Source organism: Neofelis nebulosa, chromosome 10 (assembly GCF_028018385.1).
Source record: "Neofelis nebulosa isolate mNeoNeb1 chromosome 10, mNeoNeb1.pri, whole genome shotgun sequence".
NCBI classification, from domain to species: domain Eukaryota; kingdom Metazoa; phylum Chordata; class Mammalia; order Carnivora; family Felidae; genus Neofelis; species Neofelis nebulosa.
Genome location: NC_080791.1, coordinates 25,739,696 through 26,316,411, shown reverse-complemented (window position 1 = coordinate 26,316,411; position 576,716 = coordinate 25,739,696). Strand labels below are relative to the sequence as shown.

General features: G+C 40.2%; 2 protein-coding genes and 1 long non-coding RNA gene across 8 annotated transcripts; 1 reads left to right on the top strand and 2 right to left on the bottom strand.

The window, feature by feature from the left end:
* Positions 1–101,092: 101,092 nt before the first annotated feature.
* On the bottom strand, positions 101,093–177,448 carry BARX2 (BARX homeobox 2). The gene is made up of 4 exons (XM_058687310.1): positions 176,979–177,448; positions 116,222–116,522; positions 111,553–111,637; positions 101,093–102,117 (listed from the first exon to the last, which is right to left on the bottom strand). Exons 1-4 carry the CDS (start codon positions 177,163–177,165, stop codon positions 101,851–101,853), a joined length of 840 nt encoding a protein of 279 aa, XP_058543293.1. The 5' UTR covers positions 177,166–177,448; the 3' UTR covers positions 101,093–101,850.
* An 87,240-nt stretch (positions 177,449–264,688) lies between these two features.
* On the top strand, positions 264,689–564,863 carry ARHGAP32 (Rho GTPase activating protein 32). 6 transcript variants are annotated; one of them, XM_058687307.1, is made up of 23 exons: positions 264,689–265,044; positions 385,847–385,955; positions 406,198–406,289; positions 406,956–406,997; positions 407,371–407,455; positions 448,133–448,219; positions 470,257–470,394; positions 472,541–472,633; positions 473,977–474,099; positions 475,700–475,777; positions 488,218–488,299; positions 521,475–521,624; positions 531,276–531,378; positions 533,199–533,343; positions 533,761–533,843; positions 541,967–542,074; positions 542,338–542,483; positions 543,094–543,289; positions 549,703–549,848; positions 552,276–552,347; positions 554,679–555,557; positions 556,280–557,253; positions 558,799–564,863. In XM_058687307.1, exons 2-23 carry the CDS (start codon positions 385,851–385,853, stop codon positions 561,049–561,051), a joined length of 6,180 nt encoding a protein of 2,059 aa, XP_058543290.1. In that variant the 5' UTR covers positions 264,689–265,044; positions 385,847–385,850; the 3' UTR covers positions 561,052–564,863. The 6 variants fall into 6 exon arrangements, with proteins under 6 accessions (XP_058543290.1, XP_058543291.1, XP_058543286.1 ...); XM_058687308.1 differs by lacking the exon at positions 264,689–265,044 and adding an exon at positions 319,265–319,458; XM_058687303.1 differs by lacking the exon at positions 264,689–265,044 and adding an exon at positions 366,127–366,348.
* LOC131487053 (uncharacterized) lies at positions 480,890–484,928 on the bottom strand. Its single transcript, XR_009249588.1, has 2 exons — positions 484,878–484,928; positions 480,890–481,256 (listed from the first exon to the last, which is right to left on the bottom strand). It is a non-coding gene; the product is annotated as an uncharacterized LOC131487053 (long non-coding RNA).
* Positions 564,864–576,716: the final 11,853 nt, after the last annotated feature.

The window sequence follows — 576,716 nt, the reverse complement described above, 5'->3', positions numbered from 1 at the left end:
CAGGGAGAGAATCCCAAGCAGGCTCCACACTGTTAGTACAGAGCCCAACCCAGGGCTCAAACCCACGAACTGTGAGATCATGACCTGAGCTGAAACCAAGAGTCTGATGCTTAACGACGGAGCCACCAGGCACCCAGAGAGCCTGCCCTTCTGATGCTTGTATGAGCAGTTGGCTCTACAAAGAGCAGGTTGGAAGGAGACAGGCTGAGAACAGAAAGGCAACTAGGAGGCTTGTAGGGCTCTTAGAAATAAAACTTCTGTCAACTTTCATAAGTCAAGAGACTCCAGTGCATCTTAAGCCCTTGTGTTTACTTCTTTTACCAGCTTGTTACTGGGGTCTGACATTTTTACCACTGGAGCTTTCCTCATTTGGATTCTGAAATGCTTCGCATTTCAACACAAATACCTCTGGAAGGGGCAACACATGAAATTGCTATCAGCCATTTACAATATAGTGTTGATTTAACTATGGGATCCTTTCTACACCTGAGTCGGATGAGATGCTGATCATTTTTAATGCCCTGGGAGGGTACTTCGGCTCCAATGTGGTTGCGTCGCACCCTAATGGTGGGACACTACCCAAGCCACTTCACCTCCCTGAACCTCAGTCTCAGTTTCTTCCCTGGTGAAACGGAGATCATAACAACACCTGCCACACAGTGTTTTTTTTGTTCGTTTTTGTTTTTTCTGACGATTGCATTGAGAGAATGCATAAGAGCTCTTGGAAAATATCAAGTGTCAAACAGAAGTACTAAAAGATGTGAGCATGCACACACACATATACACACACATATATACACAGACATATCTCTTAGTACTTCTTTTAGCATACTGAAAACTCTAGAAGATTCTTAATGGATCCAAGAGATTTGTTAAGCCTCTTGGTTGTTGCTCTGTGTGTGCGCATGTGTGTGTATCAGAGAGAAAGAAAGTGGGGAGGTGGGGAGTGAGACAGCATATGTCAAAGTGGAAGGAGGAGGCTGATATTATTTCCATTTTTACCTTTGGGCTTCTGGTCTTGTTTCCAACAGCATTTTAGAAGATTTCTACATTAAAACAGATTAGGACTCAGAAGTTTTATAGTTGGCGATTTCTCCTTGCTATCAAAAATTCTTCCTGGGGTCTTTAAGAGACTTTCTGGGCTCTCTGTGGAATATTCACAGTTTTCCACAAGCCCAGGAATAGTCAGTATTGATGAGGCTCAGACTGAATGCATCTAATACTTTTAAACAAATTCATGTCTAGCCAGTTCTACAAAACCTTTCCTTAACCTTGGTGTCATTCTCTACCTCCAGGGTACTGACAGGCTAGGTTTAAAGAATGCCTTTTACTAAATATGATTGAAGTTTTCCTTTACTCAGGGAGGACTGCACAGAGGATGTAACATGTTATTCCGGAGTGTGTTGGCAGGCGCGCCCTGGAACTGCAAGCTATCGGCTTACCCACAAGTGAACAATTACCCCGGTGGCGTGGTTAATCGCACCAGCTTCACCATGGTGAAAGAAAAACAACCGCCTTGTCCCAAGGAAAAGAAAGGAGACATCTACCAATTTGTAAGAGGATAATTTCCTAATTACCCCATGAAGGCTGTTATTTCTGGTGGGTCCTTAAATCAGGTTGGGAAGGGTGAAATCTGATCCTTCCTTTAGTGATGAGAAATGTTATTGCAGGATTAGGTTTTCAAATAGTGTCTCCCCCTACAGCCAAATGAAGGACTGCTCATCACCTCCGTGTGAGCTGTGGAGGCAGCCGCGGTGGGTAGTGGAAGGTCCCCAAGTGGAAAGGCCAGGGCCTGGCGCGCCTCAGGTTGGTCGCAACTGGATGGTTTAATTACTTGGAACACCTCCCTCCTGAGTGTGAGGAGGCCCCAGCCGAATACATGACTCATAGCCCAGAACCTCTGAAGGTTTTAGAAATGAAGCCTGCCTCCGTTTTCAACAACCATTAAATTCCCCTCAAGGCATCTTGTGAAAAAAGAAGGGGTGTTCTGGTAGTGATTATCAAACCATAACCAATCCCCAGCCACACACAGAATACACCCAGACTGTTGCCTACTATTCAGGAAAAGAAACTAACATTTCGGTAAGGCGGATTATGTGTTCCAGAGCTTTTCCTTCTAGTGTCTTGACTTTTTGCAACAACTGTGCGGCAAATGTAACAGCTACTATTTGAAAGTGGGGAAACTGAAGCTACAAGTGGAAATTCCCTAATGAAGGAGCGAAGTGTGTGAGTGCCCGGTCTCACGGGATCATACCTTATGCTTCCAGAAGGGGGAGGCTGCCTCTCTACAGGCTGAGCCCTGCTCCTCTGCTTTCCCGTACTCCACTCTCAGTCAGCTGTGGCAACAGGCAGGAGACCCGGGAAACCGGACGGTCTAGGGGAGAGCGTGTAAGGGTAGGAGCAGGGAAGAAAATGTGGTAGGACCTGCATGTGGGGAAGGGCTGGGAGAGCCGGGGCTGGTACCAAGAAGAGCCAAGTAGGTGAAATGTGGCTTCGTTCTCCACTCTCTCGGGTTCCAGAACGGCCTCCCTCCACTCCTGGGATCCACTCATTAACTCAACAACTATTATTGAGCACCTTCTCCGTAGCAGGGACCCTAATAGGCACTGGGAGTATAGCAATGAACAATCAAACACAAATCCTCCCTCAAGGAGCTTACAATCTAGGGGTTTCCATCCAGTGGCTTCAGGCCTTCTTTTTAGGCCATTTGGAATTCCCTGTTCGGGGTCCCTTTCGGATTTCTGTTCACAAGCACACGGCACACACACACGGACACAAATGGCTCATCTCTGCACACGCATACACACGCTTTCTCGAGCGCACTCACACGCACACGCCCTGCCCCACTTTGCAGCCCCCCCTCCCATGCTCACGCCGGCACACGCACGGACAACGTGTACACGCACGCTCTGGCCCCCACCCCCCTGCAGTCTCCCTCTCACGCCGAGTGTCAGCGCGCAGGTGCCTACGGTGTGACAGATGGCAGCCGCCCAGAGCCCAGAGGACGGTCTCGCGGCCCCTGCGGTGGCAGCGCGCGCGGACGTTGCTAGAGTCCCGCGTGGTTACACCAGCCGACTTCCTCCCCCGGCCCAAGCAGGGCCAGGTGCCCTCGGGCCCCGCCGGACCCGCCTGTGGCGACCTCTGGGGACCCCGGGCTCACCCCTGCGCAGGCCCTGGCCTCCTTGCACTGTGACTCTCTCAGCATTAATTACTGCGGGGCCGGGCCTGACTGGAGGGGAGAGGGAAGGCGCGCTCAGAAGCGGTGGGGCTTGGGCAACGCACAGGTGGAAAACAATTACCGAGCTCTTTGAAAACGGCCCCAGCCCTGGGTCTGTGGCAGAAACTTGGACTCGGTGGCCTGAAACCAGGCCGAGGAGCAGTGTCGAGAGGTGCGGGCCTGTCCCTCGGGGCTGATCCACTGGGTGCTCTTTCTCCCAAGGCATTTCAGTGTGTTGTTTGTTTCCAGCCCTAGCAACTGCCTGCCGCGGCTTCTCCTCGAAACAAACTACGAACTCGGCCGCTACCCTAAGGCTGCGCAGATGACCCGGCAGTCATGCCTTTCCCAGGCTCGGGCTTTCGCGGGAGCTCCCAATCTGGGGCAGCTCTCAACCAAGCCACTTTGTTTTCTTAGGTCAGTGAGCACTTTTGAGAAGTTCTCCCAAGGCCATTTCCACTTTCGTATCCTCTCAAGGAGGAGAAAGGAGAGTGGCAAGACAGGAGGAGGGTTCCTCCCTCCCCCGAAGGACAGCTTGCTCCATTCAGAAAGCCCTAGCTCCGAAGGGCCCCTGTCAAGTTGGAGGGCCTCTATCAGGATCCCACAAGGTCAGGGTGCAGTCTGCTTTGCAGTTAGGTAGGTTCCAGGCGATGTCCTCCTGCAGCCCCTATGGCTTCATGTCAACAGCAAGGGACTCACACAAACCTGGTTCACCCTCCTCTGTAGGGCGGGAGTGAGTTCCAAGAGGAGAGAACAATGTCTTTATCCTCTGCCAGGAACTTAGTTGAGGTAGAGAGAGAAAGCAACTCCCGCTGGTCTGTGCAAAGAGAGATGGGCACCAGCTCGTGGGAGAGCATGGAAGGCATTTATTCTCCAGCGAGCTGGGAGAGTTGGGAGCTACTAACCCTGGAGTTTGAGCGGAGAATTGTTCTCTTTACCTGTCTGTTAGCTCTCATCCCTGGGAGCCTCCACACATGTCCCTTTGAATTCTCAGAGACTTTTCAACAGCTCTTGTCATCCCCATTTTACAGAGGAGGAGAGTGAGCTTCCGAGGGGTTTAAGCAGCTTGCCAAAGTTCATAGCTAGCTATAAATGGAGGAGGCAAAATAGAAGCAACGGGGCCAGCTTCAACTAGCTTTGTGACCAATAGGATTTCATTTTTCTGGTTCTTGCAAAGCGGTGGGTAGGTTTGGGAGTAAGGATGGGCTCCATCTGCTCCAGTCATGCCAGTTTCGCCTCTGCTCTGTAGACAGTCCTTGTTCTTTTCGACCTTGTAGATTTCTCTGGCCTTGTTTCCCAACTTGGACTGCTTTCTAACAGTAGAACTCCTACACATGCATCAAGGCCCAGGTAAGGAACCTCTTCCTGCTTGACCCTTTCCTAATCTAACCCCTCATTATATCACCGTCTTGTATAGTTTCAGTTTCATTGGTCTTATTTCATCAGCCAGACTGCTCTCCTTAAGGGCCGGGACCATGGCATAGACCCTTCCCTGATGCTAGGCACAAAATTGTCCTAGGTAACTCTTGTTTGGCTAATTGATCAGACACATTTGAAATGGGCCCAGTGTGGGCCAAGGAGCTTTTGCTCCAAGCCCTTGAAGGGTGGTATTTTGGGGATCGTGGCCATTAAATTGTTAGCAACAACTGCCCCTCACTGGGTGGCTTGCCTGCGTGGTTCCTCCAGACTGTCAGGGAGGATCGCAGCTGGATTACCTGAGAAAGAGAGACAGAGCGTAATTATATTCTCTGTTCACACAAAGACATCCAAGGGCTGCTTAGACCAGGCTCTGCTTCTTTAACACCTATGGCATGTGGTGAGGGAGGATTACTAAATGAAATGCAAGCAGCTAGACACAGGACTTAAAAGATCTGATCTAAAATTGAAGTGGAACAAACAAAACAAGAAGGCAAAGGATTGCTTTTTGGAGTAGTTCTGTGTTTTGTGTTGAAGGTTTTGAGACTCTTCGAGCACATCTTCAGAGGCCAAGTTTCTTTTCCTTTTATCCTGTCAGCATGTGTGACTGCTCATCCGTGATCTTTGCAGCTTACAGCATGTGTTTGCATCCATCATCTCATTTATTCCTCACAAAACTTTAAGAGGAAATAATAGTAACAACAAGAAAAATGTTTACAAAATACCTATATTTACTTATTAAAAAATTTTTTTTAATGTTTATTTTTGAGAGAGAGACAGAGTGTGAGTGGGGGAGGGGCAGAGAGAAAGGGAGACAGAATCTGGAGCAGGCTCCAGGCTCTGAGCAAGCTGTCAGCACAGAACCTGACTTGGGGCCCGAACCCACAAACTGCAAGATCATGACCTGAGCGGAAGTCAGACGCTCAACCAACTGAGCCACCCAGGTGCCCCGATACCTATGTTTATTTAATAACTACTATATAGTAGGCACCATTCTAAGGGCTTTATATATATTAATTTGTTACTCATTTTACAGATGGAGAAACTGAGGCACTGAGGGTAATGATTTCAGACCCTTACAGTCTTCCAAGTGGTAAAGCCTGCCCTTGAAGCCAGCTCTCCCGATCTACCACTTGGCAGAGAGAGGGACAACTATCAGGCCTCCTTGCCTTGTGCCTGAGGCTTCATCCGGTGCTCATTTCACTGAGTACTTCTAGGAAATTCTCTCATGCTGGCCTGTAGGAGAGCCCCAGCTTCCTTCCTAGGGGAGGTTCACTTGCTGGAGTTGGTATCCTGGGCTCAAGGGCAGAGAGACCAGAGAACCGGACTTAGAACCGGTGATTCCCCTGCCACTTGCTAGCCAGCTGTGAACCTGGTCAGTTCACTGAACCTTTCCAAGCTAAAATATCTTTGTCTGCAGGTTAGGAATGATAATCCCAAACTACTTGACAGGGTTGTTGTGAGGATCCAATGAAATAGCATAAAGAAAAAGCACTTGTAATCAACTTCCCCTCCTGTGCCATTTCTGCTGGACAGATGCAGGGTTTACTTGTGGTGGATTGATACGCTGTCCTCCTGAATGGAAGGAGGTGGGGTGGAGGGGACTCTGGGAAAGGAACACTTACTCTGGTGACCATCTGTGGAGAAGGCCTGTGTTCAGACTGGAAGTGGGAACTCCAAAAGTAGGTCTTGGGTGGGAGAGAGAGCTCTAGAACCTCAACGTCTTTCTCTTCAGCCTGGGCCCTGAGGACCCTAGACAGACTGGAGACAGTGGGGCTGGGCCGAGAGGCCTCCCTCCCTATAGTGGGCCACAAGGGGCACAGGTTCGTCTGGCTTTATGTCTTGTTTGTTATTCCCCCTTGAGTTACACCTCGTTACCAAGCTCCCACCTGGTCTCATCTGCACCACTGAGGGGAGCAGTGGCCCCGGGTCTGGGCCTCATGCTGGCCAGCCCAGTGTGATGCCAGCCGTTATGTGGTGGTGGGAATGTCCCAAGGCAGAGGTGAATCAAGATTCTTTAGCAATGAGAACTCTCCTGAAAGAGAGAGATGCACTGAATGAGGAAACTAACATTAAAGCCCTGCTCTGCCTGGCAAGTTGCTTTGTGGGCAGCTTCTCACTAAGCTTGATGGTAACCTACAGGGTGGGTGTCTGAGGAAACTCAGCCTTGCGGAGGTCAGCCAGCTTGCCCCAGGCACCCTGCGTGTGTATGGCTGAGCCAGGATCCAAAGCAAGGTCTGCGGGACTCACGCCTCTGCCCTCCACACACTGTGCTGAGTGCTCAGGACAGCTTTGCCTTCTGTGGCTCTTTGTTTCTGATTGAGACAAGGGGGGCAATGTTTACTTCATTGGCTGGGATGGTGAGATCTTTATCATGCTCAGAAAACACGTATTAAATCCCTAATGGTGTGTGGCATGGAGGAAAGCACGGAATAACTTCGGATACAGAAATAGTTAAGTCAAGTACCCAGGCAGGCTCTCTGCCCTCTGGGAACAAAGGCTCTCTGGCATGTGAAGACGGCACAATGGCTCAAACCGCCCAGGTCATGGCTGCCATTCTCTGAGGCCAGTACGACTCCCACCACAGCCACAGGATGGCACCCCTCCCAGGGAAAAGGTGTGCCCTGGCTGACTGGGGGGTGAGAGTGTTTTCACAAAACCATCCCCACTTCTGAGAAGTGCTTCTGAGAGCTTAATTAAGGGTTTGGAGGCAGATAGAGGTGGGTTTGAAGCCTTCTTATTAGCTGTGTAACCTTGCACAGGTTCCTTAGCCTCTCTAAGTGGCAGTTTCTCATCTATGGAATTGGACTGATGGGCCTACCATTCTGTTAAATGAGATAATATATGTAAAACCACTTAGCACAATTTTCCAACGTATGGCAAGTTCTCAATCATTAGTAGCTATTACTATAGTGGTTAGGTAGGTGGCTCGCACTCAAAAATAGATTTTAGGGACGAGGGAAAGGATTGTGGGGAGGAGAAGGGGGACTTTGGATTGCACAGCAGAGGGACACCCCTTTACTACCCCCACAGCTTTGTAGCTGTTGCAAGGCAGCAAGGCCCTGTGTGTCTTATCCGCCTCTTCTTCTGAGACGGCCAGGAGGCTTTGGCCTTTCTGGAGCAGTCCCTCAAATGTCTGTCTCTTAATCAGTGATTGTTCTTTAGTTTTTATTCCATGGAAGGCTTTCCTCAGGCACAAGGCACAAAGGGAACTTGAAATGCAGCATGCCCGAGTATCTACTGAACTGTATACGTTAGGAATTCAATAAAGGCAACCAATTGGGATATCTGGGGCTCCTGTCTCCCCAGACCCACAGAGGGGGCTGCTGTCCTGACCATAATTGCCTGTAGAGTTAAAGAGTCATAAACTGCATCGGGTAAGACATCTGGGGTGCCAAGGGGCTGCCATGGAAGGTGGAATGTTCCAAGATGTTCTCTTCAGCCTGTGAGAGTCCCCAGAATGCACACCCAGAGCTGGACGGTGGGGGGAAGGAGGGAGTGAGCAAGGACACACGCTGCAAAAAATCTTTTGTTTCTTCCTGGCAGAGGCCCTGTACAACACTGGCTTCGTGCTTAATGGCCTGTCCGGGGGAGAAAAACCCACAGAACCAAGGGAGAAAAAGATTAAACTCATAATAAAACCAAACCCAAACATCACCACCCTCCCCGTCCTCCTACCCAACCCTTACTTTATGCTGTGAGCTGTCTGCCAGCCAGTTCCCCTCCCAGGCAAATAATATTTATTCCATGAGGCCCTGACACACCGGGCCAGAACAAGACAATGCTTGATTGTTTATTCCTTCCCCCTGCGGCAAACGATGGGTTGGAGCAAAAGACGTGAAAAGGGAAAGGAGCAATATTGATGTTCTTCTCGTGGGACCTGGTTCTGTGAGCTGTCAAAACAAGCCTGAGATAAGGGCGGGGGATGGGGGCGGCTCGGGGATTAGTGCTGCTACTCCCTGACCTGCTCGGAAAGTTTTGCTCTTTCACCAAAGTTCCTGGCAGCTGTGACCACTTACATGGCTTTTGCTTCCATTAACCAGGAGAGTCATTAAGTCATGGAGCTTAATGAGGCTCTAAAGGGGCCCAATCGTCATTCCGCTGTGGAAAGTGCCAATTCATTGCTTGTAGGTAAAAACCCTGGAGATCGTGACTAAGTCAGAGGTGAGCTTTTCTAGCATTAGGGATTGACAGCTGACCCTAATGTGACCCCATGCTAAAAAATCGGCTTGTGTGAGTCAGAGGCTCCAGCACTTTGACCCGTCGGAAGATGGAAGGTGGGTGACCACTCAGAATGGCTTGGATCGCTGCTTTTCCCGGGGTTCTCGGCTGGTGTTAAGTCCTGAAAGGTCCAGGAAGATCTCTTATCATTATGGATATTCATCAATCAGGTGCTTGCTGAAGGCTGATACAGTTTGTATTGTCCCAAAGTTTACTCCCTCCTGGATCAGGCAGTCGCCACCATGGGCTAGGACTAGGGAGCTGGTTCTTCTTTCCTTCCTTGAAATTAGGGATTTTGTCCACTTTTTTCCCTGAGCAGTGCCTGGCACGGTGCTTGTAGAATATTTTCAGGAAAGAGAGAGGCAAACAAAAACCTCAGGACTCACCTCTTTTATCCTCCCTTGGGTGGGAGTGGCTAAACCAGCCAGGGTGCGGACACCATGACTGCTCAGGAGAGCAAAATGAGGACTTGGAATGGAGTACTCGTCCGCGATTCAAAGCCTTCATTTATTCTAACGCACTTTATTCTCACAATTACGTGAAGTGAGGCAGAGAGGTATTACCATCCCCAGTTTGCAGATGAGGAACCCCAGGTTCAGGAATGTTCATTAACACCTAAGCAAGTAACAGACCCCAGAACCTCTGATCTTGCACTCTTTCCATGTTCACTCCAGGAGCTCCCTCTCTCTCTCGCTCTCGCTCTCACTCTCACTCTCTCTCGTAGGTGGCTAGAGGGCAGGCACTGTTGAACTCAAGAACTTAACTTCTAACCTGGTGGTTGCCCCTTTTCACTTGTCAGGACCCAGCCAGACTGCCGCTCTCGTGCACAGAGGCCCGGCCTTGGAACAGAATCAAGAGAAAGATGAAAAGAGCCTGACTCTTGGCCTATTTCACTGAAGTCAGAAAGTGGTTTGCAGAATGAAAAAGGTTGGGGCTGATGCCTTTCTCAACAAGGAAGTGTTTTCCTTCCTTAAATGCATCTTCTCAGCAACTTCCCTCTTGTCTCTTGGGTCTGAGCGGGAGGGATTGACCTGCACCTGCACAGAGACCATGAGCATAAAGATTGGGAACTAGAGCAGGACATTTGCCAAAGCGAGGGGGGAGGTGGGATTTGAAGGAGGAGTAGCAGCTCCCAGGAACACTTGGCTTCCCGTAACTCCAGTGGGGGAATGTGCAGCCTCATGGCTGCCCAGGGGTTGGCCGGCGTGCTAGAAACACTACTCCTTAGAGGAATTGTGATGGACTGCATGAGCCAGGCTGGAAAACCTGGGATAACTGACAGTCTGGCTCATCCCATGTGGGATTACTCAGCCCATAAAAGTCGTATTTATTTGTTAAGGGAGAGGCAGGTCCACGTCCCCTCTGTTGACACCTGGACTGCTGAAGAGGGAGCTGTACCTCCTTCGCTTCTCCCAGCACCCTGGATGGGGCGCTCCCTGCCAGGCCAATGTGGTTGCTGGGAAGAACACCTGGTGGGTGAGCGATGTGAGAGCCTCCCGCTGGCAGCTGCCACCTCTGCTGAGAGCCGATTGTCACTCAGTGGAGTGCGAGGCCCGGGCAAGAAGCCTGAGAACACTGTTCCAGACACGTTTCTTTTTTTGTTTGTTTGTTTTTGTTTTTTAGAGATACCTGCCCCAGACTGGGCCTGACCTTACCAGTGAGACCAGCTTCACCAGCCCCTAGAAGCCAGATCTCCAAGCGCCTCCCTGAAATGTACCACCAATTCTTTCCATGGCTGAGTTAATTTTGGGTCCAAGACCAAATGAGTAGAAACTTTAGGAGGTTCTACATGTTAGATTACAGGTCTGAGCTGTGCACCTCTGGTTTCTTTATGCCATTTCAGTTCAGATAGCAGGAAAGTGCAGGGGAAGGCCAGCTACTGTTTGAGGTGGTGATTTACTTAGTGTCAAGGTGCTGCAAAAGAACACGTAATTATTGTATGAACTTTCAACATTTAGAAAGAACACAGGGTCAATGCTTAAGATACACGGGCTCCAGTCCTCGCTCTGGCATGAGCCCACTGTGTGACCTTGAGCAGTGAGTTAGTCTTTCTGGATCTCCATTTTTTCACCAGGAAACAAAAGAAATTGGATTGATGCTCTCCCAGGGCTTCTTCCAACTCCAATATTTTACAATCATACAATCACTATTCTCAATACTAATGTCCTTATTGACAAAGACAATGCTACTTATACACCTGAGGTAGGATGTGCATTTTGAGTTGTTTTCTGCTCTGCTGTTGGATCTGCGGTGCCCCACCTCCGCCCGGGCCCTATTCCCCTCGTCTGTCATAGTTCCCACGCGAGAGGGCTTGCCCATGGCCTCTGCTGTCCTCCAGAGTCCCTCAGAAGGTGCCACACAATGGCCACAACAGGGCTAGGAGGCCTGGGTCTCAATTCCAATCTCAGGAACTGATTTGCTGGTTGGCTGCAGGCAAGACTTGGTTTCTCTGAGCCTCATCCACCCAGTGGGATAAATAATCCACCCTGGGAAAGCACTTTGGTATGCTTCAGTGGAAGAAGCCAGAGGAACATGAAGCAGCCTCGCTCTAGAGGCTGAGTGTCTAAATCCCAGAGCCTTTGGGAGCCAGTGGCCCTTTACTAATGGGTGGCACACTCAGCGGAACTTTGTTACAATTTCCCAGTTTGCATGGACCAAGGCCTCCTGGCAGATGATGGGTGAATTGTTCCCATGCACTGTGGACTTGGATCAAGACACCTTCTTTTTGGATTAATTCTAAGCCTGGTTTTGAAGCATCTTACTGAGATAGTCAATGGCTTTGAAATGCATTTCGGTGAGCTCTTCATAACCTCACTCATCAGGCCTTGAGGAACTGTGCTTCCTTCAACCAGCTCAGCTCGGCTGCCATGCTAGAGGCTGCTGAGTCATACAGGCAAGGCCCGTTACCTGCCAAACATGGCTTTCCCGGACCCACCTTTCCGGTATAATGAACTTACAGGATTAATCTGAGAGCTCCTTCCTTCTTTTCTTTATTTTTAATGTTTATTTATTTTTGAGAGAGAGAGAGAGAGGGAGAGAGACAGTGTAAACGGGGGAGGGGAAGAGAGAGAGGGAGACACAGAATCCGAAGCAGGCTTCAGACTCTGAGTTGTCAGCACTGAGCCTGATGCGGGTCTCAAACCCATGGACAGCAAGATCATGACTTGAGCCGAAGTTGGACACTTAACCTACTGAGCCATCCAGGAGCCCCTGAGAGCTCCTTCATTCCATCCTCATTTTCCCCTTTCCATCCTCCCAGCTCCGCCCCACCCCCAGCTTCTGAACCTCAGGTGGGGGCCCCTAAGCTAAGGAGGGAGAGCAGTCAGTTCAGTCTCCAAGACTTTATATGGTGAAATGATTTATCACTTCCAGGAGAGGCACAATATGGTTCACAATCTTTTATAGTAATCAGTCAATAAGGATGTTGCATCAAGGAACTATTTAAATATCCTTTAAGTCTCTGGAGATTAGTGCCAGAGTCTTGATCTTTCTGTGAATATTTACACAGTGGCTAACAGTCCCTAGGTATGATAGAGCATACATCAGAAGACATGACTCTGTTCTCAGGAAGATAAGACATCCATGCATAACACTATATATAAATTAGTGAGAACACATGCAAATGTCTAATCATGCATTACAAACTTGAGATGAATTCTAGAAGAATGCAATAGGAAACTGCAACATCAATACCATAAATAATAACATTAGAATGGAGACGGTCGATTCATGTTGGAGTTGATTGGGGCTGATTTTTTTCTGTTAACAAGGCACGTGATTTCCCTTGAGAATCTCTTAATAGCAACAAAGATATACACATCTTTCCCCCTTTACATCTTGATAGTATAGAAAAATATAGTGAGCTTTGGGGTCAGTCAGAGTACATTATAATCCCTAGTTTTCAATTCATTAACTGAGAGCAGACTGAGAACAAATTACTTCTGTGAGTTTTAGTTTCCTTAACTATAAAATGGGAATATAATACCTACCTTATGGGTAGGTAAAGTTCAATGTAAATATGTGTATAAATGTAAGTTGCCTGGGATGATATTTGGCATAGAGTGGACAGTTAATAATAGCAAGTAGTATAATTAGCAGTACTCATAGTAGGGGAGGTGGTAGTGACAGGTGCAATAGGTCTCCTAACGGTGGAAATGGGAGGAACTGACTTCCAGCCCTTCTCTCCTTGCCCTCAATCCTGTCAGTAGATGGAAACAGGTTTGTTGATGACCCACCGCATTGGTCCGTATTGGGTTCACATGTTCATTTAATACTTTTTTGTGGAGTGCCTTGTAAGTTCCAAGCAATAAACTCTCTGCCCTCATGGAGCCTATGTGTTAGTGACTTTGAGAAAAAACCCTCTGTATCACTCTGGATTAAATATAGCTCTTTCAGATTTCCCATTTTTATTGCTTTAAGTTACAATCCATTCTCTGGTACAACCTGCTCCAGGTAAGAATAAACTGAGGCAACACAGCCCTCCATAGACACACACCAGCCACTAGTGATTTTCTTCTATTGTCACGAACTAGCCAAAGTTTTTCTTCCTCCTCCTCCTCCTCTTCTTCTTCTTCTTCTTCTTCTTCTTCTTCTTCTTTTATTTCATTTTTTAAAGTTTATTTATTTATTTTGAGGGAGAGAGAGAGAAGGAAAGAGAGAATCCCAAGCAGGCTCCGCACTGTCAGCACAGAGCCTGATGTGGGGCTTGAAGTCACGGAGTGGGAGATTATGACCTGAACCAAAATCAAGAGTTGGACGCTTAACTTACTGAGCCACCCAGGTGCCCCCTTTTTCATTTTAAAGAGATAAAGAGAGTGCACGAGTGGGGGAGAAGGGCAAAGGGAGAGAGAGAGAGAGAGAGAGAGAGAGAGAGAGAGAGAGAGAGAGAATCCCAAGCCAGTTCCTTGTTCAGCATGGAGCCTGACACAGGGGACTCCAACCCACAACCCAGGGATCGTGACCTGAGCCAAAATCAAGAGTCAGATGCCCAACTAAGACACCCAGGTGCCGCCAAGATTTTTCTTCTTAAGCTATTTTTATTTTTTTCTCAGAGTGGAAGGAATGTTCCCCTGATTAGTAAGGTATGAATTCAGACCTCTCTTCCTAGTATTTGGGATTTGGAGTAGACTGAGAATCACTGCCACTTTGGGCTGAAGTTGTCATGTGACTCAGTGCCTTGTTTTCCTCTTTTACAATGGAGGTGGGGGAAGGGAAAGGTGCTCAGCAAGGAGAAAAAAAATCTAGAAACCTCAGAGATAGATAGTGTGAAGGAGGTCAGGAGACAGAGACAGAAAGGTAGACCTGAAGAGCCTGGGCTCCACTAGAAGTCTCTGCTCTCCTTGAAATAGATCATGAAGTAATTTAATAAAAAAAAAAAAAATTAACAGTATTCGAAAAAACTATGTAGTTGCAGGTAATCACAGCCAGGTGTTTCTTTCCTCAGGTCTCAAGCATTAACGCTGTCCCCTGGATGTCAGTGTGAGTGTAGGGAAACTGCAGTCCTGTCAAGGGCGGACAGTGATGAGATCGCGGGAACTCTGTGTGACACCAATGTGAACCCTTCACCTAGAACTCAACTCCACCTCAGGGATTTCTGAGCTGTCGAAGAAAGTTTGATGACTTTTCTTGCTTAATCAGGTCCTGTTAAGCTCCCTTGAGGCTAAATGGGGAAGAAGGGGTGGTGAATTTTGTGTCTATCTGTGAGAATGTACAATTTCCAAAAGCAACAACCCTTCCTCCAAATAAATGTGTAACCAAAGAAAAAAGGTTGTCTGCTTTATAAAAATGAGGGCAAAGGATACTCTTCTGAGTATTCTCTTCCAATAAAAATACTGGTGCCTCCTTTACAGAAATTCTAGGATCTCTGTGGCCTAGCAGAGTAACGATATACACAGTAGTTTATTTTCACTTAAAAAAATTTTTTTAAGTTTATTTATTTTAATATTTTTATTCATTTTTGAGAGAGAGAGGGAGAGAGTGAGCAGGGGAGGAGCAGAGAGAGGGAGACACAGAATCCAAAGCAGGCTCCAGGCTCTGAGCTGTCAGCACAGAGCCCGATACAGGGCTCCCACCCACAAATTGTGAGCTCATGACCTGAGCTGAATTCCGACGCTTAACTGTGAGCTCATGACCTGAACTGAAGTCCGATGCTTAACTGATGCCCCTATTTATTTATTTATTTTAGAGAGAGAGTATAAGCGGGGGAGGGGTAGAGAGAGAAGGGGACAGAAGATTCAAAGTAAGCTCTGTGTGGACATTACAGAGCCCAGTGCAGGGCTCGAACTCACGAACCATGAGATCATGACCTAAACCTAAGTTGGACACTTAACCAACTGAGCCACCCAGGTGCCCCTACACAGTAATTTAAATATATGTGTGAAATCAAATTAGGTTTCACTGGTTCTCCCATCTCATTTCTTTGTCATCTGTCATTTATTTCTAGTATGCAGTGAGAGTTGCTAAGCACTCAGAAAAAATCTGTCCCAATGTCCAAAATATAGCAGCTTCTGTTTCTCTGACTTGATATTCACAGGAATGTCAGAACAGGAAACGCATCTTTAACTGAGTCCCAATAATTAAGGACTTAGCGAGCTCTTTATGTTTTACCAACTCTTAAGTCACAGTCTACTACTCATTCATCAGCACATTTTCTATGGGGTGTTAATTGCTGCTCTTCCCACAGTTACATTTTTCTAGGAAAAAAAAAAGTTCAATATCGGATAACTTTAATCAGGCAAAGAATACCTCACTCCCTTAACCCTATTTATTCCAAGGAAAGCTGCAAATTAGCAGAACAATAATGTTATTGTATAAAAATTAAGCCAATTATACCATCCCCTCCTCCCACCACCAAAAGGAATAGTATCCCATCATATATAGAGGCATTAGCGGGTAGTGATTAAGGTCCTGGAGTCAGATCTGGGTAGGGCACCCTGCTTTGAACCAGTAACTACTCATGGGAACTTGACCAAGTGACTTGACTCCTCCACAGGGCATTGTACAACATACGTTGAATAAGACAACATGGCACAGTGTTTACATGAGACATAGTGCTCAGTCACTTAAAACAAAGTTATTGTGATGGTCATGATTACAGCTAACACTGATATGGGCAGCCAAGCTGCAGATATTTACAGGCTAACAGGGGTTTACACAGCTACACTTTAAGAATTTCTGCTGTAGGGAAAGATAAAAATATTAGCTCCCATCACAAAAGACCATATATTGTATGACTCCATTTATATGAACTGTCCAGAACATAGAGACAGAAAGTAGTGGTTGCCTAGGGCTGGGTAGTGCGTAATGGGGGGTTATAGGGGGTGACGGCTAACAGATACAGAGTTTCTTTTAGAGTGATAAAAATTTTCTAAAATTAATTGTGGTGATGGTTGTACAACTCTGAATATACTAAAACCCACTGATTGTAGAATTGAAGTGGGTGAATTGTATAGGATGTCAATTATATCTCAATAAACATGCTATAAAAATATATTAGCTCTCATTGTTGTTCAGTTAATCCTTATAATAGCCCATGGTTTTTAGTTCCCACAGTCAAGAAAAATGGGATTAAGATATGGTAATTGTAAGCAACATCTGGCTTATATAATGCATGCGATGGGCCCAGGATTTCCTCTTTTTTGATTGATTGATGAGATCTTAGGTTCACATAATTGGATTAATCATAATCATTGGTTCATTATCCCCACTTGTCCCTTGAAGGCCATCTTTTATTTTACCTTATTTATGTATTATGCACACTAAATAATATAATAAACACTTCTGGACCGACTGCCCAAACCAAGGCTAGAATATTACCAATAACATATAGTTCCTATTCTGTTTCCTCCCAGAGACAAGCACTACCCTGAACATTGTGCTTAGCATTTCCTTATTTCCTTGCCTCTTTTTAAAAGTTTCTTTCTTTCTTTCTTTCTTTCTTTCTTTCTTTCTTTCTTTCTTTCTTTTTCTTTCTTTCTTTCTTCTTTCTTCCTCTTTCTTTCTTTTCACAGCAGTATATGTGCCTAAATGGTATATTATTTAGCTTGGCTTAGTTTCATTTTAATTTTGAATAGTTTTCAAACTTTGTAACAAGTCTGTTATGTTGGATGTGATCTTCTGGGACTTGCATTTTTTTGATTCAACATGATGCTGGAAAGAGTACCCCTGCGGCTTGTTGGTTTTCAGGCTGCAGAACATTCCATTTTATAAGTATACCACAATTTATCTATGCACTCTCCTTTCAAGGAGTATTTAGGTTGTTTCCAGTTTTTTGCTATTTTGAAAAGTTCAACTGTGGTAATTTTTATATACGTGTCTCGTGGTGTACATGAGCCGAATTGTCTCGAGTATATACTTACAGAAATTGGATACATACGTAATAGATTTGCTGGTATGCAAGCATCCAACTTCACAAGATAACGCTAAATGGTTTTCTGATTTCCCTCCCACCAGCAATGTGTATGAAACCCTGTTGATATCCAACACTTGGTATTGTTAGACTTCTTAGATTTGTTAATCAAATGGGTGTAAACTGGCATTTCATGGTAATGAATTGTAATCTACCTCTTCCTGAAGATTGATGAGGTAACTCTGTATTAATTTACATGCTTCTTTAAAAAAAATATATGAGACTCCACTTTTGCTTAAAATTTGAAGCAAATCAAAATATTCCTTTATTTTAATCTCATTAAGTCCTCCATAGACACAGCCTGCACTGACTGGTTCCATATATGTTTCTTACTTTGTGAAATCCTTCCTTGTGGTTTTTGTCCATTTTTAAATTGAGTTGAGTTTTTTCTTACTTGTAGGAGTGAAACTAATCTTTCGTTGGCTTTGTGTATCTCCAATATTGTCTTCACATTTGTAGCTTATATTTTGAGCTATTGGAGACTTTGTCTGCAAACAGAAATTCTTAGTTTTAATATAGTCATATTTATGTATCTTGTCGTTCATAATTAGCAATGTTTGTGTCCAGTTGAAGAAATCAGTACCTATCCCAAAGTCATAAAGATATTCGTTTATGAATGTCTTCTGAAAATTTTCCAGTTTTGCTTTGACATTTGTATTCTTAATCCATTTGGTGTTGATTTATAATGGTGTGAGACAGGGATCCATTTTCAATTATTTCCAAGTAAAAGCACCACCTTTTTCTAGTGAGGGGAGGATAATTGAAACCTAGATCTATCCAACTTGAAAGCCTGTGCTTTCAATTACTATTGTTGCTTGCTGTTTTAAGGAAATAATAGCATGGCATTGGGCTGCTTAATAAACACATGCTAGGGGCACCTGGCAGTTGGTTGAATGTTCAAACTTTGGCTCAGGTCGTGATCTCATGGTTTGTGAGTTCAAGCCCCGCATGGGGCTCTATGCAGACAGCACAGAGCTTTCTTGGGATTCTCTCTCTGCACCTCCCCCACTTATGCTCCTTCTCTCAAAATAAATAAACTTAAAAAAATCTTACTAACGAACACACTAGAAACCGAGTGAGAAGAGGAATATGGCAGTTTCTAGCCTCTGTCTACTGCACATTATTGGGAACTGAGGGCCGTATTGGGTCCTTGTTTTCAAACAATCTCTTCCCCTTCTAAGTTTCATGATAACATATTCTGGTTTCTCTTTTGCCATTGGCAGGTCCACAAAGGGGTCCCCGTGATGAGCTCTGGGTTCTACTTCTTTATTGCATGTTTCTTTCATTTCCTGGAGTTTATAGTGACACTGTACAGAAGAATATAGGCTTAGAGCCAGACAGATCTGGTATTAGGCCTCTGTTCTACCATATAGCAACCTTGGGGAAATTAAACCCTTCCCGAACCTCACTTTCTTCCCTCTGTGTCCCCACTCAAAATGCAGGTCCTCAGTAGAAAAGGGACTTAGTAGCTCAGTCATTCATTCCTATTAGAAGTCGGGGCACAGGAGACTATGGTGGCCAGCCCTACCAGGACCACTGGCGTTGTGGAAGGGTAGCTCCCCAAAGAGCTGACAAAAATGACAGATGTCCTCTACAGCCTCCTAGGATATGATACTGTCTTGTCTTCTTTTCCCTTCTACTTGGCTGGAGGATTCTTGTCACTTTAGCTGGCCTGTGAGCTCCTGGTGGGCAGCTGTCGTGCCTCAACAGCGCTGTGTACAAAGCAGAACCTTAATCGGTGATTTTTGAATGACTGGGTGAGAGAAAGAGTCCCTGTTCTCAGGGTCTTGTACTTAAGAACTAGCCTTTTGGTTTTGTTTGAATTTGGTTTCCCAGTAAAAACAAAAACAAAAACCAAAAGCCAGCCATCAAAACAGAGAGGAGAGAAAGGCCTTTCTCCACATGCTTTCCCAGGTGCCTAGAGCTGGCTTTGAGAAGCTTGGGTGTGACAGACAAACTCCCACTCCGTCCCTAATTGATCACCACCACCTGGCGGGAATGTTTACTGCTTGAGCCTCTTATCCCTGGGCAGAAGGGTTCTCTAGGTCAGCAAACACAGCAGGAAGAAAAGGGAAAAACTACCTTCACAGCACACAGCACCACCTTTAACTCTACAACCGATGCAACTCTATATATAGCCTCGTAATTAATCAACAAATGAGGAGGTATAAGAACATCCCTGGGTCCTGTAGCTGCCCAGGGCACTTTGTATTGTCACCGCGTACATTTTTCATCCAAGCTAAATAGAGCACTGGGCGGGGTGCTGTTTCTTGCACTATTTACAGGTCCCTGGGATTTTTCCTTATCCCAAAGGACTGAAGGGAACAGGCTGACTTCAGCAATTTCTGTGGTGAGGTCATAGGTGCTAGCAGGGTTACTGGAGCCTGGGAGGCTGCACCCAAGGCCACTGAGCTTTAAAGACAGGGCTAGGGTTAGAGAGAAAGAGAGGCAGGAAGGGGGAATTTGTTTCGACAAATTCTAGAAGTCATTAAAAAATGTTTTTGCTAAGTTTCCAATGATGTTTCTCAACAGAGCACATTTTTACAGTCTTCCAAATGTTGGAAAGACGCAACAAATGAAAACCATCAGGTGACATCTACAGTCAAAAACAAGCCGAAATTGATCTTAATTATTGAACTACCTCAGGCTAACGAGTTTGAATGACCTGTATATGCTAGAATCTAAATCAACCTTCCTCTCTCTTTCATAGAAAAGTCCAGAACTTGACGATCGGGGAACCGGGCTAACATCCCAGATGCACCACTTGCTACTTATGTGGTCCTGGGCCAGTAGCTTAAGCTGTCAGTGCCTGACTGTGGTCGTCTGTAAAATGAGGGCCACCAGGCCTGGCTCTCTCACAGGTTTGTGCAGAGATTCAAAATGAGTTCATGTGAATAAGTGCTCCCTGAGAAGCAGGGATGGCCCTGGACATTCATACCTCACAGTGGGGTCCAGGGGACTCCAATGCACACAACCATTCACATCTTTATTCTTCCAGTCCTTTATTTTTACTCCTTCTTCAAATGTCTTGCTCTTCACTTCTCACCATGTGTGTCTTTTTCAGATTCCTTTCTCTCATTCTCGACCTTGATGAGGATTTCCCAAAGATGTTTCATGGACCACTAGTTCCCCAAAAGTCCCACAACCGAAGGAGGTTCTAAGGACCTTTTGATTTCTCATAATCAACTTGAGAAATAATGAACACTAAAACCTCCTTTCAGAAAGTCACAAATTCGCACTAGAGCTTTGACAAGTCTTGCAGGAAGGGAGCTTGTCTGCCTTTGCTGTCTAATTAGTTAGCGATTTCCTAATCAGCTTGACCACAAACCCATTTTTCAACTGCCGATTCATAACCTGCTCCCCCACAAATGCAGCGTGGGAAACGCCCTGGATGATTCTGATGCTATAATGATGATGCCCATGGATTGAATGCGTACTACATGTCAGGCTTGGTAGTCGTTGTCTATAAATACTTAACTCCCAAACGCTCCAATGAGATGGGTGCCTTACACATAGCTAGAAAGTGAGACTGACCAAAACATCAACCTGCCTACTTCTGTTTTACAAATAAGAACAAGACTCACAAGGAGGGTGAGTGTCTTACCCAAAGATGTAGAGCTAGTAAGTGGTGCAGTTGGCCATGAACTAGGCCTTACACCCAGATCTAACTTGAAAGGCCCTACCTAATCACTGCACGTGTGGGCCTGTGGTCTGTGGGCCTGACCTGATGTAGGGAATTTGGACCAGAGAGGCTACTGAGGCATGGCCTCTGATCCAGAGTCCACGTGGCAGAAGATGGAATTGGGTCAGTGGGCAGCCAACCCAGTGGATGGCCCATAGCAACCCTGGAACCCATGAAATGGGACAGCCACACCCTCTCACTGGACAGATAGGAAACCTCGACTCAAGAGGTAGAGTGGCTTTGACCAGTGTGGTTTGGCCAGATCGCAGCCATGTTGAAGCCTGGAATGCTCCAGAATCTGTCCTTGAGACAGGTCTAACCTCACCCTCCTCTCTCTGGAGCTGTCCTCCATATTCATGGTACTCAGAGCTGCTTAGGTTGCCTGGCTGCTTCTCACTAATTGAAACCTCAGAGTGCTGTTGTGGTGCCTGTTGCTATAAACACTTTGCTAATTTGCATAAGTATGTGACATTATAAAAGTTCCTCAAAGATCTTATCCACATTGCTGGTGTGCAGCCCAAATGAAAAGTCAGGTAGAAAGACAATGTGTGTGTTATTTAAAAAAAAAAAAAAAAAAAAAAAAAGGAAAGATGTTTTCTTGTTTTTTGTTCCCTGTGCAGAAGGGCAAGAAATGGAAAGTGTATCCAATCCAGAGGCAGTGCCTGTAGCTTGCTTTGTTTTGTTTTGAAATTGGTTGAGAAGTATTTTTCTTGTACCTCCTAAATGGCCTGTCAAATTTGAAAAGCCAGAATGGGACTGTTAAGATTATATAAATGAATTTATGTTTTGGAACACCAGGTTCTTCGCAGGGCGGAAAGGAACGTCAGAGATCGCCAGGTCAAGCCGTGTTATTTCACAGGGCCCGGGACCTGGACAAGATAGTCCCCGGCCAGCAGCCCACGGAGCCCCGCACCCCTGACTTCCACCCCAGGGTTCCCTCACCTTCCCAAAACACTCCAGAGTGGACCTCCAAAGGCTCACCCTTGTTTTCAACAGAATGAAACTGGATTAGATGCAACAAGACAGCATCCGTCCCAAGCTTCAGAGCCTAGACTGAGCGAGCTCCCCTCAGCCCTAAAGACCTCTGTGACCTCTCCCACTGATAGTGCCAGCCAGTCCTGAGGCACCAGCCCCCCCGCCAGGAGGGTTCCTCACTGTACGATCTCTGAACCTCTAGGACTCCTCTCAGATGGGCACTGTTACCCTGCTTTTCAGCTGTGGGAATGAAGGCTGAGATTTTAATGTCCCTCAGTCACACAGTTAGGAAGCGAGACTGATGAATGCCTGAGCTGGCCAACCGGGCCCTCCAAGTTTCCCGGGCTTCGTGGGGTTGCTGGGAAGATTAAGCGGGACAACATAAACAAAGGGCTCATACGGCACCTTGCACACAGTGGGTGCTTCCAAAATGTTACATCCCATCCCTACTGTCTTTTCGAGCCCCTTTTCACCTTCATTTACATCCAGTAGAAACAGAGTCTATAGTACGCAGCTTTAACTCCTAATTCACCTCAAATGGCCTTTTCTTCAGAGGGACTTTATAACCCAATTAATTTACTTCAGTAGCCACCAAACACTCACTTCCAGATGTGCTCAAACTCACACTTGAGGGGTTGGAAGATGGTGCTTTGCCACCAAGAGGCCACGAAGCTGTGTTAAATCATCTGAACATTTAAAATTTCCAGGAAGGAATGTTCACCTTATCCCATCTCTTAGCCAGGAATGAAAATGTGCATCTTATCTCTCCATCTCAGGCAACCTCACGTGAACAAAGTGCTCGTTAGAGCTGCCTGGCTCCCACCAACTGGGCTCCCTAGACATACTTTCAGAGGCCTCTTATTGAGCAGTTAAGCAGCACAACTCAGAGTGTAAGGCTGGCTGAACACAGCGGGGTGGAGAGGGAGCAAGGAACGAAGAGACGGAACAGGCCAAGGGCTTGGGCCAGGAAGAGGTTGCTCCACGAGAGGGGGGGCCTGTGTCTCTCCACCGGTTCTGATGGGCTTCCGACATCTCACGCCAAGCAGGAGAGCAGATTTGTTCTGCTGCTCATGGTGCTAACGACACCAGAGCCAAATGACAATGGTGCCAATTTATCAGGAAAACCAGATTCCTGCTCCTCCATCCTGAGGTCCGCCCCACAGTTACCTCCAGGGCAGGACACCACAGTCTGGAAGACCAGTGTCCAGAGGTAAAGGGGAGGACACCCGGCGGGGGTGGGGAACAGTTGCAGCCATAGGACCACAGAGGTGGTGTCAAGGCTCCTGGAAGGAAGGAGACAGGGAGGGGAGGAAACCAGTGTTTATTGAACACATACTATGTGCCAAGAACTTGACACATACAATCTTATTTAATCCCCACAGAAATCCTGTAGGGTAGGAATTATTATCTGCTTTGTACCAGTGAGGAAGCAGAGGATCAGCAAGGTTAGGTAACTTGCCTGGGGTCACATGACTACTGGGGTGGAGCCAGAATTTGAATGCACGTCCTTTGGATTCTAAACCCTATGTTCTTTCCACTAGCGCTAGCACCCTACGCGATCAGTTGCAAAGTGTTGACTCTGCCATTTGTCAATGTTACCTTGTGAACTTGAGCAGCTCCTTCATTTCTCAGCCTGCTGACCTGCCAAACGGGGATAAGTCCAGTACCTACCTCACAGAGTGGTTGTAAGGATGAAGTGAGGTCTGTATATAAAGTGCTTAGAACAACACTCGTCGTGTCATTAGAGCTCTATTCAAGTCAGTCAGCCATTGCATTTACTTTTGCTACCAATACTGCTGTTCCTACTATCTTGGCAAAGTCACCCTTCCACTCTGTGCCTCGGTTTTCTCATCTGTGAAATGAGTCGGTTGGACTGGATGATGCCTCATCTTTCCAATAAAAATAAATGAAAATTTATTTCCAGCAATAAAATTCCATTACTGTGCTTGCCATTTAGTTTTCCCCGTTGGCTAGTCCAAGTTGATCTACCCAACCCACCTCCCTGTCGGAAGTCCCTGGTGGGTGCTCAGTTCTCACCACCATGCTGGCGCCCCGCTTGTTTTCGTCGCTGCCAAACTCCTCCGAGCCTTCACCCCTACCCTTCACCCCTCCTTGATCACCCTTGTGTTTCCTCTGTCAATTTAAATTCTATCCTTCTTTCAAGGCCCAGATTAAAACTCATCTCTTCCATGAAACCATCTCTGGCAAACCGCACCCTGTGATGACTTTCCCTTCACTTAAAATTCCCTCAGCTATTATGTCCATAATCTGAGTCACACTGATCCCAAATGGTTTATATTGTCTCATTTAAGTCTGTTTGATTTACCCAATTCCCTCAAAGTAAACTCCCCCAGGGCAAGTTTGCTTTCTACTTTGGTGTAGCCTCAGTCGTGCTGGCACAGTCCTGGGTGCATGGTTGGTGAAGGAAGGGGCCCACTGATGTGTGGGTCATTCCTTCCTCCACCAGTGGGTGAGCTCCGCTGCGGGAGAGGGGACTTCTGCAGGACCCTCAGGACTGGAGGCAGGGAGGTAGCCCCTCTACCTGTAGAGGAAGGGGAGGCTTCTGAAGGAGAGGAGCTCCTGGATGAGTGAGAGTTCCCCAAGAGAGCAAGAAGGCCTAGTATCCTCTGGTTTGTTCAGATGGATTAAAGGGCATATTTCAGAGGAGAGAAACAGATCGGGGACAGTGGTAGGAACTGAAGTTGGAAATGTAGTTTTCAGTTATCCTGCGGCATTAGATATTTATTCCCAAGTGCTAAGGACCATGTCAAAACAAGGATATGAAAAGCTATATAAAGAGGTTTTTTTATTTGGTACTAAAATACCTTCTTTTGGGTGGCTCAGTCAGTTAAGCGTCCAACTTCGGCTCAGGTCATGAGCTCACAGCCCGTGAGTTGGAACCCCGTGTTGGGCTCTGTGCTGACAGCTCAGAGCCTGGAGCCTGCTTTGGATTCTCTGCCCCTTCCCTGCTCGCACTGTGTGTGTGTCTTTCTAAAAAATAAATAAACATTAAAAAAAAAATACCTTCTTTTAAGGGGCACCTGCGTGGCTTAGTCAGTTAAGCGTCCGACTTCAGCTCAGGTTTCAGTTCATCTCATGGTTTGTGGGTTCAGGCCCCTCATCAGATCCTTTGTCCCCTTCTCTCTCTGCCCCTCCTCCGTTTGTTCTCTCTCTTTCTCTCTCAAATTAAAAAAATCAAAATCAAAAAAATCAAAAACTTAAAGTACCTTTCAAAAAAAATCCTAGTGATGATAATTGCTTGTTTTTCATTTCCTTTAGTTTTGTGTTAGCATCTTTACTTGGCAAAATAAAGATTTGCCAATGCTATGCCAGAAGGAAAGCTTTCCAGTCCAAATTCTTGGACCTACCGCTGGAGAATCGTTGACACATACGGGCTCAAAGAGCAAGTACAATGTTGATGTAACTCAGGAGGACAAGCAACCATCTAGAACTTTTAAATGATTTCTGCCAATGACTAGCAGATATGGCCTATGCTTACAATGCAGGCATTAGGGAAGAAGAAGAGGAGAGGAGTTTGATTTGTTTTGATGGCTTTAATCCCTGTTCCCTTTTGTCAGAGGTGTGAACTCTTGGAAAGGCCTCCTCTGTGTCTCCTCTTTGTGCTTCTTCCTACTGCGGGCAGTTTACATCTGCTGCCCCTCCCTGCCAGGGAGGGAATGGAATGTGTCCTTTCTCTGCGTGCAACTCTGACTTTATCACCAATCTTCCTGTCTTTCAAAGCCACGGCTGTCAACTGTGATTTCTCATCTCCAGGTGCGAAGGAAATTGCCCCTTGTAAGTGTTTGCACGTCTCAGTCCCCCACCCCCCCAGGGTTACCTCCAGTGCCTGTCAGGTGAATTTGCACTAATGAGATTAAAGTAGGTGTGTTGGAACTTTCAAACGTTTTTTGCCCAGATCACTCCAAAATTCCTGAGGTAAGAACTTGCCCAAATCGACGGTAGTAATTTCAAATCTTGAACTGTCCCTTGCAGGGTAGTTCAGTCACCGTGTGGCAATAGGAACGCAGTTGAGGGGGTCCTAGGAGCAAAGGGGTGTGGAGAGGGTGGGGCTGTGGCTGGGGCTGGTCTCTCAGGTGGAAAAGGTATTTCAACTCCTCTATGGCAACTTCCAGTTTGTTCAATAGGTGCTTATTCTAGTTGGGATTTACTCCACAGATGGTTTGACCCAGGACCCACAGCTGTTTGGGTTGAAAAAATAAGCGATTGTAACAGAAGGAAGAGGGGTTTCCAGAGGGCAAGGGAGAAGGCCTAACCAGGAGACGGGGGGGTGATCAGGGATGATGACAGAGGAGAGGGCCTCAAGGCTGCTTCAGGAGATGTGGGCAGGGGTACTGAGTGGGCCTAGAGCCTGGGAAGGATGGGGAGAATGAGAATTCACTGTTGCTGAAGCCATCATCACAACTTAGAAGAAGAAACTAAGGCTTGGGGAACCAGCGGAGACCTGAATTCGTGTCTTTGCTCCACTGTGTGACTTTGGGCAAGTTATGCCACACTCCTGGGCCTCAGTTTCCTCAGAGTAAAGGGAGCGCATGGCACCATGGAGGTTCCTTCCAGCTCTGAGGTCTTATTCTGAGACTCTAAGCAAAAATGCTTTCCACGTTTGCTCCTTCCTGTGATGTGGGCTCCCTGGCCTGGGCTTGAGGTAGGGAAAGGTGGCAGGAGGACTGAGTCAGCTGGAGGCAGCAGTGACCCTGCTGTAAACACATTGATGATGGCCCACCAGAAAACTAAGCACAGCCCGAGGTGACAGATGACATTCTGCAAACCAGTGCTTTAGAACACGGGTGCTACCTACCCAGAGGTAGCCCCACATGCTTGACATTTGAGCAGGTGGAATTCAGGCAGCTGAGTTAGCTAGACAAGGGTCTTTCCCATCATACACATATATATACACACCAGCTTTATGCCCACCTCTGGGTCTTTGTTCTAGTCTCCTATTTATGGACTCCTTCCATTTCTCCTTCAACCTTTCCCAATTACACTCATAGACAAAGGCTCTAACTCCTCCAGGATCCAGTTTCTTGTGTTGATTGCCATTGCTAATGGAGCAGAGATAAATTGTAGGCCTCCCTATATCGTTTCCTGTGCCACAGAATGACCTTGTTTAGGTAAATGACCACTCATTGTCTTCTAGAGTGGCAAGACATTGGGTAAAAATCAGAAGGAAATTCTGACACATGCTACCATATGGATAAAACTTGAAGACATTAAGCTAAGTGAAATAAGCCAGTCAGAAAAAGACAAATATTGTATGATTTCCCTCGTATGAAGTACCTACAGTAGTCAATTCATAGAGACAGAAAGTATAATTGAGCTTTCTAGAACCTAGGGGGGGGGGGATGGGGCGTTCGTGTTCCATGGGTACAAAATATCAGTTTGGGAAGATGAAAAATTTCTGGAGATGGATGATGGTGGTAGTTGCAAACAATGTGAATATATTTAATGCCACAGAACTGTAGGCTTTAAAATGTTTACAATGGTGATTTTTTTCATATGTGTATTTCACCACACACACACACACACACACACACACGCACACGCAAAAGTAGAGGACTAAATCCCTGCGCAATGGAACCTGGTTTTGTCCTCCACTGGGCTTCTTCAGCCAGGCTCTCAAGTTCTAGAAGCCTACTAACCTTTTGTTTATTGAAGTATCACCAGGTCTGGTGAGTTTCTATTTGCATAGTTAATAGGATATGTTGACATTTGACTTGATTTTGAATTTTTGATTCTTTTTTGTATGTTGGCCATCACTCAGTTCTTGATATCTATCATCCCACACCACAGTGCCTTGCTCATCAGCATATAAAGGAGGTAAGTGACTCAGTGATTAAGAAACTCAAATTAAGAGCAGGTGGATCCGGAGGGTGAAGGAAGAGGACAGAGATAGTTGGAGTTGATAGGAATGCAAAGCTGTGCTCTAATGGCTACGAAAGGGAAAGAGAATGGTGGGGGAAAATGATACAATAATAGGAGTTCAGTTTTCCTATGTCAGTGGGGGAGCACAGCTCGTCAGAGGCTGTCCATTCTAAATATGAATGCCTCATATGAGCCATCCACAACACTGAAATTCTGTCAAAACCAAAGTTCACCGAGACCCCTGGAAAATGAAGTTATCTTATCTCTTCTACTCCCTGTCTCTGGTTCCTGTCAATCTCTGTCACTTCTCCTCATCCCTTTCCACTGGCACCAGAAGCTTGAGTGCCAGGGGCACCCTGCTAATTAGTTACCCTTGGCCTGTGAGCACAGGTGTGCCTTTGTCAAGATTTCCATGCCTGGGGGAAAAAAATCAGTTTTTGGCTCTGATGACATCCCTGTTGGTTCAGGTTCCAAAAGTCTCTCTGCCTCGGACTTTTCTGGAGCATCACAAAATGCTGCCACTATTTCGTTTAGCATTTATTAGACACCTACCTTGGAGCAAGAAGTGACCTTGGAAGTCACCTAATCCAGTGCTTCCTCAAACGTCCAAGTGCATGTGAACCATAAGGTGATCATGTTAAGAGGAAGCTTCTGACTCAGTAGGTCTTTGGCCGGGCGGGGTCCCGATTCTGAATTTCTAACATATTTTCTCGGGTGATGCTGATGCAGCAAATCCCTGAGCCATATTTGAAGTAACAAGAATCTGGTCCAGTGATTCTCGGCCCTTACTATACATTAGTATCACCTGTGAGCTTTTGAAAACTATGACAGCCCGGGCGCCTGGGTGGCGCAGTCGGTTAAGCGTCCGACTTCAGCCAGGTCACGATCTCGCGGTCCGTGAGTTCGAGCCCCGCGTCAGGCTCTGGGCTGATGGCTCGGAGCCTGGAGCCTGTTTCCGATTCTGTGTCTCCCTCTCTCTCTGCCCCTCCCCCGTTCATGCTCTGTCTCTCTCTGTCCCAAAAATAAAAAAAAAAAAAAAAATGAAAACTATGACAGCCTGGTCTTCATTCCCAGATATTATCATTTAATATTGGTCTGAGGACAGCCAGTCTTTATTTGTCTAGAAAGGAGAATCACGTGAAGAATAGCAACTACTGAAAACTATAGCTCTTTTCAAATACCTTGATTTTATATCTTTCCTATGGAAACTATCGGCAACAAATCCCACCTTCACTGCCCTACCCATCCCTCTGGTTGACCTGGGATTTCATTTCCTGTTGTGAGATTATTAACTGTTATAATATAACAATGAAAAATAACATTGAATATGTACTATATGATACACATCATTGTAAGTACTTTATATTTAAATTACACAATACCCTATGAGGTAGATACTATCATTATCACCCTCATCTTTTTTATAAAGGCGAAAACGAAGCACAGAGAGGTAAAGCAACTTGCTATAAGCCACAGGGCCAGTGAGTGATACAACCAGAGTTGGAACTCTGGTTCCAATTGGAAGTCTGTTTCCAGAGCCAACTCTCTTAACCGTCACATCATTTAGCCTCCCCCTACAATGCCATGGATAGGACCAATGCTGGGCAAAGGTGAAGGAAATATGCTGTTTTTGATTAAAAACTTTTTTTACATTTATTTATTTACTTTTGAGAGAGAGAGAGAGAGACAGAGCACAAGTGGGGGATGGGCAGAGAGAGAAGACACAGAATCTGAAGAAGGTTCCAGGCTCTGAGCTGTCAGCACAGAGCCGAAAGCAGGGCTCAAACTCACAAGCCGCGAGATCGTGACCTGAGCCAAAGTCGGACGCACAACCGACTGAGCCACCCAGGCACCCCTGATTAAAAACTTTTTTATTGATATGCTGTTTTTTTCAGTCTGAGTTTTTGTTGCTTTTATGGATCAAGTTCATGTCACTTTGAAAAATCAACGTGGCTCCGTTAGTTAAGAATCCAACTCTTGATTTTAGCTCAGGTCATGATCTCACGGTTTGTGAGATGGAGCCCCGCGTGGGGATCTGTGCTGACAGGGCAGAGCCTGCTGGGGATTCTCTCTCTCTCTCTCTCTCTCTCTCTCTCTCCCCCTGCCTCTCCCCCACCCACCTTCTCCCTCTCAAAATAAATAAATAAATAAACATTAAAAAAAATCAATATGATACAAAGCTGTATGTGTATCTTTCCTATTTTCCATGCCGTCTCTCCACTCAGCAGCCCTTTTGCACGGGGCGCAGTAGGAATATTTACTCTTCACGAATGGGGCCTGACCCAGGTGCAGGATGACATTCTGACAAGAATTTCAAGCTGCATCTTCCCCTCTTATGGGGTTTGAAGAATCCCACAGGTTTCGATCTAACAAGGCTTATTTCTTGAGTGGTCGCCAACATAATCAGGCTCATTCACGCCAATGATCCTTTAGCATATACCTCTCCAAACAGAGACATTCCCCTTTGATTATAAAACAGCCCAGCACAGACCCATCTCAGATTCAGAGTTGGATGGTTTAGTTGCTAGAAATGCCAGAAGGTCTTGCTATTAATGGATAGTCTGCTCTTGTAACACCATTACACAATGTGGGATCCAATAGAGTAAGAAAAATCTCCAAACTATTTTTAGTCTAAATAAAGCATCATGAGATGCCCCCAAATCCGACATACTGTAAGATCAAACCCAATCAGTTTGGCAACTTGCTATTGGTTAGGATGTTATGTATTATTATGGTTCTCCTTTGGTGCAAATGACCAAGAACTGACTGGACTAGTCTCAAGCCAATGAGATCTAACTGGCCAGAGAGAGGAATAGTGGCAGATTTACAGGGTTCAAGCAAAATAGTTTCAGAGAATTCAGAGTTAGAAGTTTCGTGAGACCTTATCAGGCCCTCTTTCAAATGTCTGACCGGTCTTTAGATCATCCCCCTATAAACAGGTGTCCAAACTCTGCTTAAGCACCTCTGGTGTCAGAGAACTCATTACCTTACAAGGTGGTCAATTCTGTTGTCAGAGAGTTCATATTGTTAAAGTTCTTCCTTAGAATAAGTTCAAACCATGTCAATGTGACTTCTGCAAATGGGTCCTAGTTCTGCTCTTCAGAGTCACACACACACACAAAAGCTGGTTCATCTTCTATTTAACAGCTTTGCTCTAAGCAAATTCAAAGTTATTACATCCTCCTCTACCTTCTTCTCCTCCATGTGAAGTATTATTTCTTAAGATCCCCATGACCATGACAAGCCTTTCACCACGTGGCCTCTCTCCTCTGAGCACCCACCATGCTGCTGAGGTCAGTTAAAAGCCCAGTTCCCTCCATTGTGGCACGTGATGGACTGCTACCTCATTTCCCCTGGACACCCACTTTCTATTCATGATATATATCCAAGAGCATGCAAACCAAGGACACTGAGCTTGTGGTCAGCCCTAGCAACCCAAGCCCACAGCTTCCTTCTGGGCCTCCTGACATTCCCAAGCAGAGAAGGGAAGGGGACAAACTGGTGTGTATTCATTTAAAAAAAAATTTTTAATGTTTATTTCTGAGACAGAAAGAGACAGAGCATGAGTGGGGGAGGGGCAGAGAGAGAGGGAGACACAGAATCAGAAGCAGGCTTCAGGCTCTGAGCTGTCAGCCCAGAGCCCGATGCGGGGCTCAAGCTCACAAACTGCGAGATCATGACCTGAGCCGAAGTTGGTCGCTCAACCGACTGAGCCACCCAGGCTCCCCTATTCTTTACCTCCTCCCATAGCTGGTCTTGGCTGGGATGCAACACTGACAGATGACATCCGATAGACTTCGTGACTGGCACTTTTTCTGTGTAGCCTCATCATGGGGCTCTGAGTCAGTAGCTGGACCTCTTTACCAGCAGAGCCTTCAGGAGACCCAGCAAATGTCCAGGCATTCAGAGGCCTCTTTGCTCTGCTCCCTGACACCGACGAGACAGAATCGGTTCTCTGGTCCACCCCCTTCTCTTTTTCCAACAAAGCCCAGGTCAGACAGACTAATGGAGACAGGCAGATTCCTTTGGAAGCATCTGAGCAAATAGCTGGGCTCAGAATGAGCCATAGCTTCTTTCAAAATCTTTCTACCACCTTCCATGCTGGGTCTTCTTGCTGTGCTATGGCTACCAGGACCTGTTCCGGGCATATCATACTATATCTCTGTGCTCAGGGCGGCTAATTGCACAAGAGAGGCAGTGGGCATTGGTCACTGGGCTTGGATGCCCATGCCTCAAGGCAAGAGTGGCCCGTCAACTACTCTGAGTTGCTCACGGCTCTTCATTGCCCCAAAGCTCTTGAATTAAGTGAAGGGGATAGATAATAAATACATGAAAAAAAATGTCCAGTATCATTAGGTATTAGGGAAATGTAAATCATAACCAAAATGATATACCACTTCACACCCACTGGTATGACTATTGGTGATGACAAATGTTAGAATGTGGAGGAATTGGAGCTCCCATGCATTGCTGAGAACGTAAAAATAGTGAATGTAAAATAATGCAGCTACTTTGGAAAACAGTCTGGCAGGTATAGGTTGTCTATGTTAGGTATAGAGTTGCCATATGACCCAGCAAGTCAATCCTAAGTGTATACCCAAGAAAAAGGAAGATATATGTCTACACAAAAACATGTGCAAAAATACTCATAGCAATATTATTCAGAATAGCTGCAAGTGAAAACAACCCAAACATCCAAACGTTTGGAAAAGTAAAAAGTGCTATCTATACAATGGAATAGTATTAGGCAATAAAAAGGAATGAGGTAAAGAAAGACATCTCATCTTTGTAGATCAGAAGACTAATATTATCAGGTGGCAATAATCCCCTAAGTGGTCTGTAAATTCAACAAAATCCCTATCAAAATTCCAGCTGGTGCATTTATAGAAATTGGAGTATTAATTAGCCATAAAAAAGAATGAACTCTTGCTGCTTGCAGTGACATGGGTGGAGGTAGGGAGTATAATGCTAAGTGAAATAAACCAGTCAGAGAAAGATAAATACCATATGATCTCACTCATTTGTGAAATTTGTGAAATTTAAGAGACAAAACAAATAAGCAAAGGAGAAAAGAGAGAGATGAATCAAGAAACAGACTCTTTTTTTTTTAATTTAAAAAATTTTTTTTAACCTTTATTTATTTTTGAGACAGAGAGAGATAAAGCATGAACGAGGTGGGTCAGAGAGAGAGGGAGACACAGAATCTGAAACAGGCTCCAGGCTCTGAGCTGTCAGCACAGAGCCCGATGCGGGGCTCAAACCCATGAACTGCGAGATCGTGACCTGAGCTGAAGTCAGACGCTTAGCCGACTGAGCCACCCAGGCGCCCCAAGAAACAGACTCTTAACTATAAAGAATGAACTGATGGTTATTGAGGGGGATGAGGGAAATAGGGGATGGGAGTTAAAGAGTACATTTCTCATGATGAATAAAATAAAATAAAATGATTTTTAAAAGGAAAGAAATGATGCTGGTTATTCATATGCAAAAGAAGGAAGTTGGGCGTCTACCTCTTTGTGACCTTGGCTTAGTCAATGCTTCCTTAGATCTGACACCAAAAGCACAAGCAACAAAAGAAGAAAAATAGACAAACTGGGCTTCACCAAAATTAAAAGCTTTTGTGCTTCAGAGAATACCATCAAGAAAGTGAAAAGACAACCTACACAATGGGAGGAAATATTTATATATCATATATCTCATAAGGGACTTCTATATGGATTATATGAAGAATTCATATGTATCAGTCGTAGACAACCAAATTTAAAATTGGGCAAAGGATCTGAACAGGCATTTCTCCAAGACAAATATACAAATAAGCACATGAAAAGATGTTCCACATTAAGGAAATGGAAACCAAAACTATAAGGAGATACCGTTTCACACTCACTAGGATGGCTAAAATTAAAAAAGCAAATGATAGCAAGTGTTGGAGAGAATGTGGAGAAATTGGACCCTTATACATTGTTAGTGGAAATGTAAAGGGATACAGCTGCTTTGGAAAACAATCTGGCAGTTGTTCAAAATGTGAAACAGAGTTACCATCTGATCTAGTAATTCCACTCTTAGGCATACACCCAAGGAAATAAAAATGCCTGTTTGCACAAACATGTGTACATGAAAGTTTACAGCAGCATCATTCATAATAGCCAAAAGGTGGGAACAACCCAAATGTTCATAGATTAATGAGTCGATGAGTAAAACGCAGTATGATCGTCCAATGGAATATTATTTGTGCATAAAAGGGATGAAGTACTGATACATGGCTCTCAACATGGATGAACCTTAAGAACATTATGTGAGGTGAACACACCCAGTCACAAAAGACAACAGATTAAACGATTACATTCCCATGAAATGTCCAGAATAGGAAAATCTACAGAGACAGAAAGTAGGTTTGTGGTTGCTTGCAGCTGGAGGGTATGAGACAAATAGGGAGGTGACAGAGAAAGGGTACGGGGCTTTCTTTTTGAGATGACTGATGCCTGTGTCTGTGACTCTATCAAAAGGCATTGACTTGTATCCTATCAGTGGAGGGATTGTGTGGTATGTGACATAGATCACACATATATCAATAAAGCTGTTCAAAACAAAACATATAACAAATTATTATAAGACTTAAAACGAGTAAATAATCATTGAGTTAACAATTTGCTGGCTCTGCTTGAGGCTGGCTTTGTGACACTGAGCTGGATGACTTCTGCTCCCTTTCATTCCTCTGCCTCCAGTCTCTCTTCCCTTGGCTGTTCTAACTTGCACACATGTTCACTGACGTTTTCCTAAGGCATGAGTCTGATCATACCACTTCCGTGTCTCAAACCATCAGTGGCTCCCTGCTACCGAATAAAAGACAACATCTGCTCCTACCTTTTGTCCCCATGCAACCCCCCTGTTGGGCTCACCGTCTTCCTAGCAGCCACTTTCCAGAGGACAAACGAGGCTACTCACCTTTCTCCACACCGAAGGACAGCATCCCTGCCTCCAGGTCTGATCTCACATGGGTCTCAGGGACTGTCAGAATCTACCCACCCTCCACAGTCCTGCTGGGTGCCCAGGACCAGCACTTAGCCTCTCTGGTCTTGCTTCCCTTTGCCAGTAAAATCATGGGATTGAACTATCCACATTTTCCGAGGAAACAGAATTCCTTGGGATGCTCATCAGGGTTTTTCAAAAGAGGATGGCATGGTCAAGTGAGTTCAGGAAACCCTGGATTGAACAGACTTCCTTCCCGCAGGACTGTTCAGAGCCTTTAATTTGCTAATAGGCATTGTGGATCACCAAAAGTGGGATATGATTTGCAACCTTTCCCAGGATTTTAAAACTATGCACATACACACATATACTCCCTACACACACACACACACACACACACCCATTCAGCCCCCCCCCCCCACACACACACTTTAAAGGAATATCTTGCCCTATACAGCACACCCAGGAAATGCTGAACTAGTCTTTCAGGCTCCTTCTGGATCCAAAAAATAAGAATGAAACAAAAGTTACTATCTAAAAATTGCCACCTCACATGAGACCTTTCCTAACCCCTCTGCTTTAAAGCCATCTGACCCTGCTCTGTATTCCCATGACACCTTACATATCTCTAATGGAATACTCACCTCATTATACTTCATGAAGTGAAAAAAATCCCTTTGGATCTGTGGTCAGCATGCTGTAGTGAAAAAAAAAATACAGGCCATGAAACTACACAAAGAAAGTAGGTTTCTGCCTGCTACAACTTTGGGCAAGTTAAAACCTCAGTTTCCTCATCCTAAATATGGGACTACTAATACCTTACCTGGAGAGTTGGGGGGCAGGAGGGAAGCCAAAAGACACAAAACCCTCAGCACCTGGCACCTGGGGGACATGCACTAACTGGAAACTGTCATCATTATTATTACCTTTGAGTGGATTTGTTTTCTGACTCATATGACTCCTTGAGGGGCTCCGCACCCCAGGCACCTGTGTCCCCTCCCAGTGTCTCTGCATTTCCTAACACAGAGTGTGATTTTTAGGAACATTGAATGAAATTAATTTTATTGAAGTGAATTAACTGTGGGCTTCTTCACGAAGAAAAGCAGAATTTCTGCCTTCCACCCAGGCTGCTGGATTTAGGGTCCTGGTGCTTTTCTGTTGAGTAATCTCATGCAGGCCTGTGCAGCACCCACATTTGCTTTTTATTGGGGGTTAGAATTCCTTCTAGGCCTATGCTCTGCAGCTCAAAGAGAGGATACAAAGGTAGGACACAAGGCAAAGGAATGAAGGCAGCAAAATTTATAGAAAGATACCTTTTCTTTTTTCCCTAGGAGTTTCCTAAGTTCTACTTTTGGTGCCAGTCAGCGAGAATAAGGGAACGGACACGTCAGCTAGGGTGGGGACGGTGGAGAGGCTGCGGTGACAGGTTCCCTGCAGACATGGCTCACATGGGTTGTTCAAACTAGCAGGTGTTCTCTGATGATTTCTCACGGACTAACAGTTACGAAGGACACGGCGAAATCACATGCAGTATTGGTCTTGAAGCATACGCGGTTTATAGAGGACAAGGCTTAAATTCACAAAATGACGATAGAATAGGAAAATTCATAATCGGGCTGGCTTTCCTTGATTCCTTTGGTTCAGGTAACTTCCTTTGTTCCCTGCACCCAAGGCGTCTTTACCTCCCCCGTCATACTTGCAATTCTTTGTTTAATTTGTCTTCCACCTTCCCCCCCACCCGCCCCATGAGGTAGGAGTTACATTCCCCCCATCACCAGGAGGGAGAACTTCAGAGAGGGGCTGAGTTGGTGTAGAAGAAAGGAGAAGGTGTTCCAGGGGGAGCACAGCAGGAGCAAATAAATGTGCAGAGGAAGGAGTGGATGAGGTCTGTCACTGCCTAGGATGGGGGCCCTGGCTTAATGTGTGCCTACTGGGGTCAATGATGGAGGCATTTCATCAACATTATTAGGAGGAGGAGGAGAGGGAGGAGCAGGGAAATAGCAAATGGGTGGAGGGTGTTCCATTCAGACTCCTCTTTGTCTTTTTTCCTTTAAAAAATTTGAAAAAAATTTTAATGTTTATTTATTTTTAAGAAAGAGAGTGAGAGAGGGAGAGAGAGACAGAGCGCATGTGGGAGAGGGGCAGAGAGAGAGACACATGTGGAATCAAAAGCAGGCTTCAGGCTCTGAGCTGCCAGCACAGAGCCCATCGTGGGCCTCGAACCCACTAACTCTGAGTTCATGACCTGAGTCAAAGTCAGAAGCTTAACCTACTGAGCCACCCAGCCACCCCTGTCTCGTCTTTTTCTATCACACCCCATTTCTCCACCTCTAGGTCACTATGGGGTCCCACTGTGGCCCAACACGAAGAGTCCAGCTCAATGTGTGGCTCTTGCTCATGGGACTTCAGTCTGAGACTGGCCTGGTGCGGTGGAGGAAGCCACAGCAGACTGTCTGGCGGGCTTGGCATCTTCATACTGCCGGCATGTGGAGGACTGGTAGAGTAATTGGTCTTGCGACAGGAGAACCTCATGGCAAGAAAATGGGAAAGGCCATCCGCTTGGCTAGTGGGGACTCACACCCCACAGAGGAAGCTCCCATTTCTGTAGACTTCCTCCATCTGTGACTCAGCGTTCTGGCCTACAACTGAGAAGCTCACCTGTGCTTTGTCCAAAATAGCCATTGCTGCCTCGCTACAATGGGTGTAGGGCACCCTGGGCAAAGGCAGCAGTTCTCCTAACCGCCATCACTGGCCAGGTGCCTGCCCTTGGGAAAATTATAGACTTCGGTCCTGTGCCTGGAGCAGTGAAGCACTCAATAAATGTGACTATTATTAATAATAATCTCATTATTATTGGTGCAGACAAGTCTAGGAAAAAAAAGATATTACAGGTTTAGGGCAGATAACTTTTGTTCAGTTTTTATTTCCTGATGCAAGATCTCTGGACAAGAGTCTTTAATTCACTCCCAGAGCATCTCAGTAACACCTGTTGCCCATGTCCCAGTTTCCCCATGGGACAATGCATGGGCTCCAGGTGTTTCCCTGCTTGTGCAGTGAGGTTTATACCACAGCAGAGGAAGCTCAAAATTATGTGCCTCAGCTCATATGAGGAATTTGGAAAAGGAGAGGAGGAGAGAGAAAGGAAGGGGCGAAGAGGTGGGGGTGGGGGGAAGGGGAGGAGAAGAGTGAGCCCTTTGCTCTGGAATAAAAACAAGTTCTCTCTGGGAGAAGGGAAGGTATCTAGGCCCATTCCCCCTAAAATGTAAGAAGCGGTTCTGGAGGAGATAAGCCCTTAAATGTCCCCAGAACAATTCACTAAGGCATGTTTGGCCATTCAATCATCCATCAACCCAGGGTACTAGTAGTCTTTGCTCAGAAAGCATGGCCTATGCAGAAACATGAAGACGTTCATGGAGGATTGTCTCTCAGCCACTTTCTCTGAGCCACTAGCAGCATGAATTTTGAATTCCTACTCCCTAACACCCACATGTGTATGGCTGTGTGCATATATCTGTGCACAAGTGTGTAGTTTGTGTGCAAATACATGCTGGTCTTTGCGCCTGTGGGTGTATATATTTTGTGGGGAACTTGTTTATGTGCAATGCCTGGAGAGGTGTCAAGTTTTCTCTATAGAAAAGGGGTAAGTTGAGCATATGAAATACAGGCTGTGAAAAGCATTAGGAGCACAGAGGCTGGGAGGGAGGTTTTGCTGGAGGAGGATTCCAGAAACCTACCTTCAACACAACGAATTGCATGACTTTGTGTAGCCCCTTCTCTGTACATCAGTCCCCATCTCTCTGAAATGTGGTTGATTGTATCTACCCTGCCTGTCCCACACAGGTTCATGAAATTCAAGTAAGATGAGACATGGGAAAACACCTTGAACAGTATGAAAACCATACAATCAAACTCAAGTTTTGCCAACAAACTCTGGTAAAAATGTACATAAAGTGCACAGCACAGGATCTGACACATAGTAGTTGCTCTATAAATATCACTTCTTCTGTCACCCTCTGCACATAGTAGATACCAATGATATTGGATGGATGGATGGATGGATGGACAGATAGATGGATGGACAGATGGATGGATGGATCAGTGGATCGATGGGTGGGTGGATGGAGGCCTTTGTTAGTGCTCCTCCCTCAAGATTACGTTCAAGAAGCTTTGCACAGAGCATTTGGCTGCTATAGCTGTGGGAAGGGGGGGAAATCCACCCCCCACCCCAGCTCAGTTTTTTGAACTACTGCATAATCTACCATCTCACAGAGGGACACCAGAGTACCAAGAGACAGCATGATGGGGCAGTTAGGGTGGATTTTCCTTCCAAAATAATAATAGTAATTAGAGGATAAAAGAACAGTATAAGTTGTTTGAGTTGAAAGTCGCCCAAGGGTTGTTTCTTGCGTGTACTAGGCCTGGGATACAGACACTCTCTGCAGTCCAGAGGTTAAGTCTAGTGAGGAAGACAGACATTAAACAAGGGACCCCAGCGAAGGTTGGCAGGATAACTCAATGAGGTTTTATTTCAGCCTGGTATCCCTTACTCCTGGGGAAGTTTCTGTTGCTGAGTCAAAAGCAGACCCTTTCCACTCCCTGTCTACTATTTTCCAAAAGGTGAAGGAAATCCTTGGGTGACTCAGATGGAACATGGGGAGAGGATCAGAGTATGAGATGGGGAGGGGTCACCAAACTGGGAAGCTGATAGAATTCTGTGAGTACGGCAAGTAGAGGAGAGTTGGGAAGTAGGAGAGCCTTAGAAGCAAATGGCTTCAGGATATACTAGGGAGGTTCAGGGACTCACAGCCTCCACATTCACGGGTTCAGTCATGGTGCGGAAGCTACAGGACTATCTGTCGTCAAAGACCGTGTGAACTTATATAAAGAAGACATCAGCAGTGGCAGTGTTGGGCAGGCAGAATGACATCCATCCCCCAAAGATATCCATGTTCTAATCCCCAGAACTGTAACTATGTTACTTTACATGGCAAAAGGGACTTTGCAGACAAGTTTCAATTAAGGACTTTGAGATAGGGAGATTTTCATGGATTATCCAGGTGAGTCCAAGATAACCAGGGTCCTTAAAACTAAAAGACCCAGGCAGCTGAGTTATAGAGACAGAGAGAGTTGAAGATGCTGTGCTGCTGACTTTGAAGATGGAGGACAGGACCCTCCCCGGGCTGAGGAATGTAGGTGCTGACAAAGCATAGACATTGATTTCACCCTAGAGTTTCCAGAAAGAATGAAGCATGCAGATACCTTGATTTTAGCCTAGTGAGACCCATTTTAGATGACTGACTTCCAGAACTGGAAGATAATCCATTTGTGTCCTAAGTCACTACACTGGTAATTTGCCACAGCACTCCTGGAGGGGGGGGGGTGTCATAGTGTGAGAACTTCCCTCTTGACCTCTGACCCTGAGTCATAATTGCTTATGAATCGACAATTACTGAGAACTTTCTATGTACCAGGCAGAACATAGTTTTTAAATTTTTTTAATGTTTATTTTTGAGAGAGAAAGAGAGAGACAGAGTATGAGTGGGACAGAGGCAGAGAGAGCGGGAGACAGAATCTGAAGTAGACTCCAGGCTCCGAACTGTCAGCACAGAGCCCCACACAGGGCTGGAACTCACAGACCGTGAGATCATGACTTGAGCCAAAGTTAGTCACTTAACTAACTGAACCACGCTGGTGCCCCATATAGTTTTTTTAAAATGCTGTCTTGACCCAGTTTTGAGGCCCTGATTAGAAGCTAGCCAGTTCCCCTTCTTGAGGAGTCAACTGAGTCTACACCTGCAACCACCTCTTCTATTAGGCTCTCACACTCCAGACCACCCTACAGCTACCCTAATTGCCCAGGGCCATGTACTAGGGGAACTCTTATGCCTCAGAGCCTGGTGAAATTATTCAATCCACCCAATCTTAAGCCTGCTTGCCCTGCCCTGCCTGTTCTTTTCCTCAGAAGCCACAATTTATTATTATTCTATTATTCTAAGGGACCTGCCCATAGTTCCCACCTCTCTGTCTCAGGACCCACCCTGGTGCTTCCCTGAGTGGCCCTGCATGGTGTGCTGTGTTCTCGACAGAGAGCTGCAAGTCCAACACTTTAAACTTTAAAATTCTTTCCAATTTCTCTGTCTTGGTCTGTATCTGGCCTCACCCTACCTTACGCCAGGTATTGTGGTAAAAACACCAGGCAGTGTCCCAAAGCCCTCTACAAACATTTACTCATTTAATCTTCCCCACAAGCCTACAAAGAAGATATTTGTCATGCAAAGTGGGGATAATTATAGTAAATAGGTAATAATGAGAAGCAACGTGCCCAAGATTACATAGCTTGAAAGTGGCAGAGCTGGAATTGAAACCCAAATAACCAGGCTTCAGAAACTAGGCTTGTCACCACACACTGTGCTGCCCATAGTGACAGAGATGGCATTTGCCACCATCCTAACAGGACAGGGTGCTCAAAACTGATCTGACCAATAAGTGCTCAAGGGTTGGGGCTGGAGGTACCAATCTGGCAGGATGTCCACTTTGAGACAGGTCAATTCGCCAACGTTTAGCCTTGGGAGGAGGGAGCAGAGAATATTCTGAAGACACTTTGTTTCTGCTACGCTCCAGCAGGAGTTAGAGCAGGTCCCCTCCCCCGCAGCAGTGATGACCTCAGGGGAAACATAGCTAGTCCTGTCTTAAGTCTGGGCCACCCCCCAAGCAGAGCCTGAAACCAAAGCTAGCTTGCAAGTACTTGGGAATGTGATTCCAGTAAGCATTGGTCTATTTGTGCATTTGTCCATTGTCTGTCTCTAATTAGGTCAATCTTCAACACACTGGTTCTCTCTTGAACTGTGTTTAATCTGATTTTTGAACAATTGATGTCATAATTTCAATGATTGTATTTTCAGTTTTAGGATTCTATTTGAGATTTTTTTTCTATTTGATATTTTTAAAGATTCTGTTTCTCTGGTAAGATTTTTTGTTTTGTCATCTATTTTCTTGGATATGGTCATAGGTATTTAAACATCTATGCCAGATAATTCCTATCTGGATCGCCTATGCATACGTTTCCATTTTCTGGTTTTTCCATTGGTTCTATTTCTTCATATGCCTGGTAAGCATTTATTGAATATTATATATTATCCATATAATATTGTAGAGGTTCTGGATATGTTTCCTCACTCTGGAGAAGATTCACTTTATCTTCTGGAAGACAACTGGGAATCAGATCTCCTCAATCTAACATGAATCAAGTTGACTTGAGACACATTTGCAGTCTTTGTAAGACTCTATCTCCAGCTGGTTTGTTCTCACTCCTCGAGTGTAGACCTCCAGAGGTCCCCACTGAGAAGACAAGGTGTTTTCTAGGACCTCCCCACCCCCATCCTTGAGGGGATACTGAACTCCAATTTTTTTCCCATATACTGAGACACCTGTAAAAGCTTTGCCATGCATGTTGTCCTCTTCCACTTGACTTCTTAGTCTTTTGCTTTGCACAGATTAATTAGTAAAGGCCTCAGATATCAGTGTGGGGTGTCAGACTCACTTCTCTCCAGGGTCTTAGGCCTCAAGTCCTGGCCACCTTGGAGACACTTCCATTTGTATCTATTCAGTTTGTGAGGTTGCCTCAAGATCTTCTGATTCTGTACCTCTTAGCAGTATCCCCTCTACCCAGCGTCTTCACCTCCTGTTCCACACCAATAATTGACAAAGGCCCAGTGTGTAGAAAGTTGGGTTTAACTCAATAAGCTTCCCCCCTTTATAGGATGTGGCCCCTCAATTCCTAGCTGCTTGCCAGATCCTAGGGTCTTCAAGGAGAAAATCTGCAAGGAGAGAGAGAGGGACAGAGAGAGAGAATCTGCATTTTGCCTGGCTTTTACAGTTGTTATTAGCAGGTGTGGTGGCCTGCTACAAGCTACTCCATCATAGCTGGAAATGAATGTGCTGACTCTTAAAGATTTCTAAAACTACTTTACTGAGTTGGTCTCAATGGCCTTCAGGGTCTTTCCAGGTCTCATCACTCTGAATTCAAACATGTTGTCCTCCCATTTCAGGCCCTTCTTAGCCTCTCTGGAACCACCCTCCTCAGTCTTCGGGAGCAGCATGCCTGGTTGTTGGGCTCCTCCAGGAAACCTCTGAATCTTCACTCAGAACTCTGTGTGGCCTCTTACTCTGCCCACCCAACTTTTCTCCCACCCTCACTGACACCATATTCCTTGCCATTTCCAGTGTCATGCCCTTAACACTTATGCATGATAGTCACGTCCCCACAGGGATCATCATGGCCCCTTTACCCACCCAGTGTTCCCCATTTAGCATCAACCCTCACCTCAAGCTCAAATGTAGACATTGCTGACATCTTCTATTCTTTTTTAGATATTTGGGGACAAGGAGACAACTTCCATTTCCCTATTACCATCAGCACGAGCTTTCAGGCTTTCTTGGGGATTCCTGGGTTACTCAAATCTCACTGCTGTTCCTCTTGTCAGTCTCCCCGCCAGGTAACCTACCTATCAACATCCCTTCATTTGGCTTTCCACTTTAACCTCACCCTTCTACCTTGTAACATGTTGTCCTGGAAAAGTATGATTTTAGAGACAGACCGAGTAGAATTTGAATCATATCTGCACCATTTACTTGGGAACTCACCCAGTGTGTTTTTGAGTTCACCATCACAGATGATAAAATGAAGGTAGCAGATTCTTTTTTTTATGGTTGTTTATTTATTTTGAGAGAGACAGACAGACAGACAGACAGAACATGAGCATGGAATGGGCAGGGAGGGAGAGAGAGAATCCCAAGCAGGCTCCACACTCTCCATGCAGGCGCAGGGCTCGGACCCACAAACCGTGAGATCATGACCTGAGCCTGAATCAAGAGTTGGATGCTCAACTGACTGAGCCACCCAGGTTCTCCCATTTATGTGAGGTGCCTCACATAAATGTTGTAGGGACTAAATGATATCGTCTTCCAAAGCACCAAGCCAGAGCCTGATTATTTTCTTCCCTCTACATATGCTAAAACCCTGTTCATTTTGCCAGGACCCCCTCCCTCCTTCACCTCCTTCTTCTCTTCTTTCGTTCCTTTATTCCTACTACCCATTAGGGTTTATTGGAAAGGACCCAGGTTCTAGCCTCTTCTTTGCCACTAACCTAGTAACAGAACCTTGAGCAAATCACTTGCTCTTTCTGAGCTTCAGTTTCTTCATCTATAAAAGAAGGCCCTGCAGGAGATGACCTCTAGGCTCCTGTTCTCCTGAGACATGCTGTGATGTAAAGCAGTTCTGAAATTCCATCTCTTTCACAGAGACTTTTCAACTGTTGAGAATAGTGGCAATTCTTTCTCCTTTACTCACATTCCACTGCCTTGTTTAAACATGTCCCTTCTGTTTTATTTTTGGTCTTTACACTAAAAACATTTATCTGTAAGGATTTATGTCAGAATGGCTGGGGGCAGGGTGATGAAATTATTTCTGCATGTTGATAGGGAGAGTCTTAACTCTGCAAGAACAAAAATGTTGCCCTCAAGGGGGAAAAGCTATCTTCTGTGGACGTTGTGTTCTCTTCATTCCCACCCTCAAAAGAGCCTGATGGAAATGCTTGGCTGAGTTCATGACAAGTAAGCAACAATCAGTCAATCTTCCTCCCTTCCTCCCTTCCTCCCTTCCTCCTTTCCATCCTCCCTTCCTTCCTTCCTTGCTTCCTTCCTTTTCTCCCTTCCTTCCTTCCCTTCCTTCCTTCCCTTCCCTTCCCTTTCCTTTCCTTTCCTTCCTTCCTTCCTTCCTTCCTTCCTTCCTTCCTTCCTTCCTTTCTTCTTTTCTCAGTGTAGGCACACAAGAAATACACAAAAGCATTTTACCAAAATTCAATCTGTACATTCAAGTCAATCTATTTACATGCTCATGCATTCTTTCTTTTATTTAACAAACTGTTTTTGAACATGTATTATGTGTGAGACATTGTGCTAGTTTTAAGATTGTAAACATGAACAAGACATAATTCCTGCCTTCCAGGAACTCACTGTCTATTTAACTAACTCATTTAACAAATATCTTATTACAGTGTGTCACTCTGGGTTCTCTGGAAGCAGTCAGTAAGACAGAGTTTGGAGTGTGAGATGCTTGTTAAGGATGGAAATCGGTTAAAGGGGGCAGGAGGAAAGCACAATTGGGCAGAAGCAAAAGTTGAACATGACACAGGCCTGACAGAACCTCAGGACCCAAATGTAAACTCTGGAACAGTCACACCACAATGGCCCAAATGCAAGTCTTTATGCCCCTGTGTACAGTTTCCTAAAACAAAGCACAACAATAGAAATTTATTCCGTCGCAGTTCTGGAGGCCTGAAATCTGACATCAAGGTGTCTGCAAGGCAGGCCCCCTCCAAAGGTGCTAGGGGAAGATTCCTTCCTTGTCTCTTCCAGCTCCTGGTGACTCCAGGTGCTCCTTGACTTGTGACTGCACCATCCAATCTCTTTCTCTGTCTCCACAGGACCTCTCCTCCATGTGTCCAAGTCTCGAATCTCCTTCTGCCTTTTTCTTATATGGACATCTGTCACTGGATTTGGGGTGCACTCTAAATCCAAAATGATCTCATCGAGATCCTTAATTAAATTCACAAAGACTTTTTTTTCCAGCTAAGTTCTCACTGACAAGTTCAGGGGTTTAGGACATGGACGCATCTTTTGGGGCCCACCATTCAATCCTCTACACCCTACCTCACTCAGTCATCTAATACAGACTGCCCCCTAAAGGATTCAGCCTTCAGAGATGCTGCTCTTGGTAACTGAGACAGACCCTAAAGTTGCTGACAGCTGAAGGCTGTCTGTTGGCTGTATTCTCCACAGATGGGCAGCAAAGTCTTCCTTGAAGGAGGTCTGTGTGGTACATCTTGTCTACTACACGTAGCCAAGACCCATGCTAGAATCAAGATGAAGTGGCGATAACATCAGAGTTCCTGTCCTTACTACACTTGCAGTGTGGCAAGGGAAGACAGATATTAATCACACAACCCCACAACTCCAGGCGAAAGCACTTCGGTGGCCAGCGCTGCCAAGGAGAGGTACATGTAAGAAAATGTGGAGGGGAGACCCTATAGGGCATGATGTGAGAGTGGAGAACAATGTTTAGGACAGAGACAAAAGCTTGAACAAAGATTGGGTCATGTGCCTTCAAGGAAGTGAAGGGAAGCCAGTGAAGCTAGAGACAGAGAGTGAAGACGGACAAAGTGTGGCATGAGATTGGGGAGGGGGGTGCTGTGGGGAATGTGACCTCTAGCCTTAGAACAACACAACTCTATTGAAGAGTTTCAAGAAAGACTATGATGGCAAGGCAGGAACTGGGAAGCGACCAGACTAACTTGCATTTGAAGGCGAGATACATAATGCCATGACAGCAGTACAGAGAACAGATTCCAGAAGAGAGGCAGTCATTGTAGCAAACCAGCCAGGAGTTTATGGGACCTCAGCTAATGGATGATGATAGCGGTGATGGAAAGAAACCAATGGATTCCAGAGCAATTTAATCAATATTTAACTGGATTTGGTGATGGACTGGGCATAGAAGTGAGGGAGGGAAAGATGTTCAGGATGAATTCCAGGTTTCTGCAAGTGGATAAAGAGTGTTGATCCTCACTGAAAGAGGGAGTGTTAGAAAGACCAGGTGCGAACGAGCATGGAATGTTCAAGAAGCTGGGAAGAGTTGTTCCATGTGTGGTGTAAGGGGAGACCAAGTGTTCAGAGATAGGCTAAGCTCTCTCTCCTCCCTCCCCCTACCCCATTGCTGAGTGCAAACTGTAGCCTCACCATCTTCATGTACAAATCTTCCCTTTTGAGATTTTTCTTCTTGAGTATGCAATATTATTGCCCTGTCTTATCATTGACAGGTACTGAATCACCTCTTGGACCCTACCCACATTTGGTGAGGATTTTGGCTTGTGGCCCAGACTTTCTATTTCATGTTATGCTGTCATTCTTGGTAACTTCTGTTATTTATGTAGATATTGGGATATCACTGACTCTACTTTGCCTCAGTCACTCACCCCTACTCACCTTGTCCTTCTCAGCCCCCAAACTGTACCATATCAGATCTTACACATCATATCCCACTGTCTGAATACAATCTTCTATCCTTCCAGCTTGCTTGAAATTTCCTCCTATAACTATTGTTCTTTGTCCCTTCATCTTTTCCTGGTCAGCCATCCCTGGCCTCACTTTCTTCCTTTCCAGCTTACATCAAGTAGGGTATCTCCATATTGCACTGCCTTCTCTGAGCATAACCTTGAATTTTGTGTCTTAGTCTCCACATTCACTAGAAATTTCAATTCCCTTCCAGGTTTCTCCTTCTTTATGTTAGGCAAAGCCCAAACCAGGATTAATCCTAACTGTGCCTCCTTCCTCCTTGGCTTCTTCCAGGCTACTCACACTGCTGAAGAAAGTTATCAGGCTTTCTCCAGCTAGTCTCCAACCTCAGCTTAGCGCTCAGACCCCTAGAGTATTCTTTGGAGTAGTCTGGGTGTGGGTCACCAGCAAATATGGTAGTTGTGACACGTACATGGGTGAGGCTGCCCAAGGAAAATGGGAAACAGGATGGAAGAAACTAGACTACAGCAGTTTGAGGCATGAATGAGTAATGAAGTGGAGACCTTAAGCAGGAATGCTTATTCAAAAATTTGATAGAAAAGGGAAGGACATGGGGCGCCTGGGTGGCTCAGTCAGTTGAGCGTCCGACTTCGGCTCAAGTCATGATCTCACTGCTCCTGAGTTCAAGCCCTGCGTCAGGCTCTGGGCTGACAGCTCAGAGCCTGGAGCCTGCTTCGGATTCTGTGTCTCCCTCTCTCTCTGCCCCTCCCCCACTCATACTCTGTCTGTCTGTCTCTCTCTCAAAAACAAATGAACATTAAAAAAAATTAAAAGCAAAAAGAAAAGGGAAGGACAAAAAAAGGAAGGTAGGTTTGGTACTTTGTAGGATAGGAGAGATGAGAGTGTATGTATATGTTCAGAAGAAAGAGGTAATTAAGGGGGAGAGGTTGAGGTTATAGGAGAGGGGATGATTTCAAATGTCCAAGAAGAAAGGAGTCATGAAGCAAACAATGGACCTCAACTTAGCGGAATATTTTATACATACAGAAAGGAGACACACAAAACTGTTATGCTGTATGATCACAACTACGTAAACAGTGTGTCCATTGGCATAAGGTTTGGACAGGAATAAAGAAAAATAAAAAGCACTTATATCAATGGAGCAGATTTATTTATTTATTTATTTATTTTATTTATTATTATTATTTTTTAACGTTTTATTTATTTTTGAGACAGAGAGAGACAGAGCATGAACGGGGGAGGGGCAGAGAGAGAGGGAGACACAGAATCGGAAGCAGGCTCCAGGCTCCGAGCCATCAGCCCAGAGCCCGATGCGGGGCTTGAACTCACGGACCGCGAGATCATGACCTGAACTGAAGTCGGCCACTCAACTGACTGAGCCACCCAGGCGCCCCTATTTATTTATTTATTGATGGATTTATTTATTTATTTATTTATTCATTCATTCATTTATTTTCTTTTTAAATTCAGATTATTATTAGTGCAAAAAATTTAATAATAAGAAATGCCTTTTGGAAAAGATGAATAGGTCCATTCTGCATCATTTCACATAGGGCCAGAAATTCCAACCGTATAATGTGGACACAGATGAATCTGGGTTCAGGGCTTGCTTTGCGACTTGCTTTGTTAGTCATTTAAAACATCTAAGCCTTGGTTTTCTTAAATATGTAAAATGAGGATAATAATAATTCTTCTTTCATAATTGTGGGGATTAAATGAGATAAAACATATTCTTATGGTCTGTGGCATATAGTAAGTGCTTAGTAAATGTTACTGATGATTATCATTGTCGTTAGCTCCACCAATGCTGAGTCAGATGCTTTGTCTTCAGATGTCTTCACAGCAATCACAGCACAGCATAGTGGAATGAGGAAAGGTGTTGGAACTGGACATACCTTCCAGTTTTGTCTCTGATTTAGCTTAATAAATTTAAATGAGTTAGTTAACTTCTGAGACTTGATTTCCACATCTTTTAAAAAAGAATATCTACCTTTTAAAACCAAAATCAAAATTCTTAATCTATTTTACAAGATCTGGGCAATGCTTGTCTCTCCAGCCTCACCTTTTCTCTCGTCCCTGTACCGTTACAACCCAAACTGACTCCTCCCATTCACCTTTCGGATCTGTTTCCTCATTTCCTGCCATCTGTGGGGTTACTTCCGGTTTCTTTGTTTTCTCCCTGTCACTCTACTGATTTGTAAATTATATGCTCTAATTCTATTAGTGTTTTATGTAGATATAATGTTTTAGCTACCATCAGTACCTTTTCATATTATATTGGTCATTGTTGCCCAGTATTTTAGTTTCACTGCTTTAATACCCCACTTAATGAACTATCATTATTTTTCCTATTTAGCAGTCAATGCATGTATTTACCTACAGGCTTATCAATTTCTTTGCTCAATATTTCTTCTGATATATATTTTTTTACCTTCTGATACCTTTTTGATTTAGTTTCTTCATATATATATATATATATATACACACACATATATGTATATATATATAGTTTATGTATTTTTTATTTAATTTATATAATTATATTTATATAATTTAATAGTTCATCCAGCACGTTTCTGTTTATGATAAAATCTCAGTTTTCAGTTATCCAAAATGTCTTAATTTCACTGCCATTACTATGTGATACTTTAACTGGGTATTGGATTTTAGGTTTATGATGTTAATCCCTTATCACTTTGAAGATAGTATTCCATTGCCAGTGGTTAGTATTGTAAGTCACCTGTCAGTCTACATGCCGTTTCTCTGATGGTATCTTGTCTTTCTCTATGTTTAAAAACATTTGTCTATGTTTTTCTCTCTGGTTAAAAACATTTTTCTCCATCTTACAAATATTCTTTGTCTTTGTAGTTTAATTACATTGTATAATTGTACAATTACAAAAGTACAATTGTAGTTTAATTACATTTTCTTTATCATGCCAAGTACTCAGTATGCTCCCTATATCTGAGGATTCATTTCTTTATTGATTCTAGGAAATTGTCTTGCACATTCTTTCTTCCCTATTTTCTCAATTCTTTCATTTTAAAACCATAATAGATATAACTTCACATTCTCAGTCTATTCTCTGTTAGTCTCATTTCCCATTTTCCATTTTTTATCTTTCTGAACTTCATTTTCTTTTCTTTAATTTTTTCACATTATCTTCCAGTTTATTAATTCTCTCTTCAGCAGCCTCTAATTTAATTTGTTTTAATCTGAATGACTATATTTTTTTCTAAAAATTTTATTTAGTTTTTTCTCACAATTATATATTTATTAAAGCAATTTTGTCCCATTTTTTCAATCCTCATTTTGTGAGGATAATTACAAATATTAATAATAATTTTAAACATATTTATCTTGTGGGCTTTTTCTTTTTTTTTTTTTTTTTAAATTTTTTTTTCAACGTTTTTTATTTATTTTTGGGACAGAGAGAGACAGAGCATGAATGGGGGAGGGGCAGAGAGAGAGGGAGACACAGAATCGGAAACAGGCTCCAGGCTCCAAGCCATCAGCCCAGAGCCTGACGCGGGGCTTGAACTCACGGACCGCGAGATCGTGACCTGGCTGAAGTCGGACGCTTAACCGACTGCGCCACCCAGGCGCCCCTCTTGTGGGCTTTTTCAACTCATTCCATTACTGATGTTCTTAAAGGTCTAATTTTGTTAGGTATTATTTGTTTTTTTTAATGCTTCTGATAACTTGCTTTTACTGTGTTTGGTAATGTTAAATTGTGGGCTTATCTTGATAATGATTTATTTGTGGCTTTATTTGTGGAAATTTGTGGAAGCGTGAATTCTATCTATATTTATGTAGATGTGAAAGGAAGGATCTGTGTCCCTCCAGGGAATTTTTGGTTTTGCCTAAGACATCAGCATAGGACCATCTTTAATATTACTTTCTCCCCAAAGTCATGTATATTTAAACCCCAAATTCTTTGAAGTGCTGTAATTATGAAGTTTCAGGGGGTACTTACTCCCTGCCACCAGAACCCAGATTAAGACAAATAAATGTTCTCATCTCCCTTTACCTGCTGGCAGATTTTTTTTAAACTATCATTTTTTACTAATACTGTGAGTGTCCTGGATTACATGATGGTCGCAGTTTTAACGACTCACCTTTGGGGAAGTCCTAAAGGTCTTTCTTCTTGAACTAGTGTATTTCAATCTAAGCTCCACGGTTACTGAGATAACGGTGTTCTTTATAACCCCTGTACCCTACTCACATCACATGCCCCAGACACTGTCAGTTTATACTTTCCAACCTTTTTTTTTACTTTATTTTTTGCTTTGAGGAGCTGGGAATTTTTATCTAATTCTATACAAGCTCAACTATATATTTAAAAGGATTTTTACTATATTTTGTCAGTAGTTCTCTTTAATAACCCTAACTCTATTGTAGTTAATCAATTAATTAATAATTTAATTTTTATTTTGTGTTTCTGCTCCCCACTGGATCTGAAACTCTTTAAGAGCAAAGATTATATATATTTTGCTTAATAGTAAACCTTGAGGGCCCACACAGTGCTTGACACATAGTACGTCACAAATAAATATGTGTAGAATGGATGGAGGTGTTGTGAGATTTAAATGAGAGATTGTGTGGAATCAGCATATAATATTAGGTGCACAGTTACTAGAAGGTATTTGTTCATTGTGTCTTTTACTTTCTTCTTCATTTACATGGATTATCACTTCCGGAAAAGTAAAAAAGCTTCAGTGAAGCCACCTTATCTTATTGTAAGCCAGCAATTTCCCTACCACTCTCATAAGCCAGTTTAATGTGGAGCAGCCCCAGATATGGAGGCTTAAATCCTACTCCTCACACTTGGGTGCACTTATATTTTTTGAAATGCATTGTGGGGAAGGTGTGGATGAAAGACAGAGATGCGTATTTGATCCTACTGAGCTAGTCCCTTATCCTTATGCCAACATATTTTCTTCTGGTCTTTCTCTTCACCGATCTGCTGCATTCTCCAGCACCCACGTGGGCTCTTATTGGACTAGCACAGAACTAAGCACAAAAAGACCAAAGATCCAAGTTCTGTCACTGACAGGCTATGTGGTCTTAGGCAGTTCACTTAACATTCTTATAATTTGTTCCTAACAAGGAAAATTAAAAATTTGGGCTTCACTGAAAAATCTTCCTTGATATGAATATGACTTACTATAAAATTGCTTGCTTGTCAGACTATCTTCCACCTTCCATCATTAGCAAAGCAGTATGCTTTCTTTCTCTAAGTTGCTTGTCTACCTTCTGTTCCTCGCTATGCCAGTTTCCTTCCTCCTTCCAATCCATACCTTCACCACTGGTTTATCCCCAGTTATAACAGATAAGCTACTTGAGGGTGGAGTAATATCTGTCTAGAATCTACAGATTAATAAACAAGTATCATTATTATCATAATAATTACACTTTATTTTCACCCTGATCCTTTGAGCTCAAGTTAATCCTGCCCTACCCTCTTAAATTGACAAGTAAAAAAATTGCTTGGAATCCCGTAATAGAGGGATTTGTATTTTCCAAGTGTCTCACTCCCTGTGACACCTTGTCAATATCCTCCCTAATTTACCAAGGAGATGTCAGGGGCACAGATGAGGGAGGAAGATCTTCAAGAGCCTTGTAGGGATGCAGTGACTACCTGCTTCCTCTCTGATTATGATAGCAATGAATGGCCTGGAAGGAGAATTTAACTGAGTTTTGGTAGTTCTAGGATTAGTTTTACTGGAATATCTTGGTGTCCTTAGGCAGATTGCTTCGCCTCTCAAAGTTTCATTGTCTTCATCTGTTATAAGAAGGGATTACCAAGGGATTGGTAAGCATGGACCTTAGAGTCACATAGATCCCAATTTACATCTGGGCTCTGCTACTTTAGTGGCTATATAACTTTGGGGCCATTAAATTCTCTGAGGCACAATCTCCTCCATTTCCTAATTGTCTAGCCTAGGTTAGCTCTTAGGCTAAGTATTTCTATCTTAAGTCACTCTACTTCATTTCCTGTTCCAACTAACTCAGTTATCTCCCATCCTCATTCATTATTCTTCTTTTCACCTTTTTCTCCCTCCCAAGGCAGCTCTCATTCTTCACATTGACTGGCCCTCACATAGTCTCCTACCCCTTAGAATCGTACAGACTTAGGCTTAAAGCTCTCCAGGGTTTTCCATCTTTCCTCATATGCCTAAGATCAGCACCAAGGAAGCACATACCCAATTAATAGTCTCCTTGGGAATGCCTGGGTGGCTCAGTTGGTTAAGCATCCGAATTGGACAGCTCAGGTCATGATCTCATGGTTAGTGAGTTCTGGTGCTGCATTGGGCTCTCTGCTGTCAGCACAGAACACGCTTTGGATTTTCTGTCTCTCTCTCTGCCCCTCCCCTACTGATGTGCACATGCTCTCTCCCTCTCTCAAAAATAAATAAACATAAAAAATAGTTTCCCCATTTCCACTACCACTACCAGCATACATCCCTCGCTTGTGACCCTTCAGTGATAAGGATCATACACCGGCTGACTCAGCTTTCACCATTTTAGTTCACCTATCTCTCCATCTCACCTATTCCTCTTAGCAGACTAAGAGACTCAGCAGACTTCACAGAGTGCTTTTGCTATGTGCTGAGAAATATGGTCCCTTACTTTTTTATCTTACAGCTTCACTCACAAGAGTGAACATGCTTTAATCATGTGGATCTCAAAGCTAATAACCTTTAAGAAGAAGGGATTTATTAGCCTATCTCAGGTCAGATGAAAAACATGACAACTATAATAGCCACGTAAACGGGGCAAGGATGTAGTTGCCAGGAGAAAAGGGACACGATTACCAGTTAGAGTGGAGTTATATTTTACAGAGGCATTCATTCTAAAATCGTACAAAAAGCAAAAATTAAATATAGCATAGACCACCCTTAAAAATGGCTTAGGGATGCACTGTATTAGAGACTGAAATCCAGTGTCTCAGTAAGTCCAAAGTCACCAGTGTCTCTTCCAGTGTCAGAACACATTGTTACTTCCTCACTAGATGATGCCTGTGGATTGTGTTTAGTGGCCATGTGGTGCAAAACAAAGCAAACGCAAACAAACAAAACTTTTGAACAGACATTCATGTGAATTCCTCTCACTAAGATTTACTATGTGTGCTGTTTGGTGCTGAGTGGAAATCAGTCAGGATTGCTTGAGTACTTTTGAGATAATAGTCACTTACTCCCTGCCTCATTCTTTCTCTCTTTTTAATATAGTTATACAGTTGAGTTCATGCAAATTAAAACCATGGAGAAGTTCTTTCCACCCTATTTCTACAAGCCCCTTTAAAGATCTTACAGCTTAATCCGGAAGACGGACTGGTAATGGGCAAAGGGGATAATTGTCACAATAGAGCAAGGAAAAGGTCATGGGAGTCCATTGCAGAATTACCTAATCCAGTATAAGAGGAGTCAGGAAAGGTGCCCACAAGACAGGACAACCAACCCAAAATGTGACGGACAGATAAGAGTTAGCCAGAGTGAGGAAAAGAATGATCCAGACAGAATGTACCAAGTTTAGGAGGTGAGTTAGAGCCTGTTATACTAGTTAAGGATAAGTCTTGAATACTGTGGCTATGTGACAGGGGCCTGATGACCAAAGAGAGCCTTGAATACTGTGCTAGTGAGTTTGGAAATTATTCTGAAAGCAGTAGGGAACCACTGAAGCAGAAGAGAGGCATGATCAAGTTGTATAGTGCAAAGAAAATTCTGGTTGTGATTTGCAAGTAAGAGTGAAGAACAAAAAATGTGTTGTACTAAGAGATCAATTAAGAACATTCCAGTAGTGGAGGCAAAAGATCATAGGGGCCTAGATTATTGGCTGTGGAGGTAGAGGAGACAAAAGAAAGGAATCAGTGATGGTCTCCCAAGTGTCTGACATGAACAACTAGGTGGATGTTGGTGCCATTTGCCTAGGTAAGAATAATGAGAATAGCTTCCCATTTTCCAATTGGCTTTAAATTACTCTTCATATTTCCTTCCCAGTCATCTCTTTTCTTCCTCCCTCTTCCCACTTCCAGAGAATGAAGACCAGGATAGCAAAGGCTTTTCCACCTTCACTGTGTGAGAGTCTAGACAACAAGACCTCAGGAAGAACCTTCTAACTTCAAGACCTCTGATTTCTTAGTCCTTAAAATGGTGACTGAATGGCAACAGAGAGAAGGCAGAGCATAATGGGATACAGAGAAAGATCTACTCATGGGGTAAAGAGTGATTTGGATGGCAGTTGAGACACAATTGTAGACCTCCCGTTTCCCTTGGTAACTCAAGTTCTGACATGCCAATTTCCCCTGCAGTTCCCAATCTTTCCACGTCAAAGCTTTCCTGGTGATGGCTAACGTTGGCCATGGTTGCCTCATCTTACTCAGAGCCTAGAAGGTCTATTTCATCTCACAGGAGATTGCCACACAAAGAGCCATTGAGAAAAGGAAATCTAATAGGTGGATTTCTCCTGACCCTTCCCTTTTTGGTTATAGGCCAAAGGGCACACATGAATCCCAGTTCTTAGGATTAAGAGATTACCTTTAGAAAAAAAAATAGATAGTGTTAATTAATTTTTATTTGAGGCCTCCACCCTTTTCCTGCTCTCTATTCCTCTTTTGTCTGTTCCCAGGGAAAAACCTGTGGGAGAGGTTCAGCCTGTCAGCAGAGCTGGCTCTTCCTCAGCAGGGGACTAACTGCGGCCACTGTGAGCCACCCTGCCCCAGCCACTCCTCTTCCCCTTCCAGCTCTTACACAACAACCAAACAGGCAGATGGAGAGTCCAGTCTGTGCTTTTCTTTCTGGGCTCCCAGGTTTTTCAAAGAATCCCTTTGTTAGTTAATGTCAACCTCTCCCCAAAGGCCCAAAGTGGGAGCCAAGGAGGCTGAGCCCAGATGAAGTGGAAGCTTCTGTGAGGGGTGCCTGAAGGACGGGACTTTTGGTTGCCTCTGGGGTAACCTTGCCATCAGCGTGTTTTCCAGGATGAGAGTGGTCTAGCACTTTCAAAGTCTTTTATAAGACTCACCCACTAAAGGAAGCCCTCCTAATTATCCCCATTCCTGCTACACCTGTGTCTTCATTGGGCATTCTCTTAGGCTGGTATGCATGTAATGCCTCTTCCTGCAGTATTTTATAGACCACTGAATACATACACACAAAAGGGTACATGCTTGGATCAGAGACAAATTCAAAGCCAAGACTCAAACAAAGTTCTGTGCTCTTTCTACCTAACTTCTCTAGTCCATTCAATACTCTAGAATCAATTATGTTAGTTTCAGGTGCCCAGTGGAGAGGTTGAGTCCTCTTATAGGACTTATACTACTCCCTTGTGGTCCTTGGTGCTCACTTATGGCCTGAGGTTGCTCAAATACAGTGGACTCTGTCTTTCTGGAAGCCTGGGCATTTAAGGAGTGTTTAAATGGAGGCCCTCAGTGTTCTAGCACTCCCCTTTTCCAAGCAGGCCCTCTCAAGGACTCCTGACATGGTGACATTCAGGTTAGGGCACAAAACAACCAGCACCAAGAAAGACAGTGGGACCAGAAACTTACACAGCTTGTATTATATTCTCCATCTATTATGAGTTCTCGCTGACAGAAGTAAAGAAAGAGGCATCTAATGTTGGAGAGGCTGCACAAAGGAGCATTTCAAGCATGAACTTGGAACCAGATGGCCCATGTGGGTCCAAGTGCTGGTGCTATTCATTTGTTGGATGGTCTTAGAAAAATTTACTTACCTCTCTCTAAACTTTATTTCCTCCTCCTTAGAATGGGATTTATCATACCTGCCTAAGTAAGCTATCATGAGGATTAAATGCAGTAATGTAATTAGAAAGTACTTAGCACATGGTACTTCAATAAGTGGTAGGCGGTAGAATGAAAGAATTCTGTACTGACCAGTCCAGGGTTAAATATGAATTTTGTCTCTTTTGGTTCTCTGACCTTGAGCAAGTCACTCAAGCTCTTTGTGACTCAGTATCCTCTCCTTTAGTGAAAGATTGGACTGATGACCTCCAAGTTCCCTCCCAGCTATAAAATCTTTTAATTTTGTGTGTCTACCTGCCTCATCTCCACGTCTGACTCCCAACTCACTTGTAAGCCTCTCCATGGCAGGAAGCATTTCACTTTCAACCCTAGAGCCAAGAATAAAAGCAAGGCTTAGTGGATATTTTTTTTTTTTTCTGGTAGGAAAAACCCTAGTGTTGGGAGCTGGGATCATCTTTCTTGGTGCCTTAGGGACCCACAGTGTAAGCTTGGATCAGCTGAGGGAGGCTTGTCAGCTGCCCTGAGCTTAGGGGCCACAGAGACATCCATCCTGTCAAGGCCAAATCATCAAACATGCTGAAAAAAGACTAAGGGCTGGCGACTTGGTGTCTGGCAGGCCAATGTCATCTTCATTCCAGCTGGAACGAAGGAACACAACAAGCCCATGTTATGCTGGGAGCATGACGACCTGCCCCCTCCTCCCCTAACTTTCCAGACCTAAGCATGACAGAACTTTGACTAAGGTTACTCTGCCATATGGGTGGCCCAAAATAGCTAAATGCTCATCCCATGCCCTTTCCTCAGTTCATTTTTAAAACAAACGAATAAGCAAAAAAGAGAAATGCTTCCAAAGTCAGAACTATTGGGGTTATAATTCTTCCCTCTTTCTAACGTTTTCAGACCTTGGTATTTTAGTGAGACTAGACTCTCTGTTGGCTTGAAAAGAAAAGATTTATCTGTGGTTTGATTCTTGAGTACGTCTCCTTTGGGAAGATGGTTTTGCAGATGTGGAATCCGTGGATTACAGCAGAAGCCAGCAAGGCGGCTTGATTCTGGAAATGAGGCCAATTTAAGGCTAAAAGAGGAAAAGAAGCGATGACTCAAGAAACCTAAAAGCCTGATGTGCTGACATTCATGACCACTAACCTCGGAACACACTTCATGTGTGTGCACTGTAGACACTTCATGTATGTGCACTATAGACACAGCCTAGAGATCTTCAGCCTTGTCTGTATAATAGGAGCATCTGATTGGTCACTAAGCCTTGTGAGTTCCACCTTTAGAATACTTCATGATTCCATTCCCCACTTTCCATTCTTCACTGCTGCTCCCCCAGTGAGCTGCCCCAAGGTTTCCCAGGTCTGTGAATGCAAGTGGGAACACATGAGCATACACACTGCTCTTCTCAGATCTGAACGCTTATCTGCTGCAAGAAAGCCCAGCCCTTCCCAGCGTCTCCCCAGGTGTCTGGGATTCTTCAGGTTTGTCATGGGCGCTCATAACCAATGCAGTCTTCTCATCAATACCTACACACACACCACCACCCACCAGCAGCAGCTCTGTTACTAATACTTCCCATAGGATGCCCATGTTTGACCTGGGCTGGGGTCGATGTCAAATCTGGGAGAAGTCCCTCTGCCACTGTGCTGCACTTGGTCAAGGTTGTACCTGGAGTCTCACAAAGACCCTTGTGGAAAAGGCTCCTTTATTGTTTAGCTCTCCTACTTTCTCCCCAGAGTCTCTAAACCAGTCTAACAAGCAGCTGTCAGGGCATTCAACCATTCTCCTCAACACCCCCCTTCCTTTCCCCAAACCTCTGGAAGATTTTTCCTGAGGGGGAAAGAGTCCTATGCACATTGGCACATTCAGTCAAGAACTTGGGGGTAAGCAGGTGCGGCCTAATTTCATTTCTCAGAAGCATCCACGTCCACACTGGCCAAGCAAAGACATCCTGTTAGAACAGCTGAACCACCATTATCTTCTGCTTGAATTATTGATTACACGTCTCCTGCTTATCAGTCTCTCCTTCTTCCAGTACACCGTCCACACTGCTTCCAGAGTGATTTGCTTCTAATCTAGCAACAATTGCCTGTTGTTTACAGAGCAAAGAGCATGTTTTTCAAGGGCCTGCCAAATGTAATTATTGGCCTTAATCCCCAATACAACCTCCTTTGCACCCCAGAATCTGGCCACTCGTTTCTCTTTCCAATTCCCTAAATAAGCCAGGTGTTGTTGTGTCTTGATCTTTTGTTGACACTGACTGTCCCAGCTGACTGTCCACTTACTCTCTAGTTGACTACATCTTACTGAAATTTCAAAAACCGCTTATATAGCATCTATGCGAAGAACTTCCAGCTTCCTCTTTCCCCTCCTGCTCCAGAATTCTTAGAAAAGGCTAGGGTTTAGGACTAGAGAATTCCATGTTTGCATCCCGGTTCTTCTGTTTACTAGCTATGTAAAATATTTAGCAGGTAGTTATAACCTCTATAAGCTTCACTTTCTCATCTGCAAAATGAAAATAATAACCCTTTCCTTCTGGGATTATTTTATTTTATTATTCTTTCTCATGGGATTACTTTAAAGATTAAATGCAATAATGTATGTGAGGTGCCTGGCACATATTCTTATTGACTATTATTTAGAGACTTATTTTCTCTGAGTTTCAGTTACTCATCAATAAAAGTACAACTAAAATACCAAATGTGAACATATTTTTAAAAATGATTTATAAAGTGTTGAATGTATATTCACTAATTGCAGTATTTTTGACTTACAGGTATAGGTGGTTTATCCTCACCTGCCTGGATTTTTGTGGTTTGTTGGATGATGTACACTTAGTTCTGCAGTTAAGTGTTGTCCCTGGGTTTTTTTTTTTTTAACATTTATTCATTTTTGAGACAGAGAGAGAGCATGAACGGGGGAAGGTCAGAGAGAGAGGGAGACACAGAATCCGAAACAGGCTCCAGGCTCTGAGCTGTCAGCACAGAGCCCGACGTGGGGCTCGAACTCACAGACCGCAAGATCATGACCTGAGCCGAAGTCGGACGTCCAACTGACTGAACCCCCCAGGCACCCCTGTCCCTGGGTTTTTAATCTATGTCCTATAGCTTTGTCTACTTTGGGGGTCGATTAGAAGGTATCTAAACTGTGTCACCACTGCCACCTTCCCCATATCCTCTGACAGTCCATATTTTGAGCTTTATTAGGGTATAATTGACAAATAAAAGTATAAGAATTTTTTTAAGAGGGAGGGAGAGAGAAAGAATGAATGAGCAGGGGAGGGGAAGAGAGAGAGAGGAAGACATAGAATCCCAAGCAGGCTCCACGCCCAGTGCAGAGCCCCATGTGGGGCTTGATCTCACAACCTTGAGATCATGACCTGAACCAAAATCAAGAGTTGGACGCTTAACTGACTGAGCCACCCAGCTTCCCCAAATTGTAAGACGTTTAAAACGTACATCATGGTGATACAATATGCATATACATCATGCAAGAATTTCAACCATCCCATATCCATCACCTCACATATTTATCTTTTGTCTTTTTTTTTTTTGTGAGAACATTTTCGCGTTCTACTTTCTCAGAAATTTTAATTAAATAATACAGTGTTACTAACTACAGCCAATATCGTGTACATTAGATCCTCAGGCCTTATTTATCTTATCACTGAAAGTTTGTACCCTCCCTTTTACTAACCTCTCCCTACTGCCCCACCTTTCAGCCCCTGTAAACTTTTCTACTCTGTTTCACAAGTTTGACTTTTTTTTAATTCCACATTTAAGTGATACCATGCCATATTTGTCTTTCTCTCACTCAGCATAATGCCCTGAAGTTCCATCCATTTGTCACAAATGGGAAGATTTCCTTTTTTCTCATGTCTGAATAATATTCTGTTGTATATATATCCCACTTTATCCATTTATCCACTGATAGATACTTAGCTAATGTAAAAATGCTGTAGTAAACATGGGGAATGTAACTATCTCTTTGATATCCTATTTTAATTTCTTTCAGATGTGTACTCAGAAATGGGATTCCTGGATCATATGGTAGTTCTATTTTTAATGTTTTCAGGAACTGTTGTACTGTTTTCCATAGTGGCTGCCCCAGTTTACATTTCCACCAACAGTACACAAGTGTTCCCTTTTCTCCACATCCTTGACAACACTTGTTAGCTCTTGTCTTTTTGATGACAGCCATTCTAACAGGTGTGAGGTGATATCTCATTGTGGTTTTGATTTGCATTTCCCTGATGTTTAGTGATATCAAGCACCTTTTTTTATAGCTGTTGGCCATCTGTATATCTTTGAGAAAATGTCTGTTCAGATCCTCTGCCTGTTTTTAACAGATTGTTTGCTTGCTATTGAGTTGTAGGAGTTCTTTATATATTTTAGATGCTAACCCGCTATCAGATATATGATTTGCAAATATCTTCTCCCATTTAGTAAGTTGCCTATTCATTTTGTTGATGTTGACTTACTACTAATATTGTACTTCATAGTGAAATGTTGAACACTTTGCCCTTAAGATCAAACAAGGGGAGGATGTCCACTTTCATCACTTCTATTTGACATTGTACTAGAAAGCCTAACCAAGGTAGTAATAAGAGAAAAAATAAGCATAAGATTAGAAAATAAGAAATAGAATCATCTCTATTTGCAAATCATAATTGTTTACATAGAAAATTCTAACAGATCTAGCAAAAAAAAAAAAAACCTACTAGAAACAGTAAGTGAATTTCCTAAAATTGCAGGATACAAGAAAAATATACAAAAAGCAGTTGTGTTTTTATATATTACTAGCAAAAACTAGAGCAATTAATTTTTTAAAATACCATTTATAATAATGTAAAAATCATAAATATTTAAGAATAGATTTAAACAAAGGGTATTCAAAACCAATTAATGAAAATTATATAGTGCTGATGAGAGAAATGTTAAAAGGCCCATATAAATGGAGAGATATACCATGTTTACAAACTGGAAGACTCAGTATTGTTGAAATAACAATTCTCGGGGTGCCTGAGTGGCTCAGTTGGTTGAGCACCTGACTTCTGCTCAGGTCATGATCTCACCGTTCGTGGGTTCAAGCCTGCGTCAGGCTCTGTGCTGACAGCTCAGAGCCTGGAGTCTGCTTCTGATTCTGTGTCTCCCTCTCTCTCTGCTCCTCCCCTGCTCATGGTCTGTCTCCCTCTCTCTCTCAAAAATAAAATAAACATTAAAAAATTAAAAAAAAGAAATATCAATTCTCTCTAGATTAATCTGTAGTTTCAATGCAATCTCAGCCAAAATCGATGCAGACTTTTGTATAAACTGAAAAGCCACTTCTAAAATTAATGTGATAATGCAGTAGACCGAGAATATCCAAAAGAATCCTATAAAAGGATAACCCTAGAAAAACAAAAATGTGCTCACACCATAACCTTTACTGTTCTAGCAGCTATATTTATAATTTTCCCCAATTGTTTGTTCTTTAATGAATGAATGGATAAACAAACTGCAATGTATCTGTAAGATGGAATAGTGCTTGACAAATAAAAGGAATGTTATTGATACATGCAATTTCAAAGGCATTTTACTGAGTGAAAAGAGCCAGTCTCAAACATGTACACATACTGTATGATTCCATTTATATGATATTTTCTAAAAAGACAAAGCTATAATGACAAAGAACAGATTAGTGATCACCAGGGTTTAGGAGCAGGGAAATGGTGCCAGGGTTCTGTATTCTGAGTGTGATGATGGTTACATAAATTTATTTATGTGTTCAAATTAATGGAACTATACAGTTTCAAAAATTGGCTTTTACTATGTGTTCATGTTAAAAATCAAATTTTATTTGTTTTTGTTGTTGTTTATTTATTTTTTGAGGGAGCACAAGCTAGGGAGGAGTGGAGAGAAAGGGGTACAGAGGATCTGAGGCCGGCTTCATAGCCCGATGTGGAGCTAGAACTCACAAACCACAAGATCATGACCTGAGCCAAAGTCTGATGTTCAACCGACTTGAGACACCTGCCCCTAAAAATAAAATGTAAAAAGAGGAACAAAGTTTCAAGACAAAATATCTGACTTCAGAACATATGATAAGTTATAGTAATCAAGATAATGTGCTACTGGCATGAGGATAAACAAATAGCTCGATAAACTTATATCGAGAATGCTGCTGGAACCCGTATTTATATGGCAATTTGATTCTCAAAATGATGCTAAATCAAGCCAATGAGAAAGGAAAGTCTTTTCAATAAATGATACTCAAACAGCTGCTTATCCATATGGGAAATAATGAACTCCTGCTGTATTTCATACACAGTGATTAATTCAAAATGAATTAGAGTTCTAAACATAAAAAGCTCAAACTATAGGGGCACTTGGGTGGCTCAGTCGGTTGAGGGTCCGACTTCAGCACAGGTCATGATCTTGTGGTTCATGGGTTTGAGTCCTGCATCGGGATCTGTGCTGACAGCTCAGAGCCTGGAACCTACTTCAGATTCTGTGTCTCCCTCTCTCTCTGCCCCTCCCCCACTTACACGCTCTCTCAAAGTAAATAAACACTTTTTTTTTAAAGCTCCAACTATAAAGCTACTAGAAGAAAACTTAAGAGAATATTTTTACGACCAAAGGTAGGCGAGGATTTTTTCAGCAAGGTTCACAAAGAATAACCATCAAAGAAATACTTGATAAATTAGACTTCACCAAAATTTAAAAATTCCCTCAACAAATGATACCATAGTAGAAAATGAATAATCAAGCCACAGGATAGGAGAAGATGTTAGTAAAGCACGTGTATCTAAAAAATTATACCCACAGGGGTGCCTGTGGGTTATTCAATGGGTTATTCGTCTGATTCTCCATCTTAGCTCAGGTCTTGACCTCAGGGTTGTGAGTGCAAGCCCTGCATTGGGCATGGAGCCTACTTTAAACAAACAAACAAACAAACAAACAAATAAATAAATAAAATTAGCAAGACATTAGTAGGATAATAAAAAATGTTGGCTCCCAGGATAATCTTCTCTACACCCACTAAACAGATGAGTTAAATGTTAAATGGGGGACATGGATAGGAATCACTCCACCTGCATCTTCTAAGCCTTTAAAGTTACACAAATCCCTGTAATTTCCTTGGGCTTGTAGAATTGCTTGTAGGATTTCGAACTGTGAGGACTGGGAATTTAGTGAGCACCCATGATGCTCTGTTGTAGTTACTAGAGACACATCTCCGTTCACCAGACCTAGGATTTTTTTTTCTCTTTTCTAGAGTTCAAATAAAACACTAATGGACTGACCATCTATTTCAGTCCTTGAGCACCTATGAGCAGTTAGTAATGCTAATGATCAGTCTAGTTACCCCTTTAGCCCTGCTAAATCACGATAGTTATTACAGTGGCCATCCATTTCACCCTCATCCTTGCACGACAGAGGCAGGAAAACTGAAAGTCACCTTTCTTGGACCTTTGCAGCTATGACTCTGGATGTGAGTTAGGCTCCACCAACCTGATGTTTTTCCATAAGATCTGGAAGGTAGAAATCCTGTTTTTGCTGCTTCTGTTGATTCGCCCAGTAAAGCGTAGTTATGGCTGTATTGAGTTTTTCTTTGTCAGGTTGGCTGGATTCCCAGTATCCAATCCTTACATTTATGGTCATTACGAGGCAGGATTGGGGGAGCATTTATGTTTTGCTAGTATGAATCTAGCAGGCATCATCTGACTTTTTTTTATGTTTATTTATGTATTTTAAGAGAGAGAGCGTGCACACACAAGCAGGGGAGGGGGAGAGAGAGAGGGAGACAGAAAGAATCCCAGGCAGTCTCTGCACCATCAGCACAGAGCCCAATGCGGGGCTCAAATCCAGGAACCATGAGATCATGACCTGAGTCAAAACTAAGAGTCAGACGTTTAACTGACTGAGCCACCCAGGGGCCCCTGCTTCATAGATTTTAAAGCCATGTTATTAGGTGCATGAACCTTGAGGATTGTCACAACCTCTGATAAAATGACTCCTTTATCACTATGAACATACTTTCTTTTTATTCTTTTTTTCTGACATCTGCTTTGTCTGATATTAAAATACCCACTGTAGCTTTTTTTAAATTAGTGTTAGAATGGTATATTTTTATCCACCTTTTTACTTTTAACCAGTTGTGTCTTTGTATTTGAAGTGGGTTTCTTGAAGTCAGCATCTAGTTGGATCTTGCTATTTTATCCAGTCTCACAATCTCTGCTTTCTTTTGTTTGTTTTATTATTTTTTTTCTTTAAATCCAAGTTAGTTAACATATAGTGTAATCACGGCTTCAGGAGTAGAATTTAGTGATTCATCACGTACATACAATACCCAGCGCTCATCCCAACAAGTGACCTTCTTAATGCTCATCACCCATTTGGCCCATTCTCCTGCCGGCCATCCAGGAACTCTCAGTTTGTTCTCTATATTTAAGAGTCTCTTATGGTTTGCTTATCTCTGTTTTTATCTTATTTTTCCTTCCCTGCTCTTATGTTCATCTGTTTTATTTCTTAAATTCTACATATGAGTGAAATCAGGTTATTTATCTTTCTCTGATTGACTTATTCCACTCAGCATAATACATTCTAGTTCCATCCATGTTGTGGCAAATAGCAAGATTTCATTCTTTTTGATTGTCAAGTAATATTCCGATATATATATATATATATGTATATATATATATATATATATATACCACATCTTTATCCATTCATCAGTGGATGGACATTTGGGCTCTTTCCATACTTTGGCTATTGTTGATAGTACTGCTAGAAACATTGGGGTGCATGTGCCCCTTTGAAATAGCACTCCTGTATCCTTTGGATAAATACCTAGTAGTGTAATTGCTGAGTCATAGGGTAGTTCTATTTTTAATTTTTTGAGGAACCTCCATACTGTTTTTCAGAGTGGCTGCACCAGTTTGCATTCCCACCAGCAGTGCAAAAGAGTTCCCCTTTCTCTGCATCATCACCAACATCTGTTGTTGTCTGAGTTGTTAATTTTAGCCATTTTGACAGGTGTGAGGCGGTAGCTCATTGTGGTTTTGATTTGTCTTCCCCTGATGATGAATGATGTTGAACTTTTCATGTGTCTGTTAGCCATTTGGATGTCTTCTTTAGAAAAGTGTCTGTTCATGTCTTTTGCCCATTTCTTCACTGGATTATTTGTTCTTTGGGTGTTGAGTTTGATAAGTTCTTTATAGATTTTGGATACTAACCCTCTATTAGATATGACATTTGCAAATATCTTCTCCCATTCTGTCGTTTGCCTTATAGTTTTGTTGATTGTTTCCTTCACCATGTAGAAGCTTTTTATCTTGATGAGATGCCAATAGTTCATTTTTGCTTTTGTTTCCCTTGCCTTAGGAGACATGTCTAGTAAGAAATTGCTGTGGCCGAGGTCAAAGAGGTTGTTGCCTATTTTCTCCTCTAGGATTTTGATAGTTTCCTATTTTACATTTAAGTCTTTCATCCATTTTGAATTTATTTTTGTGTATGGTGTAAGAAAGCGGTCCAGATTCTTTTGCACGTCGCTGTCCAATTTCCCCAACACCATTTGCTGAAGAGACTGTCTTTTTTCCATTAGATATTCTTTCCTGCTTTGTCAAAGATTAGTTGGGTCCATATATGGGTCCATTTCTGGGTTCTCCTTTCTGTTCCATTGATCTATGTGTCTGTTCTTGTGCCAGTACCATACTGTCTTGATGATTACAGCTTTGTAACACAGCTTGAAGTCCGGAATTGTGATGCCTCCAGCTTTGGTTCTCTTTTTCAACATTACTTTGGCTACTTGGGGTCTTTTCTGGTTCCATACAAATTTTAGAATTGTTTGTTCTAGCTTTGTGAAGAATGCTGGTGTTATTTTGATAGGGATTGCATTGAATATGTAGATTGCTTTGGGTAGTATCGACATTTTAACAATATTTTTTCTTCCAATTCATGAGTATGAAATATTTTTCCATTTCTTTGTATCTTCTTCAATTTCATTCATAAGCTTTCTATAGTTTTCAGTGTACACATCTTTTACTTCTTTGGTTAGTTTTATTCCTAGGTATTTTATGGTTTTTGGTGCAATTGTAAGTGGCATCAATTCCTTGATTTCTCTTTCTGTTGTTCATTATTGGTGTATAGAAATGCAACTGATTTTATACATTGATTTTATATCCTGCAATTTTTGCTAAATTCATGTGTCAGTTCTGACAGTATTTTGGTGGAGTCTTTCAGGTTTTCCACATATCATGTTGTCTATGAAGAGTGAAAGTTTGACTTCTTCCTTGCCAACAATCTCTGCTTTCTTAAAAAATTTTTTTTTAACATTTATTCATTTTTGAGAGAGAGAGAGACAGAGCACAAGAAGGGGAGGGGCAGAGAGAGAGGGAGACGAGACAAAGAATCTGAAGCAGCGTCCAGGCTCTGAGCTGTCAGCACAGAGCCTGACATGGGGCTCGAACCCACGAACTGCCAGATCATGACCTGAGCCAAAGTCAGATGCTTAACTGACTGAGCCACCCAGGCGCCCCAATCTCTGCTTTCTAATTGGAATGCTGAAGCGCGACTTAGCGTCTGGGAGGTCAGAAGTTAACAGCTCTGCTCAGAAAGCGGGAAGGCTGGAGGACAAAGGGAGGGAGAGCTGCTGAGCCCCCAGACGGCAGAGCTCAGCTTGGCGGGGAACAAAGGCGCTCGCCAGCGCCATCTCCCCCGCCCATCCCCCAGCCAAAATCCCAAAGGGAACCAGTTCCTGCCAGGGAACTTGCTCGCTCCGCGCAAACACCCAATTCTGTGCTTCTGCGGAGCCAAACCTCTGGCAGCGGATCTGACTCCCTCCCGCTGCCACAGGGCCCCTCCTGAAGTGGATCACCTAAGGAGAAGCGAGCTAAGCCTGCCCCTCCCGCCCCCGTGCACCTTGCCTACCCACCCCAGCTAATACGCCAGATCCCCAGCACCACAAGCCTGGCAGTGTGCAAGTAGCCCAGACGGGCCACGCCACCCCACAGTGAATCCCGCCCCTAGGAGAGGGGAAGAGAAGGCACTCACCAGTCTGACTGTGGCCCCAGCGGTGGGCTGGGGGCAGACATCAGGTCGGACTGCGGCCCCGCCCACCAACTCCAGTTATACACCACAGCACGGGGGAAGTGCCCTGCAGGTCCTCACCGCTCCAGGGACTATCCAAAATGACCAAACGGAAGAATTCCCCTCAGAAGAATCTCCAGGAAATAACAACAGCTAATGAACTGATCAAAAAGGATTTAAATAATATAACAGAAAGTGAATTTAGAATAATAGTCATAAAATTAATCGCTGGGCTTGAAAACAGTATACAGGACAGCAGAGAATCTCTTGCCACAGAGATCAAGGGACTAAGGAACAGTCACGAGGAGCTGAAAAACGCTTTAAACGAAATGCAAAACAAAATGGAAACCACGACAGCTCGGATTGAAGAGGCAGAGGAGAGAATAGGTGAACTAGAAGATAAAGTTATGGAGAAAGAGGAAGCTGAGAGAAAGAGAGATAAAAAAATCCAGGAGTATGAGGGGAAAATTAGAGAACTAAGTGATACACTAAAAAGAAATAATATACGCATAATTGGTATCCCAGAGGAGGAAGAGAGAGGGAAAGGTGCTGAAGGGGTACTTGAAGAAATTATAGCTGAGAACTTCCCTGAACTGGGGAAGGAAAAAGGCATTGAAATCCAAGAGGCACAGAGAACTCCCTTCAGACGTAACGTGAATCGATCTTCTGCACGACATATCATAGTGAAACTGGCAAAATACAAGGATAAAGAGAAAATTCTGAAAGCAGCAAGGGATAAACGTGCCCTCACATATAAAGGGAGACCTATAAGACTTGTGACTGATCTCTCCTTTGAAACTTGGCAGGCCAGAAAGGCTTGGCACGATATCTTCAGTGTGCTAAACAGAAAAAATATGCAGCCGAGAATCCTTTATCCAGCAAGTCTGTCATTTAGAATAGAAGGAGAGATAAAGGTCTTCCCAAACAAACAAAAACTGAAGGAATTTGTCACCACGAAACCAGCCCTACAAGAGATCCTAAGGGGGATCCTGTGAGACAAAGTACCAGAGTCATCACTACAAGCATAAAAAAATACAGACATCACAATGACTCTAAACCTGTATCTTTCTATAATAACACTGAATGTAAATGGATTAAATGCGCCAACCAAAAGACATAGGGTATCAGAATGGATAAAAAAACAAGACCCATCTATTTGCTGTCTACAAGAGACTCATTTTAGATCTGAGGACACCTTTAGATTGAGAGTGAGGGGATGGAGAACTATTTATCATGCTACTGGAAGCCAAAAGAAAGCTGGAGTAGCCATACTTATATCAGACAAACTAGACTTTAAATTAAAGGCTATAACAAGAGATGAAGAAGGGCATTATATAATAATTACAGGGTCTATCCATCAGGAAGAGCTAACAATTATAAATGTCTATGCGCCAAATACCGGAGCCCCCAGATATATAAAACAGTTACTCATAAACATAAGCAACCTTATTGATAAGAATGTGGTCATTGCAGGGGACTTTAACACCCCACTTACAGAAATGGATAGATCATCTAGACACACAGTCAATAAAGAAACAAGGGCCCTGAATGATACATTGGATCAGATGGACTTGACAGATATATTTAGAACTCTGCATCCCAAAGCAACAGAATATACTTTCTTCTCGAGTGCACATGGAACATTCTCCAAGATAGATCATATACTGGGTCACAAAACAGCCCTTCATAAGTTTACAAGAATTGAAATTATACCATGCATACTTTCAGACCACAATGCTATGAAGCTTGAAATCAACCACAGGAAAAAGTCTGGAAAACCTCCAAAAGCATGGAGGTTAAAGAACACCCTACTAACGAATGAGTGGGTCAACCAGGCAATTAGAGAAGAAATTAAAAAATATATGGAAACAAACGAAAATGAAAATACAACAATCCAAACACTTTGGGACGCAGCGAAGGCAGTCCTGAGAGGAAAATACATTGCAATCCAGGCCTATCTCAAGAAACAAGAAAAATCCCAAATACAAAATCTAACAGCACACCTAAAGGAAATAGAAGCAGAACAGCAAAGGCAGCCTAAACCCAGCAGAAGAAGAGAAATCATAAAGATCAGAGCAGAAATAAACAATATAGAATCTAAAAAAACTGTAGAGCAGATCAACGAAACCAAGAGTTGGTTTTTTGAAAAAATAAACAAAATTGACAAACCTCTAGCCAGGCTTCTCAAAAAGAAAAGGGAGATGACCCAAATAGATAAAATCATGAATGAAAATGGAATGATTACAACCAATCCCTCAGAGATACAAACAATTATCAGGGAATACTATGAAAAATTATATGCCAACAAATTGGACAACCTTGAAGAAATGGACACATTCCTAAACACCCACACTCTTCCAAAACTCAATCAGGAGGAAATAGAAAGCTTGAACAGACCCATAACCAGCGAAGAAATTGAATCGGTTATCAAAAATCTCCCAACAAATAAGAGTCCAGGACCAGATGGCTTCCCAGGGGAGTTCTACCAGACGTTTAAAGCAGAGATAATACCTATCCTTCTCAAGCTATTCCAAGAAATAGAAAGGGAAGGAAAACTTCCAGACTCATTCTATGAAGCCAGTATTACTTTGATTCCTAAACCAGACAGAGACCCAGTAAAAAAAGAGAACTACAGGCCAATATCTCTGATGAATATGGATGCAAAAATTCTCAATAAGATACTAGCAAATCGAATTCAACAGCATATAAAAAGAATTATTCACCATGATCAAGTGGGATTCATTCCTGGGATGCAGGGCTGGTTCAACATTCGCAAATCGATCAACGTGATACATCACATTAACAAAAAAAAAGAGAAGAACCATATGATCCTGTCAATCGATGCAGAAAAGGCCTTTGACAAAATCCAGCACCCTTTCTTAATAAAAACCCTGGAGAAAGTCGGGATAGAAGGAACATACTTAAAGATCATAAAAGCCATTTATGAAAAGCCCAAAGCTAACATCATCCTCAATGGGGAAAAACTGAGAGCTTTTTCCCTGAGATCAGGAACACGACAGGGATGCCCACTCTCACCGCTGTTGTTTAATATAGTGCTGGAAGTTCTAGCATCAGCAATCAGACAACAAAAGGAAATCAAAGGCATCAAAATTGGCAAAGATGAAGTCAAGCTTTCGCTTTTTGCAGATGACATGATATTATACATGGAAAATCCGATAGACTCCACCAAAAGTCTGCTAGAACGGATACATGAATTCAGCAAAGTTGCAGGATACAAAATCAATGTACAGAAATCAGTTGCATTCTTATACACTAACAATGAAGCAACAGAAAGACAAATAAAGAAACTGATCCCATTCACAATTGCACCAAGAAGCATAAAATACCTAGGAATAAATCTAACCAAAGATGTAAAAGATCTGTATGCTGAAAACTATAGAAAGCTTATGCAGGTAATTGAAGAAGATATAAAGAAATGGAAAGACATTCCCTGCTCATGGATTGGAAGAATAAATATTGTCAAAATGTCAATACTACCCAAAGCTATCTACACATTCAATGCAATCCCAATCAAAATTGCACCAGCATTCTTCTCGAAACTAGAACAAGCAATCCTAAAATTCATATGGAACCACAAAAGGCCCCGAATAGCCAAAGTAATTTTGAAGAAGAAGACCAAAGCAGGAGGCATCACAATCCCAGACTTTAGCCTCTACTACAAAGCTGTCATCATCAAGACAGCATGGTATTGGCATAAAAACAGACACATAGACCAATGGAATCGAATAGAAACCCCAGAACTAGACCCACAAACGTATGGCCAACTCATTTTTGACAAAGCAGGAAAGAACATCCAATGGAAAAAAGACAGTCTCTTTAACAAATGGTGCTGGGAGAACTGGACAGCAACATGCAGAAGGTTGAAACTAGACCACTTTCTCACACCATTCACAAAAATAAACTCAAAATGGATAAAGGACCTGAATGTGAGACAGGAAACCATCAAAACCTTAGAGGAGAAAGCAGGAAAAGACCTCTCTGACCTCAGCCGTAGCAATCTCTTACTCGGCACATCCCCAAAGGCAAGGGAATTAAAAGCAAAAGTGAATTACTGGGACCTTATGAAGATTAAAAGCTTCTGCACAGCAAAGGAAACAACCAACAAAACTAAAAGGCAACCAACGGAATGGGAAAAGATATTTGCAAATGACACATCGGACAAAGGGCTAGTATCCAAAATCTATAAAGAGCTCATCAAACTCCACACCCGAAAAACAAATAACCCAGTGAAGAAATGGGCAGAAAACATGAATAGACACTTCTCTAAAGAAGACATCCGGATGGCCAACAGGCACATGAAAAGATGTTCAACGTCGCTCCTCATCAGGGAAATACAAATCAAAACCACACTCAGATACCACCTCACGCCAGTCAGAGTGGCCAAAATGAAGAAATCAGGAGACTATAGATGCTGGAGAGGATGTGGAGAGACGGGAACCCTCTTGCACTGTTGGTGGGAATGCAAATTGGTGCAGCCGCTCTGGAAAGCAGTGTGGAGGTTCCTCAGAAAATTAAAAATAGACCTACCCTATGACCCAGCAATAGCACTGCTAGGAATTTATCCAAGGGATACAGGAGTACTGATGCATAGGGGCACTTGTACCCCAATGTTTATAGCAGCACTCTCAACAATAGCCAAATTATGGAAAGAGCCTAAATGTCCATCAACTGATGAATGGATAAAGAAATTGTGGTTTATATACACAATGGAATACTACGTGGCAATGAGAAAAAATGAAATATGGCGTTTTGTAGCAGCATGGATGGAACTGGAGAGTGTGATGCTAAGTGAAATAAGCCATACAGAGAAAGACAGATACCATATGGTTTCACTCTTATGTGGATCCTGAGAAACGTAACAGAAACCCATGGGGGAGGGGAAGGGAAAAAAAAAAAAAAAAGAGGTTAGAGTGGGAGAGAGCCAAAGCATAAGAGACTGTTAAAAACTGAGAACAAACTGAGGGTTGATGGGGGGTGGGAGGGAGGGCAGGGTGGGTGACGGGTATTGAGGAGGGCACCTTTTGGGATGAGCACTGGGTGTTGTATGGAAACCAATTTGACAGTAAATTTCATATATTAAAAAATAAAAAAATAAAAATAAATAAATAAATAAATAATCTAAAAAAAAAAATAAAATAAAATAAAAAAAAAAATAAATAAATAAATTAAAAAAAATAATTGGAATGCTGAGACCATTTACATTTAATTGAGTCTTTTATCCTCTTATATGTTTTCTATTTGTTCCACTTGTTCTTTGGTTCATTTTTCCTCTTTTGATGCCAATTTTAGATTCAGTATCTTTATAATTTCATTTGAGAGTCATCTCATAGTGATAAAAAGGTCAGTTCATCAGAGGACATGACAATCCCATATGTTCACGTACCTAGTAACATAGCTGGTCTCTCTCTCTCTCTCCCTCAATCTCTCTCTCTCTCTCTCTATCTATCTATATTTATATCTATCTATCTATAGATATATATATGTAATTCTTTAATGTACACAACATGTAGATAGATATAGATATCTAGATAGATATATGTGTGTGTGTATATATATAACTCATATATGTACATATAAAACAATTGTTATGTACAACAATTTATTAACATTTTAAAGGTTGCTTTAAGGCTTATAGTATACATCTTTAAGTTATCACAATCTATCTTCAAATAATATTACAGTACTTTACGTGAAGTATAGCAGCCTTACTATAATATACTTCTTTTTCTTTCCTCTTGGCCTTTGTACTATTGTTGTCATATACTTTCCCTCTACATATGTTGTAAATTCCACAATGCACTGTTATTATTTTTGTTTAATCGGTTACTTTTAAAAAGGTTTTACAAAGAGAAATCAGGTCTTTTATATTTACCCACCTAGTTACCATTTTCAGTCCTCTTTAATCATTTGTATAGATTCAATTTTTCACCCATATTTTTATTTATACACATATTTTAAGCTCCATAGTACACTGTTATTCATTTTGTGTGCACTGTCAATGATCTTTTCAGGAGGTTTAAATAATAGACAAAAATATTTGTTATTGATCCGTATAGTTGCCATTTCCGGTGTCCTTCATTCTTTTGTGTAGGTCCTAATTTCCAACAAGTTTCATGTTCCTTTTGCCTATAGGAGTTTCTTTAACATTTATTGCAAGATAGGTCTCCTGGTGATAAATTCTTTCAGCTTTTGAATGTCTGAAAAAGTCTCTTTCACTTTCATTTGTGGAAAACTGCTGACTATGGATTTCTAGGTTGAATTTTTCCCCTTTCGGTGTTTCAATGATGTTACTCCACTGTCTTTGGCTTGTGTTATTTACAACAAGAAATTTGCAGGCATTGTTATTTTTGTTCTTTGGTACATGATTTTTTTTTTTCTGGTTACTTTTAAGACTTTCCCTTTATCACATATTTTAAGCAAGTGATTATGATATGCCTTGGTGTAGTTTCCTTCATGTATTTTATGTTTAAGATTTATTGAACTTGTGGGATCTGTGAACGTAAAGTTTTCATCAAATTTGGAGAATGTCCAGTCATTATTTCTTCAAATATTTTTTTCTGCCACCCACTCCTTCTTTCCTTCTGGGGCTCTAATTACATGTATATTGCACTGCTTGAAATTTCTCTACAGCTCACTGATGCTCAATGGGTTTGTTTAATCTTTTTCTTCCAAATGTTTCATTTTGGAAATGAAATTTTGTTTCTAGTCTAAGAATTCACTAATATTTTCTTCTGTAATATCTAATCTGTTAATCTGGTCCAGCAAATTTTTCATCTCAGACATCATAACTGTTAGGACAACTGTTTTGATAACTTTGTTTCCTAATTCCATCATCTGTGTCATTTCTGAGTCAGTTTCATTTCATTAGTTTTGCTTCCCTCATTACAAGTTATATTTTCCTGCTTCTCTGCATGTTTGATAAGTTTTGATTGGATGCTAGCCAGTGTATATTTTACTATGTTTGGTTGCTAAATATTTTATAGTTCTTTTTTTTTTTAAAGTAAGTTCCATGCCCAACATGGAGTACAACGTGGGGTTTGAACTCATGACCCTGAGATCAAGACCTGAGCTGAGAGTGAGAGTCAGATATTTAACCAACTGAGTCATGCAGGTACCCCTGAAAATTTTATATTTCTATTAAGTAGTTGGTAGCTTTGTTTTTCAATCCAGTTCAATCGCTTGGAAATACTCTGATCCTCTCACATCTTGTGTTTATGTTTAGTGTGTTGGTGTTAGAACAGCATTAAGGACTAATACTTTCCCACTACTCAAGACTCTATCTGATGCTTCATGAATTATGAAGTTTTGTACTCTTGACAGGTGAGAACAGGAACTATTCTCAGCCCTGTGTGAATTCTAAACATTCTTCATCCTAATTCTTTAATGTGGTTCTTTCCTGGCCTTGGGGAGTTTCCTCACATGCGTTCGTTAATCTTTACTCATATTTAGACTCAAGAGGGATCTTCTGCAGCTCTGCAGAGCTCTCTCTCTATTCAAGTGTTTCCTCTTGGTCCTTCGCTCTGCAAATGCTAATCATTTTTGTTCTTTCTACACTCCCAGGTTTGTCTCCTCAATTCAGGGACAGTACCAAATTCTGCCTGGGTCTCCTTCCCTGTGCACCAAAGGAGAGTTATCAAGAAACTGTCTCCAGAATGTAAATTGATGCTATCATAGGAGTTCTTTTATTGGTTTCTCACTTCTCAGAAATAATTTCCCTTATCTGATTTTTAATTTTTTAAACCATTGTTTTTTATATTTTCTGTCTCTCTCTTTTTTTTTTTTTTTTTTTGGATATTTCACGTGGAAGGGAAAATCTGGTTCTGGCTCTTTTATCTGGGCCAGCAACCAAAGTCCTTGTCATCTACCATTGAACCTTGACTAATACATACATCAACCTTGCCTTGCCTCTCATTGGATAAATCCTGCTACCTCTGCTACCTTACTACCCCATAATCCTCATTCAAAGAGATGATTTCAACAGAAACATCTTCCATATGTATCCCCAGCCTGCAGAAAACAGTATCTACAATACACCAATCCATTGGTGCTCTCTTCACTAATGTTATATTTCAGGGTCTTAGAGAATGAATTGTCTTCTGGGAACTTTCAAGGACATAGTTGAGTGTTAGTGAGTGGGTCACATGATAAATCCACTCTAACATTCTTTTTCTTTCTGAAGTCTTGGGATTTCTTTCTTCCTATATTTCCCCTAATGATGTCTAGCATCTCAAGTTTTATTTGGCATCGATCCTCACTGAGACTAAATTTTAACCAGCCAAATGAGAAACCATTAAAATTACTCTCAATTATTTGAGCTAACATATTCAGTTCAAAATCTCCACTAAGTGAACCCATATTAATCAGCTTGGCCTTATCTAAAATTATATTTCTACTCCTATCCCACGCAGCCTCTTATCATTTATTACCAAGTATATTTCCCAGTTTTTAACCATATAAATTAGCAAAATCTTGTCATTATTTTTGTCACTTCCACGGATTGAGTTTGTAATTGCCTCCCTGCCATACCCAAGGATTTGACTTTAATTACAGATCTGAAGACAATACAAGGCGGTTAGTATAGCCCATGAAGACAAAATGTTACCTCTAAGGTAACATCATGCAGGAACAGACTCAATGAAGAAGGGAAAAAGTCCCTCCTGCTGCTGAAACTTTGGGAATTGAGATGCTCTCAAATGTCCCCATACCAATTCATGCCTCACTCTTTCCCAGTCAGTGTCCTAACTTCCACATAAGAATCCGCTTAAAGCAATGAATTCAACCTATTTTAGAATTCGGTGTTCCATTGTGAATTTTATTTTCAGCTACTTCAACGCTGTGGCTGCAAGAGATAGCATAGAAACTGATTACAGGATAGTCTCATATGCTAAAACTTTTCACTTTTGACTTAACACTTTCTTTGTTTAAAACATCCAACAGAGTTAGAAGCATCAGGCTCAGTCCACAGTACTTACATTTCTCAGGCCCTCCAACATGAAGGCCACCAAAGCCTTGGGTTGGTAGGTTATGGGACAGTTTACATAATTGTTTCATCACTGTTCCTCCTAGGCTACCAGAATCCCCTCCTCTAACACCAACTAAACAATCATTGCCTTGCATTCAAATCCAACCACTTCAGATAACCAACCGTCAAGTCCCCATTTCCTTGAACGTTTATTGCTGGTAACCATTCCAAGTACCAATCAGTGCATCTGTCAGGGTCTTTATTTTTTTTTATTTTTTATTTTTTCAATATATGAAGTTTATTGTCAAATTGGTTTCCATACAACACCCAGTGCTCATCCCAAAAGGTGCCCTCCTCAATACCCATCACCCACCCTCCCCTCCCTCCCACCCCCCATCAACCCTCAGTTCTCAGTTTTTAAGAGTCTCTTATGCTTTGGCTCTCTTCCACTCTAACCTCTTTTTTTTTTTTTCCTTTCCCTCCCCCATGGGTTTCTGTTAAGTTTCTCAAGATCCACATAAGAGTGAAACCTATGGTATCTGTCTTTCTCTGTATGGCTTATTTCACTTAGCATCACACTCTCCAGTTCCATCCACGTTGCTACAAAAGGCCATATTTCATTCTTTCTCATTGCCATGTAGTACTCCATTGTGTATATAAACCACAATTTCTTTATCCATTCATCAGTTGATGGACATTTAGGCTCTTTCCATAATTTGGCTATTGTTGAGAGTGCTGCTATAAACATTGGGGTATAAGTGCCCCTATGCATCAGTATTCCTGTATCCCTTGGGTAAATTCCTAGCAGTGCTATTGCTGGGTCATAGGGTAGGTCTATTTTTAATTTTCTGAGGAAACTCCACACTGTTTTCCAGAGTGGCTGCACCAATTTGCATTCCCACCAACAGTGCAAGAGGGTTCCCGTTTCTCCACATCCTCTCCAGCATCTATAGTCTCCTGATTTGTTCGTTTGGCCACTCTGACTGGCGTGAGGTGATATCTGAGTGTGGTTTTGATTTGTAGTTCCCTGATGAGGAGCGACGCTGAGCATCTTTTCATGTGCCTGTTGGCCATCCGGATGTCTTCTTTAGAGAAGGGTCTATTCATGTTTTCTGCCCATTTCTTCACTGGGTTGTTTTTTGGGTGTGGAGTTTGGTGAGCTCTTTATAGATTTTGGATACTAGCCCTTTCTGTCAGCGTCTTTAAATGCAAACAGTAGGAGTAATTCTGGAACTTTAAGCTAAAAAAAAGAAAGTTTTAAGAATACCAGGTAGCTCATCAAATCTCCTGGAGGTCAAGAGATCTAGATCCTGAAGGTAAGCAGCCAAAACAATGTTCATCTGCTTAGTCTCCCAACAGTTTACAGCCAGAAATTCCACGATTGCCACTCCTGAAGATCTGGAGACTTCTGCTATCATGCCTGCTTGAGGATTGATCACTCATGTATAGCTCTCTCCTCATATTTGTTACTTCTGAATCAAAGTCTCATGAGGGTGTGTCGGATTGCCAGAATCTAGACCATATGATTGCACCATAGCTGGGTGAGGTCTGCAGTTGTGAATTTTCTAGCTTCTACCTTGGGGAGAGAGGATTCAGAATACAGTAAGTTACCAAAATGTAAGAAGCAATTGAGAGTTATAGGATGACCACAAATAAATAATTAATGTTCACTACACAGGATTGTAATTCATAGCCATTTATATCCAGAGTGCACAATTATGAGTTAATGCACACAGATACACAATTTCAGTTGCCCAGAGATCTCTGAGATTTAGGGATCAGTAAAAACCTCAGTCTAGATCTTGTATCCATATAGGACTTTCTGCCACTAAAATGGAAGTTTGCGTGATCTAGAAAGAAGCCAAATTAGCCCACAATGCAATCTTGCCTAAGACAAGAAGGCTAGATCTAGTGCCAAGAATGCCCCTCCCTCCTGGAAATTCCAACACTCTATCACCGTGCAACATGCTTCAGTGACCCTTGCCGCAATCTTGCATACTGGTCCCTCTATTTATAAAGTAGAATTTCTGGGTAGAAGAGCCTTGGCGAATGTCAGGTTCCCTCTGTGCCAGGATAGGATTAGGGTTCTCTGCATCTTGGTCACACCAATCACTCCCAGAAGAGACATAGGCAGGCTGTGGCTAAAATTAAGTGTTCAGCCCCACCTGACCCCCAGTAGACAGCCCATCATGCCCACTTTTGGAATAGCTAATGTTCCCTGCCTCTTCTGGGGATCAGGTGGCTGAGGACTGCAGCCAAGGTTCTTCTGTATGGTGATGTGGACTCCACGGTTCGCAGCGGAAGCGATATCACCTGGGATTAAAGGATTGCCGCCTCTTTAAATCTGATCTCTCTCAGAATTATTAGTAGGCTGTTCTCTGGCCCCATTTCTCTGTCGTTCATTCAGGACAATAATTTGATCCAGAGGAATAGATGTCTGGGTTCAGGGGGATCTTTCCAAGCCAGGAGAGCTATGTGGGAAGATCATCATTAAGTAGACACATTCATCAAAAACCTGATTACCAGCTGCTCTGCCTGGATTCTGCCGAAAAAGGGGGCACATCCCCTGCTTCGAGGGCATATAACTCAGCACAGACATGGGGGCTCAGATGGGTCTGTAAAGGACAGACACATGGCAAAAAGAGCAAGGAGCAGCTGACTCACAGCCAGACCACAAAATATGGTGCTGACATCAAACCCACTGCTGTCTACCTCCATGCAGGTCCTCATTACCTCACCCTGGAGCTATGTGAGCAGCCTCCTCCCTGCTCTCTCTGCCTTCCAAGGCTCCCTTCCTCCACCCACTCTGAGCACCTGTAACTCTTCTCAAAAACCTCTAGGGGCTCCCCTTGTTCCCACAAGCCCTTCTCAATCTTTTTGTAAAAAAAAAAAAAATTTACAGCTTTCTACAACATGGAAGTCATACTGTGCGATCTGCTTAAAATAGCCAAAAGCTACTTATGTAATAGTCAGGAAATCTTGTGTATTAAGTTATATTTTAGTAATCCAAACAGCATCCACATCGATTCAAAATAAAGGTGAGACATTATTTTTTCTGCCCAAAGACAATGATTACTGCATATTAGGATTTCAGTAATTCTCCTTGTCCTGCTCCGTGCTTCCTTGAAAGTTCTACTGTTTTCAGTAGAAGGTTCAAGTTTGTCACAATGTAGCCACCACCTATCTTTCTGAGCAGAAAACCCATTACTCCATTTTATGGCCCATTTATCCCATTTCATCCACCTGTCATTCCAAACACTTGCTTCTCTACTTCCACACCATTGCTCACACTTTTCTTGCCCGGAAGGCCGTTTCCTATCCCTCTCCTTCCATCATCATCTGCCCAAACCCTCTCAATTGTTTGAGGTATAATTTAAATGCCACCTACTATCAGAATAACCTGCAGGTCTTTTTTTCAAAAAACATGGATTCCCTGGGGCATCTGGATGGGTCAGTTGGTTAAGTATCTGACTTCAGCTCAGGTCACGATCTCACGATTCATGAGTCTGAGCCCCACATCGAGCTCACTGCTGTCAGCACAGAGCCCCTTCGGATCCTCTGTCCCCCTTTCTCTCTGCCCCTCACCTGCTCACACTCTCTCAAAAGTAAATAAAACATTTAAAAAATAATTTAAAAAAATAAAAACATGGATTCCCCAGGCCCTCATTTTCTAGTTCCTCAGTTCTGTGACAAAGCCCAGGAATCTATTTTTTATTGTCCCAAATGATCCTTACATCCCACAGATTTAGGGAACCACCCACTAGGGCTATGGATCCTAAACTCTTAGATTTCACAGACCAACAAGATTTGCACATGCATGTGTGCACGCACACATAAACGCAACAAAGGACTCAGACTAGGCTGCCGACTTTATATTTTGTTCAATAGGATATTATAAAACATCGGGAGAAAAGCACATCGCTTTTCATGTCTCCTGAATAAAGCCGTCAGCCCATAAGCATTACCTGGTGGGACCTGAGCATGGGGTCAGCCCTTGCCCAGGTACTTGGGGGTGTGGGAAATTATAGGATGGTCCCTACCTGAGGGGCCTATAGCCTGGGAGGGTTGCGGGGGGAGGAAGAGGGTAAGAGTCATCAAACTGAAGAACAATTCAAGTCCATTTCCATCAGTGCTAGAGAAGGTCGGAGGTGGAGCTGGCTCCGTGAAGCCAGGGCCACAGGGGAGGACTTCACAGCAAGGGTGGAACGCAGCCGAAGGAACCGAAGGGAGGAAGGAGAAGGATGTGATGGTGAGGCGGCAGCCTGCATGAGAACCTCCAGCCCAGAAGAATTTTGTCTCCTCAAGAGAGAACTTCACTAGCCTTGCCCCCCATCCAAATAAACCAATTAGAAGGGAAATGAAGGCAAACATCAGTGTGATTAGCTGAGCTTTAAAAAACTGGGCTCGATAACTCTGCTGCATCTATAATTTAGCAACCCATGTATAGTCTGCATAAGTGTAGCAGAGCAGAAAGAGCAGGGGCCTGGATTCACCTCCCAACTCTTCTTGCACAGATTACATGACTACACGGAGCCTCAGTTTTTTCATCTGAATGATGGGAATAACATCTGCCTGCCTGGGTGTTGTTCTAATTAGGTAGGATGAGTGATTCAGCTCCACCATTATCCTTTCTATGAAACTTCTCCGTTCTCAGTCTCCTGATCCCATAGTTGGAAACAATCGCTTCATGTTTTATGCCCTATTGTGCTTTATAGAGATTTACAACACATTTTTCCCAAGCTTATATCCCTCTACCAGACTAAGAGCTCCTTGAGAAAAGAACTATATCTTACTCATGTTAAGTTCCAGTGCCTACTGCACTCTCAGCACAGCTAAAAACTCAATATATTTCTGAGAGAGTGAGAGAGCGTGCATGAGAGGGGGAGGGGCAGAGAGAGAGGGGGACAGAGGATCCCAAGTGGACTCTTCACTGACAGCAGACAGCCTGATGCAGGGCTCGAACTCAGGAGCCATGAGATCATGACCTGAGCTGAAGTCGGACACTTAACCAACTGAGCCACCCCTGTGAACATATTAATTAATAATTATTAATTATGTGAATTAATTAATTAATTAATTTGTTGCTGTGGTTATTACTTGACTCTTAGTCTTCTCTGACCACAACGCTGGTAGAGACCTCCCAGAGAATCTAGTCCAACTTGTTCCCAACACGTAATTATCTCTGCTCTCAGATAGATGGTTATCTGCCACGGAGAAATGTCGGCGACAGCGTGCTCTCATTTCCAGATCGTTGTAATAATTATGAAAATTGTTCTTGATTTGGCAGATTCTACCTAGATGTGCAGAAAACCCATTTCTTCCTCTTCCTGGGAACACAGCAAGACTATATATCCTGGGTTTCTTTCAATGCGATGAAGAACGTGACTAAGTTCTAGCCACTCTTGGCAGAAGCTTATATCCTACTTCTGGGTCTGGGCCACTGAAACCTCTATTCTGTTCTCTGCCCCTCTTCTGCCAGCTGGATGTAGAGGATGGAGAGAGGCATTAAGAGATGGGAGAGCCCTAGGAGACATGAGCATACACTTCTTCAAAGAAGACATCCAGAGGGACAACAGCTGGAAAGATGCTCAACATCACTCATCATCAGGGAGATACAAATCAAAACTATAGTCAGATAGCACCTCACACCTGTCAAAATAGCTAAAATCAACAACACAAGAAACAACAGGTGTTGGCCAGGATGTGGAGAAAAAGAAACCCTCATGCACTATTGGTGCGAATGCAAACTCGTGTAGCCACTACAGAAAATGGTTATGGAAGATTCTCAAAAAGTTAAAAATAGAAGTACCCCTAGGATTCAGTAATTGCACTACTGGGTATTTACCGCCAAAATATAAAAACACTAATTCAAAAGAATACATGGGGCGCCTGGGTGGCTCAGTCGGTTAAGCGTCCGACTTCGGCTCAGGTCATGATCTCACGGTTTGTGGGTTCGAGCCCCGCGTCGGGCTCTGTGCTGGCAGAGCCTGGAGCCTGTTTCAGATTCTGTGTCTCCCTCTCTCTCTGCCCCTCCCCAACTTGCACTCTGTCTCTCTCTGTCTCAAAAATAAATAAACATTAAAAAAAGAACTTAAAAAAAAGAATACATGCACCACTATGTTTATTGCAACATTATTTACAATAGCTAAGTTATAGAAGCAGCCCAAGTGTCCACTGATAGATGAATGGATCAAAAAGATGTGGTATATATACATAATGGAATATTACTCAGCCATAAAAAGAATAAAATCTTGCCACTTGCAACAACATGGATAGAGGTAGGGAGTATAATGCTAAGTGAAATAAGTCAGTCAATAAATAAGTCAGAGAAAGACAAATGCCATGATTTCACTCGTGTGGAATTTAAGAAACATAACAAAAGGGCAAAGGAAAAATAGAAACAAATCAAGAAATAGACTTGGAAGTATAGACAACAAACTGATGGTTACCAGAGCGGGGAAGGATGGGGGGATGGGTGAAATAGGTGATGGGGACTAAAGAGTATGCTTATCATGATGAAAAGAAAATTTTTAAAAATCTATTTGGGGGCACCTGGGTGGCTCAGTCAGTTAAGCTTTTGATTTCAGCTCAGGTCATGATCTCGCGGTCCATGAGTTCGAGCCCTGTGTCAGGCTCTGTGTTGACAGCTCAGAGCCTGGAGCTTGTTTCAGATTCTCTGTCTCCCTCTCTCTCTGAACCTCCCCCGTTCAGCTCTGTCTCTCTCTGTCTCAAAAATAAACGTTAAAAAAAAAATAAAAAAAAGATTTAAAAAAATCTGTTTGAATAAGACAATAAAACCAAGCAAAAATTTTTTAAAAAGAGAGGGAGAAATGGCAGAGCCCCTAAAATGAGGTCCCTGATGCTCAGTTTGGAGGAAAGCTTCCCAGGAGAAATACCTGACTAGGAATATGCACATTGGACCACTGTCAGAGCAAGAAGTGAATTTCACTGTGCTATGGAATAGAAATTTGGGGACTGCCTTGTAGAGCAACTAGCATAACTTAACTTGCATAAAACTTTGTACCTTGAAATAGAGTGCTGCCATTTCTTCCCCCCAAAAACCACTATGATATGTGACATTGGCTTAGCAGTGAGGTGACAAGAGAACTAGTAATAAAGGCTGGGAAAGGTATTTACAATGGCAAAATATTTGGTATAAACTGGCCTGTGCTAACTCAGAAAGCAGGCCTGTAGGTTCTAAGGGCACAGCTCCAGGGGTGATGGCCCAAAACAATCCATGCAAGCGTTAGTCTGCATTGGCTACTATGGGCTGCCTTCAATAAATATTGTAAGAAAGAGATAAGTTCAGGAAAGAAATGGACCTTTAGTAAAGGCGAGATTGAGGGCCATGGGGCTTCTCACCCAAGCCTATTAGCACAGCTAGCTTCAAAGAAACAAATAAACTTGGTGAGGATGTAAAGTAACTAATCAAGGTTGAGCATTAAGCTTGGGGAAGAAATTTAGGTAGAGTTACTGGCACATAGCACTGACTAGAAGCAAATAGAAAGGAATCCCAATAACGTTTTAAAGCTATTGTATTACCAAAGAGGCCACAAAACATACTAAAAAATCTTTAACTGTATTCTGACTCAAAACAGTCCTTGAGCCTCAAAACTTACACAAGAATGAATGTACATGAAGGCTGTACAGCCCCAAGGAAGCATCCTCCAAAATATCCACTTCAGATGTACTTAAGCAGACACAGAAGAACCTTACCGGGGGTGGATTCAGAGGCTATAGAAAACAATGGACAAAAGAGACCCTCTCAAAGTAGATCAAGTCTAACCTAAGGAACATTTCTCCCTCTCCAAATCCCCTGCCTTAGTAGGGGGACTTCATAATGGCTCCCCAGCGTGCTTTTACCATTATTGTAGATCGGTGATTATTGTGTCTCCTACTCTCCCTTCTGTAAATAGGGTAACTTACTGAGACTACCCAGTCACCATTCCATCATAGTCTGTTAGGGATACATGGATGCTTGGAGACTGAGGGCAGGCAGACAACTCATCTATTTAGTTCATAGATGTCCACACCACAAGAAACCTCAACTGGATCTGCCAGAGAGATCTATGCAATATTTGGGAACAGTGGATTGCAGCAGAATGCAATAGCTGAGTTAGATTTGCGGTTGTTTTCTTTGAGGAGATAGGAGAAAATCTGTATATGGGAAGAAGAATGAAAGAGTATTTGGTGACTATAAGGGCAGTCCATGGCAGAGATGGGGTCAATAATGAACAAACATATTTCCTCTTATTACTGAACTAGACTGTATTCTGCCATCTTCCTTACAATCAGTTTTGGCCTTATGGTTGAGTTCTAGCCCATAAAATGTGGTTAGAACTGATACACGCCATTTTCAAGTCTGGTCCATTAAACTTGCAATCTCCCGCAGCTGTCCCTCTTCCTGGTTTTGCTGCCCAAGCACGGGGCGTGCAGGAGAGGGCTGTGGAGCCCTAAGGGATGCAGTCCACTTAGGAGCCTGGGTCCCTGCACCACCACTGGACGAGAGCTACAATGGTGGTCCAACCAGGAACACCCCATTGAATTGTTGCCATACCAAGAAATCACAGTTTTTATTTACAATTAAGCTATCAAAATTTAGGAGTTTGTTATATAAGTTGACCTACTTTTTTTTTTTTTAAGTTTATTTATTCTGACAGAGAGAGAGAGAGAGGAGAGAGAGAGCATGGGCAGGAGAGATGCAGAGAGGGGGGCAGAGAGAGAATCCCAAGCAAGCTCTGAACTGCCCCACGGAGCCCAATGTGGGGCTTGGACTCACAACTGCGAGATCATGACCTGAGCTGAAACCAAGAGTCGGACGCTTAACTGACCAAGCCATCCAGGTGCCCCTTGATTAACTCACTCCTATCATACTAGCATCCCTTTTCCTTCCATGCACCAAGCCTTACTGAGTTACACAGAAAACAATAAATCTTCCAAGCTGGCAACTCACGGAAGACAACTGTCATAGCCCCACCCATTGACTTTCCTTTTCCAGGTTTAATATAAAATATTCTTTCATCTTTTTTTTTTTTCATTCTTCATGTTTTAAATATTCCTTCCCCTATGAATTTGAGAACAGATTATTTGGGTCCGGCTAGGATGTTTTTAAATGGCTCCATGAAATTTCGGTTACATAAAACCTCCTCTCAAAAGATCATTTTATGATTTTACCCTCTTTATTTCCATTTGGAAAAATACCTGTAGGTTAATTGCCATCCTCCTAGTCAAATTGAAACAAAAACTGAGACACTGTTTGGACAAAACAGCATACAAGCTTTGGACGAATAATATAATTATGTTAGCTCTCGAAGATGCCCTGAAGAAGCTTGGGTTGATTCTTTTGCAAGTACGTCACATCCCCCAACCAACAGATATGATTCTTAAGTTATTCAGTGCTCTGAGTAGTCAAGAAACTGTAGTATACACAGGTAAAGAGCAAAGCGGTTGGTAGCAGGAATATCAGAGGGTTAGCTGTCTTCCAAAATCTCTTTTCCACTTCTACAATAATTTAATACACTTTTAGTTGAGCACAAAGCTTATCAGACAGTGGCCACAGTTCCCAGCCTCCCTTACAGCTAGGAATGGCCATATGGCTACATTCCCACCAGTGAAAAATGCAAGTGAAGTGATGTCACCACTTCTGTGTCACTTGAATAAAAGGAATTATTTGTCTTCTACTTATTTCCTTCCCTTTCCCCCTTTCCCGGGAATATATAAAATTTGAGTTCTGGGGCCCCTGAGTGGCTCAGTCAGTTAAGCGTCCAGCTCTTGATTTTGGTTCAGGTCAGGATCTGGCTGTTCATAACATCAAGCCCTGTGTCAGGCTCTGCCCTGAGAGTGCAGAGCCTCTTTGGATTCTCTCTCTCTTTCTTTCTCTGCCTCTACCCCATTTGCATGTGCTCTCTCTCTCTCTCAAAATAAATAAACATTTTTCAAAAATAAATAAGTAAATAAAATTTGAGTTCTGTACAGTAGTCCCCCCTTTCCTGCAGGAGATATATTTCAAAACTTCCGGTGGCTTCCTGAAACCCCAAATAGCACCAAATCCGTTATACACTATGTTTTTTCTTATGTGTAATACCTATGGTAAATTTTAACTTACGAATTAGGCACAGAAAGAGATTAACAATAAGTAATAAAAATAATTCTAATATACTGAAATAAAAGTTATGTAATGGGTTTTCTTTCTTTCCCTCAAAATATCTTATTGTACTGTTGTTATATTATTTTCAAGCCACATCAAATCAAACACCCTCATGAGAGATAGCAAAATTAACCCCCTCAGTAATGGGTGAGTACAATTAGCTAATAAGAAATGGTGTTTGCCACAAAGTGATAGGATAGAGGTAATATATGAAATAAGAAGCATGAGGGGCACCTGGGTGGCTCAGTCGGTTGAGCATCCGACTTCGGCTCAGGTCATGATCTCGCGGTCCGTGAGTTCGAGCCTCGCGTCGGGCTCTGTGCTGACAGCTCAGAGCCTGGAGCCTGTTTCAGATTCTGTGTCTCCCTCTCTCTGACCCTCCCCCATTCATGCTCTGTCTCTCTCTGTCTCAAAAATAAATAAACGTTAAAAAAAAATTAAAAAAAAAATTAAAAAAAAAAAAAAAGAAAGAAGAAGCATGAGGGGTAGAAAGGCTCCAGAATGCTCTCTGGGTTTCTGACCTGTCTGACTGGTGGATGATAACGCCACTCACAGAGACACAGCATAATCTACCCTTTACTGTTTTTTTTTGTTTGTTTGTTTGTTTTTTTGTTTGTTTTGGTTTTGGTTTTTCAAGAAGAAGGGAAGACCAAGTTTGGGAGATTCCCATGAGTTTAATTTTAATATGTTGAGTTTACGATGCATTTTTCAGCAACTAAGTGTAGATGTTAAGTAGACAACTGAATTATATTTGAAGTTGTGGATTTTTATGAGATGGACTTTAGCCAGGACACAGGGTTGCCAGAGCACCTGGAGAGGGTGTCCCAGACAAGTTCCAGGGCTCACCACTGACAAAATCCAAAGGCAGAGAGAGGAGTGGTGGGGAAACAAGGAAGGAAGTTATGTCAGCGAGGCCAATACTGGGAAGACAGCAGACAGGTGTCTCAAAGACTGCCTCCAAAGTGCTGAGAATACTTCCAGGTTTATATAAGGAAAATGTGGGGCAAAGGTGGGTGGGCACGTGCATGTGGGCAGGAAAGGTCAGGTCGACCATTGTCTTGGGGTCAGTCACAGGAGGTCTGGCCATGTCAGGACAGTTGTCAGAGGAGGCGATTTTGGTTACCATCAGGGGATGTTGTGCCCTCAGGATCTTCTACCTGAGCCAAGAGATCCCCTGGAAAGAAGAACCCAACTAGAAAGCTTAAGGTCAAAATGGAAGCAGCCAGAGTCTTCTCTTTAAGGATCAAGGAGGCAATACAGATTACAGAGAAAATAGGGGGTCTATGTAGAACCTAAAGATGCAAGAATGTAATGGCTTTGATAGATGAGGATGAGTCTAAAAGGAACTCATGAAAGGCATGTCAAAAGAGGGAGAGTGGGAGAGCATGGTGTCATCAAATTCAGAGAGAGAGGATCCAAGAATGAGGGAATGGTCAAATATGTGGAAAGGCCAAGTAAGATGAATGCTTAGAATTGTCCACTGGCTTTAGAAACATAAAGGTCTTAGCTATTCTTTTTTTTATGTTTATTTATTTATTTGGGGGGGGGAGGGGCAGAGAGGGAGAGAGAGAATTCCAAGCAGTCAGCTCAGAGCCTGATGCAGGGCTCGAACTCACGAACCAACATTGAAGCTTAGCCAACTGAGCCACCAGGCACCCCAAGTCTTAGCTATTCTTAATTAAAAAACTGTTTGGGGGCACCCAGCTGGTTCAGTAGATAGAGTGTGCGGTTCTTGATCTCTGGGCTGTGAGTTCGAGCCTCAAGTTGGGCATAGAGATTACTTAAATAAACTTAAAAAACAAACAAACAAACCCAAAAATGTCTTCAGTGAAGTGAGAGAACAGAAGCCGGATTGGAGTCAACTGAGTAGTGGGGGGTGGGGAGAGTAAGCACAGGAACTGTGGCTGGAAGAGGAAAAAGGTCAGGAGCTGGAGACAATGGTATATTGAAAAATGGAAACAACCCAATTCAAACGGGCAAAACGTTTACACAGACATTCCACAAAAGGAGATACACAGATCACAGATAAGCTCAGGAAAAGATGCACAGCATCATTAGTCATTAGTGAAATGCATATGAAAACCACCGTGAAAAACCACAACACATCTATCAGAGTCACTAAAAGTAGGGGGCACCTGGGTGGCTCAGTGGGTTAAGCATCCAACTCTTGATCTCGGCTCAGGTCTTGATCTCCTCAGGATCTTGAGTTCAAGCTCCACACTATGTGTGAAGTCTATTCAAAAAAGAAAAAAAAAGAGAATCACTAGAATTAACAAGAATGAACAATTAAGAAAGAATTCTTGAGATGTCTTCAGTGCAAAAAGAGTGACTTTTTAAAGCACAGGGACAAGACTTGTGGGCAGCAAGAGCTGCATTGGGGTTACGAGGAGCGGTGGATTATATACTTTCAAAGCCGGGGGTGGGGGGTAGGGATAGTGTAAGTCTCTAAAGAATTTGGAGGCAAGGTTTCCAGGACCTTGAGGGGCTAGCTGTTGTTGGGGAAAGGTCATCCACCACCGTCTGGTAAAACCTTAGTCACAAGATCCTTCAGATGTATATCAGTGGTCCATACGCTTGGAGGATGATTGCTAACATGTATCTTGCCAAGGTAGAGATAAAGGAAGTTTCCAAAGGGATTTTTATGGGATCCTGGAGGTCAGGCTAATGTCAAGCTAAGGTTGCCTTTTGCCTCTAACATAGTATTAACATGGGGGCAATTGAGCTCCTTGGTAGAAGGTCACCCTGCCTGTCCCAAGTCCTTGCCAATGGGCTAACTTACAAGGAAGTTTAATTTTTTTTTTCTTTTGACTTTGTTCTCCACATCAGTGACCATCCTAAGTGTTGGTGAGGATGTGGAGGAATTGGAACTCTCACTCGTTGCTGGTGGGAATGTAAAATGGTACAACCACTTTGGAAAACAGTCTGACAGTTTCTTAAAAAATTAAACATAAGCCTTCCTTACGATCGAGCCTTTCCTAGGTACTTACTCATGAGAAAAGGGAGCAGACATCCACACAAAGACTTGTACATTAATGTTCTTTTCAGCTGTATTTATAACGGCCAAAACCTCAAAACAACCCAAATGTCTAGCAATTAGTGAACAGATAAACAAATTTTGGTTTTGAATCACATTGGAATACTGCTCGGCAATTAAAAAGAATGAATTATTTATATACAACATGAATGAATCGCAAAATAAGTATGCGGAATGAAAGCCAGACAAAAGCATCTGAGTATTTGTTGGTTGATACCATCCATATAAATCTTTAGAAAACACAGACTAATCTCAAGTGACACAAGGCAGATCAGTGGTTGCCTGGGGAAGTGGGGCAGGAGCAGAGGATTAGCAAGGGGCATGTGGAAATCTTTTGGGTGGTGGATATGGTTACTATCTTGATTGTGCTAATGGTTTTACATGTATATGCATATGTCAAACTTGTCAAATTATACACTTTATGCAAAACTTATTATTTGTCAATTGTGCCTCAGTAAAACTATTTAATAATAGATGCACAGTTGGAAGAGCTGAGAATGAGAAGGTATAAGCCACAGGAAAAGTTTCCAGAAGTGTGAGGTGGGCATCCGAAACACAGGTCAAAGAAGTAATTGTGCATAAGGGTAGGGACACTTCTTCAGTAACAAGAGGAAGAAAGGAGAGGCTGGGGACAGAGACAGAGGTTTGTGCCTTTGGGAGCAGGGTGTTGAGGGAGTCCCATCTAATAGCCTTTTTAAAAAATTTTTTTACAGTTTATTTATTTTTGAGTGAGAGAGAGACAGAGAGAGAGAGAGAGAGAGAGAGGAGGAGGGGCAGAGAGAGAGGGAGACCCATAATCTGTAGCAGGCTCAAGGCTCTGAGCTGTCAGCACAGAGCCTGACATGGGGCTCGAACCCATGAACAGTGACATCATGACCTGAGATGAAGTCAGAGGCTTAACCGACTGAGCCACCCAGGCATCCCTAAATGGTTTCTTTTTTTAGTGGAAAGTTGCATCATTGCAGATGCAACACAGTGTGTCTAATAAAAAGGAGAATGGATTCTGGAAAGTGTTGAGAGCACTGCCGAGGTTGCTCAGCACAAGTGAATAGTAGCACCCCTCTCCCCTTCCACAGGATTTCTTCCAACAGCATCTGAGGCTCTCATGCAGACATCAGGGAAGTAGAGAGAGCTTAGTCACACGGGGTTGCAGATTTTGCTAAACAGTGATGATAAAAGGATAAGGGGGTTCAGGATATTCAGGAAACGCAGCACGAAACTTATGGTGAATAAGGAGTAAAAGGAGGAAAGAAGAAAGCTAATAGTTTGTGAGAAAATAAGCCTACAGAATGGAAGTCTGCTGGCATCTGAGAATAGTTGTAGGGGAAACAGTCGAAACAAGAATGAGAAGCATGGAAAGTCGTGACCAGAAAGTGCAGAGTAAAATGTTTGAATTAGTCACTTTCAAGGTAGGTAAGCTTGGGATGGTGACAAGGTTCATGATGTGACTGGATTTTTTTTTTAAGTTTTATTTATTTATTTTGAGAGACAGAAAAAAAGAGAGAGAGCAAGCATGGGAGCACAAACAGGAGATGGGCAGAAAGAGAGGGAGAGAGAGAATCCCAAGAAGGCTCCTCACAGAGCCAGAGGTGGGGCTTGAACTCATGAACTGTGAGATCCTGATGTGAGCTGAAATCAGGAGTCGAATGCTTAACCTACTGAGCCCCCCGGGTGCCCCACAATGTGACTGTTGAGGTAGGACAGTGAGGATGCTTGGTGGGGGGAGTTAAGAAAGTCCATTTGGATGTGTTATTGGGGAAATTTTCTGGATTTTGCTGATTGCCTTACTGGAGCATCATTTCTCTGTCCCTTGATTTCCTATAAATTAATGTTTTGAGGTAGGAGCTCGATCGGGTTCAGATTCGATTTTTTTTTTTTTGTCTTTTGCAAGATTCCCTCGTAGATAGTGGCTTTTATCAAGATACACATAATATCTGCTTGTGTCTCATTCTGCAATACTAGCATACTTTGGTGAACTTCACCCAGATTCATTCATTCCAGGGGGTTCTGAATATGGTGAGTATGGTGACATTCAAAATCAGTCATTCCTTGTTTACTTACTATTTTCTCTAAAGAGAAACTTCCCTCACCAATTATTTCATTACCTAGAGGCACAGTTCATATAGGGTAAATGCTCGATGCTTTCCCTTTATTTACCAGTTTTCTTTTTTTTTAATTTTTTTTTAATGTTTTTTTTTTTTTTTAATTTATTTTTGAGACAGAGAGAGACAGAGCATGAGTAGGGGTGGGGCAGAGAGAGAGGGAGACACAGAATCCGAAGCAGGCTCCAGGCTCTGAGCTGTCAGCACAGAGCCCGACGTGGGGCTCGAACTCACGAACCGTGAGATCATGACCTGAGCCGAAGTCGGACGCTTAACCGACTGAGCCACCCAGGCGCCCCTATTTACCAGTTTTCAAAAGCATGAGTTGGTTTCCTGGCAGCCCTTCAAAGGTGATGAAGTGGTTTTATTTTTTAACTTCTGAACACATGGATTTATACATATCTGATGTACTTCAATCCCTTGCAGTTATTATTCTTACTGACACTCGCATGGCCCCACCTGGAGTCAGTGGAAGTCTCAAGTTAGCCCCCATATCCTTTTTCTTTTTTAATGTTTATTTATTTATTTAGAGAGAGAGCACGAGCACAAGTGGGAGAGGGGCAGAGAGAGAGGGAGAGAGAATCCCAAGCAGGCTCCGCACTGTCAGCACAGATCCCGACGTGGGGCTGGATCTCAGGAACCCTGAGATCATGACCTGAGCCATGATCAAGAGTTGGACGCTGAATCAACTGTGTCACCCAGGCGCCCCGCCCCCTAGATCCTTTTGACATGACCCAGTGATGTTTGAAAGCTTCACTGCCTTCTAGTACAAGACATTCTAAACCAACCTTATGCAATTTCTGCCCCAGACCTAGAATGAGTCATTTCCAGGGATTCCTAGTTCCTTTTAGTGGAAAATAAAATTTTGAGATCATCATTTGGTGCCAGGAGTTTCCACTGCTACTGAGCTAAACCATTGTTCTCGGTCTTTCCCCAAAAGCAGCTAGGAAACACTTTTTTTTTTAAGTTAATATACATCATGAGTTCACTCTGATGTCAATACATTCCTAGCAACAATATATCCAATTTGCAAATAAATTGCAGGTGAGGGAAAAAGAAATGGAAGAGAAATCTACAGACAAAAAAAGAGCTTAAGGGACACACCAGCTCTTAAACTCAGACCCCTATTTATATGCTAAAAAGGTTAAAAGCTGGGCATTTCTCTTCATATACTCCTATTCCCCAAAAGAGAGTCAGATTCTTTTAGCTCCAAGAATATGGCCCCAAATAACTTTAAACTAGTACTTTTTTTCCCAGCATACGTAAAATAATATGTAAAAATTTTAAAGACCCTTTTTGAGCACATATTTATAAATTTCAAAAGATGCAAAATACAAGGTAAATTGAACACTGGAGACTCATGTGAGTTAAACTCACAAAAATTCTCTTATGCTATTTCTGTAAATACTGTAAATGTTTATGAGAGAGAGAGAGAGAGAGAGAGAGAGAGAGAGAATGAGTGGGGGAAGGGTAGAGATAGAGGGAGACACAAAATCTGAAGTAGGCTCTAGGCTCTGAGCTGTCAGCACAGAGCCCAACACGGGGCTCGAACTGACAAACCACAAGATCGACCTGAACTGAAGTTGGATGCCCACTCAACAGAGTGACCCAGGCGCCCTATGTATCAGCCTGTGTTTTAAATAATTACAACTTACTGGTGTAAAACCAGCTGGATTCTGGAAAGGAAATCTTGTACAACACCTTCAGTATGCAGAAGCCTTTTTTAGAAATATACACTCACTGAATTCTTTGACGGTCATGACCACACACACGTGTTCCAGGGTGCAAATAGGCAGAGCAGCCTTGATAATAAAAGGAAATGTTTGCCATCCTTAGAAAGGGATACAAAACAACCAGCTCCAACACATCTCAAGCTTGTGTGTGTGTAAATGAACACCGCCACTTCATGTTTGCATGCTGAACATCTGCTTTGATTGTACATTGTATCTGTGTAACTATGTGGAGGGTCATAGTGACTTTCTCATACGGAGCTGATTTACATTGAACACAAACTTCAAATTAAAAAACAATAATTGGCTGAAAGAGAAAGCAAGAAGAAGAAGAAGAGGAGGAGGGTGGCAGGAAACAGGAAAAGGAAGACTGGTTCTAGGGTCTCGGAGGGGCAGGAGCGTGATGATCTGGGTCCATGGCCGAGGCTCCAAGGCTGGCTTTGACCTCAGAGGTCACTCCAAGAGCTGCTGAGAAAGAGCGGCAGCTGCATTCAGAGCTAGAACAGAGGACTCAGTCTTCTAAGCAGCTTCTACCAAGCATCTTCAAGCTTCTACTCGTAAGGCTCCCATTCTGGGTTGGAAGCCAATGTCAGCTAGCACTCCTTGGCATTCCAGAGTGAGGATGCTGCCCGGTTATTGTGCCTCAGACGTGACCCCTTCCTCCGAGCCTCCTCCTGGTGCCAGCGTCCCTTTCCCAGGTCACTGCAAATGACAATGCAGTACAAGGACTATTCCCAAGCCTGTGGATACGTAACAGAAAAGGTGGGAGGGGGGCTGGACTTATTGCTGGTGTGAGTGGGTAGATGGAGGGCTTGACCATTCACAGTTAAGATCTGTTGTCTGCACCCCAAACGCGAGGCCATGCTGTGAAAGATACCCCAGGTTACAGCAGGATGAGAACAGGGCCAAGGCACCTGTAGGGGAAGCTGGGAGACAAAGGAGTCTGCCTACCTCCCTGCTTTGCCCTGAGATCAGGCTCAGGCAACTCAGCCTTGGTCTAAGTAAGGCAGGCCCGGTTCAGGGCTGAGAAGTACACTCCCAGGGGTGTCAGGCAGCTGCCTGAAGAGTTCCCCACATTGTCTCGGCTTTCCCATCTCTGAAGTGGAGCTGGTAACAGTGCCGGCTTCACGGGGCTACTGAGATGATCCAATGTGATGATGCAAATGTCCTGGTGACAGGGCCTGGCGAATAGTCAGGGTGCATAAAGACGCCAGGCCAGAGCCTCGCTACGTTCAGCAAAGCTACGCGTGTTTCAGGAGCCAGGTGCTGGGGAAGAAACCCTGGCAGAACCAGGAGGGCTCGGATCAAGGACATTGTCGAAGAATCCCCAAACGGCAGGGACTCAGCCCAACATGCCTGGAAGTTCCTGGCAACCATTTTGAGCAGGTGCACAGCCACCATGCAGCCGCCCCAAGCAGTCTGCTCCTGGGCAGCGGGGACAAAGAATGAACTCTAGACCCCTGAGTCCCGCAGGAGAGACGACACACATCTTGACGGACAGGGTGAACTCAAGGCAACTCTGAGGGCCTTTGTTACATTCTTGAGCTCCAGGAGAGGCCGCGGCTTGGGTTTCGGTTGTTCTTGGCCTCCTCACTGACCTGGGGCACTATTTCCTCCTCCTCTCCTCGGCCCCATTCCTCCCCACCTTCTTTTAAAAAAAGGTTTAAAGGGTTTTGTCAGTGAATGATCTTATTCATAAAGCAGGCGTGATGACAGTTTGCAGAGCTAAATGGGCACTTAACTGCGTGTCTAATAAATCTGCAACAAAAATAAACAGAAGGGAAGCGGGTTTGGGAAAGAAAGGAGGTCAGGTATGAAAGGAGCCTGTCACAGTGATTTACCACCACCCCCTCAGCAGTCAGTGGCGGCCTCGTCCCCACCCAGCCACTGTGGACTTGGAGATATGAGAGGCTGACTGGGAGCCCTGGGTAGAGTCCAGTCCAGGGCACGGCCGGGTGGGCACAGCCAGGTGGGTGGGAGAAGACACAGGAAAGGCCCCTGGCATCCACTGCCCACTGGGGAGGCAAGTGTGGAAGGCAAGGAGACAAAGGCAGGCTGGAGTCAAGTGCCTTCCTTTCAGCATCTGTGCCCGGATTACAGATGGAATGACCAGCCCCAAACCACCCAGGATTTGGGTGACAATCCGGGATTAGAGGCACATTCAGGTGAATCTAGCAAACACCTGTTGTTCCAGTGTTAATCACCCTTCCAGGTGAACAAGGGGCCTACTTAAAATATTAACACCCCCCCCCCCCATCACCCTTAGTGGAACTAGCCTGGTGAGGACACTAAATCACCTTTCTTGCCCTGGAAGAATGCCATCTCGCAGGGAAGGGCAGGTGTAAATACCTCAAAACCCTTTTTGGAATCCCTGCTGCTTTTCCAAACCCAGTAAAGTAGGAGTTTCTCCAACAGGATTTTAACTTACTTGAGGGCAGGGCCCTGTTCCTTTGTACCCTGTCCCCCACTCCCCCCCCCCCCCCCCCCCCCCGCCGACCCCACATTAGCACGGTATTAGGCACAGGATAGATGCTGAGCAAGCATCTGAACTGTGGCTAGTGCTACTTAAGGAGACAGAAGCCCAGAGCACTCTGCTTCCAGAGGGCGGAGGACCCCAGCACTGGCCTCCCACCCGGCTGGTTCGGGGCCCTCTCTCAAGTGACTGCTTGACTCAGTTTCTCCCTCTGTGGGCGGAAAGGATGTCTCTGGCTACTGCCCATCCCAAAGTTTTAGATTTGGCTGCAGTCCTCAAAGCTGAGCCCCTGGGTACACTGCAACCTTCCCACCATAGCCCTCCCAGGCATACTTTAGGATGCACTCACCTCCCTTTAGCCATTTCTCCATATTACCTTGTGAATGAATCATCAGGTCAACTTCACCAACCCACCACCAGCTACCAGATTTGATTTTGGTATAGACAGGATTTTAATTTTTGTTTTAGACCAATGTCTCAGTAGGCATTCTCTTCCTCTCAGACTGCCCCCTGCAACACTGCCTGTGATCTCCTTGAGGAAAATTCTTCTGAGGGTATTTTCCTCAGAGCCCTGTCAATACTTCTTCTAAAAGAACTAGCAAAATGGGGGAGGGGGGGATAGATTGACCTTTGACCATGAGCCAAGTATGGGCTCCTGATCATTCTTTGCCCTCTTTGGTCCTGGGGAAATGGGCCAAGCATTGCTTCCCTTGGGTGATGGGAATGTTTCCGTGGACACCAAAGATCTTTTCCTCTGCCTTCTCTCTTGTGTCGGAAAAGTGCTGGCATCCCTCAGCCCTAAAGCCAATGAGTGTGGCTCTAACAATGGCCAATGACCAGGAGAGTTGCTTCATGATTTGGGACCACAATGTGACAGCAAGTTGTGCCCACCAGACCACTAAAAACCCAAAGCCTCTGGACATCCAAGGAAGATGTCGACAGGATACCAGGAGCCTCCAGATCCTCTCATTACGTACCCATGAGCCTTGGGACCCTCAGCACAGGAAAAGGAACTCAGAACAAGGAATTTAGGCTAATCCATGTCCTCTTTGGAAATATGGCAGGACCATGGTGCTGATGACAACACGTGCATGAAGAGGAAGAGGTGGAAAGGAATGAACAGGTTAGACTGGAGAAGAGGTGAGGTAAATAAGGAGCAAGAAGACATGACTGAGAAGGGTAAGGGAGAGGGGAGCCAAGGCAGGTCAGAGACAGGATGTTGTCTCCTGGGCACAGAGCAGCTTGGGTACAGTCCCTCAGAGTGGGACTGAAAGAGAGAGAGGAGGGTGGCCTCTCTCTGGAAGATGCAACGGAGAAGAGAGGAGTGAAGGGGTACCTACCCAAAGAGCCACAGCAGCCCCTCAGGGCTTTAGGCAAACATAAGAGCAATTCAGTGCACAGAAATCCTGAGAAACAAGTTTGCCTTTTTTTTTTTTTTTTTTTTGGTGCAAGGCAAATTTCAGCCCTCTAACCCAATAGCTCCTGCCCTTCAAAGATGGGCATGACATGATAGGGGTTAAGATTTAGGCGGCATCTACAGAAATTGGTGGGAAGATCAGGCAGTCACCTAACCTAAGTGGCTGGCCCAGGCAGGAGAGAGATGGGGGAGGACCCCTTTGGACAGTCTTTACTCTGGTCCTGCAAAGTCCCTGTTCATTTTCTGCTGAGTGGACAGCATGTGACCCGGCTGACAAAGCACAACCTGTTGAGGAAAGAACTTCATACCCTGTAAGTCCAGCCCAGCCCAGCCCAGCCCAGGGCGTGGGGCAAGGCCGGTGGAACCAAGTTGAAAGGTCATGAAAGGGACAGGGAACTTGAACCACCTGAGGAAGGGAAGAGGAGGTCACAGAGGTCCCCAGACCCCATCTCTAATCAGCTCTAGACCGGACTAGTCTCTGAGGAAAACTTAAAACCAGCCTAGTGAGGGCTGGTTTCTGATATATCTCTTTGGACTAATTTAAGGACTACAGGCTCACAGCATGGAACCCATTTGGTTACTGTTTGAGTCAGGCCAGGTCTGAGCCTTATGTCTCAGCCAGCCTTTGTAGACTACGTAGAAGCGAATCAGAGGGTACGGTGACCCAGAACCCCAACCCATTGTTAGGTACACACACTTGGGACACTTACTGAGAGTCTAGAACCTGCTCCAGGAATCCTTGCTCTCTAACATAAAAGATGCAAGGGTTTGGGAGCAGAGGCGGTGGCTTCTGGCAGCCTCACCTTAGGTAGCCAGGAAAGCCCCCAGCCCCTCCCTGCCTAGGACGAGGCTGACTTGTGGGGCACACTGCTGCTGAACCCCCTCCACCCCCTCCCCCCTGACAGCCCCTTGTGGCCTTGGGAGGGAGTGCTAACCTCTAAGGTCCCAGCAGGGAATCTGGCCCCTGGGCTGGTTCTCAGCATGGCTCTTGACCAGCTCTGTGACCCAGGGACAGAGATACAAGGTAACCTCTCTCTGGTTAATAGGCTTCCTATAAAACTGGAAGAAATAGCCCATTTCACAGCCTGAGGGGGCGGCATCAGCTACAAGTGCTTGTGAAAGCATTCTCCGATGCTCAGAGACACTGAGAAGTAAGAGCCAAGGTCTCTGTGGTCTGCTTCCTTGTGTGGGCAGTTGGCCTCGGCTCTCTCCCTTCCTCTGGAAATTCTCAGAAAGCATCAGGTGGCCAGACCCTAGAATAAGACCCTGAACCCTCATGGTGTCGCCATCCTGCACACCAGACAAGGGAGAGAATGCTTTCGTTTAGCAAAGGCCACACGGCCTCCTAGTCACCACACCTCAGACAACTTACGGAGTTGGTTTCTGGGTACCATCACATATCTTGGGAAGTAGAGGTAATATGGAAAAGACTAGAAGGAAAAGGGAAAGATGGAGGGAGAGCAGGGCTTGGTGTGGAATCAATGCCCACTCTTCTCAAGGCCCAGCCCTGACCCATCTTGGAGTCACAGGGCAAGAGTACACAGAGCTGAGGCCAGAGGACAAACCCAGGGCTCCCAAGTGGAGGTGACACTGGGCTCAAGGCTTCCAAAATACCAGGAAGATCATCAAAGGTCTTAAGCCCTCCACTGAAATACCTCCAACCCCTAGAAACAATACAGATGACAGGCCAAGGACTAAGGGCCTCAAGTCAGAAACAGTGCCTGTGTGGGGCATCTGGGTGGCTCGGTTAAGCTTCCAACCTCGATTCAGGTCATGATCTTGTGGTTCATGAGTTCAAGCCCCATGTCAGGAGCGCTGTGCTGACAGCTCAGAGCCTGGAGCCTGCTTTAGAGTCTGTGTCTCCCTCTCTCTCTGACCCTCCCCGCTCGTGCTCTGTCTCTCTCTCTCAAAAATAAACATTAACAAGAAAAAAAATTAAAGAAACAGTGCCTCTGTGTGTGTGTGTGTGTGTGTGTGTGTGTACACACATATCTGGTGTGATGACAGTTACTACCAGACACCTCAGAAAAGGACAATATGAGGGGCACCTGGGTGGCTCAGTCGGTTGAGCTTCCGACTTCGGCTTGGGTCACGATCTCATGGTCCGCGAGTTCGAGCCCTGCGTCCGGCTCTGTGCTGACAGCTCGGAGCCTGGAGCCTGGAGCCTGCTTCGGACTCTGTGTCTCCCTCTCTCTCTGACCCTCCCCCATTCCTGCTCTGTCTCTGTCTCAAAAATAAATAAATATTAAAAAAAAGAAAAAAAAAAAAAAAGAAAAGGACAGTATGAGAGCCCTGGACAAGAGCCCGAAAACAACCACAGGAAAACAGCATCCAAATGAAAAGTTTTCCGGGATGGGGCTGAACAGGACAGTGCAGTTCCTTAGGAGTGAGACCAGACTGGCACAGGCCCACCCGCTTACTGTGCCCACGTGTATCCTCCGGCTCTCTGGGTCACCGCACGGTAGGCAGATCGTAAAGCTGTACCTCGGGGTGGGCTAGAGGTGCAGGAGGCAGCTTTCTGCATGCACAGGGCGAGTAACCTCACACACGGCTGGGTGTGGTCTGCACAAACTGGTTCTCGGAGGCCAAATCCTTTCCTCCTTTGTTCACAAGACGTAAGAAAAAGACTGCTTTCTTTTTGCTGATCTCAATAGCGAAGGGGATGAAGGCATTGCCTCGCCAAATCAAAGTCGCAGTCTCTCTCGTTGTCGGTGTTAATGGAGGGAAGCAGGCAGCCGGATTACCGAAAACAAGCAGATCGGTCCCACGTACCTTTGAAAAGAATTACGTGATTTGTTTCACAGAACAAGCAACACGTTTTGCTCCCTAGTGGAGGCCATGACTAGAAGCTGGTTTACGTTTCCCGAGCCCAGAGTAACTGTGGGATGGTGAGCTGCCAGCGTGCAGGGTGGGCGCTCTGCCCAGCAGGACATCAGCAGGGAGCGTGCAGGGAAATGCAGATCAAGGGGACCCCTGTGAGGTCAGGCCTCTGGGCCAGCGGGCATGACAAAGAGATGGTCACAGTTCTTCAGCGAGTCTGGAGTCCCCTCTTTCCTGGTCTTACTGAAAGCTGGGGAATCATTTTAAATTTCGAATCGCAGAGCACATCTAGCAAGGAGTTCTCAAATCTCCTTTTGTGGCGGAGCCCATCATCCAAATGATCCAATTTTAAACATCCATGTTTAAAGAAAGATAAACAAGAAATCAATAAAAATGGTTACCTATGCAGGGGTAACCTATGCAGGTGGGGAGCAAGTCTTTTTGGATTTTTGAAACGAATACATTTATCATCTCTTCAAAACAGTAAAGGAATGCTTACAGTTGGAAGGCTACAGTGTAAAGTGGCTGATGGCAGAGCGACTCTGGCAGAAGGCGGTGGGAGGGGTGGTGGGCAGAGCCCAATCTTTTATTTGACAGCGGGGGAGATTAAAGCCCAGGGAGCCGGGCTAGCTCTCTGGGTCTTTCTTTCCAGAAGACATATTCCGAAAGGGCTAAATATACTCCCCCGAAGAAACCAAACACCCAGTCCTTTTGAAAGATTTATTTTTCATTAAAAAATAAAAGTTTTCTTAACATATCTGCATTGCAGCTTCAGGGATGGCAACTCAAAAAAGCAAGAAAAACAAGGCGTATCCGTTCTCAGGTCACCTGACCATCTTGTAATGGGTACAAAGGCACACGAGTCTTCAAACAAACTTTATTCAGAAACAAGTCTAATAATTCAGAACTCCCTTCCCCCAACTTTTCTTTGTCTGCCCTCACCGGTCCCACCCACCCCCCCAAAAAAAACAACCAAAACCATTAAATTCTCTTTCAAAACTACAGAAGTTAAGTGCTGAGTCAGCAAGGAAGCCAGGCGTGCTGCCCAAGCTTCTCCATCTCTCTCTGCTTGGACGCCGGGCTGCCCAGAGGCTGGCAGGGAGAGAGCCAGAGCAGTCCTCCACCACGCCAGGGTGGGGCTCACAACATGGGCAGGCCTCTTGCACCCAGCCCCGAAGCCACCACCCCAGTGGGGGCAGGCAGTTCCAAGGCACTGTTTCCCTTCGTCAAGGGCATCCCATGGCTAAAGCAGCCTTTCAGGAACAGAAAGGCCTAAGGCAAGCCAAGTCTTCATCAAATGCTTGTGATGAAAACCACTGAGACCCGTGGGGGAGAGGGGGACGAGGATCTCTTGTCCCCCTCCCCCCCACCGAGTTTACCAGGCTTTGGGAAGCGGTTCCCTATTCTTCCTGCCTTCTCTTTCCATTCCTCCCCATCTCCCCCTTCCCCCCAAAGAGTTTTATTTTAGCTTGATGGTGGGGGTTCCGAAGAGGCTACTGGCAACTCTTGGGGCTGGCCTGGGGGCTCTGGCATCTCTAAGGGGACATCGCATGCTTTTGCTTCCTGTGTGTCACAGAGCTCCTCCTGTCTCTGGGAGGGTGCAAGGCGCTCCTGGCTCTGGGCCTGGCTGTTCATCTTCTCTTCAGCTTCAATCTCTTCTGAGGTGGGGATGGAGTTCTTCTTGGGACGACCTTTGGGTTTTGTGGGTGCTTCCTGTCCACCTTTAAGAACCTATATGGGAAAAAAGGATGGTCATTAAATCTAATAAAGAACTTCCTCCCTCCTCTTTCCCAGTCAAGAGCATCTATACCATCCATTCCCAGCAGTGATGGCCTGGCAAAAAGGATTTTCAACTCATCACTTCTAGGGTATAAAGACATTTTCATTCGTTAAATGTTCATTACTCATTTTCCGTCAATATTACATATTTTGGCATTAAATAAAATGATCACAAACACATTTAAAAAATCCAACTTCAACGGTAAGGAAAGAAATAAAAAAATTAAAATATTACTGTGATTTCTATCAAGGTGACAAGTTAAAAGAAAAAGACAGTATTTATAGCAAGCAGGAAGAGAAATACTCATACTCCAGTATGGAAGTGTAAAGGGTGCAACCATCTCAAAAGGCAATCTGAGAATTCAAATCAAAAGTCTTAAAATGTGTACACTCTGACATAGAAATTCCACTTCTAGTAATTAAGCCTAAGGAAGTCATCAAAGACTGATGTAAAGATTGATCTGCAAAAAATGTTCATCAAAGAATTGGTTTTAACAGCAAAAACTGGGGGAAATATACTCTAAATTTCTGCAATATGATTGGGTAGATAATTACAGTATATCCCAAACAGAGAATACTTGATAACCATTACAGTTATTATGTAGGAGAATGTTTAGTGATACGGGAAATATTATTAATATACTTTTGTGGAAAACAGGTTATACCAGCATAATCCAAACTAGAGGACAGACAACTATATACCACCTTGGTTGCAGTATGAAGATCATCAATAATTTTTAAATTTTTTTTGTATTTTCTAATTTTTTTAAACAATGATCATATATTTCTGTAATCAGAAAAAAATGTAAGAAATATAGAATTGTATCTATAAAGAACTTACCAAACTCAACACCCAAAAGACATAATCCAGTGAAGAAATGGGCAAAAGACATGAACAGACACTTTTCCAAAGGAGATATCCAGATGGCTAACAGACACATGAAAACGTGCTCAGCATCACTCATCATAAGGCAAATCCATATCAAAACCACAATGAGATACTACCTCACATCTGTCAGAATGGATAAAATGAGTAAATCAGGCAACAACAGGTGTTGGCGAGGATGTGAACAAAGAGGAACCCTTTTGCACTGCTGGTGGGAATGCAAACTGGTGTGGCCGCTCTGGAAAACAGTATGGAGGTTCCCCGAAAACTTAAAAATAGAGCTACCCTACGGCCCAGCAATTGCACTAGGTATTTATCCAAAGGATACAGGTGCGCTGTTTCAAAGGGGCACATGCACCCCAATGTTTATAGCAGCACTATCGACAATAGCCAAAGTGTGGAAAGACAACAAATGTCCATCGACTAATGAACAGATAAAGAAGATGTGGTATATATATACAATGGAATATCACTCAGTGATCAAAAAGAATGAGATCTTGCCATTTGCAACAAATGGATGGAACTAGAATGTGTTATGCTAAGCAAAGTCAGCCAGAGAAAGACAAATATCATATGATTTCATTCATATGTGGAATTTAAGATACAAAACAGATGAACATAAGGGAAGGGAAGCAAAAATAATATAAAAACAGAGAGGGAGACAAACCATAAGAGACTCTTTAAAAAAATTTTAATATTTATTCATTTTTGAGAGAGAAAGAGTGTGAGTGGGGGAGGGGCAGAGAGGGAGACACAGAATCCAAAGCAGGCTCCAGGCTCTGAGATGTCAGCACAGAGCCCAATGCAGGGCTCAAACCCATGAGCAGCAAGATCATGACCTGAGCCAAAGTTGGACGCTTAACCGACTGAGCCACCCAGGTGCCCCATGAGACTCTTAAATACAGAGAACAAATTGAGGGTTGCTGGAAGGGTGTTGGGTGGGGGGATGGGCTAAATGGGCAATGGGTTTTAAGGAGGGCACTTGTTGGGATGAGCACTGGGTGTTATATGTAAATGATGAATCACTAAATTCTATTCCTGAATCATTATTACCCTATTATATATGTTAACTAACTTGGATGTAAATTTCAAAAATGTGTTTAAAAACTGAAAAAAAAAAAGAAATATAGAATTATAGTGTTCAAGGATGTAGTAGAGAATAGAAAGTTCTAGCTAGCTTTGAAAGCAGAATAACTAGATTAAATGTTAACTCTATTACTTTTCTGTTTTGTCCTTGGGAGAGTTCAGAGTTCTTTAAAGACTCTGAGCCTCAGTTTCCTTATCTGCAAAACAGAGATAATAATACCTTATCTCACAGGGTGACCAACAGATAGTGTACTGGAAAGAGCAAGAACTTTTTCTGAATGGCAGATTTCCTCGGTCCAGAATAGGCCTCCCACCCTCCTCATCTGGTTAACTCAGGTTAGGCAGTGCTTCTCCTGGGAGCCTTCTGTGATCTCCCAAGTGGAAGTCCAACACCCTCCACCATGTGCCCTATGAGCTCTTACACTCCCTCCATGCGAGCACTTTTCATAAACCACTGTCACTGCATGTTTACTTGCCTGTCCCACCCACTCAGCCCTTGCACATAGCAGGCATTCAATAACTGGTATTGAACAACAAGCCTTTTCCTAGAGGTGAAGAAAGATATAAAGCAAGCAAAATAACAGTATCCCAAATGGCCTTTGCTGATCTCATACATTATTATCCCAGTGTGTGATGTTCACAAGGGTACCATGACTTACGAAGGGGTAACTCTAAAAATACTTATGTGTTACTTTAGAACATAACAGATAGTCCTTCCACTGGCTCTGTACTCTGGTGTGGTGTAGTTGTTGATTTTCTCAGCAGCTAGTGAGAAGGGCTTCAGGAGTACCTGTATTAGCACAGATAATTAGGAGCGAACTATATTTTTGCTGCTTACATAACTAGCTTAATCTTGTCTTCCGTAGTTGAACAGAGGCTCCTTGAAGGTGAGTCCTACATCTATCCCTTGCGTCAGGCTCTAGGCAAGCAACTTCTAACTACATCTCTGCAGTCACTAAATACTTACTCTTTCCTTTGAGAGGAGCACAGGATCTCCAGTGCCAAATTGTAAGAATGAATGAATTCAATAAACCATAGGTTCTTTTTTTAAAACAGCCTTACTGAGACATAATTCACATACCATACACTTCATACATTCATATCGACAATTCTGTGATTTTTAGTACAGTCAGAATTGTACAACTATCACCAGAATCCAATTTTAGAACATTTTCATTGCCCCCCAAAAGAAACCCCACACTCGTTAAAAGTCATTCTGTATTTCTCCCCAGCCCCTGCTCCCCAACCCTAGGCAACTGCTGATCTTGATTCTGTTTCCACAAATTTGCCTACTCTGGACATTTCGTATGAATTAGGTTATACAATATGTCATCCTTTGTAACTGGCTTCTTTTCAGTCAGCATAATGTTTTCAAGGGTCATCCATGTTGTAGCATATATCGATATTTCAATTCCGTTTTATGGCCAACTAACATAGACTGTATGGATATGCCACATTCCATCTGCCCGTGTGTCAGTTGATGGGCACCTAGGTTGCTTCTACCTTTTGGCTGCTGTGAACAGTGCTGCCATGAAGATGGGTATAGAAGTATCTGTTCAGTTCTTTTGGGTACCTACCTACAAATGGAATTGCTGGTCATAGGGTCACTACATTTTTTTGACGAGCTTCCAGACCTGTTTTCTAAAGCAGTGGCACCATGCCAATCAGCAGTATATGAAGGTTCCAGTTCTCCATATGCTCACCAATACTTGATATTCTATCTTTGTGGTTATAGCCATGCCGGTGGGTAGGAAGTGGTCTCCCGTGTAAGTTGCACTTCCCTGATGACTAACGAAGTTTGGCATCTTTTCCTGTGCTTATGGGCCAGCTCTGTGTCTTCTTTAGAAGAAGAATCCTTTGCCCATTTGAAAATCTGGTTGTCTTTTTATTACTGAGTTGTAATAGCTTTTTATACATTCTGGATACAGGTCCATTATCAGATACAAGATTTGCAAATGCATTCTCCCATTCTGTGTATTGTCTTTTTGCTTCCTTGAGGATGTCCTTTACAGCACAAAGGTTTTTAATGGTGATGAAGCCCAGTTTATTTTCTCTTTTGTTGCTTGTGCTTTTAGTGTGCTAAGCAGGTTTTGCCAAGTCCAGGGCTGTGCATACTTACTCTTAAATTTTCTTCTAAGAGTTTTACAGTTTTAGCTTTTACATTTAGGTCTGGGGTTCACTTTATTTTTTGTATATGGCACGAGGAAACCCATTAGCTCTCAGTAAACACCTCCTTCTAGCCAGGAATCTGCTTGGCCACTGTACTTTCCATGCAAACAGCAAACACAGAGATATGAACGGGACCTCTAACAAGGGATACATGCTGACAGAATCCACCTCTGAGGAGAAGGCGTCCCTATATATTCCTTTTCACATAAGTCAGCATCTGATTTTTAATTCAGTCTGAGTGCAGGCTGTTGAAAGCACCCAGATGTGCCAAGATGGAACTGACATGTTGAAAGCAGCTCCACTTGGTATAAAAGAGGTTATACAAAATTAAGTTGCCCCATATAGTAATCAAGTTATAAAAGGGCAGGTCTAAGGAAGCCACCTAATTGGCAAAAGAAAGTCCAGCCCAGCAATTAGAGAACACCACCCACACAGCTTGGATAGACCCCACCTGGCTGTTTTCCTACCGCATGAAAAAAAATAATAATAAAAACAATCAGACCATTTTCTAAATGGAATAAAACATTCCAGCACAAGCAGTAATTAGGAGATAACTACCCTCTTGGCTGCTTCCCGCATTCAACCTCTGGCCCCCTGCCTCCCAGCACACCTGAGATGTGCCATTATCTCACAACCGTCCCACTCCAGGAGCTGCACATTCTCATGCACCCTGTGGCCCTCCTCCCCAGATCCCTCCTTCCCAATGACTCCTAAAGCCAGTTTAGTTCCCTCGGTTGGGAGAGTCAGACAACCCACTGCTCTCGAGGTCACATGCCTTTTGGAAAAACAGCTTGCACACCATCTACGTCTATTAGCTGTGCCTGCTGCCAGTCTGCCTCAGAACTCTAAAACTAGAGTTTTACAACTGTTTTTCAAATGTTCTGTTGCTGAAGATGTCAGGACAGGCCTCTCTTTCCTTCCCGAGGCGCTTGGGTCAGGGACAGGCAGTTTGACAGCACAGCTGTAATGTCAATGCAGGGAGGAACCCTCTACCTCCTCCATTACTCAGACAGGAAACCGAGCAGGCAGAAGTGGTTTGTCGTGGTCAAAGAGCAAGCCGAGGGCAGGGCTGGGATTTGAACACAAAACCCTGCCCATTTGAATCTAACGCTCATTGTGCATAATGTACGAAGGATACCTAAAATGTGCCGCTGTTATTTCTTTTCTTTCCTTTTTTTTTTTTTTTTTAAGGTTTATTTATTTTTGAGAGAGAGCAAGAGCACAAGCAGGGGAGGGGCAGAGAGAGAGAAAACTGGACCGAAGGGGGCTTTGCGCTGACAGCAGCGAACCAATGCGGGGCTTGACCTCACGAATTGCAGGATCACAACCTGAGCCAAAGTCAGACGCCCAACCAACTGAGCCAACCACTGAGCAGCCCTGTGCTCCTGTTATTTCTAATATTTATCTGCAGTTATGCAGTCTCCCAGCAGACCCTTGGCCACGGACTCATTAACCGGGGTGCTTTTTGCTCCTTCTTCTCTGTCTTCATTTGCAGCTCTCTGGAGCAGTGAGAGTCTGCTAAACTGATGAGTGTTCCCAAGCAGTGAGAGGCAAGTTCAGATTCTCCAGCATGAATCTCTTCCCAGCACCCTGTTCAGCAGCCTTTCTGTCCTAAAGGCCCAGTGGTGCCTCAAGCAGGGCCCCAAACACGAAGACACTGACTGGGAGACAACCCAGCAAGTGCTCAGTGAGAAAGAACAAACAGCCAGGATCGCTCTCATCCAAAAGAAACATTCAGAGCCCCTGGAAATTTCAGCTTGTGTCTCCTGGCCTCGGAAAGCATGGATAGGTAAATGAGGAGGAGGAGGAGGAGGAGGAGGAGGAGGAGGAGGAGGAGGAGGAGGGTGGCAGCTAAATTTCTCAGCTGTATACTATGCAGCAGGCATGGTGGTAAGAGCTTTACAGGGATTAGCTCAGTCAACACCACAACCCTATAAGGTACATGTATATTAGGCATTGTACTAACGAGGAAACAGGCGCACAGAGGTTAAGTAACCTGCTCAAGATTACATAGACAGTAACTGGTAGCATTGTGTGGAATTGTTGCCTATTCTGGAGACTTGCTGATGATGGTACATGGTCTGTGGCCCACCCAATTCTGTGACCGGGGCAGGAAAGTGGTGAATACATTTGGATCCTCTCACAGAACAGAACTGCGTGTTAGAGCTGAAAGAGATCACTGAATAATGAGGCACTTTCAGCCTGTTGCAAAACATTCTGGGTCCTCCTGGAACTAAAGCCAAAGAGAAATGGAGTGGAGGGTGAGCGTCCCATCTAATGTGCAAGATTAAATTTACCCAACCTGCTATAGCTTACAAATGCTGACCGGTAAAAACTAGTCAGAGATGCTATCTGGCCTCTGGCAGCACTATCGTTGGCCGCCGTGTGAATAACTCAGAATCAAGTGCTAATCTTTTTCCAGTTCCAATTAGGTTACTAGCCTTGAGACATCTTTATTACCCAATTAGCTTTTTCTTTTTCTCCCAGTACTTGAAGAGATAGCCTTGAAAGAGTTTTACCAGGAAAACATGAGGCAATCAGGCTCAGGCCCCCAACAATGGCTCGCTGTTCTGGGGGAGTCGGAACTCAGACCCACAAACTGAGCAACGACCCTCTCTCTCCTTTTAGCTCTGGCCATTCTGAAGTAGTTCAAGTGCTCCAAGGATTTCTGCCCATGACGCTCTTCCCACCTTTGCCTGGCCCACTTCTATTCACCCACTAAAACCAACGTGAAGCCCTCCCTTCTCTATCCTGATTCTGAACCCAGTAAATCCCCCTGTTGCCCTGATCACTCTGAATGATTACTAGTTTTACAGGTCAGTCTCCTCCTCCTTGACTGAGTATCTAGCTCTAATTTTATTTTGGAACGGACGGGTTCATGACCTACCTTTGCATCTCCATTGCCTGGTGCTCCAATATATGCTCAATAAATAACTGGTGAATGGAGAGCTTGGCGCTCTTGCTTCCTAAAGGGACCTGAATGTGGTGGGCCTGTGGCACGCTGAGGTTCAATCTGCTCACTTACTTCCATCTTGCCTTATACGACATGGATAACCAGCTCACACTGTGCCTGTAGCACAGTGGCGGGTGACCAGCAAGTGACGTCGGAGGCAAAGGCACACGCTCGTCCCACGGGCATCGGGCGGTGCTGGCAGGGATGGCGAGCTGTCAATTCATTAATCGTCTGACTCACGAAGAGATTGCTGATAACCAATTTCAACAATGCCTCTGCCGCTCAGGAGACATTGATGTCGACGATGATGATTGATGGAGGAAGGAGGTGGGTGGCAGACTTGCCCAAAATCAGTCAGGGAGGGACAGGCATGGGAACTTGGCCCAGGGTTTCTAACTCCCAGATCTGGTTCTTTCTGAGATCAGTCCCCCAGGAGGTTTCCGCCATCGTTTTCACGTGTGTGTTAGCGTTCTCGAGGTGTTGCGATGAACACTATTTAACTGAATCCCATTTATCCGGCACCTTCTCCCGGCACCCTTCTCACATACCTGTCCTCTGAACTCTTGTGGGCTTATACACCGCCCAGTAATTATAACTCATCATCATGTGCTCCCTGGCTGCTTCCTGGACCTCGATTCCCCAGCTAGATCACAAATGCCATGAAGGGAGGCTTACATCTTATTTCATTACTTCCCATAATGCCTAGGACAAGGCATGGCTCACAAGAGAGGCTAACACACGCGCTGATTCACCCAGCGTATGTGTGTTTTGTACACGCAAGTGACATCTAGGCCTCGCCTCGTAAGCACTCCGCGAGCCACACGGCCTCCACCTTCATGAACATCCCTTCCGCTCAGGCTCAGGCCTTCCCAGAGGAAATGATGAGATTTGCCTAGGAATTTCCTTCCGGGAAGATAAATGCTGCCTTGTTGGCTTTTTTTTTTTTTTTAATGTTTCCCATTAATATTAATTTACAATGTATTTATTTTTCTCATTGTTAGCAGTCAACAGCAAGAACTAAAGTTTTCAGAAAAAATTACTGGACAAAAACACAAAAAATGAGACAATGTCTTACTATCTATTAGCTATTAAAAATATCTATTAGCTTACTTGTTTTCCTGAAAACCAGGGGATGGATAATTACCTTAGCTATTCTCCAATAGCTAAGGTAATATTCTCCAGTGATTGTATAAAAAAAAAAAAAATCAGATTCTAGCCTTTGAAATGCCAGAGAAGATGGCGCATGACCAGATGGGTTAGCAAATTAGAATGTCAACCAAGCAGGCCTGGAACCCCCGGTCCATGCGAGACGAGAAAGGACCAGTAGGATTCAGTGAGGATTGACAAAGGACCGGGTCCCAGGTTTCTGAGGATTACATTTCTGAGGTTTCTGAGTATTCCTGGTCCCTAAAGAAAATAGGCTGCTTCCCAGCCTCTTTTCCCAGCTCACCTCTGTTCTCTGGGCTTTGACCTTTTCCCCTTGCAGTTTACAAAACTGGAAATGAAACACTCAACTACTTGGGAAGTTTGGATTTAACACATCTTTCAAACTGTTTTTTTTTTTTTTAAAGGAAGTTGGGTTCCTCAAAATATAAGAGATGTAGATTTGTTTTTTTTGGGGGGGGGGTTTGTTTAGAGAGATGTTTCTGTTCATCGGTCCATTGAAAAACCAAAGATGGAATGAGGCATTAGCTAGGTGGTAGAGCAGTATTAGGGACCCCGTAGTCCTTATATCAAGTGCATCAGAGGAAGCTGGGAGCTTGTTAGCACATGCATTCGCAGCCCTGTCACAGATCTCTGCAGTCAGGGTGTTGGGAGACTCCTGGAGTTCTACGTTTTTGCCTGCAACCCAGGTTACTCTGATACCCACTAAAGTTTGAGAATCACTGCATTACAGGACACAGAGCTACAGGAACAACAGATGGGTCCTATATGTCATTATAAACAAAGAGTACTGACTTCTATTCTAAGCTACTGGTGGGAGGGGGAAGGAAGTTCTTTGAAAAGGCTAGCAGGTGGGGTTAAAACTAGCAACTGAGAAGCTTGTGGGCTTTCTTTTATTTCTAAGGAAACTGTGAAAAAGAATATCCTTCTGGTCAGGAAATCCAGGTCAGGAGGAATGACTTATCTGACTGTTCAAACTGCCTCCCCCCACAGCCAGCATCATGATAGGAATCACACTCTCTGGAACCCAAACCACCAAATGGTCCTTCTTGCCTCCTTACCAGCCCTGTAGTAAGAATTTTTCCCATCATGATGGGCACACAGTGAGACTCACTCTCTTCTTTCTTACCATTTTCTTCCACTTCATCCTGCGGTTCTGATACCAAGTCTTCACCTGCAGTTGAGTGAGTCCCAGAGACTGGGCCAAGTCCAACCTAGAAGGCATGAGATACAGAGGAAGGATGAGGAAGGAGGGAAAGGGCAGTAGAGATGGGGTCCTTTGACCAACTCTGGCACTGCTATCAATGCGTGAACGTACCCCATTAAACCAGTTCTTCCCCCCAAAACTATACTTTCCAAGAATCTCATGGATGAAACTCTGGGAACCTAGGAAACAGTTGCCCACACCCACAGATACCTAGGGCAATCATCCTGGAAACATTCACTGTCTACACTGGACCCAAAGAGGATTTCTCAGCCTTGACTGCAAAGTCCTCTTTCTGACCTGACAGAGTCTTTACTGGGATCCTACACAAAATAAGGGCTCTGACCCCCAAATCCATACTGGAAAGGAAAAGTTAAGACCTATCATCCTTGTCAAAATCCTGCTCATCATCCCAGATCTGGCTCAAGCCACTCTCTCCCCCCCCACCAGGTGAGCCTCCCCACACCCATGACACCTCCCATGGATTATCTGCTCTGTACCTTCCCAACTGTCACCCCTCACCGAGGTGGCTCCACATTCTCAAGTGTTCTCTGTTTCACGTGAATAATTTGTGCCTCCCTGACTCAACTGCAGGGCAGAATCCACAAATGTGCCTATCACATTCTAAAGCCAGACCAAGGACTCAAAAATACCTTCTGATGGATTGGTTCATTCCTTGTAGCTGCCCTAAACTGTTATAATGGTAGACTCCAAATGAAATTAAATCAGTAGCCCCTCCTGTTTCCCATTCTGCTTTTAACCATGGTTCTGCATTTCTCTGTAGCCTTCTGAAAAGTCCTGAATGTCAAAGCCATTCCTGGGAGGTGTGAGGTTGGAGCTACTTCTGACAACAGAGCAACTATTTCTTGAGTACCCAGGCCCCCGTGCTAAGCCCCTGACATACGCTGTCTTATTTCTTCCATTCACAGTGCTGTGAAGTAGGTATAATTATTCCCCATCTTATGGATGAGAGATTTGAAACTTGGAGAGACTAGAATCTCTTGTTAACCATGGCTAAATCCTGCCTGCTACCTGCTTTCGTAAATAAAGTTTTGTTACGTACTGTCCGTGGCGGCTTTCATGCTACAGCCTGAGAGTTGAATGGTGGAGACAAAGACTATATGGCCCACAAAACTGAAAATATTTTCTCGCTGACCCTGTACAAGAAAAACTTTGCTGACCCTTGGTAGATGATCCTAGAGTGAGAAGTGGAGCCAGAATTCAAACTTGCTTACGTCTGTCTTATAGTCCTCCTCTTGTATAGGGGCTCCCCTCCACCCACCATATTTTTGTACAAGTTAGATCTGTCAAAGGGAAGTCCTTGCTCAAGCTTTTGTGGAGAAGAATGCAGGGGTGGGTGCCACATCATAAGGTGTAGCAAACAACCCAATTGGAGCATATTAAATGTGAAAAAGAACCAGGCTTCCAAACCCAGTCCTCAAGATTACAACTACTTTGTTGACCTACTTTGTTAAGAACCCCAGGTCTACCTGAGCATCTACTGGTTGGACCACCTCCTTGAGCCAACCCTAGCTGTCTCCCTGTGGCTCCAACCTGGGTCACTGCAGAAGTATGGACAGCTAGAGCAGTAATTTGGGATGAGCACCCTTGATATAATGAGCAGGGGTCACCACTTTCAAGGGTCCCAGGATCCTAAGGATTACAATTCTGAGGTTTCTAAGGATCATAATTTGTGGATCTAAGGTCCCTTATCTCACACAAACCTTCAGAGCCAAGAACCTGAGCCTTAGGGACTCCCAGATGTGAGTTCTCAGCTCCAACTATCTTCCCCGTGAGAGTGAGGAGCAACATATCACCATCAGGAAGGCCAATGGGTATCGGCAATGAAGGTTCCAGGTGCTAATTCCTGGTACTGCCGGGTGCACTGCCCAGCCCCCCTGCTCCGACTAGAGTGCACAATTTAAACCTCCAATACTAAACACAGTCTTTCTCCGAGGAACTTCAGAGCCTGTCTTAAATCTGCATTCATGTATGTCTGGCCGTCCCAGGAAAAGGGCTACTGGAAGCTAACAGTTTTATTGAAAGTGATTAACAGACTGAAGCTAATAAAGCCCCGGTGCCAACAGCACTTAGGTCTCCCCCGCTAACAGAGAGCTGTTTCCCAGGCAGTCATTCATGAAGAACCAAGGACCCAGGGGGCCATGCCACAGGCTTCTGGTCTCCCAGGCTCCCACCGCGCCTTCCAGCCCGGTTCACCTGAGGCCATCAGGTGCATTAGTCAATGGAAGGCTCAGTTCGCAGCTCTGTGCGTTGTGTTAGCACATGGCGTTAGCTCACTTGGGAAAAATGCACCCCTGACTCACTCTGGCTACAGAAACAGCTTCACTGTCATCAGCTTTCTCTCATTACCTGCCACCGTTACAAATTCTCACTTCCCTGCATATTCGCTTAAATGGGGTCACCTAGGAAACTGGAGAAACAAACAAAGGGGAAGAGGGAGAAAGCTGTGGGAGGAGGGAGTGCTCATGGCCCTGGTCACGTACATAGGGAGGTGAGGAACACGGAAGAGGGCGGGTTAAGGCGGCAGCTTCCATGCCAACCAGATGGTGTCCTTCTCCCCAGGCAAGTGAATCAATCCTACGTAGGTCACCTGAGAGGTGCCTGGGCAGGTATCCGGAAGTCCCAGGAGCTTTATTAGGAACTAACATTTCTGTTAAAGAATCCTCTGGCTTCTAGAAAATAAGCCTAAAGTTTTACCCTGTTGAAGCCCTTCTGGTAAACCACCACATAAGTGGTAAATAATGCGCCCACCTCATCTGGTTGCCCACATCCCCGAGGCTCTCCATCATATGCCGGGGGTACCAAAATTGCTGCTGATGCCTAGAGATCCCTTCTGTTAATCCCCAGTTCACAGCCACGTCTCCACTGTCCACCCAAAGGCTCCTCAGATGCTCAAGTTCAAACAGAACTCACTCTTTCCCCACCAAACCCAGTCTGTCCTCTGCCTTGCACACCTGCAGTTACGGTGGCCTGATCCTGGAAGCACAGAATTCCCACTCTCTCTCTCCTCTCTTCTTCACGCCAGTGTCAGTTCTGTCCATTCCACCTTCAAAACTGTTCTCCAATCTCTTCTCCCCTCTGTGTTCCCACCGTCACCACCTTAACTCAGGTGTTCAGTGACTAACCCTGGACTCCCTCCCATTCTCCTGCTCCATCGCTTCCCTCTCAAATCAGTCACTTACGGTGCCACCAAAGTGAGGAGTCTAAGATGTCAACCTGGCCATGTCATTTGCAGTGCTTGGTGGCTGCTGATGGACAGCCTAGACAAAGTCTGCATTCTTGGGCCAGGCCCACAAGCCTTCCCATCCCCACGGCTTCATCTCTGGCCACGCCCACACATGCACCTTCATCTGGAGATGTCCCTACCACTTGCATTTCCCTCAACAGGGAGACGTGCCTCTCTGCCTCTGAGTGCCATTCCCTCTGGAATCAAAGCTCTTCGTAAATGCTGCCTCCTCTGAGAAACCTTCCCGATCCCCACCCGACACACTCAGCAATATCTCTGTGCTCCTCCAGCCCTTGGAAACACACCGGCACCAGTACCGACGCACTGTGTTGTAGTCATTTGTCATTTCCTTCCCCTTGATCCGGACTTTCTAGACTCATAACCCCTGCCACAGTGCCCGGGATACGGCAAACCCCTGATGTGTGCCCTTTGGTTAGTGGTTTATAGACTCCTCTCTCACTTAAATTTGTATCAAACAGCTACTAATAGCTTAAGAGATGCATTGGGGTTTCCTTCCCTTTCTCTTTGCTAGGACTAAGGGCCAAACCTAGCATGGACCAGGAAGTGAGCAGAAAGGACCTGGAAAATCCTCCCCCAAAATAGATCGCTCATTAGCTCAGCCACTTCCACATCTCCAGAGTGAGTTTGAAGAAACAAGACAAGACATACATTCTTGCACAGTCTGCAGTTTAGATACTAAATTAAAGAAATAAGGTGAGAATCTGAGTAAAGCAGGGGTCATAGCTCAATGATCTGGATCTCAAAAGGGTTTAAAGAAGGGCCTCCCATCCAAGTCCTCCTCCTCTCAGCCACGTGGTTCTGACTTAGTATCTCTCACATGTATCAGGACATCTAACAGCTCCTCAACTGAATTAATCCAGGCCTTTCCATGCAAGAGCCAGGCCAGCACACTGAGCCAGCTGGGAGTCGCGGGGTAGGGAGAAGCCCCAGAAGGTCCCGGGTCCCAATCCCACATCTAGCCCCACTGCACCTGAGCCTGTGTGCAAAGTGGCTTTTCAAAACCAAACCCGTTTTCCAGCTCAGAACCTGGGCAACCATTTCCTAAACATGACCTTGCTTATTATACTTGAGCAGTTAAGCTAAATACAGCAAGGAGCATAAATTCAGCAACACGCAGGCTTCCGGGGCTTAAGTGTGAGGAGTGCACGTGGGCTGGGTTCTGTTGAACGAGCAGGAACTACAGAAGCCAAGGACGAGACTCCTGCCGTGGTGTGGAACCTCTCTAAAACAGTCTTTGTGGCCATCCATCCCCCACACACAGCCAAAGGGGTCTTCTTCCCTGCCCAAGGGCCTTCCCTGTGGACAGTCCTCTCCCTGGTTTCTCACCTGTCTGGGGTGGACAAGTACTTCTGCTTCTGGAATTTCTTCTCCAGGCCCATGAGCTGCAGCTCAGTGAAGATAGTACGACTCCGACGGGGCTTCTTCTGCCGGGGCGTGGGCTGCTCCGTCTCTGACTCGCTGCTGCCTAGAGCCTCGCCCCCCGGGACCTCAGCAGAGGTGGCCTCAGAGGCCGGGTGGCAGGACAATGCCTGGGCAGCTCCCGGGGTGGCAGGGACCAGGTGGGAGATGACCGCGGGCTGTCGGGTGATCACTGAGAGGAGAGGGTATGCCCGGAGGGAAGCAGGGCCTGGAAGACAAACAGGGAAGCAGGTCACAAGAGGAGCCAGCGGGGGAAGGAAGCCAGAGGCCCCCGGAGGACCGCTTGCAGAGACCTGACTGGTGGGGCCTCTGGATCACGAGGAGGTATAATGGAAGAAGGGGAAGCAGCAGCAACTCATGACCTAGAACTGCTGGGTGGGCGGGTGAGCTGTGCTCAGCCTGAGGTATGAGAGGTCCCCACGGCCAGGAAGAGGGTCCTGCAATTCCTCTGGTGTTAAGTGGACGTTTCCCCTCTCTCTTTTTTCTTTTTAAAGTTTATTTATTTATTTTAAGGGGGAGGAGAGGGACAGAGAGGAAGAGAGAGAAGGAGAGAACCCCAAGCAGGCTCTGCACTGTCAGCACAGTGCCCGACACAGGACTTGATCCCATGAACTGTGAGATCGTGACCTGAGCCCAAATCTAGAGTCAGATACGTAACTGACTAAGCCACCCAGGAGCACCCGCCATCTTTTTTAAACCTCTAAATTTTGGTTTCAGAACTATGGGTCAATAATCTGAGCAGATGAAAAGCAGTTGTCAGAAAAAGCTAGAAACACACACTTGAGAATACAAATAGGTTTGTAATATACAAACTGCCTGAGAATCACCTCTGGTCTTTGTAAAAATACATAGTTGAAACTGTGCATTCCTCCTGAGAGGTCTTTAGACCTTGAATCATAACATTTTTCAGAGCTGGAAGGATGCTTAAAGATTATTTCATCCAGGGGCTCCTGGGTGGCTCATTTGGCTCAACGTCAACTCTTGGTTTTCGGCTCAGGTCATGATCTCACAGTTTCGTGGGTCTGAGCCCCGCTTAGGGCTCTGTGTGTTGCCACTGCAGAGCCTGTTTGGGATTCTCTCTCTCCTCTCTCTCTCTGCCCCTCCCCCACTGTCTCTCTCAAAATAAACAAATAAACTTTAAAAAGAAAATGAGTATTTCATTCAACTTCTTCATTTCAGAGACAAGGCTGAATGAAAGGCTAAGTGACGTGCCTAACATCACAGAGATTAGAGCTTTGAGCAAGAAGGCCCAGGAGTCAAACCAAGTTCTGGCTTGAAGTCCACTCTTATCACATCATGAACCACATGCATACATCATTTAGGGAAGGGGGAAAACAGAAAGATTTTAATTCACATGGAAACTCGGATCCATTACGGCCGGCTGCCTACAGCACTGTGCTGAGGACGACTGCCAGGCTGGGTCAGAGCTTGGCTGAGAAAAGAGAGCTGACGTTGAGTGATGACGTCTGCCGAAATGCCGTGGGCATCCGCGGGGGCGTAAGGTGGTATATATGCTAGCCATGTGCCACTCCTGCCTTAGGAATTTCAAGGCAGAAGTACTTTTCTGTCCAAGAATCTTACGTCTTTAAAGTTCAAGTAAAAGAGCTCTTCCTTTTCATTATTCAATAGGATTATGTTTCAAATGTCATGATCATTACCTATATGTCATTTTATCTTTCCGGGCCTCAGTCTTGCCATCCACATAGTGAGTAAAAGATAATTTCAAAGAATTCTTCAAATTCTAACTTACTGATGCCAGTAAAATACTTCTCATCCCAAGCCCATTTTGATATCTGATGAATACAGAGGAGACACAGGGACTGCCCTTGGGGACTCGGCCCAGCCCTGACAACTCATTACGAAGGCAAAGGCAGGCATGTGAGCCAGCCAACATTCACACTAGTTCTGGGTTAAAACGAACCAATGTCAAAGAGACATTCAGGGGCTGCTTGTGTTCTGTCTCCCTCCTCTGGGTTGGCTTTTCTCTTCTTATTCATTCCCATGCTTCTGTTTTGGACTCCAGTCACAGTTATTAAAGCAGATAACTTCTCTTGTTCTTCTAGAAAGGCCCAGTACAAACCACAAAGTTGTTAAATAATAAATCACCAACGGCTATGACTTCCATGAACTCTCCAGCCAATGCTAACACTTGAGGTTTTGTGTTGTGGATTCTTTTTGAGGAAAAAAAAAAAAAAAACATCTGGGAATGAATTATAGCAAGAAAATAAGGACACCTGGGCCTCTGGTTTTGGGTCTCCCAGTATACATTACAAAATGTCACTTCTTGAAAAAAAAATTATCTGAAAGCTTCTTTACTGGCATGAGGTATTTCTCATCTCAAATCACTTTATTCCTTTAATTCGGACATTTCTTTTAAAAGGAACAGTCTTTATTAAACAGGCTAACTTATACTCTAGACGCTCTGGAGCTTACCAGCATGGCAACTGCCTAGTTACCTACCTGTCAGTAATGCTTTTATCACCTGAGTTTCCGCTTTCTCTTGTGAAGAGAGTTAAACTTTTTTCCCTAACATTAAAAAATATTTTGGAAGTGTGGTAATATCTAGTGTTGGCAAGAATATGGGGAAATGGGCACCCATATATTGTTGGTGATATACCAGTAGAGTCTTTTAGAAGGGCAAACTGGGGTGCCTGGGTGGCTCAGTTGGTTAAGTGTCTGACTCTTGATTTCGGCTCAGGTCATGATCCCAGGGTTATAGAATCGAGTCCTATGTCGGGCTCCACAATGGGCATGGAACCTGCCTAAGATTCTCTCCCTCTCTCCCTCTTTCCCTCTCCCCTGCCCTCTCTCTCTCTCTAAAAAAATTTTTTAATAAAAGGACAAACTAAGCAGTGCCTATCAAGTTACTGACCAGGCAATTCTATAATGAGGCCAATTTGCCCATACGCACAAAGATTTATGTACAAGCGTATTCACTGCAGCCTTGTTTATAATAGTGAAAAAGGGAAACAACTCACGTATCAACAGGAAAATGATTAGTGGTACATCTACAGTATGGACTACGATGTAACCACTAAACAGAGCTATATAAACAAATAGACAGATACATTGATTGATAGGTTACATGGAAAGATGGATAAAGTAAAGTGAAAAAATTGTAAAATATATTATTGAGAGAAAATAAAGGTATGGAACAATCTGCATTCTATTAAAAAATCCAGATGGGTATCTGTATTTATAAATGCATTTTTTTAAGCCTAGGAAGTTAGTCGTCAAGTTATTAACAGTAATTACCTCTACAGAAGGAGTGGGAGTAGAACATAGTGCACAGTGGTCTCTACGTATTAATCTAATCCTGGATTCAATCCTGCCATAAATGGTTACTGAGCAACTGCTATGGGCTGTACTCTGTTCTAGAGGTTGGGGACATAAAGTCCCACCTTTAGGAAGCTTACATTTCAGTCAGGGAGGTAGACAGAAAACAAATATATAATGCTAAAGGAACACCTGGGTGGCATTAGTCTCTTGGTTTCAGCTCAGGTCATGATCTCACAGTTCATGGGTTCGAGCCCCACATCGGGCTCTGTGCTGATGATGCAAAGCCTGCTTGGGATCCTCTACCTTTGTCTCTGCCCCTCCCCTGCTCTGTCTCTCTCAAATTAAATAAGTAAAAATTTTTTTTAATTAAAAAATATATATTTCCACTATATATATACATACATACAGATATGCATACATATAATGCTAAGTAGTGATAAATTCTGTGAAGAAAAACACAGCACATTATGAAGATGGGGCAGGTGAGGAGGAGGCAGGTACTTCCGAGAGGGGAGGCAAGGCAAGGAAGAGGTGACAGTTTTGGCAGACAGGTGACTCAGGGGAGAGGAGAACCTTGAGAAGAGCACCCGGGCACAGAACCAGCTTTAGCAAACCCCTAAAGTGGGAATGGTCTGTGTTCAAAGTCAAGCAAAAAAGGCAGAGTGAGTAAAGTGTTGCGGGGGGGGGGAGTCACAGGAGATAAAAATTTGGAGAAATATGCTGCAGTCAGATCACATAAGGTCTTCAAGCCCAGGCCAAACAGTTAGGATTTTCTTCAGAATGAGATAAAAATATTGGTGAGATCCGAGCTGGAGAAGGACATGATGTGATCTGTGTCCTGAAGATCCCTATGGCTGCCATGTCGGGGACTGAATGTAGGGGCGGAGGGGAAGCAAAGGAGTAAGCCAGGAGGCCAGGCCACATTCCAGACCAGAGACCACAGTGGCATGGGCCAGAGAGGTAGCAACTGTGGTTGTGAGAGGTGGTCAATTCTGCGTGTGCCTTACAGTTAGGGGCGAAAGAGCCTGTGGAAGGGCGGATGTCATGTCTGAGCTACAGAGAGTTGCCATGACACATCTGGGTATCTGGCCTTAGCACCCAGAGGAACAATGGTGCCATTTACTAAGAAAGGAAAGACTGGGTGAGGAGTAGAATTAGGTGGGGAAACGAAGATTTCAGTTTCAGACAAGATGCCGTTATACATGGTAGATGTGCTGAAAAGGCAACTACATACACCAGTCGCGAGTTCAGAGAAGAGGTTAGGTTGGAGATACAACCCTGACTCATGGCAGTATATGTGGCACTTAGAACCACAGGATTAAATGCCATCACCGAGAGAGTGAGTGGAATAAAGAAGTAAAGAGACCCAAGGATTGAGCCCTGGGGTATGCCAACATCTGAGGTCATAAAAAGGATGAGAAGCCTGCCAAAGGAGCAAGGAAAGGAAACAGAAATGGGAAAACACTGACCCCATAGTTGAAAATCTGTGTACAATATTTTGACTCCCCCCAAATGTAATAGCCTACCGTTGATCAGAAGCCTTACTGATAAACAGCTGATTAATACATATCTTGTACATTACATTATACACACACACACACACACACACACACACACACACACACACCCATGCTTATAATAAAGTAAACTAGGGAAACACGTTAATAAAATAATAAGAAAAAGAAGATACATTTACCATACTGTACTGCATTTGTTGAAAAAAATCTGCATAGAAGTGTACCCATGCGGTTCAAACCTGTACTATTCAAGGGTCAACTGTATTTACATTCTACTATAAGCATGTATTACTTCTGTAATTTAAAAACAAAACTTTCAGTTTTGTTCTCATTGGAAAGTTTTAATATATGTTCAATTTGTCAAAAAAAAGAATTTTCATGTATTGGTGCTCATACCCATAAATCATTAAAACTTCTCAAGAGCTAGGCAAACAGTAACCAACTAGAAACTCCAGCAATAGAGTATAAAGTATTTCTGGTTTTATGACATTGATAGTAAAGCAAATATTGTGGTATTCTGAGCAAAGGGAACTCTCTCTTAGCCACCTCTGAGCCAAAGGGTCTATGGAATTTTCTCTCTTCATGATAGAAGATGTTTGAGTTCTCATGCTAGATAGAATCATATTCTTTCCTTTAAAATAAAAACTATTTAGTGTGGAGAAGTGATAGTCTTTAACAAGTGGTCCTGGGACAATTAGATATCTATATGCCGAAAAAAATGTTAACCTAGAACTCATAACTTATTTAAAAAATCAACTGAAAATGGATTATAGATCCAAAAGTTAACACTATCTTATAAAACTTTTAAAAGAAAACATAGGAGAAAAATCTTTGTGACTTTGGGTTGGGCAAGGGAATTCTTAGCTATGGCACCCAAAGCATGACACATTAAAGAAAAAGGCAAAAAATTGGTTTCCATCAAAATTAACAACTTTTATTTGGCAAAAGATAATATTAAGAAAATGGAAATATAAGCTATAGACTGGGAGAAAAATACTTGCAAATCACCTGACAGGGTGTATCCAGAATATATATTTAAAAAAACTCTCAAAGTTCAACAACTTAAAAAAAAATCACCCAATAAAAAAAAATGAACAAAGGTTTTGGACCCTTCACCAAAGTGGATACACAGACAGTATGTTAAGTACATGAAAAGATGCTTAGCATGATTAGTCATTAAGGAAATGCATATTAAAACAATAAGATACTACTACATATCTGTTAGGATGGTCTAAATATTTTTATAAACTGACAATATCAAGTGCTGACAAGGATGTGGAGCTACTGGAACTCTCTCTCATACATTGCTGCTGAGATGCAGAATGGTACAGCATCTTTGAAAAGCGTTTTGGCATCTTCTTATACAGTTAAACTTATAGTTACCATATAACCCAGTAATCCCACCTCTTTTAGGTACTGGCCCAAGTGAAAATATAAAAACCTGTATGCAAACGTTTATAGTGGCATTATTAGTAATTACTTACCAAAAATTGGAAATATCCCTCAACTGGAATGGATAAACAAACTGTGATACATACATAAAGTGGAATAATGGAATACTATTCAGGAATAAAAAGTGAACAACAAATTATTTGATACAGGCAGCACCATGGATGAATCTCAAATGCATTATCCTAAGTGAAAGAAGCCAGACTCAAAAGCTGTGGAATTTGCTTTACATGACATTCTGGAGAATGCAAAACTAGAGATGGAGAAGACATCTAGAAATCGCTGGTTTTCAGAGATTAAGGGTGAGGGAAGAATTTGACTACAAAGGGGTAACACAAAATAATTGGGGGTGAAGGGATGAAGTGACAGGGCTGGGTTTATTATTATTACTGAAGTGTAGTTGACATACAGTTGTTTCAGGTATACAACACAGTGCTTGGACCACTCTATACCTTACACTACACTTTACTTCTGGTGATGGGACTGTTTTGTATCTTGATTGCCGCATTTGTCAAAACTCATAACCATACACTAAAATAGTGAATTTTTGCTGAATATAAATTAAAAATAAAATTTAAAGCCCCCAAAACAGTCAATAAATATTTTAGGTACTGTTTTGTTTTTTTAGGGTTAAATTTTTTTTTTTTATTTCAGTATAGTTGACACACAATGTTACATTAGTTTCAGGTATACGACATAGTGATTGGACAAGTTTATACATTGTGCTGTGCTCATCACAAGTGTAGCTATTATCTGTCACCACACATACTACAATTCCACTGACTATATTCCTTATACTGTGCCTTTTATTCCCATGACTTATTTATTCTGTAACTGGAAGCCTGTATCTCCCACTCCCATTCACCCATTTTGCCCATCCCCCCACACCCCTCCCCTCTGTCAACCAAAGGTTTGTTCTCCATACTTACAGGTCAGATTTTACTTTTTGTTTGTTTCTTCATTTGTTTAGTTTTTTTTTTAGATTCAACCTACAAGTGAAATTACATGGTATTTGTCTTTCTCTTTCTGACTTATTTCACTTAGCATAATACACTCTAGGTCCATCCATGTTGTCTCAAATGGTAAGATCTCATCCTGCCATTAAAGCTGAGTAATACTCCAGTGTGTGTGTGTGTGTGTGTGTGTGTGTGTGTGTGGGTGAACACATCTTCTTTCAGCAGGGAAATGCTAGAATCAAAAAGGCAAGAAATAAAAAATGTTGGCAAGGATGTGGAGAAAAAGGAGCCCCCATGCACTGTTGATGGAAATGTAAACTGGTGCAGCCACTGTAGAAAACAGCACGGAGGCTCCTCAAAAATTTAAAAATAGAACTACCCTATTATGCAATAATTCCACTACTAGGTATTTACCCAAAGCAAATGAAAATGCTATTTCATTTTTATTATAAAAGTAACACAATCTGTTACAAAAGAAATTTAAAACAAATCAGAAATATATAAAGTACAAGTCTCCTCTCATTACTATGAAACCTAAACCTTAGAGAGAAACTTCCATAACTATTCCTATGTATATAGCACAAACATACAGATAGATGCTCCAAATCTAGTAATTACCTAGGCTCATCTACTAAGACACGTAGTTACAAAGTGCTTATTTTGTGAAATATAAATATATCACTTAATTTTTTTCGAACTGGGTAGCCAACAATGTCAACGCCATATACTGACCAGTCCAGTGACTTAAAATGCCAGCTTTAAGACACACTAAGTTCCCAAAGAAATGAAATTGGGAATTTTGGTCACCAGAATTCTGAGAATCTCCTGCTGTCCAGAAAAGCAGCACTACCCTTCCCAAGGGCTGCCCTCTGGGGAGGTGGTCACAAACAGAGAACACAACTATGGTAGTATTACATGAAGGCAGTGGGTATGGGGGAGGTGGTGGGGCGGAGGGGCAGGAAATCAGAGAGACAGGTAAATTTCTAGAGGCTGCCATGAGTCTGCAACTTTGGAGAGAGCAAAGGCTATTTAGAGAAGATTTCTGAAAAACAGGGTATACACTGTGTATAATCCATGAATATACCTGTTAGAAAAACTAAAGATCTTCATGTTCAACGCTTCTGTGGTCAGATTTTCATTGTCTTTGAATGTAATTCTGTACATACACTGGGCCATATGTGGTCCTAAAAACAGGTTGTATTATGTACATGTGTCTGTTTTGGACTCTTCCGATCTATGGAACTAATCTATGAGCCAACCACTCCACTTTAATTATTATAGTTTTTTAAGGGAGTTTTGTTATCTGGCAGAACAAGTCTTTATTCTTTTAACAAAATTTTCTTTTTCCCATTGAATTTTAGCATCCCACTAAAAATTTGGTTCAAATTACACTAACCTTATAGATTAATTTAGGGAAAAACTGTTATTTGGGTGACCCTATCCTCTGGTAGGTTGATGGCTTTTTAGGGGCACCTGCGTGGCTCAGTCAGTTAAGCATCCATCTGTTGATATCGGCTCAGGTTGTGACCCTGCAGTCATAAGGTCAAGTCCCACATCAGGCTCTGTACTAAGCCCAGAGCCTGTTTAAGATGTTCTCTCTCTCCCTCAGCCCCTCTCCCCGACTCGTGCTCTCTGGTCTCTCAAAATAAATAAACACTTAAAAATGGCTTTTAGAGGAATGCTCATACACTGTTGATGGGAATGTAAATTGGCACAGTCACTGTGGAAAATAGTATGGAGGTTCCTCAAAAAATTAAAAATAGAAATACATATGATCTAGTAATTCTACTATTGGGCATTTACCCAAAGAGAATAAAAACATCAACTCAAAAAGATATACTCATCCCTATGTTTACCGTAGCAGTATTTATACTAGCCGAGATATGGAAACAACCTAGATGTTCATCAATAGATGAATGGATAAGGAAGATCTGGTGTGTGTGGGTGCGTGTGTTCATATTATATACATAATGGAATATTATGCAGCCACAAAAAGGATGAGATCGTGTCATTTGAGACAACATGGGTGGATGGAGAGGGGATTATGCTAAGTGAAATAAATCAGACTGAGGAAAACACATACCATGTGATTTCACTCATGAGTAAAATCTAAAAAAAAATAAACAAAAAGCAGAATCAGACCTATAAATGCAGAGAACAAACTGATGATGGCCAGAGGGGAGAGGGGTGGGGGATAGACAAAATGGGTGAAGGGGAGTGGGAGATAAAGGCTTTCAGTTAGGGAGTGAATAGGTCACAGGAATAAAATGCACAACATAAGGAATATGCTCAATGGTACTATAATAGCGTGCATGGGGACATATGGCAGCTATACTTGCGGTGAGCACATTCAATGTATGAACTTGTCACATCACTATGCTGTACACCTGACACTAATTGGGAATTGATGTAATTTGTTTCCAAAAGACTTAAATCCAACAACAAAAACACCTTCGTTAAACACAAAACAAACAGGGGCGCCTGGCTGGCTCGGTCAGTAGAGTGTGTAACTGTTGATCCTTGGGGTCATGAGTTCAAGCCCCATGTTGGGCACAGAGCTTACCTAAAAAATAAAAAAATAAATAAAAAAAAATAAAAAACTTCCAGTGAAAGACAGTGACCTAAGGCAACATCCTTCACCAAAGCCTATAGCTGCAGGAATCCTGACCCGAGGTTCTAATGCAAGTTCAGCAAGAAAGCTGCACTCTATTCACTGGCTGAGAGCACCTTATGTTGTTGGAGGTTCACAGACAAGGCCACTGTGATGATGATAAATGTTTGGGGGTTTCAGCAGGACCGCCCTTGTAAATAATATAATTGCAGTGAGGCACTGTGCTGAGTTTTTGGTACTTGGGAAGCACAAACTCAGATGCAACGGAAGTCAGGGTGGGTAATGTGTGTGTGCCAGAGCATGGAGTCTCCTGAAAGGCAAACCAACAGGGAGCAGAAAAGTGAGACACAACGTACTTGAGCCACAGCTGTTTGCTGTCTCTTCTTGTTTTAATATATGACCCGATTTCCAACAAAACACCACTGGCCCCAAGCTTTAATTTCACAAAGCACTTGCAACTCCCATTTCATATTCCCACAAAACTACTGTGGGATCATCGGCCCTATTTTTACATTTTGGCTAAAAATCAGATTTAGGTTTTAAAAATAGCAAGGAAACATTTAAAATTAACACACACGTTAGGGGGCACTGCGGTTACTGAGAAGTCAGATGATGTAGAATGCTATGTATTAAGTATGTCTTTCCCTTTCCCTGAGAATTATCACTATGTGAAAATGTTGACTGAAGACAGCTGCCTTGCTATGCTGGACCATTTACATACACTTGTGAAATTCAAGCACGTTATCTGCTACCGAGAGAGTAATGACTAATAAAGCAAAGACACTGTTTAAACAAACACATTTTTAGTTGACAAAAGGGGTGTAAACACGACCACAACGAATGCATTTTCTAATAGTTGTTTTCCTTCCAACAATCCCCCTAACCAATGTTTTGCAGGAGGATGGATATCACATAACTGTGTGTACAGTATACCTAGAAGTCATTCCCTGCCAAAGGGTTGACCACTTTTAGAATCTGTTTTTGGATTAGAAAATCTGAGTGCATTAGCGGTGGGTAGGACATGGGACATCCCAGGATTTGGGGGATGATACAGAACATTCAGCAGGCTAAACAGAACATTTTCTGTTGTGCTGATTCTGAAAACTGTAAACTCATGCATGTGAACACATTTGGGCCAGGCTGCTGACTCCAGGCACATCTCCTCAAAGGAAATCCCCTTTCATGGCAGAAGCCCGTCCCCTCCAACTACAGCTGTACTTGAACTTGATAGCAGAATCTCCAAAGAACAGTTTTTGTTCCTACTCATCTCCTGTGGGCTTCTCTCTTCCATGCTTCCAACATACCAGTCCCCAAATTGACTTTCCACACCCACGCTTCCGGTTGACACAGGCGAGGGCCAAAGGTCTGAGTGGATAAGAATCTCTAAGCTGCCTGCTTGACTGATTTATGTTCCAGGAATGTGTGACCTATATATCCGCTGAAAGCTTCCGAGGGTCGAAAGCAACACACACAAAGACAGGGTGCAGAAATACTCAGATAACCTGACAGACTCAATGGGACAACTGGGTAGCTCTAGCTGAGCTTCCTGGGAAAAGTCATAAAATCACCCACATCAAACTATTCCCATAGGCTCACATTTCTACCAATTGGCAGGTAACCTGGGGTAGTGGAAAGACTAGGGTCTCTACCATTGACTTGTGGAGTGATCTTGAACAGGTTACCAACCCTTTCTTAGTTTCAATTTCCCCTTCCATGAAGCAGGGCTAATAATAGTTCACCCATGTAGATTACTGTGAGGTTTAAACACATTACCATATGTGAAGTGCCCAGTGGGCATTTAATTGCTGTTCCCTCCTTTTCCTTTCCTACCTTCCCTGGAGTTGCCTGATGCTCTGTGAGTCAGCCAAATGAAAGCAGATAAATGTTCTTACCAAGAAAGCAGACTTCCCTGTGAACTGCGGAAGTGGGTCTTCTCGTCATCTATGGTTTCACATGCAAAGCAAGACTGCAACTCCAGAATCTGCCAAATGGAGGTCTTCAACTGTCCTTACAGCTATGTAGACAGACAGACAGCAGCAAGGGAGCAAAAGAAATCGGTGGGAGGGCTGACCTGGCTGGACATCCCCTAAACACTATCAAGACTCCAGAAATCATTACTCGGGCTTTGCAGACGTGTATAAAAAAAATTCACAGAACGCTTAAGGGACCTAACGCACAACTCTTCCCAAGGTTAAGAAGGATGGGGTCAGAGATGGGAGACCCAAGATGGGCCAAAGTCAATCTCTAACATCTGCAGAGAAAGCAGATATGGGTGGTGAAAATGAATTTGGCTTCTCTTATGCTGAAAGAGAGCTAAAGAAAGGCTGGGCTGAGGGGAAGTGGTAACCAGACATGAAAATTCAGTCGCTGTGTGTCTAGATGGATAATCTGTAAACATGGGAAAGGGGGAGAGGGATGAAAGCAAATATAAAGATGCTCTGAGAGGCCTTTTCACTTTGTGACCCACCACGTTTCTGGCCAGCAAGAGCTAATGTGAAATGGATGCACCCCTTTACAGGTTATGGTTTTGTACAACTAAAGAAAAGAGAAAATGTTTTTTTAAGAGGCCAACTCAAAGGCTGACAAATATGTCTTAGCCATGAACTACTTCATTAAAAAAAAGGTGGCGGGGAGAGTGCTTTGATAGGTTAAGTATAAATGAATTAGAAACATATGGGACAAGGGGTGCCTGGGTGGCTCAGTCAATTAAGCATCCAACTTGGGCTCAGGTCATAATCTCACCACTTGTGAGTTCGAGCCCCGTGTCGGGCTCTGTGCTGACAGCTCAGAGCCTGGAACCTGCTTCGGATTCTGTGTCTCCCTCTCTCTGTGCTCCTCCCCTGCTCAAGCTCTCACTCTCGGTCTCTCGCTCTCTCTCTCAAAAATAAATAAACATTAAAAAAAGAAAGAAACATATAGGATAAATTTATTCCAAAATGTACATGAGACTGCCATGCTGTAGACTCTGGAATAAGCATCTAAATAAAAACTTAAGAAGGAGGTTTGCAAAGGTTGGAAAATACAGGAAGCAGGGAGAAAACATTTGGGGGGCTTTAGAGAAATGTAGGAAATTGGGAAAACAAGCAGAGGCCATCACAGCAACCCCGGCAGGCTGATTGCATCATTCCATCTTTTCAGATTCTTGATTTTGCAAAGAGACAGGCTCAGTCTTATCACAGCCAACCTGCAGTGTCATCAAAATTGCAGCCGCCCACAAAAACACTGGGCCACTCTGAGAGCTCAGTGAAATCAACAAAGCCGGTTGGGGCCGATAGGTTTAGGGACCTTCCCCTCCTGCCTAGAATGTCAGACTACCCAAATGTGGTCACCATCCACCCTCTAGCCTCCCCCACCCCCCGTTGCCTTCTGCCAAGGAACACACTGGAGACGGCATTGTCTTTCTCCCCCCTGGCCATTCTGTTTTCTACATACACCCACACCTGCTTTCATCCATACCTCATAATCACTCACTGACGGAAAGCTTCCCAGAGCAGCTGTTGTTTAGTACAAAGACTGAATTAATCACTCCTACCTTCATGCGCCCACAGCATTTTGTTTGTGTCCTTATTCACCCTTACTTAATTCAAACCTTGGAGTAAGAATTAATTTGTTTACCCATCTATTTCTCACTAGATTGCAAACTTCTTTAGGACATGATCACAAGTGCATCTTCCTAGTGTTTAACTGCATGCCTTACTTGAACTGATTTCACCTGGAATCAGACAATCAGGACTGGAGATGTGCTCCTGACACCCTTGGGCTCTAATGGTCTCGGTCAAACCGAATTCCCAAGCTTCTGTTTTCTCTTCCATAAAATGGCAATGATACTTCTCCACAGGCTTGCTGAAGGTTAACATTAGATAATGAGCAGGAAAAGAAATATTTTTAAACAGTGAAGACCATACCAAAAAAGGCACTGATTTTTCCAAACACTCAAAAGGCACTAACGTTCCGTATTTTTGGAGATACTTCTATTGATGAGAAGTCCCAACACTGCTCCCTTGTGCTAATCTAATCCAACCCTTTGCTTCATACCTTGTGCTTTGCAATTTCTACCTAAGGTCCTGGCACCCCATGGACGCGGTCTACACAAAGCCAACCAGGAAGATCCCTCTTGTTCACTGTCACTATCATCAGTGAACTTGACCAAACACCTATGCAGCTCTACACTAACTGCTAGAGACAGGAAGGGAAACGATTCCTCACCTCTGCCCTCAAGAAGCCAATTATCTCATTGGGGAAATGAGCCACTAAAATGAAAAGGAGACAAGAAAACAAAAGCATGCAGCAAATGCTGGGTGGGATAAAAACCCTAGGAATTCAGGACAGATGGCTGTGTTCTACAGCATACAGGGCTGATTTGGGAAAGAGGAAGGGCTGGGTTGTGGGGAGAAAGGAAGGAATGGATTCCAGAGGCACCATCAAGGAAAAACCAATAAGATCTGGAAAACTACTAGCCTAGGGTGGGAGACAGGTGCGGACACAGAGAAGGCACAGGAAGACTCAAAGACTCTAGTGGCCCCTGCGGAAACTGTGGCACTTCTGCTGTGGGAGAATGTCCTGGTAGGAAAGATAAGGCTTACAGAGGCTTATTTAGTTTGTGCTGACGATCAGACACCCAAGTGATGATACCTAATAGGCAGTGTTAGCCGCAAACTGTACTCCCAGAAGCGCCTGGAGGTGGGTATGGAGACTGTACAGAGAACCAGAATTGAAGGATGGAAAGTCAAATCCATCTCCCAAAAAGTAACACTTAAGAACAACAGAGGATCAAGGAGAGAACCCTGAGGTGTGTCTTTATCAATGGGGCTGGAAAAGGAAAAAGAAGTAATAAACAAGACAAACTTGCCTAAGAAACAAGCAGCACAATAGAAGTGCATAGGCTCCATGAAAACAGCCAAAGAGAATTGTAAGAATGACTAACTTTCAGTGAGTCTACTCACTAGGAAATCGTTTGACCTGGGGCGCCTGGGTGGCTCAGCTGGTTAAGCGTCCGACTCCTGATTTCAGCTCAGGTCATGATCTCACTATTTATGAGTTTGAGCCCTGCATCAGGCTCTGCCCTGACAGCATAGAGCCTGCTTGGGATTCTCTACCTCTTTCTCCCTCTCTCTCTCAAAAATAAATAAATATTTATTTAAAAAAATCATTGCCTTAAGTTCTAAAATTTTCTCCCCTTCTGACACATACAGACCTACCATCATAGTATATGAATCTCCACCAGGTAAGCTGGGAAAATGTGTGTAACGCCAGGGCCCCAGGTGAAGTTTCTAGAAAAAGCCACAGGAGGTTACTTTTCTGCAAGTGGCCCCACGAGTCCACAGGCAAGCTCCTGATTACCCAGAAGGAAAATCACCTGCCAGACTCAGTACCTATCTTATGCCAAAATGTAATTTTCTAAATTCAAGTTAATTTCCTCCTTCTCCCTATGCATTCTAATCCTGGCTTAAATATATTCTCCATAGCTTGCCTTTGGTTGCAAAGAATAGAAGCAAAGTGGGATAAAAGAGAATAAAATTCAATTCAATTTAACAAATTATGGAATACCTCGCGTAGACACTGTGCCAAGAACTGGGGATAAAACGGTACACAAGACAGACCAGGTCCTTGCCCAGCTTATGGTCTGGCCAGATGGCAGACACTTAAGAAAGAAGTAATGCAGGGTGCTATAAAGAACATTCAGCAAGAGGATTTAACCAAATATAGGCGGTCAGCCTGCTCCAAGAAGGCTGTCGTTTAAACGGAGATGTAAGGTTGAGATTAGCTGAGATTCTAATCCGAGACGAGAAATAGGTAAAAGGATGCAAATTCGCCAAACACTTATTGTAAAAGAAAAAATGATTTTTTTTTAAGAAAAACAAAAAACACAGGATGAAAAGGCATTTGGGCCTTACAAGAGAATACCTAAAGAGATTCGAATGTGGAAACTGGTTCCACTGAGTAGGGCCAGTGGGAAGAGTTCCCTGCTGGAACAACAAGGCAAGTCTCTAAACCAGAGTGCTCTCAAGCCAACTGGGGTCTAGGAAGGCCCCCCAAATATAGTCGGGGGTCAGAATATTTCCCTTTGCCATAATGATCAGCATAATACAGGCATTTTCATCAGGATGTCTTGGGATCATGCAGTCAGTCATACCATTTCTGTGGTCAAGTCTCCTCCCCTTGATATCCCTTTGTTTGCTGATAAAGGAGTATCCTTAAAGGCTATACAGTGAATGAAGTCAGGAAACACAGAACTGTGTGGCAGAAAGGATTCAAACTTTGGAGAGATGCACCCTATCAAAGAGAGGACAAAAGAGAAGCAGTGTATTTTGTAGAAGGATCTTGTTGGGTAGGATGGATGAGTTCCTCTCCCTTTCTCTTACTCAAGTCATTAAGAGCAAACAGTAATCAGAATATTATACAGCAGAACATCAATACTTACTCATGTGTGAGTCTTGCTCTTGTAGGCAGTAAAGGATAACAGTAATAAGGGATAATAGTAGGAATAAAAACAGTGAACGTGAATCATGTGGACCGTGGTTACCCAACTGGCCAACCAGGACCAAAGAGTTGTGCCGTACGGCAAGAAGGCCTTCCCCTTCCCTGCACGGAGTCAAGTCCTGCCTATTAAGATCCAACTCTACCCTCAACAAGGCCATTAAGTTTACTTCGTCTTCAGGGCACAATGAGGTCTTTCTCTGAATTGTCCTCATTTGTAAATGGAGGAGTTAGATGGTTTTTAAGGTCCCTTTTTGGTACCAAGATGCAATCATTTTATCAGCAGTTAATGATACTCAGAGGCAGTGTGTGTCTGGGTTTCTCAACCCGACTGTAAAGTCTTTGCCTTCTATCTCTACCTCCCATGTGGTACTTCCCTACTTTGCCAAGATACCAACTGAACAAGTATTAGCTGAATTAAACAAGTACGCTGAGAACAAGACTATTAATGCATGCAGGTAAACCTCTCCAGCACTACTAAATCTTCTCAGTTCACAAGGAAGCGATCAACTGTGTAACTCATCTCCTATTTCCCACAGGTGATCCAGATTGCAACTACTACAGGCAGAAGACTATCTTTGCATAAAATCTAACCATGTACAATGAAGACTTTGTGGCCATGTGATTTGTAGCTAATGACACACTGAATAACAGAACACAGGGATTACTTTTTCTAACCTAGTCTTTGATGTGTGAGGCAGATGGAATTAAACAAAGTCATACAGAAGGTCGAGGTCTGAACCAAGCCATACCCCTAGAGGTAAGGACAAATGTTCTGTTCATGTCACCGTATTGCCTGCCTAGACAACAGCTACCAAAATGCTGAGTACTGGTTGGCCTCAAACATGTCTTCCTTCATGTGTTCTGGCTTTTTTTTTTTTTTTTCAATCATTAACTCTCTCACTCTGCAACCTAGTGTTACAAACCACTGTGATTTTAATAATCTGAGAGGACATGGTAAATACTACTTTGGAAATTTCTGGGCCTTTGCAATTTCCTTTTTTTTTTTTCCAGCTTTACTGAAACATGATTGTGAAATAAAAATTATATATGTATAAAGTGTGCAACATGATTTATGTACACATTGTGAAATCATTATCACAACCAAGCTAATAAACACAGCCATCACCTCACATAATTGCTTTTTGGTGTGTGGCAAGAACACACTTAGCAAATTTCAAGTATACATTATTTTTAACTGTAGTCATCACATGCTGTGTATTAGGTACCCAAAACATATCCATCTCATGAATGAAAGTCTGTCCTCTTTGACCAACATCTTCCCATTGCCCCCAACCACCAGCTCTCTGTAACTATTTTCTACTCTCTGTTTCTAGGAGTTCAACTTTTATAGACTACACATATGAGTGAGATCATGCAGTATTTCTCCTTCTGATTCTGATGTATTTCACTCAGCATAATGTCCTCCAGGTTCACGCATGCTGTCACAAATGGTAGGATTTTCTTCTTTTTTAAGGCTGAATAATATTCCATTGTATGTGTACACCACATTTGCTTTATCCATTCACCTGTCAATAGACATTTGGGTTGTTTCCATGTTATTGCTACTGCGAATAATGATGCAATGAACACGACAGTGCAGATCTCTCTTTGAGATAATGACTTTATTTCCTTCGGATGTGTACCCAGCTGTGAGACTGCTGGATCATATGGTAGTCCTATTTTTCATTTCTTGAGAAACCTCCATACTGTTTTCCACAGTGGCTGTAATCATGTGGCCTATTTTTAAGGAAGCTTGAGTGTATGTATGTATGTATGTATGTATGTATGTATGTATTCATTCATTCATTCATTCATTCATTGAAAGAGGACTCTATGCCCAACATGGGGCTTGAACTCACAACCCCAACGACAAGAGGTGCATACTCTACCGACTGAGCCAGCCAAGCACCCCAAGAAAGCTTGAGTGTTTTAGAGATTAACAGCTAATAATCTGACATGTTACAAAGCCAATTTGAAAGACTTTCCTTGGAAATTTCTCTTAAGTTGGGCAAATACACATTTAGGAAGAGAGGAGGAATGTAAAGGTAGACCTTTAATCTGTGTATTTCAACTTGATGGCAACATTGACACTGATTTTGCTCACTAAGAAAAAAAAATAGTAACTCATCTTGTGTCAAGGTCCACAGGAAGGATCAATCTCTCTAAAATAATAGAGGGTCGGGGCGCCTGGGTGGCGCAGTCGGTTAAGCGTCCACGATCTCGCGGTCCGTGAGTTCGAGCCCCGCGTCAGGCTCTGGGCTGACGGCTCAGAGCCTGGAGCCTGTTTCCGATTCTGTGTCTCCCTCTCTCTCTGCCCCTCCCCCGTTCATGCTCTGTCTCTCTCTGTCCCAAAAATAAAAAAAAAAAACAAAAAACGTTGAAAAAAATAATTCAAAAATAAAATAAAATAATAGAGGGTCAACAAGCCACTAAATCAGTCTCATGCCTCTTAAATTTTACCCATGTGTAAAAGGCAATGGACAGAAGAGCCAAAAGGACAGCTTACTGAGCACTACTGTGGGCTAGATTTTGCATATATCTACCTCTTAGTCCCAACAAAAGTCATCAATGATTTAGGCACATATCTGGAATCTGAATGGATATGTGTGATTCACGGTCATGTTCTTTTAATTATATCACACTATCTTCCAAAATTCTAAAATACAGTTTCCCAGGGATTTTCCTTTCTGGTATTCTAGGGGTCCAGGTAATCCATGTACATGCATACACAGTTAAAACCTTCTGCTTCTTCCAAGGGATACTAATGAGTTATGCATTGGTGTTGGCTCATATTGCATAAGAATAGTCAATACTTTCTCAAGGGCCCCCTAATTTTCATGACATGGTGCCCCATTCCCAAAAGAAAAAGGCAAGCAAGGATATATTTTTGTTTCTTCTTCAATCGCATTAATTTTTTCCCAGTAGGAAGCAACATGTTTCAATGTATAAAATTTAAATCTACAGAAATACAGACACCAAAAAAAGTATATTCCCACGTACAGAAAAACCAGTGAAGTTCACAGATTTCTGAAATATAAAGGAGATCCTATTTGGAGAGGCTCTGCATGGAAGAAAGATGGTACCATGGTTTTAGCCCGGGCCAGAAAAGAGAACAAATAGTTGTGTTTCCTGGGGAACAGCTTGGGTTGAAACAACATATGACATTCTGAAATCCATCTAACATAGCAATAATGACCCTATTACCAAGACCAAAGAAGTAAGCCAAGCCATCACTAGGGCAAAGAACTCAGATTTGTAGCCAGATGCCCAGATATTATCTCATTTTCCATGAGCTATTTCCCCATTGACCATGTGAGAAGTAGAGAGGCATTTTTCATAGAACTTGAAACCATTATCCCCAGAAATCTGTATCAATATTGCTTTGGGTTCCACTTAATTAATCAAATTTATTTTCTTTGCTGCTAACAAGTTAGCAAATGCTATAGAAAAGTAAGGAGAAAAACAAATGTTCCCTTTCCTCACTAGATTCTGAGTTCAGAATTTTAGGCTCAAAAATTATCATTCCAGGGGTGCCTGGATGTCTGTCTGTTGAGTGTCTGACTTCAGCTCAGGTCGTGATCTCACACTTTGTGGGTTACAGCCCGAGTCGGGCTCTGTGCTGACAGCTCAGAGTTTGGAGTGTGCTTTGGATTCTGCATCTCCTGCTCTCTCCCTACTCCTCCCCCTCACTTGTGCATGCTCTCTCTCTCTCTCTCTCTCTCTCTCTCAAAAATAAACAAACATTAAAAAACTGTCATTCCATCAACAGAAAAAAAATAAGGTAAAAAAATTGCAGGGTAGAATTGTACCAAGATTACATCAAAGGCACAGTATTTTTTTTTTTTTTGAGAGAGAGGGAGAGAGAGAACGTGAGCAAGGGGAGGGGCAGAGGGATAGGTAAAGACAGAATCTTAAGTAGGCTCCACACCCAGCATGGAACCTAACTTGGGGCTTGATCTCACGACTGTGTGATCATGACCAGAGCCAAACATCAAGAGTCGGATGCTTAACCAACTGAGCAACCCAGGTGACCCAGGCACAGAATTTTATTTTTTTTTATTAAAAAAAAAATTTTTTTTAATGTTTATTTATTTTTGAGACAGAGAGAGACACAGCATGAACGGGCGAGGGGCAGAGAGAGAGGGAAACACAGAATCGGAAGCAGGCTCCGAGCCATCAGCCCAGAGCCCGACGCGGGCTCGAACTCGCGAACCGCGAGATCGTGACCTGAGCTGAAGTCAGACGCTTAACCAACTGAGCCACCCAGGCGCCCCCAGGCACAGAATTTTAAAATAAGTATACATTTAAAATTTTAGGATCCCCTTAGCCTACTAAATAAGATGGATACCAGAACAAGGTCTTAAAATGTAATCAGAAAATGGAAAATTATAGAAATGCTAATGTAACAGTCGGTGCTTAATATGTACTATCACTATAAGCCGAAAGGGGCAATACAAATGTAGGCTCTTGTCATCATCTGACAGGGACCTCTGGGCTAGCACAGTCCTTCCCAGAATATCTCCCTTCTTGCTGTCAACATTACAGAACCCAATTCCCACACCAAGTTTAGCTAACAGCACAGACACAGTGTGATTCTGCAAAGGGCCTTCAGCCTTCCGATATCCGCAATGTGTATTCTCCTCTGCTATTTAGATGCCGCATAGAAAAGAGGGTTTTTGACGAAGCAATGTTTGGGCCCCAAAAAGAGAGGAGCTTAAACATGCAATGTGCCCTGCAGGCTCACGCCCCCTTAATGGGGCATTAGCTCTCTTCCAGTGGCCCTCTCCATCCAGCTGCCCATTTAGGACCTTTCAGGCCAGACCCTGCCTTCCCTCTCCCTCCCATCACACAGCCTGAGAGCATGAGATGAGGGCCACTCCAGGGTCTTTCCTGTCCTGGGAGATGGGGCTGAGAGTGAGTCAGAACGTAGCAGTGTATCTCTCTGATCCAGCTGTGTCTACATCATTATCCTACAACTCAGCAAAGGACTGGTGGAAGGCAGGAGTGTTGTAATGTCTTTTACCATATAAATAGATCTATTGGATAGACAGACTCCTAGGACACTCCAAAAGCCTCCAAAAATAGCCTTGGGCAGCAGCCAAATTATGCCATACCAACATCTCAATGGAAGCCATCCACTCACAGAGGAGAGGAAGAACCACAGTTGATCTTCTACGTTTTTTAGGCCTATAATGAAGTTATTAGAGTCAGTTTCAAGCAGTCACTTTTCCAAGGCAGTAATTAAATATAAACTAGTGGTGACAACTTGTTAACCCGCCCACCTACCGATTAAGGCTTCTGGCTGGTCACAGTTCAAGGAGAAATTATTGGCCCCAACATACCAACTCCAAGTATAGGTGACGGACTCCACAATTTCAAGGATCTATAACAATCCTTAGTTTCACAATGCTTTGTGCATTATAGCCAAAGATAATCCATCAGAAACACTGAGTCAATTCGTTTCTCCTGAGCCATTTCTGAGAAAGTTTCTGTAGAAAGAGGATGTCCTGCCAAATGTCTCCATTCCCCAGCAGCGCTCCTCCCACTTCTCAACACACTAACCTTTGCTAGTCTTTCTTAACTGACATTCCCACCGCCACCCTAACCACACCCTACTCTCTCCACAACAACCACTGAACATCACCCATCTGCCAAGGCTGGGTAAACAATCGAGGACCAAGACACTGGCCTGGTTCCCAAACATGGAGCCACGATGTGGCAGAATTCACAGAGTCGGAGTGAGGATTTAAAAAGCACATTCAGCTTTATCTCCTGTACCAACCCCTGACCCTGAACCCACCTGCAGACCATGGGCAAGCCTTGCATTTCAAGTGCCCATGTGGAGAACAGCCAGCCCATGGAATCCAATCCTTCCCATGAAAGAAAAGGATAAAGCAAGGGGCAGGAGATTCTTAGGAAGTCCACAACTCTGAAACTGGATGGGTCTTTCTGGACATGGACTCTGAAAAGCCTAACGAGGGGGCTAAAAACCCAGGTGATGTCAGACCCCATACTAAAAAGTCTCCAGAAACAGTATCATTGGAGATACAGGGAAATCGCTGGGACGTTAAACCACCCCCACACTTCAAAAACATCTATGGTCACCACTTTTCTTCAGGAGGAGGGGTACAAGGGACAACTGGGGTAAGAGGAGAGAAGTTTGTTAAACCAAGTCTTGATAAACGTCTAAACATATCTTATGCAATGAAGGATATGCTCATTCCTCAGCTTATGACGCTTTGAACAACTTAGCTACAAGAAGGAGTCAAAACTTTCCAGGATCCAATGGTCCATGATCTGGGAAATGGTTTGTAAACATTTGGGCTTTCTTGAGGAAAAGAGAGACGTGCTGAAGGTGACGGTTGATGCATTTAATATACAAATTATAAAAAATGGGCTCAGTAGAGTGACCAATATTGCTTATCTAAACCTCTGGACAGCTGGAGGAAGGAAAGCTTGCTGCCTGGAATAGTTATGTGAAAGACTTTCCCACGACATCCTACAGGTTTTGCTAAAATAATAAATAAATAATAATAAGGTGAACGGCTTTTCCTGATGCTTCTGGGTTTAAAAGGGAAAAAGAGCCATGAAGAGAACAACTGGCCAGCCTGGCCCCACACCATGAAGTCACGGGAAACATCAAAGAGCCTGTCTTAGTAGGCAACGGGAGCACACTTAAAACTCATCATCATCATCATTAATACCATCAAAACATTTATTAAGAGCCTAATTACGGGGCCTATCATAGGGAGTCAACTCAGTGCACCAAAACCATGCTTGCTCATAAGGAGTATAAAGGGGTTGAAGTAGGAGGAATCATCTAATTTTTAAATTAAAAGATTAAATATTAAATTATAAATAATAGTAAAACCATTTAAAATTAACTAACAGTTTTAAACAAAGGTATACAGGAGCAATATTGTACTACTTATCATGACTTAAAACGAAACACTTAATGCCCTAGAGCCAAAGAGAACAATGAGTCCATTCATTAATTGCTATCTCATTATTTGGGAGATTTGTTGACAGCTCTATTGTTCACCCTAATTATTTCTGGCCTAAACTCTTTAGCCCTTATGAAAATCATTAGTAATAATGCACTTGAATTTCTCACACCTAGCTCAGGTAGTATTTTCACATACCTGGGACACTCGTAATCAAGGCATAGGGTCTTTCTTAAGCCAGTGCATGGCAACAATCACAACAGAGCTACAAGCTGACAAGGACTCGTTCTGTCTTCCTACTGCGGCATTCCGGTGTAGTGCTAACATATGACTGAAGATTCAGGTATCGAGAGAGCATTATGGAAGCCTAGGAAAGGATCTATAGAAGTTTCCCATCCCAGACTTGGAGAACATCTCATTCAGTGGAGAAAGGTCTCAAGTTGTTAAAAGAAAGATCTGTACCTAGTAGCCATAATTAAAACTAAAGAGAAGACAGCAGGGGAGTGAGAAATGATTGGCAAGCTGAGAAAGCAGCCAAGCAGAGTCCTACATTAGGATCAAAGATTATACTTCATGTAATTCCTTTGTCTCAGAAGCTCTTAGAGAAGCCTTATAAAGTAGCTTAGGGGGCTCCTAGGTGGCTCAGTCAGTTAAGCATCTGACTCTGGATCACAAGGTGGTGAGTTCAAGCTCAGCACAGAGCTCAGCGCTGGGTGTGAAGCCTGCTGACAGATAAATAGATAGATAAATAAATAGAGAGATAAAAAGTAGCTTAGTCACAGGGCCTAAATTAAGTAATAGCCAGAACTGAACTAGATCAAAGGTCATACTATCCTCACAAAACCTAGCACTAATTTAGATAGACTATAATTCCAGAAAAATCACCATTTGCCTTCCCCTAAATAGTCTCTTGAAAATATGCGCTCTTAACTCCCAAATCTCTCTACTAATGTAAGGAAATTCAAACTAACATCAAGCCTAAATTACCCGTGAGGTATTTATTGTCCAGTCCTACATGCTTTGCCAGCTCTGCACAGAAAGGACAGTCCTCCTTCTCTGAAGTGCCTGACACGGTTCCCACCCTTTCCCATCGTAAAGACTTTGTTTAGGCGCTTCATGCCTTGACCATTGAGACATCTGTTTAACTGTTGTCTGTGCCTTCAGGCTCAAAGATCTTCCTAAAAACTACTTTTCATCATTGCACTTCCTGCCTCCAAATTCTTCAAGGACTCCCTAGGGTCCAGAAGATGGTCCCCAGGTTACTTTCCAGAGAATCATATAGCTACTCGATCCAACCTGCTACTTAGTCAATGTACAAAAAACACACTTTGCTCACTCTGGCCTCCCTCCTCTGCTCACTGGTCCTACAGATGGTGGTCACAAGCTCAGCTCAAGAGCCAACACCACATAATAACTTGCGTGGCCTTTGATGAATTTTTTTAACCTCATTAGCCTTGGTTTTTCCACCTGCAATACAGAGAGTAACAACACTTAACTCCGAAGTATACTGAGAAGATAATCCACGTAAAGTGCTTCTCATGGTATCTGGGAAGAGAAGTATGCCCTTGCTGTTTGCTTTATAAATGATAAAACTAAATTAATTCTTTGCAATTCTTTAAGGTGAAACTCAAATTCCACCTACAACTAAAAACTTGTCCCAAATATATCTAAGGATACCTCTTTGAATTCTTAGTGCACTTAAATTTCCAATCATAATTTAGGAGGAAATGACTCTGTTTCTCTTCATCTTTTTTTTTAATGTAATTTTTTTTTAATTTACATCTAAATTAGTTAGCATATAGTGCAACAATGATTTCAGGAGTAGATTCCTTAGTGCCTCTTACCCATTTAGCCCATCCCCCCTCCCACAACCCCTCCAGTAACCCTCTGTTTGTTCTCCATATTTATGAGTCTCTTCTGTTTTGTCCCCCTCCCTGTTTTTATATTATTTTTGTTTCCCTTCCCTTATATTCATCTGTTTTGTCTCTTAAAGTCCTCATATGAGTGAAGTCATAGGATTTTTGTCTTTCTCTGACTAATTTCACTTAGCGTAATACCCTCCAGTTCCATCCACGTAGTTGCAAATGGCAAGATTTCATTCTTTTTGATTGCCGACTAATACTCCATTATATATATACACCACACCTTTATCCATTCATCCATCGATGGACATTTGGGCTCTTTCCATACTTAGGCTATTGTTGATAGTGCTGCTATAAACATTGGGGTGCATGTGCCCCTTCGAAACAGCACACCTGTATCCCTTGGATAAACGCCTAGTAGTGCAATTGCTGGGTTGTAGGGTAGTTCTATTTTTAGTGTTTTGAGGAACCTCCATACTGTTTTCCAGAGTGGCTGCACCAGTTTGCATTCCCATCTCTTCGTCTTTGTTATTTTTGTTTTCCCCTAAAACAGAAGTTTCTTGTGTGTTAGTCTCCTCTGTGTCTCCTTGAGAACTTCTTTCAGGGCTGAGCACATACTTGGCACTTAATTAAGAGTCCCCAGCTAGCCCAAGCACAGAAATATCTCCCTATTCCAAGCTCATCTTGGAATATTATCTTGTATTTTATAAACTACTTATTTGGCACACCTTATATTATCACTTTAATTTCAGCATTAAATTTCAGGCTCCAATCAAGCACCTTAACGACAGGAGTCGTATTTTGTACTTGGTGGTCTTCCACAGAGACTCCATTCCTATGAGCATCAATTCCCATTACAAATTAAAACAACATTGGGAGCTTTTAAAAAATATTAATTCCCAGGCCCCATCCCCAGAGGTTCTGATTTTTTTTAATGCTTATTTATTTATTTTTGAGAGAAAGAGAACACAAATGGGGAGGCAGAGAGAGAGGGAGACACAGAATCCGAAGCAGGTTTCAGGCTCCGAGCTGTCAGCACAGAGCCCAACGTGGGGCTTGAACCCATGAAGTCTGAGATCATGACCTGAGCCAAAGTCGGACACTCAACCAACTGAACCACCCAGGTGCCCCCAGAGGTTCTGATTTAACTGGACCATGGTAGGGCCTGGGGATTCTACTGTGTGGCCAACGTTGAGAGTTACTCAAAACCAAATAACAAAATACAGGTCAACAAATTCTTGTTGATTTGCTGATAGACATCAACAAATTTGCTGGACTATAATGAGGCCTCCCAGTCTTCCTGTTCCTAGGTTAATAAACCCATGTTCTGTGATCTTTGCCCTACATAAGCCTCATCCCAATTCTCACTGGGTTCTCCTGATTCCACCTAGCCCGTTTGCCCACAATTTAGTTACAGAATTTCCATATGGGCCCAGCTCTCCAAAGATATAAGGGCTATTTACAGAGCATAACTTCATTGTGACCGTATTATTCTCATTTACATCTACTCTCTGCCTTTCTTTATAGACTCTCAGCTTCAGAGGGAGGGTCACCAGAGCACAATCAGAAAGACCGTGAAACCTGCTGTGTTACAGACCTGTTTCAAGCCTGTCCAAGAATGTACTTGAAAGGAATCTTGTTACAATTCAGGCTTGTATATAATGTGACCATTACTCTGGATTCTGGATAGTGTATTAGACTCCCCTTTGATTAGCTGAGGGCGGCAAAGGTCACTACACTTCTCTTACGGTTCATGTTCAACCATATTCAACTGGTATCACACAAAAACCTTCACATTTACTGTTGCCTACCTGAGCTCCTATAGTAGACAAAACAGACGTGGTCTCTCCTCTCGAAGAGCTTACAATGTAGACAGAGACAGAACGTCAATAAATAATAAACAAGGAAACAAATATATAATCATAACTCATGGTAAGTACTATGAGAAAAATAAAGAGGTTGAGAGATGGAGAATATATGGGCGTGGTTTGGGGAATGGGGGGCTAAGACCTTTTAGAAGAAATCTGAAGGTTTCAGAACCAGCCACAGAAAATTTTCCAGGTAGTGGAACAGCATATGTAGGGGACCAGGGAAGAGCTTAGTGTGTTTCAGGAACAGCAAAGAAGATGTATGTAGATGAAACACAATAGGAGTTCACGGGGACAGGCAAGGGCCGGGTCAGACAGGGTGCAGCAGGCTTTGTAAGGCCTGCGCACTGCCTGCTGGCCATCCTGTTCAGTGTTATTTAACAGCTACTTTCCAAGGCAGGTTAAGGTGCTCAGACCTTATTTTATTATCCCTTTTTATTATCCAAAATTTGGCTAGAAACAGAAAAGGGGTTCTAACCAAATCCTCTCATGTCACAGAAAAGTAATAATGTTGCGTGACACAACCAGGATTTTTGAAGCTTGGAGGGCGCTAAAATCAACAGGTATTAAATACATCCTTCAGTGGCATTCAGGACAAAATTCAATCTCTTTAGCAAGGCAGGAGAAGCCCTCCCCACCTCTGCAGTTTCCGCCCTCATTAGGGAGCCTATTGTTCAAGCCAGTCCTCCCAATACCCTCAGGCCTCTTTCATGCCCAACAGTCCTGCAAAGAGTGTGCTGTCTGCCTGGTTCTCCTTCACCTGGTTTACTTTTATTTGTGTTTCAAGAGTTCACAGAGGTACCAAATCCTCCAGGAGTCCTTCTCTGGCCCTCTCCCCACACTCTTTCATTCCCAGAGAGGGTTCAGTGGCCCTCATCTGTGACTGCGTAGCATCTTGCCTGCATTTCTATCAGTGCACTTTCCCACCATATTGGTAATATCCGTTTATTTATGTGTCTTTCCTACTGGACTGAGCTTGATTCTGAAACTACATCTTGGTCCAGAACTGCATCTGAGAAACAGGATCTAGTAGAGTCCCAAATATTCAGTAGATACTCAACGTTTACGGAATGAATAAATGAATTAAATAAATACAACCCGGAAACCATCCGACTGAACAGTTGTTTGTGGAGTGCAGATGGGTGGAAAGTGGGATTTGAGTTGATCACAGTTCAAAGAGAGCCCAGCCAAGGCATCACTAATGAAGTACAAACACAGACTGTGCATAGAGCGTTGGGCCCAATAGTTGAAACCACCCTTTAAATGCAACCTACCTCTCTAGAATAGCGTGATGGAAACAGTATCGCATCAGGAATTTCCAGTTGAACTAGACTATGAGCTCCTACGGGGCAAAAAGCTATGTCTTATCATCTCTGTATCCCTAGCAAGTATTTCGTGTTATTTATACAAATATTTATATACAATAAATACACAAAATAAATGCTCTGCATATATTAGATGAGGGTGTAGAAAATTGACGCAAATGTGACTTAGCAGGACTAAGAAGCTGCCTACAAATATTTGTGGGGCCTTCACCTGGAAAATGAGATTTCTAATGCATGGCTCCAGAGTGTTAAATGAAGATTCTGAGTAGGTGGCTTTAACTTTATGAACACCAACAAAGAAAGGAGCTGCCGAGGAAGCAGCAGTTGTCTTCCTCCCCACTGGACGTGCAAGCAGAGTTTGTGGCAACCTGTGCAGTCTGCGGAGGAAAGCCCTACAGCACGTCAGGGGGTCAACAAGGTGGCCTCTCTGGTCCCATTCAACAGGCTCTAGAACTCAGAGAGTCTACACTTGAACATGAGAAAGATGTATCTTCTGCCTAGAATATCCCTTTGGTAGACCACTGTCGGTTTTTCTCATGAGATACCCACGCAGTGCTTCCTTGGCTTCTCTCCACAGCATGAAAAAGACAGAAAGTCACAGTTGCTTTTTCTATTTTTTTTTTTACCTGATTTAAAAAAATTCTTTAAACACTTGTTTTATTTTATTTATTTTTGAAATGCAATTAGTATACAATTTTATATTAGCTTCAGGTGTGCAACAGTGATTCAACATTTATATACATTATGAAGTGATAAATCCAGCTACCATCCATCACCAAAGTAGTTACATGCTATTAACTGTAATCCCTATGATATATACATCGTATACCGATGTCTTATTTATTTTATAACTGCAAATCTGTACCTTTTAATCCCTTTCCCCTATTTTTGCCCATTTACCTGATTTTTAAAACAAATTCCTGTAGTCTCTCCAGTGGTCTCTCTGCACCTTTCTCTTCATCTATTTTATGCATTTTATAGACTTATCTACTACCTCAGAAGCCATAAAAATCCAAAAACTGAGGGTAAATTTTGTTTACCAGGAAATGCATGCTAACCAGAACTAAAACCTTAAAGAAGAGTTATACATTCAATCCCTGTTGAGACTGGTTATCCCAGCCCAGAGAAAAACCACTTGTCCATCCTTTTCACAAACCCCCCTCTGACACAGTCCACTGATTCTCGTGAAGTGCCCTTACCAGTGTCTGCCCACCCCCCCCCCCACCCCCCCCCCGCCACAGTGCCTGATGGCAGGCGCCTCTCCTCCAGCAGCCATCTTGCTGGAATGAGACTGTGGCTTGCACACTCACCTCCCCACCAGCCTGCCAGCCCCCAGGAGGCAGGAACAGGGCTTTATTTGCCTTGTATCTGCATGGGACACCTGATGGACAACATGGCCCCCAAATATAAATGTATGTTTTTGGAGTCAGACCTAAATTTGAGTTCAGACCCTGCCACTACCAAGTTGGGTGGTCCCAATGGAATTCACTAACCTCTTTGAGCCCCATTTTTCTAAACTGTGAAATGAGGACAAAAGTAATAATTATGCCACAGGATTATTGTGGGAGTTCAATGACATTTTTTTCTGAGTTTTATTAATGAAGGGCTCCTTAAACATTTGTTTAAAACAACAGACACAGAAGGGGTGCCTGGGTGGCTCAGTTGGTTAAGTGTTCAACTTTGGCTCAGGTCATGATCTCATGGTTCGTGGGTTTGAGCCCTGCATTCGGCTCTGTGCTAATGGCTCAGAGCCTGGAGCCTGCCTCAGATTCTGTATCTCCCTCTCTCCCTGACCCTCTCCCACTCATGCTCTGTCTGTCTGTCTGTCTCTCTCTCTCAAAAATAAATAATAAACATTAAAAAACTTTTTTTAAGTAACAAAGACAGAGAAAGACAAATATTGCCTGGTATCTCACACATGAGATCTAAAAAAAAAAAAGGCCTAACTCATAGAAACAGAGTAGAAAAATGGTTGGTTGCCAGGGTCTGGAAAGTGATGAAAATAAGAGAAGTTGGTAAAAGGCTACCATCATTATGAAATGAATAAGTTTTGAAGATCTAATGGAGAACATGATGACTATAATTGGTAACGCCATATCGTATAGTTGAAATTGCTAAAGGAATAGAACTTAAATGTTCTCTCAAACAGAGATGAGAGAGAGAGAGGAAAAGAGGGAGGGAGGGGAGAGACAGAATGGAGGGAGGGAGGAAGGAAGGAAAATATGTGAGGTGATGGATGTGTTAATTAACTCCATGGGGAGGGGAGGAATCCTTTCACTGTGGATATATATATCAAATCATCATGTATACTTGAAAAATCTGAAAACTGTATTCGTCAATTATACCTCAATAAAGCTGGAAGCAACGGGCACTAAGGATATTAGATGAATGTGTGGTTGCCATGGTTTACTATGCTCCATTTATTTTTTTAAAGTATTTAAGAGTTACCTTATGCAACGTACTATGCTTTGCTCTGTAGCAACAAATACATGTCAAGAAAAAAAGAAGCCTTTTGTCAGGAATTTGTAATCTAGTAAGGAGACAGATAAGTAATACACATCGATATCTACAAAGCAAGGCATTTGATTAAATGTGGAATAAAGAATAGAAGGCCTCTAGAAACTTGGTAGAGGGAGTGAAAACTTCTGCCGGAATGTTCACGGAAGGGAGTGGCAGTGCACTCCGAGTTAACAGGATTTTGATCGGCAGACGGAAGGAATGCAAGCATTTAGGCAGAAGGGACAACGTGACTGAGATAAAAAGACAAAAACATGCAGGACAGGTTGTGGGGGGGAAAGTCATGGAGGAGAATTAGAGACTGGCATTCAAATGCGAAACAGAGTTTCTGTACTTTTAACCTCTGTCGTCTTTTGAAAGGCAGTGTTTTTTGGATGTGCTCCTGGAAGCCAACAAAGTATGCCCACCCTATAACATTACCAAAATGGTTTCTATTTACCGTGTTTATTTTCTTTTTTAATTTTTTTTTCTATTTATCATGTTTAAATGTAAATGTATATGATCAGTTAGGGGCCTGGTACATTGGTCTGGGTAATAATGGCCTGAACTAAGAGTATCAGTGAAGAGACAGGCAAATAAGAAAACCTACACACTTTATGGACATGGGTCTGAGGTAGGAGGTAAAGGAGCAATCAGGGAGACTCATGCCAGAGCTTGCTGCCTGTGACCAAATGGTGATCCCATTAAATATGTGATGGATGTCAAAAGGAAGACCTCCCTGTAAGGATGGGGCACAGGAAGGAAGATGAATTTGGTTTCAGACTCACAGACTCTATAGCACAAGCATAAATTCGTCACCTCCACTAGACAGTCAACTCAACTCACCTGCCCTCTGGAGGGTGAACAGCCTTGGCATATGAAAGAGGGCTGTTCTATCATACTATTGTTGGAATGTCTCAGAACTGCTTCAGGTCCAGGGGAAAGAAATGCTTCTGCCCAAATGCTCTGAGGCCTCAAACCCCTCAGAGCATTAAGGGACTGGATTTCACTGCATCCGATGGAAATCTCTCTCAGATCGTGCGATGGTCACAAGGAAGCAAAACACGGATCAAGAGGATATATGTATGAATGTATATATAACCCACATATTTTTTGCATACTTCCAAATTGCATTGTTTATACAGCTGTTCACAAACTCAGCTTCTCTGTTTATTTTTGTCCTTAGAGGAAACAGAGAAGAGGGCTCTGCCTATTAGACAAAGGGAGATCAAAGAGTCCCCTTCCCGGCCTGAGAGGGTATTCCACTAAAGCCTTCCATCTAAGCAGAGATCAAAACAAGCCTGCTGCCCTCCGAATGGCTCCTCCACCGGCAAGCTTGCCATGGCACCTGTTGGAACCCTCCTTTCCCTGCTCACACCAAATGGACAGGCTTTGGATTTTCCTGGGAATGCAACGTGAAATAACAGCTAGCCTCTCCAAAGAGAAAAGCACTTGCCATATTAAGACAACATGACTCTCACAGGGCAGGTAGTGTCGTTGTTGTTTTATGAACCAAGGGGGACAAGAGGTAGGAAAGGCCAACCGGCAAATGAAAGGTATCCGGCGTTTATACACGGACTCGGGAAGCAGCAGATGGCAAACACTTGCTTTCTCTCTTGGGCCATGGAGGGGGAGGGGGAGGGGGAGAAAAGTCAACACCCTCTGTGTTTTCTTTCCCCGTCTCCACGATGTGTCACCCTCTTAATTGGGTCTAATCACCTGAAGCAAGACTATAGAGTGACATCTATTCCCGGCACCATTTTGGTTGGCACATGAGACAGGCCTGCCCTTGTAACCTGTGAATAGAGCATTGTTCAGCACGTCAGCCTGTGGCCTCCCATGAAGTCCTGTCCAATCTGACTGGGGTTTACTTCAGGATGTGGCAATTCCAGTCAAAACTGTAACAAAAATGGCTGTGTGGCAGCATGCGCAACTTCAGGTATGGTTTCAATACTTCTCCTTCTGGGAGATTTCAGGGTTAAGTGGACACTAGACTAGCTCTCAGAGAGAACTGTGCTCAAATCGTTATTTAGGATGGGTTCCTGGTTCAGCACCCTAACCCTTGTTCTGGTGCTGTCCTTACCCTTGCTGACATTTCTGTGCCTTCAGGAAAGTGCCAGTTGCCAGTTGACCCAAAATCCACTTGCAGCAGAAGCAATGAAGGAGCATCCCAGCCAGAAACAAGTCGGAGGGACTTAAGTTCTTGCTTTCGTGTCCAGGTGCCTTCAGTTCGACACCAAATCTACAGCAAAAAATGCCACTCAGTTGTATGATAAACGTTAGTTAAGTGGACAGTCATGTGAGGTAGAGGGATACGCCTTGCACAATCACCACTGGCCGGGGGAACGCTCACGCTGACTGAGCACTGTGGCCAAAGGCAGTAGGGCACATGGGGAAATGGGGGCCCAAGAGTGGAGGCTGCCCATGGGAAGGCCGAAGGTGGAGAAACCCAACAGGAGCCTCATGGATGGACCGGGAATAACACCCAGAGACAGATCCAGATTTCACTCCACTTTGCAGCACAAAGGAGCACGAAATTCACCCAATTTCCGTGATAAAGATTACATCTGCGACACTGCTGTGCTATCCCTGCTTCTAAGCAAGGAGAAATGGAAAGGAAGAAACCATTTGTAAGTACACGCCGTCAGGGACTTCCCCTCCAGACAGCCAACAGGAATACTAAGAAACCTTGAAGAGGCTCAGAGAACCACAGCGGCTCCGGGCTCTATCTAGAAAGCCGTGGAGCTTCAGGGGAGACCATTTCACCTCAAGCACTGCTACACTTTATTCCAGGGACACCGTGGGCATTCCACAGCTGCTCTTGTTATGTGCCAATTTCTCCAAGTACTGCACATGTGCATAAAGAAGTGATTTGCAGGGCGCCCGGGGGGCTCAGTCAGTTGAATGTCTGACTCTTGATTTCAGCTCAGGTCACGATCTCCCGGTTTGTGAGTTTGAGCCCCGAGGTCAGCACAGAGCCTGCTTGGGATTTTCTCTCTCCTTCCCTCTCTTGCTCGCTCTCTCTCTCTCTCTCTCTCTCTCTAAATAAGCATTAAAATAATAATAATAATAAAAGAAGCAGTGATTTGCAAATGCTCTCTTTGTCCTCTGACCGTGCACTGTTTGAGCGCCTCACTTTGGCCTGAACCACTTCCCTCTTTTGAATCTCTTTTGAGTCTCTTCTGAGACTTCACGCTCCTCCTGGTTTTCACTGTTGTTTGTCTGTCTGTTTTGGATCTCCCTTGGTGTCTAGAATGTTATCTTACATACTTCAGACATTCAGTTAGCAGGTCGTCGCCTGATTGATTAACTGACCAATTTCTCCATTAGAGGGTCTCCTAGGAACCTGTCACAAAAGGAGTTAACCAACCAGCTAATGCTCTGACCACTAGTCTCAGTATTTACAAACATAGTTTAACATTTCCTTTAGCTTCTAAAAGTGTTAACATGTCATGACAGTGTTTCATAAATAGCTCATTTTTCTCGCTATAAAATCGTATACAGAAGGCACTATTATTGGCCCTTTTTCACAGATAAGGAAATTGCAATATTCCAGCATGAAAAAGCTTGCCTAGTCATGCACTGATTTTCACATCTACGCACTCAACTCAATCATTCATTCAAACAGTTGTCGGGTGCTTACCTGGTCTACCCTAGTATGTGACACCTGAGAGCTTACACATGCACTTTCTCATGTAATTACCATAACAATACTGTCTAGTGGGTATGGTTATGCCTTTTTTTTTTTTTAATATAGGCCTCCTTCCACTCAAAGGCCTTACTCTTTTATCATTAGTATTATCATTTGAGATAGGCGGGGGAAAGGGGCAGAGGGAGAAAGAGAATCTTTGCGGGGCTCAATCCCACGATCCTGTGATCATGACCTGAGCCGAAATCAAGAGTCGGACCCTCAACTGATTGAACCACCCAGGCGCCCCTATTACGCCCTTTTTAAAGATGAGGAAACAAATGCTCAGAGTGTCTAAAATAATTTGCCCAAACTTAATGGTGCTGGGCTGAGAATTCAAACCAAGTCTGTTCCTTAAAAAGCTGTGGGTTCTTATTCACACACAGTGATGCCTCTCAGCGAAACCCCAGAAACACAGAACCGGCACTGAAAGGCAAGCCTCGTGAGTTCAGGACAGCAGTCACAGCACTCCATCCCACACACGACAATGCCTTGCATTTGTTCGATTGCTTCTGTGTCAGGGTATTTATGTCTCCTACATATTTTTTTTTACTCTATCCACCTTCCTAATCACAAATCTCAATCTTTCTGCTTTCCCTGAAGCCAAAACACAGGCGCACAGGTCTCTGCCATGCTGAAAACGTGGTTTTTTGACTTATCCCCGTCTCTGGCAATTTCTCCCTTTCCCATCTTCGCCAAGTTTCTAGCAAGACTGTATAATCTTCACCTTCTCATTTCACAGTCACCCCCAGATTCACCGCAGTGTTGATTCTGTCCCCACCATTTGAGTGAAAATGGTATGTCAAGGTCATCAACAACCACTTCCACACCCAGACCCTGTCTCTGAAGTGTGGGTCATGAGTCTGCATTCCCAACCAGCTCCCAGATACTGCTGGTGCTGCTGGCCCACGGACCACAATTTGGAGAGTGCTGCTCCTGACATTTCTTAGTCTTGAGTTAAATGGATCCCTCGGCTGCACTTAATACCCCGATCACGTATTCCTTTTGAAATTCACTTCTTGACACTCTTTTCTGATTCTTCTTCCATCTCTCTGACTGGGGTTCTGCTCAGGCTCCTAGTTCTCTCCTGCCCATTGGGATTCCCCAAGGCTCCCTCCTTAGCCCATTCGTACCACTTCCCTAGTTCATCATCTTTCGCCTGCATGATGACAAAAGCCTCCTAATGGTTCTCCTGCCATTGATCTTGTGCCTGGCAAAGCCATCCTCCAAAATGACTCTTCCCCAGACCAAACCTAAGCATTAGTCCCTTGCTTGGACCCATGCAGTGATTCTCCGGGGCCTACCGAATAAAACCTCCATTGGCATTAGGGCCCTTCCTTTCCAACCTCACCTCCTAGCACCACTTCACATTTTATTAATACTGACCTGCCTGCAGTTCCCAGACACATACCATGTTGTCTCAAGCCACATTTTCCTTGATCACATTTTCCCTCTTCTCAGGATGCCCCCGGCTTCACCCCCAGGAGTCTCATTCCCCTGCCTAATTCTCATTCATCCTTTAAGATTCAGCTTGGGCTTTCTCATCCATAAAACTTTCCCCAGCCTTTTCCTGCTGCCTCCTACACAGACTGAGCTAAATCCCTTCCTCTGTGCTGCCACGGTGCCTCTGTGCTTACCTTTTACAGTGCTCTCCCCAGAGTACTTAAATTGACTTATATTTGTATCCCTTCACTACTCAGTAAGCTCTGAGGGGGTAATTCATCTTTGTAGCTGTTCCTTCAACCTGGCAAAGAGCAGGCCTTCAGTGAATGTTTTCTGAGCTGACTTAAATCTGTTTCTCAGCCAAATGAAGGTGCCAAATGAAGGTGCTTAGTTGATGAACAGCCACAAGTACCCTCTGGCTTTAAAGGTCAAGGGTTCTAATCAAAGGACCATCTCCCTAGATTCAAGAGAAGCAGTAGCTGACTTCAAGTCAAATTTGTTCTCTTGGCACTCCAGGACCACTTGCCCTCCCACTGTGCCCCCATCTGAAGGTCTTCCCAGGAGAACAGTGCAGTAAAATCTTGGATTGCAAGTGACTTGTTCTGTGAGTGTTCCGCAAGGCAGGCCAACATCTCTGATAAATTTTACCGTGCTAAACAAGCAGTGTCTTGCAATACAAGTAGCACGTGACACTGAACATCACACGATCACATGATCACAACTGAGTTTTTGAAATTCGCTTTGATATACAAGTGCTTTGGATTACAAGCATGTTTCCAGAACAAATTATGCTCCCAAACCAAGGTTTCACTGTAATCTGAATGATAAACTGATTATTTACACTCCTGGAGAGATTACAATGCTGATACACCGTGTTACAAATGCAATACTAATGGGCTAATCTAGGGGGCAGACAGGAGCCCCCAGGGACGACCACAGAAGTACATGGACTACATGGACTGTCATATAGGTAGTCTGCCACGATGTTCCTTGAGCAGCTACTGACAAAAGTTGTTATGCTTTTTCTCTTTCCGAAAATATCCCTACAGTGGAACCACAATCCCCAAATGGTAGCTTCACTAGGTACAGGAGTCTGGCGTGATTTTCGCCGAGCCACTGTCACCAAGGGACACAGTTATCCCAACCCTTCTGAGGACAAGGAGACTCAGAACTACACAGGCCCCTTCTCTCACAAACCCTATCATGGGCACTTGGCTGTGTCAAGGTTTTATAAGCCAAGTATTTGGAACTGAGATCAAACACAGCTTCTGCCAGTAGAGTGCCAAACTGTGTTCTGTACGAAGTGAACTAACACGTTTCCTGACCTCCCATGCAGATTTGGACGAACTCAGCCAACCAAATGATGAAGGAGCCAGAATCTGAAATACACATGGAGCGCTGAAATTCCAATGGGAACAGCGAGGACACATTTTATTATTTTTTTAATGAAATTTATTGTCAAATTGGTTTCCATACAACACCCAGTGCTCATCCCAACAGGAAGGACACATTTTTTTAAATTCACCTGTTGCAACTAGGATTCTAACACTTTGCAGTGAACCAGGAATGGTTAAGATCTCAATTAAATTTCCTCTGGCAAACATTTATTGAGCATCTGCTTCAAGCAGGCAAATGTGTATGTACATAACTACAGTTTGCATTTTCCTAAGTTTCCTATTTGGTATTTAAGAACCTCCAAGTACTCCACCAATGAGCATGCTATCTGTGTTCAAAAGAAAAGTTCGAAAGAAGTACAACTTACTCTAGGAGTGTAAGTCACTCTAGGAATTCATTACACAATTACAAATAAACTCAGTATATCAAAGCAGCCTCCATTCTGGTAAAACAAAGACCTAATTTCATCAAGAGACATGGATACTATAGTGACCCTACAAGGCAGTAATGATGAAAAAGGGAGGATTTTGGGGGGCGCCTGAGTGGCTCAGTTGGTTAAGCGTCCGACTTTGACTCAGGTCACGATCTTGCAGTTCACGGGTTCTAGCCCCGTGTTGAGCGCTACACTGGCAGTGCAGAGCCTGCTTTGGATTCTCTCTCTCTCTACCCCTCCCCCACTTGTGCTCTCTCTCCTTGTCTCTCAAAAATAAATAAATAAATTTTAAAAAAAGAAAAAGGAGGGATTTTTGAGCAACAGTGGTCATGATTCAACAACACACAATTTACCCTCCTTCTGCATTGTCCTTCTCCTATGCAAGCATTAGGTTGAGTTTACACGGGTTTATGTTTAAAACACAACTTCCAAAGATGCATTTCAGACAGTAGTATCTTTAATATTCCACTAATATTTTATACAACTACATTTACAACACTGTATAAAGACTGGTGATAAAAATTACTACCCTGAAGGTCACAAGTTCTTCAACCATCAAAATCATGCTCAATCATGTTTGCCATAGCATTCAGGAAAAGGAACTCATTTTAGAAATGAGTTAGAATTACTCTGAGCCTGCCTATTTATCCTGATGGCCTCAGCTTAGAGGCTGCCTTCCCTGGGCCTTCCCTAACTGCTACCCCATGTCCTTGTCTGGGTTAGGTGCCCCTCAGCACACTGACCTACCCCCATCATGGAATCTGCCATTTGATATTGTACTGGCGACCTTGTATTTACTCCAGTGCATCTCCCACAAGAATGCGGGCAGAAACCTGGATGCTTTGTCACCATCCTATCTCCAGTCCTGTCATAACACCTGGGGGACAAGTGCTTGATAGTTTTTTTATTAATGAACTCTAGTTGAAACAGTAAGGGCTGTTACCTTTTCTTTGTTTCAATCAGAAAGTTTAATGTGGATCTCTCCATCATATAAGAGTTAAATTTTATTCACTAAGGCTGTTTTTTTAATGCCAGTATAATTAATGTACAGTGTCATATCAGTTTCAGGGGTACAATACAGTGATTCAACAATTCTATACATTACTCAGTGCTCCTCATGATACGTGTGCCCTTAATCCCCATCACCTACTTCACCCACCCCCCTGCCCCCTGCTCTCTGGCAACTACCAGTTTGTTCTCTGTATTCTAAGAGTCTTTTTGTTTGTCTCTTTTATTTGTTCATTTGTTTTGTTTCTTAAATTCCACATATGAGTGAAATAATATGGTATTTTTCGTTCTCTAGCTGACTTATTTTGCTTGGCATTATAAGCTCTAGCTCTATCCATGTTTTTGCAAATGGCAAGGTTTCGTTTTTTTTATGGCTGAGTAATATTCCATTTTACACACACACACACACACACACTCCACATCTTCTTTATCCACTGATCTATTGATGGATACTTGGGCTGCTCCCATAATTTGGCTATTGTAAATAATGCTTCAATAAACATAGGGGTGCATGTATCTTTTTGAATTAGTATTTTTTAATACTCTGGGTAAATACCCAGTCGTGGAATTACTGGATCATAGGGTACTTCTAGTTTTAATTTTTTGAGGAGCCTCCATATTGTTTTCCAGTGGCCACACCAGTCTGTGGGTGGGTGGTGGGTCAGTTTGGCATTCCCACCAACAGTGCATGAGGGGTCCTTTTCTTCCACATCCTCGCCAACACTTGCTACTTCTTGTGTTTTTTATTTAGGCATTCTGACAGGTGTGAGGTGATATCTTATTGTTAACTCACTAAAGTTTTAAATGTAGACATTGTAAGTTTTGATAAACTTGCTTAGAATCTGATTTGCATAAAATCACAGCCGTCTGTACAATTTCCTGTGCATAAAGAGAGGCACACGAGTTCATTAATAATTTCATCTCCAAATGGGTCACACTCAGAAGTGAAGCTGTGAACATTTTAGGGCATCTTCCCCAACTGCCAGCATTGGCCAGGTTCTTTCATGCAAAGATGTTTCATACCAGTTTTATATGGTAGGTGACTTATTCTTTCAGTTTCTTAGTGCTTTTCAACCAACCTCTGAAAATTCTAAAAGGTTTTGCAATTATTCTGATCATCAACTTTACATGACACCAAGGTGGCAAGAACTGTATGTCTATTACATGGATGTTTCAAGTAAGGAAGCAAGGAATGGTTGCTGCATGCCAACGGAGGGTAAAGCTCCCCGAGCTACACTGAAACCTTGCTGGTGATTCCACCAGGCTTTCTTCTGGGGCATTGCGGGGCTAAAGGCTCAGGGGCTCTGGTCTCATGAGGCGTAGTCATTGTCTACAACTGCAAGTTCCAACCCCATGTCCTGTAGCACACGGTGTCCTCATCAAATTCCAGCATATTCTATTACTCCAATTCCCTTTTCATGTTTAAGCCGTTGTGAGGAGTTGCTATGCACTGTTCAACAGCTGCCATTTAGCTCCCATCTCCCCCACCCCAGTAAGTTACACTTTAGTCTTGTAGATTAACTGGAAATGAACCATTATCCCTCATGGGGAAGTACAATCGATATGAACTTAGAGCACCAGACACTTTCATTGAATGACAGGCCTTAAATTTAAGGATTCTCACACCAGAACAGACAATTCCAGATAATAAAGTCTATTAGCCACGTGTGTGACAAGTTGTATATATCATAAATTCTGAGACCAAAAAAAAAAAAAAAAAGTGGGTCCGGGAAGGAGCACCAACATCTGAAAACTGCAGGTGTAGGAGCATGCCGGTTCCTAGATGGGTTCCTAGTAGGGAGGAAGCAGGCAGAAGCTGAGCAGAAAAAAGACTACACTGCCTACAGTAAGTTAAGTGCTAGAAGGCGACACCAGGCAGAGACAAATCGCAGCAGGTTTAGCAAGTTTCGGTAAGGTGCAAAACCACACTGTTTTCAGTACCTACTAAGTGCCAAACTATGCTAGGTGCCAGCCGCACAAAGATGAATAAGGCATTTTGCTCGGCTGATGGAAACTCACAGTCCCACAGCAGAGACAGTCAAACAAACAGAAAATTTCAGTGCGGTATAGTAGCTGAGCCAGGTGCTGCTGGAGGGCAGGAGAAGAGGCCAGCTGGTGTGCCCCAGTGTGGGGGTGTGCCCCAGTGCCACGCATCTCGCAATCACCGTTCCCTCCGACTTTCTGTAGACGCCTTCTCTGGCTTTCTGATGCAAAAAAATAAGGAAACATGGAGAATATATCTATTTTTAAATATTTATTTCAGAGGTAAATTCCTTTGTCCGCGTAAGATTCAGGAGACGCAGCTCAGTCAATCTCGACAGCAAAACCCGGGAGCACCGGTACATCTGATTACATCTGATTACTGATGTATCTATTTCCCACTCAATAAGGGAGAGGCGGAGAAACACACAGCAGCTTATGTGCACATCTGCACAGTGTGCCTCCAAGTCCTCTCTTGCGTTCCTGTTCCGTTCGTAAAACGGATTTTAAGCTTTCAGAGATTGTTCTTAAGGGGAACCAAGTCAAAACCCACCCCCCGCCCCTCCCCTGGCAAATGCAGAGCTCACCAGCTCAGGAAGATTAGAGGAGCAAATTTCTTCCACGCTGAACCATGGCTATTTCAGGATGGGGGCAGAGGGAGAGGGCTGGACAGGGCACTGGAGGGGTGTGATGGGAGGGCCCGGCGAGATTCCAAGAACATTAAAAGCCTCACACCCAACCCTAAATGCATGGAACTCATTGCCCCCTAACCCCCCTCTAATCCAAATGACCTCATTAAGCTCTCTCTTGCAAAGCTGCCGTTTCCTTAAGAGGGAAAGCCCCAGGACAGTTTGTGGACAAGCTGATGAAGAGATGCCTGTGCCAATATTTGTTGACACTACAGCAGGATTCTTCAAGCTTAGTGCTTGTCTTCCAACACCGATGGCGGCCGCTGAGTTGCAAGACAATGGAAATATTGTCAGTGACAGAAACCAGGCTCCGGAAAGTAAATAAAATCTCTCTAAGGTCAGCACAGTTGACAGGGTGGGGAAAAGCAGTTTTAAAAATCAAGCCTTAAACTGTCATGATAGGTTTGATTAATGATTTCATTTTTTAAATGATCCTAAATAAGTTAAGATGCACTGAAGCAAAAAATAGGACGGAGAAAAGCGGCTGATGACTTACAAAGGAAACTGTGGGTTCCTGTAGCTCTTTGAGAAAAGCTGCATTTAAAAGGCATGGCAGGCCCCTCTGTGGTCTTGGTTAAGTAGCGTAATTACTCTGGGCTTTGGGTCTCTTTCCAGTCAAAAACAGCGGAGTGGAGTATAGATCCCTACCTGCTTTAAACCTCTGTGCCTTTGTACAACTCCATAGATTATTTCAGAAAGTTTTAATGACTATCTTTTAAGGTTGAAAAATGTCCAAATTAAACATTTCTTTTCTAGTCTATAAGGAAACGGGTGGAGCAAAGACCATGTTACCTATATAATGCAGAATTTGCTCTCTGTTGCTCTGGATGACAAAAAGCTTACTTAATGTTTCATTTAGAGAAGAAAGTACTTCACCTTCTAGTTAAGATTACTTTGTTTTCAACCTTGTTTGTTTTATTAAAAAATAAAAATCTTAAAACCACCTGGGTGGCTCAGTCGGTTAAGTGTCCAACTTCAGCTCAGGTGATGATTGCACTGTTCGTGGGTTCGAGCCCCACATCAAGCTCTGTGCTGACATCTCAGAGCCTGGAGCCTGCTTGGGATTCTGTGTCTCCCTCTCTCTCTACCCCTCCCCCGCTTGATTGCACGCACTCTCTCTCTCTCTCTCTCTCTCTCTCTGAAAAATAAACATTTAAAAATTATTTTAAAAATATATAAAACCTCTACCAGGGATTTTCTTTTTCCAATAAATGCTTCAATTCATTAGAAAATAAAACATACAAATCATTTTCAATTCTGGAAAAAAGTTAACCAAAAAAGCAATCAAAAATAAATCCATTTAATATGCAGCAGGCATCCAAATAAAAACAACACCTGTTTGTTTAAAAAATACATATTACAATTTTCGTTAAACTGTAAGACTATCCTTTTCATAGAAAAACTATTTAAGTGAATACTCCTGATCACTGGTTTAAGAAAAGGAATTTAACAAGAATGTTCAAAACAATGATATCGCTAATAAGAATTGGACACAACCCCAAAGTCCGCCCATATAATGGGTAAATGCGTATTTATATGCTGGATAGTATACAGCCAGGAAAAAACTAAACACACTACAGCCACACAGAACATAGATGAATCTTGGGAATGCAGTGCAACATGCAAACACAAGTCACAAAAAATACACACAGCATACTTACGTTTATATGAAGTTAAAAAACGAGCAAAGTCAAGCAATCTGCAACTTAGAGATACAAACATATGGTAAAACTACAGAGAAAAGCAGGATATGAACAGAGAATGGAAATACTGGTTACCTCTAATGGAGGAGAAGAATGGGGCAGTGTTGGGGAGAGGCACAGGGTAACCTCAGAATAAATGTCCTTTCTTTAAACTGAGTGGAAGTCACACACAGGTGTTCACTATATTGTTATTCTGTATACCGTATATATATTGTATAAACAGTTTTATCTATTCACATTTAATTTTTTTAATCTTAACAATAAGGTAAGTTAAATTATACCCATCCTGGAACAGTACCTAAGGCAGTAAAGCATGATGGGTAAAATACTGAACAGCGCCCACCCTTCACTTACTTGGCAAATTTGGACACTAATGGATTCCCTAGGACTTCAGCCAGGACTTCACCATTCCTTGGGGAAAAAGATATCCTAATCATTCCGGGAAGTTTTATAGTCTAGAAATAAAGAACTAGGTAAGGAAAATCAAATGAGTTATAATAAGAGAAAATCAGAAATTTTCTTAAAATACTGCTGCAGATCTACTCTGTATCCAGGCAGCACTACTTTTCAAAAAGAGAAATTTGGGGGCGGGGGGTGCACCTGGGTGGCTCAGCCAGCTGGGCGTCCAACTTTGGCTCAGGTCATGATCTCACGGTGCGTGAGTTTGAGCCCTGTGTCCAGCTCTGTGCTGACAGCTCAGAGCCCGGAGCCTGTTTCGGATTCTGTGTCTCCCTCTCTCTCTCTGCCCCTCCCCCGCTCACACTCTGTCTCTGTCTCAAAAATAAATAGACATTTAAAAAATGTTTAATTTAAATAAATAAATAAATAAAAATAAGAAATCCTTCAGGAGTCTAAGCTCCAAATTAAGCAACAGAGTTCCCTATTTGTGACAAAGTTGGGATTTCTCCTCTACTCCTCCACCCATATATTTTGAGTAGGGCTTTTTTCCCCCCACTTTCTATATTAGCAGTATAGAAATCAGAGATTATCTCCCAATATAATTAATCTCTATACCACCTAAAATGTGATTTCCTCTCCTCTGCCATACTATCCCATCCAAGAAGAGGTCTATTTCTCTGTTTCCTCATTTTTAAGTGCAAGAAATAATAGTATTAAGTAAGTGTTTGATGTCATATTTAATTTTGTGTTTATATTTATTTTGTTTGTCATTGTTATTACTGTCCTTTAATCAAGTTCGTCTCCATTTGGAGTTAAAAAAATCAGAGGTAGCGTGTACCTTCTCTTTGAGAAAAAAAAAAATCAGAGGTAGCGTGTATGTTTCTCTTTGAGGTCAAACAGTGAGTGCCTACTGACATCGGTGATTTCTTCTTCTTAAGTTAACCTACCTTCCAGTGTACACACCTCTTTCCAAGTCCATTTTAGTGGTAAGGGCAATGTCTGAAGGATTCTCAGCGCCGTGACTGGATAAATATAGTGGGTAGGAAGTTATCATGAATCAAATTTATTTCATATCTCCCACTTCCGAAAGGGCTCCATTAGCTCAAAGGCTGCCTCAGACACTAGAAGCCTCATCCTAACCCAAGTGCCTAAAACAAAATAAGAGTGCACTGAGGCACCAAGAGAATCATAGTTTGTTCTTCCTGAAAGGTCTGGTGGCCCCCTGACCCTGAATAATTGAAAGTTCCGAAAGGTGTGAATTTCCAAGGCAGAATGTGTGACCACAATCGAGGGCTATGGTCATGTAAGTGCAGAACTTGTATTATTATTGCTATTATTTCCAGGGACAGACAAGAAGTTAAAGTCAAGTGAGAAGTATGTAAAAGTTTACCCAGGGGTTCCTGGCTGGCTCTATTGGAAGAGCTTTCTACTCTTTTTTTTTTTTTTTTTAAAGTTTATTTATTTATTTGAGAGACAGAGTAAGCAGGTGGGAGCATGTGAGTGGGGGAGGGGAAAAGAGAGAGGGAGAGAGAGGATCCCAAGCAGGCTCTGCACTGTTAGCACAGAGACCAATGAGGGGCTCAAACTCACAAACTGTGAGATCGTGACCTGAACTGAAACCAAGAGTTGGTCGCTTAACAGACTGAGCCATCCAGGTGTCCTGAGCTGTGCGACTCTTGTTCTTGGACTTGTACGTTCGAGTCCCATGTTTGGGTGTAGACATTACTTAAAAATAAAATATTTTTAAAAAATAAAGAAAATAAAGAAAATGTCACCCAAACCTCAAGCTGAAAAATGTCAGTAATTTTGGTACTCCCAGACTCTAAAAAGTTTTCATCTTCAGATTTCCTTTGGGAAAACCCACTGAGGGTTAGGACAGCAAAGAAAAGTCCCCAGAATTCAACGGAATCCTGAATACTTTATTGTAAATATTGTTAACCCCTCTCTTGGTGCAGAAAAATCTTGCGTTATTTCTAGAAAGGGTCAGAAACTCAACCCTAGTTCCAAGAGCCTTGTCTCAATTTAAAAGCGTCCCTGCAAAATTTCCCAGTAAACTCCCACTTCCAAGGCCGTTCACACATCACAGGATGACAACAGAACCCTGGTCTGTGATGAATCAAAGGAGGTATTTTATGGCCTGGAATAACTAAGATGACATCACATGTTGTGGATCAGTAATAACCGTTATTACACAACAGAGGAACCCTACTTCCAGTAGTCTAGTTCAAGGGTCTAAAACTTTTCCTGTAAAGGGCCAGAGAGTAAATAGTTTGGGTTTTGTGGGCCATACTGTCTCTGTTGAAACTGCTTCCCTCTGCTGTTGAAGTATGAAAGCCCACCCAACACAATATGGAAACAAGTGGGTGTGGCTTTGCTCCAATCTAACTTTATGGACAGAGATATTGGGACTTCAGGTAATTTCCACATGTCACAAAATAAGTCTTCTTCTTTTGATTTCTCTTCTTCCATTTACAACTGTAAAAACCATGCTGAGCTCATAGCAGTAGGAAAACAGGTGGCCGGCCAAATTTGGCTCGCCTTTGGCCTAGCGGTCTAGAGAAACACAGTAATCATGTACTTTACTACCCTGAGACTGCGTGGCTAATCTTGCATGAAGTCTGTGCATGTCCACCACACCTTTATCTTTGCAAAGCATTAAATTAGTACTCCTTAATCTATCACTCTTCCCCAACACATGGGGGAGCAGGTCTGCTTTATCAATAGCAGAAACTGAGGCAGTGAAGGGCCCGAGAAGGGTTTTCTGACAGGATTTCCACTTTGAACTCTGCTCCCACATGGCCTGTTTATATCAAGTACGTGCGATTTCCTGCCTGGAACTGCATGCATACTGTATTATCATGTAATAATAATGATCGTTTTGTGACCCAGGATGATGAAATTCTTTAATGCATCCTTACTATATATGATAATTAGGCAACATGAGTGGCTGGGCGGGTCACTGCCTGATCAGAAGCCATCAATGGCTGTCAGTGATGAGGAACGCCTCTGGTAATAAGCACGTACTCACAGGGCAATTTCCAAAATGAAATATTCCATTCTCATTTTTAAATCTGTTTTCCTGCTGGGGACAATACATGTTGAGCAGGCATCTAAGGACCCATACTTCAGTTTTCAGTAGTATAACCCATTTCCTGACCCTTGACTCTTCCTTTCTCCACTTGCCAACATTCCTTCTCATCCCCAACCCATTTCTGCCTATGCCCTTACTACTGTAATAGACATATGTACACACTGCTTTTCTGAATTCATGGCTTTACCAGAAAATTCTCAACAAGCTGCCAAAAATCTCTATCTCCAACTGAGTCCTATTTCAACATTGGTTCTGCGGAATTTAGGGAACCAGTTGAGTCTTCTCTATGCCAATCACTACCTCTCCATGGTGGCCTTAATGACATATCAACTCATTCTATTTCACCTGCTTCCACTTGGCCCCCAACCCACCACTGAAACTGAATGATGTCATTAGACACTGTTTGTAGGAATCATCGTGATAAATGGGTGGAGAGAGGTACCACCCTGTTCACTGGGGCTTCCTTCATACCATGGAAGGCGAGAACTCCTCATCAAGAGAATTTTTCTCGCACTATGGAGGGGATTCACTGATTAAAGTATTTCATTAGCAGTTACTTATCTCCTAAGATACCAGTGGCTAGCTGAGAAACACAATTCCAGGAGAAGTCCATGTAAAACCCTTGTCCACACAATCCAATCCACACAACAGTCACCATTACCATTCAGAATGCAATCTTCAACTAGCCCCTCTACCAATTTAAAAGCTGTAGAACAGGGGCTTTATTTGGAACTCCCTGTGAATCACAGACCAATATACTAGGACAATGACTATCTCCCAACCTACCTTTTCCCACATCACCTCAAAAAAGGTCACAACTGAATTATTTTTCTCTCTCAGTACTCTGAAATAAAAGAATATTCATATTCTCTTGTACAAGACTATCCCTAACTGTACTCTTCAAAGAAGAAAAGCATTTAAACTTGAGAAATTCTGCCACTTTTCTAAAACAGTTCTTGAGATACACAGCTGTATGATGAAACGTTTCCTACAGGTAATTAATCCTGAGCAACTCTTGTAAAAAATGACATAACAAAGCACAGTTTGTGACGATGTCATGTTGACCTGTTTGTGCCACTCATTTAGGAATTTACAAAAATCTGAATTTATATCATAAAACAGAAAGGTGAGGGAATCAAACATGTCTATTCATAAAGACCTGAACTTGGCTCCCAGACCACCCAGGATGCAAGAGGCCTCAAAAGGCAGTTAGTGAAATGACATAATTCACAAGAATGCCCTAGAGTGAAGTGGTTTTTTTAAGGATATTTCGTTTTTTGTGAGTTTAATTCATCAAGGATAGTGATCTTTCTCTAAAGGACTGTGCTTCAGACAACCAAGACATGGTTATGATTATAAGATTATTGTTTTTAATCGAAGCTATCAATTACTGAGCACTTACGCTCCAGGAACTATGCTAAAAGCTTTATATGCATTATCTCATTTAACCTACATGACTAACCCTATTAGGCAGTTAATATTATCTTTCCATTATAGATGAAGAAATTGAGAGTCAGAGAGTTTAAATAACTTGCCTAAGGTCAAACAGTGCCATCTGACTCAAAATCCATCCACAAGGATCATTCCATTAAACTGGCTTCCTATATTTGAGTCATAGGGTACAAATTATATCAATCTCACCTTTAAGCTGGTATCTACACTACAATGGCTCCCAAACTTGACTTTTCACTAAAATCATTACAATCTCTTTTTGAAAACAGAGTTTCCCAGAACCTACCCCAGCCCAATTAGATATAATGTGAAAAAAATTAGTCTCTTATTCTTTTTAAAGTGATGCCAAACCAATAGCCAGATTTTTTTTCCCCACTAAACTTAATAGTGAATATTTCATGAAAAATATTCCAAGTCTTAACTCACAAGGCAGTCAATTGGCATTTGTGGTTAAGCATACATATTCTTTCTCTCTGGTTCACAAGAATGAATGAATGAATGAATGAATAGCAATTCCACCTTTGACCCCCACAGAAAAGCTTTATTCAAAGAATCATAGCTCATGGAAACACCTTAAGGAAAGAAGCCTTGGGAATGTCATACTGAGAAGGACACTAGTATCCAGGGGCAAGGAGATGTGTTCAGAATCACACAGCCAGAAGGCAGTAGGTCCACAATCTCACTCCAAAGACCTTATGGCTTCTTAGAATTTGTCTAGAATCATTCAGAGACCCAAATAATCACAGGAAAGGAAAGACTGGAGGGCACACACTAAATGATTGGCAATATGCGTAAAGGAGTTACCAGGTTCAAAGTAAACTCCTTCACATTCGTTGGGCCTTGCTTTATATAAAGTACAGACTTTCTATGGACTCCATGGAAAGGGACAAATGTGACTTCTAATTTACGCATTTTCATATGATTATATACAGTACGGAGCTTTGTACTGAAAGAAACGGACCTGAGTTCCAATCTCAACTCTGCCACTTACTCATGTGACCTTGTTACTATCTATTTCTTAGTGTCCCTGTGTCTCATCTTTCTCACTGGAAAAGCAGTGATCACAACTATTACAGAGAGGGTCTCCCTTTAAGGTAAATGCCTCAATGCAGGAATGTGTCTGCCACGCGGTTACCATTTATAATTATTTCTATTTCAACTTTGCAGTTACCTGACAAGTGAAACACTCTGCTTATGCAGCTAATTGTTCTAACTGCCAAGGTTCAATGTCCCAGTTTGAAAAAAAACAAAACCGGAGCTCCCACAGAATGCTCCTCTATGCTGTACTCTAAACTGAGGATTGAAAACATGCTTCCAGAACACACAGCTGTCTAACGTGCTAAGAGCAATAATGAGTTGCCATGATATCCAGGGATAACACAATTAACAACGTCCTCCAAAACAATGTCCTCTGGGGCGACTTACCAATTATTTCAGTAAAATGTTCAGTCATGAGAAGAAAAGGAAGCTGGATTGGAACTGGGAGGATTCCTACCTCTCTCTCTCAGTGAAACTTGCTGAAAAGTAACCGTAAATATTCTAAATCCTTGCCTGTCTTTTCCCAAGGAGTTCCAAACAGAAGATCCAAGGTGGACCTGTTGGATTTGTTGCCAACAAACAGACTTCCTCGGGTGGCAAGAACAGGTCCTTCTGCATTTTATCCTACTTAGAGCATCCTGCGGCAGCTCTCTGGAACTTTTTCTCGATAATGTTTTCTCCATTCACTGCCTCCAGCCCAGCTGGTCCATTTTACGAGGAGTAAGATTTCACTGAAAAGATCCAGAAGGTTGACTGAGTAAGACACGGTGAAAATTTCAGCCCGTCTGATCTACTCTGGCCACTGCAAGTGCCTACACGGGTTAAGATAAATTGCAGAACTTGTTCCTGCAACTCGTGGAAGTCTGTTCACGGACAACAAATCTGACAGATCCACCGTCCCTTCAGTCATGTCCAATTTGGCCACAATCCTCTAGATGTGGTCATTAATTCCTGCTGCTGACCGTGGCTGCACTGCTGAGCACCAAAGAAAGCCCTGTGGCACTGTCTACAGATCGTCCGGGTGGGATGTGGGCCCTACAGTACTTAGATTTCTTTGCTTCTCTGTATGTACAGTTGACTCTTGGACAAGAAAGAGTTTGCAGTGTGCCTGAAAATCACCATCTAACTTCTGATTCTCCCCCAAACTTAATTACTAATAGCCTTACCCACAACCTAAGCAGTTAACACATATCTTACATGTTATGTGTATTATGTACTGTATTCCTACAATCAAGGAAGCTGGGGGAAGGAAAATGTTATTAAGAAGATCATAAGAAAAAATACATCCACAGGGCTGTACTGTATTTATATATACAAAAAAATCCATGTGCAAGCGGACCTGTGCAGTTCAAACCCATGTTGTTCAAGAGTCAGCGTACTGAGGCAGAGAGGGGTGGTTTAAGAAGGGGAAACGCGTTGGCCAACTCCTGTTTGGGCCACACTGAAGAATATTTTCCCTTTGAGGGATGCAGAGAGATAAAGCCCCCAAAGGCCACATTTTTGTCAAATATCTTAACAGCAGTATTTCTAAATTGGAACTATTTTGCAGAGAAAAGAAAAAAGGTCTTGGATGTTAAGACAGGCTGAGCAAAGCACCTGCCACCACAGTTGTCACTGTAGAGTAATATGGTCTAGGTTAACTTCTCCAAACCACAGGATGGCCATTTATTATTCCTAACACACAGCTATCTATGTGATTTCCATGGTAACAGTTCTCATCCCTTCTTAACAAGCCTTGATACCACATACCAAAGTTTTAAAATCAAATCATGGGTCCAGGGTGCTTGGGTGGTTCAGTTGGCTGGGCGTCCAGCTCTTGATTTCGGCTCAGGTCATGATCTCATGGTGCATGGGTTCGAGCCTCACGTTGGGCTCTGTGCTGACAGTGCAGGGCTTGCTTAGGATTTTCTGTCTCCCCTCTTTATCTGCCCCTCCCCATGCTCACTTGCTCTCTCTCTCTCTGTTCAAATAAATAAACTTTAAAAAATAAAAATAAAAAATAAAATCACAGCTCCAAAATATAAGGAGCACTCGGTCATTTCATATGGCAATACCGACATCATTCTTCCCTCTAATAAGCTACATTTTAATTTAGATTCTTTGGTATTCACAGCTATCCCCAGACAATTGTTTTGAAGTTAAATTGTCACTAGCAATGGACAAACCTTGCTCAAAAGCCAAGGGTGGCACATCGTATCAGCAAATACATACAGATGCAAGATGCAAAAAAAAAAAAAAAAAAGTTATTGTGATTTTAAACATCACTAAGAAGAGAAAAAAAAAACCTAATGACTCTTGCTTGCATGATTATGGATGTATATCTAAAACAAACACTTCTTGGAGCAATCACTTCCTAGTCCTAGTGCCCAGCTCAGAGAGCGCTTACTCATATGCCAAAGTATTACTTGGGGAAACGGCAGCTATCCTGGTGATAATAGTACCCCCATCCAGCCAGGGGAGGTTAAGTGAGATCCAAAAGCCAATTACAGAAGCTACAGTGGTTGTTTTAGTGAGAGTTGTACACATGTATCTAATTATAAAGTGTTTTTATTTCCCCACTGTGAGACTGCGTACAACAAGGTCTGCATTTAAAAGCTTCCCCTGTTTCAGGGCAGAAAAGCTATTAAGAAAGCCATCAAAAGGTCCACAACATTAAGAGTTTCATGGACATCTAGGGTCTCCCATACTATCATTTTTCAATGTTTATATTACGAAAAATTTCAAACACACAGAAAAGAATAATGTAATGAACATCTGTGTACCCACGACCAAGCTTTGTTAAATCTCGATGTTTGGCCATATTTTACATTAGGCCTTTTCTTTTCCTTAATAAACTATGACATAGGACAATAAAAACCTGTGGGTGGCCTTCCTAATCCCATACCTTTGCCTCCCTCAACAATATGTATCAGTCTGCATGTTTTCAAGCAGCATATAAATGGTATCAGGCTGTAGGTATCAATCTACAATTTGTTTTTTTCTCAACACTGTATTTCTAAAACTTATCCATATTCATACAAATAGATCTGGTCCATTCATTTTCGTTGTATAGAATTTCACTGCTTAAAGGGAGCACACGTACTTTTATCCTTTTTCCTTCTGAAGGGCAGTTTGATTTAGATTTGTCACTATCACAAACAACACAAAAATGACCAGTCTTAAACAGGTGTCCCTCTGCACACATACAAGGCATCAGCCCAGAGGGGGAGCGGGGGCTGGAAGGTACATGTGTATCTGTAGCTTTACGGGTATTGCTACACTGCTCTCCGAAGGAATCGTACCGAAAAAACATTCCCACCACCACCAGTGTATGAGAATGTCTATCGCTGTCATCGATCAATAGAGTCAGATTCTTTGATTTCCACCTATCTGATGGGTGTGAAATGGTATCTCATTTTAATGTGTGTTCTCCTGATTAACAGTGAGGCAGAACATCCTTTCATCTTTACCATGTGGATACTCATTTCTATGAACGGCGAATTTTTCTACCTGCCCCTTTTCTCATTGCTTTGTAAGAGATCTTTCTGTGTCCTGTGACTTTGGGAAAATTACTTCTCGGCTTTCCATTGGTAAAGTGGCGATAGTAACACCTACGTCTTAGAGATGATCTGAAGCTGATCATAGAGCACTCAGTCCCATGCTTATTACACGTTAGGCATTCAAAAAAACCAGTCACTCTTTCTATGACTTATGAATGTGAATAAGAAGGTTCAGTGTATTTCTAACATATCTCAAGTTTATAGCTGCCTTTGGGATAAATAAAGCAGGATTCCGGAAGAGGAGTCTGGGCAACTCTCTGTACCTAAGCTATTTCCCCACCACAGAAGAGATAAAACGAGGACTCTGTTCTTTGTAAGTTACCATGAGTTAAATGTACAAAGTCGCTTCCTATAGATATTGCTTAAACTAACATCTACCTTGAACTTCCTTTAGTCTACAAGCGGCTGTGCTCCGGTCTGTGAAATGACCATAATCCTGAATTTCAACAAAGGTTATGTTACAGAATGAAAAGAACTCTGAGGAGAGGGAAGTGGGTGGTGGAGGCTGGCAGGTTCATCAGTATCAGGAACTCGCCAGGTATTCCTGGGGTGGAAATACAGCCACGACTTCATGAGACTGCACCAAGCCCAAGACCATTCCATTTTCCCACACTTCATAAGCAATCCTTGAATAAGAAAAGCCAAAGGACCATCATCATATCACTGATCGCACCTAAGGGTTTTTGTTGTTGTTTTTTTAAATAGTGACACTGACATCGCCGAGGCGGCAGGCAATCCTTTTCAATGCACATTGTGAAAATGTTTATCTATACCCAATATCGAGAGGAACATGCTGCTAAGGACGTGTTGGTAAGCTAGAAGGATGCAGTAAAAAGGAATCACGTAAGCCTGTCTGCTTGAACTCTTAATGTATTTAGTTTCATGGTGAGATCCTCCCAGATTGGCTTCTATTCAGTCGTATCTTGACCTTTCCTTGGAGAAAGGCCATGTTCATCTTTATGAACTCTGCCAGTGGAGTCAGAAAGCATATATAGCTGTTCTCCAGGCCTATCAAGTAGTCCTGACATCAGCTTCAGCTGGTGACTGGCAGGGTCCCTTTTCAGATGTACTTGCACATCATCTAACGTTCAGAATTATCTCCCTCCGTATTCAGTTTCAACTGGCACTAAAGAAACCAGAGACTTTCTTTTGCGACTAAAGTGAGGCCCTCTACCCCCCCCCGCCTCCGCCCCCCCGCATCTCCTCCAGGGCAGTCATGTGTAAGAGTCAACTCTAGCCCAAACATAATTAGACCATCTTCTGATACCTATCTAGGAGCACTGCTTTCTTCCTTAAACGTATGCCAAGTTTCCACTTTCGAGAAGTTAAATTGCCATATAAAAATGCCCTGGTGATGATGAGTAATTAGACACTGTAATGGAAAATTAACCGTGTTTTTATTTAGAGCATTCATTTTCACAAGACTTTTTTTTTTTCTAACTGCTATTAAGCTGCAATAAAAATAAATTAAATCCTGAGAGTTTGCAAAGGTTTTCTGGTTAAAAACAAACAAACAAACAAACAAACAAAAACTTCTCATTCTGGAACCGTTTGTTTTGTTAATATCACCAAGTTTATACAAGGTTCTGAATTGAACCCCATTATTAATACATTCTGATGTCAATTTTAATCCCGTCAACTGTGCTGTAGAGGAAGAAATAACCACTCCAATCTCACAGGCAGCTAACGCAGAGACAGGCACCAGAGAGGCAGCTGAGAAGGGCTTGTCACATGCGTCAAGGGCCTTCACCCGAATAGCCACAGTCCCTCTCTTTTTCCCACTTTGTCATGCTGCTTCCGAGGGAAGTGGGCCACTTACAGGCATGGTTCCTGACAGTTCGGAACACCCGTAGGCTCTGGGCAGCCCTCGGTGAAGAGGCTGATCCAGCTGTGAACGTGGGGTTCATCTCTGGTGCCACACTGAAAGCACCAGCTCCATGAGCCGCAGTGTAAACCAGCATTCCCCAAAGAACGATGTCAAAGGAGGTTTAAATCTGTACATCTCAACCCAATCCCTACAGCCCCTCTGTTCCAATCCTCTGGTCCCACATTCCACTGAAAAGTTCATCAGCGGGTTCGGCCACAGGCCCTGGGTTAACTTCAATTTGGAGCTGGATTCACGCAGCCCGCACGCTGGCGGGGCAGGTTCTGGGACACCCACCAAAGTTCACAGGATTAGTACAGATGAGGAAGACTCAGATCGCATGGCCTACCTAAGCTTTTCATCTCTGTTCCTCCCAGACTGCAAAACAACATGCACATGACACCTAAAAATGCTTTTGGCTTGACATTTTTTCAGTCTCCCCTCAGTGAATGCTGAATGCTGGGCAGGGCCCAGACTCCGGGTGGCTCGTTTTAAGGGGTCCGGCACGTATGGAAGCAAAATCAACTTTAGCCATTTACTATCCATGCACCGACAGGTATCTCAGAAGCCCCACGAGTTCTGCTGGGGGGTGGGGGTTAGGTCATGCTGAAGGACAGGGGCTTCGTGCAAGGCTGAATGGAGAAGCGTCAGGAGTTCTAGGGAAACCCACTCTTTTACTTTTTCCCTACTCCTTCCCTTTTCTTTTTTTTTTTCATTTTAATCTCTCCTTACAATTTAAACAAGCTTTTATAATCCTTACTGCTTTCCTATAGATTCTTGGGATAGATACATTCAAGCTAACAATCTTTTCACTTAGATTCCCTAGGTAGGTTAAATAAAACTAGCAACTTTATGCAGTCCACGCTTGTATCCAAATTCAGTTTTAGTCGAGTTTTAGTCGAGAGAGGTACAACCAACAAGAACTTGAGCAGACTGGCTTCATTAAGGAGTTACTGTCTACACCATTTCATTTTGGTTGTATTTAACGGGATTAATATGATAGTTTGGTTGGTGATAACACCCTTTAGGTGGAGTTCAAAGACAAAATTCTACATGGTAAGCAAAAATATTAAATTGTCATAATTGTTCCCCTATCCCAATTCCAAACTGCCCATCATATGTTCTAGAGAAGAACAAAGAAGGGCTCAGTAGTGGGTCTACAGGTAGTTTAGAGGAATGTTTAAAGTATCCCAACTGTGAGTCAAGATTTACAATAAACTTAAACACAAGGACTCAATAACAGTGCCATCACCAAGCAAGTATAAATATCTGTAGAATGAAATTATTAAATTAAATGATACAAAAGACTGTAGACATTTGGAGAGGCATTTTAACATGTGAACTATACATTCTCCCATGGGTTATTAGGAAAATCAGAACCGGAGAAGAAGCTGCTAATAAACTCTATTCACTAGTTCAAACTGACTCCGAAGGGTCCCCTGAGCCTCCCTGTTTAACAAAGGAGTTACAAAATTTAGGGAGTAAATGAGACAACAGCTGAGGATCCCAGAAGAGCGCAGCTCCAAATATATTCTGACCCTGGATGAGTCCTATATCCTGTGCACCCCTCATTTTATTTACCCTTAGAATGGGAACAGGAGAAGCAGTTATAAGTAATTGCTAATAAAAGCCTATTTGCCTCTGGCAGAAATGCAAATGCTTGGTGATAATGATCATTTTCCCAAACCCCAGTTTACATTTTTCCATTAACATTTCAGTCCTCAATGCTCAGGCTCCCAAGATCCTGTGGGTTTTAGTCTTAGACTAACAGACCAAGCTGAGATTTGGGGAATCACGGGAGCCAACTCCACAAAGCAATAACTGGCTGTCCAACTCCCAAAGAAGTCATTACACATGTCCCCACCGCACTTCATTTTTCACTGGGATGACACCCAATCTTTGTGATCAAAATGAACCCAAGGACACCACCCGAAAGAACTTGTTTCTCTTGGACCCACCAAAGGATAAAATGTTCTCAATGCCATCTCTTAAGATAAACACCCTTCCCCAAATGCCCCTTTTAATTGGCTGGTTGACTGTCCCTTGGGTGTGAGTACACGGATTTATCCCGGGTGTGTAACCAAATTGGAAAAGTCTTCTTGATTTCTGAGTCCCCTAACAAGAAGGGCAGCAGTGCCCAGTGTGGACTGAAAGTGTCTAAGCACTGATGTGACCCCAGCACTTCACAAAAAAAAACTATATTCTAACTGGGGAGATTAGATTAGATTCTAACTGTGACCTCTGTGATCCCTTCCAGCTCTGTAACCGCAACAGTCAGCTCGACACGACTGGCCACCGAAGGTCACCGGGAAATCCAACAGAACCATTCCACCGGAGAAGGAGAAAGGAATTAGCCTATAGGTTTTGGTGGATTATTTAAAAAAGCCCTGTGCTGGTCACAGGCTGAAAATGTCCCAAATATCTACAATTCACCTTTCCCCCAAAATGTGCATGTGCAAGTCTAGGGCAATTCTAGGTTATAAGTATAAACAATTATAATAAAACTCTAAGTAATTAGCACAGTAGGTTGGTTTCTCGGCATCCCCATGAAAACCCGTAGGATAAATTGTATCCTTGTTTTTGTGAAGCAGGCTATTCATCGTTTCCAAACAATCCTCAAATTTAGAAACCGCCTGTTTCTAAAGGTCAAACTGAAAGAGAGAGCCTTCAAAAACGACTCTGCCAGTATCTTTGCAATGGATTCCAGCCTGAGGAACCAGATTTCTCCAAGCTACTCTTCCCCCCAAGAAACATTAATCACAACCAAAAAGGTGAAATAATGTACTCAAGAGTTAATAGTATTTATGACATCCTCAACTGCACCTCAGTTTTGGTTTTTAATCTGTCAATGTTCTAACACGTATGAGAGAATGTTAACGGATTTCTAAACGGCAGTATATTCCCATTCTAATTGGGGATTGCTGTTACCAGATTTAAACAAAACAACACAAAACAAACAAAACATGTTACACACTAAATAAATTCCAAACATATTTCACCCCTCATAGATGGTCTGAATAACAAACTTTTTTTTTTTTTTTCAAATGGAGGCTCTCTTTGGGCTTAGTTGGTTTTTTCTTTTTTTATTTTATTTTATTTTAAATTTAATGACAAATGTTCCTTTAGCTTGGCCTCAAAGGATAGGATTCCCGTCCTCCCTGCCTATTTTGTGATGTAGAACATCTCTTGGGAAACTTCAGTAAATTTAGAGACAGCCTCCTAAGCCTAAAATTACTGCATTTGTAATAAGAAAGGGCCTGTTAAAACAAACAACAATTTTTTTGGAGGTGAGTATTCCATCAAGGTTAGAGTGTCTAATAATAAATGACTGTCAGGTGATGACCTGCCTGATGAAAAATGTTTCCATTTCTCAGTTTACTTGAATACATGTTCCTCTGCCTGAGGAGATTCAGTACCATAAATTGGCATCTGGATTACTAAATCTAAACAACAAGGACTACTTAATTATGTAGAGGCTTTTTAAATGCTGTGGCTTTTGTTCCACCCCAATTTTATATACTTATTGTGCAGGGTGGTAACTTTTTTTTATTCTTACTCCATTATTTTACCAGGCAAGGTTCACTTCTGGTAGTTATTTAAATCTTAAGAACAGCAAACCAAACGATGAGAAAGTTCAGTAATTTTAATTCCAATTTGTGCCTTTCACTTGATTTGAACTTTTTATACATCAGTTCTATGAAAAGTGCTAAATAATTATCTTTATCCAGCAAATGTATATTTACATATATAGTTGTATGATGAATGCCAGCAACTTATTGCCAGTTTTTTAATTAATAAAAAAGATTAAGTTTATCCAGTCTAAGATTTTTGATCTTGAACATAACTGTTAAAAACAACAAAAATGCTTTGAAAGTGTGGTATTTGCAAAACCCTTGAGAAGTCACTAATGGGATTCCCATGATCTAATACACGTAAGGCTTTAACTGTAATTGTAAACCCACTAAAGGCTTATGATCCGAAAGTATGGACTATTGTAGCCAGTTTTTATGGGCTTAATTCCACTGGCAAATCCCAGTTTCTATATTTTAAATCTCAACGAGAGCAAAATCATGACCTTTTCAAAAGAACAATCTAAAGAAAGTAAACACTGAAATGATAGGGCAAGAAAACCATTACCAACAACCACCCTTTCATACAAACCATCAATGAACTTCAAAAGCACAAGGCTAAGCAAAACTTTCAGCTCGTGATATATGTACAATTCACCCTTAACAGTCTCAAAACTACATATGAATCAACTTACTTCCTTCCGACTGATTTCCCATACAAGGTTTAGTGAAATACAGAACTTACTCAGCCCGTATTAATGACTGGACCTCTGTTCTCTGAGCAATTTATTCTTTTTTTTCTTTTTTTTTTTTTTTTTAGCATGTTATTACTATGATCCAATTCTGTGACTGCTAAAAGCCAGGAAAACTGCCTTCAGGACAATACACAGCAGAAAGTCGCTAAAAATTGTGCCGGCCCTGTGTCACACCTAGGTGTTCAGGTTTGTTCTGTTTTGTCTTAGGGTCCTGCAGGAGGGCAATGTCTTAGCAGGGTGCATTGAAATTTGTGATTAAATCTTATTTTTCCTCAAAGGTGTCTGAGTTATTATAGCACATGATAATTTATGCTCATTACAAGATTCAGCCTACCTCCCCTACCCAATATATATGTAGTCTATTCATTCGAGGGTTTGTACATGGCAGACGCATAAATGTAAAAATATATACATCAAGGATATCTACCTTGTTCCTAAAGTGTCTTAGTTGTTTCTTGTCTCATATGCTTCTTGGTTCTTAAAATTCGGGATTGCAAGTCTTGTGACGGCCTATCAGGCCTAATCCCACCTTACAGATAAAATTTATTTTACGAAGGTATAACTGAATATAGTATTCATCTTAGAACCAAATACATGTAGGAACAACTTGCTTTTGAAATAACTTTGCTGTATGTATTTACACACATACTGACTGTCCTAAAGGGACAATCCAAGAAACTAAGGATTCCAAGAACTATGTACTAGAAGCTTCAGGCCTGAAAGTTAAAAAAAAAAAAAGAAAGAAAAAAAAAAAGTCTTTTGAAAACACTGCCAGCAATAATAATAATAATAATTAAATAAAAACACTGCTAGCTCTTCGCTTTACTTTTTCAATATAACTAAATTATTTCATGGCACCCATGCCACAAACATAAACTCAAAGTTCCTTTTCGTTGGGAAATACTAAATTTTTACCTTCAGTTGAAACCACAGCTGATAACTTATTTTTTTATAAAAGTTGCTTCAACTTTTTTTTTTCTATGCCTGCATTTCGATAGCCTAAATCCTTTGAATGCCAGGGTGCACTTTGAAACTTGGAGCTTCTCTTAATGCACTCAAAGCTTCAAAAATGCCTTTGGACTTACTTTCCACACAAACCTACGACTTTTTCAATGTATTTATTAAATGTTATCTTTCCTATTGGCCTGAGTTAGCTCTTGTGGATAGAGGAAACCAGACGTGAAGAATGTTTTTATTGTTATGCCTGTTGTTTTCTTAGTCACTTAAAACAAAAAGAGGTGACCTCCTCAGCTTGCATGCACCACAACGCGACATCTTCCAGAACTACCGCCACAGAGGGAGATCCTTTTAAGTGAAGTTCAAGGATTTCTGGATCTTGTGGAGAACCTCAGGATACTGATTAACTTGTAAAACTCCCAGGGGAGACAAGAGGAGATTGGACAAGTTAACTCGAGGCGAGCCGCAACACCACGTCCTGAAACAACGATTCAGGCGTTGAACCGGGTCAAGTGTTTGAACTTTCCGGCCGAAAACCACAGCGGCGCTGGGAAGGGGGTAGCTTTTCTCCCGCGGGCAGGATCGCCCGCGCTGCAGTAGCGGCCGCTCCTAGGGGGCCGCTACCTCCACTCCACTTCCAAGCTCGCGATCGACACCTTGCCCGGCCCTTCCCAGGTCGCGGACGCCTGTGCGATGCCCGCCGCTGCCTAGTCTAGCCCCCCACCCCGGGCCGGCGCACAACAGAAGAATCCCCGCGACCCTTCCTTTCGCCCTCCCGCGGGAGGTCGGAAGCGGGAAAGCTCCCGACAACGGCGCGAAAGCTACCGCACCCCACTAACCACCACCATCCCCGCTCTGCGGCGGCGCATCTTACCGGTACAGGAATGCAGGGGCTTGGGTCGCACGACCAGCGACGGGCACACGGAGTAGAGGGAAAGTTTCTCAAAGTAGTCGCAGGTCTCCTTGGAAAGGATCTCGTCGATCATGAAAGTCTTGTAGCGCCGCCTGGCTGCTTTGAGTTGGCCGGGCGAGCTCAGCCTCAGCTCCGCGTGGCAGTGCATGGTGAGCCGGGGAGAGCGCCGGCCGGCCGGGGCCGCGGGGGCTGGCGCGCCGGCGGGGACCTCAGCCCGGCTCCTCCGCCGCCGGGGAGGCGGCGGGCTCGGGAGGCGCGCGGAGGGGAGCGGGCACCGGGCGCGCCGGCCGCGCGTCTAGATCAGCATCTTCGCCGAGCCTTTTTGGGACAGCGCAGCTGTCAATCAGCGCGCGCTTCCTGCGGGGCCTGGTGCGGAGCCGCGCCGAGGGCCGGCCGCCGAGGGGCGTCGGCGCCCACCCCACCAAGTCCGCCCGTGCGAGCCGGCCGCGGACCTGCACGCCTCGAGCCCGCCTCTCTCGCTCGCCTCCTCCCGCCTCGCGGCGTCTCGCGCTCCTCTGCCAGCCTCTCTATTTTAAGACACTCGCTTTGGCTCTCCACCCCGCCCCCCTCCTGGGACGAGCTCCAGGTGTGTGTGCCGAGGGTGCGCGCGCGGGTGTGCGCGCCGTGCGGGGAGCGCGCGCCGCCCCCGCCCACGGGCCGGGCCTCGGCCGCTTCTCCGGGACGCGACCCCGCGCGCCTACTTGGAGGTCCGGTACTCTCCACCCGCCACCCGGGGCGGGGGGCGGGCAGGCGCGCCTAGTTCTCCCGCTAGGAAGAAGTCGAGTCCTTGCTGAGGCTCCCGAGGCTGCGGGCCCCAGGGCCGGCGCCCCGACGACCCGCGGGTCCTTATACCCCGTTTCCCAAGGACCCTCGGCGCTCCCTCGAGTTCCCTCCACGCGCTTGCCCCCAGCGGAGCCGCAAACCTGACCGCCCCCCACGAGATCCCAAACCGTAAATGACCCTTGCCCCGACCGTTATCCCAATAATGAATTGTAAAAATAAAAAGTAATGCCCCAAAGGCGTGCGTTCTTTTTTTTTTTTTTTTTTTTTTTTTAAGTTTTAGCAAAAGGTTTTAAACCGTTTTCGCCGCCGGAAGAGCCAGCGCAGCACGATCCCGCGGTGCCTGCGGGCCCTCGTGCCGTCAGCCCCACTCGCGGCGGCTCATCGCCGGCCGCTCCCGGCCGCGCGGCTTTGGTTCCCGGTTCCCTCGAGACGCAGAGCGTTCGGAGAGCCGCGAGGACACGTGCTTACTGGGGGGCTTGCCTTCTTCCTGCTGGGCTCCTAACCTCCGAGTCTGTTCCAACCAATCAATATCTGTAGGAACTTATGCGTTCTATTGGAATTGGTGGGCGAGGGGGGCCCCGCCCGGTCTCCGCGCCCGGGACGGCTCCCGCTGCCTGCGTCCTAGCACCCCGCCCGGCGGCCGGCCGAAACCGCCCGGTGGCACCGGTTTCCCACGATTTTGTCTCCGAACTGGTGTGCGTGGGGCCAGAAGGAAAACGCACGAGAGGGAGATGTCGAATGGCAGAGGCGGACGGCCTTCTCCCAGACCGAGTTTGGGGCTGGGGACATCCCGCTCGGAACCTGCAAGCGGCCCGGAGTCGCGGCGGGCTCGCTGCGGAGCTTCTCGCCTAGGAGTCCGAGTCGCCGCGGAAGCAAACGGACGCGAGCCCCTGGGCGGGTGGTTCAGGTTGAACGGAAGGGACACACCTGGAGGACTAATAAGTAGGCACTTAGAGAACATAAGAGAGCAATAAACCGGATCAGAGCCTAGTATCTGACAGGGCCGGCAGGGAGACTTTGGGGAGCTTCATTCCCGAAGTGTTCACGTGTGCCAGCGTCCCCACTCGTCCCCTCCTCTCCATTTAGAATGGTTTTCGTTCGTTCTCCTTCTCCACGCACAGGCGGCTCGAGGGCCCGCGAAGACTGCGGCTAGGTGTCCCGGCGGCGGCGCGCCTCCCGCCACAGGGACTGTAGGTCGTCGCGCTGGGCCCAGGAGCGCCCCGGGCCCCGGTGGCCAGTAGTCCCCGCCGCCTGTCCTCTGTCCGGCGCCTGGCAGAGGACCGCTCCCGGCTCGGCTCGGGCCCCGTCGCACGATGCCAGCCCAGAGGGGTTCTCCAGGGCTTGGGCGGAGCGGGGACCAGCTGCTCCACGAGCTGTGGACGGGTCCCAGGGGCGCGGCGCTCGCGCCGAGGACAATTTGGGGTAGGGGGTTATATTTTCTCCCTGGCGAGCGCGGAGCGGTTGGCAGGCTCCGAGAAACCGAGTGTTTGGTGAGATTCGAGAGCGCGCGGCGTGGGGAGGACCCCACGGGCAGCGCACACCTCCAGGAGTGCTCCAGCGCCTGGGGCGCCGCACCTGAGTGACAGCCTCTCCTTTTTTACCGGGCGACCCAGGAGAGGGACTCAGCGTTACCCGTGTGGACTGTCCGGTCCTGCCGGGCGCTTTGGGGACGCGCTTACTCCGAGTTACTCTTCCCGGGCCAGTCTTTGCATGGCTCTTTTTCCCCTGCACCTCTTGTCTCCTTTTCCAGACTTATTCCCCCTCCTCCTCCCCGTCTGGCTCTCTCCGCCCCTTTAACCGCCTTAACTCCTCTCCTCTTCTTCCTTCCCATTCATCCCTTTGCCCCCCCTCCCCCTTCCCAGCACTTCGGCCTCCCCTCCCGTGTAACGTCTCCCTTCTCTTTTCGACCCTCCTTCTCTTCTTCACCCCATCTTCCATCCTGGTTTCTCTCTTTCTTTCTCCCCTTCTCTTCCTTCCCTTGCTCCTTCTCCTCTTCCTCTCTTCCGTCCCTCTCTTCAAACCCGGATCTGCAGCCGCGCTCCTGTGTCCCTGCGTCGCGGCACTGCCACATGGGGGGCTGCAGGCAGCGCGTGGAGGGGACAGCGAGAAAGTCCTCACCGCCTTGCGGGAGGCAATCGCCCTGGCCTCTCTTGGCCTCGCCCCACCCCCGGACCTCCGCTCCCCGCTTGGCCTCTGGACCACGGCTCAAAATTTGCTCACACTCTCCCGCACACTGCCCTTCGATTTGAAATCTAACGCGTTTTAAATAGCTAAAGAATTTCTATTCAACTCCTTGGATTTTCCACTTTTTCCACCTCGCAGAGGGGGTCTGAGGGCACAAGACTCAGATGTAGGGGGGAGAGAGAGATTCCAGATCCCGGGAGTCTGGAGCCTCGAGCTGTCTGTCGCTTATAATCAAAGCTGAGCCTCCATTTTTTCATTATAAATGGTAATCGTAATACCTACCTACTTCACAAGGTTGGCCTTTCATAATCCATGCCTTTACACAAGCTTTTCCCTTTATGGGAACGCCCTCCACAGCCTACCCCCTCCCTCCATCCCTGCCTGAAAAACTAGTTCAAGACCCATCTCAAATGTCACCTCCTCTGTGAAACGGTTCCCCACTCCCCAAGGCTGTTGATTCCTACCTCGGTGGTAGTGGTTCCTTTGCTGCATTATCTTTTACATGTTTATTTCACTCACTGGACAATGAGCTCCTGGTGTGTTACTCATCTTGTATAACCAATACTAGCATGGCACCTGGCACATAGTAGGTTCTCCGTAAGCGTGTCATGAATAAATGAATGCACGAAAGCTGAGATGATTCCATAACGTGTGTGTGAAAGACCCAAGCATATAATGGGACTTGAAATCTTGTACTGAATTGGTCTTTCTCCTCAAATGAGTCTTTGCCTCTCTCTTTTCTCGATATTTTTGGTTTTTTAGCAATGGCATCTAGCCCAATTCCCATTTTGCTCCCATCTCTCTCTTTTTCCTCCCTCTCTCCTTCTCTCAGACTGTAAAGGGCTTCTGTGGGAGGAAGCACACCCCAGCTGTCAATCATGAAGTGGGGCTTTGGTCAGGAATAGTCAGGGGTTTAGTTTCCAACATTAATGAAGTGGCTGGAACAGCAAACATCTGCCAAAGAGACTCAAACCTTTTCCAGCTGCTGGAGACGCACAGACACTTCCCAGCCTCCTGTGACTCTACCCAGGCAGTGTCTGCCCTGGTGCCCAGGGAGGGGAACACACACAGAGAGGAACAGAACCGTCTGCAGTGAGCCACGCTTAGGCAGGCATGGAAGGGGATAAGAATTCAGGAAATCAGCCCCCCATTCCATCTGGCACCTGATTCCTGGGGACAGAGCCCAGCCAGAAAGAAGGGGACAAGGACATCTTTGCAACGTTAGGAGGCTCAGACAAACACCAAGAAATCCCTCTTTCCTACTTCAGTTCACACCTGGTATCTCCACTCAACTAGAACTCACAAAATTTAATAAAACAAAGTGGTTTTTAAAAATTCTAGGGCAGCATTGAAATTGCATGCAGGCTTTCACCCTAGATGAACTCAGCTTGGTTTTTAGTTTATCCTTTTATAACCTTGGGCTATGTGTCAACGTAGATCTTCAGAAGCAGCCACACCAAAGGTCTTATAAATACATTTCCAATCTCTTTTCTCCAAAGAAGGGAAGGGGGACAAAAGAACTTTTTATATTCTAGTAAAGTGTATTTAATAACTTGTATTTCAGTTGCTGAGTTTTGAAATCATTTCAGACACGTAAAAGCAAAATAGGGAAAGCCTTGTAAGTTAATATTCCCCTGGGCCCCAGGGCAATGCCCACACTGCTGTCTGTGGAGCCCAGCATGGCAGCCTTGCACAACAGAAAGTTAGAGGTGGTATACAAGGAGGCTAGCTTATTTGTAATGATGATATTCATTTACAAGAACTGCTCTCATACACGGTAAAGCATCGTTTCAAGAGAGGGCACAAATGTAATCCACTTGACAAATGAGTCTGGGAAGGTCTGAGTAAGTCTTTCTGTCTTTTCTCAAAACAGTTTTCTGGAGGAAAAGTTTAAACTGAAAAAATAACCCACAAAAACCTAAGACAATTAACTATATCTGCAGAGCACTAAAATGTTATGAAGACTGGAAATGCAGTTAATCGTGCAAATGGTTTCCAAATTTTTAATAGTTTGGTATACAGATTAAAATAATTTGTTTTGTGGGGTGCCTGGACGGCTCAGTCGGTTAAGCGTCTGACTCTTGGTTTCGGTTCAGGTCACAATCTTATGGCTTTGTGGGTATGAGCCCCTAGTAGGGCTCTGTGCTGGCAGCTCAGAGCCTGTTTGGGACTCTCTCTCTCCTCTCTCTCTCTCTCTCTCTCTCTCTCTCTCTGTACCTCCCCCATTTGTACTATTTCTGTCTCTCTCAAGATAAATAAACTTTAAAAACATTTTTTTAATCAAATAATATCATTAGTTTTGCGAATCCTTTCCCTTTCTTACTGGTGTTATCGTGACCTGAGACAGCCCTATTGCTGCCAATGGCCTGTGTGCTTTGATTATCTCAACTGACATAGCCAGGCAAATAAAATTTGATCTCTCCTATCTTTGTCATAATGTGGTGAAAATAAATATGAGTGTTTGGAGCATCCCTGGCCTCGACATCATTTTTCTCCACCGGATAACCCTTCACCAAGGAGAGAACTACAAACAGAAAAGGCACATCTCAACGTGCAGTGGGGCAGAGCCCTGGGGTAAGTGGAAAGAACCTTTGAGCCAGGCAAATCTGGGTTCCATCCTGGCCAATCACTTAGTAACTCCCCTGACCTCTGGTCTCCAACCGTAACATGTGGGCGATGGCAGCCAATTGGAGGTTTGCTGAAAGAGTCCATGCAAGATCGCATGCACAGCACTCCCACCACCTTTCCCCTGAGTTCAATTGGCGACCAAAAACCATCACCCCAAAAACCTGCTTTTTAAAAAGCATTAGAGCCTTTGCTATTTTGCCTGTGTTTGGGTTTGGGTTTTGCTCCATGTTCAAAACCCAGGAACCACCGAGAAATAAAAAGCGGGGGAAGGAGGAAGCAGAGGAGTATGTGACTGTTGTTCACTAAAAGGAAATGGCCTGGCCACCAAGAGTCCCCAAGTGCTACTTAACATCTGGCACCTACAGCCACAGACTCAGCACATCTGCAGGCGTCAATCATTCTAACGAGCACTTCGCAAGAGACTGACTCATTTATAGTTGTTACATTTTCTTGTCTGCAAAAAAAAAAAAAAAAAAAAACACAAAAACAAAAACAAACCAAAAAGCAACAAACAAACAAACAAAGCAAACCATGATCCTGCACCCACTGGGTGACATCCCATTCAAATCATCTCATAAAATATTTTTATTCTCTCCTTTGCCTCAAGCAGGCCAGGTTGGGTTTCTCATGAACTCTTTGTCAAGTTCCCTAACACAGGGCTAGTCAGCAACCCAGCAAAGCAGGATCTCAGAGAACAGGCACTTAGCAGTGGGACATTCACATGGCCTGTAATCGAGGACAAGCAGGCTCCTGTGTCAGCCAGCGCAGGGAAAGACTCGTGGGGCCAGTCGGCCTTCCGAACCCTTGAAGGTAAAACAACACTCATGAGAGCTTTGAATGATTAAAGAAATTTGCTGGTATGATTGTCGTTTGCGAATATAGAAGAACATTTACCAAGGACACCGGGTGCAGTGTGCCAGTCACAGAATGTAATGGTTTCTGAGTTCCAGGTTCCGCAGAAAGAAGAAGCTTGTAGTAACTCGTGGACATAGGTGCTAATCACCCACTTAGGTCTACACAGAAAGGGTGTGCCTTTGTGTGCATGCCTGCCTGGGCTCATGGTCTGTAGACTTTTTTTTTTTTAAGAGGGATGAAAAACTGGGTAAGAAAGAGGAATTTTTAAAAAGGGGGAAGGAGGTGCGGCACCTGGGTGGCTCAGTCGGTTAAGCGTCCGACTTTGGCTCAGGTCATGATCTCACGGTTGGTGAGTCCAAGCCCCTTGTCTGGCTCTGTGCTGACAGCTCAAAGCCCAGAGTCTGCTTCAGGTTCTGTGTCTCCCTCTGTCTCTGCCCCTCCCCTGCTCTCTCTCTCTCTCTCTTTCTCTCAAAAATAAATAAACATCAAAAAAAAAATGTTTTTAAGGGGGAAAGGAGAGACATTTGAAAATCTTGTTGGCTAAACAAATTCAAGACAAATCCATAATCTGCGGAGAAAAAAGAAAAAGGAGCCGAGTTGCCCAGCCAAAACTTCACATTTTTAGTACCCTTCTGTCCTGGGTTCGGCCTAGGTTACAATGCAGGCCTTCATACATGGAACAGCATGTAGACCGTTTCCTTTTTGGAAACGTAAGAGAAATTGGCCTCGTAAGAGAAAATTGACCTCTGTGAGCTATTTAGAGTGAATGTTTTTATTATCAGGAGAGATTACAATGCGGCAGATACGCTCAAGCAAAATGGTCCTTGCTTACTTTCAAAAGTTACAGGGGTGCTCAGATCTAAATCAGCTATAAATTACCGAAGTAGATGAATGGGGTGATGCCAATCTCTGTGCATTGCCATTACACAAGCAGCCTGCCCTTTTAAAAGGGATTTGAAGTCATCACAGAACAGAGAATCCCCGATATTATTGCCAATCTACATCCTGATACGTTTACTTAAGTCAATTATTGAGTCTCTTAGATTATGTCTACATAAGCTGCCAAAACATCTGGTCATTTCAATCAGTTCGATAAAAGGTTCTGCCAAGCCAGGGGAAAAAATTAGTCAAATTAGTCCTTTGTATAGGCAGAACAATGGATTATTTTCTCAGGGAAGTCAGTAAATGGATACAGCTCAAAAGGTTTTGGTTTTCACTTCTGAAACCAGAATACAGTCCAGAGTTCCTGAAGGAGGTTGTGATTTTTATTAAGTAAATGTTTGGGAGGTATTCTGACAGAATTTCTGTCCAAAATGTCATGGGTATGAAGATGACTTAGCCACATTTCTGAGACAGTTCTGTGCTCATTTGAATTCTATGCTCTCAAGGTTGGGACTATGCCAGAACTAGGCCAGACTGGTGTTTCCTAAATGTTGAAAAATAAAAGCGGCAATACTAGAAATCACAGAAAAGTGTGTGTTCCCCCTGGAACTTACTAGCGTTTCTATGAGCATGTGACCTCACTTCGGGATCCCAGCCCAACATTCTGCCCATATTACTCCATTTTCCTTTCACATTACGGTTCTCACTTACGGACTAAAAATTCTCTGATCTGAAACGTTTTATGGAATGATTTAGTCCAGAAATCTGTATTAGAATGCAAGGTCCTGCTTGAATAAATGCATTGGAAGAACATTTTTTATGTTCATTTCAGGCAACATTAAGTACAGATAACCTACCCATGTCCGGTTTTATATGGCTTTGTTTTCTGTGCATTTATTTGAAGTCTTTTTAAAGCCACAATTAGAAATAATTATTGTTATAATTGAATAATGTAAACTTTATATTGTCTGAGATGACTCACCCTCCCACTGAATATTCCAGAGTGCATGATCTCTTAGGCTGATGTCTGTGTATAACTTGTTAAATGTCTATAGCTTAATTGTTAAGGGTTAATTGTCAATGAATTAGTAAAAACAAAAACAAACAAACAAATAAACAAACAAAAGGCTTTCTGTCTCCTTTAGGAGAGAAAATAGATCTTTACTTCAAGGACAAAGAAATTAAAAGAAATCCAATTTCCCAGGTAGGAGGAAGATAATTTTTGAAAGAGAGAAAAAGACTTGAATGTAGAACTTTAATCTGAAGTTGTATTTAGAAGTTCAGCCTGAATCTTGCTTAATAAAATCTGGGGTCCAGTGAGGGAATGATGTTCATGTGGCCAAGGCTGAGGTTGGTAATATCAAAACTTTTTGGAGAATTAGGCGGCAAGACTCTGGAACTAAGAATGGGATGAACGAGGAAGTTCAAACAGGGAAAGGAGGGTAGATTATAGTTGACTTCTTATGGAAAGAACCAGAATTTGTTTTCCATCTGTAAGGACTAATTATGCAGAGTTTATGCCTTCATCTATCTAGTATAATTTTGGAAAAGTAGGTTTTACTGCCTTGGAGACCAGAAAAGGGGGAGGACAGAAGGGAGGGTGCTGAAGAGAGGAGACACGCAGATTGGGTATCGTGAACACAGAATGTGCAGATACATTCCTGAGGACCACAAAATGATTAACGTGCTTGAAGAGTAGGGCTGGGCCTTGAATTCAAACTTTAGAATACACACGTGTGTGCGCACGCGCATGGACACACACACACACACACACACACACACACACAGTAGCCTACAAGTAGGTTACTGTCCTGATGACAAACTAAGAAGTAATCTACAAGGTAATATTGTGGAATACAGAGAGATCCAAACAAAAGCGGCCAAATTAGTCACACGCTGTTTGTGGGAACATAAACTGGTATGACATTTCTGGAAGGCAGTTTGGCATTATGTCTCAAATTCAGAATCAATCCAGTAAAGCCCAACCTAGGAATGTAAACCAAGGTTGTGGTTCTCAGACATGACTGCACACAACAACCTGGTTGGAGTGCTATGTCTCTTTCCCCAGACAGGAATCTGGAGGTGTGAGAACTGATATTTTTAAACAAGCAGCCTTCTTAATTTTGTTACCGTCTAACAAACAGATGTGAAAGAGATAATAATAAAGGCGGGAGAAGCTACAAGCAGAAGCAAATGTGTTAATTGTAAAAATCTTAAAATTGCAAGAATGGGAAAATCTCTTTCACATCTCTGAACCTCAGTTCTCTGTCTTTGCAGTAAAAATACTCAATGCCATTCCTGTGAGATTAGATAAAGATTCCACATAAAAGCCCCAGACAATGGTTGACACATTGTTAAGGATCAATAAATTCTAGGGCGCTTGGGTGGCTCAGTCGGTTAAGAGAATGACTGAATTTTGGCTCAGGTCTTGATCTCCCAGTTGGTGGGCTCCAGCCTCACATCGGGATCTGTGCTGACACTGTGAGATCCTTTGGGTTTCTCTGTCTCCCTCTCTCCTCCCCTCCCCTGTGCGTGCACTCTCTCTCTCTGTCTCTAAAGGTGCCCGAAGGCCTGTTCAAACATTAACAATGATTCCTTGACAATGGAATTTCAGGGGAGTTACTTTCCTTTCTGTAGTTTTGAGTACTGCTCGATTTTACAATTAACACTTATCATTTCCCCCCCAAAACGTTACATTAAGTTCAAAAAAATAAACTGTACTTCAATAACATCTTACATTTGTATAACACTTCCATTTACAGAAAATTTCCAATTGTGTTACTTTGCGTGAACCTCACACAGTCCTGTGAATGAAAAAAGACATGTCTCATTTCCTTTTTACAGATAAGGAAACCAAAGGTAAGTGGTTTGCTTACACCCACACTGCTATCTTTACAAATCCTAGTGTCAAACCCAGGTGTTTTTTTGTTTTTGTTTTTGTTTTAGAGATAGAGAAAGAGAGAGAGAGAATCTTAAGCAAGCTCTATGCCCAGCGCGGAGCCCAATGGGGTTTAATCTCAGGACCCTGGGTTCATGACCTGAACCAAAACCAAGAATGCCACACTCAACCAACTGAGCCACCCGGGCGGCCCTCAAACCCAGGTCTTTTGAGCCCAACAGCATACTTTCTATGGGACAATACTCCCTCACTGATCCCAGTTAATATTTAAAAAGAGGGGGGCACCTAGGCGGCTCACTCATTGAGCATCCAATTTCGGCTCAGGTCGTGGACTTCAGCTCAGGTCGTGGTCTCCCCGTTAGTGGGTTGGAGCCCTGCATGGGGCTCTTTGCTCTCAGCACACAGCCCGCTTCAGATCTTCCATTGCCTTCTCTCTCTGCCCCTCCCTGGCTCGCACTCTCTTTCAAAAATAAATTAATTAAAAATAATAATAATAAAACATTTTTAATGGATTTCTGTTTTATGAATATGTATTTTTTCTTATCCTCTGCATTAAGAAGAATACTAAGCACTTGATAAAACTGAGAAAAGTTGAATACCAATATGCCTGATATGGCAACAGTAAAGTAAAAAAATATCAAAGTCAGGTGTTTGATACAAACCTTCACCTTTCCATGTGCCCTGCGGGTTTCGGAGGACACGAGAAATCCTCTAGAGACAGTCCCAGTCACCTGTTACAAGTTAACAGAAATTTCATGAGCCAAGAAAGTAAGTTGGCAGTTATATAGAATGGAGACCGCTGTTGGGGTTCCTCTGAGTTCTCACTGGTTTTTCAGCTCCTAGTTATCCGGCCAGAGGCATCCGACGGAGCTTTAGGGCCAAGCAAGTTTGGCTTTCCACCGCGCCTGAAATCAGGGGACTATTCTAAGGGAGCAGCCTCGATCAAGGGCCACGGAGTGGCTGACACTGCCCTCTCCTGGATGAAGAGGAAGCGCAGCGTCTGTGCTGTGGAATCCCGTCTCCCCCTACCGGCATAAAAAATTACTACACCGAAGACCCGCGCTAGGGAAGGGATGAATCAGCGCCCATCGCGGTCCCACGGTTTCCGAACATTATCTCGGCGCGGACAAGCTCGGGTGGAATTTAGCAGCTATCATTCGATGGGTGTTCAGTGCAGACATTTAAGTAACTCTGCGGCCGCACAGAGTTCGGTTCTCTGCTCTGGGGGCTCCTCAACCCCAGTTCTGTGACAGAAGTGTCAGAAGTTGCTATTCTTTCCTAAAATAGTGAAGCGGATCAAGAGACACTCTTTATCTTTGCTGGCCCTAAACCCTAGTCTTAGTCCTGATAGTCTCACTATCAAAGATTTAAATTGTCGGGGCGCCTGGGTGGCTCAGTCGGTTGGGCATGCGACTTTGGCTCAAGTCGTGATCTCACAGTCCGTGGGTTCGAGCCCCACGTTGGGCTCTGTGCTGTCGGTTCAAGAGCCTGGAGCCTGCTTCGGATTCTGTGACTTCCTCTCGCTCTCTTTGCCCCTCCCCCACTCACGCTCCGTCTGTCTCTCAAAAAATGAATAAAGGTTAAAAAAAAATTAAAAAGTCTTATACAACTTAATTCTACTTCTATTTAATAAGGGCATTTAACAAGGGAGGATACGACAAAAGCACGTAGTACAAGTAGAAAGGCTGGAGCATGCAGTTACAAGATCCCGGACTGTGCCCGCAATACCACCGTGTAAGAGATGCGGCTCTCCTCTGGCGTAGGTTTGGAGGCCTCAACCATAAGGAAAGGCTCACTCTCTCAAGTTAGTCTCAAGATGTAATTAGCTGATGTTGGTAGATCTCTCGTGTATTCAGCAATGTGTACCTACTTTTACATTTTAATTATGGGTCGGGTGCACCGACAGGACTCAGAATTCATAGATGACACCTGGTCTCCCTTAACTCAGGTTATAGACCCGCTTTGAAGAAAGAGAGTTGAAGGTCTGGTGGAGGAAAAATGTCAAAAGTAAAATATTAATAACAAGATGAATATGAAAGAAGGGACATAGAAAGAACTCAACATTTCCTGCCAGGAGGGAAAGCCCTGACCCCATACACCGTAAATTCAAAGCTGACTTTGCTATGTTCTCATTAACAAACACCCGTATTTCCTTATCCTCTCTCTTCTTGGAATGGATCTTCCTGAGCAAATCAGTGTTGCCTGGCATGAAAAACGAGTATGTACATACCTACAGCAACTCCCCCTGTCCTCAACAAAATTTTCAAAACAAAACATCAATTCATGTGACTTGCTTAAATTACCATGACACCATGGAGAGTGATTAAGAAGCTGGCTGAGGTGCTGTGCTCCTAATGACTGTTCAGCCAATCAGATAACTGAGTTAAGGACAGGATATTGTTATATTTCAATATATTTAATAACACATTCTTAAATGGCAGCATTTCCTTCTTTGCATTGCACTGCATTGTCTTAATTGTGGCAGTGCACTGTGGTTTTGTGATATATCTAATGTGTGCAAATTGAACATAGAGATCATCTATCCTATGGATATTCATTAAGCACCCACTTTGCCCCAGGCACCATGTTTGTTCAAAGAAATACACGTTTCTTGTGCTCGCGTCAGCAGCACATATACTAAAATTGGAAGAAGTACACGTTCCTGGTCCTCAGAATAATATACCCATAACAGAGACAGACTGATACCCAAGATTATGTACTGGGAACTATGGGAGCAAAAAAGAGAGGTACCTAGGGGCGCCTGGGTGGCTCAGTCGGTTGAGCATCTGACTTCGGCTCAGGTCATGATCTCACAGTTCGTGGGTTCGAGCCCTGCGTCGGGCTCTGTGCTGACAGCTCTGAGCCTGGAGCCTGCTTCAGATTCTGTGTCCCATCCCCACTCATGCTCTCTCTCTGTCTTAAAAAAATAAATAAAACATTTTAAAAAATTTAAAAAAAGAGAGAGAGAGAGTTACCTAGCTCAGTGTCCAGGGGGATCAGGGAAGGATTTCAAGAGGAACTGTCATCTTAGCTAAGGCTTGAAGGTAGAGTATGACTTAGCTGGGAAGAAAGGAATTGGGGAGAGCATGCAAGGCACGTGGGGAAAAACATCTAAGACCGAGGGACAAGAGAAAGTGTCTTGTTGGGATTTGCAGCACTGAGTGTGGTTGAAGCATAGGTTGAGAGGGGAGACTGTTAAGAGGAAGTGAGAGAAGAAAAGTAGGGCCAGATCATAAAGCATCTCTTAAGCTAGGTTATTGATATACATTTTATTCTGAAAACAATGAGGCACGGAAGGGTTTATGGCAGGAGAATGACATAACCACATTAGTGCTTCTGATAGCCCTGGCCACAACGTTTGCAGAGTGCAGACCACAGCAGAGCAGGAACATTCAACCGGAGGCAGGGAAATCAGGTCAGAAGTTACTATATTAACCCAAGTGAGAACTAGTGGACTTCCAAAGTAATGGGGATGAGAGAAACAAGGAGAGATTGAAGTGGTTTTCAGAAAATAGACTCTATGAAACTCAAGGATTATTTAGATGGGCAAAAATAAGGAAGTCAAAGTAAAGAGTGAGATCCATTTAATATCCAGAATAAAAAGAACTCCTACAACAACAAAAACACAAATGACCCGGTTAAAGAGTAGGGAAGGGACATTAATAGATATTTCTCCAAAGACAATGTACAAGTGGCTAAGAAGCACACGAGAAAATGTTCAACATCAGTCACTAGAAAAATGCAAATCAAAACCACCACGAGTTATCACTTCACACCTACTAGGATGGCAATAATCAAAGAAAATGGAAAATAACAAGTGTTGGCAGGGAGGTGGAGAAATTAGACCCTTGTACATTGCTGGTGCAAATTTACAATAATACAGCTGCTGTGGAAAACAGTTCCTCAGAAAGCTAAACATAGCATTCCCATATGGCCCAGCAGTTCAGATCCTCGATATATACCATAAATAATTCAAAACAGGGGTTTAAACAGAGTATATACCTAAGAGAATTGAAAATACTCAAACCAAATCGTATGTACAAATGTTCATAGCAGCATTCTTCATAACGGTAACAGCCCAAATGTTCATCAGCCAGAGAGGGGATAAATGGTGTTACACCCATACAATGAAATGCTACCACAGCAATTACAAATAAATTGCAACCGCTAGACACACAGCGTGCATGAATTCCATAGACAAAAACTTTGAGGGCTAGAAGCTGGACACAATAGATTCATGAAATATGATCCCATGTCTATTATTTTTAAGAACAGGCCAAACTAATCCACGGTGACGTAAGTCAGAATGGGGTCTACCTTTGGCGGAAGGTAGTGACTGGGCAGTGTCTGAGGGGGCCTTCTGAGGTGCTGGAAATCTTCTAGGCCCTGACCCACGTGGGAGGTACACGCAGCTATACTTTTATAAAAATTCCTGAAGCTGTCAACATAAGAAGTGTGTACTTTATGTGTGTTTTATCTCAATTTTTAAAAATGTTTTTAAATGCCCTTTAAAGTTAATGACTGGATTATTTAGACAAATATAGAATGAGCAGAATATCCTAGAAAGGGAATGCAGCACCAATTGTATCTACAGTTGACATTTGCTGATGCTCGCTGTAAATTGTTGTCTTAGGCAGCTCAGGCTGGAGGCAGGGTAACTTAAACAACAGGAATTTATTCTCACAATTCTAGAGACTGGAAGTTCAACATCATGGTACCAGCAGGGGCTGTGTTAGCAGGTGAGAGCTGTCTCCTTTCTTCTTCTTCTTTTTTTTTTTTCAATGTTTATTTATTTTTGAGAGATAGAGCATGAGTGGAGGAGGGGCAGAGAGAGAGGGAGACATGGAATCCAAGGCAAGCTCCAGGCTCTGAGCTGTCAGCACAGAGCCTGACGTGGGGCTCGAACCCATGACCCATGAACCCATGACCTGAGCTGAAGTCAGATACTTAACTGACTGAGCCACGCAGGTGCCCCGGTTGTCTCTTCTTATAAGGACACTAATTCACCCTAAGGGCCTGCCCTTATGACCCCATCTAAAACTAATTACCTTCTGAAGGCCCCATCTCCAAATACCAGATCATTGGGTGTTAGGGCTTCACCAGATGAATTTGAGAGGGAATACAGTTTAGTCCTTGGCAGTGGTGGTAGGTTCCCAATTTAGAGAAATCTAAAAACAGCGTGAGGAAAAACGAAAGAACCCAATGATCCATTTCATATAAATTCAGGAATATTTACTAGATGACACAAAAAAGTAAAATAATCTTTGGCAGATGTGGGAGAATTCTGAGATGTCCCAAGATCCCTGTCCCTTGGTATACGTGTTCTGTATAGTGATATAGTTCATGTTCTGCACTGTGATTATGATGGAATATCATTCCTGGGATGATATGGCAAAAGGGATTTTGCAGATGAAATTAAGATTCAAAGCAGCTGACCTTAAGATAAGGAGATAATGTGAGTGGGTCTGGCTTAATCACACGAGCCTTTAAATTGGGGCATAGAGGTCAGAGACAGATGTAAAACAAGAAAAGGGTTCAGTGCACCATTGCTGGCTGGAAGATTGAAAGGACCATGTGGTAAGGAACGTGGGCAGCCTCTGCAGGCGGAAAGCGGCTCCTGTCTGATAGCCAGCAGGGAGTCTGGGGCTCTCAGCACTAAAACTGCAAGGAGCTCAATTCTGGCATTGATGAGATTAAGCTTGGAAGCAAAACTTCATCAGAACTTTCAGATAAGAATTCAGGTCTGGGGCACTTGGGTGGCTCAGTCAGTTCAGCATCCAATTCTTGGTTTCAGCTCAGGTCATGATCTCACGGTTCATGAAATGGAGCCCTGCGTCGAGCTCTGTGCTGACAGTGCGGAGCCTGCTTGGGATTTTCTCTTTCCCTCTCTCTCTGCCCCTCCCTGACTTGCTCGGTCGCTCTGAAAATAAATAAATAAAGACTTTTAAAAAGAAGGAAAAAAGAATCGTCTGACTCTCAGACTTTGGCTCAGGTCATGATCTCACAGTTTGTGTGTTCGAGCCCTGCATCGGGCCCTGCGCACTGATGGTGCAAAGCCTGCTTAGGATTCTCTCTCTCCCTCTCTCTGCCCCTCCCCCACTTATGGAATGCATGCTCTCTCTCTTTCTCTCTCAAAATATATAAATAAGCTTTAAAAAAAAAAGAATTCAGTTGTCACCTTGATTTTAGCCTTGAGTAGATGATCTATCCTTGGCACACCAGACTTCTGACCTACAGAACTGTGAGCTGCTAACACATGAATGCTGTTTGTGGTAATTTGTTGCACAGCCAAAGAAAACTAATTAGCAAAGCTGTCATAGGTTTAGAAATTATATACACAGAACACCAATACAGTGAAGGTACTCAACCAATGGTGGCTATTACTACCGCATAAACTAACAATTACAAGATAATGACTATAATGAAGATGTTTCTACCAGGTGCACTGGGAGAAAGCAATCCTAAATCTTTCTGAGGGATTCATGAAAAGTTCCTCTGAGAGAGTAGACTCTGAGTTGCGACTGATGAATGAGTTTGTAAGTTACCTCAGCCTGAGTCATGAGAAGCAGAGAACTATGAGCTCCACGTTCATAAAGCATCGAGTGAAAAGTGTTGTCAACGAAGAGCAAGTAGGAGATAGAGATGATCAGGTTTTCGGGGTCCAGTTCTTTCCTGCTTAAAACCTTCCATATGGGGGGTGCCTGGCTGACTCAGTCAGTAGAGCATGCGACTCTTGTTCTTTGGGTTGTGAGTTCCAGCCCCACGATTGGTACAGAGATTACTTTAAAAGAAATGTTTTTACAGATAAACTGAGGCAGGGATGCCTGGATATTTCAGTCGGTTGAGCGTCTGACTTTGGCTCAGTTCACGACTTCACAGTTCATGAATTCGAACCCCACATTGGGCTCACTGCTGTCAGCACTGAGCCTGCTTCAGATCCTCTGTCCCCCCCCTGCCCCTCCCCTACTCGTGCTCTCTCTGTCTCTCTCTGTCTCTGTCTCTCTCTCAAAAGTAAAAATAAACATTAAAAAAAGATAAACTGAGGCATATAAAAAATGTAAACCCTCTATAAGGAGTAAAATTCAAACTGCTTTGGAACTACAAGAACTGGTTTGTACCTACATCTTGCACCTCACATTCTATTACTGTTCTCTTCAAGTGCTGTCATAAATTGTATTATTTACCCCAATTCTCCACCATTCCCTGTATCCATCCATTTGTCATTGTCAGCACCTCTTCACTCAACAACGTGACTCGTTTGGCCAATAGAACGAAGCAGAAGTGATGTGTCTGTTCTGTGTCTGTCTGGACTTGAGACCTCTTCTGTGTCTACTCATACTCTTTCACTGCTGAAGGCACCATGAGAACAATATACCCGGTGGGTCACTTCCCCCAGAAGGAAGATGGGAGACATGCAGAGGAGGACCAAATCACCCCAGCCAGGGTCAGCCCAAATCAGTCAACCCTCAGCCAACCTGCCAATAAACGATTGCTGCTTTCAGCTTCAGAGTTTTCTGAAGCTACTTGAGGCAATGGCTGACGATAAAAAAACAAAACAAAACATGGGAATCTGAGGCACCTGTTCATAGAATGTACTAGCTATAGTGGCCACAATTCTATGTTGTTTCTCTCATCAAGAAGTAGAGTCAAAATACACCTGGGTGGCTGAGTCGGTTAAGCGTCTAGCTCTTGATTTTGGCTTGGGCCATGATCTCGAGGTTCTGAGATAGAGCCCCATGTCAGGCTCCCCCCCTGCTCCCCTCTCAAAAAGAGAGAGAGAGAGAGAGAGAGAGAGAGAGAAAGAGAGAGAGAGAGAGAGATTCTGACTTGGCCTTCTAACTGACTTCAACCAATAAAATGCAGCATCGGTGACACCAGAACGGTCCTGGGCCTGCTACTCAGGAGAACCTTCAGTTCCACTTTTCCTTCTTGGGAGTCAGCTGTCATCTAAAAAGTCTAGCTGCCCTGAGAGACCACACCAGGTCTCTTTGTGAGGAAAGCCAAACCAGCCATGTGGGAAGACAGTCACCAGGAAGAGGAGTCCCAAGGAGCCGGGTATTGTGAGGCGACGATCCAGTCCAGCCAAGTCGGTGACCTCACAACATGGAGATGCCACAGGGGGCAGATGAACTGCCTATCCAAGTCCTTCCCAAATTCCTGAGCCACAGAATTAGAAACTATGAGTCCTTGTTCTGAACCACTAAGGTCTGGGATGGTTTGTTCCACAGCAATGAATAACGGAAGCACTTGTGCCTTCTGGACATGTTCAGACCTGGCGTCAGACATATTTCCATCCTACAATGACATACTGCTCTGTAGGCCCAATGTTATAGCTTAGTCAAGCAGTTAAGATTCAGTTCAGGGAGAACAATTCAGGTTGCATAATTACTTGGTGTCCCGTAGTCAGACATTCCATCTCTGCTAAGGCCCAGTAGCAAGCAGGCAAATACAGAATAGCTGTCCACAGAAGGGGGCATGGCCATGCCCTGGGGTGTCCTACTGGAGCCTTCCAGAAGTTTCATAACATCTCTGTCTGCCAGAGACACTTATAATAGTTTTAGGTCTGCTGGGTTTTATAAGTAAAATTGGTGGGGCAGTTTGAAACGAAGCCTGGACCCCTGCCAAGACTTCTCTGGGCCCCACCCAAAATATGCAACGTTATGGCTTACCCAATGAGTGAGTCAGACCAGCACAGCCAAACATCATACACAATCTTCCAAAATCCAAAGAGGCCCATAGCCTGTGCCCTTCCCTTGTGGTGAGCAGTGCAAGGTGCAGAAACTTGTGCCTCACCTAGAGGTGGGTATCCTGACATGCCTCAGACCACAGCACCCTAGTGATTTCATCGATGTAGCAAGCAAGTTTCAGCTCCCACTCTCTAGCATATATGGGTCATACTAAGGTACCTGGAGTGCTTTCTAATGCCTTCTTCCAGATGCAAACAGAAAAACAGCATCAATGTCAAGTGTGATATTCTGTGGGATATCTTGGCCAATGGTTGTGGAGCAGGAGCCAAAAGCCCTGTTACTGTGCTCCAGTGAGGATGCTCTTTCCAGAAATGCAGCCGTGATAAGCATCACCACCTGATTAAGTTTACCCTACTCTGTAATCTTTGGCAGCTATTCATCTGGTTCCTGCACAAACTAAACAGGAACATTTGAAAACAATTCAGAAACAAGAAAAAGAGTATGTAATGATCATATAATTTCTTACTCTTTCTAATAGAATAAAATAACTAATAGAAGAACCAAAGACCCATGGATGATATTTATAGGGAAAACCAAATGACAAGGTGTCCCTATGAACTGTAAAATGCAAGCAGTGAGGGCAACTACCAACAGTACAAGACCAGCAGGGCGTTGGTACATGTGTGAGAGAATGCAAATGGAAGTAATGGCTTATCTGACAAGCCAACAACAGGTGAACCCCAAAATAGCAGCCGGTATCCCCTGGAAACTGTGGTGATCTAACTTGAGAACAGCAGCTGAAACTGAGCAGTTTGGCCTAACCCCATGGTAAGTGAGCGCAAGGAGGCCGAGGTAAAGACAGAAAGGTCTGGAGAGCCTGGTCTCTGTAACTCAAAACTGACCCTCCAAGACTCCCTTCCAGAATAGAACCCATACTGAGGAGAAAGTCCTAAGAGTGAAATCAAAATTTCATAGGGCAGGGATAACAAAGACAAAGGCAGAAAAGACCTAGATGAAGATAAAGAAAGGAAATCTTAGAAAGAAAGCCACTATATTTTTCAACACTGCCGTGAAGTTACAAGAACCACTGTGAACTATGCTGCCTTCTAAACATTCAGGAAAACCAATTTCAATAAAAATTAGCAATAAAAACTAACATCAAAGTCAAATCCCATGGAAATTCTCACAAGAAATAAAAGAACAAGAAACAAAATAACATCTTTACTGGGTAATGAAACATGTCAACATCTAATTCACAGAAGAGAACGGAAATTCTTTTTCAAAATAAGTTAAAAGACATTTTTAAAATAACACAAGCTTTCTTCCTTCTTAAATAATTCAGCCACAGAGCCATTAAGCAACAAAGAGGAAGACTGAGCAGAAAGGTAGCTTGGCAGGAGATTGTAGACAGAGTAAGAGGTGGCCAAGTGAGATCCAGTGGAATCAAAAGATGGGTTATATAGGGTAATTGAGTTACATAAAAGTATCAAAGACATCAGGAATCAGGGTTTTCACTGTCAGAGAGAAGGGAATCATAAATTTGAAAAGAGGGAAAGCTATAGGGAACACTCTTGTTGGAAAGGAATTGGAGATGTTGGTATAAACTTATGGTCTTCCATATGGGAAGAATAATTAAATATAGGGGTGTGTGTGTGTGTGTGTGTGTGTGTGTACTAGTCTGCTCAAGCTGCTATAACAAAATACCATAGGGGCGCCTGGGTGGCTCAGTCAGTTAAGCATCTGACTCTTGATTTCAGCTCAGGTTATGATCTCATGGTTTATGAGATCAAGCACCAGCATTGGACTCTGCACTAACAGCACATGGAGCCTGCTTGGAATTCTCTCTCTCTCTCTCTCTCTCTCTCTCTCTCTCTCTCTCTCCTCTCTCTGCCCCGCCCCCCCACTCGTGCTCCCTCTCTTTCTCTCTCTCTCAAAATAAATAAATAAACATTAAAAAGAAAAAAAAAACAAAATACCATAGGCTAGGTGTCTTAATAAGCACATATTTTTCACAGTTCTGGAGCTGGGAAGTCTTAAGATCAATGCTGGCCAATTCATTTCCTGGTGAAAGCCCTCTTCTTGGCTTGCAAACATCTAACTGTCTTCTTAGTGGACAAAGAGATCCTCTCTCTCCTTCTCTTCTTATAAAACTGCTGATCTCATAATGCGGGCCCCACCCTCATGACTTCATCTAACCCTAATTACCTCCCAAAGCCTCCATCTTTAAATACTGACTTCTTGGGGCACCTGGGTGGCTCAGTCGGTTGGGCGTCCGACTTCGGCTCAGGTCATGATCTCGCGGTCCGTGAGTTCGAGCCCCGCATCGGGCTCTGTGCTGACAGCTCAGAGCCTGGAGCCTGCTTCAGATTCTGTGTCTCCCTCTCTCTCTGACCCTCCCCTGTTCATGCTCTGTCTCTCTCTGTCTCAAAAATAAATAAACGTTAAAAAAAAAAATTTAAATACTGACTTCTTGGGGAGTAGGGCTTCAACATGTGAATTTGGGATGGATACAATTCAGCCCACAGCAGTGTGTGTGCATAGGTGTGCGTATAATTCCTAGACCCAAGTCTGCTTTGGAGCAGCAATGTCTCAATAGCAATGAGCGTAACTTGTACACCCAGACTTTGGTTTCCAAATACCATTCTCCAGTAAAAGGAGAAATAGTCAATTCTAGGATTGGAGCAGAAAAATTCAAGATGAGCCTGGAACATCTTATTGTGACCAAAAGTAAGGGAGTTAAAGGACCGATGGGGACATGTCAAAAGGGCAAAGAGGATAGTGTGAAGTGGCTTCCACTGGACAAACCTGGGGCAAATTAAGAACCAAAATAATGAAGATAAACAATTATATTTCACTGAGTAAAAAAAAAAAAGAGGATTCCATGAGCCAATACTGAAGTTAACAGCAATGAATAAATAAATGAGGAGAGAGGAAAAAAACCTTTCCTTATAGCCCATGCTAAGCAGTAAATGTATAAGAAATGGTGAAATAAGAAAAATCGCTATTTACAAAACATCATAGTAATAATTCAAGCAAGAAATATGAATATATCCTAAACTACTGGAATAAAGTTGGATAAGTAATGGATATTCACAGCGTTTCAAAAGACCTACCCACAAATAAGTATTAATTATAAAGGGGAAAGTGTAATTTTACAGTGGAGAAACCTGGTAGATAGCACTTTAGTTAAGTGACCAAAGTAACATCACCAATGATAGAACAAATCAACCCCTGATGGAATTACGGTAGGACGAGCACAGCATCGATGACGTGTGTGATATTTCTGTCCTCAACATTCAAGGACACACAGAATATTGGTGCCACCACTGTGTAAAATAGTACGGAGTTTCTTCAAAAAATTAGAAATAGGGGCACCTGGGTGGCTCAATTGTTAAGCATCAGACTTCGGCTCAGGTCATGATCTTTTCTTTTCTTTTTTTTTAATTTTTGAAAGAGAGAGACAGAGCACAAGTAGGGGAGGGGCAGAGAGAGAGGGAAACACAGAATCGAAGAAGGCTGCAGGCTCTAAGCTGTCAGCACAGAGCCCAATGCGGGGCTTGAACCCACAAACTGTGAGATCATGACCTGAGCCAAAGTCGGACGCTTAACCGACTGAGCCACCCAGGTGCCCCACATCGTACGTAATCTTACAGTTAGTGTTCGAACCCTGCATCCAGCTCTGTGCTGACAGTTCAGAGCCTGGGGACTGCTTCAGAGTCTGTGTCTCCCTCTCTCTCTGCCCCTCCCCTGCTTGCGCTCTCTCTCTCTCTCTCAAGAAAAAAAAGATAAACATTAAAAATTTTTTTCTTTTAATAGGACTATCGGGGCACCTAGGTGGCTTAGTTGGTTGAGCATCTGACTTCAGCTCAGGTAATTATCTCGCAGTTCAAGAGTTTGAGCCCAGCGTGGAGCTCTGTGCTGACAGCTCAGAGCCTGGAGCCTTCTTCGGATTCTGCGTCTCCCTCTCTCTCTGTCCCTCCCCAGCTTGCACTCTGTCTCTCTCTCTCAAAAATAAACGTTAAAAAATTCTTTTAATTAAAAAATTTAAATAAAATAGAAATATCACATGATCCATTAATTCCACTACTGTGTATTCACCCAAAGAAAATAAAAACATTAATTTGAAAAGATACATACAGGCCTGTGTTTATTGCAACTTTGTTTACAGTAGCGAACATAGGTGAATGAATAAAGATGTGGTTTATCTATACAATGTACTGTTATTCAGCCATAAAAGAGAATGAGCTCTTGCCATTTGCAACACGGATGGACCTACAAGGTATTATACTAAGTGAAACAAGTCAGACAAAGAAAGACAAACACCATACCGGTTTACTTATATGTGGAATCTAAAAAAACAAAACAAGCAAAGAAACCAAAAGAGCAGAAACAGACCCATAACTACAGAGAACAAACTGGAAGTTGCCAAAGGGGAGGGGAGTGGGACACATCTAAAAGCTGTCTGGGATCTTCCCCGAGGTCAGTAGGTACCGTCACCACATTCTCCCTGTGTCCGGCTCCAGGATGCTGGTGCCTCCCTGGAAAGAGCTTGCGCACACATCTGGTCCCTGGGCTGGGCTTGGGGGCTCCTGCCCAGGGTAGCACTCCTTGATCACCTGGCTCCCGAAGCGCCTTGGTCAGTGGCAGTTTGTGTTTGCAAGTTCCACAGGACTTTAGCAAACAAACAAAGGGTTCTTAACTGGCTCTCCTCCCCTCCAGGGATTAGCACTGAAAGAGCAGACAAAAATGCCCATCTCTTAGCCTTTCCTTGAAAAAGGCCTATTTGCATACTTTAAAAGCTGTTGCCTAAATGTCTGGCTTCAATCAGCTAGCACCCAGGTGCTGACTGAGACCCCCCTCCCCACTGTGGGAGGCTGACAGGTGTTGACACACCCTCAACTATTAGAAGCCCCAGCTGAGGGGCGCCTGGGTGGCTCAGTCGGTTGAGCGTCCGACTTCAGCTTAGGTCATGATCTCCCAGCTCGTGGGTTCGAGCCCCCAGCTCGTGGGTTCGAGCCCCCAGCTCGTGGGTTCGAGCCCCGTGTCAGGCTCTGTGCTGACAGCTCAGAGCCTGGAGCCTGTTTCGGATTCTGTGTCTCCCTCTCTCTCTGTCCCAACCCACTCGCATTCTGTCTCTGTCTCTCTCAAAAATAAATAAACATTAAGAAGCCTCAGCTGAGAACAAAGAGAGCAGTCTGGACAATCACAAGGGTTTGAGAGAAAACAAAGAGCCCTCCCTCCACCTGCCCCAGGCCAACCTAAATAATGTTTATCTCCCATTCCAGACCATTCCATCAGACTGAGCGTTAGTATTACCTGATGTACAAAAGCCAACACAGGGTATCTATCAGCAGACGTTTCATCAGAAGTTTTGGAGGACCCGTGGCTCCTGGGTAGCTCAGTCGGTTTAAGCGTCCAACTTCACCTCCGGTCATGATCTCGTGGTTCATGGGCTCAAGCCCCGGGTTGGACTCTGTTGACAGCTCAGAACCTGGAACCTACTTTAGATTCTGTCTCCCTCTCTCTCTGCCCCTCCCCTGCTCATGCTTTGTCTCTGTCTCTTGAAAATAAACGTTAAAAAAAAATTCTTTTTTAAAAGAAGAAATTTTGGAGGTCTGAAGGGAGTGTCATGATATATTCAAAGTGCTGAAAGAGAAAAATATCTATCCAGAATTCTACATGGCAAGATTGCCCTTCAGGACTGAAAGAGAAATGAAGAGTTTTCTAGACAAGCAAAAAACCAAAGGAGTTCAGTATTGGTAATATAAGAAATGTTAAAGAGACTCCTTCTAGCTGAAACAAAAGGACACTAATTAGTAAGAGGAAAACATCTGAAAGTATAAATTTCACTGATAAAGGTAAAGACACAGTTAAGTTCAGAATACTCTAAGTGTACTCATCTTGGGTACATCATTTGTAAATCTAGTATGAAGGTTAAAAGACAGAAGTATTAAAAATAACTATGTCACCAATAATTTGTTAATGAATGCAAGGTAAAAAGATGTAAATAGTGGCATCAAAACCGTAAAATATCAGAGGAGAGAGTAAAAATGGAGAGTTATAGTATGCATTCAATGTTAAGTTGTTGGGACGCCCAGGGTGGCTAAGTCGGTTAAGTGACTCTTGATTTCGGCTCAGGTCATGATCTCACAGTTGTGAGATCAAGCCCCACATCAACCTCTGCACTCACTGGATGTATAGCCTGCTCAAGATTCTCTCTCTCCCTGTCCCTTTGCCTTTACCCCACTCATGCACATGCACATTCTCTCTCTCTCTCTCAAAAAAAAGCAAAAACAAAAAATAAGGTGTTATAAACTGTTATAAATATAATATATAAATATATAAATATATAAATATAAGATGTTTTATGTAAGCCTCATAATAGCCACAGACCAAAAACCCTTGGTAGATACACAAAAGGTAGAAAGGAATCTAAACATGCCTCTGTGGAAAATCATCAATTCACAAAGCAACAGAGCAACAGTAGAAAAAAGGAATAAAAGAATTCCAAAACAGCCAGAAAACATGTAACAAAATGGCAACAGTTAATTCCATACTTATCAAATAATTACCTCAAATGTAAAGGGACTAAGTTCTCCGATAAAAACACATAGAGTGCCTGAATGGATAAAAAAATGAAACCATCTGTATACTGCCAGAGACTCGTTTCAGCTTTAAGGACACACACAGATTAAAAGTGAAGGGATGGAAAAAGACATTTCATGCACATGGAAGCCACAAGAAAGCAGAGGTAGCTATGTTTATATCAGACAAAATAGAATTTAAAACATACACCATAGGGGCTCTGGCTGGCTCAGTTGGTAGAGCATGTAACTCTTGATCTCGGGGTTGTAAGTTTGAGCTCCACATTGGATATAGAGATTACTTAAAAATAAAATCTTAAAAATAAATAAATAAAAAATAAAATAAAATAAATAAAATCTTAAAAAACAAAAAATAATAAAACACTGTAATAAGATACAAAGGTCATTGCAAAATGGTAAAGCAGTCGATCCAACAAGAGGATATGATATTTGTAAACGCTTTTGCACCCAGCATAAGAGCACATAATTAAATAAACCAGATATTAGCAGGCCTGAAAGGAGAAATTCACAGCACCACAATAATGGTAGGGGACTTCAATATCCCATTTTCAACAAGAGATAGATAATCCAGACACAAAATTAACAAGGATGCAGTGGACTTAAATGACATGTTAGACTAGATGGGCTTAGATACTTCCAGAGCATTCCATCCAAAAGCAGCAGAATCACACTCTTCTTAAGTGCCCATGGAACATTTTCAAGGACAGATTATATGTTAGGTCACAAAATAAGTCTTAATAAATTTAAGAATATTGATATTATATTAAACATCTCTTCCAGCACAGTGATATAAAACTAGAACTCAATTACAGTAAGAAAACTAGAAGAAGAAAAAAACACCGATATGTGGTGAAGAAACAACATGCTACTAAATAACCAATGAGTCGAAGAAGAAATCAAGAGAGAAATTAAAAAATACCTTGAGACAAATGAAAATGGAAATACAACATACCAACATAACAAATGTATTAGATGTAGAAAAAGTTCTAAGAGGGAAGTTCATAGCAATAAATATCCCATTAATTAAAAAGAAAGAATCAGTCAGCCATTCAGTCAGTGGCATCTTAATTTCAGCTCAGGTCACGATCCCAGGGTTGTGTGATCAAGTCCCATGTCAGGCTCCATGTTCAGTGTGGAGCTTAAGATCCTCTTTCTCTCTCCCTCTGCTCCTTTCCCCCACTCATACACACTCTCTCTCCCTCTCTAAAAGATAAAAAATTTTAAAAAAGAAACAAAGAGCTCAATAAACAACCTAACTTTACATTTCAAAGAATTAAAAAAAAAACAAAAAACTAAGCCCAAAGTTAGTAAAAGGAAAGAAATAACAAAGATCAGAGAGGAAATAAATTAAATGAAAATTTACAAGATAATAGAAAAGATCAATGAAAGTAAGAGCTGGTTTTTATTTTTTTTTATTAATAATTTATTTTTAAGTAAGCTCTACATCCAACATGGGGCTTGAACTCACAATCCTGAGATCAAGTTGCATGCTCTACCAACTGAGCCAACCAGGCACCCCTAAAACCTGGCTTCCAAAAGATAAAATAAACAAGCCTTTAGCTAGACTTACCAAGAAAAAAAGAAAAAGAGCTCAAAAAACAATATTAGAAATGAAAGAGGAGACATAACTATGGGTACAACACAAATACAAAGGATTATAAAAGACTATGCCAACATATTAGACAGTTTAGAAAAAAATGGATAAACTCCAAGAAACACACAAGCTACCAAGACTGAATTAGGAAGAAATAGAAAATCTGAACAGACCAGTTACTAGTAAGGAGATTGAATAAGTAATCAAAAACCTCCCAACAAACACAAGTCCAACACCAATGGCTTCACTGATGAATTCTAGCAAATGCTTAAAGAAGAATTAATACCAATCTTTCTTAAACTCTTTCAAAAAAACAGAACAAGGGAGAATATTACCCAATTCATTTTACAAAACCAGATTTACCATAACACCAAAACCAGACAAGGACACTACAAGAAAATTACAGGCCAATATCCCTGATGAATATAGATGCAAAAATCCTTAACAAAATATTAGCAAACCAATTACAACAGCACATTAAAATGATTGTACAACACAATCAAGTAAAATGAATTGCAGGGATGCAAGGATGGTTCAACACCTTCAAATCAATTGACACCATATTAACAAATTGAAGGATAAAAATGATCGTATGATCGTCTCAATACATGTAGAAAAAACATTTGACAAAATTCAAAACACATTCATGATAAAAACTCTCAAAAAACTAGGTATAAGGCAAACATAACCTCAACATGATAAAGGGCAAATATAATAAGCCCACAGGTAACATCTTACTCAATGGTAAAAAGCTGAAAGCTTTTCCTTCAAGGTCAGGAATAAGACAAGGATACCTATTCTTGCCTCTTTGTTTAACATAGTACTAGAAGTCCTAGCCAGACCAATTAACAAAAAAAAGAAAAAGAAAAAAAAAAATGTAAGGCATCTAAATCAGAAAGGAAAAAGTAAAATTGTCCCTGTTGCAGATGACATGATCTTATATATAGAAAACTATAAAAACCCCACCAAAAAATCCTTAGGACTATTAAATGAGTTCAGTAATGTTACAGAATATAAAGGCAATACAGAAAAATCAGTTGCATTTCTAAACACTTGTTGGTTTGCAAACTGGTCCCCCTACATGGAGGGCAAGGAGAGACCCAAGAAAGACAGACCACTCCAGGTTGGTAGGTAGTAGGTTTAATAAGCAAGGGAACTTAATTAAATATGAGACTTATCTTAGCCACCAGATGAGTAGATCCCCACCCCCACCCACCAGAATCTTAAAAGTTTATATAGAATCTTTAACTGGGTTCATTCATGTATACTGTCCATATGACCTCAACAACACAATACTATCTCAAGGCTGTATCTCTGAGGCATCTTCTAGTGTGGGGAAGGCCAGCAGAACACACATTCCAAGGACAGGGAAGGGAGTGAGGATCCTCTGTTTGCATGGATCCAACTCATGGGTCAGCGGATGGTCACGTCCCTTCAAAGACCTCCTCTAACAACACTAGCAAGGAACTATCAGAAAGAGAAATTAAGGCAATGATTTCTGGATTTGGCATCAAAAGCAAAAATAAATAAATGGGACTGTATCGAACTGAAAACTTTCTGCGCGGCAAAGGAAACCGTCTGCAAAATGACAAGGCAATTCACAGGGTATTAGAAAATATTTGTCAATGATATATCTGATAAGGAGTTAATATCCAAAATATATAAAAATACAATGCAGTAACAAACAATCTGATTTTAAAATGAGCAGAGGAGGAATGCCTGGAGGCTCAGTCAGTTAACCATCCAACTCTTGATCTCAGCTCAGGTCTTGATCTCAGGGTTGTGACCGAGCCTACTTTATTTATGTATGTATGTATGTATGTATGTAAAAAATTTTTTTAATGTTTATTTATTTTTGAGAAAGAGAGAGACAGAGCTTGAGTGGAGGAGAGGCAGAGAGAGAGAGAGAGAGAGAAAGAGCGAGCGTGAGTATGGGTGGAGGAGGGGCAAAGCAAGAGGGAGATAAAATCCAAAGCAGGCTCCAGGCTCTGAGCTGTCAGCACAAAGCTGGATGCGGGGCTTGAACTCACAAACTGCAAGACCACGACCTGAGCCAAAGTTGGCCGTTCGACTGACTGAGCCACCTAGGCACCCAAAAACCTGCCATTTGTGCCAACATAGATGGACCTTGAGAACATTCTGGTAAGTGAAATAAGCCAGACAGAAAAAGGCAAATACTGCGTAGTACCACTTACATATGGAATCTGAAAAGAAAAACTAAAAAAAAAAAAAAAAAATTCAAACTCACAGAAACAGAGAGAAGGAAAGTGGTTGCCAGGGACTGGGGAGGGAAAGTGGTAGAGAATAGGGAGACTGGTAAAGGATACAAACTTTTAGCTAGAAGATGAGAATGTTGTGAGAATCCAACGTAAAACATGGTAACTACAATTGATAAGACTGTATTGTAAAATCAACATTTGCTAGTGGAACTTAAATGTCTTTACACACACAACAGCAACAACAAAAACAATAAATATTTGAAGGGCACCTGGATGGCTCAGTTGGTTAAGCGTCGACTTCGGCTCAGGGCATGATCTCCCGGTTCATGAGTTCAAGCCCCACGTTGGGCTCACTGCTGTCAGCACAGAATCCACATTGGATTCTCTGTCCCCCTCTCTCTGCCCCTCTCCTGCTTGTCCTCTCTCAAAAATAAATAAACCTTTTTTTAAAAAAAGAATAAATATTTGAGTTCATGGATGTGTTAATTAACTAAGATGGGGGGATCTTTTCACAATGTATGTGGACATCAAATTACCACAATATACACTTTAAATAGCTTTGAGCTGTTTACATCAGTTATACTTCAGTAAAGCTGAAATAAAAATTAAAAATAAAAAAAAACACCAGGGGTGCCTGGGTTACTCTGGTTAAGCATTGACTTTGGCTGAGGTCATGATCTCACGGTTTGTGAGTTTGAGCCCCCCATTGGGCTCTCTGCTGTCAGTGCAGAGCCTGCTTTGGACCCCCACCCCCACCCCTCCCCTGCTGGTTCTCTTGCTCTCTCAAAATCAATAAATAACCCTAAATTAAAAAAAAAAAATAGGGAACGGTTTGGACTAGACATTTCACCAAGAAAGATACACAAATGACAACCATGTGAAAAGATGCTCAGCATCATTAGTCATCAGGGAAATGGAAATTAAAATCACAGTGAGGGGCACTTGCTGGGTCAGTTGGTTAAGCATCTGACTCTTGTTTTTGGCTTAGGTCATGATCTCACAGACATGGGATCGAGCTCCTCATCGGGCTCTGTACTGGGCATGGAACCTGCTTGGGATTCTCTCTCCCTCTCTCTCTACCCGTCCCCAGCTTGCAGTCACTCTCTCTCAAAAAAAAAAAAAAAAAGAAAGAAAGAAAAAAGAAAAAAAAATTGGGGGCAGGGTGCCTGGGTGGCTCAGTCGGTTAAGTGTCCAACTTCAGCTCTAGTCATGATCTCGTGGCCACTGGGTTTGAGCCCCATGTCCGGCTCTGAGATGTCAGCACAGCTGACAGAGCCTGCTTCAGATTCTGTGTCTCCCTTACTCTCTGGCCCTCCCTGCTCACGCTCTGTCGTTCTTTCTTTCCAAAACAAATAAACATTAATTTTTTTTTTGAATCAGTGAGATATTACATTATACCCACCAGGAGGGCAGCCCTGCTCTACGAGGTCTCCCCGTCCAAAGTGCTTCTGAGAGCTCTAACAGGGTCTCACAGGTGCTCACCAATAAACCGGTCACCTTTAATTCTCCCCATAGAACTGGGCAAGCAAGAAATCCAAGTGATGGGCATCCTTTCAATCATTTCTCCCTTCAGGAGGGTGAGTGAGACTTTCTTGTGGGGCCAGGAACATTGTGGCTGTTGTCTTGTCTCAGGATGACTTCTTTTCCAGAACTCCTCATAATTCCCTTGCATGTTATCCCTGGAATAATGAATCTCCCGGGCGCCTGGATGGCTCAGTCGGTTGAGCGTCTGACTTCGGCTCAGGTTGTGATCTCGCAGTTGGTGGGTTCGAGCCCCGCGTCCGGCTCTGTGCAGACAGCTCAGAGCCTGGAGCCTCCTTCAAATTCTGTGTCTCCTCCTCTGTCTGCCCCTCCCATACTCATGCTCTGTCTTGCTCTGTCTCTCAATAATAAATAAACATTAAAAAAATAATAATAATAATAAATAAAAACAATGAATCTCCGCTGGGCCTTACAACCTGTTCACCAGCTACCCTCAGCATTTATGAACCCCACCATAGCTCTGGTTCCCTCCCCGGCATTTTGTAAACTCACATACAAATTACTTTCTGGCTTTCTTATTGTGTTCAGTCAAACACACTTCAATCCTATTTCCACAAAAACTAAAATCTCCCTACTCATATTACTTTTGTTTGTGTCACTGACTAATTTTATTCCTGTCTTTTCTAGGACTGCATTATGGTCCTATGGTCATATAGTCATAGGGGGTCATTGGCAATTTTGCCTTCTTGGACTTCTTCCTCCAGAAAAATGCTAAAAATTTTATTTTACAAGTAGTGAAATCATATTTAAAATTTGCATTGGCATAATGATAAATATATTAATACTACTGAGTAACACATTTTCTTCCACCTAAAAGTATTTTTTCTTCTGACATTACAATAAATTAAAACATTTTCGTGGGTCCCTAAAAATTTCGTGGGTCCCATAAAAAATATGGACTCTAAACCTGGGCCTTCCCTTACCCAGTGGATTGAGTTGGCCCTAGTCTTTCCATTTTCGTATCCCTAGTTCTCTAGTATGAGCACAACCAATATTCAATAAATTTTTGTTGAATGTGGTTAATATTCTAGATGGGCCTACTCCAAAAGTTGTTTGAGAATCAAATGAGAGAGTAGTTTCTGAAGCAATTTCTAAAGTGTGAATTCTATGCAAATGAAAGAGATTTGGACGAGGAAGAGAGATTTTAATTTGGTGACTGGAATTCAAGAAATCATCCAGAAAGGGGGGAAATACCAGGCTACTAGCACCATTAGAAGGCAAAGTAGGAGAAAAATCAAAGACAATCTCTGCCTTCTGCGATAGTTTGCAAAGACCTGGGCCTGAGTAGTTCTCGCCCCTGAATTTGGACAGCCGTCAAGAACACCAGCAGGACATGGGAACAAACATATGTCAAGACACAGGCAACATCAGACTGTGAAAGCCAAGCCACAGGCCTCACTCCACCAGATGGCAGTATGTCAACAGGGAGCCGGTAGGAGCGCTTCTCAGAGGCCCCAATTGAATGAACTTGTGTTGATGCCAAAGCAGGGGCACTGTTTGTTTGGATTATTGCTGATAATTTTTCTTCTCATGTAATGAGGATTTTTGTCATCCACAGCAAAGAACACAAAATGAGGACATTACTATTGTCATCGCCCACAGTAAGACTACAGTCGAGAGTTAAGACATGCAAATAAACCAGCCATATTTATTGTCACTGCATACAAAAATTGTCATCATCATTATTATCAATTACAAAATACCATTGGTCTCGACTCTTCTTTGAGCTCACACTGGTGAAAGACTTCTGAGTCTTGTGATTGGAAATTAATTCACTGGGTGAGGCTGTGCGTTGTGTAGGCGCAGCCTGGGATAACATCCATTCACGAGTAAGGAGAGGGCTGGGGAAGTGCCCTGGTGACAGAGGCCTCTGTCCACACCAAGCGCAAACCCCAGCCTCCCATCAGCAGCTGAGAACTTGCAGGGAACTCCTGCCTGACATCACAGCCTCCTCTTACTAGCCTGTGGAGGCAGTTACAAGAGCATGGGTCTTGCAGTCAGGACATCTGTAGTCGTTTTCTGGAGTTGCTGTTAACAACCTACCACAGGCCGGGTGACTTAAACAACAGAATTTAGTTTTCTCACAATCCTGGAGACTGAAAGTCCAAGATCTGGATGTCACCAGGTTGATTTCTTCTGAGATCTCTCTGCTTGGTTTTATAGATGGCTATCCTCTCCTTGCATCTTCACATGGTCTTCCCTCTGCAGATATCAGTATCTAGTGCCCCCTTCTTATAAGGACATCAGTCAGATTGGATTAGGGCCCACCCTAGAGACCTCATTTTAATCTAATTATCTCTTTAATGACTCTCTTTCCAAATATGGTCACATTCTGAGGTACCGGGGGTTAAAGCTTCAATATGTGAATTTGGGGGGGCATAAAACTCAGCCTGTAACATACCCAAATTCTTATACTGGTTTTCCCACTAACTCAGTGATGTGGTAACATTAAGCAAGCCGCTCTCTGGACCTCAGGCTTATCGGCTATAAAATGCGGTTGTTGGATTATGTCATCTCTGCGGTCTAAACGTCTATGATTACTATGACCAATACAAGTTTGAATTTTGCAAGACTAGGAACAGGATGAGTTCCAAACCAGCCACAAAGGACAATCATGTCTACACAGGGAAATGAACATGTATATGCACACAGGTGTTTCTGTATACTCTTGTAAATATAAAAACAGTTTTCATTAACTTATAGAGGCCACCTTCCACATCTGCACATGTACTCGGTGTTTTCAAGACATCTCGGAACAAAACACAGTAAGAAGATATTTCTTCCAGGGCATCTGGGTGGTTCAGTTGGTTAAGCATCTGACTCTTGATTTCAGCAGACATGTCATGATCTCACAGTTGGTGAGATAGAGACCCAAGATCTGAGCTGACAGCACAAGCCTGCTTAGGATTCTCTCTCTCCCTCTCTCCCCACCCCCCACACGATCTTTCTCTCTCTCTCCCTCTCTCTCTCTCAAAATAAATAAATAAACATTAAAAATAAATCAATAATGGGGCACCTGGGTGGCTCAGTTGGTTGAGCATTCAGCTTCGGCTCATGTCACGATCTAGCAGTTTATGGGTTCGAATCTGGCATCGGGCTCTGTGCTGACAGCCCTCCGTCTCTGCTCCTCCCCCACTCACACTCTGTCTCTCCCAAGAATAAACATTTAAAACATTAAATAAATAAATAAATAAATAAATACAAATAAAGACCTTTTTAAAAAAAGAATATATTTTCTCCAATTTGGTAATTTACCCTTTATTGCATCTTTTAAAGAAAAAAATCTACTTTAAAAAAAAATTTTTTTTTACGTTTATTTATTTTTGAGAAACAGAGTGAGACAAAGCGTGAGCGGGGGAGGGGCAGAGAGAGAAGGAGGCACAGAATCCAAAGCAGGCTCCAGGCTCTGAGCAAGCAGTCAGCGCAGAGCCCGATGCGGGGCTCGAGCCCACAGACTGCGAGATCATGACCTGATCCGAAGTCAGATGCTCAACCGACTGAGCCACCCAGGCTCCCCAGAAAAAAAATCTACTTAAGGACCCTACAAGTAATAAGTCTACTATTAGTTTGCCATTCATCCCATCCTCTTTCAAGACTCCTTGTCCATGGGAGTGATATTCTCTCTGTGTAGATTATACTCCCTTGCCCTTACCCTACTCTAGTTCTTCTGGACAAACAACCATAACAGAGCTCAACTCAAATGTCCCCTCCTTTCCCTGACCTCCCCAGAAAGAGTCATCTGGTCTTTCCTCTGTGCCTATAGAGCACATGGTGTACTTTCTGTAATCTTAGTAATAGTTGCCAACATGTACATAGCTTACACAGCACTGACTTTCTGCCAGGCAGAGGTCTACATGCTTTATGTATAACAGCTCATTCAATCCTCACATCTACCCTATGAGGGAGAGAGATACTATTATTAGTCCCATTTAGCAGATTAAGAAACCGAGGCACAAAGAGGTCAATTAACATGTCCGAGTTTACTCTCAAAGTGACAGAACAAGGATGCAAAGCCACACAGTCCAACTGCAGAGCTTGAGCCAACCATTACACCGTAACTTCTACCCTACATTGTTTTGTAATTAGTTTTATTTTCATTTCTGCGTCTCACTAGATAATAAACTTCTTGATGACCAGGACCTTTTCTTTCTTTCTTTTTTTTTTTTTTTAGTTTATTTATTTATTTTGAGAGAGAGCGAGTGCATGAGAGGGGGCAGGGGAGAGAGAGAGGGAGAGAGGATCCCAAAAAGGCTCCATGCCATCAGCATCAAGCCCAAGGCAGGGCTCCATCTCACGATCCCAAGATCATGACCTGAGCCAAAATCTAGAGTCAGATGCTTAGCTGACCATGCCCCACGGGCACCTCAACAAGGCGCCTCAACAAGGACCATTTCTTATCCATCTTATTTCTTCAGCCTAACACAGGACTTGGCCCATGACCAACATATTTGTCATTCAACCACTAACCATGTATCGAGCATATACTCCCTGGCATCTTCCCTTCTAGCAATGTTTCCCCCTTTCCATTCCTCTCTTCACCATTATATCCACTGTTGCATTCCTTCTCCAACCTGTAGTCCTCAAGCCCAAACAAACTACTAAGTGCACCTGTCGGTCGTTGGGGTTCTCTGTGGGATTCTGAATGACATAAGAGATTGGTCCAGATGACTTCTAATAATTACAGCAACTAATGTGTACGTCAGCTTCAAGTTTAGAGGTGTCCTTCCTCCTGTGTTCTCTTTGTTCTTCAATCCACTCAGTTTCAGGAAATAGAGGAAGGGAGCAGGTAGATAAATGGGACACTTATCCAAGGAACCATTCCACTGGAAGAACCCCACACAAATGGAAGGACTTGTCCTATAGTCCTGAAAGCTCACATTGGAGACATTCAGTTTTGTTAAGAATTAAATGCTCTAATCTTTCTACACAGAGACCTGATAATACATAGTCTGTTTCTCTTACTATTAGTAAGTAGTTACCATAAACTAATGGCCACCCACTATATTAAGGGCTTCACATGCAATATCTTCTCTAATTTTCATAAAAACTAATAATGTAGGCTCCCTTTTTGTCTTCATTTTGCCAATGAGAAACCATAAGCTCAGAGAGTTTAAATTATTGGCCTAGGATTCTGTAGCCGATAAAGGTCAAAACCAGGATTTGAACCTCAGTCCAGAGGCAGAATCCTTAGCACTCCTCACCACAGCTTCCTCTATTGTTTTCATCTGGCTCTCAGATTTTCTGCCTGTATCTCACCTAAAACAGAAAGAAACAGAAAAAGAGGAATGGGGAGAACAGAGTCAAAGAAAGAATAGCTGGTTATGATGGAAGAGAAAGAATGGGAGATGGGGGAAAGACATGGTAGGAGGGAGAGGAGACAGAAGGTGAGTTCTGGAATATTGTTGCATCTCATGTTTGTAATGAATTTCAATGTCAAGTATAAAGCCATTGGGCAAGTCTTTTCCCACTTGTTTTAAATAACAAAATTCTGGGGTGCCTGACTGGCTCAGTTGGAACAGTGTGTGACTTGATCTTAGGGTTATGAATTTGAGCCTCATGTTGGGTGTAGAGCTTACTTAAATAAATAAAACTTAAAAAAAAATTCTGTGAATGTGCCCTGTAAGGCTGTGTCCCAGATGAGCCTAAGGCTGTCCATCCAGACATGTCCTGTGGGCAGATAAGAGACCCCAGACTCTTAGAATACCAGACGGAGATACCAACCAGCAAGGTTGATTTAGTTGTTCCTCGTAGATCTCCTGTATTCATTCACTTAGCAGAACCCCAACAGCAACTATACTCGGCCTCAGGACATCCAGGCCAATGCAATATATCCACTCAGGACCTGGCCTCAGTCACAAAGAACTGTAAATTATTACTCAGAGCTGCATGCTTCCATTCTGTCCCAGAGGCTAACTTTGTTTTACTGCAGAATGTGCCAAGGAGGTTACGTTAAAGGTAGGGCAATATTCCCAAATGCCCCTTCTCCAAAGAACACCTGTAGGTAGATGGGACCAGCACTACATTCATTATTAGTCATCCAGAGGTCAAATTAAAAACATAATGGTGTCAGGGCGCCTGGGTGGCTTGGTCAGGTAAGCAAGCGTCCAACTCTCAGTTTCGGCTCAGGTCATGATCTCACAGTTTCGTGGGCTGGAGCCCCGCATCGGACTCTGTGCTGACAGTGCAGAGCCTGCTTGGGATTCTCTCTTTCTCTCCCTGTCTCTCTCTCTACCCCTCCTCCACTCACTCTGTCTCTGTCTCTCTCAAAAATAAATGAACATAAAAAAACCAAAAACCCATAATGGTCTCATTCACCCTCTCTCAGCTCTTTCCTATCCCTGCATGTATGCCACAGATGCACCTGGAGACTAGCCAGAGACATAAAGCATACCCAGTTGTAAACCAGGCTACTCAATACTCATCCTATATTTTTCTCTCGAGCATCCTCCACATCAATATTCCCCGCCTGATTTAGATGATGGGTTAGAAATAGGCCTTGACAATGACAATGAGGCCTGGACAATGAGCCCAAGAATGAAATATGGCCTTTTGTAGCAACGTGGATGGAACTGGAGAGTGTTATGCTAAGTGAAATAAGTCACACAGAGAAAGACAGATACCATATGTTTTCACTCCTATGTGGATCCTGAGAAACTTAACAGAAGACCATGGGGGAGGGGAAGGAAAAAAAAAGTTAGAGAGGGAGGGGGCCAAACCATAAGACACTCTTAAAAACTGAGAACAAACTGAGGGTTGATAGGAGGTGGGGGGTGGGGGTGGGGGGGGTGGACATAGAGGAGGGCACCTGTTGGGATGAGTACTGGGTGTTGTATGGAAACCAATTTGACAATAAATTTCATTAAAAAAAAAAAAAGAAATAGGCCTTAAGTCTGGGGTCGATGGAGTCTTCACTTTTCTCAGGAAAGAGGCAGAGTGGCTATTCATTCAGTGTGGACATTTGTTATAATTAGGGAAGGGAACACTGGAGTTCTGGAGGAAAGGACCGAGTTCTGGCAAAAGAGAAAAATTACTCAAACTTCAACACCGGAAGTCCCAAAAAAAAGCAGTAGAACATTCTCGAAAGGACTAACAGTTGGCCAGCAACTAGCTGTGTGAACACAAGCAAATCAGAAACCTCTCTTGTTCTTTATTTATTTATTTATTTTTTTTTAATTTTTTTCAACATTTTTTATTTTATTTTTGGGACAGAGAGAGACAGAGCATGAACGGGGGAGGGGCAGAGAGAGAGGGAGACACAGAATCGGAAACAGGCTCCAGGCTCCGAGCCATCAGCCCAGAGCCTGACGCGGGGCTCGAACTCACGGACCGCGAGATCGTGACCTGGCTGAAGTCGGACGCTTAACCGACTGCGCCACCCAGGCGCCCCTCTTGTTCTTTAAACCGCAACAAAAGAAGGGTTGAATTCCATGATCTCAAAGATACTCATCTACTTTGGAAGCCCGATTCTGCTAATCCATCCCAGGAAGGCTTTTTTGAAGAAAGAGAAATTTTCAAGGGAAAGGAGAGGAATGACTGTTAGGTAGGGAATTATAGCCTAACTACTTTGTCTTGATGAAAAGAGATCAAATTCACAGCATATTATCCCCCCAAACGACTAAGAAAAGAAGTATAGATGTGAAACGATTATTTATATTTCAGCTTTTTACGAGTGAAAATTCTTGACTATTTTAATTAAATTGAAGACTGAATTTGCTTAACCACTGAATTTGTTTAATAGGCTGACATTAGAATAAAAGATCTATCATGTATCTCTATAATTTCTCATTTTTTATTCTGAATTTAATCATACATTTTGTATAAGTGCAAATGTAAAACATTTTGATGCAAAATTCATAGAATAGAAGCAGATGAAAATGAAATTTAAATGGAATCATTTCTCTTTGACAGCTAAATTCAATAACTTCAGTCTTGGATTTAGTGTAGAAGCTGCCATTGCAAAGAATTTGTGAGCTCCGGATTATGGGTCAATTGAAGAAGAATTGCGAGCTAAGGAAAGGTCATCTCCTGCACGCTCTCCCTTCTCTACCACACCCCATGCCTTTCCTCTCAATCACCTGGTGACCAAGGCGCCTCTCTCCAGGCCCCCCTGCTCTCCTTTTGTCCCGAGGCCCTTTCCTCATTTTGCCACCTGCTGTAACTCCTACCTTGACTTTGCCTTCCCCCAAGCCTCCCCAGATAGTTCTCCATCCCGCTTTCATCAAAACTCTGCTGTGTTCTCCGTTTCCCCGAGGGCTACATTCCTGAGAATCTGCAGTCTGTTGTGATGGCCTCCTAAAACTGTAAGTGTTCCATCTGCGTATCAAGAGAAAAAGAAAGCAGGTGGCAAAGGAAGAAATCGCCCGAGCTACTCTGTCTCAGCTAGACTGCCCTGAGAGCTTGGAGGGCAATTCCTCAAACTCACCTTTAAAGGGTTATTAATAGACAGGAGTGGATTCAGGGCAGAGTACTCTGACATATGCTCGTTAATATGAACAAATATTTAAAAAGAGTCACCAGGGCAATGAGCATTAAGAAAACTGTCATCTAAGAGAAAATTCAGGGAATTAGAAATGTTTAACGTGGAAAAGAAGAGACTTAAGAAACCAAATATCACACAGGCAGAGGTATTTGCCACGAGGTTCTGACCCCACAGAGTGACACAGGAAGAATATTTGAGTTACGGAAAGGCAGATTTAAATTTCATGTGAGAAAAATCTCCTAAAAAGTTAGAAGTGTCTATTAGTGGAAAGGATTGGTCTGTGAGGTCAGAAGCTTGAGCTTTGCTGGAGATAATCAAGTCGAGGATAACTAGTCCCCCTGAGGAATTATTCTTGAAATTTTTCCAATGACCGTCCATTAAACACTTTCTGCTGTTAAGCACTGGGCTAGGTTCTGGGGCTGTAAAGCTGACTAAGGTATGGTTTTAGCAGGACAGGAAAAAGACATGAACAAGTAACAACACTGCAAGTAACTTTCATATCACCGGCCTCACCAGCCTATGGCAAAAGAATTTACAGAGGGAGCTACAGAATTATAATCACAGTGGGAGTGGGAAACCATTTTGGAATTTGGTTTAGGATTTGAAGCTACTGGATGAAGCCAATCAGGAGGCTTGGAGGCTGGAAAAGAGAGTCAGATCTTAGTGGCTGAAGAGATGCAGTTGCTAAACTTAAAAGAGCCAGTTATTTTACCGAGAAAATGGTTTTATTTGGGAAATGCAGAGGAATTGCAATCCGGGACATGCAAGCTATGGCAAAATCACAGGCAGGTCAGGAGAACAAAGGAGAGGAACACTATGTTATACAGAAAAGGAGGAAGCTGGGAGGCACTGCTTTGAATGAAAATCTGTTGGAGGAAAATGAGAATCCGGGGTGGTGATGGTTCCCACTGGCTGAGCTGTGTCAGCTTCCCATTGGCTGGGCAGATGGGAAAAAATCTTCCTTCTGCTTGAGGTAGCAAAGTAAGCATTTTCTTTTTGGAAAAATGCAAGGTATACCTCTTCTGTTGGGCTCTGCAGTTGTCAAGTTGAGTGTGAGGGTTCCCCCTTCTGACCTCCAGACTCCTTTTTTGTTAGTTTGTTTGTTTTTGTTTGAGAGAGAGAGCACACTCCAGAGCAAGTGCAAGAGGGGAAGGGGCAGAGAGAGAATCTTCAGCACCTTCCAGGCCCAGCATGCAGCCTGATATGGGGCTCGACCCCACGATGGCAAGATCATTACCTGAGCCAAACTCAAGAGTCAGACGCTCAACTGACAGAGCCACCCAAACACCCCAAATTTACTGAATATTTTCTTTTTTTCTTTTTTTAAGTAGGCTTACATGCCCAGCATGGAGCCCAATGTGGGCCTTGAACATGTTACAATCCTGAGACCAAGACCTGAGCTAAGATCAAGAGCCAGATGCTTAACCCAGGCACCTGAGCCACCCAGGTGCCCTTATGACTCCTTGTACAATGAGGTTTCCTCCCACCAGTTTCACACAGTTTTGATCCGGCAACAGGGGCACGCTACCTAAATCCCAGGCCTAACGGACCTGGTTTGCATAGAAAACTGGGCTGAGACTGTTGGAATCTGAGGGGAGAAGTTTGTGGAAGTGGGAAAGGCACCTGGACGTGGTAAACTACGTGTAGCAAGGCTGTTTCCAAACCAAGGACCATCACTGATCTGTCTGTTCAATCCTCAGATTCCTCCTTTCTGTACTGAACAGCCAACTGGGGAAGAAACTGACATGAAACTGACGCCAGGCTGGTCATGGTGGTTGCAGAAAGAGATGAAAGGAACAGACCCTGTCTGAAGGCCCAAGGTAATGAGGACCAGGCTCTGACTGCAGCAGAACTGACCAGAGACCATATGGAAAACCCAAAGGAGTCCACCAAAAAACTGCTAGAATTGATTCATGAATTCAGCAAAGTTGCAGGTTATAAAATCAATGCACAGAAATCGGTTGCATTCCTATATACCAACAATGAAGCAACAGGAAGAGAAATTAAGGAATCGATCCCATTTACAGTTGCACCAAAACCCATAAAATACCTAGGAATAAATCTAACCAAAGAGGTGAAAAATCTATACACTGAAAACTATAGAAAGCTTATGAAAAACTTGAAGAAGACACACAAAAATGGAAAAAGATTCCATGCTCCTGGATAGGAAGAACAAATATTGTTAAAATGTCGATACTACCCAAAGCAATCTACATATTCAATGCAATCCCTATCAAAATAACACCAGCATTCTTCACAGAGCTAGAACAAATAATCCTAAAATTTATATGGAACCAGAAAAGACCCCGAATAGCCAAAGCAATCTTGAAAAAGAAAACCAAAGCAGGAGGCATCACAATCCCAGACTTCAAGCTATACTACAAAGCTGTAATCATCAAGGCAGTGTGGTACTGACACGAGAACAGACATTCAGATCAATGGAACAGAATAGAGAATCCAGAAATGGACCCACAAAAGTATGGCCGACTCATTTTTTACAAAGCAGGAAAGAATATCCAATGGAATCAAGACAGTCTCTTCAGCAAGTGGTGCTGGGAAAACTGGACAGCGACATGCAGAAGAATGAACCTGGACCACTTTCTTACACCATACACAAAAATAAACTCAAAATGGATGAAAGACCTCAATGTAAGACAGGAAGACATCAAAATCCTCGAGGAGAAAGCAGGCAAAAACCTCTTTGATCTTGGCCGCAGCAACTTCTTACTCAACATGTCTCCGGAGGCAAGGGAAACAAAAGCAAAAGTGAACCACTGGGACCTCATCAAAATAAAAAGCTTCTGCACAGCGAAGGAAACAATCAGCAAAACTAAAAGGCAATCGACAGAATGGGAGAAGATATTTGCAAATGACATACAACATAAAGGGTTAGTATCCAAAATCTACAAAGAACTTATCAAACTCAACACCCAAAAAACAAATCATCCAGTGAAGAAATGGACAAAAGACACGAATAGACACTTCTCCAAAGAAGACATCCAGATGGCCGAGGGACACATGAAAACATGCTCAACATCACTCATCATCAGGGAAATACAAATCAAAACTACAATGAGATACCACATTACAGTTAGTCAGAATGGCTAACATTAACAACTCAGTCAACAACAGATGTTGGTGAGGATGCAGAGAAAGAGGATCTCTTTTGCACTGCTGGTGGGAATGCAAACTGGTGCAGCCACTCTGGAAAACAGTATGGAGGTTCCTCAAAAAACTAAAAATAGAACTACCCTATCACCCAGCATTTGCACTACTAGGCATTTATCCAAGGGATACAGGTGTGCTGTTTCGAAGGGACACAGTCACCCCCATGGTTATAGCAGCACTATTAACAATAGCCAAAGTATGGAAAGAGCCCAAATGTCCATTGATGGATGAATGGATAAAGAAGAGGTGATATATATATACAATGGAGTATTACTCGGGAATCAGAAAGAATGAAATCTTGCCATTTGCAACTACGTGGTTGGAACTGGAGGGTATAACACTAAGTGAAATTAGTCAGAGAAAGACAAAAATCATATGACTTCTCTCTCATATGAGGACTTTAAGAGACAAAACAGATGAACATAACGGAAGGGAAACAAAAATAACATAAAAACAGGGAGGGGGACAAAACAGAAGAGACTCATAAATATGGAGGACAAACTGAGGGTTACGGGAGGGGTTGTGGGAGGGGGGATGGGCTAAATGGGTAAGGGGCACTAAGGAGTCTACTCCTGAAATCATTGTTGCACTATATGCTAACTAATTTGGATGTAAATTTATAAAAATAAAAAATAAAACAAGTTAAAAAAAGAAAAAAAGAACTGACCAGAGTCCTGGGGAGTCTGCTGTTTGAGGTCGTTCCTGGTGGCTCAGTCACATGAGTTAACAGCTGAAAAGTCAGGAGAGTCCTCTACAGGCTTTTCTTCATGCATGAGAGAGAACTGAGGAGACTTAGGGAGAGGGACCAGCCTGTGCTACCCATTCTAAGCTCATGGAACTCGGTGGTTAACACAATCTCCTTACCCCTGCCCCCCTCCACGTGGCTCTCATTGGCATTTACTCACATTCCCAGCTCAAACAACAGCCAAAAAGGTCAACATCACCTCTGCTAGCCCAATTTCCTTTCCAGTCCCAGCATGTCTCCTGGGTCAAGACGCTGACCCAGTACAGATGGGATTCCTTCAGCAGAAGTGACCCTGAGGTTCCTTCGTGATCCTTAGGTAGAATTTTATTTTACTGTTTACAGTGCAAACAGGATGCCACATACTTCAAGCACAGCAGAATTAATAAACCTCACGGAAATGCCAAGAAGTCCTCGAGGGGGAAAAACAGCCTTGATTCCAGAGAAAAGGAAAAATTGTAATAATGATACTACCCCAAAGAAACCACTTAAAGGAGTCAGATGACTTTCTAACACAGAGAGACTAAAGTAAAACACCATGAGCTAGAATGAATGCCAAAAGGAGGTCCCTTGAAATAGTCAATATTGCAACATTAATATCCAGATGGCTCTCCACGGCAGGCAAACTCTATCTGAGAAGGAAGTGGGTAGGAGGGAGGGTGAGAGAGGCAACATTCACACCAGGCAAGGAAAGGGAAATGTGCATTTAATTTTAAACTGTCCTCCCAGACTCCCCACTACTTGAGCCCACCAGAGAAAGAGGAAAGGAAAATAGGAACATTGTGCGGGGTGTGTGTGTGTGTGTTTGTGTGTGTGTGTGTTCTTTCTGGTAGTTCCCCCGTGTAACCTCAGGGCACTGTTTCCCAAAGGGGATCCTACCCAATACTAGTTCTTGTTCTTTGAGATGTTAATATGTGTTAATGCTGAGGGACAAGGGGGAGGGATGTCTGTGATGAAATCATTTTTGCAAATACTGGATATATCAAAATTGTAAATGTTTGCTTGCTGTAGGGTTTCTGGACTTCTCTAACCTGCTGATGTACCCCGTAGCTTTCCAAATAGGGAAATGTGTGGCATTTCTCAAGTTTACATGAAGGGATACTTCTCATGGAGTACGTTCGGGACCTAGAAAATGCTGCCTTGGAGATACCTTTTACCCCTGTATCTAATTTGCTATTCAGTCTTGAGATCTGTCTCCGATTTCTTTTCCTTCCACTCAAACCCCCACTGCTCTAATCTGAGCAGCAGCAACCCCCGGGCTGGGCAGTCCAGGTGAGATTCTCCGCCCTGAATTCTCTTCCGCACGCTACCCACTGCCTTATCTCTACCAAACCCAGTCTGTCTCCTCTGTTTGCCTTTGAGATCACACCAAATCTGTGCCAATGTGCCTTACCGGTACTCTTACCCAAAGGAATGAACATTTCTTGAGTGCTAGTTACATGTATAGAATTACTCTAAGCACTTATATCATTAGCTCACCCGATACCTCATGCAGTAGGCGCAGTCTTTTGCAGTTTGTCAAATGGAAAAACCAAGATGTAAAGTTCAGTGACTAGCCCAAGGTCACAAGGCAAGTAAGCAGCTGAGCCACACGATGGAGTTCTGCTGTCTGGCTGCAGAACTGAGGCTCGTGGCCACCACTCTGACAGCCTCCCACCTGCCTTACTCCTACTTTCTCACGGAGGTTCCCAGCCCAGAATACCCTCTCGCCCCTTCCTCATTCCTCTGTGAAACAGTGATGACACTGACAGATCTTGGGACTCTAGGAAGCCCTGTGAAGAAGTTCGGACTTTGCCCTGAGGGCAATGGAGAGCCATTAGAGGATTTAGGAAGGCGTGTGCAGGATTAGATTTGTGCTGGTGATAGCTATCTCTAAAGACAGTGCAAAATAGATGGGGGTAAATTTGACAAAATCAGAGAAGGACAGGGAATGAGGGTAATGCACAGAGCACCTAAGTCAATGAATTATTTTAACTCTCACCACTCTATGAGGTCAGTAAACTTCTCTCATCACCCCTATCTTATAAACGAGGAAACTAACATACAGAGAGATCAGGGAAACTGCCCAATGTTACCTAGCTAGAATGTGATAGAACCAGGATTTGAACTGAAACCGTTTATTTTTCTTAAGATTTTATGTTTAAGTGATCTCTACACCCAACATGGAACTTGAACTCACAACCCCAAGATCAAGAATCACATGCCCCACCGACTGAGCCAGCCAGGCGCCCCTGAAACTGGTTGTTACTAAAGTGACAATCTCCTGGGGCACTTGGGTGGCTCAGTTGGTTGAGTGTCCACCTCTTGGTTTTGGCTCAGTTCATGCTCCCAAGGTCATGGGACTGAGCCCTGAGTCAGGTCCTGCACTGAGTGTGGAGGCTGCTCAAGATTGTCTCTCTCTCCCCTCTGCCCCTCTCCCTCATGTGCTCTCTTTCTCAAATTAAAAACAAAACAAAACAGTAAAATATAAATTGCCACTCTTTTAATACTTCAAAAGTGAGCTTTACTGCCTCTCTTGAGGGTTTTTATACTATTTTCTTAATGTTTATTTTTGAGAGAGAGAGAAGGGGGTGGGGGGACAGGGGATCTGAAGCAGGCTCCAAGCTCAAAGTAGAGAGCCCAACGTGGGGCTTGAACCCATGAACCAAGAGATCACGACCTGAGCTGAAGTGGGACTCTTAACCAATTGGGCCACCCAGGTGCCCCTGTGTTATTCTCTAACCTTTTCGCTGCCCTCAAAATAGTCCATAATTGTTTTTAAATGGACTGGAAGGGGGCAGATCAGATGCACAAAGCATCAAGGAGGCCATTGCAGGTAAGCTACCTGGGGAGCCTTCATGGCATCCTGAACAAAGTCAGAGGCAAGGAAGAGGCAGATGAGTGGACAGATTTGAGAACAGAGGAAGAAGAACAGAGAGTCAAACTCAGCGTTTAGGTTGGAAATTTGGCTGCGGCGCCTACCTCTCGTTGCTCTGTGCGGGAATGTGTCCACCAGTCTCCTGGCCCGGCTGCCCGGCTGCCAGCTCTTCAACCTAAACGCTATTGTCAACATGCTGAAAGCCCTTTCTTTACCAAATGAAGAGTCAACTAGAGATATTTACAAAGCATCCTATTTTTATTTTTCTTTTCAATGGAATCTTAACTTACTAGGAAGCATGTGTTGTGTACCAGGCACAGTGCAAGGAATTGGACACAGAGGATGGAGACATGGATAAAGGTACATCAAAATAGGTCTTCCAAAAAAAAAAAAAAGCTGCTCCACTGATAGCCTGGAAGGCCACTGGGACGCATGGTTGCCTACTTAAAGATTTAAGGGAACCGGAGTTCTCTCTGCCGCTAAATATCCCCTGTGGATGCACAATCCACCATTTGAGAGTCCACAGACCTCCAAGTAGGAGAGCCTGGAGCTCATATAATCAGACACTTAATTTTTCACAGGCGAAAAGTGAGCTCAGAGAGATTCTGTGGTTTGTTCAGCATCATACTGCTTCTTACAGGACCCAGAGTTAGTGTCCCTGAATTACCCTGATCTCTCTCTCTCTCTCTCTCTCTCTCTCTCTCTCTCTCTCTCTCTCTCTTTCTCTCATCTTCTTGGATAACAGAAATACCAGAGGGAAGGAGAGACAATACTTGAACATTCCCAGGACTTCGAGTGAATTCCTGAGAGGCTTTCTTCTGTTCCTCATACCGAAGGATGGCACAAGACGCTTTGCTTACGAGGCCACCGATACCCTCACCATAAGAATTCCTTTCTCCACAGCAACTTCCTGGTTCCTCTCCAGGTTGCAAAGGGACATTGTCCTCAGGGACACCATTGATGCCTTTGTTGAACTATTTGGGGAGCAATCTGCAGACCTCTTTTAAATATCCAGGGGGCCAGCTATGCCTTGTCCAAAGAGATGGGCCCTAAGCCATTGAATCATCAATCTTTAGAGAGATGGATCTCTTATCTAGTCCAGCGCTCTGCCTTGAGATAAGATTTATTATCCCAATTTTACAGATAAGGGCCTGAGTCCCAGAGAGGTTAACCGACTTGCCCAAGGTCATAACGCTAGTAATTAGAACAGTCACTTAAGGCTATTACCTACTTAGAACCCTAGTGACATAGAATGTCAGTGCTGGAAGTGATCTTATAAATACAGTGACCATATTTTCAGTTCCCAAAACTGGGACATTCAGCCTGAGAAACCCAAGTGCACTTACAGGGACAGTGAACGAGCAGATTCTTTGAATTGGTGCTGCCCCAGAAAAAGGGATTTATGGCTGTGGTTCTTAGAGATCAAGTGGGAGCCCCCTCATTTCGTAGTTGGTTGAGGCAACTGAAGGCCCAAGAGGCCAAATGACTTTGCCGGAGGTCGTGGGCAGCAATGTTTTCTGTTTTCTCAACTCAGAAGGTTGAGTCAACAGGGTGTGGGTGGGGGAGGACAAAAAGGGGCCATTGTTCCTGGCTTTTTTTCCTCAAGTGGACTGACCCAACCCCACAGTGCCTGCTTTAATTCTGAGTGGGTGTGGCAATCCCGTAAACACCAGAGAAATAACATTTGAAGTCAGACAGAGCTCAGGGTCTTGAGCTTTTTCAGACCTGGGCAGCTAGGCAAAAGGAATCTGGAGAACTAAAAATACTTCTCCTTCAGGAGGGTCAAATTCTGTAGAAAGTAGACATTATTTTCTAGGGTTCCCTCCCATACCTTTTTTTTTCTCTCCCAGAAACCAGAGGTTAAAATGACAAGATATAAACGAATAACCTCTCTAGTTTTCTAAATGCTAGTGTAAATCAAGGAAACAAGTCTAACTGACAAGTACTTAATAAGGATCTACATAAGCCCCGTAATGAGCTAGGCCCTATAAATATTTATTATTAAATCTTCAATTTGCCCCTAACCCCTGCTTCGTGCACTGTTTGACCTCATTTTATATTTAGTAAGAGAAGAGAGACTAAAAGAATTAGCTTAAGGGCTCAGGGTGAGTCTGTTTCCAGCCAGTGCCTTTGGCCTAGAGGCCCTGATCTCTAGATCAACACTCTTTCCCATATTAAAAAGTGCATTTCATAGTGTCCTTTTAACACTGCAGCCATCCAAATTAGGACTCCAAGTAGCAGATGGAATCCTTCCAACTGTCAGCCTAACCTCTCCTCTATGCAAATGCGGAACTACTCTGCTGATAGAGAAATTGCTTCCCGGAAAACCAATTTCCTCCTTATTGTCCTGCAGGCTACTGAGAGACACCCTGCTGGGTGGGGTGGGCTCCCAGCCTGCTTATCCCCCCAAGAGAGTGACATTGCAGAGAACATGTTGCTGAGGCTGAGATTTTGAAGCTGTGCTTGAATGAGAGTTGTGTTTCCCAAGTCCCCCATTTAGAAATTGTTTTCCTGTCGCTTATTTTCCATTAGTCTGGTTGCTTTGCACCCTCCAAGGCCCTGCAGCTAGCGTTCATAAAGCCTCACTGCCCACGATACCCCCGCTATTGTCCAGGCTCCACAGTTATTTCATTCATTACTTCGTTCATTCATTTCCTCTAAGTTTGATTCCAAAGAACCACAAAACCTTCCATTCAAGCCCACCCTCCATTCCACTGGCAGAGAATCAAGATGGGAGGTGAATGGCGAGACTCTACAATATGCTCCCCAACACTGGGTCCAAATTCTATGACTGTTCACCCTCACCTCCAATCCTGCCTTGGATGAAAGCAAGTGACAGTGAACTTGAGAAGGGCTCATAAAAACCTGATCTCTCCGATAGCATCTTCTTTAATTATTTAAAGAAAAGGACAGCCTGTTTAAAAACCCTTCCTGTTCCAGTTCTTTTGTTAAAACTCTCAAGTCAGTGACAGGTTGTGGAGTGAGAGAAGGAGGGGTCCGGCCCCACAGAGGGATACAGCAGGAAAGATGCTTTCTGGATGTGAAAAGAAGGACGACATGAAGGACCCCTTGTTTAGGATACAGGAGTACTGATGCATAGGGGCACTTGTACCCCAATGTTTATAGCAGCACTCTCAATAATAGCCAAATTATGGAAAGAGCCTAAATGTCCATCAACTAATAAATGGATAAAGAAATTGTGGTTTATATATACAATGGAGTACTATGTGGCAATGAGAAAGAATGAAATATGGCCTTTTGTAGCAACGTGGATGGAACTGGAGAGTGTTATGCTAAGCGAAATAAGCCATACAGAGAAAGGCAGATACCATATGTTTTCACTCTTATGTGGATCCTCAGAAACTTAACAGGAACCCATGGGGGAGGGGAAGGAAAAAAAAAGAGAGAGAGAGGTTAGAGTGGGAGAGAGCCAAAGCATAAAAGACTCTTAAAAAATGAGAATTGAAGGCTGATGGGGGGGTGGCAGGGAGGGGAGGGTGGGTGATGGGTATTGAAGAGGGCATCTTTTGGGATGAGCACTGGGTGTTGTATGGAAACCAATTTGACAATAAATTTCATATATTAAAAAAAAATAGGGGTGCCTGGGTGGCTCAGTCGGTTGAGCGCCAACTTCGGCTTGGGTCACGATCTCGCGGTCCGTGAGTTCGAGCCCCGCGTCGGGCCCCTGTGCTGACAGCTCAGAGCCCGGAGCCTGTTTCAGATTCTGTGTCTCCCTCTCTCTGACCCCCCCCCCCCATTTCATGCTCTGTCTCTCTCTGTCTCAAACATAAATAAATGTTAAAAAATAAAAATAAAATAAAATATTTAAAAAAAAATAAATAAAAGAAGGACCCCTTGTTTAGAAGAAAGTTACATCCACATTTTACTTGCCAGTCAAAAATTTCAAATGTCAGAAAAGACACCTTATAGCTTTTCTTTTTTTTTTTTAACTGGGAACTCTCAGTCTGGGAGAGAGTCTAACCTCATAGATTTAATTTTTTCAGGTAGGCTCCACACCCAAAGTGGGGCTCAAACTCACAACCTCGAGATCCAGAGTTGCATGCTGGGGTGCCTGGATGGCTCAGTCCATAAAAGCGACCAACTCTTGATTTCGGCTCAGGTCATGATCTTGTGGTTCATGAGTTCAAGCCCCGCGTTGGGCTCCGTGCTGGCGGTGTGGGGCCTGCTTGGGATTCTCTCTCCTCCTTCTCTGTTTGCTTCTCTCTTTGTCCCTCCCCAGCTCATGCTCTAAATAAACAAACGAACAAACAAACAAACAAACAAACAAACTTAAAGGAAAAAAAAAGAGGTTGCATGTTCTACCGACTGAGCCAGCCAGGCACTGCCCCTAACCTTGTAGATTTGTAAAGGGCAGATTTGAAAGGCCAAGAACTAGTCAGTCCAAGCTTCCACGGGAACTTGCTGGTGCCTATGAATGCAGCATACATAGTGAGCATGAGCTTCAGAGCTTAAGGACTGGTTCTGCCATTTTCTAGTGATACGACCTGGGTTGAGTTACTAGTTATCCCCTCTAACCTTTCATTTCTTCATTGGTAAAGCAGATATCAGAATAGCTACCCTGCAGAGGTGATTTGAGGTTGAAATAGGAATGGGGGACGCGTGTAAGAGTTTGTGGGGGGGGACCCGATACATGGTAAACAGCAATAAATGCGATCTTAGCGATGACACGGGCACTCAAGGAATGGAGAAGAAACCAAGCCAACAGAGTCACTAACTGGACTTTCTAACATTGTTTCCGGTGAATGTGTTCCCTTGTTGGACTTCATACTCAGGAACATGTGTTTGAGTTTCTCACATCAATTTAATAGACGTGTACGTAATTGGGATTAGACACTGCATCCCTTGGAATGTCTGGGTCTTTGAATTAGAGGCCACAAAAGCAAATTCGGATGGAAGGTGGACACTGGGTCGGGGGGGGTGGGTGGTGGAAGGTGTGGGCAGGGCTGTGGTGTCTGCTCCTGTGGGGGGTTTGGGAATCAGGTGCTGTCTCCTTCTTGAAAGAGGCAGTAACTAGGTAGGGGGAAGAGAGAAGAGGCTGGTGGAGAGGGGCTCAGATGGAGGAATCAGCGATGGAAGAATGAACAGGGAGGAGAAGAAAACAGAAGCATGCTGCCTACTGTGACCCACTGCTACCACTGGGCGTTTCGTCTCTCATCCCTTTTCCAGACTCTTGCGTGTGCGTTAGATCCATGTCAGCAGTACGCGCAGAAGCAGAAGCACCTACCTGGGAAAGGCAACATCCAGGTAATGCGGGAAACAACAGGGTGGTTAATTTCATTTAATTCCCCTCGGACAGAGCTTACCATGCGCTAGGCCCCTTTCTGAGAACTTTATGAATATTAACTTGGCTGATGTTTAGAACGACTCCACAAGATGGGTATTTTATTATCCCTGTTTTACAGCTGGAGAAACTGAAGCCTGATCATAATAACTGCTTTTTATTAGTGTCTCTGATGTGGTGGGGTCTTGAAAGATCTTAAACACAGTCCTCAGAACACTATAAAACAGAGTCATTATGATTTGTCCTGCAGAGGAAGAGGCTGCAGTCGGTGGGGTCTGAACGACTATCTCGCGGTCACGCAGACACTGAGCGGTCAGGTTCCGCCGCATGGCAACCACGTCCTGGGTCTCCATGACACATGCTTTACCTGCAGGAAGCTTAGATGCGAAGAGGGATAACCATGTAAGACAGACACGGGTGTCATCGAAGTGTAGCAAGGATTTCATGGATTCTTTCCTTTCCCATCACCACCACCTTATAGGATGGAAGATCCCCTATTGCTGTGGGTGGGCTGGAAATAACCAGATTTACAGAAAAACTCGAAGTAGACCCTCTCTCTCTACTCAGAAAGTACCCTGAGTCCTGGAGGTTCAATGACAGACTCTGATGTTCCATTCTATGGCTGCCACCCTTTGGCCCCTGCCTCTTCACTCCCACTCCCCAGACTTTCTCCGCCTTTACCCTTCCTTTATGTCCCTGAGTCCATGCGATTCAAACCTAATCATCTCTGGGAAGGGATCTCAGTGAGATGAGAGAGACAGAAGGAAAGGGATGGCTGGAAAGGGTGAGAAGGGAAGGGGACCCAGGGATCCTAAGGGTGGGGCTCAGAGGCCCCGTTTCCTGGGGAATCCAACGCAGGCAGAGTGAGGCCACCACCCGTGTTCTGAGAGCGAACTATGCAGTGTGGTTTCCAGGGATCATACTTGGAGTTTGCACTGACAGGCACCTTCTCCAGGGTCAAGAAACTCTGAAGTTGTGGGGCAGGGGAAACAAGAGAATGGCAAGACTCTCTGAGACGGGCTCTCTTCCCCTGTCACCAGAAGTCCCGAGTCTGGCCCATGCTGCTTGGAAGCCTTGTGCTTTGTCCATTCTGAAGGGGCCGAGGCAAACCTGGTTGAGCAGGTTAGTGCTGGGGTGGAGCCCTGAGATTGCCCTGGCTCAGGCACATCGGCACCTAGAACAGTCAGAATGCAGCTATAAATCAGTCTGCCCAGCCAATTACATTCCCTTCCTCCTGCAGAGAGGGGCTTGGGTTATTCTAGGCGGGACCAGGACTGGGAGCCTCTCAGTCAGTGCTTGGGGAGGGTGGATTCAGATGCTGGGAAAAAAGACAGCACACAGCAGCAGGTGGGGAGTAAGCAGGGAGTAACCGGTCTGGGACAATTGCCTAGAATAAACACTATTGTCTGCCACAGGCTTTTCTGTGCCAGCCTGGGCCTGCTGAGCTGACCGCGTTTAAAGGGCCAGTTGCTGGGCTCACAGAGGCAAGCTGAAATCAGTCCTGGAGGAGCAGTTCGTAGCAATGAACCTGAGGTTCATCACAGGCTCTGAAGACAGAGGCCAGGAGCTTGTGGGAGCAGGAATGGGTCCAAAGATGGGAAGCAAGTCAGAAGGTAGAAAATGGTCCAGGATGGAGGCTGGGTGACAGTTCTTCCGACCAAAAGCTGGCTGCCTGGTGTCATTTCAGATTGGCCAGTTTAAAAGAACGAGACCTGAACAGAAACCTAGCAGCCTCTCTGTAGACATTTGGGGATGAATCCACCCTACACTCATGCCCTGAGATTCACGGACTGTCATCACCCCTGCTCACTTTGTCCCCATGAAGTCTTTCATCACTACCCGCCTTCCAAAGGCTATTCTTCTCTGTTGCTGGAAACTCGCATCCTTCTAATGTGATCTTCACTCCTTTGAAGCCCAAACTGCAGAGACAGAAAGGTTTAACCATATTAAAAGCCACACTTTGCCCTCATTTTACCTGTAGTGAAGCAATCTATCTCCTGTTTCAGGGGGGAAGATGTATGGCCTCCCTCTCCTCCCTTTGGACACTGAATAGTAGGGAAGCTACTACCTGGATTAAAGGCCAACCGACAGCGGTGCTGGGGTCACCTAGAAACACACCTGTAGTGACGCCTGAGTGGCTCGGTTGAGTGACCGACTTCAGCTCTGGTCATGATCTCACAGTTCGTGAGTTCAAGCCCTACAGCCAGGCTCTGTGGAGCCTGTCTTGGATTCTGTGACTCCCTCTTTCTGCCTTTCTGTCTCCCCCCCCCCAAATGAATAAACATTAAAGAAAGAAAGAAACAGAACTGTAAGAAATGTGCCTTCCAGATCAGAGTCAGGCTGATTGGTCTCTTAGAAACTAACCCAACCCATCCCTGCCCCCATGATATTTTAATTGAGGAATGGTAAATTGGGATTTCCTTTAACAAAACTCTTTTTTGGCCACAGTGGGAGTTAGGTGGGGATCCATCTGGAGGAAAGAGGGGTGTTCTCTATTCTCTAAAGGAGAACCAAGGAGATCTACTTGTATTGAAAGAAAGAAAGAAAGAAAGAAAGAAAGAAAGAAAGAAAGAAAGAAAGAAAGAAAGAATGGGAGGAAAGAAGAAGGAAAGAAGAAAGAAAGAAAGAAAGAAAGAAAGAAAGAAAGAAAGAAAGAAAGAAAGAAAGAAAGAAAGAAAGAAAGAAAGAAAGAGAAAGAAGTGAAAGAAGGATGGGAGGAAGAAAGGAAGGAAAGAAGGAAGGGAGGAAGAAAGAAAGGGAAAGAAAGACAAGCACATGATGGAGAAGAATAAGGAATACTGAAGCAGCAGTAATGGCTCTGCCCCATGATTACAACTTGTCTACCTTTTCCCAAGCTGTATCTTTCACTTGAGGGTCAGTTATAGATGAATAGGAACTAAATAGGGCAGAAGAAAAATGGGGAAGCAGAGGGCGCGGGATGAGGTTGAGGCAGTTTGGTTATACTTCATTTTATGTATTTCCCAGCCAAAGACCCATTGGTAAAACCCTTTATGATTCCTTTTCACATATTATAAAATGTATATGACTTGCTCTCCGGTCCTAATGCTGCAGCTGCTTCCTTAACATTTCTTCCTGTAATGTCAGCACATCACGGGAAATGCACCCTGAATGTATGTTTGTGTTTTCCTTGAAGGCAAGTGCTCACCTGCCTAGCCTAATACAAGGCACACAAGTGATTAATAAACTTTTCTAACTTGAAGATTTTCCCTTTCCCCCTGGGCTCCTTTAATTTGTTTTCACAGTAGCTTCTATTATGACATTCCTTGGTTGATCCTTCAAATCACCATTGCCATGTCTAATCTGGAAGCCGGTGGCGGGAGGAGTAAACCTTTTCCTAGTTTCCCATCTACTAAGGTAGGGCACTGACAGTGCAGGGCTGGGTACTAAGACAAGGCAAAGCAACTTCAGAGTTTTTTTTGCCAAAGTTGGCATAGAAGCAGCTTCCTAAAGGACCTGCATGCCAAGTGTTGTACAAATGTATTGCACCAAAAGAGGGAAACTAAATCTGGTGTCTGATGCCCAAAGAGGTTTTTGGAAAAGTTTTTGCTGCCAGAACTGGGACTTTCCTGGAGGATAGACTCAGCCAATCAGAGTTTTTTCTGATGATGTAATGCTCTGCAAACAAGTTTTATTGGTGGGAAAGCTCTTAGGTGTTGTGAGGGTGTAGAGATTCCACTGCAGCTTGGGGAAAATTGTCTGTGGCTTCATTTAAGGTTCTCCTGAATTCCATCGTGCTTATATTTCCAACCAAGCTGAGCTTATATTTGGCACTCGTTAAAAATTGGGAAATCAAGAAACTTTCTTTCCTTCTGATGTCAAAAGCTACTGATTCCTCAACGTCTGCTATTTTGCTGTCCCTATCTTTGACCGGGGACCTTAGGAAACTGACCAGCAGAGCATCAGTACACAACAGTGGGCAGGAAATGATGGCACCACGGGTCAGGTTATACAAAAGAGTCTTCGGGGTGAAAAGGAGGTTATGCAGGCGTGTATTTCCATCTGATGAATTCGCAGGCACACTCATGCCTTAAGTCCGCTCTGCACGGAGACGCAGCACTAAAAATAGCTCAGAGATTATTTCCCTCCTTTCCAATGTATCGTCCCCAGCTCTAGTGCCTTTCCTCCCCCAGACAGAGCCCCTGCTGTCTGCCAGTCTGGGCTGGAATTAGCACACCGGTGTCTGCGAGACGCGGCCTCCCTGCTGGTGGAGGCTGATGCCGGTACAGCTCAGCTCTAGCTGCAGTTTTGTGGCCCTTGGTCACCTGCGTCCAGGAGGCTGGGAGCACCCACCCTTAACCACATATTAAAACGATGTCATCGACTGACTCGCTGTCTGTTGTTTCAGACGGCCAGCTGTTCCCGCCCTCTCCACCTCTCCACCACACCACAGCCTTTCCCTCTGGGTAATTGGCCCCACCCTCGCCTCTTCAGGAAACCCCAGCCCAGCTTCACCTTGCTTCAGTCCTTCCAACCCTTCAGCGATTCCTCTTCCCCGGCATTTTTCTTTGCCACCCCTCTTCCCAAATATGTGGCACTTAATTATGGCTGTCTTAAACTGTGTTAGTGGTTCATGAATATGTTTGTGTATTTCAGCTCTTTGAGCTTCTATGTACCAACTATATTTACTCCCCCAGCCCCTGTAACAGTTAGAAACGTCACTGAGCTTGGACTTGAATGCCCCAGGAATAAAAATTGGGATCATAATGCTTCTATTGCAGGGGTTTTATAAGATTAAATGAAATCATGTATACCTGGCACAGGGTAGGAGCTTGGTAAATATTAGCCGAATCTGAATCCTAGAATGTAAATTCCAGGTATCCCCCCTTCTCCTACACACATTTTTCTATTTTCCCCAGCACCTAGTCCTCTCAGGATAGGGACATTTTTTAAAATGTTTTTTACTGAGGGGGCTGCCTGGGTGGCTCAGTCAGTTAAGCATTCAACTTCAGCTCAGGTCATCATCTCGTAGTTCATGAGTTCAAGCCAGGAGTCGAACTCTGTGCTGACAGCTTAGAGCCTGGAGCCTGCTTGGGATTCTGTATCTCCCTTTCTGCCCCTCCCTGGCTCACGCTCTGTCTGTCTCTCTCAAAAATAAATAAAAAACATTAAAAATTTTTTTTATAAAATAAAATGTTTTTTATTTGTTTTTGAGACAGTGCGTGCTGCGGAGGGGCAGAGATAGGGGGACAGAAGATCTGAAGCGGGCTCGACACTGACAGCAGCAAGCCTGATGTCGGGCTCGAACTCACAAACTGAGAGATCGTGACCTGAGCCAAAGTCGGACGCTCAACTGAGCCACCCAGGTGCCCCAGGATAGAGACATTTAATAAATGCCAACTGACATGCCTTGATTTTCTGGATACCTTTTGGGATCTGGCATCCTTAGCAAATGGGTAATTTGGGGCACCAACAAACTACAAGGCAATGAGACGGCACCTTTGATAATTAAGCTGCTGCATCCTATGACCACCCCCCGCCCCCAGGTTGGGAGGGGGAGAGTGAACTACTTTCAGTGGCAGATTCGGGGCCAAGGCAAGCCAGATTGCAATGAGCACATTGTGATGCTCCTCCTTGTCACTATAAAGGACCTTTCTCCAACTCTTTCCTCTTTCTCATCTGATCTGCTCTTACTTTCAGCAGAGATGGGGACATTAATTCCTCCAGAGGTGTTAACTGATAAGGCAGCACTGATAAGGTGGGAGCTGATAAAGGCTTAAGGACCCAGCCTGACTTGTTTGGCCAGCCCTTCTACCACATTGCACAAAGCAGCTTCTAAAACTTGGAAACTCTTTGCAGGCCCAGAGGAAACCTTTCCGTTGGGACGAGATGGGTAGGGGGAGGCGCAGCGAGAGGGGCTGATCCTCCCCAAGGCCAGGATGGGGATGGCCGAAGCTCAGATGCAGAGGGAGGTTTCTTGGGCAGGAGTGGTCGGGGACACCTCACCTCCTCACCCTGATTCTTCTGGTCCTTACGTGGCATTGCTTAACCTACTGCCAGGAGGCCAAACCACACAAACTCAGTCTTACTGGGCTTCTCTCAGCCTCTAAAATCACCTCACTTCTCAGAAGCTTTCCGGAAGGGTAACTTTCAGCAATCTGACCGGTCCAGATAACCCTGCCCACTTATCCTTTTAATCCCCGAGTACCAGATACTTTTTGCACACCATTCTCATTCTTGCTAACAGGGTACTCGCACAACCCTGAGTGAGTGCCCCTTCACACCTCACGCCCTGGGTGCCTCCTTTGTGTTGCCCTAATCCCAGGTATTCAGAGTTGCTAGATGGATAGAAATGCAGACACTCCTCGCTTTTCAATTACTCTGGGGCATTTAAAACACATCCTGGGGGCGCCTGGGTGGCGCAGTCGGTTAGGCGTCCGACTTCAGCCAGGTCACCATCTCGCGGTCCGTGAGTTCGAGCCCCGCGTCAGGCTCTGGGCTGATGGCTAGGAGCCTGGAGCCTGTTTCCGATTCTGTGTCTCCCTCTCTCTCTGCCCCTCCCCCGTTCATGCTCTGTCTCTCTCTGTCCCAAAAATAAATTAAAAAAAAAAAAACACATCCTGATCACTGCTTTATTTGGTCCTCATTAGAACCATACTAGAATTTGGAATCTTTGATTCCTAGTCCAGAACTTCCCCTCCATTCCATGCTGTCCCCAGATGCTCAAACCCAGTGGTCTGTGCATAAGAGATACACTTAACCAAAGAGGTACAAAATTTACATTTTTGAAAAAGTTTGTTTATTTTATGAGAGAGAGCGCAGGGGAGGAACAGAGAGGGAGAGAGAATCCCACGCGGGACTCCATCTCAGGAACTGTGAGATCATGACCTGAGCCGAAATCAAGAGTGGGATGCTTAATTGGCTGAGCCACCCAGGCATCCCAAATTCAAATTCTTAAGAGTGTTCTCGTGTTTTAAAATATCTTTCAAGGAGACAACACATGGGGGTTTGGGTTTTCACCCATGGTACTCAATAAACCAGTAACAGTAGCTTGGGAAATGATGGCTTGGCCAGCCTGGGTGTTTTCTCCCACCTAACCTCCCCATGTCAGCCACTGATGGTATCTACCCACCTGAACACTGCTATGCCCAGTAGGGAAGGATGGGTGGAAGGTTCATGTAGTTATTTAAAAGCTGTCTTGGAAAAGCCTTTCTGAACTGATGGACCAGTTCTGTTAGATCTGGTCCCACCTCACCAAACCAGTTTTGCTTTGGGCCCAGACGCCTTCTATCCCCAGGTCCAACTCTATCCCATTCTCAAGGCGGTGCAGACGCAGGTAGGCAAGAAAGAAACTGGATCACCTGTAAATCTCGCTCTCCTCTTCTTGGTATTCACTTTATCAGAAGTGAGACCCTAGGTGACCCCATACCCCAGCGCTGCAAATCTCCTCTCCTCTTTTATCCTACCGGGTTATTTTCCTTGTTTTCCTCACATGTATTCCAGACCTCCTTCTGGGGTGATGTTGTAAAGCCCTGTCCTTTAGTAGGACCCCGGTCACAGTATCTCTTGCTAGAACCTGTTGAGGAGCTGGCCTCTGCTGGTACTATCCTGAACTACCTGCTGGGGTCCTGAGCCAACCATTCAGGTCACCTGGTATAGCTGTGGCCTTCCTGATGGCAAACAGCCATCCCCACTGTGTCTCCACAGTCTGCCCCAGTCAATGACTGGAGTGATGCCTGGTTCGTAAGTTCTCCTCGTAGCCCTGGTTCCTAATTTAGACTGTGGGCTCTTCTTATGGGCCAGGGTACTGCTGAGTTCATGTCTGTCTTATCCGTGGCCATTTAGATCCAGCTGACTACATGTCATAACCTGCTATTTCTTGAGAGCAAGACTCAAATGGTAGCACACATTTGAAGTAAGTTGCTCAAAGCCCACTTCTATCCACCCCCCCACCCCCCACCCCCGCCTTGGCTTTCTATTCTGACATTAATTTCTGTCTTTGGAACTGCCCTAATCTGGCAGTCTTTCTAACTTTTTCATCCTATTTGGACCTGGCTTTCCTCCCCAATTTCTAGCCAGCTCACCCTTCTGCCTGGTATTTCCATTCCTTGGTCCGTGTTGTACTTCTTAGTCCCTCAGAAACACACATTCTTTCTCCTGGCCAGCCATTTCAGGCCCCAGCCCATGGCTGACTTGCCTTTATGCACTGAAGAACTAGAGAGAGAACAAGACTCTTTTAATCTTGGCCTCATTTCCCCCCAGTTTCCTCCCTCTCCTCACAGCCATGTCTGTTCATTGTGGACTATTTTAAAAACCATAGCAAGGATGCAACCACATATCCTGGTGTGTGAGTGTGTTTTAAGTTTATTGATTTATTTTTGAAAGAGACAGAGACAGTGTGCACAGGGGAGGGGGAGAGAGAGGGACAGAGAGAAACTCAAGCAGGCTCTGTGCTGACAGGACAGAGCCTGACACGGGGCTTGAACTCATGGAACTGAGAGACCATGACCTGGGCCGAAACCAAGAGTGAGACACTTAACCAACTGAGCCATCCAGGTGCTTCATGTTGTGTGTGTGTTTTTAAAAATCAGTCCTGGGGTTCCTGGGTGGTTCAGTCGGTTAAGCGTTGGACTTCTGCTCAGGTCATGATCTCGAGGTTCGTGAGTTCGAACCCCGCATTGGGCCCTGCACTGACAGCTCAGATCCTGGAGCCTGGAGCCTGCTTTGGATTCTGTGTCTCCCTCTCCTTCTGCGCCCCCTCTCCACTCACACTCTGTCTCTCTTTCAAAAATAAATAAACCTTAATTAAAAAAAAAATCAGTCCTAAAGTCAATTATTTACTTGTCAAACTGTAGATTTTGATTTTGGGGTGAGGAAACATACTCACCATATGTGTATGTGGCCGAGAGGGACACATCAGATATCCTATATACTCCTCCACGTTTCCCAGACTCCCTTGCAGCTAGAGGAAGGCTATGTTCACATTCTTACCAATGTATGGCAGTGTCTCCTCCGTCCCTCTTTTCGCCTGCACGGACCTTGATAGCTGCATGTTGAGATGGATCTCTGAGGTCTCTGATGAAGAAATGACCCCACTGACCCACTTGGGATTTTACATGAATAAGAAATACACTTCTAGTGTATTTAGTCATTGCGATTTTAGATTTTGTCATCACAGCATTGCTTCACATTACTCTGACTAAGCAATCTAGAAACCGTAACCAAGTGGGGGTTTATTCCTGCTTCCACCACCACCCAAGAAATGCCTTTTAAATAACAAAATTTATGCAAACCGTATGTGTTTACTATGGAAAATTACAAAATACAAATAAACTAAAAAGAAGAAAGTAAAAATCATCTATAATCCTGTTAGCTAGAGATAAGTAACTGTAAGAATTTTGGTGTCTATACCTTGTATTTTTTTCTAAGTGTATGTAAATGTATATTTACATATTATTCTGAAGTCTGCTTTAATATTTGACAAAATATTCTGTACATTTTCCCAAAGCAATAAAGATTACTCTAGAACACAATCCTTAATCATTGCCTAGCTTTGCATTATGGCTCTATCACAATTTATTTCTTGTTGGAGAGTCTACTATCTTCCTCTGCCTAAAATTGCTTTGGTAACATTTCTGCTCCTTTTCTACATGTTTTATCTCTTACTTTCCCTCCCACTCACAGACTGGCTCTTAATCATCTACATTCATAAAATGCAAATGAGACAATCCAAAAATAATTAGACTGGCCATGAAACTCACAAGGTGATATTTTTGGATGTGGAAGGAAGAAGCAAAGTTTCTGCAATGTATTCATCCTCTTAAGTATTATTATTGTTATTCTTATTCTTATTTGCTTGGGAAATCTTGGTTTTTATTCTCTGAGTAGTAACAACTGCCTAGGAGAAAGCCAAGGAGATGTCAGGATGCAAACGAAAAGGAAGCTGTTTAAATTACGAGTGGGTTTGGCAGCAAGAAACGAAAAACACAACAAACTTTAATTAACATTAGCTTAAACAAGCAGAAGTTTATTATTTCACTCTTGTATTTAAGTATGGAGGTAGGCACTCTACAGGGTATCATCAAAGATCCAGACTTCTACTTGTTCTCCTGAGCCTTTTTTTTCCATCCTCAAGGTCATCTCACAAGGTCCAAATGGTTGCTTTAACGCTAGCCATCACATCTACATTCTGTCCAGAGCAGAAAATACGAAGGAAGGAGAAGAAATTGCCACTCTTTGAAAAAGCACTTTTTTAGGAAATTGAACATACCATGTCTGCTTAGTCACTTGGCCGACTTTAGATGCACGAGAGGCTGGGAAAATGTAGTGTTTATCTTCAGTGTCTCTGTGCCCAGATAAAAATTGAGGGTGCTGTTACTATAGAAGAAGGTAAAAATGGGTATCAGATATTGGGAGACAACCAGACATCTCTGCCATAAGAACCCCCGGGTGATTCATAAGTATCAAAAATCTTCTAAAGCAAGTAATCCAATCATGGGTAGTTTAATTGAGTGTAACTATACAACTAGTTCATTCCCTCATAGAGGAGGATCCAACTCCAGGAAAATATCAATTACATCAACAATCGATGTAATCGAACTCTCACCGTGAACAGATGGGCTAAGTAAATACACATTCAAGTGTTTTAATCCCTGCTGGATTTCTGAAATCACCAACTCCTTCTGGATGAACATGTGCTAAAGGAGAGAAGAACTGATAGCCTCTTGAGCATCTTAATTAGCACCTGGGTTCATCAGAACGGTGTTATATCATACAGCAGGAGCTGAGAGCTACAGATTCAATGGCACACATAGGTCTAATTTCCAAATCCCTCAAATAAAGAAAGTAATGTATATATATATAATCATACATACTATATGTATAGTATATATGTATAGAGTAGTCCATGTGTGTAGATATATAGATATATATATATACATATATATATGCACACATACATTCCAGCCAATATATATATATATATATATATACACATGTATATATATATATATATATATATACACATATATATATATACACACATATATATATATATATATGTGTGTGTGTGTGTATATATATATATATATATAGGATAAGAAAGCCAGTTGCCTTCACACTTCTTTGCCTTTGCTCTCGTGGCTTCAACTGCCTAAAACCCCTTGTCCCTTCTCTTAAGTGAAAAAATCCTGCTCTTCTTTCTCATGTTTTTCTTCTTTCTCATTTTTAAGGATACTATTCAAATATTTACTTCTCAGGATGCCTGTTCCTTGACGTTTGAGTTTTGTGGTCAATTCACTCATCCATTCAGCACATGCCAGGCACTGTCCTAGACACGGGGTAAGCGGAGCCATGGGTGAACTAGACAAGTTTGTGTCCACCAACCACATATAACGCTAGTTAGCTTGGCTAGTGTTGCACTTCCCCCATTGTGCTGGGCTGCCTGTCTGAACAAAAGATAGGGAGCTTCTGAGGGCAGAAAGTTGGTATTTTAATTAACACATACTTAGAGAGCTCTTCTATGTGCCAGCACTGTTCCATCCTATGTGTATTAGGTATAGCGACTCTTTGAAGTCTTATAATAACCCCATGAGTTATATTTTCATTATTATCTTGTTTCACAGATAATGGAGAGGTTAAGTAACTTGCCCAAGGGCACACAGCTAGTAAGTAAGGAAGCTAAAATGAGATCCAGGGAGTCTGGCTCTAGTGTGCATGCTTAACTAATATGCCGTGCTTTATTATTATTCATCCTATCTGCATTCCTAGTATTTAATAGGATGCTTGGAATGTAGTAGATACTCATTAAATTTGTGTTGAACGGAATTGAGCTAACTGCTCGTCATTGGGCATGCTGTCCTCTAAGGCATGATTCCTACAAAGATAAAGAAAAGATATTGGACTGGGAGATCTCCGAGATTCCTTAAAACTCTAAATTTGTTTCCCATTCACATGCTAAATAATCTTTTAAGTTAGGTCTGGAAGAGATCTTGAGGGACCATGTGATGGAGCCCTGGGCTTTAACCAGGCTTCATCTGTAGCAGATAGGTGACAATTCTGTCAGTTGATCAGGTCTATAACGATGCCCCACGTTTTTGAGTCTAAGGAGTGGATGATTCAGATATTTTATAAATAATATACTACAGCAGGATAGATAGGATATTTCAAAAGTTCCTTCAAAGGGTAGAAAGGTAAAATACTTTCTTCTTGCATGGACAGTAGTCTTGTAGCAAATATTTTGGTCACATTTTACCTCAGTTTCAAGAGGCCTTGGATTACATTCTGAACTGCTTATGTTATTGTAATAAAATATTATAATGCTTCTCCCATCTCTAATTTTTGTAAATTTGGCTACAAACTATAACTTACTTCCAAAAAACTGCTATAAATTACTCTTTAAAATTACACCATGGCACAGCATTGCTCCCCCAAAGACAGTACCAGACCTTTGACCAACAGCCAGCAAAATCCCCATCATCTGACCAAATGCCAGTTTAGGTCATTATACTTTGGCCAGTCTTCTCCTCCCTGCAGTGTGAGTTGGCGACATTAGCCTTCACCACCCAGCTCACGCTGCCTGTTAATCACTAAATTGGCAGGACTGCCTTCTCTGGTGTAATGGTCAAAAGCGGGCACTGAGTTGGGCTAAAACTGACCGTAGCAGAGAATATTGGTGAGGAGTTTCCATGAGCTTAAATCAACAGTGGTATTGTTTTCTCTGCAGGGCTGAAATCAACAGGGAGCAGGAATGTGCACCATTGTGTTTGAAGATATAATGTACTTGATATGGTTTTGACTATTTGCTTGACTCTGAAAGTCTGTGATGTAATGATTTACCATTTTGCTGAGGCAGGAAGCTTGTGAGTTTGATATAAAGTTCACGATGAGGGGTATCTGGGTGGCTCAGTCTGTTAAGTGTCCAACTCTCGATTTCAGCTAAGGTCATGATCTCATGATTCCTGAGATCAAGCCCTGTGTCTGGCTCTGTGCTGACAGCACGGAGCCTGCTTGTGATTCTCTCTGCCCCTCCCCCCGCCCCCAAATAAACTTAAAAAAAAAAAAAAAGTTCACAGTGAGTCTCTTCACCCGCTAGTGAGCCTGGCCAACCACTCGATATCTGGGTGTGGCTCCATTTGGGCATCTAATTGATGATATCTTTTAATTTTCTTGACAATCCAATGAGATACATATTATTATCCCAAGTTTACATTTAAGGGAATCATATGTTCTAGTGTTAGTCACACATTTAAAAATATTTGGAGGTCAGCTGCACCTGGCTGGCTCAGTCAGTTAAGCATCTTGCTCTTGGTTTTGGCTCAGGTCATTATCTCATGGTTTCTTGGGTTCAAGCCCTTCGTGGAGCTCTGCACTAACAGCACCAAGGTGCTTGGGGGTTCTCCCTCTTTCTCTGCCCCTTCCCCACTCACACTGTCTTTGTCTCTCTCAAAATAAATAAACTTAAAAAATATTTGGAGGTCTAAGCATGTGTCCTTTTTCTCAAGGTTCATTTTGTGGGGAGAAGAGCTGGGGGCAAACTGTAGGTGCAGAGAGGTGAGTTCATAGCACGTTCCATCATCATCACCACACAAAGACTCCACTTTTAATTGACAGATTGATTTCTTCCCTTCACCCCCAATCTCTGCTTTCGTTCCCTTCCTCCATGAATTCTTGTAGATAATATACGAAGTGCTCTGTATGTACGTGTCTGTAATTTACATACATGACATTGTGCTTACATCTCATTCTCTTCCTTGCTTTTTCAACTCATAACTGATTTTTAAAGTGTTTATATTTACTTTGAGAGAGAGAGAGAGAGAGAGAGAGGGAGAGCGAGCATGGGCACTCATGTGCGAGTGGGGGACAGGGAGAGGATCCTAAGTAGGCTCCCAATGTGGGGCTTCATCTCATGAACCATGAGATCATGATCTGAGTGAAAACCAAGAGTCGGACTGAGCCACCGGGGCATCCCCCAAACTGTGTTTCGATATCCACCCGTGTTACTAAATGCATATGTAGTCCTTACTTTTTCAACTCAGAATTATGTTTAATATCCATCCATGTTACTACATGTACATCTAAGTCCAGTGCCTCAAACTGCAGTGTTTTATTCCATAGTGTGCATTTGATGGCCCATTCCTCCAGTATGGACACTAAGGTGATTTTATATGTATTTGTACTATATGTATCAGATGGCTTTGCAAGTGGTGATACCTGTCTGCACTCTTACTATCAGTGCATACCCATTCTTGACACCATTCACCAAAGTTTTATTTAAATTGACTTTATTTGAGTTGACTTAAGTTTTTGGATCATCGGGCAATTAATTGGAAACATCACCAAAAAAAAAAAAAAAAAAGAGAGAGAGAGAGAGAGAGAGAGAGAGGGAGGAGTTGAATGAGTTGTGGTCCTCCCAGCCCCCTCCCTCAATGATTTACCTCTCCCGTTCTTCTATACCCCCCCATGTTCCTATTCCTTTCAGGTTGTTCCAAAATCTCTTAGAGGAAAATTTCCCTCTGAACCTCCCCCCCTCTTTTTTTAAATCAGAGTTTTCATCACACCTTAACAGAATGTTCTCCCTGTTCTCAGCTCTAAATATACAAATTCTTCCTATGTTGTGAGGTCCAATTTAAGACCTATTTTCTCCACAAAACCTTGTCTAACTACACTGTAGTCTACATGTATCTCTTTTCATTTCGACTATACATCCCTCTTTGGGGGGACTTGTTCATATTCAATTTAACTCTCTGTTGTGTTATATGTCGTTTGCAGAAAGAGAGATCAGACAAATAAAACCAGGATGTTCGATCAGTTTCATCCTTCCAGGAGGTCACTAGCTTTGGACCACCGCATTTATTTGACTTAACCTCTCCCAGAATCTGTGAGCGAATCAGACGTTCCCAGGCCGTCATGCTTACCTCCTCCAGTCATTCTTCTATGGGATTATAGAAATATTTCACTAATAGAAGAAATAGGTAACAAGCATTACTTCTGCAAAGTATGTATCCGGTAAGTCTTGCAAAATCCCTTTCTCACCAGCTGCATATATCCTACTGCCTCAGTGCGTGGGTTAGAGTATGAGGTGGGTCCAGGTGCACCTGTGTCCCAGTGGGTGCTGTCATCAATGATCTTTCAACAACCACCTGCTCATTCCCTGAATGGCCAAGGGTTCCTAGCAGAAAATGATGTCTTTCCAGCTCTTTCCCCAAATTAAATGAATTGAGAGAAATACCCTTTCTCCCCACAGTTACACACTATTCCCATTCTTAGTTTTCATACAAAAAAACCCACATTGTACAAACCTTATTAGTTTCTTAACCAAAATTGAGTTTCTTTTTTCTCACAATTGGAACCTTGATATTTTTCAGGATGACATAAATCTAGCTATAAAATGACATTTCCCAGTCTCTCTGGTAGCTAGAATTTCATGTGACAGTTATTGCCATTAAAACGAAAGGCAAACTTACCGTCTAAGATTTTCAGCAATATTCTTTAAAGAGAAATCACTCAGCTGGCACTCACCATTGCCCCTGTCCTTTCTTTTTCTTCCTGCCTAGAATGTGGTCATAATGCCTGAGGGAGCTGTCTTGGTATCATGACGATAAAGACAGCATACTCAAGGGATAACTGAGTGGAAAGATAAAAGGAATCTGTCTCCAATGACATCATGGAGCTACCATACCCACCCTGGACTATTCCTCTAAGTGTTTGTAATGTAAAAAATAAAATAAAATAAAACCTCCAACTTGTTCAAACACTGTTTTTTGTGTGTGTTTTCTATTACGTGCAAACTCAAACCCTGATTGCCTTTGTTTGTCTTTGACAAACCTTTTCTTCTTTTTTTTTAAAGTTTTTATTGATTTATTTTGAGAGAGAGGGAGAGAGAGAGAGCACGCGAGAGTGGGGGAGGGGCAAAGAGAGAGGGAGAGAGAATCTCAAGCAGTCTTCTCAGTGTCAGCGCAGAACCCAATGCGGGGCTTGATCTCATGAGACGAACCACGAGACCATGACCTGACCTGAAATCAAGTGTCAGATGCTTAACTGGCGGGGCCCCCCAGGTGCCCCCACAAATCTCTTCTTTCATAGAGTCTTGCACAGGTTCAAAGGCAACCTAGTAGGAAAAATCTGATTATCCTTAAGGAGAGCCCAGCAGTTTTCCAGGTCAGACCACATATCAAGCAAGCGCACTCTGCCTTTCCGACATCTCATGAACTTTCTGTAAGTGATATGTGATATCACCCAGTGGTTTAACTGTTTTTGGCAGTCTCTTCCTCGCTGGTGGAGAATTCCGCCAACGATAAAGGCTGCAAATGCCACACACTTGTTTTCCTAGTCTCCCTTGCAGCAAGGGTAAGTGCACGTGGCCTACTTTCGTCTGAAGACATCTGGGAAGGGAAAGTGCTTGGAAAGCTTGTCTAATAAAAAGGGACACATGGAAACAAATGTCCCTTCTTCAGGGGAAATACTGCCTAGAAATGCCGAGTCATCTTTTGATCAGTGACATGTGGAGGATGGCAAAGACATCAAAGGGGAACTTAGGTCCTTGGCATATTTCCATGTCACAGCACCGGTCCCATATACTAACATCACTTTTGAGCGTGCTCTTTTGTTGGCACTTGAGAGAACTCAAAGTGATACAGGGGTGTCAGAGTAAGGCCTGCTCCCTCTTCAGAGTTTCTAGGTCTCTTACTTTACTTTAAAAAAAAAATGATAATTTTTTGAGAGAGAGAGAGAGCAGGAGTCGGGGACAGGGGCAGAGGGAGAGAGAGAATCTTAAGCAGGCTCCACACTCACCACAGAGCCTGACTCAGGGTTCAATCCCACAATCTTGGGATCATGGACCTAAGCCAAAATCAAGAGTTGGAATCAGGAGTCAGACACAACGAACTGAGCCACCCAGGTGCCCCCTTAGGTCTCTTTCTTAAAATTTTTTTTAAATGTTTATTTATTTTTGAGAGAGAGAGAGAGAGAGAGAGGGAGGGAGAGAGAGAGAGACAACGCATGAGCAGGGGAGGGACAGAGAGAGAGGGAGACACAGAATCCAAAGCAGGCTCCAGGCTCCAAGCTGTCAGCACAGAGTCCAATGTGTGGCTCAAACCCACAAACTGTGAGATCATGACCTGAGCCAAAGTTGGGCACTTAACCAACTGAGCCATCCAGGTGCCCCATGGTCTCTTTCTTTAATCAAACTCCTCCATTCCTTTGCCATTTAGACCTCTGGACAACCTGTATGACTAGTGATCAAACAAGCCCAGACAAGTCTGAATCTGCAAGGAGTATATATTTCAGGCTTTGTGTCAGAGCTCTGCTTTATATGCTTGATGTAATCCCCATTAATCCCCATTCTAAATCTTTTTTTTTTTTTTTTACAATTTATTTATGCTTTGATAGAGTATAAGCAAAGGGAGGGCAGACGGGGAGGGAGACAGAGGATCCCAAGCAGGCTCTGCACTGACAGCAGGGAGCCAGATGCAGGGCTTGAACTCACGAACTGAACTGTGAGATCATGACCTGAGCTTCTGAAGTCTGACGCTTAACCAACTGAGCCACCGAGGTGCCCCAATCCCCATTCTAATTCTTGACTTTTTAGTACTGTAAGGTTTAATACAATAACCATTGTATGGCATGCTGTTATTTTTTCTTAAAGTAAAACAATTTGGATGTTTCATAAAAAATATTTATAAGGGAATTGGGATTGTTATAAAAAATCAGAATTATATAGGGGCACCTGGGTGGCTCAGTAGGTTAAATGTCTGACTTCGGCTCAGGTTATGATCTCACAGTTCATGGATTTGAGCCTCGTGTTGGGCTCTGTACTGACAGCTCAGAGCTTGGAGGCTGCTTCGGATTCTATGTCTCCCTCTCTCTCTGCCTCTCCCCTGCTTGTGCTCTGTGTGTCTCTCTCTCAAAAATAAACAAACATTAAAAAAATTAAAAAATCAGAATTATATAAAGAATCCATAAATGTGAATTAAAATGTGTAGAGTCAAACATAGTCCTAAACTTTTATCACCTAATTGAAATATTTGAAAATAATATGCAAGTATTTAGGGACAATTAATAGCATTCAAATAAGACACCAAAAGGTAAATATTTATTTGCTACAATAAGTTCTATCTTATTTTTATTGGCACATCCCAATATGTCTCCAGATGAAACATTTGCTTCTAGTTAATCTGGTGGTACTAATTTATGTTCTAAGTTGGGTAGGAACTGCAGAATAGATAAGCTAATATTTAACATTTGAATCCAAACCTTCATGATACATGTACATTTTAAATTGTTCTCTGGTCTCTTTGTACACAATGGCAGAAGAGCCGCTTAGATGGACAGTTCTAAACTGAAAAACTCCAGGGGTGCCTGGGTGGCTCAGTCAGTTAAGCTTCTGACTTCGGCTCATGTCATGATCTCACAGTTCGTGAGTTCAAGCCCTGGGTCTGGCTCTGTGCTGACAGCTCAGTGCTTGGAGTTGGAGCCTGCTTCAAATTCTATGTCTCCCTCTCTCTCTGCCCCTCTCCCACTTGCGCGCGTGCACACTCTCTCTCTCTTTCTCTCTCAGAAAATGAATTAACATTAAAAAAAATTTTTTAAAAATACACTGAACAACTCCAGCTCTGTCTACTTGCACAAGATACCTGAATGAAGAGTGAAAATTTCAATCATCTGACTAGTTTCAGACTTATAGGCAAAGCATTGGAATGACTGAACTTTTTACTTCTTACGTAGACATAGGCAAGTTAGAGATATAGTCTTTGTTTTTTTTTCCTAAAGAAGGCACCAAATGGCAAACAGGAGGGCTCTGATTTGTCATAATTAGGGGAAATAAACCTGTATCTCTGTGTATTACAACTACACATTGTTACCAAGAATGTGAAACTTCCTGAATGTTGAAGTGGCATTCCAAAAGGAAAGACTGCTAACTAGAGATTTGGGAATTATCTTTTAGAAGAGATTAATTTAGTAAGAACATAATGCTTTAGATGGGAATTGTAGGCCAATCGGAAACCAACCCTGGTCTAAATATGAATTAGGTAAATTCTTGGGTAGCTGTTACCAGAGGACTTTGACCACCATTCAGATCACCCTTTGATTTTTTTTTTTTTTTTTTTTTTTTTTTTTTAGTCTCTTTTGTTTCTTGCCAAACTTTTTTTTTTTTTTTCCCTGAGTGAGAGAGCGCATGGGAACAGGGGGGAAGCAGAGGGAGAGGGAGAAGCCCAAGCAGGTTCCATGCCCAGTGTGGGGCCCCACAGGGGGCTCGATTCCATGACCTGAGCCGAAACCAAGAGTCGACTCAAACTGACTGAGCCCCCCACCCTTTGATTTTTAATCTATTAGCAAGAACCCTAGGGAGAAGGTGAGTGATGGGTACCCCAAATGTAACCCCCAGTAGTGACACTGCCAATATTAAGCAGGTTCACGAGTTACAGGAGAAAGAGGGGTCTGAGACTTGAGTGTGATATGCCCTCCTTGGCAATACTCTGACTACAGGAGAGGCATGTGCCTGAAGAGCCGCAGTCACAGAACCAGAGCAAAAAGGAGGCTGAGGAATCAAATCACTTAATTTTCACAAATGAGAAAACACAGGCAGGGTCTTATTCAGGATGAAATCTCAGGCCATTAAGAGAGTAAAGGTAGAAAGAAAGAAAGAAAGAAGAAAGAAAGAAAGAAAGAAAGAAAGAAAGAAAGAAAGAAAGAAAGATGCTCCAACTTTGTATATCGATGATATATATGAATATTCTCCTAAGGACAGAAGAAAATAGAAAGGAGGGGCACCTGGTGGCTCAGTCGGTTAAGCGTCCGACTTTGGCTCAGGTCATGATCTCACAGTTCGTGGGTTCGAGCCCCATGTCAGGCTCTGTGCTGACAGCTAGGAGCTTGGAGCCGGCTTCAGATTCTGTCTCCCTCTCTCTCTGCCCCTCCCCTGTTCGTGCTCTGTCTGTCTCTCAACAATAAATAAGTATTTAAAAAAAAAAAAAAAGGAAGGAAGAAAAGAAAATAGAAAGGAATTTGCTACAGGTCTCTAAATCTAAGAAAAGGCGTCACCAAAAAGCCCCCAAATAGCAGTCTCACCTTAGTGTGACAGACTACTACACATGTCATGGTCACGGTAAGAGGTGTCATTGCCATCTCGCCACCTTCAGAGTTCTGGCCGATAGTGGGCCAAGACACAGAGCTGGGCTATGAGAGCTGGAGCTTATGCATGATTAGGATTTTAGTGAGGGCTAGATTGTAATGGCAGGGCTGGGTGGAGGAAAGCGGGCAGAGGGGAGAGTGAGCTTACTTGACGGCGGCAGTTCTGAGGGAGATAGAGAGAGACGGAGAGAGACAGAAAGAGAGCCCTAGGTACAAGCAAGCATGCATTGCCCAAGTTTCAAAGATGGGACAGCTGGTGAAAATGGATGTTAGAATCTCACTAATCTCACTAAGGTAAGACACTTTCTTGTTTATTAGACATCTTATTATTATTATTTTTTTTAGTTTTAATGTTTATTTTACTTTTGAGAGAGAAAGAGAGAGCATCAATGGGGGAGGGGCAGAGAGAGGGAGGCACAGCATCCGAAACAGGCTCCAGGCTCTGAGCTGTCAGCACAGGGCCCCACGCGGGGCTCAAACCCATGAACCCTGAGCCAAAGTCAGACGCTCAACTGATTGAGCCAACCAGGTGCCTCTAGATGTCTTATTTTTTTTTTTTTAATTTTTTTAACGTTTATTTATTTTTGAGACAGAGAGAGACAGAGCATGAACAGGGGAGGGGCAGAGAGAGAGGGAGACACAGAATCTGAAACAGGCTCCAGGCTCTGAGCAGTCAGCACAGCGCCCGACGCGGGGCTCGAACTCACGGACCATGAGATCATGACCTGAGCCGAAGTCGGACGCTTAACCGACCAAGCCACCCAGGCGCCCCTAGACGTCTTATTTTAATAGGTAAAGCAATTCCCTTGGTTTTGTTCTGTTTTCTTTTTCAAAAATTACTTAGTTACTTTCAAGTTTATTCTTTCAATGATTTTTTTAGAATTTTGATAAAAATATCCAAACCCTGGAACTAGGACAAGGGTGAGCAGCACATCCTTTTAAGGTCATACCACTTTAGGATTGTAGGGAAATAAACTTAGCTCATTGTTTTCTGCGGATTAAGTTTCCAGACTTGGTGAAATTACTGGTTAAGTTGTGGATTTTTGTCTGGTAGAGAAAGAAATCATTTTTGTCTTGCCTGTTGGGAATTACTCAGTTTTCTACAAATCAAACTTGGCGTTAACATTCCTTTGTTAACTTGCTTATATACACTGAATCTTACATACAATATAATTGTATACAATCATTATTATTATTATTAAATGCTCTCTGATCCAATCATAACAACTTACTGGTTTCCTCATTAAATGATCATTGTTCATTTTATATTTGCTAGATAGTTACGATGGTAACTTTTTGTAAATTAACCTTTAACAGAATAACTTTTTTTCTAATCCCCCCCCCCCCAGACTATCTTGTTGAGATTTTCATTGGAATTCCTTCTGTTAAAATTTTTTTTAATGTTTATTTACTTTTGAGCCAGAGACAGAGACAGAGCACAAGTGGGGGAGGGGCAGAGAGGGAGATACAATCTGAAGCAGGTTCCAGGCTCTGACCTGTCAGCACAGAGCCCGACACAGGCCTCGAACTCACAAACTGCAAAATTATGACCTGAGCTGAAGTTAGAAGCTTAACCGACTGAGCCACCCAGGAGTCTCTGATTAGAATTCCTTCTATTTATAGATTCTTTTGGGGGAGAATTAACATCCTTACAATACTGAGATTTACTACTCAGGAGCTAATCTTTTCTAAAACTTTCCTTAGTGTTTTATGGTTTCCTTCACTTAGATGCTATACAGTTTTCATTCAGTTTATTCTTGGGTAACTTATATTTTTATTGTTGTTAATGAGAATTGTTGACGTTTTTCTTCTCTAACTGGTTATATTTTGGAATATCAGAAAGTGTTTGCGTGCATGCGTATTTATCCTACAACCTGCCACCTTACTAAATTCTTAAGTTATTTCAGAGAGTTTTCCAGTTTTTGCTGCTATACAATAATATTATAATCAAATAATGATAATTTTTCTGTGCCTTTGTTAATGTTTGTAATTCTTATTTTATTCTTGTAGAGCACATCCAGAACAGCATTGAATACTAGAACGTGGCTATCTTTGTTTTGTATAACATCATCACACTTAGTCTGAGGTGCAATTTTCAAAAGGCACTAAAGAAGAAACCTATTTTTACAAACTGACGCAAAAGAAAGGTATCTTCAGCTAGCTCAATGTATTTTCACCCAGATTCCTTCTCCTGGTACTATATCTCAAGGATTGCATCCTCTGTATATTGAAGACAGGTAGAGTAGGGCGCCTGGTTGGCTCAGTCTGTGGAGCATGTTGACTCGATCTTGGGGTTGTAGGTGTGATCCCCACGTTGGGTATAGAGATTACTTATAAAAATAAAATCTTATGAAAAAAAAGACAGGTAGAGAGCTCCATTTAATACTATTTAACACCAACATAGCAGCTTATTACTACTGTATTAATCTACTCCATATATAGCTACTGTAATGTTCTCTACCTGGCATCTCAAAAGTAAATGCATGTTTGAGAGGTAAAAGAATATGTTTTTTACTTTTTCATTTTTTTTTTTAATGTTTATTCATTTTTGAGAGACAGAGCACAAGTAGGGGAGGGGGAGAGAGAGAGGGAGGCAGAATCCGAAGCAGGCTCCAAGCTCTGAGCTGTCAGCACAGAGCCTGACGCGGGGCTCATGGACTGCGAGATCATGACCTGAGCCAAAGTTGCATGCTTAACCGACTGAGCCATCCAGGTGCCCAAAGGATATGTTTGTGTTTTTATTATTTTTTTTAACGTTTATTTATTTTTGAGAGAGAGAGAGAGAGAGAGAGAGAACAGGGAAGAGGCAGAGATAGAGGGAGACACAGGATCCGAAGCAGGCTCCAGGCTGCAAGCTGTCAACACAGCGCCCGATGTGGGACTCGAACCCACAAACTGTGAGATCATGACCTGGAGCTGAAGTTGGATGCCCAATCGACTGAGTCACTCAGGTGCCCTCCCCCCACCCCCGCAAAGGATATGTTTTTTAACATATCCTTGGAAGTGCACTTAGGGAAAATAGTTGGAACAGGGCACACCATTCCTGCTTCTCTTCTACCAGGGTGCCCTGTTCAGGTGAAGGGAAGGGCCAAACGAACAGCATTCACGTTTCTGCCAAATGACCCTAGTCACTGCTTTGGCTCTGGCAAGGGCCGGGCCCCCGCTATAGACTCTGTGGAGCTGAAAGCTGAATGCAGAATACTTTTCTGTGCCTCTAGCCTGTGGAGCAGACTTGTCTGGCCCAGATCACACTTGAATAGATGAAAAGAATCCGTTTTTGCCTTGGCCCGAGGCCTGCAGTGGAGGCCACAAAGGCGCTTACAGACACACTGCAGTGGAAGGGCAGCAAAGAAAGAGGAGAGAACTTAGGAGACTTTTTAGAAGAAATAAACAAATCCTTAAGAACATTTCCAGCTGATGTAGATTATGAGATGTTCCAATAGCCCCTTTGCTCTCATTTGGAAAAATTAAAATTGCAAAGCAACTAGTTAGAGCCTCCTGTGTTTTCGCTGGTATCTCGTCTTCCAACCTCTTTGTGGAAATCTAGGTGAAGTTACAGCCCTAAAGGTGGGACCCTGGGAGATGAGAAAACACCCCGTGAACAAGATGGATTTCTCCCCAGAAGTCTGATCCAGGAATTCAAGAGTTTAACCAAAGTAAGAGAAATGCCAGTTCATGCGTGATAACGATGTTGGGAAACCTAGCAGTGATTTTTATCAAGGTGCTTTGTTTGGTGGGTATTTGTGAGAAGTAGTCCCTTTGTTTAAAAGTTGTCTTTGGAATAGCTGGAAAGGCAAGTTCTTACCCCCTTTCTACTCTGGTTGGAACCAATGAAATGGGATTCTCACATGTGAGAATGGCCGTGTGGAATGTTCCTGCCCTGACAGCTTTGTAGAATACATTCTACAGCCCCTGTAGAATGCAGGGACATTTAGGGCAGACCTGTCTAGGGCAGAACCTGTAATTGGACAAGGAAGTAGGGTCTGCAGGACCTACACTAGGGAGGAAGCTCGATCCTGCTAGTTACCAGATTGGTTACTCTTGGCTATTTCTAAATGAGAGGAAACACATGTTTTGGGAGAAAAATAAGTAAACTATCATAGACTATCAGGTGAAACCTCTTCTACATTTTTTCCTCCAGTTTATTTCCACCCTTGCTTCCTATAGTGTTCTTTCTGGCCTTTGCCAGAAAGCATTTTGGTATATGTGCCATGGAGTCGTGATCCCCTGTATCACCAACACTTGGGATGCATGTTAAAATGCAGACTGCCAGGTTCCACCCCAGAACTGCTGAATCAGAATATCTGGGAGGGAGGAGGAATGTGCCTATTTAATTATCTCAAGTTTGAGAAGAATTGGGCCCTGAAGACAGAGACCTGACTACAAACCATAGCATTGCCAGTTATAATGTGATCTTACGCAAATTGTTTAACCTCTGTCTCAGTTCTCTGGGTTGCAAAGCAGGGACCATTATACCTACTTGATGTTGTTGTTGCAAACATTAAGTACTACATTTTTAATTAGTGTGCACAGCTTAGCTTGGAGCAGAGTAACCATTCAATGTATGCCAGCGATTACGATGCTATCATCTTGATAAATCGTGAAGTTCAGAGCCTCCTGAGGGGCTGCAGGTCAATTGGTTTAACCTCACAGCTTTGTCTCCCTTAGTCCTTCAGTAGCCAGGCCTCCTCTACATGCTGTCTTAGTAAGCAAAGAAGAGCCAGCTGGTGTAAGCCCTTGTCCCAAGCGTTTGCCCAGGATAGCCTTCCCTGTAGCTCTTGACCCCACGATTCCCTGCTTTGGTCTTCTTATCTTATGCCACCTGGGTCTGTTCTCTGGCTTCCATATGTGCTGCTTTGCTCAACCTGGTGGCCTCTTCAGGCTCCTTCACCACTCAAGATCCTTGACTGTCTTTAATCTGCATGCTATCTTTATTTTGGCATTACTCACAATTTTCTGTAAAAGACTCCTTCACCCATTTTCTTTCCTGTGGCTCTCCCAGTGGTGTGACTAGGTTCCCTATCCCTTGTCAGAGGAAGAGAATCCAGATAAACCACACTTGAAGCACAAACTCTTTGTGAATAGACACATACAGAGAGGTGGAAAACAATCGGAGTATTTGCTTCAAAATACCGGCCTCCTGGAGTTAGAGTCTTTGGTCCTTACTCCATTTTATGAAAGCTTTTGTACTTCCTTTTAAACTCCATTCCACTCTTTTGCCTTTCAAAGCTGAAAAGTGGGTCTGCGCAGAGCCTTTTCAGGAAGGAAGGTGTGCTCAGTAGGGTGTGTGAGAACAATAAAACAGCATTCTGGGCTTGACAGCTTCCAACTCAAGGAGCTGGTTATTAACTGCTCAAAGCTTGAAATGCCAAATATGTGTGAGTGGGTGGTTATGATTCCTCTCTCTCTCTCCCTCTCTTCCTCTCCCTCTCTACCTCTCCCTCTCCACCTCTCCCTCTCCGCACCCACCCCCCCTCCTTAGTTCTTAAATTTGTTAAGCCATTGGGTACTCTTCCCAAGAGAGCAGTATAGAAAAGAAACACCTCTAGTGTAATTGTCCTTCCTTAACAGTTGGATGAAAATACAAGCAATATAAAAGGAACGTGAAGTCATAATGGTTCCCATTGAATCTCAAAACACCAACTGTAAACTAATTCATTCTTATGCCCTGATAATGGAAGAAGTTGGAAAATATCATTGTCCTTGGGGTTCAGGTGTGAGATTGGAGGGGTGGAATCATTCAGTCATTTCCCCAAGGTTGCTCTGTGAGTCTCTGTGGAAACAGAATTTAGTACCAGCAGCAATTATCATGTCTTAAATACCTGGCAGCCCTTGACATTGTTGACCCTCTGTCTCTTGAGATGGATCTCTCTCTCTCACTCTCACTCTCATGCACACGTGTGCACACACACACACTGTACCTGTTTCCCACATAGAAGCAGAAATCTTCACTTCTCCTTTGGCTCTGCCTTTTACAGAGTAACCAGTATAGTTTGATAACACTTCAGAGACACACTTATTGGGATTAAGGAAGTCTTGGATATGTGAGTAAAAAAGAACTATATTATCCTGTTGGTATTAAAGGGAATTCTGGAGACCTCCAATTATAGATTGCTTGGAAGTGAAATAAAAATTGAGGTCTTAGTAAGATTAATTCACAGACTAGGCAGGAATCGAGACAGATTATAAGGTAACTAGATTTATATTTACAGAAAAATCAAACAAATATAAAATACGAGAAACATGAGAATAAAATTAATGAGTATCTGGATCAGGTATTGAGGGAATAAGCTAAGGCTGAACGTGTTTCTTCTAATAAACTAAATTCAGGCTGTAATTAGTACCAGATAGCATTAACTGTGTTTCCAACCACTCAAGAATTTTAGTCAATTATAAAAGTATAACAATTCTACCAGAATATGTGTGGACTTTGGAACTTTTGTGGTTTGACCCGCCAAAGCTTGAGCATAGAACCAAGCTTTGAGGCCCTCTCAGGACTTCCCAAGGAAAAATGAGAAATCAGTGTTGGATAGTGTTTAAGGAACACCCCTATTGGGGATTCTTACTTTTTAAGTAAACAAAATCCTTAAGCCAAAGGGTTGAGGTACTGAGCATGGAATTCTAGGTATCAGCCTGGAGGTGAAGAAAGACTTCTGATTCTTCCAGGTTCATGATATGCACACATATTTAGCAACAAGCGTAACCCACCAGCCATCACTAACTAGAGCAAAAAACCCTTACAGCACTAGAAATGTCCAACAATAGGAGAATATTAAAGGAAGTATGGTATGGACATATGATCATATGAAAATGATGTAGATAAATATTTATTAACATGAAAAATGAAAAAAAAACTTGTTAAGGGAAAAAGCATATGGCGCACATTAGTTTCAATATGGTCCTGTTTCTGTTAAAAAAATATATATATGTATACATTTTTAGAAAGATATGTTGGAGATATGTACTGGAATATTAGCAGTAATTACTAATTACTAATTACCTCTCAACTGTAGGATTATCATTTTTGTTTTTTCATTTTACCGCCATTTCCGATTTTTAAACAATGAGCTTGTATTACTTTATCCGTTTTGAAATCTTCATTTTTTCAAATATAGAACACTAATGTTTCTGAATTTAAAAAAAAAAAAACGATTTTTATTTAAAATAAGTGCAACATGCCATACTGGTTTCTGCTTCCTAAAGTAAGGAGAGATTCGTGAGCAGCTTAGGAATTCATCAATCATTCATGTCTCCTATGTTCCAGGTGTCGGGTATAGGAATCCAGGCTAAATAAAGCTGTGTTGCATCCCAGAGTTCCTCCATAGAAAAGACAGGAAATTTCCATGCTGCCGGGCTAGCATGCAGACTTTCCAATGGCATCAAGCTACCTCACGGTTCCTTTCATTTCGCCCCGGACACACGTAGAATAAATAGCAAGATTTTCTTTGAGGTAGGACAGTTCTTGTTGCATTGGTCAGCTCACCTCATTGGGCTCCTGCTATTGCTGGCCACTCTGCCACTTTAAAATTAGTTACTGACACAGTTTCCTGAAAGCATAGTCTGGCATATAAAAGTAATTTCTGAGAAACAAAGTCACTTCAGCCTGAAGACCACGTTTAGAGGTCGTGCATCAGCAGACAACCGCTTACGTAACAGTTTGTCTTTGTTCCTCTGGCCATGGGTGACCTTTCCACTCCTTCCTGCTGACACCATCCCCGACAGAAAAATACAATCTGTTTAGCCTAATGTACCTCCTTCCCTCCTGAGCTTCGGCAGAGAATAATAACAGCAGCTGCATGACTTTTACTTAATGTAAATACTTTATTTACTTTTGTATTTAATTTATGCATCTGTCCGATGTTTGCACAGCTGTTTGATGTCTGTGTACCCATAGACTAACCTTTGCTGATTTGATCTATCTTAAACTCTAAGTACTGAGAAATGGAGGGGACTCCCGGCTCACTCTTTCTTGCCCAGTCTCCAGCCTCCAGCCTGGTACCATATAGATGAGGACCTCATTAAAAAGGATGCTTCCGAGTGAGAGTTAGTCATCTCCTTAGAGTTATCTTTCTCTCTTGGTTGACTTTGTTTTCCTTGTAAAAGGATGCATTGTAGTATCGAGGTGATGTTGAGGAGGTTTGTCTCTCCAAAAAAAAAAAAAAAAAAAAAAAAAAAAGCAACTGCACCAGAGGATTTGGGGAAATGTAGGATCGCAGAACTAGCCCAGAAGCAGGACTAGTAATTAAGGAATGGATAGAGATGGAACAGTTCCTCTCTTATTGAGGTTTACTTGCCCATCAGAAAACCGAGTAAGGGGGCACCTGGGTGGCTCAGTCCATTAAGTGTCCTGCTTTGGCTCAGGTCATGTTCTTGCGGTTCCTGAGTTCAAGACCTGTTGTCGGACCCTGCTGTCAATGCAGAGCCTGCTTTGGATCCTCTGTCTCTCTCTCTCTCTCTGCGTCCTGCTTGAATGCATGCTCTCTCTCCCTTTCTTTCTCTCTCAAAAAGAAATAAAAATTTTGACTGGGTATGTGAAATGCCAATGGTTCGGCTAATCAATATTCCAGAGCTTAGCTTGAGACACAATTCTTGAAGGTGGATTTATTTTTGATGCTGTCTCTTTGCAGATGTGGGAAGAGTCATGGCCACCTGCATCAGGTACAATTACTGAAGGCAGTAAGTGGCATGCAAATGCAGGGACCACTGGTCTTCCCTCTAGGAGTAGGGGGGAAAGGAAGAGGGTGAGATGGGACTTTTCTGTTGGATGGGCTTTTTCCAGCAACGTACAGTTAATTTATTCTTAAATAACTTTCTTGTCCAATTTTGTATGACCTAGACATCAACCCATGTTTATTAAAAAAGAGATGCCTTTCATGAAAAGAAAAAGATAATAAAGTACACAGGTTGGATTTCAGTCAGAATTTGAATCTCTGAGAGCACCTGGATGGCTCAATTGGTTAAGCGTTGACTTTGGCTCAGGTCATGATCTCTCAGTTTGTGAGTTCGAGTCCCATGTCAGGCTCTGCAGAGCCTGGAGCCTGCTTTGGATTCTGTGTCTCTTTCTCTACCCCTGCCCCCACTCGTGCTCTCTCTCTCTCTCTCTCAAAAATAAACAATAAAAAAAAAGAATTTGAATCTCTGTGCCTCAGTTTCTCTGAAAGTTAATACTGCCTCATATTTGTTGATAAAGCTTTGGGTCCTCAACTGAAAGGTATTCCACAAAGCATAGACGACTCTAAATTACCCTAACTATAATTTCCTCAGCTGCTTGACTTTTTCTGTCACTACTGTAGTAATCTTCAACAAAGTATTCTGTAGTCACGAGGAAAACAGTTGCTGTTGCTTTTTGGTTAAAATCCATCGAGAACTAAAGAGAAATACTTTTTAAATTAGATCATGACCCAGAAAAGGAGTGAACTAGTAAGTTTGAGTCTGTTATCAGCTGCCTGAGACTGGCCTTTTATACCACTCTGAGGAGTACTGTTGTTTGTTTTCATCATGAAATACATAAGAGAAAAAATTGAGTGGGGACCAGGGGAATAATATTTTGATAGGGTAGTTTTATTGTTTTGTCAGATATATTGTGACCCCTAACCCCCCACTATATCCAGGGACTGCCCATACTTCAAGTTAAATACAAAATAACTTTCAAGGCCAAGTGCAAGTGATTTAAAAAAAAAAGATAAAATGGCACATTGGATTATCTGCTACAGTTCTTCTCAAGTTGCCCAGGAAACCTAGCATCTAAATTTCAGAATCATAGGTAAATTCTCAGCCAACATGAATTTTGAATACAGCAGGAAAACACAGATGTTTTAGACCTTCTGAGATGCATTAAGTTCTGGAAACCAGAAGCCATAAAAGACAAAGTCGTGGGAGGGGAATTGTAGGAAGCACCCTGGGAAAGAAGCAGCCTTGGAGTTGAATGACCTCTCTTTGATCTCTCTCTTTCCCAAGTCACTTTCCCATGCGCTTCCTCAACACTGGTTTCAGTTCTTTAGATCTAATAAAAGGCTCTGGGGTCGGGAGCATCCCCAAGCAGCTGAGTAGAGTGCTGATTCAGGCAGAGCTCTGAGGGAGGGGTATAGCACTCAATGTGTTTACAGTGAAATGGTATGTGTGTGTGCATGCGTGTGTGTGTGCATGCGTGTGTGTGTGTGTGTGTGTGTGTGTGTGTTCTCTGGAGCAGTAGCAACATCTCATCACCCTCCCCACTGCACAGCCACCAATAGATTTAGTTTCCTCCAAGCCACCTCCATGAAACATACGTTTTAAAAATAAAGCAGCATGTTTGCTGGGGAAATACAACTTCAAAAAGTTCCCCCTTCCAAACATTTTGTTGCCCCTTAAGGATTTCGTATACATCAATGTTATAGTTGTCTCTTTGTTAATTCTTTCATGAGCCCCTGCATGACTTTGCTTGCTAAGAAGCAGAATTAATACTTTATTCAACAACTTACATTTTATTGTGATTCCTTTCATTTCCTGGCCTCAGTTCACATCGGACTATAAAATGGAATCTCTGTTGCTGAGGATGATGCCAAGTGTAGAGCTCAGACAGTGGATTGCTTTGGTACCTCTGAACAGTTTTTCCTGATCATTTTAGAAATGTGGAGTGATTTTTTGTAAGTCTTTAGTTGTCTATCAAAATTAGATTTATTTCTGCCTCGCTTTCAAAATATTATGCAAAGAAGTTTGGGAGGCATAATAATCACTGTTAATTTCCAAATTCCTTTTCATTCCAAAGCTTTTTCATGATAATTAAATTATTCTACTTTTTCTGATACACCCGAACTAATGAACAAAGTGAGCAGGCCCATTTCAAAGATGGGAACACAGATGGGAAACGTCATTGACTTCCTCAAGGTCACAGAGTGGGACAAGATAGAAAAATGACAGGGAGAACTAGCATCTGCTAAAATTCACCACATTTCTTTCCAAGATGGTGATTATTTTTGTTGGGAATGAGAAGACATTTCATATAACTTGGCTTTAATTTTCTGTGCCCTTAACTTAAACAGATCAAAACCTAATTACAAGGTTAGAGTATGATTTTGCCTTATAGGTATTAAATTACTCATTTCATATGTACCCTTCACTACTGAATCTTGATATTTTCTCAGATTTTCAATGTAATTTGTTTCGATTTGACTTGCAGTAATTTGCAAATTATATAATTTTATAATTTGCAGCTGTCTGCACTTGTGATAAGTATAAAGATACATCCATAGCAATAAGTAACAGCAGAAAGTAAGTGGGCATACAGATTATGTACTCGGGCAGTACAGAATTTATTCATTTATTTGGCAATATGAATGCAGTGGTGAAAAACAAAGTATCTGACCTCGCGGAGCTCTCATTTTACTAAGAGAGGCAAATAGGTAACCAGTTACAAAACATAATCATCTACATGATCATTTCTGTGTCCAAAAAAAAAAAAAAAAAGAAAAGAAAAAGAAAAAGAAAAAAAAAAGAAAGAAAGAAAAAGAGCAGAATAAGGGGACAGAGAAGGCAAACCTATTTTACAGCAGTTGAAAAGTTTAATTAATTACTTTTTTAAGTTTATTTATTTATTTTGAGAGAGAGAGGGAGCATGAGAGAGTGGAGGAGGGGAAGAGAGAGACTGAGAGAGAGAGAGGATCCCAAGCAGGCTCCACACTGTCAGTGCAGAGCATGATGTGGGGCTTGATCTCACAGACCAGGAAATCATGACCTGAGCTGGAATCCAGACTTGGATGCTTAACCAGCTGAGCCACCCAGGTGCCCCAAAAAGGTTAATTTAAAAGAAGGGAAGTGACCCTGGCTGCTTTTAAGGAACAGCTGGAGGCTGGCCTCCTAGCTGGCGAAGTGAATGTTAAGAAGACAAGACTTTGTGGGGCACCTGGTGGGCTCACTCCATAGAGAATGTGACTGTTGATCCGGGGGTTGTGAGTTCGAGCTCCATGTCAGATGTAGAGATTACTTAAAAAAAAAAAAAAAAAAAAAAAAAAAAAAAGAAAGCAAAAAGAAAAGAAGACAAGACTGGAGAAGTGCATTGGGACTAAAGGGGGGACTTGCAAGGCTAGGGAAGGGCTTTGGATTTTATTGTAGTGTGATTAGAAGAATAGAGCACTGGAGAGTTTCGGGCAGGGAGTATGATATTATCTTACTAATATTTGGAAAGAAATACTCAGGTTGCTACACTGAGGCTAGACCATGAAGGGGAAAGAATGGAAGCAGGAGACCAGTTAGTCACCCAGGAGAGAGATTATGGGGGCACAGATGTGGGTGTTAGTGGTAAAGAGGGACAAAAGAGATTAAATTCAGTATATGTTTTGAAGTAAAACTGGAAGGATTTGCTACAAAAATGAAAGCAGTGTTTGAGAGATGTTTTTGTCTTGAGATGGGAGAGACTTGAAGGAAGCAATTTTGAGTTTTGTTTTTAATACAGAAAATGAAGAGTTCTGTTATGGGCACATTAAGTTTGAGATATCCAAATGGAGATGCCATGGAGGCAGCTGGATATATGAGCCCGGAGTGCTGGGAAGAGGTCGGGGTTGAAGATATACATCAGCGGATGGAGGCTATTTAAAGCCAAGGGCTGGAGGAGACTGCCCTGGGAAGGAGTATAGAAAGAGAATAGAAAAGGCCCAAGGTCAGAGCTGCGGGCCAGCCAACATTTAGAATCCTGGAAGAGGAGAAGGACTTAAGTGAAGAGACAGCAAAGGAGCTACCATCAGGCTGAATGATTCAAAGCAGAAGTGTAGAGAGCTATAGCTGGGTGTAAAGGATTAAAGACTGAAAAAGGAAATCTGTGTGGGAGAACAACCCGAAGTCCTACATTATTGTGATAGAGGCTAATGTGAACCAAAATGTGGCCAGTGGAGGACAGGAGAAAAGAGAGTTTATTGTTTCAATGCGTGCCCCCAGGGATGTGTCACATCCCAGGGAATAGGACTGCTGAGCCCTTTCTAAAATGTTGCTCAATAGTAGCTTTTTGTTGTAAAGGGCTCAAAGTTTAAGAGAGGTTACTCCATGGGCATCTGTATTAGCCAGGAGAATGCAACACAGAGGACACGTCTTTTCAAAAATCTATTTTGTTGTCCTGTTTTATGGGACGCTTTATGGAGCTGGCCCTTGGGCCAGGAAAAAAATAAATAAACAAGGTAATGTCAAATGTCACTTTGGGGAAATTCTCTATTAAACCTGGCCCACTTTCAGAACTCATATTTCTCAAGCCAGCTGTTGAACATTCAATTTGGAGATGAATAAGCTTCCCCTCCTTCCCTTGCTCAATTCCCAGGCTCTCTCTGAAACTCAAGGTTAGGTGAGTGTTGCAGTCGTCGGTGTGGCTGCCCTCTCACTGGCTCTATTTGTCTGCACCATGACGCTGCTTCAGTGCCTGGAGGGGACTGCAGTGCAACAGATCAGAGATGCCAGGAGTGAGCCCAGATGCTACTGTCTGGAAGTTGACAGTGCCAGGCTGAGGCCTCCAACAGCTTCAGAGGGAGAGGGGTTAGCCTTTTTTCCCCTCCCTTTCTTGCCCCTCACCTGTTGTGGTATTGAATCAACCCACAACAAATGCAGATATTTAACATTATTTTACAGTTTGACAGGCTTTTTCTCTTTTACGGAATGTTGCAATTTTTAGGTTAGATGTATTGGATCACTAAAGGTGTTATTAGGACACAGGTAATTGATTACAAACATCTGAAACACCAAGTTCAGATGGCTGCAGAGTTGCCCAGAAATAACCACCTTCAGTTTAGCTGCAGGTTTAGCAATAATAACTATTATACCTAGGATATTTGGATGCTTCTTTCCAAGGAGAGGGAGTGCTGACTCAGAATGAGAGTAAGGAGCATCAGCACCCTCAAGCTTGCTCAAACACCTCTGACATTTGGCATACACATATGGAATCCATTTGTGCTTTCTCTGAACTAGATATAATAGCAACAAGGGGAAAGTTACCAAAATGTTTTGAGACTCTGAAGTAAAATATCTGTGTCATCCAACAAATGCATAAATCTTAGCTCCTTTCTATATTTACCTTCTCCACCGGTTGGGCATAACCCTTGAACATTCAGCCACTGCAGCTGAATTTCGGGGTGTGATCGCAAAACTCTGGGATGTGAAGATTTTCAAAAAGCATGCAGAATGTCATTACTGTAGTTGAGAGTAGGCAAGGGACTGGAGCCTTGGGCAAAACTTGCTTCCCATGCTGACTTGGTTTAATGTCCGGTACTGGCTTCCTTTTGACATCCCAGTAGGTTTTATGTTTAATGCTCACCAATCCTGGGAACAACACAAGCTATTGAATTCCTCTCTACATACATATCCCTCTTTCCAGAGATGGCTCCCTGTGGTCCAAAGGTGACCCCCTGGAACTGCTGCAGTTTGGAGAAAGAGTAATTAAAAAAATTTTTTTTAAATGTTTATTTATTTTTGAGAGAGAGACAGAGCATGAGTGGGGGAGGGGCAGAGAGAGAGGGAGACACAGAATCCGAAGCAGGTTCCAGGCTCTGAGCTGTCAGCACAGAGCCTGACGGAGGGCTTGAACCCATGAACCGTGAGATCACAACCTGAACCGAAGTCTGACCCTTAACCAACTGAGCCACCCAGGCGCTCCAAAGGAAGAGTAATTTTTAAACTACGGGCTTGCGTTGAAATCAAGATCTCCAGTCTTCATGATTTATCTTGCTGTTTCTCTAGCACTTAGGAAGTACCCATTAAGACTTATGGATACTAAGTATACCTGTCTCCAGCAGATGGCTGGGATACCAGGATCCAATTTATTTGAAGTAGGCTTCTTTAAATGTTCCTATCCCAGTTTGTCCCTCTATGTACACTTCTCATTCTATCCCTGACCTTGTTCTCTGCTAGAAAACATCCAGAATCTTGGTCTTTAAAGAAACTTTGGTTATACTGGAGCTGGCAAGTGTGGGATTACTGAACATGTTCACTCCCTAATTTCTCCCCAGGATGTGTTGAAATCCTGCTTCACGTACATGCCCTTGAAATTGTGCTAAGTGTGGTCAAGGCCACATTTTATATTCAATGACACCCACTGAAATGACTGAATGCTGAGTGGACCCAAATCACTGCAGTGACATTAGATGATGCAGTATATTTGGCATCTGTAGGTTTGAAGACCAAAAGTTAAATTATGTAGGTTAATCACCACCTCCCAACAACATTTAGATACCACATGAATCAGGAGTGAAAAGTACATATATAAAAGAAACAACGAAAATAGAACGGTAGAATGTCAAGATCTATTCTGTTACACAGATGGTTATTGCAGGTGGAAGGAAGTGCTGCTCATCTCTGGAGGCTGAACAAAAGGAATAGGGAAGAACCAAGAGCAGTGCCATCCACAGGCAGCGGGTTCCCTGTGAGCTGCTTCACTTGCTCCAAAATCGCTTTTCAGTCTAGCCGCGCACCTTCAGGTTTGCTACTCTTTCACCCTTGCTTGTCCTTCCTCTCCCCTGCCATGTCGCTTCCAGTCTTCTGGTCCATAACTCTGAATGAAGAAACCAACTGAAGGAACTTTTAGGCCTCCGATTCCAAATAATAACCGATGCGAGTTGGTTTTGGACCAAAATGCGCAAGAGCTGGAGCCACGAGGATCTTCCTGACTAGTGGCAACGCCCCCTCTCCTCCCCCGAGCGGTGACAGTATTCAGGGGTCAGTTGGGAATGGAGAGGAGCCACTGCCGTAGTCTCGCAGGATAGCTCTTCCTGGTGTTACTGCTGCTGCGGCAGGTTTTTTATTTTTGCACCGCAGCACAATGCAGAAGCCGAGGCATCACACTACGTCCGAATCCCTACGGCAGCAAGCATCTCAGCCCCCTTCCAGCTCCCCGCCGGCCCTCGCGCCCCCGGGGAAAGCGAGCCACGCGCCCCTCGCCGCCCCCCCGCAGTGCACGTGCGCTCCCGGGACAACAGCAGGCGAGGCCTGGGCGCGCCCCCGCCGCCCTCGGCCGCGCGCGCGCTCCGCCCGCCCTCCTCGCGCGTGCTCGTGCCCGCGGCCGCGGCGGCGCGCCTCTTCTCCCCGCTGCGGGCGTCGCGGGTGCAGGAGGAGGCGGAGCGGAGGAGGCGGAGGCTGGGCCGGCGGCGGGCTCCGGCTGGGCGCGCGCCGGCGAACGGGGCGGGGGCGGCCCGAAGGCGTCGGGGTGGGGGGCTCGGGCACCTCAGGACCGCGTCCCCGGGGCCGACTCCGCCGGGGAAGGGCGAGCGCGGTGCGTGTCGGAGGTGGGGACTCTGAGGCCGCGGCCCGGAGCCCGGCGTCCCCGCCCCCGAGCCTGACGGGGCGGCGAGGCGGGATGAGGCGCTGGCGCGGGGGGCGCCCGGCCGAGCCCCGGCGGCTGCCCTCGGCGGCTAGGCGCTAGGCTCCGTGGCGCGGGCGGTGCTCGGCGGCGGCGGCGGCGAGGAGGAGGAGGAGGGCGTCGGGCCCGGCGCCCGCGGAGGGCAGACACGGAGCGGCGAGCGGGGCGCAGCGACGCCGCGGCGGCGCGGCGGGGCCGCGGGGCTCGGTAAGGCGGGGGCCGCGGGAGGGCCGGGGGCTCGGGTGACGTGGGGAGGCGCCGCAGGGAAAGCTGCGGGGGCCTTGCTTGCCTTTTTAGAATAAATTCTTTTTAAAGTAAAGGTTCCGGATCGAATGTTCTTAGAAGACCATCTCGGGTTTCCCCCGGACCCCCCCTCCCCACGTCTCCCCCCCGCCCCCCCTGCCCGGACTCATTTCCCCAGCCTCCCGGGGTGGACCGCGCTTTGGGCCGACCGCCTCCCGCGCTCGAATCCCCAGTCCCCCACTGCCCGCCCCCCCCCCCCCCCGGCCTGGGCGGACCAGGGGTTCGGACGGATTTCTGGCCTGCTGCAGTGCTTCGCGGCTGAGGCTCAAGTCAAGCAGGAGCCGTGACTCCCAGGGAATAGCTGAGTGGGGGCTCTGGGGACACGGGCGCTCCCAGAGGAGCCGCCGCTGGAGCGTTTCCCTCCGCTGCTGCCCACGGGCGACCTCGCGGTGCCCGCCCCCCGGTGTGCGTGGGGCAGGCTGGGCGAGCCGTCTCTGCTCGCAGGGACTCCCTTGGAGTTTTCCCTCTCATCTTTCTAATTGGCTGAAGTTGCCGCTACATATTGGACGAAACTGGTGACTTAGTGCCCTCCCCAGCCCCCGTCCCGAGCTCACCGTATTGGGCCTTTCTCATTGTGTTGACTTGAGTAAATATGGGAAAGGTTTTCGCAAATAGATCACAAGTATCGGTAGGGAGGGAAAGTCAAACCTGAAGTCGTAGCTTTAGTCTACTTCTGGACCCTTGATAACTTAACCTTCTGTTGCTGAATCTTAAAGAAGGTGGAGGGGAGAAGACTCACAGCAGGATGCTTGGGATGCAGTTTAGTAGTTATCTTTTAGGAAATAGAATTTGGATAATTATAATTTTGATCTCCATGCAGAATTGCAATCTGCTTTTAAAGTGCTTGGGGCAGTGCGTGATGCTACGTGGGTAGCTGGCAGCTGAGCCACATTGCATTGTTGTCAGCATCTCTTTTATTTTCCATTCTTTCAGAGTTTTATTTGGCACAGATTTAGACCTTTCAAGTCCGTCTGAATGGGAGTAACTTCTGATACACTGGTTGCTTTTCTAAATGTTGTCCATATTCATATTTATATTGGAAGAAGAAAAAGCATATGGTACTGGAGGACAGTGGCTGTTAGAGTCCAGATAATATGCTAGTTTGATTCAGTAATAGGATTTGTTGTAATATGTTTGGGGAGTGATGGTTATAATTCTTTAGTTTATTTTTCCTTATGGTGTAAATTGACATCTAACTCGGAGTCTTGTTATTTGCTCCTTGGACTTGAGAGTGAAGAAAATAGAAGCCTAACTGCTGCCACAACATGACCTCAGAGTTTTCAAGTATTCATTGGTATGAATTCTTTTCATTAGGGCTGTTCGTGAAGATGAGACATTATGGTGTTGTAATGTCCATTTACAGGAATATCTGGTATCTACTTCATTCCTAAAATTGGATATGTGGTGATTCTTTATAGAACAAGTCTCTAGAATGGGGTGAGTTTGGAACCGTGTCTTCTTCATACCATCGTCCCTATAAGCAGCCCATGGAATAAAGCAGCACTTTGGACAGAGACTTGTCCTGCCATAGCTGGCGTGGAGGCCCAGTTTGCTGTATGGTCGTGCACATTGAGGTGGGCGATAAAGTATAAGTGGGCCAGAGAGGAAATGTTAGTTGGAAGAACCTTCCCCGGTTATATAACTGTTTTGTTTTCGAGGGAGTGACTAGGAAGCAGCCAGGCAGGTTCAACTGTCGTTAGAGTCTTTGATGTTGGTTTGAATTCCAGTTGTTATGTTCCTTTTATTTTCTTTTCCCAACCCCCACATCATATTCCAGTCATCAGTTGGGTGAGACTTTAATGGCAATACATTCATCTCCACCTCCCATTCTCTTTCTCTTATTCTGTCTTTAGATGTCTTATTCAGCAGTGTTTCCCCTTTCCCAGCTGGCCTGGGTATATTGTCTGCACAGTACATATAGATTCACTGTTGACTGTAAATGCATTTAACAAATGTCAAGGAGTAGCACCTGTTTTCTTAGGAAGACTGTGGTGGCAGAGGAAAAATGGAACAAGATGAATGTTGTTCAATGTATTTTAAAGGTTGTATTATGTTGTATTTATAGATAATGGTTAATATTCTTGAGAATTTAGGATTTCACCTGTTAACATGAAACCTGATGTCCATGGAAGTAGTTAAGAGACAGCAGGCCTTGAAATCAGGTCACGGTTGCAATTCTGCCGCTTAGTAGCTGTGTGGCCTGGTTCCTTCTTTGGGAAAGTTATTTACATTTCCGAGCTTGTTTTCCTTAGGTATAAAACAGAGATGAGGGGGCTCGCATTGTCTTCCTTACAGAGTTGTTGTGAAGGATGAGATGAGAGAATGTGAAACTGCTTTGTAAAATATTTTATAGATGTAAGGTATTACTGTTATTATGTATAAATTTACTATTTAATTGTTTTCAGTATGTTAACATCAATTTTAGAAAATGTGCATGAGGAATGAGAATGTGTTAGATTTCTTCCACTTCCAAAATTTTGTGATTCTTTCTCATTCTTAGGAAATCCATACGTAGTACCTATAGTTTTGGATTCTTTGGAAATTTTGATTATTCTGGGACAGATGTCAAGCTTATTGAGACTTAAGCTTCTTTATTTTATTTTTTTAAATGTTTATTTTGAGAGAGAGAGACAGAGAGAGCGACAGCAAGAGTGTGTGCGCACGGGACAGAGAGAGGGGGAATGAGATAATTCCAAGCAGACTCCTTGCTGTCAGTGCAGAGCCTGATGTGGGGCTCGATCCCACAAACCGTGAGATCATGGCCTGAGCCGAAGTCAACAGTCAGATGCTTCACTGACTGAGCCACCCAGGTGCCTAAATTCTGAAAGAAGTTACAAGTTAGGATTTGTGAGAAGAGGGTTGAGTAAAAAAATATTTTATATTTGTCTGCCTCATTTATTATAGAAGTTGGCAGAATTCAGTCTGTAGGCCAAATGTGGCCCACAGTTTGTTTTTTGTATGGCCTATGAGCTAAGAATGATTTAAAAAATTTTAAATAATAGGAAAAAAAATCAAAAGACATTTCATAACGTGTACAAGTTGTATGACATTCAAATATCAGTGTCCATAAATACAGTTTTATTGGAACACAGTCTTGCTCATTTGTTTATGTATTGTGTGTGGCTACATTGGCAGTGCAACAGCAGAGTTCTTGCAGCAGAGACAGTATGGCTGGCAAAGCCTAAAATATTTATTTTCTGGCCCTTTACTGAAAAAGTTTGCCAACCCCTGATTTAGGACTTGGAAATTTTTGCTTTACTTAGCATATGCCTTATTTCCTATCATAACATTACAGGGGTTAAGACCCCTTGAAAGACTCTAATTTCTGCTTTGGAGCCATGTAGTCTTATGTTCGAATGCCAGCTGTGATACTTACAAACTTTGATCCAGGGCAGACTAATGTCTTGGTGCCTCAGTTACCTCCTTGATTCACAGTGACACTAGAATCTGTCTTAGAAGTTGTACTGTTGATTAGATGAAGTGGCACTTGTCAGTGCTTAACACAGTATAAGCATATAGTAAGCACTCAGTGAGTTAGCGATGATTATGATGGTGGTGGCTAAACACTATGCCTGAAATATCGTAGGCCACCTTTGCCCCTGTATTATAGAGTTGTTTTCCTGGGTGGTATGCTGCTCATTACAGAATTTTCTCCTTTACTGAAACCATTAGTTTAGTTCACGACTGATAATTGGAATAACTTGAGAAATTTCCCATATATTGTACTGTAGTTTTATTAATCACTTGCTTATTTAGATGATTAAGAATGGATGGAAAGAAAGTTCAGCTGTTTTTTGGAGATCCTGGTTTTTGACCATTCCCTGATACTGTTCTATGTTGCAAACTGAAGTTAAATACCACTTCTCATTTGGTACTGGTATTTATTTTCTTTCTTTCTTTCTTTCTTTCTTTCTTTCTTTCTTTCTTTCTTTCTTTCTTTCTTTCTCTCGAGAGATATGTGAGAAAAACCTATCTTTTTTTTTTTTTTCTTTTTCAACGTTTTTATTTATTTTTGGGACAGAGAGAGACAGAGCATGAACGGGGGAGGGGCAGAGAGAGAGGGAGACACAGAATCGGAAACAGGCTCCAGGCTCCGAGCCATCAGCCCAGAGCCCGACGTGGGGCTCGAACTCACGGACCGCGAGATCGTGACCTGGCTGAAGTCGGACGCTTAACCGACTGCGCCACCTAGGCGCCCCGAGAAAAACCTATCTTAATGAGGCCAGGGTGTTAGATAACTTTTCTTACATGTATACGACACTCTAAATTTTCCTTATGATTTGCATTAGCATCCCTATTAACATCCTGTTCAGAGTTGAAATAATAAAACTTAATATTTTATTCTGAAATTTTTTTAACTTTTATTTATTTTTGGGAGACAGAGAAAGACAGAACATGAGTGAGGGAGGGGCAGAGAGAGAGGGAGACACAGAGTCCCAAGCAGGCTCCAGGCTCTGAGCTGTCAGCACAGAGCCCGATGCAGGGCTCAAACCCACGAACTGCGAGAACATGACCAGAGCCGAAGTCGGACACTCAACCGACTGAGCCACCCAGGTGCCCCTTAATATTTTTTTTCTAAAGGTAGACCTAGTTTATTGTCTAGAGGCTTTGATATTAGGCTGTTTTTTGAAGTATTTGGTTTAAATTATCTTACAATTGAGAAATTGAATGTGCTTCTCAACTTCAAGTGCTGGTTTATTTAACATGAATACCAAATTAAGAGTGAGCAAATAAAGGTCATTGTTCTGACTGAGTTGAACAAAATAGAATTGGGGTCATTGTGGCTCTTGCATTCCTACAAATGTGCAGTTTCTGCTTTGAATGATGCTTAAGTGCAATGGGATGATCCAAGGGAGATAAGGGAGGACATTGATATTCCCACACTGTCCTTGGTAGGAAAGGGGGATGGAAGCAGAGGGGCTCTCCGATAAAACTGGAGAGCAGCAGTACCTGGAAAAGTGAAGTTCAGGCTTCTGTTTGTAGCACCTCAGTATTTCCTCTTGAGGTTAAAACAGAAAAAACAACCAGAGATTGACTATCTAGAGAGATGAAGTTTGAGAGCAAATATTCGCCAAGGTAGTAAAATATAAAGATCTGATAAAATATATGCAGTTTCACAGTATTCCTGGACAAGGAGGCCTGGTATTGAAAGGAGATAAAAGGAAGGTAAAAGGAAATGAGAAATAAATAAGGTGTTTGGTTTCATTTCCCATAACAAATATATGGACCAGAGTGTTCAGAGTAGAAGTAGAATTCTGGTTTTCAGAGAGATCTTATTATTTGACTTACAGTCATATATCCATTTAGTACCTTATTTTATACTGTGGATTATAATGTACATTAGTATTGGAGGTTGTAGAGGTTGGAAAGCATCGAGAGGAAAAGCATGCATGACCCGTGCATTATGGAAGTGTTATGATATGTTTATGTTGTCTCTATCAGAAAAGAAAAGCACCTTTTCCTGGGTAAGAATTCTAAAGCAGGTATTCTGTTTCTTTGCCTTTAAATAGTAAAATCTTTATTATCTGGGGTTCAGCCTTGTAATCTTGGGCAAGGCTTGATCTTCACTGTTTTTATTACTGTGTGTGTAGGATGGAAATATTAAATCCTGTTCCTCTTTGGAGAGATGTGTGGTAAAAAGACATTCATTCATTCACTCACACATTCATTCATTTATTATTTCAGAGAGAGAAAGAGCGTGTGAGTGGGGGAGAGGGGCAGAGGGAGAGAGGGCATGGAGCCTGATGTGGGGCTTGGTCCCATGGCCTTGAGATCACGATCTGAGCCAAAATCAAGAGTCAGACGCTCAACCAACTGAACCACCTGAGCGCCCCAAAAGACTTTAAGATGAGTAGCATTTTCAACAGTTTTGAAGAACGTATTATGTGAAGTTCGCTATATTTCCCAGTGTATTAAACACAGACCAAAAAGTGAAGTAACCTTTAACAAAGAAGGAGATTTCAACTCGAAGTCAGAGGACTTGGGTTCTTGTCTGGCTCTGCTATAAACAGTCTGTGACTCTGGACAAGTAATTCCTGTCTCTGAACCTTATTTTCCTTATTTCTGAAGTGAGGGGTCAGACTAGGGGTCTCTGATAGCCTTTCTTGTTTAAAAATTCCTTGATTCTCTTAATTTTTTGAAAAAATAGGACCCATTCTCTTGCACTTGCCCAGTTTGCATTGACCTACCCAAGTAAAACATGACAGTCCTTATTAGTTGCTTTATATTTGGTGGTCTTCCAGATTCAGTAGCCATGGTGGCTCCAGTAGGATGAGGGGAACCAAATCTCTTTTATCAATGAACTGAAAAGTATCCATTGAGTGCATACTATGTATTTTGCATCCTGCTAGATAAAGTGCAAAATAGATATTAAAAAAGGTGGCATTGAGTCTCTCAGGAAGTGTTCATTTCATTGAGAAGATAACTGTATTATGAAAAAGAATATTATAAAAGATTAGGCAGAAAGTGGGATGATCCTTGATGTGGCAATTTGAGGACTTGGGGATGTACTATTGGAGAGGATTCTTTGTGGTCTTGAACATTTGTAAAATGAGTCTTGTAGACTCCCTCCCGCTCTAAAACTTGGTCCTCATCTCTTTGACAGAGAAGCAACTGTTTGACTCAGCCTGTCAGGAGACAACCCATGTGAATTGCTCATTCCAGGCCAGATTTTTACGCTCATTCTGTGTAATAGCTTGATTTACTAGACTCTGGGAAAGAATTACTTAAACTTCCTGGAAATGCATTCAAGGGACAACTTTTCTTCTGAAAAGTCAAGCATGTGAGAAGTGGCAAGACACAAGGGTCCCTGCTTCTGCGGCAATAAATTTGTGCCTTGGATCTCCTTCATTTCTGCCTTCTTAAGACCTTCGCTTCTGCACTTATTTTCTTCCCTAAATTATTCTCTCCTTACTGGATCATCTCTTTTTGTATGCTGGCATGCTTCATATTACTTGCAGTAGCAATGATTAATCATTCACCAAATGCCATTGTTTGTGGCTCCCTTTCAGTAACAGGACCCTCAAGTTTTATCTGGGCACATGACTGCCCAGCTAGACTACATTTCCTCTCTTATAGCTAGGTGTGGCCATCTGACTAGGTTTTGGCTAAATGGATGTGACCAGAAGTGATGTGTGTGATTTCTGGGTAATGGCCTTAGGAAGCTAGTTTCCTTCTACTTCCTCTTTCCCCCTTTTGCTGAGGACAGTGTGGTGCTGATGCATGTTACCATTACAGGTGAGAGCAGCATTTAGTGGGAGAAGGATCAATAATATGAATCTTTGGATGATCTCGTGGAGCAGAGCCATCTACTAGCCTTGAACTACTCATTTATCTTCGGATGGTTAAGTGAGAGAGGAATAAAATTCTATCTTGTTTGAGCCACTAATACCTTAACTGAATACGTCATTTCTCTACATTACCCTCTCCTCCACCTTATGATTCATTTCAGCTGTCGCCCAATTTCTTTGATTGCTTTGCAGCAACAGTTGTTTATATTGGCTGTGTCTACTTTCTCACCACTTATTCTCTTATTTTTCTTTTTAAGTGTATTTATTTATTTTGAGAGAGAGAGAATGCAAGTGGGGAAGGGGCAGAGAGAGAGAGAATCCCAAGCAGACTTTGCATCACCAGTGCAGAGCCCAATGCAGGGCTTGAACTCACTAACTGTGAGATCCTGACCAGAGCCGAAGTCAGACGCTTAATCAACTGAGCCACCTAGGCTGCCCATATTCTCTTCTTTGGCCTGATCCATTTGAGCACTCTACTGAAATTGTTTTTTTCCCCCAGTTTTATTGAGAAATAATTGACATCATTGTATTAGTTTAGGCTTAAACTAAATACAGCATGACGTTTTGGTTTATGTATGTTGTGAAATGATTACCACAATAGGTTCAGCTAACATTCATCTCATATAGACATAATGAAAAGAAAAGAAAAAAAAAGCTCTCTTTTAGGAACATCTTCCCGATATATCCCACAGCAGTGTCGGCTGTTGTTGTCCTGTTTGCGTGACATCCCTAGTACTTATTTATCTTATAACTAGAAGTTTGTACTTTTTACCACCTTCCTTCAATTTCTCCTTCCCCCCCATTCCCACCTCCAGCAACCAAAAATTTTCTCTTTCTATGAGTTTGGGGCTTTTAAATGTAATGTAATTTTTCAAATATTTTACATATAGCTGAGATCTTAGAGTATTTGTCTTTCTCTTACTTATTTCACTTAGCATAATGCCCTTGAGGTCCATCCATGTTGTTGCCACTGGTGAGTTTCCTTGTTGTTGTTGTTGTTGTTGTTGTTGTTTTAAATGGCTGAATAATACTGCATCGTATACATACACCACAGCTTTTTTATCCATTCATCTATTGATAGACACTTAAGTTGTTTCCATGTCTTGGTTATTATAAATAATGCTGCAGTGAATGTGGGGGTACAGATATCTTTTGCAGCTAGTGTTTTTGTTACCTTTGGATCTGTTCCCAGAAGTGGAATTGCTGGATCATATGGTAGTGCTGTTTTAGTTTTTTTGAGGATCCCACACGGTTGTTCATAGTGGCTATCCCAGCTTGCAGTCCCACCAGCAGTGTACAAGGGCTCCCTTTTCTCCACATCCAGGCCAGCATTTGTAATCTCTTATCTATTTGATGGTGGCCGTTTGAATAGGTGTGAGGTAAGATTTCGTAGGTGTGGTTTTAATTTGCATTTCCTTAGTGACTACTGATGTTGAACATGTTCATGTACTTGTTGGCCTTTCATAGATCTTCTTTGGAGAAATGTCTGTTCAGGGACTTTGCCCATTTTTTAACTGGGTCATTTATTTGCTTGCTTGCTATTGAGTTGTACAAGTTTTTTATGTTTTGGATATTACCCCTTATCATATATATGCTTTGTAAATATATTTTTTCATTTCTGTCTTTACTTTGATCGTTTCTTTTGCTGTGTAGAAGCTTTTTAGTTTTGTAGTCTCATTTGTTTATTTTTGATTTTGTTGCTTGTGCTTTAGATTACTATGGTGACTATAGCTTTACAGTATAGCTTGAAATTAGGAAGTGTGAGACCTCTTTTTTTGTTCTTCTTTCGTAGGAGATTTCTTTGGCTCTTTGAGATCTTTTGTGGTTTCATATAAATTTCAGGGGTGTTTTGCCTGCTACTGTAAAACATGCTTTTAGAATCTTGATAAGGATTGCTTTGAATCTAAAAATGGCTTTTGGTAGTATTGATATTTTAACAGTATTCTTCCAGTCCATGGGCTACCTTTCCATTTATTTGTGTCTTTTGATTTCTTTCATCAGTGTCTTATAGTTTTCAGTGAGAGATCTTTCACCTTCTTAGTAAAATTTATGTGTAAGTATTTCATTGTTAAAAAAATTTTTTTTTTAATGCGTAGTTATTTTTGAGAGAGAGAGAGAGAGACAGAGTGCAAGCAGGGGAGGGCCAGAGAGAGGGAGAGACACAGAATCCGAAGCAGGCTGTGGGCTCAGAGCTGTCAGCACAGAGCCCGATGTGGCACTTGAACTTGCAAACCATGAGATTATGACCTGAGCCTAAGTCAGACACTTAAACTGACTGAGCCACCCAGGTGCCCCAGTACTTTATTGTTTTGGTGTTATTATAAGTGGAATTGATTTATTTCTTTTTCAGAAATTTTGTTGTTAGTGTATAGAAAAGCTACTGATTTTTGTCTAATGATTTTGTATCCTGCAACTTTACTGAATTAGTTGATTAGATCTAACGGTTTTTGATTAAGTCTAGAGATAACTTCTTCCTTTCCAATTCTGATACCTTGTTTTTCTTTTTCTTGCCTCATAGCTCTAGCCAGGACTTCCAGTATGATGTTAGCTGTGGGTGTGTCATGTATGGCCTTTATTATGTTGAGATATGTTCCTTCTTTTGTAGAACAGAGGAATTTACCTCTGTTTTTGTGAGGAGGCACATGACAAGAGTAAGCAGACAGCAGGGACTTTTAAGACAGAAAGGTTATCTCAGGTTAAGCTTTCTTTCACTTTGCCTCATGTTTCTTACCAGTTGTCTCTGCATACTTCATAAGCTCCATGTTCATAGGATTATTGAATATTGCAGTTACATAGGCTTCTAGGGAAAATGTGGTCTTGGCCTTCTCCAAAATCAGAATTCCTTGGAAAATAATCATCTGCCCTCTACTTCTGTGTTTGTACTGTCTGAAAACTCAGTTATATGACTGCCCAACTCTTTTTAAAAAGAGTTTTTCTTGTTTAAAAATTACTCATTATGTTAAAATGGAATGTACGTCCTTGCATTTTCAACACAACACAGATCTGCTTTATTTTTCACATGATAGCTCTTTAGCTGTCATGTGAAAAATGGCTGGTTCTTTTATCTTCCCACCAGCATTTTCTCTTTCCAGGCTAAATGTACTACTTTTCTTCAACTATTCCTCATATGACAAGGGATTCAGATTCTCTTCCAGGCCCATCCCTAACATTTCTGGGACTCATGGCAAGAATCCAAATGAAAGTCCATATGCCATATGTCTAAAAATTTACAAGTTACAAATTGAGCTTGCTGATAAAGATGTTCTGTTGCCTACCTTTATAAATAAAACTTCATAATGACCTAAAATCAGAGTCAAACAGGGAATTCTCAGACTCCTCTGTGTTTCACTCTATAACATACTGAAGTGTAAAGAACGAACTTCTAACCTGACCTCCTCTTTTCATCCCAGGTTCCTTGCATGAGGGACTTTGTACTTGCACATGTGTGGACTTACAGCCTATACATCACCACATACCTTTCACACAGCAACTTTTTTTCTTTAAAGTTTATTTATTTATTTATAGTAATCTCTACACCCAATGTGGGCTCACACTCAAGACCCCATGATCGAGAGTCACATGCTCTCCCAACTGAGCCAGCCAGGCACCCCACATAGCAACCTTTTGACCATCTCTTGGGCCTGGGGCTGTAAATACTAATAGTCGAATCATCTGCCCTTGGGAGGACCAACTTGGAGAAGAGGCCTGAGCAGACCACTAAACAGGAGATTCTGGGGTCCTGGGTAAGAGGAGGCTGGGGTGTGTCAACTTCAGTTGTGTATACTTTTAGGCCCTGAGTGTAACTGGCCTCATGGTCAAGGGTGTGGCCAGCAGGAGGCCAGTGCATGGCCCTCCAAGGATGCAGGCCTAGAATGGGGGTTCTGATTTCTTAGGTCCAAGGTAGTACTGTTCTATCACAGTCCCACTTTGGTCTTTATTGTTTGCCACAGCTGGCTTTTGTGGAAAGTGTTACATTCCCTCTTAACAGTGCTCCACATTAGACGTGTTGTTTTAATTAGAACTTCTTAACCAGTGTGCCAGACAGTGCTTTGGATCTGTTACAGGTGGGCCAGACAGACTGATTTCCTGAATCCTTACAGAGGATGATCAGTGACAGAGTGGTAAGGGCTTCTAGGCTGATCATTATTGGCCACTAGCAGCATGGCCCATTTGCCTCAGTAGTCTGTACTGGTACTATCGTTTTCTGTACGTGGCATAAGTGAAAAAGATTGGGAAACCCTGCTCTAGACCGATGGGTGGTAACTATGCAAGTCTCATAGTATAAAGTGTTTTGCATATAGCTTTAACATTTTTTATAACATTATTTGGTTTGCTTGACAACATCGGAGGTGTCACAGTAGGTTTGTACCTTTCTTATTAAGGAGGCTGTAGATGTAGGTTACATGGCTTAATCTAGCCACATATTCTCAGTCAAGTAGGGCGTCGAAAATAGGACTCCATTCTTCTGACTCTTATTTTGGTATATTCTCTCTACTAACCCAAATTGGCTTTAATCTATTTTTTTTGGACAGCCTATCACTTCTGGTTCATTTAGGGCATGCAGGCAATTACATTCTTTTAGAGTTTTTCTATTCCAACTTCTGTTAGGTCGTCTGCCTTTGTTGATACTTTTTAACCTAAAGACTGTTTTACATTTAATCCCATGAAGAAGTAGTTTTTTTTGTTTGTTTGTTTTTTGTTTTTCCTTTGGCTATTTAATTGATCACATGATTTTGAACCTTGATTCTCTGTATTCATTTTGATAGCTCTTGTCCCTAATTAGTGTCATATTTATGGCTGACTCTTGGACCACATGGGTTTGAACTGTGCAGGTCCACTTATGTGCAGATTTAAAAAATAAATACAGTGCAATACTGTGAACATATTTTTCTTAGGATTTTCTTAATAACATTTTTTTCAAGTTTATTAGAAGAATACACCATATAATACATATAACACACAAAATGTATATTAATTGACTCTGTTATTGGTAAGACTTCTGGTCAGTTGTAGGCCATTAGCAGTTACGTTTTTGGGGAGTCAAAAGTTGTATCTAATCAAAAGTTAAGGCACCCTTAACTCCTGCATTGTTCAAGGGTCAGCTGCAGTTACTACAGTGATGTTTGTTCAGAAGGGTTGCCATGAGTTGTTTATAAAAGGTTAGATTACATTAAGGCAGGAAAATGTACAGTGCATCTTAGAAATCTTTCTTTCATTAGGCAGTTATGATAAAAAAAAGTGCTAGCACTTAAAACTAAATTTATTACTCTTTTTATTTAGTACCTATTTTGTATTGATCTTTACAAAAGTTATTTTAATCTTAAAAAAATGTGGCCATTTGCTCAGGTTACCCAATGAAATGGTAGATTGATTCAGAATTCAAGTCTAGGTGTGCTTGACCTCAAAGTTTTCTTCAGTGCTACTCTATGTGTATTGGGAAATGACTTCTAAACATTTAATTTGGGCTGGGAAAGGGATGTTTCCCAGATTTATACTCCTTGTTTTTTTAAAGATTTTATTTTTATTTTTTTAAAGATTTTGTTTTGAATATTAGAGGTTTACTTAAAGTGGTAGATTCTTAGAGACCACAAGTTGGTAGAGGGAGAGAGAGGTTCTTAAGGAGGCTCCACGCCCAGTGCAGAGCCTGATGTGGGGCTTGATCCCATGATGGTGAGATCATGACCTGCACTGAAATCAGGAGTCAGATGCTTAACTGACTGGGTCACCCAGGTGCCCCTAAAGATTTTATTTTATTTTATTAAAAAAAATTTTTTTTTAACATTTATTCATTTTTTTGAGAGAGAGTGAGTGGGGGAGGGTTGCACACATACACAATCCAAAGCAGGCTCCAGCCTCTGAGCTGTCAGCACAGAGCCCAATGTGAGTCTTGAACTCACGAACCATGAGATCGTGACCTGAGCCAAAGTTGGCTGCTTAACCGACTGAGCCACCCAGGCACCCCTAAAGATTTTATTTTTTAAGTGATCTCTCCACCCAATGTGGGGCTCAGACTTACAACCCCGAGATCAAGAATTATATGCTCCACGGGCCGAGCTAGTCAGGTGCCCCCCAGATTTATGTTTTTATATTTAGAATAACTAATTCTCTAATGTTACTCATGCACATATTCTCTCCTCCCCCTAAGAATTATCTGGTCTAAATGTCAATAGTGCTGAGGTTAAGAAACCGTGCTCTAAGTGTTTTAAGTAGTCCAGGTTTTACTTTGAATATGTAGGTGCTTTTGTACTCAGCTATTATGATGATAGGTATTAGGATGTATGAGTGATACGAAGCTCCTTCTGTCTCCACAGTCCATATTCTTTTTCTCTTTTAAAATGTTTACTTTTGAGAGAGAGAGAGAGAGAGAGCACAAGCAAGGGAAGGGCAGAGAGAGAGGAGGACAGAAGATCCTAAGCGGGCTCTGTGCTGACAACAGTGAGCCCAATATGGGGGTTGAACCCCCAATCCTGAGATCATGACCTGAGCCAAAGTTGGATGCTCAACCAACTGAGCCAACCAGACACCCTCACAGCCCATTTTCTTAATCTGTCTGCCTCCCTACTTGGAAGCAGGTGGTCAGTGAGAGGAGAGCATGATGTTTATCCATTTCAATTCTAGAAAATCTGAGATTTAATCTAAAAGGCTTTTCTGAGTGGTGAAGGTTAGATTTTTTTTTTTTAAATGTTTTAATGCTTATTTCTGTTAGAACTTTTGATGGGGGAAGAAACAAGCTTGTGAAGAAGCATGAGCAACTAAGCTGACTTTTGTGTACTAACTCACTAGCCAGGATAATTTTTGAGGAGTTGTATTTGTGGCTTAATGCACACATTTGAAGGAATGGTTGCTTGGCATTCTGATATAAGTACTGTCTTTTTGCTGGGTTTTGAGTTTCAAGATATGACGAGAATGTCACCATAGCACTTTTCCCAGTTTCTTCGCAGTAACTTTCCCAGACTTGAGTTTGTGTTCCTTTGATCTAGATTGCTGATCCCACCTCCTTACACTTGAATTTCATTGTATACCTCTCACCAACCAGGAATAAGAGGTTCCCTGTGCCTACTGGACTTACTACTCTTGCTTGTTTTTCAAGGAGCTCTTCTTTATAATCCTCAGTTCAGGATTTGGTTTCACTCAGTGGTAAGTATCTGTCTTATGTTATCAACTGCCAACATTATTTAAGTATTATTGACATGCCAGGAACTATTCCTAAGCCCCTTGCATGTATTATTGGTTTAATCATCACAGTTGCCTCATGAAGTAGTTACTCATACTAATTTTTTTATTGTAAAATTTACATAACAAAATTTGCCATCCTAACCATTTTTAGATGCTCAGTTCAGTAGTGTTAAGTATATTTGCATTGTTGTGAAACATCTTCAAAACTTTTACCTCTTTCAAAACTAATTCTCTGTGCCCATTAGACCACAACTCATTTCTCCCTCCTCACAGCCCCTGGTAAACCCCCATTTTACTTTCTGTCTCTATGAATAATGACTACGTTAGTTGCCTCATATAAGTGAAATCATACAGTGTTTTTCTTTTCATGGCAGACTTGTTTCCCTTAGCATAACGTCCGTAAGTTTCATCCATACTGTAGCATGTGACAAGATTTCCTTCCTTTTGTAGGCTGAGTAATACCACGCTGTATGTATCTACCGCATTTTGTTTGTGCACTTGTTCATCGACGGACACTTGGGTTGCTTCCGCCTCCTGGTTATTGTGAACACCGCTGCTGTGAGCAGGAGTGTGCAGACATCTCTGAGATTCTGCTTTCAGCCCTTGAGATATGTACCAAGAAGTAGAATTGCTGGTTCCTATGGTAATTCGGTTTTTAATTTTTTGAGGAACTGCCATACCTTTTCTACAGCAGCTGTACCACTTTACGTTCCTACCGGCAGTACCCAGCATGGCAGTTTTTTTTCCACATCCTCATCGGCACTTGTTATTTTCTATTATTTTTATTTTTTTGCTAGTAGCCATCCTAATGGATATGAAGTGGTATCTCATTGTGGTTTTGATTCGCATTTGCCTAATGATAGTGATACTGAGTATTTTTTCATATGCTTGTTGCCCATTTGTGTATCAGTTTTTGGAGAGCTATCGATTCAGGTTCTTGGCCCATTTTTTATTCGGGTTTATGTTGTTGTTGAGTCGTTGGAGTTTTTAAAATACATTCTGGGTATCAGTTTCTTACCAGATACATGATTTCAGATATGTTCTACCATTCTGTGGGTTGCCTTTTCACTTTGTTAATAGTGTCTTTTGATGCACAGAAAGTTTTTAATTTTGATGAAGTCTAGCTTATCGATTTTGTGTTTTGTTGCCTTGTCCTTTTGGTGTCATATCTAAGAAGTCACCAACAATTAAGTGTTACGATGTTTTTTCCTTATGTGCTCTTCTAGAGTTTTATAATTTTAGCTCTTTTCTGTGGATCTTTGATCCTGTTTGAGTTAATTTTTCTGTATAGTATGAGGGTCCAATTTCATTTTTTTTTTTTTGCATATGGACATCCAGTTTTCCCAATACCATGTTGAAAAGACTGCCCTTTCTGCATTGAATGGTCTTGGCACCATTGTTGAAAATCATTTGACCAAATATGTGGGTATTTATACTATTTTTGTAGATGAGGTGATTGACATAGACGTGTGACTGATACAGTATTAACACTTTTTTTTAAAGAATTAACCCTGAAGTAATTTATATTTGGTACAGTAAGATGAAAGAGGTTTTTAGGGTTGTGAGGTCTTTTTTATGTGGTAGGAGAATAAGTATCAGTAACTGTGCACCCCAGTTCTGATAGGTTGTCAACTCTATGCACTAAGCCAGTGATTTTGAAACTCTTAGCAACAAAACTCCTATTTTCCTAAAGCAAAATCTTAGATGGACCTTCAGTGTTTCTACTGTTAATTAGTATTTTGTTAGTATATATTCATCTGAAAATGTATAATATTTACCCATTTTAGCTAGTGGATGATAACACAAGTTCATGCATTTGTGGTTTCCAGTGTGTTGAAAACATGTGTGTGTTATGGTTTTAAAAATTTGTGCCTGAGGGCCACCTGGGTGGCTCAGTTGGTTAAGCGTCTGACTTTGGCTCGGGGTCATGATCTTGCAGTTCGTGAGTTCAAGCCCCATGTCGGGTTCTGTGCTGACAGCTCAGAGCCTGGATCTCGCTTCAAATTCTGTGCCTCCCTCTCTGTCTGTTCCTCTCCCACTCACACTCTGTCTCATTGTCTCTCTCTCTCCAAAATAAATAAAGAATAAAAAAAATTTTTTTTTAATTTGTGCCTGTTATAGTTTTAAAAATAGGTAATCATGTACTTACAGGAACACCGTGAAATCAGATGTTTGCAGAACGCCTAAAGCTCTGCTCAAGGCATCCCCTTCTGCCCTTTTTTAAATTAGATTTTAAAAATGTTTTTTCTTTTTTTAGAAAAAAATATATTTGGAATATTATATATTTATATTTACTTTTTTGGTATATTTCTTTTTAGTGTACAATAACTGCCTTTGTTGTTGACTCATTTGGGAAAACAAACAGGTTCCCACATGTATGTTCAGCTATTTATTCTCTCTTGGGATACATTCTGACCTGACATTTTAAAACCTTAACCAAAGTACATAAAACCATATGATTTTATTTTATTTTATTTTATTTTATTTTATTTTATTTTATTTTATTTTATATTTCTCTTCTCTTCTCTCTTCTCTTCTCTTCTCTTCTCTTCTCTTCTCTTCTCTTCTCTTCTCTTCTCTTCTGGAGAGTGTGAGAGTGAGAGGGAGAGAGAATCTTAAGTAGGCTCTCTACGCTCAGCATGGAGCCTGATGTGGGGCTTGATCTTGTGACCCTGGGATCATGACCTGAACTGAAATTAAGAATCGGATGCTCAACTGACTGAGCCACTCAGGTGCCCCTAAAACCGTATTTTGAAACAATTTTAAAACAGTAGCTTTTGCTAGATTTAACAGCTCTTTATTTGTAAGTTGAGTTAAATTAATAGCATTAATTTAGTAGATATTTACTACCTATCTATTAGAAGTGGATTTGTAGAGAATAAAAAGCAGGGCCTTTGGTTATGCTCTTCATATTGTTAGAAATTAAAAAAAAAAAGAACATGAGGGCTAGAATAGTTTTAAGTATAATATAGTACAAACTTTTTTAGAGGTTGAGGAAAAATTCAAAGCCTATGTTTTAATTCTATTGTAGTTTATGTCTAGCATGCCTGATTTCTTCTTTCATTAGTAAATATTGTTACTGAACATTTTGCCCAATATCCATATTTTCTCTTAATTTGTGTTTGAGGGGCAGACATTATTTCTCCATTTATATAAAGTTCCATTTTCATTTAGCATATGGTGATTTGGTAATGGCCAAACATAAATATCCGTAAGTTTAGTTATAAAACTCATCAGAATTTGAAGGTTTTTCCTTCCCACAAAGATAGTAAAAGGAGGGGCACCTGCGTGGCTCAGTTGGTTAAGTGTCTGACTTCAGCTCAGGTCATGATCTCATGGTTCATGAGTTCAAGCCCCGTGTAGGGCTCTGTAATGACAGCTGAGCCTGCTTCCAATTCTGTGTCTCCCTCTCTCTCTCCCCTTCCCTGTTTGCACTCTGTCTCTCTCTCAAAAATAAACATTTAAAAAAATTTTAGGAAAATAGTAAAAGGAATTTATATATATCATTTCTAGTAATTTCCTGGTAAATAAGATTCTAACATATGGTTGACCCTTGAACAACGTAGGTTTGAACTGTGCAGGTCAGTTAGATGTGGATTTTTTGAAAGTTGATAGCAGAAGCCACAGCGTTTATAGCTGCCCACTCCAGTCTCCACGGATGGATTTGAATGTGTTTGGCCCAGAGGAGGTTGTACCTTTTGGCCTCTGAGTATATGGAGATGCCCTCTGAGACCTTAGCAGTCCCCAGGGCCTGGACCAGACAGGGCTGTAGGATGCCGCTGCAGGGGTGGCTGGGTGGGGCACCCTGGGCGGGCAGGCATGGGGCAGGGCTGAAGTGCGAGAAGATACCCAGGGGGCAGGGATGGTGCTGTGCAGGCAGTCATGCCCCTGCTGTCCCTGACCCTCAAGTGTGGCCAGAGCTGCAGATGGCCTCAGGCCAGTGGTACACCTCCAGGCAGATGGGGTGGCTGTACTGCACCTCCAGGATGCTGTTGCTGCCAGCACACATACCAGGTGGCTGCCACTGACCCGAGGCCACCAGGCTGCAGACCATCTCCATCCCAGGGCCTGGCCTTGCTGCTGCTATTGCTGCCTGTCCCTGCCCGGCCCATCTATAGGCAGATTTTGTCCACTAAAAGTATCTACAGTACTGTAAATGTATTTTCTCTTCCTTTTGATTTTCTTTGTATATACATATATACATATAAGAGTTATATGTATATAATATAAATTACTTATGTATGTAATATAAATTGTATATGTATATGTGTGTGTGTGTGTATATATATATATATATATATATATATATATATATATATATATATATATATTGAGAGAGAGAGAAAGCATGAGCAGGGGAGGGCCAGAGAGAGAGGAGAGAACAAGAATCCCAAGCAGGCTCTGCACCATCAGCATGGAGCCTGATGCAGGCCTCAAACCCATGAACTGTGAGATCATGACCTGAGCCGAAATCAGTCGCCTAACCAACTGAGCCACTTAGGCACCACTTCTTTTGATTTTCCTAGTGACATTTTCTTTTCTCTAGCTTACTTTATTGTAAGAATACAGTGTATAATGTACAAAATTGTCTTTGTTTTCAAGTTTATTTATTTAAAACATTTTTTTTCAACGTTTTTTATTTATTTTTGGGACAGAGAGAGACAGAGCATGAACGGGGGAGGGGCAGAGAGAGAGGGAGACACAGAATCCGAAACAGGCTCCAGGCTCCGAGCTGTCAGCACAGAGCCCAACGCGGGGCTCGAACTCACGGACCGCGAGATCGTGACCTGGCTGAAGTCGGCCGCTTAACCGACTGCGCCACCCAGGTGCCCCGTTTTCAAGTTTATTTTTGAGAGAGAGAGCATGAACAGAGGTGGGGCAGAGAGAGTGGGAGAGTGAGAGTGAGAGAGTGAGAGAGAGAGAGAGAGAGAGAGAGACCTACGCAAGCTCTGCACTGTGAGCGTGGAGCCCGATATGGGGCTTGAACTCACCGACCATGAGATCAGAACCTGAGCTGAAACCAAGAGTCACACGCTTAACTGACTGAGCCCCCCAGGTGCCCCTAAAATATGTGTTAATCAACTGTTTACATTATTGGTAATGCTTTTGGGCAACAGTAGACTATTAGGTTTTTGGGGAGTCAAAGTTATGTGTGGATTTTGAACTGTGGGGGATGGGGCAGTCTGTGCCCCAACCCCTGCACTGTTCATGGGTCAACTGTATTTAGTTTGCCTTTTTTTTTGTTTGTTTATTTTGAGAGAGAAAGAGACAGTGCAAGTTGGGGAGGGGCAGAGATAGAGGGAAAGAGAGAGAATCCCAAGCAGGCCCTGCACTGTCAGTGCAGAGCCTGATGGGGGCTCAAACCCACAAATCCATAAAATCACGACCTGAGAGGAAACCAAGAGTCAGACGCTTAACTGACTGAGTCACCCAGTCAGTTTGCCTTTTTTTCCCCACTGCACTATTAATATTCTGGGGATCATTTAGTGAGATGTTTTGAGTCTAAATTCCTTGATTAATAGAACAAATTGCCGTGTCAAAAATTTGCTTCTGGTAGGAAGCAGTTTTCATACATTTATTTGTTTATGTCGTGAAAACTATTTGGTGAATTGCTCATCCCCGCTTCTTTAGCATAGGAGAGTTGGGTTATTACTGGCTTTTTCTTTTAGCAGCACTGTTTCTTCAAAATTAGGGCCCTGGCATTAGCACGTAGAACTAAATTCAGGTAGCTAGAGCTATTCTGTTATAGATTAACCTCTAGAAGGTAGGAAGGGAAGTTCAGAAGCAGGAAAACAGTTTTAGAAAATTTTCAGATCAGTCTTAGCTAGATTAGTGATATGAAAAATATGTTCGTAGCGTTTCAGGGATATGTACGCTAGAAGTAGACAAAAAAAACCTCTTGGTTAAGTGAGCCCTATAAAGGCACTTCACTAATGGTTTAGAAATATTTCTGAGTTACTTTTATGCAAAATCTGGAGTGACTTTTTCTTCTGTTTAGCCCTGTTCAGAGCCACCTCATGCTCAATTTTGACAATATTTCTGTAATTTTGACACTATTCCTATAATCTTTGCTATGTGATTTCTTTTTGCTTCTTTCAGCTGTCTTCCTTTGCACTGTGTGCTCATGAAAATAAAAAATCTGAGATTGGACCCATTTTCTCTGAAGAGGATCATGTTTAGCACAGATTTGGTGGCTCAGTAAATGTTAAGTTGTATTGTGAGCCTTCTGGAAGCATTTGCCTTAGTTAGAAACAATTCTGGAAAGCTTCCTGTGTGGAGGACGCAGTCTCTTATCTTGGTACCAGCAAAGTCCTTTGCATCTTGTTTCAGTTTGTGTCCTTGTACTTAGCTCTGCTGGTAGAAAAATTTATTTCAAAGATGCTTATGTAGTCCCTTTTTTGATTACTTATTGGTTAATTTTGGGGAGGGGGTAATTATTTTTTGATTGTTCAGCTAAAATAACAGTGTTTTGTTGTCCTAGAATAGGTTTTGGAGGTTGCTATTAGCACATGAAAGTAATGGGAATTTATTTAAAAATTGGTGGCTTAAATGGACAGTTTCAACAATTAAATATATTATTTTTATGCGTAGAGTTATTAAAATGTACAAAGATAAAATTACGTTTATTCTAAGTTATTATATATTTGTATTATTTATCCTAAATATATTCTTTAGGCTCTTTTCTATTTTAAAGTAAATTTTATAACTTTGAGATCTCTCATGTAAGCATATTTATTGTTAGATTTTAAGAAAGAACTTTTAGCTGTATAACTTTATAAAATCCCATAATATATTTCTTTACATTTTATCATGTGTGATTTAAAATAGAGAAGGACAATAAGGATGAGAAAATCCTGAAAAGCAAAGTCAGTGAAAGCTTTACAAAATAATAAGTATGTTAAATATGACAAGAAATCACAAGACCATTTATGGCCAGTGATGTCTTTTGTGTTTGGCTAGAATCAACATCATTTATGCCCAGGTAAATAAATTATTTTGTTTCACAAAAGAGATTTAATAATTTATGGTGGAAGCGTAAATGAAATACTGTGGCCCTTCAGTTAAGTAATGCACATGCAGCCCTCTCAGATGTAAAAGTTCAGTCAGTGTGGTTGTTGCAGCTCATGTCATTGAAGGAATGGGGACAAAAGTTTGTTTGTAACTACCATGGAAGTGAGTACAAAGACGTCAGTGACCTTTGAACTTCTGTGGCTGTGCATCTGAACAAGGAATTGTTTGAGGATGGGAAAAGCTGCCAGTAGACTTGGGATATGCTTTCTCCTTGCTTTCTACAGAATTGTTGAATGACCCTACTCCAGAAAAACAAAAAAGCAGAAACCAAAAAACAAAACAAAACAAAACAAAACTTAATTGGAAGAAATTCTTCTTAGTCTCAGGAGAATCTTATGTCCACACAGCTAAATCTGATTAGGTATTCATATCTCAAAGTGATAGTTTCTATAAAAATACTGTCTTCACTTACAAAAACGGCAACATTACTTACTGCTGTTTTATGCATTGACAAGCCTGGTAGATGCTTGTGGTTCCTTCCTTTGCAGTTGTTATCTTTTTAAAACCTCTCCTTCAGATCTACTGGTGGAAAAGTCCTTTCTGTATCTGGGTCACACTGATTCCTTAGTTTTCTGTTACATTGTTTAAAGGTTGGACATTATTCAGAGAGTAAAACCCATAAATATTTGTCAAATGAATGAGTGAATAAATGCACAGGAAAAGTGTTGTTTTTGTGTCAGAAAGTAGGTATAGTGGCATTTGTAGTACTTTTTTTTTTCTCCCAAGGTAAATACAGTAATCTCTTTTGCAGATAGAGTCCCTCAGCCTTTGAGTTTACTTCTCTTGGTTGCACTAGCTAGTGTTCAAATTGGGGCTCCAGTAACACGTTTTATTTATTTATTTATTTATTTATTTATTTATTTATTTATTTGTTTGTTTGTTTGTTTATTTATTTGAGAGAGAGAGAGAGAGAGAGAGAGAGAGATTGAAACCGAAACTGTGAATGGGGAGAGGGACAGCGAGAGGGGGAGAGAGAATCTCAAGAAAGCTCCACGCTGGGTTTGGAGCCCAATGCAGGCCTTGATCCCATGATCATGAGCCAAAATCAAGAGTTGGATGCTTAACCAGCTGAGCCACCCAGGTGCCCAAAACGGTTTTATATCAAACTTGTTGTTTTTGAAAAGTCTGAGGAATAAGTACTACTATTATCATTTTGGAGAAAATCTGACTCTGGTTCGTATGGTTGCGTATCTCTTTTGCCCATGATTAATAAAGCAAGAAATCAGTGCACCGATTCACCATTAAATAGTACATGTGCTTTGAGGTGGTCCCTCCTTCCTATAAATAAAGCATGTGTGCATTTCTTTTCATATACTTTTACGTAGCTCTCTTTATGATCAGTATGTAGCACCATACATTTATAGGTTATGATATGTTACAGAGATCTGTGATCATACTGCTTAACTGGAGCCATTGAGATGGAGTCTTGACTTCATTAGCAGCTTTGACTTTGTGAGTGAGAAGGGGAAAGATGTGAAAAATGAGTATAGCAGTTATGATAAGAAAAATGACTTTTAGAGTAATTAAATTTTTTTTTTTAATGTTTGTTTATTTTTGAGAGAGAGACAGAGTGTGAGTGGGGAAGGGGCAGAGAGAGAGGGAGACACAGAGTCCCAAGCAGGCTCCAGGCTCCAGGCTCCGAGCTGTCAGCACAGAGCCCGATGCGGGGCATGAAATCGCAAACCACGTGATCATGACCTGAGCCAAAGTAACACGCTTAACTGACTGAGCCACACAGATGCCCCTTTAAAGTAATTTTTAAGTAACTTTTCAAAATGTGTTTGTGTATTAAAACACTGATTCATGAGAAGTTTAACATAAATTCTTAATGATTGATACTTGGAGAAGTTTCTTCATTATATTCCATCTGAAAAATTACTTAGGAGGGTTAGCCTTGACGCTTGAATCAGCTACTCTTCTGGAATACAACAGTTAACTGGCAGAAATTCTTCTCTTTTTAGGCCTAAAATGCCTAGGATGACTAAACCAGTCCTTCCGTGGGGGTAGAGTTGTGGAATGGAGGGCACTGCTTCTGTGAAGGGAAACTGGCTGTCGGGGAAGATGGTTGGTAGAGAATGGGAGCTAGGAGCTGGATAGGGATAAAAGGAGGGACATAGAAGGTACAGATAGCTGCACAGGAGCACTCTTTCAGATCCCAATCTGCAAGGAACCAGAGAATGGAATCAGAACAGTCAGCTGCAGGCATCAGATGATCTGTATGTGGTAGATCAGATAATCCTTAAATGTTTTTATGATTTAAAAAAATTAAACTTCCTTAGGTTATCTGATACATATCTTTAATTCAGGTTAGCTTTGGTTTATTTTAAAGTCTTTCCTATGATATGTATTGAACTTAGTTTAGACTTTAATGTGATAGTTTTTAAAAAATATTTTATTTTAACATTCAACGTGGGGCTCAGGCTCACGACCCCAAGATCAAAAGTTGCACACTCTCCCGATTGAGCCACCCAGGTACCCCTACTGTGATAGTTTTTTGAGAACAACTAAACCCTTGCATAAAACAGACTGTATTTGACAGAACATGGTAGAATTGTAACATTTACTGAATTGAACAGTCCCTTTTTCAAATCTTCCACGAAATAGTGAATTTACTATACTGGACAAAAGTAAGCATTTCTTTGACTAGTCCACCGCATTTCATTAAATGGATACTTTATGCAAAGAAGAGATAAAAAGGAGTGCTGATGAATATGAGAAATACTGGTTAAATTATAGCATTCTTCACACCTAGTATAGTGAGAGGAAAAGTTTGTGTTCTGATAACTGTGTTTGGGAGGAAAAGTGCTACGTTACTTGAATTTATGAAATTGCAAATGTTAGCTAAGTTAATTTGGATGAATGGTGAATAATGCTTTAGGTCAGAAAAGGGCAGACTGAGAATTCATTGTTCATTCTGAAAAAAATTGTCAGGAAATAAATTCTGTCTTTAGGATTTAAGCAGTTCTGTTTTTGTTTTTGCTTTCTTGGTTTTCTTTTTTAGAACTGTTTTTTTTTTTATTAATTATTAACCTACTACATCTAAGAACTGACTGTTTTAGAAAACTTTGTTCAGATTTTTGGTGATTTTTAAAAGATTATGATGGAAATATGAAAGGAAAACAGTCTGGACATCTTGTAAATTGCTAGATAAAGTATACACTGGATTCATTATTAGCACATTAAGTACTCACCTTAGAGGGAGAAGATTCCTGATGCCTATCTAATATCCAGTCTCCCCTTTTCTTTACTAATCAATGCAAATTTTACTTCAAGTAGAAGTGTGTCTAGCTAAAAAATTTCTTAGTCTACCTTTCAGCTGAGGTAGCCATGTGACATAGTCTTGGTCAGTGAGGTGTAGGCAGAAATGTCTGGATGAAGTTTTTGGGAAGCTCTTTTACCCATTTCTTTTTTTTCTTGTCTGGAAATTAGACATGATAACTGGAGCTGAACCAGTATTCTTGAGACTTTTAAAGAAAACCCGAGAGATTTACAGAGATTTTAGCCTGTATATTCTTTAGCTGCCAGGCCAACAGCCAGTGGCTTTTTCAGAATTTCCATTTCATGAGAAGAGTAAACCCCTATCTTGTTTAAGCCACTGTAATTTGGACTTTTGTTGTACACATCAGAACATTATTCCTAACTGATAAAATAACTTACATGCCCATTATGACATGCTTTCAGGAGATTTGGAATCTTCTGGTTATAATTTAACAAGGGATTTATCTAACTCCAAATCCAGAAGACCATAGGATTTGGGGGATTATTTCTGTCTTTTAGACTTGATTGAACCAGCTGGATAACCAACTGTATGGATAGTGGTTACTGCTGGAGGTTTGAAGGAAATGCAAGGAAGTATTCAAACTGTCCAAGCATTTCCCACTGTCATTTTATCCTCTCTTTCATTTCAAGTCCCTGGCTTCATCTGGCTATATAATCTATATTGAAACTATTACAGCTCCCTCTGAATGGAGAGGATTCAGGAAGTTTTGGTAGTTAGGGTCATCTGGATTGGTTAGTATTGGGAATCTTACTGATGACCTGATCTCCCTCAAACCAAGATTAATTGTGGCGATTGTCCTCCCACACCCCCTTTTTAAAACTTACTTATGTGTAGTATACATACAGGGGAGAGTACACATGTATACATGTATAGCTCTGTGGCTTTTCACAAACATGTCTGTATAACCAGCATCTGGTCAGGAAACAAAGAAGTTCCTCTATTGCTCTTGAGGATTATTACTATCCAGACTTCTAACAGTATAGAGTAGTTTTTGCCTGTATTTGTATTTCACATACATGGAATCATGCAGAATGTATTCTTGTGTCTGGTATATTTTGTTTGACATTCTCCGTGAGATTTCTCTATACTTTTATACATTTATAATTATGTATAATTATAGACCATTCATTCTCATTGCTTTTAGCATTCTGTCATGTGGCTGCCTGTTTTCAGTGTGTGTATCTCATCTACTGTTGCTGAGCATTTGGATTGTTCCAGTTTTGACTATTATGAATAACTGCTGCCAAGAACATTCTGGTACATACCTCTTGGTAAACATCTGTAAGTATTCTATTGGCTATATACCTTGGAATGGAATTGCTGGATCATAGGATATCAGTAGTGTATGAGAGTTTTAGCTCCTTTCTGTTTTCACCTGCACTGGATGTTGTCATTGTTTTTAACTTAATCATGCTGGTGGGTGTATATTTTGTGAAGCACCTGTTCAAGTCTTGCTCACTTTTCTGGGGAGTTGTGTGCCTTTTCTTATTGTTGGTGGGAGTCTTCTTTTGTATTCTGGATACTAATCCTTTGTCATACGTGTGTTGTGAATATCTTGTCCTATTCTGTGAGTTACTCTTACATTCCTTGAATCTTTTTTTGAGGTACAGGTCTTAATATAATCCAGTTTGTCATCTTATTCTTTATGGTTAGTGCTTTTTGGCTATTGTTAAAAAATAACTTCACCTAATGTCACAAAGATGATCTGTATTTTCATCTATAAAAGCTTTATTGTTTTACTTTTTATATTTAAATCTTCCCTGAGTTTTGTGTAGAATATGGGGGGAGTCACAATACAGTTGTTTTCCATATGGATATTTAGTTGAGTCAGCACCATTGATTAAAAAGACTTCTTTCCTTACTACACCGCATTGTCAGTCTTGTCATAAATCAGATAACCAAATATATGTGGATTGTTTCTGAACTTTTGTATTGTGTTCCATTAGTTAGTTTTTCTTCTCTTTTGTGACTATCATACTGTCTTAATTACTATAATTTTATAGCAGGGTTTGTTAACTTTAGTGTTAAGTTCTCGAGCTTTATTCTTCTTTAAGATGGCCTTAGTTGGCCTTGGTGATTGATAACTCAGGTGGAGTTAATATTCATTTTGTATGCCTTCTCACTTCTACCATACACATCCCTCAACCAACTGACTGAAATACTGGTTTAATTTATTTAGCTATCTAGAGAACCCAGTTAGGACCTCTAACCTCTTAATGGATTTTCAGATTTGTTGAGTAAACAGAAAATAATTTCTTGGTGCACACATAATACATTACATTTAAAATCTGTGTTCACTTTTAGCATAAATCACTGCACTGTGTAGTAATCAGATATTTAGTTCAAATGTGTGTATTTAATTGCATTGATGCTTAATTTTCTCATTTGTAAGTAATCAGCTGTTTTGTTTATCATGACCAGCTCTGTAGATGCCATGTTTAGGAATTAGTTCGCTTCAAAAAGATGAAACAGGAATAGTGAAATAAAAATAAGATGAATCCATCTGGAAGAATGAATCATCTGTGCATGACATTTAAAGGCACTGATCTTTGTTAGTAATGTGAGATTGTCAGCTGGAAGAGATTTCTCCTCAATATCCTGCCTTCTTTTCCCCTTCCATTTCACATTGATTCAGTTGGGGGAAATCACAAGGTTTTAAAGTAAAATAGTAATCGCTTTTCTTCAAAACTGATCATTCATAATTTTCTTTATTTTCTTCGGGGAGTAGGGAAGAGGAAGGAGGAAGGTAAGTTGGGAATATTCTGGGTACAGTAACTATGTGTTCCCATATGATACATGCATTCATGCAGAATACATTATTTAAAACTGAGACTGTTGGGAAATTCAAAATATATGATCATTACAATAACTTTGGGAATGTTTTTTCTAGTTTTTAAAATAGGGGCCGAATAATCGGAGATCTATATGCATATAGACTGCTTGAGTTTCTTTTCCCCTTTGAATTAATAAGTAGTGAGTTATAATAGGTTGTGTTTGACTCAGAAATTGGAACTGAATGTGAGTTAGGCATATATGGCTCTAATCACACCTATTTTCTTTTCTTTTCTTTTTAAAATTTTTTAAGTTTATTTATTTTGAGAGAGAGAGAGAGAGAGAGAGAGAGAGAGAGACAGTAAAGTGAGGGAGGGGCAGAGAGAGAAGGAGACAGAGAATCCCAAGCGGGTTCCATGCTGCCAGCACAGAGTCCGATGCGGGGCTCGAACCCACTAAACAGTGAGTTCGTGACCTGAGCTGAAACCAAGAGTTGGATGCTTTTAACCGACTGAGCCCTGCAGGTGCCCCACACCTGTTTTTTTAAATTACAAATAAATAATTACTATTTCATTTATAATGTAATTTTAATGGAATTAGACTTGAACAGTTAAAAATTATATAATCATATCCTGTTTGAGTTAGGAATACTAACCAACCTAAATTTGCTTTTATACCTGGGCAGCAGCCCATTTATACAACCGTATGGTGGGAAGAAGTGCTGATGTGTTAGTGGGTCAGGCACACATTTTTGCCTAAAGATCTCAGTGGCAGCATTTATTGAACAGGTATTTATTGAGTGCATATTGATTTTCAAATAGTTTGTAAGCACTGGGAGTATAAAGATGAGCAAAACAGATGTGATTTCTGCCATCATAGGACTTTCCAACTAGAGTTGTGTGCCTCAGGCTTATAACTTGGTATATTTGTGCACCGGTAATAATAAATAATTTTTTCTCCAGTTTTATTTGGATACAATTGATATAATATTGTGTAAGTTTAAGAAATCTAATGTGATGGTTTGATACACATAGGCATTGCAAAATGTTTACCAGCTAAGGTTGGTTAACACATCCTTCACCTGTCATAATTACAAATATTTGTTGTTAGGGTGAAAATAATCTACTCTCAGCAACTTTCAAGTATACAATACAGTTTTGTTAACTATAGTCACTTAGTCACTATATTATACATTGGATCCTCAGAACTTACCTTACATTGAAGATTTGTACCCTTTCGCCAATATATCTCTTTCCCCCCACTCTCCAGTCCCCGGCAACCACTAATCTGCTCTCTTTCTGTGAGTAAATAATTTTTGATTGCCCTTTAAGGATTCAGGGTTTCTACTCCTGTTAAGAGTAAAATTTCTAGGGCACTGTGTTAGCATCAGATTTTTGTGTATTGTGGGCTGTTTTTCTTCAGCTAATTAGTTAATAGCCTGTAACCTGGCTGGATTTAGCCTTTTACACTCTGTGTAGGGCATATTCTATCTGAAAATATCACGCCTCTGTTTTTGAGTGTGGAAATGGGCATCCAGAATGAATGTACACTGCATGTCCTTATATATCATGTTTCCTCATCTAGTAGTCTTTTTACTTGCTTGCATTGGAAAATAACGAGAATATGTACACCTACCTATCCATAAACTATGGCCATATTTGGTAACACAGAGTATGTCCAGAATAGATGGGATCTGTTTACTTATATCAGTCAGTTCTTGTTTAAATGTTTTTATTTATTTTTGAGACAGAGACAGAGCTTGAGCAGGGGAGGGGCAGAGAGAGAGGGAGACACAGAATCTGAAACGGGCTCCAGGCTCTGAGCTGTCAGCATGGAGCCCAACGCGGGGCTTGAACTCATGGACCGTGAGATCATGACCTGAGCCAAAGTCGGACGCTTAACTGACTGAGCCACCCAGGCGCCCCTTTTGCATCTTTTTAAAAAATTCTTTTAACATTTATTTATTATTAAGAGATAGAGTGTGAGCGGGGGAGGGGCAGAGAGAGAGGGAGCCACAGAATCCGAAGCAGGCTCCAGGCTCTGAGCCGTCAGCACAGAGCCCAGCGTGGGGCTTGAACTCACAGACTGTGAGATCATGACCTGAACTGAAGTCAGATGCTCAACCGACTGAGCCACCCAGGCTCCCCCAGTCAGTTCTTGTTTAAAAAGCAAAGCAAAGCAAGGTAGTGAACAGGGAGAGGGATGGATCTGTATCAGACAAAGTTTAGATGATTACTCCTCAGGCATCTAGGAGTAGAAGGGTTAAGTGGGTTTGGTGCCCCATTCCATCCTTGTTCTCTTTGTTTCTGGCTCTGCCAACTTGCAGGATCTTCCCTCTATCTTCTTAACTTCCTCTCTGACTCTCCAGTCCCTTCCTTAAGGCACACCTGGGCTTACTTTATCTAGACAGTTCTACTTTTACACCTTTTATTTCATTTTATTATTATTTTTAAAGTTTTTTCTCTTAAAATCATTTATTCATTTTTGAGAAAGAATGCAAGCAGGGGAAGGGCAGAGAGAAGGGGAGAATCTCAGGCAGCCTCCACACTATCAGTGCAGAGCCTGATGTGAGGCTCGAACTCACAAAACTGTAAGATTGTGACCGGAGCCGAAATCAAGAGTTAGACACTTAACTGACTGAGCCACCCAGGCACCCCCTAGTTTTTATGTAATTTTAAGTTTATTTATCTTGAGAGCTAGTGGAGAAGGGCAGAGAGAGAGAGTGGGAGATAGAGAATCCCAAGCAGGCTCTGCAGAGCCCGAGGCAGAGCTTGCTCATGACCTGAACGCAGTCTGGTGGAGGATAGTTAACTGACTGAAGCATCCCTACTTTTGCACCTTTTAAACCAATGTCAAGTTTGTCTGCCTCTGTCTGTCTTCACAGCTACTACTCTAGTTCTGAGAGACAGCTCTTTCTCTTCCAGTTATTGCAGTGGCCTCCTTATTCTTTCTATCTAAAACTTTTACATTCCAGTTCATTCTTCCTCCACTTTTTTTAAAAAGTTTATTTATTTTGAGAGAGAGAGAGAGAGAGAGAGAGAGAGAGAGAGAGAGAATCCCAAGCAGGCTCTGTGCTAGCAGCACAGACCTTGATGTGGTTCTCTATCTCACGAACTGTGAGGTCATGACCTGAGCTGAAATCAAGAGTCAGATGCTTAACTGACTGAGCCACCCAGGCACCCCCATTCTTCCTCCATTTTAAAGCCAGAATAATTTTACTGAGACGTGCTTGTGGCAACTCAGGGAGCTTCCCTAGGTGATATTTCCTGGGTTTAGAGTTTGGCCTAGAGAGAGGCTAAAGCATGGCCGGTAGAAGGAATAGTATTGTTACATCAAGGAGCCGGCCTCCAAGAAAGATTGTAGTTCTTTTAAACCTAATAGCCATTTACCTACAGGCATGCTGGCAGAGTCCGTCATACTCCTTTATGGTGGTATATTTTTGCTTTAATTCAAATACAAATACACTTGAATCTTGGTTCTCTTACACAGTTGAATTTGAAAGACCTGTTCGACCATTTCTGTCTAATGACTTGTTCTTACTAACACTTTCCTGGGGTATTTGACTTACTCTACTGTGTTTTTTTGTTTGATAGAAATAACTAGTTTGTAATGGTGATCGGTGTTTTGCTCAATGCAGCAAATGTCTTTGGTGAGTTGGAATCTCTTGTTGAGGGCAGAAATTGCCAGTTAAACTGTTAATTGAAAGCAGTATATTAGCATAGGCAGCATCCTAAAAACAGTACAGTTAGTACAGGTACCATCTGCTAATTAGCTGACCGTTGTTGCTGCTTAGCCAGTTTTTTGATAGTAGATCCTAGTGGAGCTTTTTGCTTTATTCCATTGATGACCAAAGACTAGCTATGGCTGCGGCTGAGAGTAAAGCTTTTAAGGTCAAAAGAGAGTGATTGGTGTAAGGGATGGTAAAGGTGTTAAAGATGGTAAAAATATACTGTAGAGGTAGGCTTACTATTAGTTTAGCATTGGTTCTACACTATAAATTGTCTCCCTTTTTTTCTGTGATGGTGACAATACAAGGGTGAGGCGTGTAATCACACTGGTATGTTTGCAGTAAAGTTCTTTCTTTGTTCTCTCTCTCTCTGTCTCTTTTTTTAAGTAGGCTCCACATCAAACATGGGGTTGAACTCACGACCCTCAGATCAAGGTCTGTATGCTCTACCGACTGAGCCAGCCAGGCACCACATCCTTTGTTGTTGTCTTTAATCTTCAATATTTTCTACTTTACTTCTTAGATAATATTTGAGTTATAAGTATGAGGCATTCATGTGTTATAGATATGTTTCAATAAGATTATTAGACATATTTCAAATATGTAACAAATACATAATTTTAAAATGCAGTTGCGTTTAAACATTGAGCTTAAGAGGAGTAGACGCCATTATCTGTCCTTTCATGAATATATTTTCATGTGTTCATATATTCCACTTATTTTTAAAAGTTTGCTTTTGTGTGCCATGTGGTTTTTACATTCAGAGGCACATTTTCTTCTTCGTGAAACTGTTCCAAGATTTTGTGATGTAGGCTGATGGAAAAATGACTCATTTAACAGAATTGTATTCGACAGTCAGGACTGTTGGAGCATATCATATTTCATTAAGGGAGGAGAGATGCTTGAGAAAAGGAGTCTGTTAACCAGATAAAAGTATTGGTGTCTTTGCTAACTTAATTATCTTATCACCATCAGCTTTGGAGTTACTTAGTGGTGCCTCATCAAGATAGGATCAACTGTCTTGTCTACTGTTGTAGAATTCTCTTTACCAATATCTAAGAAATCACAACTTGCTAGTTTAAACTAGTATTTTGGGATCTAAGCCAAAGGTGAGGTTAGATTTTAGCATTTAGTATGATTTGGTAACATTTGTTTCTTGAATAAGTGACTCTTCAGAAGGCAAAAATAATGTAAAAGAATTCATACGCTGCTGGTGGTATGTTAAGTGGTGAGATTTTTCTGAGGGGTAGAAAGATTTAACCTAAGATATTCAGTTGTAGTATTACGTCTAATGGTGAAAATTCAGCAAGTCACAATGTCCAACAAAAGAAATAGTTCATTATGATGTATCCATATAGAGGAATGTTACCCATTTATAAAATTTCTTTCTGAAGATTATTTAATAGCAAGGGAAAATCATGATATAAAAGTGAGAGTTATAAAGAACTCTATAAGAAGTTGAGCTCTGTCAAATGGTAGCAATTAAAAACATGAGTCAGGAGTGCCTGGGTGGCTCAGTTGGTTAAGCGTCCAGCTCTCGGTTTCAGCTCAGGTCATGATCTCACAGTTTGGTAGGTTCGAGCCCCACATCAGACTCTGTGCTGACAGTACAGAGCCTGCTTGGGATTCTCTCTCTCTCCCGCTGTCTTTGCCCCACCCCTAGTCATGCTGTCTCTGTTTCTCTCAAATAGATAAACTTTAAAAACAAAAACAAACCATGAGTCAGACCTTTATATACAGACCTGGAAAGATCATTAAATGCAAAAAAGCAAGTTGTAGAATAATGCACACATGCACAGAAAAAACTAAGATATTTATAAAAATGCACTGAATGAATCATTTATATTCATGTATAGGCATGTACAGGCATAGAAAAAAACTCTGGTTCATCAAATTATTAACAGCAGTAACTGCAGTTGGAGATAGGAAAAGACATACTTTGACTCCTACGTGGATTTTAACAATGAGAGTATATTTGTATGTTAATTTGTAATTTAAAGTAAAGAATTTAAGAAAAGCCCTGAAACTTAAGATTCAATACTATAAAGAAAAAAAATTCTCTAAGATATAAGCAGTGGTTATCTCTGGAAGGTAGTTCACACAGTTCTTAACTTTTCTTGCATTTTTCTGCACTTGTCAGAATTTTGGCAATGAGCGGGGATTTTAATAATAAGAAAAAGCAGTTAGGTGTTTTTTTTTTTTTTTTTTTTTTTTTTTAAGAAGCTGAAATTACTGGTAATAGCAGCATAGTCTCATAGTCTGTGGAGTAAAAATTGCCTTGATTCAGATCCTGGCTCTGACTTCCACTAGCTGTGTGACCTTGGCAGGGGTGGGGGGTGAGGAAGTGTGCGGAAGTGTGCTTTATTTTTCCCACAGGATTATTTTTGAAGATTAAATGAGATATAACCTATGTAGGGTAGTTTTACAGTGTCTGGCACACATTTGGTGGACACGCAGGTTAATTTCCTTCTTGTTTTTTTCTTTAATGACATCATAGTTAAAACTCTTCAAAACAGTAGAAAAATACCATGAAACTATTAGCGAAAACACAAATGTATCCAAGAATTGGGCAGCTGAAGAGCTTATGACATGATAGTTTTAGAAATAACTCTGCTACAGGATAGAAAGTGAGAATATTCATTACAGCAAAACAAAGGGGTTTGGTATTTCACTTCTGATGGTAAGAAGAAGCGGGTATGGAGCTTTGGTGTTCTGTATGAACCAGTTGTTAGTCCGCAGTAACAGGGTTTTCTCAGTAGAGTTTATATAATTCCCCACAGCTTCAACCTGATTACTTTTTAAAGCTGTGTTGTAGATAAATTGTTTTTATTCACCAGGACTACCTGTATTAAGAAATAAAGGTATTCAGGATTTCAGGATAATAAAAGTCTTCTAGTAGTAATTCAATATGTAAAATGAGATATCTTCGTTAATTTCAGAGGTTATATTTCAGTGGCATAAGATAATTAGGGAAAATAGACACCAACATAAAATTCTTAAAGCGACTAACAATTATATTCTTACACATGTTTTATTAGAAGTACAGTTGAAATATAAACATTTGCTTTTGTCCTGTTTTGCAGAGGAGGTATCACAGGCTTAAAAGAGGAAGACTGATTGAAATTAAACAACTAGTGAAGTGGAGAATCAGGGATCTAGTCCTAGGTACACATTGGCTTTCAGAAGTGCCAACATGGCCGCCTCTAGTAGCGCTGCCTCTAGATGTTTTCATAAAAAAAAGCGCATTTTTTTTTTTTTTAAAGGACTCAGAGCTTTGGTGGATATCAAGTGTTTCTGTTCCATTTGTTTCCTTTTTTAGTCCCATTTCTCAAACGAATAAATTTGATATCATTTATGGCTACATTTTTTCTTATGGTCTCTGTCTTGAATTGTAGCCCTTGAAAAATGCCACACTGAAAACCAGTTTGGGATAGATTTTCATGTGGTGGAAAATGAGCATGCTTTGGGAAACCACTTTGGTTGTGTGACTCTGAGTCAGCGGCAGGGTCTCAGCTAGTGGTCTGCAGTCGTGATCTGGCTGTAAGTACCTCTTGAGTATCTATCTACCAGTAATAAAAAAATCTCAATATTAATGCCAACTCATTGCTTTTTATAAATATGGGAAATTCTTTAGAATCCTTTCCTCTTGAGTTAATTTCCACTCTAGTATATATATTTTCTTTTCTTTTATGTGACTTTTTTTCCTACAAAGCCAAAAATGTCCTGGAATATACTGTCTTCTTAGTGAAACCTTATACTCTAACTCATAGATTGATCAGTGGTCAGTGTTCTTTGTGTGTGTGTGTGTGTGTGTGTGTGTTAATAGTGTCCTTGTGTTTTTAACTTGCCATATACTTCCTTGACTCATTACAGGTCATCTAGAAAATTTTGTTTTGTTTTTAATGTTTTTCTTTTGACTGTGTCCTTTTGATCTCCTTGTTTAATTCAGTATATTATTGTCATCCTTGCACTACATCATTTGTTGTAAGACCTAATCTGAGTGGTATTGTGTTATCCTTTTCTTTTGTTTTACTAAATGACCATGTGAGAGAAGAAGTGGACTCCAAGCTCCAGGAGGGCAGAGACTATGGCAGCTTTACTCACTAAATGTGTGTTGCACAGTTCCTGGTACACAGTAGGTACTCAGTAAAGCTGAGTACAGGGTGGGTATGGTTAAGTGAAGATAGAGTAGAAAAAACCATGTTATAGTTTAGCATAAGTCATCAGTGCTACTGTTTGGGAGGGGGTCTGGGGGTGGAGACACAAGAAAAGGAGGGGAGGGAAAATTCAGCCAGGTTTTTGGATGTATGTGGAGAAATGAGTAATAGGGATAACAGTATCTTGAAGACTCACATTCCATGTGCTGTACTATGAGCTTTATATGTAGCATTTGATTGTACAGAGTACAGACAACAACTGTACAACAAAAGAAGCCATGAGTGTTCTGGTTAGCCTAGGTAAAAGGGTAAGAGGGGTGATTTAGGTGTACAATACCATTTATAACGATGTTTTGTATAGGAGTTGCGATACTGGTGGAGCACAGTAGAATGATTTTCCTTCTTTTTCTTTTTTTTAGAAATAATCTCCACACCCAACATGGGGCTTGAACTCACGCATGCCCCATGCGTGATAGAATAGCAATCAAGAGTTGCATGCTCTACTGACTGAGCCAGTCAGGGGTCCCAGTAGAGTGATTAATTAGATTTTGGTTAGAGGTAAATTAAATTTTCAAATAATACTGTAATCAAAATAATGAGGGCCAAGACATAAATAAAAGTGCTCTTTGAATCTCATCCCAAGAAATCGTTCTTGGTGTAAAATACTGTGAGGCAGATACCATGGGATGTTAGGCTTACACAGACTCCAGAAAAATAGGTTTTTCTCTACATGGTTAGATAGGCTGGCTGAGATAAGCTTTCAGAGTTTCCTTTCAGTTGGATTCTATGTCTTGATCAGATTGGATGTAAATAATTTTGAAGGAGGATGTTTGGTTTCTTCATTTGCCTTTTATTAAACATGTTTATGGTTCATTTAAAGTGAAGATAGAATAAATGATTAAAAGGAAAATTTCCATTGGCTCAGTTTAACTTTAGGAGCTACAGAGGAACTAGTCCTTTGCATTTCCTTCCCACAAATACTTTTAGTTTTCCAAGTTATTTGTAGGAAATACTCTAAAAAATGTAATTTTCTTCCTGTTTTGCTCTTGGAAAAGTTTTTATTTTTCTGAAAGCATTTTTATTAGAAGGTAAAGGCTGTCCTTAGAAATATTGCAGCGTTTTAATGTGTTAAAAATGACCTTTAAGGGACACTTGGGTGGCTAAGTCGGTTAAGTGTCTGATTCTTGGTTTTGGCTCAGGTCATGATCTCATGTTTCATGGGTTTGAGTCCTGCATTGGCTTCTGCACTGGGAGCATTGGGCTCTGCAGAGCCTGCCTGGGATTCTGTCTCTCCCTCTCTCTCTCTGTGCACCCGCCCCCCGCCCCCCCCCTAAATAAATAAACATTAAAAAAATGACCTCTGAAGATAGATGGAAAATTGCTATATCATACCTTTTGTATGTTGTAAAAGAAGGTCTGTTTCTTCCCTTAATGTAGAACTGGAAGATGAAATGAAGTGATTTTTAAAGATAAATATTTTTGAAGGCAGGTCAGTAAAATTTGATGCATTTTTCTTTTGGAGGAAATATTGTCAGAATAGTTGTATTTTTCTCCTCCTTTATTGTATGTTGTTTGTGAGGTCTCTTTAAAGTTTTTTAAAAAAAGTTTCATAGGTTACTTTGAAGTCATCAAACAGGAAGCATGAAAGCACGTGAAGATAAACCTATGAATGAATTTAATCACTTTAAAATCTCATGACTCCTGGCAACTTGCCACATACCCAGCTTTGAATAATGAATGCAACTATGTCTGGACGTCTTTTAAATTAAAAAAAAAAGTTTTATTCATTTTCTTTAAGTAAAAACAAAAACAAACCATTCACCTCACAGCCCTCTTCTCTTGCAGCCAATTTGTTCTATGTATCTTTGGGCTTTTTTTTCTTTTTTAAGATATAAGAGAGAAAATACAGTACCTTTCTCTGACTTATTTCACTTAGCATAATGCCCTCAAGGTCCATCCATGTTGTCACAAATGGCAGGATTACATTCTTTTTTATGGAAATAGTGTGTATTACAATTTCTTTATGCATTCATCCATCAGTGGACACTTAGGTTATGTCCATATCTTGGTGATTGTAAATAGTGCTATAGCAAATATGGTGGTGTATATATCCTTTTGAATTAGTGTGTTTGTTTTCTGTGGATAACTATCCAGAAATGGAATTACCAGGTTATGTGGTATTTCTATTTTTAATTAAAATTTTTTCTTTAATTTTAGAGAGTGCACATGCGTTTTAGCAAGGGGAGAGGGGCAGAGGGAGAGAGAGAATCTTAAGCAGGGGTTTAACCTGATGCCGACCTGATCCCATGATCCTAGGATCATGACCTGAGCCAAAATCAAGAGTCAGACGCTCAGCTGACTGAGCCACCCAGATACCCCTCAAGTTTTAATTTATGGAGGAATCTCCGTACTGTTTTCCATAGTGACTACACCAATTTACATTCCCACCAACAGTGTATAAGGGTTCCCTTTTCTCCACATCCTCGCCAACACTTGTTACGTCTTGTCCTTTTGATAATAGCTCTTCTTACAGATATGAAGTGATAATCTCATTGTCGTTTTGATTTGCATCTCCCTGATGATTAGTGATATTGAGCTTCTTTTCACGTACCTGTTGGTTATCTGTATGTATGTCTTTGGAAAAATGTTCAGATCCTCTGCCCATTTTTAAATTGGATTGTTTGGGTTTTTTTTGCTGCTGAGTTGTATTAGTTCTTTGTATGTTTTGGATTTTATCCTTTTATCAGATATTTGTTTTACCATAGTTTCTCCCATTCAGTAGGTTGCCTTTTCATTTTGTTGATGGTTTCCTTTGTGGTGCAGAAGTGAATTTTTAGCTTTAGTCCCACTTGTTTATTTTTGCCTTTGCTACTTTTGGTTTCAGATTCAAAAAATTATCACCAGGACCTATGTCAGGGAGCTTGCTGCCTGTGTTTGCTTCTAGGAGTTTTATGGTTTCAGGGCTCACATTCAAGTTTCTAATCCATTTTGAGTTAATTTTTGTGAATGGCAAAAGAAAACGGTCTTGTTTCATTTTTTTGCATGTGGCTACCCCATTTTTCCAATTATTGAAGAGGCTGTCCTTTCCCATTTTATGTACTTGGCACCTTTGTTGTGAATTAATTGGCCAGATATGCATGGGTATATTTCTGGGCTCTCTATTCTGCTCCTTTGATCTATGTGTCCATTTTAATTGCGATTACTTTGTAATATAGTTAGAAATCAGGAAGTGTGATGCCTGCAGCTTTGTTCTTCTTTTTCAAGTTTGCTTTGCCTATTTGGGATCTTTTGTGATTTTATACAATTTTAGGATTATTTGTTCTATTTCTCGGAAGAATGCCAGTGGAATCTTAATAGGAATTGCATTGAATCTATATATTGCTTTGAGTAGTATGGACATTTTAACAATATTAATTCTTATGATCCATAAGCATGGAATATCTTTCCATTCATTTGTTGTGTCTTCTTCAGTTTCTTTCATTAATGTCTTGTTTTTAATATGTGCATCTTTCATCACCTCCTTGGTTAAATATATTCCTAGGTATTTAATATTTTTTGGTAGAATTGTAAATGGGACTGTTTTATTAATTTTTCTGATAGTTCATTATTAGTGTGAAATACAACAGAGTTTTGAGTGTTGATTTTGTATCCTGCAGTTTTACTGAATTTTATTAGTTCTAACAGTTTTTTTAATGGTGTCTTTAGGATTTTTCTGTATATAGTATTTTGCCATCTGCAAATAGTGAGTTTTACTTTTTCCTTTTCGTTTTGGAGACCTTTTATGTCTTTTTCTTTTTTCCCCTGTCCAATTGCCACAGTCCTGTGGGATCTAGGAATACAAGCCCATCTGGCCACTAGAGCCAAAGCGATGAGGGGTGTGTGCCTTGGGCATCAGCCGCAAAAACTGGGTACAAAGCACATGTGTAACTCTCTTCCAGGAGACATTGGAGCTCTGGAGCGTGGTAGAGGGTGAGTGTGAAGATAGTGTTCTCCTTCCAAGGTCTCTGGAAAGGATTATGGTAAGCTCCTAGATGTGTGTTTAATTAGAAGCCTATCCCCTGGGCCACCGTCATGATAATTAGCTAATAGGTCTCCTCAGAAAGACAGAGCTCCTGAGTTTGTTGTCTCTTGCTGTGTCCTTGGGATGGTAGTTGTTTAAGAACTGTGTTGGGGGGCCCCTGGGTGCTTAGTCTGTTAAGCGTCATAATCTCATGGTTCATGAGTTCAAGCCCTGCGTTGGGCTCTCTGCTGTCAGCGTGGAGCCTGCTTTGGATCCTCTGTCTCCTTTTGTCTCTGCTGCTCCCCTACTCATGCTCTCTCTCTCTCTCTCTCTCAAAAATAAATAAACATTAAAAAAAATAACTCTGTTGGTTATAGTCCTGTGGAACTCTTTTTTTTTTTTTTTTTTTTTTTGTAATGTTTATTTTTTGAGAGAGAGAGTGAGGGAGTGAGGGCAGAGAGAGAGAGGGAGACACAGAATCCGAAGCAGGCTTCAGTCTCTGTGCTATCATCACAGAGCTCGACACAGGGCTCGAACCCACGGACTGCGAGATCATGACCTGAGCCGAAGTCAGACACTCAACCGACTGAGCCATCCAGGCGCCCCTGTCCTGGGAGACTGTTGAGCATAAGCCAGCTTATTGCCAAAGCCAGCAATGTAGAGGTGTCTCCTGAGAGCAGTTGCAAAGATCGGAGTGCTAGACAGGGGTATAAGCTCCTTTTTGGGTGATACTGATTATTAAAGTCCCATGTGATGAGGAATGCAAGCTCCCCGGGTCTCTAGAGCCAGGTGATTGAGAGGGTTCCCCTGGGGAGCAGCCACAGAAATCAGGGCACCAGATGCATGTAAAGGCTCCTTTCTGGAGGTACTGGTGTTATAGAGTGTGGCAAAGGGTGAGCGTGAAAATGGCACCCACTGGTCTCCATTTCTAGAACGTGTTCCAACAGGTTTCGAGATGTGTGTTAAATTAGAGGTTGGCCCCTCAGGCTGAGCTTTTTAATATAAGCACGTGAGCCTCCTTCACTTTCATTCGGATCAGGATTGGCTGCCTTTGAGATGGACCATGGGCAGGTGAGTCTACAACTATGAGCTCTGTAAGAACAGTTTCTCAGATCACTTTTGTCTTGTGGGTCTCAGGATTTGCGCCCTCTTGGTTTTCAAAATTAGTTGTTATTCTGGCTTGTCAAGAGCAGGTCTAAAAAGTTGGGGTGTCTCATATGGAGTTTGAACTCTTCATTCCTGTTGGCTGTGGGCCGCATCTCTAGAGGTGGGATTTTTAGTGAGATTGTGTCTCAGCCTCTCTTACCTGCTTTGGTATGGTTTTCTTCTCAATTTCTTGATCTGTAGTCATCACTTAGCCAGATTTCATTTTTTTTAAGGAGGAAATTGTTCCATATGTAGCTGTAGACTGTGTGTTTGTGGGAGGTAAGTTCAGGATCTTCTCACATCACCATCTTGAACCGGAACCGTCCTTCTTCTGGTCTGCAGCAGAAGAGAGAGCAAACAGGGTTATCTGAGGCTTATGCCCCAAGAAGGGTGGGGTGATCCTATGATCATTTACATTTTTAATGTACAGAAATCTAGGTCTTTCACCATGGATTGTTTGTATGGGAATGTGATAATTTTCTAGTCACTTCTGAGATTTTGTGGAATAAGCATTTTATTGCTGTTTTAAAATCTATTTCATATAACTTATTAACTATTTGCTAGATGCAAAGCACTGGTAGGTCTGTAGGGGAATGATGAATAAGTCAGCCCTAGCATATCAGTATATTTTCGATAGAAGATAGACCTGGGGAGAAAACAAAGGGGGCACTTAGTGGGAGAAATGCTCCCTTCGAGCTGAAAATGAAGTCATCCATTATCAAGTTCCAAATCCAAACATTGGTGTTATGATATATATTTTCTTATAAAAGACTCATTTTAGTAGCATGGTGTTGATAGAGATGAGTTTGAGAAGAGAACCGTCTGGACAAAGGATAGGCCCCTTTAAAAATCCATTCCACTGTTATGATTGATCTCCCTGAAAAATTAGTTTGAAATGCCTGTAGGGCCAGAGGGTTGAATTAGAAATTGCTAGAATGGATCAGACCAAAGGTTTAATCTTAGTGTTTGATTGCCACTAGTGATTTACAGTTAAAAATAGTTCTGCTGTGGGAAAGCATGGCTTTCATCTCTGATAGTACTTTAAAGGTTAAGTATTGCCCTGTTTCTTTGAGCAGTGATTGATTTACAGTTTTGTGTCAGTTTTCCCCCCAGAACCTTTGGGTTCATGTTATACCTCTATTTATTACATTTTGAGGTATTGGTTTTCATAATTTAATTTCATATCATAGGAAATAGAAGTTACACCTTTTTCTTATTTATCTTATTCATCAACAAAGGATCCTGCTAATTTGATGGTTTTAGATTTGATGAACTCAAATTTGTGTACCAGCCATGCTTTTATAGATTGTTTTGTCCCAGCCATTACTTTTTCTAACTGAAAACTTACTTTTGGACTTCTTTATTTGATGACATTTTAGTTGAACTTCTTTGACCCTTCTTTAGTTCTGCCATATTTGGGTGTTTCTCTGTGTGAAATTTAAACACTTACAGTTGGAATCAGTACTAAAACTGACTTCAGAGTGACCCCTCTTAAAGTCAGTTTGTGATCTGTGAACCAAGTCACCAAAGCTTACATTGACTCTGATGTTTAAAAAACTGTGTTCCCTTTGAAGGCAGGGATTGTATTGATTTATGTCCAGGTACTAGTATAGTACTGATCCTGGTAGGCTGTCAATAAAGGTTTGTTGAATAAATGAATGAATGGGATATTGTGAAAGGTTTAGTGAATGTTTGAGTAGAGGTAAGTGCTTGATTTCTTTTTATCTATGTAAATACTGTTAAGTAACTCCTAAAAATTTATTCAGGCATATAGTGTCTCTTAAAACATCAATTATGACAATAACAGTAACAACCCCAAAACACTGGTCATAAACCTTTAAGAGTATAATTATTTAAGGGGCCATTGGCTGGCTTAGCCAGTGGAGCATGTGGCTCTTGGTCTTGGGGTTGTGAATCTGAGCCTTATGTTGGATGTAGAGATTACTTAAGTAAATAAACTTATTTTCAAAAAGGTACAGTTATTTTAGATCAAGAGTTATGCATATTATTATTTGCCTACTTGAACCAGGAGAATGGGAAAATAATGGTGATTTGCTAGGCTGACAAGTAGCAGTAAAATTGTTGCCCTTATACATTGTTGGTGGCTTTATAAAATGGTTAATCCTCTTAGAAAAAAATTTTAAGTTTATTTATTTATTTTGAGAGTTAGAGAGGGTCAGAGAGAGAGGGAGTGAGAGAATCCCAAGCAGGTTCTGTGCTGTTAGCACAGAGTCTGATGCGGGTCTCGAACTCATAGACCATGAGATCATGACCTGAGCCAAAACCAAGAGTCAGATGCTTAACCGACTGAGACACCCAGGTGCCCCTAGAAAAACGTTTTATTTTTCAAATTTATTTATTTATTTTTTATTAAAGATTTTTTTTTTTAACATTTATTCATTTTTGAGAGACTGACAGAGTGTGAGCAGGGATGGGCAGAGAGAGAGGGAGACACACAGTCTGAAGCAGGTTCCAGGCTCTGAGCTGTCAGCACAGAGCCTGATGTGGGGCTCAAACCCATGAACTGTGAGATCATGACTTGAGCAGAAGTCAGATGCTTAACTGACTAAGCCACCCACGCACTCCTACAAGAACATTTTAAAAGTATGAGAAATGTCTAAACATCTATACTTTGTGACTCAATGTTATAAGTTTTAGAGTCTGATGAAGTAGTCTCAAATAAGGAGCTAGCTATATATAGAAAGATATTAACTGTAGAATTATCTATACAATTGAAGAATACTATGATGTTAAACCTTGATTAAGTTATCTCTCTGCCTCAGTTTTCTTATCAGTAAAATGGAGATAATAATAGTATCTTCCTCATGTCCTTGTGAGGAATAAATGAAACTATATATGTATATAGCTTAAAGTAGTATCTGGCCGATATATAGCACTCAAATTTGGCTCTGCTGCTACTGTTTGTGTTTTATTATTATTGATGCACGGGTCTCTCATTTCCTGGAGACTTTTATGTAATTGTGCCAGGCATTTTGTTAGGTACAGTGGGAGATGAGTAAATAAAAGTTGTGGTTTTTGTTTCAAGGAACTTAAAATTCACTTGGTAGTGATTATAATATATATTTATAAAGATATTATAAATAACTTTAAAAATTTTTAATGTTTTATTTATTTTTGAGAGAGAGGAAGGGGCAGAGACGGAGGGAGACACGAGTCCAAAGCAGGCTCCAGGCTCTGAAGGAGGAAGAGTCCCCATGTTGGAATGATTTGAGTGCCATACTGAGGAGTTTTTATCTTATTTACATAACACTGGTAAATGATGGCTTTTGTGACCTGATAAGAGCTCTGTTTTGGGAATATTGGGTAACTGCAAAATGATTTTGTGGTTGTAGGAAAAGTGGAAGTAGGGAAATGGGACGACTAGTTTTTTTTTTTTTTGTTTCCCATTCATTCAAAAAACATGTGTTGCTCACTTATTCTCTGCCATATTTTGTGCTTTGTATTGAGGATAGTAAGTCGTATCATATTTACTTGAACAATGATTGTTAACTGGTATTTCAGAGCATAGATCATGAAGCTTGAACTGGTATGTGTTTGTAGGAACGAAAGGTAGATTAGATGTCAAACACGGTGGTGGGACAACCGTCATAATTTTCTGTATGGGGTAAGGGAGAGGTAAAAGGTAAAGATAATTTTTAGATTTTAAACCTGAATGACTTGGGGACTTACTGTACTTATTCCTAAGGCACATTGGGAGAAAAAGAGGGTGAGCTAGTGTATGTGGACAAATGATATGTTTTACTTGATTTATTTTGTTTGAGTTGCCAGTTAAACATTCAGTGGCTCCTTTGGAGGCAGTTGGGGGGTTGGGACTTGGGGGTGGTAGAGATGTTAAAAATACAGATTTGTAAGTCATGTCCATAGATGTAGCAGATGAAGCCTGAAGTAAATTACGTTGTCATGGGAAAATGTGTGTGTGTGTTGTGTGTGTGTGTCTGTGTGTGTGTGTGCATGCACGTGTGTGTGTGTTGTTAGTGAGGGTGGGTAGGGAGCTGAACTTATTTTATTTTATTTTATTTTATTTTATTTTATTTTATTTTATTTTATTTTATTTTATTTTATTTTATTTTATTTTATTTTTTAAAAAGAGAGGGAGAGGGAGCACGTGCATCCAGGCGGGGAGGGGCAGAGAGAGGAGAGACAGAATCCCAAGCAGACTCTATACCATTAGTGCCCAGCTCCATGCGGGACTCGAACTCACAAACTGAGATCATGACCTGAGTCTAGATCAAGAGTTGGACGCTTAAGTGACTGTGCCACCCAGACACCCCTGAACTTTTTTTTATTTTAAAAGCATAAAAGAATCACTTTATTTTATTAAAAAAATTACATATGCCTGTTTAAAAAAAAAAACCAAAAAACCTAGTGGTATAGAGGGTATATCCAAAATCTCACTACCCAGAAGAATCTTACTTCCCAGGTGCAACTGTCATTAATATTCAGGAAGATCATTCTAGATTTTTTTTAATACATATTTGTAGATAGTTAGAAATAATTGCAGAAGTCTATTATGTATTGCACAGTATATTTTATTTCATACAATGACTAACTGTAACAGCCTCAGTTCCCTCAACTGTTTGTTTGTAATATTTGAGTTATTAAAATGCTAGTACTGGGCTAGTACTGGACAAGGCTAGGAAGGAGGTACTCACTCTTGGAGACCAGCAAGTATGTGCAAGTTCTTGACGCTGACAGTGATGCCTCTTAAAATTTTACATCATAGGTGCCTTGCTTGCTCACCCATCCCTGGTCTTGCTGTCAAACAATTAAATAATAAAATTTCCTTTATAATTACTTTGTATTTTTATTAACCAAATCAAGAACATCATTTTAAAAATCCATACTACCATGAGACTTTTAAAGAAAAACAGCAGTTTCCTGACACTGTCTCATCCCATTTAACTTAACCCCATCTGGCCTCTGTTTCCTGTTCTATAGAGGCAACGATTTTCAACTCTTTTGGCTTTTTTCTCCTTAATATTTACTACTGTATTTCTAAATATTATGCTTTTACTGGTAGTACTTGATGTATCATACTGCATTATCTAAGTCATTTGGGTATCAATGACCACTTTTTTTATTTTGTCTTTTTCTAAAAAGGTAGTACCTTGGATTTAGTTTGTTACTGGGCCTTTTTATTATTGAGTAATTCAGCCAAAATTATTGTGCTATGACTTTGAAGGGCTTCTTTGTAAGAGCTTGTTACATAGACTTTATTTTTGCTAAATCCAGTAGAGTATCCAGTTTATTTGTTCAATGTATAGTATCAAGATTGACTATCTTAACACTTTCTGCAGATTTCATTTTTTCTTAACCTTTCTATACAAAAGAAAATCAAGTGAAGTTTTAATGAGGTGCAAGTTCCTGTGTACCTGTGTCCCTTAATTAATACAAAAATTTTCTTCTAATGTTCATTTACTGATGTAAGCTGTATACCAGGTACCCACTTAGGTTTTTTGTATATATGATTTCATTTATTCCTTATAACTTGTAGTGCCAGTAGCTACATTTTATGGTTGAGGAAATAAAGAGATAGAGAAGTTAAATAATTTGCCTAAAGCTGCAGTTGTGGTAAATAGTGGAACCAGAATTCAGACTCGGGAATGTCTCTTAAATCTATATTCTTTTTTTTTTTTTTTTTTCCATGTTTAGTTATTCTTGGAAGGGAGACAGGCAGAACATGAGCAGGGGAGAGGCAGAGAGAGAGGGAGACACAGAATCTGAAGCTGACTCCAGGCTCTGAGCTGTTAGTACAGAGCCTGACGTGGGGCTCAAACCCACGAACCGTGAGATCATGACCTGAGCTGAAGTCGGATGCGTAACCGACTGAGCCACCCAGGCACCTCTTAAATCTATATTCTTTTTTTTATTTAAAATTTTTTTTTTTTTAAATTTATTTTTGGGACAGAGAGAGAGCATGAACGGGGGAGGGGCAGAGAGAGAGGGAGACACAGAATCGGAAACAGGCTCCAGGCTCCGAGCCATCGGCCCAGAGCCTGACGCGGGGCTCAAACTCACGGACCGCGAGATCGTGACCTGGCTGAAGTCGGACGCTTAACCGACTGCGCCACCCAGGCGCCCCTTAAATCTATATTCTTAACTGCTGGCTTGAACTATGCATTGTGCTCTCTTTTGGCTTCCCAGATTTCTTCAGGAACATTCCTTTCTCCTTCCTCTGCCGAAATGTTGCTTTTAAGGATAGTGTTCAAAATTTACACAAAATTGGGTTTTTGCAGACTACGAAGCTTTTTCAGTTTTTATTGAAGATGGGAAGGATTTATCGCAGCGGTTTCTCATGATTGTAATGACTAAAAAACATAAAAGAAAATATAAATCTCATGCTCAAGCATTTGGGGTTTGGGAGAGGGAGAGAAGAAATTAATATGACCAAGTAGATTATTTACATCTTGTTTGGTTCACAAATATGTTGTGTCTCAGGAAATTCAGAGATAAATTACATAGACTATGTCCTTAAGGATTATCATCTAAAAGTGTACTTATAGGCAATATAAGTATTCTGTAAGAAGGGTAAATTGGGTACTATGGGAATTTGTTGAAGATCTAAGGAAAACTTGTAGAAAAGGAAATGACTTGAATGGGCCCACTGAAGGATGGATGGCACAATTATGGAGTGATCAATTCAGTAGAAATTTACAGAGGCAGGAAATTTGGGGGACATGTTGTGGAATGGCAAGTAGTGCTTTGATTAGACTTTTCTTCCCCAAGTTCACATAGCTAGTGATGCTTGAATTGGAGATGGAATCCCAGGCAGTCTGACCGCAGAGTATGCAGTAATAGCTATTGTGCTAGATGCTTCACTCACCTGGAGATTTGCCTGGTAAGAACCCCTTCTGTCAGAGTAGGGATGTGTTCTGCAGAGAGGTTTACAATGTAAGGAAATTATTTATAAGGGAGCAAGTTTCCTGAAGGATCCTTGGAAAGAGATGAGGAGGTAGTCAGCAGAGGTGGGGGGGAGGGTTGTGGGGAGATCGTGGCGGGAGGAAATGAAGAGGAGCACTAAGAAGACTGGAGTTCACTTTTGGGGCTGATCAAGAGAGCTTGACAGCAGTGTGCCACTTGGTGGAAATAGTTGGCCTCAGGGTTCCAAGTGGAGTTATGTTTGCCAGTTTTTAAAGGAGGCATTTAAATTATAATGAGAAAAACTTTCTTCTGTTATATCATTAAAAAAAGGTTACTTCTGGGGCACCTGGGTGGCTCAGTTGGTTGAGCCGCCCACTTCAGCTCAGGTCATGATCTCGCGGTCTGTGAGTTCGAGCCCCGCGTTGGGCTCTGTGCTGACAGTTCAGAGCCTGGAGCCTGCTTTGGATTCTGTGTCTCCCTCTCTCTCTGCCCCTCCCCACTCATGCTCTGTCTCTCTCTGTGTCTCAAGAATAAATAAAACATTTAAAAAAATAAAAAAAAAGGTTACTTCTGATAGCACTTAATGAATTTAAGTGGTGTTTCAAGGTATTAGTTTACATTACTAATATTAAAGTTATTTAGCTTTATAAAAAACTATCACTATCATTACAGTTCTTGTCTTTAAACTGTATTTCGTAGTTGTGTTTTCAAGAATGTGTTGTTCATACATGGAAAAATAGAGAATATAAAATGAGATCTGTAGAGAATATTTCACAAACCGAATGGTGTCCAATTATTTTTGTCCGTATCGTGCTTCTTACCTTTTTAGTAAGGAAGAGTTTGATTTGTTGACTAGCCATTGTTAGCAGTAAATGGGGGGGGGGGGTGCACTTAGAGTTTAGGAGCTAAGTAATAGATCGAGCGTTTGATGGGTTTTGGTTAGCTGAAAGCCAAATTTTAAGATAGGGATCATTGCGCAACAAGTATAGTTGGCAAGTGGGACCCACATCCTTAAAAACATAAGGTTTTGTGCCAGATTTAATTCTGCAAACATTTTATGTACAGATAATTTGTAGGAAATGAAGATTACAAAAAAAGTCCCTCCCTTGGAATTTATAGTCTGAGAGGTGAGAGAAAAAATTTGTATAAACAAGATAGAAATAGATGACAGCTGCGTGAGAAGTGACAAAATGCTATGAGATCTCCAAGTGGAAAAAATTTATTATTTAAAAAAAATTGTGCATGTATGTCTTGATTTTTGGAAAATAATTTCATGAAGTGTGGCATTTGAGTTTGATTTAGAGAGATGGCTTGGTTTCCACAGATTGTGGATGATTTGATGGATTAATGTGAGAATAGACACAGGGGGAATAGTATTGAATATATTTGGAAAATGGCCAGTAATAGTATGGGGAATGAGGATGTTGGAGATGAGGTTAAGGCTAACAACATGCTGAGTGTGGACGTTGTTTTGTAGGTGTTTGGAGGCACTTGGTGGTGTTTTATTTGAGCAGGAACTGATATCATCCAACTTGTATTTTAGGAAGGTTATCCTAAAGTGGACTAAGAGGTGGTTAGTGTAATGGTAGTTAAGAGAATGAGCATCAGTCCTGGGGCATCTCCTGGCTCTGTCACTCTTGGTTGGTAGTGCGGTCAGTCATGAGTTTAACCTACAAAATGGGGATAATGGTAGCACTTAGAGACTGTCCTGATAAATAAATGAGATTATCCAGGGCAGCATTTACTACATGTCTTAACACAGAGTAAGCGTTCACAAAAAAATGTTAGCTATATAAGAATTTTATTCTGTAAAAGGGCAAAGGCTAGAGGTAGAAAGACCACACAGGAAAGCACAGTGAGTCTACTATTTAATAAGGTGTATGATATGCTGAGGCTTTTTTTCTTTTTTCTTTTTTTTTTTTTAGATAACATTTTATTGTGCCGTTGAAAAATCTTGTGTTTAAGTGTGTGTGTGTGTATGTGTGTTTAAAGTAAGTTCTATGAAAAGGCAGTTGATTATTTTAAATCTCATCAGTCTGTGTATCAGAGTAATCTTTATTTTTTTTTTATTTAATTAATTAATTTATTTATTTTTTATTTTTTTATTTTTTAATATATGAAATTTACTGTCAAATTGGTTTCCATACAACACCCAGTGCTCATCCCAAAAGGTGCCCTCCTCAATACCCATTACCCACCCTGCCCTCCCTCCCACCCCCCATCAACCCTCAGTTTGTTCTCAGTTTTTAACAGTCTCAGAGTAATCTTTAACGTGTGTGAAAGCACCTGTCAGTGACACCGGTGGGCTTGTGGTGGTGGTGGTGCTGGAGCACAGAGAGATTAGCAAACCTAGTTGCCTGGGAAATCATTGAAGAATGACCATCACTGGAGTTTCACTCACTGCTTCCTCACTGTGTAACTTTTCTTATGGGGTCTTGAGAAATAAGAAGATGGAAAAGAAAGGATATGAAAAGGTGAAGGTGCCATTTACTTAGTTTGGTTGTTGTGAATTATGCTTGAGATGGTATAAGAGTCAGAAGGAAGAATTTTTTTTTAATGTTTATTTATTTTGAGAGAGAGAGTGCAAGTTGGGGGAGGGGCCGAGAGAGGGGGACAGAGGATCTGGAGCAGGCTCTGTGCTGACAGCAGTGATCCCCATGTGGGGCTCAAACTCAGGAACCTGTGAGATCATGACCTGAGCTGAAGTCAGACACTCAACCATCGAAGCCATGCAGTGCCCTTAGAAAGAATTCTTTAACATAAAGGTGTTTTGTGTCCTCAAAGTTTGCAGGGACTATAAATAAATTCCATGGTTGTTTGGCCTCTAAGATGGGAGATTCAGGGTGAATAGATTTTACCCAAACTTACAGGAAAAATTAGGGTTAGAGCTATAATTGAGAAAATTGAAAATTACCTTGAGTTATCAAAACCCTTGGAGTCAACTGTGACTCTGCTTTTTCCCCAGCTCATCACCACTACATCAACAAATTCTGTTGTCCCTACCTTCAAGATCTATCTTGAACCAGGCCATTTCTCACTTTTGTCCATTGCTACCACTCTGGTGTAAATCACCATTATCTCCTTGACTAGCCCACGGCGATAATCCGAAACTGGTCTCCATGTTTGATTTGCGCCCTGCCCTGGACTAGTCCTTATGTAACAGCCGGATTAATTCTTTTGACTAATTCAGGAAGTCATGTTCCTGTTATACAAAACCTGTCAGTAGCTCCCTGTTTCAGGAGTTCTTAGCACAGCTCAAAAATCCTTCCACGGTCGGGCCCCGTTTTTGGAGCCCTCTTTCTTGTCACTCCATTCACCCAATGCACACGAGCCATCAGATATCTACATAATTCACCCAGTTAAGAATTCACATCTCTGTACATAGCTTTCCTCCTTACAGAGGTTTCTCTCATTACTCTCTGTGAAGCTGCAGTCCTAGGTTGTCTCCATTCACTTTAACAGGCTTAAAGCTTTTATCACTACCCCAAAAGTATACCTTTTAAAAACATTTGTCTTCCCCACTAGAATGTAAACTCCAAGAGAGCAGGACTGTATTTTTTGTATTGCCACTAGTTAGAACACAATAAATGACCAGTATGGGGCACCTGGGTGGCTCAGTCGGTTGAGCAGCCAACTTCAGCTCAGGTCATGATCTCACAGCTTGAAGCCTTGAGGGTTCGAGCCCTGCGTCGGGCTCTGTGCTGACAGCTCAGAGCTGGAGCCTGCTTTGGATTCTGTGTGTCCCTCTCTCTCTGCCCTCCCCTGCTCATGCTCATGCTCTGTCTCTTTCTCAAAAAATAAAATAAACATTAAAAAAAAAAAGAGAACATAATAAGTGACCAGTAAATACTTGTTTAATGGATGAATGATTTTATAAACAAAAGGAAATTTATATTTCTTTAAATCTGAGATCTGCTGTTGTCATCAATATTTATTTTATGTTCATCTACATGCTGGAACAAGCAAAATAAAAATACAAATATTAAAAACAGCAACTAGGGAAATAATAGAATTGTAATATGATATCCAAATAGCTTTTGCTTGAAGTAGTGTTTGGTGGCATTAAAGGAAGAAGTTTCCTTCTCACACTACCTGTAAGTTAATCTTTCCTGTGACATTGTGCCAAACTTGAGAGCTGGCAAAAATTGTTTGATTCTTACAAATTTATTTACTATTTGATTTTGTAACTCTCATTTTTAAAGTCCTATGGTGTGTATTTAGAAGATTTCAATTTAAGCAAATTTCACCTCCAGACCAAGTTCTGACAAATGTTCAAGGTCTCAGTTCCAGATATCAGAGAACTATACTTAACTTAAATGATTGAGGGAGAAATGAACATGACACATACCAGAATGATCTTCAGTGTCCCTAAGAGACCCCAGCATACCTTGTGTATAAAACAAAGATCTTAGATGTGTCCTAAATTTGAATTCTCTCTGACTGCCATTGTGATTTTGGACAAGTTATTTAATCTTTCTTTCTTTCTTTCTCTCTCTCTTTCTTTCTTTCTTTCTTTCTTTTTTTTAATGTTTATTTATTTTGAGAGAGAGAGAGCATGTGTGCATGCGTGGGGGTGGAGGCAGAGACAGAGAGAGGAAGGGAGAGAGAAAATATGTAACTTTTCTTGAGTCTGTTTTTCTAATGAGTAAAATGGGTATAGTATTACTTAGCTACTGAACAGGGTTGATGTAGGAATTCGATAAGAAGATACTGTATAATATAGTTGGTACATAATGGTAAATAATATTATATTAAAATTTTATGTACATGGACTGCTGAGTGTATATGTTTTTGTATTTTGACGGTTTTGATATACTGTTTCTAGTTTTCCAAAGATATTTGATGGTATTACCTAACATGTTTTAAATCCATCCAATTGTTATAAAATCTAGTCCAAGGGCTGCCATGCCTCACTGGCTCAGTTGGTGGAGTGTGCAGCTCTTAATCTTGGGGTTGTGAGTTTGAGCCCCATGTGGGGTATGGAATTTCCTTAAAAATACAATCTTGGGGCGCCTGGGTGGCTCAGTCGGTTGAGCGTCCGACTTCAGCTCAGGTCATGATCTCGCAGTCCGTGAGTTCGAGCCCCACGTCGGGCTCTGTGCTGACAGCTCAGAGCCTGGAGCCTGCTTCGGATTCTATGTCTCCCTCTCTCTCTGCCCCTCCCCCGTTCATGCTCTGTCTCTCTCTGTCTCAAAAAAATAAATAAACGTTAACAAAAATTTAAAAAAACTTAAAAAAAAACAATATTAGAAGTTATTAATAAGTGCCATAATTTCTGCTTGTAAAGATTAGAACTTTTAATTAAAGTTTATTTATTTATTTTGAGAGAGAAGCAGAGCAAGTGAGGGAGGGGCAGAGAGAGAGCAGGAGAGAGAGAATCCCAAGCAGGCCCTGTGCTGACAGTGTGGGGCTTGATCTCACGAACTGTGAGATCATGACCTGAGCTGAAACCAAGAGTAGGATGCTTAACCTACACCCAGATGCCCCTAAAGATTAAAAACTTTTAAGATCTATGTGATGAGCACAGGGTGGTGTAAAAGGAAGTGTTGAATTCTGTGTTGTGCACCTGAAACTAATATAACACTGTGTGTTAACTAACTGGAAGTGAAATAAAAACTTGAAACCTTTTTGAGATCTATATATTTGAAGCTCTGTAATTGCATTTTAAAATTATACTATGGATGTGCTCACTCATCTCATCGATGTTAGTGGAAGCCAAGTGCACAATATGGCTCAGTAAAATAAAATCACATATTGAAGTTTTCAAGTCACAGATATCAACTTTATCAGATAATTTTGTCATGCTTCTGCAAGCTGTTTGTTGTTAACATTTTGTGGCTTTACTCTTCGGATGCTTTTATGGTCTTGCATCTCTCAGGTGAGATAAGTAGCTTCATTCTATGAAGTATAGATTTTAATGAACCAAGAGGCAATAATAAGAAAAAACATTATTTCTCCTGAGTCCTCTGAATATGAATTAAGAAGGCAATAAGATGTACATAATGGGCTTAGAAAGACAACGCTGCAATAATGACTGATACAGAAAATGTTCAGTTATTTACCACTTATTTGATATAGCACTTAATAGCACTATTCTGGTCATTACTTGTAGAAAATACTTAGAAACCTCCTTTGACTCTTTCTTGATATCCTACCCCCTTTTCTGCTCTAACTTTGTAGAGAAATGTGGAAATTTATGGTTAAGCAGAGTCAGTGGGTCAGAAAATGGGATAGACCTTTAAGAAATAATTTAAGGGGCAGTTAACTTGAAAGTTGCCTTAGAATAAGCTGGGTATGCTGGGTTGGAATTGTGCAAATTGTCATGAAGACTTGTGCAAAGGTAAACGCAAGTACTGGGTCCTTCTGATGGTCTGCTCTTTGAAGTGCTGCACAGGGGTGCACTGCTGGAGGCTGCTCCAACAAAAGTGCCCTTCAAGACATAGTACTGTGCAAACCCTTAGGTTACTGGAAAGCGGTAGCAGGGAAAGCAGTCTAGCAGGTAACATCCAGTGTTTGCCTAGAGGAAATTATCTGGGAAAACTTGACCGAGAGAAATAGAGGTTACAGCTGCAGCCTGCAAGCAGAACGTGTGCTTCATCTGTGTGAAAATGATTTTTCCTTCTTTTACACATATAGAGCTGGTTGGTCACCATTACTGCTTTTAAGGTGTTAAGAATAAGGACCTTGTGTTCCTATTCTACAAAGTACGTTAAGCATTGTGCGTAAATGTTACACTGAAGAAGGCATCAGCAGTTACTGAAGAGATGGCGTAATGAAAGGCTGGAGCCGCCAAGCATCGTCCTTAAAGGAATTCCGAGGTAGGAGACAAGGAAAACTTACCCACTGTAGTGGAACAGGAAAAAGTTATTTCTTTAGTTTGTCGTTACTCCTCTGCTGAATGTCACGTATCCTGTGCTGTCAAGTCAGTAAATATTTCTATGCCATTTAGCGGTGGTCCAGACAGCAAGGACTTAATGAAAACTGAGAGCCAAAATAAGGAATATTTAAAAAAATTTTTTTTTACATTTATTTATTTTTGAGAGACAGAGCGAGATGGAGCGTGAGTGGGGAGGGGCAGAGAGAGAAGGAGACAGGGAATCCGAAGCAGGCTCCGGGCTTCGAGCTGGCAGCACAGAGCCCGATGCGGGGCTCGAACCCACGAACTGCGAGATTATGACCTGAGCCGAAGTCGGACGCTTGACCGACTGAGCCACCCACGCGCCCCCAAAATAGGGACTATTTTTAAATACACTAGACATTTTAGTTGATTTGTTATCTTAACTGCTTTCAAATTAAATGCAAATTTCTGGAAAAAAAAATAGGTACCTTGTGATTAGAATCCTGTTTTCTTATTTGTGTACATTTTTACTCATTTAGAATAAAATCAGCTGATGGTAGGCTAATCACAGACTTTCTACTGAGGTACACCTAATGTTAGATATACATCAAATTTCATATTTATCTTTTTAAAAAAATTTTTTAATGTTTATATGTTTTTGAGAGAGAGAGGGAGATGAGACAAAGAATCTGAAGCAGGCTGCAGGCTCTGAGCTGTCGGCACAGAGCCCGATGTGGGGCTCGAACTCACAAACTGCAAGATCGTGACCTGAGCGGAAGTCGGACGCTCAGTCGACTGAGCCACCCAGTCGCCCCTCATATTTATCTTAAAATCCACGTGACTTTTTGGAATGAACACACCATAATATGTTGAAATTTATATAAATATAACAGTGTTTAAAATTGACCCCCTAGGAAGATGTGACATTCTAACTTTTTATTTCTTGGCACTTGCTGTAGTACTTCCATTTTGAGAAGTAATGTGAAGATGGTCAGTTTTGGGCTTTATTATCTGGTTTAAAATTTAACAGTTTGACATGCTCCACACCAAGAAGCCCAACCAGCATTCCACTTTTGAAGTATGTGGTTGGGTGTATGAAGGAAATGACAGGTCATTTTAGACATAAATACTCATTTACCTAACACCTAGGGGGGGAAAAACCCACAGTTCTTCCCCAAACCAAATAAGGCCAATTATTTTTACACTTAAAAATATGAACTGTCTTGCTACTGAATCGAAAGATGGGACATGAATTGATACTGGTTGTTGGTACACTTTTGATAATAATAGATATAAATCTTTTCAAGCACAAAGAAGGGCTAATAAGAAAAATAAGCCAACCTAATTTACATATAGGTGAGATAATAGCATTTTAAATGTGAAAGGAGTTGTTCACGTTAGCTTGATGAAATCTAATTTAAAATCCTTGAAAAGCTTCAAATAAGAGCAGAACCACTGAACAGTAGACAATATTTTTGTCATCCAGGTTTGTGAATATACAAAACTAGGAAGGTAAGAATAGCTACCTTGGAGTAGTTTTTCTTTGGAAAAATACCAATGCTCTTTGGAATATATTTGGTTTGCATTATAGTCTTATTTAAAAATATATAGAATTTATTTTTTGAATAATCACATGTTCAAAAGAAATAGAAGAATTTACAATATTCACTCATATATCCTAGATATTTTGAGTATAATTATTTTTGTATATATATTTTCTTTTTCCTCCTTTAAACAGAAATTGTAGCAGTGTTATACTGTATGCATTTTTCTGTATCTTGAAATTTTTTTTTTACATAATACAGAATTCTGTATCATTATATAAAGTGTCTCCTTGATCTTTCCTTCTTTCTTTTTTTTTTTTTTAATTTTTTTAACGTTTATTTATTTTGAGACAGAGAGAGACAGAGCATGAACGGCGGAGGGTCAGAGAGAGGGAGACACAGAATCTCAAACAGGCTCCAGGCTCTGAGCTGTCAGCACAGAGCCCGACGCGGGGCTCGAACTCACGGACCACGAGAACGTGACCTGAGCCGAAGTCGGCCGCTTAACCGACTGAGCCACCCAGGCGCCCCTCTTTTTTTTTGTTTTTTTAAGACTGCCTGATATTCTCTTGAGTGACCATATCCCAGTTTTTTTTAACCAGTGCCTGTTACACTTTTAGGTTGTTGCATTATTGTCTTGATTCCATAAATACTTTGGTCTTGAAAGTCATTTGTCTCTTAACTTCCAGGCAGAAATATTGTACAGGTTCGAAAAGAGTAAAGAAGAATGTTGGCAGCTAAGTAGGGAGGGTAGTCTTTAGCCAGTGTGTTATTGCTAGAGGTAAAGAGTTCATTTTAGGACTTTTTTTTTTTTTTTCTATTTAAAATTATGTAGTTTCTTAATCTGCTATCATGCATTGCTGCACGTTACATCATAGCATTTTCCAGAAAGGCTTGCAAAAAACTTGAACTGTCCTGGGCAGCATTCTGGCATCTACTGGGAGAAACTTGTGTCACTGAACCTGTGATCTGGGTTTGTATTCCCATCGTGCTGGGATGGGGGCAAACCTGAAATTCTGAACTGTGTCTTTTGTACTTTATCCTCATTACATTGTTTTTGTAATTAAAAAAAAGAAAAAAAAAACCAAGCTAGTTGTAAACATTTGAAGCAGTGGTTCCTATGTACATTATTCGCCTCCTTTCCTTTTTAATTTATATTGTTGCATTTATGTATTTCTAAAAATATTTTATTTTTTAAAAAACTCATTGTGTCAACTTTTATAAAAAGAATATGATGCTCTATCTAATCTTGGGGATTTCTCCCACTTAATATTACATTGCTAAAATTTATCCTTGTTTTCACTTGTCACTAAAATTTATTCATCTTGTATATATGTTTCCTTCTGTGACTGTTAACCAGAATTTATTTATGTGGTCTTCTGTTTGTGAACATTTTAGTTGTTCCCCGGTTTTTGTTTTGTTACTGGTGAATTGTGCTTCTGAGAATATGCTTAGACTTGTTTCTGTTGTACATGTGCAAGAGTTTCTCTTAGGAAAATGAGCTGTTAGATCATAGCATATGTGAATATCCCACTTCAGGAAACAATGCCAATCTGTTTTCCAAAGTGCCTGTGCCACAACAAACAAATTCCTGCTTCCGTGTGTTGTAAATACAGACAGGACTCCTGCTCTTATAGGATCTGCATTCTGCTTAAATAAGTAAAAGAAGATAATTTCAGAAATATTGTAGTGTTGTGTAAAGAATAGACAAGAGTGTTGTGAGTTGGGTGACGGGGTTGTTAGCCAATTTCTACTTATTAGAGGTAAGAGTGATGGCAAGTTATTGGAGGGTTGTTTTAGTCAGTGTGGTCCCGGATGGCCTCAGGAGGGACTTCTGAGGTGAGGCCCGGGTGAAGAGGCAGGCAGCTGGGTCACAATCTGGAACTCTGGGGGTAGTAGCGCAGAGGCGCTGTGAAAGGGACGAACAAAAAAGCCACTGTGGTTGGAAGGCAGTGGACCAAGGGGAAAGTGAGAGATGGGCAGGGCTGGAGCTTGACAGTGAAGTGAAGAGCCATCAGAAATGTAAATAGGTGAGTGATGAATGATGAAGCAAGTATTTAGATTTTGGAAATACCTCTCTCACTACCCTTTTGGTAATGATTACCAGACCCGTCCGGGCAGGACTGGGAACAGGCAGGTGGATGAGGTGCAACAGCTGGTCCAGGTGAAGGGTGGTGATGGCTTCCGCTGAGCTTGTAGAGGACGGGAGAGAAACAGTGCAATTCAGGATACATTTTGCAGAGAAAGCAACAGGATTTGCTTATACAGTAGTTGGGATTTTTAGGGGGATACAGGCTTGGAATTTCCAAAACATAGTCTGCATCAGTGGGGTGGGGGCCATGCCATCCCCGCTGAAACTGGGGACGAGCTGGTCAGAACAGCCTGAGGCCTTGGAGATGTGGGTTGAGGAAAAGTAGTTGAGCTTAACTGTCAGAATTTCTGCGTAATCCAGTTACTTTTGTTTCTGTGTAATTAGAATCAATAAGATAAGACTTATTCATAAATTGATGTTAGGTTTAAACACATCTTTTAATGTAGCATTTTAACCAGATTAGCTTTTGCAAATCACATCCTGTTGTACATACGCTCAGATGTCTGTAATTTCTTGTGACCAGAGACTCAGTACCCCGATAATATCACTTATTCCTGGTTTTACTATTTTTTTAAAATTTAGTTTATTTATTTATTTTGAGAGAGAGAGAGAGAGGGAGAGAATGTGAGCAGGGGATGGACAGAGAGAGAGGGAGAGAGAATCCCAAGCAGGTTCCACATTGTCAGCATGGAACCTGTTGTGGGGCTTGAACTCATGAACCATGAGATCATGACCTGATGCTTACTGATTCCCCTCCCCTCCCCTCCCCTCCCCTCCCCTCTCTTCCTCTCCCTTCCCCTCCTCTCCCCTCCTCTCCCCTCCTCTCCCCTCCTCTCCCCTCCTCTCCCCTCCCTTCCTCTCCCCTCCCTTCCCCTCCCCTCCCCTCTCCTCCCTTCCTCTCCCTTCCCTTCCCTTTCTTTAAACTTTATTCATTTTTTTTTTGAAAGTGAGAGAGAGAGGGCAAACACATAGGGGAGGGGCAGGGAGAGAGAGAGAGAGAGAGAGAGAACCCCAAGCATGATCCCACAGACTGTGAGATCATGACCTGAGTTGAAACCAAGAGTCAGATGCTTAACCGACGGAGCCACCTGGTACCCCAGATTGTTTGACTCTTCTAGCTCTTGGTAGCTCTTTGCACTCCTCAGCTTGTGGCTGTATAACTGGTCATCACCTCTGTCTTTACATAGACTTGTCCTTTGTGCTCTGGTCTCCTCTTCTGTCTTATGAGCACACTTGTCATGGCATTTAGAATTAACTCCAGAATCATTTCATCTCAAGATCCTTAACTAACATTTGCAAAGATCTTTTTCCTAAATGATGTGCTATTCACTGGGTCTGGGTATTATATTAGGGCATGGGCATATCTTTTTGGGGGCTGAAATTCATTCCACTCCAGTGATGGGAACCTGTGAAGTCCTACTTGAAAACCTAGAAAACTAAGAGAATGGTGAGGTGGTTAATCACAATTAGGAATAACTACCTTTGGCTTTTTTCCCCTTATAGAACCCAGTTATGCTGTTAGAGGCTCCCCTTTGGAGAAACATGAAGTTCATGTGATGAGTTCTTTCCGCTGCACCCTGGCGAGGTGTTTTTATTTGTATAAAAGTTGCCACATTCATTCAGGTTAACACATTAAATATAAGTAAACTTTTTTTTTTCTTGTTTTTGAACAACAAGTAAGGAGATCTTTGGGAAGAATTTCCTAGAAAACAGCATTTAAAAACATTAACTTTAATTTTACCTTTTTTTCTGCAGATATTTCAGTTATATTTATTTTTCTTCATTTTATAAAAGGTTTCAAAATACACAGAAAAGTACAGTGAATCATAGCACTCTTGTGCCCTTTGCCTAAACTTAATTAAATTTCATATTTTGTCATATTCATTTAGTATATATATATTAAGAAGAATAATATAGATATAGTAGGCTATTCATTTTGCATATGTATTTTTATAGTCTTAAAATTATTTGGTACAGTGCTTTGAGTACATTTTGGGTTTAGTTATTCAAAATTCATTTTTGTAGAATGTATTATGGTGTCATCAGCATGACTTTCAAATCAATATTTAATTGTGGGTATTTTAGGTAATGTTTCAAATTGATTAAATTGATTCTTAACTCTTGCTTGAAAATTTAATGTTAGATAACTTGTCAGTTAATCTTTCTGTCTTGAACTATTGGGATAGCCTTACTTTATTATTATTATTTTTTTAATTTGGAATATTTCAGACTGAAAAGTAGAGAGAAACATAAACCAGCATACCAGCTTTATTATTCTTTATATTTTACCACCTTGCCTCAGATATTTTTTTCAAAAAAATTAAACATTATATAGTTGAACCCTTGATACTATTTTTTTTTTCTTCTTACCTAGAAGTAACCATCATCTTGATTTTGGTACATTATCATACTCATTCATGATATTCTATTAAGTACGTAGATCTAGTTATAAATGATACATAACATTAGGGCACCTTGGTCGCTCAGTTGGTTAGACGTCTGACTCTTTGTTTTGGCTCAGGTCATGATCTCATGGTTTCTGGATTTAAGCCCTGCGTGGAGTCCAATGTTGGGTTCCACACTGACAGCACAGGGCCTGCTTGCAAGGATTCTCTCTCTGCCCCTCCCCTGCTTTGTGTGTGTGCTTACTCTCAAAGTAAATAAACATTAAAAGAAATGATATATAGCATTACTTAGTGTGTATTAAAACTATGTAACAAGTGCATGTTTCTCATTTAAAAAAATAAATGAGTGTGTTCCATTTTTTAAAAAATATTTATTTTTAAGTAAGCTTTATGGCCATCATGGGGCATGCTCCTGAGATCAGGAGTCACATGCCCTTCCAGCTGAGCCAACCAGGCACCCCTTTCCTCATCATTTTTTTGGATATCATCCTTGTTAATATACAAAGATATTGTTCATTTTGGTTGTTTATATTTTGTATGAATATTCCACAGTTACTTCATCCATTACCTCATTCAAAGATACTTAGATTGTTGCAAATTTTTTGCTGATTGTGCTGCCTTAAACAGCCCTGTACATGCTCCCTTGTGCACATGGGTGAGTTCTTTAGGGTATCCTAAAAGTAAATTGCTGGGTTGAAGAGTACATATAACTTCAGTGTTGGTAGCTTTAGACAGATTTATCTTTTTAAAAAAAATTTTTTTTAATGTTTATTTATTTTTGAGAGACAGAGCATGAATGGGGAAGGAGTGGAGAGAGAGAGGGAGACACAGAATCTGAAGCAGGTTCCAGGCTCAGCTGTCAGCACAGAGCCCAACGTGGGGCTCGAATCCGTGAATCGCGAGATCATGACCCGAGCCGAAGTCAGTGCTTAACCGACGGAACCACTCAGGCACCCCTAGACAGATTTATCTTTAAAGAAGGTGTACCAATTTGTACTCAAACCAATTGTGTATTAGAAATCTTGTTCACTGCCAAGTGTTGGTTAGGTTGGTTAAGTATCTTTTTACTTTTTATTTCTCATTTAGCTTCAATAGACTATTATATGACCATTAAAAAAATGCTTGTTTTTGAGAGAGAGAGTGTGTGAGTGCATGAGAGCAGGGGAGGGGGAGAGAGAGGAAGATAGTGAATCCCAAGCAGGCTCCGTATAGTCAATGCATAGCCCAGGACGGAGCTCAGTCTCACTAACTCTGAGATCATGACCTGAGCTGCAGTCTGGAGTCAGATGCTTAACTGACCGAGCCACCCAGGTGCCCCTGACCAATTTTGTTTTATTCAGAGTTATTCCTGTCATCCAGGATTATTTTGAAGCAATCTCTGCCATCATATCATTTAATCAGTAACTGTTTTTCTTTTTTTTTCTTTTTTTAATTTTTAATGTTTATTTTTGAGAGAGAGAAAGTGTGAGCTGGGGAGGGGTCAGAGAGAGAGAGAGGGAGATACATAATCTGAAACAGGCTCCAGGCTCTGAGCTGTCAACATAGAACCTGATGCGGGGCTCAAACTCAAAAACCGTGAGATCATGACTTGAACTGAAGTCAGAGGCTTAACTGACTGAGCCACCCAGGCACCCCAGTCAGTAACTATTTCGATGCTTAATGCATGCCTCCACAAAAGATTAAAGGCTCAGGGCTTTTTTTTTTTTTTTTTAAACAGTATTGATAATTATTTAGCATAGTTAAAAAAATTTTTTTTATGTTTAGTTTTGAGAGAGAGAGACAGAGTGTGAGTTGGGGAGGGGCAGAGAGAGACTAGGACACACAGAATCTGAAACAGGTTCAAGGCTCTGAGCTGTCAGCACAGAGCCCAATGCAGGGCTTGAACCCACAGACCATGAGATCATGACCTGAGCCGAAGTCAGATGCTTAACCAACTAAGGCACCGTGGTGCCCCTAGCATAGTTTTCTTTCTTCCCTCCCTCCCTCCTTTCTTTTCTTTTCTTTTCTTTTCTTTTCTTTTCTTTTCTTTTCTTTTCTTTTCTTTTCCTTTTCTTTTCTTTTCTTTTCTTTTCTTTTCTTTTCTTTTCTTTTCTTTTCTTTTCTTTTCTTTCTTTCTTTCTTTCTTTCTTTCTTTCTTTCTTTCTTTCTTTCTCTTTCTTTCTTTCTTTCTTTCTTTCTTTCTTTCTTTCTTTCTTTCTTTCTTTCTTTTGTATAACTTACATATAGTAAAATCTTAAGCATAACATATTTTAAGTATGTATTTGATGTGTTTTGACAAATCTATACATTTGAATAATCCATACCCCAATCAGGGACTGTTCCATCCCTCCAGCTGGAAAAAGATCTATGCAGATTTGACCCCTGTGGAAGAGACAGGGAAGAAAAGAAAGGTGGGTAGGAGAAGCCCAGACTGGTGCAGTTCTAAAGTTCTGTTAAAGCTGATGGGGTACCACTAAGCCCAGGTCACTTCTTAGGGGAACCACATGCTTCCTAGGGACAGGCTTGCCTTTATATCCCTGTGGTACTCTGTCATTGGCTAGCAGCAGCTTGTGAGCAGTGTGGCAGGCAACATTCTAACGATGATTTCCACCCCCCCCAACCCTTGATTCCTTTCCCCTGGTGATTCGATCAGACACTGATCTAGGTACTGTTCAGAGGGAGTTTTTAAACATTTATTATTGAAGTATAGTTGACCTACAGTGTATATATTAATTTCAGATGTACAACATAGTGATTTGACAATTCTGTACTCAATGCTCACAATAAGGGTAGTCACCCTGTGTCACCAAACAACATTGTTACCGTATCATTGACTGCATTCCTTATGCTATACTTCTCATCTCTGTGATTTATTTATTTTATAGTAGGAGGTTTGTACCTCTTAATCCCCTTCACCTATGTTGCCAATCTCCCCACTCACCTGTACTCTGGCAGCCGGCAGTTTGTTCCCTGCATTTAAGAGTCTGTTTTGTTTTTTAGATTCCACACATAAGTGAAGTCATGTGGTATCTGTCTTTCTGCTACTGACTTACTTCACTTAGCAGAACACCCCCTAGGCCCATCCATGTTGTCACAATGGCAAGATGATTTTTTTTAAGGCTGATTAATATCCACTGTGTATATATATTTATATACCACATTTTCTTTGTGATTCATCTGTTGATGGACATTGGGGTTGTTTCCATATCTTGGCTATTGTAAATAATGCTGCAGTAAACATAGGGGTGCATATATCTTTTTGAATTAGTGTTTTCATTTTCTTTGGGTAAATACCCAGTAGTGGAATTACTGGATCAGATGGTATTTCTATGTTTAGTTTTTTGAGGAACATCCATACTGTTTCCACAGTGGTTGCACCAAATTACATTCCCACCAACAGAGCACAAGGATTCCTTTTTCTTCACATCCTCACCAACACCAGTTTCTTGTCTTTTTGATACTAGTCATTCTGCCTGGTGTGAGACACAATTATTATGTGTTTGTTTGCTATCTGTATGTCTTTGGAAAAATGTCTGTTAAGGTCCTCTGCCCATTTTTTTTTTTTTATTTTTTTCCAACTTTTTTTTTTTTTAATTTATTTTTGGGACAGAGAGAGACAGAGCATGAACGGGGAAGGGGCAGAGAGAGAGGGAGACACAGAATCGGAAGCAGGCTCCAGGCTCCGAGCCATCAGCCCAGAGCCTGACGCGGGGCTCGAACTCACGGACCGCGAGATCGTGACCTGGCTGAAGTCGGACGCTTAACCGACTGCGCCACCCAGGCGCCCCCCATTTTTTTTTTAATTGGATTGTTCTTTTGGTGTTGAATTGTGAAAGTTCTAGATATATTTTGGATATTAATTCCTTATCAGTTGTATCATTTGCCGATATCTTCTCCCAATCAACAGGCTGCCTTTTTTGTTTCGCGGATGCTTTCCTTTGCTGTGGAAAAGCATTTTATTTTGGTGTAGTCCCCGAAATTTACTTTTGCTTTTCTTGCCCTTGCCTGAGGAGACATATTCATAAATATGTTGCTAAAGTCAGTGTCTCCATAAGATTATTGCTTATGTTTTCTTCTAGTTTTATGGTTTTAGGTCTCACATTTAGATCTTTAGTCCATTTGAGTTTAGTTTTGTATATGGTGTAATAAACTAGTCCAGTTTTATTCTTTTGCATGTAGCTTTCCAGTTTTTCCAGCATGATTTATGAAGAGACATTTTTTTTTTTCCATATGAGGGGTATTTGCAGATCTGATTAAAGTCTGAAGTCAGTTGCCCTTAAAATATGGATGTTATCTGGATGGACCCGATCTAATGACACAGGCCCTTTTAATTTTTTTTTTTTTTTTTTTGAGAGAGAGAGAGAACACAAGTGGGGAGGGGCAGAGAGAGAGAGGGAGACACAGAATCTGAAGCAAGTTCCAGGTTCCGAACTGTCAGCACAGAGCCCAGTGCAGGGCTCGAACCCACGGACTGCGAGATCATGACCTGAGCCAAAGTCGGACACTTAACCGATTGAGCCACCCAGGTGCCCCTGACACAGGCCCTTCTAGAGTTTTCTCAGACTGGTGGCAGAAGGGGATGCCAAGAGAGATTTCAGAGCATGAGAAGGATTAGGTGCATCATTGCAGGCTCAGAAATAAAAGCGAGGGGACATGTGATGAGGAATGTGAGTGTCCTCTAAAAGCTGAGAGTGGCCCTTGGGTGACTTCCAGCAAAGAAATGGGAACCTCAGTCCTACAACTGCAAGGAACTGGATTTGGGCAACAACCTGAATGCGCTTGGAAGAAGAATCTTCCCAGAGCTGACAGGTGGGATTCAGCCTGGTTGACACCTTGATTTTGGTCTCATGAGACCATTTATTCATATAGTCATTAATCTCATCAGAAAAGCTGTCAGGCTCACGATATCAGATACAGATTTTCCCCAAATCTAGCTACTTGAAAGTTCAAATTTTATCATTTGCTACGAATGCTGGCAGTTGTTTTCCTTGAAGTGACAGGCTTACTTCATTATTGAGAAAATATCTGCCAGATAACATAGTTTGAGTAACTGTAATTTGTCCTCTGTTCCTTCAAATAAAAACGGTGTTCAATGAAAAAATGGGGCTAGTTCATCTTGTATCTTAATCACTATAATGATTTCCTAAACATAATCATCTGTTGTATTTTGAAGTCTAAAATGCTTTATACACACTTCCCATTTCATCACATAGAATATAGAGAGATACGGATTCAGGGTCAGGACTGAATAAAATTAATAAGTTTTGCTGTTTTCTTTAAGAATTTTAAATGAAAGTATGGAGCACCTGGGTGGCTCAGTCAATTAAATGTCTGACTCTTGATTTCAGCTTAGGTCATGATCTCATGGTTCATAAAATCAAGCCCCCTTGTCGAGTTCCGTGCTGAAAGTGGGGCCTCCTTGGGATTCTCTCTCTCCCTCTCTCTCTGCCCCTACCCTGCACATGCTCTCTCTCACAAAACAAATAAACATTAAACAAAAAAGGATTTTTAGGGGTACCTGCGTGGCTTAGTCAATGAAACATCCTACTTCAGCTCAGGTCATAATCTCATGGTTCCTGAGTTCAAGTTCCATGTTGGGCTCTGTGCTGACAGCTGGAGCCTGGAGCCTGCTTCAGATTCTGTGTCTCTCTTTCTCTCTGCCCTTCCCCTCCCCTGCTCTCTCTCTCTCTCTCAATAATAAATCAACATTAAAAAAATTAAAAAAAGAATTAAAGGAAGGTAGACTTTGCAATTTGAAATTGTGAGTGCACATTGGTGAAGAATACAATGACTTAATACTACAGTTTATTGCACTGCCTTTGTTCATGGTTGTACCGCCTTTGTTACCCATCATGGTAACACAGTGAAGAGGTTATAAGTTACTATGAAAATTGTTTTCTTTTAATAGACCCCTGAAAAGTTCTTGGGGATCCTCAGCTGTCCTTTGAGAACTGCTGTCCTACATCATTACCAGCATTTGTATTGTCAGTTTTTCAGTTTTAACCATCTAATGGGTGTATCTTATTATGTTTTTTGTTGTCATTTTCTCAAGGCTAATGAGAATTGAGCACCTTTTTATACGTTTAGGGGCCGTTAAGGATATCTTCTTTGTAGTGGGCCTAAAAGGGCACTCACACTCTTGATGGAAGTAGACAGCCTTAGAAGGCCCAGTTTTTAGACCCAGTGCACTTAAGTCAGTTAGGAAAAAATGTCATTTACCACATAGCTAGTAATTGTGTTTGCTTTTGAAACTTAAAAAAAAAATGTCTTTTTAAATTTTAGAGAGTATGAGCCAGGGAGAGGGGCAGAGGGAGAGAGAGAGAGAATCTCAGGCACATTCCATGCTCAGCATGGAACCTGACTTGGGGCTTCATCCCAGAACCCTGGGATCATGTCCTGAACTGAATCAAGAGTCAGATGCTTAACCCACTGAGCCACCCTGTGCCCCTTAAACTTTAAAAAAAAATTTTTTTCTTAACGTTTATTGATTTTTCAGAGAGAGAGATGGACAGTGTGAGCAGAGGATGGGCAGAGAGTGAGGGAGGCACAGAATCCGAAGCAGGCTCCAGGCTCTGAGCTGTCAGCACAGAGCCCAAAGCGGGGCTCAAACTCACAAAGTGTGAGATCGCGACCTGAGCCAAAGTCGGATGCTTAACCGACTGAGCCACCCAGGCACCCCCTTAAACTCTTTTTTTTTTAAGTAGGATCTGTGCCCAGCATGGAACTCAAGACCCATCAAGAATTGGACGCTCAACCAACCGAGCCACCCAGGCTCCCTGAAACTTTTTATTGGAGTATAACATCAGTTCAGTGAGGTGGTTTTTACTTTTATTAATCTTGGTTTTTAAAGGTTTACTGATTTTTTGTTTACTATTTAATTTATCTTTGTTTATGGTTTATTTCTACTAATTTTGAATTTAATTCACTTGTGCTTATTCTAGGTTATGGGTCAACAGATGATTGATTTCAAGTCATTTTCTTTCTATTTTAAGCATTTAAAGCTCTAAATTTCCCTCTAAACACTATTTTTATTGCATCCCACAAGTTTTGATGTAGTATATTTTAATATCATTTATTATGAAATATTTTCAAGTTTCTTTTTAATTTTTTCTTTGACTCACTTGCTATTTATATGTTGCTTAATTTCTAGATATTTGAGTCTTTTCTAGGTATTGATACTGATTGTCAGTTAAAGCAAGTTGATTTAATAATATTCAGATTTTCTGTATCCTTAATGTTTTTTTGTCCAGGATTTCTAGAGAGGAAGAGAGTTGTTAAATTTTCTTGTTACTGGGGCACCTGGGTAGTTCAGTTGGTTAAGCATCCAACTTTGGCTCAGGTCATGATCTCTTAGCTTGTGGTTTGAGCCCCACATCAGGCTCTGTGCTGACAGCTCGGAGCCTGCCTTGGATTCTGTCTCCCTCTCTCTGTCTCTCTGCCCTCCCTCTCTCAAAAATAAATAATAAACATTAAAAAAAATCCTTGTTATTATATGGTTGTCTGTTTTCCCCTTTATTTTCATTGGTATTTACTTCATGTATTTTGAATTTATGTTATTTGGAACACATACATCTATGATTGCTGTATTTTCCTGATGAGCTGACTTTTATTATTTGCAAATGTCCCATTTTACCTTTGGTTATACTTTTTTTTCTTGAAGTCTGTCTACTTTGTCTTATAGTGACTGTAGTAGTAACAGTTTAGCCAGCTTTTCTTTGGCTTGCTATGTTGACTGTTCAGCCAGTCAACTTTTACTCTTAGCCTATCTTTGTGTTGGTTTACAACCCTCTTTGGAGCTTCCCAGGCAAAATCTGAAACCCATCCCCTTAGGCAGAGGGCAGGAAGAGACCCAAGAAAGAGGTAGGCCACTCCAGGTTGGGAGGTGACAGTTTAAAAAAAAAAATTTTTTTTTAATGTTTTATTTATTTTTGACAGAGAGAGAGTCAGAGCATGAGTAGGGGAGGGGCAGAGAGAGAGGGAGACACAGAATCTGAAACAGGCTCCAGGATCTGAGCTGTCAGCACAGAGTCCAATGTGGGGCTTGAACTCACAGACAGCGAGATCATGACCTGGGCCAAAGTCGGGACACTCAACCGACTGAGCCACCCAGGTGCCCTGGGAGGTGACAGTTTTAATGAGCAAAGAGAACTTACATACAAGGCTTGAGTTGGGCAGCGGCAAGATAAATCCTGGCACTTGCCTGCCAAATTTTAAAAGTTTATAAAGAAGCCTTAACTAGGTTTAGTCAAATATATCGTGCAGGTAGGTGTTCTGAGTACCACATCACTGTCTCCAGGCTGTGTCCTTGGAGCAGCCTGAGGGAGTGGGAAAGCCAAGTGGATCCCACATTCCAAGGAGGGGGGAGGGGTGAGGAGCATCTGAGTGCCTAGGCCCAGCTCATGGGTCAATTGGTATTCATGTCTTTTTGATGGCCTTTTCCAACACTTTGCTTTTATTAATAAAGTATATTACTTTTCAACAATGTACAGTTGGGTCTTGCATTTTTATCCAGTCAGGCACCTGTTCATTTTAGTTAAAGTATTTGGTCTATTTATATTTAACCTACCTGCTAATTCCAATATCTGGGTGATTGCATGTTTTTTTCTGTTGACAGCTTTTTCTCTTTACTATGGCTTAATCATTTTTTGTTGTTGTTGTTGTTGTTATATACTAGTCATTATGGATGATGCATCATAGAGGGCCTGTCTTTTGTTATCTTTTCCTGAGTATTAATTTTGCCTCTAGTAGGCATTTGAATTACTGGCTGATCACATTGAACATTCAGTACCTTGGTTTTATACTGTGCCAGCCTGGACTGGTTTTGCCTTAGTCTGAGGGAACTTCTTTAATCCTGGGACATTTTCTTTGCTGTTAACATATGCATTATAAAGCCTGAGGTGTTTACCCAGTAGTTAACTTGGCTTGGCTTGGCTTGGCTCAATTAGAAAATTCTGTTTTTCCTATGGTGGGCAGCAGCTGAGATACCTTACTCAGTCTCTTTTAGCCTTCTAGTTTTTCTTGCACATGTGAGTTAAAGAGTCAGCCAAGAATGTGAATTGAGCTTATTTTTAGAGTGTAGGTTTCCTCTGTAGCACTCTTTTTTTCTGGAGTTTCCATCCTCAAATTTACACTCACTTTGGTGACCCCAAACTGTCACTTAATATGTCAAGCAAATAAGACTGTGGCTTTCTGCTTTAACTCTCACACTCCCATATCATGGGAACTGGGACATGCTCTCAGGGGAAAAGCCCATCTATGTGATCTCACCTGTGAGTACGGTTGTTTTTTAAATGGTTGAATCCCTGCTAGTTTTGCTGACTTTCAGTTACTGTTGTAGGTCGGGTTCTTTTGGGAAGCAAACTTTATAGGACAGAGATTAATGGGAAGGAAGTTTATTAGGATATTTATTAGTATCAACACCTGAGGAAGGAAAGGAAGAAACGGGTAGAGGGAGAAGTTAGGCCAAGGTGGTCTTTAGAAAGGCTTGAGCTGACCCTGTGGGGGGGTTCTGAAACGGGATAATCCTTCAGTGTTGTTTCTAGTTGGGATGACTGGGCCAAACCCATATATCCCTCCATTAGATGTTCTTCTGTAATCCCTATCCAGTCTTTTTGAGTACTTGTCTTGTATTTTGTCCACAGTTGATAGTTCTTTTTTAAAATTCATTTTATTTATTTTTTAACTTTTTTGTTTATTTTGAGAGAGAGAGAGAGAGAGAGAGAGAGCATGGAAAGGGCAGAGAGAGGGAGAAACAATCCCAAGCAGGCTTTGCACCGTCAGCATGGAGCCTGATACGGGGCTTGAACACATAGCCTGAGCTGAAGTTGGACACATAACTGACTGAGCCACCCACGTGCCCCTGAAAGTTCTTTTTAAAAAAATGTTTATTTTTGAGAGAGAGAGAGAGAGAGAGAGAGAGAGTGAGTTGGGGGGGGGACGGAGAGAGAGGGGGACAGAGGATCCAAAGCAGGATCTGTGTTGACAGCAGATAGCCTGATGCAGGGCCTGAATTCACTGACTGGGAGATAATGACCTGAGCTGAAGTTGGATGCTCAAGCTACTGAGCCACCCAGGAGCCCCCACAGTTGATAAGTTTTTAACCTGTTGGGGATATTCAAGCTACTCCATCACTATCAGAACATGCTTTTCTAAGTTTTTAAAATGGAAAGTTTTATATAATTTTTTTTTTTAACATTTATTTATTGTTGAGAGACAGAGCATGAATATGGGCGGGTCAGAGAGAGGGGGAGGCACAGAATCTGAAGCTGGCTCCAGGCTGTGAGCTGTCAGCTGCGTAGGGCTGTGTGCTGACAGCTCAGAGCCTGGAGCCTGCTTCGGATTCTGTGTCTCCCATTCTCTCTGCCCCGCCCCCACTTGCACTCTGTCTCTCTGTCTCTCAAAAATGAACAAACATATTAGGAGGATTTTCTCACATAAAACAGCATCAACTCGGAAGAGTAAATATTTGCACAAGAGCTAGAAAGCATTTATGTGCTATATAACTATGAAAAATTCATAATGTTGAACACCATATTAAGTTCTAATCTCTTATTTGATAGATTTTTATATTTTACAAATTAGCCAGTCATTGAATTGATTGGATATGGAGTATTTGATAGTTTCTGTTGAAATCATTTAGTTCAAAGATATTTTAATCTTGTTTTTCAAAAAGTTTTACTCTCAGGCACGCACTTGTGAAGTATTACTCATGAGAAATGTTATTTTGAAAAAGTATATTCTAGTTTAATTTGATGTCACAAATTCAGTTTGGGGAAGACGGAAATGTCTATGTTAAATGATTATTTGCTTTCCTGCCCATAGCCTAACAAAAATGTTTTTCCCTAAGATGTTTTGTAACCAAATTAAAAAAAGGTAATCAGAACGACCAGTAAATGCATTATGGAGTACAGCTGCATATTCGTTGTATGTTTTACATGCATCCTAACTATAAACTCAAATGAGAGACATTAGGGAGAGTGAAGAAGAGAGACGTTTATCCAGTTTCCCAAACAGTGATTTTTTTTTTAGTAGCATTTGAAGCATTTCCTCAAATATATACATTTAGGGAAAAAATTAAGTAGTTTTGTCGGATGTATGTTTTATAAAATAATCTGGATGGGCCAACCAACCAGTAATGTTAAATCTTAGGTCCATGTTCTCAGCCTGTGTGTTATAGTAATTATTTCTTTTACAAGAGTGCCACCTGATGTTCTACTGCTTTAGTAGCAGCTAGTTGCATATTTCATGTAGCAGATTAAGATATTTTAGTTGTTTGTTATCTCGCCGTATTAATGTTACAATACATGTCTCTTAACATGCAGACTGTGTTCTATCTAGTCAAGGTGATAAAAATTAAAATCCTTTAGTGACTTAATTTTTAAAAATTGACTTATTTTAGGAGATTCAGATACATGATTTTTTTCTTGTGGCCCCAAACCTTGCTGATAGCATGTCCACGACACTACCTTTTGTGTCCTTGCTATCTTTCTGCAGATGTCAACTCTGAGTTTGTAGTTAATGCAGTAGTCATTGGGGTTGCTTTGTGGTGTTGGTGGGGACAGATTTTATCATAACACAATGTGGAAACAGTATTAATTAGCTCTTTGGTAATTCAGAATGTTTGATAATTGAGCTAATAGTGTAAGGTTTAATTAGGAACGAATTTTTCTTAAAAGATTTATGAATCAAATTACTATAAACACGATTTGAGAAGAACTATTTAAAGTAAGAGTGATAGTCTTTTCCCAAATACCCACTTACATGTGATTGATGCCTTAACTAATTTGCACCTGTTCATTTATACTGATCTCTAAGGCCTTCTTTCAGGGCACACTTTTTCTAAGGATGAGAAGTTATACTGTTATTGAAGACCATTTTTGTAGTAATGCCTAGTTTAAGCCAAAAGAACATTATAATTCAAAGCTTATATTTGACAAAAGTAAGAACTTAATACAATTGTATTTTTTTTAATGCTTTTAGATTATAGGTTTTCAGAAATCTAAAAACTAGTTCAGGCAGTACAGCATTATGAAAAGAACACATGGCTTAAATTTTGATTTCTCTATTTCCTGGTTCTTTGTCCCAGGGTAAATGATGTAATAATTAAACAACCTGACTTTACTTTTGTGTGAACTAGGCGTAGCCACATGTACCTTTGTGCCTGTGACTATTGAGTAAAATTATGTGTAGTACTTAATGGTTTATAGCCAATAGTGGCTTAAGGTTTATCAATTTGTTGGTCATTTCAGAGGATAACTTTTGGTTTTGTCAGTTTTTCTGCTATTTCATTAAAATTTTTTTTTTGTTTTTAGTTTATTTACTTAGAGAATGCACATGAGCAAGTGACGGAGAGACAGAGAGAAGGAGAGAGGCTGAGAGAGAATCCCACGCAGGCTGGGCACTGTTAGCCAGGGCCCAATGTGGGGCACAAACTCATGAACCGTGAGATCATGACCTGAGCTGAAATCAAGAGTCAGACGATGAACCCACTGAGCCACCCAGGCACCCCTATTTCATTTTTTTTTTTTCTGTTTGGTATCTAAGACTATTTCTTGTCTGCTTTCTTTGAGTTTAGTTTGTTCTTTCATTGTTTTTGAAGGTAGGTGGTTAGGTTATTGATCAGGGATTTTTCTACTTAAAAAAATATATTTTTTAAATGTTTATTTTTGAGGGAGAGGTAGAGTGCGAGCAGGGGAGAGGCAGAGAGAGAGGGAGACACGGAATCCGAAGCAAGCTCTAGGCTCCAAGCTGTCAGCACAGAGCCTGACATGGGGCTTGAACCCAGGAACCGTGAGATCATGACTTGAGCTGAAGTTGGATGCTTAACTGACTGAACCACTCAGGCACCCCATGAATTTTTCTACTTCTTAAAATACAGGCATTTATGGCTGTAAATTTCTGTGACTCCTGCTTTCACTGCATTCCATTGGTTTTGGTTTGTTGTGTTTTCATTTTCATTTACTTTCAGTTATTTTCTAATTTCCCTTCTTTGACCTACTTGTCATTTACAATTGTGTTAATATTCACTTATATGTGAATTTCTCCCATTTCTTTCTGTTCTTAATTTCTAGTTTCATTCCATTGGGTTTAATTAATCAAGACTTGTTTCATGGTGTAACATATGGTTTATCCTGTGGAATGTTCATGTGCATTCAAGTATTCCGGTGTTACTGGTGAAATTTCCCAGAGATAGATGTCCGTTAGGTCAGGGTGGTTTATGTTGTTTAAGCCTTCTTTCTTGATCTTGTAAGTGTTGTTTTGACACTTACTTACAGTGGGGCATTGAACTCTCCACTGGTATTGTTGTGTTCCCTGTTTGTCCTCTCAATTCTGTCAGTTTTTACTTCCTGAATTTTGTGTGCATGTATGTTTGTGATTGTTTCACCTTATTGACAGATGGACTCTATTATCGTTAAAAAATATTGTCTCTAGTAACAATTTTTTTCTCTTAAAATATTAATTTGTTAGTATAGCTGTTCCAGCTCTGTTTTTATGAAATATTTTTTCCATCTTTTCACTTTACATTTAAAGCGTGTCTCTTGTAGAAAGCATATAGTTGGATCATGTTTTTTAAAAAAACATTCTGCCAATGGAATGGTTAGTTGAAGTTTTGTTTTTTTTGTTTTTGTTGTTTTTTTTTTTTATGTGTATTTACTTTTGAGAGGGAGAGAGAGAGACAGAGACAGAGTGTGACTGGGGGAGGGGGCCGCGAGAGAGGGAGACACAGAATCCGAAACAGGCTTCAGGCTCTGAGCTGTCATCACAGAAGCACCACGCAGGGCTCGAACTCATGAACCACGAGATCATGACTTGAGCCGACCGAGCCACCTAGCCACCTTTGAAGTTTTTAATTTATGTATATTTAACGTATTTTACTAAGAATTTACATCTGCCATTTTGCTACTTATTTTCTGTGTATGTCTTTTTCTATTCCTCTTCCTCCATTCTGACATTCTTTTCTGTTAGGTGTTTTCTAGTGCACCATTTGAATTTACTTGTCTTTTATTTTACAGTATTTTTTGAGTTGTTCTGTTAGTGGTTGCCTTAGGGTTTATAATTAAGTGTCTTAATTTATAACAATCTAGTTTGAATTAATACCAACTTAATTTCAATAAGCAAAACTTTGCTTCTGTACAGCTTCTGTTTCTCCCCTTTCTTTGTGCTGTTATTTCATACAAATTATTCTTTATTCATTGTGTGTCTTTCAACACAGATTTATAATTATTATAGCTAGAAGAAAAAAGTTATATCATTATTAATTTAAAAATATGGAATACTAGTGGAACTGGTAATAGTTTGGATATTTTAGATTAAATAAAATGTATTATGTAAACTAATTTGATCTGTTTTTATTATTTTGATAGGACAGGGCATCATTGCATTAGACCCTTGCTAATCAAGGGGTACATCCATTCGAAATACAGAATCTCCTCACTCTGGCTGTACTGAATGAGAATCTGCATCTTCATTTTTATTTATTTATTTATTTTCCAGAATGTGCACTTTAACAAAATACCCAGGTGATATGTTTGTATATTAAATTTTGCAAAGAAGAAGCAGTGCACTACTAGATACTGTTAAAGCGTGAATAGATTTGTGAATGGAATGCACAGAGCGCCCTAGCTTCCGGGACTTAGCTTGAAACAGGGGTCTGTTCTTCTCATCTCTGCTGCCTGTGGCTTTTAAAAACAAGCACACACACAGTAATGACAATCACAAAATGTATTTATTTTGGTTTTAGTAGGGGAGCAAAGTTAAAATGTAGGTCTTTAAAATTTGTTCTGTTCACTAATACATGAAGTATATGATGTATTATTGACATTAAAAATCATGCTTTCTTCAATATATATGATGATTTTCTCTGGAAATCCTTTTTAAAAATTATGTTTTGTTTATTTTTGAGAGAGAAAGGGCGTGTATGAGCAGGGGAGGGGCAGAAAGAGAGGGAGAAGGAGAATCCCAAGCAGCTTTGTGTTGTCAGGACAGAGCAGGGCTCTATCTTACCTGAGCCCAAATAGAGTTGGGACGCTGAACCGACTGAACCACCCAGATGCCCTTGGAAAGCCTTTTAAAAACTGTTCTCATCCAGAAGCGTTTGACTCCTTAAAATAATAGAGGTTTTGCGTAGACTTTTTTTGGTAAGTAATGTAATTTTAAAATTTTATTTATATGAGATTGGGGAAAGTATGCGTCTGAAGCATCAGGGTCCTCAGTTATTTTATATATACCTTTCTCCCCCTAGTGAGAATGTATAGTATTATTTGAGTCAGTGGATTTTAAAGATGACCTTGCAACAAAATCAGGTAAGAGGCTTTTAATAAATACTGGTCCTCTTACCCTATCCTTAGAGAATCTGGTTTAGTTGATGGGTCTCAGGCATTAAAAGCTCCTAGATAATTCTAATGTGTAGTTAGGTTTGAGAACTGTTGTAGTCTTTAGTTCAGTTTTGTGTTAAATAATTGTAGGCATGAATAAATATAACTTGGCTCAGTATATTACCATTATGGATTCTAGGCAGAAACAGTGATCAGACTGTAAAGGAATCATCTAGAAGTTGTTAACGATGCAGATTTAAAAAAAATTAAAAATTTTTTTAGAGAGTGATAGAGCAGAGCATGCGCAAACAGGGGAGAAGGGGCCGGGGATCGGCAGAGGCGGGGAGAGAGAGGGGAGAATCTTAAGCAGGCTCCATGTGGAATGTGGAGCTCAATGCAGGGCTCGATCCCAGGACCCTGGCATCATGACCTGAGCCAAAATCAAGAGTCGGACGCTTAGCTGATTGAGCCACACAGGCACCCCAACAATGCAGATTTTGTGGTCTCCATTTAATAGCTGTAGAACTGGTCGTAGAAACCAGCATCTTTAGAGGCCTTTTAGATGATTGTAATGCAGGTGGTTCATGGTCCATTGCATTATGCCAAACTAGAATCTGATGAGAGGATATATGTTTAATGTGAAATTTACATCTTTTCATGTTGAGAAACTTGACTCTGGCAAGGTAAAATCAATATTCTCCTCTCCTCTGACCTTTTCAGTGTTGGGCAGTGTTGGGCAGTTCTAGGTTGATCCTTGAACATCGCAGGGGTTTAGGGGCATCAACCCCACGGAGTCGAAAACCACAAATAACTTTTGACTTCACCAAAACTTAACTGCTAATAGTCTACTGTTGACTGAAAGCCTTACCAATAGCATAAACAGTCAGTAAACACATGTTTTGTACGTTATATGTATTATATACTGTATTAGTAAGCTGGAGAAAAAAATCTTATTTAAAATACCATAAGGAAGAAGAAATACATTTATGATACTGTACTGCAATTATTGAAAAAAAATCCACATGTAAGTGGACCCATGAAATTCAAACCTGTGTTGTTCAAGGATCAATTATAAGTATATGATTATTAAAAAATGTGCAGCTGTTGGAGAAATTTGATAACATTTGTACTATTTGCATTAAAAACAAAAGAGTTGAGTATGAAATTCTTGGGGGGGAGTGGTTAATTATTGACCACAGTTCACAATTTCATTTTAATTGAATACCTGCAGGAGGCTTGTTTGGACTAGGGAGTAACTTCACTGAAGCTTTTCTCTATACCTACTCCTGTCTGTTTTGCTTTTGAAAGGGACACTCCAGAATTCTACCCTAATACTCAGTTTTAACCCATTATTGAGCATAAGCTACATTACTCTGCTTATAAGCAAAAAGTACTAAGAGTAACATTTAGGCTTTTCTGTTTGGCAAGCTGTGTATATTTTTGAGTTAATAACCTCCTGATAAAAATAGTCATTTTCTGTTTTCTCCAGAAAGGAAAGGTGACCTTTTATTTTCTGTTGTTACTGTGGCACCAAGGTTAAAATAACTTTTTTTCCGTTTGCCCTGGGTCCCAGAGTTTATTCACATATCTTTATTGGTAGTCCCATTTGCCGTTCTCTTTTACTCCTAACCTGTGCCATATACAGAGCCTTTCTGTTGCCCTAAAATTGATCTTCTGCATTTTTTTCTGTGTTTTGTCCACCCTGTGCTCTCCTGGACTCACCACATGGTGAATAAGTATGTTAAAGGGGTTTAAGCCACATTATCTTGGTTAATGATAACTCTGGTTTTAAAAAAGGTAATTTATTCTAGGGAATGTTCGTTAAAGGAAAAACATATTTACCATGAAATTATCTGCTCTGCCCGATCTAGTTTTCTTAAGCAATTTATGCAAGTGCTGTAGTTTCAAAAACCTCATTTGCCCACAGTATAATTCCTTTTCACTGTTTGTCCATGAGCTTTAGGATGGTGAAGAACTGTGTTTGAAAATGGGATTGTTAGGATTTGTTTTCTCGTGACAAAGTGGTTATGCATCCCTGTGTTTTCAGCAGATTAAATTTTGGGGCGATTCAGTATAAGCATTGTGTGTGTGGATGGATAGTTAATGGGAATAGTAATAGCTTTGGGATTTTCAGTATTTTTATTTGTAAGTAGGAGCGTATCTCTCACCTTCCTTTTTCCCTTTGGGAGACAGAATATTATTAGTTACATGGCAGAAAAATAAAGTTGTGGTCTGGCCTGGGAAAGTTTGAGACAAGTCTTAATAATTTATAAATAATATGTTAATGTTATTGAAATTATCAAAAATCAGAAAAGTTTGAAAATTACTGGAGAAATTGTATTTCTGGACTGAAAGAATAGATTAAGTGTCTGAGAAATTGCCTAAGAACATAATCTCTGCTGGTGTGTGTGACTTTAATTCTCCATTCTTTTCTGCTTCCTAAGTAGAGCTTAGATTGCATAACAGACTTCAGAAACATGTACCTGGAAAATAGGTTTAAGTTTTCTTATTTACCATTTGGAGGACAGGAATACTAGAAAAATTTCAGGAAGGGTGTCTCAGTTTGAACTCAAAACAGTAAGACTAGAAAGAGAAGATAGGTTTTGTTTGTAAATCTTTAACCAGTTTTATATTTGATAATTAATAACAACTAGCTAATCATCATGGATACACTATGATAAAACAACTTTATATATAGTTCTCTGTACATATATAACTGAGATTTATATTTATTTCTAGTAAGAAAATATACAGCTTTCAAAATAAAGCATTTCTTTTTTTTTCTATTTTTATAAATGTTTATTTATTTTTGAAGAAGAGAGAGCGTGAGTGAGATAGGGGCAGAGAGAGAGGGAGACACGGAATCTGAAGCAGGCTCCAGACTAAGCTGTCAGCTCGGAGCTTGATGCCAGGCTCGAACCCATGAACCATGAGATCGTGACCTGAGCTGAAATCGGACGCTTAACTGACTGAGCCCCCCAGGAGCCCCAAAATAAGGCATTTCTATTTGAAATAATGCTCCAACTAAAAGGTGAAAATAATTTTTATTTTTATTTTTAAAGTTTGTTTTGAGAGAGAGAGCACCAGCAGGGGAGGGGCAGAGAGAGAGAGAAGAGAGAAGAGAGAGAGAGAGAGAGAGAGAGAGAGAGAGAGAGAGAGAGAGAGAGAGAGAGAATTCCCAGCAGGCTCCACACTGACAGCATGGAGCCTGATGTGGGGCTTGAACTCAAAAACTGAGATCATGACCTGAGCCGAAATCAAGAGTCAGACGCTTAACCAACTGAGCCAGGCGTCCCTGAAAAGAAATTTTAAAATCCAGTTATCAAATTATTAAGAGCATTATCTGAGTTTGCAGTTTGGTTTTTGTATGTTTGTGAATTTCAGTAGCGCTTACCAGTGTGGCCAAAAGACTGATTGATACAGGGTATAAAGAGTTGTCCCTGTTGCCCCTCCTCAGTTCTGAAGAGTCACATTAGTGCTCCCCAGGGGTTGGCTGCAGCTTTCATTGGGTCTTTCGTGAAAGTCAACCTCTCTTTCTTAACCTCTCCCTTTTAATTTGGGCTCCTTTTCCTTGCTACAGATGTTGATCCCACTAGCACTTTCCAGTAAACATGCTAGATGCCAAATATATTGGAGTCTGCTTCCTGGTACAATATCCACCTCGTGTTATTATTAGGCCTTACCTTTAAATTAGCTAGGAGTTGTAATCCTGAATAGTGTTTGTTACGTGGCATTAGGTGAAAGGTTCTTCCTGTGCTTCAGATGCATGCGTTCTGAAACTTTTCTTTGAGCCCTTTCTCCCTCCCTCTGTCTTTACTTTGGCATGTATTTATCCTTCCCCTTTCTATCTTATCTGTCTTGCCACCATTTATAGTTCTGTTATCACCATTTATGTTTATATAAATTTTTATCTGAGGAAGTCAGGTAAAAGAAGCCTCGCTTCTTAAAGGAGGTGACACTTGACTTCATTTAGAACAAATAGAATTTTGCCAGGTGTGTAGAGGTGTGTGTGTGTGTGTGTGTGTGTGTGTGTGTGTGTGTGTGGTTGAGATAGAGAATGGAGTGTATAAAGTATAGGGAGCCACTTCTGTAAAGAACTAGAAACAGCATGGTAAGGGTGGAGAACTATAAATCATTGCTATGGTTGATTGACAGAAGATGCCATGTTGGACAGATATACAAAGGCCAGGTCATGTATACCATGTAAAGAAGTTTGCGCTCCGCTCTGTAACAGTGGGATACCATGGATAAGTTTGCCTATATTTTCAGTACCAGATTTATACTAAGTAGATATTATTTAATATATTTAATTCTTCACAGTGTGTTTAAAGTCATGTAATATGAATTTGAATGGACATAAAGTTAATACTTTGTAAATGTCAGAAGACTTTAGAAGTAGATGTCAGAATCGGTCTTGATGTTTTACTTGAGAGTTTCACAACAATATAAGCACTTACTATGTAGTAGGTACATTGCCAAGCCTATTGTTTATATTGTCATATTTAATTCTCCCAGTGTCTTTATCAAGCAGGTGGTATTAATCCAATTTGTATATAAGGAAATTGAAGTTTAAGCTAAATAGCTTGCCCAAGGTCCCATGATAATCAGCAGGGCTGGGATTTGAATTCAGATTTGACTCCCAAGCTAATATTTTTGACCACTTTACAAAGATGACCCCAGTGATAAGTATATCACTGTTTCTGTCACTGGAGTATTTACTTAAAAGGTCAGAATAATTCTGGGCTCCTGGGTGGCTCAGTTGGTTAAGTGTCTGACGGTTTGTGGGTTTGAGCCCTACATCGGGCTCCTCACTGCAGAATGGAGTCTGCTTAAGATTCTGTCTCTCCCCAGCCTCTCTCTGCCCCCTCCTGCACTCATGCTTGCTCTCTCTCTCTCTCTCAAAATAAATAAATAAACTTAAAAAAAAAGAAAATAAATAACTAAACGTCAGAATAATCCTTAAGGACTGTATGGTATTTGTTTTCTTAATCTTTTTAATTTCATTGAAATTATTTAGAAATCAGAAATGGAAAATAGCACTGAAATTTTTTACCTTTTTCTTTGTTTTTGAGTCTTATATTTCTAGTGAAGATAGATATCTCAGAAGTAACTGTTATATGATTCACAGTATATAAATTGCAGAGCATATTTGTACATGGTTATAAAAGAAGATAGCTTTAGAAATGCTCGTAGAAAGGAGATGTCTTTTTTTTTTCAAGTTTATTTATTTATTTTGAGAGAGAGAACATGAGCTCGGGAGGGACAGAGAGAGGGAGAGAGAGAGAATCCCAAGCAGGCTCCACACTGACAGCAAGGAGCTCTATGTGGAGCTCGTTCTCACCAACTATGAAATTATGATCTGAGCTGAAATCAAGAGTTGGATGTTCAGCTGACTGAGCCACCCAGGTGCCATGGAAATGTCTTTTATACTGAACTTTAAAAATGTTAATGGATTTAACATTTAATGTTTTCTTACTGCTCATGCAATGTTAGATTTTGGCACGGTGTAACTCTGGGTATGACATGGCTTTAAAGGTGACCTACTTTTACCACTGTTTTATATCAGTGTCTTCATTAAACTTAAGTATGGCAAGTGTTACTTCCTCATGGCTGCTTTGTTTTCAGAGCAGAGAAGAAAATTTTCTGGATTACTTGAAGCAGTAGCTAACAAGAAAGGATGAGAACAATATAGGTTTTGGTGTAAGACGGTAGAATTCCATGCAGAAAGTATTAAAACAGACAAAGAAGGTTTGTAATGATAAAGTGTACACATTGATTATTTATGCTTCAAATAACAGCATTAACAAACATAAAGCCAAAACTATGAATTAAGGAAAAATGGAAACATGTTGGAGATAATGGTGGACCAAAAAAAGAGAGATTTAGGAACGTCCAATTAACATAAGGTAAATCTAATTGAAATTTATTGAACTTTGTTCAATCAATATACTTTGTTCAAAACTGATCATATACTGGGTCATTTAAAAACCCTCAAGAAATCCCCCCAAATAGAAATAATTGACTAGTAGTCTCTGATCACATTGCAATAAAAGAAATTAACAATCAAAAACATATAAGACACAAAAACACTATTACTTGTAAATTAACAGCTCTACAAAGAGGAAGGAAAAAGGAGAAAAGGACAGTGGAAACAAAATGTACTAGAACTGATGGGGTTTAGCTAAACCTGCATATAAGGGAGGATTATTTGTCTCACATATCCATATTAATAAGCAAGAAGTAATTAGAATAAGTGAATTATCCACCTAACTTAAGGAGAGGGAAAATACTAAAAATATATCCAAAGACAGTAAAGGAAGGGGTTTTAATAAAGGCTAAATATTAGCCTCTCAGATGTGTCCCGTGACTGTGTTAGTTTACTGTGGCTGCTGCAGCAAATAACCACAAACTGGGTGATGTAACAGAAACTTATTCTCTCAGAAATCAAGGTATGGGCAGAACCATGCTCCCTCCAGAGGCTCTGGGGGAGGACTGGTTCCTCATCTTTTCTTGGTTCTGGTGGCTGCTTCTGCCTCTGTCTTCCCATCACTTTTTCCTCTCTTGTGTGTCTAATCTCTCTCTCTTCAGAGGTGGTATTTAGGGACCACCTAATAAACCAGGGTTATTTTTCTTTAATGTTTATTCATTTATTTTGAGAGAGGGCATGCATGTGCCAGTGAATGAGGGAGAGGCAGAGAGAGGGAGGGAGAGAAAATCTCAGACAGGCTCTGTGTCACCAGTGCAGAGCCCTGTGCGGGGCTCAAACGCACGAACTGCAAGATCATGACCAGAGCTGAAATCGAGAGTCAGACACCTAACTGAGCCACCCAGATGCCCCTCCAGGGTTATTTTCTCATCTCAAGATCCTTAATCATAATCTGCAAAGATCCTTTTTTTCAAGTAAAATAACATTCACAAATTCTAGGGACTAGGACAGGGATAGGTCTTTGGAACCTGTATCACATGACTACATGCGGCAAAAGGGACTTTGCAGATGTGGTTCAGTTAAGGATCTTAACGTGGGGAGATTATCCTGGTTATCTGGGTGGGCCCGAGGTTTTCTTAGGGGTTCTTATAAGACAGAAGCAGCAGTGTCTGAGCGAGTAGATGTGATGGAAGCATGAGGTTAGAGTGATCTTTGGAAAAGCCATGAGCCAGGGAATGCAGATGGCCTGTAGAAGCTGTAAAAGGCAAGAAACAGATTCTCTTTGCTCCTCAAGGGAGTGGCCCTGCCGACTTTTAGTTCAGTGAGACTGATTTTGGATTTCTGACTTCCAGAACTATCAGATAAATTTGTGTTCCTTTAAGCCACTGAGTCTGGGGTGATTTGTTACAGTAGCAATTGGAAATGAATTCAGAGATCAGGGCAGAAATTAATAGAGTGCCCTGAATGTGAGGATGTGTTCTAAGCACTTTACATATGTGAGCTCATTTAGTTCTTTCTCCCAGTGCCCTTGTGAAACAGGAGCTGTTATTCCTGAACTATAGGCCCTGAGAAGTTAAGTAACATGTTCAGTAGGTGATGATCTAATTAGAGAAGTTAAAGAGTGGTTTTATTTTAGAAAACAATGAAATAATTAATCTGTTAAGTTTCATTTGGAAAGCGACATGGACACATGAAAAACGTAAAGGACCGGTAAGATTTGTTTAGCTCTGATGAGATAGATACAAGAAACTGAATGAACTGGATGCTATTTCTAGGAAAGTTTGAATTACCAAGCCGACTTTAGAAGAGAGAAAATTGAAGCAGAGCGATTACAGAGGAAATAGAAAAACTTGCCACTCTAAGCCAGCAGACTGGGATGGTACTGGAGAGGAAGTCCACTACACCTTTACTAAAGGGGTAATACCAAGGCCATTCAACTAGAATGCTGGCAGAGAAGAGAAAAAGAAGGGAGAGTTTAACAATGTTTAAAAGATCTAGCAAACTTGGCAAAGATTGCACAAAGAATTGATTAGTCTCACAAATGCCTACCAGTGTAAAAATCCTTTAAATATTAGTAGAATCCAACACTCATTAAAGAAAAATACACTATGATCAAGATGTGATTATCCCCTCCTCCCATCCTTGAAAGCAAAAATCCTTCCTTTTGTAAATCACCATATAAATAAATCAAATGAAAAATCTCGTTTTGAAAAACCATTTGTTAAAATTCAACATCCAGTCTTTATAAAAAGAATAGTATGGCTGTTGCTTTAACCTGATAAAGTCTGTTTGTGTATGTGTGTCTGTCTGTTTCCAAAAGCATAATGATTACTGAGCACACGCTGGAAAGATTATCATTAATCAGAATAAAACAATGATAATCGGGGGCGCCTGGGTGGCTCAGTCGGTTAAGCGTCCGACTTCGGCTCAGGTCATGATCTCACAGTCCATGAGTTTGAGGCCCGCGTCAGGCTCTGTGCCGACAGCTCAGAGCCTGGAGCCTGCTTCAGGTTCTGTGTCTCCCTCTCTCTCTGCCCCTCCCCCATTCATGCTCTGTCTCTCTCTCTCTCTCTGTCAAAAATAAATAAACATTAAAAAAAACCAAACAATGATAATCAGTGGGAAGAAGGACTTCACACAGGAGTGTTGCTTGAGTCTTGAAGGATGAGTCCTTGTTTACCAAGCAAATGGGTGAAAGGCTATTCAAAGGAGAGGGGTTAAATATTACATACAAAGGCATAGCAATGTGAAAAAAGTTGTTGAGTTTGGGGAGGTAATTTATAGATAAGATTTGAGTGGAATTCATAAAGGCAAGCAATTTTTATTTTATTTATTTATTATTTTTTAATGTTTATTTTTGAGAGAGAGAGAGAGAGAGAGAGCGCGCACAAGTGGGGGAGGGGCAGAGAGAGAGGAAGATACAGAAACTGAAGCAGGCTCTAGACTCTGGGCCCAACGTGAAGCTGGAACCCACAAACCTCAAGATCATGACCTGAGCCGAAATCTGATGCTTAAATGACTGAGCTACCCAAGTGCCCCAAGGCAGGCAATTTTTAAAAAGCATTTCATATTGACTTAAAAATTTTTTTTTCATGTTTATTTTATTTTTGAGAGAGAAAGAGTGAGAAAGAGAGAGACAGAGAGAAAGTATGCGTGCATGAATGGGGGAGGGGCAGAGAGAGAAGGAGACACAGAATCCGAAGCAGGCTCCAGGCTCTGAGCTGTCAGCACAGAGCCTGACTCGGGGTTTGAACCCACCAACCTGAGCCGAAGTTAGATGCTCAACTGATTGAGCCACTCAGATGCCCCGCATATTGACATTTAAAATCAATATATAGTCTTTTTAAAAAAAAATTTTTTTTTTAACGTTTATTTATTTTTGAGACAGAGAGAGACAGAGCATGAACAGGGGAGGAGCAGAGAGAGAGGGAGACACAGAATCCGAAACAGGCTCCAGGCTCTGAGCTGTCAGCACAGAGCCCGACACGGGGCTCGAACTCACGGACCGTGAGATCATGACCCGAGCCGAAGTCGGACGATCAACCGACCAAGCCACCCAGGCGCCCCTCAATATATAGTCTTGATGAGAAAAAGTATTATCTACCTGATCAGACTTAAGCAAGTTGCAATTGGATTTATAAACTCTGAGAGTGTATACTTTGGAAACCTTTGTTTACTTCAATATCCGTGAGCTGCACTTAATCCGTAGGTTAGTTTTGAAGTCAGTGCACAAGGTGAAAGTAATACTTGGTTAAAAGTATCCTTGAAAACCCTTTAAGTTTACTCTAAAGAACAGAATTAAAGCATACTATCTTCACTAAATTCATCACAGTTTTTTTTTCTAGCAATGGAACAGATTTGCTGTTTTTCAAGTGAGTACCAGGTGACCTACACTGAGACAGATTTTTTGGAAGCTTGTTTTGTTAAAAATGCATGTCTTTAAACTCTTTGAAATCCTATCCAGTGCTGCATAAATATTACTGAGTTTGCATAAATTCATCACATACTAAGGCGTGCTATTCTGTAGCTATTGTACTTGTTTTTCTCAAGTGTTTTTTTTTAATTATTATTATTATTATTATTATTTAACGTTTATTTGTTTTTGAGACAGAGAAAGACAGAGCATGAACGGCAGAGGGTCAGAGAGAGGGAGACACAGAATCTGAAACAGGCTCCAGGCTCTGAGCTGTCAGCACAGAGCCCGATGTGGGGCTCGAACTCACGGACCGCGAGATCATGACCTGAGCCGAAGTCGGACGCTCAACTGACTGAGCCACGCAGGCGCCCCAATTATTATTTTTATAATAGCCCTTGAGTTTTTGGGAATCCTCACCCCAGTCTTACTTAGGTATCAAATAGGGATTCCACCTTCCTGTTGCAAGGTTAAAGTCCATGAGCAGATGGCACAAGTACACTTTTTTGGACACAGCGTAGGTAAATAATCTTAGATAGCTCAGTGAAACTGAATCTGTGGTGGCCACCAGAAAAGAGGGTGCAGGACAGTGGCTACCATGTGATTGGAAGGGCTGCAGTTTGGGAGCTGTGAAATGGTGGGAGTAGGCGGATCGATAATTGGTTGAAAAGGCGCAATACCGCATGTGGGTAGGTGTGGCATGTCCTCCTGGTCAGATGCGTTTCTGTGTTCCGAAAGGGCTAAGTTCCGCTGAGTGCAGCCTTCTGCCCTCACCTAACCCGAACCCTGGTTGACAAGCTAAGTAAGGCCCTTGCTGTTTTGGTAAATAAAGTTTTATTGAAGACATCCATGCCCTCATGCTGGTGCCTGTGGACTGCTTTCCTTCTACAGAGGGAGAGTTGTGACGGAACATATGCTTCACAAAGCCTAAAGTATTATTTGGACCTTTACAGAAAAAGTTTGCCAACTCCTGACCTAGTTCTTTTAGCAGATGAAAGCATGTGTGAACAAATGCAAAATTCACGCTGTGTTCAAATTGTTTCGTAATATATCGATCACTTTGGAACAAATTTGTATTTTCAAAACAAATGTTATAGCAAAACTGTATCTGAAACCTAATATTATAGCCAACATTTGGAGAACAGGGCAAAGTCAACAAGTGAAGACACTTTCCTGAAAACATTGGAATCCTCTGAATCTTTCTGTACTTAAAGTGAGACCATTCCTTAGGCATTTTCAGTTACATGAGCCAGTACATTTCTTTTATGTTCAGTCCAGTTTGTTATGTTTTCTATCACTTACAGCAGAATTCTTACAAAAAAAATTTTTAGAACAGTTTTAGATTTACCAAAAAGTTACACGTAATACAGAGTTCCCAATAACTGCATATCCTTTTGCTAACATCTTACATTAGTATGGTACGTTTGTTATATGTAATGAATCAATATTGATACATAATTATTATCTGTGGTCCATACTTTATTTGAATCTTTAGTTTCTACCTAATTTTTCCCCCCTGTTCCAGGATACCAGATTACCCTTAGTCATCATTTTTCCTTAGGCAGTTCTTGGTTGTGACAATTTCTCAGACTACCCATAGTTTTGACGACCGTGACAGTTTTGATTAGTATTGGTAGGTTATTTTGTAGAATGTCCCTCAATTTGAGTTTGTCTGACTTTTTTTTCTCACGGTTAGTCTGAGGTTATGGATTACAGGGAAGAGTACTACTATAGTTTTCTTTTAAAAATTGCTTCTTGAGCAACAAGCATGGACAAGATAAGATACATAAGAGAGAGATTTTCATCTTAAGGATTTTTATAATTTTTATTTAAAAAAGTCATTTAACAGCCCCCCTCCCCCTGCCAAACTCTGTCTCTTCCTGTCCTCATTGACCACCTCAATTTATCATCCCTATAGTGTCCTTATGTAAGCTTTGATATTTTGGCGGTTACAGAGCACTGTATCTGTTTGAAGTGAATCTGTTTGTAAATGGCTCATGTAGCATTATGAAAATGTGACACTATTAAAAAAATGTTACCTGCAACACAAAAATTTAATTCAAGATAAGGGAACATTTTCACGAGTTTTAGTCTAATATTTATGTTTTAATAATGCAGAATCCATTTAATGCAACTGAGGTAGGGCATATTATTTTTGACATGTCCTGCAATACGTTATTTAGTCAGGGTTTTGTGTGTTGTGAGGACACACTTTGGACTGTTGCATCAGTTGCTTTTCTCTGTTGTTGTTACAGCATCTGTCGGTTGCAAGAAATTTCAGTATATTAGATACTGTCATTTGCCTGTGGCAAGTAGTTCTGACAAATGGAAGATTAAAATTGAGCCACTATAGGTGGTAAACCACATCCTTTGTGACAGATAAAATACCTCCTGGGGTATTTTTCTGGTTTAACCGAAGCAGTGATTTTGTCCATTTTCAGTGAAATGTGAATTTCATTGAGCATAGCAGCATGTTAGTGCCTGAGGGGCATCTCTTGATTACCCTGTATCTCAGTTTTCATCATTTAAATTTCAAATAGCAGAACTATCAAGTGAGTCAAAACACTTGAGGCTTAAACAAATGAAAATTCATGGATTCTTTAGGTGGACTCTATTTTGTTTGAAATGTACTATTTGTAAAATAAAATGAGACATGTATTTTGGGGAACAACTAGGTAAAGACCAAATAAAAATAAAATTTGAAACCCAAGTTGATCATGTCTGGTAGTACAAATAAGGTTTCTTTATTTGTAAAATGAACAATTTCTTTTAGCCACCAAATTAAAACTTTGTTGCCTTTGTGTAAGTATTCTGGGTCACAGATATTTAAGAACATAAATTTAAGAATATAGCATGACAGGAACTTTCCTAGAGCATTTTGTACAAGCGCACCTTGTTCTGATTGTCACCTAGAGTGTTTACGTTTGTACCACGTTCTACTGTTGTACTATACCAGTTGAGGTAGATTCATGCAAGCATTTAAGAAATGTTAATGGAGAAATAAGTATAAATTAAGGGAAGTTAAGTGGTATGGTTAGAATAGCATAAGTGTTATGGGTACAGCCTTCCCCAGTAGACCCACGAATTTCAAAATAAAAAAGTCAGAAGGTGGTGACTTTTTTCCTGCAGGTTGCTGGAGCTCTGTGCCAAGAAAATAAAACTTGCTACATGTTATTAACCCCATGATTTTGCTTCCATTTCCTGCGGTGAGGGCCTGATTTGCTTATGAGGCAGACGGCAAGGGGGTATATGTAGTTGGTGGTTACATTAGTAGTACCACTCAATTAGCCTTTTCATACTCACAACTAATGAGCAGCCCTTCTGTATTTGGATTGATCAATTTGAATTAATTCCAAGTTACGGGGTTAAAAATGGCCGTTTATACAGTTTTAATACTCTTTATTTAGGAATGGTATTTCTTTTGCTTGAATTATTGATCGCTTCAGAAAGTAAATGCATATCATTTTGGGGATGTGTAATTTTAAAAAAATGTTTATTTATTTTTGAGAGGGAGAGTGCAAGCAGGGGAGGGGTGGAGAGAGAGGGAGACAGAAGATCCGGGCTCTGCACTGAGAGTAGCAAGCCCGATGTGGGGCCTGAACTCATGAACCCTGAGATCATGACCCGAGCTCAACCCACTGAGTCATCCAGACGCCCCAGGGGTGTGTGTAATTTTTATGCTTGTTTCTTCTGTAAATACCTGATCATAAGCAACTGGGCTGTCAGATAAATAGAATCAACTGAAGGATTTCTGCACTTACAGGAGTACAGATTCTAGGATCTGGTCTCTGGAAATCCAGTGGGTCTGTATGGGGGTGGGGGAACCTGTTTTTTTTTAAGCAACTCAGGTGATTCTGATGTCCAGTCAAGTGTAGGGGCCAGCCATAGTATGCGTGTGTAGTTCTCTTACATCACTGAGGAACTCCTGGCTCTTGGTTTGCGTAGAAGACATTGAGCTGCATAGGGAATAGCTAGCTGTTCTGTTGTTCTGTTAGATGTTCAGTATTTTTGATGGCAGCAGTTTTATTCTGCAGTAAGACTTGGGAGATCTGACTGGCCATAGAGGAGTATACAGTAAATGATGATATTGGCTTTAAAATATTTTTATACAATTTTTGCTATAATGTGATATATGTGTTTCTGAAAAATCTTTTGGTTTTACAAATCATGCACTAAAAAGGTCTGGTAAAAATAGAGTTGTACAAATCATTCAAAATCTGTGCAGCTTTGTATCCAGAATACTAATAAAAGCAAAAGCGTAGTTAAAAAGATAATGTCAAACGGCTTGTAAGTTAAGAAATACTACAATAAGTATAGGATTTTATCTTTAGAGAAAGGTGATGATTGCTTGATGGAAAGAGGTGTAATGAAGTGTTGAGGCTGCTGAATTACAGAGATGAGGACAAAGCATGCAAAAATGCGGAAGTACTATGCATACCAGAGGTAGCATAGGACTAAGTTGAACTAGCAGCAGAGTGGTGTGGATGGACACGGGCATTATGCACAGTGCAGTCATCCCCTGCATTTGGTTACATCCACCGTATGGTAGTGAACTTGGTGTTAAACTCCGTGTACCTGACTGAAAACATTAATGTGTGGGAAAAAAAGTGTTACATATAATCTGGCTTCCGTGTACCTGACTGAAAACATTAATGTGTGGGAAAAAAAGTGTTACATATAATCTGGCTATGATCTAATTCATGTTACAGAAATGTGTTCTAGCAGAAGAGACCGTATCTAGTGATCATTTTGGGGAACAATGTAGTGATAATCTGTGGAGTCAGACTCTTACCTCCATCCTTGGGACAATTCACTTACTCTTTCTTTGCCCATTTCTCTTGTATTTTAGAAAGTTCTCCTGTAATTTGAAAGTGTTTTTGAAAATATTGCAGGGCAGCAGAAAGGAAAATACTTTGGACTGGGACACAATTTGAAAATTTTTTTAGCGGAGGAGACATTTTAGCTGTTCCTTCACAAAAAACCTAAGAGAAATACCACTTATAAATTATTTGACTTAGACGAGCCTCAGTTTTCTCACATGTAATATACAGAGACAGTGTTGTTTTCTTGATCACACCAGTAGGTTTTTGTGGGTATCAGAATTAAAATGGTATGCTGTGTGAAAATTTATTATACAATTGTAAGGGAGAAAAGGAAGCATGAATTTCTAGAGTTTAAGTTTACTAAACTTCAGATTAGGTAGTCTTCAAGATTTCTCCTAACTTTGAAAATAGTGGAATCTCTGACATTTTTATACGTGCTAATAGTTATTTCAAGTTGTGTGTTGCCTGACACAGATGTTTCTCTGGTCCTTCATTCTTTTCAGCAGAAAGTAGCCTCTGGCCAAATTCTTCTTTACTGTCACACTGGATATTCAGTTGGGTGAATGTTCCTGATTCAGAAATGACTGCCTAACACAAGTGTTAGTCAACATAAGGCTTACTTCCCGTACTGACTCATAGCTTGGGTCTGTGCAGTTCGGTATCCTGACACCTTAGTGTTATTTCCAGAATGTTTTGAGTACCCTTACTATTATCCCCAGGTAATCTGGTTAATGTTTTATAGCCAGTTTCATCTGTGAATTTTTAAGGAGTTGTATGTTTGCCGTTCTCCTTTTTACCCTCATATTTTGCCCTTAGCTGACCAGAGATTGCATTTCATCTAGCCCTTGCTCCCTCCCCATCCCTCTTTAAAACTAACTTCTTGGGGCGCCTGGGTGGCGCAGTCGGTTAAGCGTCCGACTTCAGCCAGGTCACGATCTCACGGTCCGTGAGTTCGAGCCCCGCGTCAGGCTCTGGGCTGACGGCTCGGAGCCTGGAGCCTGTTTCCGATTCTGTGTCTCCCTCTCTTTCTGCCCCTCCCCCGTTCATGCTCTGTCTCTCTCTGTCCCAAAAATAAATAAAAAACGTTGAAAAAAAAAAAAAATTAAAAAAAAAAAAAAAACTAACTTCTTTTGTGCTGCCAATTTCAATGAAATTCAGTTCTAATTAAAATGATTTTCACCTTACGGTTTGAATGCTCAACAAGCATGACACTTTCAAAGATAATTTGCTTTTAAATTGTTGTTGATCAAAATAAATCTCTAAATAGGTTGAGTCAGCTTTGTTAATGGATGTGCACATATTTTTGAACTCTTTGGGGGTAGAAAAAAGGATTGAAAATTTCTGTCTTAAAGACGCAGTTGAAGGGAACATCCTTAGTTTTAAAACAATGCTATGACCATATTTTCTTGTTGCATATTAATTTCCTGGAATGTGTTGCATCTTTATATATTATTAAGTTCTTTAATATTTGACTGTGGAGTTATGGGGAAATTATAGTGAATTCAATTCTCAATGCTTTTTCTTTTAAAAGTTCCCTAAAATCTGTGTTTTAAATATAAAATTTCCACCCTTCCCTTGGCTTAATTCCTCTTTGCCATTTGCTTTGAAATATGTCAGAATGCTTTGAAAATAGTAGACTGCTGTACTAAAGTGATTTTTTTTTTTTTTTTTTTTTTTTTTTTTGGTGCTGGTATCTGTTTTGTGTTTTATGTTTGAAAAATGACTGAGTGGATGGTAATCATTGGCTGGTTGTTTGATGCTGGCAGAAAAACCAGTGCATGATGAATTGTCTTTTCCATTTTTTCACTTAAGAACTTGTTAGTTTCAAGCACCTGGGTGGTTCAGTCAGTTAAGTGTCTGCCTTTGGCTCAGGTCATGATCTCACGGTTTGTGGGTTCAAGCCCCACATCGGGCTCTGTGCTGACAGCTCAGAGCCTGGAGCCTGCTTTGGATTCTGTGTCTCCCTCTCTCTGCCCTTCCCCTGCTTGCGCGCGCTCTCTCTCTCTCTCTCTCTCTCTCTCTCTCTCTCTCTCTCTCGGTGTGTGTGTGTGTGTGTGTGTGTGTGTGTGTGTGTGTGTGTGTGTGTCTTAACTGTTCTTTGATGCTTAGATTCTGATACACTGGCCAAATAGTAACAGTGTTTTCTTGGGGTTGGTGGAGAGGAGATGGTCTAGTTCTCCACAAACTATGTTATTTTGTAACATGTGAGATTTCCAAGCTCATGAAGGTTTATTGTTTATCTCTGTTATGAATTAGTGTTTTCTAAGATGTGCACCCTGTTATAGGTAAATCTTTGACTTCTTGATTCCTAGTAGTTATTTAATTCCAAATGTTTCAAAGTTAATGAACTAGATTTAGTATACTAGGTAATGGTGCATTTCCATATTTCAACTTTATTCATCTAATTGATAGTTTATTCTAGGGTATCTGTTGTTTTTAGTTACAGCCCAGATAGGAGTAATGATAATGTTTCTGTGCTCTCTTTTAAGGGTAGTCCATAACAGCTGTTATGTTATGTAATTAGGACTGGAGTGCCTGGGTGGCTCAGTCGGCTTAATTAAGTGTCCGACTCTTGGTTTTGGCTCAGGTCATGGTCTCACAGTTTGTGAGTTTGAGCCCCACAGTGCAGAGCCTGCTTGGAATTCTCTCTCCCTCTCTCTGCCCTTCCCTCACTTGTGCTGTCTCTGTCTCTCTCAAAATAAATAAAAATGACGTGGCGCCTGGGTGGCTCAGCCGGTTGAGCATCCGACTTCAGGTCAGCTCACAGTCCGTGAGTTCAAGCCCCGAGTTGGGCTCTGTGCTGACAGCTCAGAGCCTGGGGGCTGCTTCAGATTCTGTGTCTGCCTCTCTCTCTGCCCCTCTCCTAATCATGCTCTGTCTCTGTCTCAAAAATAAATAAAAAAACATTAAAAAAATAAGAAAAAATAAAAATGAAACTTAAAAAAATGATAGGGACTAATGTTTGCATACAGTATGTTTGCATACTGGGTTGAGTTTTAGTAGTCATAGGTTCAGATGTGTACAGGTATTGCCAGTGAACTCAGTAGATCATGTCGCAGGAGACATAGAAATATCATAGATGCCAGTGGAAGATGCAAGGGCCCATTTAGGTAAAAGTCAACCAATGCTTGAAACCTCTTAATGTGCATTGCCTTGGGTAGCTGTTCCACTAATACCTTATTGCAAGAGTGTATGATCAATGGCCTTTGGTTACTTTTGTCTTTGCATTTCTATCATTTTATCATTTTGTTTGTTTAGTATTTGTCATTTGATTAATACTTATTTTAGAAGATTGGCAAATAAGGCAGAAAATATCAAACTAAAGCATTCCACGTAGCTTTTAAGAATTAATGCCTGTAAAGGAAATATGAGAGCTAGAGGAGCCTGTAGAACCAGACTGTTGGCATATAATCAGCAAAATCCTGAGTGTTAGAGAATATACAGGACCTGGTTTCTCCAACAGATGTACAACAAAAATAAAGGCGGTGGGGGGGGGGGACCTTTAAATCACCAGGGACTCAAGAGACTATTAACTAAAATACCATGTGTGGACTTTCTGATTCAAAAAAACCAACTTTTTTTAAAAAAAGGTTCATGGCAATTGGAAAGCCTTGTACATTGACTACATATTGAAGATATTAATGGATTATTGGCTAATCACCTTTGGTGAGATGATGATATTTTACTAATTTAAAAAAGAGTCCTTGTCTCATGAGAATTTTAATTCTTCTGAAGCAGTGTAACATTTTTTAGTAGACCTAAAACATAGATTCATGAAACATCTTCCTTTTATTATACCTCTCGGTTTTGTTTAGCACCTATTATTCACAAATGTTTTGGTAGATACTTTATATATATTGTTTCATATAATCACTTCAATTGCAATACAATTGGGGATGGTTATTCTGATCAGATGAGGAAATAGAACTCCTGAGTTCACATAGGTAATAAGCACAGAGGAATTTGGATCATCTGAACTTCATTAAATTAATAAAATTCCAACATGATTTCCTAAATGGAAACCATGGGTACTCAGAAATTATACTTAGCAATTGTTTTCAGTTGCTTTGTATATTTAACTTGAATGCTACTTATAACTGTGAAACAGCTTAATAAATTGCATATCAGTAAATAACAAGTTCAGTTTCTAAACATGCTTACCTTATCTCAAGGGAACAGTGATGTAATTTGAAGATTCTAAATTGACACTTAAGAAACAATTTTATTATTTTGAAGTACTTTTTGAGACATCATAAGATATACTTTGCATTCACTACATCTTTTGAACACATCACATGAAAAGCACCACAGATTATAATATTACTGTCTGGTTCCAGCCAAATTGGAAGAAATTGGCAGATACTCAATCCCTAATTAATGTGTCATTCAAACTTGAATATAAATCTATGTATCTTTCTCTTCATTTTAGATTTGCCTTGGTCTGTATAAAAAGATTGCCTTATTTATTCACACTGACTTTATTTATTTTTGAACTTTATATTCCCTATGCTTGGGATGTAAATTTTTCTGTCATTCACTCATATGTATTCAATAAGCATTTTTAAAATTTTGTTGTTGATTTCTTGGGTAGATGAGGTATATTCTAGGGTAATAATTCTCGAGTATTCAAGAGAAGAAACTATGGAATGGATCTTTTAACTTATGAGTTAACCAAAACAGCTAACACACTTTTGTGTTAAAAATTAGCAAAATTGTAGATAAAGAAAGTAAAACTCACACAGTATTTTTGTTATATGGTCTCCCAAGCTATATGTATATAATGTTATGCCATACACACACACACACACACACACACAATTTTTCTTATAATAATGGAATCTACTGTATATAGTGTTTCTAGATTTTTTTTTTCAAGTTACTGATACCAAACAGACTATATATAGCACTGTGGTTAAAAATTATGTTGAAGAAGTCTGATTAAGTAGACTGTCATAGTATATTTCTTTAACCAGTATTTACACAAGATGAAGATTCTATCTAGATCATGTTACAATTGATGGTAGTTACTGATCCAGTGAAAATGTAGTCTGAGATTATATATTTATTGAAGGTAGAGTTATACATTATAAGAAATATTACACATTTTTAAACTTTAATACCACAAAGTATGTTTTCAATATTTATTTATTTTTAAAAGTTTAGTTTTGAGAGAGAGAGAGAGCAAGAGTGTGCAGATAGAGAGGGAGGGAGACAGAGGATCCGAGGCGGGCTCTACACTGACAGCAGAGAGACCATCGTGGGCCTTGAACTCAGGAACCATGAGATCGTGACCTGAGCCAGTCTGATGCTTAACTGACTGAGCCATCCAGGCGCCCCCAAAATTATGATTTTAATCTTTGCTTGTTTAGCTAAAGATACAGAACGTAATTTAAAAACAGTATATGATTTTAGTTAAATTTCGAGAGAATTTGTGCATACACTTGGGAAATTTCCACTTAACATCACTTGTTAAGGAGATTGGAAATGTCATGCTGAATTGTCTTTGATCTAATTTTATATGTACTTTGTAATCTTTGTTTTAATGTAATGAAGGGAGTATATGAGCTTTCTGTTCTAATTTTTGATTTTCCATCCTTCACATTCATGAAAGGGGTTCAGATAAGTAGAAAATTATATCTTAGCTGAGACTTGTTTCCTTTTATTTATGAGATCACTACTCTCTTTTAAATAAGGGTGATTACAAAGTGATAAAACTAAAAAAAGCCAAATATTTGCAGATTAAATATCTTATTTCTCAGTTTTTATAATTACAACAATAAAAACATCTAAATGGTGTCAGTGATGATGAGCTTGATGGCTGTCATTTACAGAGGATCTTATCTTCACTGTACAGTATGATAGTTTCATCACATGCATTATTTCTGATCCACACAACCTTACAATGTTATTATTTCTTTTTTAGAGATTACCAAACCAAACTGAGACTCAACTTAAGCTACTTAACCTCAAACCAAACTATTTATAAATGACATGTTGAGATTTGAACCAATGTCTGATTTACATTTCTATTGAAAATTTTTTTTAGCTTCATAAAACAGCTTTTTGAAATAGAACATATACTTTTAAATGCGTATATTCTTGTAATAGGGATGATATATTGTTAAGGTATCCATTTTTTGGAAATTTTATTTAGCTTTTGTTGGAGAGTTGTTCACAGATCTCTGAATATATATTTCTAATGAGGCAAAACCTGCTCTGACATGGTATGTTTCATTTTCCAGCCAAATAGACTTTTTCTGTTATGTTTCAAGTGACCAATTGAGGATCATATTAAATTAATTGTATTCTTTAGCTATTTTAATGAAATGAATTTATTTATAAACAAATAACATTCTGTTTTAAATAAATTTTAATAAAGTGACATATTCATAATTGTTTGCCCTTTAGATATATTATAAACTGAAGCAGATGTCTCTGTATGATGATCCAGAATACATGAATATTCTGTAATAAGTAAGAAAATAGTTATTCTTTTGAAGTTAATTATTTCAATGTAGGAAACATACAAACCACCTACAATTGGTTAGAAAAACAATTTAAATATATAAATAATCTGAAATTTTGAATGAATACATAGTATAAGAATGATTAATGATAGATGACATTTGTCTCTTACGGATTATGCTTCTTACATTTGGAAGAAAATCTTCAATTGCAAATATTTTAGGAAGATACTTGCTTAACTTTTCTTTCCAAAGAATTATTTGATACATGCATACATATATATATATGTATATGTAGATAATACCTAGACACATGCTATTCACATTGAGAATATATAATTTTCTGGAGTCTGTTCGGTATATTTGTGTTTAGAGTCATAATTGTGAACCATTCTGTGGACAAAGCTTGGTGCCCAGTTAGGGGATATTGACCTTCTGGCTATGTGCTGTGTGCTGTTTTTTTTTTTTAATTTTTTTTTTTAATGTTTGTTTATTTTTGAGAGAGAGAGAGAGAGACAGAGCATGAGCGGGGGAGGGGCAGAGAGAGAGGGAGACACAGAATCTGAAGCAGGCTCCGGGCTCTGAGCTGTCAGCACAGAACTTGACGCAGGGCTCCAGCTCATGGCCTGAGCCAAAGTCAGATGCCCAACCCACTGAGCCACCCAGGCACCCCACTGTGTGCTGTTTTGAAGCGATTTGAGAAAAACAACTTTAACTTAAAGAGTGGGAAAAGGAGCCCTGAAATCAAGACCTCAGTTCTCTTGCTGCTCTGCTGCCGTTTTGTGTGATCTCCTGCCCACAGTAGTCAGCCCAAATGTGTGGGGGATGCTGTGTGGAAATGAATGCAGGTCAGTGTCTCCCCCCCCCCCCCGCCCCGAAAGAAAGAAAGAAAGAAAGAGAGAGAGGGAGAGGGAGAGAGAGAGAGAGAAAGGAAGAGAGAGAGAGAGAGAGAGAGAGAGAGAGAGAGAGAGAGAGAGAGAGAGAGAAAGAAGAAAGAAAAGAAAGAGCAAAAATAACCTATGAGATTAAAGCCAGCCAGGCTAATGAGCTGAATGGGGACCAGGAGGAAAACCACATAGTCTTCCCATACAAATAACATTTTACATGGAGGTTAGATTTATTTTATTTATTTTATTTTTATTTTTATACAGAGAGAGAGAGAGTGAGCAGGGGAGGGGCAGAGAGATGGAGAGAGAATCCAAGCAGGCCCTGCACTGTTAGCATGAAGCCCGACGTGGGGCTCAAACTTGTGACTTCAGCCAAAACCAAGAGTTGGATGTTTAACTGACTGAGCCACCGTGGTGCCCCTTGGTGGTTAGATTTTAAAAAGTATTTTTAATGCACACTTACAAACTGAGTAACCCTGGATGAATTATTACCCTAACCTTCAATTTCTTCACCTATAAGGATTATAAATAGCTTCTTCTGTGAGAATTACATAATTAATTATAACTAAGTTTCTAAGAACCATAGCACATTGCTTCGCACATGAAAGTACTCAGTATATGTTTGCTGTTATTATTACTACTTAACTGCTGCTAGAAAAATAAGCCACTTAAAAATTTTTTTCTTGCATAAAATGCATTCTAGTTTCAGATTCTTAAACTGTGGCTAGAATTGCTTTTCCTCTTGTTGCAATGGGTTTAGGAACTCCCCTTTCCCTTTTCTTCCTTACCTCTTGGTCAGTAGAAGATAGAGAGTCAACTCAGTCTAAACTATTGATGGTGAGTCCTGTGGTGTAGGTCAGAGACTTGCGCCCCACTACAATTTGTTGGGAAAGTGAAGCCTGATAAGATTTCAGGTTTTAAGCCGATCAGGGGAAAAAGGGTTAAAGCAATTGTAGTCTTCAGGAAGGTGGCTCCTCCTCAGCTTCTGGTAGCCCCAGTGATTGACTCCACTTTGTTCTTTGCATGCCCCCTGCTACCTTATGTTTCTGCTAGATTTTCATTAGCTACCGAAGGGAACAGAACACATGTTGATTTTGAAGTTAAAACCATTTTTTTAAGACTCCTGTTAGTAGAGGCAAAACCGTGAGGCCTGGGGTGCTGGGGGGCTCAGTTGGTTAAGTGTCTGACTTCAGCTCAGGTCATGATCTCTAGGTTGGTGAGTTCAAGCCCTGCTTTGGGCTCTTCACTGTCAACGCAGAGCCCGCTTCAGATCCTCTGTCCTCCTCTCTTTCTGCCCCTCCCCCTGCTTTCTCTCTCTCTCTCTCTCCTCTCTCTCTCTCTTTCAGAGAGAGATAAGTAAATAAATCAAAACCTGTGAGGCCTGTGGAAGGTTGGCTTGGTGCATAGGTCAGGTTGGTGGGATTGAAGGCTCGCTGCAGCAGGGGTGTCTGGGGGAGGTTCTGCAGTGGCAGCAGGACTAGAAAAGATTTCCTGAGTGAGCTTGTATTGCTCAGACTGCCCTCACTATTCTGTGTAAAAATACTGCTTCCAGTTCATGTTTTCATGTTTAAAAGGACTTGAGGAAGTGAGGCAAATCAATGACAGTAATGAAAACAAAATAAATGATTAAAAGGAAAGATAAGTTGGATTCATGAAACAGATTCAAGGAGTTAGGACTGCTTAGGAGGAAAAAAAACACCTGATTTAAAATAATATTTAAAAGTTGGATTGTTTGCTGAGGGATATAAAGACTATATTAAAATTATTATTTTCCAAGCATTGTGTGCACATGGTGCATTGAAAACCTGTCTCCCTCTCATTCTTCTTGTCTAGCTGTGTTTTCTCTCGGAGATCGCATGCTGTCCTTCTCTGCATATTCTGCACGTGTTAGCCATGTGTGTTTCCCCTTCCTGTTTTAAAATGTGAATGGGAACAAATCATATATACTGTTCTACACCTTTACCTCTCTCTTCTTTGCCTTAATGGTGGGCCTTAGGGTTTGTTTCACATCGTGACCAATAGGGCTGCCTTGTGTTTCTCATTTACCCAACTGTATAGCACTCCCTTTGATGGGTATTCCATAATTTGGTTATCCAGTTTTCTGTTAATGAGCAAGTTAGATTGTTTTCGCTATTCTATTTTGCTGTTATAAAGTTGACTGCCATGAATATTTCAGTTCAGTTCTTATTTCCACCTGTGAAAATAAGGCAATTTCCTAGAAAGGGAATTGCTGGGCCAAAAGATGAATATCTGACATGTCAGTGGTTGGTAACAACATGGCTGTTTTCTAAGTAACAGTTGTCGTTGCCAGTGTTACAGATGCTATACTTTTCACTCATTTACCAGCAGGTCATTGTATTGCTCCCATGGGCATCTGCAGTTTATTTTTTTTTTCCAACGTTTTTTATTTATTTATTTATTTATTTATGTATGTATGTATGTATGTATGTATGTATGTATGTATGTATGTATTTATTCTTGGGACAGAGAGAGACAGAGCATGAATGGGGGAGGGGCAGAGAGAGAGGGAGACACAGAATCGGAAACAGGCTCCAGGCTCTGAGCCATCAGCCCAGAGCCTGACGCGGGGCTCGAACTCACGGACCGCGAGATCGTGACCTGGCTGAAGTCGGACGCTTAACTGACTGCGCCACCCAGGCGCCCCGGGCATCTGCAGTTTAAATGATGTGTAAAAGTGTCGCATGCCTTTATTTGATGTAATAGTCAATGTCTTTTAACTTACGGTATTTATTCATTTTTCTTTAAAAGGCTATGGACAAGCCCAGCTGTTATGTCCTGTTTTGGATACCTGAGCAAGTGTATCTGGCAGTTATTACTGAGGGGAAGGAAAGATGGATGTAATATTAGAAGGCCTGCAGGTCCCTACAGCAGGCTTACCTTCTCTCTGAATTGTGATCCTTTTTAACTGTGAGGTCTGTGTGTGTCTCATTGTGGTTGGCCCAGGAGACTTTTACATAAAATGTTATCCTTTCTACTTTTTTGTTTACCTTTCTTAAGTCTGAAATAGCAAAATAAGAGCATCCTGCACTTTGAAAATGTCTATTTTTAACTTATTAACTGGAAACTTTGAGAAGACTAAATAAATTAGGGGAAAACCACCTTCATTTGGGTTTTGCGTTTGGTTATGTAGGTCACAGAGCCTGAGGCAGTGGGAGGGACTCTGGTGTCACAGGTGCAGCACTCAGAGGCGGTGAGTGTGCTCTATGTGATTTCCTGTCTTTACCCCAACTGTAATTAAGCGAGCACGTAATAGACTGTGGCCCGGCATGATCACATATCACTGTGTATCAGCCACACACCTGAGTGTACATAAACAGAGCTGAACAACTTGAACATTGGTGGTGTTCTTTATCCATGCCTTGAGGTTTACATTTTTCGAATACAAGATGGAGACTGAAAGTGAGAGTAGCACTTCAGGAGATGATAGTGTCTTCTGGTTGGATTCTGAACTTCTAACTCAGGTGTCTGGAAGTGAAGAGGGAGAAAGGGAAGACAACTTCAGGTAATTGTGGAATTCGCAGTTCTCTCTCTCTCTCCTCTCTCTCTCATCTTTGTTCCTCCCGCCACTCCCTCCACCCCACACCCCTTTCCCATTTTTTCTGTTTTAATCTCTTTTCTGGTAGGACTGTCTTTTCTGTGGGGGGAAGGTTTGGAGCTGAAAAGAAAAAGTTTCTAGTTGTACATAGCTCTCTTCATTCCACAACATGCCCTGAGCTTATAAAATGCATTTTAAATGACTTGTTAGAACACCAGGAAGAGAAGGTGTTAGACAGGTTTTGTAGTAGCATTTCAGGAATTTCAAGTAGAGACTCATAATGAATGAACTACCACTCCTTCCTGTATCTGATTTGTACCTAATAGATTTGATCTGAATTTGAATGTAATAAGATTTTTTCTTCCTCTTTTTCTTGGAATGTTTGTGTGTGTGCATGTGCGTGGATGCTTTTGCTGCGTTATTCACGCAAGTAAAACATTTTGACTATAAGTACAAATTATTTCATGGGTTTGATCCTTACTCTTGTCTCTGATCTTCTATCTCATTCCCCTTCCCCCCTCCCTCCTCCCTTGCGAATCTTTCTTGGTTTTCAATCTCTAGTTGTAACTTCACAATTGAAATTTTTAGGAAATGCTTCCCCATTAAGCAGTTCTCAAAGTTTGGTGGTACTGGTAAAGATCTTCCCCAGCTTGTGGAGACAGACCATTGGTTTATTCATGCTGTTACAGATTTTAGAAGGCATTTCCCCCCCCGAACATGGTTAGCAGATTCATTCTTTTGGAGTTACTAAAACACCTCTTGAGGAAGTTTGTTCTACATATTATCACTGTCACCCACAGGAGCAATTAAACATCTTTTAATAATTTTACCTGTGCATACTTGGGTAGGTGAACATACCATTATTTACACCAGAGCTTGTCTTTATGTTTAATGTTCAAGAAGAGTCTCTCTGAAGTTAAAGAATTTCTTTATCTTTAAAGCCTAGGATAGGGCTACTTAGGTGGCTCAGTCAGTTAAGCATCTGACTTGATTTCAGCTCAGGTCATGATCTCATGGTTTGTCAGATAGAGCCCCATGTCAGGCTGTGTGCTGACCATTCGGAGCCTGCTTAGAATTCTCTCTCCCCCCCTCTCTCTGCCCCTCCCCTGCTTACAGTGTCTCTCTGTCTCAAAATAAATAAGTAAACTTAAAAATAACGTCTAGGATAAAGGACAGAAGGGATTGAATATAAAGAAGTCCTGATAAGCTACATTAAATTTGTCACTCTGGTTATAATGAACAAGTATGTTTTAAATTTTGAAGAAAAATTTAATGTTCAAAGTATGAAAATGAGTTATTAGCATATGAAGTTCTTATTTTTGTATCTACTTTCTCATTCTTCCCATAATTTTATTTGTCCTTTCTTATTTATAAGAAAGGACATATATTTATATATATGTCCTTTCTTATGAGTAAGCTACTTCTCTCCCAAGATATGCTGATGTTACACAAATTCCTTACAATATGGCAGTGTCTCATGAACAATTAGAAGAAATAAAGTATTTATTTTGTTTGTGTTAAAACTGTTTGACTTGGTATTAAAACTATAAAAGTTATTTTGGGATATTAGTCAAAGGAAGAAACAGGACTTTGTTGTAATACATTTGGTGATGTCATTCTCAATTTACTTGTTAGACAACAGGAGACTATCTGGGATTTTCTTTTGATTGTTAAATTTGAGAGCAAATCTGTGCAAGATTGAACTCTTCTTTTCCTCAAGCCTATGTGATAGCATTTTCATCCTGAGAAACTGAGCTCTATTAGTACTTGCTTTGTTTTAGGAAACCATGATAACACCACAAAGCATTGATCCTTTTTATAATGATATTTCATATCTGAATAGCTTCATGGCTCTCCCAGACCAAATAGGTCTTTGGGGTTTGATCTTACTTTATTTTTATTTGTAAGCGCAACAGAGAGATCTGAGTAAGGCCGTGTTTCATGCATGTTTCTCACCTATTCAGCAATAAGACATGGGGAAACGTGGCGGCACGGTGCCTTTACAACATTCACAGCCGTGTTCCAGCTAAAATGCCTAGCAGAAAAAAATGTGTGTGGGTGTCGGAGGTGAAGGGTTGGATGGTAGGAGTTGCAGCTGTAGCCTTGGGAGAACCAAATAGTAGACTCAATGTTAGAGTTGTTTTAGTAAAAGCAATTTAATCATTAAGAAAATATACAGAAGAGTCTTCATGTGTTTCTTTAAAATCTTACATTAAATCAAACTGTCCTTATTGTTTACATTGTAGTTAATTTCCACTTACACACACAGTCGCATACATACACAGCAAGGGCAAAAGATTGTGTGCTGTTCTTTTTCTCTGAATAGATTCTAAGCTACGTTTAAATTCATTCTTAGAAAAATAGCATTGTGTTATTTGAGACACCGTGACTGATAAGAGTATAAAGTTCTACCATACCTACAATGTAGGTTCCTGGTGCTGCCCAGCTGTCATCTGCGTTAGGAAGAAGTACTCATGGAGGGGTGTTCATGTCTGTCCCAGTAGCTTTTAGAATAGCATTTATTTTTAGACTTGGTTGGAAGAAAGGATACTTTTTCTTACATTCTAGCCCTGTGGGGAGTTGCCCAGTCTCCTTCTTAGCAGTAGTTCAAACTTGTACCGCTGACTCACAGATGTCTCATTTTCTGATTTCTTATTTGTAGAGTGAAGTTATTTTCTACCATTATCACTATGGTAAAATAGTAATTCAGCTAGAATATTTAAAGATTGTCACAGTCCTTAGAATTCAGTAGTCCTTAAACATATTTGGAAGAGCCCTTTTGTAAATAAGGAATATGAGGCAAAAAAGGAAAAGCAGAGATGTTTTAATTATTTTAAGACAGAAAAATTTAATTTTGGAGTTGTTATATGCAATATATTAAGCCAAATATGTTATGTACAGGATGTCATTTATCTGTGTATCAAGCCTATAAAATAGGTACTAGTTTCCTCATTTTCCAGATGAGGAAATTATCGCTCAGAAAGTCACACATAGTCCACATTGTAGTATATGGTAGAGCAAAATTTTGAACCCAGGTGTGATTGGTCTTGAAAGTGAAAGACTTTAGTGAAACATTTAGCTGCTAAAGGTTATTTTCTGGTAAATGATAACTTTTAAGAGACTTTAAAGCTGACATCTTAGTTCTGAAATTCTTTCTTTGAGGGATTTTGAGCAATGGTGATGTGTATAGGTTATTCAGTGAACATAAAAGTGAACTAATGCATACAATAATGTGATCTTTTAAATGTGATGACCTCTATGGGGTGCCTGGGTGGCTCAGTTGGTTGAGGGTCTGGTCCGACTTTGGCTCAGGTCACAATCCCATGGTTTGTGGTTTTGAGCCCCGCATGGGGCTCTGTGCTGCTGACAACTCTGAGCCTGGAGCCTACTTCAGATTCTGTGTCCCTCTCTCTTTCTACTCCCCTGCTCTCACTCTGTCTCTGTCTCTCAAAAATAAACATTAAAAAAATTTTTTTTTAAGTAATGACCTCTAGAACACCTAGCAGTTATTACTAATTCATTATCATAAGGGTTCTGGTTCTTTGGCATTTAAGATTAGAAGTGTTTGTCATATAGTCTAGTTTAGTCTTCTGTAGTATTATGTTACTGGCAGATACATAGCCTGGCAAGTATGACATAATAGTTCGAAACACTTACAGAGATGATATAGTGCATAAATGAACCACATCTTCAGAACTATGTGTTTTTAATACATTTTAAAAAAAGTTTATTATTTATTTTTGAAAAAGAGAAAGTGCGAGCAGGGTAAGAGCAGAGAGAGAGGAAGAATCTCAAGCAGGCTCTGGGCCATCAGTGCAGAGCCCAGTGCGGGCCGCACAGAACCACAAGATCATGATCTGAGCATGTATCAAGAGTTGGATGCCCAATTGAGTGAGCCACCCAGGTGGCCCTAGAACTGTGTGCTTTTAAAATCAGTTTGTAGATGCCCAGATCTTTCAATAAGATCTTTGCTTTAACTCCGTAATAAGGTGATTTTAGGTGAAAAGAGAAACTTGTAACTTTAGTTAAACCAGATGGTTTGGTGAACATGTTTTAATTTATTTTGCAGTGTCTTCATTGGTTTATAGCATCATATGACTAATAATAGTTCCTGCACTTGATTTGTTGGTTGCTTCATTAACTCTCGGCCATATTGGAAATGATACTGTGAGTTAGAAGATAACTGCAGCAATCCTAATAGGTAACAATGGCTTTGGAATATGGTATTCTATTTCTTCTAGGCTCTTACTTTTCTTTTAGATTTAGAATGATTTCTTTTGATGGCTAAATTTCTCTGGAAGCCTATAAAGCAATTTCACAATTCCTTGCTTTTAATTCCATGGCTGTTCTTATGTCGTCTGCAGAAATTTTTTTGATTTTGGGATCCTCAGTTTTTATGAGCCTGGAAGGATAGAGAGGTAGCATTAATAATTAACCAATGACATGTATACCTATATTACAACCCAGGTCTGTTTTATACTCTGTGACTTCTCATAGGCATCTCGCCCTTAATAATCTGTTATGTATGATACTAAAAAAAATGTATCTTACCAAAAAAGATGAGTATTACTCCATAACCCTGAATGTGTGATCTAGAATACAAGTGAGTCCTTAAAATATTCTTTCAACATAAAGTATAATTTTCACCTAACATACTCTTACCAGTGTCACAAGGATAATAAATTTAATTATGATCAGCAAAGTCTGATATGAACATCACTTAATCTCAGAAAATTTTATGCAGTATTGGAGTCTAGCCTTTGGGCTGTCTTTATGATCTATGAAATAAATCTGTCTTAACCATGAGGCATGCTAGTACAGGGCTTTCTTGGTATTTCAGTAATTAAACTCTTTGGGATGGAATCCAAGGTAAACCTTTCTTCTACCTGCCTGTATGAGTTTTTTGATGTTCAAGAAGGGCCTTAGAGTACAGAAACGATAGAAAAGTATGTCAGAGTTCCTGGCTATTAGGTTGTTTATTTAAACTTTAAAAACCAATTTTTCCTTAACCTTTGCATTTTACTGAAACATGAAAACTCCCTTAAACAGTCATTTGCATGTTCAAACTCAGTAAATGAAAACCCCTGGAACATATAAAGTATTGTTTGTAAATGTAATATAGTCAATTTCCTTAAAAAACAATCAAGTGATAGCCTAGCAAGATTAAAATGAGAACAAGCAAAACCTTTCTGGACATTTAATTTTAGAAGATATGCTATAGTTTTACTTTCCATTAATGATTAGCTTCTCTTTCCATGCTCTTATATTCAGATATGTATTTTCTTTATTATTAGAGAATCAAATAATTTCTTCCACTCAGGTGTGCTGTCTTTTTCTACCATGGTTCTCTTTTCTACTTCTCTTCCTCTTAAGACAAGATCTTTAGAATACTTTTCCATCCTCTTTCTCTCAGTCCCCTTTGGATACTCTTTTAAACTTACCAGCATCTTACCCCACCCCAAACCCCAGTGTTTTGCTCAGATGTTTTGATACTTTTTGTCATTTATTCACATTTAATTATATGTATCATTGGTCAGGACCAATGTTGTTTCCTTTTTATCCCCTTCCATCTTCATGTGTCTGTTCTGGTACATTTGGCTTTTTGTTGGTGTTTTCTTGAGTATTTTGTTCACATAAGTTCCATGAATGATGTACTCTGATTTCTTGCCTGTACTCGTGCCTTTTTTTTTTTTTTTTTGTACTTTCTGTCTGAATGCTTGTAACACAGTCTTTTTATCCTTAGTTACATGTATTTTATCCTTAGTTCTTCAGCTTGGAGCTCAGTGACTTTCAATCCATAGATTGAAGTTTTCATGTTAGAACAGAACTTTTTATTATTACTTATTATTTATTTAATTTTCCCCTCTCTTCTATCTACAATAAGTGTCTCATTGTGGAACCTATTTATTACATATCAAGTCTTCCTAATCTGTCCTTTAATCATGATATATTTCTCTTTACATTTTTATTTTTTTGATTTGATGTATATCTTATACTGTTTATTTAGGCCACCAGTAAAATCTTTAATCTTCCAAATTCAATCTGAGTAGGGAAATAGTTCTTAAGGTGTTTTTTTTTTTTTTTTTTTTTTTTTTATATAGACATAGCATATGCACTGCTACCTGTAAATAATACATTTGTGTTATTGTCTTCTTTAGCTTTGTGACTATTTATTTAGTGTACATGTGGTATTTTTTCTGACTGAATGGAATTTATGCTTTTAACAACTAAGCTAGATGTCTGCCCTTCTTTGCCTCTTTCCCTTAGCTGTTTTCTTTAGTAGTCCCATGATGCATCTAGTTTCTCGTAGGTGCAGACACCCACATTAGGAGCCCTGGTCCTTCTAATTGATGGTTAAATTTCTTTACAGAGTGATTTTCCAGTTTTTATTAATTCCTTAGGGGCAAATACCTCTTTTGTTGTGGAGAGAAGTGGGAGCGTAGCCTCCTTAGGCCTGTTTTCCTCTTTGGGTTTACCATTCACTGTGGTCCCACTTGCTTATTATCAAGACCTCTGTCCTGCTGCTTCCACCCATACCATTCTGTTAAGGATTTGTTTCCTTTTATTTAGCTTTCAGAGACTTTTCAGAGACTTGGAGAGAAAAGAGAGATCTCTTTCTTAACATACGTGCAGTCTCGAATTGGAAGTCTACTGGTACTTTTTCCCATGGCTTTAGAGAGGAAACTTCTGAAGAGAACATTCAGTGAGGCCGAGTGTTGTGGTGTCTGTTAGGCAGTCTAGTGTGTCTCTAGAGATGTGAATGGTTTATTTCAGTGTCTTCCTCAGGATGTAAAGTGGAAACTTCCAGGAGAAAACAGCTCGCCACATCTGGAATGACTGAGATGTGTTAGTGCATTTCAGTTTTCCTATCTGCACAACAGGGCTAATAATAGTGTATCAGATAGTAACTAGTTAGAAGATGTAATGGAAGAAAAAGTGCCAATTTTAAGAACAACGGAAATAAAATACCCAGAAATAAATTTAACATTTGACATATTTGAATTAAAAATAAAACATTACTGAAGGACATAAAAGACATTTGGAAGAAATGAAAAGATATACCTTGTTCGTAGCTGGAGATATTCAACATCATGAAGATGTGAGTTTATTGGGCTGCCTGGGTGGCTTAGCTGGTTGAGTGTCTGACTTTGGCTCAGGTCATGATCTTATGGTTTGTGAGTTCGAGCCCCACATCGGACTCACGGTTGTCAGGGCAGAGCCCACTTTGGATCCTCTGTCCCCTTCTCTCTCTGCCCCTCCCCTGCTCATGCTCTCTGAAAAATAAATAAACATTAAAAAAATTATCAGTTTATTATAAATTTATGTAATAATAAGGACGATTTTTTAAAACCTAGACACATTGATCTTGAAAATAAGTTGATCTTGGCTAAATAACTTCACCAAGGAACTTTGGGAAGAAGAAAAGAAGCAAGGACTAAGTACAACCAGATATTATACTATAAAGTCTCAATAATGAAAACTTTGTGGTGCTGGTACCTGAATAGAAGGCATAATGGGATAGAATGGAAAGCCTAGAAATATATTCAGACACATAGGAAGACTTAGATATGGTGAAGATGGCCTCTCAAAAGCCCATAGGGACAGTGTGTGCTATTCAGTAAGTACCTTGGGGGAAACTTGGTATGCATCAGTGGAAAATAAAAAAAAATGAAGTCATACCTCATACCAAGAATAAATTCTAAAATGACTAAAGATATGTTTATTAAATGACATCACAAAAATTTTAAAAGAATACGTGGGAAAAAAACATTTGGGGGGTCAAGGAAGGTTTTAGAGCTATTCTTTAAAACGCAAAACCCTCAAAGGAAAGAGTTGTGAAATTCAACCACATAAAATAGAAAACATCTGCATTACAAAAAAAGGACAAATGACAATCTGGGAAAAATACTTGGAACTCGTATTACAGATGAGGGACTGATCTCTTTAATATATAAAGACCTAAAAATAGGTAAGAAAAGACCAGTAACCCGCTAGAAACAACAGCTTATGTATAAAAAGAATTTTTTCATTATGGAGAATTTGCCTTTCAGATATACTTGCACATATGTATTAATGACATATTTCGAAGCTTATCGTAGCATTGTTTGTAATAGCAAAAGATTGGAAATCATGCAAGAATCCCATCAGTAGGGGACTGGTTAAATAAATTGTGGAACATCTACACAGTGGAGTATCATACAGTGTAAAAACAGCAAAGAAACTCTTTGTAAACTCATGGAAATTTGAAGTATGCTGCAGGAAATACTAGACAACTACATAGTGGTGTGTAGATATACTTTTTTATGCAAAAAGTGGATTGTAATAGAGGAATAAATGTATTCTTCCATTTTTGTACACAAAGTAGCATATTTACACATTGCTTTTATACTTAGTGTGGATGTGTTCTTAATATAATATGAAAACATTTATATATATGAATAGATATATTCATAAAGTTTGGAAGAATATATAAGGTGGGGAGTGTAGTGGATAGGAATTGGACAGGATTTTTGTCTGATAAAATTACAGTATCTATTAAGAATTATAGCATATCTGGCATTTTCAGTTGGAAGTGACCACATCTCAATTCCACTGGCTTCAGCAAATCTCTGTTCTGTTTTCACCATCAAAACAGCTGACCCCATTAGTCTTACATATTCAGTTTCTTTATTTTCTGGGAATTCTGGGAATATTGGGTTTATGTAAGCTCTTAATAGTGTATATAAACTAACCGGAACAGAGCTTCTATATTTTAAGGAGCTTTATAATCTAATGTATTAATATCACCTGAAAATAGGAAAATATATAACTCTTTATGACGACAGGTAATGACTATCAGTTACAGACATACCCAGACACCTTGCAACTTCAGTCTTACTTCAGCCATGGGTAAAAGAACACCAAACTCACCACTTTAGGTATATGAACAAGCTCTTCTCTGCAGTGGAATTGAAGCCTGTTCTTTCACAAACAGATATAAATTGAGTGACCAAATTCTCTGTTGTCTGCAATAGAGTAGAGATGCCTGTCTCTATCAGTCAAATATCACCGCATGCTCAGGCCATAAAAAAGACTTCTCGATCATTTCCCATACCATTGGGGAACAATTTATTGGCCATAAGTGTCACAGAACCAGAACCAAACTTAGCAAAGAACCATCAATAAACAAAAACAAAGATTAAGGGAATAGAAGCAGAAAGGTAGAATTCTGTTGCTCCTTGGAATTTACTCCAGGGATCAAGAAAAGATATGCCTGAGTGTAAGCAGTCCCTTAGGGAACACTTCTCAGGCAATGTGTAGTGTGGACTTCTCTGTGGAATTTAACACTGTCGAGTATAATTTTTCATAAGCCATCAGTAAGACTCATACAAAGATAAAGTGAGTATATGTCAAAGATATAAATAATTTTTAGATGAGGGAGATGGTAAGGCTGGTTCCCACAATTTGACGAAAGTGTTTTTTTTTCCTCTTTTTCCTTTTGCTTGAAAATACTGCAGGTCCAAATCTGAGGTTTTACAGAAAACTCTTGTAAATAAAACATTAGATTCTTTAGGTTTTATGGTTGGTAATCTTAACATTCTATCTTTTCTGTTCGATATGGAACTATAATGAATCACTTTAAAGGTAAAATTTGTCCATAATTTAAAAAGCATGGAACAAAAGGATCAATTAAATAAATAGATATTAAGTTTTTATGGAGTTGATTCGTTGTTATATAACACAAAATGTATAATATAAACAATTTTTATACCTTTTAAAATATGTAATATTTACCAATATACTTCTTATTTTATACTTTTATTATGGTATAACTTGCATATAATTCACAAATAATGAGTGTATAGCTTGAAGAATTTATATAAATGTATATACCCATGTAAACACAAACCAGTCAAAATATATATTACTTTAGCCCCAAAGGTAACCATTATTCTGACTTCTGTCACAGTAGGTTTTGCTTGTCCTTGAACTTTATATAAATAAAATTATACATATAATAAATATATAATATGTATTATAATAATATATAAATATAAATAAAGTTATACAATGTACTCTTTTCCCCCTAGCTTTATAGAGCTACAATTGTCATTTAATATTATTTAGGATATTCAGCATGATGATTTGATATGCTTATTTATTGAGAATAGTGTGTACTTTTGTCTGGCTTCTGTTTCTCAGCATTTATGAGGTTCATCCATTTGTTGCACATGGCAACAGTAATTATTTTTCAGTTCTGTGTAGTCTGTTATGTGGAAAATAGTACACTTATATTTTGCTTCTTTTTGCCTTACTGTGTGATACTACTATATAAATACATTTGATTTTTGCCTTTGACCTTGTTTCCTGTGATTTTGCTGAATTATCTTACTCTAATTGCTGAACACATTGTGTCATCTTCAAATAATGAGAGTTCTAGTTGTTCCTGTCTAATTTTTTACCTTTTATTGACTTTTCTTGCTTGTTTTAAAAAGTAAGACATCAAGTATAGAAGACATTCTTGTCTTGTTCACGACCTTCTTGACCTTGCTTGTCATCAGGAAAGCATCAGTATTTCACCATTAAATATGATGTTATCTGTGTGTGTATTTTAATAACCTTCATCTCTACCTACCTACCTACCTACCTATCTATATTTATATTCACAGAAAACCTGTGAAGAGGTATTAAATTTTACCTGATATATATGATATATGATATATATGTTTGTATTCCTTTATTTTAATCATGGTCATTATAGCAATTGATTTTAGAATGCTAAAACAGTTTCCTTTTTGGACTAAACTTACTTGGACACTGTGTGTATATCCTTTTTGTAAACCGGTGTTTTGATTTGTTGCTTTATTTAGGGGTTCTGCAGCTATTTTCACGATCATGACCTACAATTTTCTTTTCTATTAATGTCTTTATCAACTTTTGTTATGAAGACTGTCCTGGCCTCATGAAACAGGTTGGAAAGGGGTCTTCTTTTTATTTTTATACTCTGGAAGAATGTAATATTGCTATTATTTATTCCTTGAATATTTGAAAGAATTCACCAGTGAATCCATTTGGACTTGGAGTTTTCTTACAGATTCAGCTTTTTTAATAGCTATAAGACTATTCAAATGATTTGGTTTCTTATTTCAGTTTTAGTAAGTTGTGTTTTTGAGGGAATTTGTTCATTTCAATGAAGTTCACAAATATGTTGGAATATAGTTGTTTGTAATGTCCTCAGCACCATTTTGTCTGTAGACTTTCTAGTTAAAACTCTCTTTTCATTGTTTATATCATATGTCCTGGTTTTTTCTTGATGAATCTTCCTACAGATTGTCCATTTTGTTAATCTTTCAAAGAATTGGCTTTTGGCCTTGATTTTTCTCTTTTATCCACCTGATTTCTGTTTCACTGATTTTTTTGTTTAAATAGTTTTTTCTAGTTTCTACTTTGCTTGGAATAATTTCCTTTTTTTCTAGCTTTTTGTAATGGAAGCTTAGTACATTTGTTTTCAACTGGTCTTATTTCGTGCATTTAGAGGCCTGAAATTTGCTCTGTTTTAGTGGTAGCCCATGTTTTATCTGCTGTATTTTTATGATCATTTAGATAAAAATATTTTCTCATTTTCTTTGTGATTTCATGTATTTGACTCATGGTTATTCAGGTTTTGTAATTTCTATACATCTGGCAGAATTTCTAATTTCCCTTCTTTTTTTTTTAAGTTTTTTATTTATTTAAGTAATCTCTATACCCCATGGGGGACTTGAATTCACAGCCCCAGATCAAGAGTCACATGTTTCCCCAACTGAGCCAGCCCGGTGCTCCTCTTGTTATCTTTCAGTAATTGATATTTATTTATTTAAACAATTTTGTTAATGTTCATTTATTTTTGAGGGAGACAGAGAGGGAGAGAGAGAGAGACAGAGTGCAAGTTGGGGAGGTGCAGAGAGAGAGAGAGAGAGAGAGAGGGCGGGGGGGGAGACACAATCCAAAGCAGGCTTCAGGCTCTGAGCTGTCAGCACAGGGCCCAATATGGGGCTTGAACTCACAAACTTTAAGATCATGACCTCAGCCGAAGTTGGATGCTTAACTGACTGAGCCACCCAGGTGCCCCTAGTAATTGATTTTTAGTGTAATTCTGTATTGGTCACAAATCATTCATTTATGATTTAAATTATTTTTATTTGTTGAAACTTGCTTCATTTTCTAGATTATGGTCTCTTGGTAAATGTTTAACATGCTCTTGAAAAGAATACATACTCTGCAGTTGTTGGGTTTAATGTTCTAGCCTAGCTCAGGTTGCAAAGTTGGGTTGTTCAGATCTCCTATATTCATGATTTTTTTTTTATCTGCTTATTCTATCAGTCATTGAGAAATATCTGTTGAAATTTATGACTAGTTGTGGATTTGGTTATTTTCAGTTCTTTCAGGTTTTTGCTTTATGTATTGTGAAGCTGATATATTGGAATATGTATGTATTTCTTTCACATTAATTTTATATTATGCTGTTTACTTGACACTTTTATCATGAAATGTCCCCCTTTAATTAAAATAATTTTTTAATGTTTAGTTATTTTGAGAGAGAGAGAGAGAGAGACTGAACAGGAGTGGGGAGGGGCAGAGAGGGAGGAGACAGAGGCTCTAAAGCAGGTGCCAGACTCTGAGCTGACAGCACAGAGCCTGATGTGGGGCTCGAACTCATGAACTGTGAGATTATGACCTGAGCCACAGTCTGATGCTCAAGTGACTGAGCCACCCAGGCACCCCTACTTATTTTAATTGGAATTTTTAGTCTATTTAATTTTTTTATTAAGGTATAACTTACATACCATAATAGTCACTCTCTTAAACAGTTAAGTGTTATTAAGTATATTCACACAGTTGCACAACTACCACCACTATCTAGTTCTTAAATATTTCAGGAAGATATCTCTTACTTATTAGTTCAGACCTACCTCAGAGATATTGTGGGTTTGGTTCCAGACCACTGAAATAAAGTGAATACCACAATAAAGTGGATCAAATGAATTTTTTTTTGGTTTTCTAGTGCATATAAAAGTTATGTTTGCACTATAGATGGCTGCTGACTGATCAGGGTGGTGGTTGCTGTAGGTTGAGGTGGCTATGGCAATTTCTTTTCTTTCTTTCTTTCTTTTTTTAAGCTTATTGATTTATTTTGAGAGAGAGAGCACAAGCCGGAGAGGAAGAGAGAGAGAGGGAGAGAGAGAGAATCCCAAGCTGTGGGGCTCGAACTCACGAACCATGAGATCAGGATCTGAGCCAGAATCAAGACTTGGAAGCTTAACCGGCTGAGCCACCCAGGCACTGTTGTGGCACTTTCTCAACATAAGACAGCAGTGAAGAAGGTTGCATCAATTCAGTCTTCCTTTCATGAACAGTTTCTCTGTTGCATGTGATGCTGTTTGGTAGCATTTTACCCCTAGTAGAACTCCTTTCAGAATTGGAGTCAGTCCTTTCAACCCCTGCTGCTGCTTTCTCAACTAAGTTTATGTGATACTCATAATCTTCTGTTGTCATTTCAGCAGTCCTAACAGAATCTTCCTCAGGAGTACATTCTGTCTCATGAAACCGCTTTCTTTGCCCATCCATAAGAAGCAACTCCCTATCTATTCAAGTTTTACCATGAGATTGTTGCAATTCAGTCACATCTTCAGGCTCTACTTCTAAATCTAGTTTTCTTGCTATTTCCACCACATCTGTAGTTACTTACTCAAGTCTTGAAACCTCTCAAAGTCATCCATGAGGGTTGGAATCAACTTTTCTAGACTCCTGTTCATGTTGATATCTTGACCTCTTCCAGTGAGTCAAATGAACATTTCAGTGGCATCTAGAATGGTGAATCCTTTCCAGAAGATTCTCAGTTTCCTTTTCCCAGATCAGTCCAGAGGAATCACTATCTATGGCAGCTATAGCCTTATGAAATGTATTTTTAAAATAAAACTTGAAAGTTGAAATTACTCCTTGATCCAAGGGCTGCAAAGTGGATGTTGTATAAGCAGGCATGAAAACATTAATTTTATTGTACATCTACATCGGACCTCTTGGGTGACCAGATGCATTGTCAATATTTTGAAAGGAATCTCAACAGTAGGTCTCAACAATGGGCTTAAAATATTCAGTAAATCATGTTGTAAACAGATGTGCTGTCATCCAGGCTTTGTTGTCCCATTTGTAGAGCACAGGGCAGAGTAGATTTAGCATAACTCCTAAGGGCCTTAGCATTTTCGGAATGGTAAATGAGCACTGGCTTCAACTTAAAGTCGTCAGGTATGTTAGCCTGTCCTTTGAAGCAAAGCACTAACCTCTCTTTTCTGGCTGTGAAAGTCCTAGATGGCGTCTTCTTTCAATTTGAGGGTGTTTTGTCCACGTTGAAAGTCTGTTGTTTCGTGAAGCTACCTTCATTAATTATCTTAGCTAAATCTTCTGGAGAACTTGCTATATGTATGGCTTCTACATCAGCACTTGCTGCTTCACTTTTTACTGTAACAGAGATGGCTGTAAGATGAATTAACTTCTGCCAGCTTCAAACTTTTCTTCTGCATCTTCCTCACCTCTCTCAGCTTTCACAGAATTGAGAGTTAGGGCTTTCCTTTGCATTAGGCTTTGGCTTTAAGAGATTGCTGTGGCTGGTGTGGTCTTCTAGCCAGACCACTAAAATTTCCCCCTTATGAGCGATAAGGCTGTTTTGATTTTTTATCATCCATGTGTTCACTTGAGTAGGAAATGCAAGAACTTTTCCTTTGCATCCACAACTTGGTTGGTTAGCACAAGAGGTCTACCTTTTGGCTTGGCGTGGCTTTTGATATGTCTTCCTCACCAAGCGTTATCATTTCTGACTTTTGATTTGAAGTGTGAGACATTCGACTGTCTTTCACTCCAACACTTATAGGCTGCTTTAGAGTTGTTGATTGGCTTAATTTGAATATTGTTGTGTCTCGGGATAGGGAGACAAGAAGAGAGGGAGAGATGGGGGATGGCTGGTTGGTGGAGCAGTCAACACGATGGCCAGTTGGTGGAGGGACCAAAAAACACACACGTATTACGTTTGCCACCTTTGGGGTTCGTGGCACCCCAAAACAATTACAATGATAACATCAGAGATAACAGACCACAGATCACCATAACAAGTAGAATAATAATGAAAAGTTTGAAATACAGAGAATTACTAAAACGTAACAGAGACATGGAGTGAGCAAATGCTGTTGGAACCATGGTGCCTATGTACTTGCTCCACACAGGGTTGCCACAAGCTTTTAATTTGTAAAAAATACAGTATCTGTGCAGTGTAATAAAGTGAAGAGCAGTGAAATGAGGTATACTTGGAGTAATTTGTGATGTCTTCCTCTCCCTGGCAACTACCAGATATACTTTCTGTGCCCCTGTGAATTTGACTGTTCTGGATATTTTGCCTAAATGCAGTCATACAGTACATGTTCTTTTGTGCCTTCTTTCACTTAGCATGTTCTAACCGTTCATTCTTGTGTAGCATGAATCAGCACTTTATTCTTTTTTGGTTTTGTGGTTGAATAATATTTTATTGTGTGGGTTTGGTGATTTTGTTCATTCTTTGGGCGATGAGCATTTTGGTTGTTTCTATTTTCTGACTATTATAAATAATACTGGTATGAATACTCATGTATAAATTCATGGTGGACATATGTTTTTATTTCCCTTGGTTACATTATCTAGGAACAAAATTGCTGAATTATATGGTATTTCTGTTTAATATTTTGGGAAACTGCCAAACTGTTTTCTACAGTGACTGCATCATTTAAATTCCTACCAGCAAATATTTTCTTATTTGTCTTTTTAGTTGTGCCTTTATTTTTCCTTTCTCCGCTTTCTTTTGGATTAATCAAGTATGTTTTTTGGTTTTTTTTGTTTTTTTTTTAATTGAGACAGAGAGAGAGAGTGAGCAAGCAGGGGAGGGGGGCAGAGACAGGGAGAGGGAGAATCTTAAGGAGGCTTCATGCTCAGCACAGAGGCTGGTATGAGGCTCAATCTCATGACCTGAGCTAAAATCAAGAGTCGGATGCTTAAACGACTGAGGCACCAGGTACCCCAAATATATTTTATTATTGTTTTATGTATTTACTTATTTTGAGAGAGAGAGAGAGAGGGAGAGAGAGACTGACCCAGAGAGACTGCACACGCATGAGCAAGGGAGGGGCAGGGAGAGAGGGAGAATCCCAAGCAGGTTCCAAGCAATCAGTATGTTGAACCCAGTGTGGGGCTTGAACTCATGAAACTGCGAGATCATGACCTGAGCTGAAGTTGGATGCTTAACCGACTGAGCCACTCAGGTGCCCCAAGTATGTTTTATTTTAACAGATTTCTCCTCTATCAACTTTCTAGTTACACATTTATTTACTGTTCTTTTACTGATTATTGTAAAGATTGCAACATATATCTGACTTACTGCATTCTTTTCTAAAATAGGGCTTATTTTATTTCCCAGCCAGTAGAGAACTTCTATACTGATCGACTGCACATGTCTCTCCTATGTGCTTTTTTATGTGTATTGTAAATCTCATCCATAGGGTATGATTGTGTTATGTCAGTTTAAAACATTACTTACATTTTCCAACTTTTTCCTTCATTGTTCTCTTCGTGAATTTTTGTAGTTCTGTGATCAGTTTCCTTCAGTCAGAAGAACTCTGTTTCTTTTACTGCAGGTCTCCCAGTGGTAAATTTTTTATTTTTTTTTAGAATTTTTAAAAAAGTTTATTTATCAAGAGAGAGAGAGAGGGAGTGCACAAGTGAGCACACAAGTAGGGGAGATGCAGCGAGAGGGAGAGAGAGAATCCCAAGCAGTCTCTATACTGTCAGTGCAGAGCCCCATGAGGGGCTTGAACTCAGCACGAAAATCATGACCTGAGTCAAAACCAAGAGTCGGATGCTTAACCAACTAAGCCACCCAGGCACCCCTCCTGGTGGTAAATTTGTTCAGCTTTTCTTTGAAAATAATTTATTTTCCCTGCTTTTTTAATGGGTGAGTTTAGAGGATTCTTCGTGGGCAGTATTTTTTCCTCTTGCTATGTTGAAGGTTTACTACTTTATCTTTTCATTTTCATTGAAATGTCCTCCCACATTTTTGTTGCATCTTTGAAGTCAACTTGTCTTTTATTCTCTGGCTGCTTTTTCTATTAAGTGTTTAGTTACTTTTTTAGCACTTTGAGTAAAATATGCCTAACTTGTTTTTTTATCCTGCTTGAGGTATGTGGGACTTCTTGAATCTCTATTTTGATGAATTTTATAAGTTTTTAGCTAGCTATTCTGTTTCAGATATTGCTTTTGCCTTGTTTTCTCTTTCATCATCTCCCTTATGTCTAAGTTGGCAATTTAGACATATTTGAGACCTTTTTAAGCAAGTCTCATGTTTTGTGTTGTGTATTTCCTTTTTCTCTGTGTGCTTCAATGTGGATGTTTTCTATTGAACTGTCTTCCAGTTTACCAATTTTCTCTTTAGCCATGTGAATTATTTTATTAAACCCATCTAATGAGTTCTTAATTTCATATACTGTATTTTTCAATTTTAGGATGAGCATTTGATTGTTTTTCAGATTCCAGTTGTGTCTTAAAATTCTTCATTGTTTCATACAGGTTTAAAACATTTTATTGAATGTATTAATATTGAATATATTAATCATGAATTTTTTTTAGCATATGATTAAAAACTTGATAAAACCTGGTAAGGATTTAACTGATTTCTTCTTAGCAGCTTTCTTCTTTTCTACTTTGCTCTAAATAAGCAATTGCTTGCGATCCAGCTCATCTTAGAGTTTCCTGTCTTTCTTTAGAGTTTATCTAGTTGCCTCAGTTTTTAAAAAATGTTTATTTATTTTTGAGAGAGAGAGAGAGAGAGAGAGACAGAGAGAAACAGAGCATGAATGGGGGTGGGGGTAGAGAGAGAGGGAGACACAGAATCCGAAGCAGGCTCCAGGCTCTGAGCTGCCAGCACAGAGCCCAATGTGGGGCTCAAACTCACGAACCCCAAGGTCATGACCTGAGCTGAAGTCGGATGCTTAACTGAGCTACTCAGGTGCCCCATAGTTGCTTAGTTTTCTGATGGATTCAAGAAAAGTTATGATTTTTTAGGCTTTCTTTTTGTCTTGTTTGGCTGGGAACAGTGCCTCTTACAGCTTCCTCTACATCATAAGCAGAAGCCAGAACTCCATCATAATAATTTTAAAGCCCATTCTGGAAATTCTAAAATCTGAATCAAATGTGAGTCTTTGTTTTTTTACATTTTCCTCCTAATTTTTAGTCATTTGTTCCTGTTTTTTACAATTGTTTTTCACTTTTTAAAGCATGCCTTGTAATGTTTATTGGGTATTAGAGTGGTTAAAATATTTGCAGAAGGCTTGTCGAATGTTATTTTCCTCTGAAGAGAGTTAATTTTTTTTTTCTGGCAGTTCTGATGCTTTTATAAAGTCTTGGTTTTTGGCTTTGTTAGAGTTCATCCATTGGCAGTTTGACCTTACTCCTAAGGCATGACTTTTCTGGAGTCTCACGAACTGAGGGTGCCTTTTCTTTTTTCAGTACTCCTCCATCTTGACACAGCTTGTTTGCCAGCCTCTGTCTCTACAGTATGACTGGGCTGCTGAGATCCCCTGTTGGTTCTTTAGTTGCCCATCACCTGATTTTGGATGGGTTTCTCAGCATGTTTTCCTACATATTTGTAGACTTAGGAATCAGTTAACAGTTTCCGGGGGGGAATTTTTATGTAGATTTATGGGTTCTGTTTCTACACGTTTTCTTAGGGGTCATTTTTCACCCTGAAGCCCCACCCTGCTTTGGCACCTGCAACCTCCAACCTCTGCCAGCTTAGTTCAGTTAGACCACAATATTATGTTTGGGCTTTATTTCCCATTATTGATTTAGACAATCTCTTATACAAAAGTAATGATTAAATGTGGAATTTACTTGATGGGTTCTCAAAGAACGTAGCCCCAGAACTCTTACCTGTATTGATTGCTTTCCTGCGCCTTTAGACAAGTTATTTTGTATGTTTTATTTAGCATTCATAGCTGTTCTCAAGAGTGCTAGTTCAATGCACTGTGCTTCATAAATTGGAGCCAGAAATACCATATTCTGGAATTGTGGTAATACTGGAATTTTACTAATGCTTAACACCTTTCCATTAATATTGGTGGCTGCTGCAAATCTTTGCCAGGTTCCTACTGTGTTAAACAGATAAAATCAGTTCTTATATAACAGTTACCATAGACCATGAAGGTTAGCTACTTATTAACTTTACTTTTATCTTTTGGAATAAAAGAAGGTGTTTAGTACATCAGGAAAGATCTCTGAAAGCCAGAGTACAAATGGGGAATCAATACTAACCATTAAAGGTCTTAATTAAACTTCATACTGACATAAGCTTCTATTTTTTGAATTATAGTCATTGGAAGGTTTTCATAGAATTGGGAGTTCTTATCATAGTTTCTCATGTTTTTATCTCCAGGAAGATGAAGTCCTCAGTACATTCTGAAGAGGATGATTTTGTTCCAGAACTACATAGAAATGTTCACCCTCGAGAGCGGCCTGATTGGGAAGAAACACTTAGCACAATGGTAAATCAATTTTATGCATATGTATCTGTGTATATTTTACTTACGTAAGGAGAAGGGGCTGATGAATCTTTAAAAAAATTGTTTTTTGTTACTTTGTTAATTTATTCAGGAAATATCTATTGAGCAGATAATCTATTCCAAGCAATGTTTAAAACTCTGTGGGCAGAGTCTTGAAAAAAACATGCCAATTTCCTACCTTTGTGGTGCTTATATTTTAATGGGGTAGGACGAGAAGGAAACAATTAAATATATAATATGTCAAGTGATGGGAAGTGCTATTGTAGACAATTAATTGTAGAGTAGTGGGGTTACAGAGTAGGAGGATTGGAAAACCATTTACAGAGAAATGGTTTGGATGGATGGAGAGCTGATCATGTAGTTTCTTGTGGTCCATTATAAAGACTTAGGTTTCTTATGCTGAGTGAGATGGGAAACCCCATTGGAGGATTTTTGGTTGAGAAGTCACATGATCTGGCTTGAACTTTTAAAGGAAATCTCTGGGTTTTGTTTATAGGCTAAAGGGGGAGGCAAAAGAAGAAATAAGGAGACCAACTAGAGGGTTATTATAATAGGTGAACAGTAATGATAGCTTGAACCATGCTGGTAGATATGGTGGAAAATGGTTAGATTCTGGAGAGAGTTTTACAAAGCCTACTATTTTTGCTGATGAATGGGATATAGAGTGAGCTACAGATAGATCAAAAATGGCGTCAGGTGTTTTGGCTTGATCAACCTGAAGACTGGAGTTTACATTTCCTGAGATACTGGAAAAGCAGTTTTTGTTGGGGTCTGATTAGGAAAATCCTATGCAATGTAGTTTTCCACATGATAAGTTTGAGATACATGTTTAATCTATTATAACTTTTTGCAGCTCAGGTCTGTGAACAGTGACATTTTTTTTTCTTATGGAGAATAACATTTTACTTAATTGTAGTTAAAAGTTAGTGTTTTTTATCATCAAAATTGAATGCAGATACTCATCTGTCAATGCTGGTCTATAATAAGATTTTACAATTTTATTTTTGAAAATGCCTTTTCAATCAGGTACTGCCAAATGCTGACATCCGTTCGTGAGCAGATGATTTTAATTGAGCATATTTATCGCTTAAAGGGCATTTATAGAATTCTATTAGATTCTTCTCTTGTTATTTACCTTTTAGCATAACATTGTATTACAAACTTCCGGTGGAAGGTTAGGGTGAAGCTCCTCATTTGCAAAGTTAAATGGATTTTGCAGTATGGAAATATACTTTGCGCTTGTATTGTGGTCAGAAAAACTGTACTGGAACTGTAGTTTGAGCTCTGAAAATATATTCACTGCAAATTTATGTGGTAATAGAGATCTTTCTTCTTGTTTTAATGTTTGATAGCTTGATAAAAATATATGGCAGCTCATGATTGTGACTCTGACATTTATCACAGTGTAAATTTCTCATAAGCTATGTTTTCTTTGTAATTTTAGGTTAAATTGATCAAGAAATAGCATCAAATCTACAGCAAAAACTAATTATGAAAGCCATTTAGCATTCAGTAACAGAGGTTGAAAATATGTCCAACTGAACCTTTTCTGTTTCTTATTTATTTATTTATTTATTTATTTATTTATTACCAAAAATCTGTATAATGTATCTTAGTGGATTCCACTTCAGGTTGTACTGAATCAATGTTTGTTGACTTTATTTGAGAATATTGTTGGCTTTGATTGTCCCATGAAGACTGTACATTGGGACTATTCTTCACTCACTTGGAACTCAGCATTGACTCCTCAACAACTGAGCAGTATTGGCTGCATTTGTTGACTCATCAAGAGTTAAGGAAAACCAGTTGAAATCATTTGCATTCTTTGTAAACTGACTCTTGATTTCGCTCTCAATGACCTCAACTCTTCAAGCCTGTACTTACCAAAAGGCTTTTGTTTTCTCTGGATTTCTTTGCTGTAGTCAGACATGATTTAAGTGATTCACCATTGGTCACTGGCTTTCCTTGGTCTGCCAACAAATGATCTACTTGGGAATTTACTCTGGATGCAGTCTTGTTTTTATTTTTATGAAGGAATTCTGTGTGAGGCTTTGCTCATTTACTCTGTTTTAGAGTTTTCTGACTTTTCAGATTGTTGTTTTCCTATGAGTTGAGAATATTGTGATGAGTGCATAGTTTGGTAATGTTTGATTTGTAGTCTTTCTGCACAGCTGTAGTGCCAGTGCATAAGAAACACAGTGTTTTGCCATCTTATTTTATAATGAAACCCATGTTCTCCTTTGCCTTAAAAGCATGACATTCAGAGTCCACTTATCTCTTTGCTTATTTTTTACATGTGTATAGATAGGTAATTTAAAAAATGTGGTATGGTGATAACGTGGAACTAGAAATGCTGTGGAGTTATAACTCAGTAGTGCAGTTTAGGGTGTGATGAGCAGCAGTACGAATCAGTGAGAATGCCTCATAAGGTCTCTTTCATAGCTACTCAGTTCTGTCATTGTAATATGAAAGCAGCCATTAGATAACACATAAGTGAGCGTGGCCGTGTTCCGATAAAACTATTTATGGACACATTGGAGTTTCATGTAATTTTCATATGTCATTGGATGATCCTCCTTCTTTTGATTTTTTTTCCCCCCAAACATTTAAAAGTATAAAAGTCACCTCTAGCTTATGGGCTGTACAAAAACAGGCAGTGGGCTGGGTTGGCTCTAATTTTTTTTTTTTTAATGTGTACTTATTTATTTTGAGACAGACAGCACACATGTGCATGCATGAGTCAGGGAGGGGCAGAGAGGGGCAAGCAGGCTCTGCCCAGATGATGCAGATGTGGGGCTCAGTCTGATGAACTGTGAGATCATGACCTGAGCTGAAATCAAGAATCTGATGCTTAACTGACTGAGCCCCCCGGGCTTCCTTGGGTTGGCCCTAGTTTTGGGTCCTGCCTTATATAATTATAACGTAAGATGTAAGGCTCTCTGAAATATTCCAGATAGAAAAGGATTCTATTTTAATTCTCACAGTATGTTGTTCATATCTGTGTCTGAATACTTAATCTCATTCTAGTTATTTATGGTTGTTACCTCCTTTTATTATATTGTGAGTTTTTTGAGAAGGGATAAAGATAATCTTGTATTCATTTTATTGAAGGATAAACTTTAAAAGAGGATATAATCATGACTTGCTTACAAATATAAAATGAACACATGCCTGAGATATTTAACTCATTAATTAATGAAGGAACCAGTCAAGTGTTATAACTTGATTCAAAGGAGATTTGGTTCAAAGGAGAATTCAAAGTGCCTTACTGTTAAGAGATTAATCATGCTAAAATAGATGCAAATGGATGCAAAAACTGGCAAAACTGCTTAGTTCTACTGGACACAATTTGCATTTCTATGGACAGGAATTATTTGTACTATTAGTTTTCTGCAAGTTAACTTCTCTGCAGGGATGGAAAATAGCCTCAGCAAAGACAAGTCCCACACCCCTATTTAAGTCAAGGAATTCCTAGAGGTACTGGACTTCCAGTGAAAAGATATTCAATAATTTGGTTTGCTAATAGTATATGGAAACACAACTGTTTTAATGACTTTGTATTCTGAAACTTTACTGAGCTTATTAGTTCTAACAGTTTTTTGTTGGAATCTTTAGGGTTTTGGATATAATATGTAATCTAGAAATAGTTACAATTTTACTTCTTCCTTTCTGATTTGGAGGTCTTTTATTTCTTTTTCTTGCTTAATAGCTCTGGCTAGGATTTCCACTACTGTTTTGAATAGACATGATGAGAGTGGACATTTTTGTCTTCCTTGTCACTGAGTATGATATTAGCTCTGGGCTTGTCTTATATGGCCCTTATTATGTCATTTATATCATCTGTATTGAGAGTTTGTGTCATAAATGGATGTTGAATTTTTTCAAAAGCTTTTTCTACATCTATTGAGATGCTGATTTGATTTTTATCTTTCATTTTATTAAGGTGGTGTGTCATGTTGATTGATTTGTGGATGTTGAATTAACCTATGATCCCTGAAATAAATCACACCTGATTATAGTGTATGATCCTTATAATACACTGTTGGATTCAGTTTGCATCTATGTTCATCAGGGATATTGTCCTGTAATTTACTTTCTTGTGGTGTTCTTATCTGCTTTTGATATCAAAGTAATGCTAGCCCTGTATAATCAGTTTGAGAGTGTTCCCTCATACTTTTTGAGAAGAATTGGTATTAATTCTTCTTTAAATGTTTGGTCAAATGTGCTAGTGAAGCTATCTGATCCCAGACTTTTATTTGCTGGGAGGTTTTTGATTACTGATTCAATCTCCTTACTAATAATTGATCTGTTCTAAATCATTTTTAAAATTAAGACAACAACAGGGGCGCCTGGGTGGCTCAGTCAGTTAAGCAGCCAACTGTGGCTCAGGTCATGATCTCACAGTTCATGGGTTCAAGCCCCGCATCGGGCTCTGTGCTGACAGCTCAGGGCCTGGAGCCTGCTTCAGATTCTGTGTCTCCCTCTCTCCCTGCCCCAACCCCACTTGCATTCTGTTTCTTTCTCAAAAACAAAAACAAAAAAATTTAAAAAAATTAAATTAAAAAAAAAAGTAAGACAACAACAAACCCTAAAGTAGCTCCCTATCCTGTGGTTTATGGCTTATGGTTTATGGTGTATAATTTATTTATTACTCTTAATAAATTTGTAATTAAATAAATAGCTATAAGTATTGTAAAAAATCTAATTAAAAACTATAGTTTTTCTAAATTAGTAAGTGAAATATTTATTTGCAATTATTTAACAATAAAATCATTTAGTGAAAAAAATTAGGATCTTAAAAAAATGAGATAAAAAAACCCAAAAAGAGGGAGAATCTTTAAGTAGTTTTGAATATTCTAACTAAAACCACCTTATATCATACTTCTTAGTGTTTCATTATATATTTTATTTTTAGTTTTAATTATATCTGTAATCTCAGAATGGATCCTGTTAATTCTCAAGGTTTTTGTTTTTGTTTTCTTTTTTTTGTTTTTTTTTTGTTGTTGTCTTTTTGTTTTGTTTTGTTTGTTTTGGTGGTGGTGTTTTTAGGAACAGTTTCTCACTTGAGGGTCTGTTTCTAATCAATGTGTTCAAGGCTAATGGCTAAAGCAGGTCATGTTGTAGTAAAGAAGTTGTTATTGACAAAATAAAAATGGTCCTTGGTGAAAATACTCATAGATGCTAACAACCAGAGCCATGAAAATTAAAACAAGTTATAAATTTTGAACTTCCAAAATACCTAAAATTTTATGAAGGAAGATAACAAGTTAATGCTCAGTGTTGTTAACATTGTATGTGTGCCCCTACAAATGCCATCCCCTTTCCCTTTCTCATACACAAACACATGTGTGCTTGGCTCCTGTGTGTGTGTGTGTGCACACATGTTCTCTCCCGTGTGCACATACTCCCTGTCTCTCACGCACACACAGACAATCACAGTCCCAGTCACTCACTCCTGAAGGGTTGGTTGGCTTTTTCCCCTCTGTATCTCTTCTTCCCACCTGCTAAATGCAGGCATTCACAGGGGTCTGTATTTTGTTTCTTTATGCTTGTTTCTTCCCACTTCTTTACTATTCCTGCAGATTTGACTGTCATCTCTCTACAGATGACTTCATGTCCCATATCTCTAGCTCCGTAAGAATTCATTCCCCACTGGAAGGTCCTAGAGAAACTGTGAGTTATAGATTTTCACTAAATCTCTGTTTTCCTTCTCCCAGAAATGAGTTTCTTCCTTTTAACTTGACAGTTTATGGTAAGAACACTAACTTTATTCCAGTCACTCCGGTTCAGAATCCTTGCATTTGTTATAAATCATTTTGCTCTAGTCACATGGCCTCCTTGCTCTTTCTCAAATATGTCAAGTATTCTCTCACTTCAGGGCCTTTGTATTTGTGTTCTCTTCTTCTGGAAAGTGCTTTCTCTACATGATCTGCAAAACTTGCTCTTTTCCTTCTGTCTGGTTTCCTCGAATGTTACAGTTAAGTGCTGCCTTTACTCACCCTCTTAGAGAAAATAATAGCCCAGCCTTCCTCTTTTTTTGTACTCAGCTTGAATTTTCTCTGTAGTACTTGCAAATGTAATTTGTATCATTATTATCTCTCTTTTCCATTAGATTTTAAGCTCCTTGAGTACAGGGACTGTCACTTTTGTTAACTGTTTCATCATCTGTGTAACTCTGAGTAAACTCTTAGTAAAATACTTTTTGAATGAATGAAACTGTCATTCCTGGACAAGTAGAAACACTTGTTTTTCCTTGAAAATGCCTTAAATTTTCCTGCTTCATTATCTCACTTGTCAGATGTTAATATCTTCTTTCTTTTCTTTTTTATTTTCTGTTCTTTTATTTTCTATTCTCTCTCTTTTTTTCTTTTCTCTCCTTCCTTTTTTTTAAGACAAAAGTTGAGACCATTGGTACATTTTTCTTAACTTTTCGAAAGTACCCTATGTATCTGGAGCATTTCCTCCGTCTGTTGCCTGCTTTCTAAAGAGGAATGAGGATTGGTGAAAACAGCTGGATTATTTCTTCCTGAATAATCTTGAGCAAGAGGTAATTTTGGAGGAGGTCTGTATTTTGTTTATTGCTCCTTATATTAATAGTTGTCCACTCTGTTTGATACTTACACTGGTTCCTTTTACCCGTAGAGCTGTAAAAAAATTGTAGTTTGAGTAAAAGAAAAAAAAAAGTCTTTGCAAATGTTCTTTAGGTGAATGTCTTTAGCTCCTTTATTACAGTGTGATGTTTAACAGTTTAGTTTTGACTGAATTTTAGTTATAACTAGAGAAACCGGTGATGTTTATCATTTCACAGCCTTTAAGAGCTGGATGTTTTGTTTAGTTTTGCTTTCTGAATAATCACAAATGCAACCATTGATTAATATGCAAAGCCCAGGTTTTGAATTTGTGCCAGTATATTCAGAGCTCTTCAATAAACAACCCCAAACCCACCCCATTCCACAGTGCATCCTTTTCTGGCTGAAGATTGTGGGAATTCTCTGGCATGAATCAAGTGGCATTAATTATTGAAGATAATTAATGGTCTGCTGAGTGTTCTGAGATATGTATTAGGTGAACCATATGAAATTGTTAGTTTTATACATTAAAGAAGCTCAAAATTGGAAGTTTTACAAGTTTAAGCGTAAAATCTTTTGAATTGTTGAGCTGATCTCAAACCCAGTATTTTATTGTTGATTATTAAACTGAAAACTACAGTTCACCCTTGATCAACACGGGTTCGTACTGCACAGATCCACTTGTACTTGCATTTTCTTTGAGAAATACAGTATGGTACTGCAAATCTATTTTCTCTTCAGTGTGATTTTCTTAATAACATTCCCCCTCCCAGCTTATTGTAAGAATACAGCACGTAATACATATAAATACAAAATATATGCTAATTGACTATTTTATCATAAGGCTTCTGGCCAACAGTAGGCTATCAGTAGTTAAGTTTTTGGGCGTCAGAAGTTAAGCTGCAAGCTTAAATTTTTGACTGTGCCAGGAGTCATCATCCTTAATCCCCATGTTGTTTAAGGGTCAGTTGTACATTCCAAATATTGTGCTTTTGAAGGGGTTAAGTGATCTAGATGTTACTTTTAATGATAGAATTTGTTATATAGCTTTCCAAAAAAATTATTAAACTTACGAAACATTCAGGGAGAAAGTACATAAAACATACAGTTAGAGGAATAGTGATTCTTGTAGATCTGAACAGGCGTGTCATGGGTAGTCTAGAATCTTGCTATGTCTTTCTTTAATAGAAACTTTCCAGTGAAGTATCTTCCGCATTTGTGGTTCTTTCTTCCCTTCTGCCATTCTTTTGTTTATACCCTACCTTTTTTCAGAAAGAATTTGTATTTTTTATTCTATATTCTGTATTTAAATATTACATGCAAATTTTTATTAGTAGATCTGTTGTACAAAATTCAAATGTAGAAACAGATTAGTATCAGTTTCTAGCAGCAATGAAGACTGGCAATAATTTACCTGAATAAAGTCCCTATAAAGGCAATGTTATACTGTTTTTAAATTTTCCTAAGAAGCTTAATATACAATATCTGGCAAATTTATGTACAACAATGGAACCCTGGATGTTCAGTCCATTAAATACCTGCTGAATAAGGAGGATTATCTTGTAATGATTGGAACAAACAGGAGTCAGATGAAGGAGAGATGAATCTCCATTATAGACAAGTATAAATTTCAGAATATCTAATGATTTTGCTGATATGTCAGTGTGTTAATTTTTACGTTGATTCCAGATGTTGCCTGGTAGGGGCTTTGTGATTATTATAGCAATGGTACTTGGTAATAACTTTTCCTAAATTATTTTAAACATTGCCCTGAATATTTTTTTTTTCTTGGTGTTAATTGGTTCTCTCTGAAGAGACATTATTTTGCAGTAGAATTGAACTTAAAGGCAACTTCTTCCCTGTGAAGGAACTGGTTTTATAATCACTCTTAGGAATCATAGATTTTTTTGCTTTAGTAATCTCACTCAATTGTTACCAGTCAAAATAGAAAATTAAGTAGGATAATTATATAGTTTACTCCTGGGGCTTACTTGATGGTTGTTTGTATGCTTTTGGAGGGGAGTTATCCTTGTACATAAATCTACCTGCCTCCTTTGATTTCAGAGTGTTTTTTAGCATTTGCACATTAGGAGTTCAGTTCTAAATACCATATTGAAGGAAATAAGTGAAGAAAATTATGTAATTTGTTTTTAACATTGAGGGTATTTTGTTGTATCAAAAATTCTTTTGAAGATATTCACACAGATAACTCAGGTCATTAAATTTCTTGGTAATATACTTTAAAAATCATTTCAGTGATACTGTTGTTCAACATAGTATACTGTAGATTTAATAGATTTAGCTTTTCTGTAGTATTGGGATAATTATTATTACATTTCCCCTCTTTGTCTCTTGCTTCTTTGTAAGAAAGGGAACAATACTTAGGCCGATTAAAATTTAAAGTTTCTATAAACATGTTTCATTTCAGAGATTTATTCCATGTACGTCTTACAGTTAAACTACGGTCGAGTACAGAAACTGACAGTCCTGTTTGCCTTTCTTGACAGAACAGATTTCATATTCAGGTCTTGTTTTTTTAGTTAGCCGTGTATATGTTAATGCGTATGTATTATGTACAGATTTTCCCTTGACTGATGATGGGGTCATGTCCTGACAAACTCATTGTAAGTCAAAAATATTCTAAGTTGAAAATGCAGTTGGTACATCTAACCCACTGAACATCATAGCTTAGCCTAGCCTATCTTAAATGTGCTCAGAACGCTTACGTTAGTCTACAGTTGGGCAAAATCATTTAACCCAAAGCCTGTTTTATAATAAAGTGTTGAATATCTCAGTGGATTTATTGTATATGGTATGGAAAGTGAAAAGCGGAATGATTGTATAGGTACAGAGCCAGTGCTTATCCTCATGATCCTATTGTTGACTAGGAGCTGTGATTCACTACTGCTGCTGTCGAGGGTCACGAAAAGTATGCCACTGCATATTGCTAGCTCAGGAGAAAAAAACTCAAAGCTTAAAGGACAGTTTGTACTGAATGTGAATTGCTTTCACACCATCGTAAAATCAAAAAGTTGTAAGTCGAGCCATCTTAAGTCAGGGACTGTCTGTATACGTATGCAGTTCTACCAACAAAGCTCCTACGTTTTTTGTTTTTTTTTTCCTGTTTAAGAGGCCAAAGATCCTTCCCTTTACTACTATATTTTAAGCAGAAATGCTATTTTTCATCATCATCATATCAAGAAACACAATTTATAATATTATTCTAAAGCTGTTGTGCCTTCTCTCAAATTCTGAGTGCAAATAAAAAGAATATATTAAATAAGATTTGAATCTGTTAAAGGAAAAAAGTAAGAAGTAACAGAAAGTTACCATTTTTTCCCCTGAATCTTTTTCACATGCTTTTTTGCTAGCCTTGTGCATAAAGAGAATCTTGATCTAGGCTTCCTTTACTCACATATCTTGTGTTTGGATTTTTTGTTCTTTGAAGAAAAGGCCATTTTGGTAACAGCATATTCTTACACTTGGTTGCATTTTGATGTTCTTTGTGAATGCTTATTTGGTGATATTATTGTTAATTTTCTATAACAGTTTCAGAACCATCTTTGTTGTTCTTAAGTATTAACTACTCATTTTGAATAATTTGCCTTTATGCCCAGTTACACATTTAATATTACAATCTTGCTTTTTCAGTTGATTATACATGTGTATGTATGTATATGTACCTATGTGTCAGTATGGGTGTTATTTGGTTGCTGTACCTTTTGAAAATATGAGATTTTATGTAAAATCACTTATATTTCAAATTAATGGAATTACATATAAGTACAATTACATCTTCATAATTTAGTAATGAATGTCATGGAGCTGGGTTTGGGATTTCCTGCCCCTCTGCTTTGTTCTGTTTTGCAGGAGGCTAATCCCTGCAAACTACATGCTCTCTTGCCAGCAGACTTCTGGCAAGGTTTGGCCAGTGGGAGGTACTGGTAGAAGATTGGAGAGCAGGAAAAGGGGAGAAAATAGGTCATTTCTCCTTCTCTTTTTATCTGGTTTGAGATACATCTCCATTGTGGTTCTAGCTCCTACCACATTAACTCATGACTTGGCTCAGTGAACAAAAAATTCCATTTTATTACTACAACATGGGTATATCTCATCATAAATATGCTTTTCTTTTTTTCTTTCCTAAGTTGCCTATAAATATGAATACCTAGTTTTGTCTCTTGGAATTATATTGAGTATCTAACCTCCTTTAGTTATGACAGGTTGTTATGCATTTGCATATGATAGCTGTAATATGTAGGTAATATGCAGAGGTGGAAGAAGGTAGCTAACTAGCTTGCTTTCTCTCTTTCTCTCAGTAAAAGCCTTCTTCCTTTATAAAAATAAAACATACTTATATAGAAAATGCAGAAAAGTGAGAAAAAAAAGACTCACCCATAGTCCTATTTTCCATACTGGTGAGATTATTTTGGTATATTTCCTTCGTGATTCTTACAATGCAGAGAAACTTTAACACCCATATGAACACATTTTTCTTATACAAATTTCTCCAAATTGTTACTTGCAAAGAATACTGCTTTGTTAATATATTCTTTTCCCCATCATGTCTGGGAATATAGTTTTATACTTGTAAACCATTTACAGTTTTCTATCTTTTTCTCCCCATTTAACATATGCATTCTGCCTTATTATTAAGGTGCTGCAGTGAAGAGAAAACTGAATATTCCCCATTGTACATTATGGAAAGTGTCATAGGTAAAGGAGTTGGCTGGTTCACTGGAAGGAAGAGATCTCTGGAAAAGACTGGCTGGTAGACATAGTGTAGGGAACCGCTGTGAAAGGGGAATACAAAATATTGCCATGGAGAGGGAAAGGAATTAAGTTTTCCTCCTTGTAGGGGAAAAGAGTGAGGGTCTTGAGAGTGGCAAAATGGGTATGGGACAGATTGTAACATGCACATTGAAATATGGGTTGCAAGGGAGGAAGTAGAGATGGCTGTTGCCCCGAGTCAGATCTGTGTCCCTCCTGCTGGCTACCAACCCCACCTGCAGAAATTGCACTTGCTTCCAGGGCTTGCCTTCACATGAACAGACTCCTGTGAGACTTCAGCAGGAGTGTTTGGAGAGTACTGAAGTCAGTGCTTTCGGTGGAGTCTGGGAGTGCTAGAAAGCAAGAGCTCCTGGGGCTTTGCGTCCTAGTTCTGGAAAGAGAGAGTTTTAACTGCATGAGAAGTAAAGGAGCACTTAAAGCCTGAGATCACTCAGGAATTTCTAGGGTCTTAAATATACACATTATTAGTATTTATTTTCTATAGCTGTGTGAGAAATTATCACATATGTAGAGACTTAAGACAATACTCATTTGTTGTCTTACAGTTCTGTAGGCCACAAGTTTGGGCAAGCTGAACTGGGTTTTCTGCTCGGGGTCTTGTAAGGCCGAAATCAGGGTGTTGGCTGGATTGGGCTCTCATCAGAGGACTGAAGAATCTGCCTCCCACCTCATTTAAATTATGGGCCGAATCTGCTTCCTTGTGGTTTCTTCTAGTTCCTGGGTCTGGGGTCCCAGTTTCCTTGCTGGCTGTCAGTGGGGACTGTTTTCTACTATTAGAGGCTACCTGAATTCCTTCTTACTTGGACACTTCAGTCTTCAAAGCCAGCAGCAGCACCTTGAATCCTTATCATGCATTAAATCTTTGATTTTCCCTTTTGCTACCTGCTGGAGAAAACTGCTTTCGAAGTGCTTTTGTGATTAGATTAGGCCCATCCAGACGGTTATTGTATTTTAAGATCAACTGACCTGGGAATGGAATTACATCCACAAGGTCTCTTCCTATCATTACCTAGGTTAGTGTTTGAATAACCAGGAGGTAGGCCTCTTGGCAGGTGTTTGTGGGGGGAGGGTGGGCTGCCTTCCTTAGAATGTTGCTTACCACATTGTTACATAGTTTTTCTCTGTTATATGTGCTTTAATGTGTTTAACTCGTGATAATATTAGTTGATAGAAATCACAAATATTCTAGGAGATTTAAAACCACTAATACTTTATAAAACTGTAAATTTTTTATGTTTGCCTGGGAGAAATTTATGTATACTGTGTGTTGTAATTGGTGTTAAATGAAAACTCTTAATAAAGAAATTTAAGGACTACACAATATCCTATAATATAGAATGTATTATTGATGCTTCATCAATTAGTAGGATCTTGAATTTGCTTTATTTATTTTTAAAGTTTATGTATTTATTTTAACACACACACACACACACACACGCGTGTGTGTGTGTGTGTGTGTGTGTGTGCATGTGGGAGAGGGGTAGAGGGAAGAATAGAATCCTAAGCAGTCTCTGTGCTGTCAGCATGAGCCCAATGCGGGCCTTGATATCGGGAGTCGTAGGATAATGACCTGAGCCAAAATCAAGAGTCAGATGCTCAACTGAATTTGTTTTATATTTTTCACATTGATGAATATCTTTATGATGAATTTTGTCTTTTCTTTTTATTGTTACTTTATGGAGAGCTAAATCTAAAGAGTATGAAGATCCCACATTACTTATGAAGAGTTTTGTTAATTTGTATTCTAAGCAGTAATGTTTCGTGCCATATCTTTTCATCCTTACAAAGTTTTGGTCTTTCATATTTTGATAGAAGAAAAGCTGTTTCTCATTGTAATTTTTTATTTAAAAAAGATATTGTCTTTGAACCTTTTTTCTTCCTTGTGCCTATATTAGATGTAGCAGATTTTGTAATAGAAACTCAGTTTAAATACTGTGTCTAATGCACTATGGCACATTGTTTCTTCTTTATTGGTCTCAGTTTCCTCCTTGCAGTGAAATGGCTGAATGAGATTTCTTTCAGCACTCTGATTATGTGTTAAACACCTTTCCATACCCTATTTTTTCCTTAAAAATCTGTAATACCCATTAGCATTTTGCTAGTATTTATTAAGATGGACTTTATAGACTTTGGGAGAAGATAGTCACGCACATAGATAACACAAAAGGGGTGTGCCTTGTGTTGGGGCTGACTGTAGAAGTAGCCAGCTTTAATGGTTCTGTATCCGAACACAGTGTGTTACAAGACTTAAATCACTTCTGTTACCCAGCCATGGGAGAGCTTTACATGGGAGCTGGAAAATAGTCATTTGCAAGATTCTTTAAAGATCTGTACCAGTGGCAGGAATGGTGGAATATTTTTCTGGGTTAGGGAGCAGTGAAGTAGAAAGGATAAAACATTACCCATTCCTGTTTTTGTTAAGTTTTCAGTATCAAATAATTTCCTGAAATGGATGAACTATTCTCGTATGTGGTTTAACTGGTTCAGATTATAGAGAAACAGATACTGTCCTTTTTATAGATGCCGCATTTTTTCAGACTGCATTAGCTTTTTACCAGTGAGGATATACTTTTATAGTTGGCTTGTGGTTAAGTATAAGCCTTAGATCTCGTTATGTGAATTTTTATCAAACAGAGTGTGCCCCCCCCCCATACTTATATAATTGAATTTTTGTTCTTGATGCACTTTATAATCATGTTAGTTTGTCTTTGCAGCCTGTTAAAGTCTCTTCAACTTCTGTCACTCAGAGTGTTAGAATCCCTTTTAGTTTTCTTCTGTCTATAAATTTGATAAGTATGTCATTCGTTTTCATTTATCTTTTATAAATATCCTGAGAAATTTAGGAATGAAAGAGCCTTATGGTCTGCTACCTTCTTTTTTTAGTGATTTATTATGTAATTGACATTTAACGTATTTTGAGTATTTTATCATTTAAAAATTTTAAACTTCATTTTAAAATTCTGTTCGTGGGTATATCACAGAAGACTCAGCTACATGCTGACTGTGGTTATTCAGTGGACCTTTTGCATTTACCTGTTCCATTATTCTAGCAGCCTTAGTTAAAACCCCTCACCATCAAAAAATGGGGAAATGATAAGGGTTTCTGCTTAATCTCTTTGATTTGTATTTGTATCTCTTATTCTGAAAACCTTAGTTTTTAATGACATTAACAATTACTTATTTGCTTTAATTTTCTACTTTTAATAGTTTCAAAATAATAATGCAAACATTACTGAGAATACTTTGTTTCCTTTTATCTCTAGGAGGATATATCCTATTTGAGGTCTATTACTTCACATTACTGTCATTTGAAGTAATTTCTCTCTGTGTGCTTAAGCCTCCAATTTAAAACAATAAGGTTCATTTGTTTTATTTGGCTTTGGATTTTAAGGGATTGCCTTTTTTTCTTTGCCCCAGTTTAATTTAATTTAGTTTTACAAATATTTAAAACATTTACATCTGAACTACAAAACAAGGCATTCAGAAAAATCTAGCTTCTATCCCCTGTCTCTTTGTTCCTCCATAGATAAACATTTTAATTGACTTTTGGTTTATCCTATCTCATTTAAGTATAAGAAAATACACATATTTTTGTATTTATTTTTAGTTAAAAGGTAGCTTGTTTTTATAGCATGTGTCTCCCCGCCATGACCTATGCAGAAGATTATTTTATAGCAATACATTAAAATATTCCTCATTCCTCTTATAGCTGTTATTCACTTGTGTTGCTGCAACATAGTTTACCATTCCCTTATGGATGGACATCTAGGTTGTTTCCACCCTTTAGTTAATAAAGATAGTCCTGCAAAGAATAACCTTATGAATATGGTACTTTGTACTTTTGCCAATATAAGAAGAAAATCGTAAAGAAATTTATGTATTATTTAGGTAAGATGTGAGAGAGAGCAGAGATAAATATGTCTTCAGCTTGTTCAGTTTACTGTTGTCAGTTGAGCAGTCTTGTTGGATGTTATTGTCTTGAATGGGTGTGGAGTTTTATCAGATAATTTGTTTGGACTTATGGCAACAATCTAGCATTTTTTCCTTATAATTTTTAATTATAATTAAGATTGAATTATAATGATAGATTTTTTTCTATTGTTGAACCAATCTTGCATTTCTGGGATAAATTCAGTTTGGTTCTGAAGTATTTTTAAAAATTCATACAGTGATGGATGTGGTTTGTTATTTTATTTAGGAACTCAAACAAATCAAAACACTGAATATCTTTCCAGGTGTCAAACCAGTCTTGCATTCTCAAGATCTATCTTGTCATGGTGTTTTCTTTTTTTTCCTTGTTGGTCTCATTTTTTCTAACTTTTTATAATCTAACTTTATATTAAAATTATTTTACGCTTCAAGCAGAATGCAGAAAACTCGCCACCAGTAGTTCCCTTTATCTTTTCCCTTTATTATTCTAGTTTCTGTAAGTATTACATTTACATTCATCAGTGTTATTACAATTTTTGCTTTCAATTGGCACATATATTTTAAAGAACTTAAGAGGAGATTAGTGATCTATTACATTTACCTAATTATTTATTATTTCTGTTGCTCTCCCTTTTTACCAGAAGGTCCATGTTTTATTCTGATGCCATTTTCCTTCTATATGAAGAGCTTTCTTTAGCATTTCTTTAGCATTTCTTGTAGAATCCATCTACTGGTAACAAATGCTCTCAATTTTTGAAAATCTGAGTACGATCTTATTTTTATGTCATTTCTGAAGGATATTTTCACTTGATATAGTTTTCCGGATTGAGCGTTCTTTCAGCATTTTATAAATGTGGTTCCACTATCCTTTGGTCTTCTTAGTTTCTAATGAGAAATCCAGTCATTTAAATCCTTATTTCTCTCTATGTAATGTAGTATGTCTTTTTTCTCTGGTGGCTGTCAGGATACTTATTTTATATAGGTTATCAACAGCTTGATTATGATGGATTGTTTTGTGGTTTTCTTTGATTTTATTCTGTTTTATTTTTGCTGATCTTGAATCTGTAAATATGTATCTTTCAACAAATTTGTTATGTTTTCATGAATTATTACATCAAAATTTTTGTTTTCTGTGACCATATTTCTCTTCCATGGGTATCTGTGAGTCTGTTCATATTTTTCAGTCTTTAATAATTTTTTTCTAATGTTTATTTATTCCTGAGAGAGAGAGAGAGAGAGAGAGAGAGAGAGAACAAGTGGGGGAGGGGCAGAGAGAGGGAGACAGAATCAGAAGTAGGCTCCAGGCTCTGAGCTGTCAGCACAGGGCCCAATGCCGGGCTTGAACCCACAAATCATGAGATTATGACCTGAGCCGAAGTCAGACGCTTAAACTGACTGAGCCACCCAGGCACCCCTGTATTTTTCAGTCTTTTAAAACAATTTTGAATATTGTCCTTCAGAGTACATAATTAATTTCTTTTAGTCTATTGTTAGGTTGTTGGTTCACTGACTCTTTTCCTCTATCATTTCTATTCTGCTATTGAGCCAAGTCAGTATTTTCTTATTTCAGATACTATATTTTTCCATGTTGATATTTTTATTTGATCTTTTTTACATTTTTCATCAAGGAATTTTTGTCTTTCCATTGGTTTCAATATCTAATGCAGTGTGTTTATTGTAATATATGTGTTTTAAAGTCTTTGATAAGTCCAACATCTGTTTCATTTCACATTTGGCCTTTCTTGATTGTCTTTTCCTTTGGAAATTGCTCATATTTTACTGTTGTGGTGTATCTAGCAATTTTGGATTGTGTCATGGATATTTTGAATATTGTGTTGTGAGACTGACTCCACTAGTGTCCTGTATAGAGTGCTGACTTTTTTCTTTCTTCTTTTTTTTTTTTTTTTTTTTGTCTTATCAGACTTCAGCCTGGTTGGATTCAGATTGAACTTTCTCTCTGGACTTCTTTAGGTGGTGGTTTTAGCATCAGTTCAGTTTTATAGTCTTTGCTGTACTCTTACTTTTGTTAGGGATTTTGCACACACTGTTCTCAAAGGATGCTTTCCCTGGTTTCTCTGATTGGAAGGGTGGAATTCTCCAAGAGCTTTAGCCTCTGGTATAATACACATTTTTTTCTGACTGAGCTACTGTTAGGTGTAAATAGTGAGAGAAAAAAGAAAAAAAATTAAAGGATTATCTCCACAATCTTTATATAAGAGTCCTTTTTCATTGTTTTTCTATTTAGAAGAATGGGTTTTCACTCTACAACTGAAGTGGTACCTTCAGGTCTGTCCTTGGACCAGGTTGGAAGAGATAAAAGGGGAAAAAAACAATCTCTCTGCCCTTTTCCCCACAAGGGGCAGTGTTCACATCTTTTGGCCAGAAAGTTGGACTTCTCTAAGAGTTTTGCTGACTCTGCCTGTTACTCACATCCTGATTAGCCTGTCCTTGGGTCAGTCTAGGAGGTAACATGGGAAAAGCCAGGAAGCACACTGCCGCTACATTAGCCACTCTGCAAGTTTTGACTTTGTTTCCGAATCTACCTGCTGTCATTAAAATTTTTAGAGCTCTTAGGTAGTTGCATGTGTATATTTTATTTCATTTTGTTATCTTTAGAGTTTTTACCGTAAACACTGGAAAAGGCTGGAAACCTCACATTCTTTTTTTGAAATAAATTTTGCTGGATATAGAATTCTATGTTGACAGTTGTTTAAAAAAGCAACTGAAAGTACTCAGTCCAAATTTTGGTTTTCTTCTGTTTATTCCTGTGAATGTGATGTGTATTCTTTTTTTTTCCTTTGGCAGCTACTCAGATTTTATCTTTATCAGCGCTTTTCAGCCATCTGATTATGATATGCCCTGTGTAATTTTCTATGTGTTTATCAGACTCTGAATTTATGGAGTTTTCTGGATCAGTGTGTTTATAATCGTCATAAAATTTATATATTTTTTTATCAATTATTTTTTCAATTGTTTTTTTTATTCTTCTTCTCCTTAACCCCCCTCCCACCATCCCAAGGGAAGGCATTTTGCTCTCCTTTATTTACCATCCATTACATGTATGTTAAATGGCTTTATATTGTTCTATATGTCACTGAGACTTTTTTTCCTGTCTTTTTCTCTCACACACACAAACTAAAAACCAAATAAAAATTGTTTGTGGATAGTTATCTTGCTGTTTCTTTAAGTTCACTGATCTTTTCTTCTGCTGTGTCTAAAACAGGCATACCTTGGAGATATTGCTGGTTTGGCCCCAGACAATTGCAGTAAAGTGAATATTGCAATAACGCGAGTCAAATGAATTTTTTCATTTCCCAGTGCATGTAAAAGCTATGTTTACACTGTACTGCACTCTTTTACTGTACTGTGCATTAAGTGCATAATAGCATTATGTCTAAAAAAATAATATTCTTACCTTAATTTAAGAAATATTTTATTGCTAAAAATGCTCCTTTGATGTGTGTTAGGGGATGATGGCCTTTCTAGCACAGAAAGCCTATATTCAAAATTGAGTTAATATTTTAGGTTTCAGTCTACCAGATAAAATCATCACCATTTACCAACTATGTCCAGTTACTCTGTTTTACTTTTATATTTTTAAGTCTGTTAATGAATAATTTACAGAATAGTGAAAACCCACTTTATTAGAAATTTTAATAAGAATTTAAGCACAGCAAACCTCTTTATGTCAAGTAAATTTTGATGCACAAACTTCATAAAAAATGAAAGAATATTGTTGCACATTATTTTAGCAAAATAAGGTGATCTAGGTTGTTGTTGCAAAAGACCGTGTGATAAAGTCTTTTCAGTTGAATGAATGACTAGAGGAAAATACCATATTTTCTTTTTTGTCCTTAGAAGTATGTTGTTCACTCATAATTTTTAAGTTATATAGTATTCATCTAGGATAAATACCCTCAATCTGAGTTGTTGTTTACATGATCAATGTCACCAAATTTTTAAAATCTAGAGCTAGAGTTACCCCTTGCCTCAGCACCCCAAACAACCAGTCTGTTCTCTGTATCTATGAACTTGGTTTTTGTTGGTTTCATTTTTTAGATTTTACATGTAAGTGAGATCATATGGTATTTGTCTTTCTCTGACTTATTTCACATAACACAATGCCCTCAAGGTCCATCCATGTTGTTGCCGGTGGCAGGATTTCATTCTTTTTTTTGGCTGAGTATACACATCTTCTTTGTGAGTCTCTTCTTAATTCATTGTAACTGCTCATCCCATATTATTGCATCCTGTGGCACTGGCTCTAATAACTCAATTTTTCTGTTATAAATCATAGATGGTATATTGTAAATTTGTTTCTTTACGATAGGTATTTGGATTTGCTGTTTATTTTGTCCAGAATATGGAGAACCATTTGATTTTCCAGTTTCTGGCTTTAAAATGATGCAGCTGAATGTGCCACTAGAATTAAGAAATCATGACTGTGAAAACTGGCAGACCAAGGGTTAAACTGGAAGTATGACATACATGTCACCTTCAGATCTTGGTGTGAAAAATGCATGTTGTGATCTCCTGATTATGTTCAGATTGCCATTTCAACTTTTCTTAATCATTGTAAGCTAGGTTATTTTTTTTTCCAGTTCCCTAGGGGAGATTTTAGTTTGTGTTGAGACAGATGATATAATAGCTGCTTTTGAAACTTGATTGTAAGAGTATGATAATTCTTAAGATTCACAGAAAATTTTTCCTTATGCAGTACAGTTTTTAAATTAGGTGAATATTTTTTTTCTTATTCTTAGTAATTAAAACTCAAGTGAGTTACAATTTTAAGAAAAGATTATTAAATCAGTATGCATTGCTGTTGGTACAGAGTCAGCAGAACCGTTAAAATTATGATCTGCTTTTTAAAATATTTATATTAAAGGAATAGTCCTAAATCCTTTGTTTTTATTTGTTTATTATTTTTCTTTAAGGCAAGAGGAGCAGATGTCCCAGAGATTCCTGGAGATCTTGGTCTTAAGACATGTGGCAGCACAGCCAGTATGAAGGTTAAACAGGTGAAAAAGTGAGTATGATTTTACAGTGGGTTTTCAGTGAATTTGTATAAATGACAGTCAGTTTTTTAGTTCTCTTACAACTTTTATTAGATGACAGTCAGTTTTTTAGTTCTCTTACAACTTTTATTTAGATTTCTTGGTAAATATGCTCTTACTGTCCACACATTAAATTATACTATAAGCCTAAATTATGACTCAACAATTAGTGGAATAGGTCTGAAGATTATCTGCTTGTTTAAAAATAGACTTTAATTTTGTCCTCGCAACAGCTTTATGTCATTGTCTGTTAGGGTGCATTTGTTCAATGGGAACAATCCAAGTGTGTCTGTCTCAGTGCCCTTAATACATGTTCTCATTCATTTAGAAAAATCAGCTTTGTCATTTGAGTTATGAGATTGCTGTATCTCAGCTCTGCCTTTGAGAAAGCCTGAATTTGATGCCGGTAGTTGGCTCTTATGTCAAATGTCTGAAGGTATCCATTTCAGTCTTTAACCGAAAAACCATTTCATACTTTCCCACTGAAGCCTTACCTACCTCCTTCCCCATCCCATGAAGTTGGCATTAAAGAACAAAAACCAGAAAAACCATCTTTTCACCCAGTAGAGTGTTAGATAGCTATGTTTTCGTTGTAAATAGAGAAAAGACAAAGATAAAAATATTCATTCTGCATCCAGACCCACCAATCCAGGACTGATGGGCTGCGACAACATTCACAGGTAAAATCTGGTTGTATATTTCATCGGGAATGCTGCTTCTGATCAGAAGTTGGCTCTTCACAGTTTTTATAACATTCACTGAAAACATAGATTTTCTACGGACATTGCCTTGGGTCAAGATTAGGAGAGTGTAGTGGTGCTTTTTAATTTTTTCTGTTGTTTTTGTTTTTGACCTGTGCACTGAATGTAATTTTCATTTGATCCACTGTATTTCTGGGACGGTTTGTGTGGCTATTTGTGTGCTCATGCGCATGCGCTTATTAAATAGTTTTGCTTGCAAGAGCTCTTCAACACATTTTATTTTTCCCTTGGGCTTAGTTATTCTGACTGTTTCAGTATCTTGCGTCTCACTTAGTTATTTCATGTACTTCAGGTTACCCTTCACTAAAGGTCACTTTCCGAAGATGGCTGAATGTGCACATTTCCATTATGAGAACGTTGAGTTTGGCAGCATACAGGTATATTTGAAATATTTCCTATATACTGAATTAAGATATATCTATATCTGTATTTTTTTCTTGGTCTCTATTTTTATCTATATATGAGAGGTGACACTTAGAAGTAGTTTTTTCTATTGATGTCTTGTTGGTTGATGGGAAAACTTTTATTTCCTTCTGTTGGCAAATACTTGATGCCCTATAACTCCTATTTTAGGTGGAAATAGTGTAATCGAATCACTATAAATCTTAGAACTTCTATTAGACTCCTTATAATTCGCTATTGTTTTATAGCATGAAGTATTCTAGTTGTTCCCTAACATTGGGTCATAGTAATGATGATTAAATGAGAGTTGGAGTGAAGTGGAGTACGGGGCAGATGTGCTAATAGAGTTTTATTATTTTATTTTATTTTTTAGTATTTTTTTTCTTACTTTTAGGTATATTGTGTGTGTAAGTATATATGTTTATAGAGCATGTGCATGTATACATATATGTTACATACATATATATATATGTATATTTTAAAGCCCAGGCTAAGAGAGAAATTACCTGGGTGTCCCTCCTATGTTGCACTTGCCTTCTCTACCCTAAAGATTACTTCTACCATGACTTTTATAGTATTTGTTATAATTTTTTGTTTTATTATCTGTATGCATTCCTAATCAGTATGGGTGTTTAGTTTGCCTATTTTTGAACTTTATGTACTTAGAATTATTCTAATCCATTCAGCAAATACTTACTGAGCAAGTACAGTGTACCAGGCACTGTTTTAGGTGTTTTGGCTATATCAGTGAGCAACAACCACAACAAAAACCGGATACCCATTCTTTTCTTAATTTTTTTAATTTTTTTTTTAACATTTATTTTTGAGAGACAGAGACAGAGCACAAGCAGGGGAGGGACAGAGAGAGAGGAAGACACAAAATCCAAAGCAGGCTCCAGGCTCTGAGCTGTCAGCACAGAGCCCTACATGGGGCTTGAATCCACGAGCCATGAGATCATGTCCTGAGCCAAAGTCGGACGCTTAACCGACTGAGCCACCCAGGCGCCCCATCTGAATACCCATTCTTAAAGCGCACAGAGGATGGCCAAGAAAAGAGCTATGGTAAAAAAGTAGAACAAGATAAGAAGGATCAGGGGTAGGTTGAAATATCAAACCTGGGTGGGCTTCATTATTGAATGTATTCTTTCTGCTTTCATTTACCATTGTGAAATTGATCCCTGTAGATGTATGTAGTTATAGTTGTTTCAATTTGTTCACTACTGTATATTAATCGATAGCATGCATTATGTTACAAGTAATTTATCTTCTTTTTCGTTTGTTTGTTTGAAATTTGGGTTGTCAGTTTTTGCTGTCTGTGAACGTTGTTGTGCACAAATCCTCACGCACATATGCAGGAGTTTCTCACAGTAGAATTTCAGAGTTCTACAATACCCACATGTCCAGCTTTACTGAGTAAAGCCAAGCTACTTCCAAAAGTGGTTGACAAATGTATACTTTCATAAACAGTAAATGTCAGTTGCTGTTCTGCATCCTTGGGAACTCTTGGTTGTTTGCTACTTGTTAATTTTTACTCATCTGATGAGGATGTAATTCTCTCTCACTGTATGTATTTGTAGTCTCCTGATTTGTAATGCAGTTGAACATCTTTTCAAATATTTGTTGGGCATTTGAGATTTCTGTTTTTTTTTAAACTCTAGATCAGATCTTTTGTTCATTTTGTTTTACAGATTTGCTTATATTTTTCTTACTCAACCATGGGAATGCTTTACATATTTTGGGTGTTCTTTCATGTTGCATCCAGTCCTTTATTGTTTTTGCATATGTAATAAAAACACTTTCTCCCACATTGTGGCATGTTATTTGACTCTATGCTGCTCTCATTGTACAGATATCATTTATTTTATTCTTTATTTTATGCATTTTATGTAGTTGTATGTATGCATAAGCCTGACTTGTACTTTTCCTGTCACATTTAAGATGTTCTCTCCTGCCCTGAAGTTATGAAATTATTGTCCTTTTCCTTTTTGTATAAGTTTCATGATTTTGACTTGAACGTTGAGGTTGCTTGGAATTTATATTTATAGTGTGAAAAAGAATGATATTAAAAATCCCTGGTATGACAACCAGACAGAATGGATATTAACCATAGCCCTGGAGTGGAGTGCTAATGGCCTTCTCTTGTGCAGTGCATTGCCCCTCTAGTTGTATGGATCATTGGTGGTCCGTTATTTCAGTATTTTACTGTGGTACCCACCAATCATTTCTGAAAGTCTGTTTTATTATTATTTTAAAATATGATTATATTAGAGTTCTCCAGTGATACAGAACCAACGTGTGTGTGTGTGTGTGTGTGTGTGTGCGTGTGTGTGTGTATAAAGAGAGAGAAAGAGAGAGAGAGAGAGAGAGATATTTATTTTAAAGAGTTGGCTCCTGTGATTGTGGAGACTTGGTTAAGTTGAAAAATCTCAGGATAGGCTGAAAACCGAGGGAAGGGTTCAGGTTGCACTTTGAGTGCAAGCACAGTCTGCTGGCTGAGATACCTCTTCAGGGGAGGTCAGTTTCTTTTTCTGTTAAAGAGTTTCAGTGGATTGGATGAGGCCCACCCACATCATGGAGAGTAATCTGCGTTTAAAAAATAACTTCACAGAATTATTTGGAATAATGTTTGATCTGAAGTTAATGTATAAAATTAACAATCACAGTCCACTCTGCCAACTAGGCATTCCTTAAACTGTACTTAATCTCTAATAAAGACAATAATAGGGTCCTGCTTCGCCTAACAGCATGATCAACTGTTTTTTATACAACCAAAAACATTTTGACCATTTTCCCAGAAGAGAATACAAAGGCCTTGAGTAATGTTTACTCTTCTTGGCATCCTGCAACTTAAATACTATGACGAAAAGTTAAAATATATTAAGTACCATGATATAAATCTTTAAAGTAACAAGAGAAAAGAAACCAAAGATGTTTGCTATGACACACACACACACACACACACACACACACACACACACACGCACTTCCAGAGTAAAATAAGAAGGTAATACTCATGGCAATTATTGTGCTGGCTTCTGTAGCTGGTCATGTGGTTGTAGCTGGTATTATAACTACTTTCTTCTGCTTCTCGTTCTGTATTCCCTTTGCCCTAAGCAGTAATCTCAGTTGATTGTGGTTCTTTCCCTGGTTGGGTGACCCATACCTTCATTTTGGGTCTGGCCATTAATAGCCCTGCCTGAATTGGGTTCTGCTAATTTCCCATTCAGTTCAGTGGCAGGGCATGTGATACCAAGGGATGCTCTAAGGGAGCTTCAATATTCCAGATGTATTTATTTTTATTTTTATTTTTATTTTTATTTTTATTTTTACCTCTGTTGTAGAGTAGCAGTCCAATTTCCCCTGGGTAGTCAGGATCAGTCATCCCAGCTAACACCAAAACTCCCTTCTTTGCCTGCTGAGTTAGAAGCATTAGGAGCCCAAAGTGGCTGGGTGGCAGGCTTACTTCCAAGTCAGTGGAATTGTTGTTTTGTCTTCTGGTGGAAGCATTCCTCCTTTTGGAACTAAGACTTCTAGGTTAGCAGAGAATTTATGATGGTAGGGACAGGAAGCATAAATTTTGCTAGTGAGTCCCTATGAGTAATATTGAGTGGTCCCACTCCCATTGCCACCCGTTGATTCCTGTTTCTCCAATCTGATTAGATTTAAAGACACTCATGACTCCATTTTTTAAAATACATTTTTTCATTGTTTATTTATTTTGAGAGAGAGAGAGAGAGAGAGAGAGAGACAGACAGACAGACAGACAGACAAAATCTGAAGCAGGCTCAAGGGTCTGAGCTGTCAGCACAGAGCCCGACACGGGGCTTGAATTCACGAACTGTGAGATCATGACCTGAGCCGAAGTTGGATTCTTAACTGACTGAGCCACCCAGGAGCCCCGTAATGACTCCATTTCTAATAGTAAAGAGAGCATGTATAGTCAATGGTGTGATGGGGCAATAGAGATACACAAAATATCACCATTATATACTTAGAATCAAATACTTGTTAGCCACAAAGTTCTGGGTAACCATTTATTTGGTATCTTGGAGTATTTTTCCATACTGATGAGTAAATTGAAATTTTCATTTCACTCATGATTAGTGATGTTGAACATTTTTTCATGTGTTTATTGTCCATTCGTGTATCTCCTTGGAAAGATGTCTATATTCAAATGCTTTGCCCATTTTTGAATTGATTTGTTTGTTTGGTTGGTTGGTTTTTTTTGATTTGAGTTTTAGGACTTATCTATATAACCTATTTGTGTCTTTTGATCTAAAGTGAGCATATTGGTGGAATGTATTTTTTTTAATTTAGCCTTTTATATCTATCATTTTTAATTGAAGTGTAATTAACATACAGTGTTATGTTAGTTTCAGATGTCCAACATGTTGGTTAAACAATCACTCAGTGTTCACCACAGTAAGTGTAGTCACCTTCTGTTCACCCAACAACCTTATTATAACATGATTGACTCTATTTCCTATGCTGTACTTTTTGTTTGAAGTATTTATTTTATAACTGAAAGTTTGTACTTCTTAATAGCCTTTATCTATTTCACCCATCCTCCCATCTACATCCTCCCCTCTGGCAACCACCAGTTTGTTCTCTATATTTAAGAGTCTGTTTGTTCATTTCTTTTGGTTTTTAGATTCCACACATAAGTGAAATGACATGGTATTTGCCTTTCTCTGTGTGACTTATTTCACTTAGCATAACACCCTCTAGGTCCATCCATATTTTTGCAAATGGCAAGATCTCATTCTTTTTATGACTGATGATATTCCATTGAATGTATGTATGTATGTAGGTATGCATGTGTGTATATATACTACCACATCTTTATTCATCTGTTGATGGACACTTGGGTTGCTTCCATATCTTGGCTATTGTAAATAATGCTGCAGTTGACATAGGGTTACATGTATCTTTTTGAATTAGTGTTTTTGTTTTCTTTGGATAAATACACAGTAGTGGAATTACTGGATCATATGGTATTTCTATTTTTAATTTTTTGAAGAGCCCCTGCACTGTTTTCCACAGTGGCTGCATCAGTTTGCATTCCCACTAACAGTATATAAATGTTCCTTTTTTCCCATATTCTCACCAACCATTGTTACTTCTTGTCTTTTTGATTCTAGCTATTCTGACAGGTGTAACGTAATAGGTCATTGTAGTTTTGAGTTGCATTTCACTCATTTGAGTGGCATCATTAGTGATGTTGAGCATCTTTTATGTGTCTGTTTGCCATCTATATGTCTTTTTTGGAAAAATGTCTATTCAGGTCTGCCCATTTTGTAATTGATTAGTTACTGTTTTGGTGTTAAGTTGTATAAATTCTTTATGTACTTTGGGTGTTAATCCTTTACTGGATGTATCCTTTGCAAATATCTTCTCCCATTCAGTAAGTGCCCTTTTGTTTTGTTGATTGTTTCCTTTGCTGTGCAAAAGCTTTTTATTTTGGTGTAGTCCCAATAGTTTGTTTTCGCTTTTGTTTCCCTTGCCTGAGGAGATATCTAGAAAATTGTTGCTAAGGCCTATGTCAAAGAAATCGCTGCCCATTATTTTCTTCTAGTTTTATGATTTCAGGTTTCACGTTTAGGTCTTTAATCCATTTTGAGTTTATTTTTGTGTATGATATAAGAAAGTGGTCCAGTTTCACTCTTTCATATGTGGCTATTCAGTTTTCCATTTATTGTCTCCTTTGTCATAGATTAATTGGCCATAAAAGTGTAGGTGTATATCTGGGTTGTCTATTTGTGGCTATTTTTGTTCCAGTGCCATACTGTTTTGATTACTACAGCTTTGTAGTATACCTTGAAATCTGGGATTGTGATGCCTCCAGCTTCAAGATTGCTTTGGCTGCCATCTCTGTTTTTTGATGATAGAGTTTAATCAATTCTATTTAATTACTGAAAAGGGAGGACTTATTTCTGTCAGTTTACTATCTTTTTTTTTTTCTGTATGTATTATAGATTTCTTTCTGTAATACAATGTATGTTGATTTAATTGGATTTTTTTTGTAGTGAAATGTTTAAATTCTTTTCTCAATTCTTTTTGCGTATATTGTATAGCTGTTTTCTTTGTTGTTACCATGGGATTACATTTAACATCCTAAAGTTACAATACTCTAATTTGAAATCGTACCAGTTTAACTGCAATAACATACAAAAATTCTGCTCCTTTATAGCTTGGTCCCCATCCTTTTTGGTTTTAAATATCTTACAATTACATCTTTATGTATTGTGTGTCCAGAAACATAAACTAATAATTCTTTTAATGCCTCTTAAACTATATTGAAAACAAAGTGTGTAGTAATAAGCACAATACTAGCTTTTATGTGTAAAATTTAAAGAAAAACTATTAGTCTCTTAAATCATGTAGAAAAGACCCATCGTTACAAACCATTGTTACAGTGATAACTGGTTTTTATAATTGCACATGTATTCACCTTTACTGAGGTCGAATTACTGTCAAGTGTCTTTTCACTTCAGCTTGCAGGACTCCTTTTAGCCCTCCTTGCAGACTGGGTCTATTGACAGGGTGCTTCCTCGGCTTTTGTTTAACTGGGAATGTCTTAATTTGTCTCTCACTTTTGAAGGATGGTTTTGCTGGAGATAGTATTCTTGGTTGACACTTTCATTCTGTTTGTAATTTGAATATATTGGACTACTGCCTTCTGGTCTCCAAAGTTTCTGGTAAGAAATCTGATAATCTTATTGAGGAACCCTCGTATGTGACTAGTTGCTTCTCTCTTGCTGCTTTTAAGATTCTGTCATTGTACAGGTATACCTCACAAATATTGCAGGCTTGGTCTCAGACCACCACAATAAAATGATTATTGCAATAAAGTAAGTCAGATGAATTTTTTGTTTCCTAGTGTATAAACTACTTTATTGCTAAAAATGCTAACCATCATCTGAAATTTCAACAGGTTTTTTTTTTGTTTGTTTGTTTTTGTTTTTGTTTTTTTTTTTTGGAGAGAGTGCACAAGCAGGGATGGGGTGGTGGGGTAGAAAGAGAGAGAATATTTTAAGTAGGCTCTACACTCAGCATGGAGTCTGACACAGGGCTTGATCTCATGACCCAAGCTGAAATCAAGAGTCAAATGCTCAAGCAACTGGGCCGCCCAGGCACCCCTCAACAGGTCTTAATCATGGATCAGAGATCACCATAACGAATGTAATAATAATGTCAAATTTTGAAATATTGCATGAATTAACAAAATGTGACCCAGAGACACAAAATGAGCTAATGCTCTTCCAAAAATGGCACCAAAAGACTTACTTAATGCAGGGTTGCCACAAACCTTCAATTTGTAAAAATCACAGTATCTGTGAAGCACAATAAAATGGGGTCTTCCCGTATTTGGCTTTAGAAAGTTTGATTATAATGTGTGTCAGTGTGAGTCTCTTTGAGTTCATCTTATTTGGAGGTTATTAGCTTCTTGGATGTTTATATTCATGTCTTTAATCAAATTTGGGAAGTTTCAGCCATTATTTCTTCACATATTATCTCTGCTCCTTTGTCTCTCTGTTTTCATTCCGAGAGTTTCATAATGTATACGGGATGGACTCCCATAGTTCTGTTAGGTTCTTTCATGGTGTCACATAGCTTCCTGAGACTCTGTTCACATGTCTTCACTCTTGATTCTGTTCTTCAGATCAGTAATTCCCATTGTCATATCTTCAAGTTGGCTGACTATTTCTTCTGTGTGTTCAGATTTCCCCTTAATTTTGTCTTATGAAATGAGAATTGCAGTGATTCTACTTTAAAGCACACAATACTTTTTAATTCTTTTTTTTTTAAAGTAGTCTCTACAGGGGTGCCTGGGTGGCTCAGTCAGTTCGGTTAAGCATCTGACTTCGGCTCAGGTCATGATCTCATGGTTTGTAAGTTCGAGCCCCACATCAGGCTCTGTGCTGATAGCTTGGAGCCTGGAGCCTGCTTCGGATTCTGTGTCTCACCCTCTCTCTGCCTCTCCCCTGCTCATGTTCTGTCTCTCAAAAATAAATAAATGTTAAAAAAAAATTTTAAGTAATCTCTACACCCAACATGGGGCTTGAAGTCATGACCCTGAGATCAAGAGTCACATACTCCACCGACTGAGCCAGCGAGGTGCCCCCCCATAGTGCCTTTTTAGATCTTATGTCTCTTTGTTAATATTTCTATTTTGTTCATGTTGTTCATACATCACTTTCTTGGCATTCTCCATATATTTCTTTAGTTTTTTTGGCACCTTTAAGACACTTGTTTTAAAGTCTTCTTGAGCCTGTGCCTTTCCCTGGTCATAATTGGTCACTTTCTAATTTTTTGCATATATGCAGTTCCTTTCTAATGATCTGGTCTAATGTCTGGCTTCTCAGGGGGGAAACAGAAAAATGAAGGAGGAAAGAGTGCAGGCCTTTTAAATTTCTTAGAAATGGCATCAGCTGGTAGATGTTTGCAACAGTATGGGGAGGTGTAACAACAATGTCCATCCATCTAATAACTTGCATCTCTGAGATCAGAAACAGCAATTAGGGACCAGAGCACAGACCCTTTGATATTTATAGGAGGAGGTCTTTCTGCCTCCTCAGTCTCCCCCAAGCTGTTCACAAGCTGCTCACAAGATGTAGTTCCTGCACGGTTGCCTCGGATGCTGAGGGGCTGGGTAGCTCCTACTGTGTTCGAGAGCCGAAATAGACTGAAATGAGCTGCAATTTACTATCCTAGCTTTTCCCTGGAAGTTGCAAGTCTTCCACAGACTCCAGAATTACAAAATAATTATATCAGACAGATTCTGCCAGCATATCTGTTGCCTAGATGGGAGATTACTAGTGCTTTCCTACAATACCATTTTCCTAGAATCCTTCCTTATTTTTTCTTACAAATTTTTTAATTTTTTAATTTTTTTAAGAGTGAGATAGAGTGAGCATGAGTGGTAGAGAGGAGCAGAGGGAGAGGGAGAGAGAGAATCTTAAGCAGGCTCCACACTGCGTGTGGAGCTTGACGTGGGGCTGGATCTCACGACTGTGAGATCATGACATGAGCCGAAATCAAGAGTCAGACACTTAACCGATTGAGCCATGTAGGCACCCCTCTTTACTTATTTTTAATATCAGATTGACAGTATGTTCTGAGGAGAAAATAAGTATGAAAACTTTATTAAATGTGATTGGAATAGGTCATCAGCCTTATGCTTGGTAGCTCTGTATATCCCAGTAGGCTATTCAGACTGCCAGTTGACTCCATTGTTGCTTTTTAGTATGTCCCAAATGTGGGACATTCTGTCGTTTGCATACCTACTTTTTTTCACTCTGATCTTAGGAATTTCTCTTAGACTTCTGGATTTCTTGTATTTGTAGCTCTTTCTTTTCCTCACATATTAAAAATATGTGACTGCAGTAGGCCATAGTATCCTAGAAGATGTCACTGAGCTCTAAATTTTTTAAATCCAGAGAAAATTATGTTTAACTTCTAGACTTTCAGTGATAAAATGAAAATAAGTTTTTTTGATCTGAGGTTGCAAATTCAGATTTTCAATTTTATGGAGACTTGAAGACACAGTCGCTTATAAAATAATTGAGATAGAAATTACTGGGCCAGTAATTTTATTATCATATAACATACAAAGGAAATGCTCACGGTCTCTCCTTTGAATTCTAGCATTGTCTATCTAGCTGACTGCATTGCAACTTCACTTGGATGACTTGTCAGCGTCGCACATTTAGCAGTCTCCCCTCAAACCTGCTCCTCTTGCTGTCCTGTCCATGTTGGTAAATAGTAAACCTATGTTTCTAAAACCTATGTTTCCAGTTCCTGAGGCTAGACGAAACCTCTGAACCATCTTGGACGTCTCTAATCCAAGTCCATCGGCAAAATTCTTGGCTCTTTCTTTAAAATAAACACAGGATCTGACTACACTCACCTCTTTCTCTCCTACCTGCTGTCGTCATTGTGGGGCCATTAATTCAATAACCTTGTTTGGCACAACTGCAAGGGGGAGTCTTTTAAATATAAGTCAGATCATGTCACTTTTTCAAAACCACTCCAGTTACTTCTTGTATTCTTCATGGTAAAAAGTCAAATTTCTTAAAATTTCTGAAAAGGATTTACCAGATCTGCCCTCAACGTGTCTGACCTCATCTCTTACTTCATTTATTTCTCCTTCCCTAAGACACAAGTGTTCTGGCCACCGTTGCTCTTCCTCCAGGATACAGCTCCCTTCTTACGACCTTTGGACTTTTTTGTTTCCTCTACTTGGAAAACTCTTCTCGCTGGATAACCACGTAACTTACTACCTTCCCTTCTTTAAATACTTGCTGAAAAGTTACCTTCTCAGAAAGAGTGTACTTTCTCTACATAAAATTGCAACTCCTGGTCACCAACATTCCCCATCTCTTCCATAATTTATTTTTCTCTGTAACGCCACTCTCTGGCATGTGAACTATTATTATTTATTCTATTTTTTTCTACCTCAGCATCTAGAACAGTGCCTGACACATAAAAATCATTTGGTAAATATTTGTTGAATGTATGGGTAAATGAATTTATGTTTGAAAAATAAAATATGCTTCAAAAATACTTTTTAAAATATTTTGGGTTTTTCAACATTTAAATATTCCCCTTACATGATAAGAATGTATTCTTGGGGTACCTGGGTGGCTCAGTCAGGTAAGCCTCCCACTTTGGCTCAGGTCATGATCTGGCTGTTTGTGAGTTCGAGCCCCGCGTTGGGCTCTGTGCTGACAGCTCGGAGCCTGGAGCCTGCTTCTGATTCTGTGTCTCCCTCTCTCTCTGCCCCTCGCCCGCTCACACTCTGTGTGTGTGTCTTTCTCTCAAAAATAAATAAACATTGAAAAAAAGAATATATTCTTTATGAGTGTGTGTGTGTGTGTGTGTGTGTATATATAAATATCAAGTATAATGAATGATGACATTTACAAACACGAGTGAAAATTCCCTTTACGTGCTCTCCTGTTAACTATTATGTGCCTGTCTAGAATTCTTTATAAAATATGTAGCAATATCTCTGTATTTCTCTAGCCATAACCTTGTATCCAGCTGTCTATAACTTTTTAAAAATACAGATAGTTTGCTGCTATACATACTGCCTTGAAAGTTGCTTTTTTACTTGAAATGACATCTTGCATATATTTTTTCAGAGATTTGGATTTAGCTGATTATTTCAGCTATATTTCATTTCTTTTTGTTATTATACCATAATTTATTTGATTTGTTCCCTATTGATGGATGTTCTAGGTTTTATTGATGTGAGTATATGCATTAAAATCCTATTAGATGATTTGTTGGGTCAAGGGTATATACATTTAGAAAGTTGACAGTTACTGCTAAGTTTATTTTTGAAATGTGCTGATTTATGCAAGTTGTATATTTTTACATCATCCACCATTTGCACTTTTATTTATTTTTATTTATTTTTTGGTATTCCCAGTTATAAACTCTTTGGGCTGATATGTCACACTTTTTATTTCTGTAGAACTCAGCACAGTCTTTCAGTATTAGGGGGCTCAGTAGTGCTCTTGAAGATATATCTTTGTGATGTTTCCTGTTAGATATGCTGAGGAGTCTGTCATTTAACAAACACTTATTGTGTATTGGCAGTATTCCAGACACCATACTGTATGTTGGAAGGAAAAAAAAAATAGAACAACAGTATTCATTCTTTTGAAATGTTTAAACTTAAACGGGAAGACTGAAATATTAAAGGATAATTCTAACATACATTAGAATCAAGATATGTTACCTTGAAGTTAATTTCATGTCTTCATTTATTTATGCATACATATATATTCAATAAATACTGATAAATTAACTTTTTGAAGCATCAGAAAATGCTATGCAGAGGTGATGACATTTGGTGATATTTTAAAGGAGAGTAGAAGTTCTTTTAGTAGAGACGAGGGCATGATAAATAAAGACCAAGTCTCAAAAGATTATCCATGTATTCATCTCATCATCATTTATAATAAAAAGTAAGAAGTAATATAAATGCTCAGAAATCAGAATGGGTTACATAAATTATGGATTATTCGTACGGGGAAAGTCTATGTACTTACTTAAAATCATGTAGAATATTTACTGAAGTGGAAACAATATTCTTGTTATATTGATAAAGAGTTTCAACAGAGCATACTGTTTTTGTAAGAAAAAAATGTAGACGTAAGTATAAAATAAATTGGAAGAACTTGTAGGAAAATGTAATGTTTATATTTCTTGAAAGAATGCTTTGGCAATAGAAAAATGATTTCTATGTTTGAAGCTTAGAGCAGAGTGGTGTGATTTTTTTTCTCATACATGTTTTTTTGTAAAATGGAATGTCTTAGAAAAGTTTCTCCCTCATTCTGAAAGATAGGGTGGTTCTTAAATCATGTGTTCTACCTTTTGAGAGCAGAGTAGACATCGAGCATCCCCAGACATTCCTTTGTTTCTGATATAATTTGTACCAGATGAAATAATTCTCAAGCCCATGTGTATTTTTTCTGGTAGGTTGGTAAGACATATGCTTTAGATTGCATGGATGTGTTCAAATCCTATTTCAAGTCATTTTTAGTAGACTGTAGCCAAATTATCTGACTTTCCTGTTGAAGTCTCAGTCCAGTATCTTCAGTTGTAACTTGTGGTGTAAGGTGGCACTGCCATGTTGAGGAGAAATTATCCTGGTGTGGTGTATAATGGGTGTGGCCAGCTGGTGGTATGTTCTCATTGTGTCATGCTGTCTTGACCACTAGGGAGATTGTCAGTCAATCTTCGCCTTGTTTCCCTTAATCTTCTAGCTAATATGTTGTAGATGAACTGTGAGCTCTGATTTAAATGAACGGGGCTGTCACAAGGTAAAGAGGAAAAAGGATATAATAACACAGGGGCAACAGAGGGTGTTTATCATGTCATGTTCTTCCTTTAGTCTACTTTTATAGAGTATGAATGAGTGGTCTTTAAAAATTAGTACAAAGAATTACTCTGGTCATAAAAACAGATTGTTGAAATGTCTTTATATTTTTGGGACACACTCTACTGGCTTAAATTTTTAAATATTTTTTTAACATTTATTTTTGAGAGAGAGAGAGAGAGAGAATGAGAATGGGGGAAGGGCAGAGAGAGAGGGAGATACAGAATCCGAAGCAGGCTCCAGGCTGTCAGCACAGAGCCCGATGTAGGGCTCAAACCCATGAACCATGAGATCATGACCTGAGCCAAAGTCGGTCACTTAACCAACTGAGCACCCAGGTGCCCCAGCTTAAATATTTTAAAAATAAATTCCATTTTTTACTCCATTAAGAGTTGATGATTTTTGTGTCTATGTTTTTTAGTGATGTTGATCTATATATTGTACTTTTCCAGTAGCCTGAGTTTTGGGGAACTTCACTGCCGTATCTCATTTTAAAAATCAATACCCAGGAAGTTTGTAGAAATGGAAATTATCAGTTTTTTGAAGGTTTAGTAGAATTTTCCTATTAAAGCCTTTTTTGGCCTCAAGGGCCTAATCCTTAATTACCATTTTAATTTATGATTTGATTATTGGTCTAGACAGGTTCTTTTGTGTCTTGTTAGGCCAATTTTTAGCATTTATATTTTCTTAGAAAAATGTACATTTGATGCAGTTTTAAAATTTATGAGTATATGTTGTACACAAGGTATTCTTAAAGTTTGGTCTTGTTAAGAAACAAGCTTATGGTTTGATCAGTTCGAGCCTCCCTCCCTCCCTTCTCCTGTCTCTCTTTTTTTGCTTCCTTCTTTCTCTCTTCCTTCCTTTCTCCATTCTTCCTTTATTCCTTTCCTCCCTCACACTCTTCCTTCCTTTCTTACTATTAATTCCTAAGCCTATTTTTTTTCTATTCCACATTTTTTTGGGTTTGTTATTTTGTCATATTTCTTGTTTCTTGAATTCAAAGTTTAGTTCCTTATATTTTTCCCTGGAAAAGAGTTGTGAATAACCAGTATGCATGCACCTATTTGATGGTGGAAAACTAGTATTATCATAAATCAACTTTGTCAGATATTAATATTATTCTGTATATGCTTTTCTTTAGAGAAATATAATTCTGTAGGTATTGTTGATATTTTATTCATTTTCAGCCATTGGTTTTTAAATAAGCGCATTGAAGTTTGGACATTTTCCACCTAAATAGTACTTTGAATGAATGTTGCAGGTTTTGGCACATAAGTGTCGTATTATGTTTTGTTTAGAGCAATTGAAATGTCAAAAAAAAAAAAAAAGAAGATGAAGATAAATAAGTTTTAGAAATGGCTTCTTGTTTTAGGTAAAGCTACATGTAGCTTTAAGTTCTGTAAATTTATTATCCTAATTGCATTTCTCCCTGTTGTATCAACTGTGCTGTCCAAACACAAAGGTTTATCACATTTCGTGAAGTATTTTTCAGTAACAAGGAAAAAAATCTCTTGTAATATGCAAAGATACAATCCCTTTATTCTCATTTACCCACTTGAGGAATTAATCTCTTCCTGTTTGCTTTATGTGGTACTGCCATCTAGTGTAGAGGATACTCAAATGGGTATGTGTGGTTTACATTTTCTTATATCATTTGGTTATCAGAAGCTGTGAATTAATGTTTCTTTTTATCTGATTTTATATAAAAAAAGGCATTCCGTTAAATGAACCTGAATGCAAGAGCTCAGGTTTTACCTGAAATACGGCATTTGGAAAGTATGGAATTGCATACCCGTGTCTCAGGCATTCTCTACTAAAGCTTCTGTGCAGGGAACTCGGAAGTGCTACTACGGCCTTGTATTATCAGGTGCATTCTTGCCTTGATATTGAGAAATACGGAAAGAGGTAGTAAAGTTTGACCTGAGTGTAACAATGTTGACAAGTAATATAAAATAAGCTCCCCCTCCTGAAATTTCATTTTAAATGAATTAATCAGAATTATAATAAAAATACGGGCCAGTATTTATTGAATGCTTTTTGTGAGCCAGACATCACGCTAAATACTCTTTGTATGTTGTCTCATTTACTCTTCACAGTAGATTCAGATGAGGGAATTGAAGTAAAAAAAAGTTTTAAGAACTTACCCAAGATCACAGCTTTGGTAACTGGTACAGCCTGTGTTTAAGTCAAGGCCATACAGTCATTCTGTTCCAAAAGTGCTAGGAAAGGATAAAATGACAAGACTCCTGTTTTAATAAGAAGGAACAAACCACAGATTTGAAATATCCTATATCTTTAATGTAGTTAAAGGTAAAAAAAGTATGATGCATAGTAGTGCAGTGTAACCTGTGTGATCTCATGTAAACTCCTTAATTTCTCTGGTCCTCAGTTTCCTCATCGGTAAAATAAGAATAAATATGTCTATTTCAAATATATATTACAGAGTTCTGTGGGAAGTAAGTGAGGTGATAAAAACAAACCAGATTGCTCAAATTTTAAAGAACTTTAGAGAGAGAGTGTGTGTGTGTGCACGTGAGGGAGGGGGCAGAGGGAGAGAGAGAGAATCCCAAGCAGGCTGTGCACTGTCTGCACAGAGCCTGATGCGACGCTTGATCCCACAATCTGTGAGCTGAAATCAAGAATTGGATGTTTAACCGACTAAGCCACCCAAGCACCCCTGTAATATACCTTTTAACACAGAAACTAACCTTATGGGACACCTGGGTGGTGTAGTTGGTTATCGTTCAACTCTTGATCTCAGCTCAGGCCAGAATCTCACAGTTTGTGAGTTCAGGCCCTGCATTGGGCTCGATGCTGATGGTGTGGGACCTTCTTGGGATTCTGTCTTTCCTTCTCTCTGACCCTCTCCTGCTTGCACTCTCTCTCAAAATAAATAAATAAACTTTAAAAATTAAAAAAAACCCTCCTAACCTTATATAAAATTGTGAAATGAAGAGAGTAAGTTAAGATAACATGAATTTTCAGTAATTGTAATTAACTTAAAAATTTAGCTTCAGTTTCAGAAAGAATTAAATCTATGGGTTAGAATATTGAAATTGTAATGTATTTAGAATGTTTAGGGTTTAAAGATAACTATAAAGTAAACCAGAGAAAACACATCATTGCATTTTCCCCCTTTGAATAGAAATTGAGAATCCTTTGTTAATAGATTGTTAATGGGTAAGGTATCATACATATGGATTCTACATTTTCGATTCCAGTATTTTAAATACTTGGTATAGGGGCTCCTGGATGACTCAGTTGGCTAAGCATCCGACTTAAGCTCAGGTCATGATCTCCTGGTTCACGGGTTCGAGCCCCGTGTCAGGCCCTATGCTGACAGCTTAGACCTGGAGCCTGCTTCAGATTCTGTGTCTCCCTCTCTCTCTGCCCCTCCTCTGCTCATGCTCTGTCTTTCTCTCTCTCAAAAATAAATAAACATTAAAAAAATTTAAAAAATAACCTGGTATATTTTAAATATCTGGTATTTACCAGTTCAGTTGATTATTAACTAAGTGTGGTGTCTTTTAGGAAACAGACTGTGTTTTTCTTCGTGAGTAAGAATTTATCTAGGGGTGCCTGCCTGGGTGGCTCGGCTGGTTGAGTGTCCGACTCTTGATTTTGGCTCAGGTCTTGGACTGAGCTCCTCACTGGGCTCTTTGCTAAGCATGGAGCCTGCTTGAGGATTCTCTGTTTCTCTCCCTCTGCCCCTCTCCCCCACTTGCACTGTCAGTTTCTGTAAAATAATAAGAAAGAGTTTATCTAAATGTAAGCATTAATGTTTATAGAGATATGTACCAGCAACAAGTTTTGGTACCTATCTGAGGGACTTTCAGTTATTAATAAAAATGAATTAAACTAATGAAAAGGTTAGTTCCCTCATCTTGTCAACAGTATGTATAGTTTCCAGACTAGTATATATTTCTAGTTAAAATATACTTATGTAAAAGTACATTAGGTGTGGGCATAGCCTTTTGAAACCAAAGCTATTATAATTTTATAATTTTACTGTTGCCACTCCACCAAAGAATTTATTTTTCCTCAAACCAAAGCAAGTAGAACTTTCAGCCCTACTGTTTTGCACGTTCCATACTAGTACCTGTTCTTATGCTGTGAAATCATTATCATTTAAGGGGAGGATTTGAAATGAAAAATTCACATAGTGAGTTATCAGTGCTGCTTTCAGTATCTTGAACTGAGGGTGATTCTGGTAAAGACTGATGAATGGATAAGGAAGATGTGATACACACACACACACACACACACACACACACACACACACACAGGAATATTATTCAGCCATAAAAAAGAATGAAATCTTGTCATCTGCAATGACTTGGCTGGAGCTGGGGAGTATTATGCTAAGTGAAAGAAGTCAGTAAGAGAAAGACAAATGCTGTATGATTTCACTCATATGTGGAACTTAAGAAACAAATCAAATGAGCAAAGGGAAAAAGGAAGGGAGAGAAAGAGGAGACCAAGAAGCAGGCTGGTAACTATAGAGAACAAACTGATGGTTACCAGAGGCAGGGGATTGGAGGGAGGTTGGGGGAAATAGGTGATGGTGATTAAGGAGTGTGTTGTGATGAGCACCAGGTGTTGCATGGAAGTGTTGAATGACTATATTGTACACCTGAAACTAATATGACACTGTATGTTAACTAACTGGAATTTGAATAAAATCTTAAAAAAAAATAAAGATGAGCAAACCAGTTACTATATCTGGTACTTAGCTGAGGGAACAGTGCTGTATTCCAATCTGGAAGGAGAAACAGATTGTTAGGTTTATTAAGATGCATTTAGGTCTCTAGTTTTTCCTGAGAAATTTGAAGAACAGTTTTGTCTGTTACTGATTTTTGCCTTATGTGATAAACTTAGAACTTATTTCACTTATTACCCACCTAAGATAAAACTCTAACATCGAGTTATTTGTCCACTTGGCATATCCCAGCTCAGTAGTTTTGAAGTAGTATTTTCCATATTGCATATTAGGATGTTGACAATAGGTGTGAGTAGAGCACATAATATTGTGCAACAAATTATTTTCTGTTTTCCACATCTACTACAGGCTACAGAGGTGAGGGAAAATGTTTATAAATTGTATAGGTATGACACAGTGAAATTACAACCATAATAGTTCTATAAAAGATGAATACAAGAAGTCTTCATGTGCCCCATTTGCAAGCTGTTGATTAGACTTTGATGAATAATTTTTTTATGTAGGTGGGGTGATTTTTACCCTGTCTTACTCTAATAATTCCCACCCTCCATGCAAAGAAAAGACTTTTCTGAACATTTGAATGCTTTCTGAATAGAGTTGTATTTTTAAATATTCTAACAACACTAATTGCAGATTGGTTTCCATGGTGATAGAAAAGTGAATTCAATATAGGAAAATAACTCCAAAAATAGATTTGTAAAGAATCCAGGAGTATGGGACTTAGAAATTCTGTTTTCCATTCCTTATAAACAAAGGATTGACATATCATTAACTTGAAGAAGTAAACATAATTTAAATCATCACATTCACATTGTAAGTTTCTCCAGGCAAATAAATGTTGCCTAATTTTTTCATAGTGTATACTCTTAGTATACATGTGGTTCAGGTACTGTATAAACACACTGATGTTCAGATTAGTGCATAAGATGTCTTAAAACCCACAATTCCAAATGGTTTTACTGAAAAACCTTGTATGTGTTAGATACTTATATGAATATCACTGATGAAATAGATAAGAGATTCTTCCCTTAGGGGTTAACAAGCAATATACCAGTAAACATAGAAAGATAAGAAAAATGTAATGCATGTTGTAAGAGTTCTTATAGGTATTCAGAGGTGAGAGAGGTTATTCCTGTGGCATTTAAAAAAGACTTTATTGAAGATTAAATAGATTTTAGATATGCAGAAGTGACGGAACATTTAGGCAAGGAAAATAACATAAACAAAGATACCTGGAAGGGAAGGGAATGGATGGAGTAGAATGCTTGTGGGAAGACATGACTTAGAAGACACGTGGAGAAATGACCTTCCTTCAAGGCTCCTCTATGGTATTTGGACTTTACGTTTAAATTATTTTCTTATTAGGAACAGAGAAGGTATTGCAGGATTTTGAGAAGAGAGTACCATGGTTTGTGTATAATGAGAAATGGATAGACAGCGGTTTAGAAACTATAGTAATCATCCATTCTACAGTCAAGTAGACCAGATCCTTCGAGGCCTAGAGCCAGGGCAGTAGCAGTGGAGAATGGGGAAAAAGGGACAGGTGTGAGAGACAAGTTTTGGGAGACAGGGGAGATTAAGGAATTGGAGGTTGAAGTTAGATCTTGACAATGGGAATCTAAAAAGACAGGATGTGTGGAGAGGAAGAGTAGTAGAGAAATCTAGGATGATTAGGTTGGTCAACTAGATGAATGGTTATGCTATTTTTTTACTTAAGGAATTCAGGAGGAAGGAGAGGATCTGTAAGGAAAGGTAGTGAATTCGGTTATGGAAATGAGTACTCTATTCCAGTGAGACAATTTGTTTATTCAGTCATTCATCAAATATTCAGTGATCCTCACTAAAATTCCAGGTACTTGTCAAGATGCTAAGATAGGTGTATGTGTATCTCATTTTTTCATTATGTATTATGGTTAAAAATCTGTCAAATGCATGTTATAAATATTTTTATATCAGTTTGTGACTCATCTTTTCACTTGGTTTATGGTGTACCTTTTGTGATTAGTAGTCAGTTTTATCAGTCTTTTGTTTTGACCCTTTTGTGTTTTAGCTAAGAAATTCTTCCCTGCCCTGTGGGCATAAAAGCATTTTCCTCTATCTCCATTATTAATTTTTTTACTTTTATTTGTATTATTTTATGTATTGCTTTTCATATTTAGGCATTTAATTTACCTGGAGTTACTCATTGACTATGGTATAAGGTAGGGATCTATTTTTTTTTTTTTTTCTAGTTATCTTAGTACATTGAGTAAATAGTAATTCTTTTCCCCAGTAATTTTTAAGTCCTAATTGGTCATATATCAATGTCCAAATATATGTGTTAGTTATCTGGCTATCTTCTGTGATCCATTGGTCCATGCTCTATCCTTGTGCTGGGATAAGTATCCCTCATAATTAATAGGTTACTGTTACTTCTTACTGTATGAGTCACCTCAAAAACTTAGAGACATAACATGACAATGCTTTTGTCATGTTTTATGATTCTTGATTCCTTGGGTTGACATAGGTGGGAAATTCTCTGTTGGTCTTACTTGGATTCTCTTATGCAATTGTCATGTGGTGACAGTGGCTGGGGCTGGATATCTAGTACCCCAGTGATTCTTCATGTCGTCTCTCTGTCCACATGGTGTTTCATCCATCAAGGGTTTTTCTGTGAACTCTTTAGTAGTGTACTATGGTCCTTTGACATCAAGGTTTGGAGGCTTACAGTAAGAAAGCAGAGATGGTTAGACTTTTTAATGACTAGTCTTGGAAGTTCTGGAACATTGTTTTTTCCACATTTTTTTGGTTCAAACAGTCCAAGTGTAACATAAATTCAGAACATCTCTTGATGAGATGAAAAACAAGTACATACAGAGAGACACTGAATTGTAGCTTCACAATAAATCTTGATATCCAGTAGGGTAAGACTCTTGACTTAATCAAAGTTGTCTTGGTTCTTTTTAACTCATTGTTTTCCCGTATACATTTTGCATTTCCCTTGAAAAATCCTGGGAGGAAAAAATCAAACTATTGCAACTTTTAATTTTTTATTTATTTTATTTTTTAACCTTTAATTTATATTTTTTATTTTATTCTTGAATTTATTTTTATTGATTTTTTTAAATATATACATATTTTAAATGTTTATGTTCAAGAGCACACTCGCCCAAGTGGGGGAAGGGCAGAGAGAAGGGGACAAAGGATTCAAGTGAAACCATGCTAACAGCAGAGGCTCGAACTCAACCATGAGGTCATGACCTGAGCCAAAGTTGGATGTTTAACCGATTGAGCCACTCTGGCGCCTAAACTATTGATATTTTGATAAGAATTGCACTTAAATCTATAGGTTAATTGAGGATAGTTACTGTGTTTATCATGCTGAATTTTTAAATCTGTTTGGATTATTTTTAGGTGACACAGTTTTTATTGTTAACATGAATGGAATATTTTTTCAGGTTCATTTTAAAATTAGATACTATTGATTATTGAAATTCTATTGATTTTTCACCTTTAAAAATCTACTTTTAAAACACATTTATTGAGATAGAATGCATATACCATATAATTCATCGACTTAAAGTATACAACTCACTGGTTTTTGGTATATTCACAGTGTGTGCAACCATTGCCACAGTCTAATTTTAGAACATTTTTATTATTCCAAAAGAAATCGTGTGCTCATTATCAATCATTCCCATTCCCTCCTCAGCCTGTGAGCCCTTCCCTCCCTGACACTTCTGCCCCTAACCCTGGTAATCTACTTTCTGTCTCCAGGGATTTGCCTCTTCTGGAAATTTTGTATACATGGTATCATATACTATGCCATCTTTTGGGGACTGGCTTTTTTCACTTAGCATGTTTTCAAAGTCCATGTAAAGCATAGCATGTATCCGTACTTAATTGTTTTTATCATTAAGTAATGTTCCAACCTATGGCTACATACCACATTTTATACATTTTTAATTTTGCATTTTAAATTTAATACTGCTGGGAGACTTCTGCCTGTGGGAAGATGGAATAGATAGTGGTGAGTTTTCTGTGTTTTTTGTTTTTTAGCCATTTCAACCATTTTATACAATTCATTGGCATTAAGTGCATTCACATTGTTATGTAAAATCACCACTATCCATCTCCAGAAGCTTTCATCAACACAAACACAAATCCAGGATGGTTCAACATATCAAAATCAGTCAATGTAATATAGCACATTAACTGAATGAATGAAAAAAACACCCATGTGATCATCTCAGTTGATGCATAAAAAGCATTTGACAAATTTAGCCTCCTTTCATGATAAAAACACTCAACAAACTAGGAACAGAAGGAAACTCTGACGGAATAAAGACCAACTATGAAAAACCCACGACTAACATACCCATGGTGAAAAACTGAAAGCGTTTCTCCTAACATCAAGAACAAGCATGTCTGCTCTCAACACTTCTGCTCAGTATGATTCAGAGCAATTAGGCAAGAGAAATAAAAGGCATCCAAGTTGGAAAGAAAGAAGTAAAATTATCTGTTTGCAAATGAAATGGTCTTATATGTAGAAAATCATAAAGATTCCATAAGAAAACTCTTAGTTCAGTAGTTTCCAAATATAAAATCATCAATCCCATATCAGTTGTATTTCTATACGCTAAAAGTGAATAATCTGCTAAAGGAAATTAAGAAAATAATTCCATTTACAGTAGCATCAAAATCAATAAAACACTTAAGAATACACTTAACAAGCTCTCTTATATACAGAGAGCTACAAAATGTTGCTTGAAAGAATATAAAGAAAGCCTAATAAATGTAAAGACATCTCTAGTTTGTGGGTTGGAATACTTAATGTTTTTAAGATGACAATACTACCCAAAGTGATCTACATCTTCATAGTAATCCTATCAAAACCCCAATGGCATTTTTTTTTGTAGAAATAGAAAAACCCATCTTAAAATTTATATGGAATTCTCAAGTGACTCAATATGCAGAACAGTCTTGAAGAAGAATGCAGTTGAAGAACTCACACTTCCTAATTTCAGTCCTTACTGCAATCTAAAGGAATCAAAACAGTGTGGTACTGGTGTAAAGACAGACATACAGACCAATGGAATAGAATAGAGAAACCTTCATTTTTACGGTCTATTGATTTTAAACAAGATCATCAAATCCATTCAGTGGAGGAAAGGACAGCGTTTTCAGAAACGGTGCTGGTAAAACTGGATATCTACATGCAAAAGAATGAAGTTGGACTCTACCTTATGAGCTTAAAATGAATCGAAGACTTAAATGTGAGAATGAAAACTTTAAAACTTACAAGAAAACATACAGGAAAATCTTTATGACATTGAATTTGGCAATGATTTCTTGGATATGACACCAAAACTAAAGGCAAAAAAAAAAAAAAAAACCAACAAAAAACCCAGTAGATAAATTGTATTTCATCAAAAGTAGAAACTTGTACTTCAAAGGATATTATCAAGAGAGTTAAAAGGTAACCCACGGAATGGGAGAAAACACTTGCAAATCTTGTATCTGATATGGGACTAATATCCAAAGTAAAGAACTCTTACAACTCAAAACAATAAAATGGACTAATTCACAAGTGGGCAAGGAACTTGAATAGATATTTCCCCAGAGAAGTTATACAGATGGCCTATAAGCATATGAAAAGAAGCTAATTTAACCGTTACTTAAAGTAGTGTATTGAAGTCTGTTATTACTGTAGGGCTGTTTTTTCCTTTGATTCTGTCAGTGTTTATATAATTTGGGGCTCTTTTACATGGTGCGTACATATTTTTTCCAGCTTTATTGAGGTATGATTGACAAATATAAGTTGTATACACTTAAGGTGTATAATGTGATGTTTTGATATACGTATACATTGTGAAATGATTACCACAATCAAGCTAATTAACTATCCATCACTCCACATAGTAACTATTTTTTTGGTATTGAGAACCCTTGAAATCTATTGCAAGCAAATTTCAAGTGTACAGTACATTATTTTTAACTGTAGTCACCATGCTGTGCGTTAGTTCTCTAGAACTTATTCACTTTACCACTGGAAGTTTGTCCTTTTTCCCCTGCCCCTCAACATCTTGTAACTACAGCACAACTCTGTTTCTCTGAATTCAACTTTTTAAAAAATATTTATTTATATTTGAGAGAGAGAGAGAGAGAGAGAGAGAGAGCGCGCATGAGCAGGGAGGGGCAGAGAGAGAGGGAAACACGGCTCCAGGCTCCGAGCTGTCAGCACAGAGCCTGACATAGGGCTCGAACTCAAAAACTGTGAGATCATGGCCTGAGCTGAAGTCAGATGCTTAACTGACTGCGCCACCCAGGTGTCCCTAGCCTTTTTAAAAAAAAAAATTTTTTTTAGTGTTTATTTTTGAGAGAGAGAGAGAGAGAGAGAGAGAGAGAGAGAGAGAGAGAGAAAGCGTGAGCAGGGGAGGGGCAGAGAGAGAGGGAGACACAGAATCTGAAGCAGGTTCCAGGCTCTGAGCTGTCAGCACAGAGCCTTAGGTGGGGCTCGAACTCACGAACTCTGAGGTCATGACCTGAGCCAAAGTCAGATGCTTAACCAACTGAGCCACCCAGGCGCCCCATCCTTTTTTTTTTTTTTTCCTAAAGATTTAAAGATTCTGCATATAAGTGACATCATGAAGTTCTGTCTTTCTGTGTCAGGCTTATTTTATAAGCCTGTATAACATAAAGTTCTCCAGGTTCATCCATGTTGTCACGAATTGCAAGATGTCCTTCTTTTTTATGGCTGCACGATATTTCATTGTGTGTAGTGTGTGAGTGCATGCATACGTGTGTATGTCTATGCATATACCACATTTTCTTTATCCAAGTGTAGATGTACCTTTAGGTGGTTTCCATATCTTGGCTACTGTGAAAATGCTGCAGTGAGTATGGGATGCCGGTATCTCTTTGAGATAATGATTTTATTTCCTTTGGATATATACACGAGTGGGATTGTTAAGTTATATGATAGCTCTATTTTTAATTTTTGAGGAACCCTCATACTTTTTGCCATAATGCTTGTACCGATTTACATACCCACAACTACTTTGCAATCAAAAGGTAAGAATTCACAAGAATACCTTTTCTCCACATTGTTTTGATTTTTTTATAATAGGTATCCTAACAGGTGTGGACTGTATCTCATTGTGGCTTTGATTTTCATTTCCTGGATGATTAGAAATGTTGAGCATTTTTTCATATACCCATTTGCCATTTTCCTTTGGAAAAATTTTTATATATGATCTTTGCTTATTTTTTGATCAGGTTTTTTGTGTTGTTGTTGAGTTATAGGAGTTCTTTATATATTTTGGATAATAAGTTCATATCAAATATGTGGTTTGCAAATATTTTCTCCCATTCTATTGATTGCTTTTCATTTTGTTGATTGTATCTTTGCTGTACAACAACTTTTTAGTTTGACATAGTTCCAGTTGTTTATTTTTGCTTTTATTGCCTGTGCTTTTGATAAAGTCAAATTCAAAAAATTATTGCCAAGATCAATGCCAAGGAGTTTCTCCTGTTTTTTTACATGAGTTTTGGGTTTCAAGTCTTATGTTTTAGCCTTTAATCCATTTTGAGTTGGTTTTTGTGTGTGCTATAAGGATCCAATTTTATTCCTTTGCAGGTAGATACCCAGTTTTCCTACAATTTATTGAAGAGACCATCCTTTTCTGATTGTGTACTTTTGGTACATTTGTTGAAAATTGGTTGACTATATGTGCATGGGTCAGTTTCGAGGCTCTCGATTCATTTCTGTTGGTCCCGATTTAGCTCCAGTGTCTGTTTTTATGCTGGTACTGTTTTTCTTTGATTACCATAGTTTGGTCATACAGTTTGAAATCAGGAAGTGTGATGCCTCTAGCTCTGCTTTTGTTGCTCAAGATTGTTTTAGCTATTCTGGGTCTTTTGTGGTTGTATGTAAATTTTACAAATTTTATTTTATTTCTGTGAAAAATGCCCCTGGAATATTGATAGCAACTGGATATAACCTGTAGATTACTTTGGGTAGAATGGACACTTTAACAATATCAATTCTTTACATTTAATTGTATCTTCAGTTTCTTTCAGCAATGTGTTGCAGTTTTCTATGTGCAGATCTTTCACCTCCTTTGTTAAATTTATTGCTAGGTATTTTACTCTTTTTTGATGCTATTGTAAATGGAATTAAAAAATTTTTTCACATATTTCACTATTAACATATTGAATTGCAACCAATTTTTGTGTGTCAATTTGGTATCCTGCAACTTTACTGAATTCATTTATTAGTTTCAATATTTTTTGGTAGAGTTTATGGGTTTTTTTTAAGTATAAGATCATGTCATCTGCAAACATTTTTATTTTTTTCTTTCTGATTTCAATGCCTTTTATTTCTTTTTCTGGCCTAATTGCTCTGGCTAGGACTTCCAGTACTATGATGAATGGAATTCGCAAGAGGGGTTCTCCTGTCTAGTTTCTCATCCTAGAGGAAAGGCTTTCAGCTTTTCATTGTTGAGTATGATGTTAGCTGTGGGTTTTTCACATATGGCTTTCATTATTGAGGTGCATTCCTTCTGTGTTTAATTTATTGAGCATCTTTATCATAAAAGGATGTTGGATTCTTTTTCAAATACTTCTTATGCCTCTGTTGAGTTGATCAAGTGCTTTTCTCTTTCCTCCCATTAATGTCGTATATCACATTTATTGATTGTGTATGTTGAACTCTCCTTGAATGCCAGGGAGAAATCCCTCTTGATCATGGCCTTTTAATGTGCTGTTGAATTTGGTTTGCTAGTATTTTGTTCAGAAATTTTATATTCATGTTCATCGGGGATATTGGTGTATAACTTACTTTTCTTATAATGTCCCTATCTGGCTTTTGGTATCAGGATGTAATGGTTACTTTCATAAAATAAATTTGGGAGTATTCCCTCTTCTTCAGTTTTATGGAAGAGTTTGAGTAGGGTTGGTGTTAATTCTGCTTTAAATGTTTGACAGAATTCACCATTGATGTCATTAGGCCCCGGTCTTTTCTTTGTTAGAAGGTTTTTGGTTATGGATTCAATCTCCTTGTTATCAGTCTATTAAAATTTTATTTCTTCACAGTTCAGTCTTGGTAGGCATAGGTTTCTAAGAGTTTATTCATATCTTCTAGGTTATCCAATTTGTTGACATATTGTTGGTAGGAGTTTCTTGGGATTCTTTGTATTTCTGTGCTGTCAGTTATAATGTCTCTTTCATATGTAATTTTATGTGAGTCTTCTCTTTTTTTCATAGTCTAGCTAAAAGTTTTTCAATTTTGTTTATCTTTTCAAAAAACCACCTCTTAGTTTTATTGATCTTTTTTTAAAAATATTTTTGACAGACAGAGAGAGAGGGAGGGAGAGAAGGAGAGAGGGAGGAGCAGAGAGAGAGGGAGACAGAGGATTCAAGCAGGCTCCATGCTGTCAGCACAGAGCCTGACGCGGGGCTCAGACTCACAAACTGTGAGCTCATGACCCAAGCCGAAGTCAGATGTTTAACTGACTAAGCCACCTAGGTGCCTCATTTTGTTGATCTTTTATGTTGTTTTTCTTTTTTTCTGTTTTTCTTTTCATTTATTTCTATTTCATTTGTTTTTTGAGTTTTATTATTTATTTCTGTTAACTTTGGGCTTAGTGTTTTCATCTTTTTCTAGTTCCTTGAAGTGTGAAGATAGGCTGCTTATTTGAGATCTTCTTTTTCTTAATATGGGCATTTATCACTATAAGCTTCTCTCAGAACAATTTTTGTTGCATCTCACAAGTTTTGTTATATTGTACTTCCATTTTGTTTTTCTCAAGATATTTTTTTTACTTCATTTTTTCTTTTGACACCTGTTGGTCAGGAGAATATTATTTACACATATTTGTGAATTTTTCAGTTTGCTTGCTGTTATTGATTTTTAATTTCATAACAATTGGAAAAGATACTTGGCATGATTTCAGTCTTCTTAAATTTCCAAAGACATATTTTGTGATATAACGTGCGATCTGTCCTGGAGAATGTTTCGTGTGCATTTTTAGGAAGAACACGTATTCTACTGCTGTTGGATGGAGTATTTTGAATATGTCTGTTAGGTCTTTTTTCTTTTAAAACATAGTTTAAGTCTAACGTCTCCGTACTGATTTTCTGTCTGGATGATCTGTCCATGTTAAGTGTCAGATATTAACATCCCTCACTATTGTTGTATTGCTTTTTACTCTTCCTTTTTTTTCCTATAAATATTTGCTTAATATATTTAAGAGCTCTAGTGTTGAGTACATAAATATTTTCACTTGTTATATCTACTTCATGAATTGACCCCTTTGTCTTTATTTAATGACCTTTGTGTGTAACACTTATTTTAAAGTTTGTTTTGAGAGAGAGCATGAGAGAGTGTGTGAGTGGGGAGGGGCAGAGAGGAAAGAGAAAATCCTACATAAGCTCTGTGCTGTTAGCCCACATGGAGTTTGATCTCACAAACAGTGAGATTATGACCTAAGCTGAAATCCAGAGTTGGACGCTTCACCGACTGAGCCACCCAGGCGCCTCTTTTGTGACACTTTTTGACTAAAGGTTGGTTTACTTGGTGTGACATAAGTGTAGTCACCCCTCTTGTCTTTTGGTTTCCATTTGCAAGAAGTATTTTTTCCCTAATCCTTCACTTTTAGTTTATAAATCTCTTCAATTTTAGTCCTTAAAGCTAAAATGAATCTCTTTTAGGCACATTGTAGTTGAATCTCACTTTGTATCCATTTACCTACTATCTGTTAGTCTACTGGGAAATTTAATCCATTTGCATGTAAAATAATCACAGATAGAAGCTGAGAAGATGGTACAGTAGGAGGATTCTAAGCCCACCTTGTGCCCCAGATCCCACTTGATAACACTCACATCAGTGTAAACAATCCAGAAAACAACTTGAAGACTGGCAGAATAAACATCACAACTTAAGGTAGAGAAGGGGCCACACTGAAGAGGGTAAGAAGGGTGGGGAGCTAAACAGACCTGCAGGCCATCTGTGGGAGAATGGGATCTGTGGATGCAGAGAAGGGACAGAAACAGACTCTCACAGTGAGGAGCCTGCGTGGGGAAGCCAAATCCTCATAACATTTGGCTTTGAAAACTAGAGGGGCTGAATTTTGTGAGTTCTTACAGATAGGAGGACTTAAAGCTCTGGGAGAGCTGCAAGGCAATAGGAATTGAGTCCCTGCCCTTAAGAGACAAGCACAACAAAAAGCCAGGAGAGATACAGCATAGAAACAGTAGTTTGCAAAACACCTGGGCCATATGGGAGAGTTATTTACTAATCTCAGTCTGTGCCATAGACAGAGATGGCTGGGAGACTCCTCCAGGAACAAAGGATCTGGTAGGTGCCATTTCACTCCTCCTCCCCCAAGGTAAATACACTGGCCACCTTTGAGAAACAGCAAACACTTGCTACCTACACCCCCCTGCCCTTTGGTGAATCTGCCCTTTCCAGTCATGCTTGATTCAATCCCACTGCTGGGATAAACACTGCCCGCAAGAGGCAAAGAGAGCCACAGCTGATGACTGGACTGAAGGAAAAAGGGGCTCAGCCACAACAGCAGGGTGCACACAACACAAATAGGAGACACCTTTCCAGTAAACATGGAACCCTGCACTGCAGGGCACTAGGGGATCTCTTCTTCATGAGGCCATCACTTTCAGGAGCAGGAGATGTAGCTGACTTTTTAAATTTTTTTTTAATTTTTTTTAATGTTTATTTTATTTTTGAGAGAGAGAGCATGAGACAGGGAGGGGCAGAGAGAGACACACACAGAATCTGAAGCAGGCTCCAGGCTCTGAGCTGTCAGCACACAGCCTGATGTGAGGCTTGAACTCGTCAACTGCGAGATCATGACCTGAGCTGAAGTCGGACTTCGACTGACTGAGCCATCTAGGCACCCTGTAGCTGACTTTTCTGACACACAGAAACAGACACAGAGAGTTAGACAAAATGAGACAGAGGTGTCCCAAATGAAACAATAGGACAAAACTACAGCAGAGGATATAAGTGAAATGGAGATAAGTAATGTGCCTGATAGAGAATTTAAAATAACAGTCATAAAGGTATTTACTGGACTTGAGAAAAGAGTGGAGGACATCAGTTAGACTCTTAACAAAGACATAAAAAAAAAAAACAGAGATGAAAAACACAATAAATGAAATTAAAAATACACCAGATGGAATAAATGGCAGACTAGAGGAAGCAGAAAAATGAATCAGTGACCGGGGGACAGAGTAATGGAAAGTAATCAAGCTAAACAGGTGAGAGAAAGTAAAATTATGCAAAATGAGAATACACTTAGGGAACTCCATGACTCCAACAAACAAAATAACATTTATATTATAGGAATCCTAGAAGAAGAGAGAAAAGTGGGCAGAAAATTTATTTGATAATGTAATAGCTGAAAACTTCTTGAATCTGGGGAAGGAAACAGAAATCCAGATCCAGGAGGCACAGAGATCCCCCAACAGAATTAACCCAAGGAAGTCCACACCAAAACACATAATAATTAAAATGGCAAAAAGGAGTGATGTAGAGAGAATTTTAAAAGCAGCAAGAGAAAAGAAGATCAATACATACAAGGGAAACTCCGTAAGGCTATCAGTGGATTTTTTTAGCAGCAACTTTGCAGGCTAGAAAGGGAGTGGCATGATATATTCAAAGTGCTGGAAGCAAAAAGCCTGCAGCCAAGAATACTGTATCCTGCAGGGCTGTCTATTCAGAATAGAAGGAGAAGATAAGTTTGCCAGGCAAGCAAAAGTTAGAGGAATTTATGACCATTAACCCAACCCTATAAGAAGCATTGAAAGGGGACTCTTTGAGTGGAAAGGAAAGACCATAAGTAAGAGTAAGAAAAGTGGGAAGCACAAAAGCAGTAAAAAGAAGTATATACGTAAAAATCAGTCAAACGATTCACAAAATAAAAGGATGTAAAGTATACCACCATATACCAAAAACATGAAGGTTGGGGGGTGGAAGAGAAGTAAAGAATAAGTTCAAACTGAAGTGACCATCAACTTAATATAGACTGCTGTATGCAGAAGGTGTTATATATAAACCTCATAGAAACCACAAACCAAAACCAGTAATAGATATGCAAAAAACAAAGAGAAAGGAATCCAAGTATATCACAAAAGAAAACCAGCAAACTATGAGAGAAGAGAGCAATAGAAGAAAAGATCAGAGAAGAACTACAAAAACCACAAAACAAGTAACAAATAGCAATAAATACACACCTATCAGTAATTACTTTATAAGTAAATGAACAAAATGCTTCAATCAAAAGGCACAGGGTGATGGAATGGATAAAAGAAAAAAAACAAGACCTATTTATATGCTGCCTCCAAGAGACTCATTTTAGACCTAAAGATACATGCAAATTGAAAGTGAAGGGATGGAGAAACATTTATTATGCAAATGATGTGAAAGTGAAAAGAACAGAAAGCCAGGATAGCAATACTTTTATTGGACAAAATAGACTTTAAAACAAAGACTGTAACAGACAAAGAAGGACACCAAATAATAATTAAAGGGATCCATCCAGAAAGAAGATATAACAATTATAAATATTTCTGCACCCACTTTGGAAGCACACAAATCATAAAACAGTTAGTAACCAACATAAAGGAAGTAGTTGATAGTAATACAGTAATAGTGGGGGTCTTTATCACTACATTTACAACAATGGACAGATGATCCAAATAAAAAAAATCAATAAGGAAACAGTGTTTTTTAATGACACACTGTACCAGATGGACTTAACAGATATGTTCAGAACATTCCATCCTAAAACAACAAAATATACATTCTTTTCAAGTGTACACAGAACAGTCTCCAGAATAGATCACGTATTAAACTACAAAATAAGTCTCAACAAATTCAAAAAGATCAAAGTCATACATGGATGTTTTTTGACTACAATGCTATGAAACTAGAAATCAACCACAAGAAAAAATATGGAAAGAGCACGGAAACATAGGGTTTAAATAATATACTACTAAACAATAAATAGGTCAACCAAGAAATCAAAGAGGAAATAAAAAATTACATATAGAGAAATGAAAGTGAAAATGCAAAGGTCCAAAATTCCTTTGGGATGCAGGAAAAGCTGTTCTAAGAGGGAAGTTTATAGCAATACAGGTCTACCTCAAGAAGCAAGAAAAGTCTCAAATAAAAAACCTAACCTTACACCTTCGCAAACTAGGAATAGAAGAAACAAAACCCCAAACCAGCAGAAGGAAGGAAATAATAAAGATTAGAGCAGAAATAAATGATATAGAAACTAAAAAACAAAAAACAATAGAGCAATGAAAACAGGAGTTGATTCTTTGAAAAGATCAATAAAATCAATCTAGCCAGAATCATCAAAAATAGAGAGGACTCAAATAAAATCACAAATGAAAGATAACTGACGCTACAGAAATCAAACAGAATATTATGAAAAAGTATAAGCCAACAAATAGGACAACCTAGAAATGGGTAAATTCCTAGAAACATATAACCTACCAAACTGAAGGAGGAAGAAATAGAAAATTTGAACAGAATACCAGCAATGAAATTGAATCCATAATCACACAACTACCAATGAACAAAGTCCAGGACCAGACTGCTTCACATAATTCTATCAAACATTTAAAGAAGAGTGAATACCTATTTTTCTCAAGCTTTTCCAAAAAATGAAAGGGGAAGGAAATCTTCCAAATTCCTATGAAGCCAGCATTACCCTGACACCAAAACCAGACAAAAAACATCACAAAAAAGGGAACTACAGGCCAATAGCTCTGATGAATATAGATACAAAAATTCTCACCAAAATATTAGCAAACTGAGCCCAACAATACATTAAAAAAAATCATTCACCACAATCAAGTGCGATTTATTCCTGGGATGCAAATCAATTCCTGGGTTCAGTATTTGCAAATCAATCAGCTTGATACATCACATCAATAAGATAAAAGGTAAAAACCTTATGATCATTTCCATTGGTACAGAAAAAGCATCTGACAGAGTACAATATCCATTCATGATAAAAGCCCTCAACAAAGTAGGTTTAGAGGGAACATATGTCTAATAATGAAGGCCATATATGAAAAACCCACACATCTTCAATGGGGAAAAACAGAACTTTTCCTTTAAGGAACAAGACAGGGATGTCCATTTTCACCCCTTTTATTCAACATGGTACTGGAAGTCCTAGCCACAGCAATGAGACAACAACAACAACAACAACAACAACAACAAAATAAAAGGCATCCGTTTTGTTAAGGAAGAAGTAAAACTTTCACTTTTTACAGATGACATGATACTATATATAGAAAACCTGAAAGACTCCAAAAAATTAGTAGAACTGATAAATGAGTCCAGTTAAGTCGCAGGATACAAAATCAATGTAGAGCAATCTGTTGGATTTCTATATACTAATAATGAAGCAACAGAAAGAGAAATTAAGAAAACAATCCCATTTATACTTGCACCAAAAATATTAAACTACCCAGGAGTAAGCTTTACCAAGGAGGTGAAAGACCTGTACTCTGAAAACTATAAAACGTAGATGAAGGAAATTGATGACAAAACAAAGAAATGGAAAGACATTCCATGCTCATATATTGGAAGAAAAAATATGGTTAAAGTGTCTATACTATCCCCAACAGTCTACACAAAACATTTTAATTCAGTCCTTATCAAAATGCCAACAGCATTTTTCACAGAACTAGAACAATTAAAAAATTTGGAACCACAAAAGACTCCGAATAGCCAAAGCAGTCTTGTAAAAGAAAAACAAAACTGGAGAATCACAATTCCAGACTTCAAGCTGTAGTAATCAAAAAAGTATGGTACTGGTACAAAAAGAGACACATAGATCAATGGAGCAGAGTAGAAAGCTCAGAAATAAGCCCACAATTATATGGTCAATTAATCTTTGATGAAGAAGGCTAACTAGGCAATGGGAAAAAAAAAGTTTCTTCAACAAATGATGTTGGGAAAACTGGACAGCTACATGGAAAAGAATGAAACTGGAACATGTTCTTTCACTATACAGAAAAACAAACTCAGAATGAATTCAGGACCTAAATGTGAGAAACCATAAAAATCCCTGAAGAGAGCACAGGTAGTAATTTCTCTGACATCAGCTATAACAACATCTTTTTTGATATGTTTCTGGAGGCAAGGGAAACAAAATAAAAAAGAAGCTATTGGGACTATATCAAAATAAGCTTTTTGCACAACAAAGGAAACAACCAACAAAACTAAAAGACAACCTACTGAATGGGAGAAGGTATTTGCAAATTACATATCCAGTCAAGTGTTAGTATCCAAAATATATGAGAACTTATAGAACTGAACACCAAAAACAAAACCAACCAACCAACCAAACAAAACCACACCAGTTAATCCAGTTAAAAATGGGCAGAAGACACGAACAAAGATTTCTCCAAAGAAGACATCCAGAAGGTCAACAGACACATGGAAAGATGCTCAACACTGCTCATCAGCAAGAAATGCAAATCAAAAACCACAATAAGATAATCACCACACATCTGTCAGAATGGCTAAAATCAAAAACTGAAGAGACAAGTGTTAGTAAAGATGTGGAGGAAGAGGAACCTTTGTGTACTGTTGGTGGGAATACAAACTGGTACGGCTGTTGTAGAACACTGTGTGGAGGTTCCTCAATAAATTAAAAATAGGACTACCCTAGGATCCAGTAATCACAGCACTGGGTATTTATCCAAAGAATACAAAGACACTAATTTGAAGTGATACATGCGCCCCTGTATTTATTGCAGTATTATTTACCCTTGATCTTAGCCAAAGGCTGAGAAGTGATATCGCAGCATTATTTACAATAGCCAAATTATGGAAGCAGTGTGTATCCATTAATAGATGAATGGATAAAAAAGAAGTGGTATATATATACACAATAGAATATTATTCAACCATCAAAAGGATGGAATCTTGCCATTTGCAATATCATGGATTATTGTATAATGCTAGAGAATATAAGGCTACCCGAAATAAGCCAGTCATAGAAGAACAAATACCATGTGATTTCACTCATATGTGGAACTTAAGAAACAAAAAACAAATGAGGAAAAAGAAAAAAAAGAGACAAAGCAAAAAAAAATGAGCTTTTAGTTTAAGGGAAGAAACTGATGGTTACCAGAAGTGAGGTCGGGGTGGGTGGGTGAAGTAGGCGAAGGGGATTAAGAGAAGGGAATTTATGAGTCCTGAATAATACATGGAGTTATCAAACCACTGTATTGTATACCTGAAACTAAAATAACAATTTATGTTTATTGGAATTAAAAAACAAATTGTATGGGTGAGACCCCAACCAGGCAAAACTGATAACTGTTGCCCCTGGGCTGACCTGCATTTTGGCTCTATAGATGGGCAGAGCTCCTGGTGGGGCTTTCTTATCAGGCAAGGTTGCCAGCAGGGGCATGGTGCCACGGTGTCATGGTACCAGTATCCATTGGCTGGTTGCTCTGTGTCGCACCCCCCTTTTTTGTTACTAAGTGACCCTAGGTGGTCTCCCTCTGCCAATTCCTTCAGTGTTCCCTGTGAGGAAAGACAGGAATGGGCCTCCTGAAGATCACGTCTGAGAATTGGGGAAGTTGGATATCTCTAATGGGCTCTTTTCTCCCAAAGGATGATCACAGTCCTAGGGAATCCTTTCAGTGTGGTGCTATGCTGGCCTGGGAAAGGGGTGATAGTCATCGTGAAACCACTCCTCTTTACCTTCTGATGTGACTTTCTTAATTTTTGTGGTCTAAGTTTTGTGTTGACCTCACCTCCCAAGTTCTGGGATTTTCAGAAAGGTATTCTTGTGTGTTGATAGTTGCTAATGCCTGTTTTTGTGTGGGGGTCTAGAGTCTGCGCTCTCCTGTTCTTCCTTCCATCTTCCTTTTTAATTTTTTTTTGTTGTTGTTGAGATAGAATATGCACTTGGCAAGCAGGTACGGGAGGGGCAGAAGGAGAAGGAGAGAGAGAATCTTAAGCAGGCTCCTTTCCCAGTGTGGAGCCTGATGCAGGGTTCGATCTCACGACTGTGAGGTCATGACCTAAGCCGAAATCAAGACTCAGACAGTCAACCGACTAAGCCACCCAGGTGCCTCATCCTGTTCTTCCATCTTCTTTATTTATATTTTAATGTTTATTTATTTATTTTGGGAGAGAGAGAGAGACATAGCACATGAGTGGGAGAGGGGCAGAAAGAGAGGAGAGAGAGAGAATCCCAAGCAGGCTCCACACTGTCACTGTTAAGCTTGATGCGGGGCTTGAACTCACAAACTGCGAGATCATGACCTGAGCCAAAACCAAGAGTCAGATGCTTAAGCAACTGAACCACCCAGGTGCCCCTTAGATTGTTTTTTTATATTTATTTTTGAGAGAGAGAAAGAGAGCGAGCCTGAGCACGAGTGGGGGAGGGGCAGAGAGAGAAGGCGGCAGAGCATCTGAAGTGGGCTTTGTGCTGACAGCAGAGAGCCTGATGGGGACTTGAACTCCCCAACCATAAGATTATGACCTGAGCTGAACTTGAATGCTTAACTGATTGAGCTGCCCAGGAGCCCCATATTCTTCCTTTTTCCTGATATGACTTCTATAATCTCTTTATGTTTTTCTCTTTTTCCTTCTGGGATTTTCATAATGCATGTGTTGGTCTTCTCGAAGGTGTCCTACTGGTTCCTGAGTAACATTTCACCTTTTTAAAAAAAATGTTCATTTATTACAGGGGAGGGGTAGAGAGAGAGGGACAGAGGATCCAAAGTGGGCTCTGTGCCTGACAGCAGCGAGCTTGGTGCGGGGCTCAAACTCAAGAATGGCGAGATTATGACCTGAGCTAAAGTCAGATACTTAACTGACTGAGTCCACCAGGTGCCCTACATTTCACTTTTTAAAAACTTTTTCTTTCTGTTCTTTGGACTGTATATAGGTTTATGCTGCTTTCTGAAACTTTTCATTTTACCACTTTGCTTTGATGAAGACCTACATTAGTAGAGTAACGGCTTTTTTTCATAAAAGTGAAAACCCTTTTTGGATTTCTTTCAGTTAGCAAAACCAGGTACCAACTAACAGAGGTCTTTCGTAAAAGTAAGGTGGTGTAATGTAGACTTTTGAAAGGCAGGGGATACTCTTTGCTTTATACCATTTTGCCTTTTAAAAGGTTTCAAAGGCTCTCTCTCAAAAATAAATAAACATTAAAAGATTGAAAAAAAAGGTGGGGGGTGCCCGGGTATGGATCAGTTGGTTAAGCGTAGGACTTTGGCTCAGGTCATGATTTCACGGTTTCTGAGTTCGAGCCCCATGTCTCAGCTGTGCTGACAGCTCAGAGCCTGGAGCCTGTTTTGGATTCTGTGTCTCCCTCTCTCTCTGCCCCTCCCCTGCTCGTGCTCTGTGTTTCTCTCAAAAGTAAATAAACATTAAAAAAAAAATTTAAAGGTTAAAGGAATGCTCTACTTTTTGGATAGTGAGGGAAACCTGTGTTTTGACTTATTCTGTCTTTCAGTAAGCTGATTTTTCTTGCCCAAATCTGCTGTTGATCCCTTTAGTGCATTTTTTAGTTTTAGTTAGTATTTAGATCCCTTTAGTTAGAATTTTTAGTCATTCCCCAGATTCGTTTTTTGTTCCCTTTTTTACTTTCTGTTTCTTCTTGATATTTTCATTTATTTATAAATTGTTTTTCATATTTCCTTTAGTTCTTTGTGGTTTCTTTGACTTCTTTGAGTGCGTTTCGTGTGGTACATTTAATATGTGTTAAGTCCTATATCTGGACTTCTCAGGGATAGCTTCTATTGGTTTATTTATTTATTTTTTTCATGTCAATGACTCATGCCTTCTGGTTTCTTTGTATATCTTGTGATTTTGTTGTTGTATACTGGACATTGGATATTATAATGTGGTAACCCTGGGAACTGGATTCTATCTCTCACCACAGGTTTGCTGTTTTTGATACTGAGGGCTGCAGTCTATGTTTTTAGTGACTTTAACAGACTATTTTTGAAAAGATTGTGTTCCATGTCATATGTGCTCACTGAAGTCTTTCTTCTTTTACTTGTGTTCAGGTAGTATTTTGTCAGGGAATTCCCTGAATGCCAAGAACTAAAAATAAAAAATAAAATAAAGAAAAAGCCACTTCCTCCAGTCTTTGCATACTTCCTTTGTGTTGGGGCACTCATTCAGCAATGAACCGGGCTTTTTACAGCTCTGACAGCCTGGAGAGTAGAGGTGAAAGCTTAGGTCTTCTCCTGTCTTTCGTGCATGTGTCCCAGCCTGAACATGTTCATGGGTTTCTAGAGTGCTCTCGTTTCCCAAGGAGCCTCTCTCCTCAGCTCTTTCTCCTGGGCTTTAAGCTGACTATAATCTTTTGCTTCATATGACTGAAGACTTTTAGTTTATTTTACAATATCTTAGCAACGCTGCTTTTTTAAATCCCTGAATGAGTTCCAAGTTAGGTGAAAAAGAGATGTGTGCCGTGTGTCGGTTCTTCATGTAGCTGCCAGACAGATTAGAAGGGACATGCAGTCGTTTGTCAATGATGTCTCTCCTCCTTCTGGACCCAGGGAAAGGGGGTCCCGTACTTGGGGCCAGGACTGCTATCCACAGGAGTGCTGCCAAGATGGGGAGGAGTGGAGCGAGGGTGGGTGAAAATGCCACAGAGTTTTTAAGTTGGCTTTTTCTTGATTCAGCGTTCTCATGGTGATTGTAAACCTTTACTGTATTCTAGCATACTGCGAAAGTTGGTTGGGAGAGTTTTTGCTTGTTTGTTCATGTTTCTGTGAAGGGACTGGGATTTGCAGTTGCCTACTTTGCCATTTTACTGACATCATTGGACCATCTGTCTTTGCTGTTCGTTCCTCCACATCCATCTTTTTGCCTTTTGGGGGAAGTTTCTTCTCTTCTTCCTGACCCTCTCCTCCCCCCAGTTCTGTTTAGGAAGATTGATTTTATTTCTAGTCTTTACTTATTTTATAGTTACTGACATTTTAATTTATTTTTATTTTTAATTTTTTTTTTAAGTTTATTTCCAGAGAGAGAGAGTGAACATGAGTGGACGAGGGGCAGAGAGAGAGGGAGAAAGACAATCCCAAGCAGGCTCTGTCCTGTCAGTGTGGAGCCCAACATGGGGCTCGATCCCAGGAATCGTGATATCATGACCTGAGCTGAAATTAAGAGTCAGACGTTTAACCAACTGAGCCACCCAGGTGCCCTTGTAGTTGCTGTCATTTTAAAGTTTTATATTCTCCCTTATGGTTTGGATGTTTAGAAATCTTGTGTGTTTTTTTCCCATTGCGGGGAAAGTGAAAATTGATGAGATACCTGACGATCTATTTATGCTTTACTGCTAAGCCACCAGTTTTCTGACCTAAGGGAGAGCATGCGCTCATTCTCTGTCTCAGTCATGAGTGCCTCAGAGGGCCCTCTGCTCTTTCTTGCCCTGTCCCTGTCTACACTGGTTAGCTGCCGTGTGCTCAGGGAGACTTCACACACTGCACAGGTTCATCTCTCTCCGTTCTCCCGGTTTATCTGTCTCTGTTCTCCTGCTCTTGCCCGAGCTGTTGGTGCATTGACCCTGTCTATATACCTGGGGAGGGGGGTGGGTATTGTCTCTCTGTTACAAGATTTTCGTTGGAATTTTAGTTCATCAACTCTAGTCCATATGCGGTCTTCATGGTTTGGCTGGTTTCTGCTTAACCCTGTCTAATGCACGTTCTTTATCCTCCTGCATCTTTACCAGGCTTCTGAGCATGTCTATGAGTCTGAGCACGTCCATGAGTCTGAGCACGTCCATGAGTCTCTTCTGTCTCATGAATGTCTTGTCACTTTCTACAACTTAGTTCATTTAGGTTTTTTCTCACCCTTAATCCTTTTTTTAAAATATGATTTTGTAGTGAATCTGCCTTATTTTGACTGGTGTGAGAATAATCATTATCCTACGAACTTCTACTTCAGACCAGAATGTTTTTTTTAATACCTCAGTGATCCTGCTTTCAAAAATAGAGACTATGTCTTCATATTTTATTTTTATAATATTAGCTATAATGATAGGTAACATTAAGTACTTACTGACTACCAGGCGTCTTGGTGAACACTTTCTGTGCATTATCTCATTTGATCCTCACAAACTTGAGAATAAGCATTATTATTTCATTCCCATTTTCCTGATGTGAGATTATATGGGTTGCTCAATATTGTACAGCTAGCTAGTGACACTTTTGAACTCAGGGCTGTGTGTCTCTGGAGCAGAGTTTGTAAACGTAATATAAATGTGAGAAGAGAATTGTATGTGGAAAAAAGTCACAGAGCAAGTGGCATGATGAATGACAATGAACATTCAGCCTAAATACTGGGGAAAAAATGAAGAGCAATTAATTCTGTGGCAAAGTCTTCTGGAGAATACATGCCTCCTTTAAAGGGTATGGTCACTTTTCCGTTCCAGCCGGTTGTTGCTCCTATGAGAATATGGGTCTGATATTTCAGATTTTCTGATTTTTCAAAGAAGTCAAAATGTGTATTTTTCCTATGAAACGACCCCATTTCTAAATTTGAGCTGCTGGTTTAAAAAGAAGTAAAATCCAATGTACAGACATACATAATTCTGAAGTGACATGTGTCTGCAGGCCCGGACTATTCTCTGGGAAGTCAGTTTCCAGTCTGTGTAATAAAGCCTGAGCCCTCTCTAACCACTTGGGCATGCTGTCTCTCAGTGCCTGCCTTACTGCCTTCCTTTCACATATGTGCTAAATAAGGAGGTGAAGACCTACTCATGAATGAATGTATTTTATTTCTTTCTGTTATGCAGTTGTGCTAGTTTAGATTTAAGTTACAAAGACAATTCTTAGAAACGTAGTTTTTGAAAAATCCTGAATTCTTCATTTTGTCTTCCGTAAGCAGTAGATTTCCATTAAAAGGCCTATCTTACAGCAAGTTAACGTGAGGGTTCAAGTATTACTGAATGCCTCGTTTATTCATCATTAATCACAACTCTCCCTCTCTTCTGCCCTTTTTTTTTTTTTTTTTTTTTTTTTTTGACATAGCTTTCGCTTTCAGAAGAACAGAATGAAGTAACGAAAAACGGCTGTGAATCTAAAGAGCTGGTCTACCTCGTGCACATTGCTTGTCAGGTAATTTTGTGGATGTGGAGGCTCCTTTTAGTGCATTTCTTCAGTGGCTAATTGAATTCGCAGAAAGATACCTGTGTGATACTGAAGTGGAATTGGACACTGTATGACTATTGTTAAGAAAATAAATGGTATCCTTTAAAAAAGAGATAAATGTGTTCGTACAATATTACATGGAGTGCACAGTTTAGTATTGTAACTTGCATATCTTCTATCTGCATCTTTAGAAAGTTTTTAAGGTTTTAGACGTTTGTGGATGAATACCAGTGACGATGGCAACACAGATGTTTTGTTTTATTCTTGTCCCCGTCATATTGGCAGTTCTGCATGTACTCATGGTTGAAACAATTAATAGAATCAGTCTTACAGATACTTAATTTACAGACATAATTGAAAGCTCTTCTTGTAAGAGTAAAGGAAATACATCGTTTATTGACAATTAGATTAAATGAATCAGCTACTGGTCCCCTATCACAGTAAAAGAGCAGATGAAGTTCTGCCTGAGATGCTCACTTTTCTAACCAAGACAGTACGTTTCATTATAGTGTCTGTAGTGTATGTGGTGTATATAGGGGGGTGTGTGTTTTAGAAGGGCACTGTTTCTTGACTCTTAGTATTGAAACTTTTGTGAGGGGGGTGCCTGGGTGACTCAGTCAAGTGTCTGACTCTGCTCGGATCATGATCTCATGGTTCATGAGTTTGAGTCCCACATCAGGCTCTGTGCTGACAGCTCAGAGCCTGAAGCCTGCTTTGGATTCTGTGTCTCCTTCTCTCTCTGCCCCTCCCCCATTCTCACATTGTGTGTGTGTGTCTCTCAAAATAAATGAACATTCCAATTTTTTTTAATTTAAAAAATAAAACTGTTGGAGTGTAATTACTGTGACTTCTCTTTAATGAGATTTAAAAAGGGTCATTGTAGCATTATTTCCTCTGTCAACTAAGTAGTTTAGTTCCTGTTAATTTACTTTACATTCATTAAGCCTTATGTCTAGTTTTAAGTTCATAATTGTAAAGTAAGTGTTTTTGAGGGAGGCTTTCTTTTGTGCAAAGTTTTTAGTTTTCTTTGGGAAAGAGTTAGATAAGGGCATTTATGTTTTTTTCCCCTCAAAAAGTGTTATTCCTTCACCTGAAGTTAAAAATTATATGATCTTGAAAAATCTAATGCTTATCTCATGAGAAATCCCTGACTTCTTAGTCTTCGTGACTTTAAGGAGAACCTTTCAGAATTTAGTGCTTTATTTATAGATGTAAGAATATGAGATTGGAAATTGACTTTAGCTTGTATAGAAATAAGATGGCCAAAGTTTCATATTGTTTAAATATGTTTTATTGTGTGTCATCTTAGTTCCTTTGAGGAAGTAGGCAGCTCTGAATCACTGTTTTGTGTCATGTTTCAAAAAATGCTTCTATTTCTTGACTTAATTTTTAAGTGAAAGTTTCACATGTTCTATGGTGAACCATTACTCACACATTAGTGTAAATCATATCCTCTTTATCTAGAGTACATGAGGGCATGTCAATAATGAATTTATTAATCCCTCTATGACCTAACATCTTTTAGCATCTTTCCTTCTCACCATTAATTTTCATATGTTCTGACAATGCAAATAGTTTTCTCATAAGCAAATCAAAATGTTATAAATACTGGTACCATATTTTTAAGTGAACTTGAAAAGGTAAGCATGGTATTTTGGAACCATATGCCAGAATGTATAATTGTCACTTGATTATGCTTAGTGAGTTAGTTACCTAGCTACTTAGACTATTTCCTGGTTGCAAGTATCTTGTCAAGCTGCTTAAAAAAATTCAGACTACTTGGTACGCTATTCATTACATCAAAGTAGTAATTTACTGCAATATGATAATGCCATCGTACCTCTCTGTAGCACTGAAAGTAATCATTGATGCACACCCCCTCCCCTCCCGGCTCACTTTCTGTATTCTTGCCATATGTGTTGGCCATAAATCGTATTAAATTAGAATCATATATATTTTTTAATAACTAAAATTATAGAGACTCATAATCAAACCCTCTCATTTTTGCCAGTGAGGGAATTGAAGCCCAAATTACTGACGTGGCTTTCCTAAGTTCTGTAAAATCTTAGCACTAACTTCTAGGGACTTCAGTTTCCTGATGATCAGTTTTTCCTGCATGTCGGTGGAATTTACAATCTAGAACAGACTTAAGAGATTGCCTAGTCTTCAGATAGGATATGATCACCATTACATGCTGATGTAATCTGTACGAGAAACCACTTTTTCACATATTGCATATTTTTGCTAATTTCTAATTTTTAATTAAAGTAAACTTGGAATTCTTTTTATTTAACCCAAGTATTTGTCTTTCATCTGAACCCACTCTTCTCCTGTTCTTTTATCCTAGAAAATGGCCAATTTTCTGTGAAAATTCTGAAAAAACTGTGGATTTTTTTCCCAGCTTTTTGGAGGTTAAATAATACTGATTCTCTTAGGTCTTATCTTTGAAACTTTAACTGTGCTTTCATCTCTGCCTTTCAAGTTTTTATTTCTTGTTAAATTGTGAATTCAGAAATGTAAACCATGTCTTTCATACTGAATTGATCCAAATTCAGTAGGCATTTTGATTACCTATATGTTTATATAAGTACACAGATACTGCGACATACAGTACAACATTTAATTCTTACAACAACTGTGTGAGGTAAGTAGTCTGTGTTTCATTTTACACATGATGAAGACTCGGGAATGTTAATAACTTCCCCAGGGTCATAAAATTAAAGAGAAAGACCAGGATTTGAACCTCAGTCTAGTGTTTTTGTTTGTTTGTTTGTTTGTTTGTTTGTTTGTTTTACTGTTGTTGTCTAATATGATTTATACTCGGTTAGCTACTCTGAAATCTGCAAGCGTATTGTAAATTGTAGTAAAGAATTACAGAAATGCACTGAGAGTGACAGTCAAGTTTCTTTGTATGACTTCAGTGGAGAGAGTTCGTATGTACATATTTTAGGACATATATATGTGTCTTTTTTTTTCTCATTTAGAAGTGCGGGTTATAGGTTTTTAGGATAAAAATACTTTTAGAAATTTTGGAAAATATGGGAAATGGAGAAAAAAGAATAAAATTGCCGTAACACTACTACCCTGATATAGTCTCTGCTTACACTTTTGTATATTCTTGCTTTGTTTTCCATAGTTGTATTTTAGGATTGGATACAGAGATATATATACAGTTTTATGTAATTATTTATAAAGCATTCCTCCATTGGTTATAATCTCCCTGTAAACATTCATTAATTAATATACTGAAGTATAGTTGACATACAATGTTATATTGTTTTAGGTGTACCAACATAGTGATTTGACATTTACATGTGGTACAACATGTTCACCATGATACGTATACTTACCATCTGTTACCATACACAGTTATTACACTATTATTGACTCTGTTCTTTATGATGTACTTTACATCCCTCTTAGTTATTTTATAACTAGAATTTTATATCTCTTAATCCCCTTCACCTATTTCATGCATCCCCCACCCTTCTCCCCTCTGGCAGCCAGTTTGTTCTTTGTATTTATGAGTTTGTTTCTGTTTTGTTGTTTGTTCATTTGTTTTGTTTTTTAGAGTCCACATATAAATTAAATGATAAGGTGTTTGTCTTCCTGTGTCTGACTTATTTCAGTTAGCATGACCCCCTCAACGTCTGTCTGTGTTGTCACAAATGACAAGATCCCATTCTTTTTTTAATGGCTGAGTAATATTCCATGTACCTATATTCCATAACTTCTTTATTCATTCACTTTTCAGTTGACACTTAGGTTGTTTCCTTATCACATCTATTGTAAATGATGCTGCAGTGAACACAGTAGTGCATATATTATCTCTTTGAATGAGTGTTTTGTGTTTTTTGGGGGGGTAAATAGCCCGAAGAGGAATTGCTGCATCATAGGGTATTTCTGTTTTTAAATTTTTGAGGAACCTCTACACTATTTTTTTTTTAGTGTTTGCACCAATTTACATGCCCACCAACAGTACATAAGGGTTTCCTTTTCTCTATATCCTTGTGCCAACAATTGTTATTGTCTTTTTGATACTATCCCTTCTGACAGGTGGGAGTAACATCTCATTGTGGTTTTGAGTTGCATTTTCCTGTGATTAGCAATGTTGAACATTTTTTCATATGTCTCATGATCATCCATATGGTCATTTTCTTCCATTTTCTTTGGAAAAATGTCTGTTCAGGTGTTGTGCCCATTTTTAAAATAAGATTGTTTTTCTGTGTGTGTGTGTGTGTGTGTGTGTGTGTGTGTGTTCGGTTATTTGAGTTCTTTGTATATGTATATCTTATTTGATATATCACTTGTAAATATCTTCTCCCATTTAGGAGGTTGCCTTTTCATTTTGTTGTTGGTTTCCTTCTCTGGGCAAAAAAAAAAAAAAAAAAAAAAAAGCTTTTTAGTTTGATGTAGTCTCAATTTTTTTTTTAATTTTTTTTTTTTTACGTTTATTTTTTAGACAGAGAGAGACAGAGCATGAACGGAGGAGGGGCAGACAGAGAGGGAGACACAGAATCGGAAGCAGGCTCCAGGCTCTGAGCCATCAGCCCAGAGCCCGATGAGGGGCTTGAACTCACGGTCTGTGAGATCATGACCTGAGCTGAAGTTGGACGCTTAACCGACCGAGCCACCCAGGCGCCCCAGTCTCAATTTTTTATATTTGTTTTTGTTGCCCTTGCTTGAGACAAATCCAAAAAATAATATTGCTAAGACCAATGTCAAAGAGTTTATTGTCTGTGTTTTCTTTGGGAAGCTTTATGGTTTCAGGTCTTACATTTAGGTTTTGAATCCATTAAAAATTTTTTTTGTAACATTTATCTGAGAGAGAGAAAGAGACAGAGCATGAGTGGGGGTGGGGCAGAGAGAGAGGGAGGCAAGAATCTGAAGTAGGGTCCAGGCTCTGAGTGGTCAGCACAGAGCCTGTGGCAGGGCTCGAACTCGTGAACTGTGAGATGGTGACCTGAGCTGAAGTCAGACACTTAACTTACTGAGCACCCCAGGTCTTGAATCTATTTTGAATTTGTTTTCATATATGGTGTAAGGAAGTGGTTCAGTTTCATTCTTTTGCATGTAGCTATCCAATTTTCCAAACACCATTTATTGAAGAGACCATTGTATATTTTGCCTCCTTTGTCATAGGTTAATTGACCATACAAGCATGAGTTTATTTCTGGGCTCTCTACTCTGTTCTGTTGATCTATGTGTCTCTTTTTGTGCCAGTACTATACTGTTTTGATTACTATAGCTTAAAGGTGTAGTTTGAAATCTAGGAGCATGATACCTCCAGCTTTGTCCTTCTTCCTCAAGATTGTTTTGTCTGGATCTTCTGAGGTTGCATACAAATGTTAGAATTTTTTTGTTCTCGTTCTATGAAAAGTACTGTTGGTGTTTTGATAGGGTTCTAGTTCTATGAAAAGTACTGTTGGTGTTTTGATAGGGATTACATTGAATCTATAGATTGCTTTGAGTAGTATAGACCGTGAAACAATTTTAAATCTAGTCATGAGCATGGTACATCTTTACATTTATTTTTGCCATCTTTCTTTCATTAATGTCTTACAGTTTTCAGAGTATAGGAGTTTCACCTCCTTGGTTAAATTTATTTCTAGGTATTTTATTATTTTTAATGCAATTGTTAGATTTTTTTCTTAATTTCTCTGTTTGCTATTAGTATATGGAAATGCAACAGATTTCTTATATTAATTATATTAATTATCAAATTCATTAATTATATTAATTATCTAATATTAATTATATTAATTTTGTATCTGCAACTTTACTGAACTCATTCATTAGTTCTGATAGAGTTTTTCTGTGAAGTCTTCAGGGTTTTCTATATATAGTGTCATGTTATCTGCAAATAGTGACAGTTTTTACTTCTTCCTTACCAGTTTACATTCCTTTTACTTCTTTTTCATATCTGATTGTTATAGCAAAGACTTCCAGTACTTTGTTGAATAAAAGTAGTGAGACCTCATCCTTGACATGTTCCTGATCCTAGAGGCAAAGCCTTCAGCTTTTTGCCATTGAGTATGATTTTATCTGTAGTTGTGTTACATATGACCTTTATTATGTTGAGGTATGCTTCCTCTGTTACCACTTTGTTGAGAGTTTTTATCATGAGTGGATGTCGAATTTTATCAAATGCTTTTTCTGCATCTATTGAAATGATGTGTTTTTTTATTCTTCATTTTGTTAATGTGGTGTATCATTTTGATTGATTTGTGGATATTGAACCATCTCTGCATCCCTGTCAAATCCCACTTGATCATGATGTGTGATCCTTGTACTGTTGACTTTATTCTTCTAATATTTTGTTGAGGATTTTTATAGTTCCATTCATTAGGGATATTGGTCTGCAGTTTTCTTTCTTTGTAGTGTCTTTGTCTGGTTTTGATATCAGAGTAATGCTAGTTCATAGAATGAATTTGGAAGGAGTCTTTCCTCTTCAGTTATTTGGAATAGATTAAGCACGCTATGTATTCAGTTTTCTTTACTTTTTTTTTTTTCTCCAGTTTCACCTGTGAAGCCATCTGGCCCTAGACTTTTGTTTGTTGGGAGGTTTTTCATTATGGATTGAATTGTATTACTAGTAATTGGTCTGTTCAGATGTTCTTTTTCTTCTTGATCAAGTCCTAGAAGATTTTATGTTTTTAGGGATTTATCTGTTTTTTGTAGGTTGTCTAATATGTTGATGTGTAATTGTAGTAGTCTAATAACTTTTTGTATATCTGGGATGTGAGTTGTAAGTTCTCTTCATTTCTGATTTTATTTACTTGACTCCCTTCTTTTTTTTCCTTGATTAGTTTGGCTAAATATGTTTGTTTTTTTTACAGATTTTATTTTTTAAGTAATCTCTACATCCATTGTGGGGCTCAAACTCACAACTCCAAGATCAAGAGTCACAAGCTCCACTGACTAAGCCAGCCAGGCACCACTGCCTAAAGGTTTATCAACTCTTAGTTTCATTGATCTTTTCTGATGTTTTTTAGTTTTTACTTCATTTATCTGCTCTGATTTTTATTATTTTGTGTCTCCTACTAACTTTGGTTTTGTTTCTTCTTCTTTTTCCAATTTCTGTGGGTGTAAGTTTAGATTGTTTGAGATTTTTCTTTTTTCTTGAGGGAGGCCTGTATTGTTCTAACTTTCCCTCTTGGGACTGCTTTTGCTATTCCCTTAAGATTTTGAACTGTTGTGTTTCCATTTTCATTTTTGTCCAGATACTTTTTTTATTTCTATTTTGATTTCTTTATTGACCAGTTGGTTATTTAGGCTCCAAATGATTGTGTTTTTTCTAGTTTTTGCCTTGTAATTGATTTCTGGTTTCATACTGTTGTTGTGGGAAAAGGTGCTTGATATGGTATCAGTCTTTTAAAATTTATTGAGACTTGTCTTGTGGCCTAACATGTGATATGTCAAGGAAAATGTTGCATGTGCACTTGAAAAGAATGTGTATTATGCTGTTTTGGTAATGTTCTGTACATATATGTATGTCAGGTTTGTCTTAAACACTGTTTCAGGTCACTGTTTCCTTATTGATTTTTCTGTCTGGACACTGTATCCACTGATGTAAATGGGGTGTTAAAGTCTCCTACTATTGCTATATTACTGTCTGTTTTTTTGCTTTTTGTCTGTTAATATTTGCCTTATATATTTAGGGGCTTCTGTGTTGAGTATAGAGATATTTACAATTGTTACATTATCTTGTTGGATTGATGTCTATCATTGTGTAATGTTTTTCTTTGTCTCTTCTCATAATCTTTGTCTTAAAGTCTATTTTGTCTGATAGGTGTATTGCTACTCCAGCTTTCTTTTTGCTACATTTGCGTAGAGTATTATTTTTCATCTTTCTACTTTCAGTCTGTATGTATCTTTATGTTTGAAGTGAATCTCTTGTAGGCAGCATATAGATGGGTCTTACATTTTTATCCATTTAAGTTGCCTATTGTCTTTTGACTGGAGCATTTAGTCCATTTACATTTAAAGCAATTATGGGTAGTTTTGTACTCATTGCCATTTTGTTCATTGTTTTCTAATTGTTTTTGTATGTCTTCTCTTGTTCTCTTACCCCATAACTTGATGACTTTATTTAATGTTATGTTTGGATTCCTTTCTATTTATTTTTTATGTATCTAGTATAGATTTTTGCAGTCAGTATGAAGTCATATGTAACACTCTTTGCATATAGTAGTCTGTTTTAAGTTTATGGTCTCTTAGGTTAGAACACATTCTGAACATACTACATTTTTACTCCCATCCCCATGTCTTTATGTATTTGAATTCATATTTTACAGCTTTTTACTCAATGTGTCCCTTAACTAGTTATTGTAGATATTGTTGATTTTACTACATTTGTCTTTTAATCTTCATACCAGCTTTATGAGTGGTTGATCGACCACCTTTACTACATGTTAGCTTTTACCAGTGAAATTTTTCTTTCATAATTTTCTTACTTTAGGTATGGCCCTTTCTTTTATGCTTAAAGAAATCCTTTTAACTCTCTTAAAATGCCAGTTTAGTGGTGAAAATTTAAAATTTTGCTTGTCTGGGAAATTCTTTATATTTCCTTCAATTGTGAATGAAAAATTTGCTGGTAGACTGTTCTTGGTTGTAGGTTTTCTCCTTTCAGCAGTTTAAATATATCATGCATATTCCTTCTGGCCTGAAAACTTGCTGCTGAAAAATCAGCTGATAGTCTTATGGGTGGTCCCTATACTTACTACTGGCTTTTCTCTTGTTGCTCTTAAGATTCTCTCTTTATCTTTAATTTTTGACATTTAAATTATGTGTCTTGGTGTGGTTCTCTTTAATTCAGCTTCTTTGGGGCTCTCTTTACTTCCTGGACCTGGATGTCTATTTTCTTTCAGATTGAGGAAGTCTTCAGAGGCTCTTTAAGTGGAAGCCTCAAATTTAGAGCCTCTGTGGGAAGTAGTCCAGGCCATCTGGTTACAATGATAAGTCATTATGTAGTCCGAGTGCTTGTTACAATATTAAAATCTAGTATAACATGGTCCTGGAACAGATACCTGTCAGACAGCTCTCATTTAGCCACATTGGTGTGTCTGAGGAGAATATTAAGCATTTTTAAAGTGATATTCTCTTGAGGCAAATGGATGGTTTAGTCGGTTGAGCATTTATCTTCAGCTCAGGTCATGATCTCGCAGTTCATGAATTCAAGCCCCACAGCTTGTCAGCTCTGTGCTGACTTCGGATCCTCGTTCTCCCTCTCTCTGCCCCTCCTTCACTTGCTCTCCCTCAAAAATAAAATAAACATTAAAAAGCAAATAAAGTGACTCTCTCAGATGCTTGGAAAATAGATCTTTAATGCCCTGCCCAACTCCCTGCCTCTAATACTAATCCCGATTTAGAATAAGTTGTCTTGGGGTGCCTAGGTGGCTCAGTCAGTTAAGTGTCTGACTTCAGCTCAGGTGATGATCTCATGGTTCATGGGTCTGAGCCCCGTATCAGGCTCTGTGCTGACACAGATGGTTCTGTGTCTCCCTCTCTCTCTGCCCCTCCCCCACTCACGCGCGCTTGCTCGCTCTCTCTCTCTCTCTCTCTCTGTCTCAAAACTAAATAAACATTAAAAAAAATTAGAATAAGTTGTCTTAACCAATATAGGCATACTGTTTTTCAGATGTTCCCTCCATTATCGTTTTATTCTGTTCTTTAAGTAAACAAACTGAAAAAGTATATTGTGTAGAACAAACAGATTAGCTTGTGTGGATGAAAAAACACTCTTGTGTCATAATATTGAATCTGAATGTTAATACTTTATCTTTTCTGAAAATCATACTAATTTTTCCTCTGTCTATCCCCTACTTTTCAGAAAACATAATGTGTTTACTTTGAATTTAATAAAAATTAATAGAAATTCTAAAAAATTGTTATATGTCAGAAGATACTAGAAAAACCTTTACTGTCTTAAGTGTTGAACATTCACTAATTTTAAAAAGCCCGAAATGAGATAAGCACTCACAGTAATTGAACCCCACTATGTGGAATAAATCACTTATGAGTATAATGTCAATGGTAATATGTCTCAGTACCACTCTATATTCAATTGTTTTATTCTTTAGCAAGTGAACATCAGCATTTACTTACTTACTTATTTAAGTTTATTTATTTATTTTGAGAGAGAGTATATGTGTGGGAGGGGCAGAGAGGGAGGAGAGAGAGAGAATCCCAAGCAGTCTCTGCACTGTCAGTGCAAGGAGCCCAGTGCGGGACTTGAACTCACAAACTTGTGAGATCATGACTTGAAATGAAATCAAGAGTTGGATGCTTAACCGACTGATCCACCCAGGTGCCTCTCAGTTTTTAAGTGTTACTTTTAAAATGGCAAATTTAAACCTAGCTGTTTCAAGAATTTATTCTAACGTGTACTCCAATGAAAATCCTTCAGGATTTTTCTGTTCTGTGAGTATAGGTTTGTTAGTGTAAGACATTGCTGCTTTATAAAGTACTTAATAAAGTACTTACTATTTTATTGTTTGATTGTAAGCTTTAGACCAATTAAAATCAATCATTTCATTGTATTTGGAGTATATTAACCACCTTTGTATTTTAACGAGAATTCATCAGTATATAATACTTTATTTTTTCTGAGGATCAACTTTTTCATAAATATTTATAATACTCTGAAGGCTCCTTTATGTCCTGGTAGGTGGGGTAAACAGTTGGTTTTAGGGGAATGCTTTCCTGCCTCAAAATATCTCCCGCTACCCTGCTTGAAATTCCACCATCAGAAATGCATTCCTTGGTATTAAGTATCTCCTCCACTTAGTCCTTTTAAAAAATGCTGTTACTAAGGGGTGGGGTTGACTATTCACATTTGTAGAGCATCTGTGTATGAACAAAACGTGTAGAGATTGTAAACATCCAAACCTGTAACTCTTCTGTGAAATGTAGATGTTACTATTTTCATTTTATAGGTGAGTAAAGATTGCTGAGAGGTTTAAGTAACTTATGTAAATTTCCATATCTAGGATAAGGCCCAGCTGAGATTTAAATCAGGTCATTCTCTTTTCACTGAAATTCATCATACCATTAAAGAGAGAATTTGTTCATTCTTTTTCAGTTAACTTTCCCATGGTAAAGGAATTTCCAAGGACATGGGTGAGGACTGTTCTCCGAAAAAACAGCAAATGTATCTAGAATTTGTCTTTTACCAACTCTGTTATTACCAAGCTTTATCTTGTTGGGATGTTGTGATTAACATTTGTATTTGCATCAAATTGCATCTAGCATTTAACTGCTGGAGTGATGTAAAATGTAATTTGAAACATGTTGCCTTCGTGGTTAACACTCCAATAGATTTTCACTGTGTTTAAAACTGAGCCCAAACTGCTAATCAAGGACTGTGAGGGCCCCACCTGACCAGGACCTTGCTACCTCTTTCGTATCATCTCATGACAGTGTGCCCATTCCTGTGTTCTGGTTATGCTAGCTTTCATTCCATTTTTATTTCTTTTCTGTTCTTTACTTTTATTTTATTTTTTAAAAGTTTTTATTTATTTTAGACAGTGAGGGAGAGAGAGGAAGAGGGAGAGAGAGAGAGAAAGAGAGAGAGAGAGTGAATATGAGTGGGAGAGGGACAGAGAGAGAGAGAATCCTAAGCCCAACATGGGGCTTGAACCCACAAACCTGAGCTGAAATCAAGAGTCGGATGCTTAATCAGCTGAGCTACCCAGGTGCCCCATAAGGAGTTTTTGTATTGTTTTTGTGTTGATATATTTATAAAAGAAGTGAATTTCTAAGTTATTCTGATCCTTTGTAGTTGAACCTTGAACATCAACATTGGTTTGAGTAGCATGGTTCCACTTATACATAGATGTTTTTCGCTAGAGTACATTACTGTAAATGTACTTCTCTTCTTTATGATTCTCTTAATAATACATTTTTTCTCTATCTTTATTGTAAGAATAGTACATAATATAGCATAAAAATATGTTTGTTGCCTGTTTATATTATTGGCAAGGTTTCCAGTCAAGAGTAAGCTATTAGCAGTTATGTTTTGGAGAAGCAAACTTATATGTGGATTTTCGACTGTGAAGGGGAATCAGTGCCCCTTCTCATGTTGTTCAAGGGTCAGTTGTACTTTATTTACTTTTAGAAATTGGATGAATTTCTGCCAGAATGGTAGGTATTTTACTATTTTTAGAATTTTCTCACTGAATCTAAGTTTCAGATGATTTGCAAATTAAGGTTTTCATTTGGTGAATGACATTCTGTATAAAAGGACAGATTTTTTGCTGGCACAAGAACATTTTTAAAAAAATTGAAAGAAATCAGTTCACTGATATATGAGGAAATGAATTTTGAAATCCAGTCCCTCACCATTTTTAGGCTCATTTGCATTTATGTGGTTGGTTGATATTTATTTCCTTGAGTAAGACTGTTTGGATGGAAGAAAACACGATTTATTTTTAACAGTTAATATAGTTGATTTTTTAGATTAGTTTTAGGTTCACAGCAAACTTGAGTAGAAAGTATGAGGTTCCCGCATATGTTTTATCCCCACACATGCCCGACTCCACGATAGATGTCTTTCCCCAACATGATACATTTGTGACAGTGATGAACCTACACTGACATAGCTTTGTCAGCAAGGGTTCAGTCATGGTGTTGTATGTTCTGTGGGTTTGGACAAATTTATAATTATATGTACCCACCATTAAGGTATCATACAGAATTATTTCACTGCCCTAAAAATTCTGTGCTCTATTTATTTCTTACTTCTCCCTAACCAGTGGCAACCACAGATATTTTTACTGTCTCTGTAGTTAGGCCTTTTTCAAAATGTCATATAGTTCGAGTTATACAGTACATAGACTTTTCAGCTTGGCTTCTTTCACTTAGTAGTATGCATTTAAATTTTCTCCATGTCTTCTAATGGCTCGATAGTTTCTTTCTTATTTTTTTTTTTTTTTAGTGCTGATTAATACTGAATTTTCTGGATGTATCACAGTTTATATATACATTCACCAGCTGAAGGATATCTTGATTGCTTCCAAGTTTCAGCATTTAAAAAAAAATTTTTTTTTTGAGAGACAGACACAGAGCACAAGCAGGAGAGGGGCAGAGAGAGAGGGAGACACAGAATCTGAAGCAGCCTCCAGGTTCTGAGCTCAGCACAGAGCTTGATGCAGGGCCCAAACTCACAAATCATGAGATGATGATGTGAGCCAAAGTGGTACCCTTAACCGACTGAGCCACCCAGGCACCCCTAAGTTTCAGCATTTATAAATAAAGCTGCTGTGAACATGCATTTACAGGCTTTTGTGTGGACATAACTTTTTAGCTCATTTGGATGAACACCAAGGAGTCTAATTGCTGGAACCTGTGGTAAGGTATCTTTAGTTTTATAAGAAACTGACAAGTTGTCTTCCAAAGTGTGTTTACCATTTTGTATTCCTACTAGCAATGGAAGACATTTCCTATTATTTCACATCTTTGTCAGCATTTAGTTCTGGGTTTTTGCCATTTTAATAGGTGTGTGGTGTTATCTCGTTTCAATTTGCATTTCCTTGATGACGTATTGTGTGGAGCATTTTTTCATATACTTATCTATTATTTGCATATCTTTTTGGTGAGGTGTCTGCTTAGGTCTTTGGACTTTTTAAATCAGCTGTTTGTTTTCTTATTGTTGATTTTTAAGAGTTCTTTGTACATTTTGGATAACAGTCTTTTATCAAATCTTTTGCCAGTATTTTCACCCAAGTCTATTACTTGTCTTTTCATTTTATTGATAGTGTCTTGACACAGCAGAAAATTTTAATTTCAGTGAAGTCCAGCTCATCAGTTCTTTCATGGATTGTGACTCTAATGTATCTAAAAAAGTTTATCACCCAAACCCAAGATCATTTGTATTTTCTCCTATGTTACCTTCTATGAGTTTTATCATTTTGCATTTTACATTAAGGTCTGTGATCCATTTTGAGTAATTTTTTGAAAGCTGTAAGGTCTGTATTTAGATTTATATTTTTGACTGTGGATTTCGCCAATTCTTCCAGCACTATTTGTTGAAAAGAATTTTCTTTTAAATCCACTGTGTTGACTTTTCTCTTTTGTCAAAGATCAATTGACAGTATTTATGTGGGTCTATTTCTGGGCTCTCTGTTCTGTTTCATTGATGTATTTGTTAATTTTTTTTTTTTTTTTTTTGCCAATACCACACTGTATTGATGATTATAGCTTTATGGTATGTCTTTAAGTCACTTGGTGTCAGTCTCCCAACTTTGTTCTTCTCCTTTAATATTGTGTTAGCTATTCTAATCTTTTACCTCTCTCTATAAACTTTAAAATAAAAAAAAACTTGCTTTGGTTTTGATTGGCATAGCATTGTAAATCTATAGATCAAGTTTGGAAGAATTGATACCTTGACCATATATTGACCCTTCTATCCAGGAACATGGTATATCTCTCAAATTTTTTTAGTTGTTTACCTTTACCAGAATATTGTAGGTTTCCTCATACAGATCTTGTACATAGTTAAAAAAATTCTTTTAATGTTTATTTTTCAGAGAGAGAGAGAGAGAGAGAGAGACTTTTGAGTGGGGGAGAGACAGAGAGAGAGGGAGACACGGTATCTGACACAGGCTCTAGGCTCTGAGTTGTCAGCACAGAGCCTGATACGGGGCTTGAATTCATGAACCATGAAGTCATGACCTGAGCTGAAGTTGGACGCTCAACTGACTGAGGCACCCAGGCACCTCCATGTTTTTTTAGATTTGTATTTAATTTTCTTTTTTGGGGGGGGTGTGCTGATGTAAATACTATTGTGCTTTTAATTTCAAATTGAACTTAATCGTTGTTGGTACATTGGAAAGCAATTGGCTTTTTTATATTAACTTTGTATTCTGCTATTTTGGTCATTAAATTTAATCATTCATGATTAAAAATTCTCAGTAAACTAAGATTAGTGGGAAATGTCCTCAACTTGATAAAGAGTATCTATAAAAATCTATAACTGTAATAGTGAGAAACTCATTCTGTAAATAAGATCAGGAACAAGGTAAGGACGTCCCCTCTTTCCACTGCTTTTCAACACTGTGCTGGAATTCCTATCTAATGCCATTAAGGCAAGAAAAGGAAATAAAAGATATACAAATGGGAAAGGAAGAAATTAAACAGCCTTTGTACACAGATGACATGATCATCTAGGTAAACAGTATAAAATAATTGTCTAAAAATCTCCTGCAACTACCAAATGTAAGACACAAAACAATATATTTTTAAATGCCTCTTTAAAAAATATATTTTAAATACATAAAACCTTGGATTGTGAGTAACTTGTTCTGCAAGTGTTCTGCAAGACTAACAAATGTTTCTAATAAATTTTAACTTGATAAGCAGTTTCTTGCAATATGAGTAGTACATGATGCCAGATGTCACATGATCAAACTGAGTCAGTGGTTCTTGAAATTCTCTTTGATGTGCAAGTGCTTTGGATTACAAGCATGTTTCTGGAATGAATTCTGCTCACAAACCAAGGTTTTACTATACTTCTATAGGAAGAAGTCTTAAGTAAGAAGGACCTACTAACTTCTTTTCCACTTTTTTTAAACAAAAAATTAGTATTTTAGTGTATTAAGCCACTTAATATATCACTTCAGAATGCATTCAAGGAAATTTCTCTCCTTTTTAAAAAAATTTTTAAGTTTTATTTAAATCCAAGTCAGTTAACATACAGTACAATAATGATTTCAGTAGAATCCAGTGACCCATCACCCACATACAGCACCCCAGTGCTCATCCCAACAGATGCCCTCCCCAATGCCTATCACCCATGTAGTCCATCCCCCCACCCGAAATGCGTCCAGCAACCCTCAGTATGCTCTCTGTATTTAAGAATCTCTTATGGTTTGCCTTCCTTTCTCTTTTTATCTTATTTTTCCTTCCTCTCCTCTATGTTCATCTGTTGAGTTTCTCAAATTCCACATATGAATAAAGTGATGTGATATTTGTCTTTCTCTGACTGACTTACTTTGTTTAGCATAATACCCTCTAGTTCCATCCACATTGTTGGCACCTGGCATGATTTCATTCTTTTTGATCACTGAGTAATATTCCTGTGTGTGTGTGTGTGTGTGTGTGTGTGTGTGTGTGTGTATCACATCTTCTTTATCCATTCATCAGTTGATGGACATTTGGGCTCTTCCCATAATTTGGCTATTGTTGATAGTGCTGCTGTAAATATTGGGGTGCATGTGTTCCTTTGAATCAGCATTTTTTATCCTTTGGAAAAATACCTAGTAGTGAAATTGCTGGGTTACAGGGTAGTTCTATTTTTAATTTTTTGAGAGACCAAGGAAATTTCTTGACTAACAAACTATTTGAGTAAAAGTGTTAAGCTTTCAAAGGGCTAATAGTTACATGAAATACTTTGGCTAGACATTCAGTGTAATAGGGTTTGATAAGTTTGATAAGCAATAATTATAGGAGTATACAATATATTTTAGTAGAAAAATTGTCAAAGATGTAAATAGATAATTCCTAAAAGAATAAAGATATCGTTTTCACCTTTTGGAAAATATAAGTGCTTTTATAAATAAATATTAGTGTAGATGCAGTAAAATAGGCACAAACAGTAAAAATTGGTACAATCTTTCCATTTTTAGAAATTGTATGTGTATTTTAACTTTTTAAATTAAAAATAAATTTAGTCTTATAAAAATTTGCAAAAATAGTGCAGAGAGATTCAGTATACTCTGCACTTAGGTTTAGATGATGTCACAATTTTTAGGAATTTATTCTTCTAAAAGAATTTCAATGTTTCTTTTTGAGAGCGAGAGAGAGAGAGAGAGAGAGAGAGCGCGAGCGCATGAACGGTGAGGGGCAGAATCCAAAGCAGGCACCGAGAGCTGTCAACACAGATCCCAAGATGGGACTCAAACTCAGTAGCCATGAGGTCATGACCTGAGCTGAAGTCAGACACTCAACCCACTGAGCCACCCAGGCGACCCAGGAATTTATTCTAAAGAAGTATAAGAAATTGGAGCATAGACTTAGATACAATTATTACATCCTGTTATTACAATCCTGTTTTTTGTGCTCGCTTCAGCAGCACATATACAATCTTGTTTTCAATTATTGAGCTTTTAACCTGGGAACTTCCCAATTCTATCAATTTGCACGATTTAACAGCTTTTCCAAAATCAGTCTAGGTTAGTGAAGGTATCGTTAATATTGTCCGTGCATGTTAACAGTTTCAACCAAACTATTTGTCTGTTATACCCCATGCATGACAAGTATATGACTAATAGAACATTCAGAAGGTATTTCTGGGCCAGACCGCTATACCAGTGACAAAAATATCAGTAGTGATAAGAATGTTCAATGAATGATTGGCAGGCAGTGTGCTCAGTAACTCACATGCATTATTTCATTTAATCTTTCGACTTCCAGGTACTGTTAACTTCCCCATTTTATAGATGAGTAAACTGAGGTTTAGAAGTTACCTAAGGTCTACCACCTAAGGTAGCCCATAGTAGTTTAAATTTAAATCCTGCATTACTGACTACTGCTTTCCTCATTGTTTTCTTTCTTCTCTCTTCCTTCTGTGTTTCACAGTCATGTTGATCTAGAAATCTGTTTTGTATGCCAAGGGGAAAGTGATATGCCAAGGGCCAAATGTTACCTTATGTCTTAGTTTGGGGTGCTTTCACAAAGTACCATAAACTGGGTACCTTATAAACAATACAAATTTATTTCCAACAGTTCTGGAAGCTGGAAGTCTGAGATCAGGAGGTCAGAATGGCAAAGTTCTGGTGAGAGCCGTTTCTCAGACTGCAAACAGCTAGCTTCTTATAACTTCATGTAGCAGAGCATAGAGAAGGAGAAGCAAGCTCTCTTAGGGCTCCTGTAAGGGCACTAATCTCATTCATGAGGGTTCCACCCTCATGACCTCATCTCATCTAATTATTTCCCAAAGGCTCCATTTCCTAATGCCATCATATTGGAGGCTTTGGTTTCCACATACGAATTTTGGGGAGATGCAGATACTCAGTCCCTAATACCTTACAATTATGTCAGAATATTCTTCATTTAGTGAGAAATGCTTAATGAAAACGGGATTAAAAGCAGAGCCAATTTCTATTCTAAAAGCACCAGGTAACAACAAATGCAGAACTACATTTTCTTTATATTGACCACTTCCCATAGTCTGTTGGCTCGAAAGGAGTAATAGATGTGAATGTACCAAGTTGTCAGCTTATTTCTGTCCTTCCCAGACAGTGGGATGACTATACGCATGTTTAAAGTTGATCCTGATTGATTGCTTGGCCTTTGTACTAGTGACTTGAAATCCTGATGTTACATTTTTTTCTAAAAGAAAGCAGGAAAACAAAACAAAAACAAAATGTCACCGGATCTATAGGTTTTCTTCAAATAATGATATTAAATTTAAGATTTACTTTCCAATATTAAAGCTGGAAATTCAGCCAGTATGGAAAACAACCTTTGACCTCTAAAGATGGATTAACTTCTCTAGTTGAAAACCTGATGTACTTGAAAGTAATCAGTAAAAATGTTCTTTTTCCTTTGAGTTGCTGAGCTTTTGGTGACCAGTCATTTGTTCTGCTAAATACCATGGGGTTTTGTTTGGAAACTCTGTTCTCTAATTCTAAGTGTTTGACTGAGAACAAGTTCTCTAAATCAGTAAAGAATAGTAATAGCCAGCGTGTACTGAGCCATTTCTGTTAACTGATACTCTACTAATCATTTTACATTAATTTACATCATTTAGTTCTTAAACAGCCAGGATTCACAATTAGGACATTCTGATCCTATAATCAAGTTTTTAGCTATTTCTTTATTTCGGGTATATATTTTTAGGATCTATGCAGGTAATGTAAATAAGGTGTGGTCACTTGGGCGAATTAGACCTTGTTGTGCTGTACCTAAAGTATTCATATACATTTTTATTTTATTTTATTTTTTAGATGTTTTTATTTATTTTGGGGAGGGAGTGAGAAAGAGTGAGCATGAGCAGGGAGGGACAGAGGAAAAGGGGAACAGAAGATCGGAAGCAGTCTCTATTCTGACAGCAGCAAGCCCGATGTGGGGCTGGAACTCACGAACCATGAGATCATGATCTGAGCCGAAGTTGGACCCTCAACCGACTGAGCCACCCAGGCACCTCCATATACATTTTTTTAATGTTTATTTTTGAGAGAGCGAGAGATAAAGCACGTGCATGCAAGTGAACACAAGTGAGAGAGGGGCAGAGAAAGGGAGACAGTGCCTCCATAGAGGGATCTGTACTGACAGTGGAGAGCCCTATGTGGGGCTCGAACTGAAACCACTAGATCATGACCTGAGCCAAATTTGGTCGCATAACTGACTGAGCTACCCAGGTGCCCTCCTCATATACATTTAAACACACACACACACACACACACACACACACACACACACACACACACACTTTAGGCCTAATCCAAATCAGAAGATAGAATGGATAAATTTAAAATACTATGGATGATGGACGTAAAACCTTGTTCAGATGAAAATTTATTTTTTTGACGTGTGTTTTAATTTCTGTTCTCTCACATATGTGAGGCTTTAAGCAAATTACTTAATTTGTGATTAGGTTCATAGAGAAGGAAGTAAAATCTTATTACTTGTTTTGGACAATGTACTGTAATACATGCATATATGGTAAAGGTATAAAATGCATTTATGCATGATAACAATACACATCAACTCCTGTCTTTACTTTTAGAAGGGATACAAAGAATGGTGCTTTGTATCTATAATAATTGGTTCTTTAAAATAACATCCAGAGCTTTGAAACAAAAAAGTCAACATCTGTTTAATCTCTGTGATAGAGACATGAGTATGTGATAAATTATTTTGTTTACTTTTCTGGTATTTGAAGTGTTGCATAGTTTTAAAAAATGTGTGTATGAAAGAGAAAATAATTGCAACTGTATGCTAAGTTTTTCCTTTTATTTCTGCCTTTGTTTGTTTTTAGTTTTTATTTTTGCCATCCCAAAGGATCAAGTATTTAACTCCCTATGGTTATTTAGGAAATATTTGGGTTAGAAGGCAGTGTTAGAACTGAGGAAACAAAGGAGCTTACTTCAGCAAAGAGTAAAAGAGTGACTTTCCATAGCCAAAGAAGCAGCAGTTAAAGATCATGGAAGCAAGAAAGGGAACAAATGTCTCATAAACTGAATAAATGTAAGTAATTGAGCATAACTGGAGGCAGAGAAAGGGCATGGAGGAGTAATGACTGAGATCAGAGTATAAATTCAGACAGAACCTAGATGATGAAAGCCATGATATATGCAAATATGTTTGGACTTTATCCTATGGATCAGTGGTTCTCAGTTCAGGCTGATCATCAGAATTAACTGGATCCCATTTCAGACTCATGGAACTAGCGTTTCTTAGAATAGTGACCAGGACACTTTTCTTTAAAAGGCTCTGCCATGTGTTATTGTCTTAATTCATTCTAAAAACCCTCTCAGACAGGGAGTTGGTATTGTTCTCCATCTACGTGATAGAGAATTTCAGTCCAGAGTAGGATTATGCAAGTTGATCATGTTAGTTTTATTTTAAAAAAATTTTTTAGCATTTATTTTTGAGAGAGAAAGAGACAGAATGCGAGTGGGTTGGGGCAGAGAGAGGGGGAGGCACAGAATCCGAAGCAGGCTTCAGGCTCTGAGCTGTCAGCACAGAGCCTGATGCGGGGCTCGAACTCATGAGCTGTGAGATCATGACCTGAGCCAAAGTCGGATGTTCAACCGACTGAACCACCGAGGTGCTCCTGATCATGTTAGTTTTAATATACCTCTGTGTAGAATTCACATCTCTGCCTTATGAAGTGGTGCATTCTGCCTCTGCCCCATTTGGCTGGGGCACATGGAGAAGACTTCCACTAAAAGTGTTTCTTCATTTCTGAGATGGTTGCTCTCAGGCCTTTCTTACAGTCCTTCTAGAATTTTATGAGATGAGAGCCTCTGTATAAAATTAGATAAAATTGCAAGACTAAATGCTCTGCAGCAGTGCTGACTCATGGGAGCTCTCGATGGATTTTTGATAGTGTCACCTGATAAGCTTTGTATTTTGTAGTGCTGGGAAGGGGAGCAGGGGAGATCAAAGGTGAGGACAATTAGCAGTATTCTCGGTAAGAAATGATATTCATCCCTACTAAAGCTTGGGCTAGGGGAAGTGATAGAGTCAAGAGAAAATTAGGAGGTAGAATGTAATAATAAATAAGCTCTGGGAGTAGATTTTCATTTTTTTTTTTAAATTTATTTTAGAGAGTGAGAGCAAATGGGGGAGAGAGGCAGAGGGAAAGATTGAGAGAAAGAGGAAGTCAGAGAGAGCAGGTTCCATGCTCAGCACGGAGCCTGATGTGGAGCTCGATTTCACACCCCTGGGATCATGACTTGAGTCGAAATAAAGAGTTGGATGTTCAACCTACTGAGCCAACCAGGCACCCCGTATTTTCATTTTTGATGAGCTTGTGAGATTGGGCAAGGCAAGGAAGAAAGCCTGAGATGTTGGGAAGGATAATGAGTTCTAGATAATATTTGTATATTGAATGTGTATTGATGAGGACTTTAGTGGTTTTGATTTTCCAGTCTTAGTCATAGAAAATGTTGATGATACCTATCAATAACTTGGTTTTATTTTTCTTTAATTTTTGATTATATTCTCCCACCCCAAATTATTTTATGATTCTTTTTGTAGATTTAAGGCCACATGCTGTCTTACCATGTAGCAGTTACTGCTCCCAGAGAGCCAGTGGACTTTGATGAGCAGTAGAGAGAGTGGAGAGTTTTATCTTATTTTCATTATTGACCTTTTGATGTAGTGTAACTCATTAGATTGTTTTGGAGTTTGAGTATTTACCTATTTACTAACAAGTTGATAGAAGTTTTTCACTAGAAAATATAAAATCTCATAATGCCATTATAGAATAAGGCCTGATTCATAAGCATTTTCTAAGAGGCAGATTATAAGTGTCTTTTTTTTCTTACCCATAGGGTAAAAGTTGGATTGTTAAAAGAAGTTATGAAGATTTTCGGGTACTTGATAAACATCTTCATTTATGTATTTATGACCGACGATTCTCCCAACTCTCAGAGCTTCCCCGTTCTGATGCTCTGAAGGATAGTCCAGAGGTAAGCATTTAGTTCTTTGCAGCCTTAATTGCTGTATATAAATTAGCAGAAAGTGTTGCCTATATACTAAATAAAAGCTTATATCGAACACTCAGGATGATTCTGGGGATTATTTCATTATTTCATAACTGAAAAAGTTGTAGTGCTATGTAGAACGTTTAGAATTAAAGTAGGTTTGGTGTGTAATTTTATTAAAAAGATTCATAATATATAATGGGCTACATATATGAGACCATTCTTCAAAGAGAATATAAAATATGGAGGCAAAAACATGGAAAAATGTTGACCTCACTAATAAAGAAAGGCATAGCTTATGATGGCATGCCATATCTGTGCCCTTATCTTTACTCCTGCCAAATTTCTAGTAAAAATATAAAAGATTAAAAAAAAATTAAATGGGAAAAGATTCTTTATAACATCAGGATATAAAAACCATCAAAATTATGAGGAATCTTCTTTATTTTTTATTTTTTTGAGAGGGAGGGAGAGGGAGAGAGAGAATCCTAAGCAGGCTCCATGCCTAGCACAGAGCCTGACGCAGGGCTCGGTCTCACAACCATGATATCATGATGTGAGGAATCTTTGAAAGTAGATAGGATAAGATTTATGGGGGTGAGCAAATACTGCATACAAACAGGTACAGGAGGATTGAAGAAGACAGATCAACTAGAAATCTTAATCGTAAAAGCCAAATAAATAAAATAATTGAGAAGAGCAAACAGAGGGCTTTCAGAAGCATGGTTACTATCCTCAGAGAGACAGGAGGCAATCACAGTCATGGAATGAGAACGTATTTTTAGAAAAATAAAAAATCAGAGATCTTAGAAATGAACATGTACTTATTTAAATTAATTTTAGTTATAGCAAACCTGAAGAGCTGGACTGTGTGCAGAATGGACACAGATGAAGAGAGCATTAGTGACCTGGGAGAGCAAACTTTATAATAATACAGCCCCAGAAGGGAATGAAAGATAAAAAGTTGCGTGAGAACAGTGGGAATCATGGAGAAAAGATCCTGAAGTTCCTACTTCCCTCTCCTAGGAGTTCTAGCAGGATACAGGAGATGGAAGTAACTAAAAGTTAATATAAGAAAATGCCCTAAAGCTAAAGAAAGCCATGTTTCAGATCACATGGGCCCAGTAAGTACTAAATATAATGACTGAAAAGACATGCATCTATAAACAGTGTAGTGAAATTTCAACAGCCAAAACAGAGAACACCAAAAGCTTCCAGAGAGCAAAAAAACATGCTTTAAAAAAAAAAAGAACAAGAATTGTATTGACAGTAGACTCAATAGCAGCTTGAAAACAGTGCAGATATCTTTCAAGTCCTGATGGGAAGTGATTTCAAATCTGTAATTAATTCCAAGGCAACTAAGTAGGTAGGACAAAGTAGAGGCATCATCAGTCATGCAAGAACTGACACAGGAACAGGGTCTCAGGAATATTCTAAAACCACAGCTTCTTTTGTATCACCGAAAATCTAGAAGTCTGTCTCTGTTTCCTATCTCTGTCTCTTTGTTCCATTTCTCTTTCTCAAGCTGTCTCAGAACATGGCCACTACTAAAAGGCCCCAGGTTTTTAATCTCTTTTTTTAAGACAGCTGCTAGAATGAATTAAATATTTTCAACTTAATTCCTAATTCCTGCAGTAACTCTTGTTAGGCCAGCTAGTGTTTGGTCCCAAATCTGGACCAATCCACGGACCCGTGGTGTGGGATCACATATGAACATGGCTGTCCTGCCGCAGCTGCATGCCTGGAAGCTTACAGCAGGTCTTGGAGTTTCAGAGTACCTAGGGGGAAGCTGGCAGAAAAGCCAAGTATGTCTCTGCTGTGATTATTTTTTTAAATTTTCAGTATGAGATAGAGACAGCAATAAAATTAGAAGCTATAGAATAGTATGACCCCCTGATGATGAGGAGCTAGCAGTTAAAGTTCTTCACAAGACAGGGGATTTCTATGTAAGTGCCGATGGTTTCACTTCACGGAACTCTTAAGCCTCTGTGAAGAATCCTCTGTAACTATTAAAATGCCTAAAAATCTACAGAATTTTTGCCCCAGAAACAACTAATTTATACCAGTTACTTGGACAGGGAGTGCAGTATCTTGACTTGGAGTTACCACTGAATCTTCTCTTTCTCTTTAGTCCATCACTCAGATGCTTATGGCTTACCTCTCCCGCCTTTCAGCTATTGCTGGCAACAAGATCAATTGTGGACCTGCCCTTACTTGGATGGAGGTATTTTCTAATTCACTTCTTATCAAAATTTATTTTTGAATTGTCTACTGAAGAAATTTAATGTTAATTTAATTTCTATAGCTATTGAGCTTCAGGAATCAAAGAAATAGAATTAATGCTCATCTTTTGGAAGGATAGATATGTCTTATGCTAAGTATTTTTTTTATCTCAAATCTTTCTTTGAGAATCCAAGAAACTAATTTTAATATATCTTGTGAATTGCAGTGACACCTCTTATTTTGGTGTTTAATGTATTAAGTGTACATTTAGCAAGATATATATATATTTAATTGACTTAGTAATTGAAAATATTTTTCAATTATTTATGAATGACAGACAATTAACCTTTTAAAGAGTCCAGTTTAAGTATTGAGTGTTACACAGTATCCAGAAAATATGTTAAGTATTTCTCCTTAATTTGCAGATTTATTCTCTCCTTCCAGTGGAAATTGGCAAGTCAGAATGGGAAGTAGAAAGAATATGGAATTTAGCACCAGGCCAACTTGCATTGAGATACTGGTTTTTCCATTATTGGCTGTGTGATCTTGGAAAATTACAGTGAAACCTCAGATTACAAGTAACTTGTTCTGAGAGTGTTTCACAAGACGACCAAACATTTCTAATGTATTTTAACTTGCTAAAGGAGCAATGTCTTGCAATATGAGTAGTACGTGACGCCGAATGTCATGCGATTACAACTGAGCCAGTGGTCCTTGAAATCTGCTTTGATACACAAGTGATTACTTTGATATACAAGTAATTCGCTTTGGATTACAAGCATGTTTCCAGAATGAATTATGCACACAAACAAAGGTTTTACTGTATTTAATTTCTCATAAATTACATAAGCTCTTTGAGCTTTAGCATCTTCATCTTTAGGTTTTTTTAAAAATGTTTGTTTATTTTTGAGAGAGACAAAGAGAGACAGAGCACAAGCAGGGTAGGGGCACAAAGAGAGGGAGACACAGAATCTGAAGCAGGCTCCAGACTCTGAGCTGTCAGCACAGAGCCTGATGGGTGGCTCAAACCCATGAACTGCGAGATCGTGACCTGAGCCGAAGTCGGTTGCTTAAGGGACTGAGCCACCTAGGCGCCCCAAGCATCTTCAAGTGTTGATAATCATGCTGAGTACCTTTTAGACTTATGAGGATTACATTGAATCATTTGTTATATGCACAGCACAATGACTGGCATATAATAAGTACTCAGTAAATATTAGGTGTTGTTTTTTTTTAAGATTCTTTGGGTTATGGTTTCTCTAAATCAAATTGAACACTTTTATAGATAGAGAAACTTTTACAAGTCCCCTGTCTTTATCTCATAGTTCATTTTCTTTGTCATAGATTGATAATAAGGGAAATCATCTTCTAGTTCATGAGGAATCATCCATTAACACTCCTGCTGTTGGTGCTGCCCACGTTATCAAGAGGTACACTGCTCGGGCCCCTGATGAATTGACTTTAGAGGTAAATGACTAAAGACTCTGTCAGCTCAGGCCCTTTCCCCATACTCTATTGTCTTTCAGCCTAGGATGCCATCTGTTTTTATTTAACGACTATACTCATCCTTGAAAATTCAGCTTAAATGTCTCCCATTTCTTCTAGGAAGTCATCCTTGATCTTCTTCCTACTCCATGCAAATACATATCCCCAAAGAGCCTGGATTGAATGTTACTCTGAACTGTTCTCATGGCTTATATCTGACCTTTCATTTATTACACTCAGTCATAATTGTTCTCCTGTTTGTCTCCATGACCTTCTTGAAAGCCAGGTCTCAATCTTTTTGTTTTGTGTTTTTAGTACCTAAATATGATACCCAGTGATACCTTCTTCTCATTGTTTGTTCAAAGATTGAGGTGAAGAACAGATGAAAAGTGAAATGAACATTGCTTGCAATCAGATGCAAAAGGAGGGGAATTAAGTTTCTTCCTCTAATACTGGATGATGAGAGACAAAAAACTGCTTACAGTTATTCAGTTTAAGAAACACAGTATAGATTTTTAGGTTCCATACACAGAGGAATGTATGTCTTAAAAGATGCCATGCCTGTGAGCAAATACAGCTTTGTGAAGTTGATTCTTTCATGATGTGAAAATTAGTTGTAAATATACAAAGAAAAATTCTTTTTTATTTAAAAAATATTTTAATGTTTTTTTAAATTTATTTTTGAGACAGAGACAGAGTATGAGTGGGAGAGGGTCAGAGAGAGAGGGAGACACAGAATCTGAAACAGGCTCCAGGCTCTGAGCTTTCAGCACAGAGCCCGACATGGGGCTCGAATTCATGGACTGTGAGATCATGACCTGAGCTGAAGTTGGACGCTTCACTGACTGAGCCGCCCAGGCACCCCTACAAAGAAAAATTCTTAAAAGCAATATGTATACCACAGTAATATTGCTGTGAAGCACTTAACTATGTTTTGTCACAGAGATCACCACTTACTTGGATTGAAGAATGTGATTTCCATTAAATATATTATTAAGAACTATTATTATGATTTTATATTTATAATTTTTGTAAAAGTTTGTATAAACTCACTAGTTTGTCAAATTTTATACTTACTAAGAATAACCAAGTAATTGTAGATATCTTAGGCCTTTGATATATGATTTAATAAGATATGTACTCAGCACAGTACATGACACATGGTCAATGCTCACTAAATGTCTATGAATAAAAGTTATGGTGGTTCTAAGTATGAGTATTTTAAACTATCCCTTGTAGGTGGATCTGATCACTTTTACTTTTAGTAACAGTAGTGACTATTTTAACAGAAGTGGTGGTGATGGTGTGAAACCTGACATTCAAAAATCCTATGCTGTAAGTCTGACTTTCTGAAGTTACTACACGTAGGTTAACCACTTACCTTTTCTTCTTACCTCTTCTTTACCAATCATTAAGATTATTAAATTCTTTACAGAAGTAAGTGTTACATTTTTCCAGAAATAATTAGCCAGAGAATGAGAGTGGAACTTAACTTTTTGTTACGGTTCACATTTAAATTCTAGACATAATAATGGGTTTAAAATTTGACTAAAAATATTTCACTTAAAATTTTTTCTTGTAGGTGGGAGACATTGTTTCTGTTATTGACATGCCCCCGAAAGTGTTAAGCACATGGTGGAGAGGCAAGCATGGATTTCAGGTAGGCAACAAATAAGGTGTGAAGGAGTAAAAAACAAAAAACAAAACAAAACAGTTTTTCTTTATTCTTTAGTAATATTTATTTCTCTTTGCAGCATGTACTGGCAGTGGACCTTGTCAGCGGAGGTAGAAAAATATAGATGATATTAGACTTGGATTTCCTTTTCTAGTTACTCTTGTGGTTGTTTTATCTCCTTCTTCTTTAAATGGAAACAGTAGGAACATAGTAGGAACAGAATCACAGGTCTGAGTACCACTTTTAGATTATCAGGACTGTGATTCTGCCTTGCTTTTAAAAAAAATTTTTTTTAATGTTTATTTATTTTTGAGAGAGAGAGAGAGTGTGTGAGCAGGGGAGGGGCAGACAGAGAGGGAGACACAGAATCCAAAGCAGGCTCCAGGCTCTGAGCTGTCAGCACAGAGCCCGACGTGGGGCTCGAACTCACAAACCATGAGATCATGACTTGAGCTGAAGTCAGATGTCTGGCTTAACCGACTGAGTCACCCAGGCACCCCCTGACTCTGCCTTGCTTTTAATATTGATTTGGAATCAGGATTCACATGTATTTAAAAAAATTTTTTTTTAACCTTTATTTATTTTTGAGAGACATAGAGAGACAAGAGCACAAGTCGGGGAGGGGCAGAGAGCAAGGGAGACACAGAATCTGAAGCAGGCTCCAGGCTCTGAGTTGTCAGCACAGGGGCTCGAACCCTCGTGAGATCATGACCTGAGCCAAAGTCGGACACTTAACCTACTAAGCCACCCAGGCACCCCTCACACATTTTTTTTTTTTTTGGTTTATTTATTCTAATTTTAAGAGAGAGAGAGCCCAAGCAGGGGAGGAGCAGAGATAGAGGGAGAAAGAGAGAATCCCAAGCAGGCTGTTAGGGCAGAGCCTGATTCAGGACTCCAGCTCGTGAACTGTGTAAAATGGGGATAGTAGGACTATTTTTTGTTTCATAAGATTATAGTAAAGATTAAAAGTGTGAGGATAAAATTTGTAAAGTACATAGAACAGACCTGATGCATACTTTTCACTCAAAAAATATTGATTTTTAAGTTTTAATTGGTTTTTTTACAAATTTAATTTTATTGATTCCTTTGTTATAAAAGTATCCGTGGCAATTTAATTTGATGATTAAGACTAGAAAAATCATATCCATATTATATCACAAAATAATTGGGGTCATTTATCTTAATTGCTATGCATAATTGTTGCTTTTGATTAAATATAAAACTAAATAAAAGACTGGGGTATCCTTTTTTCTATTGAGGGGTCAATTTTTCATGTTCATGGAAATGAGCTATATATAAACTTTAGGCTCTAAAAGATGATAAAAAAATAAATTTGGATTTTAAATGGCAGTTATATTGTTTTCTTGGTATGGCTACCTTTCTTATAATCTTAGACAAGTCATTTGCTTTCTTTGTACTTTAGTTTATTCTTAATTGGAAAGTTCCACTTATAATCCTTCTAGTCCTTCTCAACATTTTAATTCTATTATTGTAAAAATGGTAGCAGGTTTCTCCTTCTTTCATGTGACATATTTATTGAGATCTGACTTTGTGCTAGGTATAGATTCCTAACTTTAAAAAATAAATGTTTATTTATTTTTGAGAGAGAGGGAGAGAGAGAGCATGAGTAGGGGAAGGGGTAGAGAGAGAGGGAAAGAGAAAATCCCAAGCAGGCTCTGCACTGTCAGCACAGAGCCCGACACTGGGCTCTAACTTATGAACTGTGAGATCATGACCTGAACTGAAATCATGAGTCGGACACTGACTGAGCCACCCAGGCACCCTCTTCCTAACTCTTTTATTTAGAGTCACATAAATTAATTTCTAGCCTAAACAGATTATTCATTTAAAAATTAGTATATAAATTAACAATTGTTAAAATTAGCTTATTGCCAAACAAATTATTTAAAATAAAAACAGATTTTTAAACTTAAAGGGTTTATTTGTAAATGATAGTGAAAGGTTTTTTATATAGTACTGAAAATTTTTTTCATCCTAATTAGCCTTGGAAGGGCAGTCATTTCTGTTTAGATCATGTTAGGATATGCATTTGAAAAGGGGAGTTGATTGTGGGCATTTTGGGGGGTCACCTATAAAACCAGGACTGGTTTTTAAATGTCACTGTCAAAACTTCATTTATAAAATGAGCCCAGTACTGTAAGGAAATAATCCACACAATCCACCCTTCTTTGCTGTTCCTAAACACTTGTCCATTTGTAAGAATGCCTCATGGCTTATTGAAGGGGGAAGTTGAATGGGGAGACATGTATTGAGCATCTGTTATGTGCAAAGTATTGCTGGGCACTTTATACACAATATTTTCTTTAATCTTCACAAAGCTATTAACTCCTTTTATGGAGGGGAAACAATATGAGAGGCTTAATAAATAGCCAAGATACCTAATTGTAAGCGATGGAGTAGGGTCTCAAATTCACATCTGCCCCATCCCATTGCCTGAGGAGCACTAAGTAGGATTTCTGCATTTAAGTCTCATTATTAACTTCATCCACCTCAGTTTTCAGCCCTATGAAAAAGAACATCTTTCCTTCCCAGCCAGCAAAAAATGCTGTAAAGATGAACCAACTAAGGACTGTAAAGCATACAGGTTTTACTGGTGGAAACATTTCTGTTACCATGTGTTGTTTTTATGTGATGATTAATATATTGTATCTAGGAAAAAACTCCTCTTCAAGCTATTTGTGATGTTCTCTACCCTTGTTAGGTATTTTTAAATGGCAAACATATGCCCTTCCTTACTCAAATATTTCGTTGAGAGAGGAAGATAATTAGAATTTATTCCATGAATATGATAATTATAGATGAGATCGCTGATTTTTAAGTTTGAAAGAACTGGAATAATGGCTTAGCCCATTGGTTTTCCCATGTATGTATTTTATGTTTGTTTATTTTTTAATTTATTTTGAGAGAGAAAGAGAGCAAGCTGGGGAGGGGCAGAGAGAGAGGGAGAGAGAAATCCCAAGCAGGCTCCTGCACTTTCAGCGCAGAGCCCAATGCAGGGCTTGAACTCATGAACTGTAAGATCATGACCTGAGCCGAAACCCAAGAGTCGGACGCTTAACCACTGAGCCACCCAGGCGCTCTACATGTATATATTTTAACTCCATGGAATTGTTAATTAGAGTCTTACATCTGAGTGTGAGAAAAGGCAACAATGGAGCTGCCCTTGGTAGTTTAAGGGGCACCCTTAAACTTAGTTTAAGTTAGGCACCCTGGGGCCTTATGCCCCAGGGAGCATGTCTGGTATGACCTCAGTGCTCCCCTCAGGGTCTCTTAGATGCATGGTAGGTTCAGAGCCCAGCAAGATTCCCTGGGAGTTCTAGGAAGTTTTCCTGGACAAGGTGACTTTGGAATGCAGAGTCTTGTGTGTTTCTTCTGAGGGCGGGATGTCCAGCAGGGCAGACAGATCAGACTGAAACGGCCAGCACCTCAGTTAGCTAACTTGACTGATCCTGGACATACAGATGGACATTGTAAGCTGGGCTTTGTCAGTGGACCATGCGGGGAGGAGCCACCAAGGCAGGAAGCCTGCACTAATAATGTGTAGGGGCTGGGCTTGACCGTGAGGTAGGTTCTAGTAGTTTTCCTGGGGATCAAGGCCATTTAGAGATGACTGTTCCCAGAAGAGAGAGTAAAGGGGAACAAGGATGTGGGCCACTGCTTCCCAGGATGGATGCCAACTCTGTAGTATCATGCTCTGAGCACTGCTGGAAAGCTTTCTGGAAGTGTGCTGTCAGTATGCAGGCCCTATGCATCTCCACTTGCATGTCTGCTCAACTTGAAGTGTTCATGCCTTGTTACATGGATTCTGCTTTTCTTCTGTTACAGTCACGTGTGTTTGTTGTCTCCTTTCTGGCCAGCTCTCAAGGCATGACAAGGTACAGGCATCAGTATGGTAGCCTTTCCTGTGTATTGCTGTGAACTGATGCTGTGCATTGCTGGGTTGTGACTTTATTGTTAAGAGAATAATTAGACCTCATTTTTAGTACAGATTTACAGAATAATTGAGCAGGTAGTATAGAGTTTCATATAATCCCTTCCACCGCCCCCACACAGACACATACACAGCTTCTCCTATTATTAACATCTTGCTTTACAAATTCATTGTATAGCATTGGCAAAATGCTGATCTTTACTGACCACCAGCTGATTTGCAAAGATTACAGATAGCATAGAATAAGTACTGTTTCTAAAAGAGTTGTCTGAGGATCATTAGATCCTGGGCCAGAATCACATGGATACAGAATATTTGGATATATACAATACAGAATGTCAGTTTCACATCCTGCCCCACAATGATTAAAATAATTTGGGGGCTTGCTTTTTTGTTACAATTAATGAACCAAATTTCGTACATTATTATTAACCGTAGCCCATTGTTTACACTAAGGTTCACTCTTTGTGATGTATAGTTCTGTGCGTTTTAGTGAATGCCTAATTACATGTATGAACATTACAGCTTCATACAGAGTAGTTTCACTGCCCTAACCCTTGTGCTCTACCTTTTTGTCCTTCTCTTCTCATAACCCCTGAGAACTACTAATCACTTACTGTCTCCACAGTTTTGCCTTTTTCAAAATATCATATAGTTGGAGTCATACAGTACGTAGTCAGACTGGCTTCTCTCACTTAGCAGTGTGCCTTTAAAGTTCTTCTGTGTGTTTCCGTGGTTCGAGAATTCCTTTTCTGTCAGTAATATTCATTGTTGTGGATGTGCCAGAGTTTATTTTTCCATTCAATTATTACAGGACATCTTGGCCGTTTCCAGTTTTTGGCAGTTATTAATAAAGCTGCTATAAACATCCATGTGCAGGTTTTTGTGTGGATATAAGACCTCAGCTCCTTTGGGTAAATATGAAGGAGTGCAGTTGCTGGATCATATGGTAAGCCTGTGTTTAGCTCTGTAAGAAGCCACCAACTGTCTTTCAAAGTGGTTGTCCCGTTCTGCATTCCTAGCAGCAAGTGATGCTGTTCTCAGCATTCTCGCTAACATTTGATGGTTCTCAGGTTTTTTTGGATTTTAGCCATTTTAATAGGTGCGTAGTGGTATTAAATTGTTGTCATAATTTGCAAATAAAGTCCAAGTTATAGGATTTATTAATACACTTAAGGGTGTTATGCTGCTATCTTCATTCTTCTATTACCAGTAATTGCTTCTACTTTTCCTTCACCACTGATTTTCAAACCTTAGTGTACTTGAAAATCACCGGGGGAACTTGTTAAAATATAAAGTCCCAGGACCGAAGCCCAAAAATTCTGTTTCAGTGATGGTGGGATGAGGCATAAGACCATATTTTTATCTATGTGATTCTGGTTCAGGTGTTGCCCAGAAACAGTGCTCACTGTGTGCTGTAGGTAGTAGGTAAACTGCTACTCAGCCAGTGGTTGATAAAGTTGAGCATTTTTCCAAGTTCTGGTCCATGTATTGTTTTAGACCATAATTTAGCTGTGGGAACAGAAGGATTAGTTCACCCATGTGTTTAAATTATACCGTGACTCTGTTTCTTTTCTTAAACTTCTCAGAGTAGGAAGTGTGAAATTATATTAACTATAGAAATTCTGAAATCTGTTTTTACTTTGTTTCCTAAAGTGTATCATCTTTTACCTTTGTTTTCTGAAGTGTTTCATCATAGAATGTACTTAAACAAAAGCAAAAAAAAAAAAAAAACCCAACACAACTATTTTTTTTCCCTTATTTTAAAAACTAAATGGCATCAGCTTTTGTGCCTGGCTGTGGAGTTTTGTTGGAAATAAGAGGTGAGGTATCTGGGGAGCCTTTTTTCTTAGGTAAAAGACATAACACAAATATAAAATGTCAATATCTTTGAGAAGTATTTGTTTAGGCAGTTTCTCAGAGTTTTATCTGGGAGTAGCTAGCATCAGAATGACTTGAGAAACATGTTAAAGTGAGGTATTACCAATTAGAATCTTGGGGAATGGGGACAGGAATCTGAATTTTACTGAGTTATTCAGATAGTTATTCAGCACAAAATGTGAGAATCACCAAGTGGCCTCCCGTTGTTTATCCTATGCACAGATAAAAGAAGAAATGAAACACAGTTTAGCAAATACTCTCTTTACCCCCCAGGAAATCTTCCTTAAAACACATTTGGGACATAGTTAACCTAATGGATAGAATACCACTTAGAGATAGACAGAATTTTATACAGCTTGCGTTCTCTTAGCTCTCTACAACGTGGTAAAGGATGAGCTGTTTTATTTTTCATAGTTAGCCCAAATGTCATGTTAGTGTTTTTGTGTACAAACATCAGAGAAGCAATTCATGGACAATAAAAAGGTCCTTTAGCTCAGGAGTTTAATATGGTTCTAGGTAACTTATTTTCAAAAAAGTATTCTTTATTCTAAAGGAAGATATTTGGGAACATTGTCCCCCATACTAGTTTAACAGAGGGGCGAAGTTTACCTGTTCCTTTACAAAAAGATCATATTATTTATATATGGCATCCAAAGCTACGCCTTTTCATTACTCACTATTAAATGAGGCACAACATTTCCTCTCTAGTTAAGTTTCAGGAAATCATATACTATAAATTTTCATCAGTAATGTTAAATAATTTCAAGTAAAGAGGGAATATATTATACTACAAATGAAGTGCTTCTTAAATGTGCTGTGCTAAGTGCTTTCCATCAATCTCTAGTTCTTATAACTCTGTGAAGAAGGTACTATTATCATCTCTTGCTGATGACAGAACTAAAGCATGTGGGTTTAAACAACTTGCCCATTGTTATTCTGCTGTTTCTTATCCGAGCTTAGATCAAATCCTAGGTATTCTGGGCAACGAATAGATCACAATAGTAATTTAACGAACTGGTAGTGGCTTCTACTTGTCTCCTTGTAGAAAAAATGATAGTGGGTCATCTCGTCCTAACCTGTCATTTAAAAATTACAGAAATCTAGAGACAAAAGATTTAGATAAATTGTGCAGATTCTGATTCACCAAGACAGTACATAATGGTATAGCCAGGACCAGTTCACAAGCTTGGTGAGTTCCAATTTTGCATTTTTCCCCCTTGGATCATAAAAATATGTAAATTTTCTTAAATTATCTTCTGTATTGTTCCTATTTTTATTTTTTTATTAGTGCAACTGCCATTGATACCATAAATTTGTTTCTTCATAGCCTTTTGATAATTTATAGCATCAGAATATGTCCTACCAAATGATATTTAAACGTTCAATTTCATGGAAATTATTAACAAAATGGTTTAGAGCAGTAGTTCTTAAACTCCTCAAACTTACACCCCCCCTCATTATAATAAATATTTTCTAAAATCCTTCCATGTGATTTCTGAAATGAAATATACAAACAATACCTACAAACAATTTCAAAGAAGTCAGTATTTTTCACATATAAAAGAAATAAAGGTATACTTTTTATTTATTAAATTTTTAAATAAAATTTTTAAATGACTTTATTTTTGAGAGAGAGAGAGAGAGAGACAGAGTGTGCGGGGAAGGGTCAGAGAGAGAGGGAGGCACAGAATCCGAAGCAGGCTCCAGGCTCCGAGCCATCAGCATAGAGCCCAATGTGGGGCTCGAACTCACAGAGCTGTGAGACCATGACCTGAGCCAAAGTCAGACGCTCAACCGACAGAGCCACCCAGGCGCCCCAAATACTGATATATTTTAAAGTTCAAATGATCAATCACAGATTCATACTGAGTAGTAAAAACAAATGATTGGAAGGGGAGATGGTACCCTCGTGGGGAAATATAGGGAGGAAAGGGGTGCAGTATCTCTGAATTTGAACTTCTCTTGTCATGGAATATATGAACACTAGAGACCTGGGAAGATAGGAAATTGTAGTCTGAAAATGAAAAATTAGAAACTCTCTGAGGCCACATAGTTACATTGATGAAAAATCTGTGGTATATCTCTGGAAGTAAGAGCATGACTTCATTCACTGTGCTTAATACAAAAAAATATTTTGTTATGCTAAGTCCTAAACTTTCACTAGCCATTAATTAACATAAATCAACCATTAGAATAGGATTTTTTTTAAAAAAAATCAGTGGTAAGCACATTGTTGTGTTGAAATTCCTGTTAGATTTTGATTAGTTGCCTCAGAGAGACTATAGTTAGGATTAGGCTCCATTGGTAAGCAGTGATTTCATTCTATTCTCACTGTTACCAAAGCTCCAGCCTTATTTTAAGACAGTAGTTTCTTATCCAACATTCCCTCTAAGTTGTACCAGAATATTTTTTCAGTACATTGACTTTTGTCACCAAACCTATTTCCTTTACTGTGTGAGCCCATCCTCAATGTAGAAGAAGGTCAGAAGATTCAGATTGCAGTCTGTTGCATTTAGGTCTTTCCTTATTCACTTGCAGTTGGAGAGGAAGCCATGTATTGGTCAAGCTGCCTGAAACCTATTCCCAGGAGCTATTAGGGTTACGACAGGCACAGGACCCAGTGTGTAGGTATAGATTAGTGGTGAGCCAGAGCAGGTCGTGAAATTTTTAGGAATTTGGTGGTACAACTGTGAAACACAGCTGCTTTTAAAAATTAAAGCCTATGAATTTTTAGTTAAATGAATTGTATTAAAAACAAAGGTAATAAATACTTAAAACTTTATTTATAATTATTTCACTATATTTTACTGTTACCTACGCTCTTGAGGGTATTTCTGCCTAGTGTTCTGTGTGGTATAAATACGACCTAACAGGCTACTGTGCATCTCTTTGCAATTGCGTTTGGTTGTGTCTTGTTGGTAGCTTGACACCCGCCGGGTCTTGACACCAGCCACTGACTCTGGCAAACACTATAAATCAAGACCCTTCCTCTTGGAGAGCCAGTTGTTTAGCTTTATCAGCACACTTTGGGATATACAGTAGTCCTCCCTTTTCCCCCAGAGAATGCCTGAAACTATGGATAGTACTGAACCCTGTAAATACTAGGTTTTTCCTATACATATATATGTATCTATGGCAAAGTTTAATTTGTAAATTAGGCACAGTAAGAGATTGACAAAAATAATAAAATAAAACAGTTCTAAAAATATACTGAAAGTTATGCGAATGTGGTCTGATTCGCTCTCCAAATACCTTATTGTACTGTACTCCTTCTCCTTGTGATGATGTGAGATGATAAATGCCTATGTGATGAGATGAAGTGATGTGAATTATGTAGGCATTGTGACGTCATGAGAAGGAGAATCATCTGCTTCCAAACCATGGTTTACTGCGGGTAACTGAAACAAAGCAAAACTGTGGATAAGGTGGGGGGACTATCTCTAGATAGATTGGTCTTTTCTCTCTCTTCCTTCTTATTCCTGGAGTTGAAACTCATCTTGGCCCCTCCCAATATACCCAATTTTCCTCACCCATCTCAGTCCTATAAATTAGAGCTTTAGAAATTGTCACTGCTGCAGAAAGAATAATCTATGACACAGGATGACATAGTTCATACATAAATCATATTATCAGAGTTCCAGTCGCTTTTAACATTTGACATTTTGAGTTTGCCAGAATTGTTGATATTTGGTAAAATATTAGTTTCAGTATGAATCAGAAAAGTAAATGTTCATTAAGTATATTTTTAGTTTTACTTACGTTCTTTCTTAAGGTTACGTTATTGTGTATATTTTCAATAGAACACAACTTCATTTTTTATGATGGAAATTTTATAATAGGAAAATAGAATCTATTTGCCTTTCACAAATTTATAGAGTCAACTCTTCTAATTAAAAGACTTATTAACTAGGAATGCTTTTGGTTTCAAGAAACAAAAAAGTGAACAGAAAAAGTGACTGATGGCTGTTGAGTTAGCAGCTAACTGATGCTAAGCAGAAATCTCTAAGATTCTCTTGGCTTTTCTTTTAAGGTCAAATGATGGCCACTACAGATCCAATCTTGATACCTGGCTTCAAAACAAGAGGAAGGAAACAGAATAGTGGTAATAGAGCTGTATTTACACGTGCTGTGGCTACACCTGCATGCAAGGAGTGTGGGCACTGAATATATAATTTAGCTGATGGTAATATACTTTATATTAAAGGGAGACAAGTGAGCAGGGATTGGAGATAGGCAGTAGAGGAACATACCATGGACCTTTACATAGCACACAGTAGCATGCTTACTCATATATTTAAAGCTAATGCATGGAGACAAATTTAAAAGGTACGAATGTAACTGATATATATTATATAGTTCCCCAAAGAAGTTCGTTAAACTTTGTTCAGTTTTTGTTAGGAAGTGACAAAAAACTAGTTTTTATTTGCTGAAAGATATTCATGTTTAGAAACTCGGCTAGGTGCTTTCATACAAATTATTGTGGTAGCCAATATTATCCTGTTTTTTTATTAAAAATTTTTTTTATGTTGCAGAGAGAGCATGTGTGAGCAGGGGAGAGGGTGGTACAGAGAGAGAGAGAGAGAGAGAGAGAGAGAGAGAGAGAGAGAGAGAGAGGGAGAGAGAATCTTAACCAGTCTGCACACTTAGTGTGGAACCTGCTGTGGGGCTCGATCTCACGACCCTGAGATTATGACCCAAGCTGAAGTTGGACACTCAACAGACTGAGTCACCCAGGCACTCCTGTTATCCCCATTTTCACAAATTAAGAAACTGAAACAGATGTTAACTAATTTGCTCCAGATCACAGAGCCTAGTAAGTAGGTGGGCCAAGTTTATTTAGATCCTGGTCTTTTCTCTCTAGAAAATTGCAGAAAATGTTTATAAGTTGAAATGAATTCTAATTTTATGGAAAGAATGATATTTCATAGGCAGGAAACAAACTTAAGTCTGTATGTGCAGAAGGTGGTAAGTATTATGTGTCATCCATTTAATGGAGGAGCTGGAGCCTTCAAGGTCTTCTGGTAACCAACTATTGGATACTGACATTTAATGGGTGCTAACTATATGCATTTTGCTTATGCTGATCCATTTAGTTCTCATAACAACACTTAGGAGCTAGGTACTATTACATTGTTTAGATGAAGAAACTGAAACAGAGGCTAGGTTGCGAACCTGATCTTGTAAGCAGACCTAGAATTGAACCCAAGCACTCTTACCTTTGAGGCTGCACTGTTAACCTCTCATAATGGGTTTGTGTAAGAAAGAATGAGAAGGGTTTTTCAAGGTGAGTCTTACCTGGTTCTAATCGATCTTGGAAGAATTTCTACTTGTTTGGCTAAATAGGAAGTTAAATAAAATATTGTATGAAATTTCACCAGTAAAACAAACAAAGCATCGTTTTGGAAGGCAATGCATAGGGACTTTAAGAATCCCCAAATCAGAGAGCTTTTAAACAAACTGATAACTTGTTAAAAACCCCTTTTCAACTCATGATAACTGGTTACATCTTCATACTCTTAAGAACTACCATGGAATATTGATCCAGAAATCGAAATAAGAATGCAGCAAATGCATATGTGAAAATAATCCCACACAGATGGAAATTATACAGCTCAGAACTTCATGATGAGTCATAACTCTTGGAAGACCATTCCATTCTTCCCGAGTCTGTCAACAGAGGGATGTAAAAGTGATGTAGTTTTCATGTTCAGCTTTAACATCTGTTGCATGGTAGCCTGATTATATTCCTATCTAAGGAAACATCTATAAATATTGGCAAAGATCTTCTTTTTACTTTTGTTTCCAAGCTATTTATCTCTGTATTTATTCTATTGGCTATCCAGTATCTCTGTGTGATCTGGGTGGTCTGTGGGTGATCTCAGTATTTTCCTAATATAACTTCTTAGGATTCTGTATCTAACACCATGAGCAGTTCTGCGATTAGGTCAAAGTGGTGTGTTTGTCAAAGCCAGAGTCTGTCACTACTGCTGAGTTTGGTTGTTTTCTTTTTTGCTTTCCCACGTTTTCACACACTACTAGCTCTTTCACAACAGCAGGATGTGAAATGAGTGTTGTTTCACCAATTTATTTTAGTCCTGTCATTTTTCATGAAACCTGTGGGAGAAATGAGCAGAAAATTCCAAAAAAATTTGAATGTGGTTTAGTGTTGATTTTTTTTAATTATAGAGAAGACAAATATAAAATTTGGCTGTGGAGATACCAACACAACTAGGTTGAAATTTCAGCAAAGTAAGTTATTAAGAGGTAAAAATTATAGGTTGCTTGCTTAGCTTGGTTTCAGACTGCATATTTGAATGGTGTAAAAAAAAAAAAAGTTTGGTAAATTAAAAGCTAAAACTAAAAAAGCAGACTTAGCTATTTGGACGAATAAAACACAACCCTGTACACACATAGCAACAGATTGTTTTATTATTTGTTTGTGTAATTGGTATCATCTGTGATTTAGAGTCTTGGAATAATAGAATCCTTTGGGAGGGACTATGGAGTATATTACTGGAATTGAATTGGCACTGTTCACACACTGGTCTGCTCTCTGGTTTAGAATCCTCTCTTTGCTGCTTTTCTTCCTTAGGTGGGTCTCTTTCCTGGACACTGCGTGGAGTTAATTAATCAGAAAGTCCCCCAGTCAGTGACCAACTCAGTGCCAAAACCAGGTGAGTACACTTTTTCATCAGGGTGATGATTTTTATCAACTGCTTGAAGAAACAGGTTTTCTCTTTTAGTCAAGCATATAGCTTGTTTTGCTGTTGTTGCCATTTATTGACATGATATGTATGCATTCTTAATTTTAGGTGGTTTTGAGTTTTAAAATATTCTTATTTCTTATTGATCATTTCACAAAGATACATCAACATTTTAGATAATTTCAAACAACTATTTGTTCCATTAATCTTTGTCATTATTTGTTTTTATAATTATATAGTAGGGATATAGTTTATTGATGAACACAATGATGAAAATAACAGGTTTAAAGAACTCACACAAATGATGTGATTAGCTGGAAACTAATAAATGAAGGGAATGTATATTTTATCAATGATTTTGAACATCAAAACTATTTTAAACAGCATTTCTCATTACTTAATAGTATATTTATAGTGCTATATAAATATGTGGATTATTTAATGAATAAAGCAGTGTTACAGGGGGTGAAAATCAAAATGGAAACTTGTTTTTATTGGGGTGATTTAATCTAGGTAGATTGTACAGAATACTTAGCTTGGAAGTTTTTAATGTTATATAAAATTTTTAAAGGAAAACAAAAACAAAGACTGAAAGATTTTGGAGGAAAGAGGAAGTAATCAGATTTACATCTCCTACTTGTATTATATTCCCTTCACCTTTCTTTGCCCTTCTCCATACTCTGCCCGCAGTAAAAGAAAAAGAAAAAATTGAAGCTTGTTTCTTCACAGAAGATTAAGAATTCTCATAGGAATTTTAAATTTTTAGGCAGACTACTTTTACTGTTTAGTAGAGAAAAATACTTCAAAAGTCTTCTCTACAGTTCTACTTGAGACAGGATTCTCAGTCTCTTTTCTTTCTTTTTTTTTTTTTTTTCAATATATGAAGTTTATTGTCCAATTGGTTTCCATACAACCCCCAGTGCTCATCCCAAAAGGTGCCCTCCTCAATACCCATCACCCACCCACCACTCCCTCCCACCCCCCATCAACCCTCAGTTTGTTCTCAGTTTTTAAGAGTCTCTTATGCTTTGGCTCTTCCACTCTAACCTCTTTTTTTTTTTTTCCTTCCCCTCCCCCATGGGTTTCTGTTAAGTTTCTCAGGATCCACATAAGAGTGAAACCATATGGTATCTGTCTTTCTCTGTATGGCTTATTTCACTTAGCATCACACTCTCCAGTTCCATCCATGTTGCTACAAAGGGCCATATTTCATTCTTTCTCATTGCCACGTAGTACTCCATTGTGTATATAAACCACAATTTCTTTATCCATTCATCAGTTGATGGACATTTAGGCTCTTTCCATAATTTGGCTATCGTTGAGAGTGCTGCTATAAACATTGGGGTACAAGTGCCCCTATGCATCAGTACTCCTGTATCCCTTGGGTAAATTCCTAGCAGTGCTATTGCTGGGTCATAGGGTAGGTCTATTTTTAATTTTCTGAGGAACCTCCACACTGTTTTCCAGAGTGGCTGCACCAATTTGCATTCCCACCAACAGTGTAAGAGGGTTCCCGTTTCTCCACATCCTCTCCAGCATCTGTAGTCTCCTGATTTGTTCATTTTGGCCACTCTGACTGGCGTGAGGTGATATCTGAGTGTGGTTTTGATTTGTATTTCCCTGATGAGCAGTGACGTTGAGCATCTTTTCATGTGCCTGTTGGCCATCTGGATGTCTTCTTTAGAGAAGTGTCTATTCATGTTTTCTGCCCATTTCTTCACTGGATTATTTGGTTTTCGGGTGTGGAGTTTGGTGAGCTCTTTATAGATTTTGGATACTAGCCCCTTGTCCGATATGTCATTTGCAAATATCTTTTCCCATTTCGTTGGTTGCCTTTTAGTTTTGTTGGTTGTTTCCTTTGCTGTGCAGAAGCTTTTTATCTTCATATGGTCCCAGTAGTTCATTTTTGCTTTTAATTCCCTTGCCTTTGGGGATGTGTCAAGTAAGAGATTACTACGGCTGAGGTCAGAGAGGTCTTTTCCTGCTTTCTCCTCTCAGTCTCTTTTCAAGACATTTTATCCTCTGTTAAATTCCCCTTCTTTGGGTAAAATTACTAAAAAACTTTCTCAGTGGGTACTTGCTCAGTAGATGTTAATTTGTGGTTGTGATGACTGTAGGGTTTTTTTTTTTTCTTTTTTTTAAACATGGCATCATTAACTTAAAAGAAAATCCCATACCCTTTAGCAGAGAGGTGCCTCAACCCCATCCCTCTTCTCCAGCCCTAAGCAGCTATTAGTCTACTTTCTGTCTCTACAGATTTCCCTATTCCAGACCTTTCATGATCATACAATAGTGGTCTTTCGTAATTAGCTTCTTTGACTTAGCACAGTGTTTTCAGGGTTCATCCATGTATCAGAATCTCATTCTTTTTTATGGCTAAAGTAATATTCCATTGTATGGAGAGGCCATATTTTATCCACTCATTTTGAGTTGTTTCCATTTTTGACTATTATGTATAATGCAGTTATGAACATCGGTGTATAAGTTTTTGTGTGGATATATATATTTTCATCTCTCAAGTATATATCTAGGAGTAAAACTGCTGGGTCATATGGTAGCTCTATGTTTAACCTTTGAAGAATTGCCAGACTGCTTTACAAAGTAGTTTTTACAATACGCCCTGGCAGTGTGTATGAGAGTTTCAGTTGTTCCATATCCTTGTTAGTGTGTTTTTGATTATTGCCATCGTAGTAGTTACAAAGTGGTGTATCTTTGGGAGTTTGATTTCATTTTCCTGATGACTAATCATGTTGAGTATCTTTTTATGTGCTTATTAGCCATTTGCATGTTTTTGGAGAAATGTCTATTCATATCCTTTTCCCATTTTTTAATTGGCAAGTATTCTTTATATACATTCTTTATATATTCTTTAAGTATTCTATGTATATTCTAGATACAAGTGCTTTATCAGACAATATGATTTGCATATGTTTTCTCACATTGTGTGGGTTGTCTTTGCTTGTCTTTATTCTGTCCATGGAAGTATAAATTTTTTTAATTTTGATGAAGTTCAGTTTATCTTTTTTTGTTCCTTATGCTTTTGATGTCTTATGTAGGAAGACTTTGCCTAACCCAAGGTCCAGATTTACTCATATATCTTCTCCTAAGAAGTTTATGGTTTTAGGTCTTAGATTTTAGTAAACTTTGAGTTAATTTTTGTGTCTGGTATAAGGTTCAACTCCATTGGACATCTAGGTGTCTCAGCACTATTTTTTGAAAAAAAGATTATTCCTTCCCCATTGAATTGTCTTGACTCCCTTGCAGAAAACTGACCTTGGACATATAAGTTTATTTTTATACTTTCAGTTCTGTTCCACTGATCTATATGTCTGTTCTTTGTTTTTTTTTTTAAGTTGGAGAGATAGAGAGCATGAGCAGGGTAGGGGCAGAGAGAGAGGGAGAGAGAGAATCCCAAGCAGGCTCCATGCTGTCAGCATGTGTTTGTTTTGTGGCAAATTTTGCTCTTAATACTTTATTCTTTCTCAGGATTGACTTGGCTCTTCTGGGTTCCTTGCAATTCCGTATGAATTTTAGAATCAGCTTGTCAGTTTCTGCAAAGAAGTCAGCTGGATTTTGATAGGGATTATATTAAATCTGTATATCAATTTGGGAAGTATTATCCTCTTACCAGTATTTATTAAGTCTTTCAGTTCATGAACATGGGATGTTTTTCCATTTATTTAGAGCTTGTTTAATTTTGTTCAATGTTTTGTAGTATTCAGAGTGTATGTTTGCATTTTTTTGTTAAATTTATTTTTATTATTTTTGATGCTATTGTAAATGGAATTACTTTCTTGACTTCATTTTCTTTTTCATTGCAAATGCATAGAAATACAATTAATTTTGTATATTAATCATGAAATCATGAAATCTTGTTGAAATGTTTATTCTAATAGAAATGTTTATTCTAATAGTTTTTTTTTTTTTTAGTGGATTCCTTTGGATATTCTATATACAAGATCAAATCATCTGTGAATATATTTTTACTTCTTCCTTTGCAATCTGGATGCTTTTTATTTCTTCTTCTTGTCCAATTTCCCTGGCAAGACTATGGCCATCCTTGTCTTATTTCTGACCTTAGGAGAAAACATCCATTTCTTAACTAACCATTAAGTAAGATGTTAGTTGTTGGGTTTTCATAGATGCCCTTTATCAGATTGGGGAAGCACCCTTCAGTTCTTAATTTCTTCAATGATTTTATCATGAAAGGATGTTGGCTTTGTCAAGTACTTTTTATCGATCTGTTAAGATGACCATGGTTTTTTGTATCATTATTTTGAAGTTATTAAATTCAACATCAAAAATTTATTGTCTCTTATGCATTATTTTTATATGCATTTCTTCTGTATACACTTAACTTATTAGGTATTAAATATCATCTTTGATATTTTGCCTCAGAGATATCCTGCAAACTTAGTTTTAAAACTTAGCTTAATATTGGTATTCAATTTTGTCAATTGAATACTTTCTCATGTTTTGAACGAGAAAGTGACATTTCTAATAGCGATAAGCTCCAGAAGCTTTAAAACTTGAGGAAGTTAATCAGGTATTGATAGTTCTGGAAGACAAGTGTCTATTAATAGACCTGTAGGACAATGTTAATTCTAAATGAGTGATGACTTATAATGCCAGCACACCTTTAAAAGCTAGTATTTTATCTTCTGTGAGCAGCATTGCAGGATTGGCATAAGGAAATGTGGATTCTTAATATATTTCGAAAAGGATGATGTGAATTCTGTTAGCCTCAGGCTTGTTTCACACTTTAAAACTGTCTTTGCCTACAGTATAAACAACTTGAATGTTCTATTTATTTTTAACATTGCCATCTGTTACTGTTAGATGCCAAATCTGAAAGATGCAGCTATAGTTTGAGGCTGAAATTTAAAGCTCCCTATATTATTACACAACAAGGGCAATAGGAAAATTTTTCCCTTCGGAGTTCTTCTTAATGTTCTCAATATGTTCAATTATTTGTGTATGTAAAAATAAAATCATTGAGTCACCATGTCCTGATCAAGAAAACAAGTATCCGTGTTGCCTTAAGAAAAAGAAGGTGTGGTGGGGGAGGGAGTAGGTGGGAGAGGGAGGTAGAAAAGAAGAGGAAAGAAAAGAGGAAGAAAGATAGAAGCTTGTCCATAAGAAATTGGCAGTTGAATCATCACAGTTACAGTTTGATGGGAGAAGGTGAGGTTGAGGTGGGGGGAAGAAGAAGGGAAAGCATACGTAGTTTTTTGTGTGTGTTTATCCTGCTTGTAGCTTATGGAGCAGTTGGATTTATTTATTGATATCTTTCTTCAAGTTTTAGTTTTCTCAGCTATTATCTTTACAGTATTTCTTCTGTGCAATCATTGCTCTTCCTCTTTTCCTTTACAGATTGGTTACACTCTTTGATACTGTCTTACACACCCTCTCTTTCCAGTTTACTTTTATTGACCTCTCTTAAAGTTCAGTTATTCTTTTGTGTAGGCTACTCTTAAGCCCACCTGATAAATTCTTCAATTCTTATTTTATTTCTTTTTTAAAAAACATTTTTTAAGGTTTATTTATTTTTGAGAAAGATAGAGTGCGAACAGGGGAGGGGCAGAGAGAGGGAGGCACAGAATCCGAAGCAGGCTCCAGGCTCTGAGCTGTCAGCACAGAGCCCAACGCGGGGCTCAAACTCACAAACCCTGAGATCATGACCTGAGCTGAAGTCGGACGCTTAACTGACCGAGGTGCCCCTTATTTTATTTCTTGGATCAACATTTTGTCTTTTTTGTAATTTCCATAGTGGGATTCCTCATTTCTTCCATTATCCACCTTTTTGTCTAGAAAGAAAGAAAAAGGGTTAGGGGAGGAAGAGGGGAGAGAAAGGAAAGTAGGGAGAGAGAGTAAGAGAAAAGCAGGGCAATGCTTATTTTCTTCTTAAAACGAAGGACAAGGGAATTTAGATAAAGCCTTTGCTCTGAAAACAGAAGATTTGGACAGGAATAAAAAAAAAATATCTCTTTGAAGCATTGGAGAGTTAATAAGGCAGTAAACAATTACTGAGCTGAGGTTAAGCAGAAAAAGGACATCCTGAAGACAGACTTCAGTATATGGAGACTTTATTCCCCTAGGGTATCTACTGATAGAGTGGAGAAAGGCACAGTAGTCCTAGGAGAACAAAAATTGGAGCTCAGAGCCCAGTAGGGCAGAGTTACTGATAAATGCCCCAAGTTTTGAGTTAGAATTTTTGTGGAAATTGACAACTGGTCCTAAACTGATTCTAAAATAATTATAGAAATGCAGAGACCTAAATCCCAAGACAATTTTGAAGAACAATAAAGTGGGGAAACTTACTATTTTAAATATCAAGATTTATTGTTAAAACTTCACTTAAGGTACTGATATTAATTCAAGGGTAGACAGACAAATAGATTAGTGGAGCAGAATAGAGTCCAGAAACAAACCTGTGAATATATAGATACTTTTTTGCAGAGCAATGTCAAAAGGACAGTTATTTCAATAAATGGTGCTAGGTCACTTTCAGGGGTGTGTGTGTGTATGAGCGTATAAAATTCTTATTTAACCCTGTATACAGAATCATTTCTGGGAGAATTACAGATCTGTATGTGAAAGGCAAAACAATAAAACTCTTAGAAGATAATACAGTAGAGTATCTTCATGACCTATTTTCATGATCTCGGGATAAACATAAGCAGTAATCTTAACTGAAAAGCTTAATAATTAAATTGAATTAAAGATCAGAACTTGATCTTAAATGCTATTAAGATAATGAAGAAAGCAAATCACAAAATGAGAAAGATATTTGATAAAGGTCACATAACTAAAGTGTGTAAAGAATCAGTAAGAAAGGGACCGATAAAATGATTTGTTTAATTAAGTGAAAACTTGAATAGGTACTTTACAACAAATATCCAAAATGCTCATAAGTGTATGACAAGATGGGAAACGTCATCAGTCTTTAGGGAAATGCAAACTGAAATCTCATTGACTCTTTAATACATACCCACCAGAGGTTAAAATTTAAGAATAATAATACCAAAGGTTGGCAAGGATATACATCAGTAGGAATTCTCTCACACTGCTGATGGGAGATAATGTGGGACAATCATTGTTTGGTATTACATACTGAAGTTGACACATACCCTGGGGTCCAGCAGGTTCACTCTTAGGTCAATATAGAATGTTTATAGCAACCTTAGTCCTAATTGTCAAAAAACTTGAAAAACCAGAGGTATATTTGTAATGGGATGGATAAATAAAGGCACATTCATTGAACGGATTCTTCTACACTGATGAAAATGAAATGAGTTCTGGCTGTCTGCCACAATATGGGTGAATCTCACAAAAATAAGTGTTGAGTGAGAGAAGCGTGCTATACGTACATGCATACATACGCCGTATAATTCCACATAGATGAGGAGAGAGTTCAGAATCACAGAGTTTAAGATGGTTCTGTGGTGTTAGAATTCAGAATAGCAGTTAACTTTGGGCGGGAGGAAGGGGATAGGTGACTGGGATGGGTAGGAGAGAGGATTCTGGAGTGCTAGCAGTGTTCTGTGGATCCAGGTGGTGATTATACAGAAATGGAATGATGTTGAACATCTTTTCATGTGTTTATTGGCCATTTGTATATCTTCTTTGGAGAAATGCCAGTTCAAGTCCTTTGTCATTTTTGAATTGGTCACTTTTCATTCTTTAAATATGTCTCCCATCCAGATAAATATTCTTTGCAGTATTGCTTTAATATTCAAATGTTGGAAATCACAGTTTCAAAATAGATACTTCCTTATCTATTTATGTGTGTGAAATATTCTGCAGCCCTTAAAAAGAAAGTCATATGGAATTGTTTTCTGTGATTTATTGTTAAATGAAAAAGCAAATCACAACATAGAATAATCTCATTGTAAATTCATAGAAAGTGATCTGGAAGGATATATACCAACTAGAAAGGGGAATGAGATTGTAGACATCAGCAAAAGAAATTTAATTTTTTTCTCTGTTTGCTTCTGTATTATTCAACCCCTTTACAATAAAAAAGTATTACTTTATAGAATATGAAAAAATAGATTGTATCTCTCCTTAACTCCATCCTTTCCAAATAGGTGATTTCCAAGGGTCCTTCTTAATGCAACCACCCATAACATAGATATTTTCTGACAGTAGGTTTAATTTAGATATTTAATTTATATACATGTGTGAAAACAACACAGTTGAAGGGATAAGAGCATAGGCTTCCAACCTCAAGTTTTAATCCCTGTGCCACATTTTACATTTGGCTTCTCTGACTTTTAATTCCCTTATTTAAAAAAGTGAGGCAACATCCCTTTGAAGATTAGGGATAAGGCATCTAAAGCCCTTGGATACTTAATAAATGTCAGCTGTAGTATTTATTGATTTATATTTATCCACTCTTATGTCATTTAAATTCCAGAGTGTCAAAAACTAGATTTATGTAGATAACAAAATTAATATTTGTTGGTAAAATCTATATGCCAACATCTCACAGTATACCACTAAGACAAATGAATTATAGTAGTTTTCCTGGGACCATGATGGGAGAAGGAGCCTCTTTGGATGCCACTTGAATGGAGTTTGCATTATAAATATTTGGCTTTGGGGGGGGGGCGACAGCTGAATTTTTTGATTAGCAGACATAAAAGTAGCTGAGGCTTTCATTTCGAGAAAAAACTTAGTAATTAGATATAATACTGATGAAAGTCTTATGGTAAGAAGTAGTTTATAAGGTAACAAATTAGTCTAAATTTGTAGCATAATTTTGAAATTAAAAAAAGTTCTTTATTTTCTTCTTTTAGGGAATTGGTCCTTTAGTGTCTTGCTTTCTTTGTTTTACTTGCAACTTTGCTTAATTATAGTTTTTTCCTTTATTTTTGTCTGTTTGCTCCTGGATTGTTTGTTTTCTTTCTTCGAGTTTGTAGCACTTTCCTCTTCTGTAACCATGTTTCCTTAACATGTCACTGACCAGACATTTTGTATCAAGTAAAGTAGGTACAGGTTGTTATCCTGTGTGCAGCATTGTATTGAACATATGCTTCCTTATATTCTGGAGGCCAGTACTTCAAGAATCGGATATTAAAATCAGCACCCTGGAAGGCATTGATGTAAGATACAGATTTGTACCAAAATGCTAGAATGCCCTGGGAAGTTTCTTTCTGAATACATTGCAAGTGACAGATTAAGATAATATTTTCATACTCTGCATTAGGGAAAAACAGGTAGAAGATTCATAATGGCACATATCTGTCAAGTGCTTGAGAGTTTATGGATACTTTTATTTCCCTTCTGTCAATTGGAATTTGACTCTTTTTTTTTTTTTAATTTTTTTTTTCAATGTTTTTTTATTTATTTTTGGGACAGAGAGAGACAGAGCATGAACGGGGGAGGGGCAGAGAGAGAGGGAGACACAGAATCGGAAACAGGCTCCAGGCTCCGAGCCATCAGCCCAGAGCCTGACGCGGGGCTCGAACTCACGGACCGCGAGATCGTGACCTGGCTGAAGTCGGACACTTAACCGACTGCGCCACCCAGGCGCCCCTGGAATTTGACTCTTGATGCAGTCCTGTGAGGTTTGGGGGTAGGGGGTGTATTCCTGTATCCTGCCACACCTTGCATTAACAAATGGAGCCCAGGAAACTCAGGGAGGTTAAACAGCTTGCCTGAGGGTTCACAGCTGGGATTTGCTGAAATTTTCTGATGTCTGGTGGTAACCATGGCCAATACTTAACGTAGCTCTCACTGTGTGGTGTACCAAGACATAAATGAACTCATTTGTGGTTGATTCACTCAAAATCCAGAATTTGTCCCACTGTAGAACATTGAGTAGAGATGAAGTTTATTGTTCTTTCTCTCAAAACAAATATTTATTTAATATGTTTAGCTTTTATTACAATAGGCATGAATAAAAACACATTTGGATTTTCACAAGGCTTATGCTAACAGAACAGAAGTTGGGGCAAAGATGGGTTTAATGGAGGACGAAGAGAAGTGCTTCTAGGACCTTGTTTAATGGGCTAATTTCAGTCAGCCTTCATCCTCTCTCATGACTAATTAACCCAAACAGTATCCTTCAGTCTGTCCAAACTGCGTATAAACCCTCACTCCACACTCTGTTCTGTAACAGCGTTTGTAGGCATCCTCCTCCTCTGCTCTCCTGTTCTTGTCTTTCTCCCAGTGCACTCTGCTGGGCGTTGCTTCTGTGTGCTGTGAACATACGTGCCCTCAAAGTGCTCCCATTGTGCCCAGAGTGTGAAGTGCCCTCCTCCCCATTTTGGCCACTTGAAATCCTCCTTGTGTTTCAGGCTTCAGGCCATGACCTGCTTCCTCTGTGAGAGCTTGCTAACCCCTCTCTCCCTACCCCCATGTCCTGTTTACCCCTGGCCAAGTCTAACGGCACTTCTGCCACTTGATCCCAAAGTGCTGTCTCCTCACAAAGGGTAAGCGTGTCTCATTCATCTTTACCTGTCTCACAGGAGGTTCATACAGTGGACACATGATTATTTCCTCTCTCTTAATACTGCTAACATGAATTTCTAGAATCAAACTTTTTTTTTTAATGTTTGTTTTGAGAGAGCGCAGGTGGCGTAGGGGCAGAGAGAGGGGCACAGAGGATCCGAAGCGGGCTCTGTGCTGACAGCAGTTAACCCAATGTGGGGCTTGAACTCACGATCCTCCAGATCATGACCTGTGCCTGAGCCACCCAGGTGCCCCCATAACTTCTTTTTTTTAGAGTTTTATGTAAGTAATCTCTACACTCAATGTGGGGCTCAAGCTCACAACCCTGATATCAGGAGTCCCACACTCAGGGCGCCTGTGTGGCTCAGTTGGTTAAGCGTCTGACTCTTGATATCGGCTCAGGTTGGGATCAAGCTCCATGTCGAGCTCAGTGCTGACAGCATGAAGAATCTCTGTCTCCCTTTCTCTCTTCCCCCCCCCCCCCATAAATAAATAAATAACCTTAAAAAAGAAAAGAGTCACATGCTGTACTGACTGAGTCAGTCAGGCACCCCTAGAATACAACTTTTATCTCATAATCCCTAGCTTCAGAAAACTTCAGTAATGTCCCTCTGCTCCAGAATTATGCACAAAATCTTTAGTCTAGAATTTGAGGTGCTCCATAAATAACTGGAACTATCTCGTCTTTGTAACCAAATGTTTCCCTTATCTATACTTTAGTGTCAGGAACATGTTTCTTTACCTTGCAGTATACTTTGGGTTTCCCTGCTTACTCGGACTCTGATCTTTCTCCTCGCTGAAATGTTTACTATGTTCTTCATGAAGGTTCTTTAGACCACTGCTTCGAAAACGTTCATGTGTGTTCAGTGTGCCTGAGAGGTGGTATTAAAAACTGTGGATTGTGATTCAGTGGGTCTGGGGTGGGACCTGGGTCTCTGCATTTCCAATGAACTCCCAGGTGACTCAACGATCCTCATCCTAAGACTATATTTTGAATAAAAAGGGACTCCATTTTAGCCGTCAGTAGCTATTATTTGTATCCGTCATTTGGAAATAGTGTATAGTAATGAGCCATCTTATTTTGAATTTGATTCTTCACTTTTTATGTCTTTTTCCTCACCTAAATTGTTTTGGTTACTGGTGGATATTTTATTTTATACCAGTTTACATCCTTTATATATAATGTTTGCTCTAATACAGTTGATTGATAATTAAAAATATGAACAATTTCTACTGTAGTAATCAAAAATGTTTCCTGACCTCCCGTATGCCCATTAGCCAGTGCTAGGTGTAGGCCCCTAATCAGTCTTCTCCGTAAGTAAAGCAGCTGTTCCCATTTTTGGTCATTTCCAGTACTCATTCATTGATCAGAATTTATGAAGTACATACTAAGTACTAGGACCAAAACAGCAAACACAGCAGACAAATATTGTCATTTTGGGGTTTTGTATTCAAGTGTGATGCGAAGGAGAGAAAAAGGTAAACAAAGGAGTAAAAGGTATAGTGTGGTAAAATCTATATAGTATGATAAGTGCTATGCAGAAAAGTCTGGAAAGGGGTGCAGGGGTTAGGAAGTGCTGGGATGTGGCCCATGTGGGCTTATCATTCCAAAGGTGGGTAGAGTGGTTGGGAAGGGCTCATTAGAAGGTTACTTTCGAGTGCCTGAAGGGAGATGAGGAGGGGAGCAAAGCACTTACCTGGGGGGTGCTTTCCAGACCGAGAACTGCAAATGTGGGGCTGCTGAGCTGGACATATGCCTGGCTTGCTACAGGATTTGCTGGAAGGCAGTTTGACCACAACAGTGAGTGACGTGAGGTGAGGTCTGGAGGTGAAAGGAGTCAAGTTCTCTTTGGGGCCTGGGTATGGATTTTGGCTTTCATTTAAAATTAGATGGGATGACATTAGAAGCTTTTGAGCAGAGCTGTTACTTGGCCTTATTTGGAGGATCACTTTGGTTGCCACGTTAAGGACAGGAGACCTGGGTAGAAGAAGGGAGACGGGCAGCAGCTGTTTGTAGTGAGTCTGGCAAGAGATGATGGTGGCTCAGATCAGTGTGGTAGCAGTAAAAGTGGGCAGAGGTGATTGGATTCTGGGTATATTTCAGGCCATGAAACCTGCAGAATTTTCAGACATACTGTGAAGAGTTTGAGTAACACAGGTAATTCTTACGATAGAATGATTACAGTGTAGCTGTTCCTTCCCATTTAGTTCCTTGTTAACCCCACCACCCGCACAGATTCATGTTAGCCCTTCACAGGAGAGCCTCCAGACACTTTGTTAAATATGAGAGAAAAATAACAAGTGACCTCTCCTGTGCCATAAACCGTCATTGGAAGACAAAACATGGTGCTTTCTGGGTGCCTGGGTGGCTCCGTCGGTTAAGCTTCCAACTCTTGATTTCAGCTCAGGTCATGATCTCATGGTTCGTGGGATCTAGCCCTGAGTTGGGCTCTGCGCTGACAGCATAGAGCCTGCTTGGGATTCTCTCTCCCTCTCTCTGTCCTTCCCCTGCTAATGCTCTCTCATTCTCTCTAAACAAATAAATGCACTTAAAAAAAAAAAAAAAAACGAAAAACACATGATGCTTTCAGTCAGCCATATTTTTTAATTTTTAATTTTGAATACTTCTCATGTCAGAAGAAGTTGCAAAAATAGTACAGAGAACTCCCATATACTCAAAAGCCAACTTCTCCCAGTTTTAACGTCTTATGTAACATAATGGCACGTTATCCAAACCAGGAAATTGATGCTGTCACACCGCAGTGAATGAGATTACAACAGACCTTACTCTGTGCTCAGCAGTTTCTGCCTACTCTCCTTTTCCTACTGTGTATTTTTATGGAGCATACATGGCAGCCTTTTTGGTTTCAGGTGAGAGTTACTGTTATTAATTATGGACTTCCCCTGCACTCCGGCAAACAGTTGTCGAATTTATGCATTCCCATCTGTGCTTAGATGTTAGGTAACACAAGGGGTCTATGAGTCCTACTGAGTATCCCCAGATGGCTTTTCTATAGCATGGCCCTCCCCTCCCCCTTCTTTCTCTTTTTTCTTCCTCTCTTTCCTATTCTCTACTCCCCCACCCAGCCCCTTTGTCTTTAGTACTAACCTCTGAAGGGTGGGAGTACTAACCTCTGAAAGGGTACTAACCTCTGAAAGGGTGGGAGGAAGGATGTTTATTAGTTAAAACAATTTTTTAAAGACTGGCTTTGCCTTCTCCGCTATGAATAAACTTTGAAAGCCTCATTTCCTATTCGACAACAACAACAACAACAACAAACAATCCATAAATCCACAGCTGTTCCACTGGTAAAAATTAACATGTTTTGTTCCTGCTACATATTGGAATTCTCTGGGGCTTTTCATATTTTAAAATTACATCAATTCATTGTTTTTCTTACTATGGCCTACCATTTATCAATAATTTTATATTCAGAGCTGTGTTTAGAAAGGAAGGAGAGAATAAATTTGATCAACAGCAGAAGATTTTGGCATGGTAGCTACACTTTGGGTATCTTGAATCTGACATTCCCTATTGTGTGACCTTGGCTTTTGCTTAACCCCTCTGCCTTGGTTTCCTCCTGTCTAAGATGGAAATAACATTAGAATCAACTTCATAAGGTCATAATGGAGACTTATCTGTGAAATACTTAGAATTGTGTCTAGCACATAGTAGCATTATTTTGTTTACTAGAAACAAATATCTGAATGTGGATTTACATTTGTATTTGTAAAAAAGTCATTTGTAGCAAAATATGTTAGTCTCTTACAATTGATGTATTCAAATAATTCTATGTGCACTGTTATTTAGTATAAATATTGAATCTCTTGAATATATAAGGAGAGTTAGAATTTTAACCCTTGGGGGCACCTGGGTGGCTCAGACAGTTAAGTGTCTGACTTTGGCTCAGGTCAGGATCTCATGGTTTGTGGATTCGAGCCTCATGTCAGGCTCTGTGCTGACAGCTCAGAGCCTGGAGCCTGCTTTGGATTCTATGTCTCCCTCTCTCTCTCTGCCCCTCCCCTGCTTGTGCTGTCTCTCTCTCTCTGTCTCTCTCTCTCTGCCTCTCTCTCTCTCTCTCTCTCTCTCTCTCTCTCTCTCTCTCTCTAACATGAATAAAACATTAAAAAATTTAAGAAAAAAAGAATTTTACACTTGGGTACCTTATAAAGGAGGTCATACTCAGGAAAATTTAATTCTGGATTTTCAATTCTTCTGGTTAACAGAGTGTTGTTCCTCAGAGTTGTTCACACAGAGGCAGTGTAAACTGATACTTTTTTCCTTTTTTACGTGTTAGTTGAAGCACAGTTAGAGGTCATTACCAGCAAAGATGTTAAAAATGTATGTTTTCCTAGCTTGTTGCTGCTACTTTAGTGATTCAGCCTTTTACTGGGAATACTTCCTGCTTGATCAATTACTATTCATATTTTATTTGGGCCTAAAACACCTGTCATTTTTTTGGATACATTGTCTCCCATCTAGATGGCAAATATAAACAACCAAAGAATAAGTAACTTTCTCCAAGACTAAAAATGTAATAAATGCCACTCTCCTACTGGTGTTTTTCTGAGCAGGAGTGCTCACCTGTGTGAGGTTGATGGGTGGAGCTATTCTGGCAAAGCTTGTTCTGCGAGTGTGGGTTTGGGCAGGGCCCTTTCTGTGTGCTGCAGGAGCAGTACGTGTGCAGAGAGAAGGAGTGAGCTCCTGAGGCGAGCCTCGTGCCCACACACAAGCCGGTTCGCCTTGGGTAGGGACCAAAACCGGCAAAGGAAAGTGCTTGAAAGGGACGCCCCAAAGCAGAGCTGGAACCTAAAAGTGCTGTGGAGACCTGACTCGGAGTTACCCTGTGGTGGATGCGGTCCGAGCCGTGGGACTGTGGTTCATTCTGCATGCTTTTGCACGGAATGTAGAGCTGCTGTGTGCTGTCGGATCCACTGCTGAGCACAGTCCCTGGGAATCATTTTAAATATCCTAAAACCTGTGCCACAGCAGGAGGTAAGGATATCTTGGTTATTCAGATGTTTGACTTCAGCAACAGAATATTTCACGGAGTCTGAAATATTACGTTTTATTTGGGCACAGGTTTCCTTGGTTGCTTTGAAGTGGATGGTTAATTTTTTAATTACTCAGAAATTGAGTAATTGAGCTTTAGTATTTGTCATGTCTGTAGAGAGGCGATTATTAAAGTAGATTATTGAAGTTAATTATTTTCAAGTAGATTGTACCACATAGGTATTGGGCACTGTAGTTCTTACTTTCATAGTTAGTTTCAGGAACTACCCATTTTTCTGTTTCAAATCAGCTTATTTCTTAATGTTTTCTATACTTTAGGTTAATGCACAAAAGTCTTTGTGACTCAAAGAACATAACTTTTTCCTGGTGGGTTAATAATATTTCCATTATCGACTAGTTGAAAATAGGCAGCACTGACTTACCAAAATGAATTGAACACATTGTATAAAAAGTCTCTTCAAATTGGCATAAGAAAGTAACCCTTCTGCCCTTTTACCTTTATGCCGTGTTTTTTTTTTCCTTATTGGTGTTATTAAGGATAACCATCTTTGTTTCTAAAATATGTGTATTAACTCTTTCCTTTTGCAGAGGTTTTCTTTTTTCTTTTTTCTTTTTTTTTTTTTTTAGCACTAGGGTAGAATTCTGTATTTATGGTGTTTCTTTAGACATTGATAAGAAATGCCTTTCTTTATAGCATGGAATTTGCAGTTTTCTCAGAATCACAGATCAGCCCTGTTAAGCAGCTGAACATTTTCTTCTCAGGAGTGTTCCACTACCATTTAAATGAATCAATATTTTAATTTTCAAAACCGGGGGTTTGAAAATTAAGTGGGGGAATTGCAGAATTTAGAGCTCATTTTCATTGTCAATTTTTTTTTAAAGCACCTGTTGCTCATGTGATAATGGTTTGAGACCATAACTTGTTTTTTTAAGTATTAGGTAATACTCTATGGTACTCAGTAGAAGAGAGCAGAAATCTAAAGTTTCTGCATGTAAACCTAACATGTAAGACAAGTGTAGGCAGAAGGACTGGAAAGTGCTTTCATGTTTGTGTGTGTCCTTCCATAGTGACTTCAGCTCTGAATTGAGGAGGTACGACCACATGCGATTAAGCCTCCTTTGGAAAGCTGACTCAGGTTCTGGTCAGCCCTGTGCTGTGGAGGACTCTAAATGTTTGTAGACCAAACGTAAAGAGAAATTATAATAGTAAAAATAGCTTATCGACACTTACTGAGTTAAGTACTTGGCATATACAATTTCCTGTAAGCATTCTAGTAGCCCTAACAGGTAGGTATTATTACTGTCATCCTCATTGTGTATTTGTGGGAATGGAAACTTAAATAGGTAATTTGCTCAAGAGCTTGCAGATTGGGAAGTAGTAAGAGAGGGGGCTCAAACCCTCAGGTCTGTCTGATTGCAAAATCTATGTCTTATTCTCCATGCTAATGGTCAGGGTTTTTTTGTAAGGCAGGCTTTTAAGACTTTTGTCTTTAAATAAAATGTCCTCATTATCAGTTCTGTGCTTTCCAAATATAGAACCTTCCCCCTCTGGCTCCTGCAAAAAGGGAAAAAAAAAAAAACCCAACCCACAAAAACAAACAAAAAACGACCTATGATCACATCAGTGTTGAACAGCAAACTTCATGGCTTAATAAAGCACAGAGGATTATATGACATCAAAGTGAATATGATGACACTTCAATCTACATTTAATCTGTTTTTAATCTAATAAAAATTTAATTTCAATAAAACAATTTTCACACTGTTAAGGTTCTAAATTTTCAGGTTTCTAGAATTTCATGTAGTTTTTATGATAGCCCTCCTACCTTTGATGTTACTGAATCCCTAAGAATATGTAGTTATTATATTTTAATTTTTCTAAGAGAGAGTATACAAATAAATGTCTTCCTGAAATTGTACTCATTTTTAAGCTTCATGTCAAATAGTAGCAGTTCCTTTGGGTTATTTTAAAATCCTTATTAGAGACATTTCTCTAATCTGTATATAACATGTCGTTCCTGTGTTAGAATCCTTTAGTGTCAGGGATTTATATCCACCCCATGTTTCCTCCTCCTCTTCTCTGCTAAAATGCAAATCATTTTGTGCTGTATTTAGAAATACAATTAGTCAGAGTCTTTTATATAATAACTGAGGTGGTAAAGTCACCAAGTTAAAAAAATTTTTTTTGCTTCTTTTTTGTACAGAGTTGGGGAACAAAGCTAATCACACTTATTTTAATTTGTAGTTTAAATTTTAAAATAACCAGTATCAATCTTAGCAAGAAGCATGTATAGCTTATTTATGTCACCCTAAAATCACATAGGCTAAATTTGAGCCTCCTCTGATATTTCTGAAATGTATAGCTCCTGGAAAAGTAAATGTATAATGTAAATAATGAGAGTGCCTTATCTTAACCTGATGACTATTTTCCGTGGGAACTGTGACTTTTAAAGAGCTACATACCATGCACTTTCTAGCTTATATCTGTGTGTGTGCTCCTCGAGGAAGTGCGGCAGTGTGCTGTTGCTTTGGTTTCATTCTCAACTCTGGAAAAGAGAAACGTTTTTATTCAAATACCCAAATATTTTTGTAAAGCATAGGCATGCCATTGCACATAAGGGTTGTGCTGGATATTCTGAAGAAGCCATTCGTTGCCTGTTTTCTGCTTCTCTTTTTCCAAGTGCATTGCTCTTATCTCTTCTGTGTCTGAAAGATTCTTCTCTAAAATTTACTGTAGATTTATCTTCTAGATGCCTTAGTGTCATCCCTTTGCATTCCAGAGGGTAATGCCTTTTGAAATGCTCCTCTCTCTCGTAAGTAAATGGAAGCATTCTTGACTTATGTAACTGTTAGTAGCTTTCCAGTTTTTCAGTCAAGAGCCCTCACTGTCAATGCTATTTTTATGTTAGCATTGTACATGGCATTTCTTGAATACCTGGTTTCCTCCCTTTGAGGTTGGAATGTACAGATATCAAAACTGTTACGGTCGTCCGCATTCCAGAGCCTCATCCCTGAGCTGGTCTCATGTTTTCTCTGTGGTAGTCCCTTGCAGCTGTTAACACGCATCAGTTAGAGAACTGTGTTTTTTTTCTCTTAACTTCCAAAATTGTTTATGATATATTAATCAAAAATGATTCTGTACTTTCTTGACCCACGACAACTTCAACAGCTTATTAAGATTTAATACTCATATTTATCTAAAGGTTTTCTTGGACATCTACTTTGGTGGTGGGTGGAGAGGGAGAGGCATGAAATTCAAGGCTAAAACTGCTGTATTCCTGCTTTAAAAATTAGAAGTACTTCCTAAGGAGACAGTGAGAATTTTACATCCTGAGTATAAATCTGATAGAATATAAATTTGCAGAAGTTCAGAGCCTATACATAATATTTCCCTTTTTTTCTATTACTTAAAATAGTAGTAAAGAGTTCTTATATAACTAATTTATACAACATGCTTATATAACTATTTCCAGAACTTGATGCATAATTGTATTACTGCAGTAAATTCATGAAACCTAATTCAAAAATCAATCTTTATAAAGTATATAGCATTTTCTGGTAAAAATAATATTATAAATGGCCATCGTACCATTTACCAAGGATTTGCTAGCAAAGAAATAGCAATAGTGTATCATATGATATAATCAACAGCTGTGAATGCCTTTCACATTAAAGCCAGTATAATTACTAACTACTATTTTAGGTTTTCATGAAGAAAAATAAATCCAATGATTTAATTAAAATTAATTTTACTTAAAAAGTGCTAATAACCCTGATTTAGTATGCGTAAAACCAGTAACATTTAACAGCGATCTTTGTATCCTAAATTTTTATACCAGCCTTTTCCAAGATGATTTACAAAGCCTAATTTATTTTCTTACTAGCTCTTCAGTGAAGTTTTAAATGATGTCTTTTTTTTTCCTTCTGATAAATTTTCCTACAGCAAAGAGGTTTTCCACAGACTTCGGAGCTTCCCATGCTGTTCTAACGTTATATTTTGTCAGAGTATTTCATGATTTCGCAGGTATTTTCACTGAAATTTCAAATTTGTAAATTGGTTAAACTTCTCATTTTTCATGTTATTAAACTGACATCTAGACTGGTTATTTATCTCATCTAAAATCTGAGAGCAAGTTATTGGCAGAATCAGGACTAACACTGTATCTGCATATGCTTAGTCCATCCAGTTCATTTTCACCTGTTCATGCCTGGCCAATAATAGGCTTGATTGAATGGATGACCTTCATTGGACTATTTGTTTTATTATTGGAAAGGCATAAAAACATTCAATTACTAGGCCATTGGTTCATGTATTTGTAAATCTTCAAATAGAGTTGCTAAAATTTTATGCCTATTGAATATTTTTACCACATATTTAGATATTATAGGATAGCATGAAATAAACTGAAGAAAAGGAATATGAGTCATAGGTCATTTTGATAATTAGAGCTGGATACATTGAAGAAAGGAAAAGCATGAAAGTATTATTCTTATAACCTTTATTACATTTAAAAGTCATCACGTTGAATGTAATGGGAGATGAATTAGATTTTACTTAATATACCTGTTTTTGTGACATAAACTTTTAAGAAGAAGATTCTAGTGATCAGATACTGGTTTATATTTTGAGTTTAATTCATTTAGAGTGTGATGCTAACACAAACTGAGTTTTAGTTGGTTAACACATGGAAAGCACTGGTACATAGTAAGCACTCAATAAATATTAGCTATACTGTAGTTATTGTCATGATATTGCTGTGTCATGGCTATTACCATTTCTAGACTTTTCCCTCAGTTTTTGTTGGATATCTGGTTTAGGACTAAATTTATCTTTTTCATCATAGGAGTTGGAACCAGGCCATGGGTAGAGCTAGGTTGAGGGAGAACTAATACAAGCTAGACCAGAAGATTTTCAGAGATAAAAATAGAGTCAGAGACTTAACTTCTTGGACATGTCCTTATTCCAGCAAGTAAAAACTTACTATAAGTTTGGTGTGCAAGAAACTTCTTTACTCTGATTTGGAGGCTGTTTTTTTTATAAGATCAATAAAACTACAACATCAAAATTATTTATGTGTATTTTCAGTTATCGACTTAAAGAACTTCCTTTATATCATTATGCATCCTAAAAGCTTTATTTATGTTGAAGTTTTTTTTTTGCAAAAGGGAAAGTTCCAAAGGTTCTGTAGTATTGGAAAAATGTGTTTTTGGTTCAGTCTGCTTAATTTATATTTGAGTCACGTGTTAGAATCTTGCTCAACTATCCAGAAATTTTTCTTTAAAAGGTTTGTAGAATTATTATTCTAGTGAATCACAGCTCAATTTCTGAGTTCACTTAATGTCAAATAAAAGCTTTGTTGGTTAGTTTGAACCAATTTAATTGATATTCAAAGCTATAAACTAAAGAAGAATTATATTACATTTTCCCCTGGCATGATTATTTACTAAATGATTCCAAAGCTATGTTTGTTGGTTGCCCAAAGATCCTTTCAGGACATATGACAGTGCATGCTAAAAATAAGTTAATTTTTATATCTCTTGTCAATATCCCCATTAATAAATTTGAAAATACTAAGTAACACAGTTCACTTCAGCTCTTTACTTAAGACTGCAAATGTAAATCTATGTCATATAGTTTGTTGCTAAAAATGCATCAGCAACCTGTTAGTTTTTGTTTTTAGAATTCTTTGTCTATACTTGTACCCTATAGAATTATTTTGCTTGTGTTCCTTTAATGAAAGTCACTTCTAATATGTTTACAGTACTCCCTTGTTTATTAGAGTTCCTGAGATGGAACTTTGGCTTAAGACTTTTTTTTTTTTTTTTAATTACCATGTCCTTCCATTTCCTTCTTTAGTCTCCTGTATTCATTTCTATCCTTACAAAGATACAAGGGAAGTGGGAGTAAAGGGAACTTACAGAAGTATAAAAGCAAGACTTTTAAAAGTGGGTGTAAATTTAGTTTGCCACATTCAAAACTTAAAAATTAAGAGAAACTAAATAATCTCTTAATAGATGCAAAGTAATCATGTGATAAAGGTCAACACTTGTTCATTTTTTTTTATCTTAGCAATTAAGAGTAGGGAATTTCTTTAATATATTTAAGGTTTCCATCCAAAATACCCCATGAAAATTTTATTCTTAATGGTGAGACTTAAGAAACAATCTATTTAAAGTCAAGAACAAGATAATTGTTCTTTAGAGGGTCAGTGATATTAGACAAGAAGAAGTTAAAAGATTGGAAAGGAAGAAAAGCAAATCAGCAGATCTTTGTTGTTAATTGTCTACAAATCCAGAAGAGTCTACAGTCAAATTATTAGAAGAGAATTGAGCAAGGTTGCTGAACAAAAATTATTCAGTGAAATAGCACTCAACATTAATTTTTTCTGTCTAGCACTAAATGCTTTATACTCTTGTTTAATCCTCACAACGTCACAATCCCATTAGGTAGTTACTATTTTTAACTTTTTCGTAGATGATGAAAATGAAGGACTGAGAGTTACACACTTTGTCCACAAACATACAGCTAGAAGTTGTAGGGGCATAGGTGGAAGGAAACAGTTCATCACAGCATGCTAATTGAGTTTTTATGCACCAGTAACAATTAGAAAATATAGTTTAGAAAATAGTACCATTTACAGTAGCAGTAAAAATCATAAAGTTCCTAAGAACAGCTATAAAAAAAAATACATAAGACCTTTATGGGGAAGAGTTAGAAAAATTTACTGAAGGACATAAAGAATCTTAAGAGCAGAGATTTTCTGTTTGTGTACAGGAAGGCTCAGTATCATAAATCCATTCTCGTTGAAAATAATCTATAATTCAGTACAGCTTTAGTCAAATTCCCCCCAATTTTTTCCTCCTTTAATTTGACAAGCTGGTTCTAAAATTCATATGAAAGAGTAAAGGGCTAAAAATATAAAGGCAGTTTTGAAGAGTAAGTAGAAGGGACTCCTCTTTCTAGATATTAAGACTTATAAAGTGCTAGAACTTAAGAAAGTAAGGTATTAATGGAGAGAAGAGACTGACAGAATTAAGAGAACTGAGGAAGAGACCCCTCACACACTATACACATTTTCATATAAGAATCAGTATTAGGGGCATCTGGGTGGCTTATTCAGTTAAATATCCGACTTCAGCTCAGGCCGTGATCTCATGGTTCGTGAGTTCGAGCCCCTCATTGGACTCTCTGCTGTCAGCGCAGAGCCTGCTTCAGATCCTCTGTCCTCTTCTCTCTCTGTCCTTCCCCTGTTTGCATTCTCTCTCTCTCAAAAATAAATAAACATTAAAAGAAAATGAATCAAAAGTTAGTAGAGAAATGATTACTCAATAAAAGGTGATGAAATACCATTGGTTATGCATAAGGAAAAAAGTAATATGATTATATCTCAACCTCATTCCAGCCATACAAAATAGTTAAAAAACAAAAGAAAACAAAAAAAGCAGGGGTGCCTGGGTGGTTCAATTGGTTGAGCTTCAGACTCTTGGTTTTGGCTCAGGTCATGACCCTCGGGATGTGGCATTGAGCCCCACATTGGGCTCCACACTGAGCGTGGAGTCTGCTTAAGATTCTTTCTCTCCCTCTGCCCTTCTCCTTCTCTCTCTCCCCCCCCCCCCCGCCCGTGTCTAAATTAAAATAAAACAAGAAAGTGAAAAAGTTTTAGGAAAAAAGGTTTATAGGAAATAGTACAATATGTTTCTGACCTTAAGTGTTTCCTTGCTGGAAAGATATCTTAAAGCATGGAAACCATACTTAAAGACATTTTAAAATGTGTACTGGGAGAAGATGTTTGTAACATGAATAATTAACAAAGGATTCGTCTCCAGGTTATTTAAAGAATTCTTGCTCATCAGTAAGAAGAAGATAACCAAACATTAAACTTGACACATTACCCATTAAAATGGGTAAAGGGTATGAACAGTTCTCTCACTAAAGAAGAAAACTGAATGGCCAAGAAACATATGAAATCATGCACAGAAATGCATATTGAAGTGGAATAAAATTTCAGTTTGGCAAAAATGAAGAAGTCTGAAAGAACTAAATAAGACAAATAAGAAATGAAGAATGGAAACACCAAAATACATCCTATGTTGGTAAATCATTTTAGAGAATATTTTAGCAAAGTTGAAATATGATTGAAAAATAACACACTCCACAATCCAACAATCCCATGCCTAAACATGAGTTTCAGAGAAGTTGTCTCACAGGTGCCCAGGGAGACACTTAGCAGATTGCTCAGTGCAATATTGGTTGTAATAACAAAAATTGGGGAAATCTCACAATGATAGTAGGAGAATAGAAGTCTAAGTGGTGGTATATACTTACAAGGGAATACTATAATGTAGTTAAAATGAATATACGGAATCACAGTTATATATTCTGAGAATACATGATTTTGGAGAAGGTTTAACATAGTATGATTTCATTTCTGCAGATTTTAAAAACATTTAAAATGATAGTATATATTCTTTATGGTTTTATGTGTCAAGTATAAAAACATGTATGGTAATGATAATACTAAATTCAGGATAGAAGTTCTCTCTGTACAAAAAACAGGATTGGAGGAGTTACGTGGGTTCAACTATGTCTGTATTACTTAATGTTTTTTTTAATTTAAAAAGGAAAATCTGAGGAAATAATATGGCTAAATGTCAACAGCGTGAAAAAGCTAGATGATGTGTACATTGATATTGTCATATTCTCTTAAACTTTTCTGTATAATCAAAGTATTTAAAAGGTTTTTTTTAATGTTTGCTTATTTTTGAGAGACAGAGAGACAGAGAGAGACAGAGAGACAGCACAAGCAAGGGGAGGGGCAGAGAGAGAGGGAGACACAGAATCCAAAGCAGACTCCAGGCCCTGAGCTGTCAGCTCAGAGCCCGATGCAGGGCTTGAACTTGCAAACCACAAGACCTGAGCCGAAGTTGGACGCTCAACTGACTGAACCACCCACACACCCCATTTTTTAAAAAATAAACACACCTACACGGGACTCTAATACTTCTAATAGTTCCATAGCTCTTGATTACCCAGGACCATCCTTACCCCAGACCTAGTCTTCTGCTCGTGTTTTCCAATCAATTTGCCCTGAAAACTGTCTAAGCAAGTTTTAGACCAGTAGGCTTTTAAATAATAGTGAGATTAAAAACAAGCATAATATGGTAGACTTTATTTCTCTCAACAGTTTTTTCTTAAAATTCATTTTGAAGATACTCTTTTGAAGAGCAGTTCTTAGAACTTATTAGTCTATGTATATAATAACAAGGTAAGAAAGTCCATTTGACACTGCTTAGAGAAAAATCTTTCTTCATGTTTATTGGTACAAATAGATCTATTGTTTAGCCTTAAATAAAAGCAAGCTTATGGAATTTCATTTTTTCAACTTAAATGTTTTCATATTTATTTAGCATAAAATATTTCAAAGTCTGTAACGGAGGCTTGGATTCTGGGAATTTATGAGATCCTTAAATATCCATATAGTCCAGTTGCCTACATTTCTGTTCCCCTCTGTTAAATTTCCACCAAATAGCATCTAATACGTTTGAAAACTTTGAGCAAAAGAAGGATATTAGGTACAGTCATGAAAATCCATTGGACATGTTAAACATCATACTCTTATTTTATTAGGTTCAATAATGGTAGTCTCCTCAGGTATTATGCATCCCACTTCTACCCTTTCACTTGTCTCCTTGACTGTGAATTTATCACAGATCTTAGAGCTCAGTGCATATAATCAGGTAAATGTAATGCTGAGGCCATTATCTGGTGCAAAGTCATCTTTTAATTTCCTGAGAAATTAATCCAAAGCCTCAACCTGTCTAAAATCAATCTGTAAGATTTCTGAGACACAATTTAGAGAACTCTAGTTTAAGTGAGTGTTGAGAAAGTAAGAATTCTTCAGTTTTGCTAGAGAAATATTACACTTGTGTAATTGGTAACACCCAGTGCCCCATGTCTCTTGTGTCAGGGTTCACTGTGGCTTACTGAACCGTCTGTTTTTAGTGTGCCCTGTAAACTGGTTATCGACATCGTAAAGATTTACCTTGGAGATGCTGAGTTGTGTGTCATAGTGCTGAAGCTTTTAACTACTGGAAAGACTGGTCTGGTTGGGTTTGTCTCAGGTTTGAAAAAAGACTGCAGATGTAAAATCTACCATTTGTAAGTAACGAGGAAGAAGTTAGCATTGTGGTGCATGTTGCATTTTAACTCTGGAATAGGGAATTCGGATATAAAATGGTATGATTTGCTTTTGTCTAAATATTGTATGTGTTTTACTTTTGACGTATTTTATCTGTGGAAATGCCATTATCATTTTCGTTTCTCTAATTCAGCATGTTTGGTGAACCTTAACCCTGTCACCCTTACGACTACCTCCAATGTTCCTTTGTTGAAATGTGTCTAAACCTAAACCCACTCTGCCTTCCTCAGTAGAAATCTTGTGATGGTGGGAGGGGGGATGGGCTAAATGGGTAAGGGGCACTAAGGAATCTACTCCTGAAATCATTGTTGCATTATATGCTAACTAATTTGTTTTTTTTTTTTTTAATTTTTTTAATGTGTATTTATTTTTGAGAGAGAGAGACAGAGTGTAGTGGGTGAGGGGTAGAGAGAGAGGGAGACACAGACTCTGAAGCAGGCTGTATCCGGGCTCAAAGCTGTCATCAGAGAGCCCGATGTGGGGCTTGAACTCACGAACTGCGAGATCATGACCTGAGCTGAAGTCAGATGCTTAACTGACTGAGCCACCCAGGTGCCCTGCTAACTAATTTGGATGTAAATTTTTAAAAATAAAAAATAAAATTAAAAAAAAAGAAATCTTATGATGTAACTGATAGTATTCCATACTCCTGTTCCTCCAAACGTAGATTTGCTGACTTAGTTTTCTGGTTTGTTATAAAACAATGGGTCGGGGACAGTGTCAGTGTCCATAGTAAGCTTTTTCTGGTCATTTTTTTGTCTAAGAAATGGAATGAAAATACAAAGAACAAATTAATGAAGAGACATTTATGTCTGGAAGTGTTGTGAAATCTTCAAATTTAAGGATAACTAAATTGAGTATTATTATTAGTTTAAATTTCCTATGTAATGAAATTTATCTATCTTGATGGACAACCGATTATTTAATTATGGATGCCAGAGCCCTTTACCCAACTGCCTCTACCGTGGTGGATTAGAATGCCAATTAGATTGTGCTCACTTCGGCAGCACATATACTAGAATGCCAGTTAGATTATCAATAGCAGCAACATTGAAACTACATAGGACATAGTTTAATCTTACGTTGAAGACTGAGAAGTCATTTTAGACTCTATGTCTAGTCATCATTATGAACACTGGTTATTTCGGTGTCTCAGATTGGACTACAGATTGGTAGGTGGAGACCACACTGACCCCTCCAGGCCCGTTACAAATTTAGATTTAAAGTTGCCAATTTATTTTAATGTGTTTTGGAAAGGTAACAGAAGCAAGGGGCCTGGCCACGCATCGTAGAAGCCAGGTTGTACGTATGCCGGCACAGTTTCCCAGAACCCTCAAGTGCCACATGGGAGTGGAGTCGCTACAGACACTCTCCTCTTGTCTTAATTTTGTGTCCTGTTGCAACCCTTACTTTAATTGAGGCTTATGTCATTATTTAGGACAAATACACATGAACAGTCTTTACCCTAGCAGGAAAAGATGGCCAAGTTTCCTTGTCCATGAGCCAAACTTAGCACACCAAAAGCAGAGTCAGAGCTATCTAGTGTCCTGGAAAGTCCAGTTCTACATTGGCTGCCCTCTGACTATAGTGTAATTTTACTGTGTATGAGAATTTGGTTGGAGGATCATGATTATAACTTATTTCCATATAGCTATCACTGAATTGTGAACGTGTGCATTTCCTGGTTAACATAGACGTAATTCTAGTCATTCTAGATAGGCTGTTGCTAATTGATGCGAAAGAAGTAAATACGTTCCTTTCTCTACTAGTTTGCACTAGCCAGTGCAGGGTGGCAAACTATTCATGCAGTTTTTTAAATGTTCTAGCTCCATTTGTGCTGAAAATTGTTATTCTCTTCCTTCCTTTCTTCTGGGGAGTGTTACTGTGGACACATGAATTTTTATTTGTTTGGTGTTTTACACTAAGTCATAGTCATTCGTTGTGATATGCGAGTCTTCATTGTGTCCCAGAGCTGGCCAGTGGCAGCATGTTCACCTGTCTTTTTGGCACCGCTCCTGCTGGGTGTGGTTGTTTCCCTTGCTTTTGGCCACAACAGAATTTTACCCTCTCACCTTGTGCTTTCCTTGCTGTCAACCTGCAAACAACCATTTCTCCAGGGAGTCTTGGTTTATTTGATTAAGGAATGATATTTAGAAACCCACACCTGAGACCAAAGGCGTTCACTGCAAGTGGAGTGTCATTGTTTCTTAACCCTTTCAGTGGCTAGAGCTTAGGGGAAATATGTGTGTATTTTAAGTTCATGTTCAGATTTCCAACTCAAGTTAACATTACTGGGGTTTTTCCTTGACGACTTTGATTTTATTATTGTATCTCCTTTCTCTCACACCGAAAATCTTGGGTCCTAACAACATTAACATATTTATTTGTTTTGTCCCACAATATGTATAAAATTGTTTACGAATTATACTACTGATATTACTACCAATAGTAAAACAGTTGAATGAGATTAAATATTACTTTGTACGTTTTTTTTTTTTTTGTTACTAGAATATATCCCACTAAGTAAGCATGGTCAGTTTATTATTTACAGGTCATTTAAAATAATTTCTCTCTGTTGACAGTGTTCCCAATTTGATGTATGAGATACATTGTTTCAGGCTATTTCCAAAATTAGGATTTGCTTTTTTAATGTTCTAAATTTTATTTTTGAACATGTAGAAAGATTGTTAACATAATTTTAAAATCAAACTATATGGGGCACCTGGGTGGCTCAGTCGGTTGAATGTCCAACTTCGGCTCAGGTCATGATCTCACAGTCCGTGAGTTCGAGCCCCACATCGGGCTTTGTGCTGACAGCTCAGAGCCTGGAGTCTGCTTTGGATTCTGTGTCTCCCTCTCTCTCTGCCCCTCCCCTGCTCATGCTCTGTCTCTCTCTGTCTCAAAAATAAATAAAAACATTAAAAAAAAAATAAAATAAAATCAAACTATATGAAAAGGTAAATTCAGAGCAGTTTTGCTTTCTCTCCCCACCTATTTTCTTTACCCATTTTTATTAATTTCTGGTTTATCATTAAAGTGTTCCTCTTTGCAAAAATAAACCCTTAGGTACACACATACATGTATTTGTGTGAATTTATGTGTGTGTATTATGTATGCATGTATGTATGTATGTATATATGTATTCCCCATCCATTCTTATACAAAATATACTATTCTCTATGTTCCTTTTTGACAGAATGTATCCTGGAGATTATGCCATAGTGTAGGTAGAGAGCCTCCTTTATTTATTTTTTTATTTTTTTATTTAAATTCAAGTTAGTTAACGTGGTGTAGTTTTGGTTTCAGGAGTAGAACCCAGTGATTCATCACTTACATATAACATCCAGTGGTCATCACAACAAGTGCCCTCCTTAATGCCCACCAACCATTTAACCCATACCCAACCCCAACACTCCTCCAGCAACCCTCAGTTTGTTCTCTGTATTTAAGGTCTCTTACGGTTTGCCTCCTCTGTTTTTATCTTTTCTTCCCTTGCCCTGTTTCATCGGTTGTGTTTCTTAAATTCCACATATGAGTGAATATTTGTCTTTCTCTGACTTATTTCACTTACCATAATACATTCTACTTCCGTCCATATTATTGCAAATGGCAAGATTTCATTCTTTTGGATCGGTGAGTAATACCCCATTGTATATGAATACCACATCTTCTTTATCCATTCATCTGTTGATGGACATTTGGGCTCTTTCCATAATTTGGCTATTGTTGATAGTGCTGCTATAAACATTGGGGTGCATGTTTTCTAACATACCTTCTGATCAGCATTTTTGTATCCTTTGAATAAATACCTAGTAGTGGAATTGCGGGGTCATAGATAGGGTAGTTCTATTTTTAATTTTTTGAGGAACTTCCATGCTGTTTTCCAGGGTGGCTGCACCAGTTTGCATTCCCACCAGCATCGTAAAGAGGTTCCCTTTCTCTGCATTCTCACCAACACCTGTTGTTTCCTGAGTTGTTAATTTTAGCCATTCTGACAGGTGTGAGGTGGTATCTCCTTTAAAAAAAAAAGCAGTAATTCTCTGTGCAGATGTATCATAATTCAACCAATTCCCTATTAATGCACATTTGTGTCCCTAATACACATATTGGGTTATTTTTAATGTAACTTTCCTAAAGTGTTTAAGCTGTTCAGTGTGTTCTCGTTGCATACATTCCAAACTTGATAACGTGGCCTCTAGTACCTCGCCTTTGCATACCTCTTCTTCCTCATTTCAGACCATACTGTCTTCCTTGCCCTCTACACCCAGTGCCTTACAGATCAGATGTGACGTCTTCACACCTTCCCTGGCCACCCTATCCAGTGTACTTTTCTTTTCTCTTGACATTGTCACTTGACTCCATTTCCTTATGGGCAGTTAAAAGCAGTCTGAAATTACCTGGTTATCTTAATTTAGGCAGTACCACACAGTGGCTTAGAGCTTGGGTTTTGAGCCAGGCCACCTGATTTTGAATCCTGGTTATTTGACATTAGACCTGTTACTTAGCACTCTGTGTCTTAGTTTCTTCATCTGAAAATGGGAATAGTAGTAGTATTTTCCTTACAGGGCTCTATGAGAAGTGAATGGTTAGTAAATATAAACACTTGTGCAATTGCTAGCTCTTACTAATATAAAATAAATGCTCGCTATGTTGGTGTTGGTATTTAATTGTTCCATTGTCTTTCTTCTCTCGGTAAGCTTTGTGACAGCAGGGAGCTCACCTGAGTTGTTCCCCAGTGTAATCTCAGGACTCAGAACAGTTCCTAAGATATAGTAGGCATTTAGAGATTTGTTGCTGAATGAATTATACTTAAAGTTCAATTCCCATTCCTAGGAAACATTCTTGGAGATCTGAGACTAAAAGAATGCTCTCTCGTATACATCATATACATATACAGTTGTCATATTCAACAGACATTTTCATCAAATTTGTTACCAAAATACGAATGCCCACTGTTAACATTGTATCTTGGAATTCTGGCCAGTTATTAAAATCTGAAACAGAAATAAAAACTTATTTCTATCAGAAAAAGGATAGAATGATCATATTTGCTTTGATGCAATGATATATCCATGAAATCCAAAAGGATCAACTACATTCCTCTTAAAATTGTTGAGGGGCGCCTGGGTGGCTCAGTTGGTTGAGCGTACGACTTCGGCTCAGGTCATGATCTCACAGTTCGTGAGTTCAAGCCCTGCGTCAGGCTCTGTGCTGACAGCTCAGAACCTGGAGCTTGCTTCAGATTCTGTGTCTCCCTTTCTCTCTGCCCCTCCCCTGCTCTCTCTCTCTCTCATTGTCTCTCTGTCTCTCTGTCAAAAATAAACATTAAAACATTTTTTTAATTGTTGAGAGTATGGTAAATGATCAGATTTGAACTATACATAAAGAAATTGTTTTCTAACATACCAGTAATTACCAGTTAAAGCCATAATTGAAGAAAAGTATTATTCTACAAGAGCAGCAAAAAAAATGTAAAATACCTTAAAATATTTCTAACCAGAGATTTATGTGGAGTGTATCTTTTCATAAAGAAAATTAGAAAATTTTACTGAGAGAGATAAGAGGTTCATAAAAATGATGATACACCCAGTTTCCGGGTAGTAATAGTGAAAATATTATAGAATTTTATCACTATAATGTTAATGTATAAAAATACATAAAGTACATATAGAAATCCAATGTTAAATTATTGCAAACCAAACTCATTTGTATTTTTAGATAAATCTTGTCAGAATTATTTTAAAGCTTATGTAGAAAATGTCTGAAAATGAATAGAAATCGTTTGATGGCCACTCTTTAACAAAGATTCGTAGCACACTCTGTGCTAACAACTAGGGGAGAATAGAACTCCTACAAGTCCAGTGACTTTTTTAATACAGTAATGCTATGATACGTGCGACATACTTCTGAAGTTACCCAAGAGTGCTATCAATGTCTCACTAGCAGGTAAGAGAGCGTATCATTTAATTTACAACAAGGAATCTAGGATACAAGAGAGGTTGTAATTTACCTAGAGTTTTAGGACATGTCAGAAGAGATAGCATCAAAATTTTTCTGACAATTCCAAGTAAATTTCAAATAATTGATATCGAAAAAATAAATTCCCCGTGTAATCTGTGTACAATCTAAGATGACTACCTTGTTCCAGTTTGCCTAGAATTTCCTCGTTTTAACACTTGAAGTCTCATGTTCCAGGAAACCTCTTGGTTATGGGCAAACCACTGTTGTTGATCACCCTTGCGCAGTTCATAGAAAAGATGATGTTTGGAAATAGAAATAAATATTTCTTATAAAACAGAAACACATGGAGGACAAGTGGCTGGTTCAATCTGTAGGAACCCATCTAAGGCCATCTTGTGGTCCCCAGGCCACACGTTCTGTCTGTGCACAGAATTCATACAGGAGGCTTCATCAGTTCAGGGGATTTAAGATTTGGGTTCATTCAAGAATCTATACATAGTAGGATTCAGTAAGACTCCCAGTAACCATCTGCAAACTGAGTAGGATTGAGGCCATGTGGCTTATTAGTCTTCTATTCCACAGCTAATCTCTGAGTTTATGGTAGTTGTGGTATGTTGACTTTTAGAGTAGATTTTCCTGTAGGCTGTACTTTTCAGAAGTCATTTTTCTGGGGGATTTGTTTGTTTGCTTTCAGTTTTATTGCTATTGTCTTTCTATATTGATGAATGGAAATATTTTACTGCTTATTAATCTACTTATTTCTCACCTTTACCTAAAAGGAATTAAGGTGATATATTTAGTATACTATAGATGGATGTTAATAGAAGAGTTCATGGGGTTTTTTTATGTATGTGTTTTATATAGCTGTTTGACAAGTGTGTTCTATATCATGACATTGTCCTCTTTATAAAATAAGAAAGAAGGAATTCTTTCTTTTTTGTTTTACTTTCCAGGTTATAAATATATTAAAAATTCTAACCATCAAGTAAAACATTTTAGAAATAGACTAGAAATGCGAACCACGTTTACATCATTGAAGGTCTTACTTATTATAAAGATTTCCAAAGCAATATATCAGAGTAAAACTCGGGTCCCAGCCATAATCCTGTAGCATCCTTGGGTATATGCATTGGGAAGATAGCTCGTTTACTAAGCTTGGTTTATAGGTCACAGATTATAATACTTAAATATATTGTTATATTTGTATATTTATATATTTATATATAATACTTAAATATATTAAGTAAATACTTAAATATATTTAAATACTTAAATATATTGACAATTGCATCAGGTAAGATCAAAGGTTGGTGAGAAGAAGATGTAAAATTATGCCATTTATAATGCAACTGTTGCCTAAACTTCTACTGAAAATTTCCTACAGAATATAAAATGTGCATGTAATAGATGATTTTGCAGTCAGCCTGTTGAGAGCTCTGCTGTTTTTTTTCACACCAAATAAAAATGTAACCACTTGCCACAACTGAGGGATTTCCTCTTTATTATTTTTCAGTGTCCAAAAAGCACGGGAAGCTCATCACTTTCCTGCGCACATTCATGAAGTCTCGTCCCACAAAACAGAAGCTGAAGCAGCGGGGGATCTTGAAAGAGAGGGTGTTTGGTTGTGACCTGGGGGAGCACCTTCTGAATTCTGGTTTTGAAGGTAAAAATAGAACTTATAACCTCATAAATTCAGCATCTGCCCTCTCCATGTTGCTTGTCGATAATCAGTTTGGAAGCAGATTAAGCAAGCACCATTTATTCCATTTAAGCTCCGCAGCATGTATTGAACTTTTTCACATACTCCTTTGAGTTGTGAGATAACTGAGAATAGAGAAGGTCTAAGAATGCACTTTGGGCCTCACAGCTGCTTGTGATCTGCCTGGGATGGGTAAGTAAGACGTTCACACAAAGGGTACAACAGCACTGTTAGTCTGCATTATTTTTATATCTGTCCAGACTGCTTTCTCGGCCAGTGTTTCCTCTCACTTGTTTGTAACTTATTTATTTAATTTCTATTTTGAAAAAAAAAAGTCAAATTCTTGAGACTATAAAATACCAAGACCAGTCTCCCACTGGTGTAGCTGAAAATTAATTTTTTTTTTATTTTTAAAATTTTTCTTAAGTTTATGTATTTATTTTTGAGAGAGACAGAGCAAGTGGGAGAGGGGTAGAGAGGGGAGGCAGACAGAGAATCCCAAGCAGGCTCCACACTGTCAGCGTAGAGCCTGATGTGGGGCTCGAAGTCATGAACCATGAGATCATGACCTGAGCCAAAACCAAGAGTCGGCAGCTTAACCAACTGAGCCATCCAGGAGCCCGTAAATTTCTTTCTAAATTAAACTCTGATTCAAGAATTCAGTAATTGGCTAAATGGATCCAGGGGATGAATGGATAGGAAGAAAGGAAAAAGTTAAAAAAATTTTTTTAAATAATTCTTTCCTCTACCATCTCCTTTAGAGATCCTGTATTAAAGAAGTATCTACCTGCAGAAATAGATAATTTGTGAAATTCTGAATCCTGATGGGAAATACCCATTGTACGTTTTTAAAAGGCCACTAGTGAAAACTAGTGTTAGTACCAATAAACATCAAGTTCAAATTAAGGCCTTACTCATTGCTTAAAGAATAGCAGTGTATTGGGGCATCCGGGTGGCTTCTTTGGTTAAGTGTCTGACTTCGGCTTTGGCTCAGGTCATGATCTCACAGTTCCTGAGTTTAAGCCCCACATCAGCACAGAGCCTGCATTAGATCTTCTGTCCCTCTCTCTCTCTGCCCTTGCCCCACATGTACACACTCTTGTCTCAAAACATTTAAAAAAAAAAAAAAGAATAACAGTGTGTTTATAATATGAATTTAATACAAACTATACCATGTTTCTTGAAGGAGAAGGTAAAATACTATTTTATTTTATTTTTTATTTTTTTAATGTTTTTATTTATTTTTGAGAGAGAGAACAAGTAGGGGAGGAGCAGAGAGAGAGGGAGACACAGAATCGGAAGCAGGCTCCAGGCTCTGAGCTGTCAGCACAGAGCCCGACACGGGGCTCGAACTCACAAGCCCTTGAGATCATGACCTGAGCCAAAGTCAGACGCTGAACTGACTGAGCCACCCTGGCACCCCTAAAATAAAATTTTAAAAAAGTGCTGTTCCGAAACTAATGTCAACTTAATGCAGTTTCTGAAAAAACAACCTGAGGATTATTATTTTAACTAGTCAAAATGCACATGGAAAAAATAAACCATTGGGGAATATCAAGCAGTGCTGTGGTAGAAAAAAATCAGTGATAGAATAGGAGGCATCTAGCTTTACCAAACATTAAAACAATATGCAAAAATAGAATGTTATTAGTGTAGAGAGTGAGATATGAATGAAATAGCTTGGAATGTTCAGAAGTTCTTACTATAGATAAGAATCCACTGTGATAAAGTATGGTCTTAAAACCAGGTCACGGGGTGGGGGTGACTTATTAACTACGTATGTGTATATAGAGAGAAAGAGAGGGAGAGAGTATGAAATAGCAATTTTGAAAAAATTCTTACTTTATAACACTGAAAATTCCAAGTGTATAAAACTATCTTAAACTCATAGAAATGCTAACATGAAGTGATTTCTTTTTGCGATCAAAGAGGGATAAAGCTTTTCTCAGGTTAAAAAAAAAAACATAAAGGAAGTGGTGGGCTCAAGTACCTAATTTCCATATAATGAAAATGACAAATGCAAAGGAAAGGTACCTCAGACAGAAAGTAATCTGTTTTTGGATATGATAAAATGTTCCTAATAAAGTGTATGAAAACATCATTCAGATTTGTGAGAAAATTAAGCCCCTGAGTAGAAGAACTGAGAAAAGATAAAACATATAATTTTCACAGGGAAGATAGATGGTATCTAAAATACAAAAACCTATTTCTGCTTATTCATAATCATAAATGTATCTTTGTGTAAATTTGATATGCCATTTTATATTGGTAAACATTATTAATATCACAACTGTTTTTCTAAAATATGATATTCAGGGGCGCCTGGGTGGCGCAGTCGGTTAAGCGTCCGACTTCAGCCAGGTCACGATCTCGCGGTCCGTGAGTTCGAGCCCCGCGTCGGGCTCTGGGCTGATGGCTCGGAGCCTGGAGCCTGTTTCCGATTCTGTGTCTCCCTCTCTCTCTGCCCCTCCCCCGTTCATGCTCTGTCTCTCTGTCCCAAAAATAAATAAATAAAAAAAAAAGTTGAAGAAAAATAAAATATGATATTCAGTGCTATTAAAAATAGCAGTGATTTTTACCAATAAGGGAAATTTGTGAATTACTGTGAATTACTGCTTTTTTGAAAAACATTTTGGCACTTTATAGCAAGAGACTTTATAGTGTTCCTTTTATGTAGCAGTTTTCCTTAGGGATTTATACTAAAGTTGCATTTCAATAGGAGCAAAAATATTCATTATAGCATTAGATATAAGATCAAAAAAATTGAATCCTCAACTTTTAGGGAAATTATTCTATAAATTATGAGGCTATTGAAATTGTAGTTTGAATATAATGTAGAAATTTGAAAAATGTTCTATATACACCCTTTTGAAAGTATGTATATTTAGGTGATGTAAAATTGAATACAATTATGGTACAGTATTCGATGTAGATAGGAATATCTTCGTAACTTTTTTCTTAGTTGTCCTTTTTTCAATTAAAGAAGAAGAAAAAAGCACTAGAAGAGTATTAGAAATGAAATTAATAACCTGAGAAGAGAAAACTCCGCTAAAGGCCTGTCCAGAGGAAAAGTCTGTATTCAAATGATTAGAGAAGCAAAAATTAATTTGTACCATTAGAATGTAATGGTAATTTGGTGAAATTTAAAAGGCAGAAACCTTGAAGACTGAGGTAAGGTATATTGTAGTTAACATACTAAAGTTACTTCCTGTTTGATCAGGGATAGTGGAAAATGAAGAATAAGTATCCATATGAAGTATATGCATTTGAATGTTCAAATAAGGGCTAACCAGAAAAGGGAAAACTTTGAAATGTAGTAAGTAAAATTTTTGGAAAGAAGATGGTTTTTAATAGTAAAATAGTTTATTAGTTTGTCTTTTATTTAATAAATGTGGAGGAATTAAAGCTTTTTAAGATTTTGAGGGACACCTGAGTAGCTCATGTGATTAAGCATCCAACTTCAGCTCAGGTCATAATCTCTGGTTCATAAATTCAAGCCCCATGTTCAGCTCTGTGCTGACAGCTCAGAGCCTGGAGCCTACTTTAGATATTCTCTCTCTCTCTCTCTCTCTCTCTCTCTCTCTCTCTCTCTCTCTCATTCTGTCTCTCTCTCTGTCCCTCCCCCACTCACTGTCTTTCTCTCAAAAATAAACATTAAAAAGAAGCTTTTTAGGATTTTGAGACTTCATATATACTGTACATAGTCTATAACTACAATCATGTGTGTATTTGTATAGGAGAGAACGATTATTTTAAAGTCTAAATTAAAAGATAGAATTGAGTATATATAATAGTATTTTCAAGTCAAAAGGAATAATCACAAGGAAGAATGATATATAGTATATACATAATTGTGAGAAGACAGATATAAATATGGATGGCTAGGTAGATATAATTTAAAATGTGTATAATCATTCTTCCTCATATTTATTCTGTTTTAGTTTGGACTGTAAAATAGTGTTCTTATTCTATATAAAATAGATTTTGTACCAGATTTTCTAATAAGAAAGCTCATTTTGGAGTACTGTTTTGCTAAGTGATTCATTCTCTCAACTGTATTCCTAATGAATAATTAACTTTATAGAAAGATTATGCTGTTAACACTTTCTAAACTTTTGAACACCTCCCTGTTGGAGAAAGTGACAAACCTGACCTGTTTCTTCCATACAAAGTGTTGTAAGAAATCTTGTAGGAACCTGACAAGGCATTAAAAAAAATCCTTTAGTACCAGGATTCACTCAGAATGATCTTACAGCATTTCAGCTACCACAAAACACAATGCTTGTAATTGAGTTGCTTAAAGATTATATCACAGTTCTCTAAAGAACTGATTTCTTTTTAAATCTCATATAGTACTTTTTTTGTGGGTAATTTGTCATTTACATAGGCATCCTTAATTATGGAGTCAAAAGTTTTTTGTTATATTTCTTTTTTCTTTTTTATCTCTTTTTAATTTTTATTTCTTTTGTGTCTCATTTTTTTCAACCCTGCTTGGATGTGATATTAATATGAGGAATGTTTTCTCGTTTGGTTTGCCATGCTTTTTAGCTTTCACACATCAATTCAGCACATTTTAGTTGTACTTAGAAGTTTCAGGTGTGTTTCCATTCTTAGTAAGTATGATAGAAGAAGACAGGTACCAATATATCATTTCTTTCTGAAAAATAACAGATTTAATAACTAGAGTGTTCATACATTCCCTAAACTATGATAAATTTATTCTAGTGGAACAAAGTTTTCAGGTGTCATGGGTTTTTTTTTTTTTTACAGGATTTGTGTTGTTTACTGCACGTACTTGAAACCAAATTTCCTTAAAAATGAGATTTGAAATGAAATTGCAAAAAAAGTGAGAACTTTGTAGAAAACTTGGTTTTCTACAAAAAAAATTAGAGTTGCTACAAAATACAAAAATTTTAAAACTCAGGATGAGGAAGCTGTTGCCTGAGCACATTTCTGTGTTTGAGGCAGAGGCTTTTTTGTTTAACATTTATTTATTTACTTTGGTGGCTTGGTGGGGAGGCAGAGAGAAGAGAGAATCAGTGCAGAGCCTGACATGGGGCTCATTCTCAGAAACCGTGAGATCATGACCTGAACCCAAATTAAGAGTCGGACACTCAACCCACTGAGCAACCCAGGTGTCCCTGAGCAAGAGGCTTAAAAACAAAAAAAACCCAGAAACACTATTGTAAATATACAGAGATCTTATAATCAGAGCACACTGGGGCGGGGGGGGGGGGGGAATAACAAGGCCAAATAACCCATGAAAGTACTCCCTTTTGATAATCCTATTTTCATAACCAAAAACGATGACACACGTTCTAACAAGTAAGGCTGTAGCAGTGTCCTCCTGGCCTAGAAGCCACCCCTCAGAGAGTGGAATTTGACTCTTTCATCTGTATCACAGAATGTGTGCTTGATGCCTGGCATATAGAAGGGTTGTAATAAATGGTTGGTGAATGAGCGAGTGAGTGAGTGAATGAAGAGAAGAGACACGAAACCACAGCTGTCAAGAAAAATCAAAGACCAGTCCGTGTCCTACTTACTTACCACACACTTCTTTTAGCTGTGGTTCTAATCTTAAATGTCATCAGTTTTAATTTAGACATGTACTTATTATATTGTCATGATGACATCAAAACTACTAAAAATACTAAATAAAAATGGATCAGAAGAATGCTGTTGGAGAGTGTGGGAATAATTCTTCAAGTCCTGCCCTCTTTTGGTAGAACCACTGTGGAGGTTTTCTAATGCTACGTTTTGACTGGGTCATTGTTTAATGTGCACTTTGCTGGTTTGTTAGATGGTGTTGGGGGAAAAGATGGTTATTAAGATGCCTTTTTTAAAACTAGGATTTCTTCTAATAATGTAACGGGTTCCCATATCGCTTTCTTATATGTTAGTGAAAAGAGAAACCAGATCTTTTCTCTTTTTATCTTCTGACCCTGTTCTTGTTTCTACTGTCTTCTTTAAAATCAAAGTTTATGCTTTTCTCTTTCATTTTACTACCTATTTTAAATAACTTTCTCATTCATCTCTCTTAAAATTCTAAGTAATAGCACTGTTCAGTTATGTAATTTTATTTATGAAGCCCCACTATGTGATTGTTTTGGGAACACTCAGTCTTTTTGCCTACGGAACATAAAATGTTAAACAGTTCAGATGTTTTCCATGATGTATTATATCTGTGGAGCCTCAGCCATATATTATCAGGGAAAGACCTTTCTTTCCTGAGTTTTTCCAAAGTTTGGCTACTTATTTAGAAGAATATAAGCAAGTATGCATCTACTATCACATGGTTGTGAGAGTCCCAAGAAAGTAATCTATACTTTTTAAGAGATGGTAGCTTATTTTTATGAAAATTCTATAATGCATCCTAAGAGAGCCTGATAGTACACAAATAAAACCCTGTGTTCTGAAGGGCTTTGAGTACCTGGGTCAGTTAGCATGCTAATTTGGAGAATGCATAATGAGAAGTGTCTTTTAAGAAAAAAAATTACAGCTTTGTTTTCCTTCCTTTCTTTAAGTAATTATTTTAGTTATCCCAATAATCTCTAAATATATTTCCTTTGAAGTAGGTGGTAGAAATTTTCCAGGTCCCAGTTTATTATTTTACTTCTCGTTTGTAAGGATAGAAACCTAAGTAAGGTATTGAGATTATCACTGATGGAGCAGTATTAGTACTAGAACTCCAGTTCGTAAAGATATTTTTCTTGTTACTAAGATGATAGAAAGCATACAGTTGAAAATGAATACAGTTTCTTATGGAAACTAAGATGGCCCTGCTCTGCTGACTTGATCATATGACTTTCTCAGGCTCACAAGGGCAGTTATAGATTAACTCATTTGCTAAATTTGTATGTTGTTTCCAGACACAGACTTTGAATATACAAAGACAGATGAAACATGCTTTTTGCTCCTTAAGAGCTTGACTAATAAAGGGTAATAGTTGTGTAAACAAGCAAATATTTCAAAATGACATAGTTCTTTGGGCACCTAGAACATAGTGCAGCTAGCTCTCCTTGGGATATTCAAAGAAGGCTTGCTTAAGAGTGAAAGTTCAGGGGCGCCTGGGTGGCGCAGTCGGTTAAGCGTCCGACTTCAGCCAGGTCACGATCTCACGGTCCGTGAGTTCGAGCCCCGCGTCAGGCTCTGGGCTGATGGCTCGGAGCCTGGAGCCTGTTTCCGATTCTGTGTCTCCCTCTCTCTCTGCCCCTCCCCCGTTCATGCTCTGTCTCTCTCTGTCCCAAAAATAAATTAAAAAACGTTGAAAAAAAAAATTTTTAAAAAAAATTAAAAAAAAGAGTGAAAGTTCAGTTGTGTTTTCAACAACAGCCGAGAGTTTTCTATAAGAAGATGATAGTACCAAGAGAGAATCCCAGAAGAGGAAATTGGTTTTTCTCTACTAGGAAATTGGGGGACGTATAAAATGGCTGCTTTGTGTGGCAAAAGAGGAGACACTTGAGTTGGCCTAGAGTTGTGAAATCAATAATGTAAGTGCAAACCATGGAGGGGACCGTATGTTCTAGGCAGTATTTTGCCTTAGTTAAAAATTGGCTTTGTACTTGGACTGTTTAAATTAGAATCTCATTTCGTCCGTTGTTTCCTGTTTGCCCTTGGGTAAAACTTCATGTCTGTAAGACTCAGTTTCCTCTCAATATAGTGACAGAGCTTTTCCTATGGATTTTTGTGAGAACTAATTGAGGCATCTATTGTAAAAAAAACTTAGCTTGGCACTTATTACATGCTCAATAATATAGCTGCTTTAAAAAATTATTCAAAGCTAAAGAGTTTAAATTTTAAATTAAATTTTAGGATCTGGTAGAATTTAAAAGATGGAATGCAGGAAGGACAAAAAAAGGCAGGAGAACCAATGAAAAGTCTGATATAGGGGCACCTGGGTAGCTCACTTGGTTAAGCTTCCGACTTTGGCTCATGTCATCATCTCACAGTTTGTGGGTTCAAGCCTCGCATCGGGCTCTGTGCTGACAGCTCAGAGCCTGGACCCTGCTTCAGATTCTCTGTGTGTGTCTCTCTCTCTCTGCCTCTCCCCTGCTCATGCTCTGTCTCTATCTCAAATGTAAATAAACATTAAAAAATTTTTAAAAAGGTCTTATAATAATGTTATATACAGTAAATGAAAATACATTAGCTATAGTTACCTAATTAAAATATCTCAGTTGTTTCATTTGCCAATCTGAATGTTTCATCCTTTGTATAGCAGTTTTTTGCAGACCAAATAATGCTCTCCCAACCTTCCTTTCATGGATTCTTTTAACTAACACTATCAAATGAACATTGTTATGCTAAAGCCTGTAAATTCATCAGTCTTCAGTAAGACAATTAAGACATTAAGACAAAGTTCAAATTTCAGCTACTGTACATTTTTGAATGAGTATAAAAACTTTTAAATTATGTACTTTGAATGGTCTTTTCTAGACTATAGGCCTGGACTAGCTGTCAGTTTGTATCAGGTCTTTAGTGAGGTAACCAGAGAGAGTACCCCTTCTTTTTTTTTTTTTTTTTTTTTTTTTTGCTTATTGCTACAGTGTCCTTTATGATTAACTGATAATATTAAGTTGAAACATCAGCAATTTTAATGTAAAGACAGGCAGGAAATTAAAAAATTCCTTCTACCTGAAGTCACGTTGACCTTTGCCTTATGTTGGTGTTTTGTTTATTGGATAAAATTCAGAATTAGCATTAACTATGAAAAGATGAGAGAAACTTTTATTTTTTTTATTTTTTAAAGTTTATTTTTATTTATTTAGAGAGAGAGAGCAGGGAAGGGGCAGAGAGAGAATACCAAGCAGGCTCCGTACTGTCGGCACAGAAGCTGATGTGGGGCTCAAACTCATAAGCCATTAGATCATTCATGACCTGAGCCAAAATCAAGAGTCAGATTCTTACCCAACTGAGCCACCCAGGTGCCCCAGATGAAAGAAACTTTTAAAAGTGGGAAACTGGGGGGCGCCTGGGTGGCTCAGTGGGTTAAGCGGCCGACTTCGGCTCAGGTCATGATCTCACAGTTTGTGAGTTCAAACCCCACATCAGGCTCTGTGCTGACAGCTCAGAGCCTGGAGCCTGCTTCCAGTTTTGTGTCTCCTTCTCTCTCTGCCCCTCCCCCACTTGTGCTCTGTCTCTCTCTATCTCTCAAATGTAAAAAGAAATTTTTTTTAAGTAGGAGATTGGAACACTTACAGGCAATGATAATTGCCTAATGTTGGGATAAGCATTAGCTTTGTTATATCCATTTTCTATGTGTGAAGTTCAGCAAAACTGTTACAACTCTCCTGGGAACATGAATTCTTTTACTTACCATTACACTTACATGTAACTATCCTAATATATGAATTCTTTCACTTACTGTTAACACTTAAATGTAATGGGAGAGAGCTGGTCTTGATATTCAGGTACCAGTTGTCTAGTTTACATGTGAAAATAAGTAAACGTGTCTTCATCAATTTTTGTAGTAGACTAATCTCTGCCCCTTATAATTTTAATTTACAGATTTTTTTTTTTTTTGCTTATGAAAACTAGGACATTCTGATTTTTTGTCAACTTTGTTTTGACAGAATACTCCCAATTTAATCTCTGTTTTTAAAATCCTCTCTTTAGTCCCCCAGGTTCTTCAAAGCTGTACAGCATTCATTGAGAGATATGGCATTGTGGATGGAATATATCGTCTCTCTGGCGTTGCCTCTAATATCCAGAGACTACGGTAAAAACTTATTTGGCATTTTCTTTTTCGTTCCTTTTGTAATTTCTTAAAATTAAATTATTTCCAAATTAAGGCACATTGATGACCATAACTTTCAGTAATATAGTCTGGATGAAGTGGGAAATAATATCCATATTGATTTTTGTAAATGTTTTCCTAAATGCCATTTCTTCATTTGTTCTATCAGAAAACCATGTCTCCTTAATCTCTTCAATTTTATATTTTGTCTCATTTCTATATTTGGAGATTTGAGCAAATTTCAAAGTTTGCATCCATGAAAAAAATGAGACGACAATTTCCATTGTACTAGAATTATTCTTCTTAATTAAAACTGACGAGTGAAACTTCTTCTGTTGAACCACTCTTGCAGCCCAGGAATCAATCACACTCGATCGTGGTGAATGATTCTTTCAGTGAGCTGTTGGATTTGGTTTGCTAGTATTGAGAATTTTTGCATCCATGTTCATCAGAGATATTGGCCTATAGTTCTGTTTTTTAGTGGAGTCCTTATTTGGTTTTGCTCTCAGAGTAGTTCTGGCTTCATAGAATGAGTTTAGAAGTTTTCCTTCCTTTCTGTTTTTTTTGGAATGTATTGAAAAGATTGGTATTAACTCTTCTTTAAATGTTTGGTAGAATTCCCCTGGGAAGCCATCAGGCCCTGGACTTTTGTTTGTTGGGAGGTTTTTGATGACTGATTCTATTTCTTTGCTGGTTATCAATCTGTTCAAGTTTTCTGTTTCTTCCTGTTTCAGTTTGGGTAGTTTATATGTTTCTAGGAATTTACCCATTTCTTCCATGTTGTCCACTTTGTTGGCATACAGTTTTCCATAATGTTCTATTATAATTGTTTGCATTTCTGTGGTGAAACTTCCTCTAATCCCCTTTAACACTAGTTTTGTAGCACATATCCAAGTTATGTATTCTACGTCCTCTCTCATTATCTTCTCAGAGACAAAAATAGTGGTATCTGTTATACCAGCAATATAAATTTTATTTTCTCTTAATCTCTTAGATTCTAGTCTGTTCTTAATGTGCTCTTATCCTTCATTTTTCACTGTGCTGCACAGTGATTGCCATTATTCTACACAGATTTTAATATTCCAATTGACCACAGAGCTCCTCTCTATTTTCAGGAATACACGTTTGTAAAGTACTTAAACTGATTCTTGTACTGAAGATAGTTTCAGTCTTCAGTGTCAGATGGAGCAGATCCATTGTCCACATACACTAATCCTCTAGGTTGATAAGTAGTCCCATGCCTGTCGATTAATATTAATTAACCTCCTGGAGAGTGAGCCTAACTTGCCTTAGTATTCTAAGCACAACTTACATTTCACTCACTTTACACTATAGATCTTACTGGCTATTCAAATTCAATTAGCTAGAAATTGCTTTATATTGTTCTGGCTTCCTTATCCTCCTTCAATAAAGTATTCCTGAACTATATACTCCTGAGGGATTTCTGTACAGCGTTGTTCATGGACCAGCTGCCATTCAGCCCTACTGTCCAGAATTGCCAAAATATTAGATATTCAAAGCACTGGAAATTGGGAGTTCTGTTTTCAGATCTGTGTGTTAAGAGCTGCTCATCCATATATGTTTCAGAGGTTGTTGTCCTTTGTAATATTAGAGCTATGCCCATAATTTCCACTTAGAAAAACACTTCTCTTATGATCAGACATCCAGTTACTGCTGAAGTCCAAACATAACCTACATAAAATACAATCACTTGAATAAAACATTAACTATGCTTTCTGTTTTAAGTCCTATATTTGCTTTTCCATCAATAAAATAATTGTATTTTGTCTCTCGTTTGTTAGCCATGAATTTGACTCTGAACATGTCCCCGACCTGACTAAAGAACCTTATGTTCAAGACATCCATTCCGTGGGCTCCCTCTGTAAGCTGTATTTTCGAGAGCTCCCAAACCCTCTGCTCACCTACCAGCTGTATGAGAAATTTTCTGTGAGTACAAGTCACTGCTAATCAAGTTCTCTTTGGAGTTGTGCTGTGATTTTATGTCAAATGTGCAAAGATTGGTTTGGTCATGTAAGAAATAGTTCTGTGACTAAAATACCTCCTTCAAAGAAAACAGAAAACTGTTATTGATAGCTAGTCCATAGTCTTCACTGTTTTCACATGTGCATACATTTAGTTTCTGACTTTGGCCCACTAATCTTATCATCCTCAAATTGGTTACCATAAAGTTTTAAAAAATTATCCTTTAATAGATTTCAATGTCCATACAGTATGGAAACAAAGTTTACTTTCTTGATACTATATAGTTCCTTGTTCAGTAGAGTGAGAACTGAATTGTAAGTGAATAGCTTAAGTTTCTACCAACAAAGCCTACTGGTCTGTTTCTCATTGTGATTGTTGCAGGATGCTGTTTCAGCAGCAACAGATGAAGAAAGGCTGATCAAAATTCATGACGTCATCCAACAACTGCCCCCTCCTCACTACAGGTAAATGACGTGTTGTTGATATCACCCAAGAGTACAAGTCAGTTGATGCGAAGAGTGGTGTTTTTCTTTGGTTTTCTAACTACTAAAACTTCCATGGAGTTCTGTTTAAACTGATGTTTGTTCATACATTTATGTTTGTCTGTGTATCCCAAGGCCTGGCACAGTGCTTGGCATCCAGTAGGCACTTAATAAAAGTTGAATTAATGAACAAAAATAAATGAACAGATTGATAGTTGACTAAACCTGTTTTGGGGGGGGGGTTGTTTTGTTTTTTGTCTTTTGATACCCTGAGAAATACTGGTGTATGATCACAAGTGTGAATACTTGTGATTGCTTGAATCCAAAGTAGGATACAGTGCTGAGTGCCTGTTTACTTCCAACCCTCTTACCTTTTTCAAAAGGTGTCCAAGCTACATAGAACCACAAAACGTAACAGGGGTCTCAGAATTCCTCCTCAGGAGACTCTCAGATGATCTATAAACCTGTGTTTTGTTTTAGGTCTTGTTCTTGTTTATTATTTTTGTTGCCATTGCTACTTTTTAAGACCCAATTTAATTTGTATGTTAGTTTGACTCTAAGAAATAGTTTTGGTCATATCAGAGAAGACCAGAATAAAATTAAAGATGACTGCCATTTAGTGAGAGAAAGAAAACAGTATGAACCATAGGTGATAATATGCAAAAAAGCAAAAGGTAAAATTTTTAAATTTCAGTCATTGACAAAAAGTAAATGCAGTAGATGTTTTAGTAATACACGAATTAACTAATTTAATACTTTTTTTTAAGAATCACATTGGTCATATATGTATTTGAAAACTCAGCACTAAATTTGGCACTCAACACTAAAATTTTTAATCAACATTAAAAATTAGCATATTTTTTTAGTCAGCACTATAGTTGTAAATCATGATAATCAAGAGCCAGAAGGTAACTTGGCCCTGACTCATTGTCCTGTTAACGTAGCCTGTGTTAAGAAGAATGTGAGGGAATTAGAGGTTCTTAACAACCCATTGAAGAGTGAAAAAAAACCCCAACAACACAAAAGAGCTTTTGTGAAAGAAGGTCAAGAAATGAGGTCTTCAACCCTGAAAAAGAAAGCTGAGGAGACAAATCTGATAATACACAGTTATTGAAGAATATTTAAGGAGGAAGACAACTTTTTTTTTTTTGTACTTGCCAGAAAAAGAAACCTAGTGCAATATAATGAATATTAGCTTTGATAGATGGGAGTTTTTATTTGCATGTTCATCACTTCCTATGTGACCTCTCCCAAGCACTAATACCCATGTGTGTGAAAAGAATACTAATAATCCCTTCTTAAGAGGATTTTTTTGATGTTATAATGAGATCCAATGTGCGAATGAGTCTGGCCCTGAGTATTTTTTTTTAATGTAAAACACAGCAAGACAGATGATTAGAATTAGGCCAAGACTTCTTGACTTTGTTTTATAGGAGGTACCATATAAATGTATCTTTTTTCTCTAAATTAAAAAAAAAGATCAACATAATATATATGTACATGGTTTTAAAAAGTCAAATGGTGTGTACAGATGACTATTTTTCACTGTAAAATGAAAAATGCTCCACAACCCCCCTTCCTAATTTCTCCTTGTTCTCTATTTCTGAATAGCATGCGTATGCTCTTATTTCTTGATTTTTCATTTTTAGATAATTATTTTTACCTTCCTTTTGTGGTGAATAAAATTTAGCTCTCTTATCACCCCCACCCCAGTACCACACAAACTCACACTTCCCCTTCTTTCATGTTCAGAGTCTGGTTATGTCAGCATTTGGAGTTAAACCAGTATTCACTGTCTATATTGTAGTGTTACAACCATGTAACTGTTATTCATGACTGCACATAATAGGTACTAGACTTTATTTCCTTTCTGGAATAACTGTGTGTGTGTGTGTGTGTGTGTGTGTGTGTGTGTGTGTAGCAGATGCCCATTTTTGGCTTGCTAAGTTTCTGTTCATCACTAGTTTATCCCTGAAACTCTTTCACAGGACTATAAATGTTCTGTCAGTGTGTTCAGACTTATCAGGCAACGTGTTTGGTGTTTTTTTTTTTTGGTCCCGTGAAAATATCCCTGCTGGAGCCTTATGCCCCACTACTCAGTACCTCAGTCCAGGCTGTTTGCTCTCTAGATGTGCAACACTGTGAACTCTTAACCCTCATTTTGGAAGTTCTATTCATTGCCTCCTGCAGGATCTCTTGTTGTCATCTCCCTTGTTTTTACTCCCTGCTTTGTAGTAGACATCTTTGGAAGCTTCTCCAGGAAAGTCGAACGGGAGGTAAATGTGTTGAGACTTTTATATGAAGATGCTCCTATTCTACTCTTGTATTTGATTGGTAGTTGACTATAGAATGTTAGCCTGTAAATAATTTTTCCCCATAATTTTGATGGTATCACACCATTGTCATCTAAGCAAAAATGCTGCAGCCATATGACATATTTTGTTTTGTTTGTATCCTTTCTGGATGCTTTTGAATTTAGAACCTACCTAGTGTTCAGTTTTCACATTGACCCATCTTGGAGTGGGTTCTTTTTCATTCTTTGCTGTGGACACTTGGTAGGCTTTCTCCATCTGGAAACTTCTGGGAAATTTTCTAGTTATTATTTCCTTGATGGTTCTCATTGCAGTTGAAATCCCATCCCTTTTCTTTATTCTCTTTCTGGGTTTATTGTAGCTCTTGAACTAACTCTTTCATTTTTTCACCTTCCTTTGTCAGTTTCCACATATGGATTTCCTCCATCTCTTGATTTACAAGAAAGTTATTTCCAGGAACAAACTAAACTTTCTTCCTTCCTTCTGTCCTTCCCCTGTACCTTCCTCCTGCCCTTTTTTGTTCTACTTTACAGCATCCTGTTCTTATCTCATGGAAATAATCTCTGCTCTCTAGGAGAATATTACTGGTAATTATAGGTTTTGTTTTGTTTTAAATTGTTCTCTGCTTGTCACAGTATTTGTTCCTTCCTCATTTGGCAGCTTACCCTTATCAAGACTGCAAAATATTCAACAGATTTATGGAAGCAAGAAACAAAAATTCTTTTTTAAAAAATCATGTTTTATAAGTGTGATAGCATTTAACTTCATTATGATTTAAAATAATCTGCCATGAACAGTTATAGAAACACTTATGATTGGCTTTAGGTAAGCTTACAGTTTAAATGATATTTAGTGAAAGTGGTGCAGGGAAAGAAACTATTAAACAAAAAAACTTAATAGTGCTGTAGACACCAATCTGTACATTTTGCAGAGGGAATCGAGAGTACTGGTTAATACTGTGGGTGAATTAAGAGAACATCAGTAATATATATGGACAGTGTGTATTTGTGTGTGTATATATGTATATATGTATACATATATATGAGATATAGTATATGTGTATATATATTTTATGTATGTATACATATATACTGTATACACATGTATACATATATTAGTATAGTATATATACAGCATGTCTAGCATATATATGTGTACATACTAATATATGTATGTATATATACTGTATATATGGTATATGTGAATAATTATGTCAGCAAACTAAAATATATGGTACATAAAATATATAAAACATATATTTAATATAATTAAACACTATTGGCAAGGTGCTATTCTTAGAATACAGTGATAAACAAGATAGAATTCATTACCTCAAGGAACTGAAGTTTTAGAGGGGCTATGTATAGAATAGGCAATACTGTATATATATCCATATAAATATATATAATAGACAGTATATATGTATATATTTCTCATCTGGTAAAGTATGTATGCCTCCTATATTTTTTATTTTTTATATTTTATATAAATAAATCTCCCAACATAAGTTTTATTTATATCCCCTACATATTTATCCCCTGTTGTGTAGTACATTTATGTCACCTGTTATATATAATGTCTCATTATAATGTAGGGACTTTGAAGCCAAACTACCTATATTAGCTATGTGACCTTGTGACCTTGGGCAAGTTCCTTTGCCTCTTAGGCTCACTTTCATTGTGTCTAAAATAGACAATAATAGTACTTTTCTAGTAGGATTATTATGAATATTAAAGGAATAGAACTTAGGACAAGGCCTGTTACATAAGTGCTATTTATATGAGTTAATTACCCTTATTGTTATTATGTATATCTATGCATTTGCTTTTTTATGTTTTATCTATAATGTGTGTATGTGTGTATATGCACTCACATACATATGTATCTTCTGTAGAAGCAAGAAACAAATTATTTTTTAAATCATGTTTAAATAAAGTGTTTATACCATTTAACTTCATTATGAATTAAAATAACCTTGCATAAACTTTACAAAAACACTTAAAATTGGCTTTAGGTAAAGCTTACAATATATATTCATCTATAACTTTTATATATTATGTTTATCTCCTCTAACTATATTCATATTTTTCCTACACAGTATATATTTTCCTTTATTATACAGATATAGATATTTTTCAACAATATAGATATTTCCCTTACTAATTACATATGTAGCTCCCTTAGTTATTTAATCTTCCCTGTTGAACATTATATACTTTTACCTGCTATATATTATATATTGTACATGTATTGTACCATATATCTGTATAGAATATATATCTATATATATTTATATGGATATATATGTATTGTTTGTTTTATAAACACAAGTTCCTTGAGGCCGTGAATTCTGTCTTGTTTATCACTGTATTCTCAGAATAGAACCTTGCTAATAGTAAATGTTCAATAATATATATTGAATATATATATTATATATTTTATGCACCATGTATTTTATAGCTTGCTGATATATGTATACATATATAGAATGTATATCCTAATATTATTTTCTTTATTCCTAATATATATTACCTACAATGCATGCCCACATGTTTTACATATATTTTTTACTATATACATATTTCCCATTCTATATAATATATAATTCCTTGTGATAGATCTCCTGCTATCTAATGTGTTTTTATATTCTAGCATCCTCTACATAATTTGAGTGTTAATCTCCTGTTATGTATTTCTCTCCATCCAGACTTTTTAAGATTTTAACATTCACATTTCCTAATTCCTTAAATTCTTGAAAAACATGATTTTTGATAGTGTTCTCTTATGTTATTTAACCTTTTCCCTAATTTACTTATTTGATATGTTTTATGGTGTTTTTAAGTTTTTAGTTTAATTCCAGTATAGTTAGGCATACAGTGTTATATTAGTTTCAGGTGTACAATATAGCAATTCAACAATTCTGTACCCACTTACTCAGTGCTTGTTGTGATAAGTGTACTCTTCAGTCCCCATCACCTATTTCACTCATCCCCCCACCCACCTCTCTAGTAACCATCAGTTAGTTCTCCATAGTTAAGACCCTCTTTCTTGGTTTGTTTCTCTCTGTTGTTGTTTTTTTTTTTTTCCTTCACTTGTTTATTTTGTTTTATAAATTCCACATTTGAGTGAAATCATGGTATTTGTCTTTCTGACTTATTTTGCTTAGCGTTATACTCTCTAGCTACATCTGTATTGTTCCAAATGACAAGATTTCATTCTTTCTAATGGATGAATAATATTCTTGTGTGTGTGTGTGTCTATATATATACATACCACATCTTGTTTATCCATTCATCTACAGATGGATACTTGTGCTGCTTCCATAATTTGGCTATTATACATAATGCTTCAATAAACATAGGGGTGCATGTATCCCTTTGAATTTGTGTTTTGTATTTTAGGGTCAATATCCAGTAGTTTGATTATTGGATTGTAAGGTAGTTGTATTTTTAACTTTTTGAGGAACCTCCATACAGTTCCACAGTGGCTACACCAGTTTGCATTCCTTGGTGGAATTTTTCCCCCCAATTTTGAACATTACTGTGAGGACCACCCATTTACATGAATCTTTGTGAAAATCTAGATTTTTTTTTTTTTTGGATAAAGACCTGACAGTGGAATTCTTGGAAATCAAAGGGCACTAAAATTTTCTTCCCGATATGCCAAAATTTCTAAGCTGTGAAGATTTATGCAGTGTGTGCTCTGCTGAATACGACAGTGCTCACTCACCTCATGGCACTGCTGACTAAAATTCTCCATTAGCTTTTAAAAACATTTTTACAATTAGATATGTGAATAAAATGGGATCTTTGGTTGTTTTGATTTGCATTTCCTATAAAGTATATTTGTGAAGTACTTTAATATTTCCCTTCCTTCATCTACCCACCACCCAAAATTGTAAGATTTTACATGTTTTCTGAACACATTTCTCAAGCTTCCCACCTGTACATGGTCTCCAGACCAGCCCCACTTCTGTCTGTGTGTCTGCCTTTCCTACTTAAGAATGTTAGGAGGGAACGAAAGTTCCACCTGCGGTTGAAGGAGCAGGGACTTTGGAGCCATGCTGACCTTGATTTGAGACAAGCACTTCTTGTCTTTGTAACCTGGGCACACCTTGGCTCTCTCCTCCATAAAGTGGGGAGTGGCAACACTGTGCTGGGTAGGGCTATTAGGGGAACTTGATGAGATCCCTGTAGAAGCATGTTCAGGGCTCCTGGGTGGCTCAGTCGGTTGAACTCGGCTGACTCTTGATTTCGACTCAGATGATGATCTCATGGTTCCTGAGTTCAAGCCCCGCATGGGTCTCTGCGCTGACAGCAAGGAACCTGCTTGGGATTCTCTGTCTTTCTCTGTATCTCTCTCTCTCTCTCTCTGCCCCTCCCCTATTCACTCTCTCACACTCTCTATCTCAAAATAAATAAATAAAACAGAAAGAAAGAAAGAAAGAAAGAAAGAAAGAAAGAAAGAAAGAAAGAAAGAAAGAAAGAAAGAAAGAAAAGAAAGAAAGAAAGAAAATCTTCAACAGTGCTTCTAGCTGCTAGCCTCTTTCTTCTCAGATTCACATTGGTCTCTTGGGCTCATATGCCAACCACAGTTTAACTTTCATTACTGTTTCATACAACAGTCTTAAACTTCTGTCTCCTATTTATTGTCTTTAATGGCTTCAATCCCTCTACACTGTAGGTAGGGGCACTTTGAGAAATGTAGGTAATACCTCTGTGTGTTTATCTGATCTCACTTGCATCTAAGCTGATCATGTTTTCTTTCCAAAACTGTTCTGCCCTGTTATTTTAATCTCTCTATATATACATAGAATTGTTTAAGTAAAGCAAATAAGATAACCCAGGATATTAGGATTTGGAATAGGCTTTCTCTTCTAAAAGCACATTTTTTATTCAAATATTCTCTGTCCTTGGTGCCCACTGCAATTCTTCTTTTAACTGTTTAGGCTTGTGTAATACTGTTTTGTTTTATAAAAGAAAAGTTTAAGTCCTCTCCTGTTAGCGTGTCTGTTACAAGTAGAATATCATAAGTTCATGATATCATGTGTTGAGAAATTAGCTTTTATGGAGGACTTACTTCACTGGTGTCCTTGAAACTAGATGTCTGATATTGAGGAGGACACCTTTTGGGATGAGCACTGGGTGTTGTATGGAAACCAATTTGACAATAAATTTCATATATTGAAAAAAAAAAGAAACTAGATGTCTGACAGCCAGGAGCAAATATTCCTAAAGATTTTCATTCATTCATTCATTTTTTTATTTTTTAAAAATATGTATTTTTGAGAGCAAGAGAGAGAGACAGAGTGTGACCGGGGGAGGGAGAGAAACACTGAGTCTAAAGCAGGTTCCAGACTCTGAGCTGTCAGCACAGAGCCCAACTCTGGGCTGGAACCCACGAGGAGTGAGATCATGACCTGAGGTGAAGTTGGACGCTTAACTGACAGAGCCACGCAGGCGCCCCTCCTAAAGACTTTTAAAAACTAAGACTGTTTTTTAGAACCAGTCCTGTCAGAAACGTTCATTTCTTACTGCATCTGCCTTACACTGTTTTCTTAGAATTCTGTAGATGTGATTACTGTATGCAGAGTATGTAATTCATAATATTCTTCTGACATTTCTGTGGTAATAATAATATTCAAACCTAAACAGCAACAAAAAAATTTGCTGGAGTTTGTATGGTTTCTTTTTCTATTTTTCTATTGAAATCTTAAAAATTAATTAGCACTTTCAGTCTCTAAACTGCTGCATACTGTTTCTTTTTGTTAATACGTTCTATTGCATTTTCCAGAACGCTGGAGTTCCTGATGAGACACTTGTCTCTTCTAGCTGACTATTGTTCCATCACAAATATGCATGCAAAAAACCTAGCAATTGTTTGGGCTCCAAACCTGCTAAGGTAAGATGCATTTGACTTATGACCTTACGTAGAATTTGTCATCTTAAATGAAAGTGTTCCTTCAGTGTTCCATGAGGACAGTTTTTAAAAGTAAAACCCATGTGCTGTTCTTATGAGCACCTCCTTAAAAGAGGCAAGTGGAGCTTAACCAAGGTGCTAAAAGTATGCTTTCTTCCTCTGTGGTTTACACATTTAAAAAAAATAATGCTCTTTGAGACTGCTATCTTTGGTGTTCTCTGATGGTAATGTTGGTTACCCCCCAGATCGAAACAGATAGAATCTGCCTGCTTCAGTGGGACAGCAGCTTTTATGGAAGTGAGGATTCAGTCTGTGGTGGTTGAATTCATCCTGAATCACGTAGACGTCCTCTTCAGTGGGAAAATCAGTGCTGTCATTCAGGATGGAGCAGGTACGGCTCACACGGATTTTGTTTACTACAAGGAACATGTATCTGTTCTTATAAAGGGATGGAAAACTGCATTTCTTATCTCAGTGTAATAATAAATCTGTCTTTGGTAGAAAGCAGCTAATTTATGTCCACTTCTCAAAATGCATAGCTTAATAGTTATTTTATGTGTACTTAGTGAGTACTACATATTAGACCTATTATGTAAGTTCATGACACATTAAAAAATATGTCATTTATTGATGTATATAAAGATATGCTATGGAGCAGCAAAAGAACAATTTTTTCCAAAACCAAAGAGATCTCACTGATACCCAGTCTTGCTTGGTATCTTTTCAGAAAGGAAAACAGTTAAATTATTTAAGGAATTAAAATATCTATATTTATATATATTTATATGTCATTGTTAACAACCTGCTATGTCACCTTCTTTTCCTCATTCATTAGAATGCCCTATTATTTTTGCCATTTAAAAAACTTAATGAAGAAAATTTAAAACAACACAGATAGGTAGATAGATGGAGACTGATGTACAGACACTCACACATATTTATATTTTTTTATCTATGCCAAAAATCTTTACTCTTTTCATTGCTTTTCTTTCTTTCCAAAGCTTCTCTGTCGAGACCCAAGTCCCTGCTGGTTTCCTCTCCATCCACCAAGCTGCTGACATTGGAGGAAGCCCAGGCACGAACGCAAGCTCAGGTCACTTCTCCAATTGTGACTGAAAATAAATATATTGAAGTAGGAGAAGGACCCGCTGCGCTTCAGGGAAAGTTTCATACCATAATTGAGTTTCCACTTGAAAGGTAAAATTCATTGAATCCTCTTTAATAATGTGATTTTCATGGCCAAATGTTCTTCTTTTTTTAACTTTTGTATTTTAGTATTATTGTATTGATGTTGAGCTAGTCCCAGAAAAACCCATTCATTTGATTACAGATGATATTTCATAGGGAATGACACAAATGATTCTCAAAAAGCATGACAACATCATGTCATTTTAAAGAAGATGAAAGCTAATCATAGACGGTGAACTGTTAGGAAAAGTAATACACTTCTACTATGTAGGGTTTGATTTTCTCTCTGAGATACTTATTTAGACATAAACTGGATTGGAACAGATTACTCAGGAAATAATGGATGGATAATGACTTGTTTGACATTAAGTTTAGAATAGGCAGAACTTCTCATAGTGTGACCTCCCAACCAGCATGAAGAGATGAATGCATAATATTCCTCTGTGTGTGTGTGTGAGTGTGTGTGTGTGTGTGTGTGTACACACCGCATCTTCTTTATGCATTCATCCCTTGATGGACACTTGGGCTGCTTCCACATCTTGGCTATTATAAATAATGCTGCAGTAAACCTAAGAGTGCACATGTCTTTCAAATTAGTGTTTTTGTTTTCTTTGGGTAAGTATCCAGAGGTGGAATTACTAGATCATATGGTGCTTCTATTTTTAATTTTTTGAGGAACCCTCATACCATTTCCCGTAATGGCTGCACTAATTTATATTCCCACCAGCAGTGCAATGAGGGGTCCCTTTTCTCCACTGCCTTGCCAACACTGGTCATTTCTTCTCTTTTTGACACTCGCCATTCTGACTGGTATGAGGTTGTATCTCACTGTGCTTTTGATTTGCATTTCTCTGGTGATGAGTGATGTTGAGCATCTTTTCAAGTGTCTGTTGGCCATCTGGATGTCTTTTGGAGGGAAAGGTCTTTTCAGGTCCTCTGCCTATTTTTTAATTGGATTGTCTTTTGGGTGTTGAGTTGTAGGATTTTGAAATATATTTTGAATGTTAATGCCTTATTGGATATATCATTTGCAAATATCTTCTCCCATTTAGTAGGTTATCTTTTTGTCTTGTTGATGGTTTCCTTCACTGACCAAGTTTTTAAGTTTGATGTGGTCTCAACTGCTTATTTTTGCTGTTGACGCCCTTGCCTGAGGAAATACTCAGAAAAGTACTGTTCAGGCTGATGTCCAGGAGATAACTGCCTATATTTTCTTCTAGGAGTTTTATGGCTTCAGGCCATACATTTAGATCTTTAATCTATTTTGAGTTTATTTTTGTGTGTGGTGATAGAAAATGGTCTAGTTACAGTCTTTCACATGTAGTTGTCCAGTTTTCCCAGCACCATTTGTTGAAGAGACTGTCATTTCTCCATTGTGCTTCTTGCCACCTTTGTCATGGATGAATTGACTGTATATGCATAAATTTCTTTCTGGGCTGTCTGCTGTCCTCTTGAACTGTGTGTTGCTTTTGGTGCCAGTATACCGTACAATTTTGATATCAGGGACTGTGATACCTCCAGCTCTGTTCTTCCTCAAGATTGCTGTGGCTGATCAGGGTCTTTTGTGGTTCCTTACAAAGTTTAGGATTTTTTTTTTGTTCTTGTGTGATGAATACTATTGGTATTTTGATCGGGATTATGTTAAATCTGTAGTTTGCTTTAGGTAGTATACACATTTTAACAGCATTAATTCTTCCAATCATAAGCATGGTGTGTCTTCTCATTTGTTGGTGTCATCTTTAATTTTTTTCACTAACATCTTATAATTTCCAAAGTATAGGTGTTTCACGTCCTTGGTAAATTTATTCCTAGGCATTCTATTCTTTTTGATGCAACCATCTTTTTGATGTTTTTTTTTAAATTTATTTTTCTGCCAGTTTGTTACTAATGTAAAAAAAAAACAGCTGAAGATTTCTGTATATTAATTTTGTATCTGCAACTTCCTGAATTCATTCATTAGTTCTACTAGTTTTTTGGTGGAATCTAGGGTTTTCTATGTATGGTATCATTTCATCTGCAAACAATGACAGTTTTACTTCTTCCTTGCCAATTTGGATGCCTGCCTGCCTCTCCTGTCTGTCTGTATTTCTCTCTCTCTCTCTTTCTCTTTCTTTTTCTCTTTTTTTCTCTCTCTCTCTTTCTCTCTTCTTTCTTTCTCTCTTTCTCTCCTTCTTCCTTTCCTTCCTTTTCCCCTTCCTTTCCTTTCCTTCTTGTGTGAGTGCTTATAGCTAGCACTTCCAGTACTGTGTTGAATAAAAGTGGTAAGTGCATCCTTGTCTTGTTCCTGATCTTACAGGAGAAACTTTCAGCTTTTCACCATCAAGTGTGATGTTATCTGTGGGTTTGCTGTGTATGGCCTTTGTTATGATGATATATGTTCCCTCCAAACCCACTTTCTTGAGAGTTATTATCATGAACAGATGTTGAGTTTTGTCACATGTTTTTGGTGCATCTGTTGAGATGTGCATGTGATTTTTATTCTTCATTTTGTTAATGTGGTCTATCTTGATTGATTTGCAGCTGAGTCATCCTCTCATTGCTGAAATAAATCTCACTTTATCTTGCTCATTGATCCTTTTAATGTGTTGTTGAACTCAATTTGCTAATATTTTGTTGAGGATTTTTGCTTCTGTGGTCATCAGGGATATTGGTCTATGATTTTCTTTTTTTTTTTTTTTTTGCAGTGTCTTCACCTGGTTTTATGGTAGTGCTGGCCTTGTAGAATAGATTTGGAAACATTTCCTCATTTATTTGTTTGGAATAGTTGGAGAAGGATAGGTAGTTTTTTATTTTCTGTCTGGATGGATCTATTCATTAATGTAAGTAGAGTGTTAGAAGTCCATGACTGTTATTGTATTACTGTCATTTTCTCCCTTTATGTTTATTAATATTTGCTTTGTGTATTTAGGTACTTTTGTGTTGGTTGCATAGATACTTACAATTGTTATAGGTCTGAGTTGGATTGATTCCTTTATTATTATGGAATGCCCTCTTTGTCTCCTGTTACAGTCTTTGTTTTAAAGTATGTTTTTTTATGTAAATTTTGCTACCCCAACTTTTTTTTTTCACTTCCATTTGCATGGGATATCTTTCTCCATTTTTTTCACTTTCCGTCTGTTTGTTGTAACATGTGAAGTGACTGTCTTGTAGGCAGCACACAAATAGATCTTTTTTTTTTTTTTTTTTTTTTATCCATTCAATAACCCTTTGTCTTTTGACTGGAGCATTTAGTCTATTTACGTTTAAAGCAGTTATTGGTAGGTGGTACTTATTGCCATTTTGTTCATTGTTTTCTGGTTATTTTCTTAGTTCTTTGTTTCTTTCTTTTTCTCTTGCTCTCTTTCCTTGTGATTTAATGACTCTTCAATGTTGTGCTTGGATTCCTTTCTCTTTTGTGTGTGTTCATCTATTATGGGATCTTGGTTTGTAGGTTTGAGGTTCATATATAATACCCTATGTATATAGCAGTTTATATTGAGTGGATGGTCACTTAAGTTAAAACACCACATTTTTACTCCTTCCTCTACATTTTATGTATATGACATCATATTTTACATCTTTCTATTTGTGAGTCTCTTAACTAATTTTTTGAGTATACTTGATTTTGCTACTTTTTTCTTTCAACCTTCACACTAGCTTTATAAATGATTGATCTTTATGTTTGCTTTTACCTGTGAAATTTTTTCCTTTAATCATTTCTGTTCTAGTTATGGCCTTTTCTACTTAAAAAAAAAGTCTTTGTATCATTTCTTGTATGGCTAGTTTTGTGGGGAACTTCTTTAACTTTTGTTTGTCTGGGAAAGTCTATCTCTTCTGAATGAGCCTTGTCAGGTAGAGTGTTCTTGGCTGTAGATTTTTTCCTTTCAGCACTCTGAATATGTCATTTCACTTCTTTCTGGCCTGAAAAATGTCTGCTAAAAAATCAGCTGATAGCCTTATGGGGTTTCCCTTGTATGTAACTATTTGTTTTTCTGTTGCTGCTTTTAAGATTCTCTCCTTATCTTTAATTTTTCCTATTTTAACTATTATGTGGCTTTGTGCGGACCACCTTGGGTTCATCTTCTGGGAGGCTGTTGTGCCTCCTGGACCTGGATGTGTGTTTTATTCCCTGCGTTAGGGAAGTTTTCAGCTATTACTTCTTCAAATACGTTTTCTGCCCCCCTGCTTTTCTCCTTTTGGGACCCCCATAATGCAAATGTTAAGATGCTTGATGTTTTCTAGAGGCCCTTTTGCCTACTATCATTTTAAAAATTTTTTTCTTTTTGCTGTTCAGCTTATGTGGTTTCTGCCTCCCTGTCTTCCAAATTGCTGATCCATTCTTCTGCGTCCTCTGATCTGCTGTTGATCCCCTCGAGCGTATTTTTCATTTCAGTTATTTTGTTTTTTCAGCATTTTTGGTTCTCTTTTCAATTTTTTATCTCTTTGTTGCAGTTCTCACTGACTTCATCCACTCTTCTTCAAAGTCCAGTGAGCATCTGTGACCATTACTTTGCATTGTTTATTAGGTAGATTACTTATCTCTGTTTTGTTTAGTTCTTTTTCTGAGGTTTTGTCCTGTTACCCCATTTGGAACATATTTCTCTGTCTCCTCATTTTTCTTTCTCTGTATTGGGTAGTCAGCTCTGTCTCCTGGTCCTAAGGTAAGGTCCTTACGTTAAGGTCCTAAGCGTTATTAGAAGGCGTCTTGTGGAGCCCAGTATTGCAGTCCCTCCTGGTCACCAGAACCAGGTGCTCCTGGGGTGTCCCCTCTGTGGGTTGTGTGTGCTCTGCTGTTGTGAGTGGGTGGGGACTGCTGTGGATGTGCTGGTGGCCGGGGCTGGCCCTCAGTCCAGCTGCCTACAGTGACCAGCCATGACCACTGTGGGCACAGTGGTGGGCACAGCTGGACTTCAGTGTGGTAGTCTGAGAGGCCTGGCTGTAGCTGCTGTGGGAATGCTTAGTGAGGGGCCGACCTTTGGTGCAGCTGGTTAAGAGGCCTCTGTAGCTACTGCCGGTGTGCTGGTGGCCAGGGTGGCTCCCTCCCTCCCTGGGGCAGGAATTGCTTTGGATTTGGATGGGCCCCATCCTGACCAAGGCTGCCTGCTAGGTGCGGCAGGAGCCACTTTGGAGGAGTGCCAGCAGGAACAGGTGAGTTGGGTGGGACTAGTCTGAAGGGAATACTGGGCATAGTGTTAGCAAGGTAGATGGATAGTGTCAGAACTGGCTCCTGCCAGTGCTGGGCCAGCAAGACTGAAGGAGGGAAGAAAAAAAAAAAAGATGCCTACCAGCATTTTCCATAATTTCTTCAAACATTTCTTTCTAGAATAGTAGTCAAGAGAGTAGATACTGGGTTCCAACCCTGCCTCCATTATTTACTAGTTTTATAGCATTAAGGAAGTTACTTAAAATTAGTGTCATAGTTTCCTCAGCCTTACAGTGAGAATATTAGTACCTTCCTCATATGGTTATTTTTAATTTAGATGAGCTATTACATATAAGGCAGTTAGCACAGTGCCTGCCATTCAATATATGCTAGTTATCATTTGTAATACTTTTCTTTTTGGTGTATTTTTTTTTCTAATTTTTAAAAAATGTTTATTTATTTTTGAGAGAGAGGGAGAAGAGTGAGACAGAACATAAGTGGGGGGAGGGGCGCAGAGAGAGAGGGAGACACAGAATCTAAACCAGGCTCTAGGCTCTGAGTAGTCAGCACAGAGCCCGATGCGGGGCTCAAACTCATGAGCCATGAAATCATGACCTGAGCCGAAGTTGGACACTTAACCAACTGAGCCACCCAGGCGCCCCTCTTTTTGGTTGAATTCTATTTACTTACATCTAAAATAATTTTCTTAACTCTTTTATTTTTAGAGTTTTAATAATTCCTACTTCCAAATATTTCTTATTCTCAACTTATTTCACTTACTGTGAGGTTAGATCTAAATAGAAAAACCTGTATAAAAATTACCTTTGTGACTAGTTACTAATATTAAAATCGAGGGGCACCTGGTTGGCTCAGTCAGTTAAGTGTCTAGCTCTTGATTTCGGCTTAGGTCGTGATCTTAGGGTTGTGGGATCAAGCCCCACATCAGGCTTTGCACTAGAGTGGAGCCTGCTTGAGAGTCTCTCTCTCTCCCCCTCTGCCCCTACCCCTGACTTGTGGTCTCTCTCTCCCTCTCTCTCTCTGTCTCCCCCTCTCTGTCTCCCTCTCCCTCTCTCTCTCTCTCTCTCTTTCTCTCTCTCTCTCCAAAATAAAAAACAAATCTATACATTTTATTTCCATTTCATGCTTTAGCTGCACAGTTTAGGTGCACATACACATATGTATGTGTATGTTTTCAGCTGTGCCTCTCTAGGCTCTTTGGTTCTTTCCATCATTTGTACATTTCCTGTAAGTAAGGATAGCCCCTGGGATATCTTAACACAGGTTATTTTCTCTCTTACAGGAGGAGGCCTCAAAATAAAATGAAAAAATCTCCCGTGGGCAGCTGGCGTTCCTTTTTCAACTTGGGGAAATCATCATCTGTTTCTAAGCGGAAGTTGCAGCGGAATGAGAGTGAGCCTTCTGAGATGAAAGCCATGGCTCTGAAAGGTTGGTGCTCTCCTGCCCTTCCTGTACTCTGCTGCCGGGACAGCAGCCCACACGGCCGCTCCGCACTGCCCGTCCCGTGGCACCCTCTGGGTCTGTAGTCAGTGTATAGTTATACTGTGTTTCTGTATGGTGTGTCCACGGTTGTGGTGCTACCCCTGAATTGTCTTCTTTTATGTGCAGACACATACATAAACATGTAGAAGTACCCAGTTTCTTGTGGGAACTGTGTAGATTATATAGAGTGAGAATGTGGTTAAAATTCACAACATACTCATAACATAGTTTTGTATATTGCTGTTCATACAAAATAACTGCCGTGGTGTTAAGTTTATTCATGTACATTTATATAGATTTAAAATGTGATAAAACCATGTTTCAGCATGCCTTTTAAGTTTATAACTCTTACAACCAAGGAATCTATCTTTTTCCTGGGTAATTCATTGATGAGAGTATCTTATTATATTAAAGAAATCGCTTACTGTTGTTGAAAATACTACTCGTAACAATAGTTTAAAATCCATCATCTGCTGACATTGACAGCTTCTGAATCTAGGAAGGATAGTAGTGCTTGAATGTTAGAAATACAACGTTCAGTTCATTTAATTCATCATTCGGTTTGCCATCATGTACTAAGTAAGCATATACTTGATATATTGATAGCAGCCTCTCAGATAAAAAGAAAATTAAGATACTGCCCCTACCTTCGGAGACTTACTTGGGAAATCATATGTGTAAGAAGATAAGTTTCATTCAGAATCATAGCAGTTGAGGTAGATGTTTGTGTGAAGTATTTATGGTAGGACATGCCAATTTGTATAGGGAAAGGGACTAGTGGTCAGAAATACACCCTTTGACTTGGTTTTTTGAAAGATAAGTAGCAATTCATGTGATCACCAAGAGGCTGAGAAAGGTATTTCAGGAAATGAGAGTAAGGTGTGTGCTCATATGTGGAGCAGGGAACTTGGCTGGGTACATTATGGTACAAAAAGAGGTTTTGGTCCCTAGGGGCCTTGTGTGCTTGTCAGAGTTTTGGTTTTGTCTTCCATTCCTTTGGGGGTTATCAAGTGGCTTTAATAATGTAACACGATCACACTTGCATTGAAGAAAGATGACTTCAGCAGCAGTATAAGGAGTATATGGGGAGAGAAGAAGACTGGAGACTGGACATAATTAGGAGACAGTTACAATTGTACAACCAAGAAACAAACAGTGAGTGTCTGGAGTAAGCAGTGACAGTAGAAGTGGGAAGTAGATTTGAGATATTTAGGAAGCGGAATCTACAAGGCTGAGTGACCAAAGGGTTGTGAAGGATGAGAAAAAAAGGAGCAAAGATCATTTTCAGTTCTCATTAAATGATTAGGGAGATGGCATTATTCATGTAGGGAGTAGTAGTCTGGGGAAGAAAAACGATGTGTTTATTTTGGACACGGTGAGTTGGACATGGCTAAGAGATGATTAGTAGTATGGATCTCAGTAAAGGGGCTTAATATTAGTAGAAATATGGATTTGGAAGTCATCAGCAAACGCTCAAGGATGAAAACTCTGGAGAGAGATTTTATGGGGGAGCCTGTTGAGTGAGAGAAGCAGGTTGGGAACTGAATCTGGAGAAAAGCAGTGTTTAAAGGACTGGAAAAAGGAGAGTTGTTATGAAAAGAGTAAGAGGAAATGATTACAGAAGGATAGGCAGTGGACACACCTTACTCTCATTTCTGTGATCACCAGAAATCATGGAGGAGGGGTTTAAACAGAAAGTGTCACCAGTGTTGAGCGTGGCCAAGAGGTAAATGAGGATGATAATATTTAACAAATAAGATCCAACATATGTAATCAAGGCACTGTGTTAGTTTCCTAGGGTTGTCATAACAAGTTGCTACAAATTGGGTGACTTAAACCAACAGAAGTTTATCCCCTCATAGTTCTGTGGGCTAAAAGTCTGAAACTGAGGTGTCAGCAAGGCCATATACCCTTCAAAGGATCCAGGGAAGAATCTTCCCTCACCTCTTCCAGCTTCTGCTGGCTCTTGGTGGTGTCACTCCACTCTCTGCCTGTCTTTGCATGGCCTCCTCGGTCTCTGTGTCCTCTCTGCTTAGAAGGACACCAGTCATTAGATTTAGGGCTTATCCTAAGTCTAGTATGATGTCATCTTAAGATATCATGCTAGTCTTTAGGAAATACAACGGCAAGAAGTTTTAAAATTCATCTGTATTCTCAAGTTCATAATCTTTTAGAAGAGATTTTTCACATAGGAAACCATCTGAAAACAAGACAGCACCTTATATAATATAATGCTTAAATTGAATGTGATTGTCAAAATGTAAAGCTGTTCACTCTTGGCAGTTTAAATGTGTGTAGAGACGAACAGTGTTCCTTTCCTCTACATCTGTAGCAGTGAATAAAACTTCACGCTATTTGGATTTCCTTCTTCAGGTGGCAGGGCAGAAGGAACCCTCCGTTCAGCTAAGAGTGAAGAATCTCTTACTTCTCTCCATGCAGTCGATGGTAAGACTAAAAGCATCAATTGTTTTATTCTTTATTTCATTAAAGAACACAATTGAGGATATTTAATCTAAGTACATGCTTTATAAATAGGCTATAGACTATCATTTCCAAAGAATCCTAATATCTAGCATTGTCCATTGATATTTTCATATAGTACCAGTCTCTCATTTCCTCACTTTGACATGATTGCTATTCAGTTTACATAAAAATAGGTGAAATGTTTTAAGTTAACCATTTATATTTATTAATGCCCAGTGGAAAATGATGTATTTCTTGCTTTAGATTTCATGAAAGCACAGTCTCACAAAGTATAAAATGAAGCAGCTTTCAGACTAGTAGTCTTTTGTCTTGTAAATGGCTTAACCTGACATTAAATTTCATAGATCAGATTGATTATAGGCAGTCCTCATTATCTGAAGATATATATATCCTCAGTATGAGGAGAAGAAAACTTGCAAGTAAATCCTTTTAAAATGGCGACCAAAATTCTAGTAAAGGGTACAAAATGGTTTCACTGCAACTTGACAAAACTAAAAATCAGGAAAGTAAGTTTTTTAAGCCCCTACTTGGCAAAAGTCAGGTTATAGTTGCAGTTATGTACTATGTTTTAGACTGAACAATGAATTGCAATATTAGAAGGACGTACAACTTTTTTGACAAAACCATATAATAGCAAATAGGACATCCTTTACTTCATGTTTGGCATATGCAGCAGGATTGTAAAGAAGGCCCTTTTGGGGCCTCCTGGGTGGTTCAATCAGTTAAGCGTCAGACTCCTGATTTTGGCTTAGGTCATGATCTCATGGTTTTGGGATCCTGAGATTGAGCCCTGTGTTGGGCTCCGTGCTCACTGTGGAGGCTGCTTAAGATTCTCTCTTGTTCCCTCCCTCTACCCCTCCCCCACTTGCACTCACTCACTTGCTCTTGCTCTCTCTCTCTCTCTCTCAAAAAAAAAAAAAAAAGGCCCTTTTTACAAAAACAATCAGGAGCTACATTGATTTCCCAAGGGCTTTCTTAATCTGTTGATATTAAAATCATGTTTTTGAGGTATCCTGGGTGTCGTCATGCTGGTCAGATTTCTCATCTTCATTTATTAACTCTTCTAACTGCCAGATCCTCGTGGACACGTGGCTCTGCTTGTGATTCAAGAAACCCTCACACATCCCTTAGTTGGGTGTCTGACATCTTAAGGGTTCCAAGATTTTCCATTTCTCTGTAGTTAAGAGAATGACTCATAGATATAATGAACTGGACTGGGTAGATGCCAGTATTTTTAAAAAATATTTTTAATGTTTATTTATTTTTGAGAGAGATACAGAGAGACCGAGTGCAAGCAAGGGAGAGGCAGAGAGAGAGAGAGGGAGACACAGAATCCGAAGCAGGCTCCAGGCTCCGAGCTGTCAGCACAGAGCCCGATGCGGGGCTCGAATTCACGAACCGTGAGATCATGACCTGAGCCTAAGTCAGACGCTCAACCGACTGAGTCACCCAGGCACCCCTGGGTAGATGCCAGTATTAAGCAGAAAATAATATTTTAGTATAGATTAATTTTATAAGTGGTTAACACATTTTGAATGCATTTATCTAGTTCTTTATAGTACATTTTCAACATGGTGATTCTAATAATTGTAATAGAATGGTGGGATAGAAGATTTCTTTTACCAGTGGATATTTAGCAATATCATAAAATCATGTAACAGTCTACTGTGGAAGGACTCTGCCTGAGAAACTCAAAGCCTATACTCATTAAAGAAAAAAAATGAAATTGTTTTTGCTTAAGTATCTGAAAAGAATCCTGTACTAAATATATGTAAATACTTTATGGAATTGTAGGGAGTTTTTAGTTGAGATGTTTGCTTTTTAGAAATGTGGTTATTATGAGGATTTTTCCTGCCAAAGAAACAAAAACAAAAACAAAAAATCCCCTTTGCTATTATATATCCAAAGTACTCTTTTAGTGGTTGATTCTGTCTTAGAAGTCATGTGTGAGATGAGTGATAAACTAAGACCAGAAGAAATGAAATCTTGCCCAAAGTCACCACAGGAGTCAATGTTGGACTAATAATAATAGTTCTGAGTCCTTTTTCCTGTTGAAACCATCAAAGGCTGCATTCTCTCTCTGAATATTATCAGATGTTTTTGTTATTTAGCTTTTGGTTTGGGAGTTCCAACCGTACGCCCAAGAGACAATTTCTGGAAAGAAACTGAGACGTTAACATTTTCTTACCCTACGTAGTGCATTACTACTCTACTGACTAGGTGACTTTCATGGTGTTGTGTATTGTGTATCATATGCATTCAAATGTTGATAATGTTATCCGTTTTTGCCAGGCGATTCCAAGCTGTTCCGACCCCGAAGACCCAGATCTAGCAGTGATGCACTGAGTGCCTCTTTTAATGGAGAAATGCTGGGGAACCGCTGTAACTCCTATGATAATCTGCCCCATGACAATGAAAGTGAGGAGGAAGTAGGGCTGCTCCATATTCCAGCTCTTATGTCTCCTCACGCAGCTGAAGATGTTGACTTGAGCCCACCAGACATTGGAGTAGCCAGCCTGGATTTTGATCCCATGTCATTTCAGTGTAGTCCCCCTAAGGCTGAATCAGAATGTCTGGAGAGCGGTGCCTCCTTTTTAGATTCATTAGGATACTCCAAGGATAAACCAAGTACCAATAAAAAGGATACAGAAGCAGGTGGTAGCCAGTCGCAGACTCCAGGAAGCACGGCAAGTTCTGAAGCCGTCTCTCCTCTGCAGGAGAAACTGAGTCCATTCTTTACCCTGGAGTTGAGCCCAACTGAAGAGAAGTCATCCAAGCCATCCTCATTCACTGAAAAGGTTGTCTACGCTTTCTCTCCAAAGATTGGACGGAAACTAAGCAAATCGCCTTCAATGAACATATCTGAGCCAATTTCAGTGACTCTTCCCACTCGGGTATCTGAAGTCATTGGTACGGTTTCAAATACAGCAGCTCCGAATGCGTCTTCTCCAACTTGGAACAAAAGCATTGAAGAAAGTGATGTCATAAATAGATCCCCCACCCAGGTAGTAAAGATGAAAACAAAAGAGAGAGAGTCCCAAGAAGGATGTGAGTCTGAAGTCCAGCCCCTAGACCAGGTGGCTGCTGCAGAAATAGAGTCACCAGGGAAAGAGGAACAGGCCGTCTTAAGCAGTCAGAGTAAGGCTGTACCTTCTGGACAGACTCAGACAGGTACCATTTGTTTTTCTCCATTCTTTCTTTAAGCTAAGAGGGATCATCAATCCTGTGTGCCATCTGTGCCTTTTAAGAGAGAAATTTGCTCCACGCTAGCCTTTAATCAAAGAGAATGTTTTTTTGTTTTTTCTGGGAGGTGCTGATGGCTCAAAGCCCTAAATTAAAATCAGTCAAACAAAAGTCTCCCAAAGGACCAATGGTCCTGCTCCAGACCTTCATAAAGTCCCCTTTTAAAGTCTTTGGACAGTCAGAATTCATGGATAATTTTTGCACAACTTCGTAGCTCTTGATTCTGTTTTCTCTTCTAATAAAAATACCTATATTATAGCCTTACAAGTTAACCAGCCAGCCTACACCATCAAATGTAAAAAACAAAAACAAACAAAAAAAACTATTCTTAATAACAGTCTTCAGGCACTTGAAGCTTGTTTTCTAAGCAATCTTTTCTGAGCCCGATGAGGGACCCGCTTTTTTTCCCCCCTCATCTCTGTAGCAGTTCAAGAGGAGATTGCAATCTCTAAACAATTTGTTTTAGTTTTCCTCCTGAACCAGATGTGTTCTCTACAACATTTGCATGTGGGATGGAAGTCATGGATTGCCATTTTGAAATATGGAAGGCACCTATTTGGTAGTGATCAGATGGGGAGTGTTTGGATTTCCAGTACAGGATAACACAAGCTACCTTTTCACTCTCATTTTCTTTCCCAATTTCCCACCAGGAGCAGTTACCCATGACCCCCCTCAGGATTCCGTTCCCGTCAGTTCAGTCTCTCTTATCCCACCACCACCGCCTCCGAAAAATGTGGCCCGCCTGTTGGCACTAGCACTGGCTGAGTCTGCACAGCAAGCTTCAACTCAGTCATTGAAGAGACCAGGGCCCGCCCAGGCTGCTTATACGAATTACGGAGACCTAGCAGTGGCTGCAAACGAAGATAAACTGCCTAGTTCCTACTCTAACATCACTCTAGATAAAGCCTATTACCAAACTGATAGGCCAGCAGAGGAATCCCGCCTCCAGAACGAGGTATCTGGGAACTGTGACCAGCCTGTAGCAGACACAGCAATTGGGAATCACGCTCATTCCAGTGCAACTGAATCCGGGGAGCAGCTCCACCAGGCAGACTTACCAGGGAATCATCCACATCAAACCTATTTATCTGGGGACCCAGAAAAGGCCAGAATCCCATCAGTTCCCTTAACAGACTCTAAGTCTGATGATCACATAAGCTTCTCTGAAGACCAGTCTGGGAAGACCAGTATGCCAACTGTCTCCTTTTTGGATCAGGACCAGCCTCAGCTTCATTTCTATAGCGGAGATCAGCCTCCTTATCTTGGTGCAAGTGTAGATAAACCCCATCACCCTTCAGAACTTGCAGACAAATCTCCCACACCTTCTAGTTTGCCGAAGGACAAAATCTACCCTCCTTCTGGGTCCCCTGAAGAGAATACCAGCACAGCCACCATGGCTTACCTGACAACCGCTCCGGCAGCGGCTGAGATAAGCACCAGGGAAGCCAGCTGGGATGTGGTCCAGCAACCCACCGCAGCTGATTTTGCTGCCGCCACCCTCCAGCGTCCGCACAGAACTAGCCGCCCCCTTCCCCCCCCTCCCTCCCAGAGGCCAGCGGAGCAGCTGCCCGTCACGGGGCAGGTACAAGCAGCAGCCAGCACAGGATTAAATAATTCCCACAAGGTAAGAAGGGGAGGGATTCAGGGAGATGAAAGAAATGCTTTCCAAAGGTATGTCATTTGTGAGCAGGGTGAGTCAGATATGACATTTATTTTAAGTCCTGTGGCAGGTTTCCGTGAAACGTTTCCTATCTGAGGTTGGACCCTGCCTTTACCCTGATGCTGGTTGTTCTCTGAGGAAGGAGCAGTTACTCAATGATTGTTGTTGAATTCTGCCTGCTATCTTCTCTTCCTAAAGCATCTAGGTGGTTTCTTCTTGTAATACAGAGAGGTCATGATCAAATAAGTCACATTGGGCTGCAGCTCTCGGGGCTGCAGGTTGGTATTTTTGTTTTTTGTTTTTTGTTTTTTGCCCAACTCCACCAGTGATTCGTTGTGACTGTGGGCAAGTCATTTAACCACCCTGTGCCAATTATTCACATGTGCACAATGACCGTGCTTTATTCTGCCTTTCTGCCTTACAGACGTTTTTTAGAAATGTAAGCAATTACATCATTTTAGGTCTTTTGTTATGTTCCTAGCATAAGCCAGCAGGTTGTTCTGCAGCCAGACATCTGTTGTGATGAGAGAATGTTGTATGCAGAATGCTGAAGTTTCTTTCAAATTTTCTCGTACTTTAGAAAAGTAGTCCATGCGTTTTGTGGTCACCGTGAACTAAAAGGACTTCAATATCTAGTCTTTACTGGAGGATGCTGTTTCTAGCAACTGCTTCTCAGGAAGCACCGTTGCCGTGGGGGTCCCGTTTGGCTTCAGCTGCTACAGACCAGGGTGGAATAGAAGGTGGGGACAGACAGTAACTGATTTGAATGGCACATCAGACAGGTCACTTCCTTACCCTTCTCTGGATTCGGGGGCTTAAACTGCTCACTACCTGTCACTGTGATTCACTTCACAAATCTCTCCAGCTGGGATCAACTCTCCTTATTTAACAAAATGTTCTTGGCATGGAGGCTGAGCTAGATGGATAGACTAGCTAGATGGATGTATATTTTTGAGCTTGACTATACTTTAAAAAATGTTTTTGATGTTTACTTATTTTTGAGAGACAGAGACAGAGCATGAGCAGGGGACAGGCAGAGAAAGAGGGAGACACAGAATCCGAAGCAGGCTCCAGGCTCTGAGCTGTCAGCACAGAGCCTGACATGGGGCTCGAACCCACAGACTGCGAGATCATGAGATCATGACCTGAGCCGAAGTCGGATGCTTAACCGACTGAGCCACTCAGGTGCCCCTGAGCTTGCCTATGTGTTTTGGTCTGCACATTAAGGTCATGTCATAAGCAGCCTTGTCTCACATTGAAGACTGATCGTAAGTTAGAGCAGTTTTCCAAGGATGGTAATGGCTGCTGTGGCAGCTGCAGCACAGACCTTCTTTTCCTGGCAGCGAGGACAGACTGGCTTGCCGTCTTGACCAGTGCCACCACATGGCTTGGGAAATTTCATGCTGCTACCCCAAATAGCCTCAGAGTGTGGGTTACGAATCGAACAGTGTTTGATTCCACAGAGGGGAGCATAAAAAATAAGCTCATAATGTGGTCATCTTTCAATAGGTTCAAGCAGTTCCAGCTCCAGAGAGACCACCTGAACCCAGAGCCACCGATGACCCCGCACATGTCCTGGTCGGTGATGGCGGCACAGCCGTTCAGTGTCCCATGTCTGCTCCTGCTCTCCAGCCGGGCCTTCCTGACAAGGTGCGGGAAGGTGCCAGGGCCCCGCCACTGCACCTGCGCGCCGAGTCTGTCCCCGTGTACTCGTCCTGTGGCTTTACCGCACCGGTGCCCCCAACCAGGACGCTGGAGAGTAAAATGGCCGCTGCCATCCACTCCAATAGTGCAGATCCTGCCAGCAGCGCCAGCTATCACCCCTTTGTCACTGCTTCCTCAGCTCCTGTGGACGATGTTCTGCCTTTACCACTTCCTGTCCCACAACCTAAGCATGCTTCTCAGAAGACGACTTATTCCGCCTTCGCGAGGCCTGATGTCACCACTGAACCCTTTGGTCCAGAAAACTGTCTGCATTTCAGTATGATCCCAAACTGCCAGTACCGTCCCCAGAGCGTACCTCCACACCACAATAAATTGGAGCAGCACCAGGTGTATGGTGCCAGATCAGAGCCACCAGCCTCCATGGGACCTCGTTACAACACATACGTGGCCCCAGGAAGAAACGCGTCTGGACATCACTCCAAGCCATGCGGCCGAGTTGAGTATGTATCTTCTTTGGGCTCCTCCGTTAGGAGTAGTTGTTACCCTGAAGATATTCCTCCGTACCCTACCATCCGGAGGGTACAGTCTCTCCATGCCCCTCCGTCTTCCATGATTCGCTCGGTTCCCATTTCACGGACGGAAGTTCCCCCAGACGATGAACCAGCCTACTGCCCAAGACCCCTGTACCAGTATAAGCCATATCAGTCCTCCCAGGCCCGCTCAGATTATCACGTCACTCAGCTTCAGCCTTACTTTGAGAATGGCCGGGTCCACTACCGGTATAGCCCGTACTCCAGTTCTTCTAGCTCCTATTACAGTCCAGAAGGAGCCCTGTGTGATGTGGACGCCTACAGCACAGTACAGCTGAGGCCCCTTCACCGCCTACCCAATCGCGATTTTGCCTTCTACAATCCAAGGCTGCAAGGAAAGAACTTCTACAGTTACGCTGGTTTGCTCCCACGTCCCCGGGCCAACATGACCGGCTATTTCTCTGGTAATGACCATAATGTAGTCAACATGCCTCCAACTGCTGAGGTAAAGCACACTTACACCTCATGGGATCTTGAGGACATGGAAAAATACCGCATGCAGTCTATCCGGAGAGAGAGCCGCGCTCGGCAGAAGGTGAAAGGGCCTGTCATGTCCCAGTACGATAACATGACCCCGGCCGTGCAGGATGACCTGGGCGGGATCTATGTCATCCACCTGCGTAGTAAATCAGATCCTGGGAAAACTGGACTTCTCTCAGTGGCAGAGGGCAAGGAAGGGCGGCACGCAGCCAAGGCCGTCAGTCCCGAGGGAGAGGAGCGCTTCTACAGGAAGCATCCAGAGCCAGAGTTTGATAGAGCCCACCACCACGGAGGATATGGCAACGGACAGTCGGAGAAACCATCCCTCCCTCAGAAGCAGAGTAGCCTCAGGAACAGGAAGCTTCACGACATGGGTTGTAGTCTCCCTGAGCACAGGGCACATCAGGAAGCAAGCCATAGGCAGTTATGTGAATCAAAAAATGGGCCACCTTACCCCCAAGGGGCTGGCCAGTTAGATTATGGGCCCAAAGGGATTCCAGACACTTCTGAGCCAGTCAGCTACCATAACTCTGGAGGGACATACATGACATCGGGGCAGGAGTCTCTGAGACTGAACCACAAAGAGGTGAGGCTCTCCAAAGAGCTAGAGAGGCCTCGGGCTAGGCAGCCTCCCGCCCCAGAGAAACACTCCAGAGACTGCTACAAAGAGGAGGAACACCTGGGCCAGTCAGTAGTCCCACCCCCGAAACCGGAGCGGAGTCATAGCCTGAAGCTCCACCATACTCAGCACCCGGAGAGGGACCCCACTGTGCTGTACCAATACCAAACACACGGCAAGCGCCAGGGCGGTATGACTGTTGTGTCCCAGTATGACAACCTGGAGGGTTACCACTCCCCACCCCAGCACCAGCGAGGAGGCTTTGCAGGAGGAGCAATGGGGACCTATGTGCCCTCTGGCTTCCCCCACCCACAAAACAGGACATATGCTACCGCTCTGGGTCAGGGGGCCTTCCTGCCCACAGAGTTGTCCTTGCAGCACCCCGAAACACAGATCCATGCAGAATGAGCCCCGGAGCAATAGAGTTGAAGCAGCCTCTGCTGGACAGTGGACTGTTCTATTTTTTTCAGTAACCAAAAAGATTAAAAAAAAAAAAAAAAGCTACAATTCCCCCCTACCACATTAAAAACAACAACAAAAAAGAAAAATTACCATTTTTCCCCCTCCCTGCTTCATCACCACCTCTTCCATCTATAGACTGATTTTTGTCATTAAAAGAAATCTGAATGATTGTAAAGCACTGTGTTGAAAACCTAGTGAAGAAATTTGTCACAGACCATACTTGCCATATGGGGCTAATTTTGTAAGAGCCTGAGGACTGCCTTTCACCGAATTTGAATTTAACTTTGTCCTTCTTAGTGTTTGCTATATAGCACAGAGCAGTTTCTGTCTATTTCCTGGTAGGCTTTTGCATTTTCTGTGGCATTCCTCTGTACTTTTTCAGTAGCCATGCAGGTGCCCAGACTGACACTCAGTTGCCCTCACTTCCTTCTCCCTGACTTGGAAGGGTCTGGTGTGTTAAATTCGAACAGAGAAAAACTTCTCCCCGATCCTTCAGATGATTCTGTCAGACAATTAGCACATTATAATTACAAAAAACAATAAAGGAATTAAGACTTGAAGCATTTAAGAAAGAGTCATCATAAAATGTCAGGCCATTTAGACCCAAGCTGAACCACGTCCTTTTCATCCTTCTCAGAGTTGTTCCGTGCAGTTCGGCGAGCAGGCTGATGTCCACTGCAGAAGGGATTCTAAAGTGAGAAGAAGCTTCGTAGGCAGAACTCAGTGAACTTTGTTAGCACCACAGAACCCCATCAGTGCTTCTGATGTGTTGCCTGCCTTCAGTAATTTTTTTTCTCTCAATAATATTTGATAAATTGTAATCCTAGTAAAACATCTCACACCATTTGTTCTCCAAAGCCACTCCCCCCCCACCGCCCCCTGCCATTGGGAGAAAAAAAAACAAACCCAGCGTGACTTGACTGGTGGATAAATACACATCGTTTATCATGATTACAAATTTACATGTTAATTTCTGTTTCTAAACCAGAGTACAGGTTTCTTGGGAACTCTTAAAGTAGCTATGAATTACCTGTTAGTAAACTGCAAACCCCTGCAATAATTACACTTAGTGCACAGCCCCCTTGCACCAGAATTCTGGGCAGTTCACTGTTTACATCCTAAGGATTCACGTGCTGTTTGTTCACACTGTACTTGTGCAACCACAGTCGTCCTTAATTACCATTTACACCAGCATCGCAGGAATAGCTCTTACAGCTCTGCGGGCATGTTAAACATGTTGAGTACCCAGGACTTTCTTCTGAAAGTCACGTTCCCGGTTAGAGCAGGAGCAGACCACTGTCTGGCTGGCCACTCCACTCCATCTTCTCAACACCCCCTGCCCCCCGAGCACACACGCCAGACTGACAACGCAGTCCTATACTTAACAAACGAGTTTCGATTGTCGTGGCATTCCATAACTCTCAGTAATACTTGAGTTTTGTCCATGCACATGTTTGAAAAGCTCAGTTTGTAGAAGACACTAGGAGAATTTCATTCCATTTACTGGATGATTGCTGCTCTGGCTTTTTAAAACTTGGAATTAACTTTTATTTAGAGCAAAGGAAGAAATCTTTTATGAGGCTAAATACATGCTGCTATTATTGCTGTGAAATTGTATAAAGATTAGGATTCCTGCCAGTTCTTTTTTTTATTTAAAAGAAAATCATGTGATTGCATTTTAAGGGTTTATATTTAGAAAAAAATAAAGTTTTAAGAACACATTTATTTATATGTGGAGATACTCTATAAGGTTTTCTTTTGTTTCCCCAGAATTGATGAGAGGAATTCAGTCAATAAAGATCATGGTAGCAATCCTGAAATGCTGACCTGTGAAAGGTCTGTGGAAACGGAGGTCTCTAGATTAAACATGTAGACACAATGGGAATATAGTCACAGTGTTAGGAAACCTGATAGGATACTTTCTTCTAGCACACAAACATGTCAGGTGCTACATACAGGATTTTGATCTTTGGTGAGTATGCAGCATTAACGTTTTTTTTTTTTTTTTAACCTTAACCATCTTTTTGTCAAGTAGGCAATGCATTACCCCTCTGAGGTCACACATGCCCTGTAAGTTCTCACCAGCAGCACGGAGCATTAGAAAGGAGCCGGTATGACGAGGTACAGATGGTGTTAGTAACGGAGAGCCCAGAAGGAGGTGGCTGAAGGAGTCCTGTCCAGTCTTAATATTTGTGGATCTGTTGTCACACACATTGTTTACTCCTGAACCTAAATCTATTTTATGAATACTAAGGTTAATTCCTCAAAGCAATTACTTTATTAATGTCCTGTGGGCTTAGAAATATCAGGTGAATATTTTGAATACAGAAGAATGACCCAAATTACTGGTATCGTGAAACACAAACTTTAGGTAAAATCTAGAGTTGTGTCACTTGATGTAGACACAGCCTTAACTTCGGAGTCAGCTCTTTGAGGGACTTTGCCTGTATCTTTCCCTTTCTGGTCTTGTAGGGTAGAAAGTGCATGGCAAATCACTGTGAGCCAGGTTACCTCAGCATAGTTCACCTTGTGTGCAACTTCACAAGCAGTAATTAAATGTTCGAGCTTTGATACGGAACATTGTGATCAAGGAAATGCAGCTGCCCTTGTGCATCAAACCCATAATTGAATTTGATTGGTATTTTCTTTGCCATGTCTCCAGATTGTATCTTTTTGGCAAAATTCCAATGTCCCAGTTTGGTTTGACTGAAACGAATACGCCCTAGACGTCTGGCCAGAGACTTTGCTGACTGCCCCAGAGGTGCCATTTTCTTATTAATTTCATCCGAGTCTTACTGCTTATTGTATTCAGTTTCCTTTAAAACATGCAAGTCTCCGGGATGGTCCCACGGATAGGGCCTGCACACTTTTATAATGGCAGAGCATTTTTTTTTTTTTAAGTTAGAGTCAGGTTGAAAAATTCTAGGACTATGTAAAGAAGAGGGACCATTAATATGAGTGGAGATAGAAGACTGGGTGACCACATGGGAAACAGCAATAGACACATATGGCATAAATTTGGAATGAGCCCTTTGAGTTAAAAACGGAGCCTACAAAGTCCAAATACCCGTTCCCAGCCCCGTTTGTCAGTCATCCATTCATTATGTTGGCCGAGTATCGTCTGAGCAGTGTGTGTAAGGAAATAATAAGGAAAGCAGAAGTATGTCAGAAAGTTACTTTCCAAATGGTTAGAGGCATGTGATTTTCAGTACTGTGTGTTACGGAAATGTCAGGAATGGTATACTTTAATGTTGGTGTGCACAGAGGGTCTTTTTTCCTTTTCTGATTAGTACTGTTAGCATTCAAAGACTAAAAATGGTTGTTTCACAGTTTAGATTCTAAGGTAGCAAAACCTGATTTTTTCAGCCATGACCTGCATGAGAGAAGCATCCTAGGAAGTCTTAGATCATACTTTTGAGTTCTTAACTTTAATTTATATAGTGTTTTTTTTTATGTTTTAATATTTTTGTGAACTGGTGTAAATTGTTAATGCATATAAGCTTGTGTATTTTTGTAAATAGTTTTGTGATTTATTTCTCGACCCATATGTAAATATTTAGAGTCTCATTTCTTCAAAACTTATTTGAAGCTGAGTTGTGGGTTTGGGGTTTTGTTTGTTTCTTTGTTTTGGTTGGGGGAGGGGGGAGAGAAGAGATTTTGTACTCCGATAATCCAGATGGAGATATCTTGTGGTTGAAAGCAAATGTCCCACTGAAAGCAATTCAAATATCAACAAAATTATTTCAGGTTAAAACAGACTTCTTTGTGTATGTGTTTCCTTTTCAACCTAATATGGCTATAACAGAATGGGGTAATTGGGGATATTCAACAACATTCAAATCTGAGTGTATGACACATTATGATACCAAATGGAATATATTTGAGGGAAGAGATTTAACATCTCCTGTTTTTATATCTACTTGCCACAATGTGCCGCCTGGCCAGGTTTTTCCCAGGTCAAACAGTCACTTAGAAAGACAGAGACCTGTTGCACTGTGCTGGAAGGTGTAAACAGACTTGCCTTGCCCCATCTAGGGCTGCCCCAAGGAGCCCACACCGTCTGCTGTGACCTGACTCCCAAGCTGCCAGTTTCAAGGAAACTGAATTGGCTTCTGAGCTCAGGAGCCCTCCACAAGGGGATTCGAAATCACCACCACATTTCCAAAAATTCCCTCAAAGCATCTTGGACATCCTGTTGACTTTTCAGAGAGAAATGACCAGAAAGGAGTCAGCTCCTACACTCTGTGGCAAGCTGGTTTGTGGCAAACCCAGATGAAGAAAGTACTTGACTGAGGCAGGTACTGAACTTAGCCTGGCTGCCTGACGGGGGGTCGAGAGGGGATGCCTGTGCCAGAATTCTTCTCAAAAATATTTCCCTATCAACCGGTGTTTGTTGAAAAACACGATATTCAGCTTTTGAAAGCTTAGTTTTCCTTTTGGGAGTCATAAATTACAAATAATTCTTTATCCTAAATTATTAGGGCCTCTCCCTCTTTGCCTGCAGTAGAAAAAGTTGCCTGTTTAGTACCAATGGCCCCGGTGAGCCAGCCGTTTTCTGTATACCTGCCTACCTCACTACATGCTGTCAGCAAACGTACAACGTCTGCTCTAGGTAAGCGTTCCAGACCTGAGCACGTGTTCCCATGGAAATGGCTCTGATGGGATTAAAGAAAAGACCGGTATGGCATTCCCTGTGGGTCTTCTTAATTTTCTGGGATTCTCATTTCTTTACCAATAATTTCATCTCCAAATTTCCTTCACACGGATGAAAATCTAGTGCTTAAAATGTGTGTTTATCATTGAAGAATCAGTGGCAGACACATTAGTGTGGTGTTTGAGACTTTAATTACTTGTACGGGAAAAGGCACATTTTAATGTAATACTGACCCCGACGCAGTGAAACCTTGGGCATCTGCAAGCACTGGAAGTAAGACCTTTTAGCTGGTCATGTTTGTCACGCAGTTGAGAGTGTACATCTTAAAAACACAATCGTGATGCTCGATTTTTATTTATATTTGTTTAATGTCTATTTTTGAGAGAGAGAGAGAGAGACAGGGCATGAGTGAGGGAGGAGCAGAGAGAGAGGGAGACACAGAATCCGAAGCAGGCTCCAGGCTCTGAGCTGTCAGTTCAGAGCCTGATGCGGGGCTCGAACTCATGACCTGAGCTGATGTCAAACACTCAACTGACTGAGCCACCCAGGCGCCTCAGCCACTTGTTCATGTTTTAAACTGGGCAAGTGTTTCTTAAACTTACAATGTATATAAAGCATCTGGAAAGCCAGTTAAACATTCGATTTCTTGAGCCATCACCACATAGTCTAATTCAGTAGGTCCGGCCTGGACTCAGGAATCCACAATTTTAGCATCCACTACTTGTGATTCTGGTACAGGTGGTTAAGTAGTGATCTAGACAGCGTATTTAATAGCCTTCTTTGAAAAAACCACTTTCTACTTCATTTCGCTTCACCACTTTTTCTCATTTTTTCTCATTTCCTTTGGTTACCTATCACTTTAGTATTACTAGAACACAAATTTATCATTTTTTTTGGTCCCCAGTGTTTAAATACTAAGCCTAGATTAAATGTTTTATAACCACGACACAGAGATATTAGGACGAATTGAGCTGACAACATAGAAGACAGTTCAACATTCTCTAAAACTGGTAAAAACAATACCGATCACTACAGCATTGATTCCAATTACATACATAGTTCTTTTCGGTGCGAGACATTTAGGCTGGTCAGGAAGTACAGTTGATGCATATTTATTGTTCAGGCAGGCAATTGTTTCAAACACTGTATTCCTGGAAAACAAACAATGCTTGTTACTTGTGCTCTCCTTTCTCACCAAAGCTTTTACAAGCACAACTGACACACGATTAGCTTATTTGTTTTAGTTTTTTAGTTTTATGTATTTTTATCGACTGTGGGCAATAATATAAGAGCAATTTTTAACAGCTAATGACAACGAACACCGTGCTTGACTATACTACGGTGCCAGTCACTGTTGCAAGTGTTTTATACCCATCAGCTCATTTGTTCCTCAGGGCCTGTCAGTTTCTAGGTGAAACCATGACATGTGGTTGAACTCTTTGCCTGCTGTCAGACAGCTAGTGAGGGGTGAACCTACAGTTCAGACCCAGACATTCTCAGCATCAGTTTATGCTCTAATAAAGGCAGACTTTGAAGCCATCTAGTTGAACCCTAACAGCTACTTAGTAATTGTAAAGCCCTCACGGAACTACTAAGCCCTTCTAAAACTATTTCTGAAACTCTTGCTAAGCCCTGGCTTTCTCATCTCTGAAATGGGAATAGTGCTTACGGTTGCCGGGAGGACTGAATTAGATGATGGATGTCTCGAGAGGGGTTAGCAGGGGAGCAGACACCCAGCGGAAGTTATCCAGGATACTGACTGAATGGGGCAAGGAAGGCCCTGCCGCAGTTAAAGAAGAGAGGGTTCTATTATGCCTCTATCATTACGTTATTAAGAATTTAATCAGGTTTCACGTAGTTGACATTGTGCAGGAAGAGTCTTAGCAAGTAGATACATGAGACATAACTTAGTGGTTAATATGAAACTTCACAGCGAAGCTTGGAGCATGACACGGAAGTGGAGAAAGCCCTTGTTGTCTGAAAATATTTTGCATTTATTCAGCAGAACTCTTGATGTAGATAGACAGTGCTGATGATGACTGAATAATGTCTGCGTTCTGGAGCGGAGCTATGTTATCTCCATGCCATCCCATTAAATCTGATAATTATGCAGTTCAGGGAGATGGTCCTAGGAACAGCTGTGAGCTGTGCCTTCTCTGCCAACGGAGTTCCTTTCTGCAGTCTCTGCCTTGTTGTACTGCCCTACCTGCTGGTGGGCCCATCAATCCACACGGGGCACCAACAGAAGCAGTACTCTGGATTGCTGCTTCAGAAGAATAGTAGGGAGAAAACGGTGTGGCATGTTACAAGAGTTGCTGAACACAGGTGGCTTTGACTGTCCCTCCAGTTTTGAGTGGTAACACTTGGTAAGTTAACAAGGGCCTTCCCTTCATTCTTAAACACACGGTTTCCCTGGTTCAAAATCTATTAAAGCAAAATGCCTATCCAGAGAAGAGAAGAGAGGGACTGTACCGATTGTAACTAACAACTTATTAATCAATCATCAGGTACCAGGCTATTCTAGGTTTTTAAAAACATATTACTGTAGCTCCATCTTCCTAACAATTACATGAAGTAGCATTATTTTATTGCCACTTTACCGATAATGAAACTGAGGCCCAGAAAGTTTAGGTGACGTGCTGGAGTTCATACGTCTGAGGTTAAGTGGGATTTGGATCCAAGCTCTCTGACTGGAGCCCCGTAGCTTTTCTCACTCTTCTATGCTACCTGCCCAAAGAGGATCTTCAAAAATTATGAACACCCTGGGATGCCTGGGTGGCTCAGTCGGTTATGTGTCCAACTACAGCTCAGGTTGTGATCTTGTGGTTGGTGAGTTTGAGCCCCACACTGGACTCTGCTGTCAGCATGGAGCCCGTTTCAGATTCTCTGTGCCCTCCCTCCCGCCCCTCCCCTTCTCGCACTCTTTCAAAAATAAATAAACATTTTGAAGAAGATTATGAACACCATAACACAGAAGTGGTGAAGACACCATGCTACGAATTTGCAGGGAAATCAAGCCCTCCAGGACAGAAGAGGATTATGCTGTAATAACATCACCAGAATCTCAATACCTTAACACAAAAACAGGTGTATGTCCTGCTCGAGCAAAATCTGCTGCAGGCCCAGATGATTCTCCTGGGTAACAGTCCTCTGTGTGGCCACTCAGCCACTGGGAGTGAGGCTGGATGCCCCCGTGCTTTCCCTACATCATCTAAACATGTTCCGGAGAAACCGTGGCAGCGAAGAGAGCACCAGAGGTTCCTGCACAAGTAGTTAGCATGTGGCCCAGAAATACTGCAGGTTGTTCCTGCTCAGAGCTCGTGAGCCAGAGCTAGTTTCAAGGCCCTGCCCCAACACAGGGAAGGGGGCAAGTTCAGGAGAGTCTGCCATGTACCTGGATGGAGAGCCCAACGGGGCAGCAGTGTGCATTAACAGTGTCTGCCACACCACCTGGCTCCCCTGTCGGATTCTTCCGCTTGCATTAAGGACAGACAGCCATATCCTAGTATGGGAAATATTGCTCAAAGAATAACAGTCCTTTGGACACAAGGAATTGAGGGGCAGTGTAGGGTTGGCAGGTCCCCTGGTGAGGCGTCACTATTGGGGGTCCCAAGATGGCAGCAAGAAATTGGCCCTGCAGCCACAGGTTTCTGATCATAGTGGAGAAAAGCATCTGGAAGTAAAGAGATGCAGTGTCTCGCCCCAGTCCCAGAGGAACGGAGGAAGGCTTGCAAAGGGGAGCGTTGTGCTCTGCGGATGCCGTGTGAGAGTCAGATATGACTACCAGTTGTGTTTCCTCCACTACTCTCTCACTGGCTTCGCTGACCCCCCTCCTCCTAACACAAACTCGCCAGGTTCACTTCCATCTCAGACCGACATTGTTCCCCCAGCAACCCTCAGATCCCAGGTATTTATGTGACTTGTTCCTTCACTTTAAGTCTTGCCCTGTTCATCACCACCTTGGAAAAGACTTCCCTTGACCACCCTACGTAACGCAGCATCCCCAATTAATCTCAATCCACTTATTCTGCTTTCCCGTAGTACCTATGTGATAGCTGCACCTCCTCCAGACTGTGAACACCAAGAGCACGAGAACTTTGTCTTGTTCACTATTACGTCCTAGTGCTAGAAACAGTGCTACAGCCATATGTGCATCACTATTTGCTGAACAGATGTACTGATGGGTCTCTGTTTTCCACCGTAATATAACGGAAGGCGGGTGCTCAGAAACCCTTTGTTTGGGGACTGGAATAGAACAGGTTGTCTTTCCTCAACACCAAGAATGAACCCAACATCACTTGTTTGGTTGACTTTCATATGCTACACGCACATTTGCACTACTGTTGTGGGCTGATGGCCCCAAAAGGAAAGCAAGGAGGTTTGGATGATCTCAAACTGCCAGGGTGACTAGACTCTAGAACAAGAACTAATCAGAAAATACGTTTAATGGAGGTCAGTTGTGAAAATCATTTGGGAAGTTTTGAAGGGAAGCTATGTGGAGGAGAAGAATGGAGATGTTCTGAGTGTCCAGGGGGGCTGTCTTCCCATACTCACATCTGCTGTAGTGTGCAGGCTCGAGAAGATGTAATGAACCCAGACAACCTTGGAAGAGAAGGGAAAATTGAGACTTGGACAGTTTTCAACAAGCCTCTGTAGTAACCTATGTGCCAAGGGGAGGTAGAATCTAGGGAAAGATAAATGAGTTAGTCCTTGAATGACCTCCTTCTCTAAGCTACATGAGTTTTAAAGGGAACAGCTAAAACATCTCATTATGTTTCCTAGATCCTACAGGATAAAGTTACTGGGACTTAGAGGCCTCAGAATCCTCAAGAACTCTCTGAAAGTAGTTGCCATGGACTCTAGATTTCACTGTTGCTTGGCCCCTCCTGATATAGAAGCTACCCCTTCCCTTAGCCATCCTCTCAATGCCACTTGGCAAGTGTATGACACTGATTATGGTGGGAAGTGGTTCTCTTCCTACCAGAGCTTAAGATTATCAGGGTGTCAAAGGCTATCATGACTTTTTTATTTTTATGGTTTTTTTCTTTAAAACAACAACAACAGCAACAAGAACAACAACAACAACCCAGGGGCACCCTGGTGACTCAGTCAGTTAAGCATCTGACTCCTGATCTCGGCTCAGGTCACACAGTTTGTGAGTTCGAGTCTGGGCATTGGGCTCTGCTCTGACATTGCAGAGCCTGGTTGGGATTCTGTCTCTCCCTCACTCTGCCCCTCCATGGTTGGAGGGGCTCTCTCTCTTTCTCTCTCTAAATAAATAAATAAACTTAAAAAAAAAAAGTCAAACCTAAAACATGTAGGTAAACCTTCCTTGGCATTAAGCAAAAGCACCCAATGTTGGACTCAAAATGTCATTGGCTACACTAATAACAAATGAGTATTCCAGGACAGGGTACTGACACCATCACTCTTCCACTTTAAGGTAACCTTGGCTTTCTGGGATGTTTCCACCTTACACAAATGGGCACCTTTTGTCCCCTATTTTAGACAATGTGACGTTTGTCCAAAGACCTCATTGTCCAGGAAGGTACCTGATCACCTGCCTTGGCTCCTCCTGAGGTCCTCAGGCTACGTGTTCAATGAACCTGCAACCCAACATTACAGCGAAAGAGGGGAGACTTACAAGCATAAGGGTCCACCTAAGTGTAGGCATACCTCTCAGAAGAAAAGGGTTTACACTTGTTTGGATTGACCCTAGGTGGCAAAAGCAATCGGAAATGGATAACCATTGAGCAAGGATGTTGTAGGAGGGACAGAAACATTAGGCCAGTAATTGGAGCACCTTTGGAGCCCTTCCCAACCCTGAGGCTCTGTGGTATTTGTGCCACCTGGAGGTTGTTTGTGGGCTGCCCACTCTGCTGCCCAGTGAGTGCACTGGTCTCTCTACCTGGACTGCTCTTCTCCCCTCTCCCTCTGCTTGGTGTCTGCTCCCTCAAAGACTTCCAATAGCACCTCAATCCAACCTATCTGTTCTGGCCTATACAAACTGGTGTTCTGACTTTTCTGCCTCTCTCTCTCTCTCTCTCTCTCTCTCTCTCTCTCTCTCTCTCATTACAATTAGGCACTGGCCTCTTTTAAAGTTCCTGTAGCCAGCCCCTTCCTGCCCCAGGTTCCTTGTACATGCTCTTCTCTCTACCTAGAATGTTCTTCTAATGGAAGGCCACTTCTCTTTCACTGAGATCTCACGTCATCAGAGAGGCCTTCCTTAATGTCCCAATGTGAGGTAGCCACTTGATCACATCACCCTCTTAATTCTCTAAGTAGCACTTATCACTCAGAAATTATCTGTGGGGCACCTGGGTAGCTCATTCGGTTAAGTGTCCGACTCCGGCTCAGGTCATGATCTCACAGTTTGTGGGTCTGAGCCCTGTGACGGGCTCTGTGCCAATAGCTCAGAGCCTGGAGCCTGTTTCAGATTCTGTGTCTCCCTCTCTCTCTGCACCTCCCCCACTCACGCTCTCTCTCTCTCCCTCAAAAATAAACAAACATTAAAAAATTTTTAAAAAGAAATTATTTGTAATTAATGATTTATCTATTAATTATCTCATCACTAAATTGTTAGCTTCATGAGCACTTAGCACACAGTATATACGCAAATAAGTTTGTCGAATGAACAAATGAATGAATGACGTTTAAAAAGAAAGGGGTCATGCAAACAATTTCAGAAAACTTTGATATTTTGCCCAAGCTCAGCCCCACAGGAGCCCACTGTCTTTGGTAACCACAAGCAGCCTCTTTCGGTGCTGTTGAGCCTTGACACGCCTACTGCCTAGAAATTAAAGAGGCCACCAGATGGTGCCATTGGCACACTTTTGATTCACAAGTGTTGCCAGTTCTTGAAAGGGTCCCCCAGTCCTACCAAAGTGATTCAATAGGCTGCTGCTTTCTTCCGCATCGCTTTCCGCCCCACTTTTACAAGACCAGTGTAAGGACAGCGGCCAGCAGCAAATACCGGGAGCTGATTCGAGGACCTGCTTGTTTGGAGCCAGCAGTGAAAAAGAAGGATAAGATTCGAACTTGCCACACAAGACTTGGATAAAAATGTCATCTGTCCAAAGAACTCGAGTGGGAGTGTGCTTTCATGATGGATTCCATAATTTGTAAGGATGATCTTATGATTTTAAATTTTCAAATATTTTCAGGAAATGGCATAAACCACATAGAGCCTGGCTTCTCTGTGCTCATCTGCTAAATCCAGGCAAAGCTTCTGAATCTCAAGAGTTTCCAAACCTGGATGCACATAGGTGTTCCCTGCAGAGCTTTTTTAAAATACAGATTTCTATGGGGGTGCCTGGGTGGCTCCGTCAGTTAAGTGTCAGACTTTGGCTCAGGTCATGATCTCACAGTTCGTGAGTTCAAGCCTCATGCCTGGCTCTGTGCTAACAGCTCAGGGACTAGAGCCTGCTTCAGATTCTATGTCTTTCTCTCTGTCCCTCCGCTGTTCACACTCTGACTCTCTCTCTCTCTCTCTCTTTCTCTCTCTCAAAAATAAACATTAAAAAAAATTTTTTTTAAATACAGATTTCTATGTGCCACTCAATTAGGTGTCTCTCTGATGGCCAGAGAACTTGTACTTTCACAAAGAACTCTCCAGAAGATTCAGTGTCATCTGTAATTTGGGAGCCCTTGTTCCTGAAGAGCAACCATCCCTCCAGTTCCCCTTCTAGAACCTACCAGTCCTGCCCATCACTCCTCTGCTTATCTGGGCTTAAACGGGCCCCAGGCCAGTGTCACCCAAGTTTTGTATCAGGATCTTCATTGTTAATGGGAGTCTCCCCAGCCCTCAGCCCCAAAAGATCGCATGATCCCAAGGTTGTCAAATAATAAATCAAATAGATTTGTTTGGGCTTTTTGCTGTAGAATTCCCTAGATCCACACCATACCATTAATACATTAAAGCCTCTAAGAGGGGTATTAATGTCGGGTCACAGATACATTTTATTCACAGAACATTTCTTCAGGACGCAGGAAACATGGTCTAGTTGATTAGGATCTGGACTAGGTGTCAGGAATTTTTGGTTTTGGTCACAGCTTCTTGATGAATAACAACGTGACTACTTTGTTTATCCCCACCTGATTCCACAGCACATATGAGGAAACTGGCCAGGGGACTTTGCTAAGTTATCCCATCGTTTGAAGCCTCCATTGCCTTATCTGTAAAATGGGCTAGTAACTGCTTCAGAAGTGTTGAGGGACAAAGTGATATGTGAGAAAATGCTCCTAAAAGAGTGAGGTATTGTGGAAGGGAGGGGTGGAGATGTGTCGAGGGGGATGTGAGAATTAGTCCAAAGCCTCCCTAGAGCTGCAGGGAGGCTAGCTATATATATTTGTAGCATATAATGCTAGCATATAAATTTGTAAATATTTACTATAACAGCTGTCCTCTGTAACAACTTTGCTGCAATGATTAGTTTTAAAGTGATTTAGTTTTAATTTTTTTTTAATGTTTATTTATTTTTGAGACAGAGAGAGACAGAGCATGAACAGGGGAGGAGCAGAGAGAGAGGGAGACACAGAATCTGAAACAGGCTCCAGGCTCTGAGCTGTCAGCACAGAGCCCGACGCGGGGCTCGAACTCACGGACTGTGAGATTATGACCTGAGCCGAAGTCGGACGCTTAACCAACCAAGCCACCCAGACGCCCCAAAAGTGATTTAGTTTTAAAATGCAAATAAAATCAAAAGCCTTAGAATAACACATCAGTTCTCATTTACTTTCCAGGTTCTACTGCCTGTTTCAACTCTTTTAGGTGTCTCTTCCTATGTACCACCCAGTTTCTAAATAATGTGCTATTTCTTGATTTTTCAATTTTGAAAAAAATTTTTTAAGTGAATAGTTTTGGGGTTTTTTTCTTTTCTTTTTTTCACATTTATTTATTTTTTAATTGTATTTTTAAAACTTTACATCCAAATTAGTTAGCATATAGTGCAACGATGATTTCAGGGGTAGATTCCTTAGTGCCCCTTACCCATTTAGTTCATCCCCCCTCCCACAACCCCTCCCGTAACCCTCAGTTTGTTCTCCATATTTATGAGTCTCTTCTGTTTTGTCCCCCTCCTGGTTTTTATATTATTTTTGTTTCCCTTCCCTTATGTTCATCTGTTTTGTCTCTTAAAGTCCTCACATGAGTGAAGTCATATGATTTTTGTCTTTCTCTTGACTAATGTCACTTAGCGTAATACCCTCCAGTTCCATCCACGTAGTTGCAAATGCAAGCTTTTATTCTTTTTGATTGCCAAGTAATACTCCATTGTATATATATACCACACCTTTATCCATTCATCCATCGATGGACATTTGGGATCTTTCCAATCTTTGGCTATTGTTGATAGTGCTGCTGTAAACATGGGGGTGCATGTGTCCCTTCGAAACAGCACACCTGTATCCCTTGGATAAATACCTAGTAGTGCAGTTGCTGGGTCATAGGGTAGTTCTATTTTTAGTTTTCTGAGGAACCTCCATACTGTTTTCCAGAGTGGCTGCACCAGCTTGCATTCCTATTGATTTTTCAATTTTAAACGTCATGTATTAACTTCCCACTAAGGAGTATGAGGGTGATCTTCTTTGGCTGGTACCGTGCCTGGTTACTGCCCCACCCCTGCCCCAACAACACACATGTACACACTCCATCTACATTTTTAATTCTAGTTATGTACAGAGTCTTTTCACCAATAGCCAATATTTTCTATATACTGATTAACCCACCCTCGGCCTCTGCTGTGGAACTGTAAATTTCCTTTCAGTTTGGGTCAACACATCAGATACTCTCAGTTGCTGTGTGTTCCTCTTTTTGGAGGTTGGGAATAAAGAGGTATCCCCCGGAGCCCTTCCTATTCCCATTCAAACCTGAAAGGTGTTTCTCTGGGCCTGCTTCACAGCTGTGACTGCTGTGGGAATACCCTTGACTTCTCTCTGTGGGGAATCCCTTCTTTCCCGAATCCCACCTTCCTGTCTTATTTGATTCCCTCTTTGTGATGGAGAAAGGTGCAAGGGAAATAATTTTTTGTAACTTTGCATGTATGAAAAAAATATTTTTTCCCTACCATTACCCTTTTTGATGATTTGGATCAATATAGATTTCTAGACTGAAAATCAATTGCCCTTATATTTTGAATATCTTTTTTTTTTTTTTTTTTGTCTTTGGTAAGTCTAGCTGTTGAGAAGTCTGATGCCATTCTGTTTCTTGATCCTTATAGGTGAACTATTTTCCTCTTTGGAAGGTTTTAGGATCCCCTTTTTCCTGAATTTTTTTTTTTTTTTTAATTTTTTTATTTTTTATTTTTGGGACAGAGAGAGACAGAGCACGAACGGGGGAGGGGCAGAGAGAGAGGGAGACACAGAATCGGAAACAGGCTCCTGGCTCCGAGCCATCAGCCCAGAGCCTGACGCGGGGCTCGAACTCACGGACCGCGAGATCGTGACCTGGCTGAAGTCGGACGCTTAACCGACTGCGCCACCCAGGCGCCCCTTCCTGAATTTTAATGATGATGTAACTTGGTGTCTTTTTAAACTAATTCCGCTAGGCATTCAGTGGCCCTTTCAAATAGGAAATATATGGTCTTCAGTTCTGGGGATCTAAAATATTTTCTAGTTTCTTCTCTGCTATTTTCCAAACACCTGTGATTTGGATATTGGAACATCTGGATTGGTCTTCGATTTGATTTCTCTTATCTTTGTTCTCCTATTGTCCATCTGTGACATTTTGTCTTACTTTGTGGGACATTTACTCATTTAAAAATGAATCCTTACTAAAATTATAGGACACCTGGATGGCTCAGTCAGTTAAGTGTCCTACTTCAGCTCAAGTCATGATCTTGCAGTTTGTGAGTTCGAGCCCTGTGTCAGGCTCTGTGCTGACAGCTCAGAGCCTGGAGCCTGCTTCGGATTCTGTATCTCCCTCTCTCTCTGCCCCTCCCCCACTCATGCTCTGTCTGTC

Coding starts and splice junctions, on each gene's coding strand:
- ARHGAP32 (XM_058687303.1), top strand. CDS start 366,233: ATGGAGACTGAAAGTGAGAGTAGCACTTCAGGAGATGATAGTGTCTTC. Junction 475,778..488,217: donor GAGGCAAGCATGGATTTCAG/GTAGGCAACAAA, acceptor TTTCTTCCTTAG/GTGGGTCTCTTTCCTGGACA. Junction 542,075..542,337: donor TGGGCTCCAAACCTGCTAAG/GTAAGATGCATT, acceptor GTTACCCCCCAG/ATCGAAACAGATAGAATCTG.
- BARX2 (XM_058687310.1), bottom strand. CDS start 177,165: ATGCACTGCCACGCGGAGCTGAGGCTGAGCTCGCCCGGCCAACTCAAA. Junction 111,638..116,221: donor TACTTGTCCACCCCAGACAG/GTGAGAAACCAG, acceptor CATGCCTTCTAG/GTTGGACTTGGCCCAGTCTC. Junction 102,118..111,552: donor GGATGAAGTGGAAGAAAATG/GTAAGAAAGAAG, acceptor TTTCCCATATAG/GTTCTTAAAGGTGGACAGGA.